Raw genomic sequence first — 563,441 nt, forward strand, 5'->3', positions numbered from 1 at the left:
CGCAACGTTATCACGTATTTGATTAGAGCCGATATGCTTGCGAATTAAAGAGATGTGCGTAAAGGGAAACATTAAAGGGTCGCGGGCTGGTTTCAAGACCTCCAGAGGGAAGATACCCAGAGAATGGTGACATTTGAATTCATTTATTGACCATTAACAGTATTTAACGCCTTTGGCAATGCAGTTGTTTTCTGCGAGTGGCGGCGCATCCGATTGGCCGGCGAGGCCTGCCAAATTCCCAGCGGTTGGAGGCACAAGCGATGAAGGGCGAAGCAGACAGAGAGCAGGAGGCAAGTTAGCGAAATGTCAAACTACTCATTAATGTGGACACACACAGCCCGCGCTGTATACGAGACCAAATCTGCTCTCAGGGGCGCAAAACGCAAAGGAAACCAGGCATTATTAATCCTGAACACACCACTGAATATCAACACTGGGTGGATGTTGCAATGTTTAAAATGAGCAAATTCAATTATAAAGGATGAAATTAACCTTAGAAGTCAAACTTATCATAATACTTTAACATGCATTATACCAGAGTTAGTTACAACATTTTAATATGGGACGAGAGATGTTTCTATAGTTCAGGTTTGCCATTACTGCACGGTAACGACACTCTGACCCAACCACTTCAAGCATTTCTTCTTCTAACATTCACAGGTAATCTAGCAACAGCGTCAACAAGTGCTTACATGACAAAAACACCTATATTATAATCAATATTATAATAATACAACTAAAGACTGACGACTTGAAATATATTAGACATGCATTTCTATATTATATTATTTTGGATACTGTAGTAAATAATTGCAAATAAGCCAATTTGCCAATTGGGAAGTCTAATCTACAATCTACCAATTTAGATTGAACGGATAATTGGAATACAGAGAACCAAAGGTCAGTTTAATTTAAGAGTAGGATTTTATATTGAAAAGCCTATACCTGTGCCAATATCTTACATTATAGAACAATCCTTGAGTGTATTATTGCATAATTGTTCACATAAGTGATGTCAAAAGAAAAAAGATTATAGTAAATTATGGTTTGAATTTGGTAAAAAAAAAAAAAAAAAAGTTATTGTCTGCATAAAGTCTTGAAACACTGAATAAAAAAAAATCCCTTCAACATTTTTTAAACAAATTAAATGTTTTTTTACGTTTAGTTCAGACAGTACAAACCCAAGATATTTTTTTTTATTTGTTTAACTTCATTTAAATCTATCAATAAACTTCCACTCCTATGAAGGAACACATAAGGAATCATGTAGTAACTTAAAAGTGTTAAACAAACCAAAATACTCTGTGAAGAAGCATTTAGATGCTCTTATCTGGGGAGCTGTTAACTTGTGGTTTCTGAGGCTGGTAACTCTGATAAACTTATCCTGTGCAACAGAGGAAACTCTAGCTCTTCCTTTCCTGGGGAGGTTGTGATAAGGGCCAATTTTATCATAATGATTTTGATGGTCTTTGCAACTGCTTGGTTGAGTATTTCTTGCCCCAATATGGCAACAACTATTAGAACATTACTGAAATATTCACTATTCACTGTATACCTGTAACTCTACCTCTTCACTACTTTACAACTGATGCTCTCAAACCTTTACATTAAGAGGGCAAAAAATTAAAGTATATTTCTGGTTTGTTTAAAACTTTTCATGTGTTTTTCCTCATAAAATGATGCCTTTAGTATTAATCTACAATGCAAAAATGTTAAAATTGTCATGGTTGATCCAGGCAGGGAGACGTGGAGAGGGACGCAAGTGCAGGTAAAGGGAAAATTTAATAAATATATATATAAATAAATAACAAAGATAAACAAATAACAAAGAACTCGGAATAATAAAGTAAACCAAAAAAAACGAGAGAAACTGGAGAACATAAACTAAACAAACAAGAAGTTCTAATGATATAAACAAACAGGGAGTAAATAAACAAAGAAACAAACAAACGAGGGACTAAATAAATACAAAACTAAACAGGGCAGGGATACATAAATATAAGGAAAACAACAAGAAGCTAAACTAGACAAGGAAGAACTAAACTAGACTAGTATAAATAAACTAAACAGGGCAAGGGAGAAAACAATGGAAATAAACAGGCAACTATGGAAATAAACGAGATAAGAACAAGGGAAAATAAACTGGGAATAAACACAGAACGAAGATAATCAAGGAACTAGCACTATGAACAACGAGGGAACGAGGAAAGACAGACAACAGGAGTTGGTGCAAAGACCGACGAAGGACAAGAGACAAAGGAAGGCTTTATAACACACAAGGGAAGTGGAAACACCTTGGGCTAGGGGGCGGAGCTACAAATAGACACAGGTGGAAAAGTACTGAGACAGAACATAGGGGCAAAGGTCACGTGGGACACATACAGGCACGAGGACAGACAGGAAACAGGACCAGGACATGAGAAAAATAATGAAAAAACACTGAATTTGAAAGATGTGTCCAAGCGTTTGACTGGTACTGTATGTTATTTACCATGACATATTAGTGGTATGATTATGTCAGTGTTATCTAACAGTAGTATGTGAACCCTTTTGGATTACTTACTGGGATTTCTGCATAAACTGGTCATTAAATGTGTTCTGATCTTCTCATCTAAGTCAAAACAATAGACAAACACAGTCTGCTTAAACTTATACAACACAAAAAATAGTATATGTTCGCATGGTTTTATTGAACACAACATGTTAACATTCACAGTGAGGGGGGAACACATTTAATGACCACTTTATGCAGAAATCCAAGTAACTGTATATTGATATGAGGGATGTTGTAAATTGTTTGTCAGAAAAGTTCAGCGCAACAGTCCCATTAAATGCCAAACTGTGCCTGCTAGGTATATATATTCTGAGATTTTTTTTTACAAACATCGAAACAATACCCAGTTTTGGACTTTGGACTTCTTGCAATATGCTGGAGGAGCATGGACGATCCTACGTTGAACCTGTGGATAAGAGAACTCTCAAACTCTATTGGACTAGAAAGATTAACATACATTGTAAAGGGCAAATGGAGAGAGTTTACCAATCTTTGGAAAACATATATGACCGTAATAACAAATATTGATATAATTCTTACTTAACAACAATTTATCTATCCATTTATTCTGTATTATTATTTATTTATTTATTTATTTATTTTATTTTATTTTTTGTTATCTTTCTTTACTGTACACATTAGTGTGCAATTTACTTACTTTAATGTATTGTTATTTATTATTTATCTATTTCCTTTTTTTTTTTACAAGCATCAGGATGCTTGCATCAGTGCTGTGCCTGATTAAGGAAAAATTGCAATAAAGAACTCTGACAAAAAACTGTATATTAAAACAAAATGATAGTAATTTAGCTATGTTGTATGTTTACAAGGCTTCTGCTCTGTCTCTGTATTGGATGAAGCTCCGCCAATCCAGAGAAACATGTTTTACTTAGGGGTGGACGATATGGCCCTAAAATAATATCACAATATTTCATGGTATTATAGCGATAACGATACTCTTGGCGATATGACAAAAAAAATAAAAAATACACTACTGCAACAAAACAAAACTTACATTTGATTACTGTATATGATATGAAATTGCACACTTCTAACTGAGATATTTAAAAAAATACAAGAATTTTAGCAGATATCTCCATATATCCAGGATTAAAGTAAAATAAGTGATACTGAACAGATATAATCTGTCTCTAGTACATATATAATAGGAAATAATAAATGTGTGAATTTTTCTTTTGCTTAAAACAGCAAAAAAGCAGAAAAGTACATGTGATAATTAGGGGTGAGTGTTATGACACGATATTTCAGGGTATAATATCGTTCACGATATTCAAAAATGTTGGCGATATTATCGCGTATTATATGATATGACACACCCCTAGTTCCACTACTATTAATTGTGTAACTAAGTTTTTTTTGACATTTATTATACTATTATTACAGTGTTATTACATTAGGTAGGAATATTTTACAAAAGAAAAAAAGACAAATGTAATTCCTGCTTGTTCCCACCTGTCTTGTTACCGCATTTTCAACTTTTCCTGAATCTTGTCTGCGACATAAAGAACCCACACACAGCAGAATGCGGCAGTTCGAGATGGAGGCACATTGGCAGTAATTACCCCATCCATCTTAATGGAGGCTGGTGGGCACCCTCTTACAGATCAGTCCTCACTAAGCCCAGCGTTTTGATAAATCTCTGCTTAAATTAGCCACCCCAGGAGCCTCGGGCCTCCTTCACTCTCTCACTCTCCATTCATCATCTCATTAAGGAGTTAGGGCAAGGCTAGCTGCCGCTCGTCCTGCCCACTGGGAACTTTTGGCCCATTCTTGAGGAGACAGCATGTGAGAGTGAGAGCTCATAGACGCTGCATGGCTTTGCTGGGCGCTGATGATGAAGCAAACAGTGGTAGAGGATAGAATGGAAGTGAATGGTCAGACTGCTTGTGTTTTTTTCACAAGAACATGTCTGGCTGTTATCATACACTGATATAAATGAGTAAATGTTTATAAATGGTTCTTTACCTGCTTTCTAGGCCTTCAGCAACTTTCAAAACAGTTGGAAAGGTAAAGACTATACTTACAACACTTAAAAGATCATTTGAGCACTGTAGATGCACTGAAAATATATATAAATAAATTAAAAAATGCAACTTCAGTTTCTAAATCAGTTTCTCTGATTTTGCTATTTATAGGTTTATGTTTGAGTAAAATGAACATTGTTGTTTTATTCTATAAACTACAGACAACATTTCTCCCAAATTCCAAATAAAACTATTGTCATTTAGAGCATTTATTTGCAGAAAATGAGAAATGGCTGAAATACCCAAAAAATGCAGAGCTTTCAGACCTCAAACAATGCAAAGAAAACAAGTTCATATTCATAAAGTTTTAAGAGTTCAAAAATCAATCAACATTTAATGGAATAACCCTGTTTTTTAATCACAGTTTTTATGCATCTTGGCATCATGTTCTCCTCCACCAGTCTTACACACTGCTTTTGGATAACTTTATGCTGCTTTACTCCTGGTGCAAAAAAATCCAAGCAGTTCAGTTTGGTTTGATGGCCTGTGATCATCCATCTTCCTCTTGTTTATATACATTGTTATACCTCTTAAACTCCTAATACCTCAAACATAAACAGATGCCACATAAACATTGTCCTTTGGAACCATCTACTTACATAATGAGCGTCCAGCTACCCTTTCTTAGGTTAAGAATATAACTTATGTATAGGTGGCTGCCTGGTCTGATTGTATCATTTAGACCAAACTTGTTGATCTACAGTCCATCTTAAGCAAGTCCATCTACACCAAGACAATCAGTGAAAGATCTGAGCCATTCCAACTGTGGACTCTTCTCTCTGTTGCAGTCAAGGGTCAGGGTAAGGCAAACACAGAGAGGATAAGGAAAAGCTTCTTACCACAGGTTAGTCGCTCTCTCAACCATGACTGTAACTATGTTAGACTACCACACAAATACACTCACTTCATAGAAAAAGGAATTATTTTAACATAAAATTGGTCACTTGAACATTTGTGATCCATTCTATATAAATTTTCTTTATTTCTGCAAAAATCTAACCTAAAAACCTTAACCTATGAAGTCCTAAAAGTAGACAAGCATAAGTGGAAGCTCATAGACGCTCTATGGCTTTGCTAGGTGATGATAATGAAGCAAACAGTGGTTTCTGGGGGATTGGTCAGTCTGATTGTACTCATTCACAATAACATGACTGGCCATTATAATACACTCATGGAAATAAATAAATGGCTCTAAATGACTCTTGGCTTGGACATTAAGTTCTACAAAAAAGGAACATTTATTATAGAAGCCTGTTATGACGTGGAGGTTATTTAAACCTCAGAAATGCTATTCATTATCACACATCTCATTTATAAAAAATGGCTCATTAAAGAACCACCCATGTAAAGGCTGTTAAGGGACCTGAAAGTAGTTCTTCTGTGGCTTCGCTCCAAACCTATTTGGCTCACACTTTATTTTTAAGGGCAGAACTGTAAGTAATACTGGTGATGTCAGTGGTTTAGTTTATGTGAAGCCACAAGCCTCAAGAGAGATTGGAGAAATTGGACTGACCCCCAGCACTATATGGCTAAGAAGGTTTAAACTACATTATACTTTGGTTGAAAATGAAAGGAGAAATTATTTCTATTTGAAGTGGTTCAAAAGACAGATATGTAAGGTCTCATAGACATTTCAAAAAGACATCTTTGCACTTTTCATTTTTAATCAAAATGTAAATAGTTTCAACGAAAGACTCTAATGTGGTTGTAAAGCTGGTCATACAGAGGGAAATAAAGACTCTTCTGGTAAGCTAGCTGCCCAGCTAACAATCTTTGATTAGTAGAACATTTTTTGAACGTTACAGTCAATAACCTAAGAATGTTCAATCTATCAAGTGTTCTGGATGTTCTAAGAATGTTCTTATTAACTCAAGTGGTCTAAAGCACTGCCACTATGAGCAGGAGGTCGCAGGTTCGAACCACCGCTAATGCAGCTTTGCCATGATGGCGCTCTACCCCTTCATCACTCCTAGGGTGATGTTGATCAGCACAAGGCTGCGTCTGTGAGCTGATGTATCAGAACCGAGTCCCTGCGCTTTCCTCCGAGTGTTAGCAAACTACAAGAACATTTATTAACAAAAATAAACATAAAAAATAAACATGGAACTGAGGAAAAACAAGCGCGAACACGGAGCACTGACAGACGTAGGGACGAAACAAGGGCAGACACAGGAACAGGAAATACATACCCTATATATACAGACGGAAAGTGGAAACACCTGGGGTTAGGGGGCAGAGCTACAAATGAACACAGGTGAGGGCAATAAAACACTATGAAACATGGGTCACGTGGGGAACACACTCAGCCACAGAAAAACATGAGCACAGACAGGAAACACAGGAAAATAGGGCAAGGGTTTGACAAAAAGTGACAGAGCCCTTAAATGGCTCATTCTGAAAGAGACTAAAACTGGTAAGAATAGAGCTGGTGAGATCTTAATCTTTATGTCAGAGTGATTTTGTGCTAATAACTCCATGATCATAGAAAATACAGTATTTTAACTTGTGTTAAAAAAGGTATAATATGTCCTCTTTAATAGTACAGAGAAAAATGAAAGTACAGTATGCAGGAGTGTGTGTATAATCAGGTTAAATCATATCAGTAGTCCCACAGGGAGCAATAAATTAAATGGCGAGTGTTGGACTCTACATTCCCGTCCCACATTTAATGGCATTTTAGCTGCAAAGCAAGCAGAAATAAAAGGCTTCTCCAGGGCCTTCCTGTCCCGCCCAAACTCTCTCCATCCCTCCATCCTTCCCTCTCTCCTCCGTCTCCCGCAGTGACACAAACACATCACTAACTACAGCACCATGTGCTACATCCATTACTATAAAGCACTTCACCGCTCCCTGCTGAACACCAAACCCTCCACCACCCCACCACACGCCCCCCAACTCTTCATGCCCCCCCAACAGAACATCATTTTTGCCTGCGGTTCTCAATTGGGCTCGTTCCAAGTTGAACATTAGTAGAGATGAGTGTGTGAGAGTGTGTGTGGAGGGGTGGTTGTTTAAACACCATCCCTATCATGCTGCAAGTGGTCCAGTGGACTAAGGCGCTGCCACTATGATCAGGAGGATGCTGGTTCGAATCCTGTTCATGTAGCTTGCCATCAGCTGCCGGAGCCCTGAGAGTGGGTCGGTACTGTACACTGGGTGGGTACAGTAGATGGCGCCCTTTCCCCTCATCACTCCTAGGGTGATGTTGATCAGCACAAGGCTGCGTCTGTGAGCTGATGTATCAGAACCGAGTCGCTGCGCTTTCCTCCGAGCGTTAGCGCTGAGATGCTACTCGGTAATGCTGCATCAGCAGCAGCTCAAAAAGGGTTGGGTAATTGGCTGTGTAAATTGGGGAGAAAATAGGAAGGAAATTAGATAAAACTGACCAAACTTGTAGAAGACCAAGTCTGCATCCCAACTCGCACTACACACTAATACTATGATTATAGATTAATAACAAAGTCATTCAAACTATGAAGAAAAACATATAGATTTTTTTAGGAAAAAGTATTAAACAAAACACAAGAACAAAAGTAGCACCTTTTGCTTAGATGAAAGCTTTTCTCAGTCAGTTTTATGAGGTAGAGTCACCTGGAATTCAGGCTTTCAGTTAACAGCTGTGCTGAAATCATCAAGAGTTAATTACTTGAATTTCTTGTCTCTTAATGTGTTTGAGAGCATCAGTTAAAGTAAAGTAGTGAAGAGGTAGAGTTACAGGTATACAGTGAATAGTGAATATTTGAGTAATGTTCTAATTCAGATTAGAACATTCAACTAAGTAAAGAAAAAGAGACTTAATTTCAAAAACCTTTTGAAAGTATCCTTAAGTGCAGACCCAATGACCATCAAAAACATTATAATGATGGAACTGGCTCTCATCAGGACCGCCCCAGGAAAGAAAGAGCAAGAGTTCCCTCTGTTGCACAAGATAAATTCATCAGACTTGTCAGCCTCAGAAACCTCACATTTACAGCACCTAATTTTGGTTTGTTTAACACTTTTAAGTTACTACATGATTCCTTATGTATTTCTTCATAGTCAGGATGACTTCTGTATTCATTTACAATGTAAGAAAACAAATTAAAATGTTAAAAAATAAGATATGTCCAATTTTTTTATGTACACACATATCCCACATTAATACATACAATTACATGTCAATATAAATCGGACATGTACATGACATGTATATGCTATTTTATAACAGACACTTAATATTTATATTTATTTTCCATCAGTGGCTTTCAGGGCTGCTGCTAAGGTTTTGGAGGCCCTAAGCATAACTGGTCAGGGAGGCCCCCCCATGGGCCTCATCTTTCTGCTTCTTTTTCTTCTTCTCAGCTCCAGACTCAAACCGTCGCTTCATAGTTGAATTACCATTTAGTAGCAACTTCGCGCGGTGAACTTGTCTCCTGCCAAACTCAAGTAGCGTTGCTACTTTAGTTAGGACTAAGGTTGCCAGATAAGTTACGATTTTTCATCCTATTTGTTTATTTTATTTTAAGTTTTTAACTTACACAAATATTGCACTGGACAAGTTTTTGTATAAAATGGCCACATACACTTTAAAAATGGTTAAACATGCGCAAGATTTAGCGCCTCCATGCATTTTTTGATTGTTTATTTGACTGGAAAATGTCACATCTGGCAACAACCAACAGAGCAAACCGAGCCGTGCCATTTCAGGCAATAGGGGTGGGGGCATTATATTATGCACAAAAATAATAACGTGCCGCTTTTAAGTAGTAGAGTAGGTGCCCCATGCAATGTTTAAAGACAAAAAAGATGAGCGTATCATAAATAATTCACATTGGGTTTTAAATTTAATAATGTCATAATTTCAACACATTTCATTCTCAGTCAATTTGGCTCCCTGCAACTGCAAAATGGTTGAGGCCTAACGCTGGCTGCGTTGTCTGCGTATGCAGAGCGGCGGCCCTGGTGGCTTTACTTAACATCTATAACAAAATGTTTCATACGGGAAATACATTCATATTTACTGTAGTAAAAACCTGATATTGTGCCCATGGCTAAATAAACACACTACTCTATAACTCGCTGTCCTTTTATCCTCCTCCTGTGAGACGAATACGCTTCTGCAGCTGATTGCAGCAGCACAATTAACGTGTAAATTCACAGAGATGTTGTGCCTAATGCGGCAATTATTCTGGGTTATTTAAAGGTTTGTTGTTTTTATGGCCCATTGTTGCAGGAAACAGCTATTATTAGCTTTCATTCACAGGCCTCGTCTCTCTGCCGGTCCCACTGAACAGCAGCTTTCACAGCCAAGTCTGTCTAATGGATCTGATTCAAACGCTCTCCTTTCTGCATTTATTAACAGCAGTTCAGAACTATTTGCAGACGCTTTTGTTTGTAACACATTGGGAGGTTTGGGGAAAGTGATTATGTTGCCTGTTTAAAATGACCACTAAACTGCAACACTAAGCAAAGATAATGATACTTTGATAATAAACCAATTTATGACTGCAGCTGGTCAGAAGTAAAAGAAAATATACAAATAGGTATAAAGGGTCCTAAACCTCTGCCCACAGTGCCCACTTTGTTCCTAAACGCAGGGCTGAAGTCAGCGTGGCGGGGGATGGCACAGTGAGGACCATCCATATTGCAACTTTTGCATGAATTTGTCATGAGTTGGTGGAAATGTGGAGGCATGTAAATTTTTAATCATAAGGCCATATGGATGGGCTCGGTGGGTAAACTCCATGGGGTTCCCACACAGAGTGAGTCAATCCACAGCTCTTATAATCCCACCACCTCTCTCCTCTACAGGCAGTCTGACCCCAGGCCCTCTCAGATACCCCTCCACTGCCCTGATGGGCTCCTGATGCCAGAGGAAGACACCAGGTATCTTCCAGACGCCTGTACAGTCTGTGACATACATTAATTATTATTACTGAATAGGGGGTTGGCAGAATCAGCTACATGAATTACTATTATTGGGATAAATTATGTCATATTGCTGTTTTCTGAGTATATGTTATTCATCATGGATTTGAGATAAAATATTGATTTAGAAAAATCTAACAAACAGTTTACTGTAAATACTGAACTGCATAGCAGCAGCAATGATAGATAGATAGATAGATAGATAGATAGATAGATAGATAGATAGATAGATAGATAGATAGATAGATAGATAGATAGATAGATAGATAGATAGATAGAAAGAAAGACATGGATAAATAAACACAAAATAGACACTGTATGCAGATATATGGACAGACAGACAGACAGATAGATAGATAGATAGATAGATAGATAGATAGATAGATAGATAGATAGATAGATAGATAGATAGATAGATAGATAGATAGATAGATAGTTTATCTATATGGATAAATAGACACTTAATAGATACTGTCTGTAGACACTGTCTGTCTATCCATCTGTCCATCCGTATATTTGCATACAGTATCTATTATGTGTCTATTCATCCATCTGTGTATATGTATCCATCTTTTTATCTATCAATCCATCTGTCTGTATGTTTATCAATCTGATTGTCTATCTATATATTCCCTCTGCCTGTATGTTTGCCACCAGGCGGACAGACAAATAGGCAGACAACATAGATAAACACATTTTGTATGTTGATAAATAGACAAATAGACAGACAGACAGACCACAAGACAGACAGACAGGTAAACAGACAGACAGATTATTACTGTTTCTTGCTGCTCTGGAGGCCAAAGCATGACCAACACATCAAAGATGAGCATGCAGATCCCTGCAGTTCAGAGCTAAATTTACAGCCTGTTCTACAGACCATAAATAAACAGCAGGGGTCTGTATGCAGGACCACACTGCTGTCTGAACTCCTACAGCCACAGAGCTGTAGAAAAACTGTGTAAACTTTACTGAATAACAAATTATTTTGTAATAAATGAAATTAAATAAAAAAATGATTATATAATAAAACTGAATTAGAGGCCTGCAGTCTGAGGCCTGTTCCTGAGCCCATCAGCAGACTGTGTAAACCTGATCCGCTGTCAGCTAGAGACTAACGCAGAGCACATCTTTAAAGCTCCTCAGCTTGGCACAGGATATCTGGTGCCAGTATTAAGCCCTGTGTCATGCCCACCCTCACCCCCACCACCCTCCACCCACACACACACCAGCCCTGCCATGGGAACGTTACATCTTTAATGACGAGTGCGGGTCTCTCCTCTCTCCACATGACACAAAAGCTCTGACATCTGTCTCTCCGAGAGCCGCACTCCAGAAAGCTGCACATTTGTTCCGATCTTCTCCTTCTTGAAAAGAGATCAAAAATAAAAGGAGAGAGGCGGAAGGAGGAGGGGGGGCGGCGCTTAAAAAGGGAGGGATGGATGGATGGAGGGGTTAAAACAAAGGCTCTTTTTTCCCTCTCTGAGTGTGTTTGCTGGTTAATTCCCCCCTATAAAGCATTCCAAAAATTCAAAGTAGGTGTTAAAGACCCCCACACCCATCCCTGCACCCTCCACACCCCACCCCTCCTGCTCCGGTGCTCACGCTGCAGATCATCTGCCTGCACAAAACAACATGTTTACATTAATGAGAGACATAAGGAAAGTAGGCCACATATTCTCCAGCCTGTGAAAAGCAACCAAAGAGACAAAAGCAGGGGAATGTTTTATAGGCTCACTATACAGTACACTGCATTCACACTTTATTTTAATTAATTGCTTTACAAGGACACATATTATGTACACATGTACATTATAATGAACTTTAATGCTTATTATGCTTGTTCTGTGTGAAAGAATCACATTATATGCAATGTAATGATACTAAATTAAAAAGTATTCCTCACATTTCACAAGCAAAGTGCGCTCTCTTCATTTTCTTCTAAAACTACAGTTTTAATGGCAAATAGTATTAGAAAAAAATGCAGCAAAAAACATGCACTCTCTGCCCAGTCAGATATAAGAATAAAAGCCAGTGATATCCAGTCAATATCTACTTCTTATTTGAAGTAAGTAGGTTTGATTGCAGGTTTAATTGGATGATTGATGTCAAGTTTGATTTCAGGATTTATTTCTGATTTGATTTCAGGATTGATGTCAAGTTTGATTACAGGAATGATTTCAGCATTTATTTCAGGATTAATTTTAAGTTTGTGTAGATCCATGCGGTAGTTTGATTACAGAATTGACCAGGTTTGATCACATGATTGATTTCAAGATTGATTTTAACGTTGATCAATGTCAAGGTTGATTTTAGGATTTGTTTCAGAGTTGATTTTTGGTTTGGTTTCAGAATTGATTTTAGGGTTGATTGCAGAATTTATTTCAGGATTTAATTTAGGTTTACTTTCAGGGTTTATTACGGGCTTGATTTCAGATTTGATTACATAATTAATATAAGGTTTGATTTCAGGTTTTATTTTAGGATTTATGTTAGGTTTGATTACAGGATTTATTTGTTTTGATTACAGGATTGATTTCAGAATTTATTTTAGGTTTGATTACATAATTGATTTCAAGAATAATCACAGGATTGATTAAAGATTAAATCCAAAATTGACTTTAGGTTGAATTATATGATTTCAGGTTTTCTTTCAGGATTGATTCAGGGTTTATTTCAGGATTTATTTCAAGTTTAATTACATGATTGATTACAATATTTATTTTGGGTTTTATTACAGGACTTTTTCAAGATTGATTGCATGGTAAATTTTAGAATTTATTTTAAGTTTGATTGCAGGATTTATTTCAGGATTGATTACAGGTTTGATATTAGCGTTTGTTTCAGATTGGTTTTCAGGATTGAAGTAATGTGCAGTAACTGCCTCCCGCCGGCAGGCGGCGCTGTGCTTCGCGCCTCCTTCCTGCTGCTCCGCGGTGTGAACTGAAGGGCGCAGGGAAAGATGGCGGCCTGCATGCTGAGGCGGAGAGCCGCTGCGGTGTTCAGCGTGTTCAGGGTTAACCCCGCGCTCTCCGCGGCTCCTCAGAGCGGGGTAATACAGCAGAGAGCGGGGTATAACCCCCGGCCGCTCCCGCTGAACCTGAAGGACCCGTATATCCCGGATAAGAGCAGCGAGAAGACCCCGGAGTGGCAGAAGACGGAGCGGTATGATCGGCGGCTGTTCGCTCGGTACGGCAGCGCCTCGGGGATCAGCCCGGCCGCGCTGTGGCCCTCCCCCGCCCGGCTGCAGGAGCTGATCTCCGAGGAGAAGCAGTGGAACCCGCCGCTGGAGGACATGCTGCAGAATATCGCCGCCGAGGAGAAGGAGAAGGCGGCTAAACGTCGGGCCAGGTAACTTAACCATTAACCATAGCTTCTGTTAATTTATAATATGAATATTTTTTAAATATGTATATTTATTTATAAAAAAATATTTAAATAATGAAAATATTTAAAGCAATTCATAGGTTTCTTTAATATAAATGCAGAATAAACATAAAATCAACTAGCCAGTCTCTAGTTTCACTGATTTTACTATGTATAGGTTTATGTTTGAGTAAAATGAACATTGTTGTTTTATTCTATAAACTACAGACAACATTTCTTCCAAATTCCAAATACAAATATTGTCATTTAGAGCATTTATTTGCAGAAAATGAGAAATGGCTGAAATAACAAAAAAGATGCAGAGCTTTCAGACCTCAAATAATGCAAAGAAAACAAGTTCATATTCATAAAGTTTTAAGGAATAACCCTGGTTTTTAATCACAGTTTTAATGCCTCTTGGCATCATGTTCTCCTCCACCAGTCTTACACACTGCTTTTGGATAACTTTATGCTGCTTTACTCCTGGTGCAAAACTTCAAGCAGTTCAGTTTGGTGGTTTGATGGCTTGTGATCATCCATCTTCCTCTTGATTATATTCCACAGGTTTTCAATTTGGTAAAATCAAAAAAACTAAGTGGTCTCTCTTTTTTTTACTGAGCTGTTTATGGGGACAAAACTGTGGAATGATTTAATCATTTGGCCAAAAATGTCCATCTCTAAAACCTGTATAAAAAAAAAAAGATGTATAAAAGATTATTTGTTAATTAAACACACAGTACTTTCAGCTAGTTTATTAAAAACACTGTGACCAACTTTTGGTAGGACATTGGTTGAAGTACTCCATGTGAACACCGCTCTTATTATCTCTTTCCACAGAGAGCAGCTGATCGCTGCCAACATGGCCAAAATGCCAAAGATGATTGCAGACTGGAAGAAGGAGAAGCAGGAGATGAAGAGGAAGCAGAAGGAGGACAAGGCTAAAAAGGAGCGCCTGCTGGCCGAGGCCCGGGAACGCTTCGGCCACGCCATAGACCCCCGCAGCCCCAAGTTCCTGGAGATGGTTGCTGAGATCGAGAAGGAGGAGAAGAAGAAGAGGAAGCTTCTAAAGCGAAGGATAAAAGAGGAGGAACAAGGACTGGCACCTTCAGCACCATCTGCTGCAGCCACATCCATGTAGAGACAGTGACTGCAGAATAAAAAAAACACAGACTTTTGTACATAGATGTGAATCTTACCACTTTTTTTTTCTTTATTTCATTAAATGAAACAAATTTAAATGGCCAAAGTTGCAATGGTATTTGCAGTGCATTACATTAAATGTGTTCTTAATAACTTAAAGGATAATCAAGGATTATATTTTCTATTGTACCTCATAACATAAACAGGATTTATCATCAGATATTAAGTAAACATGCTAAATTTAACGACCAGCAGCTCATTTGTCAGCAGAGCTTCAGGCAGTATTTTCTTATTTGAACTCTGTAGTAGATCAAGGTAATCTGTGTGGCTTGCGGCCTCTGCCATTTATCCCCCAGTCCGATAACTCAACAGCGTGCAAACTGTGCACTGCAGCTATGGGAATGGCTAGGTGGCTGTTTCTCTGCTGAACAGGTAATCACTGATCTTCAGCAAGGTTGCTAGGTCGCTTGCATTTATTACTATTTGTTCCATAATTAAAACACCCTGGCAATCTTTTAATCATTTGTCTGAGTAGTACTGGATAGCTTAAGCTACTTTTTATATAAAGACTTTTGTTTAAAAAGAAGAGAAAATAATTTCATTTACTTATTACTCTAGGATAATTGAGGATTTATTTCAATAATAAAATAAAACTAGGCCTTGGTTCTATATAATGACAAATGAATACAATCCGATAAAATTCCAGATTTTAAGGTATATCATTACCTCCAGTGTAACAGTGCATTCTTGCCTAGTGGGTTAAGTACAGCCCTGTTTTTCTAAATGTATTGCAATATTATGTTACATAAACAACTTTTAATACAGTAATCTAAGGCTGGATGATGCGGCCAAAATTTATAGGACAGTTTCCGTCAATACAATATTATTCCCATAGCAATAGAGACCATATAAAAACAATCAGAAGTGAATTTGCCAGTTAATGTGACAGATGCTGCAATTCAGGGCTGATACAGTTAAAAAACCCTGGAAAAAAAACAGAAAATAGCAGTTTCCAGGCCTGGATAAGGTTTAGAAAAATAAAAATATCCAGAAAGTTTTAGAGAAAATATGAACATTTGGTCTACAATCCTTTGTTTCCGTTCATTGATGAAGAAAATCTATTTTGAGCTATAAAAAAATACATCAGCTCAGAGTTAATTCAGTAATTTAGCCCCAAACAATGAAGCTCTCAGGATCTGACACACATGTTATTATTAAAGATTGTGTGTTAGATTCATAATCAATATATATAATCAATTTTGATTATAGTTTTAGTTGATTTTCTGGTTTTATTCTCCATGTCTGCACTGATGTTTTAAAAATCATATGGCCATAAATAATGTGTCTTGAAGGCATGGAAAGTCATTAAAAATCATGGAAATGTATGGTTAGATTAATAACTCTCTCTAATCTCACTTGATCCAGGTAATTAAGGCCTATCGGGAGATGAAAACATTCTAGACTCTAGAGGTGTGTTGGGCCTGTACTCTCAAGGAATGAGCACATGTGCTGCAAATGTGTATTGAAATATCGGTAATGTGTTAAATATTTATATTACTGTTATTAAAACATTTTATATAATAGTATTAATATTACGTGGGGAAGGGAATGAGTTTGTGCTTCTACAGCATGCTTGGAGGGGGGTGGGTCTGGGACGCCAGACTTCACTGTTGAGCCTTCTGGAGGTGTCGTGGGCCTAATTCAGCGAAACACTGACGAAGGAAGGTGCCTGCCTGATGACCCCTGAGAAGAGCTTGCACTGAAGTTTGTGTTAAAGTTTGGATGAAGGGGATTGGTGTGGTCCTGCTCTTGTAATAATTTGTCTCATGAGTTTTTGTAGACGTCTGAGTACTTGGCAGTTGAGGCACGGACCATGAACATAGTTCGCTATGCTTCTGGATTCTTGTCGAGCCAGTATCAGATGGTAGTGGTTGCTGTGTTCTGCTCACGCAACTTATAATGTGATTTATTGTGTGTGATTGTGCTTAGGTAGGTGTGTTGTTGCCATAGTTAAAGGAAGTGAGCTTAGATTAAGGAGGGATTCTGTGTGTTCATAGGTTATTTTTTGGTAGGTCTGTTACTTGGCAGTTGAGGCAATGGACCATGAACATAGTGTTAGGCTGTGCTTCTGGATTCTTGTCGAGCCTGTATCAGATTGTGGTGGTTTTGCTATTATTGTTAGTTGAGTGAGTAGTAGATCCTGGCTGAGCCCTATGCATAACCCCAGCTGTTAGGTGCAGGATTTGTCAATTTCCTGTATTATATTACTTAAATTATCATCCAGCCATAAAGTAACCTTCCCTTAAATCTGTCAAGGTGTTCAATTCTGACTTTCTTTCATTTTTCTCGTTATTAATACTAATTAGAGTAGTATTTCCCAACCCTATATTATTGTATATAGAATATATTATGTATATAGTATTATACCTGATTAAACCCACCCTCTACATCTTCATGGGGCAGTTTCCCAGACATGGATTAAGCCTATACATGTGTATATATACTGCCTGCCCCAAAAAAGTCTCTCCACCTGGATGTAAGTAAGTAAATGATGTGAGGTTAATGATGCTGCAGTTGGTCTGCAGGTCTAGGTTCAGCAACAGTATGTGCTGAAAGAATGAGGTCAGCTGACTACCTGAATATACTGAATATAGACCAGATTATTCCATCAATGGATTTATTTTTTCTTCCTTGATGACACAGCCATATTCCAAGATGACGAGAATGTCAGGATTCATGGTGATGGAATTGTGAAAGAGTTCAGGGTTCAGGGAGCATGAGATCATCATTTTCACACATGGATTGAGAGAGAGTTCACCACAGAGTCCAGATCTTAACCTCAGTGAGAATCTTTGGGATGTGCTGGATGGAGAAGAGCTGCTTTGTGCAGCGGTTGGTCAGACTCTACCATCATCAATGCTGCTGCAAGATCTTGGTGAAAAATTAATCCAGCAACACTGGATTGAAATAATAAATCTTGTGACACTACAGAAGCTTAGTGAAACAATGCCACAGAAAATGCATGCTGCAGTCAAAGCTAATGGCGGCCCAACCAAATATTAGTGTGTATTGTTATGCAAAGTAAACTACAATTACGGTATTCACATTTGTATGTGTGCATGGCTTAGCAAACTTCTGACAATGTTTTAAACAGAGACAATGACGCTGAAACAAACCCATCACTTTATACAATCTTCATTCAATCAGATATTTCAAATTATTCTTTATACAACATGCCAATCGTTTGGTGCAACACTGTCAGTTTTCCAAAACTTTCCAAAATTTCATTATACACAGTGATAAAGACAGTCTGTACTGTCTGTAATATGGCATATCCATCTGTCAGTAATGGCAATGGAAATGCCAGTGTGAGGTATGAGCTTCTATTAAAGAACTGGAGCACTTTGGTCTTTACTGGTACAATAGAGGAGTTGATATCTAGACAGTATTCAGATAGACAAACCCAAAACATTACTTAAACATCTGTTTTAAGACTTAAAAAATGGTTTGCATCTATAATAATCACCAGGTCTTTCAATATTTTCATTTTCAAGTGGATTTATAATCAATCTCTAATATGTTGATGTGGTGAATGAATGTGACATGATACACATGGTACAGGACACAGTATTGTGTGTGTCCCATGACTTTTGCCATGTCCAATGGGAGATAATGAACGCTGCACTGGCCTGTGGTCTTTGAGTGTGTGGTCTTTCACATTAAATGTGGATGTCCACAAGCGCATTGGCCTGTCACGATACCAAGAAATCATCCCAGAAATTAAAAATGTTTTTCATTTTTAATCCCATTTTCTCCCCAATTTACAAGGCCAATTACCCAACCCAACTCAAACCAGCAATCTCCTGATCATACTGTTTAATATTGTAATTTTAAGACCATGTAAATTCCACTGACATTATGATAATAGAACAGCATAACAAAGCAATTCTACCCTTTTAAATACAACAGCATTTTAAATAATTATAGTTTGGGAAATAATAAAATAATATAATACACTCTTCTTCACCTACTGCTGTCCCATGACTTGTCAGTGGCATGTCAGTGTATACTGTGAAATTTAATGCAATCTATTAAAAGATTACCCCATTTTTTTATATATATATATTAATGTTTCTATTATCTACCACCCGTGAATGTACTGTCAAAATCTTTTTTTTACATTTTTAACTTTAAATCAAACAAAAATGGCCACTTTCACAAACCAAAAAAAATTAAATAAAAATGTGTGTAATTTGAAAAAGACTATAAAATCACTTCTATCTAAACAACCTGAATGAGCTTCAGGAAGATAGATACCCAAACTATGTAATACTCATTTTATAAAAGTTTTATCTTTCATCTGACTGGCACATAGCTCTTCTGTGTACAATTACCATTAAAATACAGCAGTATTTAGTATATAGTAGATTACAAAAAAAAAAAAATAAACGTCCTGTAATTCAGGCTGAGGTGGTCCAGTACCCGTCGTTTATAACCCCGCTGGGTCGTACCGAGGGGGTGGATACTGGGTGGGGCACCAGTGTCTTTGGTACTGTATCATAGTTCAGTTAAAGGGTCAGTCCTGAAGGTGGCGCTGCAGCCGGGCTGCTGTTATAGGACCGTTATCTCGTCTTGGTCGCTTGTGTCGGCCTTCAGTTTGGACAGGGCAGCGTGGATCCTGAACATGGTGCGGGACTCCATAGAGTACTCCTTGTAGTTATTCCTGAACACAGGAAGAGGAGGCACATAATCAGAAAAAGAACTTTGAAACTTTGAGTTTATATCTATGATATTTCACATTTATTCTGCTGAACTGATCCGTGCTAAGGCTTGCATGAGGAGTTGAGCTAGGGCAGGGGTATCCAAACCTTTTTTTGTTGGGGGCCAGAAGGAGTATAATGAAATATACTACTTGCAATAATACATTTTCTTAATTAATATCATTTACACACCATTTTACTTGAGTTACTATCTTTATCTATCTTTGACAGTGTTGTGTAAAGTAAGATTGTTGATGTTTCGTTTCATAATGTCTCTTAATTTTATACCACTAATTAGGCAACCGATTCCTGACAAATTAAACATACACACTTCCCTCTGAACTCAGTTAAAAATAGTAATTTTTCCAACATGTCATTTGTTGTCCATTTTTCATTTCTTTGAAGTTGTTAGACCACTTGGCCCATTAGTGTATGGAGATGTGGATTTCATTTTCCAGCAGGACTTGGCACACTGCTCACACTGCCTAAAGTACCAATGGGTCTTATATAATATTCTAATTTTCTGAGACACTGATTTTGGTGTTTTTATATTGGCTGTAAGCCAAAATCATCAACAATAAAAGAAATAAAAGCTTAAAGTAGATCACTCTGAGTTTAATACATATATATAGTATATATTTAACATTTTGAACTATAATCCATTAAAAGATGATTACTTGCAAAACATTTTAAAAGTTCACCTGCAGTTTTGCATTTTGTGAGTTTCAGTCAAATAAAATATTTTAATCATATATTTCAACTTTGAAAAAAATATATATAAAAAAATAAATATATATATTGTTAAAATCGTGTCTTGTCTTGCGAAATATGTGTTTCTTCACAACCCTATTCCCTATTTTTTTTAATTGGGGTTGTGTGCTTTTGCACCCAGAAAGAGCCACTAAACCCTAAACCATATTGTTTTTTATTAATAGCTGAAATGTGTTCCTCTGAAGTAATAAAACATATCAGTCCCTTTTATAATTTTTATAAACATTTCCTAACCTTTAAAAAAATGCATTTATTGGAGTAATTTGTGTCTCTGCAGCTCCTCTCAGGTTTAACTGTGATATAGGTGAGGACGATGTTTCCGTGTACTTTGGTATGTGGACACTCACAATATGCAAATCAGTCAATCAATAATACCAATAATACCGCCCCCCCTGCTGATGTCCAAATAGCAGAGACACAATCAGCAAATCAGCTTTCCCTGCCTTGCCTCTAAACCCATACATCACCCAGTGCCCTACCCAAACTACCCATCCCATTTTTGGCCTTTTTCAAACTTGAGCTGAGGGTGGAGTCAGCTAAGATCAAACTCTAAAGTGTTAAAAGTGGTGAAATTATATGGAATTAATGGATGTTTGGCAGCTGAACTGTAAGTAGGCTCTACTCACTTGGCTTTCTGCAGTATTTTGATGGCCTGTTCTCTCCTTCCTGTATCAATATAGAGCAGCCCCAGCTCCAGCAGAGAGTTCGGGATCAGGTAGTGATCAAACTTCAGCTTCTTCTCACTGCTCACACACACACACATTTTTAAACAAAAAAGCTTAACCTTTTATTTTAATCTAGTAAATTTGTTGTAAAAAGTACAATTTAATTGAAAACCTGAAAACAAAAGTAGATGGTTATCTTTAGACTAGACTTTGTGAATAACTCACTATAGGGTATACAATACCCTCCAAAAGTATTGGAACTGTGAGATCGATCCCTAAACCTTTATTTCTGCTGTAGACTGGAAACATTTGGGTTTGACATTAAATATGAGACAAAAGACCAACATTTTAGCTTTTATTTCCAGGTATTTATATCTGGATCTGATACACATAAGATTTGAGAAGATATAACATTGGGTACCACTTTAAAATAAGGCTCCTTTATAAATAGTTTATATAAATAGTTTAAAAGTTAGTTTATTGTTGGTTATTAATTGGGTTATAAACAATTAATAAGCAGTCTTTTCCTTAGTAAGCATTAAGAGTTCTGTTAATAACTTTATTCATTTAACTATAACAACATATTAAAGGACTAAAGCGTCTAAAGTGCTGTCACTATGAGAGAGAGGTCGCAGGTTCGAACCCCCGCTTGTGCAGCTTTGCCATCGAGCTGCCGGTGCTCAGAGGGAGCACAATTGGCCCTGATCCCTCCGGGTGGGTAGATGGCGCTCTCTCCCCACATCACTCCTAGGGTGATGTCCACAGCACAGGGCGTCTGTGAGCTGATGTATCAGAACCGAGCTTCTGCGCTTTCCTCCGAGTGTTAGCGCTGTGATGCTGCTCGGTAATGCTGCATCAACAGCAGCTCGAAAAGAAGCGGTGGCTGACTTCACATGTATCAGAGGAAGCATGTGTTAGTCTTCACCCTCCTGGTGTGTTGGGGCATCACTAGTGATAGGGGGAGTCTTAATGAGTGGGTTGGGTAAATGGCCGTGTAAACTGAGGAGAAAATGGGAAAAAATTATAAATAAAATTATTTAAAAAAAATAAAGTAATTGTCACTGTTGTTCTGTCGATTTGTAAGTGTTGTAAGTGCTTATTAATGTTTATTAATGTAATGTTAGTATGTATGAATGAATGAATGAAGTTCAACTTATATAGCGCCTTTCTAGAAACCCAAGGACGCTTTACAATTTACATGTTTTACACACAAGCACATTACAACCAAACACCGGTGAGAAGCGGCAGCCAATAGCGCACAGCGTACTCTCAACCGGAAACAACCGTCCACCTGGAGGACTACATCGGGCACTACAGCATTTACCCAGGACAGAGCTTAACTTATAACTTAATTTATAACCATTAAAGAAACTCTTTTCTAAACTATTGATAAACCTTTTATAAAGGAGCCTTATTTTAAAGTGGTATCGAACATTGTATCTAAACCCACCCATAAGGGATTGGTCTCACCGTTCCAATACTTTTAGAGGGGACAGTATAGGGTATAATAGAGGATAAGAAGCACTGGCCTGCTGTAAACCTTGTTGAAGCATTCCTCAGCAGCCTGCATGCGGCTCTGGTTCTTCAGACACAGTCCTTTCAGCAGCAGAATCAAGCAGCTGTCGTCCACAGAGTACTCATTCCCTTCAGAACACACACACACACACACACACGGTAAAACATTAAAAATATCTCTGCTGGCCAGCTCAAGCTCCTGGCTCTCTTAAAAGGGAAATCCAGTATGAAATAGACACAACTGGACCGAGCTAAAGAACCAGAATGATCAAGATTCACTATGCATCACCAGAAACAACCATCCGGCCCCCAGCAAAAACATAAAAACATATCCATTACCAGGAGTAGCCTCCAGAGTGCGCTCTGCCTCCAGCAGTGTTTCCAGCATGCCCTCCGTCAGCTCCGGCCGCTTGCTGATCATGGAGAACCCGTTCCACATATACATCATCTCCTAAAACAAGGAAAAGAAATTCAAGTAAAGATAAATATCCTACTAATTTTCTTACATAGTAAATGAATAGTGAAGTCATCCAGACTATGAAGGAACACATAAGGAATCATGTAGTAACTTAAAAGTGTTAAACACACCAAAATACTGTGTGAAGAAGCTTTTAGGTGCTCTTATCTGGGGTGCTGTTAACTGATGAGTGCCAGTTTCATCATACCATTTTTTGATTGTTCTTTAAACAATTTTCAAAGTTCTTAAAATGTTTCTTAAAGTATTTTTTTCTTTATTTAGTTGAGTAGTTCTTGCATTATAATCTGGATTAGAAAATTACTCAAATATTCACTATTCACTGTATACCTGTAACTCTACCTCTTCACTACTTTACTTTAACTGATGCTCTCAAACACTTTATTAAGAGACAAGAAATTCAAGTTATTAACTCTTGATGAGTTCAGCACAGCTACTCATAAAGTTACTAAAATATAAAACACAGTTTTTCTTCATAGTTTGGATGACTTTAGTATTAATTTACAATGCAAAACATTTTAAAATACTAAAAAAACACTATATTTAATGTGTTTTGGGTTGTGTTTGTCACTGTCTTACAAGAACAGGTACGGGGAGTCGCACTGGGTTGCTGGCTTTGTACCGTCGAGCTTTGCGGATGGCAAACTTCTCTGTGGGCGGAGACTTCCCTGCTATCTTCTGTTTGAAGGCTGGCACCTGTCTGAGAGAGAGAGAGAGAGAGAGAGAGAGAGAGAGAGAGAAAGTCATGTGTCATGCAGTCATGTGAATGATCCATGTAAGTATTCTTTAGAAGATAGTGGGTGTGATAGTGGGTGAAACACACAGTAACAATTTTGAGAAAAAAAATACAATATCCCACATTAATTGTATTAATTTTTGTAAAATTAGTATTTAGAGATGATTCTCCAAAAGGGGGCGCTGTTAGTTAGTAAGTAAGACTTAGGCTACGTTCACATTACAAGCCACATTGTTCAAATACAATTTTTTGCTCAGATCAGATTTGGCTATCTTGACGATTCACATTCACTGTAAATGTAAGTGATCTGTATCTGTGTGTAATGTGAACGAATCTGTCCCTGAAACAACGTCTCACATGCTGCACATTGATACCTGTATAAACGTCTGCTTCTTCACCAACAACAGAAACCCTCATATTAGAGAGACGAGAGACTCGTAGCTTTATAAAGGGAAATGGATGAGTTAGCAGCTCATATGTGGAGCATCTTTTGTTGGAGTGGAGAGTAAACAGCTGCTCTGAAGTTCATGCTCAGGTCAAAGAGGAGGTGAAAAAAGTCCAAGCGGTTTGCTTTTGCTGTTTTTTCAGCTATAGCTGCACAGCTGCACCAAGAGGTGCGTGGGTACGAGAGAGAAGCACGTAGTGCATACGTAAAAGCAAAAAGTTGCATGAATTCCGATTGGACCATTCACATTCATGTCACATGGCCATGAATCGGATATGTATATGAAACTGACTCAAATCTGATTTTAAAAATTTCGTATTCGGCATGTTCACACAGCCATGATAAAAATCTGTTTTGAGCCACATTAAGCAAAAAAAAAACAGGTTTGAGTCACTTCAGCCTTGTAATGTGAAGGTAGCCTAAGAGACAGAGAGAGAGCTGAATGATAAATAAATGAATGATAAATAAATGATAAACAAACATTATAGAATGAAAGTTTGAGAAAGACTGCGCATCCATATGGCTAAACATTGTCTTGTCTATATGATGGCTGTCAGTGTGAGAGTGTGTTTACCTGAAAAGTTCCACCTCGTTCTCCCCAAACGGCCTCGCCTCCCCCTCCGGCAGCATACTGAGACAAGCAGCCTTCATATACACATACATAGCCTGAGAGAGAAAGAGAGAGAGAGAGAGAGAGAGAGAGAGAGAAGCATGGCATGCATTCATGTGAATGATCTATGTAAATATTCTTAAGTAGGCTGAGTGGTTGTGTTAATAGAGCAAAAGCATCAGAGCAAAGGTCACTCACCTGTAATACCAGATATTTATCACAGTAATATTAAAAATAATAAAAAGTCACACAATTCCCCACATTATTTTTGATTAAATGTAATTTCTTTGACAAATTATTATTTAAAAACATGCATGATTCTCCACAGGGGGGTGCTGTTAATGCAGCGTGTCTTTTTTCCTTAAGGTTGCATTCTAATTACTATAAGATATATCCTATAAGGTGTTTTTAATTCTAGGATGAAAAGGAAAAGAAAGAGTGATGGAAAAGAGGCTTTTAAATAAATGATGGTGTATTAAGCCATGAGTCACATGATTCTGTTCTACACGTAGTTTTATTACTATTGCTACACATACAGCCTATATACAATGATGAACTGTTTAATGCTTATGCAAAATATTTATACTTCCTTTTCTACCCCATATTCCCAATAGTACCCTATCATACTCTTAACTCCTCTATACAACCACATGACTCAATTGTACCATATAGTTCTTTATTCTACTCTAAACTACCCCTATACTACCTATACTACTTTATTCCAACCTATACTACCATATAGTACACTAGTCTACCCTATACTCTGTATACTCCCCATTCTACCCTTTACTACTCATCTACCCTGTAAACTCTATACTTCTCATTTTGCCCTATACTATACAAACAACATAATCCCTTATTCTAACCTATACTCCCTATTGTACCATATATTACACAGTATTCCCTATACTACTCTAGACTTCTCATTCCTCCTTATACTACCATATACTAGTTCATACAATACCATATATTCGCCATGCTAATTTATACTACCATATACTTCATACTAGGGGTGGGCGATATGGCTCTAAAATAATATCACGTTATTTCAGGGTATTTTTGTGATAACGATATACTTGGCGATATAGGAAAACTAAAATAATCCATTCATTTCATGAATATAGAATAATAGTATAACAACATAATCATAATGTGGCAAAATAAATAATATAGCATAAAATAATATAATACAGCAAAAAATACTGCAGAATATTTACTGCATGCATATAAACTGCAAACTAAAACAATTATACAATAAATACACCTAAAGCTTCACAGTAAATAATAGACTACTTTTAAGACAGAACAGCCCTATTATCACAATATGGATTTTTAATATCATGATATTTCTGTGTCACGATATATTGTATACGATATAATATTGCACACCCCTACTTCATACAATACCATATATTCGCCATGCTAATTTATACTACCATATACTACCCTATACTCCTTTTTCTACCCTATACTATACATACAGCATATTCCCTTATTCAAAACTATACTCCTTACCTATATTACCCTGTATTCCCTATACTAACCTAGACCCATCATTCCTCCTTTTCCTACCATATACTCCATACAGTACCATATATTCCCCATGCTAATCTATACTACCTTATACTACCATTTACTCTCTATACTCCCCATTCTACCCTGTACCCCAATACAACTCTATGCTCCCCTATACAACCATTTTATTCTATACTCTCTATTCTTCCCATTCTACCCTATACTATACATACAGTATAATCCCTTATTCTTACCTATACTTCCTTTTCTACCCTATACCACCCTATGCTGCAAATACAGTATATGTACAGTATATGCAAATATAATATATGTATAGTATAGTTTACTATACATATACTACCTTATACTAACCTATACTCCTTATTGTACCCTATACTACCCTGTATTCTTTATTCTCCCATTCTACCCTATACTACCAGAGACTCTTAACTACTCTGTACTTCCCTATATTACCTTATTGTACACAATACTCTCTATACTATGCTACATTTCTCTATACTCTATCCTCCCCAATGTTACATTTACATTGTCTAATCATGAGCGGTATTTGTGAAAGAGATGTGACTTGAACCTTTTAGAGGTCGGAAAAATGTTCACTTGATACTAAATTAAAAGTCCTTTATACTTACATCTCTATTACAAATATTGTTCTTTATAGAAACTAAAGTGTTCCTCCAATGCATTCCTCAAAGAACAATTTGAAGCACTTTTATATTTAAGAGTGTAACACAAAATATGCTCATATCTTCTCCTTAAAGCTCTGCTGACAACTTTTCTGACACTCTTCAGTCGTAGAGCTCAGGATCATTTCAGAAACAGCACTGACTGACTGACCTTGGACCAGCGGCTCTCCTGGCTGAGCAGGTCGGCGTAAAAGTAGGCCATCTTCCAGTGTCTCTTGTAGGTGAAGCACCACATCAGCTCCCAGTAGCACATGTGGTGGAACTGCTTCCAGGCCTGCTGTGCCTTGCAGCCGTCCTCGAACAGCGCCACCGCCTGGATGCATGCAAACACAGCAATGAGCGGCATGGGTCCAGTTTTGAGGAGAATATGGTAATTGTTGCTTTCTGTCATGCTGTGCTCTCCTTATCCCGAATATACATACAGTGACGTGCAAAAAGTCATGGGATAGCGGTATTTCAAAGCCTGTGTCTCTGTCTTGGTTAAAAATGGAATAATGTTATAATAAATGATGTCACATTTAGTTGAAACAGAAAAGCAACGGTATAAAACACACTGTAATCACCATCTTTACTAAAAAAAATTATATTGTTGTTTGACCAAGATTAAGGCAAAATGCGCTGTGCCCAGACAGTTCAGACAGAACGCTCCAACAAATTTAACCATATAAAAGTCAGTTTCAATTCAATAAACTTAAGCTAAGTAAGGACATGTAAGTTTAATTAAATATTGTCAAATATAAAAGGATAGTTTTATCCGTTCTAGTGTTAACTCCTTAACAGGCCAGGATTTTTGTCAGTTGTCTGCCTGACATTACACCACTAAATCTTGATGATTTCTATTTAAGCATTAAAAAATCCTTTGATAAAACTAATTTTACTGCAGATAATAAGGATTTTGTATAATCTACACCTGTAGCCCATATACAGGTCAATGCATGTTAATAGGTTGAAGACATTAAACAGCTGGCGTATATGGATACTGCTGAACATGTTCCAGTCTGGTTGTATGCTACTGTCAGTCCCCATTGAGGGGGATTCTGATAACAGTGTCGTCGCACTTTCCTGCATTGATCATCACAGAATTTAAACAGCCTCTCGCCCAGGCCAGCTCGGGAGCCCAGGCAATTGCTTGGTTTGCCTGTCATGAGACAACAGAGCTGGGGTGCCAGATAGTTTTGACCTTACATTTCACAGGCATTACTATTTTAACGTTCCTTAATCCACAGTGTCACATGTGTACCAAGTAAAGGCTGAATTATCATCCACAGTGGGCAGTGCAGTGGGTGGTAATAATGGTGACCAGCGGTGTCTGGCTAGAACTGTTAATGCAAACAGACAAATGACTCTGGCAGAAATCAGTATATCACATCAATATTCAATATAGGAGACCCTACACATTGACCCAATCATCAATGTAGTGTTCTTTAGCTTCCATGAGACATGACAAAAGTCATGGCACACTGTACTAAAGGTCATTTCTGTTTTGTCTCATGATTTGTACAGTTGCAGTCTTAAATCAAGGTTGGCTGACTCCCGGCTCCAATTAGCTCTGCACTGTGAATGTTAACATGTTCAATGTTCAATAAAACCATGCAAATATATATATATATATATATATATATATTTTTTTTTTTGTGGTATTAGTTTAAGCAGACTGTGTTTGTCTATTGTTGTGACTTAGATGAGAAGATCAGAACACATTTAATCACCAATTTATGCAGAAATCCAAGTAAATCCCAAATGGTTCACATACTTTTTCTTGCCACTGTATATAACTGGTGGTATATCAGTGTATATTGGTAGAAATAACCAGCATTAAGGCTCCTAGTTCAGACTGTTGTTCACCTACCTCATCAACATTTCCCTTTATCTCCTCCACTCTGCCTGCGAAGAACAGGAAAATAGCCCCCTGTAGAAAAGAAAGAGTGAGAAAAGAGGAGTTTTAAAAGTACTGCCAAAATACTGTCACCTCCATTCTGTTCACAATCAAATCTCCATATGTGTAGGAGAGATGGAGAGAAAGAGAGAAAGAATGAAAGAGAGAGAGAGACAGAAATACCTACGCGTGGGTACCGCTGCTGAAAAGGCTTGAGCAGTTTCTCAGCGTCGGCTACATCCCCCTCACCTGTCCCTGTACAGAAGATTTCAGCACACATTCAAATACATTCATATACTCTTCACACTCCATATACCACCATCATCATCAACTGCATCAACCAGAATATACTGTACCAGACAAACTTATGGACACATTTAATCTCATTAAATATCATTTAAATTACATTATAAATGAATGGTGAAGTGATCCAGACTAAGAGGAAACACACAGGGAATCATGTAGTAACTTAAAAGTGAAGCATTTAGATGCTCTTATCTGGGGAGCTGTTTGTTAGCTTGCTGTTTCTGAGGCTGGTAACTCTGATGTACTTATCCTGTGCAAGAGAGGAAACTCTCGCTCTTCCTTTCCTGAGGCGGTCCTGATGGGTGCCAGTTCCATCATTATAATGTTCTAGATGGTCTTTGCGACTGTACTTCCTTAAAATGTTTCAGACTGACTGACCTTTGGTTCTTAACCCTTTCAGACCCTGCATCCATTACAGTGGACATCATGTATTTTCTTTATTTTATTTTATTTTATTTTTTGCACATATCATTATTTAAGAGCTGTTTTTTGTCCATCAGAATAGACCATGATCCAGACAATGAACAAGTTTATAAACCAATGAAACAGTAACTTGGCCCCATCCACCGCAAATACACTGGAAAAACAGTAGTTTAGTACTAAAGCCATTGAGGCAAAGTAACAGCTATTTTTTACTAATTTAATGTGATTTAGAACACTTTTTAATCATTATGTTTTGTAATGTATAAGGATGGTTTATTAAATAAAATGGGCCAATTACACACAGGCTTCAAAGTAGTAAATATTTTAGTTAATTTGATTTATTTGCTATATAGATTTTATAGTGGAATATTAGAGCCTTATTTTCTGTGCACTACAAACAGAGAAAACAGCCTTTTTTTACATTTTATCCATCACTGGACATTATTTAGGTCTAAAACCGTTAAAGTCATTTTTTTTACTTTATTTAGTTGAGTAGTTTTTGTCATAATCTGGATTAGAACATTACTCAAATATTCACTATTCACTGTATACCTGTAACTCTACCTCTTCACTACTTTACTTTAACTGATGCTCTCAAACCTTAACATTAAGAGGCAAGAAATTCAAGTAATTAACTCTTGATGAGTTCAGCACAGCTGTTAACTGAAAGCTTGAATTCCAGGTGACTCTACCTCATAAAGCTGACTGAAAATCCAGCAGAGATGTGCAAAACTGTCTAATCTAAACAAGATGTGCTACTTTTTAAAGAATCTAAAATATATATATATTTTTTAAATCTGGTTTGTTTAACACTTTTTATTCAATAAATAATTCCACATGTTTTTTTTCATTGTTTGGGTGACTTTAGTATTAATCTACAATGCAGAACTTTTTAAAATTATGTCCAAACTCTTGACTGGCACTGTAAGTATGGTGCTTTTCACTGTTTAAGATTCATTAATCCATTCTATACTATTCAAATCTAATCCTGTGTAGGAGGACTAAAGAACTAAAGTGTGATTATTACCTAAAATAAAGGAGAGGAAGGTGTAATAGCAGAGCAGCAGCAAAGAACACAGCATAGAGCGCAGGTTATGAGACGTGGCTCCTTCAGACAGCTTAGAAAGACCATATTCCTACAAATATAAATATAGACACAAACAAATGAATAAAAATCACAAAAAAACACATTTATATTTTCCAGTCTTTATATCATGAATGTTCTGCAGCTCAAATGTACAGAATCTTTTACCTTATCCCCAGAAAACCCTGCAAACTCCAAAACCTTCAGTATCCGAGCAGGAAACAGAGAAAGTGTCTGTGGGAGGATAATAAATACCAACACAGTTTAAGACTTTAGCTAAACTAACTATAGAACATTAAAAGCTTTGAATCACTGTTTAATTTGTTTTTGGTTTGTTTTATATATATATGTGTTTATGTAGTATCTGAATATATTTTGAATAAAACTACCTTATACATAAGAATTAAAGTAGATCTCAAGTATCTCCAGTGTAAAATTGACTTTTGAGTGTAGTAAAACATTATAAAAAGTACTTACCTTATTAAAATAGCCCATCCCATAGACAATGAATTGGGAGAATTTTGAACGCCCATGTTTTTCACAATTTTTGAGATACAAAGACGAAAATCGAAAGTCATATAGAACTTATCGTGTTCTTTCCGAAAATATGCTTATATATAATATGCTTTACGAAACAATACGACGTACGATTTTCGTAAAAATGTCGTATGAAGTTTCCCCATAGGAATGAATGGGCGGAATGTTGGCCATCTCACACACACCAGCCGGTCCTGCGCACGGCCCCCCTCTCTGCCCTGCTCCTCAGTACTGTATCTGTATGGAGAAGAGACTGCTGAATAAACCAGATACTGACCACACAGCTTCAGCTGCACTCCACACACTCCACACACCACACACACACACTACACACCCCACTCCACACACCCACAACACACTCACCCCACTACACACTCTCACACACACCCCACACACACTCCCCACACTATACACACCACACACCAGAACTCACACCCCACACTACACTACACACACTCCACACCACACGCTCACCCCACTACACACACTCACACACACTACACACACACCACACATACCCTACACCCTCCACACCACACATACCCCACACCACACACACCCCACACACTCCACCCCACATACAGACACCACACCCACACACTTCACACCACACACATTGAACACCCCACACATACCACACACACCACACCCCACACACTCCACACCACACATACCACACATTCCACACCCCACACACACTCTACACACCACACCACATCACACACAATCCACACCACACATACCCCACACCACTCACACCACACCACACCCTACACACTCTACATCCCACACCATACACACTCCACACCACACATACCCCACACCACACACCAGACAAACTCCACAGCCCACACCACACACCCCACAACTCACACACTCCACACACAGTCCACACCCCACACTACACACACGACACAAGACCACACATACCCCACACCACACACACTCCACACAACACTAACCCCACACCATACATGCTTTAAACCACACACACACTCCACAGCTCACATACCCCACACCACACACACTCTACCCCACACATACCACACACACTTCACACCCCACACCACACACACTGCACAGCACACATACCCCACACACTCCACAGCTCACATACCCCACACCCCACACACTCCACACCACACATACCACACACTCCACACACACTCTACCCCACACATACCACACACACTTCACACCCCACACCACACACACTGCACAGCACACATACCCCACACACTCCACAGCTCACATACCCCACACCCCACACACTCCACACCACACATACCACACACTCCACACACACTCTACACACCACACCACATCACACACAATCCACACCACACATACCCCACACCACTCACACCACACCACACACTCCACACCACACCCTACACACTCTACATCCCACACCATACACACTCCACACCACACATACCCCACACCACACACCAGACAAACTCCACAGCCCACACCACACACCCCACACCTCACACACTCCACACACAGTCCACACCCCACACTACACACACGACACAAGACCACACATACCCCACACCACACACACTCCACACAACACAAACCCCACACCATACATGCTTTAAACCACACACACACTCCACAGCTCACATACCCCACACCACACACTCTACCCCACACATACACCACACCACATACTCCACACCCCACCCCAAACACACTCCACACCCCACCCCACACATAACCAACACCACACACTCTACACACCCCACACACTCCGCACCCCACGCACTCCACACCACAAACACTTCAAACCACACATACCCTACACCACACACGCTTCAAACCACACATAACCCACACCACACACACTCCACACCACACAAACCCCACACCACACACTCCACACCACACACCCCACATACCCCACACACCAATCACTTCACACCACACATACCCCACTCCACACACACTCCACACCACACATACCCCACACACACTCCACACATACCCCACACTCCAAACACCACACACACTCCACACCACACATGCCCCACACAACACACAGTCCACACACACTACACACCCCGCACACACTCCACACCACACACACACCACACCCCACACACACTCCACACCACACATACCCCACACCAGACACACACACCAAACAAACTCTATACACCACACCACACACATCCCACACCACACACCTCAAACCACACCCCACATACACACCCCACACACTCCACACCCCACACACTACACACCCCACACACACTCTACACACCACATCACACACAATCCACACCACAGATACCCCACCCCACACACACCCCACACAAACTCTACACACCACACACTTCACACCACACTCTACACCCTACACCACAAACACTCCACAACACACATACCCCACACCACACACCCCACACCACACAATCTCCACAGCCCACACAATACACACCTCACACACTCCACACAGTCCACACCCCACATTATACACACCACACAAACTCCACAATACACACCAAACACACCCTACACCACACACAGTCCACACCACACAAACCCCACACCACACACACTTCAAGCCACACATAGCCCACACCACACACACCACAAAAACCCCACACCACAACACTTCAAACCACACATACCCTACACCACACAAACCCCACACCACACACACTTCAAACCACACATACACCACACACACACCACACAAACCCCACACCACACACACTTTAAACCACACACACTCCACAGCTCACATACCCCACTCCACCCCACACATACCACACACACTTCACACCCCACACCACACATTTCACACCACACATACACCACACATACTCCACCTCATACATACCACAAACATTTCACACCACACACCCTCCACACCACACACTCACCCCACTACACACACTCACACACACACTCCACACCGCACATACCCCACACACACTTCCCACTCCATACACACCCTACTCGACACCCCACGCCAAAACCCATACCACACCCTCGACACACACACACCACACACACTCACCACACACACTTCCCACTCCACACACCCTTCACTACACACACACCCCACACTTCACACACACACTTTACACTACACGCACCCCACACCAGAACCCACACCACACACTCATCCCACACACTCCCCACTCCACACCACACACTTCACACACACACTCCCCCAACACACACCCCGCACCAGAACCCCCACACACACTCAGCCCACACACACACACCAATCTACACACACCACACACACACACAACACACACACTTCCCACATTACAACTTAGCAACCACCACTGACACCATAGCAACACCTTAGCAACCACTAGGAAAACGTTAGCAACTGCCTAGCAACCACTTTAGAAATTACAGCAGCTGCCTAGCAACCACTTAACAACATCTTAGCAACCACCTGGAAAATGTTAGCAACTGCCTACCCACTTAGCAACCATGTGGAATATGTTAGCAACTGCCTAGCAACTGCTTAGCAACCACTTTAGAAATGACAGCAACTGCCTAGCAACCACTTTAGCCACCACTTGGAAAGCGTTAGCAACTGCTTAGCAACCACCTAGCAACCACTTAGCAACCATGTGGAATACGTTAGCAACTGCCTAGCAACTGCTTAGCAACACCTAAGCAACCACCTGGAAAACGTTAGCAACTGCCTAGCAAACGCTTAGCAACCACTTTAGAAATGATCACAACTACCTAGCAACCACTTAGCAACCATTTTAACTTTTCAACGTTATTAGCGTATTTTTCCAAGCCAACTGAAAGTTCGTTCACGAACTTTGCCTTTTCTAGTTATTATTACTACACCGCGACAACTGCTACGCCACGAGGCAGGCTATGCGGAGTCTATGTATATATGTCTGTCATTATCAGTACAATGATCAATGATGGTGGTGCTCTGAGCTGAAGCTAGCAGCACGGGATGTAAACAGTGGTTTTTAATAAGCTTCTTGTGCACTTTTTAAGTTATTAATGACTCGTTTTCTAGCAATGAGGTGTGGAGCTACTATGAGCCTGGATAACATAGTAAAAAGCAGTTTATTAGGGCAAAATATGCCCCGTTACAGCCATTGTACAGTGTTGGGCAAAAGGCACAAAATTACTGGATCTCAGTAAGCTGCAGGAGAGTGGAGGTGTGCTATTCAACAAGGGTAAGTACTTTTCATCATGTTTTACTACAACAAAAGTCCATTTTACACCAGTTTTTCACTATTAAGAACCTTATAAGGCTTGAGGAACATACCAAGTTGAAGGCACCGATTCCGAACGCCACCCCTCCTTCCAGGTGCTTGTGGTTTGGCCCTTTAAAAGAGCTGTGAGACTCGATGAAGGAGTGGAGCTCCCTGTGTGTAAAATAATACTGTAGTCATTCCCAGAGTGAGATTACTGCAGTCAGTGTGAGAGCAGGTCAACAGACACTTATTTGAATATACTTTGTAGAAGAATGAGAATACGGTTTCAAACACTACTCAGATTTCATACAGCAATGGAAATACAAGAACTGGATGTCCTGAACTAAACTGTAGCAGACACTGCCTCACCACACGTTTACATGAGTGTTTGTTGTCCTGGTACGAGTGGATCAGACACAGCAGTGTTGCTGGAGTTTTTAAACACATTAGTTTACAATTCTCAGTGCAGTGCTGAGAATAATGGCCCACTAAGTAGGTGTCAAGTAAGTTTAAACACTTCTTACTCTTACTTAAGTAGAAATGTAGGTTATCTATACTTTACTGGAGTAATTATTTTTTACATTTTCACACAATTATCTGAACTTTCTACTCTTTACATTTTAATAAAAATAGCCTCGTTACTCCTATTTCATTTCAGCTGGTTTTCATTCCGGCTTCTCATCGTTCAATAAAACCCCTATCCAGATAAATCTCTCCATCCAGATAGAGTGAATCTGATTGTGATTGGATGTAGAGAAGTATAAACATATACCATTCCGACTCCCTATTGGTTTATACTGTGATCCATCACACCTGCACACGTCCCAGACAAACTCCAGTCCAACTAAACTCCTTTAATATATTTACATGCTTCTGTATGTAAAATACATTCATTTTTAATAAGCATATATGTAGCTGAAACACTAGGGAGCCTAGAGCTAAATCCCAAATTATATTAAGCTTTTGTAAGCAGTACTTTTACACTTTTTCTTACATGTTCCACACTTACTTGTATATGAGGTAGCTGTTGCGCACTTTGAGTCCTCCTTTGATGAAACTCACCATGTTTTCATCCTGCATGCCAAGCAGCACAGAAATCAAGAGAAAACATGTAAAACTGATATAATAAACATTTATAAATATGTATGTATACAGCTACTCTGATTAATATACAGAAAGGTTCTGGGGTTATTGGAACGATCTGAAAGGGGGTACATTGAGTAGGGGTGGGACAAAATATTGATATTGTGATATATATTGAATCATTTGATTATATCAATACGTGGCATCAGATATTGATAATATTTTTATTGAAACACATTCGCTCCAAACTCCCAATCACAAATACACATATACTAAAGTAGCTGCTTCATGACTCCATATGCTGGCGCTATAATCAGATGAATAGGGCGTTGTGGTGAAGAATATTGGTTGTTTAATTCTGTGACACTGAAACCAATAACCTCTTTGGTAACACAGATGCAAGGAAGAACTGAAGAGAATGGTATTGTGATATGTATACAGCTCTGAAAAAATATGAGACCACTTAAAAATTATTAGTTTTTTTTAAATTTACCAAATTGAAAACCTCTGGAACATAATCAAGAGGAAGATGGATGATCACAAACCATCAAACCACCAAACTGAACTGCTTGAATTTTTGCACCAGGAGAAAAGCAGCATAAAGTTATCCAAAAGCAGTGTGTAAGACTGGTGGAGGAGAACATGATGCCAAGATGCATGAAAAAAACTGTGATTAAAAACCAGGGTTAAAATTTTATGAATATGAAAAGAAAGCTCTGCATCTTTTGTGTTATTTCAGTCATTTCTCATTTCCTGCAAATAAATGCTCTAAATGACAATATTTTTATTTAGAATTTGGGAGAAATGTTGTCTGTAGTTTATAGAATCAAACAACAACGTTTATTTTACTCAAACATAAACCTATAAATAGCAACATCAGAGACACTGATTCAGAAACTGAGGTGGTATATATAGAGATTATATTGTATTGAGGGATGCCCTGTGATTTCCACCCCTATAGTAAGTGGTAAATGGATGTATATCAGTGTAAGGCTACTGTTTATAATGTGTTTCCAACCTGTAAAAATGTGAGAGCGGCTCTTTGTAGCAAACACTCGGCATAACACGCCTCAGCATGGAGCTCCTCTAATAAAACACACACACACACACACACACAAACCAACATACACACACATAATGAGAGAGGGTACTCGACATTCAAAATCCATCACCAGAAAAAAAAAAGCATTTACCCCAATAGAGGAATGAGAAATAGTGTATTGAATTTTTTGCCAATAATGCAATATAATAAACGTACAGCTGTGCAGGAGCAGAAATCAGTATTATATTTATGAGCTGTTATATATTTCCCTTGTTCCCCTGCATGAAGTTACAGCCTTTATCAACACATTTTACCTTCAGTCAGATCATCTCCTGCTGCTCTGCTCGCCAGACTACCAGACCTCTTACGAAACCTGCAGAGGAACACACACACACACATTTGCTTTCTCATTATCTATTATCTCAGCACACACACACACACACACACACTTTCTCATTATCTATTATCTCAGCACACACACACACACACACACACACACACGCGCGCATGCATATTGTACATATAAAATGATATGAGCCAAGGCCCACAGTTATCAAGCTTCTCATAGTAACAGAGCTGATTTCATATGGATTAAACTAGGGCTAAACCGATGTGGGAATTCTGGGGGGCCAACACCATTATCCGATATTACACACATAGATATCACATGCTGATATTGATGCCAATAAAACATATTTATAACTAACAGAGAGATTGTACACCCCAGTACTTAGTTTTATAGCGATAAAACGAATATAAATAAATAAAAATAAGCTTAAATCAATAGATTTTAAAGTACCACAGCCAGTGTGGACCAACTGTAGTAGCTATGCCAATGAATACGTCAGCAAGAATCAGTTTGAAATAGTGGCCATATTTAAATTTAAAATTAAATAGCTAAAACCAAGAAAAAATGTTTTAATATTTATATATTCTTAGTGATAATTTAAGTGATGTGGTTAAAAAAAAATCTAAAATGTTTATTTATTTTTATCATATGGTCTCAAGTTATAAAATTGTAAAAAAAAATCCACTTTTTTAATATATATATAATATATATATATACAAATATATATATTATTACTTTATCCTCTTTTTTTTACAATTTTATTTCTATTTTTCCCATTTTCTCCCCAATTTACACGGCCAATTACCCAACCCACTCAATAGGACTCCCCCTCACTCCCCAACACACCAGGAGGGTGAAGACTAACACATGCTTCCTCTGATACATGTGAAGTCAGCCACCGCTTCTTTTCGAGCTGCTGCTGATGCAGCATTGCCGAGCAGCATCACAGGGCTAACACTCGGAGGAAAGCGCAGCAGCTCGGTTCCGATAAATCAGCTCACAGACGCCTTGTGCTGCGGACATCACCCTAGGAGTGATGTGGGGAGAGAGCGCCATCTACCCATCCAGAGGGATCAGGGCCAATTTTTCTCGCTCTGAGCGCCGGCAGCTTGATGGCAAAACTGCATGAGCGGGGGTTCAAACCTGAGACCTCTCTCTCATAGTGACAGCACTTTAGACTGCTGGACCACTCGGCGCCCTATTACTTTATCCTCTTCAGTAACACAGATGTGATACTTGTGATATTGTGAAATTTCGATTATCACAGGATGACTTATTAGCTCTAAAGCTAACAGCTTCTCGCCTCTTCAACCACAGATGCAGCGCCTCTTCTCTAGAAGCCAGTGGATATAAGTTAGCTAGCTCGTGAGCTAGCTCCACACAGCTCTCCTATATATATATATTTTTGTGTTGTGCTGTAAGTAGCTGTAAATAAGGTTTAATAGCCTTGTTGGAATGTTGGGTTAGCATAGCTTAGCTACTTTATGTTATATTATGTCCACAGCAGTAGCTCCTTCAGACTGCATTTAATTTTAAATACAATACGACCAGAAGTCATTTAACATGGCGCCGAGTGGTCCAGTGGTCTAATGCGCTGCCACTATGATTGGTAAAATCACACTGGTTTGAATCCCGGTCATGCAGCTTGCCATCAGCTGCCGGAGCTCTGAGAGAGCACAGTTTACCTTGCTCTCTCTGTGTGGGTACAGTAGATGGTGCTCTTTCCACTTATCACTTCTAGGGTGATGTGGATCACTATAAGGCTGCATCTGTGAGCTGATGTATCAGAACTGAATTGCTGGAAGAAACAAACTCTTGATGGTGGCGGTGTCAGAATAAGGTGGATTAAAAAAAAAAAAGAAACACAGGGCATTTCGTGAGCACAGACAGCATATACTCTACTGCAGCCCAGAGTGTGTCTATGACCACATAGCTGAATTACAGCTCAGCATACAGCCTGTTATCAGAGCTGATCAGCTGTGCACCACTAAACTCTGTAGAGACAGGCCTGTGCTTCAGCTTCATGCAAACACCAGGCAAATCACCAGCAGCACCAGCTCACATGGGACCGCCCACATTTGACTAAAGCTCCAGAGCTATAAAACTATAAATATCACACGTGCACTGGGAAAACTGAAAGCTGCATCACAACACATCTTCAAGCGTAGATAAGAACTAAACAGACCTGCGCATATTTACATAATATAAATCATTTTAAATAATATATGACTTTCCGCAATTTGTTTATTCAGTCATGAGGTTAGTTTAAACAATGCCTATAAGATACTGCCACTTACACACAGTTACACACAATTGGTATCACTGGAAGCAGTTACTGATGCTCATGCGCACCACCAGATGGCGCTAGTCATCTCACGATACGATATTATCATGATACATTGTCCACAATAAGGATGAGATCACGATACTGTGATTCTGTGATACTCGATATATCGCAAGACAATTCTCTTCAATATCAGGAATTATGGATTTAATGGTAGAACAACCAGTTTATTAACCCTATTCATTTGATTAAAGCACTACCACACATGTGTCAAACACAAGGCCCGCGGGCCAAATGTGGCCCGCCACGTCTTTTTATGTGGCCCGCGAGAGCTTGTAAGATCTTAGTGTCTATAATAAATAAGTCAGAAGCGTTCTTTGACCAAAAAATACATTTCCCACAATGCTTGTCGATTGTATTACCCGCAAAGTTACGGCTTACTGCCACTACACGGCAGTGTAGTCATTGATGTGGAAACCCTGCCGGAGGGAAGGTGTAACTTCGCGGGTGGAATTGAGACATATAAATGTTTATCCCATAATGTCCAGAAAAAGAGAAGTTGATGCAGACGGACGGCTGTGCTTCAAGGCGAAAGACCGGTATGCCTTTTGTGTTACGAAGAGTGTTACTGACCAAAATAAACGCTTTTTAGGAGAGATATAAGTTCTGTGTAAATATTTATAAGACAATAGCTGACAAAATCTGTTTTAATGACGAATAAACATCACTGTGACAGCGCTAGTCGCAGTTTCACCGCAGCAAAGTACGAGGACGTGAATCACTTATCTAACCAGCCTTTACTGATTTCTGCCCTCAATAACCCTTTCAATAACCTCCAATAGCCTTTAATAGTCTTCAGTAGCCTTCAACAGTCTAACCTTGCAGCCGTGGTGTGTCCACTAAACTCCGTAGTTATAAACATCCTGAGGTTAGCAGCGCGATAACTGACCTGTTTATAATGTAATCCCAGCAGTGACTCATGCTCTAAACGGCTGCTGTTAGGTGATTGGGCTGAAAGATGAACTGTAGAGAGCTGTATTATTCGGTTACAAAAATCTTTATTTCATACACAGAAGAACTTAAAAATTGTAAAAACGCTCCAGACTGGCTGAGCTGAGCCCTGTAGCCCGTGGCTGGGCTGTAGCTCTGACTCAGTAAAGACTGCGGACTTGTGGTGCTGCTGCTGCAGCTCCCACTAGTGGTTGGATGAGGAACTGCTAAATCTGAGGAAATGCTATGTTCTTAACAGCTCACAATTTTTTATTTTATATTTATTAAGCCTTATTTCAGTTAATAATTTCAAAGTTAATATAACTTGATGTCATTTCTATTCACTTGAATAGTTTGGTTCTTGATTGATGGAGTTTTTGGATTTCATGACATGACAAATTAAAAGGATTTATGTTAATAGAGCAACAAGCAAACATTTTTTCCATGCAACTGTAATATTTGATTGAATAAATAATATATTGAGAGTTATTTAACATTAAGGAGTAATTACATTCATTTACATATATTACATTTGGTTACATTTTATTACATTTATAAGTTACATCTGGCCCTCGGAGGACAGCCAATATGCCAATGTGGCCCTCGGCCAAAATGAGTTTGACACCCCTGCACTACCAAATGGAGTAATGTAGCACCATTATGCACCATTGGGGTCTCTGGTGGGTTTTGAAAATATAAATATATAATTTAACTAGAAAAAGTTTGCTTTTGTTAGCCTATATACACTCTAGACAGTGTAATGAAGGTCAACCGAACATTAATATTTATAAGTATACATTTATATTTATTAGTTTTGAGGAAATAAAGCTTGTATAAAACAATTTCCCATTTATTCAAATGATTTATTTGGACAACGCAGGGAACGCCTTTGTAATACGCACATGCAGCCATTTAGAGGGAGGCAGTCTGTTGACGGTACATAGCAGTATAAATGCAGCTTTAGAGAGTCTATATATGTCTCTATAAATTCAACAAAAGAAGAAGAAAAAGCTGAGTTGTGCCGAAATCCAACTCCTCTTGGCGATGAGCAGGTGCATCATGTAGCAGTATGCATACATCAGATTACACTGGTGATTCTGTATCTACTGTAACTGTAGATTAACCCTGCATTCACACTGGCAGGTGACAAGTCGCATGTGTTGCTGCACGTTTGTCTCTGGTGTGGCCATTTAGCATGCTAGCAAGCTACCTATGGAGCCATCCACTACTTCCGTCCAAGCTTTAATTTTCTCCAAATAGTGCCTGGACTTGTGCAAAAATACATCATATAAAACAGTAAAAGGAATAATCAGCGGTTATATAATGAACAGAATGGACTCTGATAATTGACTGTTGTCAGGGTTTTAATCAGTCAGTGGAGCTCCTGTATTTTTGCCACTAAGATAGAAACACAGCAGAAACTAAGCCAAACATACCTCACTTCCAGCAGACCACCACACCAAACCATCAGTGTAGATTTATTCCTAAACTCTATAAGAAGCTATATTAACAGTGATAGGGCCTTTTTTTTTACATATCTCCGTACCTCTGGCACACCTCCTGAGCGCTCTTCATGGTGTTTCCAGCGCTGGCGATGTCCTCGTGCTGGAAGGTCATCATGGCCTGCATTTCTAACACTGTAGCGTAGATCAGAGCGTGATACATGCTCTCTTTAGACCTGTGACAGGAAATGACACGCCATTACATACATGCAATTAAACCACCACCATCCCAACCAGTCTCATGATGATGTTCGCAGCTACACAACACACACACAGCTACACATACACAGCTACACACACAGAACAGAACAGAGGAGACCCTGACCCCAGAAGTCCTGACCTAACTAAAGAAGCATAAATGTGCAATCAAATTACACTGAAAGCCAGTTGGCACTGCAGACTGGCACCCACTGAACACACATGACTTCTGGAAGAGCTTAATCAGCTCTGGGCACAAGCCAACCTGGACCTGGTGCTGTGTTCCCTTAGTCATCTCAGTTCAAGGGAACACGACGTCAGTCCAGGGTTGTAAGGAAATATCGATGTATCAGTAGAGGGCTGTACAATATATAATTTCAATCAATCAATTAATCAATCTTTATTTTCACTCGGGAAGAAACATTGAGGGTGACCCTCATTTACAATGTTGCCGAGCCTTTATAAAATCAAAGGGATTGAACACATTTAATGATAATTTATAAATAATAAGAAATAAAATAGTAAAAAAATAAAAAAATAAATAAATAAATAAAAGTACGCATTTAATATAAATATATATGTAAAACAGAAATTTCTAAAATACCATAAAAAATAATAATTTGACATAAAAATAAAAAATGTATAAAATATAAAATAAGTAAATAGATAATAGTAGAAATAAAGTAAAATTTAAAAATGATAAGTGATTAAATGAGTAATAGAACTAAGAACAAGAATGAAAATACAAAACATTAAAATGAAATAAATAGTAATAATAATAAATAAACAAACAAACAAAAATAAATGAATAAAATTAATAAAAAATAATAAAAAATATAAAAATAATATAAGAAAAAAGATAAACTAATAAAAAAGTCACAGGCTTTCTGATGGTGATTAGAAACTAAAAGTTTTAAATTTCAGCATCAATATCCCATTGTGTGCATGAAGTAATAGCCTCATCAAAACACTTGCAATGTAAAATTGTATATATATATATATATATATATATATATATATATATATATATATATATATATATATATATATATATATATATATATATATATATATTTAACTTTTTTTCTTATTAATTATATATTTCCAATTTGGTTAATTTTACAATTAATTCCAATATTGGCTACACAAATTGCAATATGACTTTTTTCTATATTAAAGTTTTGTATTAATGTGTTTTGCATGTTTGCATGCAATTTTGTTTTAGAAAATGGTTCAAACAAGAAAAAAAAAACCTTATCCAGATAAATCTCTCCATCCAGATAGAGTGAATCTGATTGTGATTGGATGTAGAGAAGAATAAACATATACCATTCCGACTCCCTATTTGTTTATAGTGTGATTCACAGGCGAACCAGCGATCTCCTGATCATAGTGGCAGCACCTTTAGCCCGCTCAACCACTCGGAGCAACGGATATGGTGAATTAAAGGGGACATATCATGCTAAACTTTTGCTTTTGTATTTCCACTTGGGTCTCGACTGCCCCTATAAACACTTTGGTATCGTGAGGGTAGGAGTGGGCGATATGGCCCTAAAATAATATCACGATATTTCATGGTATTTTTGCAAAAACAATATTCTTGGCGATATGACAAAACACTTAAGCACAAAAATTATTTCAAGAATACACTACTGCATGCGATATGATATGGCACACCCCTAACTGAGATATTAAAAAATACAAAAATTTGATAAGATTTGTAACAGAAGTCAATGATCCAGAATGTCATGATACTAATAATAATACACTCCAAATATCTCCATACATTCAGGATTAAAGTAAAATAAATGATACTGGACAGATATAATCTGTCTCTAGTAGATATATAATGGGGAATGAGGACAGTGTGATTTTTCTTTTACCAAAAACAGCAAAAAAGTAGTACCTTGATGTGATAATTAGGGGTGGGTGATATGACACGATATTTCAGGGTATAATATCGCTCATGATATTAAAAAATGTTGGCGATATTATCAACTATGATATGATATGGCACACCTCTACGTGAAGGCACAAAAACATGCATTGCACATCTCGAAATGCACAAAAGGCATGTACTAATTCCCTTAATTAGTCATGGGAGTGGTTAATTTTAAGCACAACGTGAAGTCATCATTCACATTAAGAGCCAGGTGAGCTCTGACTTTGGCGCGTTCGTATCTTAACAGTGTGGCGCTTTTGTGCGTCTCAGCAGAGACAGATACTGACCTGCTCTTTCACACTGTGAAGATACACCAGCAGCTCATTTAAGGAAACAGTAATGTTATTATTTTATTCTTTATTCTGTTTATTGTTGAGTTACAACACAAGTCAATTTCTATTAGTATGCCTTTATGATGGCTCTAAAGATAGCTGAGCTCTATTCTGATTGGCTGCAGCATTTAAAATGCATTTAAGCAATAGAACACGAGAGGGAGTGTGTTATCACGAATAACATCACGGCTGTGATTTGGTCATAGGCACGAGCGAAGGCCAGTACCGTAGCCTTCCGCCAAAAAGTAGTTCCACAACAACTGTCACAGAACTGAAACTTAATTAACGGTGTATGGTTTATACAGACTAACACCACGAAAGTTAGCTTGAAATCAAAATTGGGAATAAGCGAAGTCGTCTTCAGGTGAACGCTGCGTATTTTTTGAGCATTTCTGCTTGTTTTGCTGGGTGGTGTTGGTTTTAGCTAGCCGGCTGGACTTTGGTTAGGTTAGCGTAACTTCCTTTAGCTCAGCATTAGCTTAGCTTAGCCTAGCCTGGCTGGTTAGCGTTCTGGCTGTCAGACGGCAGTAACCGAGCGATTTTCTTTCCCTTTTTTCCACAAAAGACGAGCCAGCCCTGCGGGCTGTGGGCGAGCGTGCCGCGACTGAACGCTAGCCTGTGCTAAGCTAACGCTGCTGCGGGTGTCCTGTGTGTATACGCCGTTATTTGGCAACGCATCGGCGAAGTGACACAAGTTTAAATATAATTCAAATATCAGCACGGCTAGAACACTTCTCAACCAATCAGATTGTGAGGACGGAATTAACTGTTGTATAATTAGTGGTATCTTCTATCCTTGTTTTCAGAATAGAGTTGTTCTAGACTAAACTAAACTAAACTAATCGTGGAAAGAAACAAGTTTTCTGGAAAAGCTTTCATCATTTTCATCATCAGCATCGCCAAGCAAACCACACAGCTGATTTATGTGTGAAATTAACTTCGTAAACTTCACTCCACCTCTCACACTCATCCATGCATGTAAGTGTGTGTGTAAGCGTGTATGTCTTTGGGCGTGCACTTGAGTAAACACCTCACATCCTGGAGGAAGGAGTTTAGTATGACGTACCTGAGCAAACAGATACAGAGGCATTTCTGCAGACTAATGCTGAGGAGTGGTTTAAAGCTCAGGTTAATACCAGCCTCTACAGAGAGCGTCTCACAGGCTCGGCTCTGTTTACTACAGCTGATACCCAGGCTCTGCTGCAGCCGCCGCTCCTTAGGTACACACCTATCTCATCTGCTCTCTCAGTCACCTTCTTCACCTTCACCTTCACCTGCACCTGCACTTACACGCTTCCTGGATTAATGTCAGAATGCGGCAGCATCACGTCCTGATGTCACATGAATAATAGGGCTAAAACTAATGATTATTTATTATCTAATGACCATGTCTTCCATGTCCTCAATCTCTAAAACGATAGAAACAGCTAAACATGAGATTTAAAAGCCATTTAAATGTCCTGATGTTGTTTAAACATGCAAATGATAGATATTTAGTAAGTAAATATGTAATATGTAATATGCTGCCACTATGATTGTGAGATTGCTGGTTCAAATCCGATTCTGGTAGCTTGCCATCAGCTGCCAGAGCCCTGAGAGAGCACAGTTGGCCTTGCTCTCTCTGGGTGGGTACAGTATAGGGCTGAATGATTTTGGAAAATAATCTAATTGCAATTTTTTATCTATTAATTGCGATTGCGATTTAAAATGCGATTTTTTAATGTCTTCTCAAGTATTTTTCAACAAACAGAAGCAATAAATCAATTTGTTTAATAATAAACAATGTCAGATTTATTTAAAGCACAGATAACAATAAAGCAAACAAATCTATGCTTTTCCTTTTCACCATTTGCTTTTTTTTTTATAGAAAATAAATATATAAATAGCTTTTCCTTTTCACCATTTTTTTATAGAAAAAATAGATATAAAAAAAATAAACTTACTGCTCTCCAGCTAGTAACATCATAAAAAAATAAAGTGCAAAAAACATAAAGAGAATCTGCTTTAACCAACTCGTTATTTTCTGTATTTGAAGATGCAGCACTGGTCGTTGGCATTTTAGCCTTGCAAATACCATACGAGGCTTTGTGATGTTTTTTTTAGGGCGTTTTCACACCTGTAGTTCGTTTCTCTGGTCTGTTTCTACTTGCAGCGTAGATTTATACATAATAAACAGAGTCACGCGGCTGTGAGCGGTGAATACAGCGCAGACGGCGCGAGCATGGAGATAGTGTTTGTTCACAGCTGTAGTAATTAACGTTATCCACCTTCTCTAGCTGGTCTCGGTTCGGTTCTTTTGATCCGCACCCGAGTGCGATTACTGTTTTCACATCTGCTCAATCGAACCGCACTAAAGTTACAAACGGACCAGAGTTCGATTTAACCAGACCAAACAGTGCTGGTGTGAAAGTGTGCTGTGTTGACTTCACTTCTCCACCTCCCTGCCTCCTGCTCGGGTTTGTCCGCTCGTCCTCGGCTCGGCTCGCTCCCAAGTCACGTGACCAGTCAAATCGCAGCCTGTGCGGTTAGAGAATCTCGTTTTAAAATATCGCGAGATAATCGCAAATGCAATTAATCATTCAGCCCTAGTACAGTAGATGGCACTCTTTCCCCTTATCACTCCTAGGGTAATGGATGTCGATCAGCACAAGGCTGCATCTGTGAGCTGATGTATCAGAACCGAGTCGCTGCACTTTCCTCCGAGCGTTAGCGCTGTGATGCTATGTAAGGCAATGCTGCATCAGCAGCAGTTAAAAAAGAGGCGGAGTCTGACATCACATGTGTCAGATAAGGCATGTGCTAGTCTTCACCCTCCTTTTTTTGGGGTATCACTAGTGATAGGAGGAGTCCTAATGAGTGGGTTGGGTAATTGGCCTTGTAAATTGAGGAGAAAATGGGATTTAACTTTAAAAAAAAATAAAAGCCCATTATCCATCTCCTATAATGTTTCTGTCCCCAGTGCTTTGTTTAAAGCTTTACTCTTACAAATTAACTATTGGTCGACAATGCAGATTATTCTGACTAATCGTTGCAACTCTAATGAATAGATTTGGGTCATTAAAAGAATATACTGTGACTTTATCACTTATTTCTTGTCACGCATGCTAAAGCTGCTTATTGTCCTTAGTAGTAATGAAACATACCAGTCCTGCTTAAAATTTTTATTGTGGTCATTTACGCCTCTGCAGCGCCCTCTCAGGTTCAACCATAGACTGTATATAAAGATGGACGCCGTGTCTCCGTTCCCATTCATTCAATGAAAATGAAGCCAAAATCTTCCTCCATTTTGGCGATTCAGAGACCAGAGTCTGTGCAGAAGAGACCAGAGGAGGGAGAAAGACTGTGGAGAGACCGCCTTCTCATTTAAATAACCCCGCCCCTGAGGGCTGCCTCGCGGTCACAGACTGCAGAGCGGGGCGGAGCGGAGCTGACGGTCTGTTATTGGTCCCGCCCATAAGCAGCCCTTTTACCATAACCACACCTTTTTTGAATAGAGCCGAATAATGTTTTAAAAACCGAATTCTGTGGGGATATAAAAATTTGACAATATAAGCAGAGGTTACACTAGCTGTTACATTTAAATAATGGAGGTAGAATTACAGTATATTAGAAAAAAACGTGATTGAAAGTTGTCTGTTTTGCCATTGAAACCTATGGGGATGGGTGGAGTTACACAGCTTTCTGCAGCCGAACAGCAGGGGGCGCCCGACCTGTGGTGGCTTCACTTTTAAGAGACGATGCTCTGTCCAGCTATATACAGTCTATGGGTTCAACTGTGCTATAGGTGAGGATGAAGTGTTTGTGTACTTTGGTACGCAGATACTCATAATATGCAAAACAGTCACTCAATAATTCTGCCCCCATGCTGATATCTCACCAATATCAGAGGCACACTGCTGCTGCTGCAGCTCAACCAATCAGCTCTCCCTCCTGCCCCGCCCCTAAACCCATACATCACCCAGTGCCCTTCCCAAACTACCCCTCCCATTTTTGAGCCTTTTCCAAATTTAAGCTGAGAGTAGAGTTAGATAAAATCAGGAGGGTTAGTGCCCCTTTAATAGCTTAATATTTTGGTAAAAATGGTTAAATGAGTATTATTTAAGAAAACCACACAACTGCATAAAATGTAGAAAATGTCCTGTAATTAGAGAAGATCAGAATGTACAGACAGGCAGAAACGCTCGCTCTCACCGTGGCTGCAGTTTGTCCAGACTCTCATTGAAGTGGTTATTGAGGAACAGATCCAAGGCCTCCATACACTCCTCGAGACACACTCGCAAGGACATCTGTGTGGAGCTGGATTGAGAAGAACACACATAAACATTAGGAAAATATTAGGGATGTACTGATATGATCTGACATTTTTCATGTACAGTACCAGTCAAAGGTTTTAACACACCTTCTCATTCAGTATTTTTCTTTATTTAATTTATTTTCTATATTGTAGATTAATATTAAAGACATGTTAAGCAGTTAAGCAGTCAAGGGACACATATACAATTACAAAGTAAATAGTAAAGTAGTGTTATTCCTCCACATTAATCCCCTGATCTAAACCTGATGAACTGAGATGATGATTTGAGGTGATTTAATGGGGATGAGCTGGAGCTTCACAGCATAAAGGAAAAGCAGCAGCTATTGTTCAGCACCTCCAGGAACTCCTTCCTTCAAGATGCTGAGAAAACTATTCCAGGGGACTCTTCCTCATGAAGACCCTGAGATTAAAATACCAAGAGTGTGCAGATCTGTCCTGAAAGATAAATGTGATACAAATGTGATCAAGAGCTGAGTCAGCACCAAGCGCTCAAAACCGGAGGAAAACAGCAAAACAACAGTAATCGGCCCTTTAATCAGGCATTTAAATGGCTTTTTTTAAGCATTTTTCTGGGATTAAAAGTGTGAATTCACCCTTGCACTTCTCAGGCAGCAGGACTTGCGATTACATAGACATACATAGAGAGTCTATATAAATATATGTCTATGTTAATATCAGTACAGTGATGGCGGCGCTCGGAGCTGAAGCTAGCATTATAGGATGTAAACAGTGTTTTTAATGAGCTTCTTGTGCACTTTTTAAGTTATTAATGCCTCATTTTGTCAAATGTCAGAGCTCTCCGGATTCTAGCAAGGAGGTGTGGAGCTACTTTAAGCTGGATAACGGTGTAAAGAGCGATTTATCAGGGTAAATTATGCCCTGTGTCACCCAGTCTGAAGGGTGTTTAGACAAACTGTTAAAATTTCTGGATCTCTGAACGCTGTGGGAGAACGGAGGTGGGCTATTCATCAAAGGTAAGAACTTTTTATCATGTTTTACTACAGCAAAAGTCCATTTTACACCAGAGTTCTCTGCTGATAATGTTAGTCTTGGTGCCAGAAATCACAAAACACATTCAGAGGTCTTGTGGAGTCCACGCTTTAAATTCTACTCAATATAAAACTGGTGTTAATGTTATGGCTTAAGTTGGTGACAGACTAAACTACTACCATGTACAGACATCTCAAGACAAATTTCTAATCCTAAACTGAACAGATTTCTGCATTGGCACAGTCATTAAGGCAATAGTGCACGTGACTCATTATTGTGTGCTTATGCAGTGTAAATATGCATCCCTTACTTAAGAGTCTCAAACAAAATGAAAGTTCTCCATGTCACGGGGAACACAGAGTGTAAGTAAAATATCAAATATTAATAAGCAACTTCTTACCCTTTGAAACATTGCCATTTATTAATTATGAATGATCCCTTGTGACACAGTTAAGGCTATAAAAAGCCAGACCATTAATAGTGCAATAGACGAATTGCTGTTAATTAACACAGCAAATGTAGAGATGTTCACAACAGCCAATTAATAATTACAGAATTCATGCAGGTGTAGCCAGGTCTACTCCTGAAATCATACTTGCATCCTTTTAGAAATACACTATGCTATTGCATCTAAAAAAAAAAATATATTATATTATATTATATTATTATATAGATGTATTAAACACAGAGTGATCTATTTTAAGCGTTAATTTCTTTTATTGCTGATGATTATGGCTTACAGACAATAAAAAACCTCAAAAATATGTGTTTTAGAAAATAAGAATATTATATAAGACCAATTGGTACTTTTGGCAGTGTGGGCAGTGTGCCAAGTCCTGCTGGAAAATGAAATCTGCATCTCTATAAAAGTTGTCAGTAGCAGAGGGAAGCATGAAGTGCTGTAAGATTTTGTGGGAAAACAAAACTGCACTGACTTTAGACTTGATAATAAAACACAGTGGATCAACACCAGCAGATGACATGTCTCTCCAAACCATCACTGATCATCAGTACATTTTACATTTCATTTGTAAATCAAGGGAGCAGAGTCTGGAGGAAGAGTGGAGAGACACACAATCCAAACTGCTTGAGGTCTAGTGTGAAGTTTCCACCAATCAGTGATGGTTTGGCCTTATATCATATTCTATTTTTTATTCCTACTAAATGTATGAAAATTTATGTTTATTTAGTTAAATTGTATTTATGTTGTCATATCGCCATGAATATTGTTATAGCAAAAATACCCTGAAATATTGTAATCTTATTTCAGCGCCATATCGTCCACCCCTAGGTAACAGCATCATAAATTGATCATTAATCTTAAATCGTAACTCAGGTGGCTACCATTGGACATGGTGACAAAAATCACGTGTCATTCTAATAATAGTTCCTGTCCCATGACTTATGGCAAGTCTGAGTAATATACCTCTATATTAGACCTACAAGATATGAGGACCTGCTAAGTTTCTTTTTAATGTGAAATACAGGGTAGGTGTTTCCAATAAAGTGGACAGCGTGCACACTTGCAGCATTTACACACTTACAAAACGTACACTGATGACATCTACACAGGCTATTTTACTATCTCTAAAATTACACACTGCTGGGAACTGCGGGGCCCTCCGTCACGTGTACAACTTTGGGCAACACCGCCCAGCTGTGGCATACACACACTCACAAAACACACACACACACACACTACAAGGTGTCTCATATTTGCTTTAAGTAACTAGCCTACAGTCCGTGGCTAATTATTGCTTACATGAACAATGCCAGACAGCTGCCTTCACCACACAGCTTCCCTGTGGCCTCATGATTACACACGATTAAATTTTGGTCAGTCTTTTAACAGACAGATATGTACCGTAATTTCTGGACTATAAAGTGCACCAGATTTCAAGGCGCACTATCAATGAATGTCTATTTTCTGGTCTTTTTTCATACATATGGTACACCGCATTACAAGGTGCATTAAGTGACACTAGTTAGGATGCCTACATCGAAGTGAACAAGGGTGTCGCCATGTTTCCCTTCTAATGGGGAAGCACCTAAATAAACAAAACTGTAATCCCTAAAATATACTCTTTCTTTCAAAGTCAAACGAGCGCTGGAAGTTAATATAATCTACACAGATGTCTCTCATAAAAAAAAAAAACATTTATTTGGGTGAATAAAGTGCTTCCGTTTATTTAAAATAAGCTTAGATTTCCAATAATTTGTCTAACGGTGAGTCTTCACTAAGGCTGGGTGCAGCCGCATTAGCATTAGCCGCTAACCACAGAGCTAGGTCTGAATTGCAAAAGAGCTAGCGCTGTGGTTAGTGGCTAATGCTAATGCTGCTGCACCCAGCCATAGTGCTGGAGAAACTACCCTGAAAACTCACCCATATAACACTGTACTTCAGTGGAGTGGCTACTGCTCCCTAATACCTGACTGGTAGCATTTATATGTAATGATGTTTGGGAAAATTTAAGAATTTTAAATGCTCCCTAAAGTCCGAAAAATATGGTATTATAAAATTTAAAACAGAGGAGATCAACACAAAACAATAGGGTACAAATGGTTTAACCAAACAAGATCTCCAACCTATAAACCACAAAAATCCAAAGTCTGACTATTGAAAATACTAATTGGACCTGTGTAAGTTGTGAGGTGTTATCTTATGAGTGAGGCTGAACAGCATAGTGCTGACTTTAAATATTTCTACAGGTCAGCAGATGAAATTTAAGATATGACAGACATTTAGTTAATTAATTTGCATAACAATGCATGTTTAGGTCGAGCTCATTGATTGGTACGTTGTAGTAGAGTCCCATGACAGCCAATGCTAGCTAGCGTATCAACAAGCTGGTTTCGTTATTACTATAAGGAGTCTGAGTAAACTGGTTGTTCTGTGTTATGCGTTTTACACATCATGGATCAATGACATCTACAAGAGAAGCAGCCACTCTAACCAAGAGCTGATAAATTAAAGCATTAATCCAAACAAAAAAAAATACAGCAGTGAGTATCTAAAGCACTAGTCTTCACATGCACAGGCACAGAAAATGAAGAAGTTGATGGTTGTGCTGTATTTGGTTTTAAATGGCAAATAAAATATTCCTGGGGGCTGTGGAAAGTTGCAAAAGATTGGGAACTCCTGGCCTAGACTAAAGCTGAGGTAGGGCAGGTCCTTGGTAGGACTGGATTAAACAGTCTAAAGAAGGTGTTAACAGTGACGTTCCTAGAAAGGTCCCACCTGTGTGTTCATTTCTTCACTGAAATCAATTACAATTATTATAATGACCAACATTTTAAAATGACTCATCAGGCCATTCATGTTGCCTTGCCATGAGCACACTGGCTAGTTTTATACTTGTTTATCCACAAGATAACAGGGCATTTGTTGCTGTACTAGCTTCTACGCCTTTACCAGGGCCTTACACTGAAACACTACCAACACTGCTGTGAGGATTTGATGGCATCTCAATCGTATCCAATTTAGATCATACTGTTCACTTTTAGTAAACCCTCTTCTCACAACATAGAGCAACAGGATCTAGACTCATAACAGACATTACACAACGAGGAAGGAAGAGAGAGAGATAGAGAGAGAGAGAGAGAGAGAGAGCGCAAGAGAGGAGAAAGGCTAAACCAAAGAAGTTGCAGTCTTTACCACAGACAAACTGAATCAGCCAAATTAGCTTAAGACTAAAAACAAGCTGCATCTGTCAGTTTGACAGCTTGTGAATTTGACAGTAGCATAGTTCACTCCTCTCTCACCACACTGGGCTGCTGTACTTTTCTTTTTTAGGTTTATAGCCATTATTAGCTCCTTTACATCAACATGCTGTAGCTTACTAACTCTCTCAGTGTGGAAAACGAGTTAATCAACAGACAAAGTGAGATAAAGATGATAAGCTGGATTTGTCAGCAGGGGCAAGACCTGGACCTTCATGGCAGCTGTTTTTAGATGGTCTAGCTGGTCTTTGATGGTCTTGCTGGTTATAAAGCTAAATATCCAGGTGAAAACATACCCTATTTTGGTACGCTGGCAGCTTAACCAGCTCTTGACCAGTGTAGTGTATGCTTTATTTGATTTAAGCTCATGCTTGATCATGCTTGTTGATCAGGTAAACTATCAAACTCAAACATAGACATACCCTTTACTGAACAAGAGCTAAACTGATCAACTATCTTACCCACCTTAAACAGCTGCTTGGGGATAACGATATGATATTACAATATGTTGTCCATATTAATGATGATGATATCACGATGATGTCATGATACTATTTTTCTGCAATATACTCAGTATATCGCAAAACAATTATCTGCGATACTTCCCACCATCTTAATGAAGAGAGGATAAAATACTCTTAAATAAACAAAAACCAGGAACTGAACCCTTTAACACCTATAGACTAAACGGTTTATCCCCTATAGACTGAATGCTTTAACACCTATAGACTAAACTGTTTATCCCCTATAGACTGAATGCTTTAACACCTATAGACTAAACTGTTTATCCCCTATAGACGGAATGCTTTAACACCTATAGACTAAACGGTTTATCCCCTATAGACTGAATGCTTTAACACCTATAGACTAAACTGTTTATCCCCTATAGACGGAATGCTTTAACACCTATAGACTAAACTGTTTATCCCCTATAGACTGAATGCTTTAACACCTATAGACTAAACTGTTTATCCCCTATAGACGGAATGCTTTAACACCTATAGACTAAACTGTTTATCCCCTATAGACTGAATGCTTTAACAACTATAGACTAAACTGTTTATCCCCCATAGACTGAATGCTTTAACAACTATAGACTGAACCCTTAAATACTAATCCATTTAACACCAATAAATTGAAACCTTTAACACCTTAACTTATAGGTGTTAGAACCCTTTATCACCTATAGTCTAAAACCTTTAGCCATTATGGATTGAAACTTTTAACACCTACAGACTGAACCCTTTTTAACACCTATAGACTGAACCTTTTAATACCTATAGACTTAACCCTTTAACACCCTATAGACTAAACCTTTATCCCCTATAGACTGAATCCTTTTAGCACCTATACACTAAACCCTTTATCTGCTATAGACTGAAACATTTAACACACATAGACTGAACCCTTAAACAATTTTAGACTGAACCCTTTAACACCTTTAGACTGAACCCTTTAACCACCTATAGACTAAACCCTTTAACACCTATAGACTGAACCATTTATCACCTATAGATTAAAACCTATATCCTGTAGACTGAAACCATAAACACTTATATATTGAACACCTTATCACCCACAGACTAAACCCTTTAACACCTTTAGACTAAACCTTTTACCTCTATAGACTGAACCCTTTAACCACCTATAGACTGAACCTTTTTTCACCAATATACTGATCTATCCGCTATAGACTGACTAAACCCTTACACACTAAATCCTTTATCCCTTATAGATGGACTTCTTGAACACCTATAGACTGAACTGGTTGTCTAGACTGGTCAGGCAGTTTGACCGGATTAATCGAGTCATGCTAACAGGTTTCAGCAGCTAATTCAGAGCAGTCCAACTGAAGGAAGGATGAGCTGAAGAAGCAGCAGCTGCTGCTGAAGCTCGAGCTCTCACTTACTTTGATGTCCCAGGTGAGCTCTTCCCGTTGGACATGATTCCTCCTGTCTCTGTGAGCTGGGCGCGTGCGTGTCCTGCCGAACACCTGTCAGGATTAGAGTGACACTCCCCGAACCGAACCCAACCCAACCGCGGATTCCTTCAGACCAGCCCGGTGTCCAAACAGGTGAGGCGCATTGAGCTCGTGCGTGTCCTGAACGTCCTGAACGAGCTGCAGAGCTACTGACCGAGAACTTGAAAGAGGAGGAGGAGGAGGAGGAGGAGGAGGAGGAAGGTGTGGTGGACTGACTGGTGTGTGTGTGTGTGTGTGTGGTCAGCAGGGCTGCTGTTGTCGTTTCTCAGGGAACAGAAGTAAAAAAAAAGGAAGAAAAAAAGCTCCTCCTATGGTTTTCCCCACCGCGAGCTCGCGAGGATGTGGACAGGATGTAGACTTCAAACAGCAGCACCACCACCACCTAGTGCACGAGCCCGTCTGAGTAGGTTTGCATGTTTAACCCCAGTAGCCTCGTTTGGGTTCGCTGTGAGGTAACAGCCTCTAGAGGGCCACAGTTGATTTAAAGAGTTCAGTCTATAGGGGATAAAAGTTCAGTCTATAGGGGATAAAGGGTTAAAACTATAGGTGTTAGCGGTTTCAGTCTATAGGTGTTAAATGGATTAGCGTGTAAGGGTTCAGTCTATATGTGTTAAATTGTTCAGCATTAAATGGTTCAGTCTATAGGTGTTCAATGTTTCAGTCTATAGGAGATAAAGGGTTCAGTCCATAGGTGTTAAATGTTTCAGTCTATAGGAGATAAAGGGTTCAGTCTATAGGTGTGAAAGGGCTCAATCTATATGTGTTAAAGAATTTAGTCTATATGTGTTAAATGGTTTAGTCTATAGGTGTTAAAGGGTTCAGTGTAGGGGTTAAATGTTTTAGTGTGTAAGGGTTTAGTCTATAGGTGTTAAAGGGTTAGTAACCTCAGTAACTGCTGTGATTATATATGTTCTATATGTCACAGTATGTCACTATGCACATCTCTGCACCTTATCCTCACTATACACTTTATTATACCGTATCGGTACTGCACTGTCCTGTCACTGTCTTTAAATTGTCTCGTCCTTTGTATTTATTGTATTTATTTAGTTATTTAGTGTTATAATTTTATCATTTTATGTTGCACTGTCGTCACTCCTGCACTTTATGTTGTCTATTACTTGTTGATCTATGTTGCACCATGGTTCCGGATTAACGTAATTTCATTACACTGTGTACCTGTACTCAGATGTAATGACAATAAAAGCCTCTTGACTTGACTTGACTTGACTTGGGTTCAGTATAGGTGTTAAAGGGTTTAGTCTATAGTTGTTAAATGGTTCAGTATAGGTGTTAAAGGGTTCAGTATAGGTGTGAAAGGGTTCAGTCTATAGGTGATAAATGGTTCAGTATATAGGTGTTAAAGGTTTCAATCTGTAGGTGTTAAAGGGTTCGGTATGGGTGTTAAAGGGTTCAGTCTATAGGTGTTAAAGGTTTCAATCTGTAGGTGTTAAAGGGTTCAATATAGTTGTTAAAGGGTTCAGTCTATAGGTGATAAATGGTTCAGTATAGGTGTTAAAGGGTTCAGTCTATAGGGGAAGTGTTTAAACTATAGGTATTAAAGGTTTCAGTCTATATGTGATAAAGGTTTCAGTCTATAGGTGGTAAAGTGTTTAAACTATAGGTTTTAAAGGGTTTAGTCTATAGGTGGTAAAGGGTTCAGTCTATAGGGGATAAAGTGTTTAAACTATAGGTATTAAAGGTTTCAGTCTATATGTGATAAAGGTTTCAGTCTATAGGTGGTAAAGGGTTCAGTCTATAGGTGGTAAAGGGTTCAGGTTATAAGTTTTAAAGGGTTCAATATGTATAGGTGGTAAAGAGTTCAGTCTATAGATTTTTATGGTTTAGTGTTAAAGGGTTCAGTCTATGGGTGTTAGTGTTCAGTCTTTAGGTGTTAAAGGGTTCAGTATTAAAGGGTTCAGTCTCTATGTGTTAAACAGTTTAGTCTATGGGTATTAAATGGTTCAATCTATAGGTGTTAAAGAATTCATTGTTGGTGTTCAGTCTGTAAGTGTTAAAGGGTTCAGTGTTAAAGGGTTTAGTCTATATATGTTAAAGGTTTCAGTCTATGTGTGCTAAAGGGTTTAGTCTACAGGTGTTTGATGTTTTAAACTATAATATACGATAAAGGGTTAACTGTATTAAATGGTTAACTGTGTAGGTGTTAAAGGGTTAAGTCTAGGTGTGCGACACTTGTGTTCTCTCAGACAGGTTTTGTTAGTGTGGTTAAGTGTTATAAACGGACTGACGGAATGGAGCTACGTCCCCAAAAGTAAACAGAAGTTACATTTATCCAACTTCTTTATCACCTCTTTCAACATCCCTGCCTTTACTATTCATCCCTCCTCCGCATGTATTAAAATACTTTAATGACTGGAATGTCTTGGCATGATTTATGCTGTTTTAGAAGCATTTCTTCACCACTTCTGTTCTTTTAGAGCATTATGAAGACCAGTCACAGAAGATGCTGACTGAAGACATCCTCAGAAGAAACCCCATTTCCTTTAAACTTAAGATTAATTTGGGTTTGGGTATGTTTTTTTTTGTATCTATTTTAGTAGGGATACGCAGACATATCAGAATGGGATCTGCATTGTTCTGGTGATTAGATTTCAATTCTTTTATACTGAATTACAGCAATTAAATAGTATTTTATTAATTTGACTTTATTTGTAGCACTCTTGACATTTTAAAATATATACAATATCAAATCTCCAATTTTTCAGCTTTAGGGAAGAAGAAAAAGGTATACATTTTCAATGGAAGTTAATGTAAAAATTCTTGCTGTCAACTGATTAAAAAATGATCTAATTAATGTATGCTCTGTGTATGCTCTATGATTAATTAATTTAAATTAATTGCATTCATCACTTTGATAAAGCATTTTAAACTGTAAAATTCAAATGAATTTTAGCAGATTTTTTGTTAATTAATAAAAATATAAATAGATGAGTTAAATTCAGGAAGAAACACTTTTAAAAACACTTTTAAGTCTTATGCAAACCACATAAAACATTTTTAAAACAAGGTTCAAATTCCTTACAATTATATCCTGAATTAAGCTACTAATATTTTGCCATAGTCTTGGTTTGTGGTCACAGAACCTAAATAGATGAAAAAAGATTCTGGTTGCACATCAAAAAATGTAAAATTACATCAATGTGCAACTAAAATATTGATACCAAAAGGATTTAACTGGGGACATTTGATTTATAAGCTTTTAAGAATCCTCTCTGTAGGTAGAAGTATAGATACTAGAGTTTAAAATACTTTTGTAGAGTTGAAGTATCAACTCAAGCTTTGACTCTTTAAGTAAAAGTGTTTAAAAAAGTACTGGTTTCAAAACTACTTAAAGTATAAAAGTAAAAGTAATGTAGGTAGAAAAAAAGCCATTAAGAACAAAAGCTTATATAGTCCTATAGTGCACTACCCCCCGCCCAAAAAACACATTTTTCTGAAAGCCATAATGACTATAATGTTAAAGGCTCCCTAATGTATCAGATGCATATATGCTTATTAAACATGGGGGAGGGCGGGGCATATGCAAGTGTGATGGATCACAGTATAAACCAATAGGGAGTCTTAATGGTATATGTTTATACTTCTCTACATCCAATCACAATCAGATTCACTCTATCTGGATGGAGAGATTTATCTGGATAGGGGTTTTATTGAACAATGAATTATTGAAGCCAGAAAGAAAAAGAGCTGAAATGAAACAGGAGTAACGAGACTATTTTTATAAAAAAATTAGAAAATTCAGATAATTGTGTGAAAATGTAACTAAAAGTTAAAAGTCGTCTGAAAATTAATAATTACTCCAGTAAAGTATAGATAACCTACATTTCTACTTAAGTAAAGTAATGGAGTATTTGTAGTTACTGTAATTACTGTAAACCTATCTCTCAGTTACTGTGTTTAAGTTGAGTAGTTGTAGAGAGCGTGTCAGTGCGTGTGGTGTCAGTGCGCATGCGCGGTGCTGGATGAAGTTCTGGTTGGTGTTAGCCGGGTTAGCCGCCGGGTTGTTAGCTGCGGGTTGGAGAGATGAGTGGAGGAGCTGTAGAGCGGGCTCTGAAAACCCACTTCGGGTTCGAGAGGTTCCGGTCCCGGCAGCAGGAGGAGGTGGTGAGGGCGGTGCTGGAAGGTAAGAGTGATTAAAGTGAACAGGAGAGAGTGTGGAGTTAACTCTCAGATTTAGCACTGCAGCTAAATAACGAGCCACAGCTTAGATATAGGTTACCCAGGTCCATAAAGTAAAAATCCACCCCAGGGTTTTGTACCAACTGCCTGGGCTGCTCTGCCGCAGATTAGCTCAAAACCCTGGGATGGATTTTTACTTTCTGGACCTGGGTTACCCCACTCTACTAGTACAGCTAAAGTAAGCTAGCTAACCTAGGCTATTTAACTTGTGTATATATAGTTAGCTACACAGAAATAAAGCTCGGTTCCGGCCCAGTAAAGCATAGCAGCGGCCCGGTTCTGCTCAGACAGGCAGCTGGAGATCTGGAGTGTTTGAGTTAGAGACTAAAGCTAGTTTAATAACAGCTACTTTTAGTCTAAAGTTTAAGTTTATGTTGCGCTTCAGTGGGTTAACGCTAGATCAGCTGTAAGTCTGGACGATATAACCGATTTGGTCCAGATCAGTGATGGACGGTATTAACAAAAATGTATATCACGGTATTTTTTAAATTTTATTTATTTGCATAAAATGGACTTTAATATAGGTTTGTGACTTACTTTACTGTTAAGAGTATATGGTATGAAGTGGTTTGGGCACCCCTGATGATTTTCATGATTTTCCTTTATAAATCATATAAATCATTGGTTATTCAGACCAGAAATTTCAGTTAAATATATAATGTACAGCGCTGGAAAAAAGTAAGAGAATCAGTTCAGTTTTTCTGAATCAGTTTATCTGATTTTGCTATTTATAGGTGTATGTTTGAGTAAAATGAACATATACATAATGTTGTTTTATTCTATAAACTACAGACAACATTTCTCCCAAATTCCAAATAAAAATATCATCATTTAGAGCATTTATTTGCAGAAAATGAGAAATGGCTGAAATAACAAAAAAGATGCAGAGCTTTCAGACCTCAAATAATTCTAAGAACACAAGTTCATATTCATAATATTGGTATAAACCTGGTTTTTAATCACAGTTTTCATGCATCTTGGCATCATGTACTCCTCCACCAGTCTTACACACTGCTTTTGGATAACTTTATGCTGCTTTACTCCTGGTGCAAAAATTCAAGCAGTTCAGTTTGGTGGTTTGATGGCTTGTGATCATCCATCTTCCTCTTGAGGTTTTCAATTTGGTAAAATCAAAGAAATTACTCTTATTTTTTTCCAGAGCTGTAGTAAACAAGTAGTAAACAGGGATAGTTGAGAAGTTTATAGGATTTACAGAAAGTGTTTTTTTCTGTCTTTGTAGGGAGGCCCTGCCACACACACACACTAACTAAATAAATAAATAAATAAATAGAAAATTTACTGTCAGTCAGTCAGTTCTCTGCTCTTCTCTCTGATTCCAGGTGAGCGGGATGTGTTCGTGTGTATGCCAACCGGAGCAGGGAAGTCTCTGTGCTACCAGCTCCCGGCACTGCTGGCCACGGGCATCACACTCGTCATATCTCCTCTCATTGCTCTCATTCAGGTGAGTATATCTAATTGGTTTGACAAAAAAAAAAACTGTATTGTATTCTCAATGGGCACATGCAATTAACTGTCTACCAGAGGCTAGATCTTACTCACTAGAGTTTTTGATTTTATTCACAGGTATCTCAGTTAGGGCTGCACTGTTTATCTTTTCATCCTCGTCATCACAATGTGTACAAGTTTAGTAGCCACCATGTGCAATTTTGACAATTATTTATTTTTTGCATTTTGCTGCCTGATAAAACTAAAATAAATTAATAAATAAAATTCACACATACATCATTTTCCTTGATATTTTGTCTATATAAAGTCTCCTAATGTGGTGTAAATGCTTATTCATTTTTTTTCTCACAGCGCCCTCTTGTGACAAATATATATATATATTTTCTCTTCAGCTGTTGTTGTTTGTATATTTTTTAATACAACTCTGAAAAAAATGAAGAGGTCACTTCAGTTTCTGAATCAGTTTCTCTGATTTTGCTATTTATAGGTTTATATTTAAGTAAAATGAATATTGTTGTTCTATTCTATAAACTACAGGCAACATTTTTCCCAAATTCGTAAATAAAAATATTGTCATTTAGAGCATTTATTTACAGAAAATGACAAATGGTTGAGATAAGAAAAAAGATGCAGAGCTTTTAGACTTTAAATAATGTAAAGAAAACAAGTTCATATTCATTAAGTTTTAAGAAGAGTTCAGAAATCAATATTTGGTGGAATAACCCTGGTTTTTAATCGCAGTTTTCATGTATTTTGGCATCATGTTCTCCTCCACCAGTCTTACACACTGCTTTTGGATAACTTGTGATCACCCATCTTCCTCTTGCTATTATTCCAGAGGTTTTCATTTTTAAGTGGGCTCTTATTTTTTTTCTGCTGTACATGACAGAAGTGTTTATTCCACAGCTGTTCTAGCATTGATACTCCCACTTCCATTCAAAAAAAATCTGAAAACTAAGGACAAATCCCACATTATTGAAGATTTAAAGATCATGTTTAAATGTTCTTCCTTTCTTCTGTCCTCCTCCTCCTTCTTCAGGATCAAGTCGAGCACCTTAAAGAGCTAAACATCCCGGCACGCTCCATTAACTCCAAGCTTCCTGCGGGAGAGAGACGGCAGATTCTGGAAGATCTGGAGAGCGAGAGTCCTGTGTTGAAGATGCTCTACATCACTCCTGAGATGGTGGCCTCCCCCTCCTTCCAGCCGTGCCTGAGCTCGCTGTGCTCCCGGGGGCTGCTGGCTCGCCTGGCGGTGGACGAGGCTCACTGCGTCTCCCAGTGGGGGCACGACTTCCGGCCCGACTACCTGAAGCTGGGCGAGCTGCGCGCCCGCCTGCCCGGGGTGCCCTGCGTGGCGCTGACCGCCACGGCCCCCAAACGCGTGCAGGAGGACATCGCTCGCTCCCTCAGGCTGAGGTCTCCCCTCACCTTCTCCACACCTGTGTTTAGGAAGAACCTGAAGTACGACGTGATCTTCAGAGACCTGCTGCCTGATCCGTACGTTCACCTGCACGCCTTCGCTAAAGAGGCGCTCGGGGGGAGCTCAGCAGAGAAGGTCAGACTGAGGTTTTGCTCCTTTATAGATTGTTTTATTTAGATTGTTACAGGATTTAATAAATGTAGGCCTGTTTAAAGAAGTGTGTATAGCAGTATGTAATAAATTGATCATGACATGTTGCATCAGGGGTAGCTTGTAAACAGCCACACCTGTATACGTTGTCAGGTGTTATGTTGTAAGTGAGGCTGAGGGCTGGGCAATATGGATATATGGAAATTATCATATGGAAATTCAAAAGAAAAAAAAAATCCAATGTAATATGGAAAAAAAAAAGAAATGCCTTCAGTTTCTGAATCATTTTCTCTAATTTTGCTATTTATAGGCATATGTTTGAGTAAAACTACGGACAATGTTTCTCTGAACATTTATTTGGAGAAAATGAGAAATGGCTGAAATAACAAAAAAAAGATGCAGAGCGTTCAGATCTTAAATAATGCAAAGAAAACAAGTTCATATTCATAAAGAGTTTTAAGAGTTAATTTAATCAATCAATTAATTTAATTAATTTAATCAATATTTGGTGGAATAGCCCTGGTTTTTAATCACAGTTTTTTTCATGCATCTTGGCATCATGTTCTCCTCCACCAGTCTTACACACTGCTTTTGGATAACTTTATGCTGCTTTACTCCTGGTGCAAAAATTCAAGCAGTTCAGTTTGGTGGTTTGATGGCTTGTGATCATCCATCTTCCTCTTGATTATATTCCAGAGGTTTTTAATTTTGTAATTTGGTAAAATAAAAAAAACTCGTCATTTTAAGTCCAAACTTGACTGATAGTGTGTAAGTAGGTAAATAAATAATGAAATAAAGAAAGACATCTAAAATCCGAATAGGGGGTCTGAATTGGTCTATCCTATCTCTATAGTGTGTCTTTATTAATAATGTAAATTATAATACTTTACAAGATTGCAGTAGTTACAGTGGTGGTAAAATCTGAAATTCATTATTTGGCCACATGGCGGCACTGTATAGTTTTCTGTAACAGAACAAATGTAGAATTATATGACTGTGGTGTTCATATCACTGACATTAGACATCATGAATGTAGCTTTCTGTATAATATAGCAGGAGTGTATACAGTATTCTGTACCAGTGACAAGTTTAGACACATCTCCTTGTTCAATATTTTTTCTTTATGATTTTTTTTTACATTGTAAATTTAATATTAAAGACTATATTAAAGCTATACAGGAGCACATGCTGAATTGTTAATGTGTTAAGCAAACCAGAATATGTTTTATAGCTACTTTAGATTCTTCTAGGCATCACATGTATCTTTGAGGACAGATCTGCAGACTCTTGGTGAGATTTTAATCTCAGTGTCTTCATGAGGGAGAGTCACCTGAAATAGTTTTCTCAGTGTCTTGAAGGAAGGAGTTCCTGGAGGTGCTGAACAATGGTTGCTGCGTTTTCTTCATGCTATGAAGATCCAGCTCATCCCATTTAAATCACCTCAAATTAGGGGTGGGCAATATGGGTCTAAAAATGATCATGATATTTCATGGTATTTTCACGATAATGATACTTTTGGTGATATCACAAAACACTAAATTAGAAAAATTATTTAGGATTTTATTATTGCATGCAATATGATATGGCTAACTGAGGTATTTAAAAAAATAATTCTATCAGATTTGTAACAGAAGTCAATGATCAAGAATGTCATGATACTAATAACTAAATAAATACATTTTTGGCGATACGATACGATAGGGCACAACCCTACCTTAAATCACCATTTTAGTTCATCAACTAGGGGAGTAACACTTTTTTTTTTTTTACTGTTTACTACATAATTCTATATATTTTCATGTGTTTGAAATTAAACTACAATGCAGAAAATACATTAAATAAATTGATTAACAAGAATGTTAAGTAGTTAAGAGAAGTTGTGTCCAAACCTTTTTGACTGGTACTGATTTAATGAATTATATAAAAACACAGCATGACTGGATGTTTGTATTGAATATATGTGATTGTATTCTGTGCTGCAGGGTTGTGGGATTGTGTACTGTCGTACTCGAGAGAGCTGTGAGGATGTTGCTCACAGACTGACTAAACTCGGGATCGTAGCTAAACCCTACCATGCAGGTGAGTCAGGATCATGCTTATCTAAAATCTTAAATCAACCTTTTTAAAGTTATAGCTTTTATTTTAATCTGTCTGTGTGAACAGGGCTGAAGGCTGGAGATCGTACTGAGTCGCAGGCTGACTGGATGGCCGGTAAAGTTCCTGTCATTGTTGCTACCATCAGCTTCGGGATGGGAGTCGACAAAGCCAACGTTAGGTCAGTAATCCACTCTCTCCTACCAGACAAGTTCCACAGTTTATCTTACTGTAAGTTAGAGCTGGACAATATAGCAGTGTTTTATTTTATTGTGATACATTTTCTTATCATATTTAAAAAAATAAGCATACTAAACTTCTGTAATTTAATCAGAAGCAAGATGGATGATCACAAGCCATCAAACCAAACTGAACTGCTTGAATTTTTGCACCAGGAGTAAAGCAGCATAAAGTTATCCAAAAGCAGTGTGTAAGACTGGTGGAGGAGAACATGATGCCAAGATGCATGAAAAAAACTGTGATTAAAAACCAGGGCTATTCCACCAAATATTGATTTCTGATCTCTTAAAACTGATTTTTATGAATATGAACTTGTTTTCTTTGCATTATTTGAGGTCTGAAAGCTCTGCATTTTTGTTGTTGTTGTTATTTCAGCCATTTTTAATTTTCTGCAAATAAATGCTCTAAATGACTAATATTTTTATTTGGAATTTGGGAGAAATGTTATACGTAGTTTATAGAATAAAACAACAATGTTCATTTTACTCCAACATAAACCTATAAATAGGTATACCTATAAAAAAAGGCCTACCAACTCGCAGTTCACATTTAGAAAGTGTGCTATAATAGTCGGATATTAAGTATTTCAATTACATTTAAAAAGTGTGATATTAAGATGATTCCGTTACTTTAAAAAAAGAATAAGGCATTTGAGGCACTGTATTTTTTGCATTATAAGGCGCACCATATTATAAGGTGCACTATCAATAGAAGTCTCTCACCTCTAAATGGGGAAAGAGCTATCACAGTTAGCGGCTAATGCTAATATTGCTTCAGTCTCTGTGCTGGAGACTAAACTGAAACTCCTGTATAACTCTGTACTTCAGCAGAGTGTCTTTACTGCTCCTTAATACCTGACTGGTTTAATTTATACTTAAGGTGCACTGGGTTATAAGACGCACTGTACATTTTTGGGAAAATGAAAGGATTTTGACAGCACCTTATAGTGTGAAAAATACAATATTTATAAAAGTATGTACTGAGTGTTTGTTCTGTACTGTGTATAAATATATGCTGATTGTATTTGTATGTTACAGGTTTGTAGCTCACTGGAACGTGGCTAAATCTCTGGCTAGTTACTATCAGGAGTCCGGGCGTGCAGGACGCGATGGCATTCCCTCGTCCTGCCGCATTTACTACTCTCGCAAAGACCGAGACCAGCTCAACTTCCTGATCCGCAAAGAGGTCTCTCGCAAACAGGTACGCCGTTTAACCTGTAGAACTCCAGCATCCATTTCATCACTTTAACCGTGTGGGGAGTTACAGCCATTTTTACACATTTCTTTCATTTTCACAGAAACAGGTTGCAAAATGAATTCAGTGAAAATGCATTAATATTATTTACAATATTATACAGCTAGAATTCATACATTTCTAGATTTGATGATCTATGTGTCTCTCTTGTTCTTTCTCTGTATCTGTTTCTCTCTCTCTTTCTCAAATTTGCACTCTCTCTGTCACACTATTCTCCCTCTTTTTCTCTCTGTATCTGTTTTTTTCTTTCCTTCTCTTTCTCTCTGTATTTGTCTCTCTCATTCTCTTGTTCATTATCTCTTTGTATTTTTTCTCTGTCTTTCTCTTTATTTCTTTTTTCTCTGTATCTGTTTTCTATCTCTCTTTCTATCTTTCTCGTTCTCTCTGTATCTGTTTTTCTTTCTTTTTTCTCTCTCTTTCTATATATTTCTCTCTCTGTATCTGTTTTTCTCTATCTGTCTCTCTGTATCTGTCTCTCATTCTCTTGTTCTCTTTCTCTTTGTATCTTTTTCTCTCCATCTTTCTCTTTCTCTTTGTTTCTTACTTTCACTCTCTTTCTCTCTGTATCTGTTTTTCTCTCTCTCTAACTTTCTCTGTATCTGTCTCTTCTCTGTGTTTTTCTCTCTCGTTTGATCTTCCTCTTTATCTCTCTCTTTCTCTCTCTGTTTTTCTTTATTTTTCTATCTCTCTCTGTATCTGTCTTCTCTATTTCTCTCTATCTCTCATTCTCTGTATCTGTTTCTTTCTTTCTTTCTTTCTCTATCTCTTGTTTTTCTCTGTATATGTTTTCTCTCTCTCTCTTTCTCTCTCTCTCTCTCTCTCTCTCTCTCTTTCAGAAAAAGCGTGGTTCAGAGAAGGAGCAGGATAAAGCTGCTATACAGGACTTTGAGGCCATGGTGAACTTTTGTGAACAAGAGGGGTAGGATTTTATGAAACACACACACACACACACCCATACACTCCTAACACACTCCTAACATGTTCTAGCTATTATTTATTTAGGCACACATACATATAAAAACTGATTTAAGTATTTCTGATTGCATTATTTGTCCAGTCATGAATAAACAAGTATGGTAAAGTCAGTTGTACATGAATTACAGGTCTGTACCAAAGATTCAGACTCTAGTAACCAGTCTACTTTATATAATACATTTTAGATACTTCTCTACCAAATATTTCTCAATAAAAAGGACTGACTGGTGGAACATATCTGGTATTGCAAAACTGGTATTGTGAGATACACTCCCTCTTTGCATGAAGCAGAAAACAGCACACAGGTTTAATTAAGCTTTAGTAGCTTTACATACGGTTTACGTACGGTAAGTAGCTTTAGATCTATTTGCATGTGAAAGAAACACATACTCATAACGCTCATACTGGCTCTACTGCAAACTTTTGCAAATTGCAAATTAGGTTTATTTTATTGCACCTGTACTAGTCTGTACATACAGTCATATGAAAAAGTTTGGGCACCCCTATTAATGTTAATCATTTTTAGTTCTAAATATTTGGGTGTTTGCAACAGCCATTTCAGTTTGATATATCTAATAACTGATGGACACAGTAATATCTCAGGATTGAAATGAGGTTTATTGTACTAACAGAAAATGTGCAATATGCATTAAACCAAAATTTGACTGGTGCAAAAGTATGGGCACCCTTATCATTTTATTGATTTGAATACTCCTAACTACTTTTTACTGACTTACTGAAGCACAACATTGGTTTGGTAACCTCACTGAGCTTTGAACTTATAGCCAGGTGTATCCAATCATGAGAAAAGGTATTTAAGGTGGCCAATTGCAAGTTGTTTTCCTATTTGAATCTCCTCTGAAGAGTGGCATCATGGGCTCATCAAAACAACTCTCAAATGATCTAAAAACAAAGATTGTTCAACATAGTTGTTCAGGGGAAGGATACAAAAAGTTGTCTCAGAGATTTAACCTGTCAGTTTCCACTGTGAGGAACATAGTAAGGAAATGGAAGAGCACAGGGACAGTTCTTGTTAAGCCCAGAAGTGGCAGGCCAAGAAAAATATCAGAAAGGCAGAGAAGAAGAATGGTGAGAACAGTCAAGGACAATCCACAGACCACTGTATGTTTAATCCCTGAGTCTGTATCTCAGTGTGGTAAGTGAACTCCAGCATTCTGTTATTCACTCCATTTTAAATATAAATGCTGTGCCCAGGTCCTGCACAAGTGTTTATTATTTTGCTGATAGATAAATAGTTTAATATATTTGCTAATTTGTTTGTCTTATTCTTTAGTGTGCTCAGTCGTTCAACTGCTGTGTAAAACCAAAACAAGTGGACCAAATTTAGACAGTATAACAAACACACCAACCGTAGTTTCGATTTGGTCTTGTCTTGTCGCTTCTTGTCGCTTCTTGTGATGCTGATCTTTGTGTTTAAATAAATAAAAAATATAGCCCCACAGTTTAAATAAGATGATTGTACTACAGATCATACTGTAGAACAATCACTTATATTTTATATTTAGTAACAGTTTATATTTAAAAAGCAGTATAAATACAAATAGAGATGCATCAATGCCATTTTTTTCCAGTTGAGTACAAGTAAATTAATTTTAGATTTTTTGTATTTAAATAATTTACTTGAGCTGCCATCTGGATTAAAACAGCCAATGCATACCCAATATATTATCAGCACATCCCTATTAATCAGTGTTATCCTTTCTGTCGATCATTCTGTGGACATTTACACCAAATACAGTACCTTTAGTACCAACCAATATGACCACGCTCAAAAAAACAACAGTTCAAATACGAATAGACTTTAAAAACCCTTTAGTTTCATTTTAATGTCCAAAGAAAATGTTATAAAATAGAATAAAACTGACCTGTCACACAAAAAAACATTGTTTCTCTATTTTGTAATAACTTGAATCTGGCAGTTGTTTACATTACATGATGGATGAACCAACAGAGATGCTGCACAATGGATTGGAATTAAATCCTTTTACAGTTTATTTCAACACTTTTTTTTTCATTTATCAAAAGTATCACTTTTCTTAATGGCAGTAAATTATATGATATTATTTATTTATTAAGCAACAAACACAATAAATAAGTGGGAAAATATCTTGGTATTACATTTGCAGAAATTATTTACTCCTTTCTTCCAGAGATTGTTTCCAGTTACAGGTTTTTTTTTGCATAGCATTGACACTTTTCTCCTCTTACACACACTCTCTCACACACACTCATATATATATAGTCCTAATTATTTCATATTTGTTTAAATTTCAGCAAGATCAGTCGTGAGATAAGTATAGTTAAACCTTCATGTATTTATTTGACACTAAAGTGACTTTACACTGAGATGGCATAAGTCATGGAACAGAAACTAGTATTGTAGTTTAACCCACAAGTTTTTCTGCATTTCTGCAGCATTTCTGACTTCTGTGTGTTGTATAATAAATTGTAAGGGTGTTTGTTGCAGATTTAAGCTCAATCCCAACAGATAGAAGTAGATGCAAAAGGGAAAAATATATCAGAAAGATGATAAATAGATGATAAATGTAATATACTGTAATTCTAGAGATGGCCTGGTCGTCCTCCGAGAAGCTTCTGGAGGGAAAAGTTTGTAAGGAATTGTCTCTCAGGGCTGCAGTTGTAAAGGTGGGCGGGGCACAGATTCATAACACTGATCGCCCTAGTTTCTCTGCACCTCTGTACATCTCTGATAGTCCTCCAGGTGCCTCCAGAAGGCCGCGGTCCGCTGGTTTGAACCATCCTGCTGGTTCAGATGACTGAGTCTTTATCCCTGCGGTTTCCTCCACAGCTGCAGCAGCACTGCAAGCAGGCGAACAGCGTCAAGCCCAGGAACGTCACTGAAAGAGAAGGACAGGGCTTTGGTCAGTCAGGCTTTGGTCACTTTGTTTTGTGTGTATCTCACATAGGGCTTCATCTAGTAATTATTTTAGTAATCGGGTACTCTACTGAAAAATCGATTCGATTAATCGAGTAATCAGAAAAAACATATCTGTTTGCTTAAAGAGTTATTAAAAATACACAAGAGAAAACAAGACATTTCACTTAATAATGAATAACCAATTGATTTTCTTTTTTGGATAAGTCATATTTTTAAATTCACAACATACATTTCCAAACTGCAAATGGAGTAATAATAATTTAATAATTAGTACTTTAATAAATTAATAAAAGTTAAATTATTTTCAACAAGGATTTCTTGTAAGTATTAAAACTATAGGGAATTAATCAATAAAAAAGGCATAAATATTTGCATTATGTTGTGCATCTTAGCTTCTGAACAGCAGAGATGTTGCCAGTTCGTCTCACCGAGCCGGTGACATGTACTTATAAACTACTCAGCGCTGTGTTCACTTACAGAAAGCCTGTATTAAGTCCAGAACTGTCTGTTTTTTATAAACTAAACTAGACAGTATTCCTTATAATCAGCGCTCCAAAGTGCTGTCGTTGTGTTATTAAGGTACGTTAATGTTAATCTCATTGATTTGTTATAAGTTATATTAACCTTCTCTCGGCTCCACCGCTAACAGTTTTTTAATTAAGTACACGATTACTCAAAGCACAGAAAATTACTCGATCAATTTTTTTAATCGAGTAACTCAAATTACTCAAGTAATCGTTTCACCCCTAATCTCACATATGAACAGATTAGAAAAGGTACCAGTGTTTAGTCTAAACTTTACTTTTGTAAATGTAACTGTGCATGGGATAATAAACCAGTCTTTAATTAGCACAGATGTGTGGTATAAGGCAGACAATGGTGGAATCTGTGCTTTAACTGACAGGTAAGACAGCATACAGAGCTTAGAGTACATAAGAATTATAAATGTTATAAATGAGAATTAAAAGCAAAAATAATCATGTCTACATTAGAACTGAGTCTGGGCTTGTTTGGGGGAGGAGCCTATTATCACACAATAACTTTTTCCATACTATGGTTTGATTGCACAATTTTATACACTTATACTTTTCTGTGTCAACTTTTTTGCAGTTTTTACTATTTTTATTGGATATAAAAACTTGAGGAACAGGGCTTGATTTTTTTTGGCCAAACACTGAAAGTGCAATGTTTATTTTTGCAGTGTTCAGACAAATCTTTCTATTTATCTCTATTATTTTTCCCAATGTTTCTTTGAAAAGCAAAATACATACTAGTGCATCTTAAAAAAAAAATAGAATATCATTAAAAAATTGCTTTATTTCAGTAATTCAGTAACTCATTTATTATATAGATGTATTAAACACAGAGTGTTCTATTTTAATGGTTTATTAACCCAAAAATAAGTAACTCAAAAACGTTAGAATATAATAGTCCTGCTGGAAAATGAAATCCGCACCTCCATAAAAGTTATCAGCAGCAGAGGGAAGCATGAAGTGCTGTAAGATTTTGTGGGAAAACAAAACTGCATTGACTTTATAATTGATAATAAAACACAGTGGATCAACACCAGCAGATAGCAGACATGTCTCTCCAAACCATCACTGATCATCAGTAAATTTTACATTTCATTTAAAGTAAATCAAGGGAGCAGAGTCTGGAGGAAGAGTGGAGAGACACACAGTCCAAACTGCTCGAGGTCTAGTGTGAAGTTTCTACCAATCAGTGATGGTTTAGAGAGACATGTCATCTGCTGGTGTTGATCCACTGTGTTTTATTATCAAGTCGATCGAAGAAAATTTTCAGTGCCAGGATGTGGAGTGAGAGGCTGGAAGTGTGAATGGTGTTAATGTGCGGTTAACACTTCATGAAAAACAACAGTGTGGATCTTATTTTGACTAAGCTGGTCAATTCCCACAGTCAGATCTCTAACTGTAGGTTTACTGTAGGTTTTAAGTTTTCAGACAGTGCGTCTAATCCGGGGAGAGAACTAAAGTTAGCAGAGAGCTAGATAACATTAGCAGCGAGCTTGCTAACATATTAATGTTAGCAGCAAGTTAGCTAACATATTAACTTTAGCTAGCTAAAACGCTAGCTAATGTTACCAGGGATAAAACTAAGGTTAGCAGAGAGCTAGATAACATTAGCAGCGAGCTAGCTAACATATTAACTTCAGCTAGCTTAAACACGCTAGCTAACGTTACCAGGGATAGAACTAAGGATAGCAGAGAGATAGCTAACATTAGCGGCGAGCTAGCTAACATATATTAACGTTAGCAGCAAGGTAGCTAACATATTAACTTAAGATAGCTTAAACGCGCTAGCGAACATTACCAGAGATAGAACTAAGGTTAGCAGAGAGCTAGCTAACATTAGCGCTGCGTTAGCTTGCATACTAACATCGGGGGAAAGTTAGCTAACGTTACCGGGGAGAGAACTGAAGAAATTATGACTTATGATTTTTGGGTCTTAAATTATATTTATTGAGGTCTTAAAAAAGGTCTTAAAAAACATGTCTTAAGAACCCTGGTTAAGAAAGTGCACTTTTTATTCCTTTATAATATGTTAGCATTATCATTAGCGATAGCCTCCACTGTTGGTAAAAAGAGTAAGCCATGTGATTCTCCCTTTTACAAAAACAGAGCATTTAAAGGATGATTTAATATAGTTTCAGGTATTTTAGGATCTTTTATGGACCACTTAAAATAGTTCCTGCAGACTCTAAATTAGCACAGAGGCTAATCCAGCAAGCTAACTATGGAGCCAGTCGCTACTTTAATCCATGCTTCATTTTTCTCCAAGCTGTGGACCAGAGGTGGAAAGTAATGAATTACATTTACTCAACTTACTGTAATTGAGTAGATTTTATGAGTAATTTGTATTTTTTCAAGTAATTTTTAAAATGGGTAATTTTACTTTTACTTAAGTACATTTTGACAAATGTCATTTACTTTGCTACATTGGAAAACTCCCAATTACTGAATAAAAAAATGCTGGGGGGAAAAAAAAAACAATTGTCTAAAAAAAAAAAAATTGGCGTGGATGCGCCGGTTCACGGCGCATAGCAGTTAAAATAACAGCAATCGCAAATTAATAAATAATAATGAACTATAAAACTATAAAATTACAGTTTATAGTCACCTATATTACCATAACTTTTTAACAGTAATAAAAAAAAATGGATCATAGAAAACTTAACCACTTGTTTTATGGGGTGGTCTGAACAAATACTGCCTGAAAGGTCCAAATTATTATGTGGAATAATATTTTATTAAAAACAATTTAATTTTTTTTTTACATCAAATAATTAAAAGTAACTATATAACTTTTACTCAAAGTACATTTTAAATGGAGTACTTTTTATTTTTACTCGAGTAGATTTTTAGATGGGTACTTTTACTTTTACTTTTAGTAGATTTTTAGCAAAGTAAAGGTACTTTTACTTAATTACAATTTTTAGTACTTTTTCCACCTCTGCTGTGGACACAGCATCACTGTGCTGAAGCCTCTCAGGCTCATGCACATACAGCGTTGCATGTTTTCAAGTTGGAATAGGCAAAAAAATAAAAAATAAATAAAAGACACTATCATACATTTTACATTTATCTTACATTTTTTTTTAAACTCAGAAACTCAACACATTACAATATTCTAATTTGAAAAGCATGCATCTTTTATATAATACAATAAAAAATAAAAAAAACTACCAGCTTATAAAAATGATTAATGATCTTAATTATGATTAATCACATAATTATTGTTGTGTGACATATTTTTGTTAGTTTATTTAATAAAAGATGCATATTTAAATGTAACTCATTTATATGGCTATTTAGTACTTTTTTATTATTATTATTATTTTTTAATGGTATGTTCAAATACTGTTGTTTCAATAATATTCAAAAATTTAGTTAAACAAAAAAATGTTAAGGGACAACTTTTTTTTATTTTATTTCAGTGGCATTGTACTGCAAAGTATCAGATTGGGACTTGGTTTTGGTAGAAACTCAAAATACTATTAAAATACTATAAAAAAATACTATAAATACTATTTTTGTTTAAGTGGTGCTTTGATTAAATTGGCTTATACCCGATCCAATGAAATTTACCTGTATCACTTCAGGAAATGCTGATTTAAAAAAACAAGGTTAACTTAAGATTTAGATCTGACCAAACCAACTGTAGGTGTGAAAGACGCCTTTAAAATAAGTGAGGTCTTTACTTATTTAGGAGGAATTTTAGCTGCGCTTCTCAAATTAGTGTTTATTACTGGTTCAGGATTGCTTAGAATGTATAATTACAGGTTTTGTGTGAGGTCCTGCTTTGTGGATTATTTTGGAACGCATACTTACAGTTTCATCCCTGTAACTAAGCTGAAAACTTCTTTATATTTAGTTAAAATGATGTTAAATGGTGCAGCCTGTTATTTAAAAACTCACACAGAGTTGTTAAGGATCAGTGACCGTTTAAAACACATGGTATAGGCTTACAGATGAAGATGAGGAGGATGGAGAATCCTGCGAACTCGTAGGGGTCAGACTGAGGAAGACCCTGTAGCTTGGTTAAGATCTTTTGAAGGATGCTCAGTGTCTCCTCCTTGGCGTCCATTCTGTTAGATGGTCAGATATCTGTGGATAATGAACAGAGAGACACAGTGTTGGGGTTAGTTATGGGAATCACAGTGCATCTGATGATACAATATCACAATACGATAAGGATGATGATATAATACTACGATTCATCATCCTTACGACTGAAGAGGATAAAACACTCTTAAATAAACAAATACCAGAAATTATGAATTTATCAGTGTTTTAGTATAACAGAATTTTACAACCAATATACTTGACTGCAGGTTTACCCTGTTCTTTTAATTATAGTGCCACCATGTGGAGTAACGCAGCTGTAACTTTAGTAGGTCTAATTGGGGCGTGAGTCTTAGGGAGTTAAGAGCATCTATATTTTAATAAAAAAAAAAATTGCTATTTGACGCCATGTATCGATATGATAAAATACAATTTAAACAGTATAATATATAGTGTTATCGATATATTGTCCCAGAGCAGTGGGCTCATTCCTGCTACTTTAGGTTTCGCCCATTGCTGACAAACGATGGAGCTCCATCCAATCCTTTTAAATGATTTGGTGAATTAAATTGCTGAATGCAATCAAATCTTTACAGCAATGATCCAGAAACATATAGTACAAAACCTTTCCTGGACATTAGAGGCAGGTACTCCAACAAAAGGAGGATAAACTCTTTGATACCCTGGAATTCAGAATAATCAATAATTGATGACAAACGATGGAGCTCCATCCAGTACTTTTTAAATGATTTGGTGAGTTGAATTGCTGAATGCAATCAAATCTTTACAGCAATGATCCAGAAACATTTAGTTTAAAATATTTCTTGGACAGTAGAGACAGGTACTCCAACAAAAGCAGGATGAACTCTTTTTGACACCCTGGAGTTCAGAAGAAACAATAATTGAGCAGCTGTCCAAACACTTTTGTCCATATTAATCGTATTAGTACAACACTGATAACATACTGGGTCCCAGTATTTAAATGAGACCTTTTAAACGGATTACTAATGAATGAATGTGTGTGTGTGGTGAGCTTGCTGACGGATGTGTAATGTTCCTGATGGTGAGTGTTCCTGTGGGTGTTCTGATGAATCAGGATCAGGTTCACACGTCCAAACGTTTCAGACCGTCTCTGTTTATGAGCCTATATTTTTCTCATTGTGTTCACTAGTGTTGTTTTAAAAAGTGCACAAGATTGGTAATAATATACAGCATATCATATGAAATATGTATCTTGATTTATTATAAATTTCACTAACAGGATGTAAAACGTGAATTAGCAAACGAGTTTTGTTTCTAGCTACAGACCTCTTTTGTGTGCATTATAGGCAGCTTTTATATTGTCTGTCTGTCTGTCTGTCTATCTATCTCTATCGCTGTCTATTTGTCTATCTGTCTGTCTTTCTGTCTATCTGTCTATCTCTGTCTATTTATTTATCTATCTGTATGTCTGTCTTTGTCTGTTTCTGTATTTCTATCCATCTGTCTATGTCTGTCTATCTATCTATTTATCTATCTGTCTACTTATCTATCTGTCTATTTATCTCTGTCTGTCTATCTGTCTATTTATCTATGTCTATCTATCTATCTTTGTCTGTCTATCTCTATCTGTCTGTCTGTCTGTCTATCTATCTCTGTCTGTCTTTCTCTCTCTCTATCTATCTCTGTCTATCTGTCTTTCTCTCTCTATCTATCTCTGTCTATCTATCTGTCTCTCTCTATCTATCTATCTATCTATCTATCTATCTGTCTATTTATCTCTGTCTGTCTATCTGTCTATTTATCTATGTCTATCTATCTATCTTTGTCTGTCTATCTCTGTCTGTCTGTCTGTCTGTCTCTATCTATCTATCTATCTATCTATCTATCTATCTATCTATCTATCTATCTATCTATCTATCTAATCATGTAAACTGCTGATCTGTCTAATCTGATATATTAGCCAGATAATATACTGCTATGAATAAACGCTATCTCTGCTGCTCCATGCTGTTTACACACTGAGCACAGTCTGTGCTGCATTCACTGCTCACCTCTACACTGCACAGCCCTTTGAAAACACTGTGTTTTTAAAGCACCACGGCAAATTTTCAGCATTCTGTGTTAAAGCAGCTTCACACTGCACAGATGTACATGCTGGAACAGAGAATCTTCTTAATATATTTATTTTCTTACTTAAAAAAATATATATATTGCTTAAAAAAAATCATTGTATTAGTCATGTTTTTTAAATCCGAATTCAGAAAGCTGATGAATGAGGTGTGATATTTAAAGTAATCTAACTTCTAGACATCATAAAATATCAGTAAATCCGCTAATATGTTACCACCAATTGATAATGTGATTTAAATTTGCATTAAATTTGCATTGTCCGCTCACACGGATTTTCCTACCATTGCTTTGCTGATGACACCCTGCTATACCTGTCGTTCTCACCTGAAGATCACTCAATCTCTGCACGGATATCGCAGTGTCTCTCTGACATATCCTCATGGATGAGGGAGCATCACCTTCAATTAAATCTCTCAAAGACTGAACTTCTGGTTATACCAGCAAAACCATCTTTTCAACACAACCTCTCTATAAGTATCGACTCTCTCTCTCTCTCTCTCACCGACAAAGGTTGCTAGGAACCTGGGTGTTCTGGTTGATGACCAACTCTCCTTCACGCACCATGTGGCCTCAGTTGCTCGGTCCTGCCGCTTTGCGCTCTATAACATCCGAAAAATTAGACCGTTCTTGACGCAACAGGCCACCCAACTCCTGGTGCAAGCGGTCGTCATCTCACGCCTTGACTACTGCAATGCCCTGCTAACTGGCCTCCCGGCCTGTGTAGTAAAACCACTCCAGATGATCCAGAATGCAGCAGCACGTCTGGTCTTCAACCAGCCAAAACGGGCACATGTCACCCCGCTGCTCATTGAGCTCCATTGGCTACCAGTTGATGCTCGCATCAAATTCAAAGCTCTTACAATCGCCTACAAGGTGATGACAGAACAGGCTCCTTCCTACCTGCACTCGCTCCTGAAGGCTTACGCTACCTCCCGGCCGCTGCGCTCCTCCAATGAACGTCGCCTCGCTTTGCCAAACACTCACACAAAGCAATCCAGACTGTTCTCATACAGAGTTCCCCAATGGTGGAACAAACTACCTTCCACTACCAGATCAGGAGAATCTCTCGCTATCTTTAATAAACTCCTGAAGACAGAGCTCTTCAAAGAGCACTTACTCTCTTAACACCTCTAACACACTAACTACTTCTAACCTCATTTCCTTCTTCCCCTCCTTCACTCCTCTATCCTATTATTCCCCTTTGACCTCCTTTTATCCCTATCCAAAGATGTTTTACCTTTAAACTTATTTTACATTGTACTTGACTATTGTAAGTCGCTTTGGACAAAAGCGTCTGCCAAATGTAATGTAATGTAATGTAATGTAAAAAACAAAATGATGCACTAATATTAGTCATAGTATTAGACATGGCACCAGTAGGTTCAGGTTAATCTGCTCCAGAGGGTTTTGGTGCTTTGTGTGCATTTGTACATCTGAAACAAATTGCATTGGGTGCAATTTACAGTAGTTGTAGTATCATGTAAATTTTAAAACTTTATTTAAAGTATGTTGTGGGCACAATATATCCAGCAAAATTATTGCAATATTATACTTTATCTTTGCAGTTTCTCACGCCTCTCCCAAAACACAAAACACAGAGTGAGTACAGGCACAGGGTGAACTTCCATGTGCAGTCAGCTGTAGTGTAAATAAAAGCACAGGTCTTAACTTAGCATTTCTCTGGGGGGTCTACAGAAATAACCACCTCTGCTGCAGCATGGCAGGACCTGCAGGACCCGCAGGGCGCAGGCCGGCTGCCCGCGAGCATGTGGCCTGTCTGCACGGCTGCGCAGACCTCAGAGTTCAGAGCAGGAGAAAAGGGGAACCGGTAGTTAAATCAGTTTGGGTCTGTAATCAGACCCGCGGTTCTGGTGCTGGTGTGGTGGGGTGTGGTTAGGGTGGGGTTTGCTCCGCAGGGTTAAATGGCTTTGGGTGGAGCTGCACGGTTGGCTGAACAGGGCTGACGGAGGAAGCTGCTGCTTTTAATTTCATTTCCACAGAACTTTACTCTCAGGATAATGCAGTGTATATAGTGTGTGTACAGGTCTAGGTTCTATTTAGATAGCTAGCCGTTAGCTAATTGGGTTTGTTGTTAGCTTGCCTGTTTCGCTAGTTGATTAGTTAGCAGTTAGCTTTGGAGAGAAAGTTTACAAGCTTTTTATTTTACCTTTTATTCAATTAATTTTTGCAAGCTGCCTAGTTAGCTTACAAGTTTTGCTGGTTGGTTAGATGACAACGTTTTTGCTTATTGTAAAGTTAGCTAATTGCCTTTACAGTAAGCTAACACATTTTTTCTAGTTTGATGTTTAGTCAGTTGCTTTATAACCTGCAATAAAATCTTTACATAACTAAATAGCTAATTATATGATGCCAGTGTTGTAAGGTTGTATTCAAAGTAATTTTAGAGCATTTCTATTGGTCCGTTCGTCATCATAATAATAATAATTTGAGCTGGGACGTTTGTAGCAAGTAGTTGGTTAACCCCTGGACAGGCTTTGGTCCAAATATGGGCTACAAATGTAAATTATATAAAATCATTTTTTCTCTCTACAGCAAAATAACTTATTTTAAATAAAAAAAAATCACATTCTGAAAACTTTGAGGGCTTTGGAGACTCCTCTAAAGGACACTTGGAGAAGCTGCATGTTCACTCTCTACTCCACCCAATAATATGTTTAAAAATGGACACACAAACTAGACAACTGTAACAAAATAAAAGTTTTGGAGGACATTACATGTTTGATTTGTATTCACAAAAATACTGCTTTTAAAACATTTTTGTGATTTTTATTCACTATATTTTTATTATGTACAGTATCATATTTAAATAAATATTTTTAGATATTTCAAAAATAAATACATTCAGTTTTTTAGTAATGTTTCCTGTCAAATATGAAACCTTTTGTGTGTATTGCTTAAATAGATTTCCTCAAAATTTAGCGTGTAATGTCAGGCAGAAAATTGAGAAAAAAGCTGGCATTAAGCGAGTTTAACTAGCTTTGTAGTCAACTAGTAGGTTATTTCTTAGTTGTTGAATAGTTAACTAATTATATTTATCTAGTTGATTAATTAGCCAATTAGCTTTTAAGTTAGTTAGAAAGTTTGTTTCTAACTGATTTTTGAGTTATTTGGTTTAGTTGTTAGCTTGTTTGCAGGTTTTTGCTAGTTTTAGGTTAGTTTTGTAGTCAGCTTGCGAGTTTTTGCTAGTTTGTTAACTTTCTATGACGCAGGTTTGGCCTTAGGCAACAAACCACTTCTTTGTAGATTACACCATCCCTTTAATTTGTGCAATGTTCGTTTTTTTTTTTTTTTTGTATATAATGTCACAAGACACGTCACCATTCAGTAAAATTAGGGGGTAGAAGTTTGGTTTGACATTTTACTTTAAAGGTGTAGCAATCATTTTAGGAGTCAAAGTTACATGGGATTTAATACCACCAATTGGTAAATTTAATATATAGTTTTTAGATGATTGTGCATAAATATGTAAAAACATAATTTTTTATTATTTATTTAAAGGTGATTTTTTTTTTTATTTGCTTATTAAAACAGTACTTTTTTCATTTGTCGCCTCAGGACAACAAAAAATACAGTTTTGTTAGTGGAATAATTCTAAAGCAGCAGTGGTGGTTATAATTTTTGTCCAAAAATGTAAAATGCATGCCATTTTGTAGTCAGCTAATTTTTTCCTAAGGTAACTGGCTTTGTTTTTAGCTTGCATAGTTAGCTAATAAGCTTTTTAGCCGGCTTGCGTTTTTTGTTCTAGTTGAATAGTCATTGGTAATTGGCTTTTAAGTGGTCTAGCAAAGTTTTGGCTGTAGTTTGTCAGTCAGCTAATTGGCTTTGTAGCCACCTAACAAGTTTCTTCCTAGTTGGTTAACTAGCTAACTGGCTTTTTTAGGATGTTTTTACTTGAAGGAGAACTCTGGTGTAAAATGGACTTTTGCTGTAGTAAAACATGATAAAAAGTTCTTACCTTTGATGAATAGCACACCTCCATTCTCCCACAGCGTTCTGAGATCCAGAAATTTTAACAGTTTGTCCAAAAACCCTTCAGACTGGGTGAAACAGGGCATAATTTACCATAACTTACCCTTTTTACACGGTTATCCAGCTCAAAGTAGCTCCACACCTCCTTGCTAGAATCTGTTGTTAAAAGTGATTTTTAAAAAGCTTCTTGTGCACTTTTTAAGTTATTAATGCCTCGTTTGAAATGTCAGAGCTCTCCAGATTCTAGTAAGGAGGTGTGGAGCTACTTTGAGCTGGATAACGGTGTAAAAAGTGATTTATCAGGGTAAATTATGCCTCGTATCACCCAGTCTGAAGGGCGTTTGGACAAACTGTTAAAATTTCTGGATCTCTGAACGCTGTGGGAGAACGGAGGTGTGCTATTCATCAAAGATAAGAACTTTTTATCATGTTTTACTACAACAAAAGTCCATTTTACACCAGAGTTCTCCTTTAACTTTAAATGTCATTAATTGGCTTAGCAGTTTATAGTAAGCACAGCTATACTGCTCTATTAAATTTTGTTCCATACAGCAGTTTTCTGTATAGTGATCCAGACCATTCTGCACACAGCATTACATTATCTTAATCCATGTACTATAGAACTGATTGGAGAACTGAGCGTGTCTTGGCTCATGATCTTATCATAACAAAATAACTCAAATTCTGCGGTTGATGAGTGACTGAGAGAAGTTCTCTTTTTGCAGTTGATGGGTGACAGATGGTGACAGACAGCAACTGGTTTTACACTGTAGTGCATTGTGAACTTCTGCTCCTCATTGTTTATGGAGTGCGAGACATTTCTCCATTTCTGAAAGTGTAACTTTAGTATTGATCCTGTTTTAACGCTGGTTTTTGCTGCTGTTGTGTTGTTGTAAGTCTGATCTTTGGAGCTGCTGCTGTGTTTGAACAGTGTGAACAGTGCGGAGGGGGGAAATGGACTTTAGATAACAGCGGCGGAACAGCAGAGTGGTCCCAGTTGCGAATGCCAGATTAAAGTTAATTTGCATGGGAGTCACATGCACAGCGAGAGAGGGTGAACAGTCATGACAACAAGATTCCAGTCCTGTTGCTCATCGGAAAGGCATGCTTCATTATGCGAGTGTGCTCGGCGTTGTTGTAAACACGATTGATTGAAACGTTTGACATATAGGTGTGACTAGGGCTGGGCGATGTATACTGTAAATATTGATCTATTCAAAACTATAAAGTAATCAAAAACTTAATAACCACTTCAGTTTCTCAATCAGTTTCTCTGATTTTGCTATTTATAGGTTTATTTTTAAGTAAAATGAACATTGTTGTTTTATTCTATAAACTACAGACAACATTTCTCCCAAATTCCAAATACAAATATTCTCATTTAGAGCATTAATTTGCAGAAAATGAAAAATGCCTGAAATAACAAAACAACAAAAAAAAACAGATGCAGAGCTTTCAGACCTCAAATAATGCAAAAAAAAAAGAAAACAAGCTGTTCATATTAATACAGAGATTTAGGAGTTCAGCAATCAATATTTGGTGGAATAACGCTGGTTTTAATCACAGTTTTTCATGCATCTTGGCATCATGTTCTCCTCCACCAGTCTTACACACTGCTTTTGGATAACTTTATGCTGCTTTACTCCTGGTGCAAAAATTATATTACTGATACACACAATTAGATATTCACTGTGTAAATACAGTACACAGCTTAAATTGCTTTTGGTGTTCTTATCATATTGTGCATCACAATTTCTTCTAAGTATACAGTATGTATTATAGGTTGTAGTCAGATGCGTATGACCCCTGGGTGTGCCTTTAACCTGGAATATCTTACCAAACCAGTTTGTAATGGTGTAAAACAGGAGACGCTCTCTTACCTCAGGGCTATTCGCTGCTCTCCAGTAGTTCAGAGCGTAGATTTGAGAGTTTTGAGAATAAAGCTCCTCTCCAGCTCCTCTGCAGATCTCTCTGGAAAGGTTTTTTTCAGAACAGTTCTGAGTTTTGACTGCAGGCCAGGCTTGTTTTGACGTTATTTCGTCTCGTTTCCTTCACTTCCTCCAGTTCAGGCTCAGTTTTAGTCCCAGCCTTTTCTCATTAGCGTGTTTTCCGTTCTGTCAGGATTTCTGCGCTCTGTATGGACAGTCTGTAGCCAATAGAACAGCCAGCCTTTGAAGAGTTATTCCAAACTGGGTTCCAGGTTCTGTAGAGTGCAGGTCTGGGAATTCTACACTCTACAGACTCCACGGGCAACAGGACTCTCTGCTAAAGCTTTCTAAGTTTTCCAGTTGTGTTTTGACTGCTGTCCAGGCTTGTCTTGGTTATGTCTTGTCTTTCGTCCCTGTCTTGGAGCTGTCTTGTCTTTTAGTCTTGTTTTAGGCTCGTCTTGGTGCTTTCTCGTCTTTTTGTCTTGATGCTGTATTGTCTTTTTTTAATCTTGTCTTTATACCTTGTCTTGGTGCTTCCTCGTCTTTTAATCTTGTTTTTTGTCTTGTCTTTATTCCCTGTCTTTAATCCTTGTCTTGGTGCTGTCTTGTTTTTAGTCTTGGTGCTGTCTTTCTTTTTTTCTTGTCTTGGTGCTCCCTCTTCTTTTAGTCTTGTCTTTTAATTCACTTGGTGCTGTCTCGTCTGTTTTTTGTATGTTCAATCCTTGTCTTGGTACAGTCTTGTCTTAGTCCTGTTTTTTGTTTTGTCTTGGTGCTGTCTTTTCCTTTTTCTTGTCTTTATACCTTGTCTTGGCGCTGTCTCGTCTTTTAATCTTATCTTTAGTCTTGGTGCTGTCTTTCTTTTTTTCTTGTCTTGGTGCTCCCTCTTCTTTTAGTCTTGTCTTTAATTTGTCTTGGTGCTGTCTCGTCTGTTTTTTGTATCTTTAATCCTTGCCTTGGAACGGTCTTGTCTTTTAGTCCTGTTTTTTTGTCTTGTCTTGGTGCTGTGTTGTCTTTTTTTTGTCTTTATTCCTTGTCTTGGTGCTGTCTCGTCTGTTTTTCTTGTCTTTAATCCTTGTTTTGGTGCTGTCTTTCTTTTAGTCTTGTTTTAGTCTTGTCTTGGTGGTGTCTTGTCTTTATTCCTTGTCTTTATTCCTTGTCTGGTCCTTTTCTCCCTTGTCTTGACGCTGTCTTGGTTTCCTTCAATTCAGCTTTGGTTCGAGCCCAGGTCCTGCAGGCTCCAGTTCAGTCTGAGCTTTTCCAGTTTATCGTGTTTTCCACTCGGTCAGGATTTGGACGCTCTGTTTGTAGACAGTCTTTAGCCAATCGGACAGCCTTTAGTTCAGTTTGTGCAGTCCAGGCTGCACTCGCACTCTTGCTGCTTGCTCAGTTAGACGGTGTTGGTGTGTGTGTGTGTGTGTGTGTGTGTGTGTGTGTGTGTGTGTGTGTGTGAGATCTCCAGTCTCTACTGCATGACTAACTGGTTGGGACACAGGCGGCTTGTGTCTTTCAGCAGTGCGGTTCAGCTCTTTCTGACGGACTCTTCCTGTGCAGCAATACTTAAACTTCGCTCTCGCTGTAAAAGACTGTCTGTACGTCTTTATCTCTCTCTCTCTCTCTCTCTCTCTCTCTCTCTCTATTTACCTGGATTTTCCTTACCCCCCTCTTTTGTCTCAGCTGGACTGCCCACTTCTCACTTTCTCCGCCCTCTCGATCACTCTGTGGGAACTCTTCCCCCCCCCCCCCCCCTCCAGTCCCTTTCATAAAGTAGTCTGGCTGCACTGGAGCAAGTTGTGTGTGTGTTTGTGCTTGTTGCTTTCTGGGGGGGGTCAACACATACCAAAAAAGCAGTGGAATTTGTGCCTCTGTGTGTGTTTTGTGTGTGTTTTGTGTGTTTCTGTGTGTGTTTATTGCATAACTCAGGACTGGGTAAAAGAGTTTTTGAAACACAGACAGGGGGGACATCCGCATTTCAAAGGCACAGACCAACCTAAAGGAGGTTTCAGGAATCTTCAGTTTTTTGCTTATCAAAGATCCCACGACTGCAGAGGATCCAGTCACACCTTAACACTGTTTAAGGAGTGGCAGCTACATCAATAGTTCCACTCCCAAACTCCCACTCTAATCACATTTACAAGCTAATCAGATCCGTAAGGTTCGTCTCTGCAATAAACACTACTAGAGCCCTGCTGATTCAGTGTTGTCTATTTCAGTATTAGTGATGCACACAAGTTTATTAATTTGTACAACCCCAATTTTTAAATTGGGTTTTTGGGTTCTTGTTAAAAAAAATGTGCATAAAAACAAATAAATAACACAATGAATATTGTACTTATATTTTAATTACAATGGAACATAGAATATATATCAGATGTATCAAAAAACCAAGGAAGCCAAGGAAGGATCCCACCCACCCAGCACACGCACTTTTTGTCCCGCTCCCCTCAGGCCAGAGGCTGCGGAGCATCAAGTGCAAAACGACCAGACTGAGAAACAGCTTCATTCTTAAAATTTTTAGCTAGTCAACTGTGTATATCGCCCGTCTCTGGTGATGTCGAGTAGCCAGCGCACTCGGAGGAAAGCGCAGTGACTCCGTTCTGATACATCAGCTCACAGACGCAGCCTTGTGCTGATCCACATCACCATATGAGTGATAAGGGAAAGAGCACCATTTACTGTACCCACCCAGAGAAAGAAAAAGGGCAGTTGTGCTATCTCAGGGCTCCGGCAGCTGATAGCAAGCAGCATGAACGGGAGTTGAGGCAGCGATTTTCTGATCATAGTGGCAGTGATTAGCCTGCTGGACCACAAAATGACAATACATTTGAATTGAAATGAGATTTATAATGTGGAAACAGTGTTTAGGTGTGTGAATGTTCTTTTTTTGACAATATATATGTCACAATATAAAACAATGCAGATCCCATGGTGTCACCAGCAATATAAAACAATGCAGAGCCCATGGTGTATATGGTGTCTCGCGTCTGGACCGATCAAAACCCGAGCAAAACAGCAAAACAACAGTACTCAGCCCTTTAATCAGACATTTAAATGGCTTTTTAAAAGGTAAATAAGAGCGTTTGTTTTTCTGGGATTAAAAGCGTGAATTCAGCTGTAACTGGAAATATCTGCGCTGCAAACCAGTGTTGGACTGAGGTGCACAGCTTTCCACACATGCTCAAGTTTACTAAGTTCAAAAATCATGAGTTTACTGCACATGTTAAAAATATAACTCCACACATGGTGCACAGAGTTGTCCGTTCTGCCTGTCACTACTTACTGCAGCCTCATCTAACCTTTAACAGCAGGGTGAAGATTAGTTTCAGTCAAACAACAAAACAAACAATCAGTAAATAGAAGTCAGATAGCGGCACACTGACGGGATAATTTAACAGCAGCAGTGTTCTGGGAGTAGCGTTGGACAGAGACGTGGAGCACAGAGAGGGTCTTTGTGTGAGCGCAGGCAGATTTACAGTATTCATGTTGTTTCCATTCAGGGCCGAGTCCGGTCCCCCACCAGCTATTTCAGACCCTCTGTAACCTGAGACCTGCTGCTGTGTGTGTTAGGGAGGAGTGTATGTCTCTGAGAGGGAGTGTAAGGGTGTGCACTACTGTTCTTGTCTGTCTAAACTCAACACCAGATGTCCTGACCAGAATAGTAGCGACCAGAAAGATTAAGTAATAAAAGTGAAAATAATATGTTTGTTTTTGTGACTGGCCCCATTCTTGTTTTTTTTTTTTGTTTTGTTTTGTTTTTTTTTAATGCAATTTAATGCAATTTTAATGCAACAATGTTCTGCACTGTAGAATAATACTCAAGTCATTTAGACTATGGAAAAAAAATATTATCAAACAGAAAAAACATTAATCTTGGCTATAGTTTCTACCTTTTTATGAGGTAGAGTCACCTGGAATTCAGGCTTTCAGTTAACAGCTGTGCTGAACTCATCAAGAGATAATTACTTGAATTTCTTGTCTCTTAATGTAAAGGTTTGAGAGCATCAGTTAAAGTAAAGTAGTGAAGAGGTAGAGTTACAGGTATACAGTGAATAGTGAATATGTATAGAGTAATGTTCTAATACAGATGATAAGAAGCAACAACTACTTAACTAAGTAAAGAAAAAAATATGTGACTTCAGGAATGAAGGTCTGTCAATCAAAAAATCTCATGAGGAAACTGGCCCTAATCAGGACCGCCCCAGGAAAAGAACAAACCTCAGGTTTTTATTTAGCTCTAAAGCTGGTGCCCTGATATAAATAGTAGAAAAATGAGGGTACATTGATTAACAGTGCTAATAACAAATATACATATAAAATACATATATAATATACATATAATTGCATTTTACGTTTCTTACATTCATTCTTTTATTTACATTTAAATATACACTATAAAAATTTGCATCTGAAGAAAAACAAATGCAGTTAATCGCAGTTAATCACTTTTAATCTGATTAATTTTTTTGATCGATTGACACCATTAGTTAAGATATTACTTAACAATGTTTGTAACTGTCATAAGTCAACCTTTATTTTTGACCTGTATTGTAAAATGTTAGCCAGTTCTTTATTTAGTTTTAACTTTTTTTAAGGGGTGTGTGTTCTTAGTATATTTAGTAATTTTGTTCATTGTTCAGTTTGGTCTATTTAACTTTGAAACAGGAGAACAACATGCTTTTAACAAGCGAGTGATACGCCCAGTTGTGCTGGTTATATAAAGTGTTGGTGAGTCATGCTGTTGCACAGCAGAAATACATGCAGCGCTTTGTTTTGCCTGTATGGTCCAGCATGGTTGGGAGTGGCAGAGTGACTGTGAGGGGTACAGGGCAGATTCTGGTCTGAAAGTTAGCTACAGATTGTAGTCCCTTCTGGATTAATATACTTTTACAAGTATTTTTCATTTTAAACATACTGTATCAATTTTATGTTTTTTTTACATTGTAAGTTTAATATTGAAGACTATATTAAAGCTATACAGGAAGAGAATGGAAGATTTTAATCTCAGTGTCTTAAAGCTCACCTTCCGCGAAAATCCGATTTTTCTTGTTTTTTGTGGAATACAGTAGGTCTCTCCGAGTTGAATGTGTACACCTGCACATTAAACTGTTTTGCAGCCCCCATTGTCTGCAGGAGCTAAGCAAAGAAATCCCCCCTCCCCCCCTCCGAAAAACGGGTGAATTTTGAATTATCTTTCTGCCTACGTAGGCAGAAACTCACAGACCAGCCCACCTTGGCTCGAGAAACTCCCAGAGGCGGAGCTGAAGCGACGCAACATCACCGCTCATCAGTTAGGAGGTGGGAGGCAGTGAGCGGCAGAGCGGTGGAGGGGCGTCGCAGTGCTCCTAGCCAATCAGAGGAGAGATATTTGCATGCTGTTTGCATGTATGAATATTCATGAGCAAAGCTGGAATCCGGTCATTTTGGACACACCCCTAAAACAGTCCATTAAAAAAGAGCTACACAGAGACACCTGAGCACTTTTTTTTTTACAAAAACGGCTCACATGTCATTCATTCATACTAGAGACCACAACTAGACATTTTAAAATGAAAGAAAAAACGACGGAAGGTGACCTTTAATGAGGGAGAGTCACCTGGAATAGTTTTCTCAGCGTCTTGAATTAAGGAGTTCCTGGAGGTGCTGAACAATAGCTGCTGCTTTTCCTTCACACTGTGAAGCTCCAGCTCATCCCAATTAAATCACCTCAAAAAAAATCACCATCTCAGTTCATCAGGTTTAGATCAGAGGATTAATGTGCAGGAATAACACTTTTTTCATGTGTTTTCATGTTTTTAATATTAATCTACAATGTAGAAAATAGATTAAATAAATAAAGAAAGAATGAGAAAAAAAATGTTGAATGAGAAGGTGTGTCCAAACATTTAACTAGTACTATACATGCGACATTAGCATGGACATTTATACTTTTTTTGGTACCACTTTAAAATAAGACTACCTTTATAAAGGGTTTATAAATGGTTTACAATTAGTTTATTAATGGTTACTAATTAGGTTGTAAATGTCATTAATAATCAGTTATAACACATACATAAAAGGGGCAACAATGACCTGTTTGCCAAATAGTGAACCCACAGCCATATTTATTGTTGCCCCTTACTACGTATGTGTTATAACTGATTATTAATGTTTTTTAAGGCATTTACAACCTAATTAGTAACCATTAATAAACTAATTGTAACCATTTATAAACCCTTTATAAAGGTAGTCATATTTTAGTGGTTTTACTATTCACACCTTTCACAATCTTAAATGTAACTCTATAAGCTACACTACAAAAAAAATAATACAATTAACATAATATAATAATACAATACAATAATATACAATACAATAATATAACAATAATATAATACTGTCATGCTGCATTCCTCTACATTGACCTAGAAAGTTAAACCAGCAAATACACCCAAGGGTAAATCAACAGCCTGCAACATTTAGTGTTTTATTAGTCTGGTTACACTGTTTACATAGTCGTTAATCAATAAACCAGACTCTTTTTTTTTTTTTTTTTTTTTTTTTTTTTAATCAGGTCATCCACTTATCATGCAAGATATGTACATGATGTCAGTAATAATAAAGCCTATTGCTTGAGTTAAAATGTAAAAAACAAAAAGGCTCCACCTGGATGTAAGTAAGTAAATGATGATGGGTTGATGCTGCAGTTGGTCTGCAGGTTTAGGTTCAGCAACAGTATGTTTTAGGTGGTAAAATCACCACCTAAAAATGATGAGTTTCTTTGATTTTACCAAATTGAAAACCTCTGGAATATAATAAAGAGGAAGATGGAGGATCACAAACCATCAAACCACCAAACTGAACTGCTTGAATTTTTGCACCAGGAGTAAAGCAGCATAAAGTTATCCAAAAGCAGTGTGTAAGACTGGTGGAGGAGAACATGATGCCAAGGTGCATGAAAACTGTGATTAAAAACAGGGTTATTCCACCAAATATTGATTTCTGAACTCTTAAAACTTTATGAATATGAAATTTGTTTTTCTTTGCATTATTTGAGGTCTGAAAGCTCTGCATCTTTTTTGTTATTTCAGTCATTTCTCATTTTCTGCAAATAAATGCTGTTCAATATTTTGATTAGCAATTTGGGAGAACTGTTGTCTGTAGTTTATAGAATAAAACAACAATGTTAATTTTACTCAAACCTATACCTGTTAATAGTAAAATCAGAGAAACTGAATTGCAGTAAAAATAATTTATGGTGACAGGCCTATAAATAACAGCGTAACCGTTTCTCTGTTCTCTGTTCTCTGTGTCTCCAGGTGCAGACACGCCACCATCTCCCAGTTCTTTGGAGACCAGAAGCCCAACTGTGCCGGCTCCTGCGACTACTGCCATAACCCTAAATTAGTTCGAGCTCAGCTGGAGAGAGCCGCCGCCCTCAGCACCAGAACCGGCCCGGCTCAGAGCTCTGAACCCAGAGGGCCGTTCGGGTTTGACCGGGAGCTCTACGCTGGGGGGAAGAAGGGCTACGGGTTCGAGAGGTCAGCTCACACACTGCTGGTGGTCTCTGTAGTCTGTGTAGTCTGGGGGAGAATGGGAGAATAGGGCTTGTAAAATGTTTTAAATGATGTTTAACTGATAAACTGTCACTGCCCACATACTTCTGATTGTTCTTTACATTGGCATGGGTGTTTGTAATTAGATTATTCATTAGAGGGCAATTCTTGCATTTCTGGCAGCAACATAAAAGGAACACACATAAGGAAGACTATAAGGTAACTCTGATGGATTTATTCGATGCAACAGAGGAGACTCTTGGTCTTCCTCTTCTGGAGCTGTCCTGACGAGGGCCTGTCACGATAGCATAATTTTGAGGATGATATATCATCTCAGAAATGATTGTGATTACGCGACCTCCCGGCCGCTGCGCTCCTCCAATGAACGTCGCCTCGCTTTAACAAACAAACATTCACACAAAGCAAAGAACAATCCAGCCTGTTCTCATACAGAGTTCAATGGTGGAACAAACTACCTTCTACTACCAGATCAGGAGAATCTCTTACTATCTTTAATAAACTCCTGAAGACAGAGCTCTTCAAAGAGCACTTACTCCCCTAACACCTCTAACTAACTACCTTCTACTACCAGATCAGGAGAATCTCTCACTATCTTTAATAAACTCCTGAAGACAGAGCTCTTCAAAGAGCACTTACTCTCTTAACACCTCTAACTAACTACCTTCTACTACCAGATCAGGAGAGTCTCTCACTATCTTTAATAAACTCCTGAAGACAGAGCTCTTCAAAGAGCTCTTACTCTCCTAACACCTCTAACAAACTACCTTCTACTACCAGATCAGGAGAATCTCTCACTATCTTTAATAAACTCCTGAAGACAGAGCTCTTCAAAGAGCACTTACTCTCCTAACACCTCTAACTAACTACCTTCTACTACCAGATCAGGAGAATCTCTCACTATCTTTAATAAACTCCTGAAGACAGAGCTCTTCAAAGAGCTCTTACTCTCCTAACACCTCTAACAAACTACCTTCTACTACCAGATCAGGAGAATCTCTCACTATCTTTAATAAACTCCTGAAGACAGAGCTCTTCAAAGAGCACTTACTCTCCTAACACCTCTAACTAACTACCTTCTACTACCAGATCAGGAGAATCTCTCACTATCTTTAATAAACTCCTGAAGACAGAGCTCTTCAAAGAGCTCTTACTCTCCTAACACCTCTAACAAACTACCTTCTACTACCAGATCAGGAGAATCTCTCACTATCTTTAATAAACTCCTGAAGACTGAGCTCTTCAAAGAGCACTTACTCTCCTAACACCTCTAACTAACTACCTTCTACTACCAGATCAGGAGAATCTCTCACTATCTTTAATAAACTCCTGAAGACAGAGCTCTTCAAAGAGCACTTACTCTCCTAACACCTCTAACTAACTACCTTCTACTACCAGATCAGGAGAATCTCTCACTATCTTTAATAAACTCCTGAAGACAGAGCTCTTCAAAGAGCACCTACTCTCCTAACACCTCTAACTAACTACAAACTACTTCTAACCTCATTTCCTTCTTCCCTTCCTTCACTCCTCTATCCTATTATTTCCCTTCAACCTCCTTTAGGCCCTGTCTAAAGATGTTTTTACCTTTAAATTCGATTATTTCTGTACTTCACTATTGTAAGTCGCTTTGAACAAAAGCATCTGCCAAATGTAATGTAATGTAAAACAATATTGTCATTTTAAGACCATTTAAATGTCAATGACATTAATACAAACGTATATACTCTTTAAAATACAACAATATTTTTAATAATCATAGTTTGGGAAATATATACTGTTTTCTTTACCTACTACGGTCCACGCCATGTGTATGGAGTTGCAGTTTAAGTTTTTTTTTTTTTTTTACAGCATGTCTAAAATACTTTTCTCTGTTATATATATGTGAACAAACATTCATATAAACACAATAGACTATATCACGATAATCAAATATTATAAAGGTAGTGTCCATTTATTGTTCGATAAATCGATAATGCAGTTACTGTAACAGGCCTAGTGCCAGTTTCATCATCGTAATGTTTTTGATGGTCTTTTTTGTGACTGCGCTTGAGGATAATTTCAAAGTTTTTGAAATTGACTTTCGGATTGACTTACCCTAATTTCTGAAAGTACTTTAACCTTCTTTTTAACCTTTTTTTATTTAGTTGAGTAGTTTTTGTTTCTCATAATCTGGATTCGAACATTACTCAAATATTCACTATTCACTGTATACCTGTAACTCTACCTCTTCACTACTTTACTTTAACTGATGCTCTCAAACCTTTACATTAAGAGACAAGAAATTCTAATAAAAATAACTCTTGACGAGTTCAGCACAGCTGTTAACTGAAAGCCTGAATTCCAGGTGACTCTACCTCATAAAACTGACTGAGAAAATCCAGCAGAGATGTGCAAAAGCTGTCTAATATAAGCTAGAGGAGCTACTTTTAAGAATCTAAAATGTAAAATGTGTGTTTGTGTGTTCAGGCATGATGAGGATTGGGAGGGCAGTGGAGAGGAAGATTCTGAGAAACGCAAGAAGGAGTTTGGCGATATGTTTAAGAAGCAGATGAGTTTACGCAAGGTAAAACCTGGTTAACTCTCTCATTTTCTCACATTCTCTCTCTCTCTCTCTTTCTCTTTCTCTTTCCTTACTGTGTGCTTTGAATGTATTGAGAACCAATTAGAAATTACTGATGTATGATTGTAATCGGAAACATGGTTTCTATATTATTTGCAACCTGAAGGAATATAAAACTTGCCAGAAACAATAAAAAGGGGACATATTATGTAAAAAAAAAAATGTTTTTTTTTTGCATGCTTCAATTCCCACTTGGGCCTTAACTGCCCCTATAAAACATTATAAACACTTCAAACACCAAAAAACACCTGTTTTTTTGCAAATTAGCTGAAAGAGTTTGGTGTCAGGAATCATTGGCTTCTAAGAGCTGTTTGGATGCTCCTCCCTTATAGTGACATCACAATAAGGAAACCTGCATAGAACCCGCTTGGCTCCACCCCCCACACATCAACCCCTCCATCAGAGCCCTACCCACTAGATCAGATGAAGATTCGCAATTTCAGTCATTTTGGTCTGCTGGTTGAGAATCGCAGACAGTACACAGCAGGATAAGCTTGCAGACTTCGTCTAAGGGAGGGATCTGTACCTGCTGTCTGTCGCAAATCAGCAGATGAGGGAGAACTAAGAACTTTTAAATAATGAGTTTTGTGCTTCTATCACAGTTATGTGAGATTGATTTTATGCAAAGAACTTTTCAGCTGACATTAGTGATCGAGAGTTAGATTATTTTATGGGTGTAATTTACCTGGTGTTACCTTGTGTTTGTGTGATTAAATCAGAGTGGACCAAAGACCAAGTTCCCAGCAGCATTATTTTTTTTTGTAAGGACATTACCTGTTAAGGATTTCCTGAATTTCGACTGTTTTTTTCAGCTTTTTATTAGGGTCATCAATGGTACCTTTTTATTTTATGTGATTTTGTATGTAATAAAATTAAAAAAGGGCTCCAAAACTTGTGTAACCCAATATAGTGATGATGATACTGATTTCATTATTTTATGATAAATGTATTTACATGCACATGCCGACAACAACCAATCAGTGAGCAGCTTGTATGGACTGAATACCATTCAGCACATTCTTTCCCATTTCTTTTCACTCTCTTTTTCTTCTTTTCTCTTGCTCTCTATCTCTCTTTCTCTCACTCTCACTCTCTCGCACCCCTCCCCCAAACACACATCTGTTTTCCAGCTGTTGGCTACAGTCTTTACTCAGAGTGAAACTTACCAGCTTTAAACTTATTCCAGTCTGCAGTTTATGAGCAAGACCAAACAGTTTCGCTACTGTTTTCACATATACATACAGAACAGCTGTATTAGTTTTTGTCCTTCAAAGCCTTTAAACAATAGGACAGTACTGTATAACAACAGTGCACCAATGGTAATATGTAGGTTTGTTTGGTATGTCTGTCTGTTACATTCTGTTTGTCTTTATTTCCAGGCATCAGGAGGGCCAAAAGAGACTTTTGTTCCACCAGGTAAGTATTCCTATACAGGTACAGATCTCACCTACAGTTTGTTCAGCTGTTGTGTTCAGCAGAGAATACCCATCACTTTACGCTTTTAGGGTAAATATGGTAAGTTTACAAGCAAAAAAGGCCATTCCCCACCAACTGCAATTTCTTTTTAAATCATCAGTGCTCCTTATAATCCGGTGCACCTTATGTATGAATTCTATCAGTCAGGTATTAAGGAGCAGTAAAGCCACTTCGCTAAAGTACAGAGTTATACAGGAGTTTCAGTAAAGTTTCTCCAGCACCAAGACTGGAGCAGTATTAGCATTAGCCGCTAACCGCAGCACTAGCTCTTTCACTGTTCAGAAGTGAGTATATTGGACTGTAGTCTGTGTGTTTACCGTGTTAAAACAAGCTACATGGGATGAACCACTAGCTGATAGCGCCCGGGATTACCGGAATACTTAGGGTTCCTCATTGTAGCGCTGTTAGGTGGCATTTTTCTAACCCTAAGCAGCGCTAACTGCAGTTAGCGCTGCTTACTCACCCAAATAAACATTTTTAAGCAGAGAAATCAGTGAATATTAACATCCAGCAGTAAATTGACTTTGCTGAATTAGAAGGGAATAATGGCAGCACCCTTGTTCAGTTCATAATTCAGTGCGCCTTATGTATAAAAATAGACATAACTTAAAATACGGTGCACCCTATAGTCCATAAACTATGGTAATTTTTACTGTGAATCATTTTTGCCTTATTATGTAAACAGTAATAAACATGCCATACCTCTCACACCTCCTTTTTATTTCATTTTATCTTTTTTCTTTTTAATCTTTTTTATCTGCGATTTTATGTATTTATTATGAGTCAGTTGTACGTAGAAAAAAATAAATAATAAATATATCTCTTCAATATTTGGTAAAATAACCCTGTTTTTTAATTAAAATTTTTTAATCAGAGTTCTCATTTTCTGTAAATAAATGCTCTAAATGAGAATATTTTTATTTGGAATTTGGGAGAAATGTTGTCTGTAGTTTATAGAATAAAACACCAATGTTCATTTTACTCAAACATAAACCTATAAATAGCAACATCAAACTGACTGAAGTGGTCTTTTTATGTTTTCCGAGCTGTATACGTATCTGTACACATTTTTACATCCCAAATAATCTGTAATATATTGATTAATAGTGTTTACTTTGTCTCTTTTAAGACAAAATTTTATCTACAGTCAACAACATTCTGCACTAAATAACCAACATTATGCTGCATTATGCACTATATAATAAGGAGTGTATACAGTACTGTAATACTGTGTTCTCTGTGTGTTTCAGACGCTGATTGTCTGTTAAAGGAGGCCAGCAGTCAGAGGATCCCCCGGCTCACAGTGAAGGTAACGGCCTCTGGCAGCTGCTCTCGGTGATCTGCTCCAGTATCCAGCTCAGTTCAGTTTAATCCAGCAGGGCCAGCAGGTGCCAGAACGCAGGTCACTGTTCAATAGAGTGATCAAAGCAACTGTCAGACTGAACTAAAGACCTCTCTAAAATTATCCTCACATTATTCTCAGCTCTGTGAGAAATTCCTGCGTCTCTCCAGCTCCCCAGATTAGTCCAGGGTTCGTATCGTCATGAAAAACCTGGAAGAGTTGTGGAAAAGTAATGAAAATTTGGCTACAAATCTTTGTGTTTTAGTTAGTATAGAAAAAATCTATTTTGAGCGAATAAATACATCAGCTCAGTTGTAAAATGGACTTTTGTTGTAGTAAAACATGATAAAAAGTACTTACCTTTATTGAATAGCTTTCTTCCGCTCTCCTACAGCTTTCTGAGATCTAGTAATTTTGTGCTTTTTGCCCAGCACTCTGTAAAATAGCCATATCGGGGCATCTTTTGTCCCGATAAATAGTTTTTACACCGTTATCCAGCTCAAAGAAGCTCCGGAGAGCCCTGACATTTAAATCGAGGCATTAATAACTTGAAAAAAGTGCACAAGAAGCTTATTAAAAAACACTTCTTGCATCCAATAGTGCTTCTTCGTAGCTCTGGGCGCCGCCATCACTGTACTGATAATGACATAGACATATATATATATACATAGACTCCACATAGCCTGCCTCCTGCAGGGTTCGTACGATCATGAAAAAACTGGAAAAGTCATGGTATTTGAAATTAACAATTTCCAGGCCTGGATAAGTTTTGGAAAAATAAAAATACCCCAAAAATATTTCTCTGCAAATCTTTGTGTTTCTGTTTATCGATGGAGAAAATCTATTTTGAACGAATAAATACATCAGCTCAGAGTTAATTCAGTAATTCAGCTCTACGCAATGGAGCTCTCAGGATCTGACACACATTTCATTATTAAAGATTGTGTGTCTGATAAATTTTAGGCCTATTAGAATCTATTTTGATTATAGTTTTCATTGATTTTTGGTTTTATTGTCCATGTCTGCACCATTTTAAAAATGGAAAAGTCCTGAAAAAATCATGGAAATTAATAAGTTAAAACGTGTAGGAACCCAGTGCATTTATTTACACTGAGGAAGGTATTTAATACACCTATAATAGTCACAACTATTATACTTTTTCACTGTAAACTGGTGTAAAAGTATTATTATGCTAGTATATTATTACTGTGGCACACTGTCTTACAGCTCCTTTGGGAGCCCATAAGCAGGAAAAAGCATTTTCTATAGTGGCGCATTAAAATGACTATTATCGTTTATCACAATAATGTATAAGTCAATATATATTGTCCCGAAAATGTTATCATCATACCAGGCCTACTGGTATATCTTATTATTACAAAGCAACATATTTAAACTTTTAATGTTAAAAATGCATTAGAGTGTAGAGTGTAGTTAGAATTTAAAACATATTGAAGAAGTCTAGAATCTCCTGATTATAAAAAATGATGAGTTTCTTTTTTAATTTTACCAAATTGAAAAACTTTGGAATAAAATCAAGAGGAAGATGGATGATCACAAGCCATCAAACCACCAAACTGAACTGCTTGATTTTTTGCACCAGGAGTAAAGCAGCATAAAGTTATCCAAAAGCAGTGTGTAAGACTGGTGGAGGAGGAGAATATGATGCCAAGATGCATGAAAAAAACTGTGATTAAAAAACACCAGGGTTATTCCAGCAAATATTGATTTATAAACTCTTAAAACTTTTATTTGTTATTTTAGCCATTTCTCATTTTCTGCAAATAAATGCTCTAAATGACAATATTTTTATTTGTAATTTGGGAGAAATGATGTATGTAGTTTATAGAATAAAACAACAATGTTCATTTTACTCAAACATAAACCTATAAATAGCAAAATCAGAGAAACTGATTCAGAAACTGAAGTGGCCTCTTAATTTTTTAATACTGCTGCATCTGACCCACACTAACAGCTCATTGATGGTAGAGATATTCTGTGGTTAAAGTCCGTACGGGTGCTTTCACCCCTTCGCTTTAGTCTGAAATAGAATATTATGTGAAAAAAACTGTGAACCACAGCCGAGCTATGAAGAACCACAGCTCGGATCTGACTGAGAGGAGTGGTGTCAGTTCAGATTAACAGATAGATAAGAGTTTCTGCTAAATGTCACAAATGTTCACTGACGTTCAGAAGGTCATGGGAACAGCAGTATATAATGCAGGTTTAGGTTTAATCATGTTTTATTGGGAAACGTGGCAGAGATGGAAGAGAGCTGCCCCCTAGTGGTACACTCCAGGCATTGCTTGTCTTAAATTGAGCCTCTTAGCTTGCAGTATACTGGAAATAATACACTTACAGTACAGTGTTGATACAACACTGTTTATCAATTATAGCTAGGCTTAACAGTATAAAAGTAATAGACAAAAACTTAGGCCACGCCCACAGAGTCCTATAGTGCACAAGCTGAAATGAAATAGGAGTGACGAGGCGATTTATTATTAAAATGTAAGGAATAGAAAGTTCAGATTATTAAACTTTGGCAATTGTGATAGGTGTGCTATAAATGTGTTTGTAATTTTTTAATTTTGTGTGTGTGTGTGTGTGTGTGTGTGTGTGTTTACTCCTCAGGCAAGGGAGCACTGTCTGTCTCTGTTGCAGGAGACCCTGACCAACCAGAGATCTGTAAGCAATCACACAAACAGGTATTAAAGCACGTAAACTATAAGTAAACTTAGTATAAAAGTTGTTTCTATTATATTAGGAAATTCTACAAAGAACAGTAGAAAATCTACGGAGCCCCTAAAGGGACGTGGAGTATTTATTTTTTTTTTATGTAGAAAGTGGTGTGCACCACATAATAAGTCGTGAGCACCACATAATAAGTCGTGAGCACCACTTGCTAAGTCGTGAGCACCACTTACTAAATCGTGAGCACCACTTACTAAGTCGTGAGCACCACTTACTAAGTCGTGAGCACCACTTACTAAGTCGTGAGCACCACATAATAAGTTGTGAGCGCCACATAATAAGTCGTGAGCACCACTTACTAAATCGTGAGCACCACTTACTAAGTCGTGAGCCCCACTTACTAAGTCGTGAGCACCACGTACCAAGTCGCGAGCACCGCATACTAAGTCGTGAGCACCGCATACTAAGTCGTGAGCACCGCATACTAAGTTGTGAGCACTTACATTCCCCACTGAAATAAAGTAGTTAACATTAGCTAACCTAGCTAACATTAGCTAAAACATTCCCCACTAAAAGAAAGTAGTTAACATTAGCTAACCTAGCTAACATTAGCTGAAACATTTCCCACTAAAATAAAGTAGTTAACATTAGCTAACCTAGCTAACATTAGCTAAAACATTCCCCACTGAAATAAAGTAGTTAACATTAGCTAACCTAGCTAACATTAGCTAAAACATTCCCCACTAAAAGAAAGTAGTTAACATTAGCTAACATTAGCTAAAACATTCCTCACTGAAATAAAGTAGTTAACATTTAGCTAACCTAGCTAACATTAGCTAAAACATTCCCCACTGAAATATGAACATATGCCAGTTTAAACTATAGCTTGCTAGCTACCATTATCTGGCGCTCACGACTTAGTAAGTGGTGCTCTCGTCTTACTATGTGGTGCTCACAACTTAGTATGTGGTGCTCACGACTTAGTATGTGGTGCTCACGACTTAGTATGTGGTGCTCACTACTTAGTATGTTGTGCTCACGACTTAGTAAGTGGTGCTCACGATTTAGTAAGTGGTGCTCACCACTTTCTATGTAAAAAAAAAAAATACACCACAACATTTTAGGGGCTCCATAAAAATCAGCTTCATATGTGTGATTTTATCATTAGATGTTTTAGACAATAAGCTCTTATATAATATCCTTTCTAACCTTTGGTTGTTGACATTTAATTTTATTTTTTAATTAAGTGAATCTGTGAAACATGGTGGCATACTGGTGGCAGTATCACGGTTTGGGCCTGTTTTACTCCATCTGGGCCAGGAAGGCTTGCCATCATTGATAAAACAATACTTGATTAAATCAGCTTTCTGATTCTGAACAAAATGTCGTCATATCTTTGATGCGGACATATCTGTGAGCTGAAACTTTAAAGAATGTGGGTCATGCAGCAAGACGATGACCCTAAATACTCAAGACCAGGGGTGTCCAAACTACGGCCCGCGGGCCATTTGCGGCCCGTTTCCTTTTTTGGAGCGGCCCGCAAGGTATTTTAGAAATAGAATGAAAGTTGGCCCGCTGTTAAGCAGGTTTTTATAATGTGAGATTCAAAGTTTGAACACTAGGTGTCAGAAACTGGCCAAAGAGTCTAAAAGCGGAGAGAGTGCGCAGTTGTAGCGCCAAAAAAACGGCCAAAGAGTCTAAAAGCGGAGAGGTTGCGCAGTTCTAGCTCTGAAAAACGGGCCAAAGAGTCTAAAAGCGGAGAGGGTGCGCATTTCTAGCTCTGAAAAACGGGCCAAAGAGTCTAAAAGCGGAGAGGGTGCGCATTTCTAGCACAGAAAAACGGGCCAAAGAGTCTAAAAGCGTAGAGGGTGCGCATTTCTAGCACAGAAAAACGGGCCAAAGAGTCTAAAAGCGGAGAGATTGCGCAGTTGTAGCGCAGAAAAACGGGCCAAAGAGTCTAAAAGCGGAGAGATTGCGCAGTTGTAGCGCAGAAAAACGGGCCAAAGAGTCTAAAAGCGGAGAGGGTGCGCAGTTGTAGCGCAGAAAAACGGGCCAAAGAGTCTAAAAGCGGAGAGGGTGCGCAGTTGTAGCGCAGAAAAACGGGCCAAAGAGTCTAAAAGCGGAGAGGTTGCGCAGTTGTAGCGCAGAAAAACGGGCCAAAGAGTCTAAAAGCGGAGAGGGTGCGCATTTCTAGCGCAGAAAAACGGGGCAAAGAGTCTAAAAGCGGAGAGGGTGCGCAGTTGTAGCGCAGAAAAACGGGCTAAAGAGTCTAAAAGTTGCCTTAATTAAGGAGTTTAATATAAAGAGACATCATAAAATGAAACATTAATTTGAAAAAATCTTAGTATAAACAACACTGTCAAAGATAAATAAAGATAGTAAGTCAAGTAAAATGGTGTGTACATAAAAATAATCAAGAAAAAGTATTATTTAAAGTGGTATATTTCATTATTTGATTTATTACAGAGTCTGTGGGCCGTGACTTCAAATATATTTCTCCTTCTGGCCCCCAACAAAAAAAGTTTGGACACCCCTGCTCAAGAATGAAGTTAATGTTTTGAAATGGGACCAAGTCAAAGTTCTGCTCTTAATCCAGTAGAAACGTTGTGGGCGGGGCTAAGGCTGTTTTGTATGTAGGAATGGGCGGGGCTAATATTCCTACAAGCCGATGTGCATTATTAATATATAGTTAGTTCTACAATGACCGAATTAAATCAGATTCATAAGTGTGATTTTGTCATTAGATGTTTTAGCATTAAGCTCTTTAATAATAATCATTCTGACCTTTGGTTGTTAACATTTCATTTCAATTTCCCTCCTTTCAGCTCAGACTCTACGTCTCTGGCTGTAGAAATCGAGTATGAAGTGTTCAAATCCTGCAAATCAGCAAACCTTTACAAGGCTGCAGTTCTTAAAAGGGTGAGTTGTATATATATATTTTCTGTTTTTTTGTCTTTTTAAAGAATAAGTTGTATGTCATTATTTTGACCATTTTTGGTTTATTTTATTTAATTCCAGGTGTCTGAGCTGAAGAAAGGTGCTGGTGATTCAGTGGTGCCCCTTGTGGAGGAGGGTGGAGATGCACGTGCGTCTAGTGTGAATGAAGAGGAACGTAAGGACACTCAGATGGAAGCAGCTTCCTCCTCCTCCTCTTCTTCATCAGTTGTTCCTGAAGAACAGCAGGGCTTTACTTCAGCCTCTCAGATCTATTCAGTAAGTGGGATGTTTTATCAGCAGTGTAATACAGTCTAGAGCAGGGGTTGGCAATTAAGGTTTTCCATGAGCCAGACTAGTAGCTCTCCAGCCCAGAGGGTTGTTGAACCCAATTGCAGAACAGTTGAATTCAAAGCAGGTAAACCCAAGATCGAACCCGTGTCGTCAGGGTCGCTGTCCAATACACTGCTGCTGCCCCGGCTAGTGAATTGGGACACGTCTTGGAAAAAACGCCCTTATAAGGAGATAGGGAGCCTGAGAACAAGTGGAAAAATGAAAACTGACAGAAACTAAATTCACACCGAGCGCGACAGTGAGAGACGGGGAGGTATGTAAACAAAAGCTCTCCGGAGAAGCATTTTATTTTATTTTTTTTTCCACTAACATTCATTATAGTTCAAACAACCTCACGGGCCAGATGTTTCATGCTTGCAGGCCACATCTGGCCCACTAGCCGCCTATTGCCGACCCCTGATCTAGAATATATTGTAAAAGAAGACAACCAAATTAATCAAATGAGACAAAAATGATCCAAAATGACATATTGCGGTATGACCCTTGTGGCGTAAGAACTGCACCTAAAAAAGTGATGCACATCGACTTGTAGGAATGTTAGCCCCGCCCATTCCTACATACAAAACAGCTTCAGCCCCGCCCACAACATTTCTACTGGATTAAGATCAGAACTTCGACTTGGTCCCATTCCAAAACATTAACTTCATTTTTTTTTTTTTTAACCGTTTTGTATGGTAGAATGTCTTGTGTATTTAGGGTCATCGTCTTGCTGGATGACCCACATTCTCTAAAGATCCAGCTCACAGATATTTCCTTTTTTATTGTTTTTTTTTTTCCTCAGAATCAGAAAGCTGATATAATCAAGAATGTATTGTTATATCAGTGATTGCAGGCCTTCCTAGCCCAGATGCATTAAAACGTGATACTGATACATGATACTACCACCACCATGTTTCACAGATTCACATTTAAAAAATGATGAGTGTGTTTCATTTAACCTATTGATAAAATCTCTGGAATACAATCAAGAGGAAGATGGATGATCACAAGCCATTAAACCAAACTGAACTGCTTGAATTTTTTTTGCACCAGGAGTAAAGCATATTATAAGTTATCCACAAGCAGTGTGTAAGACTGGTGGAGAAGAACATGATGCCAAGATGCATGAAAACCAACCATGTGATTAAAAACCAATAAATATTGATTTCTGAACTCTTAAAACTTGTTTTCTTTACATTTTTTTGTTATTTCAGCCATTTCTCATTTTTTGCACATAAATGCTCTAAATGAGAATATTTTTATTTGTAATTTAGGAGAAATGTTGTCTGTAGTTTATAGAATAAAACATCAATGTTCATTTTACTCAAACATAAACCTATAAATAGCAAAATCAGAGAAACTGATTCAGAAACTGAAGTGATCTCTTCATTTTAACATTTTTCCAGAGCTGTATATATATATTTATTCTGGTTTTTTTTTTCTATATAGCTGAAGAGGAAGCGTGTAGGAGCAGGGTATCGTGGGTCGTCCAACCCCTTCCAGACAGCAGCAGAACTTCTGAAGACGTCTCAGAACGGGATTCCCACTTCTGAAGAACCTGCAGATGAGGAACTGGAGCAGGAGAGAAACCAAGAGAGCAAAAGAACCAAAACATCTCACTCTTCCTCTAAATCTTCATCTTCCTCTAAATCCAAAACCACAACCACACCCTTGAGCAGCCCCAGTAAGAAAGCAGGCAAAGCTCTTACTAAAAAACAGCAGAAACTGGCGGAAGCTGCCAGGGACTCGCACTGTATATCACAGTACTTCGGGAAGAAGATGGACGACGGTCCAAAAAAGGAGGAAACTGTTCCTTCAGAGCTTGAGGAAAGAGGTGCTTCTGTGCTTCCTGAAGCTCAGGATGGCACTGTTTCAGTCTCAGCTTCTTCTTTAGACACAAACGCTAATAATCACACTGAAGATGAAAGTTCTACAGATGTGGAAAACTGTATAGAGAATCATACTGTAGATGTCAGATATCCTGTGGATACAGATACAGTTACACTGGAACAGACAGCTGAGGATGTGGAGGATGCTACAGTAGCAGCAGCAGCAGAGCCAGAACAGCCTCAGGAAATGAGGTAAGAGTTTGTTTTAACTCATTATTGATCATCATACAGTACAGGCCAAAAGTTTAGACACACCTCCTCTTTTTCAATGCGTTTTCTTTATTTTAATGATTTTTTACATTGTAGATTCTCACTGAAGCATCAAAACTATGAATGAACACATGTGGAGTTTTATGTACTTAACAAAAAAAAGGTGAAATAACTAAAAAAAAGTTTCTATTCTAGTTTCATCAAAATATCCACCCTTTGCTCTGATTACTGCTTTGCACACTCTTGGCATCATTCTCTCAATGAGCTTCAAGAGGTGGCCACCTGAAATGAATAGTTTTCCAAAAGTCTTGAAGGAAGGAAGGAGTTCCCAGAGGTGTTTATTAGCACTTGCTGGCTCTTTGCCTTCTTCACTCTGTGCTCCAGCTCACCCCAAACCTCAAATCTGGATTGGGTTCAGGTCCGGTGACTGTGGAGGTTCAGCTCATTTTTTGTTAAGTACATAAAACTCCACATGTGTTCATTCATAGTTTTGATGCTTCAGTGAGAATCTACAATGTAAATCATTCAATCATGAAAATAAAGAAACTTTTGGCCTGTACTGTATTCATTGATGATGTATTAAAAATGTTTCTGGAATATTCTCAGTGTTTTCTTAACTGTTGTCCAACTTCTGTTCGCTGTACAGGAAGGAGAAACCGTCTGATGCCTCACGAGTCCCAGCTGAAACAGTAATCACCACTTTATCCCTTAATTATAGAGACATTAGATACAGTTTATTTCTACAACCACAATGACAAAAATGTTGGAATACTGTGATGTAATGCAATGTAATAAATACATTTGCAAATCTCAAAAACCCTAATTGTAGATACATATAGATCATAAAACACATATCAGATGTTTATGACAGTAAAGCATCTCAAAACTTAAGTGGTTCTAATAAAAAACTCACATAACTGGGTATGCATACTGTTCTGTATTTTACTGCATGTAATAAATCATACATAATTCATAATCAGAGTAAAAAAAGATAACTACTTACACCAGCAGATGACATGTCTCTCCAAATCACTGATCATCAGTAAATTTTACATTTAATATGTAAATCAAGGGATCAGAGTCTGGAGGAAGAGTGGAGAGACACACAGTCCAAACTGCTTGAGGTCTAGTGTGAAGTTTCTACCAATCAGTGATGGTTTGGAGAGACATGTCATCTGCTGGTGTTGATCCACTGTGTCAGCGCAGTTTTGTTTTCCCACAAAATCTTACAGCACTTCATGCTTCACTCTGCTGACAACTTTTATGGAGATGTGGATTTCATTTTCTAGCAGGACTTGGCACACTGCCCACACTGCCAAAAGTACCAATTGGTCTTACATAGTATTCTAATTTTCTAAGACGCTTATTTTTTGGGTTTTTATTGGCTGTAAGCCAAAAATCATCAACAATAAAAGAAATAAACACTTAAAATAGATCACTCTGTGTGTAATACATCCATGTAATATATAAGTTTCACATTTTTAACTGAATTACTGAAATAAAGTAACTTTTCCGGTTTTAGCTCAGTTTTTTTAGTACCACTTAATTTTCCAGCCTTTTGTTGAACAGTCCCAGCTTTTTTGAAAAAGGGATGGTAGAAATCAAAGTCACATCAAGCAAAAATTGTCAAACATTACACATGTCTGCTGTATGTTTGTTCAGTTTTATTTTTGTGTTTTATTCCAGCCATGTGAAGAAAAAGAGGCGAAAGAGAGTCGCGTGAGATTTATCCGTCCGCCCAACGACACCAAACGGAGGGTGACCTTTAACCCTGTGCTGCAGGAACACAAGGTGGAGGGTTTGAACCCGAACATCGATCAGATCTCCCATCAGCCCGTGACTCTGAAAGAAGCAGCTGATATTGTGGTGAAAATACTGGACCCTTTCTATAAAAAGGGCAAATTTGCTACCAAAGTAAGTGTTCTTACCTGAAGTGTCCCTTGACTTTTGGCATGTCTTATGGAATAGGATTGATTTATTTGTTAGCTTAATACTGTTTGCATTATATTACCATATTTTTTGCACTATTGGTGCACTTAAAGTCCTTTATTTTCCCCAAAATCACCAGGGCTCCTTATGTATGAATTCTATCAGTCAGGTATTAAGGAGCAGTAAATCCACTCCACTGAACTACAGAGTTATAAGGTTGGGTTTCAGTGAAGTTTCTCCAGCAGCAAGGCTGGAGCAGTATTAGCATTAGCCGCTACTCACAGCGCTAGGTCTTAGACCATTCAGAAATGAGTAAATCAGACTGAAGTCTGTATGTTTTCCATGTTAAAACAAGCTACATGGTACAAACCGCTAGCTGATAGCGCCCTGGGTCACCGGAATACTCAGCGCTCCTTAGTGTAGCGATATCGGATAGCATTTACTAGCGCTAAGCACGGCTAACTGTGCTAAAATATTGGAAATCTAAATGGAAGCGCTTTACTCACCCAAATAAACAGTTTTCAGGAGAAAAATCTGTGTAGATTAACATCCAGCACTCGTTTGACTTTAAAAGAAAATGTTTTTTTAAGAATTACAGTTTTGTTTACTTAGCTTAACTTTGCTTAACTTAGTTCCCCCAACCCCACTACCACCAACTGCTGAATTAGAAGGGAACATGACAACAACTGTGTTCTTTACTAGTGTTGCTTAAAATGCTCCTTATAATCTGGTGCACCTTATGTATGAAAATAGACCAGACAACAGACGTTCACTGATATTGCGCTTTATAATCCGAAAAATATATTAATATTCTATGAGAAATGGATAAATGCATGTGGTCCTAAATTGCTCTTATATTTATTATTACATCAATACATGTTAAGTTTTCTCACAGGAATATTTGCTTTTCTTCTCGTAGGATCTGTTCAAGTCATTTGCACGATTCCTCTCTCATCTGCTCGTAGAAGAAAAAGCCAAAGACAGAGTGAAAGGTAAGAAATTAATAAGCTTTTAAGCAGCAGCAATTAACTTATGTTTGTTTTAAAATCATGTAATATTACATTTTAATGTCAGTCCACATGCTTCTTTCACTTTCAGTGACAGTTGTTTTATGTTTTTAGCTTGTCCAGAAATGCATGTGTAAATTGAGTCCTTTAGGGGTGACTCAAAAGTCCCCGATTTTAATTGTAATACTAATGAATTACATTATATTTTTACTATTACTAATGCTTAATGTACAGTACCAGTAGTCAAAAGTTTGGACACAATTTCTTATTCAGTGTTTTTCTGAGTAAATAAATACTAAAGTCTTCCAGGCTATGAAGGAACACATAAGGAATCATGTAGTAACTTAAAAACAGTGTTAAACAAACCATAATACTCTGTGAAGAAGCATTTAGGGTGCTCTTATCTGAGGAGCTGTTAATTTGCAGGGGTCCTGATGAGAGCCAGTTTCGTCATAACGTTTTTGATGGTCTTTTTTATGACTGCACTTAAGGATACACACATAGGTCTATGAACAGTAACAGATATATTTAAGGATGGAATATTCATGTAATATAGGGAAATAATAGAAATATATAACCTGGAAAGCAAATTATTATTATTTTTTAAAAATACTTACAGCTGCGAAGCTGTATGATATATTCAAGCATAAATGTTAAACCTCACATTATTTGCTGGATTATATACATTTAACCAAAGGAAATCTGAAAGCATCTGAGTTTTATAGAATGGAAATAAAAATGAGAAGTGATGAGGAGAACAGTTTAAAAATAATACTTTGGCAAAGAGATTTGGGATCTGAAATAGAAAGTGAATTTTGGTCAAAGATCTTATCAAGTTCAGAAAGTTATATTCCCTATATATATTATATATAGGGAGTCCAGGGGTAAACTTGCCCAATAGAAAATCTGTAAAATATGTAATTTTAGAAATAAAGAATTTATATTTTATATCCATTCAAGGTTCATACGGTTAAAAAAAACCTGGAAAAGTCGTGGAATTTGAAAATAGCAATTTTCCAGGCTTGGATAAGTTTTGGAAAAATAAAAATACCCAGAAGGTTTAGGAAAAGTCCTGGAAATTTGGCCTACAAATCTTTGTGTTTCTGTTTATCGATGGAGAAAATCTATTTTAAGCTAAAAAAAAATTAAAAATCAGTAATTTAACACACATTTTATTATTAAACGTTGTGTGTCAACATCATCATATTCATTTTAGGTGTACTTTAATCAATTTTTAATATAGTTTAAGTTGATTTGTTTGGTTTTATTGACTTATGTTTGTTTGCACTGATGTTTTAAAAATCGTGTGGTCATAAGATAAAACAATGGAAATTCATTGGTTAAAAAGTGTATGAACCCTGTCTATTAAAGTGTTCTGCCCAGCTCTGTTACTTCTTCTAATAATAATCATAATAATTTGTATAAACATTTAAGTTTTATGAACAGTTTATTAATATGAGAGATATTATTGAGATCATTTTCTTTATATTATGAATTGAAATATGTATTTTTTTCTGTTTATCCACAGTAAAAATGGAGGCGAAAGGTTTGATTAAGCGTTTCTTCAGCAGCGTTCAGCGCTGTGAGAACGAGGCGGACTGGAAGTGCCTGCAGAAAGCGACCAGCACTAAAACCAGCTTAGCAGCAGCAGATAGAACTACAGCACAACAGCAGCAGCAGGAGGAAGAGAGATAGGGCTTATCTGTATCCTCTCCAGACCTTCTTATTGGTCCTTATTACAGCCATAACCCCGCCCCCTTCTCAGGGATACTGTACTGCTGTACGCAGATCAGACACGGCTGCAAACCTGAAGGAAACGTGTGTCTGAGTGAAACTGACGCTAGGCTGCTTCCACTGGTGCACTTTAACGCCTGAATAACTGAAGTTTTAAACCCTTTAAACCCGTACACACTGTGATGTAGCTTCGTTTTTAGCTGCTGCGTATTTCTCTGTTTGTTTTAGAACATATATTTTGTCTTTGTTTTACGCTGCATGGATTTTTTTCGTTCTCAGATCCCTATGAAATGTGTAAAAAAAAAAAAACAATGCCATGGACGGTTATGGAAATGGAATTAAATAATAAGGTACATTATTTGAAATAAAGTAAAAACTGACTGAAAGGAGTATCCATAATTTTTACATTTCATTTGTAAATTAAGGGAGCAGAGTCTGGAAGAAGAGTGGAGAGACACACAGTCCAAACTGCTCGAGGTCTAGTGTGAAGTTTCCACCAATCAGTGATGGAGACATGAGAGACATCTGCTGGTGTTGATCCACTGTGTTTTATTATTTATTAAGTCTAAAGTGAATGCAGTTTTGATTTCCCACAAAATCTTACAGCACTTCATATCTTACAGCTTCCGTCTGCTGAGAAAAACTTTTATGGAGATGTGGATTTCATTTTCCAGCAGGATTTGGCACACTGCACACATTGCCAAAAGTATCAGTAGGTCTTATATAATATTCTAATTTTCTGAGACACTGATTTTTGGGTTTGTTCGCAATATTCACATGACACTACAGAGTGAGTGTTAATACTGATTAGTAAAAAGTGAAACATTTGCAATGTTTAGATGATGTCCTATGAACAAACCAATCAGAATTGTTACTTTTTGGGCAAAACAAGTTTCATTATAACTGACATAGACTAATTCTGAACTAATTCTACATTCAACAATTAAAGAACATCATACCAGCTTTTAAACATGGTGGTGGTTGTACCAAAGTGTGGGGATTTTGCTGCTTCATTATATCAGTTCTGTTCTGCAGCTAAGAGTTCTTCAATAGACTACTACTAAAGTCAAGTGTTGCCTTGCAGATGGCTTTGGAACGCCCAAACCTCTATATGCTGTGAGGTGTTATCCTATGTACGAGGCTAAACACTGACCACTGTGCTCATAGCAAGGTGAAGTGATTTATGATCATGTTTTGTGAGGAAAAACAGAAAAAAATCATCTTTATTAATGTCCAATTTATTAATTTCCCATCAATAATGCTTAAAAAAAGGATGAACAAAAGGATCAAAGAGCACCAATAAGTATCTATATGAGTTTATTCTGATTTGTTATTCACAGAAAGTGCATTTTCATGGCAGGAGTACAGATTTCACAGATCACATACATTTATAGGTACATATATATATATATATATATATATCTATGAAAGTGCAGAATGGACAGCCTTGCTGAGTAGATTGCCTTTCTAATAAGGTGCAAACATGTGCTGCCTTCAAGTCCACGACGGAATTTCACTCTTAATTTCGTTTAATTCTGTTTTTATGTTGTTTTTTTAGAGGCCAAGTATATTTACAGCTACTGAAAAGGAAGCATTAGGTGAATCTATAGAGTACCAGTCAAAAGTTTGGACACAAGAAACACATAAGAAATCATGTAGTAAATTTAAAACTGATCATCAAACCAAAATTCTTGCGGTTAACTTGTAGTTTCTGAGGCTGGAAACTCTTATGAACTTATCCTGTACAACAAGGTGGCCCTGATGAGTGCCAGTTTCATCATTATAATGTTTTTGATGGTCTTTTTCGCCACTGCACTTGAGGATACTTTCAAATTTCTTGAAATTGACCTTTACTCTTTATTTAGTTGAGTAGTTCTTGCGTCTCATAATCTGGATTAGAACATTACTCAAATAATGTAACTCTACCTCTTCTACCTACTTTACAACTGATGCTCTCAAACCTTTACATTAAGAGACAAGAAATTAAAACGTAGCTAATTAACTCTTGATGAGTTCAGCACAGCTGTTAACTGAAAGCCTGAGTTCCTGGTGACACTACCTTATAAAGCTGTCTAATATATGAATCGAAACTAAAAAAAAAAACATGTTTTTCTTCGTAGTTTGGATGACCTTAGTATGAATCTTGTAAATATGGCATTCCTGAAATGACGTGACTTGAAGGCAGCATTAAATAGTACAACAGAAGCAGCAGCAGCAACAGCAAACAGACTCTACAGACTTTAGATAACTGTTTTAACTTTTCGTCGTTTTTTTTTTAAAGCTACAGGTTGGTCGTTGGTTCACTAAGAGTGGACTTGGTTAGCCAGTGGTTTTGCTAATAATATCAGGGGGTGGGCATTTCACAAAACAGGATTTCGGTTATGCAAAAAAGGCAAAATGTCAAGACCAGTGCACGAAGAACTGTAATGGAAACTACAGATGGACAGCCCTCACGTTTGGCCCAAGTTCGCCACGTTTTCGGACTTTTCTAACGCCCTGTTTTGTGAAACCACGCCTCCCAGGAGTGCTGTTGGGTTTAGAGTGGGGTTTAGACCCTTCACCCCCACAGGCACATTCCCACCGGGCACATGCAGCGGCTGCGCTCCACCGGCGACCGGATCACCAGGTCTTTGACGATCTCCACCGTGCCGAAGAGCGGGAACAGCTTCTCGTTGAAGCTCTCGTTGTACGTGAAGATGTGCGCGCGCTTCTCCGCGTCGTAGAAGGACAGCTGGCCGTGGTCGAAGTCCAGGTGGACGCCCACCCTGCGGGGGATGAGGTCGGGGGGCAGGGCGGTGAAGGGCACGGTCAGGGCCTTGAGCTCGGTACCTCTCTCCAGGCGCAGGGTCAGGTAGCCGGTGTGCGTGTTGAGGGATTTGAATCCCTTACGCAGCGCCGACTCTTTGGCCACGCCCAGACGCCAGTCCATCTCGCCCACGTCCACCTCCCAGTAGTGGCGGCCTGAGCTGAAGCCCTCCATGCCCACGGCGCACCACCACCCGTCGAAGCGCTGGTGGATGTTGGGCACGTCTTTGCGCTCGAAGCCGCAGCGCATTCGCTTCTCGTCATCCGAGATCAGCAGGTCCGGGTTGGCCGTGTCCAGGTCAAGGGTTACCTCCACTGTATAAGAGTAACAGGTTTTGAGACCCATGTTGTTCTGATCTTTTCATTCTTTATAAAATTAAAAATATATCCGCTTTGATTCATAAGTTGAGAACTTACCCACAGCATCAGAGATCCAGTCCCACACTATAGAAAAAAAATAGAGAAAAGGTTAAAAAAAATCTGATGTTTAGTTTAGGCTGTTCACACAACTACTCTTAATGTGACCCATATCTGACATCCTACACATGCTACATGACAGAGTAATGCTTCACGTTAAGTTTCCCTTTAATCCAAACCAGAATCTCAACAGCTGCAGATGAGTTCAGATTGCAGCAAAGCTTATCACACTTATGACACTGTAGGTTAAGTTTTAATATTAATTGGTAGAATAAATTGGAAAATACACTGTACACTGGACAATTCTGCATTTAACAATTAAGGAAAATCACACCAGCTTTCAAACATGGTGGTGGTTGTACCACAGTGTGTTATTTTTTTATATTTTGAAGAAACCTTGACTATGCATGACAGAGCAGTGCTTCACGTTAAGTTTCTCTTTAATCCAAACCAGAATCTCAAGAGCTGTGGGAGCTGACTTCTGATGGCAGCTGAGCTTATTATCAAAATTGGGATACTGAGTTTTAATATTAATTGGTAAAAAAAAGTTCTGTACTCATTAATCAATTAAAGAACTTCATACCAGCTTTCAAACTTGGTGGTGGTTGTACAACAGTATGATGATTTTTATGTTTTAGGATCTGGACAACTATTTTGAAGAAACCTTTACTATGCACCACAGAGCAATGCTTCATGTTAAGTTTCACTTTAATTCTTTTCAGAATCTGAAGAGCTGTGAATGAATGAGTTCAGATTGCATCTGAGCTTGTCAAACTTAGGATATTGAGTTTTAATATTAATTGGTGAAAAAAAAAAAAAGAAATAGGAAAATCAGCAACCTTCAGTTCTGTACACTGTCATGAATAATTGCTGTGATTCATATACAGCTCTGGAAAAAAATAAGAGATCACTTCAGTTTCTGAATCATTTTCTCTGATTTTACTATTTATAGGTTTATGTTTGAGTAAAATGAACATTGTTGTTTTATTCTATAAACTACAGACAACATTTCTCCCAAATTCCACACAAAAATATTTTAGTAATTTAGAGCATTTATTTGGAGAAAATGAGAAATGGCTGAAATAACAAAAAAGACGCAGAGCTTTCAGACCTCAAAATAAAGGCTGGTATCAATATGATTTTTCTGACTTACCAGTGTGGGGAATGTAGGGAGTAGCACCTACAAGTGGAAAAGAGGGGAAACATTAAGAATCAACCAGTCTGATCAAAATATGTGAGGATGTTATAAAAATGTTGAGAGTATATGTACTCTTAAGTAAAGTATAGATTCATTGATTTTCTAAACTTTTCTGTGTGTAGATGCTGATTTAAAACTTACCAGTTTTCTGACTCTTCTGCTTCCAAATGAGCCACTGCTTGGGAATGTTCCCCTGAAACAAAAAAAATAACTTTAGTTGGAATCTGGTTGGTGTGGTGTAGTGGATAACACCACTGCCTGACAGTGAGCTACCATGTAGGAGACTGGAGTTCAGTTCCTGGTCTGGGTGACTGAATGCTGCGCTTCACCAATAAGAGTCCCTGGGCAAGACTCTTAACACTACATTGGCCAGACTCTGTAATAGGAATAACCTTGTAAGTCACTTTGGATAAGAGCTTCAGCTAAATGCTGTAAATGTAAATCTGTTATGTGATGCCTCCAGTTTCATTGCATGGAAACAGCATATGTTATAGATGAAGTAGATTATATACAGCTCTGGAAAAAAAGAGGTTTTTAATTTGGTAAAATCAACGAAATTAATCGTTTTAAGTGGTCCCTTATTTTTATTTTTAACTTGTAAGTATATAATAGTGCTGTCCAGGTTCTCTAAGATCATTCTGTCCAGTACCACACATTAAAAGTGACTGTTTATGATCACTGGATCACACTGGATGAACAGCTTTTGGCCATATAGTGTAGCTGTACCTTGTCCAGCTCTTTAGCCAGTAATGTCCAGAAGATCAGCTCCATGGCAGGCTGCAGCGTGGGCATGCGTCCTCGCCTCCAGTTCTTCTCCAGATCATCCAGCACCACCACCACCTGCTCACCCGGCCACACACTTTGCTGAGGAGAGAGAGAGAGAATTTAGCCACAGTAAATCTCATTAGCACACATCAATTTTTTTACATACTGTATCTTTGAGAATATAAGGTGCACTTAAAATCCTTTCATTTTCCAAAAAATGGATAGTGGGTCTTATAATCCAGTGCATATTGTGTATGAATTCTACCAGTCAGTTATTAAGGAGCGGTAAAGTTGCTCTGTTGAAGTACATCTTTTGTTATAAGGGTGAGTTTTTTTTATTTTTTTTAGTGAAGTTTCTCCATCACTAAGGCTGGGTGCAGCAGCATTAGCAATAGCCACTCAATGCAGCGCTAGCTCTTTCTCCATTCAGAGGAGAATATATCGGACTGTAGTCTGCATGTTTATCGTGTTGAAACAAGCTACATGGAGTGAACCCGCTAGCTGACATTTCCCTGTGTTACCAGAACACTCAGGGTTCCCCAGTCGTTTACATCCCGCTAGAGCTGCAGCTAGTGGCTGTATATAGCTGTATATCTCCTATTACTAATGATGCCACAAGAAGAGTGAAGTCTAACACACGCCTCCTCCGATACATGTGAAGTCAGACTCCGCCTCTTTTTGAACTCCTGCCGATGCTGCATTACCGAATAGCATCACAGCGCTAACACTCGGAGGAAAGCACAGCGACACGGTTCTGATACATCAGCTCACAGACGCAGCCTTGTGCTGATCAACATCACCCTAGGAGTGATGAGGGGAAAGAGCGCCATCTACTGTACCCACCCAGAGAGAGCAAGGCCAATTGTGCTCTCTCAGGGCTCTGGCAGCTGATGGCAAGCTGCATCTTTTTCAAGATCATAGGATGTGTTTTTATACATGGTTGTTTAACAGATGAAAACAACTCACTGCAAAATATAATATTTTATATATATATATCGTGTTAAAATGGTGTATTTGTGTTTTACCTCTGGTTGGGCTCTCAGGTCTTTGAGCCAGTTGAGGATGAGCACTTTGGCACTCTCAATATCCTGCTCATTGGTCAGACTCAGCTCCTTCCAGTCACTCTTCTCGGGCCAACCATCAGTCTGCATGGGCCTCTTCTGCAGTGAGAACATTACTAACCTTTAATTTCATTTATAACACTTTCCTTTATTTATACATTATATCTATAATCACACTTTGTCACTGACCATCAGTAAATTTTACATTTCATTTAAAGTAAATCAAGGGAGCAGAGTCTGGAGGAAGAGTGGAGAGACACACAGTCCAAACTGCTCGAGGTCTAGTGTGAAGTTTCCACCAATCAGTGATGGTTTGGAGAGACATGTCATCTGCTGCTGTTGATCCACTGTGTTTTATTATCAAGTCTAAAGTCAGTGCAGTTTTGTTTTCCCACAAAATCTTACAGCACTTCATGCTTCCCTCTGCTGACTATAACTTTTATAGAGATGAGGATTTCATTTTCCAGCAGGACTTGGCACACTGCCCACACTGCCAAAAGTACCAATTGGTCTTATATGTAATATTCTAATTTTCATCACCAATAAAAGAAACGAACACTTAAAACAGATCACTCTGTGTGTAATATACCTATATAATGAGTTTCACATTTTTAACTGAATTACTGAAATAAAGTAACTTTTCAATGATATTCACATTTTTTGAGGTGCGCTAGTATATTTAAATATGAGCGATTTCAAAAGATAGCACATTTTGTCTAAACCTTAAAATACACTCAAAATAGATTAAAGTGAATAAAACTTAAATATACAGCTCTAGAAAAAAATAAGAGTCCACTTGAGTTTCTGAATCAGTTTCTCTGATTTTGCTATTTATAGGTTTATGTTTGAGTAAAATGAACATTGTTGTTTTATTCTATAAACTACAGACAACATTTCTCCAAAATTCCAAATACAAATATTCTCATTTAGATGAAATGGCTGAAATAATAAAAAAGATAGAGGAATACTGCAAGAAAACAAGTTCATATTTATAAAGTTGTAAGAGTTTAGAAATCAATATTTGGTGGTTAAATCACAGTTTTTTATTCATTTGGCATCATGTTCTCCTCCACCAGTCTTACACACTGCTTTTGGATAACTTTATGCTGCTTTACTCCTGGTACAGAAATTCAAGCAGTTCAGTTTAAAATCAAAGAAACTCATAATTTTTAAGTGCTCTCTTTATTTAGTTCATTTGTTTGCAATAACTGCATTAAGCCTGTTACCCACTGACATCACTAAACTTTTAATTCTTGTTTTATGATGCTCATACATATTATATGCTGTAGGAAAAGAAACAGATGCTAAACGGCCACAGTTCCACAATAGAAAATGTAATTTAGAATAATTCTGTGTGTAGAGTGTACTGTACCTTGCTCTCCAGCATGGAGGCCCACTCCAGTATGAAAGCCCTGCAGGTGAGTGTGGGCCAGACATCCTCACAGCTGGTGATGTTCTCCAGAACCTCAGACCTCTGAATCCAGCAAATCACAGGAAAATAATAATGAGTTTTATTTTTAAATAGATCATACTCTGACATATTAAATGTGTACAGTACCAGTTAAAATTTTGGACACTTTAAATTCTGTGTTTTTTCATTATTTTTAAAACGTTCTGAACTGTAGATTAACTCTAAACTCATCTAAACTCTGATGGCTGGATTTTCTCAGTCAGTTTTATGAGGTAGAGTCATCTGGAATTCAGGCTTTCAGTTAACAGCTGTGCTGAACTCATCAAGAGTTAATCACTTTAAGAAAAGCAAAAAATAAAATACTTTATGAAATAAAGGTCACACAATCCGAAAGTCAAAAGTGCGTTCACAAAAAAGTAATGATGATGGAAGTGGCACTCATCAGGACCAGCCCAGGAAAAGAAGAGCAAGAGAACATAATTCCTTATGTGTTACGTCATAGTCTGGATGACTTCAGTATTCATTTACAATGCAGGAAAAAAAAATTAAAAATAAAAATTTAATGGGAATTTTATGTCTAAATATTGGGCAGTACTCTATATCAGTATCCTGTGCAGTATTTTTAATCACTGTTTTTTTAACACTGTAACCAGTCTGACTTTAGCAAGGTAAATTAATCATTATCAGTCCCTCAGGGCTACAGCTAGGGAGCATCCACACCTGTGTAGGTTGTGAGGTGTTATCTTGTGAGTGAAGCTGAACATTGACCAGTGTGCTCGTGGCAAGGCAAAATGAATGATAGGAGTCAAATTTCAAATTTAAGGCTTTTTAAGACAGTTTTAGGACCTTAATAAATATCATTTAAGACCCAAAAATTTAGTTATAATTTATTTGATAGAGTCAAAATGTAACATTTTCCATTTGTTATCATTTTTTTCATTTTGTTCCATAATGATGCAGAACAGAGTCAAAAAAACATATGTAAGTTGCATTATTTATAATATTACTACTAACACCATTGCTACTTCTACTACTACTACTACTACTAATAATAATAATAATAATAATAATACTAAAATAATTATACTGAAAAACATTCTTCATGTATCTTCTCTATAAATAATTATCAGTGTCCATTTATCAATATCTGATTAGGTCATATCTTTAAAAGTGGTGCACTATAACATAAAAACCTACATGTTAGCATGTTCGCTAGCTCCCTGCTAACCTTAGTTTTCTCCCCAGTAAACCCTGAATTCCCATTTGTGTAGTTGTGAGGGTATTATGGGTTACTCTACAAGCTCACGACAACCATAATAAGCCTATATGTATGCTATATAATGCATAATAAACATTCATAATGCATTATGAATACAGGATTCATGGGAAATGTTACCATAATTTAATTTTAAGCCATGAATGAAAATTTTAATAATGTAAAAAGTTGTCTGAATGTAAAAAAGGAAAAGAAGAATAACTGATTCCTCCGAATAGAGATAAATGGTCAATATAAAAAGATATTTATATGTATTAACTATATTACAGTAACATTGTCAGGTTTGTACCAGGAATACTTCAGCATAAAAGCATAAAAGCCAGATACTGCCAGTCACCAACCACTGCGCTGTCCACTGTGGGTGGTAATGATTGTGAACGGCGGCATCTGGCTAGAAGTGTCCATGTAAAGTGACAAAAGAGACTGTGGTAGAAAAAAACACACATATTCTACAGCTCTGTGCAGTGTTTTTGAGCTCCCATGGGACATGGCAAAAGTCATGGGATGCCATAGCAGTCCAGTGACTTTGGCATGTTGGATCTTATTTATGGTGTATTATATAGTTATAGAGATGATTCATCATTGGTAGTTATTGTACCTGACAGACTCGGCTCAGGTCCTTGGCCAGGCTGACGATGAACTGCTGGCTCTCATCCAGAGGAACCTGCTTCTCATTCTGAGCCCTCCTGCGAGATTCCTGCTCACAGAAATTCAGCTCGTTTCAGCGTAAAAAAACACATATCAGGTGAAAAAAATGCAATTACTTTACAGTACGTAAGCATTAAAACAGCAGCTGAGAGAGACAGATAGAGAGATGTATTCTAGGGACAGCCGTCAAGGAGGACATTTAAAGGAGAGCTCTGGTGTAAAATGGACTTTTGTTGTAGTAAAACATGATAAAAAGTTCTTATCTTTGATGAATAGCACATCTCCGTTCTCCCACAGCGTTCAGAGATCCAGAAATTTTAACAGTTTACCCAAACACCCTTCAGACTGGGTGATACGGGGCTTAATTTACCCTGATAAATCACTTTTTCCACCGTTATCCAGCTCAAAGTAGCTCCACACCTCCTTGCTAGAATCCGGAGAGCCCTGACATTTAAAACGAGGCATTAATAACTTAAAAAGTGCAGAAGAAGCTTATTAAAAACCACTATTTACATCTTATAATGCTACCAGCTTCAGCTCCGAGTGCCGCCATTACTGTACTGATAATGACATAGACATATATATACATAGACTACGCATAGCCTGCCTCCTGGCGTAGCAGCCGTCTATGTAAATATGTTTGTCATGTAAACAGTAGTTTTTAATAAGCTTCTTGTGCACTTTATAAGTAATTAATGTCTGGTTTTAAATGTCAGGGCTCTCCAGATTCTAGCAAGGAGGTGTGGAGCTACTTTGAGCTGGATAACGGTGTAAAAAATTATTATATGGGTAAATTCTGCCCCGTGTCACTCAGTCTGAAGGGTGTTTGTACAAACTGTTAAAATTTCTGGATCTCAGAACACTGTGGGAGAACGGAGGTGTGCTATTCATCAAAGGTAAGAACTTTTTATCATGTTTTACTACAACAAAAGTCCATTTTACACCGGAGTTCTCCTTTAAGGTTACACAGAAAGACTATTAAAACTCTCAGCCTTATCATTAATGCATGTCACGCTCATCCTCTTTCACTGCCTTGCTTCTCTCGTCTATTATTCAGCTCCTCAACTCTGTCCCAGCCCCCATTAACCCCCTCAAAACCCCCCCAGTCTGATTCACAGCTCGTCAGACCACTGAGCTTCCACTAAGACCACCCAACACAGCAATTAATCAAACCAACAAACAAACAGGAATTCCATCGCTTCAGTTTAATGCCAGCTCTGACGTATTCTAGCCTTTCCTGAATTCTCTCACAAACTTACAAAACATCTTCCACCAGTTCCATCACTCTGACCCAGTCTGAGCCACAGCAGATGCAGCTAAACTCGGGTACCTTGAGTTTGACGGTGATGTTCTTGGCGGGCTCCACGAGGAACTGAAGACATTGCATCATCTTGGCTGGTTTGCGGTGAAATCTCCTTAAAAAGACAAAAAGCACAATCAATTTTATTAAAAGGAATAAAGTCCCCCTTACACCTCTTGTTCAAATTGCATGCTTTACTGATTTCCTAAATGAGAAGGAAACAAACACATTTAATTAACAACTTGTGACCTTGTGGAAAGTTGTAGTGGGAAAAAGAAGAAGAAGAGAAAGAGAAAGAAAAAGAGTAAACTCTTTTAACGTTTGTAACTAATAAGATACCCCTCTCAAGGGCCCATCACCCAATCTAGTACTGTGAGTATCAGAAGACTAACCAGATACCCCTCTCAGAAGCCCATTGCTTAGCCCAGTATAACAGTGAGCATCAGAACACTAACCAGATGCCCCTTTCAAGAGTCAATCACTTAGTCCAGTACAGTTAGTATCAGAACAATAACCTGATACCCCTCTCAAGAGCACATCACCCAGCCCAGTATAGAACAGTATTAGAACACTAACCAGATACCCCCCTCAAGAATCCATTACTTATTCCAGCTCAGTGAGTGTAGAACAATAACTGGATACCCCTCTCCAGTGTATATCACTCAGCCCATTTCAGTGAATATCAGAACACTAACCAGATACCCCTCTCAAGAGTCCATCACTCAGCCCAGTATAGAACAGTTATTTTTAGAACACTTACCGGATACTCCTCTCACGAGTCCATCAACCAGCCCAGTGTAGAACAGTGAGTATCAAAACACTAACTGGAGTCCCCTCTCAAGAGTACATCACTCAGCCCAGTATAGAACAGTGAGTATCAAAACACTAACTGAATACCCCTCTCAAGAGTACATCACTTAATCCAGCTCAGTGAGTTTATCATTTAGTCTTTCATTTAGCCCAGTATAGAACAGTAAATATCAGAACAATAACTGGATACCCGTCTTAAAAGTACATCACTTTGTCCAGCAGATAGTATCAGAATACTAACCATATATCCCTCTTAAGAGTCCATCACTCAGCCCAGTACTGTGAGTATCAGAACATTAACCAGACACTCCTCTCTAGAGTACATGATTTAGTCCAGTATATTTAGTATCAGAACACTAACCAGATACCCCTATCCAGTGTATATCACTCAGCCCATTTCAATGAGTATCACAACACTAACCAGATTCCCCTTTTGAGAGTTAACCACTCAGCCCAAAAATAGAACAGTGAGTATTAGAACATTAACTAGATACCCCTCTTTGGGGTACATCACTCAGGCTTGATACAAAAGGAAAATTCACACTGTTTTTAAAAGGCTACGAAGTCTACCAGGGGCAGATTATTTATACTCAATATAATAAATTTTTCTCTATATTTTGATTCACAAATTGCAATTTTATCAATGTTCAATAAAACTTTTTATCTCACAGCACAGTGAATCTCCATAGAGACAAGTTTTTTTTTTTCCAGTATTTGTCACGATACAACAGAGCTGGCAAAAACAAAACATTGACTCGGACATCAGTGACCCACTTCTTCACAGTTTCTGATGTAATGGACTTGGACCCTGTTTAAAAACAGCCTCAGTTAAATCACTAAACACAAACACAACTAAAATGTACTGCATGACTTCTTCTCAGAACTAAAACAACAGCTGAGAGAGATCTGCTACAGGTCAGGACCTTGACCTGAATAAGGAAATATATTCCAGGAATCTCCTCTCTTGTTATTAATTACAGTACAGTACATTATTTGTTGTTTCAACTCTGTATGAGTAAACAGTAGAGGAAAATTATATAGGCTTCTCCTCCAGGAACATTATATGTTTTTTATCTACATAGTAAATGAATAGTGAAGTGATCTATCAGATTATAAAGGAACACATAAGGAATCATGTAGTAACTTAAAAAAAGTGTTAAACAAACCAAAATAATCTGTGAATAAGCATTTAGATGCTCTTATCTGGGGAGTTGTTCATTTTAAATGGTTTCTTTGGTTGGTAAGTTATCTTTAAGAACTTATCCCTGTCCTGATAAGTGCCAGTTCCATCATTATAACATTTTTTGATGGTCTTTTTTGCAACTGCATTTGAGGATACTTTTCAAGTTCTTAACATTTTTCAGATTGACTGATATATCGTTTAAGCATTATCATCGTGATGTACGCATGCATAATAGTCACATCGCAGGATGTGTGATGTCACTTAACGCAATTAAATCAAACACATCATGTTGCAATGTTTTGATTCTTGACACAAGAAGTACAGTAGATACACAGCGCTGTCTCTGTGTCTGTGTGAGTGACAGGCTGCTGCTGCCTGAGAAGCGCAAGGGGGAGGGGGAGCGCTAGGGCCTCCATCCACATGGTCGGGCACATGCTTGTAAACGTGAGCACGTGTGGAAAGCTGTGCACCTTAGTCCAGCACAGTTTTACAGCGCAGATATTTCCAGTTACAGCTGAATTCACGCTTTTAATCCCAGAAAAACAAACGCTCTTATTTATCCTATTAACCTTTTAAAAATCCATGTAAATGCCTGATTAAAGGGCTGATTACTGTTGTTTTGCTGTTTTCCTCAGGTTTTGAGTTGAGCTCGGCGCTGACCTGACTCAGCTCTTGATTGGTCAGGATGTGAGATAGCATGCAGGTGGGGGCGGGGCTCTGGTGACATCATGGGCGCTGCATTGTTTAATACTGCGATAAATATATAGTCGAAAAAATATCGTGCAGCTCTAATTAGAACATTACTCAAATATGGCTATTTAACTATACTAATTAACTCTTGATGAGTTCAGCACAGCTGTTAACTGAAAGCCTGAACTCCAGGTGACTCTACCTCATAAAACTGACTGAGAAATATAAAAGAACGTATCTAAAATATAAAACATCTTATATAATTCTGTATATTTTTCTTCCTAGTTTGGATGAGTTTAGTATTATAGTATTATTCTGCAATGCAGAACATTTTAAAATAATGAAAAAAAAAACACTTTTAATTTAACGTGTGTACAAATTTTGGACTGGTGTTAAATAATGATTTTTTTAGGCCTGATATTTATTTAATATCATGGCTGAAAAATGCCCTGTACTTGTTTAAACTGAGTTAATCCATTAAACTCACAATGCAGTGCTATTTTATTTGTGTAAAGTCATGCAGATCTATATTTCAGACCCTCATAAGGTCATTCTAGGTCACTCTGAACCCCATTAAACCTTAAAGACGTGGGGGTTAAAATCTTGACGCAGACAGAACTGCAAAGCCTGCTGTCATGCTCTGCCAGCCGGCACGTGAGCTGAGCCAGCACAGCAGCGTGTGCAGGATTATCCAGCCCGGCACGGCCTCCGGACCCTGGCCTTATCATCACAACAACTCGCTGAGATAAGGAGCGGGAGAGGAAATCATTCATCATATGCATATTTTACACAATACTAAATATACTCACTATGCAATTTACTATATATCTTATTTTATATAAATATAAGCTAAACTAAAAGCAGTAGTCATAGAATATACATCATAGAATAAAAATAACATATACTGTATGTAGGTTTGTCAGAATAATATAATATTATTGATATGACATACAATATATGCACATAACATTAATCATTTTAGCTGACCTCGATATTACTTACTATGTATATATATTTAGCAAGGAGAACCGATTAAAGTGCATAAAGTTGTTTGCTGATTTATTTATATAAATGTATATTTATTTAAAGATACAAATAATCAAACATACTAGGGTTGGGCGATATGTCCCTAAAACAATATCGCAATATTTTGGTATTTCGCGATAACAATACTCTTTCCGATATGACAAAACACTGAATTACTAAAATTATTTTAAGAATTATATTATTGCATATTATATTATTGCATACGATATGATATGTCACACCCCTAATTGAGATGTTAAAAAATACAAGAATTTTATCAGATTTGTAACAGAAGTCAATGATCCAGAATGATCAGTCATAATACTACTAATAATAATGCACACCAAATATCTCCATATATCCAGGATTAAAGTAAAATAAATGCTACTGGACAGATATAATCTGTCTCTAGTAGATGTAATATAATGGGAAATTTGAACAGTGTGAATTTTTCTTTTGCTAAAATCAGTAAAAAAGTAAAAGTAGTATCCTGATGTGATAATTAGGGGTGAGTGATGATATGGCACCATATTTCAGGGTATAATATTGTTCACCATATTCAAACATGTTGGTGATAATTTTGCGTACGATACGATCAATATGCCACACCCCTAAACCCCCCCCCCCAATACAATGTATCAACACTTTTGTTTAATTATTAAGAATAAAATCTTCATTCAGTGCTCTTTCTATGTTACATGTTCCATGTAAGAGTGCAGCATACTTTATGCATGCATTATGAATGCATTGTGAATTCATTTAATAAAAAAAACTTTGTTCTTCCAATTAGGGGTGTGCCATATTGTATCACAATGTCACAATATCACAATAAAATTAGCAAATATTTTAAATGTAGTTATTGCAAAAATACCTTGCAATTTTGTGATATTATTTTAGGACCATATGGCTCATCAGGGTACAACTTTTGAGCTGTTTATAGAGAAAAAAAGAAAATTCACACTGTTCTTATTTCCCTAAAGACAGATTCCTCATTTCTCATTTCTATTGTGGTTGATGTGGAACAGTGGATAACACCACCCTCTGGCAGTGAGGGTACCATATCATGTGGTAGATTGGGGTTCAATTCCAGGTCTGGGTGACTATACTGCTCTACACCAATAAGAATCCTTGGTCAAGACTCCTAACACTACATTGGCCCACCTCTGTAATATAAATGTCACTTAAGGCAATTAAATCAAACACGTCATGTTGCAATGTTTTGATTCTTGACACAAGAAGTAGATACACAGTGCTGTCTCTGTGTCTGTGTGAGTGACAGGCTGCTGCTGCCTGAGAAGCGCAAGGGGGAGGGGGAGCGCATTTAGGAGTAAACACAAGCTAACCTCATGGCCTCCATCCACATGGTTGGGCACGTGCTTGTAAACGTGAGCACATGTGGAAAGCTGTGCACCTCATTCTAGCACAGTTTTGCAGCGCAGATATTTCCAGTTACAGCTGAATTCACGCTTTTAATCCCAGAAAAAAACGATCTTATTAACCTGTTAAAAAGCCATTTAAATGCCTGATTAAAGGGCCGATTACTGTTGCTTTGCTGTTTTCCTCTGGTTTTGAGTTGAGCTCGGCACTGACTCAGCACAGGTTGGGGGCGGGGCTGGTGACACCATGGGCCCTGCATTGTTTAATGTCGCGATATATATCGTCAAAAAAAAGAACGTTTGCAATGTAAAAAAAAAATTAATTTACTTAAATAGCACTACATTGGTCCACCTCTGTAATAGAAATAACCTTGAATTAAAAAAGTCTGAATGAGACTGTCAGCTAAAATGTAACAAAGACAGATTATATATGTCCAGTATCATATATTTTACTTCAGTCCTGAATATATGGAGAGCATTACTAGTATCATGACATGTAGAATCATTGACTTCTGTTACAATATGGTGAAAATCTTAATTATGGGTATGCCTGTAATATCATATCATACGCGAATAATATTTTATACATCAATTTTGTTGCAGTAGTGCATTCTTAAATGTTTAATACTATTATTTTGAATGTTTTGTCGTATTTCTAAAGCCTTTGTCATAGTGTAGTGAAGCTGTGCTGGAACAGACGGCGTTACTGCTGTTACTCTCTACTGCAGCATTTACACATCATCATAATCACTAGAAAAAGACAGATAAAACACAAAGAACTCTGTATCTATTAAAAGTAGAAGTCTTTTCTTTTCTTTAGAAAAAATACAGATGAAGTCAGAGAGCGGTGAGAACTGTTTCCTACACCTTCAAATAAAGACTCTTGGAAACTGGAGAACAAATCTGCTACAGGAAGACGTCTGGCTGACCCACATGGAAACAGCTTTTATTGTAATGTTTTTTTTATTTAAATTCAGTGTTTTGTCATATCTGCAAAAATATTGTTAAATATTATAAAAAATACCCAGTAATATTGTGATTTTATTTTAGGGCCATAATCGCCCACCCCTACTTATCCTACTTACAGCTGCATAAAATTGATTTATAAATGATAACAGCTGCTTATAACGTGAAGTATTATAATACATATGTCATCACTATGACTAAGCTAATTTATTTCCAATAATGCTTCACAGTCAAGCAGTTTAATCTCCCACTGGGTGAAAATTTTCCATTAATTATACCCACTGCCTCATTACTGCCCCAATTATACCAGTCTAGACTGGTATTGTGCAGAGTGAACAGTGCAGGGCACATGACATTGCGGCACTGCTGAGCAGCCAGCATGTATATTGATGAGTCAATGCCCTTGAATGACATTGCAACGCTGCAGCGTCCACACCCCTATTATTTCTGTAATAAATGCAATATTCTGCATTATATGCACATTCTGCACGAGCATGCATACTGACATGACGTTTCTCTACATACTAAACCACTGCAGCAATGCATTAAACAGTCATGCACGCATATTGCATGTATTTAAACATGTATTTATGATTAGACTAAAGGTGCAGATGGACGTACCTGTGCAGGAGACGCGTGCTCAGGTGTATAAAGGCTGTAGAGAGGCTAGATCTGCTGTATTCTTCAGAACTGAAGCTGAATATGAACTGCAGTCACTCAGCAGCGCTCGCTCTACTTGTTTACATGTCACTGCCCCGCCCTCACCCGAGACTCATCCGGGGATTTTCCGATGAAACAATGTGGCAGAGTTGAGACGCCATGTTTGTTGTGGCTCTGGTAAGGACGAAGTACACTAGAACATACTAGTACATCTCAAAAATGGACAGTATTATTGGAAAGTTACTTTAGTTCAGTAATTCAAAATGTGAAACTCATATATTATATAGATGTATTACAGCCAATGAAAACACAAAAATCTGAGAACAATTATGTGCCAAGTCCTGCTGGAAAATAAAATCTGCATGTCCATAAAAAGTTGTCAGTAGAGGGAAGCATGAAGTGCTGTAAGATTTTGGACTTGATAATAAAACACAGTAGATCAACACCAGCAGCAGATGACATGTCTCTTCAAACCATCACTGATAATCAGTAAATTTTACATTTCATTTAAAGTAAATCAAGGGATCAGAGTCTGGAGGAAGAGTGGGGTTTTATTGGCTGTAAACCACAATCATCAACAATAAAAGAAATAAACGCTTAAAATAGATCACTCTGAGTGTAGTAATATATGAGTTTCACATTTTGAACTGAATTAAATATTAAAATAAGTATCTACAGTATCAGCTGTAAAAATTATTTTTAAATATCAGACAAATATAACAAGTAAAAAGCAGTTTTTAAATGATAATTTCATGTATTATGGGAAAAAAATCTATCCAAACCAATCCAGCCCTATCTGTAAAAATGTTTGACCCTAAACCTAATAACTTGGTTGTTTCAGCCTGGGCGGCAAAAACTGCAATCAAGCATTTGCAGTAACTGACAACAAGTCTTCTACATCTCTGTCGAGGATTTTTTGCCACACTTTTCTTTGCAGAATTGTTTTAATTGATAACTGGATGGATAAAAGGATAATTGATGGAGGATTCAGAGGTGGAAGTGCTTTGGGTCATGGTCCTGCTGCAGAACCCAAGTATGCCTGAGCCTAAGGTCACAAACTGATGGCCGGATTCTGATTCTCCTTCAAGATTGTCTGGTAAACAGCAGAATTCCTGCTTCCATCTATTACAGCAAGTTACAGAAGCAAAGCAGCCTCAGACCATCACACACACACACTACCACCACCATGTTTGAATTTCAGTATGATGTGATGTATGATGACTTTTTCTGATGGATTTACTGCCTATATACTAGGACAAACACCTACAAAATAGTTCCAATTTTGTCTCGTCAGTCCAAAGAATATTTACCCAACGTTCTGGAAATCATTGAGATGTTTGTTGGCAATGTAAGACGTGCCTTTATGGGTTTTTTTTGGTCTGCAGTGTCTTTTGTTTGGAACAACTTGCCTTGGATTAAATTTTCAAATAGTCTTTTTCTTATTATTGTATCATTAACACTGAATTTAACTGTGGTGAGTGAGACCTGCAGTTCTTTAAATGTTGTTCTGGGTGCTTTTGTGACCTCCTGGATGAGTTGTTAATGCCCTTTTGGAGTAATTTCAGTAGACCGGTCACTCCTGGGAAGGTTCACCAGTGTTCCATGTTTTCTCCATTTGTGAACAATAGTTCTCACTGTGACCCACTGGAATCTTAAAGACTTGTAATTTGACTATGTAACCTTTTCCAGACCGGTAGTATCTCACCTCTTGGTAAAATTTCCTCACTACTAAATATTCCACAGCCAACTGTCAGTCACTACAGACCTCCAAACTCCAAGAACAGTAGAGCAAAAAGAGCTTCATGTAATGGGTTTCCATGGCTGAGCAGCTCCATACAAAGCTCTGTCTTCAGGAGTTTATTAAAGATAGCGAGAGATTCTCCTGATCTGGTAGTAGAAGGTAGTTAGTTCCACCATTGGGGAACTCTGTATGAGAACAGTCTGGATTGCTTTGTGTGAATGTTTGTTTGGGAAAGCGAGTCGACATTTATTGGAGGAGCGCAGCGGCCGGAAGGTGGCGTAAGTCTTCAGGAGTGATCAGTGCAGGTAGGAAGGAGCTGTTCTGTCATCACCTTGTAGGCGATTATAAGAGTTTTGAATTTGATATCAATGTTTTAGATGGACCCAAAAGTGCTTATTTCAAGGCTAAGATCAAAAAGTAACATATATTTTAGTAGTTTACACTAAAGACCGATGATCAATGTAGGATGTATTCTTAAAAATGACAAAAGAAGAGTCTTTAAAAAAGTCTTTAGACATTCTAGCACTTTCACTAAATCTCATTCTCCACTTGTTTCACAAGATCATCCTATAAATCCTCTAATCCAAACGAGCCATTATTTCCTCTGTGGCTCGTCATGAACATTTTGGACGCTTAATGAGACGTTAGAGATGAGCAGGTTCTCACTGTGGTTCCTCAACATAATGGGCTCTGTTTTAGAAGATCAATGACCTGAGCTGTAACGGCTCATTGAGGAGGAAGGGTTTAGGAGATTAACCAACTGCTACCTTCCCTGTGTCTTCTGTATGTTGAGACAGCGGTGTCCCGGTCCCTGAGGCTGGACTCCAGCTGTGCTCCTCAGTTGGAGGGGCTTATAGGTCCTCAGCAGCTCAAGCCTCATTAAGACACCTGCCATATAGCTGGACAATGGAGGCTTCAGGACTTGAGGGCTGATGTTGAGGGTGAAACGAGGGATTATCTGCTGTGATGAGGGTCAGTGCTTCCACTCACGTCCGCTAGGAGTCATGATTGGACAAGCGTTGACTCTGCAGCTTCCTGTCTGGAAGAGCAGCTTTTGGACAAGCTTCAGGGAGCTTTGCTGCACTGGAGAGGATGGATGAGTAAGCAAAGCAATGAGAACATCAGAAAAATATAATTTTAATACATTATCTTATATATTAATGCCTTGAATCCTTCAGTAGAGCAGGTATGTGAAGCTCAGTAGGCAATTACGATGCTACATATTGTAGTTGTAGAGTATCTTGCAATATGTGGCTCTCAGACTCTACTTTTGGGTAGTGTACCTCCTGGTGAGAGATTAGTTGACTGCTAGATGTGCCTTCATGACATTTTGCCCAGTTGAAAAGACTTTGACAGGGAGTCTTTGGACATATAGCATATAGAACCCATCACCGTTCTGGTTTGTGAACCTAATTTTGAATCATTTGCCACGTTTCCACCAACAAAATGAATCAGAAACGTTCGCTCACAGCAGGAACCGAAGAATACTAGCTTCTGTGGGTGTATATGTGTTGCACCACCAATGTGCAACACCCTCTGTTGATGACCCATGATGTGACGTTTTGACGGTTCCACTAAAACGGGTGAAAACACGGCCTAAACAGAACTGGTTTAAGAACTTTTGGTGGAAAATGGCTCAAAGAGAAGCAGGATGGTCATTTCTTTTTTAATATATAATTTTATTTCTACCTTTTCCCCCCATTTTCTCCACAATTTACACGGCCAATTACCCAACCCACTCATTAGGACTTCCCTCTAACACTAGTGATGCAGCATTGCCGAGTAGCATCACAGTGCTAATGCTCGGAGGAAAGCGCAGCAACTAGATTTTAATACATCAGCTCACAGATGCAGCCTTGTGCTGATCCACATCACCCTAGGAGTGATGATAGGAAAGAGTGCCATCTACCCACTGTTATGTATATGAAATATTTCGACTATAACCGATTCTTTTAAGTTATAAAAAGGAAACAAACTGATAGCTCTGACATATAGCTTATATACATGGTTCAGGATTTACATACTTTAAGATGACTTAATAGATCTGCCGACCTGCGAATTATAGCCTCCTGTTAATAAACTTATCTTGTATGTAACACCACCCAGAAAGAGCAAGGCCAATTGTGCTCTCTCAGGGCTCTGGTACCCGATGGCAAGCTACATGAATAGGATTCAAACCGGCAATCTCCTGATTATAGTGGTAGCGCTTTAGACCACTGGACCACTCGGAGCCCCCAGGATGATCATTTTAACACATTTCTAGACACTTAGGCTCTTCATCGGCTGGCACCATTGCCTTCGTTTGAGGTGGTGTCTTGACGTGAATGAGTAACCTAGACTGCTGTGAACTGAAACCATATCCAAGTTTTAAGAGTTCAGAAATCAATATTTGGTGGAATAACCCTGGTTTTAATCACAGTTTTCATGCATCTTGGCATCATGTTCTCCTCCACCAGTCTTACACACTGCTTTTGGATAACTTTATGCTGCTTTACTCCTGGTGCAAAAATTCAAGCAGTTCAGTTTGGTGGTTTGATGGTTTGTGATCATCCATCTTCCTCTTGATTATATTCCAGAGGTTTTCAATTTGGTAAAATCAAAGAAACTCATTATTTTTAAGTCTTCTCTTATTTTTCTTTTTTCCAGAGCTGTGTATCATCAATTAAGACATCAAATGTCTTAGTCCAGCTGGGGAAATGTGATTTTCCACAGCCTCTTTGAGAGTGTTGCTCCCACATCTTGTTGTCTAAAGGATGCAAATAGCCAGCGTCTACAATTGGCTGTAGCACTGCTGCCTTGTGAATTCAAATGAGTTAAAATTGGGTCTTTGCAAATGGGACACTGTTTGCGAATGCAAAGCAAAGCCAGTGTTCTGAACACCGAGTGCTCTGGTCAAGAGAAATTACAATGTTTCCATGGACCGAAAGCCACAGAAGCCACAGGAGAAGATTGGGAAGGATGACGGCCTTAAAGCAATACTCCAGATTTCTTCAGAACAGTATATTTGTCCCCTCAGTACAGTCAGTTCATTATTAAGAGCACTGGTGTTGACTGAATGGACTGTATTGCACAATTAGTAAAAGAAACAGAAAATCTGCTGAATCAGAACTGATAGTAAAATCCAACAAGCAGAAAGTGTGTCCGTGTTCTGACTCATGGTGAGCATGGTTTATGACTCAATAAACCTCAATAAACTTTTTTTTCCTCCCTTATTTCTGGGTTTAGGAAAATGGCTGTCTGTGGTAACAACCTGTATGCCAGCCAACATTCCAATATGTGTCCATATGTGTCTCACATGGGAAAAACCTGGGCGTTCCAAATGAGCCCCATCATTACAGACCACCTTAATCTCACACGGGTTCTGTCTAGGGCTCATAAAAGCAGTCTACAACCAGTGATGTCAGTAACGCGTTACTTAGTTACTTTCTTTATTTTATATATTTTTTATACAAACAAGTATTTATAAGTGAAATCAAGAAAGACCATATTTTATATTTTATAAAATGTTAAGTTAATTCAAGAGAAATGGTCTTTTATTTTTATTTTTAAAAAAACATATTTTTTCAGGAAATAGTTCAACTTTAAATGTCTAGAGATACATTGTTGCTGTTAAAAATGCATTTTCCAATAAAGGGAGTATTGGCAAAACTGGTTATAGTTTTTATGTTAAGGCGGCGGGAGGTGGAGTCTGCAGCTGCTGAAAGTAACTTGAAAAGTAACTTAGTTACTTTTAAAATCAAGTAATCCATAAAGTAACTAAGTTACTTTTTAAAGGAGTAATCAGTAATCAGTAATCGGATTACTTTTTCAAAGTAACTATACCATCACTGTCTACAACACAGATGTGGGAGGTGTTTAACACTTTGTGGACCAATCACTGACACCCATATATGGGGCCAACTTATTATTAAACCCATGAACAATACATTCTGATTCTCTGAATGCTGATTGGCTGACTATACAGGGCCCACATGTGAATTAGAACTGCAATTTAAAAAAACAGGAAGAACAATGAATTAATAGGCATTCTTGGTCACATGACATCATGTTCAGTAGCTCCTCCATTTCCACTCGCTGTTGTGTTTACGTGGATCTCCGTGGAAACGTGCACCCAAAAACTTACCAGTCAAAAAGTACCAGTCAAAAGTTTGTCAACTCCTTCTCATCCAATGTTTTTATTTTTTATTTATTTTATCTACATAGTAAATGAATAGTGAAGTGATTCAGACTATGAAGGAACACATAAGGAATCATGTAGTAACTTAAAAGTGTTAAACAAACCAAAAAAATACTCTGTGAAGAAGCATTTAGGTGCTCTTATTTGGGGAGCTGTTTGTTAACTCGTGGTTTCTGAAGGTGGTAACTCTGATAAACTTTCCTGTACAACAGAGGAAACTCTTGCTCTTCCTTTCCTGGGCAGGTTCTGATGAGTGCCAGTTCCATCATCATATTGTGTTTAATGGTCTTTTTTGCGACTACACTTAAGGATACTTTTAAAGTTCTTGAAATGTTTCGGATTCACTGTCTTTGTTGTCTTTATTTAGTTGAGTAGTTCTTGCATCATAATCTGGATTAGAACATTACTCAAATATTCACTATTCACTGTATACCTGTAACTCTACCTCTTCACTACTTTACTATAACTGATGCTCTCAAACCTTTACATTAAGAGACAAGAAATTCAAGTAATTAACTCTTGATGAGTTCAGCACAGCTGTTAACTGAAAGCCTGAATTCCACGTGACTTGAGCTCATAAAACTGACTGAGAAAATCCAGCATAGATTTGCAAAACTGTCTAATCTAAGCAAGATGTGCTACTTTGAAGAATTAAAAATATAAAACATATTCTGGTTTGTTTAACAATTTTTGTCTGAATAATTCCATATGTTCTTCTTCAATACTTCTACAATCAGATATATTGTACTCTTTTGACTGGTACTGAGTCCTGCAGTGTCAAATACTGAAAAACTACTTTTTAAATCATGAATAACAAATGATACATGGTAACGTCCCACCATTTACAGTACATCAAACATCTTGATGAACGACCAATCATAATGCTTCAAAATTACTTGGAATTACACTGAAACATCCATTTTTCTTTTCTCTGTAAAGTTGCCATTTTTAACACATTGTATGAGTTTTGGTGCAGAAACTGGTGCATAGGCTTAATTAAACACAATTAAATACACAAAAACCAACCAAAACCATTAAAACAGGAATCATGTGGAATCAGTACCATACTGTTGTTTTATATGTTTTATATATTTCTCATTAAATTGTTTAAAATCTTTATACAAAAAATGTAACAGAGGAAAAAGACAAACGCGAGGAAACACAAACTGCAGTGTTTACATGATTCACATTCTTTCTGATGCCCCTTAAATCAGGAATCCAGTGAGGAGCTGTTATTGTTGCAGTGCTGCCGTCATGTTATCTAAACCGTGTCTGGAGAGATAAGGCGTGAACACGCTCTCGTTTATTTATGCAAAACTCGTACAAGTTCTCTCTTCCTGAAAACATGCGCTTCTTATTCCGGAGCACACGCTGATTAACGTACGTCTCTCACAACAAAATCTGCATTAATAAGTACAAAAATAGAACTAAGAGTCTACAAGGCTACAAAAACAAACATCAGAAATTGACAGTAGTATAAGAGGCTGCTGTTTCCCTTTTTTAAAAACAAGTATACAATTCAACAGGATTTAAAATACAATAAAGGATAATAAATTTCCATTAGAAAGTAAAATTTATAGGAGATTTTAAAATGCTCCTTTGGCACGATGAGATGAACCTGCCATCTCAGACGCTCTAAATTTGCTCATCATTTTCAGGCACGAGTCTGTGCAGATCTCTGTGTTAAGAGTTCCCTGAGATGATGTGATAATTCAGATTATAAGTCTGTTTAGTATTGTGCTGTATTGGTCTGACCCACACTGCAGGATAATCAGGCTGATTCTGAGGACAACAAAAAGACTTCAGTCTGGCCTTAAATTGATTATTTTAATTGTAATGTGCGGAGCCGTGGGAAGCCCCGGTCTGTCCCAGCTGGCATGCATTGGACTGGAGTGAAATTATGCAACTAGAGCCCCACTGTGTCACTCTAATGTTGGTTTAAAAAAATAAAGCTACAATTTAAGTTTGTTCACTCCCTGTGTCTGTGTATTGTGCTTTGTTGGTGTTTAAAAAATGTTCAGTGTTCAATAAATATTTTTGAATTGTAGCAAGACAATTTTTTTTAGCTGATTTAGGCTGTTTAACTCCTGCATTAGTAATAAAAAGTGATAAAATGACTGAAAAACTGTTCAGCCTTCAAGATTTAGCCTTCGCCAAATGTTTCATTTGGTTTTCGGCCAAGAATGAACCTTTATGTCAGTTTTTACAAAACCGTGCAGCTCTTTTTAGAGTTTTAGAGATTTAAGATTTAAGATTCTGCAGTGTGTGTCAGACTTATATTAATTAAATGCATTTATTATGTATGATTATGATATATGTTGTACCTCTTATTCTTGCATTGGTTGTATTGCTTGTTTCGTATTGTCACAAGGCCAAGAATTCCAAGAAATGAACTCAGAATGGTAATAAATATTGCGTCTCGCTTCTCGATTCTCACATCCTGCTGTTGCTCCTTTGCTCTTTACTCAGCGTTTTGGTTACGAAGGTCTCTGAGCAAAAGGCTGCAGTCAAATCCCCTGTTTTTCCTGCTGAGGTGTGAAAAGTCATTGATAAACAAAGCTCCAGTCCTCCAGCAGCCTGCAGGATTTGGACCGGAAGAGGCTGATCATGGCTCAGTGTTTGCAGTACTCCATTTGTCCCTGGACACCAGCAGCCTGGTTAAATATTGTCTTTTTGGCCGAGAAAAAGGAGAAACCCACACCAGTCCAGGGGGTCAGAGTGGGTGGGCACAGAGTGAAAACGACCAATCCCGTCATTATAATCAATCAAACAGCAGCAGCAGCAGCAGCAGCAGCAGCAGCAGCAGCAGCTCCAGAGCTCAGATCCTCCTGGTTCAGTCAGGTTGAGGAGTCTGGATGTCGTTGGTACCAGATGTTGAGCAGTTTGAGGTATTTTGAGGTAGCTCCTCATACTGAGGTAAATCATCCACATGTTCTGTAGGTTCAGTGTTCATAACCTGAGCAGGTGGCGCTGTTTCTGATGTCAGGGTCTCAAACGTGACGTCCAGAGACTGAACAGAGTGCCGTATGCTCTCTTCGTACGTGGGCGGCGGCTGAAACAAGAAAAAACAAAACAGAAAACAATTTTATTGAGAGTTTTATATCAATTACAAAACTCTTAAAACCACTTTAAAACAGATTTGTTTTTTATGAAATTTAAACTAGTAGTGTTCCAGAGTGGGGATTAGGGTTGTCACGATACCAAAATTTTGACTTCGATACCGATACCAACTGTAGTATCACGATTCTCGATACCAAAACGATACTTGGAAGAAAAAAAAACAATAAAAATATCTGAACATAAAATGTTTATTTTTGACTGAACTGGATTGAACACTGAACAATAGGTGCAAACGTTTTTATTCTAAAATGAAACATTTGTACAAAAAAAAAGTTTCGTTATTATAACCTTAACTATAACATAATTATCTAAACACTTCCTAAAAACTAAAACTAAAACCAGAGGTAATGGTAGCCTGACTATGTGAACCTGACGGGCGGGCAGAAGTTAAGTTCTGAATAAGGAAAAAAAAGAGACAGAAGAACATTACAATGTTATGTTCATTTTAACACTCACTGCTCCGTTTTATTAATCAACCGTTTACCATTTTTAATAAGCCCATGTTCAGTGTAACGATCAAGCAGGCTACGTGCCTGACCACAGATTTGCGATGGAAACGCGAAAACGTGAACATCTTGAGTTCATGTTTCACAGCCAATGGGATAATGGAGAAATAGAGAAAAACACGGGTCCAAAACAAAACTCCTGCACACTCCTCTCCGTGTTAATGTGATTTACTAGCAGTCGCTAGTAAATCTTAGTAAAGCTACAGACAGAGTGTATCTTGACTAACTCCACTAACCTGTCGACTTCTCAGCTTTTTGTAGAGATCAGGGTGCTTGTCTGCTAAATGAATGAGCGAAATATGATCAGAATTATGTTAAATAACACTGTAACATAGAAGCATAGAACTATTATTTAATTAAAATGATTTTTAAGAACAGCTAAACACAGTGCTGCAGGTCAAACGCGGAGGCGTTCACGTGCGAGAGAGAGACAGAGAAAGAGTGAGAGAGTGAGAGAGCGAGAGTGAGAGAGAGAGACACAGAGAAAGAGTGAGAGAGTGAGAGAGCGAGAGTGAGAGAGAGAGAGATTTGCGTGTTCTGATGTGAGCTACTCACAGGTAAAGGTTCTATTTTATCTCCTCGTGCTCATATTCTAGTCCCACACATAAGTCTGCAGCTCCCTCAGTGTTTTCTGTCGTATTTTGTGGTTAGCGCGAGCGCTTACAACTAACACCGCGGAGCGCGAGGTGCCGAATCCGCTACTGAATCAGACTCCCGCTTCGCGGACAGAATCGGCACAACACCCCCGCTGTACAACTGCGGGAGTGAAAACAGCGCTAATAAATAAAGTAGTTTAGTTTCACATTCAGTTTTCGTTATTTTATTTAAAAATAAGAATATCAATAAAAAACAGATGCCTACATCTCAGACTATTTTCCCACACTTCACTCCTCGCGCCCGTTTTGTCCACAAGTCGCGGACGAGAGACATCTGTTATTTTAGCCGTCGCCATTCCACACTCGCTGCTGCTCTGCTGGCTTGCGCGTGAATCGATTCATTTGTTCAGAACACTAAGTTTATCTGAATCCTGCCACACCGACTGCTGCGGTGTGAATCAGTTTTCTTATGAACTGAATCAAGTCGCGCCTACTAATTTGACTCATTTGAAGCTAGTGACTGGGCTATATACAGTATCGAAAGCATCGAACGCTAAAGAACCGAATCGTTTGTGATGACGTAGTATCGAAAAAGAATCGAACCTTCGGTACACCGTGCAACTCTAGTGGGGATAGGGCAAAATATGAAATATAAATTATGAAAATAACAAAATAAATATCATCATTGTGCTTCCTGCATAGCTACATATATATTTGTTTTAATATATAAATATATATTGTGGCGTGAGGAGGCGGGGGAACCGTGGGTCCGCCCCACGCCGGAACTCACAGCCATGTCTGTCCCAGCCGGTGTGCATTCAGGACTGATTAAGCAGCCGGCTGGGACAGGTATAAAACTCAGCCTCAGCTCACTGAAGGGAGAACTTTGACTGGGGAGCTGAGGGCTGAGGCTGCACGGACCTTTAACCAAACTAAAGTTCATTATACTGACTCTAGAGCCCCATTGGGCTGAGTATGTTGTTTTGAGTTGTTTTTGGGTGTGGTGGAGGGCGTTTAAAAGCAAATAAAAGGTACGTTTTGAGTTCATTTACTCCCCGTGTCTGTGTTATCTGTGAGCTTCCTCCTTCTGGCTCACTGTGGTCACGCCCCTTACCCCAGGGGCCTACCACAGTGGTGGAGGGCGTTTTAAAGCCGCAATAAAAGGTAGGTTTTGAGTTCATTTACTCCCCGGCTGCGTCCAGAAACCCCAAAAGTGTCTCCTTTTTCCTACCGATCCTCCTCCTCTCCTCCGTGACCCGGAAACTGATTTCGTGACGCCATCTTGCCGCCTGTCCGAATACCGTAGGAGACGAAAGAAGCAGCTTAAAATTCTCCTGTAGTAGGCTTCCATTGAAGGATACATCAGTGTATCCTACTCCGGAAGACTTTTAAGGATTTTCCAATGACATCACTGCATCCACGCCCACAGAGCACGCGAAAAGCAGTGCGAGGAGCAGGCAACGCCCAAATATACGTCATAAACATATTAATTAACTAGGTTCCTTATCTAATTATACAGCCAGTAAAGCACTAATATATGTTTTTGTTTAGATAAGCTGTATGCTCAGTAAAACTTTATTATTTATTATCTATATATATATATATATATATATATATATATATATATATATATATATATATATATATATATATATATATATATATATATCACTGGCCAGAGATGCGGCCAAAATGCCTGGGAGTAAGCAGGATTTTATTGGAATATCTGAATATTTAGCTGTGTGACAGTAATGTTCCATTGATGCTGTTTCATCTAATATTTTTTCACTTCAACATGTATGCAAAATATAATATGTATTATTATATTTATTATTTATTAAGATTTGTTATTTGTTTTATTACATTCAATGAAATCATATTTTACTATTAAAATAATTTAATATTTACATATGCAACCTTTATCAATGGCTAATCAGGCTGCACTTTGAAGCTTGATCTGTAGAATTTGGAATTGTGTTTACTGATCTCTCGTTTTTATTTTTGTATGTGGAGCTTTATTCAGAAGCTGTGATTGGCTGGGCAGTATCCGGCATGTGCTAAAAGTGAGCGTTGTGATTGGCTCAGTTCATCGGTAGTCAACATCCTATCTAAAAGGGATCAGCTGTCCCATTTCCCCAATTACAGCTCCTTCCCTCCATTCCTCCTCCTCCTCTCCTCTCCTCGATTCCTCCACCTTCTTCCGGGGTAGGAGAGGAGGAGTAGGAAAGGAGGAGTAGGAGAGGAGGAGTAACAAAAGTTTCTGGACGCAGCCCCCGTGTCTGTGTTATCTGTGCGCTTCCTCCTTCCGGGTCACAGTGGTCACGCCCCTAACCCTAGGGCCTACCACAATATATTTTTAACTTATTTCGATTTTCTTTTATCATTACTATTTTTATTATTATTATTATTATTATTGCTTTTATTTTTTTAAGTTCATGTATGTATTTGTATTTTTAGGGTATTTTGTAAAAGTTAGTTTTAGCTCAATTTTAACTCATTTTTGCTGTATTAATTTTATTTTCTTTTGATCTTAATTTTTGATCAATTCAAATTATTATTTTTATTTTATTCTAAATCTATTTTTATATTTTATTCACTGTTATTTTAAAATAATTAAATTTAGCTTATTATTTTCTCTGTCATGTCAACCCCTGTATTTTTAAGTGCTCGGCTACACTGAAAATGAGGATTGCCCTCAATGTACATCTGAGTCAAAATAAAGGTTGATTGATTGATTTGTTCTAAATATACAGTGGTCTGGTGGTCTGGTAGATCCCAGGACTGTTTTACACACCTTCAAATAACTCTTCGAAACTGGAGAAAACAAATAAACTAAAAAATGTAGGTATTGCGAAAAAGAACCCTGAGAAAATCATACATTATTTAAAAAAAATGGGGGTAATTTTTTATTTTTTTTAAGTAGATGGTGTTACTGCTGTTATTCCCTACTGCAGCTTTTACACACCACAGCACACTCACACTTTCATCATCATAATAACTAGAAAAAGACACAGAAACTTTATTAAATTATTAAACGTAGAAGTTTTTTTTCTTTCGAGAAATTACAGATAAAACCAGAGAGTGGTGAGTACTGTTTCCACTCTCTGGCTCCACTCCTGTTTGCAGCAGGAGTAAAGGCATAAAGTTATCCAAAAGCAGTGTGTAAGACTGGTGGAGGAGAACATGATGCCAAGATGCATGAAAACTGTGATTAAAAACAGGGTTATTCCACCAAATATTGATTTCTGAACTCTTAAAACTTTATGAATATGAACTTATTTTCTTTGCATTATTTGAGGTCTGAAAGCTCTAAATCTCTGACTTTCTCATTTTCTGTAAATAAATGCTCTAAATGACAATATTTTTATTTGGGAGAAATGTTGTCTGTAGTTAGTTTATAGAATAAAACAACAATGATAAATTTACTCAAACATAAACCTATAAATAGCAAAATCAGAGAAACTGATTCAGAAACTGAAGTGTCTCTTATTTTTTCCAGAGCTGTATATAATAGTAATTTGCCAAATAGTGAATGCTTATCTGGATGCTTATCTTACTGCCTGATCAGAGCTTTATTTAACTCATTAACTACCCAGATTTTTAATTATTTATCCAGTAATAATAACGTGGTGTATACCAACATATTAAATTACTGATTTCCCATATTTTCTATATTTCTATATTTTATTATATATGTTAATGCTGACTGATGGAAAAGAGAGAGTAAGATCAGCATCTAGAAAGATCTATAATCCGATATTTAACTGTATAAATAAATGTGGAATCAATATTTAGCAAATAGGTCAACTGTTGACCTTTCTATTTATATGTTATAACTGCTTATTAATGTTTTAAAAGTATTTAACACCTCATTAATAAGCATTTATAAACCCTTAAAACCCTTAAAAGTGGTTTCAAAAAAACACCCGTGTAGACCGAATGGCTTACCCTTTAAAAAACACCCCAAAAAACACACAGGACACATTTCTGTGGAATTTGCTCCTTTAGAAGACGTTCATAAATTATTCATGAGATTATGCAGATCAGTCTGAGCTGAGTTAAGTTTTAAATATAGCTGCTGCCGTTTTAGCTTGTGTAAGTATTTACATAGCAAATGTGTAGGAGTAGCTACAGTAGTGCAGGTCACTACTCGACTCGTGTCACGTCTTACAGCTTTTCTCTCTCTCTCTCTCTTTTATTCTGTCTTTTATTCTCTTGTTTATTCTCTCTCTCTCATTCTTTAGGCCCATGTTATCTTTTAAAGCCCTTCAGGCTTAGTGCTCTTCTATTTTTTGTTAAGTATATAAAACTCCACATGTGTTCATTCATAGTTTTGATGCTTCAGTGAGAATCTACAATGTAAATAGTCATGAAAATAAAGAAAACGCATTGAAAAAGAGGAGGTGTGTTCAAACTTTTGACCTGTACTGTTTATTGACTACAGAGACCACAATTAGACTACTAGATTTTAAATTGAATAAAATAAATGATGTGTTGAGACCTTTAAGCTGAAAAATATTGGTGTGTTTCTTTAACTGCACTGTCTGGCCAGGGAGAAAATGATATCATGAAAATGACCCCAATGATTTGCTTTTTTAAGGAGAATTTAATATGATTATGGTATTACGACACTTCACTAAAAATGATGAGTTTCTTTGATTTTACCAAATTAAAAACCTCTGGAATATAATCAAGATGGATGATCACAAGCCATCAAACCACCAAACTGAACTGCTTGAATTTTTACACCAGGAGTAAAGCAGCATAAAGTTATCCTCCAAAAGCAGTGTGTAAGACTGGCGGAGGAGAACATGATGCCAAGATGCATGAAAACTGTGATTAAAAACCAGACCAGGGTTATTCCACCAAATATATAACTGCACTGTCTGGCCCTGGAGAAAATGAGCTAATTAGACCCCAGTGATACCCCCACAGCTTGCAGGGGGGCGGGACGGTCCTCCCACTGACGGGTCGTCCCACTGATGGGGTCAGGGAGAGGAGCGGAGGAGAGGAGAAGAGGACAATAAGCTGCATTCTCCTGCACTGTTTACTTTTCAGCAGACTGGGCTTAATTGTGTTTGACAGGCTTTTTTTCTCCATTAGTTGGTTTGCTCATGTGGAACTCACCCGTCATACAGATCCACAGAGTCAACATCAAAGAGCGCAGAGACGATCCGCCTGAGCGCCGGGGCAGCGGGGCAGGTGAGGGGCCGGAGCCCCGAGACCCCCGACAGCTCTGATATATCTGCGCTCGTATATTAGCATTATTAGCGTTATTAGCGTCGGCGAAATCGAGGATAAATCATCCAGTAAATATCCATTATCATTTACCGTCATTACCGAGCAGATGGGGCTGATAACTGCAGGCTAGCTGTGGAAACACACTCGAGTGATCCGATTAGCACAGCTGACCTCAGAGGCCAATTGAGCTAAATTGGTTTGGCTCGGTTGCCAGATCCAGCAGAACTCACCTCTGTAGTCATGGGTCCGTTCAGGCCGAAGCGGTCGGCGATCATCATGTGGATCTGCCGCTGCCGGTCCTTCTTTCGCACGCTCTCGTACGAGGGGAGGCGGGGCATCGGCGGCTCCAGCACCGGCAGGCGGTACGTACTCGGCAAACCCACGTAGAACAGCTGCCCTGACTGACGGACAGAGAGTTAATTTGATTGGTTGAATGTTTAGATCTATAGATCAATATCTACACGTAACATAGGCTACAGTCACACAGCAGGTAAAAGTATACATCAATGCTGTCCAATAAAAAACAAGTATCCCTTTTTTTCGTTGATTTTTACTGTTCCTTAAACTGTGCCAAAATTTCTTGATGAACTGACCAATAAAAAATACTTTAAAATGACCTGAAATACTGTAAACTCTTTTTACATTGACTTCCAAAAAAAAAATTCAGAAGGTTTTTTTCTCTCTCTACTGTAAGGTTGCTGTTTTGGAGATACTTGGTTTTCATTGGACAGCGACGATACACTGAAAAAAATGAGTAGTAGATGAGTAGAATTTACTTAAAAAAAGTTTTGCAACTTTCTGCATTTGCTTTTTTTAATTAAATTTAATTTCATGTAAATTTAAGTAACTTTAACTCTGTTTCAAGACTTAAATAGAGTTACACAGAGTAAATAAGAGAACTGAACTTCAGTCAATTTTTTCTTTTAGTAAACTTTACTTCATTTCTGCATACAATATTACCTAATTACAATTACTTCATTTATACAATATTATTATATATATAATTTTAGTTAAAACACACATTCAAATATTTACATATTTACATAATCTCAAAGATTTATTCTGTAAACAGACCAGGTCTCACTGTCTCAAAACATGGACGACATGTAATACATTATTTTTAGTTTACTAGTATAAAGAATGTATTATATCCATCCATGTGTTGAGACAGTGTAATATTTGTGTTATAACTAAAAATATTTAAATTTCAGAAATTTTAATATATTATGTATCAAATTATTTGAGTAATATTGTATAAATGAAGTAATTGTAATTAGGTAACATTGTATGCAGAAATGAAGTAAAGTTTACTAAAAGAAAGGATTGACTGTGTTACGCCCTTGCTATGTTTTCCTGTGTTTTCCCCGTTTCCTAGTGTGTTTCTCTTGTACTTTTCCATCATGTGTGTGTAATTTGTAGCTCCGCCCCTCGTTACCTGTTTCCCCAGGTGTTCAGTGTTTCATGTTACTATAAATAGCCCTCCTCTGCCACCTTGTCCTCCGTCGGTCTTTGCACCTTCCTACGTTGTCTGTCACGTCACGTCCTAGCTATAGTTTTGCCAAGTTTCTAGTTCTTTGTTCGTTTGTATTATTTGCTTATATCTCGTGTTTGTTTATATTCCTTGTTTTGTTCTTATTTACGTATTTATCCTTTGTATATATATCCCTAGCCCTGTTTAGTTATTATCTGTTTAGTTTAGCCACTTATCTGTTTAGTTTAGCTCTTTGTTGGTTTTCCCTGTTTGTTTATGTTTATATATTTATTCGTTATTCCCCTGTTTGTTTATTTGTTTATTTGTTATTTATTAAAGTATTGTTCTTACCCGCTTATAAATCCGCCTCCCGTCTGTTCCCCGCGTTACAGACTGAAGTTCAGTTCACTTATTTACTCTATGTAACATTTAAGTCTTGAAACCGAGTTGATGTTACTTAATTTTACATGAAATTAAATTAAATTTTACGCATCATTTTTTTCAGTGTATGACAGAGATCAGAAATCAAAAAATACACTCCTAAATAGGAAGGGATTGGACAATATATCGATATCACGATTTATCGTATAATATCGATTTGTTGCATCAAATATTAATATTTTTACTAAACTCCATGTGGTGGCACTATAATCAAATGAATAAGGTAAACCTTTGACTCCTCTGTAAACATTATTGGTTGTTATATTCTGTAAAACTCAAACACCAATAAATCCATAATTCCTGGTATCTGCTTATTTAAGGAGTATTTACTAGGATTATGATATTACAATACTTCACGTTATCTGTGAAGAGAATGAAGAGAATAAAATATTTCCCCTAAATATTTACAGCTCTGGAAAAAAAAATAAGAGACCACTTAAAAATTATGAGTTTTTTTTTAAGATTTTACCAAAAAAAAAAAATCTCTGGAATACAATAAAGAGGAAGATGGATGATCACAAACCATCAAACCACCAAACTGAACTGCTTGAATTTTTGCACCAGGAGTAAAGCAGCATAAAGTTATCCAAAAGCAGTGTGTAAGACTGGTGGAGGAGAACATGATGCCAAGATGCATGAAAACTGTGATTAAAAACCAGAGTTATTGCACCAAATATTGATTTCTGAACTCTTAGGTCTGAAAGCTCTGCATCTTTTTTGTTATTTCAGCTATTTCTCATTTTTTGCAAATAAATGCTCTACATTACAATATTGTTATTTGGAATTTGGGAGAAATGTTGTCTGTAGTTTATAGAATAAAACAACAATGTTCATTTAACTCAAACATAAATCTATAAATAGCAAAATCAGAAAAACTGATTCAAACACTGAAGTGCTCTCTTAATTTTTTGCACAGCTGTATATAAAGTTTTTCCCCTAAAAATAGGGATTGTGTTGACAAGTCTGTTGACAAGTCACTGCACAGATAGCAATTAACGTCTGACTGCTGACATCTGTCTAGGTTGTATTTAGTCAGTGGAGCACCTGTGTTTTTCATTGCTAAGATAGCAATACTCCAGAAATTTACCTAAACACACCCCTCATTTCCAGATCACCACACTCATCAGTGTAGATATATTCAGAAGCACTGTTGCTATTTAAACGATGCAGGTGGAAAGTGTGAAAATAGACTGTTGGCGGGGTGTAAGATAGCGACACGCCTTGCACAGGGTGTATTCTGTGTGATCTTACCTGGGAGTTGGGGCTGTCGAGCATCGTGTTGGATGATAGTTCAGCACAGGATGAGCTCACCAGAGTCTGTCTGCTTCTGTAGTACTGAGAGGGGGCTTCCTGTAGAAAGAGTAAAGAATATAAGAGAAAAATATTAAATAATAATATTAATTTAGACGAGAACAAACACTAACAATATGTAATCTCTTATCTTAGGTGCTGTTGCGATTTCTGAGGCTGGTAACTCTGATGAACTTATTCTGTACAACAGAGGAAACTTGGGGCAGTCCTGATGAGTGCCAGTTTCATCATCATAATGTTTTCGATGGTCTTTTTTGCGAATGTACTTGAGGATGCTTTTAAAGTTCTTAAAATTGACTTTAAGATTGACTGACTTCATTTCTTAAAGTCATTTTTTTCGATTCTTTACCTAGTTGAGTATTTCTTGCTTCTCATAATCTGGATTAGAACATTACTCAAATATTCACTATTCACTGTATACCTGTAACTCTTCACAACTTTTATTTTAGTATTTTAATTAACACCACTACTATGAATATAAAAATCCATTTTACATTGCCAGAGGTGGAAAGTAAAAAATACATTTACTTACATTTCTGTAATTGAGTAGATTTTATGAGTAATTTGTAATTTTTAAAGTAGTTTTTAAAATAGATAATTTTACTTTTACTCAAGTTCATTTTGACACAAGTAATACAAAATTACTGAGTAACAAATGAAATGCTGAGGGAAAAAAAACAAATTGCCCAAATAAAAAAAAAAAGAGTTTTGTTCTCCATGGCAGCACAGCTGAACTTTTCCCAGCAGTGTTTATTATTACGGTTAGCTGTGTGAATCAGCGGTGCTCGGGGGAATCTGTGTTCTGTCTATTTGGAATAATAATTAATTTAAAAATATTTAATTTATGATTTGTACTTTTTTTACATCAAAAAAATAAAAGTAACTATGTAACTTTTACTCAAAATAAATTTTAAATTGAGTACTTTTTTTACTTTTACTCGAGTGGATTTTTAGATTGGTACTTTTACTTTTACTTTAGTAGAATTTTAAAGTAAAGTAAAGGTACTTTTACTTAATTACATTTTTTATGTACTTTTTCCACCTCTGTACATTGCTTACACTCATTATTATATTTACATTTAAATATCCACTATAAAAAAACTTCTTAAGCGGCTTTAGAAGAACAAGCGCGATTAATCGCAGTTAATCACAGAATATTGTTGTGATTATTCAGATTTTAACATTTTTTAATTGATTGACACCACTAGTATTTCACTTTTTACTTCATTACTAGCTCTAAATATCATTTTTTAGGAATGTCTTATAGGTCTGAAAGGCAGGAATGGATGTTTATTAATAAATTAAATTAAATTAAGCAGATAAAACGTGAAGCGTTTATCAAAGTGTTACACAAAGCATAAACTACCATTACAACATACCAGCTCCTCCTATATATTCATTCCCTGTCACACACTGACAGGACATGGATATAAACTGCTGTCCTCTTTATTGTGTAGTCACTCCCTCCTCGCCCAGCCCCGCTCGTACGATGTTAAACTCAGACCTTTGGCCGGTCATAAATTATGAGTGCCACTAAGTTGGACCACCAAGCGACTTCCTCGCAGCCACCCGCCCCCGAAACCAAACAAGCTCAGGGCAGGCGGACACTGTATGACACCGGGGAATTCTCCTGGCTCAGCGGGAGCTCTGTGATTACCCCGCACCTAAATGGGGGTCTTTGTGTTCAGAGACAATGCAGTGTCTTACTGTGTCATCGGGGACCCTAGTAACCATCCTCTAAGACTAGTCATTTAAAGGCCTGGGCTGTGTTTCACTCTTGTTTCTCTGGCAGGTACCACTTAACGAGCACACTCAGCTTTACGGCTCACACACGTCACCCAAGTAGCAGAACTGCAGCTCGTTTATCAGCTGATCTGACACTCGGATGGACTGAGAACGGAAGCATTTGAGGCTGAGAGGATCCTAAAACACAGACTAATGCTGCATTATGAAGGAACACATAAGGAATCATGTAGTAACTTTAAAAAAACTGTAAAAATGGACTTGAACTGAAAATAACATAAACATATATATGTTTATCCAAGATGGTGGCGCGTGCACACGCTGCGGCTTCTCTCCCCCCCCCCCCCCCCGAGGAAACAGCGTTTTCGTGTTTTTTGTCTCGTAAGTCGCAGTGTTTTTGTACGTCTTTGTCGTGCGTTCACGTCCTGAAACGCACCTACAGCCGCGAGTTTCTGCTTGGAGTCGGCAGAAACTCACTTTTGGAGTTAAACCGCGGACTCCGAGAAGAACTGCGAGTCTGCGGTGTGCTCCGGACACCCGCACCCCCACCAACCCCCACCGCTGCAGCTCGCCCACAATGGAAGCGCCACAGGCGGCAGGCGAGAAGGCAGAAACGGGGTAAGCACGGGGGTATCCGAGCGAGGCTAGCGGCTAGCCCACACAAGCCAGCTATCCCCCCCAATGTACGCTCTCTGGACAATAAACTGGATTACATCCTCTTACTTCAGTCAACTCAGAAGACCGTGAGAGACTGTTGTGTTTATGTTTTCACCGAAACCTGGCTCAACAACAGCATCCCGGACCACGCCGTTCAGCTGGAGCGGCTAACATGCTATCGGGCGGACCGCGCGCTAGCTGACGGAGGTAAGAGCCGCGGCGGCGGGCTCTGTGTTTACATCAGCGATGCTTGGTGTCGGAACATTGTTGTGGTCTGTAAACACTGCTCACCAGTAGTGGAACTGATGATTATCAAATGCCGTCCGTTCTATCTACCGAGAGATTTCTCCGCCGTGCTGATCGCTGCTGTTTACATCCCTCCGACCTCCAACAACAGCGTGAGGAGTGAAGCACTGAATGAACTGTACCAGTACATCAGTGAACAGCAGACAGCGCACCCAGATGCTTTTCTCATTCTGGCTGGAGATTTCAACCATGCAGACCCAAAGAGTGTGTTTTCTGGACTTTTTAAACACATAGACTTTCCAACCAGGGGAAGCAACATATTGGACCAGGTCTTTACTACACACAGAGGAGCCTACCGAGCCTCCCCCCTCCCCCACCTGGGAGCCTCTGATCACCTCACCATTATGCTAATGCCAGCTTACAGACCACTGGTTAAAGTCACCAAACCAGTTCTTAAGCAGGTACGAGTATGGCCAGAGGGTTCCTCAGAGGCACAACAGACTGGAATATGTTCAGAGAGGCTGCCACCCACAACAACTCCACAGACATTCAGGAGTACACAGAAACTGTCTCTGCCTACATCACCAAGTGCACTGATGATGTAACCGACCTCAAGACCGTCACTGTTCGAGCGAATCAGAAACCATGGCTGACAGGAGAGGTCCACAAGCTCCTTAAGGCTAGAAATGCAGCCTTCAGAACAGGTGACTAGGCAGGCCTGAGGTCAGCCAGGGCCAACCTGTCCCGCGGGATCAGGAAAGATAAGAGGCTGTACTCAAAGAAGATTTCCCAACACTTCAGTGACAGCAGAGACACACAGCACCTGTGGCAGGGTATCCAGTCTATCACAGGCTATAAACCACATCCACAGACCTGCGACAGTGACACATCTCTGCTGAACGACCTAAATGGGTTCTTCGCAAGGTTCGAGCCACTCAACAACACACCCGCCCAGAAATCCATCCTTCCTCCTGGTGACCAGGTGCTGACACTGTCCCCAGACAGTGTGAGGAGAGCATTCAGCAGGATCAATGCTCGGAAAGCTCCTGGGCCTGACAACATTCCTGGCCGTGTGCTGAGAGACTGTGCCTGGGAACTCGCAGAGGTTTATACTGACATTTATAACACCTCTCTGAGTCAGGCGGTGGTTCCCACATGCTTCAAAGCCACCACCATCATCCCTGTCCCAAAGAAGGCATCGCCATCCTGTTTCAATGACTATCGTCCAGTTGCACTCACCCCCATCCTCATGAAGTGCTTCGAACGACTAGTCATGCATCACATCAAGTCTTTGCTCCCCCCCTCCCTGGACCCCTACCAGTTTGCTTATCGGTCAAATCGCTCGACCGATGATGCCATCTCCACTGTTCTCCACTCAGCCCTCACACACCTAGACAAGAAGAACACCTACGTCAGAATGCTGTTTGTTGACTTCAGCTCAGCATTCAACACAATCGTCCCCCAACAGCTCATACACAAACTGGACAGTCCCACAAACTGGGGCTGAGCACTTCACTGTGCAACTGGCTGTTAGACTTCCTGACTGGAAGACCACAGGCAGTGCGGGTTGGCAGCAGCACATCCAGCATCACCACACTGAACACAGGGGCTCCCCAAGGATGTGTGCTGAGCCCCCTTCTGTTCACTCTGCTGACCCACGATTGCACACCAGCACACACCTCCAACCTCTTCGTCAAGTTTGCGGATGACACGACGGTGGTGGGTCTCATCAGCAACAACGATGAGTCACACTACAGGAGCGAGGTGAGCCGCCTGGCCTCCTGGTGCAAACACAACAATCTCTCTCTGAACACAGAGAAGACCACAGAGATTGTTGTGGACTTCAGGAGAACTCACACACTGCACACCCCTCTGTTCATCAACGGAACTGCTGTGGAGAAGTGAGCAGCACCAAGTTCCTGGGTGTGCACGTCACAGAGGACCTCTCCTGGAGCACCAACTCAGCGTCACTGGCCAGGAAGGCAAATCAGCGTCTCTACATTCTCCGCAAGCTGAGAAGAGCTGGAGCCCTGACCCCCATCATGACCACCATCTACAGAGGGGCCATCGAGAGCATCCTGACCAGCTGTTTCACCGTGTGGTACGGGGCCTGCACAGCATCCTGCCGCAGGACCCTCCAGCGCATCGTGAGAGCAGCTGAGAAGATTGTTGGCACCTCTCTCCCCTCCCTTCAGGACTTGTACAGCTCCCGCCTCACACGGAAAGCCCTCCGTCTGGCAGGAGATCCCTCTCACCCGCTACACAGCTTCTTCATCCTGCTGCCATCAGGGAGGAGACTGCGGAGTCTCAGGGCGAGGACCAGCAGACTGCGAGACAGCCCCATCCATCAGGCTGTGAGGATGCTGAACTCTCTTCCTGCTCTACCCCCCATCCCAATCCTGCCCCCAGCACACACTCACTCAGCATCCTGACCCCCCCACTAATAAAGTACTGAAACTCTGCACTACAATGCACAAAGTACTGGTCCCTTCCAAACGGACTTGCACTACACAACACCTGCACTACTGATATACTTGCACTGTCAATACGCACTTTAATTCCACTTAATTAAACTGTGAACTTTAAGGACTTACGCACCCATTCACTTTACCAGCCTTAAGCTATATACCATATACCGTATTTGCACTACTGTTATTTACTATTTTTACTGTCATTCCATCTCAATCACCATCAATATTGCACTATTGTCTTACGTATGTTTATTGTGTCTTGCTGTATTGAACATATAGTGTCTCCCACTCTTTTATATTATAATTATATATCTATTTTTACTTATTTACTTATATTTATATATCTATTCCTCCCCCACACCACTGCACCTTGTTTTTGTCTCATGTATGTCTATTGTGTCCCTGCTGTATTGTACACATAGTGTCTCCCATTCTCCTTTATTATATCTATTATCTGTACTTGCTGTAAAATTGGGAAGGAGAGTAACGTAATTTCAATTCTCTGTATGTCCTGTACATATGCAGTATTGACAATAAAACTACTTGACTTGACTTGACTACAGGGGTTGGACAGTGAAACTGAAACACCTGGTTTTAGAGCACAATAATTTATTGTGGTGACGGACAGTTCTGGTGGAAACAGGAGAGTTGAGGTGCACATTGAATTCTGCCGTGATTTGATCAGCCGTGGTTTTATGTTTTTTGGATACAATCCGGGTTAGCACCCGAACATCCCTTTCAGACAGCTTCCTCTTACAGCATCCACAGTTAATCCTGTTGGATGTGGTTGGTCCTTCTTGGTGGTATGCTGACATTACCCTGGATACCGTGGCTCTTGATGCATCACAAAGACTTGCTGTCTTGGTCACAGATGCTCCAGCAAGACGTGCACCAACAATTTGTCCTCTTTTGAACTCTGATATGTCTCCCATAATGTTGTGTGCATTGCAATATTTTGAGCAGAACTGTGCTCTTACCCTGCTAATTGAACCTTCACACTCTGCTCTTACTGGTGCAATGTGCAATTAATGAAGATTGACCACCAGGCTGCTCCAATTTATCCATGAAACCTCCCACACTAAAATGACAGGTGTTTCAGTTTCATTGTCCAACCCCTGTATATATATAGACTGGCTGCTACACTATGCGCTATGAGTTTTTGTGAATATATAAGTCTATGAAATTATCAGTACAAATATGGTGGAGCACAGAGCTGAAGCTAGTGTTATAGTATGAAAACAGAGGATTTTAATAAGCTTCTTGTGCACTTTTTAAGTTATTAATGCCTCGTTTTAAATGTCAGGGCTCTCCAGATTCTAGCAAGGAGGTGTGGAGCTACTTTGAGCTGGATAACGGTGTAAAAAGTGATTTATCAGGGTAAATTATGCCCCGTTTTACCTAGTCTGAAGGGTGTTTGTACAAACTGTTAAAAATTCTGGATCTCTGAACGCTGTGGGAGAACGGAGGTGTGCTATTCATCAAAGGTAAGAACTTTTTATCATGTTTTACTACAACAAAAGTCTATTTTACACCAGAGTTCTTCTTTAAACCAAAATACCAGGGAAAGCATTTAGTTGCTCTTATCTGCCGTGATGTTAACTTATCCTGTGCAACAGAGGAAACTCTTGCTCGTTTCTTTCCTGGGGTGGTCCTGATGAGTGCCAGTTTCATCATTTTGATGGTCTTTTTTTGCGAATGCACTTAAGAATGCTTTCAAACTTCTTGAAATAAAGTAGTAGCCATAATCTGAACTGGATTAGAACATTGCTTAATATTTACTTTTCACTGTATACCTGTAACTCTACCTCTTCACTACTTTACTTTAACTGATGCTCTCAAACCTTTACATTAAGAGACAAGAAATTCAAGTAATTAACTCTTGATGAGTTCAGCACAGCTGTTAACTGAAAGCCTGAATTCCAGGTGACTCTACCTCATAAAGCTGACTGAGAAAATGTAGCCAATATGCACAAAACCGATCATCTAATCATTTATCATCAGCTACTGCCAGATAGAATCTACCCTGTTCACTAATAATAATGAGAAAAGTATCTCCATTAATTACTCTGTATGTAGAAGTATACATAATAAGCTTTAAAATACTTCTGTAGAAGTTAAGGTATCAACTTAAGCTTTTTACTCTTTAAGTAAAAAAGGAAAAGTGTAAAAGTACTGGTATCAAAACTACTTAAAGCATAAAAGTAAAAGTAATGTAAGGGGAAAAAATAAAGCCATTAAGAACAAAAGCAAGAAGAAGTTTAGTTGGACTGGAGTTTGTCTGGAGTTCTCTTGAGTCTCTACACGGATCATCTTCATACTAGACTACATACGTCTGCTATTATCTTGCAGGTGTGATGGATCACAGTATAAACCAATAGGGAGTCGGAGTGGTATCTGTTTATACTTCTCTACATCCAATCACAATCAGATTCACTCTATCTGGATGGAGAGATTTATCTGGATAGGGGTTTTGTTGAACGATGAGAAGCCGGAATAAAAAACAGCTGAAATGAAATAGGAGTAACGAGACTGTTTTTACAATTTAAGCAGTGAGAAATCATATAATCAATACTAAATTGGGTCTAGATAGTTGATCCACTATGTTATATACAGCTCTGGAAAAAAATTAAGAGACGAGTTCAGTTTCTTAATCAGTTTCTCAGATTTGGCTATTAATAGGTTTATGTTTGAGTAAAATGAGTAAAAACATTGTTATTTTATTCTATTCCATACCTCAAATAATGCAAACAAAACAAGTTCATATTTATAAAGTTTTAAGAGTTCAGAAATCAATATTTGATGGAATAACCCTGGTTTTTAATCACAGTTTTTATGCATCTTGGCATCATGTTCTCCACCAGTCTTACACACTGCTTTTGGTGCAAAAAAATGAGCAGTTCAGTTTGGTGGTTTGATGGTTTGTGGTCATCCATCTTCCTCTTGATTATATTCCACAAGTTTTAATTTGGTAAAATCAAAGAAACGCATCAATTTTTAAGTGGTCTCTTGTGTTTTTGTACAAATTTCTTACCATAAGGAACAATAATGTATAAAACATCACAAAGCCACATTCCAGCTCAGCTTCAACAGTGACGTCACTCACTACAGTGACGTGTTACGACCTTTCCCACCGCCTGTTTGGGGAAAGCCGGGTCAGAGGTCACCTCCCCTCGCTGCTTCACACTTTCAGGAGTCTCGGCTGGTGTGGAAAAAAGAGAGAGACGTCCTTTTGTGTTCCTCCCCGATTCAGGCAGTGTGAAAAAGCGCAAGCGTGTAAAATTAGGGGTAAAGTCGGGGGAGGACCTCTCCAGCGGTGTGCCTTTTTCAGCGCTGACCTAAAAGTACAGCTATTGTCTCCTCGGACCTCCCCCACACCCACCGCAGGGTCCGGCCGCCATTCATGAGAAAAGGCCTTCAGAGAAAGGGAAGATATAAGTATGTAAAAATCGAGTCACGTAGACTCTTCATCAGACCATCAGACACTCAGACAAAGAAGCTACTGCTTCTCAAAGCCTCGATCTGTGACCTGATTCAGCTTTTAAAGATTTGGGACTGAAGTGTTTCATTATTAGTATTATTATTATTAGTTCATCTACAATAAATCAGCATGAATACACTTGTGAATTAATGATTCATGATAAATGGTTTTACCCATTAAAAACCATTTCCGGATGTGCTTATGAATATGAAACATCTGAGTGAGTGATTGAATGACTAATGAATTGAAGTAAATGAATGAAACAATTATTTTACCAATAAAAAAATTATGGTCAGTAGTGCCCAATTGATATTAAACATATTTTTAGATATACAATTTGAAACATTAAAACTCCAGTTAATGACTGGTAATATGATTTTTTGGCAACATATTGTGCCAAAATAATTGCGATAAATTATTATATATTTATATTATCATCAGATCATTTTCTCTCACTGCTATATTAATGGAGTTACTGCATAATAATGCAATTACTCCATTTACTCCATAGATTAATTGTCATTTTTTTATAATAATACCTTAAGTAAAGTTTTTTTTTGTTCCCAAATTATACTTCCTCTCTACAGATTGTAGCATATTTTTTACATATATTCATTTATCCATTCATTCATTCATTCTAATGTATATAACCACACAAAAAGCACGCTGGACAAGGTCAGTTCAAATGACTGATTTTAGGTCCACATATTATTCAATAATTGGATAATGTAATTGCTGCAGAACAGACCTATGTTTTATTGGTGTCAGTTGTCAACTAATTATGGTTAAGCATGATTGATTATATAATTTTTGCACGAGGAGTAAAGGCATAGAGTTTTCCAAAAGCAGTGTGTAAGACTGGTGGAGGAGAACATGATGCCAAGACAAAGCATGAAATCTGTGATTAAAAACCAGGATTATTCAGCTAAATATTGATTTCTGAACTCTTACAACTTTAGTATTGTTTTTTTCTAAATGAAATTATTTAAATGAATTATTTGAAGTCTGAAAGCACTGTCAGTAGACTCCAGCAGACGTTGTGTCTCTCCAAACCATCACTGATCATCAGTACATTTTACATTTCATTTAAAGTAAATCAAGGGAGCAGAGTCTGGAGGAAGAGTGGAGAGACACACAGTCCAAACTGCTCGAGGTCTAGTGTGAAGTTTCCACCAATCAGTGATGGTTTGGAGAGACATGTCATCTGCTGACAGCTTTTACGGAGATGCGGATTTCATTTTCCAGCAGGACTTGGCACACTGCCCACACTGCAGAAAGTACCAAATGGTTTTATATAATATTCTAATTATCTGAGACACTGATTTTCGGGTTTTCATTGGCTGTAAAACCAATGTATATATAGCACTGTTGTTGTGGGAATTCCTGACAGATGATACAGAAGGCACTTCGTATCTCTACACTCATTTACAGGGCGAGGGGTTACAGCAGTGACCCGTGTTTCCTCCTGACATCTAACAGCAGGTCCTGCAGGTTCCTCTCAGGGCTGATCCTGGCGGGAGGTGGGCCGTGTTTCCTGCGGGGGGGGTGGGGAGCAGGTCGACTGCAGGGCTGGATCTGCTTTACTGAGATAAGCTGCTGGTTGCTCCTGGGGTCTGGCTGAGACTGACACGAGCAGGAAGAGGAAGCTGTGAGGATGTTATTGCTGGAGCCTGGGTCACATCACCAGCCCACACTTCCTCTCCTACAGCTTTCAGACTAAAAACGGCCCTCTGATATTGATCTCTGATCAGTTTCCTCCAACCAAATCCATAATCTAACGCTTATAAAACCCCTTTAGCTGCTAAAACAGACTGTTCACAATTCTACTTTTCCTAATTTTTCACTTAAACCTGCTCAAAAGCTTTACTTTTTAGACTTAAGTTACCTGGCTAAATAAAAACTATAGTACCATATTTATCTGGCCAATTTTTCACCTATTTAGATGCTACTCAGCTGTATTTCCCCCTATCATTAGTGATGCTCCAACACCAGGAGGGTGAAGACTAGCACACGCCTCCTCCGACACATGGGAAGTCAGACGCCGCCTTTTTTTGAACTGCTGCTGATGCTGTAGCATTGCCTAGTAGCATCACAGCGCTAACACTCGGAGGAAAGCGCAGCCACTCGGTTCTGATGCATCAACTCACAGACGCAGCCTTGTGCTGATCCACATCACCCTAGAGGAGTGATGAGGGGAAAGAGCGCCATCTACTGTACCCACCCAGAGAGAGCAAGACAAATTGTGCTCTCTCGAGGCTCCGGCAGCTGATAGCAAGCTGCATGACTGGGATTCCAACCAGCGATCTCCCGATTATAGTGGCAGAGTCACTTTAGACCTATTGTTGATAATTATGTTATTGACTCTTAGTAAAATACAAACCAAGCTGAACTGCTTGAATGAATTTGTGCACCAGGAGTAGAGGCATAAAGTATCCAAAAGCAGTGTGTCTGGTGGAGGAGAACATGATGCCAAGATGCATGAAAAAAAACGGTGATAAAAACAAGGGTTGTTCCACCAAATATGGAATTCTGAACTCTTAAAACTTTATGAATATGAACTTGTTTGTTTCCTTTGCATTATTTGAGGTCTAAAAGCTCTGCATCTGCATTTGATATTTCTGCAAATAAATGCTGTAAATGAGAATATTTTTATGTGGAATTTGGGAGAAATGTTGTCTGTAGTTTATAGAATAAAACAACAATGCTCATTTTAATCAAACATAAACCTATAAATAGCAAAATCAGACAAACTGATTCAGAAACTGAAGTGATCTCTTTATTTTTTTCAGAGCTGTATTTTTCCATAACTGGAACAAGTTGGTAATTAAAAGCCTTTTCAGAGTCAGTTCACCCACTTTGCCAGAAAAGGGTCAAAAGTGAATCTAAACAGGATAAAAGAGGTCACTGAAACACCCAGCACTCTGCTCTGCTGCCAGCACACAGCGGGAGTTCCCTCGCTGCTACGTGTCTGATTATTGCGTAACGTTTGCGGAGGTACAGTACGCTGCTGATCAACAGAGCGAACAGGAACAATCAGCTCTTTATGCTCTGCTTAGCCGAGGCTCTATTTGTGGAGATAACTCCTGACATTCACAGCTATGAGATATCACTTTCCCCTGCACACAGTTCCTATTGTGTTATTACTGTACGAGACGCTGGTGAGGTAAGAGATAGCGGCGCAGCTGGATCACCTCTCAATCTGCTCCTCTCTGCATTGTCTAAAACGAGGAGGAGAACGCCCAGCAGTGCTTTCAGAACAACACTGCACTTCCATAGAAGACATGGTAGAGTTTCAGTTCCTCATGCACTCATACACTGACCCCCCCTGAACTGCAGGCGTGAAGTTCTTAGTATAGTTGTAGATGTCAGGTGTCAGATTTACTGTATATGTATGTGAATTCTTATAAACGCTGCTTCTTCAATGGTTCTTTAGCTAAACTAATGGCTTAATATAGAATATTGGGAACCTGTCCAGGTGCTTCACCCATGGGGATCACACACTGCTTGTAATAATAATAGTTATAATAATAATCATCATCAATCATAATAATTAATAATCATAATAACGACATATTTAGAATAAAAGTATGTAAAGGGTGTTAAGTATGTTGCACCATTGCTGTTGTTTTTTACCTCGTTATTCGCACTCTCCAAGTTTGGCTACTTTATGCGCGTTTCATGCAACAAGTAGCTAACTAGGGGTGAGACTAAAACGTCGCGATATTTCTCGTCAAGCTTAAACCTGTCTCGCGGGGAAAAAAAAAGTTTAGTGTGGACTTTTTAAGAGGGATCTGGCAACCCAGTAGTGATATCAGTGAGTGTGTTGGCTGAGCAGTGAGAGCAGCTCTCAGCAGAAGAGGGAAATTCGGGTATTTGTATAGAAGACGCTTCTGCTACTTTTAAGTTGTATGTCTGGCTGCATTTTGGCTCCAGTGGAAACAATAAACGGTAACAGAGTGACCAACAAGACACAAACCATATATAAATACAGTAAATAAATCCTACACGTGACTGTTTCATAGGCAGGTGTACTAATCCCTTAGCTCTGTACTGTATTTAAAAACATGTTCTGTCTCTGTTTCACTTCAAGCATAGTCTTAATATGACTGGTTATGGTTATGAATAGTTAAATTACAAGAGATTTAGGAGAAAAAAACACACAAACCCTAGTCTTAATATGACTGGTTGTAGTTTGCACTTTTTGTTCGCACTATATATGAGAAAAGTTTTACTTTTATTTTTTATTCCTATTTTTATTTCTATTTCTTATAGAATCAATGTGTGAGAGAAACCAGTCTGTTAAGTTTGCGTTATATGATTTAGTCAAATAAAACTCATTTTTCATTTTTGATGTTTTCTTTAAAATTTTATTTTTAAATCTTTAAAAATAAAAAAAGGTTTTAAAAACTTTTTTAGACTTTGCGGTTCTCAGTAGTACCGAGACATTTCGGTTGGTGCCTTTTTGGTATTGCATTTCGATATCCAGCCCTAGTGTAGATATAAGCAATACAAAATTAACATATTTGCTTAAGAAAAAACGATGAACCTCCTGTGCGAATGTTAGAGTGAGCATATAAACTTATTACAGTATTACAGTAGCCGTGTGCACAGCAGAGCTGGGGGAGAAAGCTGCACGTACTTCTTGTGCAGAGACTGAACATGGAAAAGAAAAATAAGTTTTACAGCTCAATAAACTTAATTTAACCAGCTCTAATCAACAAGCATACACCAGAAATACAACTACCTGTCTGTAGAACAGTTTAACAATCTGGAAATGCAGACCGTTCTTTTGATATATATTGCCCAGCCCTACACTGTAGTACTAGTATATCTATAAAACTATATTATGCTAATAAGAATGAACAGCAGTAGCTAAAATTAACATTCTTGACTAAAACCTAAACAAAACAAACAATATTAAGCATGTGGTCAAAGGCAGAAACATGGTTCTACAGTAGATTTTCAATAATTTCACCATTTTTTTTAAATAGCTGCATTTATAAAGAGCACCTTACTCCATGCTGGTTACAATTTGATTATATATTTAAAAACATCATTGTTCAACTTATATTTTTCTATATGAATTTTATTCCTCGAATTTCACCAAACTCCAAAAGTGCTTTTTCACAATTTTGGGCTAAATACGGTATATTTGGTTGAGAAAAACATCAGAGAGAGCTCAATCTAAACCTGGTCAATCTGAACGTAAATTCAGGTTCATCCACTCTGAAAGGGGACTGCAGCACAAAGCACCAGGTTGATGCTGATTTTCTATATAACACTCTGCCGATGACATATCTGCCGATGTTAATGCAGATGCCGATATACACATTTATAACGTACAGAGAGACTACACACCCCAGTGTAATTTTAATGTGCAACTATTAAACTAATAAAAATAAATGAAAATGAGCCTAAACCAATGGATTTTAAAGAAGCCTGGCCAGTGTCAGCCAATTGCTGTAGTGCACCAGCGCTGCATGGTAATTTTCTAGCAAACAGTAAATATATCAGCACGTATTGCTTCGAAATATTGGCCATATCATCCAATGCTGACAAAACACGTTTTAAAAGTACTCTCACTATAGAGGTCGTTAAATACCTGGAAATCCTCAAATTCCCTAAACTTACTAATAAATTACTTTAACCCCTTAAAATGTCTTGTCCCGTATACAGGCTACAGGTGTACAAAACCCTTTTTCTCTGCAGTAAAATAAGTCCTGTAGGGCTTTGAAATCTCCTACAGGAAACTACAGGAGAAGCTGCCTGTTCACTCTTTACTTCACTTAATCATTTCAGATCAGTAACAGGAATCAACCCAAGTTCTGCCGGTATGAAAATAGACCTAAAAACTAGACAAACAAAGAACTGTTTGATTTCTATTCCGGAAAATCATGTTTTTAAAATGAAGCTCAGGAAGGAGCCAATTTTATTATTTTATTCATTATATTTTGGCATTAGCAGATTTACTTAAATATTGTTTTATATTTTCTATAAAATTATAATTATGTTTTCAGTAATGTTCCTTATCAAACATTACATTACATTACATTTGGCAGACGCTTTTGTCCAAAGCGACTTACAATATTGAAGTGCAAATAATAGAAGAGGTTAAGTACAAAAATAATAGAAGTTAAAAATAAAGCATCTATAGATAGGGCCTTAAGGAGGTCAGAGGGAAATAATGGGATAGAGGAGTAGAGAAGAGGAAGAAGGAGATGAGGTTAGAATTAGTTAGTTTGTTAGAGGTGTTAGGAGAGTAAGTGCTCTTTGAAGAGCTCTGTCTTCAGGAGTTTATTAAAGATAGTGAGAGATTCTCCTGATCTGGTAGTGGAAGGTAGTTAGTTAGAGGTGTTAGGAGAGTAAGTGCTCTTTGAAGAGCTCTGTCTTCAGGAGTTTCTTAGAGATAGCGAGAGATTCTCCTGATCTGGTAGTGCAACATGAAAAACATGAAACATGAAAGCTTTTTATGTGATGCTTGAATAGACATCCTCAAGATAATTGAGACAATTGAGAAAAAGCCTGTCCTGTTAAGGGTTTAATGAACCAAAGTAAATCTGAGATTAAACAACACGTTTTCAGTCCAAAATAGAACGTTTTTATCATGTGCTTGATAACTGAGAGCAATAACTTATCAAAAGCTGCTCCCCTGAAAACAACCTCTCTGACTCTTAACACACTTTATACACAATATAATAGAGGACAGTGGGCAGGTGCTCCTGTTTGCTTTCTTTCTATTTATTCCTCAACACAGCGAAATGACTGTCCATTAACTGTAATAGTACACAACAGATGTGTCAGACCAGCTCTGAATTTAGTGCTTATTATTCAGTAACTACTGCGCATTACTGGTTAACCACCTGGAGAGTAATATGTAAGCTATGCAGGCCACTGAAAAAAATCATGAGTAAAATTTACTTTAAAAAAAAACTTTCTGCATTTGTTTTTTTTAAAGTAAATTTAATTTAAGATAAATTTAAGTAACTTCAACTCAGTTTCAAGACTTAAATAGAGTTACACAGAGTAAATAAGAGAACTGAACTTCAGTCAATCCTTTCTTTTATTAAACTTTACTTCATTTATTTTTACTGAATCAATCCTTTCTTTTAGTAAACTTTACTTCATTTATTTTTACTGAATCAATCCTTTCTTTTAGTAAACTTTACTTCATTTATTTTTACTGAATCAATCCTTTCTTTTAGTAAACTTTACTTCATTTATTTTTACTGAATCAATCCTTTCTTTTAGTAAACTTTACTTCATTTATTTTTACTGAATCAATCCTTTCTTTTAGTAAACTTTACTTAAATGTTGCATACAATATTACCTAATTACAATTACTTCATTTTTACAATATTACTCAAATAGTTTATGATACATAATATATTATAATTCCTGAAATTTAAATATATGTAGTTAAAGTTATGTACACACATATTACACTGTCTCAACACATGGATGGCATGTAATACATTCTTAAGAACGTATTAAAAATATATATTTTTTATTATTATTTTTTGTAATTAGGTAATATTGTATGCAGAAATGAAGTAAAGAGTAAAGTTTACTAAAAGAAAGGATTGACTGAAGTTCAGTTAACTTAGTACTACAGGTTTGCACTTCAAGCATAGTCTTAATATGACTGGTTGTGGTTTGCACTTTTTGTTCGCACTATATAAGACCTAGACATGTTTTATTTTTATTTTTTATTCTTATTTCTATTTCTTATAGAATCAATGTGTGAGAGAAACCAGTCTGTTAAGTTTGAGTTATATGATTTTGTCAAATAAAACTCTTTCTTTAAAACTTTTCTTTAAAATTGTATTTTTAAATCTCGTCTCGTCTCGTTCTCGTGAACCCAGTATCGTGTCTCGTCTCGTCTCGTGATGTTAGTGTCTCGTCACACCCCTATAGATAACTTTTTTAGACTTTGCAGTTCTCAGTAGTACCGAGACATTTCGGTTGGTGCCTTTTTGGTATTGCATTTCGATATCCAGCCCTAGTGTAGATATAAGCAATACAAAATTAACATATTTGTTTGAGAAAACAATGAACCTCCTGTGCGAAAGTTAGAGTGAGCATCTAAACTGTGTATTACAGTAGCTGCCTGCACAGCGGAGTTGGGGGAGAAAGCTGCACGCACTTCTTGTGCAGAGACTGAACATGGAAAAGAAAAAAAGTTTTACAGCTCAATAAACTTAATTTAGCCGACTCTAATCAACAAGCATACACCAGAATCAATCCTTTCTTTTAGTAAACTTTACTTCATTTATTTTTACTGAAGTTCAGTTAACTTAGTACTACAGGTCCTCGCTACAGATGTTCCCTTTTTGAGGTTTTAGGGTTTAAAAAATAGCCTGACTGGAGTTAACATGACTAATGTTCATTCTCTCCTCCTCTCCTATCTGGAGCAAAACATTTGGACCGGTTCCTAATAGCAGCTGTGGGTTAGAGCAGAGATATCTCCATGAATGGGTGATATCTCCAGGCTGGGTTTGGTCAGAGTTATCTTTCAGAAAAGAGGAAGGGTTTGTAAGGACGGACGCAGAGCTTCTGATAACAGACTGCACACAGAGAAAGAGCTGGGGCTGACTGAGCAGATTCACAGCTGACGAGAGAGAGTGACGAGAGATAGCGAGAGTGACGAGAGTGACCAAAGAGAGAGTGTGAGTAAGATGAAGGGAGTCTCACCAGGTCTCCATGTGAGTCTCGATAAGTCCTGACTTTGCAGCACAGAAAGTCCTTCCTGAAGATCAGGGACAGCAGCACAGCGATCACCACGAAGAACACCAGGCAGGAAACTGAGGGAGGAGAGAGAGAGAGAGAGAGAGAGAGAGAGAGAGAGAGAGAGAGAACTCATCAGTCAGAGGATTAACCAGCATTCTTCAGCCTCTGCAGCCTCTTTACCGGCCTACTGAAGCCTGGACTGATACCCTCTCAAGAGTTATTTAGAGCGACACTACAAAGAAACTGCCTTTGATTCCCTTAAACACAGTGAATGTGAGTGTGAAGTTCCTGAATCCCAATCCTCACACTATGTGCACCCCAGTACTTTCCCTTATCTACTACAACCAATAGTAGCTGGGATGTCCCCATCAGGTTATACTGCTCTGATCTGATCCAAGTCTTTCAGTGATGAGCATCAGCCAATACCCATCCTATTATCACTAAACCTTAAACAATATTATTTTCATTAATATCAGAAAATGTGTTCATTTGTAGTATATGCAGATATATGCAGATCAATCAATCAATAATACCGTCCCCCTGCTGACGTCCAACCATCTGCGTCTCGCCGCTATTAGAGGCACACTTCTTCCTTCTACCCCATCTCTAAACCCATACATCACCCAGTGTCCCTCCCAAACTACCCATATATATATTGTATACAATATATCGAGACACAGAAATATCATGATATTAAAAATCCATATCGTGATAATAGGGCTGTTCTGTCTTAAAAGTAGTCTATTATTTACTGTGAAGCTTTAGGTGTATTTATTGTATAATTGTTTAAGTTTGCAGTTTATATGCATGCACTAAATATTCTGCAGTGTTATTTGCTGCACTATATTATTTTATGCTATATTATTTATTTTGCCACATTATGATTATTCTGTTATACTATTATACTATATTCCTGAAATGAATCAATTATTTTAGTTTTCCTATTTCGCCAAGTATATCGTTATCGCTAAAATACCCTGAAATATCGTGATATTATTTTAGAGCCATATCGCCCACCCCTACTACCCATCCTACTTTTTTTTTAGTGTGGAGTCAGCTAAAATCAGGTGGTTTAGTTACACAAACACATTAAGCTAGGGCTGGAGTTTGTATCACAATATATTTCTTAATTTTTATATGATATACAGTACCAGTCAAAAGTTTGGACATGCTTTAAATTATGTGGTTCATCATCATTTTAATTAAATTATATTAGCACATATTTAGTTATCATGAATAAATTAATATATAGTTAGTGTCTTAATCATACAAAAAACACAACCAAACAAGTCGTAAACCGTGTTATATTAGTTAGCATTACATTTAGAATATATATTTAACCACAAATTACAGCAGGTCTAAATAAATTAGCTTTAAAATAACCAGCTATGTTAGAAGTTAAAGATAAGTTAGCAGAACACAATTTTAACTATTACAGAAAACTAATAATATGTTTTTAGGTATTCTCATATAATTACCCATCTTATTATTAGAGTCTTAATGATAAAAATAACTTTAGGTAAACATCCTATATAAACTAGCTAAATGCTTTGAAGTATTGGCCATATCAACCACAATAATTACCCAACTAGCCCATATAACCAGACATGTTAGAAGCTATTATTGTATACACATTATAATAGCACATAATTAGCTATAATGAAAAAAAATGTATATCTAATTAGAGTCTTATTGGTAGAATATATATTTAAGCACAAATTACAGCAGTTCTAAATAAATTAGCTAGAAAATAACCAGGCATGTTAGAAGTTACAGACTACAGTTATCAGAACAATATTTACACCATTACAGCAAGCTAATATTATGTTTTGCATGTATTAGCATTATAATTAGCCATCAGTTTTATTACATATATTTTTTTTGTTTTTTGTTTGTATTACATTTTATAGCTTTTAGCTGTTGTAACAGGTTCTATAACAGGTTGTTTCTGTTACAGAAGGGCCGATGTAGTGTTAGGAGTCTTGCCCAAGGACTCTTATTAATGTATCACAGCATTTATTCACCCAGGACAGGAATTGAACCCCAGTCTCCCACATGATCTGCTAGTTCACTGATATTATAAAATTATAAACTATAAGCAAACAGCCTTTATGAACCAGTTTTTCTAATAATAAAAGTTAGAAAAAGTATAATAAAAGTGTGAAACACATAAATAAGAGTATAGTTGAGAGAGAATAAACTGATATAAGAGGTCAGACTCACAGGAAGCCACTATGATGGTGAGCTGGTCGGTGGGGAAAGCAGCAGCGGCAGCAGCAGCACCGGCGGGGGAGGAGGTGTGAGAGGCGGCGGTGGACATCTCTGAGATCCGGCTTCAGCTACACTCATTCCAGCTACATTTCATCCCCAGCCCCGCTCTGAGAGACACACTCAGACCTCCAGACCTGAGAAAACGTCTGACTGTCAGTACAGGTCCATGTTTAAACACATAAACCCTTAAATAACACACTAACACACATTTAAACAGGTCCAGGGTTCTCACAGTTCTCACAGTCCTCACTGCTGAACACTGAGAGCAGCTCTGCAGGATCTCCGCCAGCTTTCTCTGGTTGGCCTGGAGATGAGGGAGGGAGGGAGGATGAGGGAGGGAGGATGAGGGAGGGATTAGGGGTTATAAAGGGCCGCCTGTTGGTATAGAAGTAAAAGTGCTGTTTCTGCTGGATTGTAGAGAAGAAGCAGCATGCTGTTGTCTATCTTTGAGTTTCTAGAACCTTTTGTATGCAGGACAATTTCTCCATTCACTTTAGTCCATCTTATCAGCTCCACTGATAAGACAAAACGTGTTAAACTAACCAGAATATGTTTATATTTGTTACATTTCTGGGCACATATACAGGGGTTGGACAATAAAACTGAAACGCCTGAGTTTAGACCACAATAATTTATAGTGGTGACGGACAGTTCTGGTGGAAACAGGAGAGTTGAGGTGAACATTGAATTCTGCGTGATTTGATCAGATGTGGTTTTATGTTTTTTTGGACACAATCTGGGTTAGCACCCGAACATCCCTTTCAGACAGCTTCCTCTTACAGTGTCCACAGTTAATCCTGTTGGATGTGGTTGGTCCTTCTTGGTGGTATGCTGACATTACCCTGGATACCGTGGCTCTTGATACATCACAAAGACTTGCTGTCTTGGTCACAGATGCTCCAGCAAGACGTGCACCAACAATTTGTCCTCTTTTGAACTCTGGTATGTCACACATAATGTTGTGTGCATTACAAAATTTTGAGCAGAACTGTGCTCTTACGCTGCTAATTGAATCTTCACACTCTGCTCTTACTGGTGCAATAATGTGCAACTAATGAAGATTGAACACCAGGCTGCTCCAATTTAGCCATGAATCCTTCTATTCTAAAATGACAGGTGTTTCAGTTTCATTGTCCAACCCCAGTACATTCAAACAGTAATCTTTGAGTTTAATCAATTTAGTCTGTTGCCATTGGCAGCTTCTTTTTTCATTGGCTTCTGGCACAATCTATTTGCATACAGGGTGTGCCCCCATTTTCTGACACTCACCGTCAGTGTGTAGTCACCCCCACAACTTGTGCCATTTTCTCAGTCAGTTTTTTGAGGTAGAGTCACCTGGAATTCAGGCTTTTAGTTAACAGCTGTGCTGAACTCATCGAGAGTTAATTACATGAGCAAATCAAGTTGAATTTATGCACCAGAGGTAAAGGCATAAAGTTATCCAAAAGCAGTGTGTAAGACTGGTGGAGGAGAACATGATGCCAAGATGCATGAAAACTGTGATTAAAAACCAGGATTATGCGACCAAATATAGATTTCTGAACTCTATAAAAATATCTAACTTTATAAAAATATGAACTTTTTATGTTTTCTTTGCATTATTTAAGGCCTGAAAGCTCCATATATATATATATATATATATATATATATATATATATATATATATATATTCTGCAAATAAATGCTCTAATGACAATGTTTTTATTTGGAATTTGGGAGAAATGTTGTCTGTAGTTTATAGAATAAAACAACAATGTTCATTTTACTCAAACATAAACCTATAAATAGCACAATCAGAGAAACTGATTCAGAAACTGAAAATACTTATCTTGTTTTGAATTATGTTCAATATTTTTTTTTTACCTGGTGTGAGCTACATTTTTGTTTCTTTCTTAATAATGAATATTTCTACACAAATACACTAAATACACTAGTTGTTTATCTGTAAAGGTTTGGGACGTTCCCTCCTGTGTTGTAGCTCCCTCTACTGTGCTGTGATTGATTGTCTGTGTTTCACTTGTGGAATTCCACACTACATGTTTCACAAAAGACTACCACCCACAAGAGTGAAGACTGTTCACACTTCCTTTCAGGTCTTTTTCAGTAATTACCCATCTACTGGTTTTGAGTGGATGATGATGATACTAAAATTGATTGGTTTTAGGCCAGTGACTCCCAACTTTACCTCAAAAAACAACTTACATTACTCACAGCTGCGTGTTCACACTTTCATACTGCCCAGATGATAAAGACACCAAAAGAAACTAATTAAATCTATAATAAGTATGCTAATTTAGTATTATCATTAAAATTATTGTTCATTAAAACAGATTAAAAGTTGAACAGTACCAGCCAAAACTTAAAAAACACAAAAAAATATTTAGTAAATAAAAAAGTGTTAAACAAACCAAGATATGTTTTATATTTTAGATTCTTCAAAGTAGCTCCTCTTGCTTAGATGGCAGCTTTATGAGGTAGAGTCACCTGGAATTCAGGCGTTCAGTTAACAGCTGTGCTGAACTCATCAAGAGTTAATTACTTGAGTTTTTGTCTCTTGATGTTAGTTTGAGAGCATCAGTTGTAAAGTAGTGAAGAGGTAGAGTTACAGGTATACAGTGAATAGTGAATATTTAAATAATGTTCGAATCCAGATTATGAGAAGCAACAACTACTCAACTAGGTAAAGAAAAGTAAAGTAAAAAATGACTTTAAGAAATGAAGATCAGTTAGTCCCAAACATTTCAAGAACTTTAAAAAAGGTATCCTCAAGAGCAGTCGCAAAAAAGACCATCAAAAATATCATAAGGATGAAACTGGCACTCAACAGGAGTGCCCTAGGAAAGAAAGACCAAAAGTTACAAAAGTTGCAAGAATAGACTAGAATTGTATAAATCACATCAATATTTAATGCAGGAGACCCCACACACACATATCCCATGGCTTTGTGCAGCATTCTTAGCTTTCATGGGATATGGCTAAGGCATGGGACACAATACTAGGTCCTGTCTCATGACATGTGGCTATTTAGCTCATTAGTACAGTTAGTAAGTCAACTTAAATACAGTTACTCAGATAACTTAATACAGCAATCAGGTGGATATAAAAGATAGTGACATGCTCATTATATAATTATATTAAATATATCAATTTCAAGTCTGCTTTAGAATCTTATCAAATACTAAATGCAGTTTATATAAAGGATATCTGAATACAGCTTTAAAAATGCCGCAAAAAACGCAATTGCCATTCATAATTACTGTGACTGGCAACTGTTTAAGTGACTTTTTGCATTTTGCATTTTTTTAAGCTCAGTAGTCATCTGTGTTTTCTGAGGTTGGACTGGAAACTAAATTCAGCTCTGGACTTTTGTCTAGACCAAGCAACCACAATCATGATGACTCCACTGCAGCCTCCCCCACCAACCAACTAACACCACCAAACTCTTAGTCACTACTGCTGAAAGTAAAACTTAAGCTTTTCTACTGTACATAACATTCTGTACTCATACTCTACTCATTTATGAATGTGTCTAATCAGCCAATCATGTGGCAGCGGTGTAATGCATAAGATTACGTTCACATTAATCAATCAATCAATAAATCAATCAATCAATCAATCAATCAATCAATCAATCAATCAATCAATCAACCTTTATTTAAACTCGGAGTACATTGAGGGTGGCCCTCATTTACAATGCAGCCGAGCATTTACATAGGGAAGGGATTGACAGAAACAACAACAAAAAAAAAGTAGATAGAATAAAATAAGTAATAAAAAAGCATAAAAAACAGCATTATAATAGGGTATAAGAATTATTTTAAAAAGAGGATAATAATAAAAATTAAGATATAAAACAAATAAGGTAAAAATAATAAATTAAGGTTAGGACTCATAAAATCATAGGTAAAAAAAAGGTAATAGAACTAATAAAAATTCAACTACAGATGAATAAATAAAAAACTAAACGCATAAAATAGTAAAATATAAACAAGGAATAACTATAGTAAAAGAAAAAGTAAGAAACTAAAAATAAATAAAAACCCACTAAAACAAACCAACATAAAAAAAACTAAAAAATAAAAATAAAAACTAAAAAAATAAATCACCAGAATGGGGCTAAATAATATGATCTCTGTGTTTTAGATTGTGACATGATTGTTGGTGCCAAATTTGGCTTCATGGCAATTTTCCTATCGCTACTTTTAGCTTGTCATGTGTCATGTCAAATTCTGTATTGTCTAAAAGTTAAAATATAAACAAAGCATCAGTAGGCATCCAACGTATTTGGAGGAAAGCGCTGGATCCCCAGCTCTGATACATCAGCTAACAGATGCCTGTGCTGGCCAGCATCACCAAGAGGTGAGAGATGAGGGGAGAGAGAGCACCACCTACTGTACCCACCCAGAGAAACACCATGGCCAACTGTGTTCTCTCGGACTCCGGCTGCTAATGGGCGCCAAGTATAACTAAGCAAATTGTGCTTGGAGTTTAATTGGTTGTTAATCTGGACAATATCTATTGAGTCCTGTAATAAAAAACTGACTTATTTTTATACAAAAGAACAACAACGTGAATCTTCTTATCTAAAGTATTAATGGTAAACAATAATAGAGTAAACCTGAATATAAAATCAGATGAAGAGATTGTGAGAGAGTGGCCTAAAAGTAACTATTGTTCAAAGTTTTTAAATACAAACATTTATTTAAAGGACTCAGACTTTTTTTGTGTTTTTTAATTTGTTGTTAATCATAATTGTTTCTGTTGGCTCTTGTAATATTTTTTTTCTCTCTTTTTATCACCATTAATATATCATACATCTTCTTATACATAATAAAAGTACAAATTTTAAAACCACATGCAGAATATATTTATTAAATCGTACTTGTAGTTTATTTGTATGTGCTCTAAAATTAGTTATTAATCTTAGTACTGTATATAAATAGTTAGAAATGATTAAAAGAACCCTTAGTATGTCATAAATCTTCTCATAAATAATAAAAGTATTAATAGTTAACTGTAAATCAGTAAACCTGAAATCTTGTGTGTGTGTTTTGTAATCTGGACTCTTTCATTTGGTTCTCTTGTAATAAAATAAATGTTTTTCTTTTATCTAAAGTATATAAATAGTAAATATGTTAATCAGTAAATCTATAAATAAACAGAAAATAGAATAAATAAGGAGAAGCTAATCTAATAAAAAATGCCCATCATTTATTCAGGCCCGTTTCTGATTCGCCCGATCTGATTCAATGATTCACCCGATTTGATTCTGATTCGCTCGGATCACACCGCCTTCACGTAGTAGAGCCTTCAAGCGAGTGATTGGCTGAGCCGACTCTTCCAACCGAGTCACTCGCCGGATCTGAATCATTGCTGAATGTAAACCACGGGGGAAGGAAAGATGGTGGCGAGTACCCGAGTACAGAAGCTGCTCCGACGGTACAAACTCGCTATCGCCGCCGCGCTGACCATCCTCCTGATCCAGGGGCTGGTGGTATGGAGTCTGCGGAGCCTGGAGGAGGGAGAGGCGGAGGTGAGGCGGGTTTAGGGCGGCTGGGTTCTGGGTAAAGGGGGATCAGAGCTGCGGTGTGTGTGTGTGTCTGTGTGAGGGTTCGGTTCGGTTTTAATACGCGGTAATACAGTCTGCTGCTGGCTAAGCTAACAGGCTAACTGAGCTATCAGCTGAAGCAGCGAGCCGACACTTTAAACCGCTGCTCTGCTCCTGTTTTAGAGGCTAGAAATGCGTAGTTGGGTCAATAAGAAGAGTATTTATTAATAATTGAATAGGTGGAGTGCTGTGTGGTGGCTGTGCTAGCTCGGGTTAGCTGTGTGTAACTGTGTAACTGTGTGTGTCTGTGTACAGAGGCTGGTGTAGTTAGGGTAGGTTAGCTGGATACGGAGAATTTAAAAAGCCGGTGTTTTTGAGTCCTGGTTTAACTAACGTTAAATATTAACGTTTACTTAGACAGTTAGCTAACTAAATAAATAACTAACTAAATAATTAGGTAGACTAACTGTTCTCTAGCGAAATAAGCTATTATTTTTATCATAGTTAGCTTTTAACTTACCTAGCTAACCAATTTAAGTAACGTTAACTTTGATCTATGTGTTTGTAGCGCCTGGAAAAAGTAACGTTAGCTAATAAACCTTAGGGATGTACGATGTTATCGGAATGATATCAATATCGGTCGATTTTTGCCGATATTTCAAACCGATATTTGCTTGACATACAGTATTTATTGTATGCTGTAAAAGGACCAAGTGACGCTGGTTACATACTACAGCTGTTTTACTTGTTTCAATAGATCCATTGTTTTATTTACCCTGTTGATAAAGAAACAGGGTCTAAAGCCATATCCAGATGGGATTAGTTTCTCAGGGGGTCCTGGGGTAATTATCTATTTTATGAGGGTCTTCTGTAATTTTATTCCCATCCGGAACGACCATGTAAGTTACGCGTTTTTCTCAGACGTCCTCTAAAAAAATTACAGCCTGAATTATCTACTGTTTTTCGCTTAACTTCGTGCTCCTCCGGTAATTTTAGTCCCGTCCGGATCCACACCTCTGAGTTTCGTCTCCTCGTGTTTAATTAAATAACTATTTGTCCAGTTATACATTTGGGACCACGTTTCCACAGAGATCTACATTAATACACCATTGTGCTTTGTGTGCAAAACCTGATATCACGTGAAAACATGATGTCATGTGACCGAGAAAGCCTAAAAACTCACTGTGCCTCCTGTTTTTTCAATTGCAGTCCAGATGCAGGAGTTTTTTCACTGAGTGTGAAATATTTTTCACAGACTTCCCCACAGATTACAGCTGTGACCAATTACCTGTAGCTAAAAAAAAAAAAAGCTTTTGTTTGTATATTGCTGTTTGAAAGCTAAAATGTAAAGTATATAAATATTACATCTATTTCTAAAGTTACCAATACACCATTATATCAATTTATTTTCTATCATAGTTAGGGTTAGCCTAGCTAGTTGAAATAATGGTGGCTGTCTCTGGGCTTTATTAGCAAACTAATGTGTGATATCGGCAACTTAATAGTAGTGATAATACGAGTGGTTGTGAAGTTATTGTTTTACTAATTTATTTAGCTTAGCTAGCTAACCAGAGTGGAAAACGCGAATGACAACAAACATATCGACAGTGGCAATACATTTCTATAATGTGCCATTATATGCAAATAGCTTTAAGAGTATTTGAATCTAAATTTTATTAATTAATTTAAGTATTAATTGGTGTAATTCATCAGGGTTTTAAGTCCTTATTTTGTTTTTTTTTTAAACTTGAGGTGTTAAAGGTTTCAAAGTAACAACCTATTTATTTTAAGATTAAATAAATTCAGATCCAAACAGATCCAAAAAAATCAGATACATAAATTCACATCTGTCTGATTTAAAAGTCAGAAAGACAAATTTGAAATCAGAAGTTGTGATCAAATTATGGTATGTACAGGCACTCTGACAACATGTATGTTTCCTGGGAAATGTTTAGTGTTTCTGAGTTTTAAAAAATCCAGTAGAATTTCTTTTAAACAGAAAAAACATCGTACGAGTTAAAAACACAAAAAAGCACTATATTTTTCACATTTTTAAATAAAAGTTTATTAAAAGTCAGGTATAGGGGTGGACAATTTAGACCAAAAATAAAATCCAAACATTTTTGCAATAATGATATTCTTGCCAAGATGACAAAACATTGAATTTAAAATAATATATATTTCAAGAATACACTACTGCAACAAAATCATTATATATTATTGCATACAATATGATATGGCACACCCCCAATTGAGATTTTTACCCAATTGTAATAGAAATCAATGATCTAACATGTTATGATACTAATAATGCCCTCCATATGTCCAGGACTGAAGTAAGAAGATAAGATACCAGACAAATATGCATAATCTGTCTCTTGTAGATATTATTTAATGGGAAATACAGTGAAAACAGTCTGAATTTTCCTGATTTCATAATGTCACAATATTTTAGGAGACTTTAGCGATAACAATATTAAGAAAAATTTGGTGATATCATTAAATATGATAAGAGATGGAACACCCCTTATAAGTTAAATATAATTCTACGATAATTTTATGATACTCAGATTTAGGCTTTTAAGCTTCATAAGCTCAGATGTAAACCTGAGCATCCGCGCTGGATTAGTTGGAACGTGTAAAGGCGAGTGTAAGGAATGTGCAGTCGTGTCTGCTTGCGGTTCCTCTGATAAACGCTAATCACCCCCTCCCTGCTCCGTATCGGGCCTCAGATTTGCGTGTGATGAAGTTTGAGGGCTTGCAGTGATTCACATCTTCATGTTTACACTTCATATTTGAAACCTGATCTCTTTCTGTGGGAAATTTGATGAGCCAGGAAAACGTGAAGGCTGGGCTCGCTCTCCAGATGCTTTTTACAGTATGCTGAGAGAGCGTTAGAGCATTATAACAGCAGGAGGGATGTAGGGTTAGCTAATGACTGGGACAATACTTAACTTGTAAGAATAGTCTTATGGACGTCTAGGGCTGAGTATCGTTTAAAATGCCATTTTGATCCCATTTTCTTAATTGGAACAAAAATACAAAAAAACGATAATTATTCTCACACAACATATTTATTCCTAAACGGATGTTCATGCACTGAAGAGCAGCGCTTCACGTGAAGTTTCGGTTTCATTCTCGACAAAATATCACCAAAAATCAAGAATGTGGTCCAGCTCACCTATACAAAAAGGAGGGCTGTGTAATGGCAAGAAATATCAAACTGTGTTTTAATAATTGATATTTTAGTGTAAATTTAAGAATAGGCATTGGATTGGCAAAGTTAAATGATATGTATATTAGTGAAGTCAATCATATAAAAATGTATTAAAATCATGATTCTTTTTGAGCTTCTCTGCATTTGGCAGGTTTGTGTGTTTTTTATGAAAATATATATATATTTTTATTATTATTATTATATATATATATTTTTTTTTAGACCTGTCATTACTCTATAGCACTGAGACATTTAGCTTGGTGCCTTTTTGGTATTGAATTTCGATACCCAGCCCTATATGAACGTCTTGAAGGTAAACCCCTCAGATTAGGAGATTAATAGATTTTACATTTTGCTTTCAGGACGTTTTTCTCTTCTAGAACTGTCTGGTGTGTTTGTGCTCCCATATCTTAGTAGATCTCAGTAGACGAAGAACCAAAAAGTGATATTAATTCTCACACAACGTATTTATGTATCAGCCAATATGAGTAATCTCATTATCATACTGCCACCAGGAGAGGGATGTTTGTTTCACTTTATTAAGAAGAAAAAAAACAACAGCATCGCCTGTGCTTAAACTATGTTTAATATTGTTTTATTCCGTGCTTCTTAAAGGGCTAATAATTGCTTGCTCAATATATTAATAGAAACTATATAAAGATATTTAAGGCATTTCTTTATTTACTCGAAACAAACTAAAATATTAAAAGCACAAATCCAATTTAGGCTTTTTAATGTGACCCATCTCTAACATTGCTGTAAAAAGTTTTATGCTCCTAAACGGATGCTCATGCACTGAAGAGCAGCGCTTCATGTGAAGTTTCGGTTTCATTCTCGCCAAAATAACAGCCAAAAATCACCAAGAATGTGGTCCAGCTCACCTATAAAAAAGCGTATTGGCAAGAAATATCAAACAGTGTTTTAATAATGGATATTTTAGTGTAAATTAAAGAATAGGCTTTATATTGTCGATAATAATGTTAGTGAAGTCAATCACTTAATTTATTAAAATCATAATTCCTTTTTTTTTAAATGCTGGTGGTCACCTGTTGCATTTTCTTTTAGGCCTATCAGTACTCAGTTCTACTGAGACATTTTGCTTGGTGCCTTTTTGATATATGAACATCTTGAGGATGAACCCCTCAGATAAGGAGATTAATAGGTTTTAGATTTTGCTTTCAAGACGTTTTTTCTCTTCTAGAACTGTCTGGTGTGTTTGTGCTCCCATAGCTTCTTAGTAGGTGTAGTCAAGGTACCACAGAGACGTCCATTTAAAAAGACTGTGAATATTTCTGTTAATATCCCTTCTTGAATTAAATCTCTTCTTTCTGCTTCATATTGTTTTACTTTTACTTCTAGCCCTGAAAGCCTACATCATCCTAAGTTTCTAAACATAACTGTAGTGAATGTGGAAATGTGATTATTTCGCAATTTCCTCTGTTTAAACTTGTTTAGACAGAAACTCAGCTTGTGGCTTTCACTGAAACGAGACCAGTGGGTTTGCTTGGAGTTACACAGTTGTGGTACTTTTGTTTTAAATTCTAATATTTAATAAGTTTTTGAATGATTAGAACTGCTGTTGGTGGACGCCCTGGTGAAGCGTCTTTACTTGGTGCTTCTGTAGGATTTAAAAACAGTGACCTGAATGACTAAGAGCTTTCAGAGACAAGCTGCTGGACTGTTAAGCTGCCTGACTTACCTCTGAACCTGTTTACAGGCTCGGCCTGTCCTGATCGTCTTTGACTTTCTGAACAACAAAGGGTTCTTCTGTATGAGGGCTGGGTAACTCTGGTCCTGGAGGGCTGGATTCCTCCACTGCTGGTTGGTTGGTTGGTTTGTCTGCACAAGCCCACCTGATTTAGCTTATCTCTTAATTGGCAGGTTTAGTAGGTCTGTTAATAATTAAGAAAGCATGATATTTGGTCACAGCCACTTTTTTGTTGGTTTAAATCCTCTGTTTCTTAACTTAACATTTTTTAAACTGGAGTCTTGTGGCAGTGTTTTGCTATTTATTAAACACTCTCTATTAGGGGTGGGTGATATGGCCCTAAAATAATATCACAGTATTTCATGTTTTCCTTTTTTACGATAGCAATACTTTTGGCAGTATGACAAAACACTGAATTAAAGATATTATTTTAAGAATGCTCTACTGCAACAAAATAAAAATGTAATTTTATTATTGCATATGATATGAGATATGGCACACCCCAAACTGAGATATTAAAAAATAATAGAAATTTAACAGATTTGTTACAGAAGTCAGATTTGAATGTCATGATTCTAGTGCTGCCACCCCCCCCACCCCCCCAAAAAAAAATATATATATATTTTTAAATCCGATTTTCGATTTTAATGGATTTTTTCCCCTACTATCAATCAATCAATCAACCTTTATTTTCACTTTGCGGATGACCCTCATTTACAATTTTGCCGAGCATTTATAACATTAAAGGGATTGAACACATTTAATGATAATTTAGAAATAATAAGAAATAAAATAGTACATAAAAAAATAAAAGAAGTGCGCATTTTAGATCAACATTTAATAAAAATATATATGTAAAACAGAAAATTCTAAAATACCATAAAAAACAAATTTGACAAAGAAAGTAAAAAAATTATAAAATATAAAATAAGTAAATATATAATAGTAAAAGTAAAGTAAAATATTAAAAATGATAAGCGATTAAATGAATTATAGAACTAAGAACAAGAATGAAAATACAAAGCATTAAACTGAAAAAAAAATAAAGTAATAATAAATAAACAAAAAATAAATAAAATATAAATATAAATAATATAAGAAAAAAGATAAACTAATAAAAAGTCATTTAAATCACAGGCTTTCTGATGGTGATTAGAAACTAAAAGTTTAAAATGATTCAGTGATTCCAGCGATACTGTGATACTAAAAATCTACAGATGACAAAAAAAATGGTTAAAAACAAGTTAATATTTATTTTGTTGTTACTTAATTTTCCCCTTTGTGGTTAAAGTGCAACCAGAAACAAGCAAAAACAACAATTGTAAACAGTGAAAACATCTAGTAACTTCTAGAAAGCTTTCTCCAACATAGTTTAAGTACTGACACTAAACACACCCTCTAAAAACAATTAAAAATAAATAAAACGGTGCGGGAGGGGCTAAGCTCACTCTGAACTACAGGAGCCCACAGAGAAGCATCGGTGGTAAAAATTAACACTCAAAGAAAAAATATTCTCATAAAAACACATCGTCCTTAACTGTAAATTTGAATTTATCGATAAAATTGTTACATTATTGGCAATATTATTGGGTATAATTAGGCCTGTCACGATAACATTTTTTTGCAAACGATATTTTGTCCCAGAAATTATTGCGATAAACGATATTGTTGCCTTTTTTTAGACCACTAATTTGGCTCTAATAAAATAATTAGATAATATTGTAACAAATGTATTAACCCTTTTAAAGACAATAAACTTTCCATTCCTGTTGACGCACCTAATTTTGGAACCTCAAAAGTTCTAGCTTGAACCAAACTATGTTATAGTAGGTTTTCAGTGTGTACTATATATACATATACACATTGCGAAGTGCGGAGGCAGGGGAACCGTGTGTCTGCCCCACTCCATGACGTGCAGCCCCAGTCTGTCCCAGCTGGCATGCGTTGAACCGGCAAAAAAGCCCCTGCCTCTAGAGATATGCTGATGGTGAAAGACTTAGACAACATGAACCTAAGACACTGAAGTTAAGCTGTGTTTCTTTGAGTTTGCTTTGGGTGTTAATAGAGGACATTTTTCCTAATAAAGGTGCAGCCGTTCCCATGGTCACAATATAAGTGCATTTTGTAAGTGCAAACACAAAGGACGGTATCACGATAATTAAAATGATTGAGGTCATGTCCATTTATTGGACGATAAGTCGATAATGTAGTTATTGTGACAGGCCTAGGTATAATACGATATGGCACACCCCTACTCAATATCCCACCACTGAACCTCCTTCCTCACTGCTGTTGTCCATTTTTTTTTTTATCTCCTTGCTGCTTTTTGCATGAATTCACGTTTGAGCAGGGAAATCTGCAGATCTAAAAAACTGCACTGAATTCCAGACCCTTCTATAAAGACAAAAAGATAAAAAAAATAAATCCCTTCTTGTTCCATTATTGATCTATTTATCCTTGAATCTAACAGATTAAGCATAGCTAGCACTGGTCCCTTGAGTTCTCATGGTTCTACATACAGCTTTTGCTTTTGCAGAAAAACCCTAGAAACTCCCTGTTTTCCACCCCTTAAGCGAGTAGGTCTGCTGAGATTGGTCGGAGATGGAATGTGTAGCTTGAAGTGAGATGCCAGAAGCTGGTGTCTGTCAGTCAGGACTGATATATGATCCAGTGCTCCTCTGTTAAAGTGGCAGGTTCAGCGTAGGTTCTGCTGGGAAGAGCCATGCAGTCTTTTCCTCCAGACATTAAAGGAAGACGTAACCCAAAAATGCTAACGTTGCTGATAATGGATGAGGCGAGGGGGGGGGCCAGCTTTAAACAGACGAGCTGGTGCTAACCAGTCCCCCCGGCTTTCATCAGTCATCATTAACAGCAGCAGTGTTATTTTGGGGGTGAAGTTTTGCTTTCAGCTGATTGCAGAGCAGAGCAGCTAACAGAGGTCTGTTTCGTCCCTTCTCAACTGGAGCAGCCTGCATGCTCTGCTGGAAAAGTTTTCCAGTAGCCCCTCTCATAATTAGCCCTCATGGGTCTGCACCTCCATTCTCACCTCTCTCTCTCTCTCTCTCTCTCTCTCTGTTTCTCTTCCTTTCTTTATTTCTCTTTGTCTTTAAATAGAAGCGTCTCAGAGTGGCGTCTAAGGCTACCTTCAGTCAGAAGGTCAAAGTTGCACAAATCCAATTTGTGCTCCAAATCTGATTTATTTGTTTATTTCAGTCTTTTTAATGTGACCCATCTCTAACATTGGTCTAAAGAGTTTACGCTCCTAAACAGATGCTCATGCACTGAAGAGAAGCGCTTCACGTGAAGTTTCAGTTTCGTCTTAAGCAAAATATCAGTCAAGAATCACCAAGAATGTGGTCCAACTCACCTATAAAAAAGGAGGGCTGTGAATGAGCAAGAATTTGCAAAAAAAAAAAAAAAAGGCAGATCATGATGGAGGGGTTAAAATGTAATATTTCACAATACTGTAAGCAAAAAGATATATTGCACTCCATGATTGTTTAAATAAAATTTTAGTATTATTTGGATAAAATCTGAGTAAAAGAAAAGTTCGAACAGTGGGATCTAATGGAAGTGTACAGCACTAATCTAGTAGTCTGGTTTAAACACAGCACTAAATGAACCACTTCTGACACCAATCTTTACATGTAAACTAATTATGAAAATAGATAGTGTTTTTCGAAATCTGGTACTGAATCGCAAAATTAAATATCATGATATGTGGGTATATTTTCTTACACCACAAGTAAAAAGGACATCATGTTTGGTTTACCTTTATTGCCATTTTATTAGTTTTTTACTAGTTATTTACACTCTCTGAACCCCTCCCTCACTGCTGTTGTCCACTTTCACTCTGCTGTTGCATGAGTTCCAGACTGATTAGTGTTGCCGGAAATTGGATGCACATCTGATTTTCATATCATGTTTTGAAGTGGCCCAAATCGGATTATGCCAAATTCATGGTTTTATTGTGCTGATCACAATAACTATATGTTTTTGAACAGTATATAGTCCAATATATTGTGAAATAATATGATTTATATTTTTATAATAATGCCCTTAAATTAAATTGCCCCCTTTTGCAGAGCAAAGATCTTTTAATTAGTAATATTCAGACAGTCCTATTTTAATGTAGAACATAAAGTTAATCTAAATGAATAAAATAAATTAAGTAAAGCCACTGTTTTTTTAATCATCATACTGACACAAGTGAGCAAAATTGAGGTAATGTGTATACATAGCATTATGACAGACCTAGATTTGGGCCACTTTTCCTGGCAACAGTTAATTTGGATGGTCCCTTGTTGATTCCTTGTATATGTTTAACTAACATTCAATTAAATGTCTATTAATGCAACTGAATTAGCCATTGAATGTAAATTGTTCTGTATTGAATGTAACCCTACGCCTATCCTGTTACCCTGTACCCTATCCTTAACCTTTAAGAGTTAATTTTAGGGTTGGATATAAGTTTTAGGTTGATGTTAAAGTTAGGGTTAATTTTTAGCGTTTAAGTTTTAAAGGTTAGGGGAAAGGTTAGCATTAGCATTAAGAATCATTCGACTACATTCAACCAAGATTTCAGTTGTTTTAAATAGATATTCAGTTTAATATCATTTGAGTCTCTATAGTTGAGGCATCTATAATAGACCATCCAAGTAAAGAGGTGATCTTTTTTTTACCTGCTGTAGTTTTTTAGTCTAAAAGTTAAGGCAGATCTGTGATGAGCAGTAGAAGGAGAATCAGCTGCTTCTTCCCATCGGTTAGAATTCTGCTGCATCCAGCAAGTCGCTGGGTGTAGAGGAGCAGTGAAAACAGCCCCCGGGTACGAGCCCTAGTGCAAACGTGGGCCGCAAACGTGACGTGTCATCTATGATGAGGAGTAGCTGCGGGGTTCAGTATGACAACTGTTGTCCTGCGCCAGGCCGGGAGGACGCTGCTGAACGTAATGGTCCTGACAGGGCTGAAGGCCATTGGCCTCGGAGGGAGAGAGCCTTTTTATCATATGCTGGCTTTTCTGGCTCGTCTGCACAGGAGGCGCTGTGGTTTACGGGCCAGTGTGACCTCTCTCTGGGCAGATACGCTCAGCGTGATGGGGAGGTGATGAAAGAGGCCATTGATTCTGAGGCTCCTGCTCCTGGAGAAGTCTGAGGGGATGAATTACTGCACAATGCTGTGGCGTCAATGTGACCCTTATTACCTGCATACTTGGAGATGCATCAGCTGAAAGTGAAAGAGAACATAAGCCTGGCTTATCTGGAGGAATTCCGTTTTCCTCAATTACTTGTGTTTGGATGGAAGGGTTTCCTGTTTGATTTGATGAATGGGGCAGAGGATTAGCCAATTAAATGTTCAGCATGGATCATCTTCAGTGTGTGTGTCCAAAACCACAGTTCTGTTTGTATTGCAGTGTGATAAGGGAAGTGTTGAGAGTGATATTGTGAAAGATGCACTGCAAGACCCTGTGGTGAAAAGGCCAGGTTCACATGCTGAGGTGTAATCTCATAATAGATTGTCTGGAGTCTGGTGGTGGTATATACCCCTTTCCTTATGATACGATTACTTCCACCAAACATCTGGGAGCACAAACATACCTGACAGTTCTGGGGGAGCAGAACTTTTGGTTCAGCATTTCAAAAGTATAGGAGAGTATCGGGTAGTGTAGAGTGGTATAGGGGAGTACAGAATAGTAAAGGGCAGTGTCGGGTAGTATATGGGGGAATATAGTGTAGTATACAGGAATATAGGGTAGTATATCATGGTTCTGGTGAGTAAAGGGCTATATAGAGCAGTATAGGGTCGCATAGGGGAGTATTGAGTGGTATAAGGTTGTATATGGTTGCATAGGGAAGTATAGGGCAGTATGCAGAGGTATAGAGGAGGATGGACTAGTATAGATGGATTATTGGGGAATATAGGATAGTATGTCATGGTTCTGGAGAGTATAGGGTAGTACAGAGCAGTATAGGGTAGCATATAGGAGTATAGAGGGGTAGAGGGTTGTATAGGTGAATATAGGGTAGTATATTATGTTTCTGTATATTATGTGGTGGTGTAGAGGAGTAGTATAGGGGATTATAGGGGAATATAGGGTAGTATATGTTTGTTCTGAAGAGTATAGGGTTGTATGGAGCAGTATTGTGTAGCATATGGTGGCAAAGGGGAATATAGGGTGGTATAGGTGAATATTGGGCAGTATATATTGATTCTATCAAGTATATGGCAGTACAGAGCAGTATAGGGTAGCATATTGTGGCATAGGGGAGTATAGAGTGGCATAGGGTTGTATAGGTGAATATGGGGCAGTATATGATGGCTCTGAAAAGTATAGGGGAGTATAGAGCAGTATAGGGTAACATATGGAGGCATAGGGGAGTATAAAGTGGTATAGGGTTGAATATGGTGGCAAAGGTGAGTATAGGGTAGTACATGGTGATATAGAAGATAGGGGAGTATAGGGTCCTATATGGTGGTATAGAGTAGTATAGTGGAGTATATGATATAGGAAAGTATTGGATTGTACATGGTGGCATAGGCGAGTATAGGGCGATACATGTTTGTATAGAGGAGTATTTAGTGAAATAGGGTAGTATATGGTGGCATTGAGGGTTGTATATGGTGATATAGGGGATTATATGGTAGTATAGGACAGTATAGTTGTTCATAGGGATATGTGGTGCAGGTTATTATAGGTTAGTGAATATAGTATAACAGCATACCTGTTGCTAATGCAGTGAAATGATCAAAATTCAGAGAGATTAGTATTCTTAACAGTAGTATTAACATGAACTAAACCTTAATCACAGTTTTTATGCATCTTGGCATGTTTTCCTCCCTCCACCAGTCTTACACACTGCTTTTGGATAACTTTATGCTACCCACTCCTGGAGCAAAAATTCAAGCAGTTCAGTTTGGTGGTTTGATGGCTTGTGATCATCCATCTTCCTCTTGATTATATTCCAGAGGTTTTTTTATTTGGTAAAATCAAAGAATTTTTTTTGTCTCTTATTTAATCAATAAAAATGGGTCAAATATAACAACTACTTAGAAACAGCAAAGACTATTTGACTGCACTATTTGTGTATAGTAATTGTACTGCATGTTTACTGTAGTTTGTAACCCCATATTATGTAATTTCTTATTAAAAGCCAGTTCAGATTGGTTTGATACAAAAATCTCTACATTTTAAGAATCAATATCTGCTATAATGATTCCAGTTTATTGTTGCATTCCTTCATTTGTTTCCAGTCTGTAAACTGTGGCAGGTCTTGTGGCCTGTTTCAGGCGTTGTTAGTGTTTTGAAGTGGGTGTTGAGTGTGAGAGTCTTGATGCTGCAGTAACGAGCTCTCTATACCCCACTCAGCTGCCTGAGTCTGCTGTGCTGGGTAAATTTAGTGTAGTATTGTGGGCGAAAGGGCCGGTTTGGAGGAAGCTGTGTATAATGTAGGAGTTTCTGCAGTTTCGTGCCGTCCGGCAGTCGGTCTGGGGCGTGTGGTCTCTGGCGCTGGGCGTGTGGTCTCTGTTCCCACAGTGCTTTGCTGCGTCTGGGCCGGTGGCGTGTGGCGAAGGCCCAGGCTTGGCTGAAGAGGGATCTGGTGGGTCGTGCTTGTTATTCTTCTCTCTGTCTTTCTCTGCATACTTGCAGGGTCACATCAGCGGGCCTGTCTGCGCTGTTGTGGGAAGCGCCGCAGGATGAGGTGTTGTTAAATGTCGTTTTTGTGTTATTCTTTGCGTGCTTTCAGAGTTTGGGTTTACATTCCGTGCAGTCCGTCTGCAGAGGCGAGAGAAGGGTTCTGTTGTTCCGTCTCAGCAGACGAGCTGCCAGGATGAGCCGTAAACCCTCCGCAGTGAGAATTCCAGTTAAAACACGCTGCATGATGTTCATAGCAGCACTTGGGCGTGATTGGGCTATGGGTTTGGTATTTGGATTAAAGGAATAGTTCAGTGTATACTCAAAATTGCATTCTTGATCAATTTCCACAGATAAAGTTGATAAATTAAGACATCAGATTAGTTTAAACATCAGATTAGTTTAAAAAAAAGGACGGGGCTGGGATAAGACAGGGTTCCTACAGATCCCTAAAAAGTCTTAAAATGTCTTAAATTAAAATTTACTGGAAATTTGCTGTAGGCATTTCATTTTCAGACGGTGCGTTTAATGCCGGTGGGAAAGCATATACAGTCATATGAAAAAGTTTGGGCACCCCTATTAATGTTAATCATTTTAGTTGTAAATATTTGGGCAACAGCCTTTTCAGTTTGATATATCTAATAACTGATGGACACAGTAATATTTCAGGATTGAAATTAGGTTTATTGTACTAACAGAAAATGTGCAATATGCATTAAACCAAAATTTGACCGGTGCAAAAGTATGGGCACCCTTATCATTTTATTGATTTGAATACTCCTAACTACTTTTTACTGACTTACTGAAGCACAAAATTGGTTTGGTAACCTCATTGAGCTTTGAACTTCATAGCCAGGTGTATCCAATCATGAGAAAAGGTATTTAAGGTGGCCAATTGCAAGTTGTTCTCCAATTTGAATCTCCTCTGAAGAGTGGCATCATGGGCATCAAGACAGAACAGCCCTGTTATCACGATATGGATTTTTAATATCATGATATTTCTGTGTCACGATATATTGTATACGATATAATATTGCCCACCCCTAGTTTAAACACAACACTTAATGATTCACTGTCTGAACTAACAGTTTAAATGAATTAAAAATCAAATCTGTGCTTTTGGAAATACAATTAATAATGCTTTAAAATATTAATATATTTTTTTTACACCTTTAGTCCATATATTGTATGATATATAATAAGTATATAGTATATAATCGTCGTAACAGGTGTAATATATAATATATAATGTAACACGTGTGACTCAGCAGTGAGTGCAGCTCGTGTCAGCAGGTCTGAGTCTGGGTATGTATGTGAGTGAGTGAAATGCAGGTTGATGGCATGCGGACGCTCCAGGAAATGCCACCCCTGCCTGTTCTGCTCTTATCTCTCTCTCTCTCTCTCTCGCTGCTCCTCTGGTTCTGGGCGTGGTGTTTCAGTAGAGGTGGATCAGGTGGATTTGGGACACGTGCAGGAGAGCGGTCAGCCCCGGCTTCAGCTGCAGCTGCTGCTGACTGACATTTACACACTGAGACTCAGAGCAGAGGAGTCCATGAGGACCGGACTCACCGCCTCGGCTCGTTCTGGTGGTCATGGCAGCAGACTGGTACTGGGTCCAGGAGCTGCACGCCTAATTAATGGGCAGTGTTACTGGGAGGACTGGAGGGGAAGCCGGTCCCTGTCTGACACTGATGATCTTATTGGAAGCTTAGAGCAGCGTGGCAGTGCTCCAACCCCACCCTCTGCTTACTGTTTACAGACTATAATTCATTCATTCATTCATTCATTCAGTTTTATTCAGTGATTCTCGGTTTCATTGGTTCTTTCATTTAGTTTTATGCATTCACTCATTCAGTATGTTCATTCAGTCATATATTTTATCATTCGTTCAAATTTGTTCTTTCAGTTTCATATATTTAGTTTTACTCATTCATTCAGTTTCATTCATTTATTAAATCGCATTCATTCATTCATTCATTCATTCGGTTGTATTCATTCATTCAGTTTTGGTTGTTCATTTATTTATTCGGTTTTATTAATTCATTGTTTTATTCATTCTTTCTTTCTTTCTTTCAGTTGGATTAATTAATTCAGTTTTGTTTATTCATTAATTCAGTTTTATTAAATCATTTATTGATTGATTCATTTATTTGGTTTTATTCATTCCTCCATTCATTTTTATTCATTCATTTATTTAATTTATTCATTTATTCAGTTTTATTCCTTCATTCGTTCAGTTTTATTCATATAGATAGATAGATCGATAGATAGATAGATAGATAGATTCTTTATTGATCCCCGAGGGGAAATTTTAGATTTTTTTTTTCATGAATAAATGTATTCATTCATTCAGTTTTATTCAGTTATTCATTTAGTTTTATTCATTCATTATTTTTTTAATTCATTCATTCATTCATATATTCATTCATTCTCAGTCGCTCTTTGTACCTTGTTAGAACCTACATGTCTTTGTTTGGGCCATTGATAGGTCTGTCACTATAACTATTTCATTGACTTCAAGTTGATATGATATTATTACTGTTTTATTCCACGTGTGTTCCTGTACAGCTTTAATGTCTTTAATATTAAAATCACAATGTAAAATCTCAAATTTCACTGTGGAAAATAATAGAATGATGCTGATAATAGTGCTGTGCTAATCTATATATGATTTAAAGGTATTAAATGAGCATGAACAAAAAATGTTCTAAATGCTGCTTTAAATTGCTTTGTTTCCAAATCAGTGCATATATCTGATTGATCTATATTGCTATATGATTATTTTAACTGTTTTAGCCCCCCACAGTTATCAGACAGTAAAGTTGAATAGTTATAGAGTTCTAGTTTGAGTTTGTTTTCCTGTATCAGCCCCCTCTCTCTGACTCAGTGTCCTCATTAGGAATCTCAGTTTCCTGTAAGTTGTTTCCTCTCAGACTCGTCTGAACGAGGTGGCTGTGCTGTAAAAATAGCTGTAAATAAAAAAAGAACAAGACAACAAATAAAGAGTAAACATGTTGTGCCTCTGGGCCCACACCACCTCATTTCACTGGTTTTATTGTTCTGTGAGTGTGAATCATCCTCACTTTGCTCAGTTTAGAAACTCTTTCAGCTCTGATCTCCTGTTTCCTGTGTTTCTTCAGGGCCGATATCCTGTTTTCTTGTTTATGCTAAAGATTTGTTGAGTTGAGAAGTAGAGAACGGATACTGTAAGCAGTTACGGAGTATCGTAATGTTAACAGTAGATAGTGACACAGTTATATTGTAATTGTAAAAATGATGTATGGTAATAATAGCAGTTTTCAGACTTGAAAGTAGTAATGGGGCAAAATAACATTGGTCAATACATTATGGGTATGTGACGTGAAATAACGCTATTTGATATTTTGTTGCATTTATATATATATATATATTTTTTTCTGTAAACTCCAGATTAGGCCTGTACTGATACGATTTTTTTGTGGACAATATATCGTCCCAGAAATTATTGTGATACACTGTATTTTTGTCATTTTAAGACCATAAAATGCAACTAACATAATGATAACAGAATAGCATAAAAAAAGCAATTTAGTTTAGGAATGATATACTTATTTATTCAGCTACTGCAGTGTGTGTGTGGAGTCACAGTTATTGAAGCATTGGTCCGTTTTTAAAGCAGGATTGGCTAAAATACTGTTCACTGTTTTATATATATATGTATATATGTATGTATGTATATGTGTGTGTGTGTGTGTGTGTGTGTGTGTGAACAAACATACAAGTAAACACAATAAACAATATCACAATTATCAAATTTTATTGATGTCATGTTCATTAATTGTATGATTAATCGATAATGTAATTATTGTGACAGTCCTAATCCAGAGTAACTTTTTTCACAACTGTCCTAAAACCATCCCTGAGCTTTCTGTCAGACCTCCTAAACTGAAAATCGCCCTTTCAAAATAATTAGATTTTTAATGTTAGTTGCGTACTTTCCTGTTGCCATTATCTCATGTTTTTTTTTTTGCCTTGTCTGGCACATTGATGTCCAGCCACATCTACTCATCTCTAAAGTGCAGTTTCACCATTAATTAGTGAGTGGTGCAGCTTCCCTGCAGCTTCCCCTTTGCCACTTTTGAATCTTCACAGTTGACTGACATGGTGATCGGCGATCCACCTACAACTAAAATTATTTACTTTAGGGCCTTTCCCAACTAGTGCCACATTGGCTCTCATCATTTTGGAGAGATGTCTACAAAGGTGTTATGAAAAGGTTGGATTAAAGTTTAAAATTTTAAACTTATCTTCAGAGCTGAAGCTCTGATTTACTTCTGTTACAAATCTGATAAAATTCTTGTATTTTTTAATATCCATATCATATCGTACGAAATAATAAAAAATAATTTTCATTTTGTTACAGTAGTGTTTCTTGAAATAAGTTTTATAATTCAGTGTTTTGCCGTATCTGGGATTGTACTTTTTTGTGTATCATACCCGTCCTGTGTTTTATTTTATTTTGCTGTATTTTATTCTTTATCTTTTATTTTCTCTTTATTTAAGTTCATATAGTATGTTAACCTCCCTCTGATACTGATGTGGCAAGAGATATTCAATTAGTTTGATGCAATTTGCAATTTAATCTCTGTAAAAGTCAATAAACATATAATTATGAATTTTAGAGCCACATTGCTCTCCCCAATTGGGCAGACACTGAGATAACTAGTACACATAACATAAAAACAAATAAAATAAATATAGATTTTAATTTCTTTATTTTTCTTTTTTCCTCCTCCAGCGGAAGTTCCGGCGCTCTAAGCTGCCTGATCACAATAATCAGGACCTGAAGCGAGACCCCGAGGCCTGGGAGCGGCAGAATGCCCTATCGGGAGGCTATAACAGCCGGTGGAAGCAGGGCTTGGAGCGGGCGGCCGTTACCCGAGCTCTCAGGAAGGGAGCTAAGCGGCGAGCTAAGACCTCCCTGAAGGACAATGGAGTAATGGCTCAGGTCGCCGGAGCGCCTGCCGACGGCGTGGCACCGTACGACCCGTCCAGCAGCCGAAACTTCACTGATCTGAGGACGGGGGAAGGAGGCAAGATCCCACTGGTTGTTCCAGGAGAACCGGGGAGCGTTGAAGGTGCCCCTCAGATACCCAACAGTGACTTTGTACCCAAATGTGATATCTCGGGCAAGGATGCCCTGTCCGCTCTGCACCGCGCCACCTCCAGACAGTGCCGGCAGGAGCTCGCCAACATCGTGTGCCAACACCAGGCTGGAGAGCTGATGCCACAGGCTCTGCCTCAGTTCTGCCCACAGCACGGTGGGAGCTTTACTTTAGTATATATACAGGGGTTGGACAATGAAACTGAAACACCTGTCATTGTAGTGTGGGAGGTTTCATGGCTAAATTGGAGCAGCCTGGTGGCTAATCTTCATTTATTGCACATTGCACCAGTAAGAGCAGAGTGTGAAGGTTGGTTCAATTAGCAGGGTAAGAGCACAGTTCTGCTCTAAATATTGCAATGCACACAACATTATGGGATATATACCAGACATACCAGAGTTCAAAAGAGGACAAATTGTTGGTGCACGTCTTGCTGACACATCTGTGACCAAGACAGCAAGTCTTTGTGATGCATCAAGAGCCACAGTATCCAGGGTAATGTCAGCATACCACCAAGAAGGACCAACCACATCCAACAGGATTAACTGTGGATGCTGTAAGAGGAAGCTATCTGAAAGGGATGTTCGGGTGCTAACCCGGATTGTATCCAAAAAACATAAAACCACGGCTGATCAAATCACGGCAGAATTCAATGTGCACCTCAACTCTCCTGTTTCCACCAGAACTGTCCGTCACCACAATCAATTATTGTGCTCTAAAACCAGGTGTTTCAGTTTCATTTTCCAACCCCTGTAGTTTGATTAACTCTATCTGACTGGATTAAGCTTTGAACATTTTGTACAGTATGCATAATGTTTTGCTGATTAAATGTCTTTTTTTATTTATTTATTTATTTATTTTTTAAATGTGTATGAGAAACTGGGAAAATGAACTTTCTTTAAACTTCTCTTTTTTTTTCTTTTCTTTTTTCTTATCCTTTTTTTGTTTTTGTTTGTTTTAGTTCTGTCCAGTGCTGCTCAGCAGATCGACATCATAGACAGTGATATATCTAAAGTGGAGAACCCGGTCCGGGTGGCCTTCGTACTGATGGTCCACGGCCGAGCCATCCGGCAGCTCAAGAGGCTTCTTAAAGCCATTTATCACAAAGACCACTTTTATTACATCCATGTAGATAAGGTAGGTTCACACGTCCTGGAGTTCCACTGCTGTTAATTGGGTTTTAGAGGACTGGAAATGCGCTGAAAGTGAACCGTGTTACTGGAAGAAAATCTCCTCTACTGCAGGGGTGGGCGATATGGCTCTAAAATAATATCGCAGTAATATTTTAGGGTATATTTACTATAACGATATTCTTGGTGATATTAAAACATTTTTTTTTACAGTTAATTTTAAAGATATACTTCTGCAACAAAATAAATATGATTTAGTATAATTTATACATTCAGTAGAAACAAAAAATATCAAACTATACTGCACAAATGAATAATGATGATAATACTGTTGCAAAATGAAAAAGTAACAAAAATCTACCACAGGTATATACTGTAATTAGTAAATCAATCAGTCAATTAACCTTTATTTTCCCTTTGGTAACACATTGAGCGTAACTCTAATTTTTAATGCAGCTGAGCACTTCATGCTTCCCTCTGCTACTGACAACTTTTATGGAAATGTGGATTTCATTTTCCAGCAGGACTTGGCACACTGCCAACACTGCCAAAAGTACCAATTGGCTTTATATAATAATCTAATTTTCAGAAACACTGATTTTTGGGTTTTCATTGGCTGTAAGCCATAACCATCAACAATAAAAGAAATAAACACTTAAAATAGATCACTATGTGTTTAATAAATCTATATAATATATGAGTTTTAAACTGAATTACTGAGGGAAAAAAAAGAAAAAACAATAAAAAATGATGAGTTTCTTTGATTTTACCGAATTAAAAAAAACTCTGGAATATAATCAAGAGGAAGATGGATGATCACAAGCCATCAAACCACCAAACTGAACTACTTTGCACCAGGAGTAAAGGCATAAAGTTATCCAAAAGCAGTGTGTAAGACTGGTGGAGGAGAACATGATGCCAAGATGCATGAAAAAAAACTGTGATTAAAAACCAGAGTTAATCCACCAAATATTGATTTCTAAACTCTTAAAACTTGCATCTTTGCATTATTTGAGGTCTGAAAGCTCTGCGTTTTTTGTTATTTCGGACATTTCTCATTTTTTACAACTAAAAGCTCTAAATGAGAATATTTTTATTTGGAATTTGGGGGAAATGTTGTCTGTAGTTTATAGAATAAAACAACAGTGTTCATTTTACTCAAACATAAACCTATAAATAGCAAAATCAGAGAAACTGATTCAGAAACTGAGGTGGTCTCTTAATTGTTTCCAGAGCTGTATATTTGGAAAGCGTTTTCCAGGTGAATTGTATCAATACTTTCTGCCTCTAGAATTTACCCAGCATGCAGTAGTGCTGCTTGAAAGTTTTAAAAGCCGTGCAGCTGAAGCTCTGTGAGATATCTCAGTAGGAGATGGAGCAAAGTGAAAAGGTCAGTGACACCACATCCTGAACGAATACGCCGAGCTTTCAGAGCACTTTAGCTCCGGCTGAAAGGTTACAGTGAAGACTCTGAGAAAATCAATGGCTTCTCACCCGGAAAAACAGGTGTGTGTGTGTGTGTAGAGTACAGGAGAGGTGGGGTGTTTTTCACTCTTTGATGTGAGAGGCTGTACCACCTGCTCTTTGTTCCTCACTGCTTTCATCTGGTTCTCAGGGTTCCCATCTTGTAGTAAATGCTTGAAAAGTACCGTCTCACCAGAGCTGATTGCAGTTTTACAGTCAATCAGAGAGAGAGACCATTCTTCCCTCCAGTTACAAAAAGTCTTAGTCTGATTTCACACCTAACTCATTCAGTCTCGACCAGTTCAGCAGGTGTGAAAGGTGTCACAAACTTTACAAAGAAGCAAAATTTGGTCATACTAAAAGAGGTGATCTCAGTCTAGATCAACTGAACCATGATCTAGTTCATCTGCAGTGTAAAAACCTTTTTTTATGGTTTTTAAAAGACTATCAGACCAATTACAACAATTTAAGGAAATATATATACGGCGTCACATCAATGTCAAAAGTCGAGGGCGCAAAAATACCAGGTGAAAAAAATTAACCAGCGTGTTTTAACATTTTGCGTGTGTAAATTAACTTCTCGTGAGCACAAATGTGAAACCAGCGAGCAAAAAAAAAGTGAATGATGTGCGCGCTGAAGAAAATGTTGCTCTCAAGCTTCATTTTTCTCCTCTCGGGTGCTTTTAAGTGGATTTTTGGATGTTAGCATAGCTAGCTAGCTAACTGTCCTTCTGTGCTTCTTGCTCCGCCCTCCTCCGGCTCGTGGAGGTAGGCAGTCCGTCACAAACCCTGGAGATATAAGCCAATAGCGTTCGCTGAGGGCGGTGACCGCGGCCCCGCCCCCAAACTGTCAAAACCACTCCTTTTAAAACTCGAGCGCAAAATACTCCGTCGAGCACAAACTGCTGCTGCAGGTAATTCACACAGCGCGCGAGGAAAAAAAACACCCGAGAGGAAAAATAAATGAAGCTCGAGAGCAACATTTTCTTCAGCGCGCAAACTATTCTTTTTTTTTTTTAGCTTGCTAGTTTCACATTTGTGCTCACGAGAAGTTAATTCACATACGCAAAAATGTTAAAACACTAGTTAATTTTTTTTTACCTGGTATTTTTGCTCCCTCGACTTTTGACATTGATGTGACGCCATAGCTATAGTCACCCATTAAACAATAGAAGAAGAAAAAGAAGAGGTGTTGTGCCGAAATTTGACTCCATTTGGCCATGAGCAGGAGCATCAGGCAGCATTTCATGTGTTTTTTTTTTTTTTTTTTTTTTTTTTTTTTTTAGTAAAGTCTGTAGTTACTGTAACATATAATTTAATTTTGATGAATTGGACAGTATCTCCCTAACACTTATCCAGTTAATGTTAGTGTAGGACTACAGCTATCCATTATTTTAATAATCGAGTACTCTATTAAAAAATAGAGAGAAAACAAGACAATTTCCTACTCAAACTGCAAACACAAAATAGAAGTAAATACCACAAGTAATAATTTTAATAATTTATAATTTAATAAATTAAGTTTATTTTCATCAATGGTGCAGCATTAAAATGTGCCGTGGCTCTCTGTGTGTCTTCCTCTCTCTCTTTTGTGTGTATGTGGCGTGTGTGTGTATAGCATGTGTGTGTGTGTTTTTTTGTGTGCGCGCGCAAGTGCGTGTCTAGTGTTTGTGTGTCTCTGTTTGTTTCCTATCATTTTTGTGTGTGTGTTTTTGTGTGTGTGTGTGTGTGTGTGTTTGTGTGTGTGTGTGTGTGTTTTTGTGTGTGTGTGTGTGTTTTTCTGTGTGTGTGTGTGTTTTTGTGTGTGTGTGTGTGTGTGTTTTTGTGTGTGTGTGTGTGTTTTTGTGTGTGTGTGTGTGTGTGTGTTTGTGTGTGTGTGTTATTAACTCCCACCCATCCTCCTAAGGTATCACAGTAACCACTTGGCAGTGCTATAGCAACCACCTGATGATACATTTTAGCAACTATCTCACAAATTCATCATAATGGGTACCTAGCAACCCCATAGCAACCGTGGGATACTGTGGAATGCCTGGGTACCATAACATCCACGTTTGAAATACCACTGAAACCATCTTGCACAGACAGTTTAACCCTCGAGTGAAAGGAGTGGTAGTTATAGTAAAGTGGAAACGTTGACGTCGTGTGTAAACTCTGTTTAATGTTGTCGCGTGTTTTCCCTGCAGCGCTCCAACTACCTGCACCGTGAAGTCCTGCAGATGGCGGAGCTGTATCCCAACGTGAGGGCCACGCCCTGGCGCATGGTCACCATCTGGGGTGGAGCCAGCCTGCTGAAAGCCTACTTGCGCAGCATGCAGGACCTGCTCTCCATGCTGGAGTGGAAGTGGGACTTCTTTATCAACCTCAGCGCCACAGACTTCCCCACCAGGTCACTACTGCAGCAAAATAAATACATTTTATTTAGTATAAATATAACAGTGGTAAAAATTCTATAATGTTTGTCTATTTCGTAAACAGTAACTTACTGTGACTAAAGTAATGTAACATTAAAGATCTACTACAAAACTATTAGTTTATAAAATGTATAGTTTATTTAATGCTTATAAACTGCAAATAAACAAAGTAAAAACAGTAAATAGCAAAACTTAGTTGGATCATGTAAACCAATAGGGAGTCGGAATGGAATATGTATACACTTCTCTACATCCAATCACAATCAGATTCACTCTATCTGGATGGAGAGATTTATCTGGATGGGGGTTTTACTGAACGATGAGAAGCCGGAATGAAAACCAGCTGAAATGAAACAGGAGTAACGAGGCTGTTTTTAAAATGTAAGTAGTAGAAAGTTCAGATAATTGTGTGAAAATATGAGAAATAGAAGTAACAATTAGTCTGAAAAATAAAATGACTAGTATAGATAACCAACTATTCTACTTAAAGCTGATCTCTAAAAATTGTGGGATTTGGAGAATTTTTGGATTTAGTGCCCTCTCTGTTGAGAATGGGTAATTCCACCAAGCATGCAGAAGAATCATTTTAAACTGGGCGGGTGTGATGGGGTCTCCTTTCAGAGCGGATGAATCCGATTCCAGGTTATGTTCAGTCAGAGAGAGAGAGAGCGCGTTCAGTCTGAAGCTTCACTCCTTCGTTTCTTTGGTTTTACTATGAGTAAATGAATGAGCTACTGAGCTCTGAGTTTCCTCTTCTGAAGTCTCCATTGCTCCACCAGCCGCTCGCATTCAGTAAAACTGAGCCGGATCCTCTTTTAGAGGCTGCAGATCTTGGCGGTGAGCTGCAGGGTGTGAAAGCTCTCTTTGTGCTGGTGTTTGGTGAAGCTGGCACATCTCCTTCTTTCTCCTCTATCAGTGCTGGAGCTTTTTTACCTCCTTCAGACGCGTCCCAGCCTTTCCTGAGGGTTTATAATCCTCACAGCCGAGCGTGCGCTTCAGTTCACACAGGAGCAAAAGAGCTAAATCAACATCTACAGCCTGACGCACACAGAGAGCGTGATGACCACCAAATCCTGTCAGCAGCGGATAATTCCATCCACAGGAAACCATCACATTCATCCACGCTCTCCTCCAGCTCTCAGCAACTGTTTTCTATACAGTTAACCTCCTGCACTCCTCTTTTTCCTCTGTTAAATCACCTCTTTCTTTCTCTCCTATCATCCCCAAACAGGACCAACGATGAGCTGGTGGTTTTCCTCTCGCAGAACCGCGACAAGAACTTCCTGAAGTCTCACGGCAGAGAGAATGCCAGGTAGCTCCCTCACCATCTCTCTGATTTTCTCTTTCTATCACTCGTTGACATGCAAATCACGCTGTACATTTAATGCTGGATGGTTTACTCACACTTACTACTGTGAGCATTCACTAGACCTCTGCCTCATTCTGCCTCCAGCCTAATTACTTAGCATTAGCATTAAGGGCTCTGTATTTATATTGATGCGTGCAGGGTAATGCAGTTTGAGTTGCTTTTATTCATAATTATAATAAAAAAAAAAATAATCTAAGTCAAGAATCAGTTGATTTACCAGTGACATGTTGTAGAGACAAAGCTTGGAAAGGCTACAAAACTTTGGTAAAATAGGGACTAATGATCGGTAATATTATTCCACACCATTGCTAACGGTTATGTTGTACATTTTGTCCACTGTGTTTTTCTAGCATTCAACAGCATTGGTGTGTTTCACTGGTTTTTTAATGGTGCGCACAAACACTGTCCTCTTGTGGAGAAAGTGCTTCAATACTCTTATATGTTTGTGAGACATAATTTAATTTAAATACAGTTGAACACAGCTTCTTTTCACCTTCTTGGAATTTCAACTGTAGTTAAAAAATGAACTGCTTCACATTTTAGCTTTAGTTTTCTATACATTTAGTTTTGCAGATTATTCAGATTTTCTGTATTTATAGCTTCTTTTAGGCTTTTTTTTTTAGAACTTGTTCCTTTGCATCTTAACTGCAGTTTTGTAGCTTTATTGTTTTGGCTTTTTTTTTTTTTATTAGCTTATGGTTTTTAGCCTCTTTTTGCACTATAGCTTATGTGGCTAACAAGTGAAGCATAGAGCTTACAGGTTGCACTGAGCCTTAACCACCAAAAACTGTGAATAAAACTATAAAAAAACTATCAGCTTCACAAATAGTAATAGTTTTTAAACAGTTAATGCTGTTTCTGGGATGACTACTGATTTAAGCATATTTTTTTTGTTAGCTGTTATTTGTTAGCTACATTACCCAACAGCTACATTGCTAAACTAAAGAAACTTCTACCAGTCTGATAGCACATATACTTTGGGTGATTGCATTGTATGTCATGTTTTATGTATTTTTTTATTTTATTTTATTAATTGTAACGTTTGCTTTTCTGCTGCAGGTTTATTAAGAAGCAGGGGCTGGACCGCCTCTTCCACGAGTGTGATAATCACATGTGGCGTCTGGGCGAGCGCACTATTCCCGAGGGGCTGGAGGTTTCGGGAGGTTCTGATTGGTTCTCGCTGACGCGGCGCTTCGTGGAGTACGTGGTCACGTCTCAGGACGAGCTGGTGAACGGACTGAAGCAGTTCTACACCTACGCCCTGCTTCCTGCCGAGGTACCTGCTCACTCTTTTACACTGCTTCTGCTGCTGTTAAAGATCATGACTACTGTTTGGGTTTAATAGTCTAATTTGAGCTGAAATAATTCTGCATGGAGGAGTGGGAAAAACCCTTGTGCTCGATGGTTTAAGAAATGTCTAAATAATTCCAATAATAACCTTTTTCTCACAATTGCGTTATGGTTAAAAGTATATATATTTTTTGGTTTGGTAATATAAGCGCCATGTCTCAGCAGTGTTCAAAACAAGCTCAAATATCTAGGGATGCAAGATGATCTTGGTATGTGGCCAATATATTAAACCGAAACTTACTGATTTATTTATTGTATGTCAGAAAAAGCAGCTAAATTTTTGCAATGTGGACTTTAGGCTGTAAAATAAATTGTATTTTTATCTTTAATGCGGTATGAGTTCATGATAGATATCAAAAAGATCAAAAGGCACAAAATACATTTAAATAAAAAAGAAATGGCAAGATAGTATGTTTTTTATTTATAGAAAAGGAAAGGTAAATTTCACTTTATAAATAAAAAAATACTATAAAAGAATATATATTTATTTCTCATTTTCTGCAAATAAATGCTCACAATTACAATATTTTTATTTGGAATTTGGAGGAAATGTTGTCTGTAGTTTATAGAATAAAACAACAATGTTCATTTTACTCAAACATAAACCTATAAATAGCAAAATCAGAGAAACTGATTCAGAAACTGAAGTGTAGCTGTATATTCCATATATCATTTAACATTTTATGTAATATATTCTTATTTTTTTATTATTATTAAAAGTTTGGACATACCTTCTTATTCAATGTTATTTTTCCTAGGTTCATTTCCAGCCAGATTTTTTTTTTTATCTCTGCACTGATTGGTTTGGATTCGGTAAAGTAAACAAAAAAGTGTTAGAGACAAAATAAGCTGGGAAAGGCTTAAAAAAAAAAAACTTTGATAAAATAGGGACCAATGATTGTTAATGTTATTCCAGGCCATCACAAAATATTATGTTTTTGTTTACAGAAAAAGAATGGTAAATATTACTTTATAAATGATAAATATACTATAAAACAATACATTTATTCCTGTATCCCCGTGTTCATGGTGAATATCCCAGTTCTAATCCTGAAATCATTGTTATTTAGGTGGAGAAAAGTCTCTGTCTCATCTTTCCTGTCTTTCCTCCCTCAGTCTTTCTTCCACACTGTGTTGGGAAACAGTCACATGTGCGACACACTGGTGGACAACAACCTGCGCGTGACCAACTGGAACCGCAAGCTGGGCTGCAAGTGTCAGTATAAGCACATCGTGGACTGGTGCGGCTGCTCCCCCAACGACTTCAAACCCACAGACCTCATCCGGATTCAGGTCTGTGTTCAGAGCACACTGCTCACACACTCGTACAGCACACTGCTCACACACTCGTACAGCACACTGCTCACACGCTCGTACAGCACACTGCTCACACGCTCGTACAGCACACTGCTCACACGCTCGTACAGCACACTGCTCACACGCTCGTACAGCACACTGCTCACACGCTCGTACAGCACACTGCTCACACACTCGTACAGCACACTGCTCACACGCTCGTACAGCATGCTGCTCACACACTCGTACAGCACACTGCTCACACACTCGTACAGCACACTGCTCACACACTCGTACAGCACACTGCTCACACACTCGTACAGCACACTGCTCGCACACTCGTACAGCACACTGCTCACACACTGCTCACACACTCGTACAGCACACTGCTCACACACTCGTACAGCACACTGCTCACACACTGCTCACACACTCGTACAGCACACTGCTCACACACTGCTCGCACGCTCGTACAGCACACTGCTCACACACTCGTACAGCACACTGCTCACACGCTCGTACGGCACACTGCTCACACGCTCGTACAGCACGCTGCTCACACACTCGTACAGCACACTGCTCACACGCTCGTACAGCGCGCTGCTCACACACTCGTACAGCACGCTGCTCACACACTCGTACAGCACACTGCTCACACACTCGTGCAGCACGCTGCTCACACACTCGTGCAGCACGCTGCTCACACACTCGTACAGCGCACTGCTCACACGCTCGTACAGCGCACTGCTCACACACTCGTACAGCGCACTGCTCACACACTCGTACAGCACGCTGCTCACACACTCGTACAGCACACTGCTCACACACTCGTACAGCACACTGCTCACACACTCGTACAGCACGCTGCTCACACACTCGTACAGCACGCTGCTCACACACTCGTACAGCACGCTGCTCACACACTCGTACAGCACGCTGCTCACACACTCGTACAGCACGCTGCTCACACACTCGTACAGCACGCTGCTCACACACTCGTACAGCACGCTGCTCACACACTCGTACAGCACGCTGCTCACACACTCGTACAGCACGCTGCTCACACACTCGTACAGCACACTGCTCACACGCTCGTACAGCGCACTGCTCACACACTCGTACAGCGCACTGCTCACACGCTCGTACAGCGCACTGCTCACACACTCGTACAGCGCACTGCTCACACACTCGTACAGCACGCTGCTCACACACTCGTACAGCGCACTGCTCACACACTCGTACAGCGCACTGCTCACACACTCGTACAGCACACTGCTCACACGCTCGTACAGCGCGCTGCTCACACACTCGTACAGCACGCTGCTCACACACTCGTACAGCACGCTGCTCACACACTCGTGCAGCACGCTGCTCACACACTCGTGCAGCACGCTGCTCACACACTCGTACAGCACGCTGCTCACACACTCGTACAGCATGCTGCTCACACACTCGTACAGCACGCTGCTCACACACTCGTACAGCACACTGCTCACACGCTCGTACAGCACACTGCTCACACGCTCGTACAGCACACTGCTCACACACTCGTACAGCACGCTGCTCACACACTCGTACACCGCACTGCTCACACACTCGTACAGCATGCTGCTCACACACTCGTACAGCACACTGCTCACACACTCGTACAGCATGCTGCTCACACACTCGTACAGCACGCTGCTCACACACTCGTACAGCACAAAGTGAAAAGATTGAAGATAAATATATAGAGCCTCTCTAGAACCCAAGAACAGCCCTTCACTCAGCACTCAATCACACACACCAGTACCTAACCAATTCCAGGGCACTTTTAGAGTATCCAATTCCGGCACTCAATTACAGAAATGTTTAAAAGTACCCAAATCAAGGATGGTAAGTAGAGTAGAGTATTTAGTTTCAGTCTCTGATTGCAGGGCTATTTTAGAGTGCTCAATTTCACAACTGTTTTAAAGTACTCAGTTCCAGTCCTTAATTGCAGGGTCACTTTTGAGTACCAGTTTCCTGGCCAATTTCAAAGTACCTAATTCCAGTTTACAGTAACCAATTTCAGGACTTTTAAAGTACTAAGTTCCAGTTTTCAGAGATATTTTTGAGTACTCATTTCCAGGGCAATTTCAAAGTACCTAAGTCTTTTTGAGTACCTATTTCTAGTACAAATTACGTAGCATTAAATTTAAGGGCAATTTTAGAGTACCGAATTCCAGTAGCAATTTCCAGGGCAATTTTTAAAGTACACAATAACTGGAACATTTTAGAGTAAACAGTTTCAGGACAATTATCCAATTCCAATACCCAATTTAATGGCAATTTTGAAGTAAATAATTCTAGTATCCAATTCTGATCTCTAGTTTTAAGCTGTCTCTCGCTCAGGTTTTATGCTGCCTAATTAAAACTACAAGAGTCGTTTTAAAGTACACAATTCCAATCCCAATTTCAGGGGCGTTTTAAAGCATCCGATTCCAGGACAGTTTTACAGTATGCAGTTACAGTACAAAATTTCAGTCCCTAATTCCAAGACAATATATGCTACCCAATTCTTGGTGTATTTTAGAGTAACCAATTGCAGTCCCCAAATTCAGGGCGATTTTAGCATACCCTTTTTTTTAGTACCAATTCCAATGCAATTATAAAGTACCAAATTCTAGTACTTAATTTAAGGACAATTTTAGAATGCACAATTCCAGTAGCAATTTGCAGTGTAGTTTTTTAAAGTACCTAATTTCAGGGCCGTTTTAGAGTACTCAGTTAGGACATTTTTTATGTTTCCAATTCCAGGAAAATTTTAGGGCAGTTTTAGAGTACCCAATTTCCGGTTCATTTTAAAGTTAACAATTCCAGTACCCAAATCCAGTCTCTTTTTGGGAAAATTAAAGGATTTTAAGTGTGACTTACAGTCCAAAAAATACAGTAGCCCATTTCACATTTCTTCTTTTATTTTATTATCTTTGTGAAAAAACGTGACTTTTTTCCCGTTTTCTGGACAGTTTTAAATGTTTATTAAGCTACTGCAGTTCTGCAGTGTATTGAGTGTATGCACTGTTCTCTTTACGCCTCAACAGCAGCTGACCAGACCCACGTTCTTCGCCCGCAAGTTCGAGTCCACCGTAAACCAGGAAGCCATAGACATCCTGGACACCCACCTGTACGGGCACTACCCGCCGGGCACGCTGGCGCTGAAGGCTTACTGGGAGAGTCTGTTTGAGCGGGAGGACGGTGTGGGCACTCTCAGTGACGTGGCTCTGACTGCGTACTCCTCCTTCTTCAGACTGGGTCTGCGCAGCCAGGAGTCCGCCCACGCCAGCAGTGAGGCCTGCAGGTGAGCCTCTTAACCACTGTGCAGCACCTGAGGAGCCGTCTGATACCTGATGTCTTCTGCTTTAAAGAGCCACTCAACCCTTATCTATTCGCCATGTTAAATCACCACGGTAACACATTAACTTGAGATAAAACTAGCTCATTTTATAAGTGTACTTTTTCTTTTAGAGGTCTGTTCCAACCAGTTAAACAATTCAAACCCTTTTTAATAAATAAATATGTTCCATATAGCCAGTTCTGACCTAAATTCTAGAACCAAATTTTATCCAAATTCCCAAAATAATAATAAACACATGAACTGCTCAATTCATTTATCAAATTAGATTTCTAATTCGGCATCTATATTCAGAAATGGGTCAGAGACAGCACGAGAGAGGGAGAGACAGCACGAGAGAGGGAGAGACAGCACGAGAGAGGGAGAGACAGCACGAGAGAGGGAGAGACAGCACGAGAGAGGGAGAGACAGCACGAGAGAGGGAGAGACAGCACGAGAGAGGGAGAGACAGCACGAGAGAGGGAGAGACAGCACGAGAGAGGGAGAGACAGCACGAGAGAGGGAGAGACAGCACGAGAGAGGGAGAGACAGCACGAGAGAGGGAGAGACAGCACGAGAGACTGCGTGAGAGAGCGGGAAACAGAGCAAGTGAGCAAGAGGGGGAGAGACAGCGCGGAAGAGGGAGAGGCATCGCGGAAGAGGGAGAGGCATCGCGGAAGAGGGAGAGGCATCGCGGAAGAGGGAGAGGCATCGCGGAAGAGGGAGAGACAGCGCGGAAGAGGGAGAGACAGAGCGGAGGAGGGAGAGACAGAGCGAGAGCACGTGAGACGGTGCAAGAGAGACAGCACGAGTAAGCGAGAGACAGAGCGTGTAAGCGAGAGCGGAAGAGACAGCGTGAGCACGAATTGAGGAAAGACAGCATGAGGGAGAGAGACTGCTCGATACAGAGCGTATGAGCGAGAGCGCGCGGGACAGCGCGAGAGAGCAAGAGAGACAGAGCAAGTGAGCGAGAGACAGTGTGAGAAACTGCGAGTGAGCCTGAGATGGCGCATGTGAGCAAGAGAACGAGAGAGTCCGCGTGAGAGACTGCGCGAGTAAGCGAGATGACAGAGCATGTGTGCGAGAGGCGGAGCATTTGTGAGAGAGGCGGAGCATTTGTGAGAGAGGCGGAGCATTTGTGAGAGAGGCGGAGCATTTGTGAGAGAGGCGGAGCATGTGAGTGAGAGACAGCGAGAGTGAGTTACTGAAAGATAACGAGAGAGTTTGTGTGCATCATGGCACCTCACTGTGAGCGTTCTCCGCTTTTATCAGAAATAGGCAACGTTTTTTTCAGTCTATATCTTTTTGTTAGCCCTACTGCTAAGAAGATTATACCCAGCCCCAAAAAACACTACTGTGCTCTGGATAAATGCGAGTGGTAATGTAAAACTGAGCACAGTGCAGGGGGTCACAGTTTTTAAATCAGTCCCTTCACCCAGGCCCGGTCACATCACCTGAATTAAACCTAACGCTGATTTACAACCAGCTACCAGACTGAGTCTTCGTTTCTACATTTCTTTAGTAACTTCTTTCAGTCTTTACTGCACGTCTCTCTGCTCTCGTTTGTTTTATGTGAGTGAGAATCTTCTAGAACTGTGTGCGTGTGGGTGTTTGTTGGTTTTTCAAGTTTCTCAGTGAATCACTGTCCTTATGGTCTTTTTCTGCCTTAAGTCTGAGAGTAGTTTGTGTGAATCGCTAATGAAAAGCTGCATAATGTGAATTTCACACCCAGTGTTGTCAGGGTTGAGTCAGTTGTGGTCGTGTGTGACTCACGGAGCGCGTGACGTATTCAACATTTGTTGATGGGTTTTGTTTAATGCCACGCTTCAGGCATCCAGCAGCAGCATGATGTTCTCTTTTCCACTTTGTGCTGGGAAAAGAATGGGTGTAACTACAGTGTACAGTTACATATTCAGTTGAACATGTCATTGATTAAAATGCATTGGGATGCAAATACATTTTTGCTAGTATAGAAACTCAGATTTGCTTGCCACCTGGAAAACTTGGACAATATGGTAATATATAGACTGGTTTTCCAGTTAAGGAAAGTTGTAAAATGTTAATATTCTAAATTCTAAAAGTATACTACATTTTTTCGCATTTTGAGGTGCACTGTATTATAAGACGCACTATCAATAAACCTCTATTTTCTGGTCTATCTTCATACATAAGATGCATTATGTAACACTAGAAAGGAACAGGGGTGTCACCATGTTTTACTTCCAATTCAGCAGGTCTCACCACTGGGTGGTGGTTGGGTGGTAACTTAAGTTAAGTAAAGCTAAGCTAAGTAAACAAAACTGTATTCTTAAAATAAAACCACACATTTTCTTTTTAAGTCAAGAAGAAAAAGTGTTGGATGTTAATCTTCTCAGATTTTTATCCTTAAAACATTATTTACATTAAGCTTAGATTTCCACTAAGGCTGGGTGCAGCAGCATATGCATTAGTGGCTATTAGATATTAGCATGGATAGCATCTAATGCTAACACTGCTTAAGAAACTAAACTGAAACTCTGTACTTTAGTGGAGTGGATTTACTGCTCCTTAATACCTGACTGGTAGAATTCATACATAAGCAGCACCAGATTATAAGGTGCTCTGACGATTTGTGGGAAAATTAAATGATTTAAAATGCGCCTTATAGTCTGAAAAATACGGTAATGTTCAGCCATTAAACCACTGAGATTGTATATCGATATATCCAACAGCATGATCACACATCACATTTTTTTATCCATATCATACACCTACCAAAACATTATTTTAGTTTTGCAGTGCTGAATTGTTTCATAAAAACATAATAATATGTAAAAAACTATAATTATAACTTAGACAAAGGCAGAAAGATTGAATTAATTTTTACTGGATTTATGGAAACTGACAATTTGCAACATTTATCAGAGTGTGATTATCTAGTAATGACTCCTGCAGATCTGAATATAACAGCCTAACTAATGGGAGAGAGCCAGAAGGTAGCATAGACACGGAGGCTCCCTAAAACACTTTAATCCAGCCATTCCATTGTCCACAAACCTGAGAGACCATGTGCATTGGGTTTTTGTGGATTATAAAACACCAGAATCTCAGTTTAGCACATTTTTCTTTGTCTATGAACCCCTGAATCTGCAGCTTTTATATAAGAGAAAACCGTAATCTCAAAAAACTAAATTTATGAAGTACATTTTTTCATATTAGACTTAGATTGTGCTTTAAATGTGTTTTCTTCTCCCACAGGTTCGAGGCCGTGGGCTACCCCGTGTCGGTGCATGTGTATTTCTATGACGAGCGTTTCCAAGGTTACCTGATAAGACAGGAAGTGCAGAGCGTGGTGTCTGGAGGCAGAGAGATGCTGGAGGTGTGGGCCGTTCCCCAAGCAACTCTACAGCTGGAGAGCAACCTGCACGAGTTCGAGAGGCTGAAGAACCTGGAGGTAAAGAATCAACAAATCAATTCCCACAATTATCTGAACTTTCTACCTCTTACATTTCAATAAAAACAGTCTCGTTACTCCAATTTCATTTCAGCTCGTTTTTATTCCGGCTTTTCATCGTTCAATAAAACCCCTATCCAGATAAATCTCTCCATCCAGATAGAGTGAATCTGATTGTGATTGGATGTAGAGAAGTACAAACAGTTACCATTCCCACTCCCTATTGGTTTATACTGTGATCCATCACACCTGCACACGCCCCCCCCCCCCCCCACACACACACACACTCACACACTCACACACTCCAGCAAGAACATAGCAGACGTATGTAGTCTAGTATAAAGATGATCCGTGCAGAGACTCAAGAGACAAACTCCAGATAAACTCCAGTCCAACTAAACTTCTATAATATATTTACATTCTTCTGTATGTAAAATAAATTCATTTTTAATAAAAGCATATAAGCATATATGCAGCTGAAATACTAGAGAGGAGCCTAGTGCAAAATCCAAAATCATATTATCAACATTAACATTTTAATATTTTAACATTATAGTCATTATGGCTTTTAGAAAAATGTGTTTTGGGGAGGGGAGGGGTGCACTATAGGACTTTTTAAGCTTTTGTTCTTAATGGCTTTATTTTTACTTTTTACATTACTTTTACTTTTATACTTTTTAACTATACATTTTGAAACCAGTACTTTTACTCCTACTTTTACTTAAAGGAGAACTCTGGTGTAAAATGGACTTTTGTTGTAGTAAAACATGATAAAAAGTTCTTACCTTTGATGAATACCCCCTTCACACTGGGAGATACGGGCGTAATTTACCCTGATAAATCACTTTTTCCACTGTTATCCAGCTCAAAGTAGCTCTTCCACACCTTTTTTGCTAGAATCTGGAGAGCCCTGACATTTAAAACGAGGCATTAATTACTTAAAAAGTGCACAAGAAGCTTATTAAAAACACTGTTTACATCCTGTAACGCTAGCTTCAGCTCCGAGCACCGCCATCACTGTACTGATAATAACATTGACATATATACATAGATTCTTGTTCACTTTTTAAGTTATTAATGCCTCGTTTTAAATGTCAGGACCCTCCAGATTCTAGCAAGGAGGTGTGGAGCTACTTCGAGCTGGATAACGGTGGAAAAAGTGATTTATCAGGGTAAATTACGCCCCGTGTCGCCAAGTCTGAAGGGTGTTTGGACAAACTGTTAAAATTCTGGATGTCTGAATGCTGTGGGAGAATGGAGGTGTGCTGTTCATCAAAGATAAGAACTTTTTACACCAGAGTTCTCCTTTAAAGAGTCAAAACTTGAGTTGATACTTCTTTAACTTGTACAGAAGTATTTTAAACACTAGTATCTATACTGCTATATCTATACTTGCCCTCCTCATCCAGGTTGGAACAGAGTGGGACCCCAAGGAGAGAATCTTCAGGAACTTTGGAGGGGTGATGGGTCCTCTGGATGAACCTGTGGCGGTGCAGAAATGGGCTCGGGGTCCAAATCTCACAGCTACCATCGTGTGGATCGACCCGGCGCAGGTGGTGGCGGCTTCGTATGATATCAGCGTGGACGTGGAGGCCGAGTTCACTCAGTATAAGCCTCCTCTGCAGCATCCGCTCCGGCCCGGCGTGTGGACGGTCCGAGTGCTGAGGCTGTGGGAGCGGGTGGCGGAGTCGCGCTTCCTGGTGATGCCTCTGGCTTTTAAAGGAAGAGAACCTCTTCGCAAAGGTGAGAGAACCAATCAGATCTCTTCTTCTTCTTCTTATTCTTCTTATTCTTATTCTTCTTATTAGCACTTCATATTTCATGATTTTTTATAATTAAACAAGGAGAATCAGGTAAACTAAAGAATAAATATATGCATCAGTGTTCGTTTACTGGTCAATTTGACCACGTGGTGTTTAAGACATAAGTATTAGAGATATTTTATATTTTTTGTCTTGATTACTATACAGGTCACTATGATGTATGCAATTGTATAATCTTTAAAAAAAGAAAAAAAGATCTTAATTTTTTCACTGTTTAGTGTTTTAAAATTCTGGTGTAAAATTAAGCACAATAATGAAGGGTGTTCATGAATCTGAACAGGAGGGTTAAGAGTACATTAAAAATAAAAAGTGTTTAGTACCCATCTGGATTGACCATGTGATAACCTTTTTATTATTTTACTCAGACATGCTGTTGTAGAGGTATAGTTTTGATGTAAAGGTTTCAGACTGGTGTTATTTGGTAAATATTAATGCCTACTTGTTTTGCTTTTCTATCCTGCTCATCCTATTTCCTTCAAAATGAGAATTATTGCAGATATTTGATACTGGAATTTGATACAAGGATGCACATGCTTAACCACAAATCAGAAAAGCTTGGGGGAAAAAGTGGAAAATGTCATTTTAAAAAGCTTTTCTTGCATTTATTTGGACTTTTATTTGATTGCAGACAGTAAACCCGAGATGTATCATGTTTTATTTGCTCAACTTCATTTCATTTGTTGGGATGTTGAAGCATTTACCACTTTATAATATTGTCATTCCTTTTCACAACACTTAATTACGATATTTAGACTCTGCAGGAATACTTCATACATTACTTGTTATCCTTAAACACCCCTAAAGATGTTTTTCTGGCGGGCCAGGCCAGTACCCAAACTCTTTTCTTCCACAACCATGCCTTTTGTAATATATGCAGCATGTGGTTTTACATTGTCTTTTTACAAAAAAATATAGGCTGAGATTAAAACACCAAGAGTGTGCAGATCTGTCCTCTAGGATAAAAGTGTTTCTTGGAAGAATATAAGATATAAAACATGTATTCTGGTTTGTTCAAAAAAATAATTCCACGTGTTACTCTATAGCTTTAAAGCTCCACTAGGTGGTATTGAGATTTTGTGCTCGTGGGCTCCCCCTACAGTTGTAGAGTGTAATAAATGTTTCAGGCGGATTAGTTTCTCTTTCTCGTTTTCTGGCTTTCACAGACATATTCGGTCTCTTTCCAGCTTCTGCCAGAGTGTCTGTATGTTAGTTTGTAAAGAATGAACCAGTAGTTCTTGTAGAACTGTTAGAACTAAAGGTCGGAAAGCAGGTCGCAGTTCTCGCAAGAGTTGGTTGCGGCTGCCTCAGAAAACTTAGAGTACAACATACATAGCCATAGACAGCCATAGGCGGAGTCTACCTAGAGAATGGATACATACATTAGTGAAAAGAAATAAAGAGAATATATATGCTGAAAATATACTTCACAAACTTTTGACATGACTTTTGTAATAAGCTTAACAAGACAAAACGTTATATTTCTCGTGTTCAAAAAGAAATCGGCAATCAAATACAAGTCAAATACCTGTTACAAACCCAACTAATACTAACTAATATATTTTTGTTCTTTAAATTCTCATGTTTTCAGAAGAACACAGCTGGCTGCACGCAGGTCCTCCTGGTAACCTGTACATGGAGCAGGGCTTCCAGCAGCTGGCCCACGTGCTGAAGCTGCCCCCCATGGAACCTGCACTGCAGGAGGCCCAGAAGAAAGCCTCTCTGCTGGGTAAAGATCTGGAGGTCTGGGTGGACAGTTTGGTTGGAGGCTTCTGGGTGACGGGAGATATCTGCTCCAGCCAGCTCTCGCTGTGTCCCACCGTGGCACTGTGTGCAAAGACCACGTGGAGCTCCCTGTCTCCAGACCCCAAATCAGAACTGGGGCCGGTCAAAAGCAACGGGCGAATCAGGTAGCCCCATCAGGAGAGAAGTGGAGAGGGGAACACTAAAGAACTGCACAGTGAGTGAAGTACACAGTCGAGTGGGCGGGGCCTGTGATGAGTGATGTTTACGGGGTACAATGGATGACCGTTCCATTGCGAATGGAGTCCCTCAGGGGTGTATTCGAGGCCCCTTAACCTTCCGTTTTTTTCTGTTTTGAGGGATTTGTACAACGTCAGGGAGAATCTAGGAGAGCGCAGATTTGTTGATGATGTTCGCACATGAGGACAACCTGACTTTTTTGAGATTTGCGACTTTTTTGTCTACGTGTCTCTTTGTTCAGATGTCACACACAAAAAAAAGTTACGCTAAACGTTACAGTCTTGATTTAAGGTTCGTCCACGTACGTACAGTTTTGGTCCAAGAGGGTTTGATAATGGGAGATCTCTTCACCTCAACGGTTTCTCAACTCTTCTTCTTTTTTTATTTACAGGACGATCAAAAGAATGAAAGTAAATGAAAGTGCACATTTTTCTTCTTTATCTGTATCTGTAAAAGGCGTGGCCGAAACCTTTTGAAACCATTTGACGCTCTACTACCTGTTGAAGGCTAAAGTGGGCGGAGTCCTCCGGCCTGTATTTCTATGCTTATTTTGAAGCATTAATATCGGAACTTCACGAGCAGATGGATGAAGTGCACTTTACTGTAAGACAAAGGTCTTCTCTGTACCGTTCGGCGTTGGAGTTCAAAGTCACGAAGACGATGAAGTCACTGTCGAGGGCGGAGTCAGCTGACTCCGCTGCCTCCGCCCGTTATCATATTTCGAATGCTGCTGCTCACGGAGGCGCGTCTACCATCGCATGGATTCATTGTGTACAGTTCAAGCAGTTCAAGCGACTAAATGGACAGCGCCACTAATGACATCCGTCCATTAGAAGACCAGATTAAGACTGGTGTGATCAGTTTTGCATTGCTGTGGATGATTTTCACTTTGTTTTTTTTTATTTTTATTTTTTCTTAAATGTCCATTACTGCAGAAAAGTACATCAGAGAGTTGTGAGGCACAGGCTGAATGCCCCTCTTAATATACAGCTCTGGAAAAAATAAGAAACCACTTCAGTTTCTGAATCAGTTTCTCTGATTTTGCTATTTATAGATTTATGTTAAAGAAAAAATAACAACCGTTGTTTTATTCTATAAACTACAGACAACATTTCTCCCAAATTACAAATACAAATATTGTCATTTAGAGCATTTATTTGCAGAAAATGAGAAATGTCTGAAATAACCAAAAAGATAATGCAGTAATGCAAAGAAAAAAAGTTCATATTCATAAAGTTTTAAGAGTTCAGAAATCAATATTTGGTGGAATAACCCTTTTTTTATCACCATTTTCTTCATGCATCTTGGCATCATGCTCTCCTCCACCAGTCTTACACACTGCTTTTGGATAACTTTATGCTGCTTTACTCCTGGTGCTGCAAAATTCCAGAGGTTTTCAATTTGGTAAAATCTAAGAATCTTATCATTTTAAAGTGATCTCCTATTTTTATTTCCAGAGCTGTATATAAAGCAAACAATTCTTGGTTCCCACTAATTCTTGTTCTTGTTTTTTGATCAGTTGAGTTAAGCTACCCTTGCTCTGCCCACAAATGTCGTTTTAGGTATGGTTGTTTGAGTTGGACACGCTTTTAGAACTGTTCAAACTGTTCAGAAGAAGAAGTTAAAATTTTATGTTTTAAATGTAAAAGTGACAAAAGAGATGACCAAGACCGAGTACAGATACTACAGAGTTCAGCGTTTCTAACTAACTACACTACATTACACTAAACTTCTCGTAGTCTTCTCCCAGACCGAGCGTCTCAGACTGCCTTCATTGAACTAACAACTCATAAAAGCATAAAACCTCGATCTACAGTGTCACACTCTACAAAGACATCTAGATCAAGACTTTAGTGCTGTTCAGTACTAGTTGTACACATTAGCAAGCAGTTGTGTAAAGCTTGTCCACCCTTGACAACGGTTGCTATGATTGAATCCTTTTGTGGGCGGAGCTTTGGTAGCTCCTGTGGTTGTAGGTGATGCACATGCCACTTGGTTCTCGCCCAGTTTACTGCTGGATCGTAATAAATGCTGTTTGCTCTGTTACAGTCTTGTTGGGTAGTTTTGCACGTTGTCCAAACAGCAAGCAATGCACTCGTTCTAATCCGGTTTACAACTGATGTGCTGCTTTTGTGGATGTTTTTGGAGGTTTTGATGGTACACCATGCTGATTTTATCTCAGTCTCAGTGCAGTAGAAGCTTATTCATAAAATTGATGGATGCATTATTTTCTGGCTCTGCATAAAACACATTGTTTGTGTGAAATGGTATTTAATGTAGCTTTGTTTTTTTTGACCACTTACAATGTAATTTACCCAGATTGCATTAAAGCCTTAAGGCTAGTTTATTTCCCCGTTTATGTACAAATTAATAAGACACTCATATGTTCCTCACCTATAAGTTTTTAGAGTATGTGCACAAATACGGAAGAAATTAACTCTCTGTATCCGTAAGATTTATATATTTTTTTCAAATACTTCTACAAATACAGACAGTAAAAGTAATGCTCCGTTTATATATGTAAGCTTTAGAGGACACTGACAAATATGGACGAAATCAACTCTCTGTGTCTGTAAGCTTTCAGAAAACCGTATTTGTACGATTTCAGAGGATGTGCACAAATACGGATAAAAAGAACACATCCGTATCCATAATCTTTTATAATACTTCCACAAATACAGACTAAATTAATGCTTTTTATTCATTATGTTACAGAAAATGTGCACAAATACGGATAAAGCAAACACTCTGTATTCATAAGCTTTTGCAAACTTCCACAAATACGAACAAAATAAATTCTCTATATATTAAAGCTTTTAAGTATTGGCAAATGCAGATAAAAGCTATGAAGCTGGAAGCTTTTGGAGAACATAAAACAAATACGGAAAAATGAACAGCCTGTATCCATGAGTTATCAGACTTTGTGTACAAACACGGAAGAAACGTACTGTCCATATCCTTAAACTTTCAAAGAACATATAAAAATACAGATAAAAAAGTGGTCTGTATCTGTAAGCTTTCAGACAACTTTCACAAATTTGGACAAAATTAATGCTCTCTGTTTGTAAGCGTTTAGATAATGTGCACAAATATGAACAAAATGAATTCTCTGTATCCATGATTTTTCAGACAGTTTTTTTTGTCCATGGTTTGTGCACAGACACTCCGTATTTGTATTATTTAAGAACATGCACAAATATGGATGAAAAGAACGTTCTGTATCTGTGAGCTTTCAGAGAATACATACACACAAATACGGAAAAATACGGAGAAAACGCGCAAATACAGATAAAAAGAACAGTCCGTATCCGTAAACTTTCGGAGGATATAAACAAATATGGATGAAATTAATGCTCTGTATCTATCATTTTTTGTTCACAAACGCCAAAAAAACTGTCTGTATCCGTAAACTTTCAGAGAAAATGCACAAATACAGATAAAAAAAAAAGAACGCTCTGTATCTGTAAGCTTTCAGACAACTTTTACAAATCTGGACAAAATGATTGTTTTGTGTTTGTAAGCGTTTTGAGAATGTGCAAAAATACGGACAAAATGAATGCTCTGTATCCATGAGGGGTTTTTTTTAGACTTTGTGCACAAACACAAAAGAAACTCTCCATATCCGTAAACTTTCAGAGAAAATGCGCAAATAGAGATAAAAAGAACAGTCCGTATCTAAACTTTTGGAGAACTTGCACAAATACAGATAAAGAAAGGATACTCTGTAAACTTTCAGAGAATACACACAGATATGGACGAAATGACCAGTCTATATTATACTTTTGGAGAACATAATGAAATCCAGATTAAATCATTGCTCTTTATCCATCATTTTTCAGACTTTGTGCACAAACACAGAAAAAACTGTCTGTATCTGTGAGCTTTCAGAGAACTTTTACAAATCTGGACAAAATTATTGTTTTGTGTCTGTGAGCGTTTACAAATACGGACAGAATGAACAGTCCAGTCCGTAGCCGTACTTTTTTGAAAAAAGTGCACAAATACAGAAAAAAACATCACATAGTACGGACATAATGCTCTATCCGTATCTGTATTTAACGCTAAGCATAAATCAGCCTTAACTAATTTACTGATGAATAAATCATGTCTTATTTGTTCATGTTTACATGTACATTTTGCGAGATTGTGTTTTAAAGCTTGCTGGCTGTTTGGACAAGGTGTTTCAAAACTGATGCATATATGTTTTTTGAAATTTCCACTGTAGAAAATTTAAACCACTCTTGCAGTTCAATACAGGCTAATGATGTTTAGCCTCAGGCTGCAGTGGAGGCCTGGCACCATAACTGGGCAGTTTTGACTGGCTGATAAACTGTTTCAGAAGTGATTTTACAGGACATGAAGCAAAATTGATTGAGGTCAGCGCCATATACAGCTCTGGAAAAAATTCAAAGAGCACTTCAGATTCTGAATCAGTTTCTCTGATTTTGCTATTTATAGGTTTATGTTTGAGTAAAATGAACATTGTTGTTTTATTCTATAAACTACAGACAACATTTCTCCCAAATTACAAATAAAAATATTCTCATTTAGAGCATTTATTTACAGAAAATGAGAAACGGCGGAAATAACAAAAAAGATGCAGAGCTTTCAGACTTCAAATAATGCAAAGAAAACAAGTTCATATTCATAAAGTTTTAAGAGTTCAGAAATCAATATTTGGTGGAATAACTCTGGTGGTTTTTTAATCACATTTTTCATGCATCTTGGCATCATGTTCTCCTCCACCAGTCTTACACACTGCTTTTGGATAACTTTATGCTGCTTTACTCCTGGTGCAAAAATTCAAGCAGTTCAGTTCATCTTCCTCTTGATTATATTCCAGAGGTTTTCAATTTGGTAAAATCAAAGAAACTCATCATTTTTAGGTGCTCTCTTATTTTTTTTCCCCCAGAGCTGTTTCTTGTACGAAAAACATTGATAAATCGATTATTTAACTATACTGTATCGTGACCGGCCTAGCTACATGCATCATTAGTAAGGTACACTATTAATCACATGGTTATTTGTTATATGGTGGATTTTTTTTGTTTTTTGTTTGTTTGTTTGTTTTAGTTGTGTGTTACTTTCCCACTTTAAAATAAGGCTCATTTATAGTTGGGTTTATAAAGGAGTTTATTAATGACTACAGACTGGTTTATATAGTAGAAATAGGTTTAATAGTATAAATAAATGTGGGATCACTATTTTGCGTAAATTTTGATTTTTATGTATTTAATAATTAATAGTAATTAATAATGATAAATAGACTATTAATAAACCCTTTTATAAAAGAGCCTTATTTTAAAGTGGTACTTATTGCTACCTAACTGCAGCAACCATAAAAATCATCTGTTAATTTTCTGATTTACTAATTTAAAACTCTGCTATTGTTACGATGAATTTAAGTGACCTTTTGTCTTCATATTCTTGCTTCAGAGAAGATTTTTGTTTTGTTTTTCGAACAAAAGTGTGTGTGTGTGTGTGTGAGTGTGTGTGTGTGTGTGTGTGTGTATATGGATGGTATGAATGGGATATTTTTCTATTTATATTCCTCTAAATGAGGGAGGACATATGTTGAGCTGTTAGATGAGTGAGGATGCTGCTTCAGTCTGTCTTCTATCTGTCTCTGTCTGTCTCATCACCCTCGTCCTGCATCGTCTGTCTCTCTGTCCATCCTGAAGCGGTACCAGGGGCCCGGGGCTCCTCTGCTGAACGGCGCTGTGCAAAACTTGCGGTGAAGTTTAAAGAGCAGAGACTTTTCTGTTGGAGGCACAATAAACATGTGAATTTGATGGAACACGGTTCTGACTGGAGGCTGTTTTTTTGTCTTTTCTGTTTGTCCATCTTTCATGTAGTAACTTAAAAGTGTTAAACAAACCAAAATACTCTGAAGTATTTATGTTAACTTGTGGTTTCTGAGGCTGGAAACTCTGATTAACTGATCCTGTACAAAAGAGGGAACTCTTCTTGCTCTTCTTGCCCTTCTTGGACTTTCCTGGGGCAGTCCTGATGAGTGCCAATTCCATCATCATAATGTTTTAGACTGCACTTGAGGACACGTATTTTCAAAGTTCTTGTAATTGACTTTCGGATTGACTTAGTTGAGTAGTTCTGGCCACAAAATGGATTAGAACAGGGGTCGGCAATAGACAATAGTTTGTTTGAACCATAATGACCAATAATGGGGAACAAATAAATAAAATAAAAGGATTCTCTGGTGAGCTTTTGTTTACATTCCTCCCCTGTCTCTCTCTCTGTCGCGCTTGGCGTGACTTTAGTTTCTGCCCGTTCTAGTTTTTCAGCCCGTTCTTGGGCTCCTTATCTCCTTATAAGGGCGTTTTTTTTTTTCGGCCGTGTCCCAATTTACTAGCCTGGGCAGCAGTAGTGTATTGGACCGCGACCCTGACGACCCTGAGGTTTGATCCTGCGTGAGGAGCGGTGTTTATTTTTTTCATTTCTTCTTGAGTTTACCTGCTTTGAGATCACTTGTTCTGCAATTGGGTTCAACAACCCTCTGGGCTGGAGAGCTACTAGTCTGTATCACTCCATCCAATTACACTTTATTTTACAAAACAGAATTTCTTTTTCTTTTTTGTGGCCACATAATGGCTTGGAAAATATCTGGCTTTTGGCCAAACTTAATTGCCGACCCCTGAATTCGAACATTAATCAAATATTCACTATTCACTGTATACCTGTAACTCTACCTCTTCACTACTTTACTTTAACTGATGCTCTCAAACCTTTACATTAAGAGACAAGAAATTCAAGTAATTAACTCTTGATGAGTTCAGCACAGCTGTTAACTGAAAGCCTGAATTCCAGGTGACTCTACCTCATAAAACTGACTGAGAAAATCCAGCAGAGATGTTCAAAACGGTGTAATCTAAGCAAGAGGTGCTATACTTTGAAGAATCGAAAATATATAAAACCTATTCTGGTTCGTTTAACACTTGAGTTAGAATGGGACACAGTGTTGTAATTAATGGCACCAGTGTCCATCTTTGACGTGTCTAATATATTCATACAAAAGGTAGAAACAAGAATGGTCTGGTAGGTTTGTTTGATGGTATTTCTTTATGCAGTTTAAGAGTATTTTATAAATGATTAGTTAATGTAATTGAACCTGTAATAAAAGTACTCTTCTATATACTCTGTGTAATTACACATTCCCACCAGAGAGGTCTCCAAATCCGCAAATCTTACAGACTGTCACTTTAAATTAACCAGGGGTCCAAAAAACTTTTACGACTTTATTATATCATGGGTAAATGGTTTACAGGTGCCTCTCAAAAAATGTTGAATATAATTGAAAAGTTACTTTATTTTAGTAATTCAGTTAAAAATGTGAAACTTGTATAGTATATAGATGTATTACACACAGAGTGATCTATTTTAGGAGTTAATTTTTTTATTGTTGATGATTTTGGACTTACAGCCAATGAAAACTCAAAAATTAGTGTCTCAGAAAATTACAATATTATATATGTATAAGAACAATTGGTACTTTTGGCAGTGTGGGCAGTGTGTCAAGTCCTGCTGGAAAATAAAATCCTCATCTCTATAAAAGTTGTCAGTAGCAGAGGGAATCATGAAGTGCTGTAAGATTTTGTGGGAAAACAAAACTGCACTGACTTTAGACTTGATAATAAAACACAGTGGATCAACACCAATAGATGACATGTCTCTCCAAACCATCACTGATTGGTGGAAACTTCACACTAGACCTCGAGCAGTTTGGACTGTGTGTCTCTCCACTCTTCCTCCAGACTCTGCTCCCTTTATTTACTTTAAATGAAATGTAAAATTTACTGATGATCAGTGATGATTTGGAGAGACATGTCTGCTATCTGCAGTGTCAGTATTCAGAAACCTTGATGTGATGTTCATATAAAGATTTGCTGCTCTTTTACAGGGTTAAAAGCTTCTGTGAAAAGTGATGGATGTGTATAACCTTTCACAAATACAGATTTATGAATGGAGAAACTGATCCGAGACCAATAATCTTGTTCTAAGACGCCACAAATATGTGCACTCAGATCTTTCACACTAATATAATCAAGTCCAGCTAATTCAGATGTATAAACCGGGTTGTAGCCAGGCCACCGGGATGTTTATTGGAAATGATACAGGTCTGGATTTCTCAAATGAAATGACTGAGTTATAGAAAGTCAGTGGGAAACACGGACAACGATAATAGTGTTTATTATTATTACAGAAGTAAAAAAAGTTAGAAAAATAGTTACTCCAGTAAAATATCACCAGAGGCATCAATTAACAAAGTACAAATACTTCATTTTCTCACTTTAGTGGAAAAGTAGGTTATCTATACTTTACTGGAGTAATTATTTTTTACATTTTCACACAATGTGGGGAAATAAAAAGGCACAGCACACCATAGTCAAAAACCTCATCCCAACTGTGAAACATGGTGGAGGGAGCATTATGACATCATGGTTTGGGGCTGCTTTGCGGCCTCAGGGCCTGGATGGATTGCGGTCATCAACGGAAAAATGAATTCCCAAGTTTACCAAGACATTTTGCAGGAAAATTTAAGACCATCTGTCCGCCAACTGAAGCTCAACATGGGGTGGATGATGCAACAGGACAACGACCCGAACAGATTCAACAGAAGAAAATACTGAGCGTCCTGGAGAGTCCTGACCTCATTGAGACCCAATTGAGATGCTGTGGCATCATGACCTCAAGAGAGCGATCAATTCACACCAGATATCCAGAGAATATTATAGCTGAACTGAAACAGTTTAGTGAAGAGGAATGATCCAGAATTCCTCCTGACCGTTCTGCAGGTCTGATCTGCAGCTACAGGAAACGATTAGTTGAGGTTTTTGCTGCCAAAGGAGGATCAACCAGTTATTAAATTCAAAGATTCACATACTTTTTTCCCCTTCACTGTGAATATTAACATGTTGTGTTCAAAAAAACCATGCCAACATATAATATTTGTATTGTATTAGTTTAAACATACTGTATTTGTCTATTGTTGTGACTTAGATGAAGATCAGAACACATTTAATGAGCGATTTATGCAGAAATCCAAGTTTTTCTTGCAACAGTATACTTTTACCTTTGTGCCACAATGATCTTACTATTTTTTGATGAGTAGCATTTATTAATAATTGAGATTAATTTGCATAAATTGCATGCGATACAGGATGTTGGGATGGGAGCACTCTCCGTGGTGCTGAACCCAGTTCCCCGGTTCGGGGGCGGGGCTTAGAAGAGGAGGGGCGCTACTGGTGGTCTCCGCTTCTGAAAATTTCATAGACCCCGGCAGAAAGTTCCTCGTGCGTCCCGTCCGGCCGAGCGCGAGAGTTGGCACTGTGCCCGTAGGCGCGTGCAGGCTATATATGCCTGTGTGGAGGGTGGGTGGTTGGGAGCGCGTGCACGCGACGGTAGCGCGCGCAGGAGGAACAAAGTTGCCACGCCGCTTCCTCCCAGCCACATCAAAGGATGGAGCACGCGACCGAGCGCGAGGCAACGGACCTTGGAGAGACCATGTACCCGGACAGCGCGTACGGGTCCTCCGCGATGGACACGGATACCGACCCGGACCAGAGCCGAACCCAGTCCAGCACCACCCTCACCTATGACGAGGAGCTCGTGCATAAGGTCAGAACTGGGAGAGCTGAGGCCAGTTTGCCCAGTCATCCAGCATGAGTGTGTGTGTGTGTGTGTGTGTGAGGCTTAGTTTAGCTTAAGTTTTATAAATGTTCGTACTGCAGATTTTCATTATTTTAAAATGTTCTGCATCGTAGATTAATACTTAAGTCATCTAAACTATAAAAAAACATATATTTTATATAATTGTACATTCTTTCTCAGTCAGTTTTATGAGGTAGAATCACCTGGAATTCAGGCTTTCAGTTAACAGCTGTGCTGAACTCATCAAGAGTTAATTACTTGAATTTCTTGTCTCTTAATGTAAAGGTTTGAGAGCATCAGTTAAAGTAAAGTAGTGAAGAGGTAGAGTTACAGGTATACAGTGAATAGTGAATATTTGAGTAATGTTCTAATCCAGATTATGAGAAGCAACAAATACTCAACTAAATAAAGAAAAGTAAAAAAATGACTTTAAGAAAGTGAAAGTCAATTTCAAGAACTTTCAAAGTATCCTTAAGTTTCGTCACAAAAAGACCATCAAAAACCTTATAATGATGGAACTGGCACTCATCAGGACTGCCTCAGGAAAGGATAGAAGAGCAAGAGTTCCCTCTGTTGTACAGGATAAATTCATCAGAGTTAGCTCAGCCTCAGAAACCGCAAGTTAAATTTTGGTTTAACAGTTTTAAGTTACTACATGATTTATTATGCGTTTCTTTTCCTTCATAGTCTGGATTACAGTCTGATGTCCAAATAAATCACACTGAAATACTCTATAGTGAATATAATGTGCATTGTCTATGGTATCACTTTAAAGAAGCCATAGAGGAAAGTCAAAGTCTGTAAACACTGTTATAACAGGTCTCAGAATTAGATTTAATAATTGGATTTGTTTGTTAGAACAACCAAAACACCAGTAATAATGAAAAGTCTCACAATTAGTGAATATGAGTCTGACTAAAGTCTAATCAGCATACAGTCCAGATACTAGTCAGATGATTTGATCAGGTGTAAACGTGGTGTTTTTCGCACATTAGCTTTGGTCTAAATCAATGAGTTTGTAAACATTAAGTATTTTCTCTTGGATTGGTTAGTTTTAGGTTTGGGTTTGATTGGTGTCAGTTTACATTTGGTATAGTCTGGTTTAAATTGTGTTGGTTTGGATCCATTTAGTTTTTCGATTGGTTTGATTTAGGATTGGTTGTGTGGGTTGGGTTGGTGTGGGTTGGGTTGGCGTGGGTTGGGTTGGTTTGGGTCCCTTCAGGTTTCAATTGTTTTGGTTTGGAATTGGTTGAGTGTGGTTTGGTTTTGTGTGGGTTGGTTTGGTGTGGATCCATTTAGGTTTCGATTGGTTTGGTTTAGGATTGGTTGGGTGGCTTGGCTTTGTGTGGGTTGGGTTGGTTTGGGTCCCTTTAGTTTTCGGTTGGTTTGGTTAGGAATGTGGTTGGAAGTGGTTTGGTTTTGTGTGGATTGGGTTGGCATGTGTTGGTTTGGGTCCATTTAGGTTTCGATTGGTTTGGTTTAGGATTGGTTGAGTGGCTTGACTTTGTGTGGGTTGGGTTGGGTTGGTGAGTAAGGTGGTAAAGTAATGAATGGCAGCGTGAAGCTCCACCCTTCAGGGGTCCCGTTTTACTTCAGTCTGCCAGGTTCTACAGAGGAAGGCCTGAATGGATGGAGCTTCTCACAGCGGTTACCTGGCAGACCAAGCAGAACAGACAGGAAGCATTACTCACACCTCACAGCAGACATACACCAGGTGCCAGGTACCCTCCTGCCAGAGAGAGGACGAAAGGTGGTGCTCTGAGAAGCATGAGAAGATCACTCACGTTTTACCAGAAATACACTATTATACACTCACCCGCCACTTTATTAGATATACAGGGGTTGGACAATGAAACTGAAACACCTGTCATTTTAGTGTAGAAGGTTTCATGTCTAAATTGGAGCAGCCTGGTGGCCAATCTTCATTAATTGCTCATTGCACCAGTAAGAGCAGAGTGTGAAGGTTCAATTAGCAGGGTAAGAGCACAGTTCTGCTCTAAATATTGCAATGCACACAACATTATGGGTGACATACCAGAGTTCAAAAGAGGACAAATTGTTGGTGCACGTCTTGCTGGAGCATCTGTGACCAAGACAGCAAGTCTTTGTGATGCATCAAGAGCCACGGTATCCAGGGTAATGTCAGCGAGATACCACCAAGAAGGACCAACCACATCCAACAGGATTAACTGTGGACGCTGTAAGAGGAAGCTGTCTGAAAGGGATGCTGGGGTGCTAACCCGGATTGTATCCAAAAAAACATAAAACCACGGCTGATCAAATCACGGCAGAATTCAATGTTCACCTCAACTCTCCTGTTTCCATCAGAACTGTCCGTCACCACAATCAATTATTGTGCTCTAAAACCAGGTGATTTAGTTTCATTGTCCAACCCCTGTACCTGTCCTACTGCATATTAACGCAAATGTCAAATCAGCCAATCACATGGCAGCAACTCAATGCATTTAGGCATTCAAAGCGAGCATCAGAATGGAGCAGAAAGGTGATTTAAGTGACTTTATACAACAGTTAGTTCTGACCTCAAAATCTGATTGGTTGAGAAGTGTTCTAGCCGCGCTGATATTTGTGATAACAGACAGCATGGCATTATCACACTAAATCTGTATCACTCCGCGGATGCGTTGCCAAGTAACGGCATATACTATACACACAAGACCTTTTTGAATCATCACCTCCACCACCACCAGCAGCAGCAGCATTAGCTTAGCACAGGCTAATGCCCAGTCAAGGCACGCTCGTCTGCAGCCCACAAAGAGAAAGAAAATCCATCATTCACCTTGGCTGCGGTCTGATAACCGGAATGCTAACCAGCCAGGCTAGGCTAAGCTAAGCTAAAGCTAAGCTAAAGCAAGCCATGCTAACCTAACAACAGTCCTGCAGGCACAGCTAGCTAGGAGTGTGTTTATGTGAATTTTTGACACTTCTTCCAGAAGAGCATTTGTGAGGTCAGACACTGATGTTGACGAGACATAGTCTAGTTTCCACTCTAATTCATACCAAAGGTATTTAACCCTTGTGTGGTGTTCATATTTTTGTTACTCGTTTACTTTGTTACTTGTATTTAATTCAGCAAAATTAAGCAATTTTACATTAAAATGCTTTACACATGCTCGCTTCACCTAAATTGCAAGCAATATAAACAGCTTACATGGTTAATATTTGCCCTTTACCTTTCTTATGTTACATTTCTTTTAAAAAGTGCTACTCTTTTTTTATGAGTTTTTTAATAAAATGTAAAAGAAAATGAGATATGAGTAGAAAATTTGTTTAGTTTCAAATTTACAAATGAAGCAATGTTTATTAGCCCTTGGCCAAACATACTGTATGTAATATAAATGTGTAGGGGGGGGGGTGTACAGTGTGTGTTTATCGAAAATGTGTTTTGATATATGTTTTTCACAAAAACAATGAGCCAATGCCAATAAGTTTGAGTTAGAAAAAAAAATTTTTTAGTATCATTTGATGAAAAATGAAAACGGGTCCCACAGACCCGAACACCACACAAGGGTTAATCAGGTTGAGATCAGGACTCTGTGCAGGCCAGTCAAGTTCTTCCACACCAGACTTACCAGATAATCCCTGTCTTTATGGAGATTGCTTTGTGCACTGGTGAGATTTCATGTTTCATGTCCTGGAAAGTTGTTCCTGGAAAGTTGAGAAATCTGAAAATTGTCCAAAATCTCTTGATATACTGAAGCATTGAGAGTTTCTTCTTTCTTCTTCTCTGGAACTAAGGGGTCGAGCTCACATCATAATGATCCCCCCCTCCACCAAACTTTACACTCTTGCTGCAGTGCAGTCAGATGAGCACCAATCTCCTGGCAACCGCCAAACCCAGACTTATCAATCAAATTACAAGAAAGAGACGCGTGATTCGTCGCTCCAGAGAACACGTTTCTGCTTGTTTTTTACACCTGTAACCATGGAAGAGATTGAAACACCTGAATTCAATGATTTCTGATGATGGGTGAGTGAATTCTTTTGGCTGTATAGTGTATATAAATATGTGAATGGCAGAGTGAGCGAGGGCGAGCGAGCTGTGGTGATCAGTGCTGGTGAGAGAGGGTGTGTTGCACGGTGTTGTGTGGCTTTGTGTTTGCCAGAGCAGCATTATGACTCATTTTCATTTTACCCACGCTCACACTGAAGTGAGATCATACAAACCTCCATTCCTGTTCCCATTCACACGCTTTTCTCACATTTACACCATGTACTGGACATCAATAATAATCAATAATCAATATCACGATTAATTAAACATTGACCTTTTATGATTACAGTTAATAAACAGTTATTTTAATTAATATTTGACACTAAATTTTTCTTTGGCTCAAGCTGAAGTTCTGGCAACTTCCTGCCAGTTACACAATATACCATACTCATTTTATTTTCACACCTGGGATACCCCACCAACCAGCAATAAACCACCTGTGATAGCATAGCAACCACTTAGTAACACAGTAGGAAACACCTATAGCAACTGCCTGGTTACAATTCAGCAACACTATAGCAACCACCTGGGATACCATAGTAATAACCTAGCAACTACTTAGTTACCACTCAGCAACACCAGAGCAACCGCCTGCCATACCATAGTAACAACCTAGCAACACCATAAAAAAACCACCTGGGATACATATTAACAACCCAGTAAAACCAGAGCAACCACAAACTAATTATGTATTATGTACCCAGCAACATCATAGCAATCACCTACAGCAACTACCTAGTTACTACTCAGCAACACTATAGCAACCACCTGGGATATGATAGTAACAAACTAGCAACACTATAGCACAAACTCCTGGATACCATATCAATACCATAGCAACTACCTAGTTACCACTCAGCAACACCAGAGCAACCTCCTGGAATACCACAGTAACAACCTAGCAACACTATAGAAACCACCTGGGATACCTAGCAAATAATGTACCTAGCAACATCATAGAATTCACCTAGGAACACCATAGCAAACAACCAATAGCAACTACCTGGTTACTACCCAGCAACACTATAGCAAACACCTGGATACCATGTCAATACCATAGCATTTACTTCGTTGCCACTCAGCAACACCAGCACAACCACCTGGAATACCGCAGTAACAACCTAGCAACACCAAAGAAACCACCTGGGGTGCAAATGTAACCGTTTAGCTACATTTATAGCAATCAGCAAACAACCACTTAGCAACACCATAGCAACCAATTAGCAACCACGAATCAACAGAGTAGCAAGGTCATTCTGGAGCAGAATATAGCAGAGTAGTTGCAGCAGGGGTGTCAGGAGGGGACGTTTGGAATGGCAGGACTCCTGGACTTCAGGACTCATGGACTCCAGGACTTCAGGACTCCTGGACTCCAGGACTTCAGGACTCCAGGACTTCAGGACTCCTGGACTCCAGGATTTCAGGACTCCTGGACTCCAGGACTTCAGGACTCCAGGACTCCAGGTTCAGGACTCCTGGACTCCAGGACTTCAGAACTTCAGGACTCATGGACTCCAGGACTCCTGGACTCCAGGACTTCAGGACTCCTGGACTCCAGGACTCCTGGACTCCAGGACTTTAGGACTCCTGGACTCCAGGACTTCAGGACTTCTGGACTCCAGGACTTCAGGACTCCTGGACTCCAGGACTTCAGGACATCAGGACATCAGGACTTCAGGACATCAGGACATCAGGACTCCAGGACTTCAGGACTCCAGGACTTCAGGACTCCAGTACTTCAGGACTCCTGGACTCCAGGACTCCAGGACTTCAGGACTCCAGGACTCCAGGTTCAGGACTCCTGGACTCCAGGACTTCAGAACTTCAGGACTCATGGACTCATGGACTCCAGGACTCCTGGACTCCTGGACTCCAGGACTCCTGGACTCCAGGACTTTAGGACTTCAGGACTTCAGGACTCCAGGACTTCAGGACTCCTGGACTCCAGGACTTCAGGACAACAGGACATCAGGACATCAGGACTTCAGGACTCCAGGACTCCAGGACTTCAGGACTCCAGTACTTCAGGACTCCTGGACTCCAGGACTTCAGGACTCCAGGACTCCAGGTTCAGGACTCCTGGACTCCAGGACTTCAGAACTTCAGGACTCATGGACTCCAGGACTCCTGGACTCCAGGACTTCAGGACTCCTGGACTCCAGGACTTTAGGACTTTAGGACTTCAGGACTTCAGGACTTCTGGACTCCAGGACTTCAGGACTCCTGGACTCCAGGACTTCAGGACATCAGGACATCAGGACTTCAGGACTCCTGGACTCCAGGACTCCAGGACTTCAGGACTCCAGTACTTCAGGACTCCTGGACTCCAGGATTTCAGGACTCCTGGACTCCAGGACTTCAGGACTTCCAGTCCATCAGCATTTGCTTTGCAGGGCTTTTATATCAGGTTTGTTTGTGAAAGTGCACACTGGGCTGTGAGAGCATCAATCACCATTAACACAGTGGTTTACGGGGTTAATCTCCCCGGCTTTAATCTGTGTTTGTTAAACTGCTCCTCAGTTTACTATTCTTTATTTAGGCAGGAGCTGACAGTCTGCAGGCTGTTGGTACTCGCTGTAATTTGCACCTTCTTGTCTGCAGGAGTGAGGTAATTAATCTGCTGCTGTGGAGAGAGCTGAGACTGGAAACTGGAGGTATACGAGTTTGTGTAGATGTGAGCTATAATACATACGCAATAATATCGCTATAATAATATTTTTAAATATGGTAAACGATATTAACCTGAAATATGGTGCCATATCAGCCACCCCTAATTATCACATCAGGGTTCTACTTTTTTAATGTTTTTAGCAAAAGAAAAAGTCACACTGTTCTCATTCCCCATTATATATCTACTAGAGACAGATTATATCTGTCCAGTATCATTTATTTTTATTCAATCCTGGATATATATTTGCACCAGGAGTGAGTAGCATAAAGTTATCCAAAAGCAGTGTGTAAGACTGGTGGAGGAGGAGAACATGATGCCAAGATGCATGAAAAAAACTGTGATTAAAAACCAGGGTTATTCCAGAGGAGGGGTTACACTTGAAAAGAAGGTGTATGGGTAAGTGTTAGGGCTAAGGGGTGAAATGGGATTGGGCCTTAATTCCCAATACATGCCCCTAATTAGACTAAAACTAAAGTTACTGCTTCATTACTCCACATGGTGGTGCTATAATTAAATGAATATGTTTAATAAACCTGCAGTGGACAATACTGGTTGTTAAATTCTGTGAAACTGGCACCAATAAATCCATAATTGCTGGAATTTGCTTATTTCGGAGTATTTTATTCTCTTCAGTAACAGAGATGACGTGAAGTATCATAAAAAAAAACCTCTATAGGTGATGAAAAGCACCAACTCTTGTGAGCACGTTTCTAATTAAAGTTAGCTAAAGCTAAAAAAGAGAGGGTGCTTTTCCTGGCGGGGGTGCTGAATTTGGCACAACACCGGCTTTACACGCACGGTCAGTGAACAGAGCAATAAATCTCAACAATAACAACGTACTGCAAAAAAACGACTTTTGGGTAATGTCTTGTTCTGCTAACAGACTGGGAGGGTTTGGGATATCTAACATTTATATTAACTGCTGCCAGAAATATCTATGAAACATAAAGTTACGATCTTCTCATAAAAAAGGACACCATCGTAAAAAGAGCTCTCAGTAGGAAAAATTAAAAACACAGGACCCAAAGCTACTAAGTTTTTAAAAGAGTGGAGAAAATGTAAATATACAACATAATTGACATGCCAATACATAATAATATAAAAAAATATATAATAATAATAATAACAAATAATAATAATAACTAAATCTGTTGTTATATTATTTTAAATATTAGGTGATATCTGATCAGTTTTTGTCATATATATATATATATAATTCAGACATTACATGCATCATTTTTTCAAACAACAGTAAATGTAATGTGGAGTAACATGTTTAGGTTGTAAAGTGACCTTTATTTGGAATTAACTCATAACAAACAGAAATATAGAAAAATGTATTTTGTTTATTTGTGATTAACTGTAATTCTGCAAATTTAGTAACGAACCAAGATACTTTCGGACAGAGGTGGAAAAAGTACTGAAAATTGTAATTAAGTAAAAGTACCTTTACTTTGCTAAAATTCTACTCAAGTAAAAGTAAAAGTACCCATCAAAAAATCTACTTGAGTAAAAGTAAAAAAGTACTTAATTTAAAATTTACTTTGAGTAAAAGTTACATAGTTACTTTTAATTATTTGATGTAAAAAAAGTACAAATAATAAATTAATTATTAATTAATATAAATAAATGATTACTCCACATAATAATTTGGATCTTTCAGGCAGTGTTTGTTCAGACCACCCCATAAAACAAGTGGCATAGGTTTCTATGATTTTTTTTTTTACTATTAAAAAGTTATGGTCATATGGGTGACTATAAACCGTATTTTTTTATTATTTTACAGTTCATTATTATATTTAACTTGCCATTGCTTTTCTTTAACTGCTATTTACTGCTATTTCAATTGTTTTTTCCCAGTATTTTATTTTTTACTCAGTAACGTGAAGTCTTCCAATGTTGCGAAGTAAATTACTTGTGTCAAAATGTACTTGAGTAAAAGTAAAATTACCTATATTAAAAACTACTTTAAAAATTACAAATTACTCATAAAATCTACTCAATTACAGTAACATGAGTAAATGTAATTCATTACTTTCCACCTCTGCTTTCGGATGTACTGAACACTGTCTGAGGCTACATTCTGCCGTCTTTATCTGAGGTAACTTAGCGCTTTTCTTCTTCCTGTTGTCTTCTAGCTGTAAACCAATCAAAGATCTCCTCAGAGGAGAGGCTGCATTCCTGATGTGGTACATCTTCATGTCTTCCTGTTGTCGTTTGCATTTTTAATGGCCGTGTTTCTCCTCTTTCCTCACTTCCGGAGGAGAGGAAATGAGGTTATTAAAGAAAGATGAGACACGACACTCACAGCGGAGTCAGAGTCATCCTCTCTGCTTCCTGTGAGGGATCATGGCCGACAGCGAGCATCTTCTTAAACCTGTTTGATGTCAAGTCAAGAGTTAAGTCAAGAGGCTTTTACTGTCATTATATCTGAGTACAGGAACACGGCGCAGCGAAATTATGTTCCTGCGGAAGCATCGTGCAAAATTGGAGCAACAGTACAATAGAAGACAAACATGAAGCATGCAAATTGTGCAACGATAATGCATCATACAGTGCAATGAATACAATAAAACAGCAGACGAGACAATTTAACAGACAGGACAGAGCAGCAAAGATTCGGCTATGTAAACAAAACTGTAATAAAAAATATATATTTTAAAGTTAAACGAGTGCTGAATGTAAATCTACACAGATTTCTCTCCTAAAAAATCCTGTTTATTTGTGTGAGTAAAGCTAGCTAACTAGCTATCGGTTAGCATCTAATGCCACCCAACAGCGCTACACTGAGGGAGCCTGAGTGTTACGGTAAGCCAGGGTGATATTAGCTAGCAGTTTGTCCCACATAGCTTGTTTTAACATGATCAACACGCACGAGTCCGATATACTCGCCTATGAACGGTAAATGCTAATGCTGCTCTAGCAGTGCTAGCTAGGATTAGCAGCAGGCCAATAATATTCACCTCTGAATGGGGAAATAGCGGTTAGTGGCTAATGCTAATGCTAATCCAGTCTCAGTGTTGGAAAACTAAACTGAAACCCACGTATAACTCTATACTTTAACATGTGTGGCTTTACTGCTCCTTAATACCTGACTGGTAGAATTGATACATAAGGTGCACCGAATTATAAGGCACACTTTTTTGACGATTTTTGGGAAAATTAAAAGATTTTAGGAATTTTAAAGTACAGTACATGATCACAGCAGTTACTGAGGTAGATAATATACAGTACTAATTACTAATGAACCCTGAGTAAGTCTAATTGGGGGGAAAGAGTCTTAGGGAGTTTAGAGCGTCTATGTTTAAATAAAAAATATCCATGTTTGATAGCTTGCCATCAGCTGCCGGAGCCCTGAGAGAGCACAGTTGTCCTTGCTTTCTCTGGGTGGGTACAGTAGATGGCGCGCTTCTCTTTCCCCTCATCACTCCTAGGGTGATGTGGATCAGCACAAGGCTGCGTCTGTGAGCTGATGTATCAGAACCGAGTCGCTGCGCTTTCCTCCAAGCGTTAGCGCTGTGATGCTACTCGGTAATGCTACAGCATCAGCAGCAGCTCAAAAAGAGGCGGAGTCTGACTTCACATGTGTCGGAGGAGGCATGTGCTAGTCTTCACCCTCCTGGTGTTGGGGCATCACTAGTGATAGGGGGAGTCCTAATGGGAGTGGGTTGGGTAATTGGCTGTGTAAATTGTTATGTTTTTGTTTAAGTTTGATGGTAGGCACCCTACTGAATACAACACTCCTAAAATACAGATTTCAGCCATTAATCCTTTAAAATCAGGCGTATTCTGCCCGGCTATGAGTACCTTTTATTATAAATGTTCTTCAGATGAGTGTATGAACAGTGCTGGGAGACTGAGTCAAGGTCTTCAGTTTTTATTAGATTGGGTGTAGGATGGTGGGAGTATGAGCTGTTTCTCCAGGGCACCGCCGTCCAAAAGCAATTTCACTGCAGACACAGCCATCGTTTTATCATCTTTATCAAGTGCTTTCATTCACTTCACATTTCACAGACTCTTAACACTCACAGCTATTCAGCTACATTTTGAGAGCTGAAGGACAAGGCTGATGCAGATCCACTCTGGTGCCTCCTTTCCTAAAGAAAGGCAAGATAATGTACCGCTTAGAAATAATGAGTTTCTTTGATTTTACCAAATGTAAAACCTGTGGAATATAATCAAGAGGAAGATGGATGATCACAAGCCATCAAACCACCAAACTGAACTGCTTGAATTTTTGCACCAGGAGTGAAGCAGCATAAAGTTATCCAAAAGCAGTGTGTAAGACTGGTGGAGGAGAACATGATGCCAAGATGCATGAAAAAAAACTGTGATTAAAAAACAGAGTTATTCCACCAAATATTGATTTCTGAACTCTTAAAACTTTATAAATATAACATAACATAAAACATATGAACTTGTTTTCTTTGCATTATTTGAGGTCTGAAAGCTCTGCATCTTTTTTGTCATTTCAGACATTACTCATTTTCTGCAAATAAATGCTCTAAATTAGAATATTTTTATTTGGAGTGTTGTCAGTAGTTTATAGAATAAAACAACAATTTTCATTTTACTCAAACATAAACCTATAAATAGCAAACATTTCCAGATCTATATATAGTCATTGTTCAATAAAAAACAAGTATCTCCATGTTTGTCGATTTTTAGTTTACTAAATAATTTGAACAGACAAACTCTCCCTTACACTGTGTCAAAATTTCTTGATAAAGGGACCAATAGAAATACTTTAAAATGACCTAAAATAAACTCTTTTTACATTGACTTTTATTGAAAGTTTCAAAGTTTTTTCTTTCTTCTGTACGGTTGCTGTTTTTGGAGATACTTGTTTTTCATTGGACAGCGACGATATGTACATATGTATTTTTTTTGTTTCTTTTTACATTTTTTAATTACCCAACCCACTCATTAGGCCCCCCCTATTACTAGTGATGCCCCAACCACCCGTCTCCTCTAATACATATGAAGTCAGACTCCGCCTCTTTTTGAACTGCTGCTGATGCTGTAGCATTACCGAGTAGCATCACAGCGCTAACGCTCGGAGGAAAGCACAACGACTCGGTTCTGATACATCAGCTCACAAATGCAGCCTTGTGCTGATCCACATCACCCTAGAAGTGACGAGGGGAAAGAGCGCCATCTACTGTACCCACCCAGAGAGAGCAAGGCCAATTGTGCTCTCTCGGGGCTCTGACAGCTGAAAGCAAGCTATCAAATAGGGATATTTTTCTTTTTTGAAACATAGACGCTCTAAACTCCCTAAGACTCAAACCCCAGTTAGACAGATGATGTGAGGTATCGTAGAGAATTGTCTTGTGATCAATTGTGTATCATCATTATTGTGGACAATGTATCGTGATAAAATCGTATCGGGAGATACCCTGTGATTCCCACCCCTAGTGGTCTCTGTAAAAGTCCTCCTACTCTTTTCATATTACTTACTTTAAAAACTGTGTCCATTCAGGTTTTGTAGGTCAGCATTAAGTCCTACAGTTTAAACCTTCTGCATGCAGTTACCAGAAACCAGGTCTGTTAGCATCACGCTGGAGGGCAGATGTTTGTAAAACTGCTCCCAGGAGTAGAGTTTCTGTAGGAGGCAGCGGATGAGGGCATGGTCTTCTGCTCACAGGAGCCGGTATGTCATGTTTGCGTGATGGAGAGCTGAAATTAAGAAATCCCTGTGCTGGAGGTCTTGCCTGGAAACTGATGTGCTGCTATGGTTACCATCCACTTTTCCTCTCCTCCTCCTCCTCCTCCTCCTCCTCCTCTTCCTCCAGCCGCTGGTCTCGGCCTGCGTCCTCCTTCACCTGCCGAGCGAGTGATGACGGCTCTTGGCCGGTATTAATGTTGGATGAGGCCGTTATGAAAAAGTAATTGAGTTTGGATGCTGGTGGTTCAGGACGGGCTGTTGTGATCAGAAGAGCATGACTCAGATCCTGAAGGAGCTTCAGAGGAGCTTAGGAGGCCTGGCCTTCAACAAATGTGTACCGCTGTGTGATGCTCCAACCATGAGAGAATGTGCTTTAATGGGTCATCGGGGGGTATAGAGAGAGAGAGGGATAGAGAGAGAGAGAGAGAGAGAGACAGAGGATAGAGAGAGATGGTAAAGAAAGCAATAGAATGAGAGGTAGAGTGAGTGAGAGAGAGATGAAGGTATTGAGGATTAGAGTTTTTCAAGGGGAGAGCGAGTTGTGTGGAGATGTGTGTGGAATTGTGTAGAGTTGTATGTGGAGTTGTGTGGAGATGTGTAGAGTTGTGTGGAGTTGTGTATAGATGTGTTGAGATATGAAGAGTTGAGATGTGTGGAGTTGTGTAAAGTTGTTTATAGAGATGTGTTGAGTTGTGTAGAGTTGAGATGTGCAGAGATGTGTAGAGTGTATGGAGATGTGTTTCAGCTCTTCTCCATGTAGAGTGTAGATGTGTAGAGTGTATGGAGATGTGTTTCAGCTCTTCTCCATCCACCACCACAGATCAGCTGCTCATCATCCATCTTACTCTATAAGCCATTAGTGGAGCTGCTATACACCTGAATATATAAAACCTATGTGGATGTATGAAAGACTTTTTAAAATTAATTTAAAAGCCATTTGACCAGTGGTAGGATGGTCCCCCCTTTAATGTGAGTCTTGGTCCTCCCAAGGTTTCTTCCTCCTCCTGCAGCTCTGAGGGAGTTTTTCCTTGCCTCCGCGCTCACTGGGGGTTCTGTATTCTCTATTTTCTATGTTTAATGTTTTTGCCTGATTCTTTGTCCTGTAATCATGTTTCTGTAAAGCTGCTTTGTGCCAACACCAGTTGTAAAAAGCGCTATACAAATAAATTTGATTTGATTTGATGTGTAGAGTTGAGTTGTATGTAGAGTTATGTGGAGATATGTGTAGAGTTGTGTATGGAGATGTGTAGAGTTGTGTAGAGATGTGTAGAATTTTATGTGGAGATGTGTAGAGTTGTATGTAGAGATGTGTATAAATGTGTGTAGAGTTGTGTGTAGAGATGTGTGGAAATGTGTAGAGATGTGTAGAATTGTGTCTGGATATGTGTGGATTTCTGTAGGGTTGTATGTAGAGATGTGTGGAGTTGTGTAGAGTTGTATTTAGAGTTGTATATAGAGTTGTGTAGAGTTGTATGTAGAGATGTGTGTAGAGATGTGGGGAAATGTGTGTGGAGGTGTGTAGAGTTGAGATTTGTAGAGCTGTGTGTAGTTGTGTAGAGTCTTGTGTGGAGTTGCGTGTGGAAATGTGTGGAGTTGTATGTAGAGTTGTGTAGAGTTGTATGTAGAGTTGGGTTTAGAAATGTGGGGAGATGTGTAGAGTTGAGTTGAGTGTTGTGTAGTGTTGTGTAGAGTTGAGATGTGTAAAGATGTGTGGAAATGTGTGTAGAGTTGTGTTGAGTAATGTGTATAGTTGATATGTGTAGAGTTGTGTAGAGTTGTATGTAGATATGTGTTTAGAGATGTGGGAAGATATGTGTGGAGGTTTGTAGAGTTGAGATGTGTAGAGTGGAGTTGAGTGTTGTGTAGAGATGTGTAGAGTTGATATGTGTAGAGATATGTGGAAATGTGTGTAGAGTTGTGTTGAGTGTTGTGTAGAGTTGATATGTGTAGAGATATGTGGAAATGTGTGTAGAGTTGTGTTGAGTGTTGTGTAGAGTTGATATGTGTAGAGTTGAGTTGTGTAGAGATGTGTAGAGTTGTGTAAAGTTGTGTATAGTGTTGTGTGGAGTTGAGATGTGTGGAGTTGTGTAAAGTTGTGTAGAGTGTTGTGTGGAGTTGCGTGGAAATGTGTAGAGTTGTGTAAAGTTGTGTAGAGTGTTGTGTAGAGTGTTGTGTGGAGTTGATATGTGTAGAGTTGGGTTGTGTAGAGATGTGTAGAGTTGTGTATAGTTGTGCATAGTTGTGTAGAGTGTTGTGTAGAGATGTGTAGAGTTGTGTAAAGTTGTGTAGAGTGTTGTGTAGAGTGTTGTGTGGAGTTGATATGTGTAGAGATGTGTAGAGTTGTGTAGAGTTGTGTATAGTTGTGTAGAGTGTTGTGTGGAGATGTGTGTAGAGTTGTGTAAAGTTGTGTAGAGTGTTGTGTGGAGTTGACATGTGTAGAGTTGAGTTGTGTAGAGATGTGTGTAGAGTTGTGTAAAGTTGTGTAGAGTGTTGTGTGGAGATGTGTGTAGAGTTGTGTAGAGTGTTGTGTGGAGATGTGTGTAGAGTTGTGTGAAGTTGTGTAGAGTGTTGTGTGGAGTTGATATGTGTAGAGTTGAGTTGTGTAGAGATGAGTTGTGTAGATATGTGTGTAGAGTTGTGTAAAGTTGTGTAGAGTGTTGTGTGGAGATGTGTGTAGAGTTGTGTAGAGTGTTGTGTGGAGATGTGTGTAGAGTTGTGTAAAGTTGTGTAGAGTGTTATGTGGAGTTGACATGTGTAGAGTTGAGTTGTGTAGAGATGTGTGTAGAGTTGTGTAAAGCTGTGTAGAGTGTTGTGTGGAGATGTGTGTAGAGTTGTGTAGAGTGTTGTGTGGAGATGTGTGCAGAGTTGTGTGAAGTTGTGTAGAGTGTTGTGTGGAGTTGATATGTGTAGAGTTGAGTTGTGTAGAGATGTGTGTAGAGTTGTGTAAAGTTGTGTAGAGTGTTGTGTGGAGTTGAGATGTGTAGAGTTGAGTTGTGTAGAGATGTGTGTAGAGTTGTGTAACATTGTGTAGAGTGTTGTGTGGAGATGTGTGTAGAGTTGTGTAGAGTGTTGTGTGGAGATGTGTGTAGAGTTGAGTTGTGTAGAGATGTGTGTAGAGTTGTGTAAAGTTGTGTAGAGTTGTGTAGAGTGTTGTGTGGAGATTTGTGTAGAGTTGTGTAAAGTTGTGTAGAGTGTTGTGTGGAGTTGAGATGTGTAGAGTTGAGTTGTGTAGAGATGTGTGTAGAGTTGTGTAAAGTTGTGTAGAGTGTTGTGTGGAGCTGAGATGTGTAGAGTTGAGTTGTGTAGAGATGTGTGTAGAGTTGTGTAAAGTTGTGTAGAGTGTTGTGTGGAGTTGAGATGTGTGGAGTTGTGTAGAGTTGTGTGGAGTTGTGTGGAGTTGCGTGTGGAAATGTGTGGATGTGGCAGATCAGACAGCGACTGGCTGGAGGTGATAAATGTCAACAAAAGAGCGGCGGGTGCATCTGCTGCCCCACGGCCTGTCACCGGCGCCGGCTGTAGACGGGAAACCATGGCAACGGGAGACGAATCACGCCCACGTCAGGCCTGTGCTCCCCGCGGTGCCGCGGCGCGACCCGGTGAGACGGGGAGAGATACTCGTCTGGGGAGCCTCCAGCCTGGGTGAAGGAGAAGAGGAGATAAAGAAGAGGAGAGATAGAAAAGAAAGGAGGACAGAGAGAGAGAGAGAGAGAGAGAGAGAGAGAATTCCACAGATTTTACTACGACTGTTGTATTTTTTATTTTATACCCAGATAACATGCACAGTCCTCCTACTCTTCTTCTGTAGACGTGCCTTTGCAACGTGTGCATCATCTGGACGTGTATAGTCCTCTTTAAAGTACATGGACAATGCAGCACCTAATTCTGCCCTAAAGCTTCCAAAAAACAGAGACAAAAACTAAAAACAGTAAATCTTGTGTTCATACTGGATGGAAAACTCCATTCTTGTATTTTATGTTTATGTAAGTTTATTTTATACAAAACCAGTCAAACATTTAAGAAACCCAGTGTTTTCCCTTTATTTGTGCATTTAAAGGAGAACTCTGGTGTAAAATGGACTTTTGCTGTAGTAAAACATGATAAAAAGTTCTTACCTTTGATGAATAGCACACCTCCATTCTCCCACAGCGTTCAGAGATCCAGAAATTTTAACAGTTTGTCCAAACACCCTTCAGACTGTGTGACATGGGGCATAATTTGCTTCAATAATTTGCCTTTTACACCGTTATCCAGCTCAAAGTAGCTCCACAACTCCTTGCTAGAATCCGGAGAGCCCTGACATTTAAAACAAGGCATTAATAACTTAAAAAGTGCACAAGAAGCTTATTAAAAACCACTGTTTACATTCTATAATGCTACAAGCTTCAGCTCCAAGCGCCGCCATCACTGTACTGATACAAATTATGCCTCGTGTCACCCAGTCTGAAGGGTGTTTGGACAAACTGTTAAAATTTCTGGATCTCAGAACGCTGTGGGAGAACGGAGGTGTGCTATTCATCAAAGGTAAGAACTTTTTATCATGTTTTTCTACACCTTTCACCTCTTTAGGTACAAATGGTGCCCAATTTTGCAGTAAAATTCCAGTGTCTTTAAGAACAGCAAATGAACTAAAATCTAAAAAAACATGTATATTGATTAACCCTTTCAGAGCCTGCATCCGTTACAATGGACATCATGTATTTTAATTATGTTTTGTTGCTAATTGATACTTGTTGTTAATCAGAACAGACTATAAATGAGCCAATAAAAACGTTTACAAGCCTGCCTGGCCAAAAAAAAGTAAATGATGTGGGGTTGGTTGATGCTGCAGTTGGTCTGCAGGTTTAGGTTCAGCAACAGTATGTGCTGAAAGAATGAGGTCAGCTGACTACCTGAATATACTGAATATAGACCAGGTTATTCCATCAATGGATTTATTTTTTCTTTCCTGATGACACGGCCATATTCCAAGATAACAATATCAGGATTCATGGGGCTGGAACTGTGAAAGAGTTCAGAGTTCAGGGAGCATGAGATCATCATTTTCACACATGGATTGAGAGAGAGTTCACCACAGAGTCCAGATCTTAACCCCATTGAGAATCTTTGGGATGTGCTGGATGGAGAAGAGCTGCTTTGTGCAGTGGTCAGACTCATCATACCATCATCAATGCTGCTGCAAGATCTTGATGAAAAATTAATCCAGGGACACTGTACTGAAATAAAATATCTTGAGACACTGCAGAAGCTTATTGAAACAATGCCAAAGTAAATGCGTCAAAGCAATGAAATATCAAGGCAATCCAACCAAATATTACAGTGTGACCATTTTTGGGGGTAAATGTGTGTTATGTTTGTATTGTACACACTGTAACCCCTGTATTAAGACCTGTATGTATTCCTCCTGTTGTATAATTCCTTCAGCTCCTCCCCATGTCCTGATTATTTTGGTACTTTCCCGTTCACAACATGTCTGATCCTACTAATCAGCTCATTAACAAGCTCCTCCTGAGGTGAAGAGGTTTTGCCACAGCAGGCGGAAACAAGATAAGGGGCACTTCAGGCTCAGAGGGGTGGGGGTGGGGCAATTCCTTCAGATACCTGTATAATGGGTGAATTTGCAGTAGATGCCTGTGCTGTGTTTTTGTTTTTTGTTTGCTGCATAGCTGTATTTAAAGGGTATTTTAAATTAAATTCGCTAAACTGAATACTCAAGGTTTACTCAAGGAGAACTTCGGTGTAAAACTGACTTGTAGTAAAACATGATAAAAAGTACTTACCTTTGTTGAAAAGCCCACTGATAATGACAGACATACAGGGGATGGACAATGAAACTGAAACACCTGGTTTTAGAGCACAATAATTGATTGTGGTGACGGACAGTTCTGGTGGAAACAGGAGAGTTGAGGTGAATATTGAATTCTATGTGATTTGATCAGCCGTGGTTTTATGTTTTTTGGATACAATCCGGGTTAGCACCCGAACATACAAAATTTCCTGATGAACGGACCAATAGAAACTCTTAAAAATGACCTGAAATTAACTCTTTTTACATCGACTTCCATAGAAAGTGTAGAAGTTTTTTTCTCTCTCTTGTAAAGTTGCTGTTTTGGAGATACTTGTTTTTTAATGGACAGCGACGATATAGAAGTTATTCATTATGGTCTTAAATTATAGAATTAATATTCAATAATAATTATCTGTATCTTATATCTTTGCCCATCACAGACCATCCTGGTTGGAGACAGTGGAGTTGGGAAGACCTCGCTGTTGGTGCAGTTTGACCAGGGCAAGTTCATCCCTGGTTCTTTCTCCGCCACCGTCGGCATCGGCTTCACAGTGAGTATTCATATCTGTATGGATCCATATCAGAACTGCGCAGGCTGCCCGCTGTGCCTGGCACCACTAGATGGCACACCTTCACTCCACAGGGCAGAACTCCATCAGAGAGATAGCAGCAAGACCTCCATTGGTGGTCCATGTTCTCTCTAAAAAAAAGGGGAGGAGATAAGTGGGTGAAGAACGCCAAAAGCCCTGCCACCTGAGCTAAGCTGTATTGTGTACAATCACTGTGCGGAAAACTGCAATCAGGCGCACAAAAGAGAATAATGAACCGTACAGTGATTGCCCTTTGTTGGCATTACTGTCAAACCAACGCCCTCCTCCCTCCCCCCCGTATGATTCATAACTTTATGATAATCATACTGAACAACCGGGACTGAACGATCCAGCCACGGCATCTGTGGGGGCTTTAACTGGTGCTTTAAATGCCAATCATGCTCCATTTATATTCATAACTCAGACCGCGCCTCTGCAGGGGGATCAGGGCTGAGGTAAAGCTGGTGTCTGATTACGGTAATAGGGTAATGATATGGCTACTGCTGACTCTGATTGTAATTGTGGAGGCATCTAGTCGAGCTTGGCTTGTTGTCTTGGATTGTGGGTAGATGGGAGACACAAAAATTAACGGTATTCTTAAAATAATGCTGATGTGGAAACATAAATGCACAAACCTGAGGTGAACTGAACTGATAATATAACTCTGGTAACCTCTTTAAAGCTCTGCAAACAAACCAGAAATCTACAGCTATATTCAGAGTGCAATCTGATGCTCATTGCTATCTTACACCCCACCCCACGTCTGTTTTCACGCCTTCCATCTGCATCGTTTAAATATCAACAGTGCTTCTGAATATATCTACGCTGATGGGCATGGTGGTGGTCTGGAAATGAGGTGTTCAGGTCAGTTTCGTGTGCATTGCTATCTTAGCAACAGAAAAAACAGGTGCTTCTCTGTGAGCTTTTGTTTATATTCCTCCCCTGTCTCTCTGTCGCACTCGGTGTGACTTTAGTTTTCACAAGTTCTCGTTTTTCTGCCCGTTCTTGGGCTCTCTATCTCCTTATAAGGGCGTTTTTTCCAGGCCATGTCCCAATTCACTAGCCAGGGCAGCGCTAGTGTATTGGACCGCGACCCTGACAACACGGGTTTGATACCGATATTTTTTCCTTTCTTCTTGGGTTTACCTGCTTTAAGATCACTTGTTCTGAAATTGGGTTCAACATCCCTCTAGTCTGGAGAAAAAAAAACTGATTTTTTTTTTTTATCTCGCCGCGAAATGGCTTAGAAAATATCTGGTGCACGACCAAACCTTTTGCATGTTTCGAGCCGCACAAGGTGTACTTTTCCCGTTGTTACGATAGCAAAGACATCCTGATGTGCCTTAAATCAAGATGCACGGTGCACGGTTGACAGCTCGTGTATAGATCACTAAAATAGGGCTCCAAATCTCATTTGCCCCCAGAGTAATTAGTTAAAGTCTGGATCCATGACAGAAAACATGGACAGCATAACGTCTCTCTCTAACGACCCTATTTTAGTGATCTATAGGCAAGCTGTAAACAGTGCACTGTGCAGCTTATTTTAGGGTGGGTCAGTATGGCTATCGTAACATCGGGAAAAGTCCACCTTGCGCTGCTCAAAATGTGCAAAAGGTACGTGCAGAAGTCTTGTATTTAATTATGAGTGTGTTTTAGGTGTAACATGAAATAAATCACTCAGTGTGTCACTTGCTATTCCGTTTGAGAGCCATGTGAACTTTGACTTTGGCGGATTGCTATTTTAATGGCGCAGTGCTTCTGTCCTTCTCAGCAGAGCAAACTGACCTGGTCACTCACAATGTGAAGGTTTAGGGCATGTCAGTGTGTCTTTGCTATCGTAATGATGGGAAAAGTACAGATTTTGCTGCTCGAAATGCACAGAAGGCATGTACTTATTCTCTTAATTAATCATGGGTCAGCTTCTTGCTTGCCATTTCCTTTAAGAGCCAGGTGACCTCTGACTGCTATTGGTGACCCGGATTGCTATTTTAGGGGCGCAGCTACCTACGCTTGTTGGTATGAGGGAAGGGGTGGGTCTTACCAAATGAATAGGTGATTCTGTCTCTGCCTCTGGTCTTTTCTGTGCAGATTTTGTTTGATAATGATGATCTTTGTTATCTCAGAACCCAATCTCTGAGGTGTGTAACTGCTCTGTAAAAAAAATGGTACAAAATGTATCTTACTGTATCTTGTGTTCATCAAATCCTCTATGATCCCAAAAGCACTGAGCTCATAACCTTGAAAAACACTGACTGGCAAAAGCTTTCTTTTGATCATCACAGCTTTTTTTTGCAGCTTCTATCGCCATGGCAACGTACAATAAAATCACTGAGCACTTTAGTAGAGTGACCTGAGTCATCCTAATACTCATTTAAGCAATTGTCTAATCAGCCAATCGTGTGGCAGCAGTGTGATGCATAAAATATTGTAGCTACCAGCTTCAGATCTTCAGGTAATGTTGCTCACATCAACCAAGTAAGGGTTTCAGGTATTCAGATTCAGGTATATTTGCTATTTATATGTTTATGTTTGAATAAAATTAACTTTGTTGTTTTATTCTATAAACTACAGACAACATTTCTTCTAAATTCCAAATAAAAATATTGTCATTTAGAGCATTTATTTGCAGAAAATGAAAAATGTCTGAAATAACAAAAAAGATGCAGAGCTTTCAGACCTCAAATAATGCAAAGAAAACAAGTTCATATTCATAAAGTTTTAAGAGTACAATATTCAATATTTGGTGGAATAACCGTGGTTTTTAATCACAGTTTTCATGCATCTTGGCATCATGTTCTCCTCCACCAGTCTTACACACTGCTTTTGGATAACTTTATGCTGCTTTACTCCTGGTGCAAAAATTCAAGCAGTTCAGTTTGGTGGTTTGATGGTTTGTGATCATCCATCTTCCTCTTGATTATATTCCAGAGGTTTTCAATTTGGTAAAATCAAAGAAACTTATAATTTTAAGTGGTCTCTCTTTTTTTTTTTTTTTACAGAGCATGAACTTGCATCTAAATTATCCTTGTATGTATGATTTACTGTACCAGTTAAAGGTTTGGACTATATGTTTTTCTTTGTTTTATTTATTTTCTAAATCAACTGAGATGGTGATTTGATTTTTTTTCAGTATGAAACTTCCTCTGCTAGCCTTAATTAGTGTAATCAACATATAATCTGAAAATGGTTCATCTCACATATTTGCAATCAACCACCCCTGCAAAAAAACTACAAAAACTAAAACAAAATTGTAAAACAATGTTATGTTGCAATGTTACGTAAAACTACTGTTTTATGTTTTTATGTTGGTCTTTTAAAAGTAATAAAGTAGGGAAACATTTTTTAAAAAAGTTTGAACATGTATTTTTTTTATGAAAAACAAGTAAATGAACCTAATTAAACCATTACCTGTTAGAGGTAAGGAACACTATTGCACTAAATATTATTTATATTGATAATAATTAGCAATAGAGTTAGTAATTAAATATTCACAGTGCTTGTTATGATTTTTTTCATATATCTTTTGGATAAATAAACATGCGACGGGTCAATATGACCCAGGAACATCACTGCTGGTTCTGACAAATGAACATATTAGGAGGGTTAAATAATATTTAAATAAGGAAATCTCTTCTACACACACTTAAACCTGCAGATCAGAGCAGTGCCACGCTCTCGGGCACAGGCAGCTACTGTAGATTAGCATTAAAATCAGTGAGCAGCTCTCTGAATTACTGCTGGGCTGATCTGCCGTGTGAGAAACGAGAAAATCCTGAAGACGAAGAAGAAGAAGAAGAGCTGTGGAAACATCTGCCCACTCACATCAGCAGCTATAGGAAGCTGTAGGATAAAGCAGCAGCAGCCGTATATGCTGGAACACGCCTGCAGCCAAATATCAGCGGATTTATACGCCTGTCTTTAGAGAAGCGGATCATGTGAACGTGTGTTTTTGGCTCTGAATAACTGAAGTGGTGAGAGCAGAATCAGACTGAATGAATGAGAGAACTGTTGCATGCTGGGATTCAGATTTGTGTTAATGGATTCTGTGGGCTTTGTTTAAAGGCTTGGTCAGATGGGGGAGACAAAGACTTTATAAACTCTAAATGACATGAACTTATTTACTGTGGATCAGAATCTCAGCAGCAGTTAAGAGAACACAGTTGTTGATTAAACAGAAGAGACATTTAAAGCGAGAATTTAAGGTGGACTGAAGTCATCAAAACTATATAAAAAACATTAAAACAAACCAGAATATTTTTGCTTAGGGGATAAACAGTTTTGCACATCTCTGCTAGATTTTCTCAGTCAGCTTTATGAGGTAGAGTCACCTGGAATTCAGGCTTTCAGTTAACAGCTGTGCTGAACTCATCAAGAGTTAATTACTTGAATTTCTTGTCTCTTAATGTAAAGGTTTGAGAGCATCAGTTAAAGTAAAGTAGTGAAGAGGTAGAGTTACAGGTATACAGTGAATAGTGAATATTTGAGTAATCCAGATTATGAGAAGCAACAGCTACTCAACTAAAAAAAAAATATTACTTTAAGAAATGAAGATCAGTCATTCTGGCTCTCATCAGGACTGTCCCAGGATTTGTTAATCAGAGTTATTATTCCACATTTACCAACCATGTACACCTTGGTCCACTGCTCATGGATCAAGTAAACCCTGTGGAATACAAAGACATCCCAAAACAATTATCCACCCTTCCCTCCCAAAAAAAACCCCCAAAAACTATATGCATATATATATATATATATAACGTCGCACTCGGAAGAAAAGCTAAGCGACTTGGTTCTGATACATCAACTCACAGACGTCTCCTGCCGATTGACATCACCCTAGGAATGATGTGGAGAGCGCCATCTACTGTACCCACCCAGAGAGACTAAAAATACATGTTTCTTACAAATGTGGCACAATTTAGAAACAGAAAATATGATAATATTTATTGCCACGAAGCATTGTTACAACAAAGAAAACCAAACATAAAATTCCTTGATAGATAGATAGATAGTGCAGTTGAACACAGTAGATAATGTTTTTTGTGCTATGTTTATTATTTCACATTTACCACCCATCTTCACCTTGGTTCACGGCAAAACAGAGAAACGCTGTGGTATATAGGCCTACAGGTGTGTATAGGTGTGTGCAGACTGACTCCTCCCCCTTTCGTGCCGTATTTTGGAGCGCCCCCCAAGCGGTGCGGAGCTCTGAGGGTTTAGCGCCTGTTGCCCGTGTGTGCGGGGCGACTGCTGCTGTTCGCTTGGCCGGATCAGGGTGAGCCTCCGCCGGCTGTGTGTGTGTGAGTGAGCGGGTGTGAGATAGCGGGTGCGCCCGGAGCGAGCAGCCGCTGCTGTGGAGCGGAGGATGGGGGCGAGGCGGGGACTGGAGTCGGTGTAACGCCTCCAGGCTCGGGCGGAAGGGACGGAGCTCGAGTTGAAGCACTTGTGGAGGCTGGCGCGGGCAGAGCTGCTGCGGACTCGGGGGCTTTACGGGCGGGTTTGAGCGGCGGAATGCGAGAGCAGCAGCCGGGGCTGAGCGCGTGAACACCGCGGGTTCCGGTTCGAGCTGCTGGGCACCATGTCTTCTAGACAGGCGTCTCTGGACCAGGAGGTTAAAAACGGAACCTCGCGGAACGTGCTGGAGCGATGCGCCTCGGTTAACGAGTATTTTGACATTTCCTTCAAGGTGTGTATTTGCGTTTTGTTATTGATAATTTCTATTGATAAGAACTGATTATTTTGTCTTTTTCTGTTATTATTATTGCTTATTATTGCATCTCAACCTGTAGAGCGCGTGGGAACATCACACACTTCTGGTGCATCAACTGAACATAACCATCAGCTGGAAAAAAAACTAACCAAAAAAAACAAAAAAATGCATAAAAGTAAATAAATTAGTATTTGGTACGTTTTGTTAGGTTTTTCTTTATTTTATAGATTTTAATGCGTCTTGACAATAAATACGATCTAACAATTATTATTTATATGCAAAAATAGTACATTTTTTAAAAATGTTTTTAATGTAGTGGATTTTTCATAAATGTTATTTTTTTCATCTCTGCCCCTCACAATCGGAATAAGAGGAAAAAATGAAAAAAAAATAATACTTTCTGTATTTTCTGATTTTTTTCATTTTTCTTTAAAAAAATCTGTTTGTGAAAGGCCGAAGCAAAAAACTAGATAATTGAAAAAATTGATAAAAACGCATTTCTTCTTCACTGTACTGAATAAAAAGAAAAATTCTATTTTCAAATTTAGCTTGATACAGTCAGAAAATGAAACTGCTAAACGTTACACTTACCTTACACCATTGAAAAGCATGTTAAATAAATGTTTCTCTTTTAGATAGACCTACAATTGTGAGGAACATGCATTTGTGAATCTTGCAAATCTTCTCAGCCAATGACAAACAGCTTATTCTGCTGCTGCTGTTGACACTTGTTTACTTGTTTTGAGCCTCTGGTACCCCCAGGTTAAAGCTTGGCGATATGGATCAAAAATAACCTCAATATTTTTTCATCCCATGAGGTCAAACAAAAAGAGACTTCTGATACAGGCACTTTTATCTTATTTTATCCATGCAATGCCATATCCTCTATATTAGAGTAGCCTATGGGTACGTCCAGAATTTTTGCCCCTCCTCCTCTCCTACTCTGGAAGAAGGTGGAGGAATGGAGAGAATGGGGAGGAAAGGAGGGAAGAAGCAGTAATTGAGGAAATGGGACAGCTGATCCCTTTTAAAAGGATGTTGACTACTGAGGAACTGAGCTGAAACAGCCAATCACAATGCTCGCTTTTAGCTTATCCTAATACTGCCCAGCCAATCACTGCTGCTGCAATCAGCCGTCCTTTTAATTGTGTTAATTGTGTTTGCCAATCAGGAAAACCTAAATTTTATTTTATTTTATTTTACTAACGTAGTCTATATTGATATAAAATATATTGTTTCTTCTCATATCTCACATTCTTACATGAAAATATATTGATAGTTCTCATAATATAAAACTCGATATATCACCCAGCCCCTTCCCAGGTGCTGCCACCTAAGAGGTGGTTCAGCAGGCTAAGTGCTGCCACTATGATCGGGAGATCGCTGGTTCGAATCCTGATCATGCAGCTTGCCGGCATCAGCTGCCGGAAGCCCTGAAAAATCACAACTGGTCTTGCTCTCTCTGGGTGGGTACAGTAGTTGGTGCTCTCTCTTTCCCCTCATCACTCCTAGGGTGATGTGGATCAGCACAAGGCTGCGTCTGTGAGCTGATGCATCAGAACCGAGTCGCTGCGCTTTCCTCCGAGCGTTAGCGCTGTGATGCTACTCGGTTTTGCTGCATCAGCAGCTGTTCAAAAAGAGGCGGAGTCTGACTTCTCATGTATTGGAGGAGGCATGTGCTAGTCTTCACCCTCCTGGGGTTGTGGGTATATACGACCTAGCTTAATGGGGAGAAAAAAGAGAAAAAAAATTAAATAAATGGAAAATAGAGAGAATAGTCATCATGCCACAATTGACGGATCTAGATAGGGCCCATGCGATAGGGCAATTTCAAACAGGTGTTTCTCAAAACCAGTTATTTGTAGTAAGCCCTGTTACCAGTACCTCCAAACTGAAGGCCCAGTATCCATATAATGGGGGATGTTTAAGACCCAAGTCTAAAGAAGACGACATTCAAAGAAAATTAAAGTAAAACACCAAAAACACCAAACTATTCAATGTAAGAAGAAGCTGTTTGGCATTGGCTGAGAAGATTTGGCTAATTTTTCATGGGTGCAACCTCAGGACATATACTCAGCTCTGCTGCTCAACTCACAAATGCATGTTTCTTACAGAAGTTCTCCATTTAAAAGAGAAATTAGCAGGCTTTTCAAGGATATATAAGATATTTTGCCAATTAGTATTGTTACAACAAACAAATACCAAATCTACCAAACACAAATTTCCTTACTTTTTGCGCTAGTTATTTTAGATCAAGACCAGTTTGTGCTGCTAACTGTTGATAGATGGTTTAAGCTGGTGTTGCTTTTGCAGGTTTTCATCATATATTATTTTATCTAGGGCTGTCACGATGAGATTTGTTTGTGGACGATATATTGTCTCAGAAATGATTGAGATTCATGATAATTTAGTCATTTTAAAACCATTAAATGTCACTACATAATAAAAAAACAATCATATGCTTTTAAAGACAATGAAAATTAAGTGAATCATAGTTTGGTAATGATATACTTACTTACTTTGGAAACAGGATTGGCTGAAATACTGTTCACTGTTATATATGTGAATAAACACAAATACAGATGAACACAATAGACTATATCACGATTATCAAATATAGGCCATTTTCATATTGTACATCACCATTACTTTAAGCACCTTCAGATTGGAGTTTTTGAGTCATATCACCCAGCTGTCTGTAGGCCATCATATAGTCAGTCTATGGTCTCAGCAGTTGCTTTTTGTAGGCTACCTGCTTCTAACCGGCAGGCGTTAACACAGTTTCAGTACTTCCTCTCTGGTTCCTGCTGCAGCTCAACACTGTGTTTGGTCTTGACTCGAAGCTCCTTCTGTAAATATTGGTTTACAGGGAGGGATTCCTTCAGATCCTCTCTGAGATATTGAACTTATTCCCCAGTTAATGCACAACCAGCCAGGCTGTAATTGGCTTTTTACTGCAGAAACAGTTTGCGTGCTCTTTAACTCTTTCTTTGAGTTGAGAAATGCTGTGTGTTTCACCACCAGAGCTTCCGGTAGATTGAACGCTCTGTCATGACCCACAGAAACAGACCACAAAAAGTGTGTGGTGTCCCACGCCTGCAGCGCTGCCAGATCTTACAGTTTATTTAATAATAATTTAATTTAAAAATCATTTAATGCTCATGATGTGTGTGAAAGTGATGTGTGTGGTGAGCTGTAACTGTAATTATAACTGTGGTGAGTTTAATGGATGTGAATCTAATCGCCTGCAGGTGATGCTGCTGGGCGACTCGGCTGTAGGGAAGACTTGTGTCCTGGTGCGCTTTAAAGACGGTGCCTTTCTGGGGGGAAACTTCATCGCCACCGTGGGAATAGACTTTAGGGTGAGCGAGAAGTGGCTAGAGATTGACACACACACACAAAAAAAAACACACAAAAAACACACAACTGCACTGATATTTCACAAACTAGCTTGTGTCCCATGACTTTTGTCATACCTCATTAAAGCTAAAGATTCAAGGATTCAAAGAGACTTTATTGTCATTTCATATCGTGTGTGGTACATGAGGTGGAAAGAAAATGGCCCAGTTTAAACCCAAAGAGCAATTTAAAATAGATAAATATAAATACAAAATAAAATAGAGTAAAAATACAATAATAAAATAGATAAATACACAAAATATTTGGAAGTAGCAGCAACATGAAGATGATCTATCTATCTGTCTGTCTGTCTGTCTGTCTGTAAGTTTGGATGCACCTTAAATTCAGTGGTTTTTTATTATTTTATAATTTCAAACTATGAGGAAAAATATATTATACAAAAAAGTGTTAAACAAACCAGAATATGTTTTATATTTAAGATTATTCAAAGTAGCACCTCTTGCTTAGATAGAGACAGTTTTGCACATCTCTGCTGGATTTTCTCAGTCAGCTTTATGAGGTAGAGTCACCTGGAATTCAGGCTTTCAGTTAACAGCTGTGCTGAACTCATCAAGAGTTAATTACTTGAATTTCTTGTCTCTTAATGTAAAGGTTTGAGAGCATCAGTTAAAGTAAAGTAGTGAAGAGGTAGAGTTACAGGTATACAGTGAATAGTGAATATTTGAGTATAGAGCTTCAACGATTAGTCAATATAATCGACAATTTTCATTATTTAAATTGGTCGACTACAAATTTTATTCTTGACTAATCGTTAATTTGCTGGGAACAGAAACACAATATGAGACAAATGGCTAAATGGCTCACTCACACAGTTTATACTTAACTTGGTCTTTGTCTCTAAAAGTGCCCAAACTGAACAGATTACTTAATAACTCACTAAATTTCAATACGTTCCAAGTTTAAACAACATCTAAATGTTTAAATGCCTCTTAAATCTCATGTTTAGATGTTTTTCTGTTGTTTTTAGAGATGGAGAACATGGCAGAAAAATGATTTCTACCAGATTAATTGCAGCCCTATTTAAGAACTACTCAAGTTCTACTCGAATAAAAAAATCAACTCACTTTAAAAGTACCCTCAAGTGCATTAGTAAAAAAAAGATCATCAAAAACCTATGATGATGATGATGAAACTGGCACTCATCAGGACCATATTCAAAAAAAAGAAAAAAGGAAGAGTTCCTTTTGCACAGGATAAGTTAATCAGAGTTATCAGCCTCAGAAACCACAAGTTAACAAACAGCTCAACAGATAAGAGCATCTAAAAGCTTCTTCACAGAGTATTTTGGTTTGTTTAACACTGATTTTAAGTTACTACATGATTCCTTGTGTGTTCCTTCATAGTCTGGATCACTTCACCATTCATTTACTATGTAGGAAAAAAAAACTAAAACGTTGAATGAGAAGATGTGTCCAAACTTTTGACTGCTACTGTATGATGTATTACTCAGTGTGCTGCTGTTCACTGTGTAATTTGTAATTACACATGTGAACTCACCACAAGATAACACCTCACAACATACATACAGGGGTGAGCTGTCTTTTTTAGCCATTCCCTGAGGTATTGCTTCATGGTCAGTTTACATACTGCTGTCCCGTGACTTTTGGCATGTGTGTAAGTCCTGATTGTAGCCCATGTGTTGCTGCACAGTTTATTTACCCCCCCATACGGACCCCCGCTTTGAGGATATTATCTGGGTAATGGAGCGCTCTCAGCAGAGCCTCAGTTTCTGAATCAGTTTCTCTGATTTTGCTATTTATAGGTTTATGTTTGAGTAAAATGAACGTTGGTGTTTTTTTCTATAAACTACAGACAACATTTCTCCCAAATTCAAAATATAAATATTAGACTCATTTAGAGCATGTATTTGCAGAAAATGAGAAATGGTTCATATTCAAGTTCATATTCATAAAGTTTTGGTGGAATAACCCTGTTTTTTAATTACAGTCTTCATGCATCTTGGCATCATGTTCTCCTCCACCAGTCTTACACACTGCTTTTGGATAACTTTATGCTGCTTTACTCCTGGTGCCAAAATTCAAGCAGTTCAGTTTGGTTTGATGGCTTGTGATCATCCATCTTCCTCTTGATTATATTCCAGAAGTTTTTAATTTGGTAAAATCAAAGAAATTCATCATTTTTAAGTGCTCTCTTATTTTTGTGAATTTGGGAGAAATGTTGTCTGTAGTTTATAGAATAAAAGTTTGCACAAATTAAACTTTTACATTGTATTTAAATATAGCTTAATTACAACTGAAATATACTTAAGTTGCCATTCATTGTTCCAAAATAGTACATTTAGTATGTATTTCAGTACATTAATTTTAAAAGTATTTTAAAAGTATGTTCTTTTTTTTATGCTAAGTATACATTAAAAAATATACTTAAATGCACTTTAAGAGACAAGAAATTCTTCAAGTAATTAACTCTTGATGAGTTCAGCACAGCTGTTAACTGAAAGCCTGAATTCCAGGTGACTCTACTTCATAAAGCTGACTAAAAAAATGCAGAAGAATTAAAAAAAAAATAAAACATTTTGTTTTACTAAATAATTCTGTATGTTTTTCTTCATAGTTTGGAAAATTGCATTGTACTGGTACTGTTTATACGCTTAGAAATGCAGCCAGTAAGCTCAATTTTTGCCAGGCCCCTTCCCCATCACTGTACCCACAAGGTTGGCATTACTATGGCAACCTGTCTGGATATGCAAATCTATAGTCTGACCATAGAAATTGGATTTGCTCACTTGTGAAATCTGTACATTAAAAAGCAGGTTTGAGATGAAGCTGAAGCTGAGCTGATATATGTGTGTTTTATATGTTTAATTTGTATTAGTCATTCTCCGGCTCTGCGTCCGCGGTCAGGTTCTCACCTCGGTTCCGCTGTGTGCCGGTTATTTTTGGACTGTGTACAGTTCTGAACCCAGCAGTGACATTGAGGTGTTTAAATCCCTGAACTGCTGCTGCGCTTCATACACTCATTCCAGCACAACACACACACTAATACACACTCACTAACACACACACACACTACTAACACACACAGTACGGTGGCCTCTTTCCACCCGGGGGCAGGGTAGGAGGACAGGAGGACATCTCACCATTAATACACCATTAAAGTGCAACAATCTTAAAATAAAAGGTGCTACAGTGTTTTTTGATCAGTGCATTTAAAGAACCACTTTTGGTTTTGAGTATGATGAAAAAAATATCACAATATTTCATGTTATTTCCGCAATTTTTCCGAATTTAATTCAAGAATTCACTACTGCAACAAAATGAAAAGGAGGCATTGAGAAGGACAACATTTAGAAACATTTTAAAATAAAGTCATTTTTACACTAATAACAGTCTTTGCAATGTCATATGTTACTTTACAACATGTGTAATAATGCCCTGCTAAGTGCATTAAAAAGTTCAGCCACTGACCTAGTCTTAGAGTCTCTGTAAAACGCTAAATCCACCGGAGATCCTATTTAAACCTATAGTTACTTGCACACAGGTGTGTAGTCCAGGTCCAGAAAGTGAAAATCTTGGGTGCATTTTACTTTTACTTTTAACTAGTGTTTAACAGAACTGTTTACACAGAATACACCTACCTCTATCTCAATTGTACTTGGCTGGTGTTGTTCCCCCATAGACAAATTCTAACCATTTGTTCCTCAGCTCTGAATTACTGGGTAAAGCATATATAGAACAATGATGTGTTATTCGCACAAATAACACAGGAATGAACTGCATGCTGTTCCTAGCGCTGTTAGCTCCTATCTGACGAGACGGCGTCACCGCCCGGATTCAGCTCTGTCTGTGGGCGGTCCCGAGGTGGGCGGGGCCATGAATACTAATTCACGGGTTGACGTAGACAGGGGTGCCTTTCCTGATCGACTCGTTTTTCTGAATATAATCTTTTACTAGCTGCTGCAGACACTGAGAAAGAGGTTGAGGAAGAGTTTCATCAGCAGTGCAGCATCATAATCAACTCTGAGAGACCTACTGTATTTCATAAAGAACAAGAAAAAGAGGATTTTAGCAGAAAGACAGCTTTAAGTGGTTTCTTGCTTCTACAGTTCTGGCAGTAATCAGGTCTGGTTGTGTTAAATGTGATTAATCACAGTTAATTATTTAATGGGGGGGCAATTACTTTTTCACACAGGGCCAATTTGGTTTGGATTGCTTTTTTCCCTTTAATAAATGAAATTATCATTTAAAAAGTGCTTTATATACTGTATTTACTCAGCTTATCTTTGTCTGATATATTAACCCTTTTAGACTTGAATTATGTTTTAGTCATGGGTCAATATACAAGAATATAAGTGCTGTTTTTGTGTACTGTACTTGTATTATTTCTACTCATAATATTTTAATCTAAACTCTATAAAAAAATAAAATCCAAATAGCTAAAACTTTTAATTGCTTTTTAATGTTTGTTGCATTGTTTAGCATTTTTATTTGACTTCTTTATTTCACCACCCATCTCTGGAAAATAGTAAAATAAAGATTATAAAAAAGTGTAAACCACATAAAATTAGTCAAATTTAGCCCTTACTTAGTCCTAATGTCTGAGGTGCTGTATTTTTCATTTTTCATTGCAGTGGGCGGGGCTAAGCTACTGTTTCACTGGCTGGTAAATTTTTAATCGGGTGGTTCATAGTCTTTTTTGATGGACAACAGGCCTTAATTACTTAATTGTTTTTTGGTTTTAACACATTAAACATTAAAAACATAACAAAAAAAAACATGATGAACATTAAAATAGACACAGGGTCTGAAATGGTTAATGCTTGTTAATCTAAAAATGTAAGAAAACCAAAAAAAACTAAAGAAAACTGTATTTAAATGGATCTGCTGCTGCATTGGTAGTTCAGACTAGGCCTGTCACAATAACAATATTTTGTGGACGATATATTGTTCCAGAAATTATTGCGATAAACGATATTATTGTCATTTTAAGATTATTAAATGCCACTAATGTTATAATAATAACAAAGCAATTAAACCCTTTTAAAGATAACATATTTAATTAATCATAATGCAAACTGTGTGTATGGAATCACAGTTATCGAGGCATTGATCATTGCATGACTGGCTAAAATACTGTTTAGCTATATATATATATATATATATATATATGTGTGAACAAACATACAAATAAACACAATAGACGATATCACGATTATCAAATATTATTAAGGTCATATCCATTTATTATACATAATATGCATAAGTCGATAATGTATTTATTGTGACCAGGCTTAGTTCAGAGACGCAACAAAAACAAAAATCGTCATCATGTAAAATATGATGGATGAGAGTATCTAGTAAACTGACTCAAACTGTGTGAACAGAACTTACACCCACACTCAAACGTCTGATTTATTCTGCCAGTCTCTGTGTCTGGCACAGGTGGATCAGCTGGTACACAGCGTTCAGACTGATGTCTGGCAAATGTGTCAAATAGATGGGCCACTTCAGACTCTCTGAGTGCGGGGGGTGGGGGGGGTGGGCATAAGAGGCGAGACTGATGCTTGTGCACGTTTCAGTCGGGCAGATGATTACCCGCGTGCCCCAGGGCACTGACGCACCCATGCCACACTGACCTGAGAGAGCGTTCCCTGGGTGTGAGGTTATACATTACTATACGAGAATAAATTACTGAGCTCAGCTCACTGACTTCTCTACAGTGGACAGAAATGCACTGTATACTGTTTATATTCTGTAGAATAGCAGACTTTACCTCCACAGCAATGATACTGACAGATATGTATTGGAATTTACGCTGTTCTGATTGAGTGTTATCATCAATAATAATGATAAGAATTAGCGACTAATTCTTCTTCTTATAAGTAAAGTGTTTAATAATGAATATTTAGGTCTAATTCTTCTCTTCTCTGCTGCAACTGAGACTCAGTCCTTAATCATGTTAATCTGAGCTAAAGGCTAAAGCTGCTGTTGCCATGTGGGTCAGCCGGACGCGACTCTTCCTGTAGCAGTTTTTTTTCTCCTACAGTGTGGGAAACAGTGCTCACCGCTCTCTGGCTTCATCTGTAATTTCTCTAAAGAAAAGAAAGAACTTCTACTTTTAATAGTTTTAACAGAGTTCTCTGTGTTTTATCTGTGTCTTTTTCTAGTTATTAATATAATGATGAAAGTGTGAATGTGCTGTGTGTGTGTAAGTGTGTAAATGCTACTGCAGTAGAGAGTAACAGCAGTAACACCATCTGTTCCAGCACAGAAGCTCAGATTACCTCTATTGCTGGTTACCAGCTGTTAACTTTTTAACCAATGAATTGTTTGCAAAAAGAAAATCACCCGTCTTTTTATTTTTTTTAACCATTTACTTTTTAAGTTCCTTTTTTTTTCCTTAAAGGCAGTTTAATTCAAGTATTGGGTACACTGAATTTCCGGTTATTGACTGCACCTGAAGAGCTTAAAAGGCAAAAAAATAAAGGGGAAAAACGTTTTTTTTTTATAAATGATTGAACAGTAATGGACATCTTTGTCATCGCGTCCAGCCTTACTTCCACAACATTTATTTTTTTCACATACAGCTCATTTTGCTATTTATAGGTTAATGTTCGAGTAAAATGAACATTGTTGTTTTATTCTATAAACTACAGACAACATTTCTCTACAAATTCCAAATAAAAATATTCTCATTTAGAGCATTTATTTGCAGAAAATGAGAAATGGCTAAAATAGCAAAAAAGATGCAGAGCTTTCAGACCTCAAATAATGCAAAGAAACCAAGTTCATATTCATAAAGTTTTAAGAGTTCAATAATCAATATTTGGTGGAATAACCCTGGTTGGTTTTTAATCACAGTTTTTATGCATCTTGGCATCATGTCCTCCTCCACCAGTCTTACACACTGCTTTTGGATCACTTTATGCTGCTTTACTTCTGGTGCAAAAATTCAAGCAGTTCAGTTTGGTGGTTTGATGGCTTGTGATCATCCATCTTCCTCTTGATTATATTCCAGATATTTTCAGTTTTAATATGTTCACTATTTTGCACTTCTGGTTTGATGTAAACTGCATTTCATTGGCTTGTACTAATAATTTCTTAATGATAGTAAAGCTGGATCTAATCTAATATAATTTAGCACCTGCAGGTGTGTATTAGCACAATTATCAGATGAGATCAGTGTTAATTCTCTGGGCTCTTTGGGGAGCAGTTGTCTGGTGAAGCTGTGCTGCAGTGGTGTGTGTGTGATGTTCTCAGATCCAGTGCGGTTGTTGGTGTATTTTAGTGAGTGCGTGTTGTTGATCTATTCAAATCCAGTTCAGTGAGTAGCGCTTGTGCCCACAGGCCGAGACGCTCGCTGTCATTGTCTCCGGAGAGGGAGGAGCGGCGTGCCACAGCCTGATCCCTAAACATGTTATTAGTGCACTATTCAATTTACACTCATTTACCACCCCATTTAATCTGGGGTATGAAGCGGAACAGGTGGAACCGGCTGAGTTTAACACGACACATGGAAATCTGAGAAATTACAGATATCACTGTGATTATACTGCAGCCTGAGTACTGTGATGCTCACAGAGCTCATAACAGCAAGTGTGTTTACTGGTATATGCACTTCATACTCCAATCAAGACCGTTTTAAAGCATTTGGGGGCCCCAAGTAAAGCGGACCCCTGCAATACATCAAGTGTAGTTCAAATAGCAAAGCAATGGTATAAAACACAGCCATATAAAACTCAGTTCAGTTGAATAAATTTAAAATGCAACAAATGTTAAAAGGATATATAAAGGATTGATTTATTTGTTCCAGTGTTAAAGACAGTGATGTTACAGCTGTTGTGCATGGATACTGCTGAACATGTTCCAGTCTGGTTGTATTCTACCGTCATTTTATTTTAATAACAGTGCTGTTGTACTTTCCTACGTTGACAATCACAAAATGTAAAGGGGCACTCATGCAGCTTGTCAATAATAATAGAAATTAATTATTGAGATCTACTAACGAGAAGTGTATTTTAGTAGGGATGCACCATTGCTGTATTTTTTGTATTATAAGGCACACCGGATTATAAAGCACTATCAATAAACATGTATTTTTTGGTCAGTTTTCATATAAAGGGGCACCAGATTATAAATCACATTATTTTTAAAGTCAAACGAGTGCTGGATGTTAATCTACACAGATTTCTCTCTTGAAAACTTTTATTTGGGTAAGTAAAGCACGTCTTATTATTAAATTATATTCCTAGCTTACCAGAATACTGATTAACCCTGAGTGTTCTGGTAAGCTAGGGCAATATTAACTAGCAATTTAGCTTGTTTAAACACAATAAACAGGAAGGCTACAGTTCAATATACTCACCTCTGAACGGAGAAAGAGCTAACTAGTGCTTAGCACGGTAAGTGGCTAATGCTAATGCTGCTCCAGCAGTACTAGCTGGGTTAGCAGCAGTCTACAGGCCCGATAATACTCAGCAAAAGTACCGCTTAGCACGGTTAGCAGCTAATGCTAATACTACTCCAGTCTCGGTGCTGGAGAACTAAACTGTAGTTTATTTGGGTGAGTAAAGCGCTTCCGTTTATTTAATATCTCCCTAGCTTACCGGAACACTAAGGAACCCTAAATGTTCTGGTAAGCTAGAGCGATATTAGCTAGCGGTCTGTACCACATTAGCTTGTTTTAACACGGTAAACTGGAAGGCTACAGTTCGATATACTCCCCTCTGAACGGCGAAAGAGCTAACTAGTGCTTAGCACGGTTAGCGGCTAATGCTAATACTGCTTCAGCAGTTCTAGCTTGGTTAGCAACAGTCCATAGGCCGATAATACTTACCTCTGCACGGCAAAAGAGCTAGCGCTTAGCCCGGTTAGCAGCTAATGCTAATACTACTCCAGTCTCCAGTCTCGGTTCTGGAGAACTAAACTCTAGTTTAGTTTGTTAAGTAAAGTGCTTCCGTTTATTTAATATCTCCCTAGCTAACTGGAATACTGATGAACTCTGAGTGTTCTGGTAAGCTAGGGCGATGTTACCTATCGGTCTGTCCCACATTAGCTTGTTTTAACACTGTAAACTGGAAGGCTACAGTTCGATATACTCACCTCTGAACGGCGAAAGAGCTAACTAATGCTTACCGCGGCTAGCGGCTAATGCTAATGCTGCTCCAGCAGTGATAGCTGGGTTAGCAGCAGTCTACAGGCCGAAAAGACTCACCTCTAAACAGCAAAAGAGCTAGCGCTTAGCGCAATTAGCAGCTAATGCTAATACTGAGGAACCCTGAGTGTTCTGGTAAGCTAGGGCGATATTAGTTAGTGGTTTGTCCCACATAGCTTGTTTTAACACGGTAAACAGGAAGGCTACAGTTCGATATACTTACCTCTGAACGGAACGAAAAGAGCTAACTAGTGCTTAGCACGGCTAGCGGCTAATGCTAATGCTGCACCAGCAGTACTAGCTGGGTTAGCAGCAGTCTACAGGCTGACTATACTCACCTCTGAACAGCAAAAGAGCTAGCACTTAGCTCAGTTAGCAGCTAATGCTAATACTACTCCAGTCTCCAGTCTCTGTGCTGGAGAACTAAACAATAGTTTAGTTTTAAAATCAAAACCGTATTGCTATACTTTGATATTTCGATATTTTCTTACGTCCCTGGTGTAAAAGCTCTCAGTGTGGACAACAGGTTTCAGCATCCTGTTTGCTGAAGCCGAGGCAGGCAGTGTGTTGAATTTCTTTATTTATTTTTGGGTTTTATTACTGGTAGAGTTTCTGAATGGCGAGGAGCGCTGCTGCATTGGAACATGGCAGTTCTATTTTGGGCGCACTTTCTTGTAGCAGTTACTCAGCATGTGGGTGTGTGGGAATCAGCGAGAGCAGGGCTGTCTGACGCCATAATTGGCTGGAGGGAAAAATAGGAAAGCTATTATGGCTAATTGACGGGCAGGACGAGGTGCGAGGTGAGGAGGTGCAGGTCAGGGAGAATGTAAGACCGTGTTTAACAGTACGGTTAGCACCGTGTTCCTTTACTGTCTCGTGAAACAGAAAGTAGTGAGAATGTGGTGAGTCTAATGGAAGTGAGTGGTGTGAGGAGGTGAAGGTGGTGGGTGGTGGAAGGCTGTGAGGTGTGACAGGAGTGCAGGAGAAGCTGAAGGTATCTGGCGATGCTCTGATGGGCTTTGCTGCCAGACTTTTGGGCAGAAGTGAGACAGTAATGAGCAGCGGGTTTGTACTGTGTGCACTAGTGCGGGGATTGTGGTCTGATATTTTTACCTGCATGTCTGCTGAAGACGAAACCGATACACTAGAGGTGCAGCGACGGACAGTTCTGGTGGAAACAGGAGAGTTGAGGTGCACATTGAATTCTGCCGTGATTTGATCAGCCGTGGTTTTAGGTTTTTTTGGATACAATCCGCGTTAGCACCCGAACATCCCTTTCAGACAGCTTCCTCTTACAGTGTCCACAGTTAATCCTGTTGGATGTGGTTGGTCCTTCTTGGTGGTATGCTGACATTACCCTGGATATCGTGGCTCTTGATGCATCACAAAGACTTGCTGTCTTGGTCACACATGCTCCAGCAAGACGTGCACCAACAATTTGTCCTCTTTTGAACTCTGGTATGTCACCCATACACTGTAAAACATTACAGCCACATTAAGTTATGTGAACTTATTTGTTCTTTTCAATTCCAATTGCCATGACAAGTTTAGTATATTGAACTCAAGTTCCTTCGTTTTACATAAAAATAACTTAAAATAACATATTGTCTTAACTTCCTGTGAGTTATTCAAATTTACCCAAGTTTATTCAACTTACGTTTTTAAGTTATTGGTTAAAAAAAATGAAAGTGTGAAGATTTGAAAATGCAGAGAGGTAGAGTGATAGGCAGCAAGTTAGAAAAGACTGGAGTACTTTTTACAACTTTAAAACCGTGGGCGCATTGGGCTAAACACTTTTTAACCGACGCATAGCAGTTAATAATAACAAGGAGCAAAAAACTAAAGGGGATTACTTTCAGCTGCGTGAGTCACCAACACTCCAAAAAGTAATTCTGTGTTTTAGTCAGAAGAACTAATGCTATTAAGTTGAGTGAACTCACCGGCCAGTACAACTCCATTGTTTTCAACCGGAATACTTAAAAAGGTTTGTTGAGCCAATGAAAAAATGTGATTTCAACCAACTTTTAGCTCTTTCTACAGTGTTGGTTCATGCAGCTTTCCTATTGGTTCCTGGTACCATATATCTGCATATTGGGTGTAGCCGCTCCCTTACTTACCATCTTTGTGTTGTCTGTTGCCCAAAGCTACCTTATTCTGGGCGTGCACTAATTATAATATATACGTTGATTACCAGGCCAATATTTGCATATTGGGTGTGGTCTCTCCCTTACTTACCATCTTTGTGTTGTCTGTTGTACAAAGCTACCTGATCCTGGGCGTGCAGTAATATAATATATGTGTTGATTGGCAGGTCTCAGTGTTGTAGGCTGTAAGAGCACATTAACTTTGTTGTGTTTGTAGTGATCACAGTATGCTGGCTTTGAGCTACAGAGTTCACTCTTTACTGAGTTTACTCTTATTTTGCCCCAGCAATATACTGTCAGTATTGGCAGTTAAATAATAATGTTAAAAATGTTTCTAATACTTATGGTTAACTTAAAATAATAAGTTGTGTGAATATTACTGAAGTTTTACTAACTTGAAAGTGTGTGTTAAAATAAAGCTGAATTGTTAGTTTATTTGACTAAACAGAACATTTTTTAAAAAAGGACAAATTAAACACTTGAGTTGTTTTAACTCAGTGCATCAAGTTGAAACAATAAGTAATGAGTATTTGAACAACTTGTTTAACTTAACATCTTGAGTTCATACAAATGTTTTCATCAAGTTGAGTTAACTCAGCTTTTTAAGGCAGCAGGGGAACTTATGTTGCTGAGTTTAACCAACTTAAAATGTTTTACAGTGTAATGTTGTGTGCATTGCAATATTTAGAGCAGAACTGTGCTCTTACCCTGATAATTGAACCTTCACACCAGGCCAGTTGTGCTCTCTCAGGGCTCTGGCAGCTGGGTGTCCTGTGGACTGGGTGATATGGTGTTCTGTAGACTGGTCGGTATGGTGGGCGGCTCGGTGGAAAGAATAAAAGTGCAGCTTGTTGACAGCAGCTCACAGGACGACAGCGCTGCCAGACTCGGGCAGCAAAGTTGAATCTCCTCAGCTCATCTTCTGCTTCTTCCTCTTCTGGATAGATTGCAAACAACCACACAGCATTACGAATAGTTGCATCATAATTTTGACCATCTCTTTTACTGTGAGAGAAGAGTGGAGGATATTGTGGTGGCTATTTATTGTCTGTAGCTAAGCTAAGCTAGTTTACAGGTGAAGTTGCTGACCAAGAGCGGCTCTTCACCCTCAACAAAACTCAAAAATCTCATTATTACCCCACCCCCAGCCCAGTCAGGAGTGTAAATAAGGCCCTTAAATATTACCACATTTTTATTCCCTTCCCAGAAACAAGTTCTTATGCCTTATTACACATCAGTTCCCTCCAAAAGTACAAAAACAGTGAGGACAATCCCTTTATTTTTACTGTAGAATGAAAAAAACATTTGGGTTTGAAGATAAAAGATGAGTATGAAACAAAGCTTTTTATTTCCAGGTAACACTGACAAAACAAAGGGACTACAAAGGGACTACATCAGGCAAAATAAGTTTAATATATTAGACTTGCCTAGTCAATCTCTACACTTGAACCCTATAGAGCATGCATCTTATCTGCTTAAAAGTGGAGACTGAAGGGAGTAACCCCCCAAAGCAAACACCAGCTGAAGGTTTAATATGCTATACTGTAAATGTGGAAGAAAGGAGGTTGTGCTAATATTATTTTTAATCCCATTGTCTCCCTAATTTTAATAGGCCAATTACCCAACCCGCTCATTAGGACTCCCCCAATCAGTAGTGATTCCCCAACACCAGGAGGGTGAAGACTAGCACACGCCTCTTCAGACACATGTGAAGTCAGACTCCGCCTCTTTTTGAGCTGCTACTGATGCAGCATTTCTGAGTAGCATTACAGCGCTAACGCTCGGAGGAAAGCGCAGCGACTCGGTTCTGATACATCAGCTCACAGATGCAGCCTTGTGCTGATCCACATCACCCTAGCAGTGATGAGGGGAAAGAGAGAGCGGCATCTACTGTACCCACCCAGAGAGAGAGAGCAAGGCCAATTGTGCTTGCTCTCTGAGGGCTCCGGCAGCTGATGGCAAGCTGCATGATCAGGATTCGCACCAACAACCCCAAATCCCGATCAAAGTGGCAAATCTTTAGACTGCTGGATGCTGCATGTTATACATCTCTGTGATGCTAATCCAGGCTGTTTATAGTCTGTTTAATTCAGTTAGATATAGTCTTTATTTCTGCATTCATAAATATTATTGGTGTACTTATCAGCATCTGGCCACTGTTCCCATACCAATACACCCCTAATGAGGAATGAGGAAGCTGTCAGTGGAAGCTCATGATGTATAGTGTATTTTATATTGATTTAATTTGGGTGGATGTGGCTCCCAGATCTGTGGATGATGAATGTAAGATAAAAAAAGCTGACCAGTGCATTACTATTATAGAATATATGACAAGATGCAGTGATGGAGAGATGGAGTGATGGAGATGTCTGGAGTGTCTGGATATTACAGTAGGTTTAGATATAACATTGCATTAGTTCACACTCACTCACAGTTTTTCAATACAGACTGCAGTTTATATCTTTTTATATGTCAGTGTTAAATTTACTAATTAGCCAGAACATTAGGTTTCTAATCTCACTGTCTATCTTTTTTTTTTTTAGCTCTGCTGATCATACTATGAACACTTTGTAGTTCAATAATTTATAATTACAGACTGTAGTCCTGTTAAATGTGTTTATTTGCATATTATAGCCCTGTTTAAACAGGATTGGTTTAGAAATGGGGAGGTGGAGACCGATTTGCATGGGATTAGAACCCTTAGCATAAATGACTGAGATGGGAGTGGCTACTCGATTTATACACTGGCGTCATAATGAAATTTCAGTTTATTTCCGTTGTATGCGTGTGTGTAGGCTATAGGATGCATTACATTAGAGTTGTATAGACTTGAATGACCTAAGATATTTGTGACATTTCCATTGAAACTAAACGCCTCCTCAAGCGCCTCCGTACTTGAGAAAAGCGACATGTTGATTATATTTATGGCTCTTTTTGCAGAAGATAAAAGGTGCCAGACTTTTTTTCTGAAACAGGAGCACACAGATACTGTAGAAACAAGGAGGTGGTGTTAATGTTACGGCAGTTTGAAATGAACATTTTGAGCAGTTTGAAATGAACATCTTCAAAGGAGTGTTTAAAGGTTCTCTCTGTTCTTTGCCCATCTGAGCAAAAAGCATATGAGCTAAACTATGAATTGCATCCAGTTCATTTCCTCCTGTAGTTATTTATGGATATATTTTTTATTTAACAAAAGCTGTAGAAAGGCTCCAGTGACAAACAGGATTTCTCTAAAATAGACCAATTAGCTTTGAGCCGCGTAAGGCTGCCAAATTCTGCTCCCACGTAGTGAGAGCAAGGAAAGAACACGAGCGAGAAAGATGTTATGTTAGCTGTTGCTGGCTGATATTTACATCCACTTGCTAAAAATAGTTGTACAACCCCAAATCAGAAAAGAATGGGACAGTATTAAAAGCACAAATTAAAAGAAATGCAGTGTTTTTTACATTGACTTTGACTTTTATTTGATTACAGACTGTATAAACCCAAGATATTCCATGTTTTATCTGCTCAACTTCATTTGATTTATTGGTACCACTTTAAAATAAGACTACCTTTATAAAGGGTTTATAAATGGTTTACAATTAGTTTATTAATGGTTACTAATTAGGTTGTAAATGCCTTAAAAAGCCATTAATAATCAGTTATAGTACACACATAGAAAGGGCAACTATGTCCTGTTGTTTAAGGCATTTACATATACTACTATATTACATACCTTATTAGTAACCATTAATAAACTAATTGTGAACCATTTATAAACCCTTTATAAAGGTAGTCTTATTTTAAAGTGGTACCGATTTATTAATATACTGTACATTTACCACTTTGTAAAGTTGGCATTTCTTATCACAACACATAAAATGCATTTGGTACCAAGTGACGATACCAAATGATTGAGTGTTTCAGGTGTTATTTTTTGTCCCTGAAAACACATCTTAAAGTGGGCAACGCTTATGGGGTCGTCTTTGTTGAATTTTCACTTCTAAATTCTCCAAGAAGGTGGGATTATTATTGGATTATCATGAATATTCATACAGTTAGAAATGTTTTAAAATAAAGATATTTTTACTCTAATAACTAATTATTTTCATGACTATTAACATTGTAGATTCTCACTGAAAGCATCAAAACTATGAATGAACACATGTAGAGTTTTATGTACTTAACAAAAAAAGGTGAAATAATTTTAAAAAACATGTTTTATATTCTAGTTTCTTCCAAATAACCACCCTTTGCTCTGATTACTGCTTTGCACACTCTTGGCATCATTCTCTCAATGAGCTTCTCAAAGAGGTGGCCACCTGAAATGAAAAGTTTTCCAACAGTCTTGAAGGAAGGAAGGAGTTCCCAGAGGTGTTTATTAGCACTTGTTGCTCCTTTGTCTTCTTCACTCTGTGCTCCAGCTCACCCCAAACCTCAAATCTGGATTGGGTTCAGGTCCGGTGACTGTGGAGGTTCAGCTCTTTTTTTTGTTAAGTATAAAACTCCACATGTGTTCATTCATAGTTTTGATGCTTCAGTGAGAATCTACAATGTAAATAGTCATGAAAAAATAAAGAAAACACATTGAAAAAGAGAAGAAGTGTCGAAACTTGTACAAGCCTGTACTGTACATTACTAAAGCATAAGCAAGAAAAAAAACACAGAAAAAACATATATTATGTTTTTAATTCATTATTTGAGGCATTTGTTTTTGTTTTATAAGCCTTATAATCCTGTGGGAAAGATTTTTCTTCTTCTAAAAATGTTTCCAATAAAAGGGCATGTTCAAACGCTTGAGGGGGTTGTCGTATTCAGTTAGCCAATCAGAGAACTGCCTAATGAATATGTATAAGTCAGTGTGCAGCGTGCTGTAAAAAAACAGCCTTTGCATTGCAAATGGGCAGAAAATCTCAGAAAGGTAAGCAGATGGAAACAAACACGTTTTAATCAAACAGAAAATCGCATATATTTAACAGATGATAGAGAATGAGCTATTATAAAATAAACAATAAAAATCATGAACCGTGGAGTCACAGGAGGTGCACTGAATAGCAAAACCATTTTATAGAATGTAGAAAGAATGTTGCGTTCTGCACATTTAGAACAGTTAGTTTTGGATTTATTATGCACTAAAGATCTTTACTTGGTTTACTTTGTGCTGCAGCCATGGAAACGGGTGATCTGGCAAATTTTTTGCTAAATAGGTAATCACTGAGCTTCAGTAACCATTGTTTTATTCTATAAACTACATACATCATTTCTCCCAAATTCCAAATAAAATATTGTCATTTAGAGCATTTACTTACAGAAAATGAGAAATGGCTGAAATAAAAAAAAAATGCAGAGCTTTCAAATAAGCTCAAATAATGCAAAAATATATATATATATATATAATATCATATTCATAAAGAGTTTTAAGAGTTCAGAAATCAATATTTGGTGGAATAACCCTGGTTTTAATTACAGTTTTTTTCATGCATCTTGGCATCATGTTCTCCTCCACCAGTCTTACACACTGCTTTTGGATAACTTTATGCTGCTTTACTCCTGGTGCAAAAATTCAAGCAGTTCAGTTTGGTGGTTTGATGGCTTGTGATCATCCATCTTCCTCTTAATTATATTCCAGAGGTTTTCAATTTGGTAAAATCAAAGAAACTCATCATTTTTAAGTGCTCTCCTGTAGCCATTTTACACAATCACTCTTTTATATATATATATATATATATATAATAATTCTTCCTTTAAATGTAATTTTTTTTACCCAAAATACGAGTTTTTTGTTAAACAAAAATAAATGTTTAAAAAGTCATTGGAAAGTTCAGAGTGATTGCTCACAGGGCAATTTAACAGCATCTTCACACTCCTATACAGAAACAGAAATTTTAGCAGGTCTAAACACACTGACATCCTGCTGTCGTCTCAGAGTCTGACCATTTAGATCATGAAGTGATAAAGCACTTCCTTTTTTTAACTTCCTCTCCATCAGTCAGACTCATCTACCGTTAAAGGAATATGCCAATAGCTTTCAACCTGTTGACCCTCTGTTCTAAAACTCGCTTATAATCCAAGATAATCGCCAAATGCTGGGCTTTTCTTTACTAAATACATATAAAAAAGTAAAACATTAGATCTAATGTGGCAGATATAGTTATATCACAAATGTTTTGTTCACTTTCTAAGTAAAAAAGAAACAAATTGACAAATTTATTAGTTTTAGAACCAAGTTTCTGAAAAAACTATTATATTAAATTCAACAAATAACCTATACATTTGCATTTAAATGCACAGAATTGGGATCACGATCATAAGTTGCTGGCCAAATTGTAACCCCAGTCTGTATTAGGGGTGGGCGATGTGGCCCTAAAATAATATCATGATATTTTAGGGTATTTTTGTGATAATGATATTCTTGGCGATATAACAAAATATTGTATTGGGACAAAACTATTTATTTCAAGTACACACTACTGCAACAACATAAATATTAAACTTTATTTGGCAATATTATTGCATACAATATGATTTGGCACAACTTTCGATTTTCACAACATGTCAAAATTATGCTCTTCATATATCCAGGATTGAAGTTAAATAAAATTCAAATAAATGAAACTGGACAGATATATAATCAATCAACCTTTTTTATTTTCACTCGGGAAAACCATTAAGGGTGACCCTCATTTAAAATGTTGCTGGGAATTTACAGCATCAAAAGGAATGAAAACATTTAATAATAAATTAGAAAGAATAAAAATATTACAAAAATAAAAGAAGTACTAATTTTAAATCAACATTTAATATATATATATATATATATATATATATATATATATATATATATATATATATATATATAAAATATATATGTAAAACAGAAATTTCTAAAATACCATAAAAACTAATTAACACATAAAAAGTAAAATTATAAAATAGAAATAAGTAAAAAGATAATAGTAAAAGTAAAATGTTAAGAATGATAAGAAATTATAAAATGAAACATAGAACTAGGAACAAGAATGAAAATATAAAAGTAATAATAATTAAATAAAAATAAATTAAATTAATTAAAATTTAAAATAAAAAAGAAACTTAAAAATAATTTAAAACAGTCACAGGCTTTCTGATGGTGTTCAGAAACAAAAAATTTAAAATGATTCAGTGATAATCAGATTGTCGCGTTCTAGTCCTGTTCCGTGTCCTCCCCTGCCTGTCTCCATGTTTTCCTAGCCATGTGCTCCCTAGCACGTAGCTCTCTGTGTTCTGCTCTCTTGTCTTCACCCCTGTCTTCAGTGCTTCCACATGTGTTATTTGTAGCTCCGCCTCCTCGTCACCTGTCCCCAGGTGTTTCCTGTTTTCTGTTCCCTCTGCCCCTTTGTTTCAGTGCACAGTTGTCGGTTCTTGTGCATGTTCCACGTCAGTCAGATTGCTAGTGTTTCTTAGTGGTCTTTCTCTCTGTTTCTGTTTTGTTAAGTTTTTGGTTTGAAGCAGAGCTTTTAGACCTCAAATAATGTAGAGAAAACAAGTTCATATTTATAAATTATATTTGGTGGAATAACCCTGGTTGGTTTTTAATCACAGTTTTCATGCATCTTGGCATCATGTTCTCCTCCACCAGTCTTACACACTGCTTTTGGATAACTTTATGCTGCTTTACTCCTGGTGCAAAAATTCAAGCAGTTCAGTTTGGTGGTTTGATGGCTTGAGATCATCCATCTTCCTCTTGATTATAATCCAGAGGTTTTCAGTTGACGCTTTTAGATATTATTTTAGTGGGAAATGAGACCAGTTTAAATGAATAAATACCTTTGATGGCCCTTAAATAATCTTTGTAATAACTATATTTTAAAAATGTGGCGATATTATTGTGTACGATACGTTATGGCGCACCCATAATTAGAATATATTTTGAAGTTTAGGTAGAAATGTATTATTTATTTATTTATCTCAGATTCTGCATGGTAACAGGGGTCTGGCTGGTGTCCGTGCTCTCTGATCATCAGCGCTGACAGTGTGCTCGTCTCTGAGCTCGGGGCTGTAAGATCTCGCCGCATCGTCACCAAACATCTCAGTGTTTTTCATCAAACTCAATGAGCCGTTTGTCGCTGATGTGTGAAGAGATTTGATAAGCGTGATGTTTTCAGGGCAGTAGGTGTGATCTCGAGGCATGTTTTTCTCAGCGCTCAGAGGACGCCACATGCTGACCGGCCGCGCCGTCAGGAAATGAACGGGGAGCCACTCTGTTATTTCTGATCACCATCTTCTTCTCCTCTGTGTAATTAACTCCATCCCCAGAGCTGCACTCCACCAGGCCTTAAATCTGCCATTAAAATACATTACAGAGTGTTTGTGAGAGTCGTCCACATAAAACATATATGAGTTACTATACATTCCTCATTGTTTTGCATTTATAAAAGAACCCTAGTTTAAAAGCAAGTGACCACAATACATTTCTATTGTCTTGTCTACTTTTGCTTTGTCCCACGGAATGCAAAGTACGCTGCATTGAACTTATTGTGGGTAATTCTAGCCAGATGCCGCTGGTCATGATCATTACCCCTCACTGTTCTGTCCACTGTGAGTGGTAATTTTAGCCTTGTTAACAATGTTAACAATTTTAGAATTGTTAAATACCTGCCTCACTCACAAGATAACACCTGAAAACGTATACAGGTGTGTGCATGCGTCATTGAAAAAGCAACAGTGCTTGTAAATATAACTACTTCGATGGCTGTGGCGATCTGGAGGTGCTCCACTGACTGATTAGATCTTGACAACAGTCAGCAGTCAGACGTTTATTACTATCTTGGCAACACAGGCAAGAGTGCACAAACCCAACTTTTACATTAACAATAAAGAGACCACTCAATAAAATAACATTGCTGTTCCCGTAAATGAGCTGCTGGAGCTCCTTCACAGTGTGAATGAGCAGCTCAGTTTTCTCTGTTAAGAAGCGTTGGACACGTCCAGGTAGCTGCGCCATTAAAATAGCAATCCGCAAAATGTGACCCGCTCATTGGTTTATTTCACACTACACTCAAATCATACCCATGCCTTTTGTGGGTTTCGAGCCGCACAAGGTGTACTTTTCACGTCATTGCAATAGCAAAGACACACCAACACACCCTAGATCAAGCTGCGTGGTTGGTTGACTTGTAGATCACTAAAATAGGGTCTTTTATGATCTAGTTACTACATGCTGCTAAGTCTCCTGAAAACAAGTGTTCAGTGAGATTGGATAAAATTTAACAAGGCAAAGTAGGATTTTTTTTTTTTCTTTTAAACAAAAAATGCATAAAAAGAGAGAATAGTGGACCCCTATCAACCATGCAAGAGGACCTGGTAGACCACCTAAAGCTCTTTAAAACCTTGAATCTTTGAAACAGAGAAGATAATAAGGCTTGGTCCTTGTTTTATATCTAGAAAGGTTTTAGATTAACAGTTTTTCTGTCCATTCTTCTACTGAAAGAGGATGACTCAACACTGAAGGGTCTGAAGGGATGTGGAGCTGATCAAGAACTGTTTACTGAGAGAATCAAACAGACAGAAAAAGGACTATTGATGACACAAACTACTGCTGAAGCTGCCTGGGTCCTCAGAACAATTTGACTGACTGGGTAGCACAGTGGCTTAGTGGTTAGCATGTTCACCACCCAGCACTGGGGTCTTGGGTTCAATTCCCTATCTGGGTGGAGTTTCCATGTTCTCTATTTGTCTGTGTGAGTTTCCTCCAGGCAGTCTGGTAACACTTGCTCTTCCTTTCCTGGGGTAATCCTGATGAGAGCCAGTTTCATCATACTTTCAAATTTCATAAATTGTTGCGGATTGACTGACCTTCATTTCTTAGTATTTTTTTTTCTTTGCTTAGTTGAGTAGTTTTTGTCATAATCTGGATTAGAACATTACTCAAATATTCACTATTCACTGTATACCTGTAACTCTACCTCTTCACTACTTTACTTTAACTGATGCTCTCAAACCTTTACATTAAGAGACAATAAATTCAAGTAATTAACTCTTGATGAGTTCAGCACAGCTGTTAACTGAAAGCCTGAATTCCAGGTGACTCTACCTCATGAAGCTGACTGAGAAAATCCAGCAGAGATGTGCAAAACTGTCTAATCTATGCAAGTGGCGCTACGAATAATCTAAAATATTAAAAACAAACATTTAGCTGGTACTTAATATACTTGATAATAATATTCAAGTTTTGTTGTTGCTGAATTCTTGTTTTTTGTTTTTATTTTATTTTATCTTTTCAGAACAAGGTGGTCTCAGTGGATAATATGAAGGTCAAACTCCAGGTCAGTCTTTTCTACAGTTTGTCTACCATTTTAATAGACTAAAAGACACATAGACACAAGGCTACGTTCACACTTTAAGACACATTGCTCAAATCAGATTTTTTGCTCAGATCGGTTCACATTCACAAATGTAAGTGATCTGTATCTGTGTGTAATGTGAACGAATCTGTCCCTGAAACGCTGCCTCACATGCTGCACATTGATACGTGTAGCTGCAAAAACAGCAAAAGCAAACTACCTGGTCTTTTTTCACCTCCTGGACCTGAGCATGAATTTCAGAGCAGCTGTTTACTGTTTCTCCACTCCAGCAGAAGATGCTCCACATATGAGCTGCTAACTCATCCATTTCCCTTTACAAAGCTACGAGTCTCTCCTCTCTCTAATATGAGGGTTTTGTTGTTGGTGGTGTAGAAGCAGACGTTTATACAGGTATCAATGTGCAGCATGTGAGACGGTGTTTCAGGGACAGATTCGTTCACACTACACACAGATACAGATCACTTACTGTAAATGTGAACCGTCAAGATAGACAAATCTGATCTGAGCAAAACGTCTAATTTGAGCAGTGTGGCTTGTAATGTGAACTAGGGCTACACGATATATCGTTTAAGCATCGTCATCATGATGTGTCGCATGGCCTCAATCCACATGGTTGGGCACGTAACTAGGAATCAATCTCCTTTTTTACTAAGTATGTTTATATCCTTTGAGCCTGAAGCTGAAGAACAGAGTGTAGAGATTCCAGATTTCTCCTGGATGATTTCCCTCAGCCAGCATGTGTATATTATGTTCAGTTCCGTCAGCAGCTCACCTGATTTACCACATTTACCAGTAATTTACCAAACCAGGTGTTGATTAATATGAAGACAACAAAAAAATCGCTCTATTAAACTCAGATTAGGAGGAGAGATTAGAAGATGTTTTAAAATTGCTGTTTGTATTTATTGTAATGCTGTAATGTGTTTTTCTGAGCTAATAAACACTTACTGCACAGATAAGTAGCTTTTTCTTTGCTATAAAATTCCTCACAGGTGCCTAAAACATTTGCACAGTACTGTATATCATCACATTTTTTTCCAGTACCGTGCAGCCCTTATGTCAACGCAGCCATTGAGCAAAAAATCTGATTTGAGTCACTTCAGGCTGGTAATGTGAACGTAGCCTAAAACTGTGTTAAGTGAGTACTTTGAAGTTTGGAGTTTTGGGTCATAAAGAGCTGTTAAATGTGTGTTTAATTAAGGATCCATTGTTCTGGTAAATGAGCTGCGAGTGTAAAGATTCTCTACATAACTCCACAGCCGTAATCACAGCTTCACCCTGCCCTGCCTGCAGCTCTGTGACTGAATCTGCTGCAGTTTGTCGTTATTTTTACCTCTGTAATTATCAGACAGCTCTGCAGAAACATCTATCACACTTGTCCCTGTCATCTGTCTGATCTCTCTCCTTCTTTGGACGGCCTTTTGTGGCCGCCCACGCAGCACCCGGCTCTGCATATTGGGTTGTGACTAGCTGAACACAGCGGAGTAGAAAAAACCCGGTCGGCCTCCCGGAAGACTGGCTTCAGGTTATTAGTGTGAATTGGCTGTTACATAACATTCGCTATCTTTGGCGTAGATTGTATGGCGGGTTTCACACTCAACCTTCGCCGTCTCCTTCTTCAGAGATGGGCTTTATCAAATCTCATTACACGCCAAGTGTGTCTCCAGTCCTTACGTTTTTAGATTTTTCTGTCTTTCTGTCTGTTTAAAGAAATAAACCTCGATACTGTAATGAAAACTTGCATTTCTGTGTTTATTCCTGTATTTACTTGCTACGTGGGGTTAGACAATAAAACTGAAACACCTGTCATTTTAGTGTGGTAGATTTTATGGCTAAATTGGAGCAGCCTGGTGATCAATCAAGAGTGTGAAGGTTCAATTAGCAGGGTAAGAGCACAGTTCTGCTCTAAATATTGCAATGCACACTATAACATTATGGGTGACATACCAGAGTTCAAAAGAGGACAAATTGTTGGTGCACGTCTTGCCGGAGCATCTGTGACCAAGACAGCAAGTCTTTGTGATGCATCAAGAGCCACGGTATCCAGGGTAATGTCAGCATACCACCAAGAAGGACCAACAACATCCAACAGGATTAACTGTGGATGCTGTAAGAGGAAGCTGTCTGAAAGTGATGTTAGGGTGCTAACCCGGATTGTATCCAAAAAACATAAAACCACGGCTGATCAAATCACGGCAGAATTCAATGTGCACCTCAACTCTCCTGTTTCCACCAGAACTGTCCGTCACCACAATACATTATTGTGCTCTAAAACCAGGTGTTTCAGTTTCATTGTCCAACCCCTGTATGTTTATCAGTTAATCACTTAATGATGGACTTGTTCTTTTGCAGATTTGGGACACAGCCGGGCAGGAGAGGTTCCGCAGTGTCACTCATGCGTATTACCGAGATGCACAGGGTAACATAGGATTTAATTTAATTAGATTATATAAGACCGATTGGTACTTCTATTGGCAGTGTGGGCAGTGTGCCAAGTCCTGCTGGAAAATGAAATCTGCATCTCCATAAAAGTTATCAGTAGCAGAGGGAAGCATGAAGTGCTGTAAGATTTTGTGGGAAAACAAAACTGCGCTGACTTTAGACTTGATAATAAAACACAGTGGATCAACACCAGCAGATGACAGACATGTCTCTCCAAACCATCACTGATCATCAGTAAATTTTACATTTCATTTGTAAATCAAGGGAGCAGAGTATGGAAGAAGAGTGGAGAGACACACAGTCCAAACTGCTTGAGGTCTAGTGTGAAGTTTCCACCAATCAGTGATGGTTTGGAGAGACATGTCATCTGCTGGTGTTGATCCACTGTGTTTTATCATCAAGTCTAAAGTCAGTGCAGTGTTTTGCTGGAGTTGCGGATTTCATTTTCCAGCAGGACTTGGCACACTGCCACACTGATTGTTGGGTTTTTACTGGCTGTAAGCCATAATCATCATCAACAATAAAATAAATAAACGCTTAAAATAGATCACTCTGTGTGTAATACATCTATATAATATATGAGTTTCACATTCTGAACTGAATTACTTAAAAATAAATGAACTTTTCAATAAATATTCTATTGTTTAAAGATGCACCTGTATGTGCAACTGAAACAATCAGTCTAGTGCATCCCAAATACCAATATATCAACATTTTTTTTAATATAACATTTATAGTCATTATGGCTTTTAGAAAAATATGTTTACTTTTACTTATATACTTTAAGTAGTTTTGAAAGCTTTTACACTTTTACTTAATGAGAGTACTTTTTTATATCTTTGGTCATGATATAACTTAATACCAGTTGCCATTCTGATGCTAAAAGCCGATTGTGGTCGTTTTGTGTTTTTCTCGCTCTGTTTAGCTCTGCTGCTTCTGTACGACATCACCAGGAAGTCGTCCTTCGACAACATCAGGGTAAGAGTGGCAGCGTCTGCTTTCTCCTGTGTGCTTTAGAGAGAAAGAGAGTGAGGTGGTGTTCCTGTTGCTGAGCTCAACCCGCCTCCGTTGTGACAAGCGTTCATTTTCAAATGGCAACTTTCTCCGTTTTTCCTTTTTTTTTCCTCCTTCCCACAGTGCTCTCGCGTCATTTAATGTTTTTTCTTCTGTGTGTGTGTGTGTGTGTGTGTGTGTGTGTGTGTGTCACCATGCAGGCCTGGCTGACTGAAATTCATGAGTATGCACAGAAGGATGTGGTCATCATGTTGCTTGGCAACAAGGTAAGTGGGACTTCCTGGGAGGAGAAAAGAGATAACGATTAGCAGCATCAAACTCTGCAACCCTCCAAACACTACAAAACTCCCTTAAAGTGAAGACCTTGAGCGAGCGCTCATTTTAAAGACACTTGCTGTGTTTTGACCTTATTTCTGTGACTCATGTATTTATATTTATATTCCTGGATATGAATACAGTACTCCTTCTCAAAGTGCTCTTCGGAATATGAAATTATGACAAACCTTGAGAGGGATTTCATGCAACACAATGGCACATTTTTGGTGTCAGCTTGTTGTTTTGGCAGTTTTAACAGTATGGCAGAATACAAAATTAAATTTAAAACATGTGCTAGTATACACTACCAGTCAAAAGTTGTAAAACACCCCTTTATTTTTGCCAATTAAACTCTTTAGATCCAGTAAATAAGCAGAAATGGTGCAAACTCCAGTGTACAAAATGTTGCAGTAAACTTACAGGGCCTTTAAGGAAAACAAATTAACAGAAAAAATAAATAAATAATATATTTAGTATTGTAAAAAAATACAAATGAAGACAAAAGACTGTTGAAAACTGGAGAAAACTACTACAGGAAGAGTCACGTCTGGCTGACCCACATGAAAACAGCAGCTTTAGCCTTTAGCTCAGATTAACATGATTAAGGACTGAGTCTCAGTTTCAGCAGAGAAAAGAGGAAATCGAGTTAGTCTGAGAGGTGAAGAACAGCAGTAATAAAGTCATTGATAAGATAAAGATAAAGTAAAAAAAAGGAGATTGTCTGGGTCATACAGCACTGCAGCTACTGGACCACTAAACAATAGGGCAATAGGGGTGTTCTAAAACTTTTGACTGGTAGTGTATTCTATGATATACTCTGTGTACTCTTAGGAATTTTCTCCTCTGACACATGTGAAGTCAGCCTGTTTTTGAGCTGCTGCTAATGCAGCATTGCTGCATAGCATCACAGCGCTAACGCTCGGAGGAAAGCGCAACGACTCGGTTCTGATACAACAGCTCACAGACGCAGCCTTGTGCTGATCCACATCACCCTAGGAGTGATGAGGGGAAAGAGCGCCATCTACTGTACCCACCTAAAGAGTGCAAGGGCAGTTGTGCTCTCTTAGGGCTCTGGCAGGTGATGGTAAGCTGCATGACCAGGATTCGAACCAGCGATGTCCCAAACATAGTGGCAGCACTTTAGACTGCAGGTCGGTCATTGTCTTGCTGCATGATCTACATTATTCTGATATTCAGCTCTTCCACAGATGTCGTGATTATATTTTCCTTAAGAATTTGCTGATATAGTTCAGAATTTATTTGTTCTGTTACTGAGGAGAAGACATTCTGGCCAAGATGCAGCCAAACAGGTCAAATCCATGAAACTACCACCACCGTGTTTCACAGTTGCAGTATTCTCATGTGAACCAAAAACATCTAATTTGGTCACATTTTTTCACTCTTTTTGGAGAGCAACAGCTTAAATGAAACATTTATTTTAAGACTTAATCCCTCTTTTCTTTAAACCGCTGATTGGTAAATAGAAAATGAAAATGAAAACGTGTTCAGTACAGTAACTGCTTTTCTCTCCTCTGTAGTTCTCTTCTGAATCAGAGCTTCAAAGAACACAGCAGAGCAGCTGGCAGCGTGTGATAATAGCAGTCGCCACCAAACTGAGTTTAATCCACAGTTTATTATGAGCACTTAATGATTACATAAAAAAAAAACACAGCACGTCTCAAAACACAATGTCCAATCAAATCACAGTAATGGAAGAAAAGATTGTGTAGCTACAATAATGCTTTACATAATGAAAAATCAGGCTTTGTGTTCTTTTAAATGGCTTTTTTCCTGTAATTGTATTCTATCAATACGTTTAAATTTGAGTTATTTGAGTTTTTGACTGCAAGGAAAGGGATTTGCCTTTAATTATAACTCAATGATAGATTCAATAGTGCCCCCTAGAGGACAGATATAAAGGTAAAGAAATGTCAGACAGGCTAGTTGCATTAATGTAAAACACTAAAACACTAGTTAGCCATAACATTAGCACCACCTGCCTAATATGGACTATCAAATCTTGACAGATCTCAGCATTAAATGCATTAATTGATTCTACAAGACCTCTAAACCTTTATTTTACAGCATAGTAATTATTTAAGCTTAAGTTTTGTACATTGTGAGATGGAAATCACAGGGAATCACATCTCACAAAACGATATTACCGCCTATGATAACAATAGTGATGATAATCAATCAATCAGTCTATCAACCTATTATTTCAATTTTAATTCGGAAAGTACATAGAGGACAACCCTCATTTTTAATGTAGCCGAGCATTTACAAATATAGGTAATAAAATATTGGTAATAAGAATAAAACTTGAATTAGGAAATTAAGATCACAAGATTATAAGATTAATAAAAACAAGTTCAAATTAAGCTAAAACTAACTTTTACATAGTACAATAAAAATACAAATAAATAAATGAATTATTATTTATAATAATAATAATAATAATAATAATAATAATAAAAGAATAATACTTCACAGCATCTGTGTTACTGAGGAGGATAAAATACTTCTAAATAAGCAAATACCAGGAATTATAGGAATTTATTGGTGCTTCAGTTTTACAGAATTTAACTACCTATATAATTTATTCTAGATTTGAGGATACCGTAGATATCCTGTTTTTCTGATGATCATTTATTATTATCATGAACTGCTGTCTCCGTTCCTACAGTCAGACATGGCGGCTGAGCGGGTCATCAAGCACGAGGAGGGACAGAAGCTGGCTAAGGTAGGTATTTATATTTTTTATATAATTTTAGGAATACATTGCAGCAACAAATATATATTGAACTGTTATATGATACCACATTTTTAAATAATCAGAAACAGAAACAAATGTACCTTCCTAAGAGTCTGTTTTGGTATGAAATAATAATGTTGCATAAAAATATTTAGCTGTAATATGTAAAAATATATGTGCATATTATATAAACATAATATACAGCTATGGACAGTGTTATCACAATATGGATCTATCTATATCTATCTGTCTGTCTGTCTGTCTGTGTCTCTTTGTCTATGTATCTGTGTCTCCCTCTTTATCTGTCTATCTGTCTGTCTAACTAATCTCTATCTGTCTCTCTAGTATCTTTATATCTCTGTCTGTCTGTTTATCTTTCTATTAGGGGTGGGCGATATGGCTCTAAAATAATATCACGATATTTGATGGTATTTTCACCATAACTAAAACTTCTGGCGATATGACAAAACATATATTTAGAATTTTATTATTGCTTGCAATATGATATGGCTAACTGAGATATATATAAAAAAAGATTTATCAGATTTGTAACAGAAGTCAATGATCCAGAATGTCATGATACTAATAATAATGCACTCCATATATCTCCATATATCCAGGATTAAAGTAAAATAAATGATACGGGACAGATATAATCTGTCTCTAGTAGATATAGAATGGGAAATGAGAACAGTGTGAATTTTTCTTTTGCTAAAAACAACAAAAAGTAGTACTTTGATGTGATAATTAGGGGTGGGTGATATGGCACGATATTTCAGGGAATAATATTGTTCACCATATTTAATTTTTTTTGGCGATATTATCACGTACGATACAATATGGCATCTGTCTGGCTTTCTCTGTCTCTTTATCTATCTCTAGCACTGTTTATCTGTTTGTCTGTCTTTATATCTCTATCTCTAATTTTTTACCTGTCTATCTTTTTAATTTGTCTTTTTTTGTCTCTGTCTAATCTCTGTTTATTTTATCTATCTGTTTATCTGTCTGTCTGTCTATCTATCTGTCTTGTCTATCTATTACTAAGTAAAGCTGAAGAACAACACAGACAGTTTGCATTGCTTTGCATGTATTTACCTATTAGTAATCCAGTGAACCAGAAAGAGCCCTATAAACTATTATTTTTGTTTATGTATGTATAATTTATGTTTATATAGTTGCTTATAATATTCTAACCCTCCCTCTTTCTGTAAACTAGGAGTATGGAGTTCCCTTCATGGAGACGAGTGCCAAGACTGGTCTTAACGTGGAGCTTGCATTTCATGCCATAGCGAGGTAGGCTGCTTTAAGAGGGCATACCTTAGTATAAATGTATTATTAAAATTTATGGTATTGATGATGTTGGTGATGATGATGATTATTTTAATATGTATTTTCATATTGTGTTTTTTTTTATGCAATGTAAAGCATCTTTGAGTTTCCTGAAAAGCGCTATAAAAATAAAATGTATTATTATTATTATAGTATATTATAGTATATATAGTTATTATTATTATATTGTAGCTCTCGGCTAAATTCTACATTTATATCAGAAAATATTTCACAATTTTGGTCGATATAGTGAATATAATGGCAGTATCGATATGAAGAGTATATAAAAACCACAGAAAAACTGACAAGAACACTTACAATGCATGTCTGTATCTAAAAATGAGACAGACACTGAGACAGATGCTATAAATGATGTACAGTATATTGAATTAAACTTGAAATTTCGAAAAATCGTATATCAACCTAATCAAACCTAAATTATTATCCATCCCTAAACCTTTCTCTCATTTAAATAAAGAAAGAAAATGATGAAATAAAGACGGTAAAGTGAGTTCAGTTTATTTCCAGTATTTTCACGTACAGTATCTCTGTGTTTACCCTGTTAATAACGCAGAGAGCTGACGCAGAGAGCAGCCAGCCAGCCCCACGAGCCCAAGTTCCAGATCCACGATTACATCGAGTCCCAGAAGCAGAAGTCCAACTGCTGCGGAGGACTGATGTGACGACGCTCATCTTCCCTCCAGAGAGCGAGAAGAAGAAGAACGATTTTACAGAGGCATTAATGAACGAAGGAGAAGAGAGAGAGGGAGAGAGAGAGAGAATAATGGACTGATAAATGCAGATCATGCGTATAAAGACGGGTGTGTGAGTGAAATGCTTGTTATATGGATGTGTCTCGCACTCTCTTGGCATTAAACCCATCTGCCCTTTACCATCAGGTGTAGCTACACGTCCACCAATCCCTGCTCTTTATCCTCCGACTGTACTGAAAAGAGCTCCGTCCCCTGGAGGTTAGAGAGCTGAGCTGCAAAAACGCCAGAAACAGCGACGTGCAGAAGCTTCGCTCAGCACTGGAGGATCCAGAATCACTCGCTACCTGAATCTACTGTTAGTTAATTATTAGTTTAGTTGTAAGTACAGCACTTTTCATCGTCACCATCCCTGTAAAAGTGATAGTTCAGTGAAAATGAAATGTACAGCTTTCCTGTTACCCTGACCCCTGTCTGAAGGTCATTCTTGCTTCTTTAATTTTGTGCTGGAGCATCCTGGCTAACAGAGCTACCAAATAACTGGAGCTTATATAGCCGAACAATCAGCTCTGAGCAAGACTACAACCTATCAAACGCAAAAAAGGCTCATTTATACTCGATTTATGCTTTTCAAAAAAATCCTTTTGAATTGGCAAAGGGTGACAATGGACGGTAAGCAGTGCATTCACTAGAGGGCAGTGCAGAGTCAAACTTTTCTGAAAATACCAAACATGGCGTTAACGGTAAAGAACTTTGCGATAATTAGCGAAAAAAATACATTCCGTTTCATCCTGATCATGTTTATGTTTATTTAGGAGTAACCGTGTTTCCCTGCTTGCATAGTTGGCTGCTACACTGCCTCTACTATTTTCAGTGGTACTACTTTGTTGCACGAATGCAAACAATTAAAGAATGCTTTTAATTTGTACGCTAGTAGAAAATTGGGAGAAATACAGAGAAAATTAATGCTTCCTGTACACATGCTTTTAGAAAATGTGCTTAAATAAGGATCAAATTTAAGTTTTGAATACATAAGATTTGAGAAAGATGAAATTAACATTTTGTATACTTAAGATTGCAATCAATTCTGTAATCTTTCAGAGAACTAGCACAAATACAGACAAAATAAATGCCTTAAATTCTTAAGCTTTGGGGAAATGTCCACAAATATGGACCAAATGAAGGTTCTGTTGCTGTAATCTTTTAGAGAACTAGCACACATACGGACAAAATTAGCACTTTTAATCTGTAAGCTTTCAGAAAATGTGCACAAATACGGATGATATTAACGTTCCGTTTCTGTAAACTTTTAAAGAACTATCACAAATACGGACAAAATAAATGCTTCATATTCTTAAGCTTTCAGAGAATGTACACTAAAACGGACTAAATGAATGATCTGTATTTGTAAGATTTTAGAGAGTTAGCACAAAATACGGACAAATAACAACAAGAAACAAACACTCTGTTTCTGTAATCTTTCAGAGAACCAGCACAAATACGAAGAAAACCAATGCTTCATGTTCTTAATTTTTAGAAAATGTGCACAAATACGGATGAAATAAACGTTCCGTTTCTGTAAGCACAAATACGGACAAAATAAATGTTTCAAATTCATAAGCTTTTGGGAAATGTGCACAAATCGTAATCGTCGTAATGCGTCATTCTAAAGTCATAAAAGGGGTAAAAAAAAAGTTTGTTCTTTATCGTGTTGTATTTATTCATATCCTCGTAAGATTTCAGACACTGTGCACAAATACGGACAAATTAACTGCAGAGTTAATTTGTCCGTAAACATTTGTAAAACTATTTTCTAAAAGTTTTTTTCTGCACCCACACGATTTCTAGTGGCATTGCTCCATTCTGTTTTAACTGGATGTACACAAACACGGATTAAGGCAAAGCAAAGTATGGACAGAAGTCTTTGTCCGTATCCATATTCATACATAATAGCATTGAGCATAAATGAGCCTTTAATTATTATTTTTTTCTTTGAACTATCACTATCACTATAAAACATACACTAGTACTGAAGTTCCATTTACTGAACCCACCATTTCCGAATCTGAACTGAAATAATGTTATAAAATGTTCTAAGCCATGCCTTTTGTGCGATTTTGTACATAGAAAGCCATGTTTCTGAGTGAACTATTGATCTGTTGATAGCTTATTTTGGTGTTTAGTGAAATATTGTGGATCTGAGGCAAAAACATTTTGTTCTGTAACTTTAGACGAGCCAAACTCATCAACTTTCCCTTGTCATTTCTACATTTGAAAGAAGCGGAGGACATCTTTCTCGACCAATACATTTTAGGGAGCCCAGTACGGCTATTTTTCATGTTATAATCATGATCGTAGCTCACTGTTCACACATCTCTGAGACACTCTGAGGCCTGATTCTCAAAGCTAATAGTTGTTAAAGCCTTTTAATTTGAAATCAATTGGTGAGCACTGGTGATATTTTTAGTTTGTAGCAAAATATTGGGTAAAAACATGTTATTGTAATATGCTGCGTTGCTAAAAAGCTTTGGAGCGGGCTAGCTATAATGCTAACAGCCAGCTTTGGCGCAGGGTAAGAGCTAAAATGCTGGCAGACAACGCAGCCAGGCTTGAAAGATTTAAGAGGGTCAGCCATGATGCTTCTGTAAGCCAGCTTTCACAAGGGTAGAGCTGTGATTCTAATATACGCAGCAGCCGGGGCAGTGGGTAACCGCAATGCTACCAGCTGGTTTTGGCAGGGTTTGAGCTGCAATGCTAACAGACATGGCAGCCAGGTTCAGCAGGGTTGGGGAGGTGATTTAGCTGTGATTTAGCAGCCAGCCTCAGCAGAATTAGAACCAAGATGCTAACAGAAACTGCAAAAAGATTCTGAGGGCTTGAAGAGGTCTAGCCACTATGCTAACATCCAGTCTCAGAAGGGTTAGAGCCTTGCTGTTAAAAAAGAAACTGTAGCCATGATTGGAAGGTTTGAAGAGGGTTAGCTCCTATGCTAAAAGCCAGTCTCGGCAGGGTTAGAGTTGCAATGCTATTAGATACAGCAGCCAAGCTTAGAAGGGTAGAGGAGGTTTGGCCACTATGCTAACAGCCAGTCTAACAGACAAATCAGCTGGGTTTGACAGGTTTAGAGCAGGATAGCCATTAAGCTATCTGTCAGCCTTGGTTAAGTTAGGGTTACATTGCTAACAGAAACCTTAGCCAGGCTTGAAATATTTGAAGAGGTTTAGCCTCTTTGCTAACAGCCAGTCTTGGCAGGGTTAGAGCCACGCTGCTACAAGAAACCATTGCCAGCTTTGGAAGGTTTAAAAGGTTTCAGTCTCAGTAAGGTTAAATTTGCAATGCTAACAGATACAACAGCCAGTCTTAACAGGGTTAGAGCCACGCTACTCCAAAAAAACATTGCCAGGCTTGGAAGGTTTTAAGGGGTTTAGCCACTATGCTAACAGTCAGTCTTTGCAATGTTAGAGTTGCAAAGCTGTAAGACATAGCAGCCAGTCTTAGAAGGTTTAAGAGGTTTAGCCACTATGCTAACAGGCAGTCTTGGCAGGGTTAAGGTTAGGGTTGGAGCCACGCTGTTACAAGAAACCATAGCCAATCTTGGAATGTTTGAAGAAGGTTAGCCACTATGCTTAAAGCCAGTCTCGGTAAGGTTAAATTTGCAATGCTAACAGATACAACAGCCAGTCTTAGAAGGTTTGAAGAGGGTTAGCCACTATGCTAACAGGCAGTTAAAGTTGCAATGGCCCTAAAGTTGCTCTATATTAAATAAGTTAAATTTTACCCACAGATATCACCAGAATTATGACAATTTAGAGCTCATTTTGATGATAACTGAAGCCCCCAGTTATGATTAAAGGTTATGATGGTTCTACATGTTTTGAGAATCTGGCCTCTGGTTCCTCTATCAGGTCCGTCAGGTATTTTCTGAATAGTTTCAGCTTTTTTGCTAATGAGCCGCGCTGTGTAAAGGAGAATCTGTTTATAGATTATTGTTACTGGTCTGATTCAGTTGTTACTTGTTAGCTTTTGATGTCACACTGATAACGGTACTGTTACAGAGATCACAAAGTGCCAAGACGAAGTGCTTTGTAACTGTATACATTCTGTATAAACCTCTATTTTGTAATGTAGAGGATTTCTGTTGTAAAGTGTTCCTTATTGTGTTCTTGTGTGTGGGTGTATAATAATTCTGGACAGCCAATAGAAATTCTACATATGAATGACACCACTTAGAATTGATAAGTGGAAAATAAGTTGCTAATAGAATATTACAGCACAGCAGATATAAATGTTGTTGTTTACAACCATAAGGACATTGTATATATTACTATGTAGAATTTCAATATATCCAGACATCCAAAATGAATGGCATATTGTTACCATTTACTCTGAACTTAGCTTTAAATAATTTACATATAAGCCTGAACTACAGGGCTGCCAAACAAAATAGTGGTGGTGGGCACCAAGTGGTTCAGATGTCTAAAAAACACTGCCACTATGATTGGGAGACCGCTGGTTTGAATCCCAGTCATGCAGCTTGCCATCAGCTGCCGGAGTCCTGAGAGAGCAGAATTGTCCTTGCTCTCTCTGGGTGGGTACAGTAAATAGCGCTCTTTCTTTCCCCTCATCACTCCTAGGGTGATGTTGATCAGCACAAGGCTGCGTCTGTGAGCTGATGTATCAGAACCGAGTCGCTGCGCTTTCCTCCGAGCTTTAGCGCTGTGATGCTACTCGGTAATGCTGCATCAGCAGCAGCTCAAAAAAAGGAAAAGTCTGACTTCACATGTGTCGGAGGAGGCGTGTGCTAGTCTTCACACTGCTTGTGTTGTAGCATCACTAGTGATAGGGATATATATAACTGACTAGCAGCTGAATGAGTGTGACAAGTTAAATTTGGCCTAGCTAAAATGGGGAGCAATGGGAGAAACTTAGAAATTAATCTTTAAAAAAAAATAAGAATAGTGGTTATATGGTGAGGTGAAAGGTATAATACAGGAGTAAAAATATATATAATTTGAAGGATATAATTTACTTTTATTATGAGAAATGGGAAGAGGTGGATTTCTGTAAGCACAAAAAGGCTGTAACATTTAAATACATTGGCCTTACATGACATTGCTCATGTCTACATAGCGATATGAATACTGAAACGATATATTGTGCTGCATTTTCCTGCATTTTTCATCAAGACAATGGAAAATCACATGCATCAGTTGTAAAGTAGTGAAGAAATAGAGTTACAGGTATACAGTGAATAGCTCTATTTGAGTAATGTTCTAATCCAGATTATGAGAAGCAACAACTACTCAACTAAATAAAGAACAATATACTTTAAGAAAAAAAATAAGTTTTTTCAGTTTTAAGAACTTTGACAATATCCTCAAGTGCAGTCGCAAAAAATACCATCAAAACCATTATGATGAAACTGGCACTTATCAGGACCACCCCAGGAAAGTAAGGGCATGAGTTCCCTCTGTTAAATCTATCAGAGTATTTTGGTTTGTTTAACACTTTTAAGTTACTACATGATTCCTTATGTCCCTTTTCCTTATTAATAGTGTGATTCACTTCACTATTATACACTGCTGTATAATGCTTATTCTTAAATCACTAGGATGCAGGATTTAACAGCATTTACTCCTGTAAGAAAGGCTTTACACTGGGTGTTGCTGTGAGGGTTTATTTGCTCTCAGTCACAGAGAGCACTAGTATGGTCAGGTATTGATGTTGGATGATTAGTTCACCTCTTCAGCTCACCCTACAGCTATTGGCTCATTAGCTAACTTCTCCATCACTTCAGAGAATGCAGTATTACTGCTCCACAGCTCAGTACTGGGGGTTATATTGCTATATATGGGACTGTGCTTGCTGACTGAAGGCTCATGTGCAGCTGATTCAACTGATGCAGATTATTTGAGCTGTGTGTGAGCAGAAATGTAACTGTATGTCTGTCTATAAGAAAAAGTCAACTGAATGGGATAAAAACTAGTTTAAAAGCTGCCATATAATTAATTTGATATAACTGGCATAACTTCTTAATTGGCTTCAGGGCATAAAATATTAAAATACAAAATGAAATGGTCAGTGTGCCTCAGGTTTTGGCACAAGCATTGCTGGTATCATTAACGGCTGAGCTGTAGCTCCCATGTGAGGGCCTACACACCATTAGCACACTGACAAATATCATATTTTCCATGGCTAACAGCACAGGTTTAAAATAGTAGCATCATAATAAGGACTGTTTTAAAGTATTGTGTAAAAGGAGGAGTCCACCCTTCTATTCAGTTACAGCCCTGGGGAAAAAAATAAGATGAGTTTCTTTGATTTTACCAAATTGAAAACCTCTGGAATATAACAAAGAGAAAGATGGAGGATCACAAGCCATCAAACCAAACTGAACTGCTTGAATTTTTGCACCAGGATTAAAATCAGTGTGTAAGACTGGTGGAGGAGAACATGATGCCAAGATGCATGAAAACTGTGATTAAAAACCAGGATGATTCCACCAAATATTGATCTAAATGACAATATTTTTATTTGGAATTTGGGAGAAATGTTTTCTGTAGTTTATAGAATAAAACAACAATGTTCATTTTACTCAAACATAAACCTATAAATAGCAAAATCAGAGAAACTGATTCAGAAACTCAAGTGGTCTCTGAAGGTACAGGGAGGATGAAACCAACTACAACACAATGGAAATCTTTGTGGTAGGTATGTAAACAATTCACACAACAATGAAAAAATAGTCACAACAGCAATATACAACATGGTATATTAGTTAATTATTAAACACTTACCACACCTCTAATGTGCAACATGAACATGGGTCAAAAAAGACCCACATTGATTTACATTGGGATTAATTGGGATTATATAAACGGTTTTTTTTTTATTTAGAGAATAATGTTGGCTGCTCGTTTTTGATGATGACCCTTCATTTGAATACAAGGAGAGATTTATAGTACATTAAATTATAATTATTGGTCAATTTTAGATACACAAACGAAATTCTCTAAAAAGATATCCTTATTCCAAAGACTTATATAATTATTTACACTTATTGACTAATTTTCGACTAATTAAAAATAAAAAAATGCCATAAATCCATAGATATTTTGAAGCTTTACAATTTTATAAGAATCCGTTTTATTTTTTTTATTTTTTTTTTGTTTGTGTTTTTGCTTTTGTATTTTGGTAATAATGGCTGTTTGAACTTTGTTTGTGACTTCTGTGGGTTTTTTTGTGTTTTGAATTGTATGTTGTGCAAAACAAATAAGCAAGTAAGTAAATAAATAAATAAATAAAGTTGGCAACAACTTTTATTTTGCTGTCAGACGTACTTCCGGTGTTCTGCCGAGATGTGCTACCCTGTCAAACCGTGCTACCCTAGTGTGTATTTAGACCTAAAAATACTTTGCTAGAATGCTCCTAGCAGAAGTCTCGGTATGATTTTCTGTCTAAATCAACATATCAGGGTAAAGTTAAAGGAAAATAGGTGATTACGACCCGTTTATGTGTTTTTCATGGTTCCCAATTAACAATTATCGTAAAAACAAATGGAATTTATTTTTAATGGGCTTCCGCGCTTGCGCACTGTGGTAAGAAGTACACGTCGACGGGTATTTATTATTATTATTATTAATAATTTGAGTTTACACTTTTGAGTCCAGGTTATTTAATGCACAAAAATAAAAATAAAAAAGATTTATCATAAAAAAAAAACACGAGAAACTATCGAGAAAAAGTGTAGGTCAGCGCATGCGCAGTGCCCTTACGAAGCACGTATTGATGGTAAGTACAATTCGATAGGACACCGGCGGCCATATTTTCAAAAGAAAAGTCCCGATATCGTTTCTACGCTGTTGTTTTTGCGGCTTCTTTAATTTAATGTTGTGTTTGGGAGAATTTGGAGTGACCCGCTGCCCGGTTCTCCCATTCCCGTCGTTTCTACTCGGATATGGACTCCGTCCAGAACCGGGTACCGGAGGAGGAGCGCGGGTCGGGGGCTGAGGAGATCAGCGCGGTGAAGGAGGAGGCAGCGGACCGGGGGAGCAGCAGCAGCGGGCAGGCGGACGCGTTCAGCGGGAAGACGAGCACTTTCAGCGGGCAGACGGAGGCAGAACCGCCGGGTGTTAAACAGGAGGGAGAGGAGGAGTGGACCGTGGGGGTGAAGGAGGAACCGAGCCCGGTTCGGATCGGGTCGGAAGCGGAGAGTCCGGCGGAGATAGAGGTGAATTTGGAGCTGGGAAGCGAGTCGGAGGAGAGCTCGGAGAACCGGTCCGGTTCCCACAGCAGAGGCCGGAAAAGAGCTCACCCGTTCCCGCAGGAGCAGCTCAGGTAATACCGGGGTCTGGAGGAGCAGCTACAGCTGTTATAGGCCTCTATCAGCTTTCAGTCTGTTTGTTTACTAATATTTAGGGCTTATTTAGTTTAGAACACTGTTCTGGGGTAAAATTTACCCCATAAAATAACTATTTGCTTATAATATAAATGATAACAAACAGCTTTCAATCTAATCACTTAATATATATGGGTTATAAAAAAAACATATAATAAACCTGGTGTTTCTTAAGTGCCTTTTTAATTCAGAAATGAAAAAAAAATTGGATTATTATCATTATTTTTATGCACTTCTTTGTTCACTGCCCCCACCCCCATTTCCCCATTATCCCCCACCCCCTGTATTTAATTAGAAACACAGATCTAATACTGATTATAATACAGCACCCTGCACTTTTTTCACAATGACTCTGTCACATACTGGACTATCTCTGCACTTCCACACACACACACACACACACTCAGATGTCAATCATCACATGTATATAGCTTTGTATATTTTTTAAATATCCACTCTCATTAACGTATATCTAAAGTGCAATAGCATATATATTTAGTGTAATTATTGTGGGTATTGTGTGTACAGTGTATTCTGGTTAAGTTTACTGTATATTTCTATTTTATTTTATTTTATTTTATTTTATTACTCTTTGCATACTAGTGGGAACCTGCAACCAAAGTTTTTCCCTCACCTGCACACTTGTACTCTGTGACGTGACAATAAATATATTGAATCGTGAATCTTAAGATAGCTAGCTATATAATTCACTTTATTAATCAGAAAGGGAAATTTACATATTGGTATCTACAGTAGCCCAGGGTACAAAAATAGCAAACAATAATGGTAAATCTTTACATTTACATTTACTGCATTTAGCTGACGCTCATATTCAGAGAAACTTATAAAGTTATTCGTATTACAGAGGTGGGCCAATGTAGTATTAGGAGTCTTGCCCAAGTACTCTTATATATCTTTAATGTGGCTTCCATATTAAATTTACAATCATTAAAAAATCATTTAAGATTTGCCTGTTCAGGAGAAAATTAGCCAGCTAGCCCATTTCCACGGCTGCAGTACATTTTTGTTTTTTATTTGGATGCTGTTGTGTTCTATAGGGGTGGGAATCTTTTACTATCTCACGATTCGATTCGATTCCGATTTTGGGGGCCACGATTCGATCCAAAATAGATTTTTGATTTAAAACGATTTGATTTATAAAAATTTCTGCTTCTGGCTTATGAATCTTATTGAAAAAAAAGCCTTTTTTATGCTTGTTATGAAGAATTCTGCCATAAAACATTGAAACTACACGTTAATCTAAGGTAATATAGTGCTTGTTCTGCCATCTTACTGGTGATTCTCATACACCTACGTTCTGCGTGGGTCTGGAAGATCTATCCTTTACCCGCCTTAGGGGTAAGGGATAGGGCCAAGGGAAGAAATGGGATTGGACCTTAGAATCGATTTTGGGACATTTTAAATCGATTCTGAATCGTAGTAAAAGAGAATCAAGATTCTTATGTGAATCGATTTTTTGGCACACCTCTAGTGTTCTATCCCTGGCAACCCGGGGAGTGGAAATGGATTGAGGGAATGAATAGTGGTGGGCAGATTTAGAGGCCCCAACCCACAGGGATTAACGTGATGTATCTGACAGTTCAAATAAGAAAATACTGTCTGAAGCTCTGCTGACAAAAGCTGCCAGTGCTTAAACTCAGCATGTTTTCGTAATATCTGATAATACATCCTGATCATGTCATGACTTACTATGGAAAATATAATCCTTAATGGTTCTGTAAGTGTCACTCGGTACACATTTTGATGCACAAATTATGTAAAATGGCTTCAACAATTTCTAAAATATCGAGCCCCAGCCAATTTCCAGTGCTATGTTGGAGGAAGCTCTTCGTGAGAGGAATCACAGATAAACCGGTATGTATTTCTCTTGTTGCACTGTATAATAAAGGCAGCATGTCCTGTCTCTTTCATGTTTGTTGTTATATTATGTTTTTGAGTTCAGATCAGTTGAAATGGTATTTGCTGAATCATATTCTATAGATTTCTGCAACTGTATCATTTGTACAGATCATATTTGCAGTAACCATCAGCATTTCTTCATCCACAGGAAGGTTCTGGAGTTAACCGAGGCAGACTTTGAGCTGCTCAGAAGCATGACCGGCACTCCTATCAGCTATTTAGCGAATCAGCCCCCTCTACTGATCGCTGTGGGAGAGAACACATACCCCTTAGGGAGTGGGTTGAGTTACCAGGTGAGCTGATGTGAGACTCTTATAAAAATGCTTATACTGTAAAAATAAATGTTAGCAGGTGTGGAATTTACTTTATTTTTCCTATTTTATAGATCCCTTCAATGAACATGTCCTCTGGCTCACAAGACGGTGCATCATAGTGTGGTTCCTTGGACATCCTAAAGAAATCAAGTCATCTCTTCAATACAAGCATTATTTCTGATTGGATTTATTTTTTATAGAACAGAGATTGTGATCAGATTATCAGAGTGCAGCTACAACAAATCTGACTGTGTGTAACAGCCTAAACTAAAAGGAGCGAGAGCCAGAAGGTAACATGGACATAAGGGCTCCCTGAAACACTGTTGTCACTCCACTCAGACAACCAACTGAATCAACAACCAATCTGGAAAAGGAGAAGTTTGAATACACTGCTTCATATTTTTGAAAATGGCATAATGTCTAAGGATAGACTGCGTGGATTAATGGAGGTGAACATGAGCAGAATTTGCTGGATATGTGAGCGAAAATTAAGCGTCATCAGCTGTTAGAAGCCTCTGGTGTGTTTAAGCAAGGAGAAAAAGCATTTCTAAGACCCTCAGCAACCAGCTCTTTATAGGAAGCTCTTCAAAAGTATCTTTACTGAAGCAGGAGCATGCTGCGAATGATGTGAAGCATCTGGACGTGGCTAAAATCACTTAGAAACTCTGGAAAAATTACATTACCCTTCCTTACCATTTTAAACAAGTCCTGGCTGAATAAGGCTTTACCTCTTAAGCTCCAAGCCTATTTTTTTTTTTTATTTCCGCCTGAAATTACATACTTAAATTTTAAGGCTTTTTACTCTGATATTAAATAATTCAGAGGCAAATTTATGAATTAATATTACTTAGAAGCCTTTACAAAATTAATTAAAACACTTAAAATTATTCATTTTAACATGTAATGGTCAAAATATGGTAAAAACCAGTAAAAAGTAAAACATGTCCACATTGGATCAAATATAGACATACGAAAAAAGGCAAATATGAAAAGTATGAATTATATTTTTATTAAACAAGGCATATTTTCCCAAATGTTTATTTCCTGAAAGTAAATATAGCTCAATAGGCTAGATAACTGAAAATATGGCATATTGGGTGTCTATATTTAGCCTATAATTATTCATAAACGCAGTCAGATATTAATTATGACAATTATAACGTGCCCCGCCGTCGGGCTAGGGCACGTTAAAAGGTTAAATCAAGATTTTTGAAAATAGTGGAGCCTTCACAGAATACAGTAGCTAAGTCAGTGCTGGGCTTAAAGGAACAATCACTGAAAATATGCCCGTCTCTACTACCCGAGTAGTGGTGGGAAATTACCCAGCTATGGTTAGTGAACCTTCCTGAAGCTCAGTGATTACCTGTTCAGCCGAAAAATAGCCAGCTAGCCCATTTCCCATTTCCACTGTTTGCGTGCTTTTGTGTTCTATACCTGGCAACCCGGTATAAAGCTGTGACTGTGAGAAAACATTTGCTGAATTTTACAAAAAGTGTCTTGGATTAAAGTCATGTACGGCACCTTTAAGTCTGGCCTTACCTTTTGTATATAGACCAGGAGAGCGATGTTCATGAGCATATAGGGAATATATAAGAAAAAAATTATAAATGCCACAAACAGTGTGTATTTAAAAAATATATATATTAAAAATGTGTTTTTGATGTATTGATGATGTTTGCTATATACAATAAAAATATATAATTAATTAAATTACATTTTCCTTATATTGTCTTGTTTGATTCTGTACAAACACACGCACAACACAACACTAGTCTCGATGTGCACAAGGCTTAGCTACTAATAATGAAATATTAATTATTCATATTCTAAATAATGTTAATTTCTGTTAATACTGAGGTGAAGATCATTTTATTTCAAACTATTTGCAAACAGTTTGACCATTTAAAACAATAAAACAATGAAATGACAAGTATCTCAGCAAGTTGTTGAATAACAATTTACACAGCGATGCCAAAAGTCATGGGATAGGAGCTATTATCGTGCCCATGAACTCTGTCGGATGTCAAAAGTCCCATCCACTGCACCGTCCACTGTGGGTGGTAATATTAGCTTATTTATGATGTATACTCAGTACACCTGTCACACTGTGGATGGAGGAATGTTAAATACCCAAAACACAACTTCAGAAATGGAACATCTCATACATCTGCACCCACTATCAGACTTCACTTCATCTTCCATCATCGTTCTCACTGCCTTGCCATGAGCACACTGGCCAGTGTTCAGCCAGTGTTTATGCACTCTTGACAAAATGACACATTTTGAGAATTAATGCTCTACTTTTAATTAATGAATTAACTCATCTAAATTAAGGCACTAACATCATATTTAATCTTTGTCAGAGAGATGGAGGAGCCGTCAGCACTCGTCGACTTCCTTCGGGAGAGAGGGATTTCAGAGGACCTGATCCAGCGAATGGAAACGGATAAGGTAAGCTGAGCCAGCGGAATGAGTTTCATGAAACAAAGATTTACACTTATTATGTTTATGTGGATAACTCCTTTGTACTATATTAAGGTCTTTTCATTTGAAATGTATACATCACTGCACTGAAGATGGGCTGGACAGTAATTCAATATTTAAAAAAAAAAACATATATGTATTACACACAGAGTTTAAATGTTTATTTCTTAAATTGTGGATGATTATGGTTTACAGCCAATGAAAACCCAAAAAATGAGTATCTCAGAAAATTCAAATATTATATAAGACCAATTGCTGCTTTGCACATCTCTGCTGGATTTTCTCAGTCAGCTTTATGAGGTAGAGTCACCTGGAATACAAGCTTTCAGTTAACAGCTGTGCTGAACTCATCAAGAGTTAATTACTTGAATTTCTTGCCTCTTAATGTGTTTGAGAGCTTTAGTTGTAAAGTTGTGAAGAGTAGAGTAAGGTAGAGTTAAAAGTATCTTTATGTGCAGTCACAAAGACCATCAAAAACGTTAAGATGAAACTGGCACTCATCAGGATCGCCCCAGGAAAGGAAGAGCAAGAATTTCCAGCCCCAGAAAAGTGCAAGTTAACAGCTCCCCAAGATAAGAGCACCTAAATGGTTCATAAATTACTGATTTTCAATATTTCAGTGTATATTTGTAGTGTTTGTAATGACTGATGTTCATTACAGGAAGCATTACGTGAATTGGCAGATTTATTTGTGCATTCTTTTCTTTTGCTGCTTTTTTGTGGCTTTTATATTGTTCAAATTGATATCGGAATTATTTCTTATGTGGCCGTATCACCCAGCACTTGGTAGAGTTTAAAATAATGTGCAAATTCTAACAGATAACTGATGTATTTCTCAACAGATTGATGTCTCTGTGATTCCACTGATGGCTGAAACCGAACTTCAGCAGTACATCCCTCATTACGGAGATCGACTAGCAGTCATAGACTATTGCCTTAATAACCAGCCTCCTGAACGGAGAACCCAAATGATGGACCGACTGCAGACCACGCTGTTCGGCCCGAGAGAGGAGGTCTCCAGAAAGCACATGGGCAACACTTACGCCAAAAAGAAAGCCAGGAGAGTGGAGCTCGGGTGGATGAACTATAATGAGAAAAGCTGCAACTTCAAGCAGGTTCGCACTGCCAACGGTGGAGGAACCAAACACATCAGCATCAACAAGCAGGCGAAACTGTGTGACGTTCAGAAAATGGCTGAGAGGATCTTCTTTCCTACTGGAGCTTCCAGGTTCTTCTATCTTAAGGATGTTGACTGCGACATCCGGGACTTCTCTCACAGGCGTCTGGATCAGAGCCTAACTGTGGAAGATCTTTATAAAGCAAATAAAGCGAAAATTGTGAGACTCTACCTCTTTACAAAAAAGCGCAACGTGAACAATGGTGTGAACAATGGCACGAACAACGACGTGAACAGTGTGCCCAGTTCCCTAGAATTTTCTCAGGGGGGTAGCAGCAGTTACTTGCAGCTGGAGAACGGTGACTTCGGATTTCGTGCGGCACAGAGCCAAACTTTTGAAAATCACCAGACTTCTCGAGAAGGTAGTAATAACACACATGGTACAGTGAGATTCGACCAAGGATACGATGAAACCTATTGGGAGGAACTGAATCCGGAGAACAGTTACGTCGCAAATACCGAATGGATGGTGGAACATAACAACGAAGATTCTCTGAATAATTCAGACGTCGGCAGAATCGTTCCACACGTCGGTGAGGTTCCAACAAGCACTGGGAACGCCTTCACGATAAAAGTTGGCAAGGAGGAGGAGCTCGGAACACAAGCTGAGATTATCGATTGCGACAGTTTCGACGACACTGTTTCTTTCGAAGACGATACTAGGAAGCTTGCTGTTGTGGTACGGCGAGGAAGCTGTCTCAAAGATATGATGGCTGCTTTCAATGACCCAACAATAATGGACAAGGACCTGATAATCCATATGAAGCTTCCTAACGGAGCATTGGAAACACAAACTGGACCGGGAGTTTTCAGGGATTGCCTTTCTGAATTTTGGAGCGAATTTTACCACAGATGTACTCTAGGGGCGGATGTTAAGGCACCGTTACTAAGACATGAATTTCAAGCCCCTGAGTGGCAGGCCATTGCGAGGGTTCTTGTAAAAGGTTGGCTTTCCGAAAAATACTTCCCCGTTCATCTCCCGCTTCCGTTCTTGGAACAGGCGTTCTACGGAACGATCTACAGCAGCGTGACGGACGCTTTTATGCTCTACGTCTCAAAGAATGACCGAGAGGTTCTTCGACAAGCATCAAACGACTTTTTGTCCGTAGACGAAGAGTCACTGCTGGACGTTCTCGGTTCGTACGAATGCCATCGGAGACCAACTGCAGAAAACCTCGTCCCACTCCTGTCTCAGCTAGGCCACAAAGCTCTCATCCAAGCGCCAACGTATGTGATCCAGTGTTGGAAGCCTGTTCTTGCGGATCTTGCCAGAACTCTCTCCCCAAAGAAATTGGTGGAGATCATCGAGGAACGAGTTCCATCGCCCAAGAAGGTGAACGCTGTTCTGAAATTCCCAGAAGACATGAACGCCCAACAGACTACAGTATCACGAAACCTGAAACGGTACATCAGGGAAATAGATGAAGGTACCCTAGAGCGCTTTCTTCGCTTCTGTACGGGGGCGGACGTTCTCTTCGGAAAGGACATCGCAGTGCAGTTCTCTGAAAAGAAAGACTTGGAATGTCGCCCACAAGCACATATGTGTTCATGCCTTCTCGTACTGCCTGTAAAATACCAGAATTACCCAGATCTGCGGAGTGGCTTCAGTGCTGTTCTTAATAACTCAGTTTCGGTAATGAATATCATATAATATTGTATAATATCATATATACGGAAAGCACTGTTAAGTTAACCGGTTGTATACATACTTAGGGATGTCTCAATCTAATCCAGGGGATCAGGTATCGAGTATTATTTTATTATATTTATCTCAATATAGGTTGGGTTATTTAGTTATTCTTTTGACACTGGTGTCCATCCTCAAGATATTAAATGTGGACATTACTGTGTAGCCAACAGTACTGAGGAGAGTTTTCAGAAGAGTTTGCATTGTGAAACTGTATTATTTTACAGTGGGGCAAAAAAAAACACTCCATAATATTTAAACTAAACTATACATTTTTTTTTTTTTTTTTTTTTACCAAAACCTAAAAACACTGTTTTTTTTTACTTTTTATTTAGTTTTCTCCAGAACTAACTAGAGACTTATGCTAATGCTAAAGCTAATACATACAATAGAAACCTCAAAAATGAAAAACAATGCACTTTCTCCCACGGTAAATCAGAATTATTAAGAAATGATCTGGAAGGATTGTGGGCTAAATAACCTGATTGGGACATCCCTAATATGTATCCTTCTCGGTTTGTAGTTTTATTAAATTTTTATTAATTTAAGGAGAAAAATGAGAAAATGGATTAAAGGAGAAATCTGGTGTGAAATTGATCTTGGGTTGTAGTGAAACTAGGGTTGAACTTTTGTTCAAATAGGCCATCTCTATTCACCCGCAGCATTCCTAAATACAGCGCTTTTAGCCGATGCTCCCAACAAGCTTACGATGCAAGCAATAGGGGCATAGAGTTTTACCCATGCAAAGAAATCACTATTTGTACACCATTACCAAGCTCAAAGTAGCTTGACGTTCTCAGTGCCTAGTTTTCAATGTCAGGGCTCTCAGAATTTGACCAATGAAGTGTGGAGCTACTTTGAGTGTGTTGTTAATGGTGTAGAAATAGTGATTTCTTTGCATTGGCAACTCTGCATTGGCCCCTATCACTAGCATTTAAAGCTTGGAAGCATCGGCTAAAAGTGCTGTGTTTGGAAGTACTGGAGGGGACAGAGATGGGCTATTTAACAAAAGTTCGTACTCATTTTTATGTTTCACTATATGAAATAGACTTTAGGTGTATTAAAACATGATAAAAAATTACTTACCTTTGTTAAATAGCCCTCCTCCGCTCTCCAGCAGCTAAGAGTATTTTTGCGCCTGCAGATAAATTGCTTTTTACATCGTTATTCAGCTCAAAGTAGCTCCACACTTCATTGGTAGAGTCCAGAGAGCCCTGCTATTTAAAACGAGGCATTTTAAACTTTAAACCTCCGTTCTCCCACAGCGTTCAGAGATCCAGAAATTTTAACAGTTTGTCCAAAACACCCTTCAGACTGGGTGACACAGGGCATAATTTACCCTGATAAATCACTTTTTACACCGTTTTCCAGCTCAAAGTAGCTCCACACCTCCTTATTACTGAACTGATTACAACATAGTCATATAAATACCTAGCCTGCCTCCTGGCGGCCACTGCTATGCGGAGTCTATGTATGTATGTATGTATGTATGTATATGTATATATATATATATATATATATATATATATATATATATATATATATATATGTGTGTATGTGTGTATGTGTGTGTGTGTGTGTGTGTGTCTTATTATCAGTACAGTGATGGCGGCGCACAGAGCTGAAGCTAGCGTTATAGGATGTAAACAGTGGCTTTTAATAAACTTCATAAACTAGTTTTAAATGTTTTAAAGTTATAAATGCCTTGTTTTCAATGTATAAGCTCCCCAGATTCTACCAATGAAGTCTGGGGCTACTTTGAGCCTGAATAACGGAAAAAGCTATTTATCAAAAAACATATGCCCAATATCACTCATTCTGAAGCCTGTTTGGGCAAAGTGCACAAAATACTGGATCTCAGAAAGCTGCTGGAGAGCAGAGGTGGGAAATTCAACACAGGTGAGTACTTTTTATCATGATTTAATACACCATTTTACACCAGATTTATCCTTTAAGCTATTGTCTAAACTTCTTGTAGCAATTGACTCTTTCTAAAGGTTTAGTGCTTACCTGAACTTGAACCTGAATTCAGTTTTGCCACAGGAGATGCCTTGCAGTCTGGTGCAGGAGTAGGAGCTTTGTTTGCTTCTTTGTTTGAGTCCTGGACTTTAAAATGTTGCATAAAAAATGTTTATGATTATTTCAGTTCGACACAGGTTTGAGGATCCAGTCCGGTCCATGGTTTTCTTTTTTTTAATCGGTGTGTTTGTTCACACATTTTTGTTCTTATTCTGAGTGTAAATATGTTTTATGTTATAGGAAATTACTATAACCTGAAAACATGGAATGTCAAATGCGTTTCAGCATATTTCAGTATAGGGTTGTAACAATGCACTCTGATCAGATCCTACTCATGATCCAAAACCCTTTGCTTACGCCCACTGGCTCTCTGGCTTACACTAGAGAGATTTATACTTTCTACTGGTGTTAAAACAATGCAACTGAAAAACATTTCATAAACAGAATATATAATCTTATGTTTTCACACCATCAATTTTTTTACATTGAAATGCTTTGTTACACCCCTAATACTGTATTATTTAGTTACTGACATACTTTAGACTTTAACTGTTTAGGGCCTTATTTAAAGCCTTATGAAGGTAGCAGCACACTTCACTTCATTTTCATTTTTTCATTTTTTTACATGCATTTTGCAAATATATTTGACCAAATCTACATGTACAAAATTCATCTGCTGTTCATGCATTACAGATTAAATTACTTTTTTCATGAAAAACAGGTTGTTTGTATGTTGAACTCAAGGTACTCTTTTACTTTTAAACTTTATACATTTATTAAGGTTGCTTGTGGTAGTAGTAACAATATATTACATATATATCGTATCGATACATGGCTTTAAATATGGATATTTTAATCCATATTTCATCCATATCCATTTTAACTATTTATATTTAATTCTCTTATCCTTCAGTAACACAGTATTGTCAAAACTTTAAGAAAACCCCTATAGTTTAGTACTCCAGTAGCTGCAGTGCTATATGGCCCAGACAATCTGGTTTATTATTTTATTTTTATCTTATCAATGACTTTATTACTGCAGTTCTTCACCTCTCAGATTTACTCTAATTCTTCTCTTCTCTGCTGAAACTGAGACTCAGTCCTTAATCATGTTAATCTGAGCTAAAGGCTAAAGCTGCTGTTTCCATGTGGGTCAGCCAGACGTGACTCTTCCTGTAGCAGTTTTTTTTCTCCAGTTTCTAAGAGTCTTTATTTGAAGGTGTAGGAAACAGTTCTCACCGCTCTCTGACTTCATCTGTAATTTCTCTAAAGAAAAGAACTTCTACTTTTAATAGTTTTAACAGAGTTCTCTGTGTTTCTGTGTCTTTTTCTAGTGATTATGATGATGGAAGTGTGAATGTGCTGTAAGTGTGTAAATGCTGCAGTAGAGAATAACAGCAGTAACACCATTTGTTCCACTGATTTAATACGGACAAAGACTTTGGTAATTTATATATTTTTAAAATCAATTTCCAAAGATCAGATTATTTCTATTGATACATGTTGACCAAGGTATTATTTGCAAAAAATCACCCTATAATTTTTTTTTATATATATATATATTTTTTAAACTATACTAAAATTACTTTTTTCAGCTTTTAGTTAATTTGTTTTCTTTAAAAAAAAAAATTATGATTATAGTTTATTGGAATCTTTTATTTTTTACAAAAAGAAAACTTACAATCCACCAGAGGAGGGCAGCACTGTTCCACAGCTCAGTCTCCATACAGTCCTGTACAACCAGCGCTGCTTCTCTCCTCTCACAGCACTTTTAAAACTAAAGTTTCTCTTTATTTCCATTTACAAAAGTAAATGGAAATAAATTTTATGCTGTAATGAATGGCCTAGCACAGGGTTGCAATTTATTTTACATTAATAAATCACCTATAAAACAGCACTATAAAAACACAAATGTACAAAACAATATATATTTATTAATGACTGAATTTAATTTTAGTGTAAAATTTTAGAGTTTTAGAGTAAAAATTCACAGTACTCTGCAAAGTATTTAGGCAAAGTAAGTGTGCAAGACTACAAACTTCATGTAGTAATGTTGGGACACTATTTGTGATAGGGGGAGTCTTAACGAGTGGGTTGAGTAATTGGCCATGTAAATTAGGGGCAAAAAAAAGGGAAAATAATTAGAAATAAAATACAATAAAAATTTGATCACTCAAGAAAAAATAATTCTGTTCCAAAGTCTTAGTTTCCAGCCACTTTTGGACTTTTTTTTTTTTTTTTTACCTCGTTGTGCTGTACCTGTATAGTGAATTTGGAAGGATACATCAGTTGCGCCCTTCAAGTCCCTCTGCATAACTTCGGCCACATTTCTCTCCTTTGTATGGAGGATCCCCTTGCTTTAGTTGTGGTTATTTTGACAAATAAACAGGCCACATTATGATCACAAAAAACGTTTATTGCTGTCAAATCACTTGGAGATTCATATTACACTTTTTATTTACTTCCCAGTAAATTACATAGACTTTTGGATCTTATAATACAAGGGCAAATATGTTTCTAACTTACATTAAATGTTTGACAATCAAGATGTTTTTCCCCCAGTAAGGCAAGCACAGGAAACAAAAAGGCCTAATAAAATGAATTTTAAAACAAGAATATGAAACAGGACAGAACTGTAAACACATACATTTTATCAAGAAAGAGTTAAAAAGTGAATAAATAGAAACGAGACATCGTGACACACTTTTTATGACCTAAACCTAGACTCGTATAATCTAACATGCAGCATGATGGGGGTTTTACCAAGTAAAATATCACAGGAGAAAGAAATCTAATCTAGTTTTTTTATGTATAAAAGTGAAAAATAAAACAACACCTTTGGGGAAAATGTCATCTCACAAATCCATTGTTCACTTCTTTTTTTTTTTTTAGACACTTTGTGTAAAAAACTAAACAGCTTTGTTCTTTAACATGTTTCAGCTTTTTTTCATGTGTATGTCGCATGTTCATGCTTAATTTATGACATTCCATAAAAGCAGTGCCCAAAAAAATATAACGTAAGAATTGTATTTATCCTTTCATGAAATCTACAGAATCTCCCATTCAGTCCCCAAAACCCTTAAAAATAAACCCAAAGAGCCTCTGAGATGGACCCGTAGTTGTGGTAAGAAGTTTATATATTGTTCTAAATAGGGGGTCCATGTTTAACCCCCTGCTGATCCCGTCAGTGACCCCTGCAGACATACATATATGTTTTTTGGGCATGATAATTGGGATCATGTAGATAAATGGGTACCACTTTAAAATAAGACTACCTTTATAAAGGGTTTATAAATGGTTTACACTTAGTTTATTACTAGTTACTAATTAGGTTGTAAATTAGGTTGTAAATTAATAATCAGTTATAACACATATGTAGATAGAGCAACAATATAGATAGATGGCTGTGGGTTCACTATTTGGCAAACAACAGGTCATTTTCTATGTATGTGTTATAACTGATTATTAATGTTTTTAAGGCATTTACAACCTAATTAGTAACCATTAATAAACTAATTGTAAACCATTTATAAACCCTTTATAAAGGTAGTCTTATATTAAAGTGGTACAGATAAATGTCATGGTAATGTTGTTTTTTTGTTTAAAATAAACATCAAAATAAGGTAAAAGCACAAGAATTTGGTTGGCAAATTTTAAATTAGCGGTTTTCTGAAATCATATTGTATATTTGGATATGCAACCACCTAGTTTAAATGTATTAATTCACTGGTGCTAAATATTACATGTAACACAATCTAAAAGTCAGGCCACAATTACCCAACTGAGGTACATTTGGTGGAATAAAGGCGAGGCATTCATCTCCAAGAACACTGTGCCAACTATTAAGCATGGTGGAGGTAGCATTATTCTTTGGGGCTGATGATGATGGTGCACATAGTGCCTAGACTAACAAAGTAGGAGGACTACCTATAGGATTTTACAGCATGAGTTTAAACCATCAGCTTGGAAGGTTGGGCAGAGTTGGGTCCATGACATAACATAACATGACAGTGACCTAAAAAGCTTGGACAAGTTGGACACATTAGGCTAAAAAATGTACAAATTTTAAGTTTCTTTGATTTTTCCAAATTGAAAACCTCTGGAATATAATCAAGAGGAAGATGGATGATCACAAACCATCAAACCAAACTGAACTGCTTGAATTTTTTGCACCAGGAGTAAAGCAGCATAAAGTTATCCAAAAGCAGTGTGTAAGACTGGTGGAGGAGAGCATGATGCCAAAATGCATGAAAATGTAATTAAAAACCAGGTTTATACCAAAAAAAAAAATGATTTCTGGACTTTTAAAACTTTATGAATATTAACTTTTTTTTTTTAAATCATCCAACTTTCTGACCACACTTGAGCTCTTGTGGCTGAATACAATCAAATCCTCACAGCAATGTTCTAAAACCAACAAGCTGAAGAAGTCTTTTCTGGTCTGTAGAGACCTGTTACTCCAACAAAAGCAGGATAAACTATTTTTAATATACTTAATTTCTGAAGAAACAGAGAATGATCTCCTGTCTCGATAATATAACTTCTGACCACAACTATGCGTCTAGAATAGAATTAACTGATCAAGCATAACATTATGAAGTAAAAATAAAAAGGAGTGAAAAATAAAAGGATAAAAGCAGGATATTATTGATAAAAGAATGCAGAGAAACAGATTTAGGTTCAGTGGACCTGATAAAAAGGATAATCCATAATGTTACAGTACTGTGCAAAGGGTTTAGGCACCTAAGCAAATTACACTAATTAATTTATCTCAGCAATATGAGTGTTTTTGCCTGAAAAAAGCACCACATATGATTTGAACAGATGCAAATAAACATAAATACAGTAAAACGCCGAGCTGAAGAACAAAGTGTAGAGATTCCAGATTTCTCCTGGATGCTCCTCAGCCAGCACGTGTATATTATGTTCAGTTCTGTCAGCAGCTCACCTGATTTACCACTTTTACCAGTAATTTACCAAACCAGTTGTTGATATGATAAGAACTAGAAATAACACAGATAAGAAGCCTTTTACTACAAATTCCCACAGGTGCCTAAAACATTTGCACAATATGTATAGGCTTGATCGGTGCAAATATACATCTATAAATATATATTTAACTACAGGGGATGGACAATGAAACTGAAACACCTGGTTTTAGAGCACAATAATTGATTGTGGTGACGGACAGTTCTGGTGGAAACAGGAGAGTGGAGGTGCACATTGAATTCTGCCGTGATTTGATCAGCCGTGGTTTTATGTTTTTTTGGATACAATCCGGGTTAGCACACGAACATCACTTTCAGACAGCTTCCTCTTACAGCGTCCACAGTTAATCCTGTTGGATGTGGTTCATCCTTCGTGGTGGTGTGCTGACATTACCCTGGATACCGTGGCTCTTGATGCATCACAAAGACTTGCTGTCTTGGTCACAGATGCTCCAGCAAGACGTGCACCAACAATTTGTCCTCTTTTGAACTCTGGTATGTCTGGTATATATCCCATAATGTTGTGTGCATTGCAATATTTTGAGTAAAACTGTGCTCTTACCCTGCTAATTGAACCAATCTTTACACTCTGCTGTTACTGGTGCAATAATGTGCAATTAATGAAGATTGAACACCAGGCTGCTCCAATTTAGCCATGAAACCTCCCACACTAAAATGACTGGTGTTTCAGTTTCATTGACCAACCCCTGTATATACTGTATATGAACATACCATACCATACCCTCCCTTCCCTCCTCTCTCCTTCCTCAGTTTCCTCGTCGGTAGCGGTTTTTAGGCTTCTCCCCGCAGCCAGTGGCCTCGCAGGAGGACAGGGTTGGGTTCTTACCAGAGTTGATGCTGCTGAGAAGACCAGGCAGGTCAGCAGTAATGGCCCTCTCGATCTTGTCCAGAAGACAGCCCCCAATATACGAGCACTGGGCCGACAGCTGTTTAAAACTGGACACTGGGTTGATGCCAAAGAAGTCACGATAAGCGTCGCGGTTGGGAAGGTCAAATTTGCTGACGTTGGTCTTCGCCAGGATTGACTTGAAGATGTAGAACTTGTCGGGGTCGTCCACGATTTCTTTGAACACCAGCTCGGGGTCACTGAAGAAGCTCATCTTCTCCTTGAAGGTCTGAACGTAGCGGTCTACGAGGAGCCCGTGGATTCGCACTCGGATGCCGTGCTGGCGGATGAAGGCGATCTTGTTTTCCAGGCGGTTTTCGATGACTTGGTTCAGGTCCTCCAGGAGGGAGATCTCCTCGCGCTTGAAGAGCTCGCGGCTGGTGTCGGCGGCGTAATCGTAGGGCCAGAACGAGCTGACGTAGACCCGCGGGGGTTCCGTCACGTTGATGAGAGGCGCCAAGCTCCAGAACAAAGCGCCGTAAACCCGCATGAGATCCTGAGTGGCCAGGCTGTCGGCCTTGTTGAGGATGATACGGATCTGGGATTCCCGACCTTTCAGCTGCCGGAAGAGCATCTCCAGTTCCAGACCAACATCAAGCTTAGTCGGGTCAAATACTACAAAGATTAAATCTGCACGGTCTATGAACCACTGACACACATCGTTGAATGGATAACCTGCGAAAGAAAAAGATAGAAGTCAGAATAGAAGTTTATTAGTAAGAGAAGAACAGAGAACAGCAGTGAATCATACATTTGATCATAAACCGAATGAATTAAAAAAGCAGTGGTGGACTCAGGTGGGGGGCAACTGCCCCCCTCTTGATCATATGGTTGTAAAAACTGTTCTAAATCTGAAGTACCCTTTGGAGTGGTAAAAAAAAACAAACAAGCACCATATTTGCTGCCCTTCATGTGTTAAAAAAAAAAGAAAATAAATACAGGAGGGTGCAGGGCTATATAGGCTGTAACATGATTAACTGATAAAATATGATGTGGTGCCCCATAGGAGCCTCACAATGGGATGAATTGTGCTTGATGGACAAGAAATAGTAAATTGTTCTCATTTGCACAAAATATAAAAATATCTGTCTGCATTTTGTATATTTGAATTAAATGTACTTTTGAATGACCCTGAAATATTTAATGTTGTAAATAATCAATTTAAATAGTAACTATGCTTTTGAACTTGGTGTTTAAAATTACTGTTTAAAAATACATATAAAAACTTCAAATCTATTTGATTCTAAACTAAAAAATACAAATTTAGGTCAAAGGTGAAACATCTAGTAGAAAAAAAATGTTGCATCTTAAATGAATGCATCTTATTTATTAAATTGATAAATGTAAGGATCTAAAATAATACTTTTAACCCTTTCAGACCCTGCGTCCATTACAATGGATATCATGTATTTTCTTATTTTTTCAAATGTTTTGTTGCACATAACACTAATTGAGAGCTGTTTTCAATAAGAGTAGAATATAAACAAGCCAAAAAAAAACTTTATAAGCCAATGAAACAATATCTAAGCTCGCCCACTGCACTGGAAAAAAAAACGTAGAATACTTTTTTTATATTTTTACCATGTTTATTTTAGTGTTTAGGGATGGCTTGTAAACAAAAATGTCAATATCAAATCTAAAATAAAAATGTTAAGTACAGGCCTCTAATCCAATTGACATAAAAACAGTTACTTATTTTAGTTAATTGGATTCAGTGTTAATATAGATTTTATATCATAATATTAGAGTCTTCCTTTTTGTACATTGCAGACAGAAAACAGCATTGCTATTACTATTAATATCTTTTTCAACACTGGCACATAATTCAGGTCTGAAAGGGTTAATTTGTAAGTCTGAAAATTTACAAATATATATATTATTAAACAAGTATATTTACAGATCAGATTTTTTTTAATCTGAAAATCAACATATCTGAATTTTATAAATCTGAAAATGTATGGATGTGAATTTATATTTGTAGTCTAAAAAATGTAATATTTCTAATGTAAAAATACAATGTATTTGTAATTCAAATATTTCTAATGTAAAATCTAATCTAATTTTTTATATATGAAAATTTACAGATCTAAATTTTATAAATTTTTTTCTGATTTTTTTGAATCTACTAATGTACAAATCTGAATGTATATTTGTTTATTTTAAATGCACAGATCTGATTTTATTTTACTTATATTTCAACAGCAAATTTCTTCACCTCACAAGTTTAGAACATAAAAGGTATTGTCAAAATTTAAATGTATTAATTATGTAATTAAATGTTTCATTAAAAATAAAATAAACCATTTAAAAGTGTATTAAAAGTAAAGTATATTTAAATCTAACATACAAATGCAGATTTAAATACTTTGCTTTAATTGTCATAAAATCTAATTAGCATATGTCTATGATTTCAGTCTGAGAGCAGCACTGCTGAGAAGCTGCTGATCACAGTGGGAGATGTTACCTCTCTCCTGCTGCTTGCGGTTCTCTATAATTCCAGGCGTGTCCACGAAGGTAACGCGCTCCAGCAGCTTGTGAGGCATCTCTATACCGATCAGCTTCTCCAGAAAGTTCTGACCAAACTTCTCCAGAGGAGAGAAAGAGCGAGAGCTGTCTGCAGCCATTACTATCCCCTCCACCGAGCGGATCTTCTCCCCGTGCATGATCACTGTGAACTCAGAGGTGGTGGGCTCGGCTCCTGTAGATCATCATCAGACATCATCAGGTAACAGAGACTGAACGTTTAATATGATAAACCAAATCGGAAACATCATCAGATAACAGAGAGAGATAAATAGGTCTAGAGATATGATACATATTATGATACGGCACCAGTAAAATAAAAAAATAATAATAAAATCATTGTTTTTTCATTATGTAAATTTTTTCTCATTGTAGATTAATACTAAAGTCCTCCAAACTACCTAGTTTTGCACATCTCTGCTGGATTTTCTCAGTCAGCTTTATGAGGTAGAGTCACCTGGAATTCAGGCTTTCAGTTAACAGCTGTGCTGAACTCATCAAGAGTTAATTACTTGAATTTCTTGTCTCTTAATGTAAAGGTTTGAGAGCATCAGTTAAAGTAAAGTAGTGAAGAGGTAATGTGTTCTAATCCATACTGTGGCAAGAACTACTCAACTAAGTAAAGAAAAGTAAATAAAAACACTGAATGAGAAGGTGTGTCCCAACTTTCGACTGGTACTGTGTGTGCTGTAACTACTTAATAATGGAGTTTACAACAAAATATAAAAATATATATATATTCAATCTATTTAATCTGAATTTTGTATTTTTAAATTAAATGTACTTTCGAATGACCTTGATTAAGTGTGTGCTACTTACAAAAGACAGGAACAAGAAGCATATTTGTACTCTAATGTCAATAGATCACATATATTTAACACCAATTCTTAGTACCGTACATTTCTAATATACTTGGTGTATAATAAATAGTGATACAGTTGTAATACTTATTAAATATACTATAATTGTACTGTAAGCATGTTTAAAATATAGGGTTACATACATGAAGTAGTTTAAATGTTTAAATGTTACTTGAGTATATTTAAAATAGCTCCATTTTAGTACAGTTAAGTACACTTAGCACAATTTAAGTAAGACTTTTTGTTACTATTTTTATACAATTAAATTACTATAAGTACAAAAAAGTTGTTCAATTTTAGCACTATTCTCATTAATAACACCTTTACTCCTAAACTCCTTTATAAACCCTGTACGAATAAGCCTTATTTCAGAGTGTACCAATACTTAAAAATTGATACTGTATTTCTGAAAGTTGATGAAATATCGTGATACTTTTCTAACACTATAGATAAATTAATGTAGAACTGTAGAGAGTACCTGTGTATAATTGATAAGGAGTGTCCCGAAGTCCGAGTAAATAGTTGATCATTGATGACTTGCCAACACTCCAAGGACCAAGGAACAGAACCATGGGTTTAGAGGTAATCTCGCCATCTGTAAAAAAAAAATATAAAGGTAGAATAACATACAAATTTAGTCAACATTACTAACAGCTGTTACTTTTAGATATTATTTTATTTTCCTGTGATTATAAACACCAGGAGATTAAATAATCTCAATTAAAAGTCTATAAAAATCAACACACTTCAGCATATAAACACGTCAATTTTATCATGTTTTTTCCCCAATTTTAGAACATCAGTTCCCCAAATCCCATTCTTCTGAACTACCCCTTTACTAGCAGTCTCAGGACAAGTGCATGCCTCCTCCGATACATGTAAAGTACGACTCAGCCTCTTTTACAACTGTCGCAAATCAACGCAGCATCACTGGGTAGCATCACAACACATTCGGAGGAAAGCGTCGGATCCCCAGCTCTGATGTATATTAGCTAACAGACGCATGTGCTGACTAGCATTACAATGGAGAGAGTGATTAGGGGAAAGAGCACCACCTACTGTTCCCAACCAGAGAGAAACAGCATGACCTACTATACTCTCTCTCAGATTCTGGCTGTTGATGCTAAAGCAGCATAACCTACTGTACTCTGACTCTGGCTGCTGATGCTGAATCAGCATGACCTACTGTACTCTCTCTCGGACTCCAGCTGCTGATGCTGAAGCAGCATGACCCGAGATTCAAACCGATTTATACTGTGTCAATACGTGATGTTAAATATTGATATCTTTATTGAAATAAAGGTGTTCTAAACTTCCTAACACCCACCCTCCAACTAGAATGACTAAAGTTACTTCATTACTCCACAGGGTGATGCACGCTATAATCAAATGGACTGGGTAAACCTGCGATAAAATATTTTGGTTGCAAATTAATCCATAATTCCTGGTATTTGATTATTTAGGAGTATTTTAATCTCTTCAGTAACACAGATGTAATAACACAAAGTGATATCCTCATTATCGTAAGTATTGTGATAATATCGTAATATCGTATATCAAACAGTGACAGCGCCTTAGGTATTTCTTTTTTTATTATTATTAAAAAGAGTTATTCTACTATATACAGCTCTGGAAAAAATAAGAGACTTAAAACTGATGATTTTCTTTGATTTTACTAAATTTAAAAACCTCTGGAATATAATCAAAGGGAGGATGGATGATCACAAGCCATCAAACCAAACTGAACTTCATGAATTTTTGCATCAGTAGTAAAGGCATAAAGTTATCCAAAAGCAGTGTGTAAGACTGGTGGAGGAGAACATGATACCAAGATGCATGAAAACTGTGATTAAAAACCAGGGTTATTCCACCAAATATTGATTTCTGAACTCTTAAAACTTTATTAATCTTTGCATTATTTGAGGTCTGAAAGCTCTGCATCTTTTCTTTTTTTGTTATTTCACCCATTTTTGCAAATAAATGCTCTAAATGACTAATATATATATATATATATATTATATATAAAATAAAAATATAAAAAATATAAAAAATATAGCGAAATCAGAGAAACTGATTCATGAACTGAAGTGATCTCTTAATTTTTTCTAGAGCTTTATATGTATATTTTATTCCACAAGAAGACACACCAGATGGAAAGCCACCAACACTACGCTGGTGAAGGCATCATTTACAGTAGGCAGGACAGGCAGTGACAAAACACAAAGCTTTAAGGAACATACAGCCCATCATGCACTGCAGGAGAGCATCAGCAGCACGGCCAGAAACATACTCAACACAATAACATCAGGATGTAATATAGCACATATATAACACACTGTCCTTCTGTACAAACCCAAAACCCAAAAACCTGTGAAAGTAGGTGCTTATGTATCATATAAATATGTTTACCGCTATTAATTGCATCCTGTTTGCACAGCTGGAAGCGTCTGCATTCAGTTAAGGGTTAATTATGCTTTTAAAATAAGTGTTTATTATTTAAACTATTTTTTGCCAGAAATATCATTTGATAGGTAGCTAATAACAATTAAGTCACTGCTAAAATGAATAGTGAAGTGATCCAGACTATGAAGGAACACATAAAGAATCATGTAGTAACTTAAAAGTGTTTAACAAACCAAAACCTCTTTTGTTCTTTCTTTTCTAAGGTGGTCCTAATGAGTGCCAGTTTCACCATCATAGCGTTTTTGATGGTCTTTGCGGTGAATGCACTTGAGGATACTTTCTAAGTTCTTGAAATTGTCTTTCACACCGAATGACCTTCATTTCTTAAAGTATTTCTTATTTACTTTTCTTTATTAGTTGAGTAGTTTCTCATAATCTGGATTAGAACATTACTCAAATATTCACTATTCACTGTATACCTGTAACTCTACCTCTTCACTACTTTACTTTAACTGATGCTCTCAAACACTTTATTAAGAGACAAGAAATTCAAATAATTAACTCTTGATAAGTTCAGCACAGCTGTTAACTGAAAGCCTGAATTCCAGGTGACTCTACCTCATTAAACTGACTGAAAATCCAGCAGAGATGTGCAAAACTGCTCTATCTAAGAAAGAGATGCTACTTTTAAAGAATGTAAAATAGAAAATGTGCATTCTGGTTGGTTCAAACATAATTCCATATGGTTTTCTTCATAGTTTGGATGGGTTAAGCAATAATACACTTGAGGTTCGTGCTATAATATGTTATATTGGCACTGCTGTGCTGTGCAGGCCGATTACAGAGTAGATATTTCACAGTATAGCACAAATCCTGAGTATATTATTGCTTGTGATTATACCACAGTTCTATTATCACTGTTTATTGAAATGTTTTGAGTTAAGGAGGAGGAGAAAATATGATCTGTTTGGTTATAAACACTCCACAAGTTAAAATAGTTCCATTGCTGCTCTGTTTGTAGCTGCGCTGTTTGGCTTGTAAGCGCTGCATTGTTGCTAGGTTAGCTGTTGCTAGGTTACCTTCAGTTATAGTGCATTACCGGCTGATAACAGCACTCATAGAACGCCTCTCAGCCAATCACATTGCAGGGTCGGAATTAACTGTTGTTTAAAATAATGAAAAACACTAAATTTAAGGTGTGTCTAAATCTTTTACTGATACTATATGCTATAGGTAATAAACATATGAATATTACAATGCTGCTAGGCGCACTTTGGATGACCCTGGAGGAAAATTGAGGAAAGGATGAACCACAGCATGGTTGAATGGTTGTAACTTTGACTGAATTGTTGATGGTAACTGACGGTCTGTAGCAGGGGGTCAGGCGCTCAGGCAGGGGCCATGCAGCGGGCAGAGGCATCATACCCACCTGTGGCCGAATCCCCCAGGGTGCGTCCGGGATAGGCTGTTTAGTGAAGGTGGGGAGCGAGCAAAGGGGCAATGAGAGCAAGATAAAGATTCAGGTGCAGTTAAAATGGAAATGAACAAGAGAATGAGGAAAAAGTGAGAGAGGAGAAAGAAAGAAAGACTAAAAGAAAGAAAGAACAATTCTCTCTGTTGTGCAGGAGGGTGGAGAATATTTGATGGAAGGTGTAAAGGGTGTGTTCATGATTTACACCAATCAAGCATAACATTATGACCACATCCTTGTTTTTATATATATATATGTATATATATATATATATATATATATATATATATATATATATATATATATATATATACATATATAGGAGCACTAGATCAGACCAAAGGTGTGAATTGTATTGATATTCATTACTTTGTAGGTAGAAGTATAGATACTCGGCTTTAAATAAAATAAAATAAAATACTTCTATAGAACTGAAGAAATATCAACAAGCTTTTTACTCTTTAAGTAAAAGTGTAAAAGTACTGGTTTCAAAACTACTTAAAGTATAAAAGTAAAAGTAATGTAAGGGAAAATAAGTAAATTAAGGTAAATATATAAAAAAAAGTTTGCCCCTATTATTGCGTACCATTTGAAATGGTACACCCCTACTATTGGACATTTATTTACATTTTATACAACATCCAAGTAAATTTTGGAATTTGGGTTGTAAAATAACAAAAATAACGAAAAAAAAGTCACTTTTAAGAAGAAATAACCCTTAGAACCCTAGACTTATTATTAATCCTAATGCGAAAAAAAACAACAACTGTGAAATATTTGGTAATCATTTAGTTTAGAATACACTGTGAAGTCCTACAGGGTTCAGTTTTGGGGCCTAATTGTGAAAAAAAGCAGCGTCATTATTAGGAAAGGATCTGTAGGTATCTGTAGGTAAAAGTATACATACTAGAGTTTAAAATGATTTGAAGTGAATTGAAGAATCAACTCAAGCTTTTTACTCTTTAAGTAAAAGTGTAAAAGTACTGCTTTCAAATCTACTTAAAGTATAAAACTAAAAGTAATGTAAGGGTAAAAATAAAGCAAATCATTAAGAACAAAAGCTTAGGCCACGCCCACAGAGTCCTATATTGCACTAGTTCACTCTATCTGGATGGAGAGATTTATCTGGATAGGGGTTTTTTTGAACAATGAGAAGCCGGAATGAAAACGAGCTGAAATGAATTAGGAGTGTAAGGAGTAGAAAGTTCAGATAATTGAGTGAAATTGTAAGAAGTAGAAGTAAAAAGTCGTCTGAAAAATAATAATCATTCCAGTAAAGTAAAAGAAACAGATACAGAACTACAGAAAAAATGGATAAAGGGTGTAGAAACATGGAGGTGGTCATAATGTTATGCTTGGATATTGCTTAGTGTTCAGGTCATGACAGTGACATCAGAAAATGTGTTTAGTGATGAACAGGTCAAACTAGCCCTCTGTTGGTGTGATGAGTGATAGAAGAGGGGGAGGAGCCTAAGTGGAGGCGGGTGCAGAGTTGAACAGAGGAGAGGGGGGTATTTACAGGGTTTAATGACCAAAAGAAGGAGTTTGGGTTATGATCCTTACCCCAAAATGATATGCATAAAAGATATATACAGTCTTGTATAAAGGTTTGGGCATATCTGGTCAAAACGAAAATAAGCACCCATTCGATATAGAGATCAACCTTCTGCAACCTCTCTGTGGCGATCTGTGCAAGTGCAGTATCCGTAACAAGCTGAAACATTATTTTTTTTTGCATTATTGAGTCAAACCTTGTGTACTATAAAATTATGTTGTATCTGATTATATCTCTTTTTGAACTGCTGCTGCTTGGTTCTGATACATCAGCTCACAGACGCAGCTTGCAGATCCACATCACCCTAGCAATGATGAGGGGAGGGAGCGCCAACTACTGTACCCACCCAAAGACAGAGAGGACAACTGTGCTTTCTCAGGACTCTGGCAGCTGATGGCAACCTGCAACCTCCAGCATTGTTCCTGATTTTATAAGTGATTTTAAATATGTTTCTGAAATGTTAATCCAAAGTATTTTGGTCTTTCCCCAGAATAAAGATGGAAGACAAATGACTTGCCTATAACTATACGTGACTATAGCTTATGGCTGTAGCCACATGATTTGCCAGATGGCAATTACTATTACTGCTAATAGCCAGGATGTTGAGTGTGTACTATTTTGGGTGCAAACAGACACTCTGTATATTTATATATTTACTTATTTCCAATCAAAACTGTCTTTTGACCAGGTTTCCTGAAATAGTTGATCTTCCAGTGAATATTTCAGCTAGAATTTGATTGTATTCAGCATTAAGAACATTAGTAATGTCAGGTGTTTAAACCCCACTAGCCAACGTTTATTTATTGGGTTAACAGTATTGGGCAGGGAAAGACCCAGGTTCCTCATTTGCTTTAGTATCTTTTTTCTTATCCGACTATAACCATTTCCAGCACTCTTTAAAAATATTAGATTAGAAATACTACACATCCCATCACAACAACCAGCATCTTCAGTTCTCTATTCTCATGGTTACTGGATCAGTCCGTACTGTGGTGAGTTTGAGGGTTAGCGGTCATGCTAAACCACCAGGGCCAAGCTTTATCTCAGTGCTGGAGAGAAAGGCTGACCTTTGTTAAACTTTTTTAAGGATTAGTGGGAGAAGAAATACCTTCAGAGTCACCTTATGTGAACGATTTATATCCATTACATTGACTATTAGTCTATAATTTGTTATATGTGTGCATGTTTACACTAGTTTTACATTAAAGAAAGAAAATTAATCTTTTGTAATATTGTAGTCTACAGAATGTAGTCTACGTAACTGGAATAACTGAGAATCACAGTTAATATTCCTTAATTTGCATTTTTTATTTTCTAATTTAATAAAAAGGAACGCTATATGCATATATTGCCTGCTATCTACATGTTTACAGCATGTCCGAAAATCGGTCATTCTACACTATAAAAAAACAACACTATGAAATCTACTTAATGTATTTGCATTCAGTTTAATTAAGTAGAGAATACCCCATATTACCCCATACATATTAAAGTAAAATTTACCTACATTTTTCAGTACATTAAACAAAAACTACATAATTGCTAATGGTTCATAATGAGTATGTCCCCGCCCACACCTAACTCACCATCAGTGTGTACTCTTGCACACCATGCCTACCTTCCATTTAGTATATATTAGTTATTATTTAAAAGTGTCTGCAATATAACTGCCCCAATACAATTTACGATTACAGTTCTGGAATAAATTAAGCGACCACTTAAAAAATGATGAATTTCTTTGATTTTACCAAATTGAAAACCTCTGGAATATAATCAAGAGGAAGATGGATGATCACAAGCCATCAAACCACCAAACTGAACTGCTTGATTTTTTGCACCAGGAGTAAAGCAGCATAAAGTTATCCAAAAGCAGTGTGTAAGACTGGTGGAGGAGAACATGATGCCAAGATGCATGAAAAAACTGTTTTTAAAACCATTCCACCAAATATTGATTTCTGAACTCTTAAAACTTTATGAATATGAACTTGTTTTCTTTGCATTATTTGAGATCTGAAAGCTCCGCTTTTTCTTTGTTATTTCAGCCATTTCTCATTTTCTGTAAATAAATGCTCTAAATTACAATATTTTTATTTGGAATTTGGGAGAAATGTTGTCTGTAGTTTATAGAATAAAACAACAATGTTCATTTTACTCAAACATAAACCTATAAATAGCAAAACCAGAGAAACTGATTCAGAAACTGAAGTGATCTCAATTTTTTTATTCAGAGCTGTATATCTGTATATGTATGTATATGTAAATGTACTGAATACAGGCAGTCAAACACTATTTATAAAATATGTAAAATACCATTTTATATATATATATAATATAACTGAGTACTTGAGGAAAAGTAGTCCTAATGGGTAAGACTACACACTGATGGTAAGTAAGGGTCAAATAAAAAGAAATAGAAATAAATGTAAAATAAAGTGAACTTTATGTTAGAGTATTTCAGCTGCATCAAGTCACACTTTGCTGTAAAGGACATGGTAACTTGCTCTTATGACCTACAACACTAAAGGTGAGTAAGGGTTGAGGCACACAACCGTTATGGTAATAAATTACACTAAATGGCAATTGAAAAGATTATTATTATTTTTTGTTTGTTTAAAGTACTAAGAAATGTTAGGTAAAGTTTAGGGAATATTTCAAAATATTGGGTGAGCTCTACCCAAACAAAGTAAGTGCACTTTTAGTTCTTTTTAGTACATAATAAGGTGCACAATGTTTTACTCCAAATTCCATCTTTCATAGTCAATTATTTTAAATTATTTTACTTAATTGAAATTTAATAATTTTGTTTTTTAACCCCATTAAACTTTTTTTCATTTTTTTTATTTCACTTTTTAATTTGAAAGGCACTGAAAACATCATTAGTAAAATTTCATTAAAAAGCATTGAAACATAACTCCCAAAAATCCCAGTGAGCAATAGTGAAGCCACATCATCATCATACCTGAGATCTCGTGTTGTCTGAGCTCATTATATTTATACGCCTGCTCCATGGGCCGGATGGAGTTGTGGTAGATCTTCCTCAGTCTCTGTAGAGCAGCTGAAAAACAGATTCCATTATCATTACTTTTACTGTTTTTACCATCACTTTAATGGATATATTAGTACACCTGATCATGGGAATGTCTTAAAATCTTTTATTAGGGTGTTTTTTGTATTTTGCCAGATTTTATACCATATTTGGTCTACAGTTAAGGACCTTTAACAGCTCAATAGGACAATGCTCGTCCACATACTGCTGTTGTTTAAAGACACTACAGATACTAGATCTATCCCTGTTTAAAAAAAATGTGTGGGATGCTTTTGGACGCTCTGTGACAATATTGGCGCTGTATGGGATGGATTATCACAGGATCTTATTCATTAGGAACCTCTAAAACTCTCTATGTGTTACAGAAGTATATATTTTTTTTAATATTGTTGGATATTATCAACATTCTAGACTCTTTTAAGGGCCCAATTTTAGCAATCTATAAGCGAGCTGTTAATAGTGCACCGTGCAGCTTGATTTATTGGGGGTCAGTGTGTCTTTGCTATCGTAACGACGGGCAAAGTACATCTTGTATGTTTCAAAACGCGCAAAATGCATGTACTAACTCTTAACTCTTAATAAATCTTAACTGTGTTTTGGGACTAATATGAAATAAACTAATCAGCCTGTCACTTGCTCATCATTCCCTTTGACTTTGGCGGATTGCAATTTTAACAGCACAGCTACCTGGATGTGGTATCGTTCTGTTTATTGTTAATGTAATACTTTGCATAGATACATACAACAGGCCTGCGCTATGGGTTTGTGCACTGTGTAGACAAATCACTGCTAAGATAGCAATGAACGTCTGACTGTTGGCGTCTGTCTAGGTTGTATTCAGTATTCAGTGGAGCACCTGTGTTTTCTGTTGCCAAGATAGCAATACTCCAGAAATTTACCTGAGCACACCTTATTTCCAGGCTGCCATGCCCATCAGAGTAGATATAATCAGAAGTGCTGTTGCTATTTAAATGATGCAGATGGAAAGCGTGAAAATAGACTGTTGGCAAGGTGTAAGATAGCAATGAGCATCACAACACGCCACACGCATGGTGTTAGATTGGGCCCTAAGTGTTCATATTAATTAGCTTTAAAATTCAACCTGAGGGCTTCTTTATCTTACCTGCATAGTCTCCTGAGGTATCTAATGCTGCCAGTCTTAGCGTCTCCTCAATGTGAGATCTGTCTCTTAGAATAGAGTCCAGCAGCTCCTCCTCCTCTGTAAAGAAAAAAACACACATATGCATCCAATTAATTATAAAAATCAACATATTTCCACCAAGATTTAATCAAACTCTCTCTTTTCACATTTAACACAACCACTTAAAAATAATAAGTTTCTTCGATTTGACCAAATTGAAAACCTCTGGAATATAATCAAGAGGAAGATGGATGATCAAACCAAGCTGAACTGCTTGAATTTTTGCACCAAGAGTGTAGAGCATAAAGTTATCCACAGCAGTGTGTAAGACTGGTGGAGGAGAACATGATGCATGAAAACTGTGATTAAAAAACAGGGTTATTCCACTTAAAACAAATAAATGCTCTAAATGTCAATCTTTTTATGTGGAATTTGGGAGAAATGTTGTCTGTATTTTATAGAATAAAACAACAATGTTCATTGTACTTAAACACAAACCTATAAATAGCAAAATCAGAGAAACTGGTTCAGAAACTGAAGTGCTCTCATTTTTTTACAGAGCTGTGTAGACAGTAATGATCTGGTGTAAACTATAAACTGTTTATGTGAATAGCATCATTTTTATACAACCAAAATCAGAAAAAGTATAGAAAATCCAAAAAAACATACCAGTCCTGCCTAAAATTTTAATAAACATTTTCTAGCACTCTATTTTGGTAATGTATAGCACATGTATACTGATTAATAATGTGGCTACAAGAACACTTTAGTGCACTATAGCACAATAATGCTTAGTATACTTTAGCATACCATAAAGAGTCTGGGGAGGGGTTGTTGGACCCCAGAATTGGCCAGGGGACCCTTATATCCCACCTTAGCTGCTCTGAACTGCTCTGATCATGCAGTTGTGGGGAAGGCAGGGCTGATCACTGATGCTCATCCCTTCTTTCAGCCTCTCTGACCTCACTGCCCCTCAGGACCCTCAGACTGAAGCTATGATAATAGTCCAAAATGAGCTCCCTGATCTTCCCCTGTCTTGAACAGCTGAACTACCCACTGTGTCCTGCCCTACATTCCAAACCCTTCAGCCCCACAAACAGACATTCAGATACAGGAAAAAGCAAGTTATTATTCATTTTGAATAATCTGGATCATTTCAGCATCATAATGATACTAATACAAATTTTTATTGCAAACAAAGGATGAGGACGTTGGCTTGTTGTGATACATTTTTAGTGTGAGACCAGACCAACCCAACACAACTCAACCCAAATCAACCAAAATTAAACAAAACCTTACCAAACGCAGAGCAAACCAGACAAGACCACAACAAAACAGAAACAAACCAACCCAACTTAACTCAACCCCAATTCAACCCAACCCAAAAACAAACAAAACCAAACCAATCCAACTTACATAACCTAACCTTTCCCAACCTAAATTAACCTAACCCAACCCAACTTAACCAAACCCAAATCAACTCAACTTAACCCAACCCAGTCCAACCCAACGTAAATTAACTCAATTCAACTCATCTCATCCTTCATCCAACCAAAATCAAACAAAACCAAACCCATCCAACGTAGCCCAACCTTACATAATCTACCCTACCCCAACCTAACTTAACCTAACCCAACCCAACCAAAACTCACCCCAATTTAACCCCAATCCAATCCAACTTAACTCCCTAATACAAACAAAATCATACAAAAACAAACAAAATCAAACCAGACCAATTTAGCCTAACCTTACATGACCCAACCTAACTTTACAAACTCAACCCAACCCAACCAAACCTCATCCCAACCCAACGCAACTCAACTAAACTCGGTTTAACCCCAATCCAATCCAACCCAACCCAATTTAACTCAACTCAACTCCCCTAATCCAACCAAAATCAAACAAAATCAAACCAGTCCAACTTAGCCTAACCTTCCATAACGTAACCTAACCCAACCCAACCTAACTTAACCAAACTTAATTCAACTCAACTCAAACTAAATTAATCCCAGAGAAAACCAGACAAAACCAAACTCAACTAAACAGAACAAACCAATTCAACCTAACCTAACCTAACCCTACTCAACTTGACCCAACTCGACTCAACTCAACTCAACTCAACTCGGCATATTGTTGTAAAGCTGCTTCAGATAAATTTGAAAATAGGAAAACAATTATTAAACTTTTATATTTAATAATTTAAATTATTAAATGATTAAACTCCTGTTGTGAGAGCCGAATGCGACAGTGGCAGAAAACTCCCGCTCACACTGAAGTTTTATTAAGAATAGTTTCTAAAATGAGCTGAGGAATTCTGGGAAAACCGAGCGACCCCTGTAACTGAATACTCAATCTTTCTTAATTTAGCTCTTCTCACACAAATCCCTCGACCCACCGTGAAGGTTGAGTACACTGGCTGTTAGCTAGTGTCAAACTTACATCTGTAATCATGTTAAACCTGTAATTCAATTAGTGTCTTTAGAGTTTAGTAAGCAGAATACGATCTGAGGAGGTTTATAGCTTTACCATCTGATAATTTGATCAATTGCACTGTAAAAAATACAGTATATACAGTAAGATCGTTGCATTTCCTTCAGTAGGAGCTCTGGAAAAGTGGTATGTGGGAAAGGTCCAGTACAACAAAATTAGCCATGCTTAATTGGTAGTGAAGGGTGGCGAGGATCTTATTTCCTGTCACTAAGCAGTGTGTGTGTGTGTGTGTGTGTGTGTGTGTGTGTGTGTAGCCTACCATTGCCTGTGTGGAAGAATTAGCTGCTTACACACTTTGCACACTTTGTGAGTGTGAACTATATTTAAAAACATAAAGGCAGAGCAGTAGCTTTGTTAGATATCCTATATTTGGAATTGGTTTCCATATTAAAACATTTTAAGAACTATACAGTATGTGGAAAATTGAATTGCTCTGATTTTGTGCTAGTGTGTGTTTGACCATTAATCCGGGGACTACAGTTGGTCTTTTAGTAATACCTTTAAGATGAATGGCTGCGACAGCCGTGTTTTTCCTAAGCTAACTAGGTTGCTAGGCAACTAGCTCATGAGATGCCCATTAAATGCCCATGGACACACCTTAAATTCAGGGTTTTGTCATTATTTTAAAACATTCTGCACTGTAGCTTAATACTAAACTCATCCAAACTATAAAGAAAAGCATGTGGAATTATTTAGTAGCCAAAAACGTGTTAAACAAACCAGAATATGTTTTATACTTTAGATTCTTCAAAGTAGCACCTCTTAGATTGAGACAGCTTTACACACCTTTCATTTCCTCAGTCAGCTTTATGAGGTAGAGTCACCTGGAATTCAGGCTTTCAGTTAACAGCTGTGCTGAACTCATCAAGAGTTAATTACTTGAATTTCTTGTCTCTTAATGTAAAGGTTTGAGAGCATCAGTTAAAGTAAAGTAGTGAAGAGGTAGAGTTACAGGTATACAGTGAATAGTGAATATTTATAGAGTAATGCTCTAATCCAGATTATGAGAAGCAAGAACTAATCAACTAAGTAAAGAAATGAAAGAGTGCAGTCACCGCAAAGACAAATTAAAAATGTTATGATGAAACTGGCACTCATCAGGATCGCCCTAGGAAATGAAGAGCATGAGTTCCCTCTGTTGCACAGGATAAGTTATCCAGAGTTACCAGCCTCAGAAACAGCAAGTTAACAAACAGCTCCCCAGATAAGAGCACCCAAATGCTTCTTCACAGAGTATTTTGGTTTGTTTAACACTGATTTCAAGTTACTACATGATTCCTTGTGTGTTCCTTCATAATCTGATAGATCACTTCACTGTTCATTTACTAAGTACAGTTCAGGCCAAAAGTTTGGACACACCTTCTCTTTTTCAATGCGTTTTCTTTATTTTCATGACTATTTACATTGTAGATTCTCACTGAAGCATCAAAACTATGAATGAACACATGTGGAGTTTTATGTACTTAACAAAAATGAGCTGAACCTCCACAGTCACCGGACCTGAACCCAATCCAGATTTGAGGTTTGGGGTGAGCTGGAGCACAGAGTGAAGAAGGCAAAGGAGCAACAAGTGCTAATAAACACCTCTGGGAACTCCTTCCTTCCTTCAAGACTGTTTGAAAACTTTTCATTTCAGGTGGCCACCTCTTGAAGCTCATTGAGAGAATGATGCCAAGAGTGTGCAAAGCAGTAATCAGAGCAAAGGGTGGCTATTTTGAAGAAACTAGAATATTATTTTTAACTTTTTTTGTTAAGTACATAAAACTCCACATGTGTTCATTCATAGTTTTGATGCCTTTAGTTTTTAAAGACTCCTGCAGATCTGAATATAACAGCATAACTAAAGCGAGAGAGCCAGAAGGTAACATAGACACAGAGGCACCCTAAAACACTGGCATCTACCCACTCCACCATCCACAAAGGGACTGGTAGGCAAAAGAAGTCCACCACTGCTGATGAAAATTCTCTTAGGAGGTGGTGGGTATTTTTGCCAGGATCAGAGTTTTATTAAGAATAGTTTCTAAAAGGAGCTGAGGAATTCTGGGAAAACCGAGCGACCCCTGTAACTGAATACTCAATCTTTCTTAATTTAGCTCTTCTCACACAAATCCCTCGACCCACCGTGAAGGTTGTGTACACTGGCTGTTAGCTAGTGGCTGTAATTATGTTAAATCTGTAATTAAATTTGTGTCTTTAGAGTTTAGTAAGTGGTGGGTTGGTAATGGTGTGTTGTATGTTCATTTTTTCAATGGTTTGAGTGATTTCTGTAAAGCTGCTTTGTGACATCAGCTGTAAAAAGTGCTATTTATAAATAAATTTGTAAATAATGACATCCTAAATATCCTATGTAATGATTTAACCCTTTCAGACCTGAATTATGTGCTTAAAAAATAATATTACTACTATTACTACTACAACTACTACTACAACTACAACTACTACAACTACTACAACTACAACTACAACTACTACAACTACTACAACTACAACTACAACTACTACAACTACTACTACAACTACTACAACTACAACTACTACTACTACAACTACTACAACTACAACTACTACAACTACTACTACAACTACAACTACAACTACTACAACTACGACAACTACTACTACAACTACAACTACTACAACTACTACAACTACAACTACAACTACAACTACTACAACTATGACAACTACTACTACAACTACAACTACTACAACTACTACAACTACTACTACAACTACAACTACTACAACTACTACTACAACTACAACTACTACAACTACTACAACTACAACTACAACTACTACAACTACTACAACTACTACAACTACAACTACAACTACTACAACTACAACTACTACAACTACTACTACAACTACAACTACTACAACTACTACTACAACTACTACAACTACAACTACTACTACTACAACTACTACAACTACAACTACTACAACTACTACTACAACTACAACTACAACTACAACTACAACTACTACAACTACAACTACAACTACAACTACTACAACTACTACAACTACTACTACAACTACTACAACTACTACTACAACTACAACTACTACAACTACAACTACAACTACTACAACTACTACTACAACTACTACAACTACAACTACTACAACTACTACTACAACTACAACTACTACAACTACTACTACAACTACTACAACTACTACTACAACTACTAAAACTACAACTACAACTACTACAACTACTACTACAACTACAACAACTACAACTACTACAACTACAACTACTACAACTACTACTACAACTACTACAACTACTACTACAACTACTACAACTACAACTACTACAACTACTACAACTACAACTACGACTACTACAACTACTACTACAACTACTACAACTACTACTACAACTACAACAACTACTACAACTACTACTACAACTACAACTACTACTACTACTAATAATAATAACAATAATAATGATAATAATGCTGTTGTTTGTCTGCAGTGCACACAAAGGAAGATTGTAATATTATTATATAAAATCTATATTAACCTTTAGAAAAGGTGAGATAAAAAAAACTACAACTAGTAACAATATTTGTTAACTGTCCACACTCTCTAACTATAAACTTCACTTTACCATGAAATATAATTATTATAATCCTTCAGAGATGTAATTTTCCCATAATATTTAAGTTACAATACACATTTTAGTTGTGTCCCTGGGTTTTCACTTAGTCCTGTTACCGTAACACATTACCCTGAACATCTGAAACATCTGGAACATTTTACTACAGGAAGTGACATCAGCTGGTTCTTCTGAAGACCACGGGAAGACCACAATTTAGTTTCTTTATTAGTTTTTCTGTATATTTGATCTTTTGTAACGATGACCGAGAAGTTCAATCTTAACACTCACTCCTGTTACCTAAATTAATTCTTACATCTTATTTGTTTATTTTGTTAAATACAGATTTTAGGGAAAATCACTAGAATGTGCTCAGCGTCCTCAAGTTGTTAGCATAGCCACTATTTAGCTATTTTTCATGTTTTTGCTAATTCTATGCTAAAAACACATTCCTGTTAATTTTAGTCCTGTTTCTCATCACATAAAGAGTAACAGGAATTAGTGCCGGTAACAGTAGTGAGTTCCAGTAACAGGAGTGAGTTCCAGTAACAGGAGTGAGTTCCAGTAACAGGACTGAGTTCAAGTAACATAACTAAATTCCAGTAACAGACCTGAGTGTTTGGTGATTTAATTTGAATAGTAGTTAATGTAAACCCTTTTTTCCAATTCTGTTTTGTTCATAATTTATCAATTTGTTTAATTAATTGCATTATAATAAATTTGATCAATTTTAGGTTTGGGTCTTCTTGAAAAGATAAAATGGCTTTGCATATTTCAGAAAAATATAATGTGCATATATTGTGATTTTTTTTTCATCATAAATATAAATTATTTGAACATGCAGTCAACCATTTCTTTAAAATAAAGAAAATCTAAGAGATTAGTTTTAGTACTTTTTTTTAAACATTCCTTTTATAAATGTCACATGAGTTTTGGTAACAGGACTGAGAAAAATCCAGTTAACTTAAGCTGCCTGAGATTGACTAGTACATGTTTTAGATTGGTTAAAATATTAAACATTATACAGCTCTGGAAAAAAATATGGGGCCACCTCAGTTTCTGAATCAGTTTCTCTGATTTGCTATAGCTATATGCAGAGCTTTCAGATCTCAAATAATGCAAAGAAAACAAGTTATATTCATAAAGTTTTAAGAATTCAGAAATCAATATTTGGTGGAATAACCCTGGTTTTTAATCACAGTTTAATGCATCCTCCACTAGTCTTACACACTGCTTTTGGATATCTTTATGCCTTCACTCCTGGTGCAAAAATTCAAGCAGTTCCTCTTGATTATATTCCATAGGTTTTCAATTTGGTAAAATCAAAGAAACTCATCATTTAAGAGATTTAAGGAAACGCTTATCATGCTAATAAGTGATGCTAGATTCCAAAGTAATCAAATAAAAAGTAGTAATAAATGTTAAGTAAACTTTAACTTAAACTTTTATCTCAGGATCTCAGCAGCATTAAGTTACACTTTGATGTAAAGGACATGTTAACTTGCTCTTATGACCTACAACACTGTGGCCAGGCATGGCACACTTTCCGTGGAATGGACCTACACAGTAAACCCATACATTGTTTAAACTCAACTTATTTAAGTATGTTTTGCATAAGATTGGATGTTTCTACATAATGCTCAACTATTTTGAGTTAGTTGAACATTTGTGGCACATATACATTCAAAATTTAAGCAAATCAGCTGCCTTAAAAAAGTTAAGTAAAGTTAAATCAACTTTCCCTTTAGTTGTAATAACTTGATGTTTTAATTTGTGCTAACTCAAGTTTTCATTCCCCACTACTTAACTTTCTAAGGCAACTGGTTTCCTCAATTTTTTTTTTGGAAGTAATTTCAACTTAAAAATTTGAGCAAACCGGCTGCCTTAAAAAAGTTAAGTAAACTCAACTCATCAGGTCTTACAGTATAACCAAAAAAAAAATTAAATCAACTTCCTCTTGAGTTGTAATTACTTGATGTTTTAAGTTATGCTAACTCAAGTTTTCATTCCCCATTAATTAACTTCTTTAAGGCAACCGGTTTCCTTTTAAAGATTTTTTTTTATAAACAAATTCAACTCAAAGATTTGAGTAAACCAGCTGCCTTAAAAAAGTTAAGTAAACTCAACTTATCCGGTCTTACAGTATAACAAAAATAAAAAAAGTTACCGGTAAATCAACTTCCCCTTTAGTTGTAATAACTTGAAGTTTTAATTTATGCTAACTCAAGTTTTTATTACTCATTACTTCACTTTTTTAAGCCAACTGGTTTCCTCAATTTTTGTTTTGTAAGTAATTTCAACTCAAAAATTTGAGCAAACGGCCTTAAAAAAGTTAAGTAAACTCAACTTACAGTATAAGTATAAGTTTAAATTGAAGTAAATTTAACTTTTCCGAACTAACAGTGTACAGTATATTAAAGTATATTTATTAGCTTGTAGAAAATCTTGTTGAACTAATTAGATATACATATTTATATATATTTAAATGTATTTATCTACAGCACATCAACATCACTGATGATCAACTATAGGGTTCGATCATGTCGAGCTAAATAAATTGAATGTTAATTGACGAGGCTGACCATAAGGGCCGTCCCCACTGCTGAAATAATACATACCCATGTATGGGCAGCTGCCTGGGATAAATTGTGATTGTGACAGTGCCGGGTGACAGCTGTGTAGTGTGTCAAATGGTTGGAGGGGGGGGTTTGGGCTTGGAGACAGGGAGGAAAGGGGGAGGAAGGGAGGAGGAGAATAGAGGTGAGGTGGGTGAGGGGACAGTGCGGGTGGGATGAATGGAGATCTATAGTGAACAGTGTCCAGTTACAGGAGGCTTTCCAATCTTAGACACTTGATGGAAATCTGGGATATGTAGGCCTGTGTGAGCTCCATGAGGAACCCAAGGACAGAACAAGGGTAGCGCCTGGTCCCGCTGCTGCCAGAACCCAACAATAAGCACTGTTTAAGCCAGTTTTACTGTATGAACTTTACGCTTAAGCTTAAAGCAATTAAAGAAACGTGAAGAAACATCTCAGGAGCGAGACGTGAACGATTGGTGTAGAGTTGAGAGAGTCAATCACACTCTAAGCATCTAGAAAAACGACACGTTTGCATCAATTTGCATTAACTTATATGTATATAACTTAAATATAAGCTAAGATTATCGATTATCGACTTAATGAAGGCCTAAATTCTCTGCGACACTTCTCCAGTCCTGCTCTAAAGCTCTAGCTCTTTCCATCAGCTGGTGCCATGCTTCACGCCAGCTGACACAATGGCAGCAAATTGAGCTTCACCCGTATCAAAATACCCTCTCCTAGAGTCTCCCTGAACATGATAATCACGCCCTTCTCATTTTAAGCAGCATTAATGCGGCAGCATTAGAACTGATCAAACAAAGAAATGAATTGAGAAAAAAAAAAAAACGATGCATATATCGATTTTAAAAAAAATTAAATAGATTTTTTTTTCCATTGCACATTTCTGCCTGAAGACAATTACAGAGGGGTATATATATTTAGAGGCTGTGCTCTTAAAATAACATTGGTGGCACTGTCCGGGGCTCCACCGTGGCACTGCACAGAGATTTTAGAATTTAAAGACTTTCTTATCAGTCGATTTGATTTATTATTAATCAAACATTAAAAGATTTTGAAACTCTCTTTGAAACTTAAACTTGAATTCTCATCATACATTGTTAACTACATTAAGAAGAATGTGAAGTGATATAAAGTTACATTATTATTTATACTATTATTATAATTTATAGTTTTATCATTTGATCACTCTAAAATGAAATTATTTAGATTCTATCCTAACGTGGATTATTTATCTAAATACTTATCTTAATTCAAACACATAAACACATATATATCTCCCAACATACTGATGTTGTATGATTTTGTGAATGAAGGCTCTACTCCTCAAACTCAATCAGTAATCAGTAATCAATCAATTAGCACAATCAGTGTGCACACAATCAGTTGTGCACGGGCATGGGCATGTTCTGGTAATGCATTGTAAAAAAAAAATAAAAATAATAATCAGATAATCAGATCTATAAACAGCTGAGTTCAGTTTTAGAGTTTTAGCCTCTGATGAGATGCATTATGCATTTTTTTTTTAGCTCAATGCTAAAAGATGCTAAAAATAATAATAATACATATATGTATATAATAGGACTATTAAAGACAGTAATTAATTTGACACTTTGTACAAATCTTAAATAACTTAAATATATAAATAAATTAAAATTAAATAAACCAACAAAAGCAACAAGCAGAAGTGATAAATTAAAAAAAGCCGTTACCTGGTGTTGCCAGAGACAGCAAGGAGACGAGGCAGCAGATCGAGACTAAGCCCTTCATGTTGGCTGGCAGGAGGACTCTGAACGCCTGGCTAACTATATATACCACCCGCAGAAGGTCAAGGGGCATGTGGCAAAGGGGCCGGGCATCCAGATTGGCCTGTTGAGTGGCGAGCATGTGTGGAGATTGCGCACAGGGGGGTTGGTGTTTAAAGGCGTCATGGCGGGACCAGCTGAAGACTCCCAGCAGCTGAACGTTTCTTTTAGCCGTTTCTACGTTTGACCTTTTTTTAGGATCCTTTTGCTCTGAAATGACGAAGCTGTGACAAAATCCAAAGAAGTAAAGGATACAGCTCTGGAAAAAAAAATCATTCTGAATCAGTTTCTCTGATTTTGATCAGAAAATTACAATGTTTTATCATTAATATCAATTATTTGAACATGCAGTCAACCATTACTTTAAAATAAAGACTTTCTTGAGAGAAAATCTAAGGGATTAGTTTTAGGACTTGCTTTTAAACATGTTTTTCTTTATACATGTTACATTAGTTTTGGTAACAGGACTGAGAAAAATGTAATTAACAACTTCAGTTTCTGAATCAGTTTCTCTAATTTTGCTACTTTTAGGTTTATTTTTGAGTTGTTTTATTCTATAAACTATGGACAACATTTTTTCCAAATTGCAAATAAAAATATTGTTATTTAGAGCATTAATTTGCAAAAAAAAAAAAAAAGAGAAATGGCTGAAATAACCAAAAAAAAGATGCAGAGCTTTCAGATTATTCCTCAAAAAATGCAAAATAAAAGAAAACAAGTTCATATTCATAAAGTTTTAAAGGTTTTTTTCAGAGCTGTATCATCATGATAATAATTTGAAGCAATTCATGCACACAAAAAAAGATGCAAGTACAAAACAGAAAGTAGATTGTGAGTAGAAGTAAAAGAATAATTACTTTAAAAAAATACTGAAAAACTTGTATACTTACAGTACTGTAGTCTATACTGACCTCTGAGTATGACCTCAGGTTCCAGTCACAACACAGCCAAATCACACATACAGTACCAATCAAATGTTCTACATTACAACTATGAAGAAAAACATATGGACTTATTTAATAAACTCATAAAAATGTTAAACAAACCAGAATACGTTTTAGATTTTAGATTCTTCAAAGTAGAATTTCTTTTAAACTTTTAAGTTATTACATGATTAATTATGTGTTCCTTCAAAGTCAGAAAAATATATTAAAAAACACTAATAAAAATATTTCAACCCTGTTAATTGATTTTTTTTGTTAATATTTTCATTATAAGAGGAAACATGAGGAAAATGTTTATTGGACTCCATGTACAATTTACAGGAGAGTCGGAAAAATATATTAAAAAATACTAATACAATTTTTTAACCCTGTTAATTGATTGTTTTTTGTTAATATTTTGATTATAAGAGGAAACATGAGGTAAATGTTTCACTGTTCATATTTCAACCCTGTTAAATTGTTGTTTATATTTAATTTAATAGAATTAATATTTTGATTATAAAAGGAAATATGAGGTAAATGTTTATTGGATTGTATGTATAATTTACAGGACAGTCAGAAAAAATATATAAATAAAATACCAATACAATCTTTCAACCCTGTTATTTGATTGTTTTTCTGTTAATATTTTGATTATAAGAGGAAATATGAGGTATATGTTTATTAAAGTGTACGTATAATGTATAGGACAGTCAGAAAAAATATATAAATATATTAAAATCTTTTACCCTGTTAATTCATTGTTTTTTTTATATATTTACATTAAAAGAAAATGTTTATTTGACTCCATGTATAATTTACAGGAGAATTAGAAAAATATATTAAATACAAATAAAATATTACAACCCTGTTGATTGATTGATTGTATTTTTTTTTTTGGTTAATATTTTGATTATAAGAGGAAATATGAGGTAAATGCCTATTGGACTCCATGTATAATTTATAGGACAGTCTGAAATAATATATATAAAATTCCTTATAAAATCTCTCAGCCCTGTTAATTGATTGTTTTTTGTTAATATTTTGGTTATAAGAGGAAACGAGGTAAATGTTTCTTAGACTACATGTATAATGTATAGGAGATTTTGAAAAATATACTAATTTAACCCTGTTTATTGTGTTTTACAGTCAAATTGATCATACCTGAGAATGGAAAATATATTTTCTCAAATGCTTAAATAATCAACTATTAGAAAACATGTTAAAAATATATATTTTTTGGAGGGAAAAATAATAAATTGCTCTGTGAGAACAACACAAATTAGTCAAATTCCCCCAAAGTTTACCACAAATCAGAATGAAAAAACACAGCAAGCAACAATAACTTGTAAAAAACAAAGTACAAACTTTATTATTCTGTCTTTACAAAGGCACACGCCTCTTTTCACCAGTTTTTTTTTTTTTTCTTAAAAAAATGAGAACAAAATATAATAGCTTCTCAACAACCAGACGGGACTAAGAGCCCCAAAAACAAGAAAAAAAAATAGAAAAAAAGAGACAGGATGTGACAGATGAAAGGAAAAGGAGAGGGGAAATGAGATACGGGATATGAGACGGGTTCCAGGATTACAGAGACATACAGAGGGACAAGATGCGCTCGGATCCGTCTTTTAGTGAGAAGAGCTTCCACTGTGGAAACAACTCTTAAAAAGCAAGAGATACTTCTAATAATCGAGTTTAAGTGCTTCAATAAAGTGTACACTGCTGGCTAAACCCTCACATACCCGTCCTACACAGCCGACTGCAGCGAAGGCCAGAGAACAAAACAAGAAAACGAGAAGAGAAGAAGACAAAAATCGAGCTTCAATTACAGAGGAAATGCTGAGATGTTGCAGGATGCTGAGCTTTGATGGATACAGACCTAATTAAACCCAATAAAACCCACCCAATCTAACCAACACAGTATTCCAGGATCATGTTCAGCAGTTAAGCTGTATTATTAGGGGTCCAGAAGCATTGAATGGATGAAAACGGATAAAAAAAAAAAAAAAAGTGTTTAATAGATTCTTCCAGCAATCTATCCAGCAGCAAAGAAAGAAAATTCCCTCCTTAATCATCTAAAAAAATGGGGTAAAAGAGGCTTTCCCAATTGCCTACTAAATACTAATTACTAATACTAACTAGTATTTTTGAGTATGAAGTGTGTAATATAAATGAAAGTGTTTATATATATAAGAAAGTTGAGTTTAATCCTAAATCAAATATCCAGGATAATCTCTCAGATCTCAGTTCAGTGTAATTGTAGCAGAAACGTTAGCTACTGAAGTAGCAACAGAGCAGCATATTAGCATACTACACACTATTAATATATTAGTATACAGCTCTGGAAAAAAAATAAAAAAAAATAAGAGAGCACTTAAAAATGATGAGTTTCTTTGATTTGACCAAATTAAAAACCTCTGGAATATAATCAAGAGGAAGATGGATGATCACAAACCATCAAACCACCAAACTGAGCTGCTTGAATTTCTGCACCAGGAGTAAAGCAGCATAAAGTTATCCAAAAGCAGTGTGCAAGACTGGTGGAGGAGAACATGATGCCAAGATGCATGAAAAATACTCTGATTAAAAACCAACCAGGGTTATTCCACCAAATATTGATTTCTGAACTCTTAAAACTATTTAATCAATTTCCGTTGTCTGTAGTTTATAGAATAAAACAATAATGTTCATTTTACTCAAACATAAATCTATAAATAGCAAAATCAGAGAAACTGATTCAGAAACTGAAGTGGTCTCTTTTTTTCCCAGGGCTGTATAAACAGGGCACAAAAGTTAAAAAAAATGTGTTTGGTAGATTGCATTTGGTATTTCCTTATTCTATTAATACTTCTTGATAATAAATCGTATACCATTGGGGTGGTGCTCATTTCACAAATACATGTTTCTTACAAATGTTTCTCTATTTAAAAGAGAAATTAACAGGCTTTCCTATGATATAACATTTTGATTACCAAGAAGCATTATTACAACAAAGAAATGTATAATAATCAACCAACCAAACAAATGTTCTTATTTTTGTGCTATGATAGTATATAACCTTATAGCAGTGGTTCTCAAACTGTGGCATGTGTACCACTGATGGTACTCAAAAATTTGTGAAAAAAAGAAGATCTATAAGATGCACAATACAATGCAATTTTATCATTTTAGATTTGTTCTTGTTTAGTGTGTGACCAATTAGAATCTGTGTAAGATCACATATTCCCAATATTTTCTGTATTAGCATTAATACAGTAGCTACAAGTGGTTCAGCGGGCTAAGCCCTGCCACTATGATCAAGAGATCGCTGGTTCGAATCCCGGTCATGCAGCTTGCCATCAGCAGCCGGAGCCCTGAGAGAGCACAATTGATCTTGCTCTCTCTGGGTGGGTACAGTAGATGGCGCTCTTTTCCCTCATCACTCCTAGGGTGATGTGGATCAGCACAAGGCTGCGTCTGTGAGCTGATGTATCACTAGTGATAATGAGTGGGTTGGGTAAAATTGGTCTTGTAAATTAGTAGACGTCTTAATAGTCACCAAATCTTTTTATAATATATAAATTATTGATAATAAAAGTGAGCCATGCACACACACATATACACACATACATTACCTACAGTATGCTGTACTTAAAAAGGCATTGAAATTGCCAAAATTTGATTACGAGTGGTGCATGGTCTAAAGTTTGAGAACCACTGCCTTATCCTTATACTTATATTAAGTAAGTACATATTAGTAAGTAGTTTGCAATTGGGACGCAGCCGATTTTCTAACAATAATACAGTTTCTTACTATAAATTAGGCTTTTGGAAGCTGGCGTTGGATCCTGGATCAGGGGAAATGTGCATGATGCATTATGTATGTATGATGTAATGGTGATAATAATAATACTATTTTCTGGAATGTTTAAATTTGCCACTTATATTCACATTACAGGGTTACGCCCATAATCAGATGCAAGGAAACATGGGATAGAGTTTCCTAAATAAAGAGCGTGCACTGCTTAAATCAATGCAGATTCCATTGATTCCTTTGATTAAATTGATTTATAATTGATTTAGGACTGGGTTTAAGGTTGGATTGTGTCCCTCCGCCCGCTGTAGTGGGTTGTGTCGAGGCTGTGCTGCCACACACAGCTCAGCTCAGGTGGGCAAAGCCTCTCTCTGTGGCATGTGCTCACTCGGGCATCGCTGCACACGCTCGGACTGAAGAAGAAACAACGAGGAAAATCAAGACGAACAGCTCAGAGTCGACTACTACAGAGTGCATAGAGGAAGTGTGCAGGACGTGTATATAAAAACAAAAACAAAAAAAGAAAAAAGGCTTGGGCACAGCTATGCCAGCACAGTCTTGCCAGCGCAAAGTCTTCTTCTCAATCACAACGGAGGACACAGAGCTTTCTTTCATTTCCAGGAAAACAAAAAGCGCCAAAAATGCGAAAACCTACCGAGAGGGCACGTGAAAAACTATATGAGCAAACCTTTAAGTCTTGGGCCCAATCCCATTTCACACCTTGCGCCCTACCCCCTTCTTTTCAAGTGTAAACCTTCCCTTTAGAACAGTTAGAAGAGTTAGAACTTCCTTCCACAAATAATGAAGGGACAACCCTTTAGGAAATCACCCGATACGTCATCAGAAGAGCTAAAGTTCAGCAACCTAGCTGCTGCTGCTGATTAACTATAGTTAACTTTAGAGCATATTGTATTATTTACATTGTATGTCTTCAGAAAGGGGGGAGATGAGATGGTGCAGAAATTAATTATTATTATTGTCCATTTCTTAATTCCTCTGCGATGAAGAGCTGAAATTAGCTTTAATTACCCTTTTTTATTCTTATTTTATTTTTCCATTCCGCCTTAACTGCTGCTGCAGCTTCTGCAGTCTGCTGCAGCATTTAAGGTGGAACGGGAAAGTTAGATAAGCTAGCTAGCTAGCTACTGAGGCTGTTAAACTACTAGCAATCTTTTTTTAGGCTTGTTATAAAGAATTGTGTCCATAAAACATTGAAACTACTCATTAAACTCTGGTAAAATAGTGCTAAGCATCACTTTGTGTTGCCATCTTAATAGTGATTCTCATACCCCTCAGTTTGAAGTGCGCTGAATCTGAAAAATTTCAGTATAAGGGGCTAACCTACCCCTCCAGCTTAACGAGAATCAGGACACCTGATTAAGTAAGGGGTAAGGGGTAGGGCAAAGGGGTGAATTGGGATTGGGCCTATGAGAAATCTGCTAGTGCCATTACCACCTATACCCACCTACATAACATATAAATAGGTTTTTCTTAGACATCGTGCCCATCATGCCAATCCCAGCTTTGCAGCGCTGCACAGCCGAGAGAAAGATGCACAGGAAATACAGTACAGGCCAAAAGTTTGGACACACCTTCTCTTTTTCAATGCGTTTTCTTTATTTTCATGACTATTTACATTGTAGATTCTCACTGAAGCATCAAAACTATGAATGAACACATGTGGAGTTTTATGTACTTAACAAAAAATGAGCTGAACCTCCACAGTCACCGGACCTGAACCCAATCCAGATGGTTTGGGGTGAGCTGGAGCACAGAGTGAAGAAGGCAAAGAGCCAACAAGTGCTAATAAACACCTCTGGGAACTCCTTCCTTCCTTCAAGACTGTTGGAAAATTTTTAATTTCAGGTGGTCACCTCTTGAAGCTCATTGAGAGAATGATGCCAAGAGTGTGCAAAGCAGTAATCAGAGCAAAGGATGGCTATTTTAAAGAAACTAGAATATAAAACATTTATTTTTTGTTATTTCACCTTTTTTTTGTTAAGTACATAAAACTCCACATGTGTTCATTCATAGTTTTGATGCTTCAGTGAGAATCTACAATGTAAATAGTCATGAAAATAAAGAAAACGCATTGAAAAAGAGAAGGTGTGTCCAAAATTTTGGCCTGTACTGCATGCACTTTCCAGCTTTTTTTTTTTTTTTTTTTTTTACGGCTGATCTCATTTAATTTAGAGATCTAAACCCGACCAAAACATTAGGACCAGCACGAGCAGACCCAAATAACAGTATGTAATCAGTCATTTGAGCTGTGCGCCCGGCCGGGGAACCCAGCCCAGCCCAGCTGAGCAGGAGTGAGGTCAAGTGCACAGTGCCGCCTGCCCATCTGTCCATCTGTCTGTCCTCCATCCCGCCCTCCCTCGCTCGCTTCCTGCGTGTCACTCCACGGACAGACTTCGCTCTATTTACAAAGTGCACAAAGCAGAGCGGATCTTTGGTCCTCCGTAAAAAGACAGAGAGACAGAGAGAGAGAGACAAGCGATAGATCACTGCTGTTTAGGGACACTCCTCTATAAAAGAAAAGAAAAGACGAAAGAGAACGAACAAAAATAAAATTATAAAATAAAATGTGTCATTTCCTCTTAACAATTCAACGCCACGGGGCCGGAACATCGCGCTTCTTTTTTTTTTTTTTTTTGAGGCCAGGTATGCTCACAGTGATGCTCTATGATTTTCTTTTCTTTTAACAAACAAAAAAAAAAAAGAAAAAAGAAAGTTTGTTTAGGACAGAAAGGAAAAGAGCAGACAGGCTTTTAGCTCCATTTGAACAAAGAGACAGACAGACATAGAAGAGAGAGAGCGAAAGAGAGAGAGAGAGAGAGATAGAAAGAGGAGATTCTGCTGGGTGTACAGGGGTTGGGTGATTGGGTTTTTTGGGGGTTTGTGGAGTACAGGGAGGGTGTTTTTTAGGGTTTAAGGGTTTTGGGGTGAGGGATTTGGGCTAGGGTTTCTCCAGTTTTAACGGTAGTGATAGGACAGAGACAGTAAGGCCTGAATCAGAGACTCCGCCCCTCCACAGGAAGAGCAGTGGTCTGCAGATGAGCAGACCTGCAGGAGTGTTGCCAAAGGTTTTCTAGTGTGGAATCCCAATTCAACGTTTTCTACGTTTTCTACGTTTGCTGTCGGACGTTTACACACACTCATATTCGTGGACATGAGGATCACGGCTACTTTAAAGGGATTTTAATGGCTTATTTTTCATTGTCTGAAAGATTTAGTGTGTTTTCACACCAGCACTTTGCCACTTTGGTCTGGTTAAAACATGCTCTGGTTCATTAACCTCAAAAACCTCTTCATATTTGAGCAAATGGCTGTTCAGGTGCAGTTTAATCTGATTTATTACCTGAATTAATAATAACTACAGCTATAAACAAACGCTGTATCTGCTGCTGCTTTATGCTAAGCTTTTTTTCACATTTTCTACATTCAGTCTTAAAGCAGCTGTACAGTAATATGTGCTCGTCTAGAACGAAAACAGAATGTTCTAGCTAACGCTCTATTTATTTTTTAGGTTTTGAACCAGAATCAGAGAAGACAATGTACTTGCATGTTTCTTTTTGTGCGCATTTTGGTGCATTAGGGTTTACGTTTGTGCCTGTGTGAAAACAAACCAAACCAAGTAAGAAAAAAAAAATACTCCAAGTATACAAACTTATAAACCAACTCCATAGAAATCAACTACAGGTGTGAAAACGCCCTAAAAGACCAATTCTGGGTCAAACACTTCAGTACAGAACAGTAACAGAAGTCTGAGCTGTTTGTAGCTATTTGCACAATTTTTGCAGATTTGATCAAGTTTAATCAAATATTTTGTATGTTTTATGGATCCAAAACGAAACTTCAAAGCTTCGTATTCGCAGGTCCTAAAGGAACACCAAATTGTGTCCAATGGTGTCTAAAGCTGATGGTTACAAAAACCTTTTGTATGTGGGCCAAGAAAAAAGGCCACCAGCCACAACTCCGCCTGTTTTCAAATTGCCGAGTAGCATCACAGCGTGCTAGGAGGAAAGCGCAGCCACTCGGTTCCGATACATCAGCTCACAGATGCAGCCTTGTGCTGATCCACATCACCCTGGGAGTGATGAGGGGAAAGAGCGCCATCTACTGTACCCACCCAGAGAGAGAGAGAGCAAGGCCAATCGTGCTTTCTCAGGACTCTGGCAGCTGATGGCAAGCTGCATGAACAGGATTCGAACCGGCGATCTCCTAAACAGAGTGGCAGCATGTGTATATTTACTTTAAATCTGTGTCAATTTAAGATTATGAAGAGTATTTGAAGATTTTGGTGGGAATTATTGCTGCAAGGATTTGATTGCATTCAGAAACAAGAGCGTTAATGAAGTCAGAAGTTTGGATGGCTGGATGGATGGATGGATGGATGGAGGGAGCATGATTTTCTTCTACTGCTCCAAAGCTCAATACTCAGGGCTTTATAACCCTTAGCTCTAGAGCATGCTTGCCATTGGGCAGTAGCTCATTTCTATAGGGAATAGACAAGCTGTATGTGTGCATTTGCACATCTATGCAGTTTAAATGGGTGTCCACAAACATTTGGACATGTAGAGTCAGTTCCACAGACAGGGATTAAGCCTAGTCTTGGACTAAACAGCATTTTTTTAACAGAGATAATAATAATTTTAAGGTATTTTAGGAACTCACTATAAGCCATAGACCCTCAAATCCGTGATGAGTGTGTGTAAAAGCACACAGTGTGTGTGTAAAAGCAATAATCAGAGATATCTGGACTGAGAGTTACTGTGTTACTGAGTGTGAGCACAGATCCGAGAGGTACAGGCGTTTAGTGTACTCTCCGACTGTGGAAGAATGAACCGTGTGAGCGTGAGTGTGAGTGTGTGTTCACGTGTAGTTAAGTAAGTGTGTTTAGTATTTCTGCGCCATGTTGTTCTATTAACCCTTGACTGACCCCTCCGGTTCCGTCAGCACTATCCTATAGGTTCTGTATGTCTACATGAGAGAGTGAGAGCGAGACAGAGTGAGAGAGTCTGTTCTTTTCCCACTACAGACAGGAAGTTAACAGTCCTCGGACCCTTCATTGTCGGAGGCGGTGTCGGAGTCTGCAGTGTCGGTAAGGATGCGACCCGGGGTGACGATGACTGCTCGGCGCTGCTCCTCCTCGGGCAAACCCATCTTCTCCTGTGTGCCTTCAATGTGCTGGATGGCCTGAAGAAGAAAAATCAAACCAAATGTATAAATCATTTATTAATTAGTATTATTTATTTATCATCATATATTACAGCGATTCCAGCTGGTGGGTCGGGACCCAAAAAATGAAATAAATAAATAAAATACATTAATTAATTAATTTCTGACTAGAAGGCGCATTACGCAACACAAGTAAGGAACAGGGGTGTCGGCACGTTTTCCTTCCAATTCAGCAGGTCTCACCGCTGGGTGAGGGGGTGGGGGGGGGGGGGTGGTTAACTAAGTTAAGTAAAGCTAAGCTACAATAAAGCTAATTAAAGCAATTAAATCTAAACAAGTAAACAAACCTGTAATTCTTAAAAAAAAAAAAGATTTCCCTCTTAAAAACTGTTTATTTGGGCGAATAAAGCACTTCTGTTTTTTTATTATTTTGTTATTACCCTTTATATTATTATCTTATTTTTATTTTTCTAGCTTTTAATTAGATCTAATTTTTATCTGTCTGGTTTTGATTGTATTTTGTTTTTGAGTATTGTATTTTATTAGTGATAATTTTAATTGACTTTTTTATGTCTTGCTTGCTTGCGTGCAATTTCTTAAACTCATGTAAAGCACTTTGAGCTGCATTTTATGTATGAAAGGTGCTATATGAATACAGTCTTTTATTATTATTATTATTATTATTATTATTACTAGAGTAAGCTTAGATTTCCAGATTTCCACTAAGGCTTGGTGCAGCAGCATTAGCATGAGAATTAGCCGCTAACTGCAGTGCTAGTGCTGGTAAATGTCGCCCAACAGCGCTACACTGAGGAACCTGTATGTTCCGGAAAGCCAGGGTGATATTACATACTACATTTACATTGATGTTAAACACAAATATTTGCCAACATCTGCTGTGATGTTCAGATTCATTTCTTTTTGGTAAATAATGAAGCTCTGCGCTTTACCTGCACTATGGTGTCCAGGTTCTGTCGTGATGTGGATGCTGTGTTGATGACGGAGGCTGGACCCATGGTTAGCACAGTGACGTGATGGGGCGGGGGAGGTAACGTGGGGGCAGGCACAATAACAGTGGTGTGGTGGGTCGGGGCAGGGGGCGTCGCTGGGGAAAACACCTGGGGGAAAAAAAAAAAAAAAAAAAAAAAAACAGAAAATTATCAATATTTTATCAATATCAGTATTTTGTCCCACCCCTAGTTCCATGTAGGAAGCTTTAACTGGAACAATCACAACTCCAAATTCAGAATACAAGATTTCACCTCACACATCAACAGTAGTAACAGCAGCAGTATTATTACACAGCTTATTGTCTATTAAATTCTTATTAATCTATTAAAGTCTCATTAAATCAGTCCTACACACAAAGTAGTGTCCAACTCTTTATATGAGCACATGTTCCCATGCTGTTTTGATGCTTAATTTACTAAATAATGTGATTTTATGAACAGATATTGCTAATAATACTAACTAAATACTAAATTAATAGTACAATCCCAATTAAAAAGGTTTTTAACAATGAAACAGGAAAATGTTCTTTCTAGCCAATCAGTAACCGTCTCGGAGTCTCCTCAGAACGAGGAGCTGAAGATGATAGCTGCAGTTCCGGCTCGATGGAGCTTCACCAGATTTTCAGGTAGGGAAGGGGATGGTACAGGTAAAAATGGTGGAACAGACACAGGTGGAGGTGAGGGCAGTACAGGTACAGGGAGTTTAGGTAGAGGGTGGTACCAGTAGAGATCTTACAGGTGAATATGGTCAAATTTAAGGCATTACAGGTAGAAAGTCATACAGGTGGATGTGGTAAAGATAGATGTGGTACAGGTAGAGATTCATACAGGTGGAGTTGGTAAAGATGAAGGTGATACAGGTGAAGAGAGTAAAGGTAGGGGGTAGTACAGGTACAGAGTCATACGGGTGGATATGGCACAGATAAGCGCAGTACAGGTGGAGACAGCCCAGGTAGGGGTTTGGACAGGTGGAGGAGGTGCAGATGAGGGTGGTACAGGTGGAGACAGCCCAGGTAGGGGTTTGGACAGGTGGAGGAGGTGCAGATGAGGGTGGTACAGGTGGAGACAGCCCAGGTAGGGGTTTGGACAGGTGGAGGAGGTGCAGATGAGGGTGGTACAGGTGGAGACAGCCCAGGTAGGGGTTTAGACAGGTGGAGGAGGTGCAGATGAGGGTGGTACAGGTGGAGACAGCCCAGGTGGGGGTTTGTACAGGTGGAGGGGGTGCACATGAGGGCGGTATAAGTAAGGAGTAGTACAGGTACAGAGTTGTACAGGTGGAGATGGTAAAGATAAGCGCAGTACAGATGAAGGCAGTCCAGGTGGGGGTCGGGACAGGTGGGGGTCGGACAGATGAGGGTAGTACAGCTGATGGCAGTACAGGGTTGGGGGATGGACAGGTATGGTGGAAGGTGGTACAGACGAGGGCAGTACAGGTAGAGGGTGGTACAGGTAGGTACCTGGGGGCTGTGGTCAGGGGTGGGCTCTCTCTCCAGCTGTTCCTGCTGCTGCAGCCGGAGCAGAGTCTGCGTCTGCACGTGCTGCTCCTGAACCTGCTGAGCTATCACCTTCAGCTTCTCTGGGTATAGATGAGCATCCAGAGAGCGGATCTGTCTCACACACACGCGCACACACACACAGCAACCGAGTTGTCACTATGCACGTCAAATAACTAAAAATATACATAATATTTTAAATTGAGTATTTTCAGTGACTGTAGAATTGTAATAGATTTTAGTAGAATTGTAATAGAAACCTGTAATAGTTTCTTGGCTATTTAGAGGTAAAATGAGGTAAAATATCCAATACTGCTTTAAATAATTATTAATATATATATATATAGTTTTATTTAAAAGATTGGTAATATACTAAATACTGTTTTATAACATTGGAAATATTTTGATTTTTCAATTTTTTTATTGCTTTTACATTCTCACTTTAAATTTTAACCTGAAAACACAAAATAAATGTACATACATCTTATTTACTGGATGCTGAGAAATTAAAAACAAATGTTTTTACCAAAAATGATGAACATCAGACATGCTTTCACTTGCTTTTCCTGAACAGTAAAATCATAACAATAAAAAAGCTATTTATGGCCCAGTGGCGCCACCTTGAGGCTCCAATACGCAACGAAACTCACGGCTTAGGCTTTCTTTTGTTATCTTATCCCTGCTGTTGCACTCTGTCCCAGTGTCGAGCTTAAATCTCACGTTTCTCTCACAGTTCTTTATCTTTTAATCGCTCGTCTTCTCCGGGAGAGCTGAAACCGTGATACGCTCGCTAGGCTGTGATTTAGTTGTGTGTGTCTAAACCTGCAGGATCACATTTACCAGCATAAATAATTATACATAATAAGAGTCCCTAAGTACTTTGTAGTTAAATGTGGGAGTACTCCTACAGTGAAACTACTGATAAACGTATGTACTGCTACAAGCTAACTACAGGTTATATAACTGAACATGTGTATTAAAGGAGAACTCCAGTGTGACATAGACTTTAGGTGTTAAAACGTGATAAAATGCCTCACCTATGCTCTATCGCAGCTTTCTGAGATCCAGTATTTTGTGCATTTCACCCAAACAGGCTTTAGAATGAGTAAGATGGGGCATATTTTGTCCCTGCAGATAAATTACTTTTTACACCGTTATCCAGCTCAAAGTAGCTCCACACTTCATTTGTAGAATCTGGAGAGCCTGACATTTAAAACAAGGCATTTGTAACTTTAAAACTGCACAAGAAGCTTATTAAAAGCCACTGTTTGCATTCTGTACCGTAGGTCAATCTCCGGACGCCGCCATCTTTACATTTAAGTCACAATAAGTCAAGCGTCGAGCATGAGAACGAATAGGTGTGATAGTTGAGCAGATTGCAACATTAATTCCTTGGAAATGCATGAATTTCAGCTGTTGCTGAAATTATATATTAGAATGCAATAAACCAACAACCAATTACTTACCTACGCTATGAGATGTAAACGGTGGCTTTTAATAAACTTCTTGTGCAGATTTAAAGTTCTAAATGCCTGGTTTTAAACATCTGAGCTCTCTAGATTCTACCAATGAAGTGTGGAGCTACTTTGAGCTGAATAACGGTGGAAAAAGCGATTTATCTGCAAGGGAAAATATGCCCCATATAAATGTTGCACAAAATGTTGGATCTAAGAAAGCTGCAGGAGAGCGGATGTAACAACAAGATTAGTACTTTTTATCATGTTTTAATTCACACAAAGTCCATTTCACACTGGAGTTCTCCTTTAAGGTTTATTTTGTAAGTACATAGGTATATCAGGGTGAGTGTACTTACACATGTAATAGGGCAGAAATTATTTTTTGTGGAATAACCCTGGTTTTTAATCACAGTTTTTATGATCTTGGCATCATGTTCTCCTCCACCAGTCTTACACACTGCTTTTGGGTAACTTTATGCTGCTTTACTCCTGGTGCAAAAATTCAAGCAGTTCAGTTTGGTGGTTTGATGGTTTGTGATCATCCATCTTCCTCTTGATTATATTCCAGAGGTTTTTTAATTTGGTAAAATCAAAGAAACTCTCATTTTTTTTTTCCAGAGCTGTATATATCAGTCTCTTTCACCTGCATTCTGTTCACTATGATTTTAAACACTGCAGTTCAGAATATTAATATTTAATAGATTTATTTAGTCTGAAGGTGAGACGCTCCTCACCTGTTCCTCCAGCATCATCCGCACCGAGCGCTCCTTCTCCAGCTGCTGTCGAAGTTCAATCATCTCCCTCCGTAGGTCCTCCACCTTCTCGTCCTCCAGGATGTCCGGAGAGCCGATCCCTTCATCCTTCTCCTCGGCCCGCCTCCTTTTTGGGGAGGAGCCACTGAACTCCTGAAGCAGGAGGGAGAAACAGATTTTAGCTATAGTCAGATTCACTGCCGACTACTGATACTGATCATCCACATAAACATTATTTAACATTATAGAAATATTAAAGCTATGTATGGCAAGAACAATACATATTATAATACAGTGATAACAATTTAATATAGCACAATATTTTGGAATACTGTAATGCAAGGAGATATACTGTGGTTGTTGCCATTTTAGAAAGAAAAATGTAATAATATTAAAACACACACTACCATATTTATAAAATCTGTAAGGTATAAACTAAATTAAGCAATCAATAAATAAATTGATACAGTATTGATAAGCAAAATATCGTGATATGACGCAATATCGATGTAAGTGTAAGTTAAATTTAAAGTTAAAAGGTAAAGGTAAAAATAAAGGTGAAGATAAAGGTGAAGTGAAAGATAAATATAAAAGAAAAGGTAAAGTTAACAGTAAAGTTAAAGGTAAAGATAAAGGTAAAGGGAGTGAAAGACAAAGATTAAAGTAAAGTTAAAGGTAAAGTTAAGGTAAAGATGAAAGTAAACATAAAGACAAAAGGTAAATATAAATATAAAAGGTAAAGTAAAAATAAAGCTAAACATAAAGGTTAAGGTAAAGACAATGGTGAAGTTAAAAGTAAAGATAAAGTTAAAGATAAAATTAAAGATAAAGATAAAGTAAAATATAAAGATAAAAGTAAACATAAATATAAAGAATGCTAAAAGTAAAGTGAAAGATAAAAGTTAAGGTAAAGATGAAAGTAAATATAAATATAAAGGTAAAGTTAAAGAAAAAGGTACAGATAAAGGTTAAGATAAAAGTAAATATAAAGATAAAAGTAAATCTAAACATTAAGGTAAAGTTAATGGTAAAGTGAAAGATAAAAGTAAAGTTAAAGTTATACATAAAGGGAAAGATAAAGGTTAAAGTAAAGATAAAGGTAATGATAAAGTTAAAGTTAAGGGTAAAATTAAGGATAAATATAATGATAAAGGTAAAGTTAAAGTGAAGGTAAAGGTTAAGGTAAAGACAAAGGTTAAAAGTGAATATAAAGATGAAGTTAAAGATAAAATTAAAGGTAAAGTGACAAAGGTAAACATAAAAGTAAATATAAACATAAAGGTAAAGGTAATGGTAAAGTGATAGAAAAAGATAAAGTTATAGATAAAGGTAAAGATATAGTTAAAAGATATGGTTAAAGGTTAAAGTAAAGATGAAGGTATATATAAAGATAAAGTTAAATACAAATATAAAGGTAAAGTTAAAGGTAAAGAGAAAAGTAGATATAAAAATAGAGGGAATTATTAAGATAAAGTTAAAGGTAGAGGTGAAGTTAAATAGAGGGATGAGCAGCTGGTTCAGGTGACTCACCTGGATGAAGCGTTTGAGCTGTGTGTTCTGCTGCAGTAGCCGGGTCTTCTCCTGCTCCAGAGAGAAGATGTACTCAGCTGTCTGCTGTAAGATGGCAGCCTGGGCAAAGGAGAAGCAACAGGATCAGATTACAGCTCATCCAGTGCCAGCTTTATACCAGCCTGACCCTGAATTAATACATCTCAACACTTAAAATACAGAAAAACATTTAAATTCCTGAAAAACTACTTAAACACAATGCGATTCATCTTTTTTTCTGGAAAAATCTAAGATGCAACATAGATAATAATGGAATATTTAATTTATATACTTTTAATAGCATAACATTCCTTGAGGAACTTTTTGTTGAGAAAACCCTTTAGGTAGTTTAAAGAACATTTTCTTCTAGAGAAGTTTTCCTTAAAGCATCTTAAAGGAAAAATCCAGTGGGAAATGGACGTGGTTCGTAGTGAAACATGATGACAAGTACGGTATTTTTCAATACAGTACTTTAATTTCCCCAAAAATCGTCAGTACGTTTTATAATCTGGTGCACCTTAAGTATGAATTTTACCAGTCAGGTATTAAGGAGCAGTAAAGACACTCAGCGTTAAACAGGAGTTTCAGTTTAGTTCTCCAGCAGTATTAGCATTAGCCGCTAACCGTACTAAGCACTAGCTCTGTCACCATACAGATGTGAATATTATTGGCTTGTAGCCTGCTGCTAACCCCAGCTAGCACTGCTGGAGCAGCATTAGCATTATCGCGTTAAACACAGCACTAGCTCTTTTGCTGTTCAGAGGTGAGTATATTGGACTGTATTGCTGTATTTAGAAGGAAAACATGGAGACACCACTGTCTGTATGATAATAGACCAGAAATAGATGTTTACTGATAGTGTGCCAAATTAAAAACCTCTGGAATATAATCAAGAGGAAGATGGATGATCACAAACCATCAAACCACCAAACTGAACTGCTTGAATTTTTGCACCAGGAGTAAAGCAGCATAAAGTTATCCAAAAGCAGTGTGTAAGACTGGTGGAGGAAAAAATGCAAAAAAGCATGAAAACTGTGATTAAAAACCAGGGTTATTCCACCAAATACTGATTTCTAAACTGATGAATGAACTTTATGAATATGAACTTGTTTTTTTTGCCTTATAATCCGATGCGCCTTATAGTGCGAAACATGTGGTAAAAACTTGTGTTAACTAGCCCACCTCCATTTAACCCCAAGCATCCTGAAATATAGAGCTTTTAATCAAAGCTCCCAACAGGCTTACAATGCTGGTCATAGGGGCATAGAGTTACCCATGTAAATATATCAAATTAATTCAGTGTAAATGCATGAATTCCATGAATTCTAGAATATTCAAGATACTCTAGGCTTGTTGTTATCATGTTTGACAAGAACCCAAGTCCATTTCACACCGGATTTCTCCTTTAAGTTGTTCTTTTAACAGCATGCTATTTTGGTATCTTGAGTTCTGCCGGTACTGAAGGGTGTATCTCACCTTGCTGAGCTTCTCGCCGTCACTGTGTGGTATGAGTGTTTTGAGTGACTGAAAGCCAGCGTTAATACTCTGCATGCGCCGCCGCTCGTTACTGTTGGCGATCTCTCTGCGAATGCGCCGCTCCTGGTCCCGCGCCGTCTCTGGTGTGAGGGGGATGTTCGCTAAACTAAAGAGAAAGAGAAAATAAAAAATATAAGTAATCCAGACACAACAGTAAAGATGTCTGAAACACTACAGCAGCACGAGCCTGTGGAAATTACAAAATAATAATCATTTTAATATAAATAATAATTAAACCAGTGGCTTTTCAGGCAAACGACACTTTTAATTAAACAAAAGTATATATTTTTTTTTACTTGCCCTGCATAAATACTGTTTTCACTACATTTGTTTTTTATAGTGACTAATTTTTGTTTTAACTAAACCTTAGACAAAATAATAACACCAGCACTTTTCATATAGAAGCTGCAAAGTGAATCTCAGTAGATCGACATGTGCTTCTGTCAGAAACCTCTACTCTTAAGTAAATCATTATTTCATGCGGCAGAGACTTTCATATTTTACTTTAAAGTGGCAGTCAGTATTATTTTGTTTCTAAACTGAAAGCAGAAGCATTTCTGAGTGGAGAAGATTATGGATAAAATATAGTGTTTAATGGTACCACTGTGCTAAAACCACCATCCCTGCTAAGCCTAATAATATATTTGTTCTTGTTCTGGTCACGTCACGCATCTTTACGTACTCATGTCACACGTACAGCCTCTAAAAGAGGATCCGGCTCAGTTTTACTGAACGCGAGCGGCTGGTGGAGCAATGGAGACTTCAGAAGAGGAAACTCAGAGCTCAGTAGCTCCTCCATTCACTCATAGTAAAACTGAAGAAACAAAGAAGTGAAGTTTCTGACTGAGTGCCCTCTCTCTCTCTCTGCATTGCAGATCATACAAACTATGAAGAAAACCATATGGAATTGTTCTGTAAACCAAAAAGTGTTAAAAAAAAAAAACCCATAATACGTTTTATATTTTACATTCTTCAAAGTAGTCAACTTTATGAGGTAGAGTCACCTGGAATTCAGGCTTTCAGTTAACAGCTGTGCTGAACTTATGAAGAGTTAATTACTTGAATGTCTTGCCTCTTAATAAATGTGTTTGAGAGCATCAGTTGTAAAGTAGTGAACAGGTAGAGTTACAGGTATACAGTGAATAGTGAATATTTGAGTAATGTTCTAATCCAGATTGTGAGAAGCAATAACTACTTAACTAAGTAAAGGAAAATTCATTCAAAACATTAAAAAAAAAACTTTAAAAGTATCCTCAAGTGCAGTCGCAAAGACCATCAAAAAAGTTATGATGAAACTGGCACTCATCCGGACTGCCCCAGGAAAGCATGAAAATATGCAGGTCTCTAGGCTGTAGGTAGGTGATCGATAAAGTGTTGCAAGCTGGTTGCTGCGTATATCCCAGGGGGTTGCTGTGAGTTGTTGAAAATGAATTGGTGTGAATGGGAGGATTAAAAAAAAATTGACAAACAGATAAATGATATTCAGTAAAGCTCCCTAAAGGTTTGCATGCAATTTGGTGGCCATTGGAAAAAGTTATTTCTACTATTATTATGTTACTGATGATTTTCTTTTCAATAGTTACTGTTAATACTTTCATATGTTTAGTCTTTTCTTATCTTCCTCTGATATAATATTAGCACAGCCATTAAAACCGCATAGCTTTCGAGGTATAGATTTCCCTGGTTTTGCAGCTGCATGCCAGCCTTATATCACCAAGCACAATGCAAAGTGTGGCATGGAGTGGAGCAAAACACACCTGCACTGGACTCAGGAGCAGTGGTGCCAAGTTATATCTATAGCTTTTTAATAAAGTCTGATGCTGATACAGCACTGCCAAGTAGGATCACAGCGCTAACACTCGGAGGAAAGCGCAGCGACTCGGTTCCGATACATCAGCTCACAGACGCAGCCTTGTGCTGATCCACATCACCCTAGGAGTGATGAAGGGAAAGAGCGCTAGCTACCCACCCAGAGAGAGCAAGGCCAATTGTGCTCTCTCAGGGCTCCAGCAGCTGTAGGATAGACATTATACATAACACAGTGGCATTGTATGTGTTTGTGTCTGTATACTAATTCATAGCTTAAATCAATGAATAGGGCTGCAGCAAATAAACCGATAACATTTGACAGATTATAATCACTATTTATTCTATTTACTATTTACTCACTTAATTTCAGTACCTTCCATGTTTAAACAACATCTAGACATTTAAATGCTTTTTAAATCTGATAAGCTGTTTTTTTTGTTTTGTTTTTTTTTTTTGTTAGAGAAGCAGGACATGCCATAATCGTTGAATAATAGACTTATCGAAAAAATAATCGTCAGATTAGTCGACTTCCAAAATAATCATTAGTTGCAGCTAGGGGTTGGCAATATTATATCATATACAATATATTGTGACAAAGAAATATCATGATATTAAAAATCCATATCGTGATAATAGGGATGGTTTCTCTTAAAAGTAGTCCAATATTTACTGTGAAGCTTTAAGTGTATTTATTGTATAATTGTTTTAGTTTATAGTTTTTGTTTGCAGTTTATATGCATGAAAATATTCTGCAATATTTTTTGCTGCACTATATTATTTTATGCTAGATTTATTTTGCCTCATTATGATTATACTGTTATACTATTATTCTATATTCCTGTTTTCATATTTTGCCAAGTATATCGTTATCGCAAAAACACCCTGAAATATCGTGATATCATTTTAGAGACATATCGCCCACCCCTAGTTGCAGCCCTAGTTGTGAGGCATTACTAGTGACAGGGGGAGAAATGGGATAAAAATTAGAATAAATAAAATAAATGCTTGATTTACCACTCTTTTATCCGATTAATAATTATTCAAAAGGACCAAAATAATCATTAGTTGCAGCCCTACATGAGGGTACATGTAATCAATAAAACACTGAAACAAGAATGTAGCATAGCAAAACAAATAGATAGATACTTTATTTATCCCAGATTACTTTATTTATCTTATGATTAAAGATTTTAAAGGACTTTTATTTTGGCATGCAGCCGTTTTCTATTTAAAATGCAATGACATTCAGTTGTATGCTATTTGAACCTTACTACTACTACTGCTGCTTCTACTTCTACTAATACTACATTTCCCAGAATTCCTGTGGGCATCCAGCGTGTTTCCCCGCCTCCCTCCCGAGAAAGGACTGCAGATGCATTAGCGGGCCTTCCTCGAGCACACACCCCCTCATTAACACGCTTATTACACAATTACTAAACTCTCCATTTATTTATTCTCTTTACTATTAAAATCAGATAAACACGGCCAGGTTTAATGAGGGCTTTTATTAGTTTAATAATAATAAAATAGGCTAAAATCGTTTAGCCTCGCGCCTCCGCCATTACAACAGCGCGAGGCGCTTCCTCTGCGCGTGCCCATGCGGCGGCGCGGCGCGAGGCTCCTGCGGGGAATAAAGAGCCAGTCCGAATAAATAAAGCGCGCAAACCTCGCTATGAACGCACTAAATCGCTCAAAATGACGCTTAAATCAGCTGGAACTGTTTTAACCGAGTATATCTGGTTTAAAAACGGCTCCCGCGCTGTATTATCTCTGTATAAACCGAGAAAACACAGTGTAGCGCGAGCCTCCAGCATGGCCGCTCGCACGCACACACACACGCACTGCCCACAATAACCATGCCCGCTCTCGCGAGCCAGCACTCGCTCAGCGAGCGCGCGCGAGCCTCTTAGCTGGGCTATTACGACGTTTAACCTTTAAAACGTTTGAGGCAGCGTTCACACAAAGTCCGGGGAAGACGTAGAACTGAGCAAAACCGAGCTAAACCAAGCTAAACGCTGCCGAAAACGCGCCCATTGATCTGGACTCGTGGTGTGTGGTGTGTGCAGGAACCACGTGGTTTGTGTTTGTTAGGGACGAAATGCATCGATTTCGCGGAGAAATGTATAAAACAAACGTGGCGCGGGCTCGCGCCGGCTCGCGCCACTCTGATCCGCGTTGAAATTCGGGTTTTAACGCGACATTACACGCGATATTAGCACAAGAAAGCTAGCTAACTAACACACACGAGCGAGCGCGCGCACGCATGCATAGCATACACCAGAGCAAAGCAGAGCAAGCAAAGCACAGAGCAAAGGAGAGCACAGAGAGCCAGAGCGAGCACGCGCTCGCTGCCATGCTATACCATACTACTACTGCTGCTGCTGCTACCGCTGGCTTCTAGCTGTTGGCGGGCAATGATCAGAACCAATAGCCAATAATCTATATTAAGGTGTAAACACATGGAGTAAAAAAAAAAAATCCACCAGGCGCATCCACCCTCATGCTTAACCTTACCTGCACAGCCCTCCGATCACCTCCTTCTCCGTTTTCCTAAAGTGTTGCAAAGAGGGCACCTTCTGAGCTGGCACCATGAAATACTCCATGCTTCCCTCTCCAGCTTTGAGTCCTCGATTTGGGTGTTTTTGGGCACAGTTGCTGCTGTCCCGCTGTTGCGCGCGCCTGTAAATCCCGCAGACGGTTGCTGCGCATTTAACCGAGCTAATTCGGATTAATCTGTAGTTTTAGGAGGTGTCCTCCTGCCTAGATTAGCTAAATAAATAAATAACTAACTACTACTAACAACACCAGTGCGCTGTAGCTGTAGCCAGAGGAGAGCAACGCAGCTGAATGAGGAGTTGTAATGTTACTCTACTTCCAGCTGATGGGGTTCCCTCTCTCTCTTTCTCTCTCTCTCTCCTTTTCTCTGAGTCTCTCTCTCTCTCTCTCTTTCCCCCTCCCTTCCCTGTGCATGAGTGTGTGTGTATGAGTGTGTGTGTGTGTGTGTGTGTACGTTTGCAGCTGATCGGATGTCTTTCAGGGCGGGAAACAGCTGGTCGGAATCACACAGCACTACTAGCCTCACTAAAGCCTCCTTCCGCGCAGAGAGCAGCTCTGTAAACAAAGGACTATTTCTTCTCTTCAGCGCCACTGCAGCTAAATTCAGATGATTTCAAATGTTTTTTATTTATTTATTAATAATCATATGCAGTACACTAGCTATAATTCACAATATTAGTCTCAAATCAAAATCATTCCCATGCTTTTTTATTCTGCTGTTGTAAATACTATACACACACTAAAAGCTGATGGCTATGTGATATTTATGGTGTATATATATAGGTGATATAGGTGGTAGTAAATAGTGTGAGAGAGAGAGAGATCAGCTGACGGGGAGCGGAGCTGGGGAGCTGGGCGGGGAGTGAGCGCGGCGGGCCGGGCTCAGGCAGGGGACGGGGCCGGGCTGGAGGCGCTGGAGCTCAGGCTGGAGGAGGAGGAGGTGTTCACCATTTTGGGTCTGAGAGCAGCGGGAGGAGGAGGAGGAGAGGCGGAACTTCACACACACAAAACAGCAGAACAAAATGGGAGCGGTCCCACAACCCGGTGTTCTGTCGAGTTGTGCTACCCGTCGATATGTGCTACCTAACGGATCTGCGCATGCGCACACTCAAACAAACTATTCCCGTGAGCTAAGATTGTACAATCCACCCGAGAAAAAAATATGATTATTATTATTGATAAAATTTTGAGGTAAAATATTTGGAGAATATATTTGTAATATTTAGATAATAAAATATGTGATACTATGACATAAAAGACATAATATTTCTAGAATATTTCGTAATATTTAGAAAATAACAAATATAATATTATGAGGGAAAAGACGCAATATTTCGTAATTTAATAGTTTGTAATATTAAGAGAACAAAATATATAATGATATGAAAAAAAAACACAAAAAATAGAGGTCTGAAAGCTTTGCATCTTTTTTGTTATTTTAGCCATTTCTCTTTTATTTGTTATTTTTTGCAAATTAATGCTCTAAATAACTGTATTTTTATTTGGAATTTAGGAGAAATGTGGTATTTTGAAATGTAAATTTTACTCAAAAATGTACCTATAAATAGCATATCAGAGAAAGTGATTCACCAATAAAATTGTCTCTTAATTTTAAGGCAAGCAGAAAAAGTTTAATACTAAAAAAATACTTTTTTCCCTATATCTTTAAACGTAAAACTAACATAACATTAGGGTTAACTTTACCATGATACAGTGATTTAGTTTTTGTTAATTTTCACCTTTAAATAATACACACTTGGTGATAGCACAGTTTGACATGTTAACACAAATCGACACAACACCGGAAGTGTGTCTGCCTCGAGTTTGGGAGCCACGAGGACGTTAAAAGCTGAGCTACAGCGCTTTGTAGCCCTTTATCCGGGGTTTATTATTTATTTAGAAATGCTCCTTATACTCTAACGCTAATATATGTAGCACACCGGCCCAGCTTTAATGTTCCCAATTCTTAAATAAAGAACTTAGTCCGAATAATAAGCTAAACTTAATTAAACTACTGCCTACAGAACTCCACATGTTCATCAGCGCCACACTGCTCCCCTCCCTCTCAGTAAACAGCTCTAATAAAACACAAAAACCCGCATTTAACACTATCTCTATTTAACACTGCCTCTATTTAACACTGCCTCATATATATCAGCCTTTATCTAAAGGGTTTAAACTTAAGGGCTCTAAATCAACACTAACAATAAAGCTAGAACGGTTTTAGGGCAGCTCTTAAAAATAGAAAAACAATTGAGTTTGTAAACTTGTAATATTTAGATAGTATGAGATTTTGAGGATAAAATCGTAATGTTTTTTGAATAAAAAAGGTAAGGTATGGCATTTTGAGAATAAAGCAATATTTTGAGTTTAAAGTAAAAAAAATAGAGAATAAAAGATATATTTATTTATTTGTTACCCTTACATTACTTTTACTTTTATACTTTAGGTAGTTTTTAACCAGTACTTTTACACTTTTACTTAAAGAGTAAAAAGCTTGAGTTTATACTTCAGCTTCTACGAAGTAGAAGTATTTTAAACCCTAGTATGTATACTACTACCTTTAGAGTAATAAATGTGTATTACCAGCATTACCTTAACCATAATAAACTGAGCAGTCCAACAAGTAAACAAATATTAAAATTAAAATAAATAAATAAAAATAAATAAAAGGACAGGCAAGGGATCAATATACAAAATAAATATTAATGAGCACTTTACCACCCATTATTATTTTAAGGATGTATATTCCAAAGTTAGTGCAGTGTTTCCCTGGAAAATCTTACAGCATTTCATTTTCCAGCAGGACTTGGCACACTGCCCACACTGCCAAAAGTACCAGTTGGTCTTAAATAATGTTCAAATTTTCTGAGACACTGATTTTTGAGTTTTTATTGGCTGTAAGACTTAATCATCAATAATAAAAGAAATAAACGCTTAAAATAGATCACTCTATATAAACATTTGTAATAGCAATAGAAAGAAACTATTTGCAATCTCACATTATAATCCAATTTATTCAATTTGTTTCCATTTATAACTTTCCTAGAATTTAGATATTGATCTTTGTTTCATCACTGCCCTCTAGTGGAGTGAGGCAGATTATTTTAAGATTTAAGATTCAGTGTTCCATTCGGGTATTAGGCCTATTCATACACTATATTGTCCTTTGAGTGAAAAATTTCCATTGTAAGTGCTGTTTAGTGCAAGACCAGTTTTATTTATAAATAACAAAATAATAATAATAGAAAACCTTGTGGGAACATTGTTTTAAGCAAGTTTTATTATTAAAATCTAGACCCAATTTTGTGAGAATAAATGAAAAATTAAAATTCTGCACAACATGCTTAATAGAACTATCTAATCTGGAGTATTATCTCAGAGGGCATCTATCTATCCATCCATCCATCTAATCATCTATATATCTGTATTGAAAGCTAGCTAACTAAATTTCCCTTTCCGCCTTAAATGGTCCAACAGACAACAGAGGCTGCATCAACAAGGTGGAACAGAAAAATAAATCATGGTTTGGATTATAACAATTATTTTCTATATGGGGAAAGTCCATCCAAAAAAAGAGATTACAAAAACTTACATTTTGTCCATAGTGTCCATACATCTTAAACAATTGTTTCAGTACTGTTATGTGAAAAATAAAAATGATAATAAAATGATCATTAAAATAATGATGCATTCTTGTTACAATTTTAAGAAAGCACTCAGTGTAAAATTTAATATTTCATTTTTTGACTTTCCCATAAATGTCAATCACTATTTTTTTTATTTATCTTTATCTATTTTTATTTGTCTTTTTTAAGGCAAACAACTATTTACATTACAGTGAAGTTTTGTCAAAATTCCTCCTCTTGTGATATGGGCGTGGTCTGTTGATGGTGGGGGCGTGGTCTGTTTATGGTGGGTGGGCGGAGTGGCTGGCACGCGCTGAGCTGGCAAACTCCGGGCTAGTTCCCCCAAGTCTACATACCCGTATGTACAAGACCCGTATTCCGACAAAAGCCACGCCCCCCCTGCGCTCTGATTGGCCAGTGGTTTGTTTCGGCTGCGGGTCGCCTGCGGTCACTCAAACCGAGGAATCTTCTGTATTCTGATATATTAGTGCCGACAGCCAATCACAGCACTCTAACCAGTACGTATCCAGCCAATCCCAACGCAGGAGGGGCGGGTCTTGCCGGAATAGGGGTGGAGGAAAAAATTTGCACGGGCTAGTCCTCCGCCCGAGGAGAGGGAGCACGGACTGGCGCGAGCCCGGTGCTGTCTGCGGTCAGACGGACGCTCGTGTCCGTTAGACGAGGAGCTGAAAAAACAAACAAACAAGCAAAGATCAAAGGAACAGAAAAAAAGATCAAACAACGGAACGCAGCTCGAGGACACATCAAACACATCATCCGGACACGGAGCTGGGAGAGCCCGCGCGCCCCCTCTCCTCAACACAGCGACCACCCATAGAAAACCCAGCAGACCAGCTGCACCAGTAAGCGATGAGCCCAGTTCCCGGTTCCGAACATCAATCTTCCTACATTAATTTATTATTTTTGGTTTGACACTGCCTCCGTTTATCCGTGAGCGCGCGGAATAACCACCCTGCATAAGCTGTGTTATAGCCCGGTGTCGGTCCGGCCCGGTTCTGGAGGGTTTTGGACCAGCACTCGGAACGCTTTTCTTATTTTTGAGTTTGACTTTTTTTTTTTTTTGCTTCATTCAAAACGACAATGGTCCGCAACTGGACCGCACGAGACTGCGCTGCATCCCTGAGCTAACGCTGACAGAACCGGGTCTGTCTAGAACTGGGTCACACTGGGCCTACAGTAAACAGGACGCTTCAGCGTCAGAACTGGAATCAGTTGGAACGCGGAGAGAGGAAAGTTTCTGGAGGAGAGGTGGTTCGGTTCTGACCCATCTCAGCAGCAGTCACGGGATTTCTACAGAGGTAAGAGCTCGTGCAACCCGGTGCCGGTTAAACTGTCAGCTCGCCTGGGCTATGGGTGGAATATGGACAAGGCTGTGGGTGAGATATGGACCGGTCTATGTGTAAGGTGTGGACGGGCTGTGGGTGAGATATGGACTGGGCTAGGGGTGAGATATGGAAGAGACAGTGGGTGAGATACACTGGGCTGCAGGTGAGATATAGACTGGTCTGATATACTTGCACTGTCAATTCGCACTTTAATTCCCCATAAACTGTGAACTTTAAGAACTTTACGCACTCATTCACTTTACCAGCCTTAAGCTATATTCCATATACCATATTTGCACTACTGATATATACTATTTATACTGTCATTCCATCTGAATCACCATCAATATTGCACTATTGTCTTCCGTCTTACGTATGTTTATTGTGTCTTGTTGTATTGTACATATAGTGTCTCCCACTCTTTTATATTATATATCTATTTCTTTTTTTACTTATATTTATATATCTATTTCTCTCCACACTACTGCACCTTGTTTTTGTCTCATGTATGTCTATTGTGCCCCTGCTGTATTGTACTCATAGTGTCTCCCATTCTTTTTTATTATATCTATTATCTGTACTTGCTGTAAAATTGGGAAGGAGAGTAACGTAATTTCAATTCTCTGTATGTAGTATTGACAATAAAACTACTTGACTTGACTTGACTTGACTATGTTTGAGGTGTAGATGGGCAGAGGTCATTTTTTTGGGCTAGTCTTTTGTTTAGACCGGTCTGTAGGTGTGACTGGGCTGTGGGTGAGATATAAACCAATCTTTGTGTATGGTGTGGCCCAAGCGGTTGGTGGTATATGAAATGGGCTGCGAGTGAGACCAGTCTATGTGTGAGATATGGACTGGGCTGTGGGTGAAATATAGACCGGGCCACGGGTGAGATACAGACTGGTCTATATGTAAGGTGTGGACCGGTCTGTGGGTGAGATCAGTCTTTTGGTTAGACCGGTCTGTAGGTGAGATACGGACCGGTCTGTGTGTCTGGTGTGGATGGACTGTGGGTGAGATATGGACTGGGCTGTGAGCGATACCAGTCTGTGGGTAAGATCAGGCTCTGGGTGCGTTATGGACCAGTCTGTTGGTTAGAGCGGCCTCTAGGTGTGACTGGGGTGTGAGTGAAATATGGACCAGTCTATGTGTAAGGTGTGGGCTAGGATTATGGACCAGTCTGCTGGTTAGACCAGTCTGTAGGTGTGACCAGGCTGTGGGTGAGATATGGGCCAGTCTATGTGTAAGGTATGGACCAAGCTGTTGGTGAGATATGGACTGGGCTGTGAGTGAAACTGTTCTGTGTGTGAGATATGGACCAGTCTGCTAGTTAGATAGACCTGTGGATGAGACATGGACCAGTCTGTGGGAGAGATCTGTCTGTGGGTGAGACATAGACCACACTGGGGGTGAGACTGTGCTGTGGGTGAGATGTGGACTGGTCTGTGGGTATGACTGGGCTGTGATTGAGATAAGGACCAGGCTATGAGGACTGGGCTGTGGGTAAGATCTGTCTTTGGGTGAGTTATGGACCGGTCTGTTGGTTAAACCGAGCTGTGGGTGAAATTTGGACCGGTCTGTGTGTGATGTCTTTCTGTGGGCGAATTAAAGATCTGTAGGTGAGATACCAGGCTGTGGGTGAGATGTGGACTGGTCTTGTGGGTGAGATATAGACTGGGCTGTGGTTGAGATATAGACTGGGCTGTGGGAGATATATAGATTGATCTGTGGGTGAGATATAGACTGGTCTGTGGGTGAGATATAGACTGGGCTGTGGTTGAGATATAGACTGGGCTGTGGGAGATATATAGATTGATCTGTGGGTGAGATATAGACTGGGCTGTGGGTGAGATTTAGACTGGTCTGTGGGTGAGATATAGACTGGGCTGTGGGTGAGATATAGACTGGGCTGTGGGAGATATATAGATTGATCTGTGGGTGAGATATATATTGATCTGTGGGTGAGATATAGACTGGGCTGTGGGTGGGATATAGACTGGGCTGTGGGAGATATATCGATTGATCTGTGGGTGAGATATAGACTGGTCTGTGGGTAAGGTGTGGACTGGTCTGTGGGGGAGATATAGACTTGGCTGTGGGTGAGATATAGATTGATCTGAGGGAGATATATAGATTGTTCTGTGGGTGAGATATTAACTGGTCTGTGAGTGAGATATAGACTGGTCTGTGGTTAAGATATAGACTGGGCTGTGGTTGAGATATAGACTGGTCTGTGGGAGATATATAGATTGATCTGTGGGTGAGATATAGACTCGTCTGTGGATAAGGTGTGGACTGGTCTGTGGGTATGATATACACTGGGCTGTGGGTGAGATATAGATTGATCTGTGAGTGAGATATAGACTGTGCTGTGGGAGATATATAGATTGATCTGTGGGTGAGATATAAACTGGTCTGTGGTTAAGATATAGACTGGTCTGTGGGTGAGATATGGGCAGCAAAAGTTTATTAACAAATATCAGATATTTCATACTGCTGAACTGTCACTGATAATGTGAAGTGAATGAAGGGCTGTTTTGCTCTAATTGGGTGATTCCAGTGCCCTGTGCTTAATTGAGAATGCTTTCAGATTGGGTCCTAAAACAAAGCCTGCCCGCATTGACGGGCATTCGGCCCGGTTAGTAGGGAGGCCGCATGCCAAGCGCTGGATAACGATGTGAGCGAGGGAATCTGACAGTAATGACCAGAGATTTGAGGATGTAGGGTAAAGAACATTCAGATAATGTAAGTCTGGGATAAAAACTCGGTACTGAACGGGCCTGGTAGTGTTCTGGTGTGAACTGGATCACAGACACTAAATTACATTTGTGAAAAATCATATGAGCTGGAGTCTCAGCGCAGCAGTGAGAGTGAGAAAACTCTGAGATTGGACTGAACCGGGAACTGGAAGGCCCAGTAAGGGGTCTGGCCCACGCACCGTGTTTAGAAAGCCAGGCCAAAACGGACCCACCCTGAAGAACTGCAGCCCGTTAGGCGGTCCGATGTTTAATGGGTGAAAAGGGGCCCCATATCTGGTCACAGCTTATATGGGGAGCCCCCCCCCCCTGCCCCTCCATGAAATCCTGTTAAACACAGCTGTGTGTGGTGGTGCGAGGAAGCTGAGGGTGTGTATGAAAGATTGTATGTATTAAATCTAGTTTTAGTGGCGTAAAGTTTTAAAAAGATGATTTCCTGCCAAAGTTAACAGGAACACTGATGATACTGGCTGGAAGACTCGGCATGTCCCTCCGCCAACGCCGATAAATACAGGACAGTGGGGTTTCATTGCTGCACAGGATTACAGTCAGATAGACGAGCACCCCTCGTAGTGGGGCAGAAGGGGGGCACAGAGACCTCAGAGCTGGTACTGAACTGGAGCACTTCATAGAACTTCATACGCCACATTTCTACCTGTAACAGGGTATGGCTGTGTTTTGGTAGTAACTTGGCAATACAATATGTTGGGGATTGGACAAAATATTGATATATTGGTTTGATTGTATTTTATCGTTGCGTATTGTCAAATATCAGTGTTTTTATTGAAATATACAGCTCTGGAAAAACATGAGAGACCACGTAAAGATGATGGGTTTCTTTGATTTTACCCAGTTGAAAACCTCTGGAATATAATCAAGAGGAAGATGGATGATCACAAGCCATCAAACCAAACTGAACTGCTTGAATTTTTGCACCAGGAGTAAAGGCATGAAGTTATCCAAAAGCAGTGTGTAAGACTGGTGGAGGAGGAGAATGTGACGCCAAGATGCATGAAAACTGTAATTAAAAACCAGGGTTATTCCACCAAATATTGATTTCTGAACTCTTAAAACTTTATGAATATAAATGGATTCTGACAGACTTTTGAGTTTTTGAGTGTTAGAAATTCCTGTAAATTATCACTTGACTGTCAAAAGTGGTGCTGCGGGGGATGTTGGGTTATAGCAAAAGTCTTACCTTTAAACTCAGGTATAGAAAGAGATCAAACATTCACCTGGATTAATTGATCACACCTAAAAGAGAGAGAGAGAGAGGAGACTGTTTATGAACAGGTGATTGTTTATGTTTTGGTTGTTTACGAACAGGTGATTGTTTATGAACAAGTGATTGTTTATGTTTTGGTTGTTTATGAACAGGTGATTGTTTATGATCAGGTGATTGTTTATGAACAGGTGATTGTTTATGAACAGGTGATTGTTTATGAACAGGTGACTGTTTATGTCTGGTGATTGTTTATGAACAGGTGACAGTTTATGTCTGGTGATTGTTTATGGTTGGGTTATTGTTTATGAACAGGTAATTGTTTTATGATCAGGTGATTGTTTATGGGCAGCTGATTGTTTATGGGCAGGTGATTGTTTATAAACAGGTGATTGTTTATGAACAGGTAATTGTTTATGGGCAGGTGATTGTTTATGAACAGGTGATTGTTTATGAACAGGTAATTGTTTTATGATCAGCTGATTGTTTATTATCAGGAGATTGTTTATGAACAGGTGATTGTTTATGAACAGGTAATTGTTTATGGGCAGCTGATTGTTTATGGGCAGGTGATTGTTTATGAACAGGTAATTGTTTATGGGCAGGTGATTGTTTATGAACAGGTGATTGTTTATGAACAGGTAATTGTTTTATGATCAGCTGATTGTTTATTATCAGGAGATTGTTTATGAACAGGTGATTGTTTATGAACAGGTAATTGTTTATGGGCAGCTGATTGTTTATGGGCAGGTGATTGTTTATGAACAGGTGATTGTTTATGAACAGGTAATTGTTTAAGGTCAAGTGATTGTTTCTGTTCAGCTGTAATGTTTAAGGTCAAGTGATTGTATATGGTTGGGTTATTATTATTATTATTTATCAGGTGATTGTTTATTAACAGGTAATTGTTTTATGATCAGCTGATTGTTTATGAACAGGTGATTGTTCAAGGTTAGGTGATTGTTTATTGTGATATGATTGATTATTTTATTTATGGTTGGGTGTTTATTTTCAGGTTATTGTTCATGGGCTCAGGCTAGTGTTTTTGTTCCGGTTATAATTGTTCATGGTCAAGGTAAATTCTTTGTTGGGTGATAATTTATGTTTGCATGATTGTTTATGGTTATGGGGTTGTGTGATTGGGTGATTGTTTATGGTCAGGTGATTATATTTGGATGATTGTTTATGGTCAGTTTGCTGTTTATGTTTAGGTTATTGATCATGGTGGGGTGATAGTTAGTGATCTGTTTATTGATCAAAGATCAAGTAGTTAACAAGGAAATTAGTATGTTTATTAATTATTGTGATATATAAAACAGGGCTGCAGACTACAGATGTAGTTTTTGAAATAAAGGTGAGTAAATTATCACCAGTGACATCCAGTGACAGAATGAACTGGAAACATATCTAATCGAAAAAAGAAAATCAAGTGGAAGGACTAGACCACCATTTCCGTAGGATTAAATATTAGTAGTATACTATATCACCTTACACTCTAAAAAACAGAGGTACGATATGAGTACTTTTTTGTACTCAAAGGTACACTCTTCATAATTGTACCCTCAAAGGTACAATATTGGTCTTTACAGGGTCAGATTTGTTCCTTCTGAAGTACAAAGTCATTTCTAACAGAAATAAGTACAAATTTGTACCATTTAACCAGCCAAAGGGTACATTCAGTATTCTGTATCACTGTACTAATAAACTATATCTATTTAAATTGCACATTTTTTATTTTAAAGCCAGACAATTTTAGATCATCAAGTTTTTGAGCCATATTTAGATAATGGTAATGTTTATAATTTTTATAATCTATACTGGCACAAAAAACATGGGTACAAAAAAGGACTTTCACTGAAAGGTACTTTTTTGTACCTCAATATAAGGTACAGCCCCAGCGACAAGCTTTGTACTCTTTTGGGTACAAATCTGTACTTACATTTCTTAGAGTGTATTTATCTTATTGTGTAATATTGAGAGTGTGTTAGGCTTATGTTAGGAAAGTGTTAGGAGTGTATTAGGAGTGTATTAGAAGTGTGTGTGTGGAAACACTGCTGAATGTGGTTAGTCATGAACATTCAGACTCTCGACTGGTAGAATCAGAGCTGGAACTGGAAATGAGTCTGAAACCCTGAGTGGGCCCAGTAGAGGCGGCCCTCCCTGAACTGGGTCCAGACTGTGCATTTTTCCCCAGTTAAACTCTAACCACTAATCACAGCACAGCCTCCCAGTTTCCTCTGGAACCGCTCCTCCTCACCCGCCATGCTGTGAAGAACCAGACCCAAACCAGAACCAGAACCAGAACCCCTATATCTGCACACAGTTCCCATACAGGAGTTCGTTACTTATATACAGAGAAATTCTTTACATATACTACAATGATATCACTGTATATTAGGGTATTAATGTGATAGTGATTATGATATTCTGAGCAATATGACAAAACAGAAAAATATTAAATACATTTTAAAAATAAACTAATGCTATTAAATACATTTAATGTTTTAATGAGCATGAATATAACAGTTTCAGTCATTCAGTAGAAAACTAAAAATATCTGTAAACCCTTATTTTATTTCTCTTTAACAATAGTAACGTAAACACGACCAAGATTAGCAGCCTTAGTTTCGCAATATGTAGTGCAGCTTGATTTAGGGTGTTTCAGTGTTCAGTCTTTGCTATCGTAACGACGGGTAAAGTACACCCTGAAATGTGCAAAAGGCATGTACTAATTCTCTTAATTAATCATAGGTGTGTTTTGGGTGTTACATGAAATAAACCAATCAGCATGTCACTTGATATAAAAGTTGGGTAAAAGTGTGCACTAGGGTGTGCTCGTGTGTCTGTAATGAGCAGAGGTATATGCATGTTGGGCACATGCCTGTGTTGCCAAGATAGCAATGAACTTCTGACTGTTGACGTCTATCTAGGTTGTATTTTTAGTCAGTAGTGCACCTGTGTTTTCTGTTGCTGAGATAATCAAACAATACTCCAGAAATTTACCTGAACACACCTCATTTCCAGACCACCACGCCCATCAGTGTAGATATATTCAGAAGCACTGTTGCTATTTGAATGATGCAGACGGAAGGCATAAAAATAGACTGTTGGTGGGGTAAAATAGGTCCCTGATTTTGGTTTTTTCATTCATTTTAAAATGTCTAGTTGTGGTCTCCAGAATGAATGAATGCCATGTGAGCTGGCCTTTGTGAAAAATGTGCTCCGGTGGTCCAGTATAACGGTGCTTTAGTCCCGCTGAGGAGTGGTGGGAAAGAGGTGAAATGATAGGATTTCGTCTCTTTCTCATGAATATTCATACATGTAAACATAAAGTGAGACAAACAACAGTTAGAAACATTTTTACACTAATTACAGTCTTTGTAATGTCATATGTTACATTAGAACATGTGTAATAATGCCCTGCTAAGTGCAGTTCAGCCACTGACCTAGTCTTAGAGTCCCTGTAAAACGCAAAATCCACTGGAGATCCTATTTAAACCTATTTAAACACACAGAAGTGGGTAGTCTAGGTTCAGAAAGCTCTGATTTACTGGGTAAAGCATAAAACACTGATGTGATATTCGCACAAATAACTCAGGAACGAACTGCCATGCTGTTTCTAGCGCTGTTAGCTCCTATCTGACGAGACGGCATCGTTACCTGGCTTCAGCTCTGTCTGCGGGCAGTCGCGAGCCAAGGTGGGCGAGGCCATGAATTCATGAGTTGATGTAGACACGGTGCATTTCTCAGTGAAGAATGATTATATATTGCATGCATATAAATTGCAAATATATACAACTATAAAAATACCAAAAATTCTTTATACTAAACAGGTTTATATTTAATTAAAGTTTTTATCATATTGTATTGTTGTTTAATAAGATATATGATAAGCGCTATATCCAGACAGTGACATTAGCGTGAGTGTGAAGCTGACTGTACTATACCGCTCTGTCTCAAACGTTTCAGCAGTTAAACCGAGGCATAGCTGGGACATATTATTATTTATTTGCTTGGCCAACACCCTGGATTCTCCAGAATTACCCACAATACTGCTGCCCAACTACAATGAGCAAGCAGGGACTTCAAACAGTGTGTGTGAGAGTGTGTGTGTTAAGGAGAGAAAGGGTGTAGGGAGAAGGAGCGAAGCATTTAGGGATTAGGAGTAAGTCTTGCATGTCTGGGCCGGACTCAGCGCTCTATCTGTGTCAGACTCAGTGCTCTATCTGTGCCAGACTCAGTGCTCTATCTGTGCCAGACTCAGTGCTCTATCTGTGCAAGTCTCAGCGCTCTATCTGTGCCAGACTCAGTGCTCTATCTGTGCCAGACTCAGCGCTCTATCTGTGCCAGACTCAGTGCTCTATCTGTGCAAGTCTTAGACTCAGTGCTCTATCTGTACCAGACTCAGTGCTCTATCTGTGCGACACTCAGCTCTCTATCTGTGTCAGACTCAGTGCTCTATCTGTGCGACACTCAGCTCTCTATCTGTGTCAGACTCAGTGCTCTATCTGTGCAAGTCTCAAACTCAGTGCTCTATCTGTGCTAGTCTCAGCGCTCTATCTGTGCCAGACTCAGTGCTCTATCTGTGACAGACTCAGTGCTCAATCTGTGCCAGACTCAGCACTCTATCTGTGCCAGACTCAGCTTTCTATCTGTGCCAGACTCAGCGCTCTATCTGTGCCAGACTCAGTGCTCTATCTGTGCCAGACTCAGTGCTCTATCTGTGTTAGATTCAGCGTTCTATCTGTGTCAGACTCAGTGCTCTATCTGTGTCAGACTCAGTGCTGTATCTGTGCCAGACTCAGCTCTCTATCTGTGCCAGACTCAGTGCTCTGTGCAAGTCTTAGACTCAGTGCTCTATCTGTGCGACACTCAGCTCTCTATCTGTGTCAGACTCAGTGCTCTATCTGTGCAAGTCTCAAACTCAGTGCTCTATCTGTGCCAGACTCAGCACTCTATCTGTGCCAGACTCAGTGCTCTGTCTGTGCCAGACTCAGCGCTCTGTCTGTGCCAGACTCAGCTTTCTATCTGTGCCAGACTCAGCGCTCTATCTGTGTCAGACTCAGTGCTCTATCTGTGCAAGTCTCAAACTCAGTGCTCTATCTGTGCCAGACTCAGCACTCTATCTGTGCCAGACTCAGTGCTCTGTCTGTGCCAGACTCAGTGCTCTGTCTGTGCCAGACTCAGCTTTCTATCTGTGCCAGACTCAGCTCTCTATCTGTGCCAGACTCAGTGCTCTATCTGTGCAAGTCTTAGACTCAGTGCTCTATCTGTGCGACACTCAGCTCTCTATCTGTGTCAGACTCAGTGCTCTATCTGTGCAAGTCTCAAACTCAGTGCTCTATCTGTGCCAGACTCAGCACTCTATCTGTGCCAGACTCAGTGCTCTATCTGTGCCAGACTCAGTGCTCTATCTGTGCCAGACTCAGCGCTCTATCTGTGTTAGATTCAGCGTTCTATCTGTGCCAGACTCAGCTCTCTATCTGTGTCAGACTCAGTGCTCTATCTGTGCCAGACTCAGCGCTCTGTCTGTGCTAGTCTCAGCGCTCTATCTGTGCCAGACTCAATGCTCTATCTGTGCCAGACTCAGTGCTCTATCTGTGCCAGACTCAGTGCTCTATCTGTGCCAGACTCAGCGCTCTGTCTGTGCTAGTCTCAGCGCTCTATCTGTGCCAGACTCAGCGCTCTATCTGTGCCAGACTCAGCTCTCTATCTGTGTCAGACTCAGTGCTCTATCTGTGCCAGACTCAGCGCTCTGTCTGTGCTAGTCTCAGCGCTCTATCTGTGCCAGACTCAGTGCTCTATCTGTGCCAGACTCAGCGCTCTATCTGTGCCAGACTCAGTGCTCTATCTGTGCAAGTCTCAGACTCAGCGCTCTATCTGTGCCAGACTCAGTGCTCTATCTATCTAAAAACTGCCTCAGCTTTTTGAAATTTTAAAGTATCATATCACTAGTAGTGTAGGATTTGCTAAAGATGGACAGAATCGTTACTCGTTTATCTGTCTGTAGAATGTCAGTCGTTTACCCCCCACTGTCGCTCTATCTCTCCGTCTGTAGTGTGGGTGGGGAGAGAAGATGAAAGGCTCTCAGTGTTTGGGAGGAGTCTGATGTTCAGCCGAGCTAAGTCACACCAGTCCAGGGACACGGTGAGGGAGCGAGGGAGCGAGATAAAGAGAGAGAGAGAGAGAGAAAAAGGAAAAGAGAGAGAAAAGTCTGTCATATTGACCTTGTCTGGCTGCCAGGCTCAGGAGGAGAGCTGGCGTAGAGGGGTGGCCTTCTTTTGAGAAAACAGGCGCCCCATCAGAGGGCAGAGGGAGAATACAGGCGACACCACAGGAGGAGAGGAAAACAGTGTGTGTGTGTGTGTGTAAAACCTCTCATTATTTCATTTTTTCCACTGGCTACAGTAAAGAAGAAATGGGTTTCCAGTTTTAGTTTTTTAATTTCTCACAATCAGAATATTTCATCTTGTATAAATAATCTAATTTACATATAAAATACATATTGTGATTGGCAGAAAAAATACAAAGTTTAGATGAAACCATTTTCTTTTCATAAACTGTACACTGATTGGTTTGTAGAATGACGTCGATTCGTCTAGTTGCCTTTCCAGTAGGGCTACACGATATATCGTTTAAGCATCGCCATGCACAGGATGTGCGATGTCACTTAAGTCGATTAAATCAAACATGTCATGTTGCGATGTTTTGATTCTTGACACAAGAAGTAGATACACAGTGCTGTCTCTGTGTCTGTGTGAGTGACAGGCTGCTGCTGCCTGAGAAGCGCGAGGGGGAGGGGGGGTACAGGAGGGGGGGCAGGAGTAAACACGAGGTAACCGCATGCATGGCCTCCATCCACATGGTTGGGCACATGCTTGTAAACGTGAGCACGTGTGGAAAGCTGTGCACCTTAGTCCAGCACAGTTTTACGGCGCAGATATTTCCAGTTATAGCTGAATTCACGCTTTTAATCCCAGAAAAACAAACGCTCTTATTCACCTTTTAAAAAGCCATTTAAATGCCTGATTAAAGGGTTGATTAGTGTTGTTTTGCTGTTTTCCTCTGGTTTTGAGTGCTTGGCGCTGACTCTTGGCTCTTGATTGGTTCAGATGTGAGACAGTGAGTCCTATTCTCCCTACCAGAATAGGACTCCCTTTAAGTCCCACAGCAGAATGAAAATACCAGATTCCCCTCATATTCCTTTTATTTCTGTTTTTAAATAAATGTAAATCTACAGTTACAGTAGATACAGAATCACCAGCACCATGATCAAAGAATTTTGGAACAACACCTGTTCTTTTTCTTCTTCTATTGTTTAATTGGTGATGATAGCCTGCCTCAACTTTCTGTAATTAGTCTGAAAGTCTATAACGGTGTTTTTACACTACAAACGAACCAGATTATGATTCAGATCAAGACTGGCTGATGTCTGTAAGTTTTGGGATTTGGGGGATTTGGGGCCCTCTCTGGTGAGAATGGGTAATTGCACAGAGGATGCGCAAGAATCATTTTAAACTGGTTGGGTGTGATGCGGTCTCCTTTCAGAGTGGATGAGTCCGATTCCAGGTTATGTTCAGTCAGAGAGAGAGAGAGAGAGAGAGAGAGAGAGAGAGAGAGAGCTCAGTCAGAAACTTCACTCCTTCGTATCTTTGGTTTTACTTTGAGCGAATGGAGGAGCTACTGAGCTCTGAGTTTCCTCTTCTGAAGTCTCCATTGCTCCACCAGCCGCTCGCGTTCAGTAAAACTGAGCCGGATCCTCTTTTAGAGGCTGTACGTGTGACGTAAGTACGTAAAGACGCGTGACGTGGCCAGAAAAAGAACTCCAGCGAAAAGCGACGCAACACCCCAGTTTTTAGAATGAATATATTAATAGGCTTGGCAGGGTTGGCTGTTGCAGCTCACTGGTACCATTAAACACTATTTTTATCCATATTCTTCTCCACTCAGAAATGCTTCTGCTTTCAGTTTAGAAACAAAATAATACTGACTGACACTTTAATTTCTCTTTTAAAGAAATTTGGCTTTTGAAAATATCTTTTACAGCATAACAGAAAATAACCTTAACCAATCAATACAATCGATCTTATTACTCTGAGTAAATTTCCAAGCCTTAAGCTCTGTGTGCTGAAGTGTTTATGGGAAACCATTTCAGACCTCCTCCCTCTCTCTGTCTCTCTCTCTCTCTCTCTTTCTCTCTCTCTCTCTCTCTCTCTCTCTCTCTCTCTCTCTCTGAGTCTCTTGCTCTGTTCAGACTGGAAGACTGGCGGGCGCTCGCCAGATCCAGCTATTGCAGGCAGAAGGGCTGGGATTGCATCATTGGATGCAAGAATCAGTTCAGAGAGAGAGAGAAAGAGAGAAAGAGAAAGAGAGAGAGAGAGTTTAACCTTGAAAACCCCTCAGAAACTCCGGTGGTTCCTGTGTTTTTATTCCTTGTAATTTGTAACATGTATTATACACCGAATAATTGGCAAAAAAAGTGCTTATGCAGAATATGTGAAAAAGTCTTATGCGGAACAATGCCTAAGTAATTTGAGTTATTTTAACTTCACTCGTATGTGACTCTATTATTAATGTTGGTGTAAATCTATGACTGAAATAGCACTGCTGTGGTAAATTTTTGAATAGAATAGCACTGTTGAGGTAAAGGTGAAACAAGAATAGCACTGCTAAGGTAAATGTGTGACAGAAATAGCACTGCCTAGGTAATGCGTGATAAGAATAGCACTGCTGCGATAAATCTGTGACTAAAATAGCACTGCCAAGGTAATGTACGATTAGAATAGCACTGCTGCACTAATTCTGTGACAGGAATAGCACTGCCTAGGTAAGTTGTGATTAGAATAGCACTTCTAAGGTTATTTTGTGACTGGAATAGCACTGCTTAGGCAAACATGATTAAAATAGTACTGCTAAAGTAAACTGGTGACTTAAATAGCACTGTTGAGGTAAATCTGTGACTGTAATAGTCCTTCTGAGGTACATCTACGATTAAAATAGCGTTGTTGTCAGAATAGCACTGCTGAGGTCCATTTGTGACTGTAATAGCACTGCAGAGGTCAATTTGTGAGTGAAATAGCACTGCTGAGGTACATCTATGGTTAAAATAGCACTGCCAAGGTAAATGTGTGATTAGAATGGCACTGCGGAGATAAAACTATGATTAAAATAGCCCTGTTAAGGTTAATTTGTGACTGGAATAGTATGGCTGAGGTAAATGTATGATTAAAATAGCACTGATGAGTAACATTTTTTAATTAAAATAGCACTGCTCTTAAACATTTAAGTAAATGTGTGACTGGAGTAGCACTGCTGAGATGAATCTATGATTAAAATAGCCCTGTTGAGGTTGAATTATGATCAGAATAGCATTGCTGAGGTCAGTTTGTGGCTGAAGTAGCACTGCTGAGGTAGAATTATGATTAAAATAGCATTGATCAGGTACATTTATGATTACAATAGCACTGCTAAGGTATATGTGTGACTGGAATAGCATTGCTGAGGTACATTTATGATTAGATGTGTGGAGGATTTAAACAGAAACTATCCGTTCTCTCTGATAATAAACTCCCAAAAAAGAAAAAGGCTGGTTTGTTAAAATATAATGAATTAAATCTTTTTTGTAAAGTTTTTGAATTGAGTATTTGTATTTGAATAGCATTTGTAATGTAATAAAATGATGTATATAGTGCGAACAGTTTTGATTATAGAGTTTTTAGAGATGTGATCTCTTTTTACCACATCAGTGTGATGATGGCGCTGTTGAATATCGTGGAGGCGTCGGCCTCCGCCCCTCCAGCCTCCACCCTCCAGCCTCTCTCCCCTGAGTCAACTCAGGTCAGGCTGTATTTCATAATCCAGGCCTTGGCTGGTTTTACTGGGAGGCTGAGCAGCTCTGAGTGTAAAACGCCCGAGTCTGTTCTCAGAGAGACGCCTCAAACACTCTGAGCTCCAGTGACGTCCAGTCTACAGAAAAAACAACAGAGCCCAGAGCCTCAGCCTGTGTTTTACTATATACTGCTGGATTAATGAGTAGCGGAAAGGCTAAAAGCTAATCGCCACTTGATCACTATTACTGAAAAACAGTGAGGAAACAAGGGAAAAAAGAGAATATTGAGTTTTTTTGTGTTTTGTGAATATCTGCATTTCAGTTTCAAAGCAATATAATAACATTTTAATTACTAGGGGTGAAAATCACATGAGATTTCACAATATCACAATTCCTTGCCCGCAGTAGTGATGATATCATGATACTGTATTCCTGCGATGCTTTATATAAATATATGTATACGATACAATACAGAGCATCTGTGTTACTCCCATTCTCCCTCTCTTTCTCTCATACACTCTTTCTTTTTCCCCCCTCTCTCCTTTCTCTCTCCCTCTTTCTCTTCTCTTGCCTTCTGTCTATCTTTATCATTGTGTTTCTCTCTCTTTCACTCTTAAACATACTCTCTCTTTTTCCCTCTCTCTCCTTTCCCTCTCCCTCTCTCTTTCTTGTCTTGCCTTCTCTCTTTTTATCATTGTGTTTCTCCTTCTCTCTCTCTCACTCTCACACATACTCTCTTTTTCTCTCTCTCTTCTTTCTCTCTCTTTTGTTGTCTCTCTGTCTCTCTCATATTCTCTTTCTCTTTTTGTCTCTCTGCACTCTAAAAAACAGAGGTACGATATGAGTACTTTTTTGTACTCAAAGGTACACGCTTCATAATTGGACCCTCAAAGGTACAATATTGGTCTTTACAGGGTCAGATTTGTTCTCTCTGAAGTACAAAGTCATTTCTAACAGCAATAAGTACAAATTTGTACCATTTAACCTGCAGCCAAAGGGTACATTCAGTATTCTGTATCACTGTACTGATAAACAATATATATTTTAATTGCACATTTAAAAAAAAAAAACAGACAATTTTGGATCATCAAGTTTTTGAGCCTTATTTAGTTGATGATACCGTTTATAATTTTTATAATCTTTACTGGCACAAAAACCATGGGTACAAAAAAGGACCTTCACTGAAAGGTACTCTATTGTACCTCAATATAAGGTACAGCCCCAGAGACAAGCTTTGTACTCTTTTAAGTACAAATCTGTACTTACTTTTCTTAGTGTGTGCCTTGTTCTCTCTCTTTCATATTCTCTCTCTTTCTCTGTTTCTTCCCTCACCTTCTCGCTCTATCTCTGCCTCTCTCTCACACACTCTGTCTCCCTCTTTGTCTTTCTCTCCCTCTTTCTCTTTGTCTGCTTTTTATCTTCTTTCTCATTGTCTCTCTCCCCCTCTCTCTCTCCCACATACACACACATTCTGTTTCTCTTTCTTTCTCAATGTTTCTCTTTATCTATCTCCCCTCTTTCTCCTCTCTTTCTCCCTCTCTCTCTCTTTCTCTCTTTGTTTTCCTCTCTCTCTCATTCTCTCTCTCTCTCTCTCTCACACACATACTCTTTCTCCTTTTTCTCTTCTCTTTCTCTCTATCTCTCTTACACACTTTCTCTCCCTTTCTCTGTTTCTCTCTCTTCTTTCTTATTGTCTCTCATTCCCTCTCTCTGACTTTCTCTCTCTCTCTCTCACACACATTCTCTATCCCTTTCTTTCTCATTGTTTCTTATTCTCTTTCTCCCTCTCTCTCTCTCTGTTTCTCTCTCTCTCTCTCTGTTTCTCTCTCTCTGTAAGGAATTCCTGAGTGTCTGAGATTTCTGGCTGGGGGCCATTAGCAGCTCACTAACAGGCTTCCTGCCCCTCCCCTCTCTCTCTCCTTCTCTCCCTCTCTCCCTCTCTCCCTCTCTTTTTCGCTCTCTCTCTCTTTCTCTCTCTCGCTCGGCTTTCCACCCTTTTTACTCCCTTTTGCTGTTTGAGGTTACACAACTCGTACCCGGGCAGGTGGTGGGTCTTGGCGGGTCTTGACCATTCCGGCACTGGAACCATCAACAGTTTACTGGCACTAGATTTACCTCAGCAGTGTTGCACTTCTGCTTATTTTTTACTTTTCCATTTTGCCTCCTCCCCTCTTTTTCGTTGTGGTTTTTGGTTTGATTATGTAATATCCTATCCCATAGTGTGTAGTCGGACATATTTTTCACAAAGAGAAAAGAGAGAGAGAGAGAGAGAGAGAGAGAGAGGGAGGGAGAAGATGAGGAAAGTACGATAGGAGTAATTTTTGACGCAAATCAAAGAGTTTACACTACTCTTAATTTTACTATATTAAAGCTTTAAAGTACAACTTTTGTTTTTAATGCTAAAACTGACTGTGTGTTGTGTTGTGTTTGAGTGAGTGAAGGAGGTGTGTAGGGGGAGTTTTAGGTCGGAGCGAGAAAGAAAGAAAGAAAGAAAGGGAGGGAGGGAGAGAAAGAGCAAGAGAGAGAGGGAGAGAGAGAGGCCCTGTGAAGGAGGAGTGGAAACTGAGGTTTCCTGTCTGAGAAGGTGGCGTCCGAGGCCGAGCCGAGCAGGAAAAAATCTCTCAGCTTTGCGACGGTGTGTGCTGAGGGAGGGGGGTTGAGGCAGGCTGTGGTTTGGCTGTAGTCGTGTATTTGTCTCTGGAGGCGGGGTCAGTCTGCCCGAGGGGAGGTCAGGTGGAGGAGAGAAAGAGAAAGAGAGAGAGAGAGGGGGAAAAAGAGGAGAGAGAGAGAGAGAGACTTTTTAAATGGGAGTCAAAATAAGCTATGACCCCTAAACCCAGTGACCCAACTCGACTTATCCTTAAGTGTAAACTCATCCTTATTGCTTATCTCTCTCTCCACCAAGAATGGGCTCCTGAAGAACTTTGGACTTTTCATTTTGGTCTGAACAAAAGTAGTAGGTGTGAAAGACAATTACCTCAATAAAATATTTACCTGGATCACCTGAACCATGGTTCAATCCATTTTCAATGTGAAAACACTTTACTAGACGTTCAAATTTCCAAACAATTCCAAAAAATAAGGATTAAACAATTATTATAATTTTATTTAAAATTTTTCCCATTTTCTCCCCAATTTGCATGGCCAATTACCCAACCCACTCATTAGGACTCCCCCTATCACTGAGCAGCCAGAGCGCTCGGAGGAAAGCGCAGCGGCTCGGCTCCGGTACATCAGCTCACAGACGCCCTGTGCTGCAGACATCACCCTAGGAGTGATGAGGGGAGAGAGCGCCATCTACCCACCCAGAGGGAGCAGGGCCAATTTTGCTCCCTCTAACGCCGGCAGCTTGATGGCAAAGCTGCATGAGCTGGGGTTCAAACCTGCGACCTCCCGCTCATAGTGGCAGCGCTTTAGAGCGCTGGACCACTCGACGCCCGGGATTAAACAATTGAGTCCAGCTATCTTCATCCATTAAACAATTACAGAAGAAAAAGAAGTGGTGTGTGGTTGTGTCGAAATCCACCTTCCCTTGGTGATGCGCAGACACGTAATGCACCATTATGGGTAAAACAAATGAATAAGGTAAACCTACAGTAGAGAATGTTGGTTGTATAATTCTGTATACAACCTATAATCCATAGTACATTCTATAAATCCATAATTCCTGGTGTTTGATTATTAAGGAGTATTTTATCCTCTTTAATAAAACAGATGTCGTGAAGTATCACAGAGAATCACAGTATTGCGATATCATCATCAGTATTTTGATCTGGTAGCTGGTAGGGGTGTAAGAAAATAACGATATTGTATTGTATTGCGATATTTTGTTTTGCAATACTGTTTTAACGATTTTTGAAACACAGACTGGATCAACATATAAACATTGGTGTCAGAAGTGGTTTATTTACTGCTGTGTTTATTGCGTTGCTTATAGTATTGCAATATATTGTGATATATTGAATCATAACCCTGTATTGTGATTTGTATCGTATCACGTTGAGAATGATGTCAGTTGAGAATGATGTCACACCCGAGTTGACTAGCATTGTCCCATGTTAGCATAGCTAATGATACCAGTTGATAGCAATGCATTATTCAGTATTTTGACTGATAGACGTTGGACAGTACTGTGTGTAGGACTGATTTAACTCGACACTAATAAATCATGGCACAAAAAGGAAGGAATTTGTGTTTGGTAGATTATATGTTGTAACAGTGCTTCTTGGCAATAAATCGAATTGATTAATATTGAAAAGTCTGTTAATATTATTGGAAAACGGGATTGGCTGCAGAGCTGAGTTTGTGGGTTGCCAAAACTTCTCTACCAATGTCAAAGAGCTTATTCTGCCATTGACTTGTTTGGGGTTGACGTTGATCTCCTTGGGGCCTTGTCTTTTTGGGACTTGGCATACAGGTCTAGGCCTGTCACAATAACTAGATTATCAACTTATCGTTCAATAAACGGACATGACCTCAAAAATTTTAATAGTTAGATATTGTTAGATATTGTCCATTGTGCACTTACCACATGCATTTACATACACTGTGACTGTGCTACCATTATTATGCTACCATTATATTAATGCCATTTAATGGTCTTAAAATGCCAGCAATACCGTTTATTGCAATATTTTTGGGACAACATCGTTCGCTAAAAAATTGGTATTGTGACAGGCCTACTTGGGTCTCTAACATCCCTTGTAGATGGAACTTGGCCTTCAGTTTGGAGATACAGGTACCAGGGCTCACTCCATATAATGCCAAAACTTGGTCACAGTTGCTGCCAATCAGATGCCAGTAAAGCTCAAAACAAGTGTCAAAAGCTATAGATACTGTTTGGCATTGCTCATCCCACAAATGCCCATCCCCATGTTTCTTACAAATGTAGCTCAATTTAAAAGAGAAATTAACAGACTTCTCAATAGTATAAGATTTATTTATTTAATAAATACAATAGTATTTATTGTCAAGACAGAGAAGTAGTCTACCAAACACAGGGGGTGGGGAGGGGGGGTGTAGCCACTTTGGATTGCTGTGGTTCTACCAACCTTTTAAGTAGGAAATCCAACCAGTAGGACTTTTCTACTTTCTTGGAACTAGAAAATTCTGACAATCGAGTTTAGATAGAACGCAGCATTACACTGCAGGGTTGGCGTTCACAGCATTGTGGAAGTGGGCTCTGAGGTCACTGGAGTGGGTAGATGTTTCACTGCAGCTTCCCTTCAGTCTCCTGCACACCAGCCCGCCCCTGCCCACCCGGAGATTCCTCGCCCAGCTGCTGGGGTGTATGTTTACCCTGCAGGGGGGGAGGAGGAGTGAAACAGGGGCCCGAGGAGGAGGTGGGGGGGGGCTGAACGGACAGTGCGGCCTTTCAAAGACGTGCCGACCCGATGGCACTGTGAGGAAGTCCACACGGGACACAGCGACATTCTCTCGCCAAACTTCACACGCACCCGCCGGCCTCAGAGCGACGCCGCTCCTCATGTGTTCCTACAGAGAACAGAGAACACAGGACAGAGTGTCCTCAGGAGACCATCACCCGTCCCTGAGTCACTGGAGAGACATCCCGAGGTGAATAAACACCATCAACCCCAAATCCAACGCTCTCCAGTTCCAATCACTACAATACAACAGTACAGTAGAGTGCAGTACAGTACAGTAGAAGGTCTACACCAGTTTACATAGAAAACAAAACAAAATCCACAAACCCAAACAATGGCAAACAAGTATCTCCATTTTTTTTTTAATCAATTTTTAGTTTTCTACATAATTTGAAAACATACTGAAAAAAACTGTGGTCCCTCACTATGTCATAATCTTCTGCTTCTTGATGAATGGACTAATAGAATTTCTCCAAAATTACCTGAAATAAACTTTTTTTTACATTAACTTACATATATCTCTCTACTGTGATGTTTTCCATTGGACAGCAACAATTTCAAAGTAGAGAGTGTTAAAGTAGAGATAGTGAAGGTAACATATTTCTCTAGCAAAAGTAGAAATCCTCCTCAATAAGTATACTTTTAAATGCAGTCCCTATATATCTTCTTTTTAAATTAAAAGCAGTAGAATTCCTAAGAGGGGACAGGACATAATATTGTAATTAATGGTATCGTGTCCTGGCATAATGGTTGGTATGGTGTTGCTAGGTGTAACTCCAGGTAGAGAGGAGTGACGCGAGCCGAGTTAAAAGTACAAACAGGTTTATTAGCAGGAAGGCTAACAGATACTGCTAACAGAATAACCAGGCAAACAATGATCTCACCGATAACCGAAGATGTAGTCAAAAATACAGTCCGAGTTCGAAACCGAGAAACAGTCCAACCATACATAAAATCCAATAAGGGCAAAACAAAAGACATAAACCGATAATCCGAAAACAGGGTCGTAACGAGAAGGCAAAAACAGTGAACAGGAAAACGCTTAGTATGCAACATGAGTCGGCAATACCTCGCGGTGTTTGTTTACAAACGGCCGCCTTAAATACAGGAAGCTAGAGGGAAATGAACCGGAACTAACTCAGAACACAGGTGAGTCTGAGCGTCGGAGCGTAACGTGATTGGGTGAAGGTGAGCGTGTGTTGTTGACGTCATTGTTCATGGGATTTTGGGAAATGGAGTCCGGTAGTGTGGAAGGAGAACATGGCTGCGTGACACTAGGTCGTTGCTTGGTGATTGGTAAGGTTTTATTATGTGGTTGGAGAAATTGCTAGATGTTGCTAGGTAAGGTAGTTGGTATTGAGGTACTGCATATTTGCTAATTTGTTGCAAGGTGGTTGTTAATGTGTTGCTAAGTAAGGAGGTGTTGCTAGGTGGTTAGTATGATATTACTGTATGTTGGCTAAGATTGTTGGTAAAATGTTGATAAGGTGTTGCTGGGTGATTGGGATGGTGTTTCTATGTGCTCATAAAGTATTCATAAATTAAAGAAAAACACAGCATCAAAAGTTCCAGGCTCTGATGATCTGTTATCATTTTTATTCTGTTTTTATCTGATGGCTGGTGTGTGTGTGTGTGTGTGTGTGTGTGTGTGAGGGGCTGACGTTAAGGGTTCAGGTGAGATAATTAAACGGGGGGGGTGGGGGGTGAGGTGATGTATTACAGCTGTCCTCAGGCATGGAGCAGTAATGGTTTGCACATGGAACCAATAACTCGTCTCAGAAGGTCTTTTGTTTGGGATCCTTTGGGGTCTTTCATGGCCGAATCCGTGTGGGGCAGTGTGTGATGCTCGGAGCCCGTGTGGGGTGATGCACATAAGATACGATACAATATCGATATTTTCTTACACCACTAATCACACTCACACTGCACATCTCACACCACATACCTCCCACACCACACACCTCATGCATACACCTGATATGAACATCATACACACTGCACACCACAAACTACACACGATATACCTCACACTGCACACCACAATCCACACACCTTATACCTCACACTGCACACCTCATGCATACACCTGATATGAACATCATACACACTGCACACTACAAACTACACACGATATACCTCACAATGCACACCTCATGCGTACACCTGACTCGAACACCATACACACCTCACGCCATATACCTCACACTGCATACTTTGTTACACCACACACACAGCACACCTCACGCCATATATCTCACACCTTATACATCACACTGCACACCTCATGCGTACACCTGACTCAAACACCATAAACACCATAAACCGCACACTTTATACCTCTCACCACACACCTTATACCTCACACCTCATGCTTGACCCCTGACACCCCTGACACAAACACATATCAACAGTGTTGTGCTGTGAGTGACTGTGATCACGGTAATACAGTTTAGATCTATCACTATTAGTATTGAGTGTGTGTGTGTGTGTGTGTGAGTGTGTGTGTGTGTGTACAGTGTTAGTTATTAATCTTGCTCTCCTGGCTGGTATAGACGGGCCTCATGGGTCGGTGAGTGAACTCACTGACCCCTCTCTCTATCTCTCTTTCTATCTCTCCATCTCTCTCTCTCTCTTAATCTTTCTCTTTCTCTCTCTCCCTTTACTCTCTTTCTCTTACACTCTTTTAATCTTTCTTTCTCTGTCTCTCCTTACTCTCTCTCGCTTTCACTCTTTTAATCTTTCTCTTTCTCTCTCTCTCTTTACTCTCTCTCACTCTTTCAACCTTTCTATTTTTTCCCTTTCTCATTGAATCTTTCAATCTTGCTTTCTCTCGTGCTTTCTCTTTTTCTATCTCTTATGCTTTTAATCTTTATCGTTATCTCTCTCTGTCTTTCTCTCTCTCCCTCTTTCACTCTCTCAATCTTAATCTTTCTCTCTCTCTCTCTCTCTTTTAATCTTTCAAACTTTACCTTTCTCTCTCTCTTTCTCTCCTTCTCTTGCTCTTTCACTCTTTCACTCCTTCACTCTTTCAATCTATCTTTCTCTCTCTCTCTCTCTCTCTCTCTCTCTCTCTCTCTCTCTCTCACAGTGTTATTCCTGCAGCAGCAGCAGCAGTACTACAGTAACAGCAGTAATAATAAGTGTAATAATCCCGAGCGTATAGTAAGAGTGTAGTTCCGGATCTGAGAGACGGGGAGCGTGTTAGAACCGGCTGTGGTTCTGACGGGTCGTGTCTGGGGGGCAGCAGTCGGGGGTCAGGGTGGCCATCTGGATGGGATTGCAGACATTCTTTCATAGCAGCAGAGGTCAGCGGGGGGAGCGGGGTGTGATGGGTAATTCTGAACATGTGGGCGAGTGTGAACGTGCTGGAGTTAGTGTATCTCTGTTTAGACCAGAAAGGATTTATTGTAGAATTTTAGCTGCGGTATTGGAGTTGATGATGTCATAAATTAGTGTAAATCAGAAATCTAATATGAATTAGATTTTAAATCATAGATACTTTGTCGTTCTATAATAACTGTATCTGGATCTCTGTATACTTTATTATTATTGTCCTGCTTTCAGCCTATTATTACAGTTTTTTCCTATTGCTAACACACTAAAATGACATGCATAGCACTATTTAAACTGACACACAGAGGCTTTAACTTAAACTTTTAGTTTATAACCACCTTCAGAAAAAAATTATTTTGTCCTTTTATTTATTTAATTTTAACAAATTTTTGGTTCTTGTTGTTCCAAGGTAGATCAATTTTAGTGTAGACCTTTACACATTTGCATGCCGTGTTCACGTAACATTCAAGGCAACACCCATTTTTGTTTTTAGTGACTGTGGTCATTTTTAAAAGTAGCCCACAAAAACGCACCCAAACACCTCTGAATTTTCACTCGTGACTGGATTCTAAATTTCAAACAAATCCAATTAGGCGGGAAAACCGCAGACCTGGCCCTGTAGGCAATAGTGTTGTTTTTCCAGGTCATCAAAGGGGAGGAGCCGTAAACGTCTTTCCTGGCTCAAGCTTCTTTTGGCTCCTTTATAGAAAGCTCTGGTGGCCCTAGTGGCCAATCACAGTACAGCACACTGAACACTCTTGCTTCGGAGTAGGGCTGCACGATATATTGTTTAAGCATCGCCATCGCGATGTGCACAAGCACAATGGTCACATTGCAGATTGTGTGATGTCACTTAAGGCAATTAAATCAAACACGTCATGTTGCAATGTTCTGATTTTAGACACAAGAAGTAGATAAACAGTGCTGTCTCTGTGTCTGTGTGAGTGACAGGCTGCTGCTGCCTGAGAAGTGCATGGGGGAGTGGGGGCAGGAGTAAACACGAGGTAACCGCATGCATAGCCTCCATCCACATGGTTGGGCACGTGCTTGTAAACGTGAGCATGTGTGGAAAGCTGTGCACCTCAGTCAGTCCAGCACAGTTTTGCAGCGCAGATATTTCCAGTTACAGCTGAATTCACACTTTTAATCCCAGAAATACCAACGCTCTTATTTACCTATTAAAAAGCCATTTAAATGCCTGATTAAAGGGCCGATTACTGTTGTTTTGCTGTTTTCCTCGGGTTTTGAGTTGAGCTCGGCGCTGACTCAGCTCTTCATTGGACCTGGTGGGGGTGGGTTGCGATGTAATATTTTTCCAATATCGTGCAGCCCTACTTCGAAGACAGCTTCGAACATCTCTCAGTCAGCTTTATAAAGATTTATGTTGTCTCTTCCTGCAGATTGGACGCCCTTGGCTGCAGATATGCTCTCCTTGGATGAGCCACTGGACCTGAAGTTGACCAGGCATCCAAATGGGTGGGACAGAGGCTCCAGGACATCTCCAGTTCATGGTAAAAAGGCAGGGCAGCTACGGATGACTGACGATGGGACGGCCATCATTGTCCCGGCGTCTCCTGCGTCTCCCCACACGGGTACAATCATCACCACTCACATCCACGCATATCACACGCTTTTATATGCTAACAGAGGAGTTATTATCATAAAAGAGGCTTAATAATGTTTATATGATGTTTCAAAAATATTAATATCAGTAAATGACCAAAAATAGTGTCCACAGAAAAAGTGTGAAACTACCTGCTTTACTCAAACTAAAGCTAGGTATGGTGTGCGCACTACTTTATATAGTTTTAATTTTACTTGCACATTTTTATTAAGTAGTTATTTTGCACTAAACATTTTTATTTATTTAGACTAAAAAGTTTACATTTTTCTATATACTTTTCTTTGTGTGTCCTAAATAAAAGTGTTTTATCTGCATATTGTAAAATAACTCTTTATTATAATATTTGTTGTTATTATAAGCAGCTGAAAAATAAATATCTAATATAATAAATCAGTTTTGTTATTAGTTGGAATATTATTGGCCATATTGGTCCTGATATAAAATACATAGGCATAGGCTGCTCTGAGTGTCAGGTTTTTAGTATCTACATGTATTCTAGAGGTGTGATGATTGATTATCAAGAAAAATAAATAAATCCGCCTGATGCTGTTTCTCCATGTATTTTGTCAAAGTAATAATTAATAAACCATGTAATGAACTCAAATCATCAATATTCTTATGCTTTCAGCTCATAAACACTCTAGTCTAACTATTTTTGAAAAGATATCTTAGGTGTGAATATATTAAAGTCTATACATTCAAAAATAAGAAAAAAAGAAAAAAAAAACAGGCGCTTGGTAAAATTTTGAGCAAAACATGATCAGTTCCAGGAAAATATAACAATTCAGGGCATGTGTCTGTCTGATATAATTACTGTGTTATAAGACCTGAACAAGAGACAGACAAAAACGGAGAAAAAACACATTAAAACAAGCTAAGGATTCTAAGGGTTAAAACATCTTAAATTAATCTCCATAAAATGTTTAAAAAATGGGACAGACAGCTCATACAATTTTACACATTTAACTACACATACTTTATAATTCTCAAATTTTCCCTTCTCAGTTACTGCCAACTTACTTATATATAAACTATTCAAATGCTGACAGCTTGTGTGTGTGTGTGTGTGTGTGTGTGACTGCAGGTGTGCCCTTGGCACCACAGGAGAAGCCTGAAGCCCCCACGCCTCCAGCCGTGGACCTCAGCATGTCGCCCACCTCACGCCACACAGCGTGCTCCCCCGACCTCGCCAGCGGAAACGGGTCCGCCCACGTCTATCCAGGAGTAAGAGAATCACCTCACACCTCACCCACAGAGCTAATATTCATCTATCAGATCCACTGATCATATAGAACTATAGAGAATAGACTTTATAGTCATTCTGTTTCTCTGCATACTTTATTATTATCCTTCTTTCCCCTGTTCTTCAATACTCAGAACCCCACAGAATAGAAAACCACCAGAGAGCAGCTATTATTATAATTTTTATTAACAAAAACTGAGAGCACTTCAGTTTCTGAATCAGTTTCTCTGATTTTGCTATTTATAGGTTTATGTTTGAGTAAAATGAACATTGCTGTTTTATTCTATAAACTACAGACAACATTTATTACAAATGAGAATAAGAGTTCAGTTTTTAGAGTTCAGAAATCAATATTTGGTGGAATAATCCTGATGCTTTTTAATCACAGTTTTCATGCATCTCGGCATCATGTTCTCCTCCACCAGTCTTACACACTGCTTTTGGATAACTTTATGCTGCTTCACTCCTGGTGCAAAAATTCAAGCAGTTCAGTTTGGTGGTTTGATGGTTTGTGATCATCCATCTTCCTCTTGATTAAATTCCAGAGGTTTTTAATTTGGTAAAATCAAAGAAACTCATCATTTTTAAGTGAGCTCTTATTTTTTTTCAGATCTGTATTTGGTTGAGTGTTTTTATTTACAATCTTAGGGTTATTTTTAGCTACTTCATTTTCTAGTCTTTTATTATTTGTAATTTGTGTTTGTTATTTTTTTATTCTAATTATTCATCTAATTTTTGACATGCTTTAAATTTTAGCCTGCACACATACCCTTTTATTCTTTAATTATTTGATTTATTCTTACTTGACACGTAATTGTTTGTTTGTTTATTCATTTTTCTGATGCTTTTGCCAATTAAATTTAAAATTTTCATTCTTTATATTAGCTTAACCTGATTAAATTGGCTGAAAATTGGCTGCATTGAAAATAAGGGTCACCCTCAATGTGTTCCTGAGTAAAAATAAAGGTTGATTGATTGTTTGATTGAGTGATTGACACTAACACACCACTAATAGCTAATAGCCGCTCTGTGGTGATTTTCTATCCTGTGGGATTGTAATAATAGTATGTTATATTGTTTATATAATCTATTAGGGACACAGTTATTAATTTACTTATGAAAAATATACTCTGACATTGATTCTGCCAAAATATTAGGTACATAAGATGGCTCTCAGCTTAAACCAGAGACTTCGTGTGTACAAAGCAATATAATAAGCTTCAGCCTCGGTGACCCTGCCCCTCCCTGTGGGATGGGGCTGTTATTAAATACCCCCTGTGTCCTCTCTCCTACACAAGCCTCTCTCTCTCTCTCTCTCTCTCTATCTCTGTGTCCGTCTCTCTCTCTCGCCCGGCTGATGGGACGCTGGGTAAATCAGATTTACTCTGAGAGATGGCCAGGCGGACCTCATGCTGCCTAATTCAATTTTCTTCCAATTGAATTGTGGGTCTGCTGGCTGCGCTTATTCAGCGGGCCGAGCCGCACGGCCTCGCCAATCAAAGATCCTCTTCAGATCTCCCCAGCCTCAGCATTCCTGCTGCCACCCTCCAATGATGCCCATTTGAGCTCGGGGGGGAGTCATCCACATGTTATGAGATCGGTTAAACACGTTTCTCACATTGTTCAGCACTCCCAGAACCGCAGCCGGGCTGGAATTTAACTCACACTCAGCTCTGTTTTCCCACGCTGACCATATTCTACCTTCTCTGTGTATACTCTATCCTTTATGCCAGGGGTGGGCAATTAATTTTCCCAATTTTTTCTCAAATAAATTAAGTCTGTTTTACATTAAATTGGAGATTTCTAAACAATACTCAACTATATTGAGTTAAAGGAACATTCGTGGGCACATATACTGTACTATTCAAACTGAGAGCTTTGATTTGAACCAACTGTTGCCATTAACAGCTTCTTTTCTATTGACTTTCCTTTCCATTGAGGAGTGTTTTAAATTGGGTTTATGTGATAGCGACACCCTGTGTTCAAACTTTGAATCTCACATTATAAAAACCCGCTTAATAGCGGGCCAACTTTCATTTTATTTTTAAAATACCTCCAATGACCTCAATGCTTCACTTTAAAGTTTACTACATGATTCCTTATGTGTTCCTTCATAGTCTGGTACTGTATAGCACTACATTTCTCACCATGTCTGATTATTTGCTGTCTAATATTTGATATCCTGTTTGGCAACTTTACTATATACACAAAACTATATACACTAATCTTTTTAATGGGGCTTCAAGTGGCTCAGCAGACTAAGAGGCTGACTCTCTGTCCTCAGCATCAGCAGCCAGAGTCTGAGAGAGAGAGAGCACAGTAGGTCAAGCTGTCGCTCTTCCCTCATCACTCCCATTGTGATGTTGGCCAGCACAGGTTTCTGTTAGCTGGTGTATCAGAGCTGAGGGTCCGTCGCTTTCCTCTGAGGGCACTGTGATGCTGGATCTGACTTTACATGTATTGGAGGAGGCATGCACTGGTCCTGTTCCTCCTTGTGTCAATGGTATTACCAGTGTGTGGATAGGGTTAATTGGCTAATTGATGAATTAGGGAGAGAATCAAGTGAAAATAAAAACATAATACATAAAATTTACACATTAAACAAATGATAAATAAGATTGTGTCTTTCCTTTAATTCGGGTTCTCTCACTTGAACAGGACTCGTCTCACATCCGATACGTCGAGGGAGGACAGTCCTCACAAGGCTTCCAGTTCTTTGTACCAATCGGGGGAGGAAGCGGGCTCCACCTGCCCTCCTCCATGTTCAGCGGCCAATCAAAGGACAAGCGGGCGTCTCCTGATCTTTCGGCAGATGAGCAGCTGTACTGTCGCTGGAGAAAGGTAAGGGAGGGGAAGTGCTGTGCTAGAGCTGTGTATTAGTAAGAACTTACTTTAAGCAAGACGATATCAGAAGATTGCTGGTTTGAATCCCGTTCATGCAGCTTACCATCAGCTGCTGGAGCCCTGAGAGAGCACAATTGGTTTTGCTCTCTCTGGGTGGGTACTGTAGATGGCGCTCTTTCCCCTCATCACTACTAGGGTGATGTGGATCAGCACAAGGCTGCATCTGTGAGCTGATGTATCAGAACCTAGTCGCTGCGCTTTCCTCCGAGAGTTAGCGCTGTGATGCTACTCGGTAATGCTGCATCAGCAGCAGCTCGAAAAGAGGCGGAGTCTTGGAGACTTCACATGTGTCGGAGGAGGCGTGTGCTAGTCTTCATTAGCCTGGTGTGTTGGGGCATTACTAGTGATAAGGGGAGTCCTGAAGAGTGGGTTAGGTAATTGGCTGTATAAATTGGGAAGAAAATAGGATATAAATTTGAAATAAATAAAAAAATAATGCAATTTTCCAAAATACATTTTAAGGAAATGTAGTATAAAGTATATAGTATAAAAAATATAGTACATATTTTAAAAAAAGTATTTTAAATTCTGTTTTTTTTTTGTTTTGTTTTTTGCAGTGCCACTTGCTTTTTGATTCTTTGCAAGACCTGGTAGACCACGTAAATGACTTCCATGTCAAGCCTGAAAAAGATTCTGGGTATTGTTGCCATTGGGAGGGCTGTGCACGGAAAGGGCGGGGCTTCAACGCAAGGTGAGCAATTTTTTTTCACCTTTAGGAAGCAATGTTTAGAGCAGTGTATAATAAACATATAAAACATGTAGGTTTGTTATATAGAGCACCAGTCAAAAGTTTGGACAAACCTTTGTATTCAGTTCTGGGTAATTGTGTCTCAGAATTGGGGAAAGTTGGATAAAAAAATGTGGAAAATATTTTAAAAGTCCTGTCTGTCTCTGTAGGTACAAAATGTTAATCCACATCCGCACACACACCAACGAGAAGCCCCACCGCTGCCCCACCTGCAACAAGAGCTTCTCCCGCCTGGAGAACCTAAAGATCCACAACCGTTCTCACACAGGTCGGTTCTGAAACACATTTAGATCTCTCTCTTCTCTTTCTTTTTAACCGTAGAACTCTTAACGCTGGGTGGAACAAAGTTTATTGTTTATTTTAAACATTTTTTAGAAATAAAAAACTGAAAAGTGGGATAGTGCAATATTATTCAGCCCCTTTACTTTCAGTGCAGCAAACTCACTCCAGTCCTCACAAGTTCAGTGAGGAACTAAATGACTGATGATGATAAATAGAATCTACCTGTGTTTAATCAAGTCTCTGTATAAATGCACCTGCTCTGTGATCAGAGTCTCAGAGTTTTGTTTAAACAGCAGAGAGCATCATGGAGACCAAGGAAAAACACACCAGGCAGGTCCGAGATACTGTTGTGGAGAATTTTAAAGCCGGATTTGGATACTAAATGATTTCCCAAGCTTTAAACATCTCAAGGAGCACTGTGCAAACGATCATATTAACTTTCAGCTCAAACAAGGAGAAGACTGTTCAGAGATGCAGCCAAGAGGCCCATGATCACTCTGGATGAACTGCAGAGATCTACAGCTGAGGTGGGAGACTCTGTCTATAGGACAACAGTCAGTCGTACCCTGAACAAATCTGGCCTTTATGGAAGAGTAGCAAGAAGAAAGCCATTTCTCAAAGATATCCATAAAAAGTCTCGTTTAAAGTTTGCCATGAGCCACCTGGGCGACACACCAAACATGTGGAAGAAGGTTCTGTGGTCAGATGAAACCAAAATCAAACTTTTCGGCCACAATACAAAACGTTATGTTTGGCATAAAAGCAACACAGCTCATCACCCTGAACACACCCACGATCCTCACTGTCAAACATGATAGTGGCAGCATCATGGTTTGGGCCTGCTTTTCTTCAGCAGGGACATGGTTAGGGAAAGATGGTTAAAATTGATGGGAAGATGGATGGAGCCAAATACAGAACAATTCTGGAAGAAAACAGGTTAAAGTCTGCAAAAGACTGGAGACTGGGACGGAGATTTACTGTATCTTCCAACAAGACAATGATCCAAAACATAAAGCAAAATCTGCAATGGAACGGTTCACAAATAAATGTATCCATGTGTTAGAATGACCAAGTCAAAGTCCAGACCTGAATCTAATGGAGAATCTGTGGAAAGAGCTGAAAACTGCTTTTCACAAACCGACGCTGTCCATCCAGCCTCACTGAGCTCCAGCTGTTTTGTTAGGAAGAATGGGCAAAATTCAGTCTCTCGATGTGCAAAACTGATTTGCAACTTGCAGCTAAAATTGCAGCAAAAGGTGGCACTACAAAGTATTAACGCAGGGGGGGCGAATAATATTGCATGTCCTACTGTTCAGTTTTTTATTTCTAAAAAAAGTTGAAAACATCCAATAAATTTCTTCCACTTCACAATTGTGTCCCACTTGTTGTTGATTCTTTACAAACAATTAAAGTTTTATATCTTTATGTTTGAAGCCTGAAATGTGGCAAAAGTTTGAAAAGTTCAAGGGGGCTAAATACAAGGCACTGCAAGGCACTGTACCTTTTTCTTAATTTTATGTGATGTGTATATGTTGTAAAATTAAAGAAGGGTTCCAAAACTTGTCATACAGTCATACGGTGTATACCCAGCGTTAGTGCTGGTGTTACTGATTTTAACGTTAGTGTTCTGGGGTTAAATCCTCCTCTCTGTTTCAGGAGAGAAGCCCTACATCTGCCCGTATGAAGGCTGCAACAAGCGCTACTCCAACTCCAGCGACCGCTTCAAGCACACGCGCACGCACTACGTGGACAAGCCCTACTACTGCAAGATGGTGGGCTGTCTAAAGCGGTACACGGACCCCAGCTCGCTGCGGAAGCACATAAAGGCTCACGGGCACTTCGTCTCGCAGGAGCAGATGGGCCCCGGGGCCATGGGGTCCCTGGTGAAGTCGGCTCAGATCGCGGGGCTGAAGAAAGAGTCGGAGCTGACCTACGTCAGCGGCGCACACATCATCATCCCGAGCACCGCCGCTCTGCTGGGGGGCCACAACCTGCAGGGCCTCGGGGGGTCCCTGCCCCTTTCGTCCCTCAGCCCGCGGCCCCTGGACTTGAGCACGCTCGGGAGCCCCGGCTCCCCTCCGGCCGGCCTGGCGGGGACCCCGGTCCTGGCCTTCAACGGCTCGGCGCTCGGCCTGGCCAAATCCACCCTGCTGTCCTCCGCCTTCTCCTCCTCCGCCCTGGGTTTACCCATAGTGCCCATGCTGGCATCCGGCAGAGGGCACAGCCAGGGCAGGAGTGGCGCAGAGGAGGGCGAGGATGGCCCGGGGGGCGTGCTCAACCTCTCCACGGGGGCGTCTCATGACCCCCTGTCCTGGGTGGTCATCCCTTCTGGCCCGGTTGTGTTGAAGCCAGCAGTGGTCAGCTGATTCCTCGTACCCTGTGTCTCATACACTGAAAAAAATGATGAGTAAAATTACTTAAAAAAAAGTTTTGCAACTTTCTGCATTTACTTTTTTTTAAGTTAATTTAATTAAGAGATAAATTTAAGTAACTTCAACTCGGTTTCAAGACTTTAATAGAGTTACACAGAGTAAATAAGTGAACTGAACTTCAGTCAATCCTTTCTTTTAGTAAACTTTACTTCATTTCTGTATACAATATTACCTAATTACAATTACTTAATTTATACAATATTATTATTATATATAATTTTAGTTAAAACACACTTTTAAATAATTATGTAATCACAAATTATTTTATAAACAGACCAGGTCTCACTGTCTCAACACATGGAGGCATGTAATACATTATTTTTAGTTTACTAGTATAAAGAATGTATTATATCCCATCCGTGTGTTTTAACTAAAAATATCTAATTTTCAGGAATTATAATGTATTATGTATCATAAATTATTTGAGTAATATTGTATAAATTAAGTAATTGTAATTGTATTCTTGCTTAATCAATCCTTTTTGTTAGTAACCTTTGCTTAATTAAGTATACTACTAAAAATAAAAACATTGTATTACATGCTATCCATCTGTTGAGACAGTGAGACTTGGCCAAAATTTGTGAGATTATGTAAATATTTGAATGTGTGTTTAATATTGAATTTTTTTAGTAATATTGTATAAATTAAGTAATTGTAATTAGGTAATATTGTATGCAGAAATGAAGTAAAGTTTACTAAAAGAAAGGATTGAATCAGTAAAAATAAATAAGTAAAGTTTACTAAAAGAAAGGATTGATTCAGTAAAAATAAATGAAGTAAAGTTTACTAAAAGAAAGGATTGATTCAGTAAAAATAAATGAAGTAAAGTTTACTAAAAGAAAGGATTGATTCAGTAAAAATAAATGAAGTAAAGTTTACTAAAAGAAAGGATTGATTCAGTAAAAATAAATGAAGTAAAGTTTACTAAAAGAAAGGATTGATTCAGTAAAAATAAATGAAGTAAAGTTTAATAAAAGAAAGGATTGATTCAGTAAAAATAAATGAAGTAAAGTTTACTAAAAGAAAGGATTGATTCAGTAAAAATAAATGAAGTAAAGTTTACTAAAAGAAAGGATTGATTCAGTAAAAATAAATGAAGTAAAGTTTACTAAAAGAAAGGATTGATTCAGTAAAAATAAATGAAGTAAAGTTTACTAAAAGAAAGGATTGATTCAGTAAAAATAAATGAAGTAAAGTTTAATAAAAGAAAGGATTGACTGAAGTTCAGTTCACTTATTTACTCTTGAAACAGAGTTAAAGTTACTTAAATTTATCTGAAATTAAATTTACTTAAAAATAGCAAATGCAGAAAGTTGCGAAACTTTTTTTTGTAAATTGTAAATTTTACGCATCATAATTTTTTTCAGTGTAGGGGTATATCTTTGAGAAGGGTGGGGTTGAGGGTGGGTGTGGCCTGTGGCAGAAAGGGGGTGGAGCTAAGCTGTTTCCTACAACTGAACTGAACTGTATACAGTGCAGGTGCAAAAGCGCGAGATAGATATGATATATATGTTCAACGAAGATTCCTTTGGGACCAAGAATCGAATCCAAGAACTGACTTATAAAAAAAAACCAACAAAGGTTACATGACACAAAAACACAATGAAACACAAACACAAAACAGACAAGACTAAAACAGTGGGCGGGGTTTCTCTGCTGGTCATCACTCGCTGTCTCTGTCATGTTTACTCTATAGCTGACCAACACTGAGACCCTGATATTCACACCTGGCATTAATACGATGCAATCCACTGGGAGATCAGATTGATCGTAAGAGTCTTGAGGAGCAATATAATCCCATCACTTTAAATCGATCACATTCGGATTCACATTCAGATTTTTTTTCAGTGCTGCAATGTTAATTAACATGATTCTGAACAGATTCTGAAATGTTTTTATAAAGCTCAGTTTTAATGCTCTTCTTACTATAAAAAATGTGGGGTTTGAATCAGGCTCAGGCTCATAATGACAGTTTATGGGGCGGGGCGGGTCGAATTTTTTGGGCCCGATCTAAGATCTAGTGCCAACACTTTTAGCCATGACTATATAATAATAAATTATAAATAATATAAATAAATAATAAATAAACTATTTATTATTATTATTATTATTTAGTGCAGTGTACAAGAAATACATTTTAATTAATACGGTTTTTTTTTTATCTCTGCCGCTCACAATTGGATTTTTCAGAAAAAATGAAAAAAATTAATCGTTTCTTTATTTTCTGATTTTTCAACTTTTGCATTTTGCAAGTTGGATTATACCATCAGATTTGTGTTACAGGATACAAAAATGGACAAATCTGAAAACCGAGAGAAAATTCAACTTCTTAAAATTCTGTTTGTGAAAGGCTGAAACAAAAAGTAAAATGTGGATAATTGAAAAATTGGATAAAAACACATTTCTTCTTCACTATACTGAATGAAAAAAATAAAAATAATTAACTTTTATACCCAATTTTCTATTTTCGAATTTAGCTTGACACGGTCAGAAAATTAAGATACTACTAAACATTACACAGACCATCTCACAGCAGGATACGGATTAAAAATGCCAGGTGTGAACAGGGCCTTTACATAATTTCATGACACAGGTATCTGTGGATGCCCACAGAATCTTTAAAGGGTTTTTTCAGACTTTTTTTTTTTTTGTTTGTTTTAAGGCAGCAGTGTGAAACTAAGATTAAGGGTCAGATGGGGTTTATTTCTTTTTTTTTCAGACGACAATCAGAGTATCTTTAACTAGCCTGTATCTTTAACTAACACATCCCCAGTTCGAGGCTACGTTTTTTTTTTTTTTATGCTGGCTTATACAGAAACCTCGCATTTGCTGCTAAAAAAATGATCTAGCTAACTGTTCAAGAAATATATATATATATAAATATATAAATGACAATCTGTTCTCTGAGAGGGAAAAAAAGAAACAGAAAAAACTCAGCCAGCACTATTACTATTATTATTACTTACTGTTTACCTGACGGCGGGTCTGAAGCCTGAACCTGGGTATTTTTTTTTTGGTACCAAGACACAAGACTCAAAAGTTTGAGTTTGAGATTCCAGATAAAGATTATTATTAATATTAATATTATATTACGCTAAGCATCACATTCCCTGTTCATTACACATACAGTATAGTACACGACTGTGCCACCTGCTGGACACTGTTTTTATTATAACTGCGCCTCAATTGCTGGGAATTAGCGCAGCATGGCTATAGACCTTTAAATGACATAGCACAGAGTTTGTGTTGAAATCAGCCCTCTCGGGACGCAGCTGTGGAGCACAGCCATGCAGTGCATTACGTAAAAACACTTACACACACACACACACATATATACAGAGATTGGTGTGTGTTTAACCGAGCGTTTGATGGCAGTGTTTACCTCAGAAAGAGACTCAGTCAGATGCACTGTGTTCAACAATTCCGCCCGGATCTGAACGCGCCGAGCGCTCAATAAATACGGGAAATAAAAAACAAAAAAAATCACACATTCCTCTTTTATATCGCAGTCGATCGTCTGTTTACACTCTTACTTCTACACTCAAATCGTCACCTTGTTAACAACTAAAATCTCAGTGTTTAGGTTTAAAGCATAACTCCGTATCTCCTGGTGCTACCCGCTTTCCTCACTTTTAAAACACGATGTCTAAAAAAAAACAAAAAAAAATTCTCCTCAGGACGAATTTTTTTTCCGAACATTCCTGAAAAAAAAAAATGTTGCTGGTCGCGCTCTTTGATGTGTCCAGAGATTCCGACATTCCGGGTGAAACCAATCCTAATCCTTCTTCTCCTTCTCCAACATACTGTTTTACGACGCGTGCAAATACCTTCGAAAGCAGAAAGAAGCTACAGTTACTGATGTTTGCTATATTGTTTGGACGAGACATTTTTCCGATGTTGACGTTGCTTTATCTCATTTCTCCAATATTGCTGCTCTGCATTCAGCTTTCTCACCACATCGAGGGTGTAGCACGGAAAAGGGTGTGGGGGAAAGATGGCTCCTCGTCAGACTTCCTTAAATCCTCTTTAAACCTCTTCACAGATCATCAGACTGTTTCAAACCTATTCAACCCATCTTTAGACTTCCTAGTCCACCTTAAACCCCCTCAGGCCTCCTTAAAACTGTTCAAATCTCCATATGACGCCATCGTCAAACCTCATCAAGCCTTGTTAGACCACCTTCAAACCCTCTCAACCCCCCTTTAGACTTCCCAGTCCACCTTAAACCTCCTCAGGCCTCCTTAAAACTGTTCAAATCTCCATATGACGCCATCGTCAAACCTCATCAAGCCTTGTTAGACCACCTTCAAACCTTCTCAACCCCCTTTAGACTTCCCAGTCCACCTTAAACCTCCTCAGGCCTCCTTAAAACTGTTCAAATCTCCATATGACGCCATCGTCAAACCTCATCAAGCCTTGTTAGACCACCTTCAAACCCTCTCAACCCCCCTTTAGACTTCCCAGTCCACCTTAAACCTCCTCAGGCCTCCTTAAAACTGTTCAAATCTCCATATGACGCCATCGTCAAACCTCATCAAGCCTTGTTAGACCACCTTCAAACCTTCTCAACACCCTTTAGACTTCCCAGTCCACCTTAAACCTCCTCAAGCCTCCTTAAAACTGTTCAAATCTCCATATGACGCCATCGTCAAACCTCATCAAGCCATGTTAGACCACCTTCAAACCTTCTCAACCCCCCTTTAGACTTCACAGTCCACCTTAAACCCCCTCAGGCCTCCTTAAAACTGTTCAAATCTCCATATGACGCCATCGTCAAACCTCATCAAGCCTTGTTAGACCACCTTCAAACCCTCTCAACCCCCCTTTAGACTTCCCAGTCCACCTTAAACCTCCTCAAGCCTCCTTAAAACTGTTCAAATCTCCATATGACGCCATCGTCAAACCTCATCAAGCCTTGTTAGACCACCTTCAAACCTTCTCAACACCCTTTAGACTTCCCAGTCCACCTTAAACCTCCTCAAGCCTCCTTAAAACTGTTCAAATCTCCATATGACGCCATCGTCAAACCTCATCAAGCCATGTTAGACCACCTTCAAACCTTCTCAACCCCCCTTTAGACTTCACAGTCCACCTTAAACCCCCTCAGGCCTCCTTAAAACTGTTCAAATCTCCATATGACGCCATCGTCAAACCTCATCAAGCCTTGTTAGACCACCTTCAAACCCTCTCAACCCCCCTTTAGACTTCCCAGTCCACCTTAAACCTCCTCAAGCCTTCTTAAAACTGTTCAAATCTCCATATGACGCCATCGTCAAACCTCACCAAGCCTTGTTAGACCACCTTCAAACCTTGTCAACCCCCCTTTAGACTTCCCAGTCCACCTTAAACCTCCTCAGGCCTCCTTAAAACTCTTCAAATCTCTTAAAACCTGATTGAACTCCATTTAGGATTCCCAGATCTCATGAGACCACCTCAAACCCCCTTCAAACCTCCCAACATCATCAAACCTTATTAACTCAAATCCCAATTAAACCTCTTCACATTATCAAACCTTATCAAACCACCTCAGGCCTCCTTAAACATCTCCAAACATCCTCAAACCTTTTCAAATCGCCCCAATCCTCCTTAGACCTCATCAAACCTTCTCAACTCCCCTTTAGACTTCCCAGTACCCCTCAAACCTCCTAAACACCTTTTAAATCCCATTTAGGATTTCCCAAACCTTAACACCATCATCAAACCTCGTCAAGTCTTGTTAAACATCCTTCAAACCTTATCAAACCTGCTCAGGCCTCCTCAAAAATCCTCAATCCCTTCCCAGTCTTCCCAGTCTCTCTCAAACCTCCTCAGGCCTCCTTAAACCTTCTCAGACCTCTCCAAACCTCCCGTCAGAATTCCCAGTCCCCCTCATACCTTATCAGACCTCTTTAAACCTCCACTAAATTTCAGAAACCTTTTCAAATCTCCACAATCCTCATCAGACCTTCTCAAACCTTCTCAAACCCTCTTTAGACTTCCCAAACTTACTCAGACTAGCTCAAACCCCATTTAGGGTTCTCAAACCTTCTCAAATCCCATTTAAACTCACCCCCAAACCTCTTCAAACCTCCCTAAACATCTCCAAACCTCCTTAAATCCAACTTAAACCTCACCAAACCTCTGCAGACCTCCCTAAACCCCCTGAAATGTCAAATACCTTTGAGAAAGAAGCTACAGTTATTGATGTTTGCTATATTGGTTGGACGAGACATTTTCTGATGTTGACGTTGCTTTATCTCATTTCTCGAATATTGCTGCTCTGCATTCAGCTTTCTCACCATGAGGGTGGAGCACTGAAAAGGGGGTGGAGCACTGAAAAGGGGGTGGAGCACTGAAAAGTGTGATTATGTAAAGTATAAAGGAGCTCCTCCACAGGACTGACCCAGTTCCCCACGGACAGTCAAACCATGAAGTTCCAGGTCAGGAAACTCTGTTAAAAAGATGGCTGTGGGCCCACGGTCAGCTCGCTCTAGGTTCTTGATGAGTGCAGCTCATTCTTTCACTCTTGCTCTCTCTTTTCCTGAGACAATTGGCACAAGTCCATAATAACGCTTATAATGATGGGCGATTTCCATCTCCTGAAACTGGGTGATATAATCTCAAATCAATATCATGATTTATTGAACAAATTTTACCTAAAAACCCAAATGAACCTAAATTAACATTGACAAGATCACGTCCAAACAGAGGTTCAGTTCATTTTTGATGATTTGCCCGGCCCTAGATGTGAGACATATGTTTACTGGAAGATTTCCTGATAATGTTAGATTCCCAGTTGGCGTTTTACTTTCTAAAGCAGATCAGGAAAGTAAGCCGAGTGCTGCCTGCACTGTGAAACTGGGTCACTGAACCTTCTGTTGAATATGCTGAATACACTGCCCGACACAGAGCTTGTTACCACACACACACACACACACACTACACCTTATACACAAACACTACACACTATGGAAAGGGAAATATGGGTTCAGAAGAATGCAGAATGGCCGTTATCATCCTTAAAAACAAGTTAAACTCCTCTAAATCCTTTAAACATCTTCATACATCATCAAACCTTTAAAACTCCTCAAAACTTCTCAAAATTTATCAAAGCCCCTTAGACTGCCTACAGACTTCCTCAAACCATGTTAGATGTCCTTAGACCTCCCTAAACCAACTCAGACCTCCTTAAACCTTCTTAGACACCATTTAAACCTCCTAAATCTCCACCAAACCAACTCAGACCTCCTTAAACCTTCTTAGACACCATTTAAACTCCTAAATCTCCACCAAACCAACTCAGACCTCCTTAAACCTTCTTAGACACCATTTAAACCTCCTAAATCTCCACCAAACCAACTCATACCTCCTTAAACCTTCTTAGACACAATTTAAACCTCCTAAATCTCCCCAAACCAACTCAGGCCTCCACAAACCAACTTAGTCCTGCTAAAACCCTCTCAAACCCCATTTAGACCTCTTAAATCTCCCCAAACCAACTCAGACCTCCTCAAACCCTTTCAGATTCCCATTTAGACCTCCAAAATCTACCTAAACCAACCAAACCTCCTCAAACCCTCTCAGACCTCCTCACACCCTCTCAGACCCCATTTAGACTTACCAAATCTCCCTAAACCCATCCAAACCTCCTCAAACTAACTTAGACCTCCTCAAACCCTCTCAGATCCCATTTAGACCTCCCAAATCTCTCCAAACCAACTCAAACCTCCTAAGACTTCCTCAAACTAACTCAAACCTCCTCAAATCCTCTCAGACCCCATTTAGACCTCCCAAATCTCTCCAAACCTCCTCAGATCACGTATAACGCATCCAAACCTACCCAAAGCCCTTTAGACCTCCTCAGATAAACTCAAACCTCCTCAGATCTCCGCAAACCCTTGTAGACCCCATTTAGACGTCCCTATCCTCATCAGAACCCATTTAGGATTCTCAACCTTCATTAGACCTCCTCAAACCACCTTAAAACTTCCTCAAAACTTCTAGAAACCTCTTCAGACCTACTAAAATCTCCTTTAAAAAGCGCAAACCTCCTCAGACCACCTTAAACCTCACAAGACAGACATCCCACAATCTCTCTAAACCTCCTCAGACCTCCCTAAACCTTCTGGATGTCCTCAGACCTCCTAAGACCTTGTTTCTCTGCTCCACCCTCGATTTCTTCGGGTCACTCAGACGGTGAATCTGAGGAAGCTGAATATGACACCGACCCGGCAGGGTCCACACGGTTAACCCTTTGAGCACTGAGGGACATTAGGAGCTCGGACAGAGCGAAGATGAAGATGATTGTTATTATTATAGATTAGCAATAACTGATCTCAGCGTGACGGAGTGTCACGGTTATGCAGTAAATGATAAAAATGCAGTAAAACACAGCGTCACTGAGAGGCAGCGAATCTACGGTACAGTCTGCGCTCTGACGTGACGACGCTCTTCATTCTCGCTTCAGAAAAATCCGAACAAAACCAAACGGGAACGGGAAGCTGAATGTGCCGCAGCGGTGCACAAAGGGTTAATGTATGACTTTGGCCAGGAAAGGCCGGTATCAGTTTTTTTCTTGTTGCACATTGAAATATTTTATCAGTATTTCCTTTTTGCCAAGTGCCTTTTTATTGTAGGTGAAATGTAGAAATACAAATACAGTATATGAAAAATAAATATATATATTTTTTCCGAGCGTTATGTTCTGAAGCCGAACATGCAGAATTTTAGAGTCGTAAAAGTCTCCAACTGGTACAACATAGGCGTGTGCTCCTGTTTTAGAGGAATTTTATTACGATATTGATAATGATGTCAATGAAAACGAAAGAAGCAAATGTTTAATAAAGCTGTATTTGATATATTATTCATTTAATTTCTCTGAGTCTTATTTTCTTCAGGATACTGCCTCTATAAACATGCAAATCAAGTGCAAAAAAAAAATCCATCCATGCATTTCCTGTGAGTCAGCTGATGCTCTCCTTATTGTGAAGGCCAGCAGACTTTGTCTGAGGGAGGAATCTATACCTACTCCTACTGTCTGTGTCAAGTCAGCAGATGAGGGAGATGTGAGTACTTTTAAATAATGAGTTTTGTGCTTCTATCAGTGCAGTTAAGCATGAATTAGCTTTTTTAACTTGTGGTAAACTCTCAGCATATACATGCTTATTTACATAAAAGTGACAGAGCCCTTAAACAGCTCATTCTGAAAGGCACTAAAACTGGTAAGAATAAAGCTGGTAAGATCTTTATCTTTATGTGAGAGTGATTTTGTGAGAAGAAATTCAATTAAATCATAGACCTACAGTATTCTAACTTACACAAAAAAAGGTTTAATAATGTCGCCTTTAAGAATGTTGAAAACCCTGTAAACTAACAATTAACTGAGGCATTTTTTTAAAAAAGTACATAGTGATTTATAATGTTTTAACTTTTGCAAATTAGTTGAGATATTCTCAAGTCGTAAGTAATGTTAATTAATGTACTGTTATTGTAAAATGTTAGCAAAAAATCTTGTCTTAAAGATTCCCTTAAGCACCTTAAAGGATTCATCCACAAGCCATCAAACCAAGCTGATCTGCTTGAATTTTTGCACCAGGAGTAAAGATATAAAGTTATCCAAAAGCAGTGTGTAAGACTGGTGGAGGAGAACATGATGCCAAGATGCATGAAAACTGTGATTAAAACCAGGGTTATTCCACCAAATATTGATTTCTAAACTCTTAAAATTTATGAATATGAACTTGTTTTCTTTGCATTATTTGAGGTCTGAAAGCTCTGCATCTATTTTTGTTATTTCAGCCATTTCTCATTTTCTGTAAATAAATGCTCTAAATCAGTATTTTTATTTGTAATTTGGGAGAAATGTTGTCTGTAGTTTATAGAATAAAACAACAATGTTTATTTTATTAAAACCTAGAATATTTATAATTCCCAACAGAATCTACAGGAGCTTTCCTCTTAAATTTATGTTATAAAGAACGGAGGCTGTAATAAAGCAAAAAATATTATTGTAATAAATCACTCAGTGAAGGTAAATTTGTTTTACACCATGAATAAACAGATTAGACTTTATTGAAACCAGCAGAATATTTACATTTGGGGGAAAAAACAGAAAATAAGAGGCGAGAGGTGAGACTCAGGTGTGTTCCTGCTGTTTTTGCTGTGGTGGATCGTTCTTCTGAATTTGAAGCTCTTCGTCCAATCGCTCCTTTGCCCTCACAACCTGAAAAACCCAGATCAGACACGCTCAGTGATTGGACACCAAAATACTACAGAAAATACACTCTAATAAACACTGGTTTTACTGATTATACAGGGATTACCTTCTGAAGTCAGTGTGGGTAAATAAGGGTATATAACCACAATATACTGATCAAACATAACATTATGACCAGCTCCTTTTTGTCCTTTTGACCAGGACACTTTGTGACAGCTTTATTTCCTATAAACTAATAAGTATAAATGTATATTTATACATTTAAATGTTTAATTGAGCTTCATAACACTGTCTAGTGTGCACCATGTAGGCTAAAAAAAAAAAACTTTTCCAATTAAATTGTATTAATTATATAAATATATACATTTTCAGAAGCCACCAGAGAACCCAACAATGTCAGCAACCTTTCTCCACGCTGTATTACGCTGATCAGAGTCGCTGTAAATCAGCAGAGATTGATCATAAAGGACAGGAAAGCCCAAATTTTCAGTAACGAGTAATCTAACGAGTTACTATTTCCAATAAAGTAACACATTTATCACTTATCCAAGTCACTGTGCATTACTATTTTTGTTATTTATCTTGGTAAAAAGATATATTTTTGCTTTCTTCTATCTCAAGGAGCAACATCTTTCCTATGCAACAATTACTGTAAGTCATGTTTTCAGCATGAGATAAACTCACGTGTAAAACCACTAAACGACAGTACAATTACACATACAGACAGTAAAATTAGATTTTTTTTTTTTTAATGTATTTTATCTATACATAAAAATGACAATATGAAGGTTGTTCACTCTGTGCTGGTGATCTATCTTCAAAAAGTTGCAGCACAGCACAGAAAAACTTACAGAGCAAGTGAGTTTTGGCAGAACTGAGGGAATGTAATGAATGTATCTAATAAAGTAACTTGTAATCAAACTTAATTACTTTTTTAAAAGTCAAGTAATCAATAAAGTAACTACATAAAGTAACTTTTTAAAGGGGTAATCAGATTCAACCTTTTTCTACTATGGTTACTAAAGGAATGCAATTGCTGATAGTGGTGTATGAGGTGTAAGTGTGTGTTGCTCTGGTACAGCAGTGCTGCTGGAGTTTTTAAACACTGTGTTTAATCACTCACTGTCCTCCTTTCTATTACACACTCCTACCTACTACAGCTGCTCCATCTTGTAGATAAAGTAAAGTCAGAGACAGAAGCTCTGAATCTGTAGTTAAACGTTCCAAATGTTCAAATGGTCATAATGTTATGCTGATCTGTGTATCTCATAATCATAATGATAATAATGATGATGATGATGCTCACCTTGGACTGCAGATAGAACGAGCCTCCCACTTCTTTGTCGTTCACTTTAAATAAGTGCTCGTAATTCTGTAGAGAATATGAAAGATGATCTGACTTTAGTACACTAATAAAAATGTGTGTATGAAGAGCACATGTGTGTATCAGTGTGTTTACAGTGTTTTTACCTTCTGGATCTCCTCCGGGGTCAGCGTGGAGATGTTCAGGATCTGCTGGGCTTCCTGGACGGTCATCCCGGTGAAGCTGGACGCTGCGGCCGACTGCGCCCCCGCCTTCCCTCGGGCTTCTGCTGCAGCCTGACTCGCTGTGACACAGTGCACATGTTTAATAATGTTTATATATGATTTAGTAGTTAAAGAATCCTGATAGGCTAGATTCATACACCTTATTTACATAAAAACATGTATACCTTGCTTGTTTATGCAGTGGTTTGTAAAAGTATTCATACCTCTTGAACTTTTTCACATTTTGTCACCTTACAACCACAAACTTAAATGTATTTTATTGAGATTTTAAGTGGTAGACAAACACAAAGAGGCACATATGTGTGAAATGAAACAAAAATTATACACGGTTTACCTTTTTATGAAATAAAAATCTGAAAAATGTGACGTGCAAAAGTATTCAATTAATATCCAGGGCAACCAATTGCATTCAGAAGTCTTAATAATAATAATAATAATAATAATAATGGTAATAATAAAATATACCAGCCCTTTTTCAAATGCTTAAAAACAGAACATACATATTTGACCATATTTTGATCAAAAGTTTACTTGGTAAAGTCAACATAAAATAAAATAGTCCAAACAAAGTAATACATTGATGTTCTTGATATTTTCAACATCTTTTCATTAATTAGAAAGGGGAAATGCCACCCAAATAAAATAAATAAAGTATTTTGCCTTCAGTAAGAGACTGCAGCTGTTTGACGCAGAAAAAATAGTCGGGGTTAAATTTTATTGCCAAGCAGTTTGGAGCTCACCTGCAAATTCCTGACGTAAAGCTCTCGCAAATGCCCGGCCCACCACCTGCGCACCCACCACTATAATCTGGGCCAGGTACTTTGCCTGCATACAAAACAATCAGTCACAAAAACACAGGTAAAATATTGCTTTTAGCTGCAAAATCAAATACAAACAAATATTTAAATACTCCAACAGTCAAAAGGTTTTAACTGTAAGCCATCACACACACATTTACTCATTTATTATTGCTGTAGTAAATCACACTTAAACTCAGAAGCCATTGCTTTATACAGCTCTGGATAAAACAATTAACAGACCACTTAAAACTGATACGTTTCTTTGATTTTCCAAATTAAAAACCAAAAGCAAGATGGATGATCACAAGCCATCAAACCAAACTGAACTGCTTGAATTTTTGCACCAGGAGTAAAGCAGCATAAAGTTATCCAAAAGCAGTGTGTAAGACTGGTGGAGGAGAAGAACATGATGCCAAGATGCATGAAAACTGTGGTTAAAAAAACAGGGTTATTGCACCAAATATTGATTTCTGAACTCTTAAAACATATGAATATGAACAGCCATTTCTCATTTTCTGCAAATAAATGCTCTTGTTGTCTGTAGTTTATAGAATAAAACAACAATGTCTCTCAAACATATACCTATAAATAGCAAAATCAGAGATTCAGAATTCAACTGATTCAGAAACTGAAGTGCTCTCTTATTTTTTCCAGAGCTGTATATAACATGATATATAATGTTGTAAAAAAAACTTACCCATTATAAAAAAATGAATTAAATTAAATCTCTGTGAGGTTGAGCAGTATTTATTGGGTTTATTTGGGTTAACACTGATATATGTACCTCAAAAATGTCAAATAACTCCAACACTGAACTATATTTAAATCTGAAAGAGTTAAAATTACACTTCAACTCTAATAATAATAATATTAAGTGCAGGACTTTCCTCTATTTCAGCTTTAGCTCAAACAGTTCAAACAGTTAAGGTGAGCTGCTGTAATCACCTGTGACACCTGTGTTTATATTGATTTTAAACATATCTAGATATGTGTGGACGAGCCTGAACACATACTGTGTCTTTGGGGACTATCATTATAATTACTAGTTCAACATTTTAATGATATTTGATTTTAAGAACATGTTCATCAGAACTAAAAACTAAAACCTTCTTAAAACTATGGTAAAACAGTCTCTCAAACAACAGGCAGTGTATCCATAACCTTTTGCTGAAATAACTCTTTATATAAGATTTGTAACTATATATTTATATATTTTATTTACTTCTAGAAACGTGTGCTTATCTAGAAAATCAGACTTCACCTATTGTAGTACATTTTCCTACATTAAACCAGGAGTTTTCTAATATATATGACACATTCAGGCTGTTAAAATTAATACTATAGTGTCTTAAAGTATATTTCTACACTAAAACAGCAATATTGATCAGATAAATGAGTAAATAATCAGTGTAATGATGATTAAAGGTCTGATATAATCCTGTAGTTCAGCAGAAAATGACTGCAGGACAGCAGATTAACCCGTTTCTGTGTATTTATATCCTGATTAAACTGAAGCAGTGTGTAATTATGATGTAATATCGTTAATACTCACCATATCTGAGCCTCGCGCTTCTCCTGAAAATTAGAAATATGATCAGATTCTCAGTTATATTATTATTATCATCACACGCGCTTCCATCAAGGTGAAGAAACACACCAACCACAGAAGAAGAGCCAAGTTTACCCCTCAGCGCTTTACAGCACTACACCCCCCTACTGTTCAGTACCGCACACTGCAGCTTTTTACACCACTAAATTGCTAATTTACCATTCCACCTTAAATGCTGCTAATCCACCTTAAATGCTGATTTTTTTTACAATTCCACCTTAAATGTTGCCATTTACCTAAATGCTGCTGTTTTTTCCATTCCACCCTAAATGCTGCTAATTTACAACTCCACCTTAAATGCATCCAATTTACCATTGCAACTAAAAAGCTGCTAATTTACCATGCCCCCTTAAAGGTTGCCAAGTTGCCCATCCGTCTTAAAGGCTGCTCAAATCCTAATTTACCACTCCACCTTAAATGCTGCTCATTTACCATTCCACCTCAAATGCTGCTAATCTGCCATTCCGCCTTAAATGCTGCCAGTTTGCTTTTCCGCCTAAAATGCTACTAATTTACCATGCCACCTTAAATGCTGGCAATTTACCATTCCCTGTTTAATGCTGTCAGTTTGCTATCCCGCCTTAAATGCTGCTAATTTAACATTGCGCCATAAATTCTGCTTCCTATTTAAAGATTCCACCTTAAATGCTGCTGATTTACCGTTGCACCTGTGTGCCGACACACTTCAGGGTTTAGATGCGTTTTTAGGCTTTTAAGGTGGAACACAACAATTCAAATCCAGAAAAGTTAGGTGGGTCGTTTATCATATCGGCACAACATAAGCAAAAATGTTTAAAATTCATAGAACATCTACTACAGATCAATGAGATTTAAGGTGGAAGGAAAAGTTGTGAAGAATAAACTAAAAGCTTTGTATGCGTTTAACATTGTATAAACACCCACAATTATTTCTCATTGTATAATTCACACCATGCCCCCTTAACGATTCTACCTATCATCTTGCTCAATAACTCTCACCCAATCAGAAGGTAGAGAATTAATTAGCTCTGTAGGTGCAATCACCTGTACCTCTAGCCAGACAGATTCTCTAGTGCTCGGGTTATTACCTAGCTTTTTAGCCGCTCATTTGATTTGGAGTGCGTGCGGTCATACGTAAGTAATATTTATCATTTTCTTGATGTTTAATGTTTGAGAAATGTTTGAGAAATGTTTAAATGATGTTTGAAGGCTAAACATTTATATAAGTGGGTCTTAGTTCTTTGTTTGTCCACCTGAGGGTGACAACTGTTAATTTGTGTATGTTTGGTAGCGTATTGCTGACGGCTAACCGCTAGAGGGAGCTCCCGAGTGAGTCCTCAATGAATAGGAGTCAATGGAGCTAAACGGCTAAAAACACACTTTAAAATAGTGTTTAACTAAATCTGCAGGATTTTCCTTTCATTTTAGAAAGTAGAATAAAGTATGTTGCTAAAAACTATCATAACGTACCTATATATGATAGAGTTTTTCTATAGTAAACTGATTTTATGTAGTAAAGGCGCTAGCATTACTGCTACTGTGATCTGATTGGTTGGTGAGCTAATAGCGTAGTTTCACCCATAGCATGTTTTTTTTTAAAAAGCTTTATAACTGGAGTTTGAAAGGTTAAATAATATGTCTGCAGTAAAGAAACATTTTATATTGATCTGTATTGAGTAAATGAGCAATTTTTAGTATATAAATTAGTGTGGTTTTATGGAAATATATTTATTTTGTATAATTTTTTATACTACTGTTATTTGGGCTGGTGATGGAAAATAATAGCCTACGTATCTATATATTAAGAGGGAAACGAACCAAATTAAAGTGAACTAGTCAATTTTAAATAATAGGAACTAAACTGACTAGTTTGTTTTAAGTGTGAACTGGCACAACACTGCTGACTGTGCTGTAACCTTTATTTTATATATTCCACTAAGCTAGTTCTGTATACATTTATTTACAGAACCATACAATTTATTAAAGCACTGCGCATTTATTCCAGTTTCTGTGGGTTGATTTACACCCAGTGCTCAACCAGAGCTGTTTATATAGAGACTATCCACTTTTTATTTCCCCCTTTATATAAGTAAATTACTGCTAACCGCTAGAGGGAGCCCGCGAGTGAGTCCAAAATGAATGGGTGTAAATGGGGCTAAACGGCTAAAAATACACATTAAAAATAGTGTCTGACTACATATTCATGATATTACTTTAATATTAGAAAATAGATTATAATATTTAACTAAAAACTTAAAGAAACCTCACCTGTATGTTTTAATTTCTCTACAGTAAACACGATTTAGGCAGTAAATGCGCTAGCAGTAATGCTACTGTGATCTGATTGGCTGATTAGTGGAGTTAAAGCCAGAGCGCTGGGTTTATTACAAGGCTTATAGCTGCACTTTTTTTTTAAAAGTTAAAAACATTGCCTGCAGTTCTGACACATTTGATATTATTTTGTGTGTTTAGTAAATTTTAACATTTTCAAAATAAATATGGAAACTGTACTGTTTCAGTTAAGTATTTTTTTGATAGTTCAAACTTGAAAATAGAATTTTCAGTGGAAAACCTCATTTTTTAGTGAATGAAACATTAATTTTAAATTTTTTAATGTTCTAAACTTCTCTTCTTCCCCTCACAATCAGAATTTTACGAAAAAATATCTAATAATTTAATCCAACCAACTTAAAAAATTGAAAATAAGAGTTCTTTTTTTCTTTGTTTTAATTAAATGTATTTATTTTGTTTGGGGCAGCAATGAAAACAGGGAAAAAAACATGCAACACCAAATGGAAAAAAAAATGAATAATGAAGTTTTACATCTAATTTTCTATTTTTAAGTTTAGCCTTAAATGGTCTGAAAATTTAACTGATAAACGGGACACTAACCAAAAATAATCAAACATTTATAAAGTCTGATTTTGCTCAATTGTTCCATATGAACCCATTCATTTTGGAGTCACATGGAAGCTGCTTTTATACAATTTAAGTTCAATGGATTTTTTTACCATTTCAGGCTCACTGGACCTGAAGAGTTTAAATGGTAAAAAAAAAAGTTTGATTTGTACAATATAATGACACACCCCTATACCACAGTTAAAACAGACTGCACTACAGTGTGAGATACTGGCACTACAATACAGTAAACTACAGTGTTCATATTTGTTGATAACAGTGATGGGAATAATGGCGTTGAAATAAACGGGGGTAAAATAAACTCAATTATATTTAACTACAAGGGGCTTACGGGGACGAGGAACACAAAAGTAATGCAATAGTTACTTTTATAGTGGAGTAACTCAGTTAGTAACTTTTTTGAAGAAGTAACTAGTAACTAATTACGTTTTCAAAGTAACGTGCCCAACACTGGTTGTTAATCATATATGTTTCCATTCTTTTTTAAGGCGTGGGAACAAGATAATTAAGTCGTGATCAGGGTCTGAGCCTCTTGCTGAAGGTGGAGTGTGATGTGAGAGATGTGAGCCAGAGCCTGTGGCCTTCAGAGTCCCCCGAGTCAAAGTAAGTGAACTGAACCCAGAGTTCATTGTAAATTTATTTAAAGACTATATTAAATCTATACAGGAACAAATGCAGAATTATTTAATAAACAAAAAGTGTAAAACAAACCAGAATATGAAGATGGAAATATTCGAGAGAGAGAAAGAGAGAGAGAGAAAGAAAGAAAAGAGTGAGGGTTATTTATAAGATTTAATCCATATAATAATTAATTAATATAAAAATATTAAAAAGTGATCTACTTTTTGAACATTTAAAAAAAAATCAAATATAGCTAAAGAAAGCTAATATTATATAATATAATAAGGACTATAAAAAGTGAATTATAGCAAAAAATATGGTCCAAAATTGGTTATATAATTAATTTATGTAAAAAATATTACAAATTTCAGATTAATAATGTTTTAATGCATAAACATTGCCAGAAGAAAAATACAGTATAATTTATTTTATTCAATGTGTTTTGTATCTTTTTATGATTTAGTTTTACATTGTAAATTTAATATTGAAGACTATATTAAAGCTATACAAGAAAAACATTCAGAATTATTCTGGAAAGAAAAAGTGTTAAAAAAACCCAGATTATTATAGTTTTATACTTTAGATTATTTTAAATAAGTATCACATGTATCTTTGAGGACAGATCTGCAGAATCTTGGTGAGATTTTAATCTCAGTATCTTCATGAGGGAGAGTCACCTGGAATAGTTTTCTCAGCGTCTTGAAGGAAGGAGTTCCTGGAGGTGCTGAACAATAGCTGCTGCTTTTCCTTCACGCTGTGAAGCTCCAGCTCATCACAATTAAATCACCTCAAATCACCATCTCAGTTCATCAGATTTAGATCAGGGGATTAATGTGGAGGAATAACACTTTTATTTTATTTTATTTTTTACTGTTTGCTACGTAATTCTATATGTGTACCTTAACTGTTTTCACGTCTTTAATATTATTAATCTACAATGTAGAAAATACATTAAATAAAGAAATAGAAAAAGACACTGAGTGAACCATATAGAATAGAAAAATAGAAATGACTTTTATAATAAACTGTAATTAAACAAGCAGTTAAAGTCATTTTAACAAACAAAATGATATATGATTAATATATATATATATATATATATATATATATTATTTAAACAAATACATTAAACACTCCAGACGTAATTTGTTTAGTAATTTTTGTTTTATTGCAAGGCAACATTCCCACAGTACAGAGGAGAGGGTACAGTAATGCAGTTATCACTTATCTCCACAGTATAAAAATCACCATCAATCAAAAAACTGAGACATCCCAAAGATCAATCAGAGACAAGATACAAAACACTGATGCTCATCACATTCAGAACAAGACTTCCAGTAATAATTCCCTATTTATTAATAACATGAAGTGTAAAACACTAAGAAGTGCTATTAACTAAATGATCAGTATCCTCCTGTATTATTATTAGTAATAACAGTAACAGCATTAGGTGATAAACATCATTGGCAAGATGATTGGCAGCTGCACTGATCACATACAATACTGTTAAAACTGATTACTGAGAGAGAGAACCCTTTTATTTAATAGAACCCTTTACAGAAGGTTCTAGATATTGTATCTGTTAGAAGTACAGAGATTCCAGTTCTACATCCCATCAAACACCAGACACTAACTACAGCTCAAAAAAGTGGAGTCATTTTACATTAATTTGAATTCTTTTTTTATATTCAGTTTATATTCTACAAATTATAAAAGCCATTGTAGATATTATAACATTTATGTCAGTTGTCACGTCATCTGAATTGTAATTTGTTCACCACTATTAAAATAATGCATACTGATTATTTATTTTAGTAGTATTATTTCATTTTATTGCCTTTTTTAAATTAAGAATATGTTTAATATTCCACAGGTCTGTTTTAGTGTATTTATTTTATTGTTCTACATATAGTTTTAATTTAGTGAGTGTAGAATATTCTACAGGTCTGTTTAATTTTCTGGATTTATTTAAAATGATTTTCATTATTTTAATATAGCCTTATTATTTGATGTTTATAGACCTTTATTTTTGAATTAACATATTGGATATTCCACAGCTCTGTTTAACTTTCAAAATGCATTTTCAAACATTTATTTTATTATATCTTCATTCTTTATTTTATGTTGTAGGTATTTATTTTAGATTTAGTCACTTTAGAACATCAAAATGATTTTATTCAATTTTTTCCAATTTTCTTAAATAAAAAGTCTTATACAATTTTTTTTTTCTTTGAAACAGCCAATTAGAATGGTTTTATTTATGAATAATTTATGTTTTTATATGACTAAAACACATTTAAATGCCTCTAAACATTGATTCCAAACTTTTGAACTGTAGTGAACATCGATCTTAATGAGCTCCAGTTAAAAACAGTAGGAAGACTGATTTGTATTTACACTGATAGTAAGAAAAAATAGCTGTTGTGCACCAAAAACCAGGAGTGTCTGATCTAATCTGGGAAGGGTTTAATTCCAGCCAATCAGAATGTGATTGATTGATCTGCTATGATCAGATGGAATTGATTAATCACTGACTTATTGATTAGAATAAAGACCTGCAGCATATTAGGATCCTTTCTGAATTAGACCAGACAGCAGGGGGCAGTGCACGACTCAGTAGGGGTGGGATAATATATTGATATTTCGATATATTGTATGGTTTTCATTTACGTTACATTATCGATGTGTGTCATCAAATATTAATATATGTTTATTGAAACATAGGAGCTTTAAACTCCCTAACACCCCCCTAATTAGGCATACTTAAAAAGTTTTTAATTAAATCCATAATTACTGGTATTTTTGATTTATTTAGGAGTATTTAATCCTCTTCAGTAACTGAGGCGTTGTGAAGTATCATACAAAATTGTCTTGATATATTTTGAGTATTGCAGAATCACAGTATCACGATATAATTATTGTGATACTGTATCGTGAGATGCCTTGTGATTCCCACCCCTAATGATTAAGTATAGAAAAGAGGTGTATTAATCTATACTACAGCAGATCAGATTTACAGTATAAAATCTGAAATTAATAAGAGTTGTGTGAGGTTTAGGATCAGAGTGCTCGTCTATTAAACACCCGTCTGATTACAGGAGAGTAAATCTGATGCAGGAAGGGTTAATGTTAATGTGACGGATGGAGGAGCCGGGTGGTGGTGGGACTGGAACACTGGTAGGTGGTGAAGAGGTGGAGGTCCTGGAGGTTGGGTTCAGATTGGCACTCAGGCATGGCACAGAGAACAGCAGCACTCCCCTGTATCTACTGGCACCTTTACTCATCATTTACTCCTCTTTTACTCATCCAAAAGGTGAGGAGTTCCTCTAGTCATCCTGAAAACACACACATATGAATTAGTAAGATTCGTAATCTATCAGAACTCAGTATTACTGAGTACAAATACTTTACTAAAGTAGAAATGTTGGTTTTCTATACTGTATTTGTCACACTATAAAGTGCACTTAAAATCCTTTTAATTTTTTCTAAAAAATCTTCAGTGCACCTTATAATCCGGTGCTCCTTATGTATAAATTTTACCAGTCAGGTATTAAGGAGCAGTAAAGCCACTCCACTAAAGTACAGAGTTATACAGCAGTTTTAGTAAAGTTTCTCCAGCACCAAGACTGGAGCAGCATTAGCTGCTTAACCATGGTAAACGCTAGCTCTTTCTTCATTCAGAGTTGACTGTGTATAGCTGGACAGAGCATCGTCTCTCAAAAGTGAAGCCACCACAGGTCGGGCGCCCCCTGCTGTTCGGTTGCAGAAAGCTGTGTAACCCCACCCATCCTCATAGGTTTCAATGGCAAAACAGAACAACTTTCAATCACGTTTTTTTCCAATATACTGTAATGCTACCTCCATTATTTAAATGCAACAGCTAGTGTAACCTTATATTGTAAATATTATTGTAAATGTTTTTAAAAACGTTATTCAGCTCTATTCAAAAAAGGTGTGGTTATTGTAAAAGGGCTGGTTAGGGGCGGGACCAATAACAGGCCGTCAGCCCTGCTCCGCAGCCTGTGACCTCGAGGCAGCTCTCAGGGGCCGGATTATTTAAATGAGTAGGAGCTCTCCACAGTATTTCTCCCTCCTCTGGTCTCTACTGCGCAGACTCCGGTATCAGAATCGGCAACATGGCGGAAGATTTTGGCTTCATTTTCATTGAAAGAATGGGAACGGCGACACAGCGTCCATCTTTTTTTACAGTCTCTGGTTTACCATGTTAAAACAAGCTACGTGGGATGAACCGCTAGCTGCTAGCGCCCTGACTTTACCGGAACACAGGGTTCCTCAGTGTAGCGCTGTCGGGCGGCATTTACTAGTGCTAGCGGTTAGCCATTAATGCTAATTCCGCTGCACCCAGCCTTAGTGGAAATCTAAGCATACTGTAAATTTACTACACTAAACAAACTACAATAATGAAGTTTTACACCCAGTTTTTAGTTTTTGCCTTAAGCCTTATAGTACTATCAGAAAATGTAACTGATTTCAGGTTCGCCCCACAGCAGAATAAGTGTAACAGACTCACAGGGCATTGCACAGCTTAAATCTCAATAGCCCCTGAAGTGCCCTTGTCTTGTCACTCATGTACAGTAAAAATGCATTAAAACAAAATGGTAATGAGATTTTTATGGAGTTAATTTTGTGTGAAACGTTTTTTGCACAAAAACATAAAATCGTCAAGCAAAAAAAAGAAAAAAGAAAAAAAAAATATCACAGAAGCAAAAGCCTTTTGCAACAAAATCCACAAAAAATCAAAGACTGGCAAAATCCATGCATGACTAATTTACAAATAACTGCAAACTGTTTTCTGTTTTAAATTTGCAACATACACTTTTTGATTTTTAAAGTTTCTGATTGCAGATTTATTTATTTTTTTACTTTTGCCACAAAAATAACTCCATAGATTTTACTGTGTAATATTATAAATAAAATACTATTAAAGTGTATGAACATGGTGTGACTGGTGAAATAATACTTGGCCCCTCTATGAATATTACGGCTCCTTACTCTGGAAAAATCCCAGATCTGCCACTGTTTCAAACCAAACTCACCCACTCCTCGTCGTCCACGCCCTCGTACAGCTCCTGCGGCAGCGGGTCCTCACGGTTCCCCAGCTTAGCCACCATAGCACTCAGAAGCTACAGCAGATACAACAAGAACAGGTTTGAGAAGAACCAGAACAGAGTCCGGTCCAAACAGACAGAACATCTCTCAGCTGTTAAACACACCTCCTCTTTCTTCTGCTCGTCGCTCTTCTCCTCCAGGTAAACAGACGAGGGGAGGTACTTCCTCACAGGAGCCTCTTTAGGAGCTTCGCTCACTGAACAATGAGCAAAACATTAGGAACAGAGAAAACGCAGCAGACATTAAGGCCCAATCTCATTTCACCCCTTGGCTCTACAACTTACCCCTACCCATCTGTTTGGCTGGTACACGCCAAGAGTTGGGGTGTCCTTATACTTGTTAGGTTGGAGGGGTAGGTTAGGGAAAAAGATAGGACTTGTTATCCCTTTCAATGGAGATTTTTTTAGATGCACACTTCAAACAGAGGAGTATGAGAATCACTTTTGGCCAAAGAAAACCACAAATGTAACCTAAGTATTTTTCTTTGTTAAAAGTGACTATTAGCACTATATTACCATAATTTAATGTGTAGTTTTAACGTTTTATGGACAAATTCTTCACAACAAGCATAAAAAAGATCGCTATTAGTTTCTTAGTAGCTAACTAGCTAAATTATGCAACAATATGGTGCAACAGATGGCAGGGGCTGCAGCATTTAAGGCGGAACAGAAAAAAAAATAAAATAAATAAAAGCTAATCAAAGCTAATTTCAGCTCCCCGTCACAGAGGAATTAAGAAATGGACAATAATTATTCATTTCTGCACCATCTCTCTTTCTCAAGACATACAATAAAATACGCCCTAAAGTTAACTAGTTAAGCAGCAGCAGCAGCAGCTCGGTTACTGAACTTGAGCGCTCCTGATGACGTATCGGGTGCTCTGTTTTAAATGGAAGGGTTGCACTCAAAAAGAAGCAGTAGTGGTAGGTTGTAGTGCCAAGGGGTGAAATGGGATTGGGCCCAAGAATGAAACACTGTGTGGTGCTGCAGTACCTGGGGTCATGTCTTTGGGTCGCAGGCTGATCTTGCGGTGCTGCCCGTTAGAACCAGAGAGCCAAGCTTTAGCTGTCAAAACCGACTCCCACCAAACCGCCGTCTCCGGGAACACGTCATCCTGGAAGAACTCTTTCTGCACATAGAACCACACAAACAACATCACTAACACTGTTCTGGACACCAGCATCTCTATAAGAACACACTGGATGGTAATCACTCCCTATATACTTCTGTTCGGTACAGGAGTTCCCAAACTTTAGCAATTTATGCGGTTCCAATTAATATAGCCTCTAGTAATATAATACAGGAAATTGACAAATCCTGCCCCTAACAGCTGGGGTTATGCATAGGGCTCAGCCAGGATCTACTACTCACTCAACTAACAACAATAGCAAAACCACCACAATCTGATACTGGCTCGACAAGAATCCAGAAGCACAGCCTAACACTATGTTCATGGTCCATTGCCTCAACTGCCAAGTAACAGACCTACCAAAAAATAACCTATGAACAAACAGAATCCCTCCTTAATCAAAGCTCACTTCCTTTAACTATGGCAACAACACACCTACCTAAGCACAATCACACACAATAAATCACATTATAAGTTGCGTGAGCAGAACACAGCAACCACTACCATCTGATACTGGCTCGACAAGAATCCAGAAGCATAGCGAACTATGTTCATGGTCCGTGCCTCAACTGCCAAGTACTCAGACGTCTACAAAAACTCATGAGACAAATTATTACAAGAGCAGGACCACACCAATCCCCTTCATCCAAACTCTAACACAAACTTCAGTTAAATGTAATGACAGGCCTAATGGCAGAATTGTTCCAGGACATTTAGCCCCAGTCAAAAGTTTGGACACACCTTCTCATTCAATGTTTTTTTTTAAATACTTTATTTAATTTATTTTCTACATTGTAGATTAACATTAAAGACATGAAAACAGTTAAGGGACACATATGGAATTACTGTAAGTAGTAAACAGTAAAAAAGTGTTATTCCTCCACATTAATCCCCTGATCTGAACCTGATGAACTGAGATGGTGATTTGAGGTGATTTAATTGGGATGAGCTGGAGCTTCACAGCGTGAAGGAAAAGCAGCAATATTGTTCAGCACTTTAAAAAAAATTACAAAATATATTCTGCTTTGTACATTTTTTTTTGGTTGTTTTAAATAAACCATAATTACAGAATAATTCAGCATGTGTTCCTGTATAGCTTTAATATAGTCTTCGATATTAATTTTACAATGTAAAAAATCATTAAAAAAACACAATTGAATGAAAAGAGATTGTACTGTACATTAGTTTTGGCAATGTTTATGTGATAAAACATGATAAATATGAAAACTTATATTTTTTGTTAGTTTTTGCTTTAATTCACTCTTTTAAAGACCTTTATAGTAAAGTAAAACATGTTCAGAAAATAGACTACATTTTATTAATTTGCAATATGGATTAAACCTTATAAATAACCCTGACTTTCCTCTCTCTCTCGCTCACACACACGCTGTGGTTCATTTCCTCATTACATTTTTTCATATATGTAATTTAGTACTTTAGCAGTACTAAATTGCAGTACTAGTAATAATGTTGGTGTAGTCAGTGCAGTGTTGTACTGATCCAGTATTAACTCAGGGGTAAGTTCACTTACTCGGACTCGGGGGACTTTGAAGGCTACAGGCTCGATGGTGGTCTTCCCCAGCCGGATGGCTCTGGCTATCTCCACATCTCTCACATCACACTCCACCTTCGGCAGGACGCTCAGACCCTGAATCACACAGAGGAGCAGTTCAGTTTCAGAGAAACGCAGACAGACTGATTTAACACTTAAACTGGGAGATTTTAGAGGAATCAGGAGATTTGAGGAACCTTGTGAGGCTCAGAGGAGCTGAAGCTGCTGCACTCCATAAAATACGGCGACTCTGAGATGATTTCATAGATGTACACGCGAGTGTCCCCCTAAATACATCAGGAAAAAATGCATGATTAACATAAAAACATTAACACTGTAGTTTAATTCATTTAATTAGGCAGTAATACACTGTACTGTAGTGGCAGTATCTCTCATTGTAGCTCAATTTTCCGTTTAGGATAAAAAGGACCAAATGCAATAAAATAAATGGTTTATTAACATTTAACCAAGTAAAATAGTTCTATTCTATCAAACGACCCGCCCCTAAAAGATCATCACCAAGTTTAGACTCCACCCATCAGCCAAAATCATCATGTTCATAAATCTCCAGTCATCAGGGTTACAAACAATAGCCAAAACAAAACATTAGGCCCAGGTTATTTTAACCCCATGGCTGAACTTTAAAGAGAGCCAATCATATTGCAGGATCAGAACTAGCTATGGTATAGGGGTGTGTCATATTGTATCGTGCAGAATATATGTATATGTAACACAGTAATGGTGCAATTTAGAAAAAACTATTATTTGTTGTAAAGCTTTAATGGTATTTTTTTTTTTTACTAAATAGTTTTTTTTCGCAGTTTCTATGTATGACGTTAAATTCTGCACTTTTTTGGTATATTTTGTTGCTGCTTTGTATTCTTTCAATCTTTATTTTGTTACATTATCATTTTATGCAAAATCTTGGTCTTGTTATGTTCCTCTTGTTTACAAAATAGACAAAGGTTTGCATAATTTTGTTTTACTCAATGTTATACTGAGAATAAAAAATAAAAAAACATTTATTTTAAAGTAGTAAACCCTAGAAATGAAATAATTTGCAAATAATTTAAAATGTTGTAATATTGTACCCCACACTATTATAATATTTGCATTAGTTAGTAGTAGCTCCCTAAAACATTGCCCTGTTTTCAAACAGTGAGGTTCAAAGTTAATATAATATTAATAGGTTATGTAGTCAAACCCTGATTCTACATTTAGTTTCTTTTGGGTTTCTGTGTAATATATATATATTGGTCAGCACATCATCACACAAAACTCTCTCTATAGTGTAGGGCTGGAAGGTTAACAGATAAAATCAGATTAATTAAATTACTGTTTTAATGTTTTTACTTTTTTACAGCTCCACAGTCTCAGTAGAGGGTTTTTTGTCTTCTGTCAGAAACCTGTAAAGAACTCTTATGTGGCAGTGATTTTCATATTTTACACTTTTTCCATATCTATTTTTTGCACTGTTTTAATATAAAAGCTGCTAGCTGTTCAGAAAAATCTAACTTGAAACAAATAAATGAAACATTTTTTTTTACTATTGTTTCTATATATTAGTTTTATACAGATTTGATTGTGCTGTATGGTTTTAAGTTTGCATATTTGATAACTGATTTAAATTATGCTGTTTTTTTTTTTACTATTTTGGTACAAAATCTCAGTTGGTATGTAAGAACTTAAAGACAATAGTAAGAAAATGCTCTTAATATTGAGAGTTTTCAACAGTATTGCTCAGCTCTACTTTACTGTACTGTTGTAAGATGGCGTACCTTCCCTGTGAGGAAGACGACGCTGGTGTCCGGGTCGTAGAACGGGATGAGGGTGGAGGGCGAGACGTCGGCGGCGGCGTTGGCTAAAGCTCCAGACGCTAAAGACTTAGAGGAGTACAGGTACAGCTGCCTCTCACTGCGACTGAAAAAAAAAACACACATACAATAAATACATACATAAATAAAAAAATATTTAATTGATTATTAAAAAATACAACAAAAATCCAGCTTACCAGTCAAATCCAGACACCAGCAGATACTGACCATGACACACCCAGATCACACGCCCTCCTCTGTGGCCCTCAGGCCCCGGGCCCTCCTGCAGGGAGGATCAAGCATAACATTATGACCACCTCCTTTTTTCTAAACTCCTCTGATCCTACAGGACAATTTGTATTTCTCTAATAAATATAGACTGTATCTGTTTCTCTCATAATGCTATGCTTGATTGGTGTATATTACATTACATTTATATTATAGTGAATGTGTCTGTATTATAAATAACAGAGTGAGGTTTTTTGATTATTATCTGGTTCTGTACTTGCCTGAATGGGCTCGGTTGAGGAGCGCGGGTCGTATAAACGCACTTTTCCATCTTTACACACTGTAGCCAGCAACTTTCCATCAGGACTCCAAGCCATCCCAAATATCTGTAAAAAACAGAATACATCATATAGCTACTAGACAGCGTGGGCATAAACAGTATTTCAGTAATTCAGCTGAAAATGTGAAACTCATATTATATAGATGTATTACACACAGAGTGATCTATTTTAAGTGTTATTTTCTTTTATTCTTGATGATTATGGCTTACAGCCAATAAAAACCCAAAACCAGGAAGGTGAAGGCTAGCACACGCCTCCTCCGATACATGTGAAGTCAGACTCCGCCTCTTTTTGAGCAGCTGCTGATGCAGCATTACCGAGTAGCATCAGAGAGCTAACACTCGGAGGAAAGCGCAGCGACTCGGTTCTGATACATGAGCTCACAGACGCAGCCTTGTGCTGATCCACATCACCTTAGGAGTGATGAGGGGAAAGAGCGCCATTTACTGTACCCACCCAGAGAGAGAGAGAAAGACCAATTGTGCTCTCTCAGGGCTCCGGCAGCTGATGGCAAGTTACATGAATAGGATTCGAACCAGCAATCTCCTAATCATAATAGCAGCACTTTAGACCACTGGACCACTTGGAGCCAAAACTGGGGGACTTTATATTCGCAGAGGGTCCTATCTATTGGCAATATTTCTTTACTACAGGAAATAGACAAACACAAATATCTGGACATATAGTGTGTGTCTATATATATATATATATAAGTGTGTGTGTGTGTGTATTTGTGTATGAATGTGTTATCAGTATCAGACAGTAAATGAGGCAGATTGGGGGGTGGGGGTAATGACCTGGTCCTGGTGTCCACTAAGCTTCTTGACCTCGTCTCCAGTGTCCAGGTTCCACAGCCGGACCGTCATGTCGTACGAGGAGGAGACCAGGAGACCGGAGGCGTGGGGGTGGAACTTGATGGAGTAGATCTTCTCAGTGTGCCCTGTGATTGGATAAATCCTAATCAATAAATCAACCAATCAAACACTGTTCTCCTCTCAGGGAAGCTCTGAGTGCGCTGGGATCATCTTACCCTGCAGGACAGACTCTGGATCAGTCAGAGTCTCCACCAGCCCTCCCTCTGGAACTTTCCACACGCGGATCTTCGCATCATCACCAGCTGAAAATAAAATTAACAGTTAATTTACTAAACACATATAGAGACACAGATGGAGATAGAGACAGACAAACAGACATAGATACAGGTGGAGACAGAGAGACAGGCAGACACAGAAACAGATAGAGACAGAGATGCACTTCTTCTACAGTCTGACAAATTTAAAGATTTGATTCCAGAAAAATTGCGAATCACTCTGGGGGAGGGGCACACCGCCCCCCTCGCTGCCAAATACGTCAGTACACGTCACAGCCTGAGAGACAGTGGGTAACACCTCAAAGTAAGACCCCTAAAATCCTGGGGACCCCATCCCAGAGAAAGTGATTATTATTATAATTATTGATAAATAATATAACTATTATTATAACCATAATAATTATTTTTGTTAATGTTATTATGTCTGTTATGTATGTTCATATGTCATTGTTGTTGGTAATTGTTATAATGCTTTGGCAACACTGTAATTTACAGTCATGCTAATAAAGCTATATTGAGTTGAATTGAATTTAATTAAATTGACAGAGATAGATAGACAAACAGAGACATACAGAGACAAACAAAGAGAGACAGATAGATAACTTAGATAGAGATATACAGAGACAGAACGAGAGATAGATAGATAGACAAAACATATATATATTTTAAGAAAAAAGATTATTATTTACCAACAACCAGCTTCTGTGGGTCGAACGGGTCCCAGCAGAGGTCGGCTACGTTCACTGAGTTCTGAATGGAGGGGAGAGCCGTGTCCGGCAGCTTCCCAGGCTGAGAGAGCTGGAGATCACAGGATTAATCCATATATTACATCTTATAAACACAGAATTAATTTAATCATAGTTTTCATGCATCTTGGCATCATGTTCTCCTCCTAAATCACCTCCAGCACAGCGATCTGTCCTCCGGCGGTGGCCAGGGGCACAGCCACACGCTTCCCATTGGCACAAAAGCCATCGCACTCCCCGGGCGTGGTCAGACTCATGCCCCGCAGGTTGGTAATGTGGGTGTCGCGGTGGAGAACGCTCCCCTGGATGTGCCGAAACTTAGAGCTCGGACCTGCAGGAGAACAAGATTACAGAGAACAGAGTGCCTGACTGTCTAACACTGGTAACACATGAAGAAGACTTGGAGATGGATTACCCAGCATGCTCTGGATGGCACGGGAGCTCTGGCTGGGGCTGGGCTGGAAGCCCGAGGACAGGCCGCTGGTGGAGGACGGGGAGCGGGACGGGGCGGCGCTGCTGCTGGGGGTGCTCACAAGACTGCTGGAGGTGGAGGCTTCCTAAAAAACAAAACATAGAGTAAAATAGAGAGATAATTATGTGTAAAATTGGTGATAAAAAGAAAAAAAAAAAACACTTGCACATAAAGATGATAAACTAACCTCTTTACTTTTCCCACTACGCAGAACCGGGGCGGAGTCCGACACTGCTTTTCTCTTCGGCCTCTTGTCCGGGTGCAGGCTGACCCTCTCTAGCTGTTATAAAAGAGAAGTGAGAGAAATAAATTGACCATTTTGGAGATACAAGGTTTTATAAATCACAGAATGGTGATTTACAGCCAAAACTTTGAGCAACACACTGGACCCTGTTTTAGTTATCTATAGACGAAACGTCATCCTTGCACAGTGCAGCTTGATTTAGGGCGTGTCTTTATGTCTTTGCTATCATAACAATGGGAAAAGTACACCTTGTGAGGCTTGAAATGCACAAAAGGCATGTACTAATTCTCTTAATTAAAATAAGTGTGGATAATTTTGGGCGTAGCCAATCAGAGTGTCACTTGCACATCATTCACTTTAAGAGTCAGGTGAGCTCTGACTTTTGGGGAATGCTATTTAAACGGCGCAGCTACCTGGACACGAAAGTGCTAAAGCAGCTCATTTACAGGAACAGCAATGATAATTTTATTTAGTATTCCAATTACTGTTTTTTTTTGTGACCCAATTTTTTGTATTTTATTTCAACAAAGTTTACAAAAATAACACACCAGAACAATAACATTGCTTAAATATATGCCCATCAGCTTTTTTCGCAACTCTATCACAAAACTTGAAATGAACAGTAAGTCGTATAATGAAACCATCTAACATATATAACTAGATTTTAGTCAATTTTAACAAATCTTTTTCAGTTTAAAAACAGGACGTTATTTTTGTGTTGATGTAAAAGTTAGGTTTGTGCACTGCTGTGTGTCCATGTGTGCAACAAGCAGGGGTGTATGCATGTTGCCAAGATAACAATAAACATCTGACTGTTGGCATCTGTCTAGTTTGTTTTCATCCACTGGAGCACCTGTGTTTTCCATTGCCAAGATAGCATCAGTGTAGATATATTTAAACAATGCAGGCAGAAGGTGTGAAAATAGATTGTTGACTGGGTGTAAGATAGCAATGAGCATCAGGACACGCCTTGCGCAGGATGTAAGCCTTGGCCTGCCCAGTCTCCAGATTTATCACCAATAGAGAAATTGTATTTTGAAAATATCCATTACCTGCTTGTTTCCTCCTTGCCACCACTCATCTGCTGACATGGCTGCTGTACGACCCAGTGTATCAGGATACAGGTCAGCGTGGAAGTCCTGCCCAGCCTATATATATATATATATATGTACACAGTATCAGTAAAAAGTTTGAACACACCTTAAATTCAGTGTTCTGCATTATAGATTAATACTAAAGGCATCCAAACTATAAAGAAAAAAATATGCAATTATTCAATAAACAAAAAAGTGATGAACAAACCAGAATATGTTTTATTTTTTACATTCTTTACTTAAATAGAGACAGCTTTGCACATCTCTGCTGGATTTCCTCAGTCAGTTTTATGAGGTAGAGTCACCTGGAATTCAGGCTTTCAGTTAACAGCTGTGCTGAACTCATCAAGAGTTAATTACATGAATTTCTTGTCTCTTAATGTAAAGGTTTGAGAGCATCAGTTAAAGTAAAGTAGTGAAGAGGTAGAGTTACAGGTATACAGTGAATAGTGAATATTTGAGTAATGTTCTAATCCAGATTATGAGAAGCAACAACTACTCAACTAAATAAAGAAAAGTAAAAAAAAAGTACTTTAAAAAATAAAGGCCAGTCAATCATAGAGGCAAATTTCAAAAACAAAAAAGATGATCAGAAATGTTATATTATGATGATGGAATTGGCACTCATCAGGACCGCCCCATTAAAGTCCAGAAAGAGCAAGAGTTTCCCTTTGTTGTACAGGACAAGTTCATTAGAGTTTTCAGCCTCAGAAACCGCATCTAAATGCTTCTTCACAGAGTATTTAGGTTTGTTTAACACTGAAGGAACACATAAGGAATCATGTTGTAACTTAAAATCATAGTCTGAATCACTTCACCATTCATTTACTATGTAGGAAAAAAAAACTAAAACCCCTGAATCCTGTATGTTTAAATGCATAAAGAGAAACACTACCTTGCGAGGCACCTGGTAGCTGACTGGGATGATGAAGCTCTCCGTCAGCTGCATCACCCGCATCACCTCACAGCAGCCCACATCCAGCGCCAGCTTAGGAACAGAGGCGATGCCACGCGTGGAAGCATCACTCAGACAGTGACTGACTGGAGTTCAGAGACACCAGAGAGACAGAGCTGAACATCATTTCTGATCTAGAGTCAGTTAATGATTTTAATAGCATTTTAATATGTCTTTACAGCAGGGGTCGGTAATAGACGCAAGCATGAAACATCCGGCCTGTGAGGTTGTTTAAACTATAATGAACGATAATAAAAATAATTAAATAAATAAAGAAAGAAAATGCTTCTCTGGTGAGCTTTTGTTTACAATCCTCCCCTGTCTATCTCTGTTGCGCTCGGCGTGACTTTAGTTTCTACCCGTTCTCCTTTTTCCGCCCATTCTTGGGCTCCCCATCTCCTTATAAAGGCATTTTTTTTCCCGGCTGTGTCCCAATTCACTAGCTGGGGAAGCGGTAGTGTATTGGTCCGCAAGCCTGACGAAACGGGTTTGATCCCGCGTTCAATTTTTTCCTTTCTTCTTGGCTTTGAGATCAACTGTTCTGCAATTGGGTTCAACAACCCACTGGGCTGGAGAGCTTAAATGCTGACCCCTGTTTTACAGTAATGGTGTCAATCAATAAAAAAAATTGGAATAATAAAACAAACAGAATTCTGTGATTCTGTGAACTAGTTTATAGTAGGGATGTACAATGATATCGGAATTACGTTGGCTACGTTCACATTACAAGCCACATTGCTCAAATCTGAGCAATTCTTGACGGTTCACATTTACTGTAAATGTAAGTGATCTGTATCTGTGTGTAGTGTGAACGAATCTGTCCCTGAAAGGGCGTCTCACATGCTGCACATTGATACCTGTATAAACGTCTCCTTCTTCACCAACAACAAAAACACTAAAGAGACTCATAGCTTTATAAAGGGAAATGGATGAGTTAGCAGCTCATATGTGGAGCATCTTTTGCTGGAGTGGAGAAACAGTAAACAGCTGCTCTGAAGTTCATGCTCAGCTCGAGGAGGTGAAAAAAAGCATGTTCTCCTCCACCAGTCTTACACACTGCTTTTGGATAACTTTATGCTGCTTTACTCCTGGTGCAAAAATTCAAGCAGTTCAGTTTGGTGGTTTGATGGTTTGTGATCATCCATCTTCCTCTTGATTATATTCCAGAGGGTTTCAATTTGGTAAAATCAAAGAAACTCATCGTTTTTAAGTGGTCTCTTTTTTTTTTCTAGGGCTGTATACATGTGTAGTATCTGAATTCGGCATCAGCCCAGAATTTCCCATGTTATATCCAAAAATGCTGATCTAGGAACTGTACAATTACAGTACTCTCAATACAGAAGAACAGAGAATTCTTACTGAAAAAAAAACTGTAAAGTTCTCACCTTGAGAAAGGAACGGATCGCTGGTCGTCACCTCAAAGCAGTCCATCACTCTATCTCCCTGATTAAGAAAAATAACATATTAATTTGTTCATCATAATTCAGTTCAAAATGATTGATGATGATGATGATGACAATTTCTAAAATAAAGTAACTTCTTAAAGATATTAACATTTTTTAAACTGTATTCCTAAATTTCCCATCCATCCATCCATCTAATAAAATATATTGTCCAAACTACTACAGTTATCGTGACAGGCCTTCTCCCCAATATGCTGCCAATCGGTGCATCCCCAGCTCTGATACACAGATGCCTGATCTCTGACTCCGGCTGCTGATGCTGCAGCAGTATGACTCAGGATTCAAACTCTATAACCTGAGTGAGGATCAAAACCCTGAATCCAGGCCTCTGGAGCTCTGCAACACTCTACACTCTCTGTGGTATTTAAGGTCAATACTGAAACAAAAGCAGAACATACCTTCCCTGATACGACGAGGAGACCTGAGTCTGGATCGTACAGCGGCATCAAAGTCCTGCAGGATCACACAGACGAGAAACAGAGAGAACAGGATAATTAGTGAAAAGACCAAGACCTCATTTATCACCACAGAATGTGGTGAACGCTGTGATGGACAAGGCTCAAAGATATCTCAAACATTACCTGCTCTAACCACAAGGAGGCGTAATACACACACACACGCCACACATCTGGACTAGTCTATAGACTATCCTCAGTCTCTTTGGTAATACAGCAGAAGTAGAGGTGTTTCATATTGTATCACATACACACAATACATCATTTAAAACTATATAAAAATATTATTATAATGATTATTTTGTGCTCCAAAAAACAGCTTACCAGTTGAGATCAGACAAGCATCATCAGTAAAAAGTAATAAAAAGCTGAAGACATATTTTTATAAACTTTTAATAATTGTTAACTGAGGGCTTTGTTTTATTATACGTCGATATATGTATCGATTTACATTTTTATGTTTTCTTTTTATATTTTATATATATTTTTTTAATGGTTTATTGATTTATTTATTGTAATTTTACTTGATATTATTATTATTATTTTTTTTTTTACAGTTTTACTATTTTTATTATTTTATGTTATTTTCCATGGTCTTATCTTAATTGTTGATTTTACTTTACTTTTATTGTTTTTTTTTCACCTTTTTATACTGATTTTTATTCTCTCTGTATGTACAGCACGTTGAGCTGCATTTTAATGTATGAAAAGTGCTTTATTTAAGTTTATTATTATTATAATTATTATTAGCAGTATTTGGTCTTGAAAGCAGTCTATTATTTACTTTAAAATTTATTTTACAGCTTATTTTTGTGCAATGTCAATATTCTGCACTTTTAATCTTTTTTAATATATACTTTTAATATATATTTGTTTATTATTTATTTTGTTACATTATTATCTTGGTAAGTTACTTGGTAAGTATCTCATCTCTGCTCTGTGTTTATGATCTGATGTTTTTTAGGTAGTGAAGGAGAAAAAACACCACAAAACACCACGTAACACACAGCTAATTAAAACCAGCACACACTGTTTTACCTGGAGAGAATTTCTCTAAAAAACAAACAGACAAACAAACCTCCACCCACTGCTGCTTTCTCAGTGTGTGTGTGTGTGTGGGTTATAGTGGAAAAACAGAGCATTTATAAATACTTTAATGTAATTAACTCTCATTACTCTTAACCACACAATGTACTGTAACACATGAATAAATATAACTATAATTTAAATAAAAATTAAATCTAGTAAAAAGAAGAGAAACTACACAGTGCGGTCAATGTTATCACGTAAATAAATAAGTGATTAATCAAAAAAAACTTTTTTTTTATCACAATTATCAGGCGACCAAGTTTGTCGAACGTCCTGCCATAATTCACTTCTTGTACAGGGCCTGGGGACACATTAGCATTAATATTTAGCAACTGTAACACAGCAGTGCTAATGTTGAGTAGATTACTATTTTCTGTACCACTTTAAAATAAGACTACCTTTATAAAGTGCTTATAAATGGTTTACAATTAGTTATTTTATATTAATGGTTACTAATTAGGTTGTAAATGCCTTACAAATCATTAATAATCAGTTATAACACATACATAGAAAGGGCCAAATGTTTGCCGAATAGTGAACCCACAGCCATCTATATTGTTGCCCTTTCTATGTATGTGTTATAACTGATTATTAATGATTTTTAAGGCATTTACAACCTAATTAGTAACCATTAATAAAGTAGTTGTAAACCATTTATAAACCCTTTATAAAGGTATCTTATTTTAAAGTGGTACCCCTTTTTCTGTTTCTGTGGTAATCTTCTTTTTTTTTTTATATATTTGTATCATTTTCTCCCCAATTTACACGGCCATTTACCCAACCCACTCATTAGGACTCCCCCTATCACTAGTGATGCCCCAACACACCAGGAGGGTGAAGACTAACACATGCTTCCTCTGATACATGTGAAGTCAGCCACCGCTTCTTTTCGAGCTGCTGCTGATGACAGCATTACCAAGTAGTAGCATCACAGAGCTAACGCTCGGAGGAAAGCTCGGCTCGGCTCGGCTCGGCTCCGATACATCAGCTCACAGATGCCCTGTGCTGCTGACACCCTAGGAGTGATGTGGGTAGAGAGCACCATCTACCCACCCGGAGGGAGCAGGGCCAATTTTGCTCCCTCTGAGCACCAGCAGCTGGATGATAAAGTTGCCTGAGTGGGGGTTCGAACCTGCGACCTCCCGCTCATAGTGGCAGCGCTTTAGACCGCTGGACCACTCGACGCCTGTGTTAATCTTTTGCTCAGCACATTAAAATATTCTATTTAAAAAAAAAACACCAAAAATTCCCTGAGATAATATAATACAGTGAAATAAAACAGCACTAGTCTTCCAGGTCTAAAACCACACTACACTTTTATTTTTTGTTTTTTTATTTTAATCATATTTGACTGATTCGAATCAGGATTAATACAATTATTTTTGAAGGGCTTGTAATACACCACTAATATAAATATATATATATATATTTGCCAATCTAGCACATATTATTTTTACATTTGTATACTCATTTATAATTAAGCTTACTCTTACAAAGAACGGAAAAAAATACAATTTGCGATTGCTTTGCTTTCTTTAATCATTTGACAGCACTACTATGTACTCATACCAGTAATAAATATATTTATATATATAGATATATTCAATTTAAACAGAAATGTCCACAGCATAACAGTATATTGGTGATGTTTAGATATTTACTTACTGCGCAAAAATTGTTGAGAGTTTACAAGCTATGACTACACTAATTTCGTATAATTCTAATTTTTGAGATTTACAGGATTTACTTCCATATTTAAACATCACAGTTTCATCCACACTGTAATGTGTATTTCTTGTCAATTCAGTCTAATAATGACCTAAAATGTGGTCTAAATCCATTTACTTGCTGTAATTTAACTCAAATACATTTAATAAAAAGTGAAAAATAAGATAATATTATATTAGTGCCATCGCTGCCAGCGCACCTGCTCAATATTAATAAACACAGATCTGAAAAAAAAAGGTCATTTTCATCTTCTGCAGTGCTGAAAACTCTGCATCAAACTAAAACAACAGTCTGAAACGTCGGTACGAGAAAACGACCTGAGCACAGTCCGGTCTTTCAGAGAGATGAAGATAACCTGTGAAAGAACCTTCAAAACACGACAGCGTCCGTCATCACCCCCACATACCCTCACTGCACTGTGCTGTATACGGGGGCGGGGCCAGGGGCGAGGGGTGGGGCGTGGACAGGTGGAGAACAGGGCTCTGTGTGTGTGTCCCAGTCATTTTGAACAGGTGAAGGCAGATTAAATCAGATAAGATACTCTGTGAATATCATCAGATTGGGGCTCAGCCAACTAAGCCCCTCCCACTGTATCTCTGAGGACGAATCTGAGCTCTGATATTACTGATATCTGTCTGTCTGTCACATCATTTTTTTATTATTAAAGCTGAGCTGACCTTCATTATGCAGCTCCTCCCACCTGCACTGTGAGTCTAGTGAGGAGGAATACCACCTGTACTACAGTCGAGGCGGTACAGTGGGTGTACAGTGGGTGTACAATAGGTGTACAGTATTTTATGGACCATTAGGCGTGCCAGATTATCAATAAACATCTATATTCTGGTCTAATTTCATACTGTAAGGTGCACTGTATTATAAGGTGTATTATGTGACACTAGTAAGGAACAGGGGTGTTGCCATGTTTTCCTTCTAATTCAGCACAGTGGCTAGACCTGTAAAGCTAGGCTAAGCTAAGTAAACAAAACTGTAATTCTTAAAAATATATATATTTTAAAGTCAAACAAGTGCTGGATGTTAATTTACACAGTTTTCTCTCCTGAAAACTTATTTGGTTGAGTACAGATTTTTTATTTTTTTTTTCAGTGAGCTTTTATTTTTCCAGATTTCCACTAAGGCTGGGTGCAGCAGCATTAGTAATGCTAATAATGCTCCAGCAGTGCAAGCCGAGATTAACAGTAGGGAGTGTAGGGAGTGATTTGGGACGAGTCTGTAAACGCTGATATATGAAGTGCACTGAATAAGAAGCAGCTGAACTAAACATGACAGAAAATTAGTAGCTTTGCTACAAACATTACACTTGGGGTTTATTAAAAATATTTTTTTTTGGGGGGGGGGGGGGGGGGGGGGTCAATCCAGGTAAAGCCCCTGATTATAATCATATATATATTTTTATATTTCTAATTTTGTCTGTTTTTTCTCCTAATTTAGCTAGGCCAACTGTCCCAGCCATTGAGCTGTTACTCAGCGACATCACAACGCATTTGGAGGAAAGCGAAGCGACTCGGTTCTGATACATCAGCTCACAGACGCAGCATTGTGCTGATCCACATCACCCTAGGAGTGATGAGGGGAAAAGGCGCCTATATTTGGGAGAACGTTGGTTTGAATCCTGGTCATGCAGCTTGCCATCAGCTGCCGGAGCCCTGTGAGAGCATGGCCAATTATGCTCTCTCGGGGCTCTGGCAGCTGATGGCAAGCTACATGACCATGCAACCAGAGATCTCCTGATCATAGTGGCAGGGTTTTAGTCTGCTGGATCACCCGCCTTACACATATGTGTAAGTTGTGAGGTGTTACCCTGTGAGTGAGGTTGACACAGACACTGGCCAGTGTGCTCATGGCAAGGTGATGTAAATTTAGTGTACCAGGAATATTCAATAGAAGACTAATATTACCACCCAACATGGGCATTAAACACAGTGTATGGTTATGATGGTGACCGGCAGCTTCTGGCTCGAATTTTGTCCATGTGAACAGACATATCACATCAGACACCCAACAAACATCTCTCACAGGTCAGTGTAGTGTTTTTTTTAGCTTCCATGAGTCATGGCAAAAGTCACGGGACAAGTTTCTCTGTTCCTATTAAGCATGTAATCTGAAGCTGTCTGAATGTTCTGGAGAATTGCTGAATCAGCTTAATCAGATGGAAATATTCATTAATAGGAGCTTATAGTTTGTGTGTAAGTGTTTGATTTCAGATAGTTATGCTGCTGTATAATCCTAATAAGAGTTCTGATAGTGCTATGGAAGCTGATCTGAGCTAGGCTGAGCTGGATTAGCTAAATATCAGTTTACCTGAATCTGATATTAATCAGTAAATATCGTGTTCTGTACGGTCGTGTGCGGTTCTGTAAACCCGGCTGGGTCCGGCGTGTTCTGTATCTTGTTCTATATTAAAGCAGGTCTGAATTCTCTCTGTTCAGAGATCTGCACAGTGTTGCCCTATGGGTGCCCGGCGGGCATTTAATTTAAAAGGACTTATCCAGAGGAACGCTGTGCCCCCGGCCAGCAGCCTGAACACAACGCAGGGCTGTGTGAGAGAGGCAGCTGTGGGCAGAGGGGTCACACCTCAACATTAAATTAAAATTAAAACTGGACACCAGCCCGAAGTCAGCATACCTTACCGGGCCAACACACACCTTTATACACACCTTTACACACAGCCGAAAGTCCCACTCAAAAGTCAGACCATGTTCTGCACTGTAGATTAATAGTAAAGTACTCCAAACTGCTCTTTGTACAACTTTAATAAACAGTCAGATTTATGAGGTAGAGTCACCTGGAATTCAGGCTTTCAGTTAACAGCTGTGCTGACCTCATCAAGAGTTAATTACTTAAATTTCTTGTCTCTTAATAATGTGTTTGAGAGCATCAGTTGTAAAGTAATAAAGAGGTAGAGTTACAGGTATACAGTGAATAGTGAATATTTGAGTAATGTTCGAATCCAGATTATGTCAAGAATAACTCAACTAAGTACAGAAAAAAAAAATACTTTAACCCTTAACTTAATGTTAATTTGTCAGGAACAGCAATGATGTTCCTGGATCAATTTGACCTGGTGCATGTTTAGCCATCCAAAAGATGTCTTAAACCAAACCAATTCTAATAAGCAGTTTGAATATTCCTTTACCAACTTCATTACTAATTATTTTATCAATTTTCAGTCATTTTCAAACTGTTTTAATGTGTTACTACTTTATTATTCTTGAAAGACCAACATATAAATACAATAGTTTTACATTACACTGAAACATAACATGTTTAGTTTTTAGTAGTTGTTTTTGCAGGGGTGGTTACAAATAAGTGAGTTGAACCATTTCATATTATATGTTGAATATATAATATATAATAGTATATATAATATAAGGCAACCAGAAGATATTTTATACTGAAAAAATACTTTTAACTATTTTTCCTATAAGATCTTCAAACTTTAAAACAGGTCAATTTGACTCAATGTGTAAATTTCAAGAACTTTGAGAGTATCCTCAAGTGCAGTCACAAAAAGGACCATCGAAAACATCATAATGATGGAACTGGCCCAGGAAAAGAAGAGCAAGAGTTCCATCAGAGTTTCCAGCATCAAAAACAGCTCCCCAGGTAGGAGCACCTAAATGCTATTTACAGAGTATTTTGTTTTGTTTAACATTTTTAAGTTACTACATGATTTGTTCTTATGTGTTCTTTAGTGTCTGGATCACTTAAAATAAAAACATTAAATGAGAAAATTTGTGTCCAAACTTATGACTGATACTGTAAATCCTAGTCTAAATAGTTCTTACCTATACATATGTGTGTGTGTGAGTGTATGGTGAGAGTGTGAGAGAGTGTCTGTGTGTGTGGTGCTGTTTTTAAAGGCTTGACCCCAGGTGACCTGGAAGTGATGAGTTGCGGTGTGTTAAACTCCAGACAGCAGCAGCTTCACGGCTCTCGCTATAATCAGCGTTAAACACGCTGTCAGCAGCGTCTCAGAACCACACAGCCAACCAGAACCCATCAGAAGGCTGGGGAGGGGGAGGGGTCAGACCTCGGGGGAGGGGTTAGGGGTCACATCCCAGGCAAACACAGTCAAATCCTACCAGTATAACTGCACACTCAGTCAGAGGTCACCGGAAGAAATCAGTCCAGCCATGTCCAAACCGTGCATCCATAACTCACCGCAACCCAAACACACACTCAGGACTGACTGAAGGAATTCAGGTAGAAAACACAGCTCAGTTCAAGAACTTTTAGTACAGCTCGTTTATCAAATGCTCTTATAGAAGTCAGAAAGTCCTGGATTACAGATACACTAAACCAACAAACCCCACAAACCAACACTTCAGGGACACAACAATCCAAAGACCAAACAATCCAACAGCTTAATAACCAAACAAGAAAACAACCAACCACCCAAAAGCCCAATGGTCAAACAACCCAAGTACACAACTACCCAACAATCAGCGGTAATATAACCCAATGACCCAACAACCCACTAATCTCGTAACCCACAACTCAACAAACCAAGGACCCAACCACCCAACAATCTGGCAATCCAGCAACTTAACTATCCAATGACTCAACAGCCCAACAATCCAACAAACCAACGACTCAACAACCAAAAAATCCAACCACCCAACAATCTAGCAATGCAACATGCCAACGACCAAACTATACAATGACCCAATAGCCCAACAATTCAAAAACTCAACAGCCAATCAATTTGCCAGCCAAATAAAATCCAGCAACCCAACAACACCAATAGCTCAACAATACCACAACCCAACAATCTAGCAAACCCAGAGACCATCCACCCAAAAGCCCAATGGCAAACAACTCAAATATCCAACAACACAACAATCAAATTAACCAACAACTCAAGAGTTAAATAACCCATAGACCCAACAACCAAGCAAATATGCAACCCACAATCCAGCAACCAAACTATCCAACGACCCAACATCCAACAATCCAACAAACCAATGACTCAACAACCAAACAATCCAACCACCCAACTATCTAGCAATCCAGAAACCAAACTATCCAATGACCCAACAATTCAACAACAACAACCAAACAATTCATCAGCCAAATAGAATCCAACTATCAAACAAACCCAGAAACCATACACCCAAAAGCCCATTGGACAAACAAATCAAATATCCAACAACCCAACAATACAATTAACCAAAAACCACAGTTAAATAACCCAATGACCCAAAAACCCAGCAATGTTGCGACCCACAACACAACAAACCAATTACTCTACAATCCAGCAACCAAACTATTCAATGACCCAACAGCCCAACAATCCAACAAACCAATGACTCAACAACTAAACAATCCAACCACCCAACAATCTAGCAACTCAACAATCCAACAGTTCAACAAATCAACTATCCACAACCAAATAATCCAACTGCCCAACAATCTAGCAATGCAACATTCCAACGACCAAACAATCTAACAGCTCAACAATTTAGAAACCAAATGATCAAAAAACCCATAACGCAATTTAGAAATCCAGCTCAACACCAGTTTTATTGATAGATATAACATAAAAATGTACGGACTAAGTAACAGTATAATATAACATTAATAATATTAGAATTGGGCAACACTGATCTATTTTAAGCACTGCAGAGTTAAATGCAAAAACACAAACACGCCTTAAAAACTTCAGTTCATCTTCAGAATAGTAAATAGTATAGTACATCTAAACATGAAAATCTTACAGCTGCTGTTGAGTATTTTATGTAAATTCATCGTGAACATGATTGTAAGTTTTTGCAATGTTTTTTGTGCTGTTAAATTAAACACAATTAATAATCTGTAATTCAGAGGTACTATAAGTTCCACACTGTCTCTCAGAGAGGTGTGTAATGAATGAGTGTGGGTTTGGGGTTTGGGGCCCAAGATACCTGGCAGTGCCCCTGCCCACAGTACCTTATTATAACTCTATACCCACACTGCCAGTCTCTCTCGCTCTCGTCTCGCCGGTGTGGCACCAGTGTGCCATCTCTCCTGGCACTGCAGGATCAGGGGGTGATGCCCACCATCTCTCCCACAAGATACATTCCTCCACTCGCCGGCCTCCCAGGAAGCGTGACGACGCGTGCAGTATCAAACAGTGTGTTCATTCACACACACACACACACACACACACACACACACAAACACTCTTTTACCTGTATCTCGGCACCCACAGGCCGCTGGTTGTCGTGTTTGGACTCGCCCTCCTGTCTGACAGTGTTTACTCTATTTCTACCCTGTTGTGTCTTTCTCCCACTACCCCTACTCCCTAACACACACACACACACACACACTACAAGGTCAAAATTAGTGTGGGACAACCTCAATTAAATAATAACAACAAAAGAGCTTGTAATAAATATGAAAACATTAGCATTTGGATCACTAAATGATCCTTTATCTTAAAAAGAAAGAGACACAATTTGGTTGGCAATATATAACAAAATATAAACAGTGGAAGACAAGATGTAAAATGACTGCAGATCCACTTTTTGCATCAAGTGATTGTGTTTTTCAACAAATTGTGAACTAATAAAGGACACTTATGGTAAATTTTGCACTTTTGGAATGTATCAATCCCAAACCAACGACTCAAAAACCAAACAATCAAACCACACAACAATCCAACCACCCAACAATCTAGCAATCCAGCAACCAAACTTCCCATTGACCCAACAACCCAACAATCCAACAAACCAATTATCCAACAACCAAATAATCTAACAGCCCAACAATCTAGCAATGCAACAGCCCAACGACCAAACTATACAATGACCCAACAGCCTAACAATCCAAAGACTCAACAACCAAACAATCCAACCACCCAAAAATCTAGCAATACAGCAACCAAACTTTCCAATGACCCAACAACCCAACAATCCAACAAACCAACTATTCAACAGCCCAACAGCCCAACAATCCAACAATCTAGCAATGCAACAGACCAATGACCAAACTATACAACGACCCAACAATTCAGCAACCCAACAATCCAACAATTCAACACACCAATGACTCAACAACCAAACAATCTAGCAATGCAACAGTCCAATGACCAAACTATACAACGACCCAACCACCCAACAATCTAACAGACCAACAATCCAACAGCCCAACAGCCCAACAATCCAACAAACCAACAATCCAACAGCCCAACAATCCAACACACTAATGACTCAACTATCAAACAATCTAGTCATCCAGCAACCGAACTACCCAATGACCCAACAGTCCAACTACCCAACAAACCAACAGTCTAACAGCCCAACAATTTAGTCACCAAGCAACCAAATGATCTAAAAGCCCAACAGCCTAATAATCAAACAACCTGAGTATTCAACAACCCAACAATGTAACAGTCTTGTTACTCTTTGTTGAATTTTAGTATGTAACCCTTTATTAGCCATTTTACTTTATAGTTTACAGTGAAATGCATTAAAAAATCCAGCTTAACACCAGTTTTAATGATAGGTATAATATAAACAATATACTAAGGACTGTGAATTGAACTGTAAATTAAAAACTGTAGATTGTCTGGAAAGACAACTCACAAAGTGGACAACATTGTACAAACCAATCAGTGTGAAGTAAAGGAAGACTCCGCCCATATAGGCAATGACGACAGGACATAGTAAAGAACTTTAGTGTGTTCAGTCTCTAAACTGCAGTGGTGAAAACGCCCAAAGTCACTGTGTGTATCAGTGGGAGCTAAATGGCAGAAATGTTAATAAATGTAAATGTAAAATAAACACGTCATTAAATATTTATTAGGAACCTCTGACTGGAGGAAACTGTTTATGTTATACAGGCTGAGGTTAAACAGACAGTCGGCTCACGGCAGAGCGGCGAACACCGGCTCATCTCAACACTAAACACCAGCAGGGCTTACTGAAAACTGTTTACACTACCAGTCAAAAGTTTGGACACACCTTCTCATTCATTTTTCTTCATTTCTTTATTTAATTTATTTTCTACATTGTAGATTAATATTAAAGATATAATCGAGTAAGAGACAGAGAGAGAGAATTATGTTCCAGTGAAAAATATAAGAATGCTGTTTTCTGTCTGCAATGCACAAAAAATTTCACAAACTAAATTTTTTAATAGTTTTTTTTTTACTTCACAGATCATCCATGAACAGTATTGTTAAGATAATAAAAGAGTTCTAAATCACATAAAATTAGTAAAAATTAGCTTTTATTTTGCCTTATTGGATCTAGTGATGCCATGCCCTAATGTCTGAGTTATAGCACCTATATAGCTTTAATGTATAGTTATAGTTTTAATATTACAGCGCCTGCATAGCTTTAATGTATAGCTTTAATGAATAGTAATAGCTTTAATATTATAGAACTTGTACAGCCTTAACATATAGTTTTAATGTAGAGTCATAGCTTTAATATTATAGTACCTGTATAGCTTTAATGTATAGCTTTAACGTATAGTTATAGCTTTAATGTTATAGCACCTGTATACCTTCAATGTATATCTCTAATGTACAGTTATAGCTTTAATTTTATAGCACCTGTATAGCTTTAAAGTAAAGTTATAGCTTTAATGTTATAGCATTTGTATCGCTTTAAAGTATAGTTATAGCTTTAATGTCATAGCACTTAGCTCATAGCTTTAATCTATAGCTTTAAAATATAGTTAAAGCTTTAATGTTTTAGCACCTGTATAGCTTTAATGTTATAGCACATGTATAGCATTAATGTATAGTTTTAATGTAGTTTGGCTTTAATATTATAGAACTCGTACAGCTTTAATATATAGTTTTAAAGTAAAGTCATAGCTTTAATATTATAGCACTTGTATAGCTTTAACGTATAGCTTTAACGTATAGTTATAGCTTTAGAATTAAAGCACCTGTATAGCTTTAATATATAGTTTTAAAGTAAAGTCATAGCTTTATTATATCACCCGTATAGCTTTAATGTATAGCTTTAACGTATAGTTATAGCTTTAATATTAAAGCACCTGTATAGCTTTAATATATAGTTTTAAAGCAAAGTCATAGCTTTAATATTATAGCACCTGTATAACTTTAATGTATAGCTTTAATGTATAGTTATAGCTTTAATGTTATAGAATCTGTATAACTTTAATATATAGTTATAGCTTTAATATAGTCTTCGGTATATTAAAGTATATTAAAATATCATAAAAAGAAGAAAACACACACACACACACACACACACACACACACGCACACTCACACACACCTGTAGGACTTGTTGCTCAAAACACAACCGAAACAAAAGAAGCAGATTTACAGTGAAGCGGAGGGGGTTTGGGGGCGGGGCTTAGTTTAGAATCCCCGCCCATTCTCAGGCAGCTCTGAACTGCTACATTCCACTGCAGCAAGGAGGGGGCGGGGTTAGCCCTTCGCCCTCTCCAGTGATAGGCTGCAGACTGTCAAGGCTCTGCTGTGTGTAAACTTTCAGCCAATCGCAGCGCGTGGGGGCGTGGCTTGTCTAAATACGGGTGGGGGAATAAACAGTAGGGCAGCGGAGCGGCGCGAGCTCAGCACTCACGGGAGTGAAAGCTACGTGGACGGGTCCGCGCGCGCTGCACGCAGGTCCCGGGTTTAAACGGGGGTCCGGTGCAGTTCGGATTATTGATTATTGATTACTGATCACTGATTTATACTGTGTTGGATTAAAGCTGTGAGAGAAGAGAGGAGAAGCACGGAACCGGACGGGCTCATCTCCAACAACCAAACCGCACGAGCTCCCGGTGAGTACACTTTACTAAAACAAGAAAAAAAAAAAGAAAAATTAAATAAAATAAATATTTCATAAATTGCTGAACTCTGTTTACACTCGTATTTAATAACAAAAAATAAAAAACAACTGATCAGATTAGATAGTTTTAATAACACTAGATAAGTTTAGAAATCTACATAATAAAAAAATAGAAATTAATTATTTTATAATTATGTTTATTTATCTTAGTATATTTTTTTAGGTTAGTAGAGTGTATCTATAATCTATAAAATAAAATAAAAAATATATATTACACTATTTATATGATTTTATTTTAATCTTTACTATTATTCATTCATGCAATATTTATTTTTTGTTTATTTTTTACCAATAAAGTTTCCCCTAAATCTGTATAGCAGTCATATATTGTTTTAATAATAATACTTTTATAATTCAATCCAACTGTAATTTAAAAACATTATTTCTAAGCCAGTATAAACTCTTTTTGGAGACTATTCTGAGTAAAATTTACGTTAATGTCAGAAAAATGACCTATAATCACAGCTTAGAATATTATGGACTGTAGTTATATTAGCTGAATAGATTACCATAATTTTTTTTTTACATCTTTAAACTTTTTTAGCTAAAGTATTGTTTTAGTATTGTGAGAATCGTGATACTACACCTAGTTTTGGTATTGAAGCAAAAAGGTTGGTATCGGGACAACCCTAGAACAAACAGTAAATAGAGTACAGTGATCCTCAGCAGGTACAGGTACTACAGTACTTTAAGATCCTTAAAAATAAAAATAAAAAACAACAGCAACAGCACAGGAGAACCTAATTGTTAGGTAATGTTATATTTTAGTTATACGACTACAGTTACACAACCTTCCAGTTCCAATTCCAGTCATGTTTTATTATCTATTGTCTGTCAGTACAGCACATTAGATATGATATTTTAGAATATATTGCATTTCGGCACTGTGGCACCAAAACAATAGGTTGCCACAATGTAACTGCATTAGCTGGGCTGAGGTTTTACACTGTAGGGTAAGTTATTGTGGGCTTATATACAGTATTTATCAGTAAAGCTGCTTAAATAAACAGCAGGTAGGAAAATTCTGATACACTAAAAGCAAGATATCAGACTCATATCAGTAAACACTCCCAGCAGTAGCTAGTATAGATAAGCCGGGTGTGTGTACCGACAGCCTAAATCACAGTATCAGAGGGTAAAGATAAGCTAATAGAGGTGATTGATAAGAAGTTCTTTATTTCATATTAATTTAATTTAATATATAATTCACCATGTAAACCTTTGTAACATTCAAGCACACAACAGCATAAAGCTAATATACACTGTATAATACACTGAGAAAATTAAAGCAAGCATGCACATATATATATAGTAGCAAAAGTACAAAAAGTGTGGACACACCGTAAAATCATTTTTTTGTTTCATGATTTAAACGTTTTCTGCACTGTAGATTAATACTAAAGTGTTAAAGCCTTCAGATGCTCTTATCTGGGGGTGCTGTTAAATACTGATCTTTCTGAGGCTGGTAACTCTAATGAACTTACCCTGATGAGTGCCAGTTTCAGCATTATCTTAATGTTTTTGATGGTCTTTTTTGCATCTGCATTTGAGGATGCTTTCAAAGTTCTTGAAATTGACTTTTCAATTGACTAACCTTCATTTCTTTAAACAGATTTTTTACTTTTCTTTATTTAGTTAAGTAGTTGTTGCTTCTCATAATATGAACATTACTCAAATATTCACTATTCACTGTATACCTGTAACTCTACCTCTTCACTACTTTACAACTGACGCTATTAGGGGCAAGAAATTCAAGTAATTAACTCTTGATGAGTTCAGCACAGCTGTTAACTGAAAGCCTGATTTCCAGATGACTCTACTGAGAAAATAAATGTGAAAGTAAATGAGAAAGTAAATATGAAAGTAAACGCAAAACTGTCAAGAGGAGCTAAAATATAAAACATATTCTGGTTTGTTTAAGACTTTTTTTTTTTACTAAATAATTCCTAAATTTAAAGTGTGGTACTGTATATACATTTTATATATGCATGCTATATTTTACACATACTATGTGTATTGTAGCTAAGGCACGTTTAAAATGTAAAGGTGCAGAAAATGTGTAATATGGGTGAAAAAGACAATACTGCACTGTACTGTTCTGTGGGTAACAAAACTCAACAAAATACCTCAAATATTACAGAGTGTTCCTGTTAAAAGTGTTACTATTATAGAATATTTCTGGTTCTGGAGGACGAGAAAAGTTTTTTTTGCCACTCTGTTATTTTGTTTTGTTATAATTGTTATAATAGGGTATCTTTTCTGCTCATTTCTAAAGGCCACTTCTTACTGAAAGGCCATTTCTGCTGAAATGATTCAGTACAGAATCAGGAACTGAGGAATTCAGTGTATTAGAGTTGACCGCTCGGGTCTGGGAGAGACAGGGTGAGTTTAGCACAGTCGTGTGAAGAGTTTACTGTGAGCTGTAATTAAACCCTGCAGAATGCCCACTGTCATCACCACCACCACGCTGCTGTTTACACACCAGCCCTCAGTCTGTGCTCTACAGCCGGGTTTATCAACCTGTGAAGCTCTACTAGTGCTCTACAGACCCTTTCTGAGGGGGTGCAGGAGTCTGCAGCTCACCAGTAACAGCTAGGGCTGCAGGGATTGGTCGATTAGGAATTAACTTATAGTTCCAGGTAAATAGCGCCTTTTTAGAAACCCAAGGATGCGTTATAATTTACACGTACTACACACAACCATTCATACTCAGCCAATGCAGCCAATAGCACACAGCGTACTCTCAACCGAAAACAACCTTCCACCTGGAGGATTTACATTTGCATTTACTCAGGACAGAGTGCCAATCCACTGGGCACAGTTATGCACACATTTACAGACATAAACTTGCAGACATACCACACACTTTACACATACACACCAGATCAATTTTTAGAGTATAACATTTTTCTGGCCAATTTAGAGTCTCGAATTTACCTGATCTCCATGTTTTTGGACTGTGGGAAGACAACCCTGCAGAGTCCCTGGAGGAAACCCACACAGACACAGGGAGAGAAGGGAGAAACTCCACCCAGATAGGGACTTGAACCCAGTGCTGGGAGGCGAATGTACTAACCACTAAGCCTCTGTTTTATGATTAGTCATAATTGTGGGGTCAAAACACAGTGGGATAGGGGTTAAGAGCTGCTCACACACTCAGTTCACACTCAGCCCGGTCACCACAAGAGCCCAAACACAACAGATTACATATTTACTCACGAAGTATCAGAACATTCCATATTTAACCACCTTCTGAGCATTTAAAGAGCATTTAAATCCCACATTTCGCTGTTTCTATCATTTTAAAGTGAAGATAGAGAAAGCTAGAGTTATGAGCCATACCCAAAGAAAGCAGAGATAGAGATTATGTCAGAAAATAATCGTAGACCAATTGATTAATCAGAATAAAAATAATCAAACAATAAGTTGACAACCAAAATACTCATTAGTTGCAGCCTCCGCATCCAGTTCAAGACTGAGAAACAGCTTAATTCCTCAAGATGTAAGACTCCTCAACTGCACCTAACCAACACACACTGCACTGCCACAAGGACTGAGACACTTTATTATGTTACTGCTATTCTTTCACATTCATCCTTGATGCAATAGCAAAACTTACTCTCTTACTCTCCTTATATTTTGTGTATTTATCTTCTATCTATTATCTATCTGTTTTATTTTATTTAATGTTATTTTATTATATATTTTATAATATCTTATATTTATCGTTTAACAATAGTTTTTTTGGGTGGAACTGAACTGTGAGAATACAATTTCTTATTTCATCACCTCATGTGATGTTAATGACAAAAAAGTCTCCTTGAATCCTTGAGCCTTAAGTAACAGCACTACAAATCATAATTAAAGACCTAGAAACCATAAAGATTATAAAACATAAATACAACTACACCATATACAATAGAAACATATTGCAGAAGTAACTTGAAGCCAATTAGGCATCATTAGTTTGAGACAACTCAGTCCAGTTAATTACAAGGTGGTGCTATCAGCTAGTTCACTGCATTCAAGCTGAGCACAAAGTGCAGAACACTATAGACTATAGACTACTGTAGCCTGGCAGTGCTAGTGTGTAATGACATACACGACAGACGGTAGCTTTATACTGTTTATATATTTGATATAGGAAGTATTTAGGCCATATCGTTCAGCATTAATTGCAATAATGCAAATTTTGTACAGACATATAATTGAATGTTAATCAATAATAGTTTTTTAACAGCTGTATCAGTGGTACTTTAACATCTGCAGGATCTCCACTGAACAGAAATCTGCTGTCAGACCCAGAGCAACATTTAATACCCAGTATAAGGAGTGACATCACCCAGCGCTGCCAGAATTATTATTTTCCAAGCCACGTTTGGTCCGGAGGATGAAGCGCAGTGATGAACGCTGCCAGCAAAGCATGTGGTACACAGAGCCTCAGTGCCAGTTTTCCTCACCGTCGCTGTGCAACAAATAACATCCCCCCGGTACCCCCCCCCTCCTCCTCCTCACCACTGCCCTGTCCAAACACTATTACTCCTAAAGAACAACAGAACACACCAACCGAGAGCCTGCGCCCGAGCAACCGGGCATTCCTAAAACACCACTCTCAGACTCTCAAACTCTCAGACTCTCAGACTCTCGCAAACAGTAGCTGAGAAATTCCTCCTGCTGAATAAATACACAGAGAGAGCACCCCCCTAAACTCTGAATCTCCTGCCCTCTTAATGTTTGATACGTTTTCAGTATGTTTTTGGTACTTTTTCGGCATGTTTTCAGTACGTTTTGGTACTTTTTCGGTACGTTTGGTGAAAAAAAAAATAAAGAGGCTGTGTATTCTGTATAGCCTCACCTTTATTAACTTCATAATAACAATATAACTTAATTATAATTATTTTTTTTGTTTTTGGGGATTAAATGTTGTAAAGGGGCTTGAGCTCTTTTATTATTAAAAGCTTGAAACCAGGTTTCTCTCCTACTGTCATCATAAGAGGATCCATCTTTAAGATCTTGTTGGAACAAACGAGAACAAAAACAACAGCATTACTTTAACTGCTTAAACTACAAATATTTTATTAGAGGGAGAGGGCCCGCAAGAGAAAGAGAGAGATCAAGAGCGCGAGAGAGCATGCAAGAGAGAGATGTGAGAGAGAAGGTGCGAGAGAGAAAGAGAAAGAGAGAGAGAGTGAGAGCATGCAAGAAAGAACGCAAGAGAGAGAATGTGAAAGAGAGAGTGTGAAAGAGAGAGAGAGAGCATGCAAGAGAGAGAGAGATCGAGAGAGAGAGAGCATGCAAGAGAGAGACAGAGCGTGTGAGAGAGAGGGCGCAAGAGAGAAAGAGAAAAAGAAAGAAAGAGCTCAAGAAAGAACACAAGAGAGAGAGTGTGAAAGAGAGAGAGAGTGTGCGAGAGAGAGAGGGTGCACCTGAGAGAGAAAGAGAAAAAGAGAAAGAGAGAGAGAGAGAGAGCATGCAAGAGAGAGACAGAGCGTGTGAGAGAGAGGGCGCGAGAGAGAAAAAGAGAGAGAGAGAGAGAAAGAGCGCAAGAAAGAACACAAGAGAGAGAGTGTGAAAGAGAGAGAGAGCATGCAAGAGAGAGGGCGCGCCTAAAAGAGAAAGAGAGAGAGAGGGCTTGTGCAAGAGAGAGTCAGTCAATCCGAAAGTAAATTTCAAGAACTTTGAAAGTAACCTCAAGTGCATTCACAAAAAGACCATTGCAAAAAACATAATGACAATGATGAAACTGGCACTCATCAGGAGCACCCCAGATGAGATTGCCTAAACGCTTCTTCACAGAGTGTTTTGGTTTGTTTAACACTACATGATTGCTTATGTGTTTCTTCACTATTCATTTATAATGTAGGAAAAAGAAAATACAAAAATAAATGTGATTTTGGATGTGAGTTTACATGGACAACTCTAGCCAGACGCCGCCGTTCACCATCATTAACACCTCACAGTTTATACAGGTGTGTGAAGGCCAGGCCGGCCCCGCTTCATGATTGATTTGCATGCTGTGGTCATGCTGTACTGTACATCCGGCATGTAGAAAAAAAAAAAGCCTCTATCAGTGGTCAGTTAGATTCCTCCCTCACGTTTCCAGATCTCAACCCACCGCCTTCAGAGCCCTGTAAAGCCCTGCTGACAGGGCAGGACCAGGACCGAGCACGAGACATGCCAAACCTCACTGAAGAAGAGCCCGAGAATCTGGGTCCAAATGCTGCGTTTTAGAAGTACCACTTCAAACAACCCGCATAAATACACACACACACACACACGCGCACACACACACACACACACCGCACTGCAGACCCGAAATAACTCCCGCCTCTCTTACTGTCTACTCATCTTCACAGAAAGAGAGAGAGAGACCAGAACATTTTCTGTATGTTACAATTTAAATTATTAGAACATTCAATTTGTCAAGTTTTTGAGATTTTCCTAGATTGATTTAATTTAACATTTTACAAAAATGTTCTGGTATTGTCCTTGCAGCTTCACTTGTGTCAATTAACTTGTGAAGTTTTGTGAATGTTACTAAACGTTCTTTCAACGGAGGACAGGAGAAAGAAGGAGAAGGAGAAAGAGAAAGAGAGAGAGGGTGAGAGAGACAGAAAGAGTGACAAAGAGAGAGAGATACAGAGAGAATGAAAGATACAGAGAGAAAGAGAGAAAGAAAGAAAGACCAGGTAACACTTTTTGGTTAGTAGAACGTTTTTTTTGTATATTACAGTTAACATTATTAGAACGTTCAATCTGTCAAGTTTTCTGGATTTTCCTAGATTTAGTTTTAGTTTAACGTTTTAAACGTTCTGACAACATCGTTGCAGCCTTACTTATGTCAATGTTTGAAGAGAGAGAGAGAGAGAGAGAGAGGGAGCAAGAAGAAGAGAGGAAGAGAGAGAGAGAGAGAGAGAGAGACCGGGAGATACAGAGAGAGAAAGAAAGAAAGACCAGGTAACACTTTTTGGTTAGTAGAACGTTTTTTTGTACGTTACAGTTAATATTATTAGAATGTTCAATTTGTCGAGTTTTCTGGATTTTCCAAAAATAGGTTTTATTTACACTTTTTAAACGCTCTGGTAACATCCTTGCAGCCTTACTTCTGTCAATGAACTTGTGAAGTTTTGCAAGAGAAAGAGCAAGAGAAAGAAAGAGAGAGAGAGAAAGAGACCGAGAGATACAGAGAGAGAAAATTAAAGAAAGCTCAGCTGACAATTTTTTGTTAGTAGAACGTTTTCTGTATGTTACAGTTAAAATTATTACATGGATTTTCATAGATTTATTTAATTTAATGATTTTAAAATGTTCTTGCAACATTGGTGCAGCCTTACTTATGTCAATGTTTGAACGTTTAGTTTTGTGAATGTTACTAAACATTCCTATAACGTTCTCTGTTAGCTTAGAAAGAGCAAGAGGGTAAGAGAGGGAGAACGGGAGAGAGAAAGAGCGAGAGAGAGAGGGTAAGAGAGAGAGCGAGAGAGAGAGGGTAAGAAAGAGAAAGATAAAGAAAGAGACAGAGAGAAAGAAAGAAAGACAGAGACAGAGAGAGAAAGAGAGACCAAGAGATACAGAGACTTTTTTGGTTAGTAGAAGGTTTTCTGTATGTTTCGGTTAACATTATTAGAACGTTCAATCTGTCGAGTTTTCTGGATTTTCTTAGATTGTTAACGTTCTTATAACGTTCTCCGTTAGCTGGGAGGGAGGAAAGGAGAGAGAGAGAGAAAGAAAGAGGGGAAGAGAGAGAGGGAGGACATCGCTGAAAGCCACTACTAATTGCAGCGTTGGCGTGGAGCAGCGTTGGCGTGGAGCAGTAAAAGAAGAAAGATGAGTTTAATGTAAAAGAGTGTAATTACCGCCCGACCAACTGTACTCTGGGAAATGAGGCCTGAACCGGAGCGCGCCAGGTCCTGCCACAGCCCTTAGTGCCGGGTCCTGCTACAGAGCTCAGTGCCGGGTCCTGCCACAGCGCTCAGAGCCGGATGCCGCCACAGCCCTAATCTCCTCTCAAGGTCAAACACTGAACCGGTGGCTGTTAATGACTAATACCAACTCAAACACCAGCCACAGAAACCAGCAACCTTCCCCACAGAGCTGACCAGCAGATAAGAACAGAGCAAACACTGCTTTAACTCAGGGCTGTGAGAACATGCCGATTTCAATTTATATACAAGTATTGCGATGTTTTATTTTGCAGTGGTGTATCGATACTCAAAAACACAGTATTGATCGTTAATGAAAATTGGTGTCAGAAGTGGTTTGTTTAGTGCCGTGTTTAAATCCTGACTGTCTTAAGATCTTTTCTTTTACTTAGATTTTCTATATATGATAGTGTTTTTTTTATATTATGACAGTTTTTTAAAAATTAGATTTTTAATATATATTGTAATATATTGTCTTACAATATATACATGTCTTACAATTATATATGTTATGATATATTGAATCGTAATTCCTGGCCATACCTTAAGACTTCAATTCCAAGGTTACAGAAATGACAAGTGATTTGGACATTGCTCCAAAACAAAATAGCGGTTCTTTTGCAGTGTATAAACTAGGCCTGTCCCAATAAATACATTATCGATTTATCGAACAATAATATATAATAATCATGTGTTATAATCGTCTATTGTGTTTATATATAATAGTGAACAGTATTTGAGCCAATTCTGCTACAAAACGGATCAATTCTTTACACACAGTGTGAACTGAAGAAGGTTAAGAAATAAGTATATCATTACCACACTATGATTCATTTAATTTTTTTGACTTTAAAAGACTATGATCATTTTTATGCTATTCTGTTATCATTATATCAGTGGCATTTAATGGTTTTAAAATGACAAAAATATCATGTATCGCAATAATTTCTGGGGTGATATACCGTCCACAAAAATTTATATTGTGACAGGCCTAGTATAAACACATTTCTAGAAGGTTCGGACTTTCTAAACCAATCACAGCAAGTTATTGGCTTATCGGCTATCATCACCCATTCAACAACAACAACAGAAGAAGAAAAAGATGCAGTGTTCTGCTGAAATCTAACTCCACGTGATGCGCCTGCACACTGAGTATCCACTGTATCTACTGTAACTGTAGATTAACCCTTATCTACAATCTGGCAGATTCTACAAACCAATCACCAAACTGTAGTAAAGTTGCAGTGTGAAATTAATACAGTATACAGTTTAACAAACAAACAAAGTTCAGTCATTACAAAGCGATTCAGCTCCAGCTTTACTCAGAAAGACGAAAAACAGAAGTAAATCCAGTACAGAGAGGACTGGACTGTACTCTCAGATCCTTTAAATACCCTATACACCTATCTCCGTCAGATCAGGAGCAGAAGCTGTGTACGGCTCACCGTTATGAGTTTTATACTAAAAGTATTAAAAGTGTTAAACAAACCAACATACCAATACAACAAACCAATATACTCTGTGAAGTATTTAGGTGCTCTTATCTGAGGAGCTGTTAACTTGCAGTTTCTGAGGCTGGTAACTCTGATCAACTTATCCTGTACAACAGAGTAACTCTTGCTCTTCCTTAGCTGGGGCAGTCCTGATGAGTGCCAGTTTCATCATCATCTTTGCGACGGCACTTGATGATGCGCTTTCAAAGTTCTTAAAATGAACCGATCTTCATTTCTTAAAGTTATATTTTAATTTTCTTTATTTAGTTGAATAGTTCTTGCTTCTCATAATCTGGATTAGAACATTATTCAAATATTCACTATTCACTGTATACCTGTAACTCTACCTCTTCACTACTTTACTTTAACTGATGCTCTCAAATTTTAACATTAAGAGACAAGAAATTCAAGTAATTAACTCTTGACGAGTTCAGCACAGCTGTTAACTGAAAGCCTGAATTCTAGGTGATTCTACCTCATAAAGAATGACTGAGAAAATCCAGCAGAGATGTGCAAAACTGATAATCTAAAAAATATCTCAGTTTATTTAACACTTTTTAGTTTAATACAAAAATAATGTTTTTCTTCATAGTTTAAACAACTATTGAATAATGAAAAAACACACTGGTACTGTACATTAAAGCAGAGTTTAGAGTGGAGTTTATGTGTTTATCAGAGAAGCTGTACTACAGGTACCTGTTACCTGACTGCTGTAGAACAGTAGTCCTGTTCTTGTTGCGGTTTCCGGATATTAAAGGAGGAAGAACAGGTGTAACTTTAGCAGCAGGCAGATAAACTGAATGACAGGCAGTGAACAGTAGTCTATTAGTAATCTCATTATCTAGATCATCCTCTAAACTAACTGTAAAATAACAATAATTCAGAAATCCCTTACAATCAAGCTGAGATGTTTAAAATAGAGTAAAAAAAGTTTCCTCTATCCAATTTATCATCATTCTTTATTGCAGCGCCCGCATTGGCTTTATCTCCCCTCAAATGTACAAGTATATACTAGTATTTTAATTTTAGACACCACTAATATTAATATAAATTACTTTTTACATTTCTTACTTACATTAGTTTATTTACATTTAAACATTCACTATAAAAAAACCTTGTGTTTTTTAAAAGAACAGAGCATATTGTTGTGATTAATGTGATTAAATATTTTTTAATTGATTGACACACCCTTATATTTACAGCTCTAAAAAAAGAGATCATTTAAAAATGATGAGTTTCTTTGATTTTACCAAATTAAAAACCTCTGGAATATAATCAAGAGGAAGATGGATCACAAGCCATCAAACCACCAAACTGAACTGCTCAATTTTTGTATCAGGAGTGATTTGCAAGTTATCCAAAAGCAGTGTGTAAGACTGGTGGAGGAGGAGAACATGATTCCGAGATGCATGAAAAAAAAATGTGATTAAAAACCAGGGTTATTCCACCAAATATTGATTTCTGAACTCTTAAAACTTTATAAATATAAACGTGTTTTCTTTGCATTATTTGATGTCTGATAGATCTGCAACTTTTTTTCATTTTCTGCAAATAAATGCTCTAAATAACAATATTTTTATTTGGAATTTGGGAGAAATGTTGTCTGTAGTTTATAGAATAAAACATCAATGTTCATTTTACTCAAACATAAACCTATAAATAGCAAAATCAGAGAAACTGATTCAGAAACTGAAGTGGTCTCTTTTTTATGACGTATTTTACATGACGGGTTGCAACCCTAGACATGGCAAAAGTCATGGGACACGATACTAGTGTACAGAGTACACAAAGCTAATCCTTCCATTGACTTAGACTATGATCTGTATTCAGAGTATTCATAAACACACACACACACACACATACACACACATTCACCTGAACTGACAGGTGAATCAGACACATACGCACACACACAGGCATGCAGCACGCGGCTCTGACTGGCACACACACATACACACTCCAGCACACGCACACACACACACACACACACACACACTCTCTGACACCTCCAGGCTGATAGTGTAAGAGCAGAGCTGTTCCGCCGCATTCCGTCCTGAAGCCGCATGTGTGTGTGAGTGAGTTATGTGTGTGTGTGTGTTGTGTGCGCGTGTGGACATGTGTGTGTGTGTGTGTGTGCGTGTGTGTGTGTGTGTACACATTCCACAAAAATGCCTACAAATCAGCATGCTGGCAGCGTGCCCTCACTTCCACAGAATCCCCCCCCCCTATTCTTTTTTATTCTGCATATTTACATACACTCTTTAAAAACTGAACCAACAGAGCACAGCGTGACTTTACTTTACTGCTAAACCCCCCCCCCGCGGTACACCCCCACCCCACGCGGGCAGTGCCCCCCGCAGGACATTCAAATCAATAATGTACCCACACTGTTGTTCTATAAAACAGAAATATATTAAACATTTAATACGTTCTTTTAATATTTGTGTAAAATTTTCATGTCACTGTGTCTTGCAAATCATGTGAGTGCATGCATTTACATTTTTTACATTTACATTTACAGCTTTTATCTGATGCTCTTATCCAAAGTGACTTACGAGGTTATTCCTATTACAGAAGTGAACCAATGTAGTGTTAGGAGTCTAGCCCAAGGGATTAGGGGTGTACCATATCGTATCGTATCATTTTTTTATATGGTGAACGATATTAAACCCTGAAATATCGTACCATATCACCCACCCCTAATTATCACATCAGGGTTCTACTTTTTACTGTTTTTATCAAAAGAAAAATTCACACTGTTTTCATTTCCCATTATATATTGACTAGAGACTATATATTATATAGATTATATCTGTCCAGTATCATTTATTTTACTTTAATCCTGGATATCATTCAATCAACATTTATTTTCACTTGATGGTTACCCTCATTTAGAATGTTGCTGACCATTTACAACATCAAAGGGATTTAAACATTTAGTAATAAATTAGAAATAATAAGGAATAAAACTGTAAAAGAGTAAAATTAGTAAAACAGAACATTCTAAAATACCATAAAAATTTAATTGACACATACAACTAAAAATGATAAAATATAAAATAAGTAAAAAGATAATAGTAAAAGTAAAGTAAAATGTTAAGAATTATAAAAAAATGATAAAAATCAATAATATAACCAAGAACAAGTAAACTAATAAAAAAAATCATAAAAAAACAAACACAGGCTTTCTGATGGTGATTAGAAACTAAAAGTTTAAAATGATTCGGTGATCCCAGCGAGCTGAGCTCCAACGTTTCCTATATGGAGGAAGCCTGGATATATGGAGATATTTAAAGTGCATTATTAATATTATTAGTATCATGATATTCTGGATTATTGACTTCTGTTACAAATCTGATCAAATTCTTGTATTTATTCTTGTATCTCAGTGGGGGGGTTTGTGATTAATCATATCATATGCAATAATACTTTTTTATCATCATTTTGTTGCAGTAGTGAATTCTTGAAATTGAGTGTTTTGTTATATCGTCAAAAGTATCGTTATCGCAAAAATACAATGAAATATTGTGATAATTTTATATATAAGCAGGCAGTGGTGTTATCCACTACACCACACCACCCAACAAATACATACACACGCACTTAAACACACACACAGCACTGCAGCAGTGTACAAGCCTGCCTGCTGTTCTCTAATCAGCCTCCGCTCTCCAGTTTTAGGAGCAGAAGTGTTGGGACAGAGCAGTGGAGGGTTTCTGAGAAACTCAGAGAAAGAAGAGACAGAGAGAACAGGAGGCCTGTCGTCCAATCAGGTGAGTTTTTGTTGTTAACCTGTTGTTTATTTGATTGAGTTTCTCTTTGATATGATATATATGTACTGTATTTTTGTGTATATAAAGTACGGCTGGGCAATATTGCAAAAAAAAAAAAAATAATCTCAATATTCTCCAAATAAATAAAAAAAATTATTTAAGAATTAGATTTTTGATTACTTACAAAGCTAACAACTTTTGTTTTGTTTCTTTTATTTCTTAACAAACATCACAATTTAAAGTGATGTGCAAGCTACTGTTTTACAACTTCTAATTAATTTTATTATTTTTCATTATTATTTATGTTTTTTACAAATAGTAAGCAGCCCCTTTTAACCTTAAATGTGTCTTTTATATTAAACACGGTGTAAACATAATATAATATCCTAATATAGACTTTGTGGCAGGTCAGTGTGACAGCTCTATGTGCAGCTCTGTGTGGCAGCTCTGTGTGGCAGGTTTATGCAACAGCTCTTGTGACTGTTCTGTGTGGCAGCTCTGTGTGACTGCTCTGTGAGGCAGCTCTGTGAGGCAGCTCTGTGTGACTGCTCTGTGTGACTGCTCTGTGTGACTGCTCTGTGAGGCTGCTCTGTGTGACTGCTCTGTGTGACTGCTCTGTGTGACTGCTATGGGCAGCAGCTCTATGTGTAGCTCTGTGTGACTGCTCTGTGAGGAAGCTCTGTGTGACAGCTCTGTGAGGCAGCTCTGTGTGACTGCTCTGTGTGACTGCTCTGTGTGACTGCTCTGTGTGACTGCTCTGTGAGGCAGCTCTGTGAGGCAGCTCTGTGAGGCAGCTCTGTGTGACTGCTCTGTGTGACTGCTCTGTGAGGCTGCTCTGTGAGGCTGCTCTGTGAGGCTGCTCTGTGTGACTGCTCTGTGTGACTGCTCTGTGTGACTGCTCTGTGTGACTGCTATGGGCAGCAGCTCTATGTGTAGCTCTGTGTGACTGCTCTGTGAGGAAGCTCTGTGTGACAGCTCTGTGAGGCAGCTCTGTGTGACTGCTCTGTGAGGCAGCTCTGTGTGACAGCTCTGTGAGGCAGCTCTGTGTGACAGCTCTGTGAGGCAGCTCTGTGAGGCAGCTCTGTGTTGTGTTCCTTTGTGTGCATGTTTATGTGCTGGGTCATAATGGACCCAGGCCTGTGGGGGGTTGTGTACGTGTTTAGTCTGTTGTAGTGCACATTTTTATATACACTGTGTGTGTGTGTGTGTGTGTGTGTGTGTGTGTGAGCGTTTGTGTGTGTGTGTGTTTGTTTGTTTCGGGGGGTAATTTACACAGGCCTGTAATTATTCACTCGCTGACAGACGCAATTTGTTCATCGACAAAACATTCAGAATATTTCAGGTGCCTCTAGAGTTTCAGTGCTGCTGATTAATGCTCTCCTGAACAGGTGTTGTGACAAAACCTGACCTCCCGCCACAATCTGACTCACCATCATGTTGTACGCGTGTCGTGCAGAAGTAAGGGCGCATATATGTATAATTACAACATTTTAAAAACAAGTGCTGTGGTGATTTTACAACTTTTTAAATGCACTAAAAATGTTTATAATAATAATAATACTTTTTTATTACAAAACAGACAGACAGACAGAGAGAGAACTAAGCACAGACAGACAGCTAGATCTCGGTGCAGACAGACAGAGAGACAGAACTAAGCACAGACCGAAAGCTAGATCTCGGTGCAGACAGACGGACAGAGAGACAGAACTAAGAACTCAGATAGACAGACAGACAGACAGAGAGCACTACACACAGAAAGATAGATCTCAGTGAAGACAGACAGCTATATCTCAGCACCAAAAGACAGATCTCAGCGCAGACAGACAGCTATATTTCAGTTTGGTCTGACAGACAGGTCTCAGAGCAGACAGACAGATGGTACGCAGCACTGGGTCCTGCAGCTGCAGACCTGGCGCAGGAGGCGTCTGACTGAGCTGACTTGGCATTTGGCCAATAAGGAGCGAGTGGCCAAACAATGGCTGCTTTATAGCCTCAGAGCGCTGATCCGTTTAGCGCTGTGTTCAGAACTGCACACGTGTCGGGGGGGAAATGCCTCCGGGGCTGATTGAAGTCTCACCGGTAGAACTGCACTGAGACAGAGCAGAGGAAACCAGTACAGGAGGTACACTACTCACGACCAGTCTCCACCAGCCCAGTACAATAATCCCCACCAATCAGAATTTACAAAAATATTCAGAAATAGACAACCTGCTACTAAAACTCTGTCTGTTACAACTTCTGTAACGCAAACGACTGTCGTCCATATTTATTATTCTACCTACAGTATTGTTGGAGATGCCACTCCTACAGTTTTCAAGATATCTGTAATAATATTCTTACAGTAAACATCCGAATAAAATACTTTATACATGCCTTAGTTCAACAACACCACAGCAACCATCCTGTAACTGCGTAACAACACCTTAGTGTGTAAAAATTCTAAACTGAAAAATGGGACGTATTGAGAGGTTTTGGGCAAAAAAATGTATAGAAACATTTAAGTAGATTGCAAGGTGATTGTTTTGGCTAAGTGGTTACAAGGTGGTTGCTGTGGTGTTGTAAAGCAATTACTAGGTTGTTGCTGTGGTGGTGGTGTTAAACAGTCACAAGGTGATTGCTGTGGAGTTGTTAAGCAGTTACTAGGCGGTTGCTGTAGTGTTAAGTGGTTACTAGGCAGTTGCTGTGGTGTTTTTAAGCAGTTACTAGCTGGTTGCTGTGGCGTTGTTAATTGTTTACTAGGTGGTTGCTGTGCTGCTGTTATTTTTAACAACACCTTAGCAGCAATCTACTGAAATGTGTCTATACATTTTTTGCCAAAATGTCTCTATAGGTTTACAATTTTTATACACAGCTTAGCAATTATTAAACCACCACAGCAAACACCTAGTCACCACTTAACAACACCACAGCAACCACATAGTAATCACTTAATACCACAGCAACTGCCTAATAACCACTTAACACCACAGCGACCACCTCATAACCACACTACATCACAACACAATAGCAACCACCCAGTGACCAAATAACAAAAGCACAGCATCCACCTAGTAAACAATTAACAACACCACAGCAACCAGCTAGTAACTGCTTAAAAACACCACAGCAACTGCCTAGTAACCACTTAACACTACAGCAACCGCCTAGTAACTGCTTAACACCTCCACAGCAACCACATTGTAACTGCTTAACAACACCACCACAACAACCACCTTGTAACTGCTTAAAACCACCACAGCAACCACCTAGTCACTACTTAACAACACCACAGCAACCATCTTGTAACCACTTAGCCAAAAAAAATCACCTTGCAATCTTCTAAAATGTGTTTATACATTTTTTTGCCCAAAACCTCTCAATACGTCCCATTTTTCAGTTTACAGTTTTTACACACAAGCTAGCAATTATTTAACACACACCACAGCAAACACCTAGTCACCACTCAGCAACACCACAGCAACCACGTGATAATCACTTAATACCACAGTAACTGCCTAATAACCACTTAACACCACAGCAACCACCTCATATCCACAATACATCACAATACAACAATTTACAACACCACCGCAACCATCTAGCAACTGCTTAAAAACACCACAGCAACTGCCTAGTAACCACTTAACACTACAGCAACCGCAGAGTTACTGCTCAACAATAAACCAATACAACACCATGGCAACCACCTTGTGACTGCTTATTAACAACACAGCAAACATCTTATAACTGCTTAACAACTCCACAGCAACTACCTTGTAACTGCTTAACAACACCACAGCAACCAGCTAGTAACTGCTTAACAACTGCACAGCAAGCCCTATGTAACTGCTTAACAACACCACCACAGCAACTACCTTGTAACTGCTTAAAACCACCACAGCAACCACCACAGCTCTAGTAGTCAAATGTCTTTCCTTCCTTAGGCCCACAAAACCCGTATTTAACAGTACCAGTCAAAAGTTTGGACACCCCCTCTCATTCAGTGTCATCCAGACTATGAAGGAACACATAGGGAATCATGTAGTGACTTAAAAATGTTTCCAGCTGACTGACAAAATACCAAGATGTTCAAAGCTGTCAACATTCTTCTTTAAAGAATGTAAAATATGAAATACATTCTGGTTTTGTTTATAACTGTTTTGTTTACTAAATATATGCATGTGTTTTTCTTCATTGTTTGGATGGTTTTAGTATTAATCTACAATGCAGAGCATTTAAAATAATAATAAATAAAAAATAATTTAAGGTTATTAAAGGATTTACAGCTGCCATCTTCACAGACAGCTTGCATGAATGATTAGCTACATGCTAACACAGACCCTCACAGCACCTTCAGGCCTGCAGGGTTTAACAGTCACTCAGCTGAGAGCCGAGGAGCGCTGGGGCAGGCGTGAGGAGTTTCAGGATTGCGGTGGTTCTTGGCGCTCTGTGAGGAGAGCAGTGTTTGCGTGTGGTAAAGAGGGTTCAGACTGAAGCGTAAGAATGTCAGAGAGCTACAGTGTGTCTGTTGTGCACTGGAACGATGCCAATTCGACGAAACCTGCGCTCTTAATGAAGCCGTCAGCCGGCGGAGCGTAAGAACCTGCTGATGGACAGCTACGCTCCTTACGCCGCTTTAAACTGCCCTCATAAAGCAGAAATATGAGGACGTGTATCTGGAATGAGCTTCAGAGACGGCAATCTTTACAAAGAACAAAAACACGAATGAGAAAGAGATGAGCGGCAGAGCGAAGCGTAGCGCCACTCAGCACACCTGAGCGCCAGAACAGGTAGAGCCAGTTCAGACGCGTGCCCACGGGTACTGATGAAACACGCTCAGAGGAGTGATACTCACACAGAAAAACAAATAAAACACACACACACACACACAATATGCCAAACGTATTCCAGGGTCCCAAGACTTTCTCAACGTACGTTCCATTGAAGCTAAAAAAAAAACACGCTCACCATGAGATATTATCACGATACATTAATGGTGATACTCAGCACCACAGCAACCACTGAAGCTAAAAAACGCTCACTGTATGATATTTTCACGATACATTGCCCACGATAACAATATCACAATACGCAATTCATCACAAGACAGTTCTCTACGATACTACACATCATCCACATTACTGAAGAGGATCAAATACAACACCAAAGCAACCACTAGTAACCACTTAACAACACCACAGCAACCACCTAACACCACAACAACCACTGAAGTTAAAAAAATGCTCATATTACAGTCCTAAATATTTGAATACACCACCACAGCAACCACCTAGTAACCACTTAATACCACAGCAACCATTGAAGCTAAAAAAAGCTCACTTTACAGTCCTAAATAATCGACTACACCACCACAGCAAGCACCTAGTAACCACTTAACAACACCACAGCAACCACCTAGTAACCTTCTAACACCACAGTAACCACTGAAGCTAAAAAACGCTCACTTTACAGTCCTAAATAATCGAATACACCACCACAGCAACCACCTAGTAACCTTCTAACACCACAGTAACCACTGAAGCTAAAAAACGCTCATGTTACAGTCCTAAATCACTAAATACAACACCACAGCAACCACCTAGTAACCACTTAACAACACCACAGTAACCAACTAGTAACCTTCTAACACCACAGCAACCACTAAAGCTAAAAAATGCTCACTTTACAGTCCTAAATAATCAAATACATCACCACAGCAACCACCTAGTAATCACTTAACACCAGAGCAACCACTGAAGCTTAAAATGCTCACTATAAAAAAATTATTGCGATACATTTGATTTAGAGATACACAATTTATCACAATAAAATTCTCTACAATAAATCCCATCATCTGTGTTACTGAAGAGGATAAAATAGTGCTAAATACTCAAATAAAACACCACAGCAACCACCTAGTAACCACTTAACAACACCACAGCAACCACTGAAGCTAAAAAACGCTCACTTTACAGTCCTAAATAATCGAATACACCACCACAGCAAACACCTACTAACCACTTTACACCACAGCAACCACTAAAGCTAAAAAAACACTCACTATAGGATGAAATACACCTAAATAATCAAATACCAGGAATAATCAATGTATCGCAAACTAAAACAATATGTCGCTTTATACCCACTCAAATCAGGCCTCGTTTCCATAATTCTCATAATTGACACTCATAATAATAATAATAATAATAATACATTTTATTTTTATAGCGCTTTTCAGGATACTCAAAGACGCTTTACATTGCATAAAAAATAAAAATAAAAAAAAAAACACAATATGAAAATACATAGGAAATAATCAACATCATCATCATCATCATCAACATCATCAATACCATACAATAGAAATCAAATAGAGCAAAACAATCAATGCATAAAAGATAGAAAATTAAAAATGTAATTTAAGCACCTCACAACGTATACCGATGTGAAGATTCCCATTCTGATCTATGTATATACTACTAGTGTACATGCAGACACTCACCCATGTAGGAATAAGAGGCTAAACTGTACATTTCGCCCGGCTCTCTCACTGTACTAAAGCTGAAATTCCAGCATGGCTGCTGCGTCATATTTCCTGCTTGACATTATTTACTGTTTGGACGGTCTGTCCACCGTCCTGCCTGTGTTTAAGTCCTCACAGCTGGAGCAGCTGAGATCCTGCACCACCCTGTAATGCTCCTCTTTCTTCCCCTGCAGTTTTTCTGAGCTCCAGCCCAAACGCTCACTTATATCATCCTCTAGTACAGAACAAACGACTCCCCAGCGGGTCTCGAGCTCACAGTTCAAACCAATGACTGTAATGTAGTGTAAGTATGGATGCTAAGGCTAAATGATCCTCGGTTTATTGTAATAAAGTCCTAAAAAGTCCTAAAAAATGTTGGCAAATTTGCAACCAGAGTCAATCAGCACAGTAGAGACCAGATGCGAAGTTAAGCTGATTATCACTGATAACTTAGATTTTTTTTATAAGTTTTTTTCCTACATAGTAAATTAATACTGACTTAATCCAGACTATGAAGGAACACATAAGGAATTATGTAGTAACTTAATAGTGTTAAACAAGCCAACATACTACTTACTGTAAAGTATTTAGGTGCTTTATCTGGGAAGCTCTTATCTGTTAACTTGTGGTCTCTGAGGCAGCCCTGATGAGTGCCAGTTTCAGCATCAAAACATTTTGATGGCCTTTTGCGACTACACTAGTTTTTACTCTTGCTATAATATGTATTAGAATATTACTCAAATATTCACTATTCACTGTATACCAACTCTACCTCTTCACAACTTTACAAGTGATGCTCTCAAATGTCCCATACTTTCTCAACATAATGTTCCATTGAAGCTAAAAAACACTAAACAAAATAACGGTGAAATCATGATACTGTAATTTAGCGATACAATTCATCTCAATTCATCCCAAGACAATTCTATACGATACTTCACAGCATCTGAATTACTGAAGAGGATAAAATACTTCTAAACAATCAAATACAACACCACAGCAACCACCTAGTAACCGCTTAACACCACAGAAACCATTGAAGCTAAAAAACGCTGACTATACGAACACACAAGGAATTATGTAGTAACTTAAAAGTGTTAAATAAACCAAAACACTATGGGGTGCTGTTACCTGTGGTTTCTGAGGCGGCCCTGATGAGTGCCAGTTTCATCATTATAACATTTTTGATACTTTCAAAGTTCTTGAATTTAGTTGAGCAGTTTTTGTAGATTATGTGGATTAGAACATTACAACTGATGCTCTAAAACACTTTATTAAGAGACAAGAAATTCAAGTAATTAACTCTTGATGAGTTCAGCACAGCTGTTAACTGAAAGCCTGAATTCCAGGTGATTCTACCTCATAAAACTGACTGAGAAAATGCAGTCAAGATGTTTTTTTTCATTGTTTGGATGATTTTATTATTAATCTACAATGCAAAACATTTTAAGATAACATAAAAACTAAATTTAAGATGTGTTTAAACTTTTAACTGGTACTATATGAGCTGTATATGGTTCCTGATCAGCTGCTGGAGATTAGAGATGGCAGACAGCTCAAACTGGGTTCCTGAGGCCGAGGGGTAATTTAAGGAGACCCATGGGGTCGTGTCCTGCTCAGCTTGCATGACCTTTGACTGACAAGCAGCTCTGATCTTAGATTGGGCGCAAGACAACATTAACTTGCTGCAAAGTGGTGACTGACATGTGGATAAGGAGGGGGCGGAGCTTTACCAGAGGTCTGTGTTCCAAATCTGCTGCCAATCTCTGTTTCTTTACTGGATACAGGGTTCATACACGTTTTAATCAATACATTTCCATGATTGTTTTCATGACTTTTTTTCATGAATCACATGAAATATATACACACAATCTTTAATAATACAATGTGTGTCAGATCCTGAGATCTCCATAGCTCAAAATAGATTTTCTCCATTGATAAACAAAAAAACTAAGATTTGTAGAGCAAATTTCCATGACTTTCTGGGTCACACCACAGCAACTATTGAAGCTAAAAAACTCAATTTACAATCCTAAATCATCAAATATAAAACCACAGCAACCACCTAGTAACCATTTAACACCACAGCAACCATTGAAGTTAAAAAACGCTCACCTCACAGCCCTAAATAATCAAATACAACACCAGAGCAACCACCTAGTAACCACTTAACAACACCACAGCAACCACCTAGTAACCACAAAATACCACCACAGCAACCACCCAGCAACCACTTAATATCACAGCAACCATTTAAGCTAAAAAAACGCTCACTATACGATTTTATCACGATAAACTGCCCACAATAACAATGATATCACAATACTGTGATTCTGTGATACTCACAAGACAATTCTCTACGATAATTTACATCATCTGTGTTACTGAAGAGGATAAAACACTCCTAAATAATCAAATACAAGGAACTATGGATTTATTGGTGTTTCAGTTTCACAGAGTTTAACAACTGATTGTGGAGAAATAAAGCAGTAACAGTAAGTAGTAAGCCTTGCCATGAGCACACTGGCCAGTGTTTAATCATGACTGTACAAACCCTGTGGATAAAACCTGCAGTAATGGACCCAAACACCCTGTACTGTAGAGATCAGTGGAACAGCCAGAACAGAACCTTGGGCACACGGGTTGGCACACTGGCACACATTCGTGTCCCCAGAGAAACTGGCGCGTGCAGAGCAGCAGCCGGTGAAACCCTGCCTGTTCGTACCTGCAGTAACACTGCTCCATTATCTCCTCCATCAGCTGGACACGGGACGGACAAAAGAGGAGCCTAGAATCGGTTCCAGACTATAAACAGAACCACAGACCTGCCCCGTGACCTCGGGGGGTGGGGGGTATGTGGGGGAGGGGGTGGGGGAGTGTAGGGGGTATGTGGGTGGGGGGCTTTGGTCTGATGTTCCTCTACTCACAGGACACCTGAGCAGATGAGCAGAGATGGTTATCTGTAAAGGCTGGTCTCATTCAGACTGTCCGTCCCTGTGACTGTTTAACCTGTCTAGGTAAAACTGGACACCGCAGCTCTAGAGGTGGTTTTGATCAGGTTTCAAACGAACTCTTGACTGATTAGTTGTTGGTGAGAACAGGATCCGACCCAACTATCATATACACTCCTTTTATTCGAGCTAAATTTGGCTATTCAGGTGCAGTTTAACCTGATTTATTACCCAATTCATTACTACAGCTGTTAAATTAACTTTTGGTCTAGTACAACATGATAAAGAGCATTTACCTTTGGTAAATAGCTCACCTCCGCTTTCCAACAGCTTTCTAAGAACCAGTAATTTTGTGCTTTTTGCACAGCACTATTTACTTAACTTAACTTAAATGAAAGAATCCAAAGGGGGAATCTGTTGCACTAAAAACTAAATGTACAGAATACGCAGTAACAAACACATCAACCTTGGTCTAGCCTTTGGTTTGGTTTCTCATTAAAAAGGTCAGAAACTTGAGTGCTGAGTTTGTTTAAAGAGTCGTACTCTTGAATAGGCCTGTGGGCACTGACTTAAAAAAACTCAGAAACACAGTCAATTAAAAGTCACATTAATTCAGTGGAGAACATTCCCACGGTGCTCAGAGACCCAAACACCATGGGACAATAATGACCCGTGACCGTACAAGGCCAACTGAGCGTCACAAACGGCTTCCTATCAGTTCTGTTATCTATAATGTGTTGTTTTTCCCCCAAAACTGAGCCAGCTATTAGACTACTAATCTTCTAAGTCTTCTGCACTGACAGAGATCACAGATCACAGATCAGCGATTACTGTATGTGTTTAATGTGAGTCAGTTAATCAGGTGTATCCTGTAGAACAGGTATCACCTGTTATACATTCTGTAAACATTCAGTTATGTAATAAAGTCCTTTTTTGTTTGTTGGGACCCCAAACAGCAGCAAGACCAAATGTTTGAGATTCTCTCTCTTCCTACACAACTTGCAGTAGATCTTTCATCCAATCAGATCCTTTTCCATTTCCTAGTAAAGCTTTGCTGGACTGGATCTTCATGATCGACATCATTCCACTTAGAAACAGTCCGGCGCAAACCTGAACCACAGCTATTTCCCAGAGATACCATCAGAATACCATCTCAGACCTTCTAATGACTTCTAAAATCTGAGCATTTCCACCTTATTCCTCATAAAGACAAGGAAAACAACACAACACAACACAAAAAGGCTACAGTCTTAAAGGTGTACTTCTGTCCTTCTGCCAAAATCCACTTTTGAATTTTAGCAGAAGGAGGTTGAGACAAACCTCCTTTGTCTCAACCTCCATTGTCTGCAGCAGTTAGTAAAAGAAAATATTCAGAAAAACGAGTCGATAAGGAAATATCAACCTGTGAATTAGTATTCATGGCCACGCCCACCTCGGCTCGGGACCGCCCACAGGCAGAGCTAAAGCCAGGTAGCGACGCTGTCTCGTCAGATAGTAGATAACTAACAGTGCTAGGGACACCATGGCAGTTCATTCCTGTGTTGTTTGTGCCAATAACACATCAGTGTTCTATATATGCTTTACCCAGTAATTCAGAGCTGAGGAACAAATGGTTAGAATTTGTCTATGGAAGAACACCACCAGCCAAGTACAATTGAGATTGATTTTTACTTTGGGGACCTAGAGTACCCACCTCTGTGTGTGTGTAACTATAGGTTTAAATAGGATCTCCGGTAGATTTTGTGTTTTACAGAGACTCTAAGTCTAGGTCAGTGGTTGAACTTATTAATGCACTTAGCAGGGCATTATTACACAAGTTGTAAAGTAACATATGACATTGTGAAACTTGCTGCCTCTTTGTTTCGCAGCGGTATTAGCCAATCAGAGGCAATATGTTTGCACGTATGAAAATCCTATTGTTTTTTCCTCCCGCCCACTCCTCCACTGGACTAAAGCACCATTATACCAAATCACCAGAGCAAAAAAAAAAACATCCCACTGGGATTTATTCATTCTAGAGACCACGACTAGACATTTTAAAATGAATGAAAAAAAGAAAAAACAATGGAATGAGTATCAATAATGATTTGCAAAGCGATAATAAAGCAATATATCGCAATATCGATATATTCTCCCACCTCTACTCCAAAATACTGAGTAATTTACACAGCAGATGCTTCATTGCATCAGTAACTGCAGGATCGTAAATCCTGTGCATTTCAATGAGCTCATGGATTACTTTCTAATGATTCCATTTTCAGATGTTTTAGTTTTAAATATTTCCACTAGTTTTATGTGCATAATAAAGGAAAATAATACAGACATTTTTCCTCTATGGCTCTCTTTTCTCTCTTTCTTTCTCTCTCTCTCTCAGTACTTTCCAATAAAACGGAGAATTTCCCCTCAGCATGAACTTCAGATATGAGCCTCCCCCACACACTCCCATACTGCACTGCACCGCACTGCTAAAAACAAAGAGATCTCCTCCCTCGTCTGAAGGCCACTAACTCCTGAGATTAATCTCCTACTATAGAGATGATGAACTGCTTCCTTAAACTCATCCAACCTCTGATCTCAGCCAGAGAGATTCATTTTCTCTGATTCACTTTTCTTCCTCCACCTCCTTCTCTTCATCCTCCTTTTATTACTATCTTCCCTTGAAATGCCACAGTGATAAACTTTATACAGCCAGCTTAAACCAGCTTTGCTAATCTACACTATGTGAAATTTCCTATTGCACATTTTTTTTAACTCACCTATATACACCACCTACCAAAGAAGGGGAGCTGCGTCTGTGATTGAAGTCGCTAAATTTAAAACATTAAACATCCATACATTTGCTCTTACTATTCTGTGGAGAAGAATCCAACACTAGAACATATTGACTGAGAGAAATAACAGAGTTTTTATGTGGAAGTGACCTTCTGAACGTCCAATATATACATGAATGGAGGCACCTATTGGTTGAACCATCGTGGTAAAGCAATTTGCTGTGTTAGGACATTCTGGTGTTGGTTTCCCTCCACAGAATGGTAAGAGCAGATGTTTGGGTGGATGTTTTATATTAAGCTTCTTCAACCACAGATGCAGCTCTTCTTCTTTGGAAGATGGTGGATATAAGTTGAATGTTGATATGTAAGAAACAAAAAAGTAATCAAGAATAGCTCATATATTTTAAGGGTATCGAGATTTTACATTTATTTTACAATATCGCCCAGCCCTAGGTGAATATTAAAAATTAGATCTTTTTATGTTGTGCTGAAAAGCTAGCTACTTGAGCTAGCTATCAGGGATCAGTGTTCAAAGCTGCTTCAGACTGCATTCACTCTGAATAGAATACAACCAGAAACGATTCAATACTAACTTACGGGAAATTCTAACACAGAGGTGGATAAAACTACATCACTTATCATATTTTACATATTATCAGTAAACATTTCAGTAAACTATTTTCTGGTCAATTTTCATAGGGTGTACAGGGTTATAAGGCATATTTTAAATGACAATAGTAAGGAACAAAGGTGTCAGCATGTTTCCATTCTAATTAGCAGGAGCGCTAGCCAAGGTTAGCAGAGCTTAGTGCTAGTAAATGCTGCCCAATAGCTCTACAATGAGTGCGCCGGTAAACCAGGGCGATATCAGCTAGCGATTCATCCCAAGTAGCTTGTTTTAACAAAGTAAACACTTCTGAAGTACTCACAGCTAGCGCTGTGAATTAGCAGCTAATGCTAATACTCCTCCAGCCTTGGTGTTGAAGAAAATTCACTAAAACCTCACCCTTATAACGATGTACTTGAGCCCAATGTATTAACTGCTCCCTAATACCTGACTGCAAAAATTTTAACATAAAGCACACCGGATTATAAAATGTACTGTTGATTTTGGGGAAAATTAAAAGATTTCACTAAAGTCTTGACCTTGAATTAATTCTGTTAAATGTGTTTCTCGTTTCAGGCTCTGAGGGCTGAGTGTCGGCAGCAACATGAAGCCACGCCACGCTTTGCTGCCATCACTGCTGCTCCTCTACACCCTCCTGCCACATTGGGCATGGGCTGGCAACTGCCCGAGAGACTGTTCCTGTTCAACCCCAGATAGCATCCTCTGCTTCCAGCGGCGGTCGACGAGCATGCCTTCTGAAGTGCCAACATCAATCAAAAACCTGTACGTCTTCCAGAATGGCATCGAGGCCCTGCACCAGGAAGACTTTGTTGGGCTGGAAAACCTGGAGATGCTGGACTTGAGTCAGAACAAGCTGACCGAGTTGCCAGATCAGGTGTTTGAGCCTCTTTCGTCCCTACGCAACCTGGATCTGTCGTCCAATCAAATCACTCACATCTCTGAGGGAAGCTTTGCAGGACTGGAGTTGCTGGAGAGGCTGTATCTCTACAGCAACAAAATATCGAGCATCGACTCTGCAGCATTCGACGGTCTGGAGCAGCTGCTGGAGCTGAAGCTCCAGGGGAACCTACTGACTGCAGTGCCCGCTCTCAAAATGCCACATTTGCTTCTGTTAGATCTGCGATTCAATCAGATCCCTTCATCTGGGCTCAATGAGCTTCAGACACCCAAACTGGAGTCGTTGAAACTGGCTGGGCTGGGCCTACGCAGTCTCAACGAGGAACTCTTGGGCAGCTTGAAGAACCTACATGAGCTAGACATTTCCAACAACCAGTTGAGCATGTTTCCTCCAGTTCTGCGGGAACTGAAAGGGCTAGTCATACTTAGCTTGGCTGGGAATCCCATGGGTCCTCTGAAGTGGGAAGTCTTTGAAAGTCTAGGAGAGCTTCAGGAGTTGGACATTAGCAACCTCAGCCTGCAGACCCTACCTGAAAGCATAAGCCAGCTATTCCCACTTCTGAAGAGACTTACCGTCGCAGAGAACCCGTTTAACTGCCTCTGCACGATGGCATGGTTCCCCAGGTGGCTGCGAAACCGAGGCATAGTTTTGGGAAGAACGGAAGAAACCCGGTGCCATTTCCCACCACGAATTGCAGGGAAAGTGCTGGAAAAGGTGGACAATTATGATTTTGGATGTCCTACCACCACCACCATCACCACCAGCACTGTTAAGACCACCCCTCAGACCCCCTCTTTGGTCACCACCCTGCAGAGTACAACTCGTATCCTTCCGCCTCTCAAACCGAGCAACGATCCATCGACGGAAACCGAGCGATACCTTCCACCTCCAGCCCCAGCATCCCCCAGCAGTAGCAGCAGTCCAGACTCCAACCATAGAGTGACCTTTTGCCCATCCAATTTTTGTCTGAATGGAGGCACCTGTTGGCTGGACCATCGTGGACACCTCGAGTGCACATGTCCTCGTGGAACGTCAGGAAAGTACTGCCAGAACGAGGAGAATCCATCGCAATTTGAGGACGTCTCCACAGCGACTAACGTTGATGTGGTACCGGAAATCACTGCACAGACAGTGACGAGTTCATCGATATTACTGGACCTTCATCGCTACATCGAGGCTCGGCCGTACATCCGCGGCGTTCGCTTGACTTACCGGAACCTCTCAGGACTTGATAAACGTCCAAAACAGCTAAATATTCCAGCTTCTTACCCTGAGTACACTCTGAGAGGACTCCATCCTAACTCCACATACTCTGTCTGTGCCAGTCCGCTGGGCGAACCCACTGGACCGGACAGCGTATGTACCGAAGCCCAGACTTCCACCCACCACAACCCCAGCGCACGAGTGGACAACCCGAAGCTGACAACGATGCTGGTGCCAGCTTTGGCTATTCTTCTTCTGCTGGTTCTGGTTGCCATTGCCGTTGGCGTCGCTTGCTACATGCGCAAGAAGCGTGCACATCGAAACTTGGACTGTAACCCGTCTCAACTGGAGCTGGAGGGGGTTAAAGCAGGACTAGACAATGGGACGCTGCCCAAAAAGCAGCAGGACATCATGTCCTCTTCTTCCAGGGTGCAGAACGGCAGTTTGGACTACGAGGTACCGCTTATGCAGGACCACTGTACTGCCAACAACAACATCAACACTTTAAAACCATCCTACTTTTGATATTTGAGGACTTTTTTTGGACTTGGAAAGGCTGATTCAAAGTCGGGACCAAAGCCAGAGGTCTAGAGCCAGTTTCTGCAGTGTTATGATATCAGCACATTTTATATTTTTAATGGATTTAATGGATTTTGCCTTAAATGCATTCAAACCAAAATCCCATGCCTTAGTCCCAACTCTACATGTAGCACAGCACCGTGTGCACCAGCCGGGAAGCCGCTGACAGGTACGGTCACACGAGATTAAACCAGGACAGGTATTTACAGTAGGTTTGATGGTGAAGTTTGGTGATGGAGACGCCGAAATGCTGGAGAACGACTGACTGAACCGAACCGATCCGCCCTGTAGCACCAAAACCACGGCTCGACACAGGAGCTGTACTGCTGTGAATAATCTCCACTAAAACCTGCGTCAGAAAACAAGGATACAGACGTCTATGGTTACTCTGAGGCTCAGACTGGATGGAGCTTAAAGGATGACATGAGTATTTAAATCTGAATTTTGTATATTTTAATTTAATCTACCTGACTTTTGGAAAAAAAACACTAAAATATAAAATAGTGCAATTCATTAGTTAGATTTTTTAACAATGCTTTTTTGTGTTATAAATGTGCTAGGTGGTGAAATTTGCAGTTTAAAAAAATAACTTCAGATCCACACATTTATTTACATCTATACATTCAACCATCTAACAGATGTTTCACCCCGGGTTCAATTTTTAATTTTTGTTCAGGATCTGAATTTTTTAATATAAAATAAATGTGAATATTATTTTTTGATGGATCTGACTTTTTAAAAAGTTTTTGGATCTATATTTTTATAAATCTGATTTTCTTTTATTCCAAAAAAAAATTCCAATAATAATATATATAATTTCAAATTTTTTTAGTTTAGAATTTATGGATTTTTTTTTTATCTGAGAATTTGTGGACCTGAATTTCTTCCATGCATATCTGAAATAGCTTGGAAAATTTGTGAATATTTATTTTTTATATAAAAAAAAATGTAGATCTGATTGTTTAGTTAAGAATTTATGGATCTAGTTTTTAAATCTGAGAATTTTATGGATCTAAATTGTTCTATAAATCTGTAAATTTATAGATCTGACTTTTTTAAAAGTGAACATTTTGGGGATCTGATAAATGTATGGATCTGATTTTTTTATAAATCTGAAATTTGGGAATCAGATTAAAAAAAAAACAGAAAATGTATGGATCTGACTTTATTTAATCAAAAAATTATGGATCTAAATTTTACAAATCCAGAAATTAATGGATGTTAAAAAAAACTGAATATTTATGGATATCTATTTTTTAATATGAGAATTTATGGATCTTATTTTTTATATGTGAACATTTTATTTTGAAATACTTTTTATTCAACAGCAAAATTTTGCCACCTCCCAAATTCAAAACACAAAATGTACACTATTAAATATTAGTTAATTATTTAATGCAAATATACAAAATGCAGATTTTAGGCGCTTTTAAGCTCCAGAGGACTGATGCTTGTGTTGCGTTTGACTGTGAAACATGAAGCCAACACCTGGGTGCAGTTGTATATTTTGTATGTAGTATTTTATAATGTTATTTTATGATGTTTTTATGTTGTTTTATATGTTCTGTACTGTGTTATAGTTGTGTTTTTGAGTACAGCTCGTGATTCGTCCACATTAAAACAGTTTAAATCCACTCAGATTAAAACTGTTTGTGAGACGAAGTCAATCAAAGGCTTTACTCTTTAAAGTCAGACGGTGTAAGGAGCTGTGAGTCTGTGCTGAGCTCACGTTAAATCCCTCTTTGATTTTTTATAAAGCCGCCCACACATCCCCCATAATGCACCTCCACAAAGAGTTCCAGATAACCAGGATAACTAAAATTACCCAGAAACTGAAACCTTAGACTGTTTCTGTTATTTTTGTGCTGTTTTCCAAAGATACTGGATTTAAATGAGGTTTTCTGTATTTCCAAGTTATTGATCTTAGGCTAGATTAGCCTCTACACCATTAACACTAACGGTGGGACAATATATCGATATTATTGATATATCATATGATATAATTTTAGTTTGCGATCCATTACTGACATGTGGCATCAAATATGGAAATTTGTATAAAATTTAATAATAATATATTGCGATATATCTTATAATATAGTTTTCACTTGTGTTAGATATGGTTATCTTAATTAAATATAAAAATATATAATAATAAAGATATTGCGATATATTGTACGATATTGTTTTAGTTTGCGATACATTTTTGATATGTGGTGTCAAATATAGATATCTTTATAAAATATAATAATATAATTATATAGATATTACGATATATCATACAATACAGTTTTTGCTTGCAATACATTTTTGATATGTGGTGTCAAATATAAATACCTTAATTGAATATAATAAAAATAATATAATAATAAAGATTTTGCCATATATCAAACAATATAGTTTTAGTCAGCAATAAATTTTTGATAAGTAGTGTCAAATATGGATACCTTTGTTGAATATAATAATAATATAGTAATATAGATATTGTGATATATCATACAATATATTTTCTGTTTGCGACACATTTTTGATAAGTGGCTCGGTTGTAAAAATCTATGAATCTGACACCAATAAATCCATAATTCCATTGTATTTGATCATTTAGGAGCATCTTATCATATTTTTATGAGTATCGTAGAGAATTGTCTTGTGATATATTGAGTATTGCAAAATTATAGTATTGCAATATCATCAGTATCATGTTAAATCAGATCGTAAGATGCCCCGTGATTCCCACCCCTAATTCACACTTGATTTTCTACTTTTAACTTACATATAATATAAATAAATATAAGAAAACTGGGATTCTGACTCTGGATTGGGTGTACAGAAACAACTACACCAAAAAATGTATTTCTAAACACAAATATTATAAATTTCAATAAATCATTTTAGTTACGTCCCAAAAAAACCCCCTCAAAAAACCTGGGGGCAGTGGGCAGCTGTACTGATTCATCGGCCTCTGTGAGGAACATTATTATTATTTTTATTATTATTTTTAGCACTTGCTCTTCAGTTGGTTAATGAACCACGTCTACAGTAATAATGTGTCTTAAGCTTTAATAAAGAAAAGGATGTGCCAGTGTTTTAGATGATTTAGGTTGCACTTTATTTGTTCAGTACGCTTTACTCATTAACAGATGTTTAAGTTTAGGTTTAGGTCTAGGGTCAACTTTAAGTTTAGGAGTGTATTTAAGTGTTTGGGTGCATAGAGATAAAAGCAGAGGTGAATTTAACACTAAAAACCTATATATTTGCCCAGACTTTAAAAGTTTTTCACCATCATAAAAATGTATCAGCTTAATAGGCCCTAACACAGAACCGTGTGGGACACCCCACACGAATCCTTAACTATTACCCAATATTTCAGAGAAGGTTCTGTGTTAATAGCAGGATTTATAGCAGATTAATAAACCTGAGGTTCTAAATATTAAAATACTGTATATTTAGTTGAGGGTAAGTTACGGGAAAGTTAAATATCTACAATGAGTTAAAAGTGTACATCCAAATAAAGTGTTACCTAAAGTGTTACCTAAAGACAGGTGTAAACGTTCTAACTGGAATACAAGTGTGAATATTATGAAGCATTGAAAATATTCTTGAATGTTTTCAATATAAGTTTCTGTTCCCTATTCATTTTGGGAAATTGTGTTTTCTGTCCATTTGGAAGTTTTTTTTATTTTTCATTTTTTACTGTTATTTTTTAAAGATGGCATTGTTTAAAAAAGGAACATAAATAAAAAAAAATGAATAAAAGAACAGCATATTTGTAGTGTTTTGTCACTTTGCTCATCACTGTGAGGGTAAAAGAAATCTCAAAGCTTTTTTAAGAAGAGCCCGGCTGGGATGGTGGGGGTGGAGTCACCTGAGAGAACACTGTCTATTAGAGAAAAATACATAGAAAATACACTAAATACATTTTGGCTATTTCATTTGTATAAAAAGAATGAAAAATATAACCCAAACCCAACACAATCGAACTGAAAACAATCAGAACGAGCACAATCAACTCAAACACAATCAAACCCAACACAATCAAACCCAACACAATCGAACTGAAAACAATCAGAACGAGCACAATCAACTCAAACACAATCAAACCCAACACAATCAAACCCAACACAATCAAACCCAACACAATCGAACTGAAAACAATCAGAACGAGCACAATCAACTCAAACACAATCAAACCCAACACAATCAAACCCAACACAATCAAACCCAACACAATCAAACTGAAAACAATCAGACCGAGCACAATCAACTCAAACACAATCAAACCCAACACAATCAAACCCAACACAATCGAACTGAAAACAATCAGACCGAGCACAATCAACTCAAACACAATCAAACCCAACACAATCAAACCCAACACAATCAACTCAAACACAATCAAACCAAACTCAATCGGCCCGAACACAGTCAGAGTTTCAGAGGTTTCCAGAAGCTTTAATATAAAACATTTTATTTTAAGGTGCACCAAATTGAACACAATCGTCCCGAACACAATCAGACCGAGCACAATCAACTCAAACACAATCGGACTGAACTCAAATCAGATTTCACACCATCAAAACGAACACAATCAGACCGAACAAAATTAGATTTCACACCATCTAACCCAACACAATCAGACCGAACACAATCAGACCAAACACAATAAAATTGAACACAGTCGGATCAAACACAATCAAACCGAAGACAATCAGACCAAACACAATCACACCTGACACATATCAGTTTTTATACTATCAAACCAAACACAATCAGATTTCTCACAATCGTATCGAACAGAATCAGACCCGACAAAAATTTGATTTCTCACTATCAAACTGAACACAATTGGACCAAACCCAATTGGATCGAACACAATTGGACTGAACACCATCAAACCAAACCCAATCGAAACGAACACAATCAAACCCAACACAAATCAGATTTCTCACTATTAAACCGAACCAAATATGATCAAACATGATCAAACTCAAAACAAATCAGATTTCACACTATCAAACCGAACACAATCAAATTGAACATGAGTTGAAAGTGTGAACATCTCAAAAACTGCAGGAGAAGGTGTGTGGTGAAAAAAAAAAAAAAAAAAAAAAAAAATATATATATATATATATATATATATATATATATATATATATATATATATATATATAAATTATAATCGTATGCTTCTTTAGGTGATTCCATAATAAGAAAGAGGAAAAACTGGATGTTGACAAATTATATAATTGGTCACATAATTAGTTACAACTGTGTAATTACTAGAGCAGTTTAGTGGGCTGAAGCTCTGGTGCTCAATCACTGATTTTTATAATCCATCATTTTAGCTTAGTCAAATGTTCAGTTACTGCTAATGAACTGCTTCTGAATAATAACAGCCTACTGTATTAATAAATGAATAAACCAGCAAAAACACATTCACATGTTAATATTGCAGATTGTTCTACCCAATTATACTGTGTAATGTAGATTATGATCTGATAGGTCACTTATAGATTACAGATTGTGTTAAAATGAAAAAAAAATGAGATACTTGTAATGCATTAAGACAAATTGATAGAGAATAATAAAGTTTTTCTATTCTATTATATTCTATTTTAAAAAACAGGCCAAATGCAATCAGACTGAACACAATCAAACCGAACACAATTGGACTGAGCACAATTAAACTGAACATTATCAGACCAAACACAATCAAACCAAACACAATCGGACCAAACACAATCAAACTGAGCACAATTGAACTGAACACAATCAGACCAAACACAGTCAGATTGAACACAATCAAACCGGACACAATCAGACTGAGCAAAATCCAACTGAACACAATATAACAGAACCAAATCGTACCGAACACAATCAAGCCGAACACAGTCGGACAAAGCACAATCAAACCAAACACAATCTGGGGTTAAAACAGTGTCAATATCTCAAAATCTATCATATTCTATTCTATTCTATTCTATAATACAGGGCATTTCCAACTGACAAATCAGAGTCTAAGCAAATAAGAGAACAGGACAAATGTAATTTATCACAACTGCTTGTAATTTTCACTATTATCTGTAATTACACTTCAGCAGAACAGCAGCGTGACCGGAGCTATTTGTGGTCTCTAAGGGTTAAACACATGTTACGAGACAATGTCAATCCCAGCAGATCCTGACATTCCCTGGAAGGCTGTGCTGATAGTGATTGGACAGCAGCAGGTAGCGGAGCTGCGGTCGGTCTGTTCCTCTCCTCTCCTTCAATAAAAGCCCCTTTATTCCAGAATTTAAGAGACCTGGTCCTCTGGACCCGATCCAAAACCAATGCTCAAGCTGAGCTCCTCAAAGAGCCCATTGTAGCAATGAGAGCTGCCTTTATTCAAATTATCTCCAGAAATTCCTCAGAAAATTACTGCTGAGTAAATATTTTTTCCTCATTATTTTTCTCCTTCCTTTTTTTCCCCTGGTTGCCGATGTTCGGTTCTGCTGCCAAGAACTGCGTTAAAATATCACATGACTTAGAGAAGTTCTGTCTCCCTCCTTTTTTTCCTCCTTCTTTTCATCTGAGTGCAGAATTCTGTGGTTCTGCTCATATTTTAAACTCACCTCACAGAGTTCCAGAGTTTTAATATAAAACATACTGAGAAAACAGCATTATCTCACATTTATCTTACTATATTTTTATTTTGTTTACTTTAAGGTGCACCAGATTATAAGGCACATTAAGTGACACTAGTAAGGATGCCTACATTGAAGTGAGCAAGGGTGTCGTCATGTTTCCCTTCTAATGGTGAAGCTGGGGGAAGCGCCTAAGTAAACAAAACTGTAATTTGTATTAAAAAACATTTTCTTTTAGTCAAGTCAAACGAGCGCTGGATGTTAATCTACACAAATTTCTGTCCTTAAAACTGTTTATTTGGGTGAGTAAAGAGCTTCCATTTATTTACAGTAAGCTTAGATTTCCAATACATTTTGTCGAAGGGTGAGTTTCAGTGAAGTTTTCCAGCACTAAGGCTAGGTGCAGCAGCATTAGCGGGATCTAAATGCCCCTAATAGCACTAAACTGAGGAACCCTGAGTGCTCCGGTAACCCAGGTTGCTAGCGGTTCTTCCCACGTAGCTTGTTCGAACACAGTAAACACGTAGACTACAATGCACAATATACTCGCCTCTGAACGGTGAAAGAGCTAGTGCTGTGGTTAGCTGCTAATGCTAATGCTGCTGCACCCAGTCTTAGTGTTGGAGAAACTTCACTGAAAACTAAGCCTTATAACACTGTAATTCAAGTGGTAATTACACTTATATTGCGTATTTTTGTCACTTAAGGCAGTCAAGGACACTTACACTTACTGACATCAACCAATCACGCACAGCATACTCTCAACCGGAAACAACTCTCCACCTATAGGACTGCATCGAGCACTGAGGAGTTTGAACCTGTACAGAGTGCCAATCCATATCTGGCACACAGTAACACAAGATCGCCAAGGGCAGTCGGACTTTGGCACAACACCAATACTTTTTCTTCTTCTATTGTTTAACGGGTGATGATAGGCTGCCTCAACATCCTGTAACTTGAAAATAATCGAACATTTAAAAAAAATCCTTATAATGTAACTGGTATTCAGAAGTGAGAGCTGCTGATTGGGTACTTGCCCATGCCCTTTCTCTTAGGGATTAATGCTAAAAGCTCATTGGCCCCAGCAGACCATAGAGTCTCGTCCAGCATGGGTTCAGTGCTTTTTGAGCTTGACACAACCGTGCATCGGTGCCAGCCTGCCACGTCCTGAAAGACGACACTACGGTTCTGTGGTGGTGGAGTGTGTACAGGAACAAAAAGAGGCCAGGAAATGTAGTTTTTGGTGTGTGTGAGTGTGTGTGTGTGTGTGTGTGTGTGGAGCTTGAGCTAAGGCCAGAACCCCTACTCCGTGCTCCAGCACAAACACAAGGAAATGAGGGGGCGTGTCCTGCCGTACTGCTTCAGGCCTCACAGGCATGGAGGGAGTAGTACGGACTGAGTATATTGCACTGTAGTCTGCGTATTTGCCGGGTTAAAACAAGCTACGTGGGATCGCTAGCTGATAACGCCTGGGTTACCGGAACACTCGGGGTTCCTTAGTTTAGGGCTATCGGCCAATATTTATTTCCTGCTAGCACTGCGGCTAGCAGCTACGCTAATGCTGCTGCACCCAGCCTTACTGATCACTGAAACTCACCCTTAGACAAAATATTGGAAATCTAAGCTTACTGTAAATAAATGGAAGTGCTTTACTCACCCAAATAAACAGTTTTCAGAAGAGAAATCTGTGTAGATTAACATCCAGCACTTGTTTGATTTTGAAAGAAAATGTTTTTTTTTTTTTTTTGATGAAATTACACTTTTATTTACTTAGGTGCCTCTCCCAGCTTACCCCTTAGAAGGAAAATGTAAAGTAGGTGTCGCTTAATGCCCTTTATAATCCGGTGCGCCATATAGTCCGAAAAACTACAAATAAATACCACAAAAGCAGAACTTATGAACTGTCCCTTACACTAATTAAAAAATTCTTAATGAATGGACCAATAGAAATTCTTCAAAATTACCTGAAATAAACTCTGTTTAGTTCAATTGATCAATTAAGTTCAATTGAAAGTTAAGAAGTTTTTATCTCTCTCCTGTAAAGTTGCTGTTCTGTAGATGAATGTTTTTCATTGGACAGCGACGATATTCACCCATTCCATATATTTTAATGTATTTAACATCTTCATTTATCTTATATATTTTATATATTATTTAATAATTGTACATTTGATATAATATGTTTTATACAGTTCTGGAGAAAAATAGGAGACCCCTTAAAAATGATGAGTTTCTTTGATTTTATCAAATTGAAAACCTCTAGAATATAATCAAGAGGAAGATGGATGATCACAAACCATCAAACCACCAAACTGAACCAGGGTTATTACACCAAATATTGATTTCTGAACTATTAAAACTTTATGAATAAGAACTTGTTTTCTTTGCTTTATTTGAGGTCTGAAAGCTTTTCTGCATCTTTTTTGTTATTTGAGCAATTTGTCATTTTCTGTAAATAAATGTTACGAGGGAGACGGAGGGATGGACGTAAGTGCAAATATAATATATATTTTATTAAACAAACAAGATAAAATAAAACAGTAAACAAAACTCGGGTAACGCACAAAACTACAAAGAAAACAAGGCAAGGATAAACTAGAACTAGGAACACAAAACCAGAGTGCACGGAAGACGAGGATTCAAACGAACGGCAAGGATACAAAGATACAAAGATACAAAGATACAAAAGACTCGACACTGAACATTCTAACAGAGGGGCTTAAATACAAGAGGACAGTGAGAAACACCTGGGCTTGGATGACGAGGGGGCGGGGTAACAGACAAGACACAGGTGAGAACACTAACTGGGGCGGAGCTAGGGTGGAGACAGGTACAAAACACAACAATAGCACATGGCTGGGAAACATGACAGGTAAACAGAGGGGCAGGAGCACAAGAGACAAAATAAGGGAGAAACAGAAGACAGACATGGGCTAAGATGTAACAATAAATGCTCTAAATGAGAATATTTTTATTTGTAATTTGGGAGAAATGTTGTCTGTAGTTTATAGAATAAAACAACAATGTTCATTTTACTCAAACATAAACCTATAAATAGCAAAATCAGAGAAACTGATTCACAAACTGAAGTGGACTCCAGAGCTGTATTTTTTGTAAAAACAACACATTCTACGATTCTGTTACAACATGAATATTAAATTATATAATTTTCTTTACTTGACAGATAATTAAAATATTCCCGAGTGATTCCAGTGGTTTTTAGTTTTACAGTGCTCTTACCCTCAGTCCCACTCCCCTCATCTCGAGTCTCACACACCCCCACACTCCCCCCAGCACCAGCGGGGGATCGATCATCATCCTACAGCCCTCAATTTAACCAGCGAGGCTGAGGACCACAGGAATGCTGGAGGATTTAGAGAGCAGCAGAGTCGGGGAAAATCCGGCGTGGGAAGACCGTCCTCAGCACCTCTTCCAGATGAGGAACATTAGAAACATCAGACTAACAACTAAAAACAGATCATTTAAACTAGAAGGAAATACAGAAGCGCTGCACTGCTAAACAGTTTCCACTGGGTACCACAGGTGCATCTCTAAAAATTAGAATATCATTGAAAAAAGTTACTTTATTTCAGTAATTCAGTTCAAAATGTGAATCTCATATATTATATAGATGTATTAAACAAGCGTGATCAATTTTAAGCGTTTTTTAGCATTATTTTAATGTTGATCATTATGAAAACCAGTATCTAAAAGTCAGGGTCTCAGAGAATTAGAATATTATGTAAGACCAATTGGTACTTTTGGTTGTGTGGGCAGAGTGCCAAATCCTGCTGGAAAATGAAATCTGCATCTCCATAAAAGTTATCAGTAGCAGAGGGAAGCATGAAGTGCTGTAAGATTTTGTGGGAAAACAAAACTGCACTGACTATAGACTTGATAATAAAACACAGTGGATCAACACCAGCAGATGACAGACATGTCTCTCCAAACCATCACTGATCATCAGTAAATTTTATTTTATTATTTCGTTTGTAAATCAAGGGAGCAGAGTCTGGAGGAAGAGTGGAGAGACACACAGTCCAAACTGCTCGAGGTCTAGTGTGAAGTTTCCACCAATCAGTGATGGTTTGGAGAGTCATGTGATCTGCTGGTGTTGGTCTTGGTGTAGAGCTGTGTGTTTGTCCCTCATGATACACTTGGTTCCAATTCAATATATTGTGATATATTGTGATACTGTGAGCAAGGCAGTATATTGTGATTGTTTGAATAAAGTTTTTTCAAATAATTCTTACAGTAGAAAAAAGAAAAATTACTTTTTAATCACATTTTCTCATGATCATTAAGTCACAACCAACTTTTATAGAAAAGAAAAAAAAAATTTTTTAATAGCCTTTAAAAAACTAATACAAAAACTGAATTTAAGAGCAATTTGTGAGAAACTACATGTATAAAAGTTACTACAATAAAATAAAATATTAAAACTGCACAAATAGATTAAAAAGGCTACAAAATTAGATATATTACTTCTCTGCATATCTCTGTGTTCAGAGAACATTAGTAAGAAACTCTCTCTCTCTTTTTCCCTCCAATATAAAAGACGAGTACAAAACAAGATGGGAATGTATATATTTTTTAATTATATATATATATATATATATATATATATATATATATATGTATATATATATACATATATATATATATATATATATATATATACTGTATATATATATATATATTTTTTTTAATGTATTTATTTTTTACAAGCTGTCTACAACCTGCTCAGACCGTGTCTGAGACCCATTTTTGGGTCCTGACCCACCAGTTAAGAATCACTGTTCTAAACAAATAATTTATAATAATAATCTATGCTGTGTTTTTTACATGATATGCTACAGTACTGCAAAACATATCATTGCAATACAATATTTTTTTTACGATACAATCAAAATTGATATTTCTCAAAAACTGTAGAATGAGTTTCACAATGAATATCATATAATAGCTTAAATGAAATAGGATATTAATTTAGTTCTGCTTATTATGCACTATAATAAGAACCTCAGATAGAAAGCCTCATGGATCCAGTGGCAGCAAACCCTGAGAAAAGAGCTTTAAAAAAAGTAGGGGGATGAGAAAAATAAAGAAAAGTAAAATTTGACCCAGAAAACTGCGTCCAAACCCCTTCAGCACTCCTCAGAGCTCAGAGCCGAGGCCCAGATCACTACAGAACAGAACCTGCGTCCAACATGAGCTTCAGAACCAGCAAAGATAAAAAAAATACAACAGTCTGACTCTAACATGACCTTCTGATTTACACAGAGAGAGAGATAGAGAGAGAGAGAGAGGACAGTTGAGAAGGTGAGAAGGATTCTCTGAGACAGAAATCTGTCCGTTACTAAAGGAAAGCTCAGCCCACAGCCGTGCCGAGTCTCACGCTGAACCGGATCCTGCACCCCAAGGCCCGGCTGCTTCCAATTAGCCGTTATTGGCGAAGTCAGATAAGTCTGATACCTGTCTAATCTCTTCCACACGCTGTAAACCATGAACACATGCTGCTGAGTCTTCAGCTCTGCTATCCGTTCTGTTCCTAAACCAATCACAGTCTCATACTGCGCATCTACTTTTGTGTAGGGGAGAGCAATGTACAGGTGGACAATCAAACTGAAACACCTGGTTTTAGAGCACAATAATAATAATTGATTGTGGTGACGGACAGTTCTGGTGGAAACAGGAGAGTTGAGGTGCACATTGAATTCTGCCGTGATTTGATCAGCCGTGGTTTTATGTTTTTTGGATACAATCCGGGTTAGCACCCGAACATCCCTTTCAGACAGCTTCCTCTTACAGTGTCCACAGTTAATCCTGTTGGGTGTGGTTGGTCCTTCTTGGTGGTGTGCTGACATTACCTTGGATACCGTGGCTCTTGATGCATCACAAAGACTTGCTGTCTTGGTCACAGATGCTCCAGCAAGACGTGCACAAACAATTTGTCCTCTTTTGAACTCTGGTATGTCTCCCATAATGTTGTGTGCATTGCAATATTTAGAGCAGAACTGTGCTCTTACCCTGCTAATTGAACCTTCACACTCTGCTCTTACTGGTGCAATGTGCAATTAATGAAGATTGAACACCAGGCTGAAACAATTTAGCCATGAAACCTCCCACATTAAAATGAGCGTTTCAGTTTCATTGTCCAACCCCTGTATCATAATTAAATTTGAATGAAAACTTGATTTTTCATGATTAATTCATTATTTTGTAAGTTTTTTACCTTTAATTAATCATGTTAATGATGATAATAAAACACAGGACTATTTTTTCAGGCAAATAAAATTATGTGTACTAAGTACATGTTTATAGAAAACTTAAAACTTAAATTTCCCTTTAGGGGTGGTAATCTGCATTTTTAATTAAACGAATTCAAGATCCTAATGTTCCTTTGACACTTAACATAAAATATATTTATTCTGCCATATTCATATTTCAACTTAGAGAAGAGCAGTGTTGTGTTGTACTGCTAGTCTGTAACTCTGTAAATGTCTGGAGTTGTACCGAAGAGAAAGTGAAACTTAAGAATCAATACCCAATACCAACGTTATTATCGATACTATTCATATTTTTAATCGATCCGCCCACGGCTACCAGCCAGTACCAATCAGTGCTAATCTGGTCAGGTACTACAACAGTACCACAGTCCTGGATACAGACTCAGGGCACCGCTGATGTTAGAGGAAGGTGTGTATTCCTAATTCTCAGAATGTTTTATGACTCTGTGTTTTATTGAAGTTTCACACAAACATCCAGCCCTTAAACATGCCAGCACAGCACACACTGTGCGTGTGTTTATGGGCTGCACAAAACCTGTTCATGAAGTTCTTTGCACACAAAATCACTCTCACATAAAGATAAAGATCACTTTCAATACCTTTTAAAAATGAGCCGTTTAAGGGCTCTGTCATTTTTATGCAAATAAGCTGTTGGTGGCCAAACCATCTTCATGCAACTAACAAAATTGAATGTAAGCTTGTATTGAATGGCAAAACCTGAACAAGCTAATTCATGCTTAACTGCAATAGAAATATAAAACTCTTTTCTTATTTGAAAGTCTCCTTCTCCTTCTCCTTCATCAGACAGTAGGTACAGATCCCTCCCTCAGACAAAGTCTGCTGGCTAATCCTGCTGGGTGGTTCTACACAGGTTTCCTTATTGTGGGGTCACAATAAGGGAGGAGCATCCAAATGGCTGATAAAAGCAAATGATGTATGACACCAAACTTTTTCAGCTGATTCATAGAAAACAGGAGTTAACACAAGGTAACCACATGGTTGGGCACGTGCTTGTAAACGTGAGCATGTGTGGAAAGCTGTGCACCTCAATTCAGCACAGTTTTGCAGTGCAGATATTTCCAGTTACAGCTGAATTCACACTTTTAATACCAGAAAACTACGCTGTTATTCACCTTTTTAAAGCCATTTAAATGCCTGATTAAAGGGCCGATTAATGTTGTTTTGCTGTTTTATTCAGATTTTGAGTTGAGCTTGGCACTGACTCAGCTTTTGATTGGTCCGGATGCGAGAAAGCGTGTGTGTGGGGGCGGGGCTGGTGACGTCATGAGCCCTGCATTGTTTAATATTGCGATATATATCGCCAAAAAAATATAATTTGCAATGTAAATGTTTTCCAATATCGTGCAGCCCTCGTGTTTAGTGTATTTCTATAGGATACGAAAACTAAGCATGCATTTATTCACTTAAAAAGCCCAGCACACTCCCCCAGTGGGCTCAGGGTCCCGAGAGTTCCCGTTTCTCCTCGGTGATCTGGATTGTTTAGATGAAAATCAGCTGCAGTGAGAGTGAGATCAACATGATGTCATAGAGCTGATCTAAAACCGATGACTCTGCTGAGTTTGTTAATATTTACTCACCATTTTATAGTTTATAGTACAACTTTCCAAATCCACACATCCAGCTGGCTGATTGCAAAAGACAATCCGGCACGCAGCCAAGCCAAAGCAAACACACACACACACACACACACACACACACACACAGGACGAGAGTCACCTGGCTGGTGGGCAGGGTCAGCGCTGGGTGAGGAATGCAGTGCTGGCAGAGGGACGGTGAAGATAGAGAGAATAAGAGGACAGACTGATTCTAATTCTAATCTATTCTACTGTAAATGAAGCAAAACTTTTTCCAATATGGGCTTAATAGGACTCCATCATACAGCAATAAAAGTACTGTAACTAATGCAAGTTAATCACGTTACAGAGCCTAGTGACAAATTACCAGCCAAAAGTTCGGACAAACCTTCTCTTTATTTTCTACATTGTAGATTAATATTAAAGACATGAAATCGATTAAGGGACACATATGGAATTACACAGAAAAAAAGAAAAACAGAATTAGTCCTCCACATTAATCCCCTGATCTGAGGTGATTTAATTGTGATGAGCTGCAGCTTCACAGCGTGAAGGAAAAGCAGCAGCTATTGTTCAGCACAAAATCCAGTGTACAAAATTTCGACAGGACCTTTATGGAAAACAAATGAACTAAAAATTAAAGTATTGTGTTAAAAAATTACGAGAGCACTTAAAAATGATGTTTCTTTGATCTAACCAAATTGAAAACCTCTGGAATATAATTAAGAGGAAGATGGATGATCACAAGCCATCAAACCACCAAACTGAACTGCTTGAATTTTTTGCACCAGGAGAAAAGCAGCATAAAGTTATCCAAAAGCAGTGTGTAAGACTGGTGGAGGAGAACATGATGCCAAGATGCATGAAAAAAAACTGTGATTAAAAACCAACCAGGGTTATTCCACCAAATATTGATTTCTGAACTCTTAAAACTTTATGAATATGAACTTTCTATGTTTTCCTTGCATTATTTGAGGTCTTGAAAGCTCTGAATCTTTTTTTTTTTATTTCAGGCATTTCTCTTTCTTTTTTTCTGCAAATAAATGCTCTAAATGAGAATATTTTTATTTGGAATTTGGGAGAAATGTTGTCTGTAGTTTATAGAATAAAACGACAATGTTCATTTTACTCAAACATAAACCTATAAATAGCAAAATCAGAGAAACTGATTCAGAAACTGTATGTATTACAGTACAGTGCAAACACCCACACCCCCGTATGTTCTTGGGTGGGCCATAACCAACGTCAGCTCAGCACAGCCCAAATTTAGCAGACCTCATAACCCCCCCCCGACCCCTGACCCCCCCGAGCCGTCCACATAAAGAGTCCTGAACTCTGCGCTATGCTAATGAATGAGCTACATTCATCAGGACCTCTGATCTCAGCCCGTGCCCTTTGACCCGGCAGGAAGCCAACACCATACAACAAGCAGGCATTTATACCCACATAAAACATGCCCACCATACGGCCCCCACGTTCAGAGAGACAGACAGACAGACAGACAGTATGCTGATGACTGACAGACTGAACGGCAGCTCAGGAAACAGTTAATCCTTTATGAGCTGTTGTCCAGCCAATTACGCCACAGAGCTGTTAAGGGTTCAGAGGGTGACCGCTTTAAATCACCAGAAAACACCCAAAAATGCTTCAGTACTACACAACATATTACCGTATTTTTTGCAAAATAAGGCGCACTTAAAATCCTTTAATTTTCCCAAAAATATTAAGTGCGCCTTATAATATAGTGTGTCTTATGTATGAATTCTACCAGTCAGGTATTAAGGAGCAGTAAAAACACTATTTACCCATTCAGAGGGGAGTATTATCAGCCTATAGCTTGCTCCTAACCCCCAGCTAGCACTGCTGGAGCAGCATTAGCATTACTCACTAGCAACGCTTGCTATTTCCCCGTTCAGAGGGGAGTATTATCGGCCCGTAGCTTGCTCCTAACCCCAGCTAGCACTGCTGGAGCAGCATAAGCATTAGCCGCTAACCATGCTCATTATTTCCCCGTTCAGAGGTGAGCCGTATCCTGCTTCTAACCCCAGCTAACACTGTCAAAGCAGCATTAGCATTATTTACTAACCGTGCTTGCTATTTACCCCTTCCGAGGTGAGAATTATCGGCCTGTAGCCTGTTTCTAACCCTGGCTAGCACTGCTGGAGCAGCATTAGCATTATTTGCTAACCGCACTCGCTATTTTCCAGATCAGAGGTGAGTGTTATCAGCCTGTAGCCTGCTCCTAATCCTGGCTAGCACTGCTGGAGCAGCATTAGCATTACCTATTAACCATACTCGCTATTTCCCTGTTCAAATGTGAGTATTATTAGCATGTATCCTGCTTCTAACCCCAGCTAGCACTGCTGGAGCAGCATTAGCATTACCCACTAACCACGCTCGCTACTTCCCCATTTAGAGGGGAGTATTATCGGCCTATAGCTTGCTTCTAACCCCAGCTAGCACTGCTGGAGCAGCATTAGCATTAACCAATAACCACGCTCGCTACTTCCCTTCCCCATTTACAGGGGAGTACTATCGGCCTGCAATTCAGCGAAAATCAATATATCGCAAAACAATTCTCCACACTTCACAGTGACTATGCTACTGAGAAATAAAATATGTAAATTACTTCTAAGTAAGTAAAAAAGCAGGAATTACGGATTTATTAGTGTCAGTTTCACACAATTTAAATAAATAAAGTAAATGTTCTTTACCGCATGTTTAGTCTATTCATTTAAATGAGCTGATTGAGTTACTGTAGTATGTCAAATTTTGGAGTGAGTTAAGAGCATTTATATATACATACACTCAAAATTATTGATTTGTTTTTTGTCACACTGCAAGAGATGGTATTATATTTACGTAAACACAAACAGAATTGTGTTTGGTAACAGCAGAAGAAATGAAAGCCTTTTTAATTTAACGCTCTGCAATTTTTACATTTATTTAATCAGATAGTTATTCATTGTAAAGTAAATGTAGTTAGAATTTCAAGCATTTTCTGGAAAACAGAACATTAAAATTCAAGCATTTTCCAGGATTTCAAGCAAGCAAGTACCATGAGAGCGTGTACCCAGAAATGTTCTTTCCTTGTTAACCTGACTATATTGAGAACTTTACGCACTCATTCACTTTACCAGCCTTAAGCTATGTACCATATACCATATATGCACTACTGATATATACTATTTATACTGTCATTCCATCTCAATCACCATCAATATTGCACTATTGTCTTACGTCTTAAGTATGTTTATTGTGTCTTGTTGTTTTGTACATATAGTGTCTCCCACTCTTTTATATTATATATCTATTTATTTTTTTACTTATATTTATATATCTATTTCTCCCCCAAACTACTGCACCTTGTTTTTGTCTCATGTACAGTTGTGGTCAAAAGTTTACATACACTTGTAAAAAAACATAATGTTATGGCTGTCTTGAGTTTTCAATAAGTTCTACAACTCTTATTTTTCTGTGATAGAGTGATCGGAACACATACATGTTTGTCACAAAAAACAGTCATAAAATTTGGTTCTTTCATAAATTTATTATGGGTCTGCTGAAAATGTCACCAAATCTGCTGGGTCAAAAATATACATACAGCAACAAAATTTGTCAATTTTGGTGATGTAGCGAGTTGTGTCAATCAAATTAGCTTCATGTCATGGCCTCTTCACTTCTTGTAAGTGATTCTGATTGACTACAGCTGTTGACTTCTCATGAGCCCATTTAAATAGGGCTCATTTGACCCAGTGATTAGACTCAGCTACAAAAGCTACAATGGGAAAGTCAAAGGAACTCAGTGTGGATCTGAAAAAGCGAATTATTGACTTGAACAAGTCAGGGAAGTCACTTGGAGCCATTTCAAAGCAGCTACAGGTCCCAAGAGCAACTGTGCAGACAATTATACGCAAGTATAAAGTGCATGGAACAGTTGTGTCACTGCCACGATCAGGAAGAAAACGCAAGCTATCACATGCTGCCGAGAGGAGATTGGTCAGGATGGTCAAGAGTCAACCAAGAATCACCAAGAAGCAGGTCTGCAAGGATTTGGAAGCTGATGGAACACAGGTGTCAGTCTCCACAGTCAAGCGTGTTTTACATCGCCATGGACTGAGAGGCTGCCGTGCAAGAAAGAAGCCCTTGCTCCAGAAAAGGCACCTTAAGACTCGGCTGAAGTTTGCTGCTGATCACATGGACAAAGATAAAACCTTCTGGAGGAAAGTTCTCTGGTCAGACGAAACAAAAATTGAGCTGTTTGGCCACAACACCCAGCAATATGTTTGGAGGAGAAAAGGTGAGGCCTTTAATCCCAGGAACACCATGCCTACTGTCAAGCATGGTGGTGGTAGTATTATGCTCTGGGGATGTTTTGCTGCCAGTGGAACTGGTTCTTTGCAGAAAGTAAATGGGATAATGAAGAAGGAGGATTACCTCCAAATTCTGCAGGAAAACTTAAAACCATCAGCCTGAAGGTTGGGTCTTGGGCGCAGTTGGGTGTTCCAACAAGACAATGACCCAAAACACACATCAAAAGTGGTAAAGGAATGGCTAAACCAGGCTAGAATTAAGGTTTTAGAATGGCCTTCCCAAAGTCCTGACTTAAACCCCATTGAGAACATGTGGACAGTGCTAAAGAAACGGGTTCATGCAAGAAAACCATCACATTTAGCTGAACTGCACCAATTCTGTCAAGAAGAGTGGTCAAACATTCGACCTGAAGCTTGCCAGGAGCTTGTGGATGGCTACCAAAAGCGCCTAGTTGCTGTGAAAATGGCCAAGGGACATGTAACCAAATACTAATGTTGCTGTATGTATATTTTTGACCCAGCAGATTTGGTGACATTTTCAGCAGACCCATAATAAATTTATGAAAGAACCAAATTTTATGACTGTTTTTTGTGACAAACATGTATGTGTTCCGATCACTCTATCACAGAAAAATAAGAGTTGTAGAACTTATTGAAAACTCAAGACAGCCATAACATTATGTTTTTTTACAAGTGTATGTAAACTTTTGACCACAACTGTATGTCTATTTGTGTCCCTGCTGTATTGTACACATAGTGTCTCCCATTCTTTCTTCTATTATATCTACTATTTGTACTTGCCTGTAGCCTGTTTCTAACCCTGGCTAGCACTGCTGGAGCAGCATTAGCATTATTTGCTAACCACACTCGCTATTTTCCAGATGAGAGGTGAATGTTATGGGCCTGTAGCCTGCTCCTAACCCCAGCTAGCACTGCTGGAGCAGCATTAGCATTACTCACTAACAACGCTCACTATTTCCCCGATTATTATCGGCCTTATCTCCCCCACACTACTGCACCTTGTTTTTGTCTCATGTATGTCTATCGTGTCCCTGCTGTATTGTACTCATAGTGTCTCCCATTCTTTCTTTTATTATTTCTACTATTTGTACTTGCTGTAAAATTTGGGAAGGAGAGCAACGTAATTTTAATTCTCTGTATGTCCTGTACATATGCAGTAATGACAATAAAACTACTTGACTTGACTTGACTTGACTTGATGTGCAAATTAAATATAATTTTTTATATTTATTGCAAATTATTGCAATTAATAAATAAATAATCTTATATAAATACGCTTTATAAACAATAAGCCGGAGCCACTGTAGGATCTGGATCTGTGGACGGGTCGACCGCGGGCTCAGCTCTACCTCAGGCCTGTAATCAGGCGACCCGGAGCAGCCTGGAACATTAGGACCTCTCTGGCGCCACACACACACATATATACACACACACACACACTCTTGCCAATCCACGTCCCTGAACAGCACCGCGTGTGCCATGTGCCAGTGTGTGTGTGCCCCACAGGGGGGTGTTCATCAGCCCTAACGACAGCTACACTACACCACCGCCGTGCGCCTGATCCCCCAGTACCCTCCAGCGCTGAGAGGCCCGGTTCCACCCGGCCCCCCAACCCACAACAGCTTCTAAATCCATCAGCCGCTGCGTCTCGCTGCGCCGCTGCATATTTTACCTCTGAAGAGATGTAATTTAAACAGAACCGCAGAAAGGTCAACACCAGAACCGGCCCTGCCAACTCCCGCCAGCTCCGCCGCGCTCAAACGGGCAGCTATCTATTTTATCGGGGCTGCCTCCAAAAAGGTGGTTTCAGAATAGATGGGTTTTGTGCATGTGTGTGTGTGTAGAGCAAGAGTGTGTGTATAGAGTGTGTGTGTGTGTAAGGAGAGTTCAGTAACTGGAAAAAGAAACATATTTCATCTCTCTCTCTCTCTCTCTGTTTCTCTCTCTCTCTCATTTTCCGCCCCCTCCTACAGTGTCCCCCTAGCAGTACTGGTTTAGGTGCTGATGAATGGGTAGAACCTGGCAAAACACTGGACCTGGGTAAGGTACATTTAGAAAAACACACAAGGCTTGTGCTCAAGGCTTCTCACAATGCTCATTGCTATCTTACACCCAACAGCCAACTGCCCATTATTTTCACTCTTCCATCTGCATCGACTAAATAGCAACAGTGCTTCTGAATATATCTACTCTTACTCTGGGCGTGAGGTGTGTTCAGGTCAATTTACACACCAGGTATTGCTATCTTGGCAACAAAAAAAAACACATGTGCACCATTGACTCATTCAAACCCTGACAACAGTCAACAGTCAGACGTTTATTGCTATCTTGGCAAGACAAACGCGCTGAATGTACACGCAGTAGTGCACAAACCTCAAACCACAAACTTTTACATCAACAATACACAACAGAATACTAAATAAAAAAATAACATTGCTGTTCTTTTAGGGCATAAATGAGCCCTAAATAAATAAATAAATAAATAAATAAATAAATAAATGAGCGGCTGGAGCTCCTTCACAGCGTGAACATGCAGGTCAGTTTCCTCTGCTGAGAAGCATTGGACACATCCAGGTAGCTGCACCGTTAATATAGCAATCTGCGCACCTGACTCTTAAAGGGAATGAATAGCAATTGACATGCTGATTGGTTTATTTTACGTTACGCCCAAAATTAACCACACCCATGATTAATTAAGAGAGTTAGTTCATGCGTATGAAATTGTTTTTTTTTTTTTGAGTTCTAAAAGCTCTGCATCTTTTGCATTTTCTGTAAATAAATGCTCTAAATGAGAATATTTTTATTTGGAATTTGGGAGAAATGTTGTCTGTAGTTTATAGAATAAAATAACAATGTTCATTTTACTCAAATATAAACCTATAAATAGCAAAATCAGAGAAACTGATTCAGTAACTGAAGCAATCTCTTATTTTTTTTTCCAGAGATGTATATTATGGCTTCTGAAGCAATCTTTTAATTTAATGAAACAATGAGAAAGAAAGGAAAAATGAAGATTAAACAAGCTAACGTTAAATTAAGTAAGAATTGACAGCAGAAAAGAACATTCACAGTGTAGCACAAAGCCCGTCACACACTGGATGCACCCTGTCGAGCCCAGAAAAATCAGAGCGCTTGTTTATAATGGAGGCTCGGGTCCAGCAGGGAGAGAAACAGCACTAGAATAAAAGCAGTCAAGGCAGAGTGAGCAACCCGGTCTATGTAAAGTTCTGAATGGGCCACACAAAACCCAGCAGACCCTCAGCAGCAGCAGCAGCAGCAGGGGGGCGAGGGCTACAGTCAGTAACAGGGTGGTGAAAAGGCCTCTGTTCAGGATGAGGAGCAGTAAAGTGTGAAGCAGGACATCATTTAAGAGTTCTGTTCTATAACTGGCTCTGCTGTGTCCAGCTGTACCGGCAGCACCAGTGGACCAGGTGTAAATTGTGTAATTGTGCACTGAATAGATCAGACACCTGAATGAATCAGAACCACAAAGCAGCACTGGATCATGCATAACTGGACCTGCATAATGCAAAGACGATTCAAATGGATTTTTAAGCTTTTGGTTCCATAAAGAACTGTTTTTGTGTGTGAAGAGCCTTTTAAGAGCATTTTTTCACATCTGTAGTTATGAAAGTTTCTATGGTCCGGATCAGTTGATGAGTTTGTTTATTTAAAGTGTTTCTCCCTCTGTTTGGTTTGGTTTTACACAGGCATAAAAATGTGTTCCAGTGCATTTAAGCGCGTATATCTGTGCTACTTAGCGCAGTTTTAACACAGAATGCTTTCAAACATTGTTTTCAATGGGACATGCAGCACAGATATACGCATAGTAAACAGAGTGTCGCGACTATGAGCAGTGAACGCAGCACACACCACATGTGTAAACAGCATGGAGCAGCAGAAGAGACAACGTTTGTTCATAGCTGTGGTATTGAAAAAAACAGGAGGACCAGTTTTTTTTTTTTTTGGCTTTTTCAGTCACATGACATCGAGTTCAGTAGCTCCTCCATTTCCACTCGCTGTTGTGGTTTTAACATGGATCTCCATGGAAACGCAAGCCCAATGTGTAATTACGGTGCGTGGCAGTGGACAAATAGCTATTTTATTAAACGTGAGGAGATAAAACTCAGAGATGTGCGTCTGGACGGGACTAAAATTACCGGACGACCACGGAGATAATTAGATAATTGAAGTAGATAATTCAGCCTGTAATTTTCTCAGAAGACGTCTGAGAAAAACACGTACATGAGAAAATAATCCCGTCCAGATAGGGCTTATGGGTACAAACAAACCAGAGTCTGTATTAACTGTACCAAATAGTGCCGGTGTGAAAACACCCTAAACATCAGAGGCCACCAGAGGCAACCAGAGGCAAAACACATGCCTCCACTCTGTTCACTACATCGATTCTAATTAGTGAGCCTGTGTGTGAATTATCACCCTATAGAAATACAGGAACCGTATGCAATTGGTTAAAAGTTAAAACAGTACTTAAATACATTTTATTTCTAGTAAATATAAAAAACAGTTTGTAAAGATGATTTCATTTATTAAGGTAAAAAAAAATCTAATTTTGTTCTTTACAGAATTGTTTTAATTCAGACACATTGGAGGGTTTTCCAGCATAAACGGCCTGTTTATTATTACAACATGTCATCTTAATTTAGGCTTTGACTAGGCCCCTCCAAAACCTTCATTTATTTATTTATTTATTTATTATTATTATTATTTTTTAAAGCCACTCAGAGGTGGATTTGTTTCGGATCATTGTCCTGCTGCAAAACCCAAGTATGCCTGAGCTTAAGGTTAAGGTTTATGCCAATCAGTGTCACAGCAGTGCTGATAATAATGACCCACCACTCAAATAATAATAGCTGCTGTGTGGTGGTCTATACTGTGGGGTTCTTCTGAGTATTGAAGAACAGATTAAAAGATTACATTACTTTTACATTTATGGCATTTAGCTGATGCTCTTACCCAGAGCGACTTACAAGGTTATTCCTAGTAGAGGAATAGGCCAGTGTACTGTTAGGAGTCTTGCCCAAGGACTCTTATTGTTGTAGCACAGCATTCAGTCAGAGCAGGAATTGAACCCCAGTCCCCATAAGGTAGTTCAGTGGCAGGTGGTGGTGAGATCCACTGCAACACACCAACCCCGAAAGAAGGATAGTAATAAAGCATACAGAAAAACAGATACAGGGCTACAGACTGTAATTATTATACAACTACAGACTGTCCTATATGATCAATGGAGCTAAAGACAATGATTTTGGGTGTAGAAACAAGGAGTTGTGTTTATGGGTGTATGACATCAACCTGAGGAAAACAGACCCCGGCACACACGCTGTTCTCATCAGCCAGTAAAAGAGTCAGACCCCCCGTCCAAATACTTTTCTATATCAGCCCCCCTCTCTCTCTATTTGTTTCTCAGTGAGTGGTTCTGAGTGGACTCTGGCCCGGTGTTGTTCTTTCATTTCCCCCATCTCAGCTGATCCAGTCTGATAACAGGATGAATCAGACTGCTGGAGTCTCTCTCTATCTGATCTGAGATCAGTATCCGTATTTTCCATGCAGAAGTTTAGATTACAGTCAGGGAGGCAGACCCTCCAGCCAAGTTTAGGAGGGACATTACTCAACCTCAACCCACAATCCCAGGTCAGGTAGAAGAATAGTAAAATACTTCTGTAGAAGTTGAAGAAGTATCAACTCAAGCTTTTTACTCTTTAAGTAAAAGTGTTAAAAAAAAACTGGTTTCAAAACTACCTAAAGTATAAAAGTAAAAGTAAAGTAAGGGTAAAAATAAAGCCATTAAGAACAAAAGCTTAGGTCACGCCCACAGAGTCCTATAGTGCACTACCCCACCCCCACCCTATGGTTGTTTAACAAATGAGAAGCTACTCCCTGCATCAGGTACGCTGCATTTACACTGCTCCGTCGCACCAACGCACAGCAATGTATCCCATTAATCCCATTCAGTATAAAGTGTTTGCCCAGTTGTAGGGGGGCAGTAATAACTGTCTAAATAATGTGTTGCCAGCTACAACATAATCACCCATTCAGTAATTAGTATTTTAAAAATCCAGGGGGTGACCTAGCTTTTGGCCAGTCAGTGTATCTAAACCTCTGGAAAAAAATAAGTTTCTTGAGTTTCTTTGATCTAACCACATTGAAAATCTCTGGAATATAATCAAGAGGAAGATGGATGATCACAAACCATCAAACCAAACTGAACTGCTTGAATTTTTGCACCAGGAATGTAAAGCATAAATTTATCCAAAAGCAGTGCGTAGGACTGGTGGAGGAGAACATGATGCCAAGATGCATAAAACTGTGATTAAAAACAAGGGATATTCCACCAAATATTGATTTCTGAACTCTGAGGTCTGAAAGCTCTGTGTCTTTTTTTTGGCCCGCTGTTAAGCAGGTTTTTATAATGTGAGATTCAAAGTTTGAACGCTAGGTGTCAGAAACTGGCCAAAGAGTCTAAAAGCGGAGAGAGTGCGCAGTTGTAGCGCAGAAAAACGGGGCAAAGAGTCTAAAAGCAGAGAGAGTGTGCAGTTGTAGAGCAGAAAAACGGGGCAAAGAGTCTAAAAGCGGAGAGAGTGTGCAGTTGTAGAGCAGAAAAACGGGCCAAAGAGTCTAAAAGCGGAGAGAGTGTGTAGTTGTAGCGCAGAAAAACGGGGCAAAGAGTCTAAAAGCAGAGAGAGTGTGCAGTTGTAGAGCAGAAAAACGGGGCAAAGAGTCTAAAAGCGGAGAGAGTGTGCAGTTGTAGAGCAGAAAAACGGCCCAAAGAGTCTAAAAGGGGAGAGAGTGTGCAGTTGTAGAGCAGAAAAACAGGCCAAAGAGTCTAAAAGTGGAGAGAGTGTGCAGTTGTAGCGCAGAAAAACGGGGCAAAGAGTCTAAAAGCGGAGAGAGTGTGCAGTTGTAGAGCAGAAAAACGGGGCAAAGAGTCTAAAAGTTGCCGTGATTAAGGAGTTTAATATTAAGAGACATCATGAAATGAAACAGCACTTTGAAAAATCTTAGTTTACACAACACTGTCAAAGATAGATAAAGATAATAAGTCAAGTAAAATGGTGTGTGAATGAAATAATCAGGAAAATGTATTATTTAAAGTGGTATATTTCATTATTTGATTTATTACAGAGTCTGTGGCCCGTGACTTCAAATATATTTCTCCTTCTGGCCCCCAACAAAAAAAGTTTGGACACTGCACTAAATGACTATAATATTTTTATTTGGAATTTGGGAGAAATGTTGTCTGTAGTTTATAGAATAAAATAACAATGTTCATTTTACTCAAACATAAACCTATAAATAGCAAAATCAGAGAAACTGATTCAGAAACTGAAGTGCTCTCTTTTTAATTTTTATTCCAGAGCTGTACATAGATATAAAATATAGTATAAAATGCAAAACCATACCCCTCCCAACCACACACATGGAGACACACATAGTGAGATAAGAGAGATAAGAAATCAGACACAGTCCAAAGAAAGAGGAAATATCAGCTGTATCGTGATTGGTTGAGATAACGTTATGGAATAAAGTCAGCACACTCTGACAGGTTGCAACACGCTCTGAATAAACACATACACACACACACACCCACACACACCCACACACACACGGAGGTATAGATCTGTAACAGTGTGTCTTTGTTCTTCAGTCAGTCTTCACTCGAACCCGTATCCTCGTCCCCCATCTGAACACACCTGCAGACACTGTCATACAGGTACGTGCCTCAGTATGTCCCCTGTCCCAACTCTGTTACTGACTGCTAACAGAGACATGTCTATAGAACAGCCAGAGAGTGCTGAACAGGGATGTCAAAGGCCCTGCGTGTGTGTGTGTGTGTGTGTGTGTGTAGGAATGCTGCTGATATCGAGCCTGTCTAAAGCTCACGCTCGGTTTGGTGCGTGAGGAACACCTGTGAAACGTCCACACGGTTATGGAAACAGAACAATGTAGCTCTTATTGGAGCAGAACCCCTAACCACCACCCACTCCACCCCCACCCCCCCCCCCCACTCCACCCCCACCCCCCCCCCCCACCATGGACTGACAGGAGTGAATTAACCAATAAACACGCAGCGCTGAGTGACTGAGTGAAGGGGACTCTTATTTTAAGATAAAGCGTGAGAAATGTCTAAATTATATCTAAAAATGTGCTTCAAATAAACAAGAAAATTTCCCAGTCAGTTCTATTAGTAACCAATTTATCGCCCTATTTCCTCTTTAATCTTCTAACTTCCATTTAATAAGTAAAGAATTAAAGCAGATTTATGTGAGAAATTGTACTTCTTACTCACCCTTCAGTACATAACTGTAATTCATGCTTTAACTGACCCGAAAGGACATGCTTTACACATGCATTTCTGGACAAGCTGAGAGTCACAGAACCGACTGTGTCTCAGGCTCATGTCAATCTTTAGCCCAAATCCGATTTTTGGCATGTCTAGTTTGTACCCAGATTCATTTGTGATAGTCTGGACTGCCAGATAGCACAGCAACCCACACAGATACCACGGCAACCCATCAGATACCACAGCAACCTACGCAGATACCACAGCAAAGCACGGAGATGCCACAGTAAGTCACACACATACCGCAGCAACCAAAACAGATACAGTAGCAACTCATACAGATCCCACAGCAACCCATAGATACCACAGCAACACATGTGTATACCCCAGCAACCCTCGCAGATACTACAGCAAACCATGCACATCCCACAGCAACCCATAGATACCACAGCAACACATGTGTATACCCCAGCAACCCTCGCAGATACTACAGCAACCCATGCAGATACCAAAGCAACCCACGCAGATACCATATCAACCCATGCAGGCATCACAGCGACCTGAAAAGACACCACAGTGACCCACGCAGATACTATAGCAACCCACGCAGATACCATATCAACCCATGCAGGTAACACAGTGACCTGAAAAGACACCACAGTGACCCACACAGATACTATAGTAACCCACACAGATACCATATCAACCCATGCAGGTAACACAGTGACCTGAAAAGACACCACAGTGACCCAAGCAGATACTATAGCAACCCACGCAGATACCATATCAACCCATGCAGGTAACACAGCGACTTGAACAGACACCACAGTGACCCACGCAGATACCATATCAACCCATGCAGGTAACACAGCGACTTGAACAGACACCACAGCAACCCACGCAGATAGCATATCAACCCATGCAGGTAACACAGCGACCTGAACAGACACCACAGCAACCCACGCAGATACTATAGCAACCCACGCAGATACCATATCAACCCATGCAGGTAACACAGCGACTTGAACAGACACCACAGCAACCCACGCAGAAATGCTTGTGATGTCTGGACACTCAAATCAGTTTCTCAGTTTCATGGGTTTCTTTTCTTTCTTCTGTCTTTCTTCTCCACTGCAGGGAAATCCCCCTCTCCCCACAGTCTCAGTCCGGTTCTGATGAGGCTTTTAATCCTGTTAGAGTTCAGGTCCGTGACCCGCTCTGCTGCTGCTCCACCAGAACCTCCAGCCAGGTGTGCTGAGCCCAGCGCCGGCCCTGTTATCATAACACAGCCATGACGACCGGCTGATCCCAGACCTGCTGCTGTTCTCCTGACCTCACTCTCTCTTTCTCTATCTCACTCTCATTCTCTCTGTTCCATCTATTTCTCTCTCTGCCTCTTTTACAATCACCCTCCTTTTCCCTATCTTTTATTCTCTCTCACTATCTCTCACCACCTCAGTTTCTGAATCAGTTTCTCTGATTTTGCTATTTATAGGTTTATGTTTGAGTAAAATGAACATTGTTGTTTTATTCTATAAACTACAGACAACATTTCTCCCAAATTCCAAATAAAAATATTCTCATTTAGAGCATTTATTTACAGAAAATGAGAAAAAAGATGGAGAGCTTTCAGACCTCAAATAATACAAAGTTTTAAGAGTTCAGAAATCAGAATATTTGATGGAATAATCCTGGTTTTTAATCACAGTTTTTTTTCATGCATCTTGGCATCATGTTCTCCTCCTCCACCAGTCTTACACACTGCTTTTGGATAACTTTATGCTGCTTTACTCCTGGTGCAAAAATTCAAGCAGTTCAGTTTGGTGGTTTGATGGTTTGTGATCATCCATCTTCCTCTTGATTATATTCCAGAGGTTTATAATTTGGTAAAATCAAAGAAACTCATCAATTTTAAGTGCTCTCTTATTAACTGTCATTTGATTATATATGCATGGGCAAGTCGTTCCCTTGTTAAAAAACTTCATGTTGAACTTAAATGCATGTTTTTTTCCATAAAAATATAAAAAAAAGTATAAAACAAAAGCCACTGATGATTTAAAGGCTTTACAAAACTCAAAATCAATATATTAAAAATGTCACTTCAGTACAAGAGTAACTACTGTTCAATTAATCGTCCAACTTCAGACTCACAGCGTCCCTAATGAGAACCATACCGGCCATCTGCAGCGAGGAGGAACCAGGGGAGCGGTAATATTTTTCTTTTGTGGCGAGTTCACACAAAAAGGCTTCTATTCCAAAGATGGCGCGCAAATACCTGCGGGATAAAACTGAAAAAGCCGCAGGAATTACTGCAGACTTTTCCACATCTGTCCAGCGGGACAGTTTCCATTAGCAGCTTTAATACAGTTCAATTGGAATCACAGCATCCGAGTGCTGGATCCGGGTCCGGTTCTGATCAGAAAGAGTACAGCACATCAGGTGTGTGTGTGTGTGTGTGTGTGTGTCTGTGTGGTTCGGGGGGGGGGGCATTACTCACAGAGAATACACAGAGAGAGAGAGAGAAGAAAAAGCGAGTGGCGTACTATATTCCACCTTCACGCTGTAACCCTGCTCAGACCCCAGCTTTAACAAAAATACAATAAAAATAAAAGATTTCAGAGCCCCCCATTTCCCATCACCCTTTATTTCTCCTAGTTCAAAAACCAGAAGCCTCCTGAACTCCATACACACAACATTACACTGCTGTACACACACCTGTATAATCTTTACAGTTATATATCCAATCATACAAAACCAACCTCTCATTTCTATGAAAGAGTAAAGACCAAAATACTCTAAACTGAAAGTTTAATTGCTATTTCTACAACAGAAGTTGTAGAACTGATAAAATCTGTTTAAAAACACATTAACAGTTTGTAGCTTTTAACTTAATAATGCATAAAACGTGATTTTTCATCTTGTTACGGCTACTGCGCTTGTGCAGGTCTCCTTCTTCCTTCTTAAACAGACCAGGCAGCACAACTCTGGTACAGCCACAGCAACTTTACACAAGGCTGGACAAATATGAATTTGTCTGTTTAAGAGAAATGGCAAAGTATAAAATGCTAAAAAAAAAAAAAACTAAAAAAAGGTCATCATGCTGCTTTTTTAACTACAATGTTTCTACAAGGTAATTAACATATTTCCACATAAACAAATTATGTACGATATTTTTGGAAAATAAACCACACACAGATAGTAACCTGAGTAGCAGATTATATCTTGTTTAAAGGGGCACTAAACTCCCTGATTTTAGCTGACTCCACCCTCAGCGTATATAAAAAAAAAAGACTAAAAAATGTGAGGAGAAATGGGTGATGTATGGGTCTAGGGGCAGGGGCAGGAAGGAGAGCTAATTGGCTGAGCTGCAGCAGCAGCAGTGTGCCTCTGATAACGGTAAGATGCGGATGGTTGGACATCAGCAGGGGGTCGGTATTATTGATGAACTGATTGTGATGTGTCTGTGCCTCCACTCCTATAGCACAGTTGAACCTGAGGGGGCGCTGCAGAGGCAGAAATTACCACAATAATAGTGTTTTTTTTAAAGTTAGAAATGGTTTATAATAAATTTAAGCAGGACTGGTATGTTACACACATTTCAGCTATTAATGATAAATGATAAAATACGGTTTAGGGTTTAGTGGCTCTATGAAAAAGCTTTGAATTAGAGATTTACCAAATATTAAGCAAACTAAAATATTGTTCAGACGAATTAGTAAAAAATTTACACTGAACAACAGTCATATTGTGCTTTGTTGTTATGTCTGCTGGGATGTTAAAAATATTCAGTGTGTATTTAAAATATATTTTTAAATTGTAGTTTTATTTTTATTTCTTTTTAATTCAGGCTATTAAAGGTACGCAATTGCTGTGGTATACATGCAAAAAACATATATTTACAATACTTCCGTTATTGAATTATCATACAATATATAGACATATTCTTAATAATTTTAAATGACCATACCAATAAAAACCCACTAATACAAATGAGCCAATATGTTGAAAAGATTAAAAGAATTTCTTTTATTTTATGTTTTACTCATTTAGGATATAATTTTTTTTTAATTCCAATACGAATGTCTAAATATTCCTAATAATAAACTTAAAATATTTGCTCTTCAAATGTAATGTGTACCTGCATACCTGCCCTATGCTATTACTGTATATTATCTTTATTTTACTGACAATATTTCGGTAATACTGTCCAGCCCTAATGAACCTCACCACCTGGTATACACATATCCTGACTTTCTGTTTCTGGTTCTGATTGAATCTCAGGGGTTTTTGGTCCAACCTGATCATATCTGCTCTGTTCTGCTTGAGTTCTAATAGCTTTACTGGCACAAAAGTCTAAAACTGCACAGGCTAACGCTAAAAACGATCAGCGTGATCAGATGGGTTCAGCGTGTGCCAAACATAAACACAACCTTTCTGTTTACTCTGGTGAACTGGTAGCCAGAACAGATCCCCCCTGGTTTCAGAGGAACGCCCCCTCATCTGGGTCTGATTTGGGCTCTGAGAGGGTGGGAGGAGACTGGGCGTTGGGACGGGAGGAAGCCATTATTAGCTGGTCGCTTTCATTCCGGCTGATAAAAGACTGCAGGATTTGGGTGGATTGGTCTGAATGGGTGAACCAAACCAAGGATCGCTCCAGAACTTCTGCAGAACCATCCTTCCTACCTTCCACAATGGTGGAACAAACTACCTTCTACTACCAGATCAGGAGAATCTCTCACTATCTTTAATAAACTCCTGAAGACAGAGCTCTTCAAAGAGCACTTACTCTCCTAACACCTCTAACTAACTACCTTCTACTACCAGATCAGGAGAATCTCTCACTATCTTTAATAAACTCCTGAAGACAGAGCTCTTCAAAGAGCACTTACTCTCCTAACACCTCTAACTAACTACCTGCTTCTAACCTCAACATACCCAAACTACAGAGCTGCAGTCAAGCCTTTGCTTACCAAGCAACGCCTACATCCAGGCCCACGCTCCACTGCATTCACACACAACTGGCTCAGGCTCTAAAAAGTAGCCCCTCAGTGGGGTTGTTACGCCTGCTGAGCCTCCGGTTAGAAAAACATTGGGGTCGGCCCTCTCCGGGTCGGCCCTCTGGAGGCTCTGGCTGATTCAGGCAGTTTGAGACGTTCAGAAGCTTTTCCCTTTAGAGAAAATGGAACATTGGAGCGTTTAGTGGAGAGCTCTGTCTGCAGACATTAAATTCAGGAATATTTTTGGGGACTGCAGATAATTAGCGAGGAGAAACGTGAGCCTGCTGCTGAGTTTAGAGTTCAGTCATGCTGCATCTGCATCAAATGACCCTTTCTGGCACCTCATCATCCACCAATGGTCCATTCAGGGCCTAATATAGGGCATGTGTAGTTGTGTACAACACAACACACAACCACACGATCCTGACTATACTTAGATTTGGACAATGCAAACCTGTCTCCAGCTCTCCTGAGGGGGTAACCCATGGTACAGTGGCTCAGTGGTTAGCACGGTTGCCTCCTAGAGCTGGAGTCTTGGGTTCAAGTCCCTATCGGAATGGAGTTTCCATGTTTTTCCCGGGACTTTGGTTTCCTCCCACAGTCCAAAAAAAAACATGGAGATCAGGTCAATTGGATATTCTAAATAGCCCAGAAAAATTGGTTAACCTAAAAATTGCCCTGGTGCCCAGATATGGATTGGCACTATGTGCTGGGTCAACTCCTCAGTTGCCTAAAACAGTCATCCAGGTGGATGGTTGTTTCTGGTTGAGAGTATGCTGCGTACTTGAGTGCCTTGAGTTTAGAGCTTAGATCGGGCCTGTAAAATCCAGCCCGACTCGCCCTATTACCTATCATTATGAGCCTGAGCCCAATTTAAACCCAACATTATTTTAGTAAGTAGAGTGTTAAAACTGAGCGTCTTGAAAATATTTTTGGACTGTTTGAGTTAGCCAAATCTGTTCAGAATGATGTTAATTAACATTGCAACACTGAAGAAGCATAGACCTATTATTAAAGAACATTGTTTATGAAGAACCAATCTCAGAAAGACTAAAACATGAACAATGCGGACAATGATTCACAGTCCTAAACATCTGTAAATTAAGCTACAATAATGATGTCCGAATGACTTCCCCTAATATAGTATATTTTAACATGGTTTAAGAACATAAAATACTTTCTAAACAAACGTTTTAATATTTAGCTCATAGACTAAGTGCAAAAACACAATAAACAGCTATCTGGCTATGCACTGCACAATCATTAAACCGAAACAGACCAACAAAAATAATGGGTCGGGCAGAGAATTTAAACTTCACTTAAGTGGCAAAAAGGTGCTATATAAGTGTATATATTCCAGCAGGACAATGCTCATTCACATACTGCACATACTACATGTCTTGCAGACATCAATGCAATGCCATGGCAGGCTGCAAGAACTCCATTAACCAGAACTCTAACTCTAAGACTCACATGACATCCACAACTTATCACTGATTAGATGACACTACCTAGTTCTAGATCACCTGATTTCTAATTGTCTTCACCTGTTCCTAGTTCTATATCCAGAAGGCCTGGCATCATGGTGTGGGGTGCACCATTTCGCACAATGCCAAATAATCAACTTTGGTCTTTAATAAAGACAGTTTGGCAACCCAAATGCAACCAGAACAAGGCCCTACCTTTTCTGAACACATTCCTGTGTGCTATTCCAACAGGACAATGCTCGTCCACATACTGCTGCCATCTCAAAAGCTTGCCTTGCAGACGTTGATGCTATGCCATGACCAGCTGCAAGAACTCCATTACCCAGAACTCTAACTCTAACACTCACATGACATCCACCACTGATCACGGATCAGATGACACTACCTAGTTCCAGATCACCTGATTACTAATTGTCTTCACTTGTTCCTAGTTCTATATCCAGACTGTCTGGTGTCATGGTGTGGGGTGCACCATTTCTTACAATGCCAGATAATCACCTTTGGTCTTTAATAAAGACACTCTGGCAACCCAAATGTAACCAGAACATGGCCCTACCTTTTCTGAACACAAAAAAAATGCTCATCCACATGCCGCTGCCATCTCAAGAGCTTGACGTGCAGAACTATCCTTGATTGTAAAAAATATGTGTGATGCTATTGGACAATCTATCAACACTCCCAACCACCCCTAAACCTCAAAAATAATATGCAGAAACTGTGTTAAAACATTGGAACTGTACGGGATGGATTATCACAGGACTCCATTAGGAACCTCTCTCTACAACTCTCTACATGCTGAGACATCTAAGCTTTTTGTGGTGTTACACTTTTATTTTCCTTCTTTTTTCCTTCTAAATAGCTTTGCAACCACACACTTCCTTCTGGGTTCAACTGTAGGTAGCAAAGAGGGAGTGCAGGGTTAGCTGGTATGATGTGTCCACGCTAATGCTAACAGCTGGTTGCAGTTAATTCCAACTGTAAAGTTCTCTGATTGCAACCAAGCCAGAAGGTCCCATTAAACCCATCATAATTATGTTTACGAGGGCAGAGCGGAGAAAATGCCCTGCCGGAGACGCAGCCGTGAGCTTCAGCGCTGATAAAAATCTGCTCAAACTGAGAAACCAGTTTAATAGCCATCCTATCATATTAAAAACAATCTCCACCAACCATCCATCCATCCATCCACCCCCTTAATCTTCCAACCCCCACAAACTCCACACACCCCCGTCCAGCCAGCGCATAAAAACAAACATTTCCTGCTAACCCCCACTTCCACACTCTCTCCGAGCGTGACCGCGACGCGCTGGAGTGTACAGAGTGTTTTAACACCACGTCCTTCCAGATTAAACAACCCCAACACTCGTCTGATGCAATCTGGAAAAGCAGCTCCACCGCTGTCTGATCTCAGATCTCAGAAATCCCAGTCTGGACCAGCGCCAACCTTTCACCACCATGCGCACACCACGCACTCTGCTGCTGAGTTTCTTCTTCTACTCAAAAGAAGAAGAAAAACAATATAATTCAGAGTAGAATTCAGAGTATTCAGTCCAGAATTGTCTGTCTTTTGGAATTCTGTCTTTGACTTTTTTTCAGGGGTGATTGAGCAGTGACCGCTAAGGAGGCTAAGTTAGGGAAACCTGGATTAAAGGTGGCAGCTTTCCACTTTAGTGGAAAGTGGAAAGAGAAAAATCCTCCTACTTTTAAACTTGAACTATAATGAACTTGTTCATTATAAATGTATACACAAGATTTATTCCACTCCATACTTAAAATACAAAATGGGCAAAGTTCCCACACCTGTACTGTCTCTAACACTAATTCTGTTGATACATTTTTACACATGTTTTGGGAGTGCAGTGTGATTTCTAAATTCTGGGACTACATTCTACTTACAATTTCCAATATGCTTAAAATTCATATTGACAAAAATCCGTGTATTTGTTTATTAAGTGATGATAGTTCTTTTACATTCACACTAGTTTAAAAGAGACTAATATTTACTGGCTTAACAGCAGCTAAAAAGCCTATAATATTTAAATGGTTTAATCCCAAAACAAGATTCTCAAAACAATGGCTTTAATTCTATTATGGCATCATGACTGCAATGATAAATAAAGCTGAAACAGCTACACTTATACGGTGGGATACCATCCGATCAACCCTTAAGGGCTTGAAAAAATTGGTTGAACAACATAACGCAGTTTTTAATTTTAGAAAAAAGACAACATGTAGTGATAGATTTCATAATATCTGGCAACTTGTTTTGACCTACACAGACAAGATGGACAATGATCCAGTTTGGAAACTATTTGATATTTAATTTTATACTGATTTACATTAATGAATTTATTTATACACTTTTTACCTTTAGCTTTTTCTTTGAACAAATAAGTGTGCTAATACTGTATAATCTGTTTACTTAGCAAAGAGACAAGCTTGAGATTGATGCAGTGTGGCAAGTAAGGGATTGAGACTGGAGAACTTGGGTTGTGTTTTTCTCTATTCTACTTGTTTTTTCTAAAATGTTTGTGTATATTATATTACGCAAATAACAATACAAAAACATTCTCAATTCAGAGTATTCTGCCTTTAGTCTCCAAAACCGGCTCATATCCGAGCGAGTGTACAGAGAGCGGGAAACGGCCTGCTGCAGAACAACCCGTAAAATAAAGCAGAACAACTCCATAAAAACCCAAATTAACCAAGACAAACAGGACAGGAGAGGCTCGGTTATTATAATAACGCTCTGGCACTAACCGGGGGCAGCAGGGGGGGGGGCTTCGTGGCGTGTGCTCATTTGCACGAGCCTGAGGTCCTGTATAACCACAACTCAACAACAGTAAAAAGAAAACAGAAGTTTCAGTCTCTGTTAGACTAGGGGTGTAATGATGCACTCTGCTCAGTGTTCGATTCAATTCACAATTCACTGGATTCACGATTCGATTTTCTCCATGGTTAAACAAACTGTCTACAAACAAATACCGTATTTTTCTGACTATAGCGACACTTATAACAATGCATACTTGAAATGAACAAAGGTGTCGCCATGTTTCCCTTTTAATTCTAGCAGGTCTTGCCGCTGTAATTCTTAAAAAAGTCAAACGAGTGCTGGATGTTAATCTACACAAATTTCTCTCCTAAAAAAATCTTTATTTGGGTGAGTAAAGTACTTCCGTTTGTTTACAGTACGCTTAGATTTCCAATATTTTGTCTAAAGATAAGTTTTCAGTGAAGTTTCTCCAGCACTAAGGCTGGGTGCAGCAGCATTAGCATTAGCCGCTAACCGCAGCGCAAGCAGGACGTACATTTGTTTCGGTAATCCAGGGAGCTATCAGTTAGCGGTTATTGGCTGCACCCAGCCTTAGTGCTGGAGAAACTTCACTGAAAACTTACCCTTATAACTCTGTACTTCAGTGGAGTGACTTCACTGCTCATTAATACCTGATTGGTAGAATTCCATACATAAAGAGCACTGTTGATTTTTGGGAAAATTAAAGCATTTTAGGTGCACCTTATAGTCAGAACAATGCGGTAAATCAGAAATTCAGGTGTGTCTCTACACTTTACCTTAAAAGTGGGCATCCTTTAAACATCACTCTAACAGCACAGAACCACTTAGATCACAGCAAAAGTCCTGCAAATAATCTTAATCTTAATCCACCGAATGACTGCAAATAATCTTAAAACCACAAAAAGCTTTTGAAAAAAACACAAAACGAAGAAAGTCTGAACTGTTGTCAACAAACCAAACAAAACACATTACAGCCAGTCTCAGGTTGTACCAAACATTCTTTGGAAAGATGAGACAAAAGTGGAACTTTTTTCATAATAAATATTTCAGCACAACATATAATTCAACACCCAATCCCAAATGTGAAGCATGGTGGAGGGAGCATCATAGCATGGGCATATATTTTTTTCTTTATGTGTTTAAATTAGTGTATTCAAGTAAGTACACACGCATGCACACACACGATCATGCAGTAGAGGGTAATTACTGTATATACAGGACTCACCCACTGGACGTGGCTAAAGACACAGAGCTGAGAGACGAGTTCAGCTTCCTGCTGTCCCACAACCTCACTTCCTGCTGCCGATGCTGAAAACACACACACACACACACACACACACACACACACACACACACACACACACACACAGATTGTCTTAGATGATGTTCTTTTAATTGCATAGGTTGACTGTGAGCAGAGAAAACACACCTGTATAGAGGGACCATATCAAAAGTTTGGATACACCTCTTCTCATGATTTTTTTTTACATTGTGAATTTCATACTGAAAATATTAAAGTTATACAGAAACACCGATTTCAAAAACGTAACTTTTAAATAATTACATTATTTAATAATATTTAATAATAGTAAATCATATTTAATAATAATTATTTTATTATTAATACATAATAATGTTTATAAAAAAAATATATATTTTAAATAATTACTAAATTAATTAATTAAATCTTGACGAGACACTGCTGCCATCTAACCAGGAGTTGCTGCACTGAAGAATCTATAATATAAAGCATATCGTCGCTGTCCAACGAAAAAAACACTTATCTCCATTTTTGTCAATTTTTAGTTTACTTCATAAGTTGTACAGACAAACTGTCCCTCACACTGTGCCAAAATTTCTTGATGAACGGACCAATAGAAACACTTTAAAACGACCTGAAATAAACTATATTTACATTGACTTCTATTGAAAGTTTATAAGGTTTTTTCTCTCTCCTGTAAAGTTGCTGTTTTAGAGATAAGTGTTTTTCATTGGACAGCGGCAATATTCTGGTTTGTTTAATTTTTTTTGTTTAATTAATAATTTCAAATGCTTTTCTTCATAATCTGGATGAGTTTAGTATTAAAAAACACAATGAAAAACTGTGTGAATTTAAGGTGTGCCCAAACTTTTGACTGGTTGTGGTATAGTCAGTTATAGGGGTGGGCAATATTATATCGTATACAATATATCGTGAGACAGAAATATCATGATATTAAAAATCCATATCATGATAATAGGGCTGTTCTGTCTTAAAAGTAGTCTATTATTTACTGTGAAGCTTTAAGTGTATTTATTGTATAATTGTTTTAGTTTGCAGTTTATATTCATGCACTAAATATTCTGCAATATTTTTTGCTGCATTATATTATTTTATGCTATATTATTTATTTTGCCACATTATGATTATTCTGTTATACTATTATACTATATTCCTGAAATTAATGAATTATTTTAGTTATCCTATATCGCCAAGTATATCGTTATCGCAAAAATACCCTGAAATATCGTGATATTATTTTAGAGCCATATCGCCCACTCCTAGTCAGTTATGAGGCCAGCATGTGTATTAAAAGTGTATGTTACCTGGTTGAATCCTGTAGTGAGAATATAATCCTCTTTGACCCACAGAACCCTCGAGTCCTTATTAGTCTGGAAGGCTGACGCACTCTGCAGAGACAAATACAGAATCATAATTAAATTACTTTAAATACACACACAAATAAATATACAATATATACAAGCACACACATATACAAATATAACAGCAGAAACTTCCCCAAATCCTTATATAGAGTCCATGAAACGACATAATTACCATCAGGGACTAAATGCTTTGAAATCTATCCAGATAAATCTCTCCATCCAGATAGAGTGAATCTGATTGTGATTGGATGTAGTGAGTATAAACATATATCATTTTGACTCCCTACTGGTTTATACTGTGATCCATCACACCTGCACACGTCCCCCCAGCCCAATAGCAGATGTATGTAGTCTAGTATGAAGATGATCCATGCAGAGACTCAAGAGAACTCCACCAGTTAAAATAGTTCCATTGCTGCTCTGCTCTGTTTGTAGCTGCGCTGTTTGGCTTGTAAGCGCTGCTCCGTTGCTAGGTTACCTGTACTGTATGTGGCGGAATAATACATGGAGAGCTTCGGTTACAGTGCATTACCGGCTGATAACGTCACTTACAGAATGCCTCTCAGCCAATCACATTGCAGGGTCCGAACTAACTGGTATATTAACATTTTAATATGACATTATAGTCATTAAGGCTTTTAGAAAAATGTGTTTTGGGGAGGGGGGGGGGGGGGGGGGTTTAGTGCACTATAGGACTCTGTGGGCGTGGGCGTTTACTTTTATACTTTTTAAAGTAGTTTTAAATCCAGTACTTTTTAAACACTTTTACTTAAAGAGTAAAAAGCTTGAGTTGATACTTTTTCAACTTCTACAGAAGTATTTTATTGAACCCTAGTATCTATACAGTACAGGCCAAAAGTTTGGACACTTCTTCTCTTTTTCAATGTGTTTTCTTTATTTTCATGACTATTTACATTGTAGATTCTCACTGAAGCATCAAAACTATGAATGAACACATGTGGAGTTTTATGTACTTAACAAAAATGAGCTGAACCTCCACAGTCACTGGACCTGAACCCAATCCAGATTTGAGGTTTGGGGTGAGCTGGAGCACAGAGTGAAGAAGACAAAGGAGCAACAAGTGCTAATAAACACCTCTGGGAACTCCTTCCTTCCTTCAAGACTTTTGGAAAAGTATTCATTTCAGGTGGCCACCTCTTGAAGCTCATTGAGAGAATGATGCCAAGAGTGTGCAAAGCAGTAATCAGAGCAAAGGGGGCTATTATGAAGAAACTAGAATATAAAAATGTTTTTTTTTTAGTTATTTCACCTTTTTTTGTTAAGTACATAAAACTCCACATGTGTTCATTCATAGTTTTGATGCTTCAGTGAGAATCTACAATGTAAATAATCATGAAAATAAAGAAAACGCATTGAAAAAGAGAAGGTGTGTCCTAATTATCTGATCTCCAGGGCTGAGAAATAAAGAACAACAAAGAAAGAAAACTGAATTTCTCCTCCTCTAACTGCTCTCCGCTCTTCGTGTGCGACAACATCTGCTCCTCACTCTTCGCGGCCAGAACTGGACCCGAGACAAGTATCACATCTGGCCCGACTGACGGGTGATGACTGGGCACATTCTACGCCTGGAGACGCACGTGTGCCCCGTCAGCACAGCTACTGCAGGAGCAGACGGCTCAGAGCTGAGCAGCGTCCAGAATTACACAGCGTCCAAAACCTGCCTGGGTCTGGGTGCACGCTGCCCGGGACACTGAGGGGCCGGGGGGGGGACCCGAAATTAAGAGCAATCAACACTGATCCTGTAGAACTCAGGGTTACTGACCCAGTCTGTACCAATTACAGCCATCAGCTCTGTGCATGTGCTGTTGCTGACCTGGTGTTGTGCCGAATTCAGCACCCCCGCCAGGAAAAGCGTGCATGTCTTATTGGCTTTAACTTATTTTTAGAAAATTAAAATACCCAAGATTAGGGGTGGGCGATATGGCCCTAAAATAATATAATAATATATATATATATATATATATATATATATATATATATATATATATATATATTGTTTGCTTTCTTTTTTTTTTTTGCTTTCTTTCAATGTATAGTGTATTTCTGAAAAGGAAAAAAAAAAAAAGAAAGTGTTTTGTCAAATCGCCAAGAGTATTGTTATCGCGATAATACCATGAAATATCGCGATAACGATACTCTTGGCGATTTGACAAAACACTTTCTTTTTTTTTTTTCTTTTCAGAAATACACTATACATTGAAAGAAAGCAAAAAAAAAGAAAGCAAAAAAAAAGAAAAAAAAAAAAATATATATATATATATATATATATATATATATAGTAATATCTAAGTAAGATATTAAAAAATACAAGAATTTTATCAGATTTGTAACAGAGGTCAATGATCCAGAATGTCATGATAATAATAATAATAATAATAATAATAATAATAATAATAATAATAATAATAAAAATAACAATAATAAAAAAAAAATAATAATAATAATAATAATAATAACAATGTATTCCAAATATCTCCATATATGCAGGATTAAAGTAAAATAAATGATACTGGACAGATATAATATGTCTCTAGTAGATTTATTATGGGAAATGGGATGGGTGATATGGCACGATATTTTAGGGTATAATATCGTTCACAATATTTAAAAAAAAAATATCGTAAACGATACGATATGGCACACCGCTACCCAAGATCCTGTTTTGTAAGCTACGCTGACTCGTAAGAAATAATGAAAAAATAATCATTTCATCTGCAGCCTCTCACATGAGGGAGTGCTTTTTCTGGCGAGGGTGCTGAATTCGGCAGCATAGTAGTGCACCCTAGTAGTATGCCCCGTCTCCCGAGAAGAGGTGCTTTTTCTGGCGGGGGTGCTGAATTCGGCACAACACCGACCACTTCAGAGAATAGATGTAAAACACTACATTGCAATAATTGACAATATCTTATTGCAATATTTCTTTTTTTGTCTGTCTTATACATGTCATTGGACAAAAATATTTTTCGCACTATAAAGTGCACTTAAAATGTTTAAATTTCCTCAAAAATCATCAGTGCTCCTTATAATACGGTGCTCCTTATGTATGAATTCTACCAGTCAGGTATTAAGGAGCAGTAAAGCCACTCCACTGAGGTACAGAGTTATACACGAGTTTCAGTTTAGTTCTCCAGCACCAAGGCTGGAGCAGTATTAGCATTAGCAGCTAACCATGCTAAGTGTTAGCTCTTTCGCCATTCAGAAGTGAGTATATCAGACTGTAGTTTGCGTGTTTACCACATTAAAACAAGCTATATTAGCTAATATCACCCTGGCTTACTGGAACACTGGAGTTCCTTAGTGTAGCACTGTCGGGCAGCATTTACTTGCGCTAACCCAGGGGTGTCCAAACTTTGTTGGGGGCCAGAAGGAGAAATATATTTGAAGTCACAGGCCACAGACTCTGTAATAAAACAAATAATGAAATATACCACTTTAAATAATACACTTTTTCCTGATTATTTCATTTACACACCATTTTACTTGACTAACTTGATCTTTATCTTTGACTGTGTTGTGTAAACTAAGATTTTTAAAATTGATGTTTAATTTCATGATGTCTCTTAATATTGAACTCCTTAATTACGGCAACTTTTAGACTCTTTGACCCGTTTTTCTGCACTAAAACTGCGCCCCTCTCTGCTTTTAGACTCTTTGGCCCGTTTTTCTGCACTAAAACTGCGCCCCTCTCTGCTTTTAGACTCTTTGGCCCGTTTTTTCTGCGCTAGAAATGTGCACCTTCTCCGCTTTCAGACTCTTTGGCCTGTTTTTCTGTGCAAGAAATGCGCACTCTCTCCGCTTTTAGACTCTTTGGCCCGTTTCTGACACCTAGCGTTCAAACTTTGAATCTTACATTATAAAAACCTGCTTAACAGCGGGCCAACTTTCATTCTATTTCTAAAATACCTCGTGGGCCGCTCCAAAAAAGGAAACGGGCCGCAAATGGCCCACGGGCCGTAGTTTGGACACCCCTGCGCTAACCACAGCTAGCACAAGCGGTTAGCCACTAACACTAATGCTGCTGCACCCAGCCTTAGTCAAAATCTGGAAATCTAAGCTTACTGTAAATAAACTGAAGCACTTTACTCACCTAAATAAACAGTTTTCAGGAGAGCAATCTGTGTGGATTAATACCAGCACTCGTTTAACTTTCACCGCTGGGTGATGTGCTGAATTAGAAAGAGAACATGGCGACATCCCTGTTCCTTACTAGTGTCGCCTATTGTGATTTATATTTGGTGCGCCTTATATATGAAAATAGACCAGATTAGATTAGACGTTTATCGATAGTGTGCCTTATAATCCGGTGTGCTTTACAATGTGAAAAAGACAGTATGTTTGGGTAGTTTTTTCAGCAGGATAATGATTATCCACACACAGTAAGGTACGTCTGTTTCCCAGAAATATCTCCACCAGATTGCACCACTTTTTAGGCCTGCGAGTTCTCCAGATTTATCACCAATCACCAATCCAGTATTTATGGGATTTGGAAAGCTGGGACTTGGAAATTCCATATTATGAGTTCAAACGGAACACAGATAGAGTTCACAGATAGTGGAGAAACTGTGCTGAACAGTTAAGAATGACTAAAATAATAAATCTTTCCTTTCTGGTAATGTGGTTTCGGTCTGGTTACCGTTTAACTTCTAACGTAAGATTTCCTTTGACGGAATCTGGGGAAGCGGAACTGACCTGATCAGAATCCAGATCAGACTTTACTGTTTGCTTTGCCTGTACAAGGAATTTGGTTTAACAGGTCTTTGGTTAAACAGAAACTCATAATATACACATCATTCAGCACGGCGGAACGACTGATCATCAGGATGTTGGAGATGTCCGGGAGTCAGGTTGTGTTTATCGCGATCAGACATGCAACAACTTGACTTGACAAAGTAAAAATAAAAAACAAAGCAAAGACTTGAGATTCGACTTTGACTTGATCTTCACTGACTACAAACTACAAAAATTAAAATACAAAAATGTCTAATCTGCTATTTTTTTGGACGGTCACACAGCGTTGCTCACATTAAATTATGCTCTTTGACTATGTCATACTACACAGACCTTTGGAAATCAGAGAGCGGTGAGTACTGTTTCCTACACCTTTAAAAGACTCTTGGAAACTGGAGAAAAAAAACTGCTACAGGAAGAGTCACGTCTGGCTGACCCACATGGAAACAGCAGCTTTAGCCTTTAGCTCTTTAGATTAACATGATTAAGTCTCAGTTTCAGCAGTGAAGAGAAGAATTAGAAATAATCTGACAAGTAAAAAAAAGTGCAGTAAAAAAGTCATTGATACAATGAGAAAATAAATAAGCCGCTTGTTTGGGTCATACAGCACGGTTCTAAAACTAAAACTACCTAATAAGAAACAATATTTGATGTGAACAAAGCTCTATCTCTCTCCTTTCTTATCTCCTATACATTTCATATGTCGTTTATTTTGTTTTGATTTAGTTTTAATAAATATAAACTTTAAAATAAAAAATACTTATGATTAATGTCAAGTTAATATACTACTAATCAGCTATTTTACTGGAGTTACATATTAACTAGGGCTTTCAACATTTAAGCGTTAACGCCCGTGATTAATTTGGAATCAGTAACATGTTAATTACGCCACCAAGTTTGACCCAAACATCCCTCGTATACTACCCCACCCCTGCCCAACATGTGGATTCGTTTTCTGGAGCAGTTTGGAAGAGTCATGTCTGGCTGACCCACATGAAAACAGCAGCTTTAGCCTTTAGCTCTTTAGATTAACATGATTAAGGACTGAGTCTCAGTTTCAGCAGTGAAGAGAAGAATTAGGGTGAATCTCATTTCTCCCCTTGGCCCCTACCCCTTACCCCTACCCCTCTGTTTTGGGCGTGCACGTCAAGGGGTAGGGGTGTCCCGATTCCTGTTAGGATGAAGTGGTAGGGGTAAGGGGTAGGGCTAGTTAGCCCTTCAAACGGAGATTTTCCAGACCCACACTTCGTACCGAGGGGTATGAGAATGACTGGCAAGATGGCGGAACAAGCGACCAAAGAAAGTATTTTCCATGTTAAAAATTACGATTAGCACTGTATTGCCTTAGTTTATTGTGTAGTTTTGATGTTTTATGGCTGAATTCTTCGTAATAAGCATAAAAAGTTCGCTAGTAGTTCGTTTCGGTAGCTAGCTAGCTAGCTAACTTTCCCGTTCCACCTTAAATGGTGCAACAGACGGCAGGCGCTACCGCATTTAAGGCGGAACGGAAAAAATAAATCAAATAAAAAATAATCAGAGCTAATTTCAGCTCCCCATCACAGAGGAATTAAGGAATGGACAATATTAATTAATTTCTGCACCTCTTGCCCCCTTTCTGTACACATACAATGCCCTAAAGTTAACTAGTTAACCAGCAGCTAGGCTACTGAACTTTAGCGCTCCACTGCTATCATCACATCAGCCCAGCAGAGTCACCTACACACCACCGCTAGTAGCCTGGTCATAAATCAGTGCTATTTATTTATGTATTTATTGTTCATTGACGAACATCATTGTGATATACCAGTGATTCCTCTGTCACTGAGGACCCATATTCTTGCACATTATATTGTTTTTGTAACACATTACCTGCTCCAGGACCAGTGTTGGGAACCAGTGTGATATACAATTTCTAGTATATTATGGAGGCTATTTTCAATAAGATTCACCTTTCACCGGGTGCTTGAAGGGTTGTCCCAATTCCTAGGGGTAGGATTTTACCCCTTCCCCTTGTAACTCCGTTCCAAGGGGAAGGATTACACTCGAAAAGAAGGGGTAGGGGTAAGGGGTAGGGCCAAGGGGAGAAATGGGATTCACCCTTAGAGTTAATCTGACAAGTAAAAAAAGTGCAGTAAAAAAGTCATTGATACAATGAGAAAATAAATAAGCCGCTTGTTTGGGTCATACAGCACTGTTCTAAAACTAAAACTACCTAAAAAAACAAAACAATATCTGATGTGAACAAAGCTCTTTCTCTCTCCTTTCTTACCCTACCTTACATTTCATATGTAGTTTATTTTGCTTTGACTACCCCACCCCTGCCCAACATGTGGATTCGTTTTCTGGAGCAGTTTGCTTGTGGTGAGAACGTAATCTGATTTTGATCTGACTCAGCTATCAAATATGCTTATTTTTAATTAAGCTAAACTGTTGATAAGGCACAGTTTAATCTGATATATTAGCCTGATAATATACTGCTATGAACAAATGCTGTCTCTGCAGCTGCTCCATGCTGTTTACACACGAAAAACGCAGTATGCGCTGCATTCACTGCTCAGATCTGTGCTGCACGTCCCAATGAAAACACTGTGTTTAAAATCGCAGCGGCAAATTTTCAGCATTCTGTGTTAAAGCAGCTTCACACTGCACAGATGTACACGATCTGGAAAACAGAATCTTCTCACTATATTTACTTTCTTACTCCCGCAAGAGACAGATCTGACCAATCAGAGAAGACAACATGCTTGCATGGTTTATTGAAGTGCATTTTGGTGTGTTTAGGTTTATACCCGTCACAGCTTAAACCAATCACAGTGAATCACAGAATATTTACTGATTTACAGATTACTTTTTGTTTTTATCGATTGACACTTTTAAACACTAATAATAACATGATATTCCATTTGGTGACTGGACTAGGAATAAAATTAGGTGTTTAAAGGAGAACTCTGGTGTAAAATAGACTTTTGTTGTAGTAAAACATGATAAAAAGTTCTTACCTTTGATGAATAGCACACCTCCGTTCTCCCACAGCGTTCAGAGATCCAGAAATTTTAACAGTTTGTCCAACAAACACCCTTCAGACTGGGTGATACGGGGCATAATTTACCCTGATAAATCACTTTTTACACCGTTATCCAGCTTAAAGTAGCTCCACACCTCCTTACTAGAATCTGGAGAGCCCTGACATTTAAAACGAGGCATTAATAACTTAAAAAGTGCAGAAGAAGCTTATTAAAAAACACTGTTTACATCCTATAATGCTACCAGCTTCAGCTCTGAGTGCCACCATCACTGTAGACATTATATATATATATATATATATATATATATATATATATATATATATATATATATATATATATACACTATGCGGAGTCTATGTATATATATGTCTATGTCATTATCAGTTCAGTAATGGTGGCGCTCCGGGCTGAAGCTAGCTTGATAGGATGTAAACAGAGGTTTTTAATAAGCTTTTGTGCACTTTTCTAGATCTGGGAAAGCTGTGGGAGAATGGAGGAGTGCTATTCATCAAAGATAAGTACTTTTTATCATGTTTTACTACAACAAAAGTCTATTTTACACCAGCGTTCCCTCTCTATTAAGTCTTGAAACTCGCCCTTACTGACTCGTATCAAGCATTGGGAACTTATTGGGAATCTTACAGAGTAGTTTCCACCCCTGATCCTGATGGTACTGAAGTGCTTGCAGGAGATGAGGAGCTGAGGCAGTGATGATCAGGGTGGGCCGGGTCAGTACTGGTGTTCTGGCCTCTGGCAGGGCGAGTATTGATTTCAGAAGAAAGGAATCTTATCTGTCCGCTCCCTCTCTCTGGAGGAGTCACACCGCACTTGAATCAGCCACAGTGATTCACTCCAGCCCAGTGATTCAACCAGCGCCGCGTACCAGCGCCCGCTCTACTGGATCAGAGCCAGAGGTCATACTGAAACCACATTTCCAACAGGGGAGTAAATACTCACACTGTCAGGCTGTAGATCAAATGCAGTGAAACCATAGACTGTGTATAGCTGGACAGAGCATCGTCTCTCAAAAGTGAAGCCACCACAGGTCGGGCGCCCCCTGCTGTTCGGTTTCAGAAAGCTGTGTAACTCCACCCATTCCCATAGGTTTCAATGGCAAAACAGAACAACTTTTAATCACGTCTTTTTCTAATATACTGTAATTCTACCTCCTTTATTTAAATGCAGCAGCTAGTGTAACCTCTGCTTATAAAGGTGTGGTTATTGTAAAAGGGCTGGTTATGGGCGGGACCAATAACAGACCGTAAGCTCCGATCCGCTTCACTCTGCAGCCTGTGACCTCGAGGCAGCCCTCAGGGGCGGGGTTATTTAAATTAGTAGGCTGTCTCTCCACAGTCTTTCTCCCTCCTCTGGTCTCTACTGCGCAGAATCGGGTATCAGGATCGCCAACATGGAGGAAGATTTTGGCTTCATTTTCATTGAATGAATGGAAACGGCGACACGGCGTCCATCTTTTTTTACAGTCTCTGAGTGAAACTGATGAACTGTAGAGCGTTTAGTTTAGACTGGGTTTAACACTGACATGTCGAACATCATGAGACAGGAAATAGAATTGTGTTCGATTTGGTGACTTTTGGCATCACCTATAGAAGTTACAGTAAAGGTCTCATTCCATCATTTTTTCATTTGTTTTAAAATGTCTAGTCGTGTCTCTAGTAGTGGTGTGCCATATCATATCGTACGCAATAATATCACCAACATTTTTTAATATCGCATATATATCACATCAGGGTACTACTTTAACTTTTTTTTACTGTTTTTAGCAAAAGAAAAATTCATACTGTTCTCATTTCTCATTATATATCTACTAGATACAGATTAAATCTGTCCAGTATCATTTATTTTACTTTAATCCTGGATATTTGGAGTGCATTATTATTAGAATACTGACATTCTGGATCACAGATTTCTGTTACAAATCTGATCAAATTATTGTATTTTTAAATATCTCAGTTAAAGGCATGCCATAACATATAATATGCAATATTAACATTTATTTTTAGTTTTGCTGCAGTAGTGTATTCTTTATATATTTTTTTTAAACGAATTTTTGGTCATATCGCCAAGAGTATCATTATCGCGAGAATACCATGAAATATCGTGATATTATTTTAGGGCCATATCGCCCACCCCTAGTCTCTAGTATGAATGAATGTCATGTGAGCTGTTGGTTTTTGAGAAAAGAAGTGCTCCGGTGATCAGGTATAACACTACTTTAGTCTGGTGGAAGTGTGGAAGCTCTTGCTCATGAATATTCATACATGCAAACAAACAGTACTGCGAGGCAGCGAGACAGACAATAGTTAGAAACGTTTGAGAAAAATAAAGACATTTTTACATTAATAACAGCTTTTACATTGTCATATGTTACTTTACAACATGTGTGATAATGCATTGCTAAGTGAAGTTCAGCCTATACTGACCCAGTCTTAGAGTCTCTGTAAAACACCAAATCCACCGGAGATCCTATTTAAACCTATAGTTACTTATACACATATGTTGGTAGTCCAGGTCCAGGCAGTTGAAACAACAAAAACCGGGGTGGATTTTTACTTTTAACTAGTGTAAACAGAACTGTTCTAAACATCTATACACCTACCTATCTAAATTGTATTTCACTGGTGGTGTTCCATATAGAAATTCTAAACATTTGTTGCTTAGCTCTGAATTACTGGGTAAAGCATAAAACACTGATGTGTTATTCGCACAAATAACAAAGGAACAAAACTGAACTGGTTGGAATGTTTGCACCAGGAGTGAGTAGCATAAAGTTATCCAAAAGCAGTGTGTAAGACTAGTGGAGGAGAGCATGACGCCAAGATGCATTGATGTGATTAAACTGATAAAACTGTGATTAAAAACCAACCAGGGTTATTCCACCAAATATTAATTTCTGAACTCTTTAAACTTTATGAATATGAACTTGTTTTCTTTGCATTATTTGAGGTCTAAAGGCTCTGCACCTTTTTTTTATTTTAGCCATTTCTCATTTTCTGCAAATAAATGCTTTAAATGACAATATATATTTTTATTTGGAATTTGGGAGAAATGTTGTCTGTAGTTTATAGAATAAAACAACAATGTTCATTTTACTCAAACATAAACCTATAAATAGCAAAATCCGAGAAACTGATTCAGAAACTGAAGTGGTCAAAGCTGTATATTATACATTAGTTTATTTAAAAAAAATAAACATCATATGAACGTTTTGGGTAATCTCTTTGTGTAATATATTTGTGGTACAGATCTAAAGACTAAAGACTAAGGTCTCATCTGTTCCGTGTCTCGTTCGGTTCTTCCTCTCCGGTTCTGATCCGGTGGATCACTCCTCTGGGACCTGTCACTCAGTGTAACCCCGCCCCCTCACAGCTGGCCCATCACCTCACCGCCACGCACTGAAGTACCTGTTATAGATATCCCAGACTGCACCCTGCAGATCCACAGCACCTTCAGTCACAGTTCTGAGGATTATTCCAGATGTTGGACATTTAGGACACTGCGTTTAAACACCTGCTAATACCTCATCTACCCCAGGCTTTCAAATAATTTGAATTTATTGTGATAAACATGAAACTCATAAATTATATAGATAAACTCATATTATATAGATGTATTACACACAGAGTGATCAGTTTTAAGCGTTTTTTTTTCTTTCATTGTTGATAATTATGGCTGACAGCCAATGAAAATGCACAAATCAGTGTCTCAGAAAATTACAATATTATATAAAACCAACTGGTAATATTGGCAGTGTGCCAAGTCCTGCTGGAAAATGAAATCTGCATCTCCATAAAAGTTGGCTTTCCATAAAAGATGTCTCTCTAAACCATCACTGATTGGTGGAAACTTCACACTAGACCTCGAGCAGTTTGGACTGTGTGTCTCTCCACTCTTCCTCCAGACTCTGCTCCCTTGATTTACAAATAAAATGTAAAATTTACTGATGATCAGTGATGGTTTGTTTTCCCTCAAAATCTTACAGCACTTCATGTTTCCCTCTGTTGCTAACTTTTATGGAGATGCAGATTTCATTTTCCAGCAGGACTGGGCGCACTGCCCACACTGCCAAAAGCACCAATTGGTCTTGTATAATATTTTCTGAGACACTGCTTTTTTGGGGGATTTTCATTGGCTGTAAGTCATAATAATAATCAACAATAAAGGAAACACATCTATATAATGTATTTTTATTACATCTATATAATATTTGAGTTTTACATTTTGAACTGATTTACTGAAATAAAGTAACTTTGAAAAGGTATTCTAATTTTTTGAGTATAGTATAAGTTTTATTCACTTTAAAGTTTATTTTCCAATACTTTTGCTCACAAGAAAAATGGGTGGGTTCAGACAGAAGGTGCTACAGTATCTTCTGAACTGTGTATCACAGGGGTATTTAATTAGATTTCAGTACGGTCCCGTTAGAGAAAATTTAGTCAGTCCAAGGTCCGGACTGTCACCAATGTTAACTTGTGTTCTGATTCAGTGCTATATCCTGTATGTGTGTGTGTGTGTGTATATATATATATATATATATATATATATATATATATATATATATATATATATATATATATATATATATCTGACCTGTGGGGTTCAGAAAATATATCATAATAATAAAATGCCTCTCTGGCCAGATTTTGTGTATATTACTCCCCTGTCTCTCTCTCGCGCTCGGCATGTCTTCAGTTTCCACCTGTTCTGGTTTTTCCGACAGTTCTCGGGTTCCCTATCTCTTCATAAAGGTGTTTTTTCCGGGCCGGCCGCATCCCAAAAGAACAGGGTCTCATTCATACACAGCACTGAACTACAACTCCACATATTCTTGATGGAGGCAGATAAACTGCTTGCTCTTTCAGGCGACTCGTCCCAAAGCGGCGAGAGAAAGGCGGAGGAAGCGATTGGGAGCGATGCCGCTTCGCTGCAGTGTGAACAAGAAAAGTTACGCCGCTTTAAATAAACACTGCCAAAATTAAATCCTTCTCTGTAGTTTATCGGTTTGGGTCCGCATTGAACAACGTCTGAGTCTGGACCGCGGTCCGCCTATTAGTGACCCCTGGTGTATTAGATCTAAAATGTGGATCTTTTGTATTAGAAAAAGATTGGTCTCACTGTTTCAGTACTTTTGAAGGGAAGGGTATAACCAAAAAGAATTTGGGACACTTGTACCTCCTGTATAAATGTAGCCTGATTGAGTCTGTTTGAATTGCAAATTTCCATTTGATCCTTGTGAGAGCAAGAGAAAGAAAACAATAGAAAAAAAAAAACAATTGAGCTCAGATCAAAGAAGATCAGGTATGGCAAAGGAGCAAAAGGAGAATGGAGAAAACTCTGGAGTGCTTTAGCTCACGGACCCAGGAGACTCTGGGACACAAACACATTATAATGAAAGGGACGCTTGAGTATAATTACGATAAAAAAGCACAGAAAAAGCCCTTTGACCAGAGAGTTCCTTCTCAAAGGGTTCCGACCATAGACTGTATATAAGTATGAACAGGACGTCCCAAGTCACTCTCATTACGGCGTTTTGAAGCCAAAATATGGCCGAAATGAAAGCTGCCATCTTGCGTGCGCTTGCGCAGTAGAGGCAAATTGGAGCCAGAAATGGTGCCATGGAGGTGGGAGGCGGGGCCATGTGACTGCCCAAACCCCGCCCTCCTCAATTACTCTTTGCGTTTCACCGTCATTTTCACCAAACAAGTTACTTAACTTAGCTAACTTGAGTTGGCTAACCTAGTTAACTAGTTAGTTAGTAGCTAACGCTAAGTTAAAAACTGGACCTAGATACTAAAATTAGGGAGAAGAACAAAGTATGAATATTAATGAATTGATAGAGGGAAATTATCCACTTACCGAAAAAAAAATGCAAAGAACGTTTCCCTGAGGCTCTGTTACAACAGTTAACTGCTGAAAAAGCCATTGCTTTACTTCAGAAATGTCTTTTTTCCCCATTGTCTCCCAATTTACTTGGCCATTTACCCAACCTACTCATTAAGACTCCCCCCCATCACTAGTAATGCCCCAACACACCAGGAGGGTGAAGACTAGCACATGCTTCCTCCAATACATGTGAAGCCAGCCACCACTTTTCGAGCTGCTGCTGATGCAGCATTGCCGAGTAGCTTTACAGCGCTCTTGGAGGAAAGTGCAGCGACTCGGTTCTGATACATCAGCTCACAGATGCCCTGTGCTGCAGACATCACCCTAGAAGTGGAGAGGGAGCAGGACCAATTGTGCTCCCTCTGAGCGCCGGCAGCTTGATGGCAAAGCTGCATGAGTGGGGGTTCAAACCTGTGACCTCCCGCTCATATTGGCAGCGCTTTAAACCACTGGACCACATGGTGCCCAAGAAATGACATTTTTAACAGTAAAATCCGAATGTCAGAAAGATCTGACTGTGAGCTCCACGACTTACGCTCTCAGGTGACCTGTCAATCAACTTGCCCTCAGCTGTCAATCACCTTATTGCCACACCCCTTTAAATATCACGGAATAACTCCTATAAAACTGTAAAGAAAAATGTACAGAACCCAACTTCCATTAAAAAATCCTGGATGTGTAATTTTAGATTAAAGATTCAGTTAAATGGAAACAGGCGGGGTTAAAAGTTGTACTGGAGCTAGCCACCAGCCACTTTTCAACCACTGTCCATACTTATATACAGTCTATGGTTCCGACCCAACCTCAGGAAGTCTGGTATTGGTATGGGTATCGGTCCTGCCACCTCGCTGCTGTGCTCTACCTCTCTTTGGGTTCTCGTGTGGAGGTTAAACAGACGACAGCACATCTGTGTCGCTCACAGAGAAGGTTGATCCACCCACTGGGAGGAGTATCAGGTGTCTATATGCACATCTGGGAAGCATCACCCTCCGCCCGGGCCTGGGCTTGGGCCGGACCGGGCCTTTCCTCGCTGTGAGCAGCGCGGCGGAAAGAGTAGGAGCGTGTGGGCCACAGCTATTCAGCTCTTCAGCTATTCAGGGCTCGGTGTGGGTTCATATTTTCCCTCCTGCGTAATCGTCACTCTCCTTCATGACTTTTCCAGTCGTATCGCTCACCGTCCCGCTGCTTTGGGTCGGAGCTACCGAGCCAACAGTTACTCTACAGCCTGCGTTCTACTCATCTACTCTACTACTCATCCATTCTTACACTTCTCTCCCACTGAGATAAGCTTGTCGAGTTGAGGCGAGGTGTTGTTACAGCTGGGGGTTGAGCCTTCACAGCAGAAACATCACTTCAAATATTTAAAGCAGCACTAGGTACGATTTCCTTGATTTTTGATCTTTTTAAAGAAGTAAAATTACAGCTTGAAACTCACTGCAGCGCTGCATTGAGGTGTAATAGGAGGAATAGCGGTGCTCTCGTGTCTGTGCCGGAGCTCCTCTGAGCTCAAACCAGACTCTGTAAGTTTTCCGAGGCGGCCGCGACCAACGCTTGCGAGAACTGCGACCTGCTTTCCGACATTTAGTTCTAACAGTTCTACAAGGACTACTGGTTCATTCTTTACAAACTAACATACAGACACTCTGGCAGAAGCTGGAAATAGACCGAATATGTCTGTGAAAGCCAGAAAACGAGAAAGTGAAACTAATCCGCCTGAAACATTGATGTTCGCAAGTTTTGGGATTTGGGGTATTTAGTGCCTCTCTGGTGAGAATGGGTAATTGCACCGAGAATCATGCGGAATCCTCTTTTAGAGGCTGTACGTGTGACGTAAGTACGTAAAGACGTGTGACACGGCCAGATTTTAGAATGAATATATTATTAGGCTTAGCAGGGATGGTGGTTTCAGCACACTGGTACCATTAAAGCACAATATTTCATACATATTCTTCTCCACTCAGAAATGCTTCTGCTTTCAGTTTAACGGGCTGCCAATTTAAGTGGTCTTTTTTACCTCAGCATCCCACTGAACCCCTCCCTCACTGATTTTATCAATTTTCCTGGTTCCTCACTGCCTTTTTTTTTATTCTCCTTGATGTTAAATTCACAAAACACACAAAATCCAATCTGGCTCTAAGATGCAATGTTGTTTTACATGCATCAATTTTCAATATCAAATGTTTTAGACTGACCTACTGTAGTCTAATCTCCCAACTTAAACCCTACAGCGAATGCATTTTACCTGCTAAAGAGGAGACTGAAGGAAGTAACCCCCCCCCAGCCCCCCTCACTAGAAACCTGTGTATCAGGTCCAGATTTAAATACCTGGAAATAAAAGCTGATCTAATAAAAGTTCATCTTCTGTCTAAAATATATTTATCTTTAATTCAATTTGAACGTCGAAACCCAATGAGATTGGTAGTCTGAACAGCCATAAATTTGTGGGGTTGAGTCGGTTGTTGTTACAGATGGGGTTGAGGCTCCGCAGCAGAACCGTGGCTCGGCAGAACCCGGTTGCCAGAACAGCCTAATTAACCTGATCTGTGCTCTGATTAAAGTGAACGTGTTTCCTGCTCAGCGCAGGTCTGTAAGCAGATCTGGGGTAGCGGGGGGGGGAAGATGGGGTTTGGCCTGATTGCTCTGTTTAACTTGTTCTGTTTGGGTAATCTGGCCCAGTGACCCAACAGTGGCCCACAATGCCCTGCTTCTCCTCTTTCTTTCTCTTCTACCTCCTCTACCTCTACTACCTCTTCTTCTTCCTGAACCTGCTCTCAATTTAAACTTTCAGTCGAGCTTTCAGTCGAGTCTCAGAACCCTTACCTCCCTCCTGCTCTCCTCTAATCAGGGTCTTTTAATCTATGCGAAACGTAATTTCTATAATTTCCGCTCTTATTCTGGATTAGTGGTTAAACTATTTGATGTAAACTTGCTTTTATGCTGCGTATTCGATAATTCGCCACAGTCCTCGTTTTCCGTCCTCTCAAATAAGCCCTTTCTCCAATTACACAGTACTGTTTGAGTACATGAGCAGAAGCCAACGTATAAAAGAAAATAAATGAATGGGGGAGAAATACAGGAACAGATGTTAATTTGCTTGGAGTTTAAACAAATACGCAAATACAAACCAAGGTCAGACCCTATGAAATTCAGGCTAGGAAACATCTGGCTCCACTAGGTAGATTTAGATTTTGTGCTCGTGGGCTCCCCTACAGTTGGCGAGTGTAATAAATGTTTCAGGCGGATTAGTTTTTCTTTCTCGTTTTATGGCTTTCACAGACATATTCGGTCTCTTTCCAGCTTCTGACAGAGTGTCTGTATGTTAGTTTGTAAAGAATGAACCAGTAGTCCTTGTAGAACTGTTAGAACTAAAGGTCGGAAAGCAGGTCGCAGTTCTCGCGAGCGTCGGTCGCGGCCGCCTCGGAGAACTTACAGAGTCTGGTTTGAGCTCAGAGGAGCTCCGGCACAGACACGAGAGCACCGCTATTCCTCCTACTACACCTCAATGCAGCGCTGCAGTGAGTTTTAAGCCGTAATTTTACTTCTTTAAAAAGATCAAAAATAAAAAAAATAACTAACTAGTTCTGCTTTAATACTGCTAATACAAAATTAAAATTAATTTTGATTAATACGAAAAATATTAATCAAAATATTGCAATATTTCTTGCATTTGCTTTGGCTTTGCAGACTATAGGAATTAATGAAGTTACTCTTACTGTACACTGCACAATAAAACCTTTAATTTTCCCCAAAATCGTCAGTGCACCTTATGTATGAATCCTACCAGGCAGCCGTTCAAAGGTGAGTTTTATTGGCCTGTAGCCTGCTGATAACGCCGGCTAGCACTTTTGGAGCAGTATTAGTATTACCTGCTAACTGCAGCGCTAGCTCTTCCACTATTCAGAGGTGACTATTATTGGCCCGTAGCCTGCTGCTAACCCTGGCTAGTACTGCTGGAGCAGTATTAGCATTAGCCGCTAACCATGCTAAGCGCTATTTCTTTTGCCATTCAGAAGAGAGTATTATTAGTCTGTAGCCTGCTGCTAACCCTGGCTAGCACTGCTAGAGCAGCATTAGCACTACTTGCTAACTGCAGCGCTAGCTCGTTTGCCATTTAGAGGCGAGTATTATCTGCCTGTAACCTGCTTCTAACCCTGGCTAGCACTCCTGGAACAGCATTAGCATTAGCCGCTAACCATGCTAAGCGCTATCTCTTTCACTGTTCAGAGGTAAGTATTGTTGGCCTGTAGCCTGCTTCTATTCCTGGCTAGCACTGCTAGAGCAGCATTAGCATAACCTGCTAACCAAAGCGCTAGCTCATTTCACCATTCAGAGGTTAGTATTATCGGCCTGTAACCTGCTTCTCACCCTGGCTAGCACTGCTGGAGCAGCATTAGCATTACCTGCTAACCACGCTTAGCAGTAGCTCTTTCGCTGTTCAGAGGTGAGTACTGTTGGCCTGTAGCCTGCTGCTATCCCTGGCTAGCACTGCTAGAGCAGCATTAGCATTAGCCGCTAACTATGCTAAGCGCTAGCTCCTTCACTGTTCAGAGGTGAGTATTATCAGCCTGTTGTCTACTGCTAACCCTGGTTAGCACTGCTGGAGCAGCATTAGCATTACCTGCTTACTTTAGCGCAAGTTCTTTTGCCATTTAGAAGTGAGTATTATCGGCCTGTAGCCTGCTGCTAGAGCAGCATTAGCATTAGCCGCTAATCATGTTAAGCGCTAGTTCTTTTGCTGTTCAGAAGTGGGTATATTGGACTGTAGTCTGTTTAAAACAACAATGTTCATTTTATTCAATCATAAACCTATAAATAGCAAAAAACTGGTTTGTTCATTTTTTCCATATATATATATATATATATATATATATATATATATATATATATATATATATATATATATATATATATATATTTTTTTTTTTTTTTTTAGATTATTCTGTCTGAAAATAAAATCATATTAAAGTTTAAAGTAAGAGCAAGAAACACAACTTTAATTCTATTTAAATTAGCATTTTTCCATACAGTTCCAACCTTTTCTGATTAGAGGTTGTATTCCTGTCAGTGGGCTGGCCAAGAGCCTGGGACTTAAAATAGACTGCATGGAAAAGAAAATATGCCTTTGTGTCTGCTTGCAATTAATATGGCAAAAAAAAGTCCGATTTTCGTCCCATCTCAGCAGAAGCGGTGGATGATTTAGCCACAAGCTAAAATTGCACCACCTTGGACAGAGACACACTGTCTCCTACTGTAAGCATGTGTGCAGGAACGCATACATAACTACTACTGCCTGTTCCAGAAAGCTGCAGAAGTTACCGGACACACGCACGGGTCAATTTTCCTACAACTGGTTTTGTGCTTAAACGACTGAAGGCAGTCCTGCTGCTCACCGCAGGCTGACGTCAGCGTCCAACAACCCGGTAGGAAAGAAAAACACTGCGTCCCACACTCCTACATCTCGGAGAGATCAAACAGCAGAACTAGAAGAAGAAATAGAGTGAAAGAGTGCGAGAGTGAAAAACAAGGTATTGCCTGAGATTATCCCTCTAGGGCATAAAATATGTTTTTCCCTGTGAATATACAGCTCTGGAAAAAAATTAAGAGACCACTTCAGTTTATGATTTTGCTATTTAAAGGTTTATGTTTGAGTAAAATGAACATTGTTGTTTTATTCTATAAACTACAGACAACATTTCTCCCAAATTCCAAATAGAAAAATGTAATTTAGAGCATTTATTTGCAGAAAATGAGACCTTAAATAATGCAAAGAAAACAAGTTCCTATTCATAACGTTTAAAGAGTTCAAAAATCAATATTTGGTGGAATAACCCTGGTTTTTAATCACAGTTTTTATGCATCTTGGCATCATGTTCTCCTCCACCAGTCTTACACACTGCTTTTGGATAACCTTATGCTGCTTTACTCCTGATGCAAAAATTCAAGCATGGTTGAACTGCTTGGTTTGATGGCTTGTGATAATCCACCTTGATTATATTCCAGAGGTTTTCAATTTGGTAAACTTTTTAAGTGGTCCCTTTTTAGCTGTATATTGTGACAGCATAATTTTGGCACAAACAATAATGAACATTATTTTACATTATTCAAAAATAATTGTGTTGGTAAAAGTCTGATATTGTATGAGCTAGCGCTTTTTAACGGGGAACTAAACACCCTGATTTTTGGTGACTCCACCCTCAATTCAAATTTGAAAAATGCTAAAAATGGGATGGGTACTTTGGGAGGAGCACTGTGGGATGTATGGGTTTAGAGGGAGGGCAGAAGGGAGAGCTGAGCTGATTGGCTGAGCTGCGGCAGGAGCAGTGTGCCTCTGATAGCGGTGAGACGCAGATAGTTGGACGTCAGCAGGGGGAAGGTATTATTGATTGATTGACTGATTTGCATATTGTGATGTGTTTGTGTACCAAAATACAAGAAAATATCATCCTTGCACATCCTATAGCACAGTTGAACCTGAGAGGGCGCTGGAGAGGCGGAAATTACCACAATAAAAGCATTTTTTAAAAGATAGGAAATGTTTATAAAAGTGTTTCATTTCTTCAAAAGAACACATTTCACCTAATAATAAAAATATGATATGGTTTAGGTTTGCGCTTTGCAGTGCGTTCATGTGTGTGTTTGTTTAACGACCTATTTAAATTTTTATGATTGACTGTTTTTATCAGGGTTTTAATCAGTCCGTGGAGCTCCTGTATTTTCCAAAACCAAAATATTGTAGAAACACAGCAGAAATGTATCTAAACACTCCTCACTTCAAGAATTCCACCACGCCGAACCATCAGTGTAGATTTATTACTTAACTCTGACGCTATTTTAACAGTGTGGGCTCAAGGTGTGAAAATAGACGGTTGACAGGGTGTAAGATATCAAAGAGCATCACGACATCATGACCCAACATATCCTTAGTACATTCAAAAAATCCTAAACAATCAACCTATATTAACTATGAACAAGGCTTTCTGTGTTAATACATGTAAACCAAACAAGAGAAATTAGATGCAGGTATTAGAGTGTATACTGCAGCAGCTTAAATACACAAGTAGAAAAACAGAAGCTGCCCAGGCTCTCTCTCTCTCTTTCTCTCTCTCTCAGCGTCTTTCTCACCGGTGTTGGCTTTCAGTGGCTGGCACTCGCCCTCCAACTGCCTGCTGCTGCTCTTTTTCTTTTATTTCCTGGAGATCTCCACCAGTCATCATCTTCTGACCACTGCTCATTAAGGCAGTATATACAGTATGTGTATATGTGTATTGTGATATAAAGATTGTGACATCTATCTGCTTATAGATGGCTGCTGGATGGATGGTTTCCTCACTGTAGACTGTGGACGGTATGGATTTCCTGCGTCTTCAGTTCCTCTCTGATAACCTATACCAGTGGAAGAGAACGCCGTTAACCAAGAGCTCCTCTCTGCACAACGCTGACCCGGCGCTTTCAGAAATAACTCGTCCCCGTTTTCACCCACAGGTTACGCAACAAGGTACACCACATTCGTTTCACTGCAGGTCACAACGAGACCTCCGTAGCTGAACCCAACAATCAGCGGATCCCATACAGAACCTGGATTAGTCGTTAATGGTTCATACTTGGAAAAATGTCCTGCAGTGAGTTGGAGAGGCATGTCCTGCAGTCAACGATTTCTCACCAAGAGGTACACTACCCAAAAGTAGCTTCTGACATCCTTTTTATATAGTGCAGAAGGAAAATGTCATGTAAAAACAGAAGAGGACATAAACAAATATATAATAATGGGCTCTCATTTACACCCTGAGCAAGGCGTGTCGCAATGCTCACAGGTGCTCCACTGACTGAATACAACCTAGACAGACGTCAACAGTCAGATGTTCATTGCTATCTTGGCAACAGAGGAGCTTTGCTGTGAGCAAACCCAATTTTTTTACATCAACAACAAACCGAACAGCGTGAATGAGCAGGTCAGTTTCCTCTTCTGAGAAGCGTTGGACACGTCCAGGTAGCTGCTCCGTTAAAATAGCAATGCCTTTTGTGCATTTCGAGCCATGCAAGGCATATTTTCCTGGTATTATGATGGCAAAGACACACTGACGTGCCCTAAATCAAACTGCATGGTGATGCAATTATTCTCTACATGCATTTAGTGAAATTATATATTGTGAAAAACACTTATATGTATAGGCATACACAGGTACACAGTACACAGGCACTGTAAAAGGACAGTGACCTAAGGTCATCCGACTAATCCTTTTAAGGAGAACAGTGTTTTATTTTGAAGAGGAATTTCACCTCAGTAAAACAGGTGACAGTATCCGGACACGCACACTGCCAAGCGGCACACGGTATTCCGGCAACAAGAACTTCCGGAACTTTCTGGACTCATTAGATCTAAAATGGATCGAGGACAGTAATCTAATCCCGGGCCTCTGATTGCTGCAGAAAATCAGCAGGGTGTAAAAGCCATTAGAGAGGAGGACGGCCAAGCCATTATAACTAACGATGACTCATGAAAAAGGCTGGCGGAGCTGAGCTGCTGGAGCTGGTGCTGCTGCACGGTGTTGCCAAAACGACACTGTCCACCATGTGCTACCCAAACTTTAAGAAGAACACCGGTGTAAAATGGACTTTTGTTGTAGTAAAACATGATAAAAAGTTACTTACTTTTGATGAATAGCACACCTCCGTTCTCCCACAGCGTTCAGAGATCCAGAAACTTTAACAGTTTACCCAAACACCCTTCAGACTGGGTGATACGGGGCATAATTTACCCTGATAAATCACTTTTTACACCGTTATCCAGCTCAAAGTAGCTCCACACCTCCTTGCTAGAATCCGGAGAGCCCTGACATTTAAAACAAGGCATTAATAACTTAAAAAGTGCACAAGAAGCTTATTAAAAACCACTGTTTACATTCTATAATGTGAGCTTCAGCTCCGAGCGCCACCATTATTGTACTGATAATAACATAGACATCAGGGTAAATTATGCCCCGTATCTCCCAGTCTAAAGGGTTTTTGGACAAACTGTTAAAATTTCTGGATCTCTGAACGCTGTGGGAGAACGGAGGTGTGCTATTCATCAAAGATAAGAACTTTTTATCATGTTTTACTACAACAAAAGTCCATTTTACACCAGAGTTCTCCTTTAATCTCTGGATCCCATGGGTCTTATCTAAACATAGCACAAAATGTATGAAAATGGGTGTTAGGTAGATTGTTATTTTTTTGTGGTAACAATGCTTTTTGGTACTGAGTATGTGGGTTACCCCCTCTAAAAATATCCAAATCCTCTCAGCTTCTCATCATTAAAAAAAAAAAAAACAAAAAAAAACCCTTCCAGATAAATCTTTCAATCCGGGATAGAGTGAATTTGCTTGCGGTTGGTTGGAGAAGTACAAATGTCCTTAATGGCATTTTTTCCCCCTTATATTACTTTTATGCTTAAAACTGATTTGTTTTGGTTTCTGGATTTTTTCCTCTCTGGTGAGAATGGGTAATTGCACCAAGCATGTAAAAGAATCATTTTAAACTGGACGAGTGTGATGCGGTCCCCTTCCAGAGTGGATGAGTCCGATTCCAGGTTATGTTCAGTCAGAGAAAGAGAGAGAGAGAGAGAGAGAGAGAGAGAGAGAGAGAGAGAGAGAGAACGCTCAGTCAGAAACTTCACTCTTTCATTTCTTTGGTTTTACTATGAGTGAATGGAGGAGCTACTGAGCTCTGAGTTTCCTCTTCTGAAGTCTCCATTGCTCCACCAGCCGCTCGCGTTCAGTAAAACTGAGCCGGATCCTCTTTTAGAGGCTGTACGTGTGACGTAAGTACGTAAAGACGTGTGACGTGGCCAGAAGAAGAAGAACTTCCGCAAAAAGAGACCAGACACCCCAGTTTTTAGAATGAATATATTATTAGGCTTAGCAGGGATGGTGGTTTCAGCACACTGGTACCATTAAACACTATATTTTATCCATATTCTTCTCCACTCAGAAATGATTCTACTTTTAGTTTAGAAACAAAATAATATGGACTGCCTCTTTAAGTATCTTTGAAACTAGTACTTGTACACTTTTACTTAAAGAGTTAAAAAGCTTGAGTTGATACTTTAACTTCTACAGTAGTATTTTAAACCCTTGGCACCTAAAGCGTTGCCACTATGATCGGGAGATCGCTGGTTCGAATCCCGGTCATGCAGCTTGCCATCAGCTGCCGGAGCCCTAAGAGAGCACAACTGACCTTGCTCTCTCTGAGTGGGTACAGTAGATTAAGCTCTTTCACCTCATCACTCCTAGGGTGATGATGATCAGCACAAGGCTGCATCTGTGAGCTGATGTATCGGAACCGAGTCGCTGCGCTTTCCTCCAAGTGTTAGAACTGAGATGCTACTCAGCAAAAAAAGAGGCAGAGTCTGACTAGTCATGTGTTTTGGAGGAGGCATGTGCTAATCTTCTATGATTTATGGTTCTACTTATGGTTGAAGGTTCTGATTGCTGGATTAAAATTCGCAGGGTGTAAAAGCCATTAAAGAGCATGAAGGCCAAGCTATTATAGCTAATGATGACTCATGAAATAAACTCGAGCTGGCAGAGCAATGCTGCCGTAGTGCTGCTGCCTGAAAACAGTCATTTTTCTTGGCTTCTTCTCCTGTATTCCTCTGGAAAAACAGCATCTGCAGACCCAATCCGTTTTACAGGAAGATTAAAGGGAGGATGAACCGCACTGCGCTCCCGTATCGTCCTGCACTTTCCCGCACCTGTGCTGTCCAGAGATCAGGACAGATGAGTATAAATATAAATTAAATGACTGGTCTGGTCTGGTTTAACAATCAGATTCCTGCATCACATAACGTCCAAGCAGATATATAAAAAAGCCACATAAAGAAACCCCACGTCTCCATAACTGTCTGAACTCAGCGTGGGTCAGCGTGGGTCTGTTGGAGGTCAGTGTATAATAGAGTCACAGTAGAGGGCAGTTCTCGTACCGAGAGCACAAATGGCTTTAACTGTAGTCTGATAGCAAAATAAAACTCAGACGCGGGCACCGGGCACACAGCCTGTCATTATTTCACCACTGCGCTAATTGGCGTGCGTACCCACAGAGGCCAGAGGCAGCGTGGCTGCGGTCAGGCCCAAGCCCTGAGGACGGTGCCGCAGGCGGCTGTGGGGAGGTGGACAGCCGGCGGCAGCAGCAGGACACCGAGTGACCGATCTCTTGGACAGTGAATAGTGAAGTCATCCAGACTATGAAGGAACACATGAAGAAATCTGGTAGTAACTTACAAAGAAAAAGTGTTAAATAAACCAAAATAATCTGTAAAGCATTTAGATGGGGTGCTGTAAACTTGTGGTTTCTGAGGCGGTCCTAATGAGTGCCAGTTTCATCATCATAAAGTTTTTAATTGGTCGTTTTTGCGACTGCACTTGAGGATGCTTCTCAAAATTGACTTTCGGGTTGACTGACCTTTATTTTTTTAAGTCATTTTTTACTTTTCTTTACTTATTTGAGTAGTTCTTGCCATATTATGGACTATATATACTATATAGTATATACAACTGATGCTCTCAAACCTTTACATTAAGAGACCAGAAATTCAAGTGAAGCTCCCACTATGATAGGGAATTCACTGGTTTAATTCCCAGTCATGCAGTTTGCCATCAGCTGCTGGAGCCCTGAGAGAGCACAATTGGCCTAGCTCTCTCTGGGTGGGTACAGTAGATGGCGCTCTTTCCCCTCATCACTCCTAGGGTGATGTGGATCAGCACAAGGCTGCGTCTGTGAGCTGATGTATCAGTACCGAGTCGCTGCGCTGTGATGCTACTCGGTAATGCTGCATCAGCAGCAGGTTAAAAAGTGCTAGTCTTCACCCTCCTGGTGTTGCGGCACCACTAGTGATGAGGGATATATAGCTAAGTAGCAGCTATACATATATAAGAACAGAACTGAGGTTCAGTGCTGGAGAATGTTGAGGTAGCCTGTGACGGAAGTACGTGATCCCACATTAATGGGCAAGCTGGCTCAGACAAAGGGGCTGTGTTTCAGGACCACAGCCCAAAATACATCTGAGAGAGTGTGTGTGTGTGTGTGTGTGTGTGTCACTGGCGCTGTTATTACTAGACAGGCATGTGTTAAAAACGTGCTGTTGAATACGCGCTCCTGCGTAATTGAAACAGTACCCAGTAAATCACACAGTGTTCACTAGTGCTCACAATAATGATATACTGCTTCATCTGTAGGCTGTATTCCGTTGCTTTAATTATTTTATTTGACCTATTCATAGTTTTAAGGGTTTTTTAATTGTTTTTTTATTTATGCATCATCAACTTCAATTACACAGACAATACACAAAAAAAAACTTAAATAATACAATATAATTAAAGATATTTATAGAATTGCAACACTACACAAATGAACTGTTTAAAAACTCAATAAGTGAGTCTGAGGAGAACTGCTCTAATATTCTGTCAGTAATTTTTACAGTGAATTATAGAGATGTCAGGATTCAGATCACAGATTATATTATTTTTCAGATTAGTAAAAAAGAAATATAAATTTTGGCATATTAGTTTAAACAACTGTTTTAATTGTTTATTTGTACTAGTGTCTTTTATTTTGAAAGTTTGTTTATTTATATGTGTTTTTTTTGTCACACTATACGCATATTAGTTTCTAGTAATGTCTTTTATTTTGACTTGATTTGTTTGTTAGTTTTTATAAGTGCCTTTTATTTTGGCACAGGTTGTCTGCTGATACAAGTGTCTTTTATTTTGACCCACGGTGTGTTAGTTTGTTTCTATAAGTGCTGTTTATTTTGACACAGTTTATTCATATAAGTGTGAATTATTTTCATACACAGTCAGAGTGTTAATCTGTATCATAGTGTCTTATTTGACACTATGATAGTTCGTATTAGCATATTTTATTGTCTGTTTGTTAGTTTGTAGTAGTGTCTTGTATTTTGACACAGCCTGTTTGGTAGTTTCTATTGGTGCATTTTATTTTGGCACAGTTTATTTATAAATATGGGGGGGGGGGGGGTTTGACACAGAGTACGTATGTTAATTTCTAGTAATGTCTTTTATTTTGACATGGTCTGTTTGCTAGTTTTAAATAGTGTCTTTTATTTTGGCACAGTTTATTTATAAAAGTGTCATTTATTTTGACAGTTATTCCGTATTAGTGTCTTTTTTGACACTTTAATAGTTTGTATTAGAGTCTTTTATTTTGACATGATCTGTTTGTTAGTTAGCAGTAGTGTCTTTTATTTTGACATGGTGCGTTTGTTTATTTGCAAGCTAATACAAAATAGGCTTGTTCGAGATGCGGCTGCGCCTCGCCTTGCTGGTCAGCGAGAGCAGCCGCGTGCAGGTGGGCGGGGTGGAGGAGCGGAGAAGTCAGGTCGGACAGTCTCCACCTGCAGCCCACGTGAACAACACAGGATCTCGCGATGAATGCGCTGTTTGTTTACTTCTGGTGTGAATAAAATCGCAAAAGTGAAACAGAGATAACATGAGTGTTATTAAATTGAGATTAAAACTTGTTATAAATATTCACAAAACATACTGTCATGTTACAGATGTATTGTGTAGCACTAAATTAATAATGGGAATACATTTTTATTTGCAGACCAGCTTTTCTGTCCTTTGTTCTTGGAAATAAATACATCATGCTCATTTACACAGCTTTAATTGTTTAGCGCATTTCACAACACAAAAACAATAGAAGAAAAGAAAAGTAGATCTCAGTATAATAGTTATGTAGGTTTAAAGATAATAAGAGCAGTTCAGGGCGCTTTATAAAACAGTAAAAATGATAGCAGTTGAGCTTTATTATGATATAAAATGCAGATTATGAACAAATAAATATTTTTGAATACTGCATGAAAATGAACTGTCTTGCTACTAGATATGACAGTGTAAATACTGTGTTTTTTAAGGGGTTTTAGAGGAGATATATATTTTAAAATAAAAAGATTCACACGTGATAGGTGTCGGTGGATCTTCTAACCAATAGGGATTAAGCTCTGTCGTCATCAGGGCGGCTCTAGGCTCCCGCAGTTGGTGGGAAGCAACTGCAGCGCCTGGGTCAGACGGCTGCAGGCAGATTTCACTCGCGGGACTATAACGCCGGAAGTCATCGTCACGTGATGAAGGCGCAGACGCAAGTCGGACAAAAAAACTAACCAGCATGCACCATACCGAGCCAGGCGGCGATCGGACTGCGCAGCGCCGGGTTAAGTCGAACAAGCCTATTAACAGTGACTGTGTGTCAAAATAAGTTTATATTAGAGACTTTTATTTTGTCGCCAAGAAGGTGTGTAAGTACATACCTGTAAATACTCACATTTATAATTAAATAAATATTACAATATAAATTGTAATAAATAAGTAAATAAATAAATACAACAAATATATTGGAGATAAAAAAAAAAAAGAGAAATCTTGTGAAAATGATCTGACCAGTGTTGTCATCCTCAAACATTTTTAAAGCAATTAATGACATCATTTTATCATCCCTTACTTAAATGATGTGTTATATATTAAGTCCTGAGTCAGTTTCTGCCTCTGCCTCTAACTGACTCCTGCCCAGCCTCACAGAGGCGGCGAGTCAGTGCACCGGGTCGGCTTCAATCAAACACCCTCTGTAATGCAGCAGCAGCACAGCTGGCCAGAAGCTGAGCACTCTGGGTAAGAAATAAACCGCACTGGTTTCTTTGATCTCATTGGTTTAAAGCGATGAGTCACATGGTTTAAATTAGTGCAGTTCTCCGGCTGGTTAAAGCTGGTATCTCGGTGGAGCTGCAGAACTGCCCGGGTGGTCAGGGCTGCTCCTCTGCTGCGGTGGTGAAGAGCTCAGAGCCCGGCCGAAGATCATCACGTCTGCTTAACGTCAGGAGGAGGAGGAGCCTGGGAAGCAGAAGCCGCATCCAGCCCTCACCCGCCTGCCTCCGCCCACTCTGATCTACTGAACTCACTTTCATCTTTAACTTTCATCTGAGTACCATCATCATCTCCATCATCATCAAAGACACGAGTGACAGTTCTCAACATCTTCTCACAACACTGTACGCCAGACACAGAACTGCTTAATCAACAGAAAACTAGCATCTATCAGCACTACACACTATCTTAATAACAATAATAATGTCAGAGCTACTTTCACAATCCCACGGGACAGAGTGTGGTAGAGTGTGGTAGAGGGAGGTAGAGCAAATTACAGTGGAGTAAAGTTTGGTAGAGTTACATACAGCAAGGTAGAGTGGGGTAGAGTGTACTAGAGATGGATAGTGTGAGGTAGTGCAAGGTATAGTGAGGCAGAGTGTGGAAGAGCATGGTAGATTGAGGTAAAGTGAGGTTAGAGTGTGGTAGAGCAAGGTATAGTTAGGTAGAGTGTATTAGAGGGAGGTAGAGTGAGGCAGTGTGAGATCTGAGCATGGTAGAGGGAGGCACAGTGGGATGGAGTGTAGTAGAGTGTGGTAGAGTGGGGCAGAGTGTGGTAGAGTGTGGTAGAATGGGGCAGAGTGGGGTAGAGGGAGGCACAGTGGGATGGAGTGTGGTAGAGTGTGGTAGAGTGGGGCAGAGTGTGGTAGAGTGTGGTAGAGTGGGGCAGAGTGTGGTAGAGTGGGGCAGAGTGTGGTAGAGTGGGGCAGAGTGTGGTAGAGTGTGGTAGAGTGGGGCAGAGTTTGGTAGAGTGTGGTAGAGTGGGGCAGAGTTTGGTAGAGTGTGGTAGAGTGTGGTAGAGTGGGGCAGAGTGTGGTAGTGTGTGGTAGTGTGTGGTAGAGTGGGGCAGAGTTTGGTAGAGTGTGGTAGAGTGGGGCAGAGTTTGGTAGAGTGTGGTAGAGTGGGGCAGAGTGTGGTAGAGTGGGGTAGAGTGTGGTAGTGTGTGGTAGAGTGGGGCAGAGTTTGGTAGAGTGTGGTAGAGTGGGGCAGAGTTTGGTAGAGTGGGGCAGAGTTTGGTAGAGTGGGGCAGAGTGTGGTAGAGTGGGGCAGAGTTTGGTAGAGTGGGGCAGAGTGTGGTAGAGTGGGGCAGAGTTTGGTAGAGTGGGGCAGAGTTTGGTAGAGTGTGGTAGAGTGTGGTAGAGTGTGGTAGAGTGGGGCAGAGGTAGGTAGAGCACAATATAGTGGAGTAGAGTTTGATAGAGCGACAAGGTAGAGTGGGATAGAGTGTATTAGAGAGGGATAGTGTGAGGCAGTGCGAGGTATAGTGAGGTAGCATGTGGTAGAGCAAGGTATAGTAATGTAGAGTGTGGTAGAGCGACATAAAGCAAGGTAGAGTGGGGGAGAGTGAGGCAGTGCAAGATCAGAGCGTGATAGAGAGCGAGGCACTGTGGAACAGAGTGTGGTATAGTTAGGTAGAGTGTATTAGAGGGAGGTAGAGTGAGCTAGAGTGATGTTAGAGTGTGGTAGAGCAAGGTTTAGTTAGTTACAGTGTATTAGAGGAAAGTAGAGTGTGGTAGAGCAAGGTATAGTGCGGTATAGTGAGGTAGAACGACATACAGAAAGGTAGATGGGGTAGAGTGAGGCAGAGCGAGATCAGAACATGGTAAAGTGAGGCACAGTGGGATAGAGTGTGGTAGAGCAAGGTACAGTGAGGTAGAGTGGGGGAGAGTGAGGTTATCGTGTGGTAGAGCAAGGTACAGTGAGGTAGAGTGGGGGAGAGTGAGGTTATCGTGTGGTAGAGCAAGGTACAGTGAGGAAGAGTGGGGTAGAGTGGGGAAGAGTGAGGTAGAGTGGGGTTAGTGTGTGTGTGTGTGTGTGTTGTTTTTCTCACAATGTATTAAGTGTTCCAAGGGGTGTGTATTCTATCGGCAGCCATATTGGCTCCAGGTGTTACGCATATGTTCGCTCATCTACTGAACACTGCCTCCACTAATGAGACCCTGTCTACACACACACACACACACACACACACACACGTGTGCAGAGCTCTTTGTCACTGCCAGCTGGCACACACCCTCACCCCTAGTGCCAAACACACACACACACACACACACACACACACACACACACAGACACACACATAGACACACACACACACACACACACACACACACACACACACACACACACACACCTCATTAGCACCACCTCACTGACTCTCTCCGAGCTCCAAACTTCCTCTCTTACTCTTTTTCTTTACACTACCCGCTCGACTCCCTCCATCTATTCATCCCTCCATCCGTCCAGCCTCTCTTTCTCTTTTTTCGATGTTGCTCTGTAGAACTTGTTATTCTTGATTAAAAAAACAAATCCAATTTATATTCACCCTAAATCCATTTGTAAACGAAAATAAAAGGGCAAATATCCAGGGGGTGAATATTTATTATAAGCCCTGTATATCAGTTTGGATGGTGGGATGGGGGGATGATGGGATGGCAGGATGGTGGGATGTTTCAGTGCTGAAATGTTTATGTTTAGGAAGAGCGATAGTCCTTGGACGCACTGTCCACACATCCCGCCTACACTCTTTTTGAAATCCGCAGCAACAAAGTGGTCGCTATGGTGCTGCTGTTTTTGGTGATCATAACATGAGGATTTGTAATGATAACAATGATGCGGCTCATAGCTTACCGGGGTGGGGGGTTACAGTAACACATTCCTATTAAATCTGCGCGCTGAAGCTCGGTGGCGTTTTCTTGGCTGGGAGTAAACAGCATCATGAATGTGGTATTTCATATTTTCATATATTTCACAATGCTGATGTTGTAGAACACAGTGCTGAACGTTCCCAGAGTGTAAATATACTTATAAATCTACAGCTTCAGTGCACTGAGTGGCAGCAGTAAACTGGGCAGTGAGGGCTCAGTAATTAGAGCACTGGGTTATTGATGAAAGGGATGTGGATTCGATTCATGTCCTTCTGGGCAAGTCTGTTCCCTCGGGAGTGGTGGACTCAGGGCAGGGGTGAAAAAAATAAATAGTAAAAAATGTAACTGAATTACAGATAGAGTGGGGTAAAGTGAAGCAGTAATAGGGTGTGGTACAGCATGATAGAGTTAGGTATAGAATGAGGTATAGTGAAGTAGAGCGAGGTAGAGTGGGTTAGAGTGAGGTAGAGCGAGGTAGAGTGGGGTAGAGTGAGGTGGAGTGAAGTAGAAGGAGGTGGAGTGGGGTAGAGTGAGGTAGGGTGAGGTGGAGTGAGGTAGAGTGAGGCAGAGCAAGGTATAGTAAGGTATAGTGAGGTGGGTGAAGTAAAGTGGGTTAGAATGTGGTAGAGTGAGCTACAGCAAAGTAGAGTGGGGTAGAGTGAGGTAGGGCAAGGTGGAGTTGGGTAGAGTGAGGTAGAGAGTTTTAGAGTGAGATACAGTGAGGTGGAGTGAGGTATAGTGAAGTAGAGCGAGGTTGAGTGGGGCAGAGTGAGCCACAACAAGGTATAGTGGGGTAGAGTGAGGTAGGGCGAGGTGGAGTTGGGTAGAGTGAGGTAGGGCAAGGTGGAGTGATGTAGAGCGAGGTAGAGTGTTTTAGAGTGAGATACAGTGAAGTGGAGTGAGGTATAGTGAAGTAGAGTACAGAAATGTAGAGTGGGGTATAGTAAAGGTACAGCAAGGTAGAGTGAGGTAAAGTGTGGTAGAGTAAGCTACAGCAAGGTAGAGTGAGGTAGAGTGTGGTAGAGTGAGATACAGCAAGAAAGAGTGAGACAGAGGGGAAAAAGTAAAATGATATAATTGAATTCCCTATTGGGCCCATCTCCATTAGAGAGGGACCTAACCAGGCTTCTTCTCACCTGTAGGAGAACCCTACACTACTGCAGCTGTCTTTGCAACCCCATTGGCCAGTTATCTCCCATCTACTTGAATGGGGAGAGGCCAAAATACTGGAAACTGATTATTATTTTACCATTTTTGGAACATATTTTAAATCACTGATAAAATCTGATAAATTCCTCAGGAATAGTTTGTAGCATTTGTATCAATAATGCACAAAAACCTGATTTTTTCCCAGCTACTGCACTTGCACAGATCTCCACACTGAGAAGAGATTTTCCCAGTAAAACACTGACCCTCGTTTACTCACATAGCGCTTTTCCACAGAAAGAACTCTAGTTCTTAAACCAGTTCTGTTCTGGCTTATAAGAATCATGGTGCTTTTTAGCAAACCAGCCCTCGTTTCCACAAGTTTTAGTGGAACCGTCAAAACGACACATCATACGTCATCAACAAAGAGCATTGCACATCGGCGGTGAACTAAAAAAAACGGCCATGCTGCAAATAAACGTTCCTGGTTCTGGAACCTACTTTTGTTGGTGGAAACGCAGCGAACTGGTTCAAAAATCAGATTTGTGAACCAGAATGGTGCCGGTTCCACGCTGGTGGAGAAGCGCATGATTTCACCTGTAAACAGACGCCATATTGAAACTTCTATAAAGAACTCCTATCCATATTTCAATGTGAAACATGATACTAAAAATTCGACATACTAAAATATGTAATATCTTAAATTAGTTTAAGCATCTTGCAGGTTTTTCAGCATTTGGTTTGGCTGCTCTAATCTCTCCCAGGATAAGAAGTAATGTGGTGTGTGACTGTAGAGTAAACCTTCAGCTTAAATTCAGGAATTCAACAAAACAATTGTATTCCCAGCTTAACAACTGCAGCCAAACCAGCTGTTCTCTCAGTAATTTATTCAAAATGAAGGAGATAAAAGTTCTGGAACTGATTCCAAGTGCTGAATTAGCATTTAGCATCTGTGAACTCTCAATCTGTGCTCTGAGGAGGTCAATATGTGCTCAGGAAGACCAAGCAGTGGCACAGTCCACTTGTAGTATAAGTTTTTTTTTTTTTATATTAGTCGTAATAATGTGGCTTAGTTCTGGTAATATAAGGATATTGCTTTGGATATTCTGAATACATAAAAAAGCACACTTGTCAATCACAAATAAACAGGTGTATCTCAAAAAATTAGAATATCATTAAAAAAGTTACTTTATTTCTGTAATTCATTTCGAAATGTGAAACTGATATAATATATAGATGTATTAAACACAGAGTGATCTATTTTAAGTATCTATTTATTTTATTGTTGATGATTATGACTTACAGCCAATGAAATCCCAAAAATCAATGTCTCAGAAAATTTGAATATTATATAAAACCAATTGGTACTTCTGGCAATGTGGCGAAGTCCTGCTGGAAAATGAAATCCGCACCTCCATAAAACTGGACCAACACCAATAGATGACATGTCTCTCCAAACCATCACTGATTGGTGGAAACTTCACACTAGACCTCGAGCAGTTTGGACTGTGTGTCTCTCCACTCTTCCTCCAGACTCTGATCCCTTGATTTACTTTAAATGAAATGTAAAATTTACTGATGATCAGTGATGGTTTGTTTGGAGAGTCATGTCATCTGCTGGTGTGGATCCACTGTGTTTTATTATCAAGTCTAAAGTCAGTGCAGTTTTGTTTTCCCACAAAATCTTCCCTCTGCTACTGACAACTTTTATAGAGATGCAGATTTAATTTTGCAGCAGGACTTGGCACACTGCCCACACTGCAGAAAGTACCAATTGGTCTTATAGAATATTCTAATTTTCTAACAGATTTGGAGGTTTTCACTGGCTGTAAGACAATCAACAATAAAATAAATAAACGCTTAAAATAGATCATGAGTGAGTTTCACATCTTCATATTTTATTTTAACTTTTCAAAGATATAATTTTTTTTTAAGATGCACTTGTATATATACTCTTAACCAGAGTATTCTGTGATTTCTCTGTGCATATATAGCTCTAGAAACAATGAAGAGACCACTTCAGTTTCTGATTCTGAATCAGTTTCTCTGATTTTGCTATTTATAGGTTTATGTTTGAGTGAAATGAACATTGTTGTTTTATTCTATAAACTACAGACAACATTTCTCCCAAATTACAAATAAAAATATTCTCATTTAGAGCATTTATTTACAGAAAATGAGAAATGGCTGAAATAACAAAAAAGATGCAGAGCTTTCAGACCTCAAATAATACAAAGAAAACAGTAAAAAAGTTCATATTCATCTTGGCATCATGTTCTCCTCCACCAGTCTTACACACTGCTTTTGGATAACTTTATGCTGCTTTACTCCTGGTGCAAAAAATTAAGCAGTTCAGTTTGGTGGTTTGATGGTTTGTGATCATCCATCTTCCTCTTGATTATATTCCAGAGGTTTTCAGTTTGGTAAAATCAAAGAAACTCATCATTTTTAAGCGGTCTCTTAGTTTTCTTTCCAGAGCTGTATATAAACTCTTTACAAAAGTATTTTAGGATTTCTCAGTGCTTAAAATACGATCTCAAAATCTGATTATTGCCTGATTCATGTAATCTTTTTTTAGTTTTCTCATTATCTGATTACTCAAGTCTACACACACAGTACACTGAGCCACGATACACCTAACACTTTTCTGCTTTTAGAGCGCGTGTGTGTGTTCACAGTCGCCCTGTCTGTTCTGAATGTTTTCGTCCAGCCGTTCCCTTTATTTCCTTTTCCAAACTCATTCCAGCGCGTCTCTAATTTCACTAAAGCAGCAGAAGCCGAGATCGGCCCGGCGTCCAGAAAATATTCCCCATCCTGTCTCCCCCCGCCGCCAGAACCACAGCGCTCCATCTCTGCAGCCAGAACCGGCCCGAAACTATGAGGAGTATTTTCAGCTCTGTAATTTAAAACACACACACATGCAAAAACGTGCTCACACACACACACGGCTTCTTAGGGCCACGTGTGCCACACCCGACCCAACACCACCTTCCAACCCAACTGATGATTTCTGATGAAAGGGGAGATGATTTACACAAATGACTGTATATAAACATAAACGCTGTGTTTCCACTCCCTTACAGACCAGAAGCACAGCCAGACTCACCTACTGATTCAGTACTGCAGACCTGCTCCCTAATCCTAAACCAAGCGTACAGGTGTTGGAGAATGAAACTGAAACTCCTGGTTTTAGAGCACAATAATTGATTGTGGTGACGGACAGTTCTGGTGGAAACAGGTGAGGTGCACATTGAATTCTGCGTGATTTGATCAGCCGTGGTTTTATGTTTTTTGGATACAATCCGGGTTAGCACCCGAACATCCCTTTCAGACAGCTTCCTCTTACAGCGTCCACAGTTAATCCTGTTGGATGTGGTTGGTGCTTCTTGGTGGTGTGCTGACATTACCCTGTATACCGTGGCTCTTGATGCATCACAAAGACTTGCTGTCTTGGTCACAGATGCTCCAGCAAGACGTGCACCAACAATTTGTCCTCTTTTAAACTCTGGTATGTCACCCATAATGTTGTGAGCATTGCAATATTTAGAGCAGAACTGTGCTCTTACCCTGCTAATTGAACCTTCACACTCTTACAGCTCTTACTGGTGCAATAATGTGCAATTAATGAAGATTGGCCACCAGGCTGCTCCAATTTAGCCATGAAACCTCCCACACTAAAATGACAGGTGTTTCAGTTTCATTGTCCAACACCTGTATGTCTCAGACTGCCTTCATTGAGTTTACAGCACAGTTCTTCCACTATCTTTGCGCTACTGTTATAAAGGTTCTGTTTATACTTGTACTGTCATTCCCTCTTAATCACTATTGCACTACTGTCTTGTGTCTTTTGTCTCACACATGTCTATCTGGGTCCTTATTGTATTGTACTTTGTATATCGTCGCTGTCCAATGAAAAACACTTATCTCCAAAACAGCAACTTTACAGGAGAGAGAAAAAAACCTTGTAAACTTTCAATGGAAGTCAATGTAAAACTAGTTTATTTCAGGTCATTTTTAAGTATTTCTATTGCTTCTTTTATTAAGAAATTTTGACACAGTGTAAGAGACAGTTTGTCTGTTCAAACTATGTAGTAAACTAAAAATAGAAGTGTTTTTCATTCTTTTATATTTAAATTATTTTTTACTGAACTTGCTATAATTTTTTGGGAAGGAGAGTGACATAATTATTCACAATAATACTAATATTTGACTTGACTTGAAATGTAAGGTTCCAACAGTAAATTAAGTTTTTTTTTTATTATTAGGTATTTCCTTGCTCTTTCTTTGCTGGGGCAGTCCTGATGAGTGCCACTTTCATCATCATAACATTTTTGATGGTCTTTCAATGTAATTTCTTTCAGTCAGTTCTTGACTGACCTTCATTTCTTAAAGTATTTTAAGAAACAGTTCTGCCTATAACATGTAATAAAACATTACTAAAATAGAGCTATTTACTGTATACCTGTAATATAACTCTACCTCTTCACTACTTTACAACTGATGCTCTCAAACCTTTACATTAAGAGACAAGAAACTCAAGTAATTAACTCTTGATGAGTTCAGCACAGCTGTTAACTGAAAGCCTGAATTCCAGGTGACTCTACCTCATAAAGCTGACTGAGAAAATGCAACAGAGATGTGCAAAACTGATCATCTAATCAAAAGGTGCTAGTTTGAGGAATCTAAAATATGAAACATATTCTGCTTTGTTTGACACTTTTTTGTTTGCAAAATATAAACACTCTGCTTGTTTGGTTATAAACACTCTGTGAGTTAAAATAGTTCCAGTGCTGCTCTGTTTGTAGCTGTGCTGTTTGGCTTGTAAGCGCTGCATCGTTGCTAGGTTACCTGTATGAGCTTCGATTACAGTGCATTACCGGCTGATAACGGCACTCATAGAACGCCTCTCAGCCAATCACATTGCGGGGTTGTAACTAACTGTGTTATAATTTAAAATAATAAAAAAACAGTGTATATTCTTGGAATTAATCAAATATTTTTCAGTATTTGCAAAGAATATCGTTATTAGAGAAATAGCCTGTAATATTGTGATTATATTTCAGGTCCACATCGCCCAGCCCTAGTGTTAAGTAGTGCTGATTCTCCACAATGTCAAACGGCTGTGTCCCATATGATGTTATATAGTCTGTAAACGAGACGCAGCCTCTGTTTACACTGCGGCCGGGCGGGTGATTCCCGTGCCATCTCTGGAGAAGGCCATCGTGTTTACGAGTCGTGATCGAACTTAAACAAACGCAGAGCGCTCCGTTACGACCCTGATTAGGGTTCAGGCAGGGTGGCGTGTAAACAATCACACTTTCACACCCAGAAAAGTGAACAATTACGAGGCTCGCTGCCAAGACTGGTTCTGGGTGGATCATTAAAGAGCAACTGAGGCGCTAATGCTAATGCGTTCTTCGCGAGAGCGGCGTGACTGGCAGAAACATAGTCAAGTCTACGGGCAGAAGATGCAAATCTAACCAGAACCAGAACATAACCTGAACCTCAATCAGAAAAAATTGGGATGAGAAAAATAGCTACCATCAGCCATCAGCTGCCGGAGCCCTGAGAGAGCACAGTTGGTCTTGCGCTCTCTGGGTGGGTACAGTAGATGGTGCTCTTTCCCCTCATCACTCCTCGGGTGATGTGGATCAGCACAAGGCTGCGTCTGTGAGCTGCACTGTGACTCTACTCGGCAATGCTGCATTAGCAACAGTTCAAAAAGAGGCGGAGTCTGACTTTACATGTATCGGAGGAGGAGGAAGTCTTAATGAGTGGGTTGGATAATAATTGGCTGCGTAAATTGGGGAGAAAATGGCAAAAACAATTAAAACAAATAAATAATAATATGTGATTTCAAACAGGTCATTGATTCTATGATATATCGTCCAAGAAATAATTGTGAAAAATATTATTATTCCATTATACACCACTAAATATACTGAAATAAATGATCATTTCAATGATACTCTAATTTTTTAGATGTATTAGTATTTTGTCTACAATACCAGCTGACCTATATTTGTTTTTAATTTTGTCTCATCATATTTTAAACAAGTTTTTAGCCCTCTGTATTTGTTTCAAGGCGGAGATTGTAAAAAATACACAATATTTAAAAGAATTAAGGTAGTTAAAGCTACCAAAACAGGGTTTATCAAAGGTGCTAAAGCTTCAACTATTGAAGTTACTGAATGGAGGCTAATGTTTATCCACTGCTCTCCTCTGTGTTAGCTCTGTGTTTATCTGAGCTGGTCACAGACACACAGACACACCCCTGCTGAGGAGTGTGGGATTGTTTGGCTGATTTTCATTCTGATCCTGATCCCACTACACTTCCCCATTCCATTTAAACTCACCAGTACTGATTAACCTACCGTTCACAAAAACAGAGAGTGATTAGACCACGCCGTACAGCTGAAAAACAAGCGGTAAAGATCTCACAGTCAACACCATCAATACCGTCCAACACCAACCACCGCCCACCGTACCCTCACACTCCTCCCACACTCCTCCCACAGCCTGACCTTCAATAAGACACTGTGTTCTTAATCAATTAATGAATAAACCACAGAGAAAAACAGAGCCTGAGCTCAGATAAGGTACCGAAGGAAATGTGGATAGGTTCCACAGCTAAAACGGTTCCCACTGGTTGGAGGAATATTCCAGATGGGTGCTATGGTGCTGTTAAGTGTTAGGACGATGGTTGCTATGGGGTTGCTAAGTGGTCTCTATGATATGCCCGGTAGTTGCTCTGGTGTTGCAGATTTGCTGCTTGGTGGTTTATACATGGTTGTCACTATGGTGTTGATAAGTAATTCTATGGTGTTGCTAAGTGGTTACTATTGTATGCCCAGTGGTTGCTGTGGTGTTGAAGAGTTGCTGCTTGGTGGTTTATACATGGATGTTACTATGGTTTGCAAGGTGATCGCTATGGTATGCCCAGTGGTTGCTGTGGTGTTGAAGAGTTGCTGCTTGGTGGTTTATACATGGTTGTTACTATGGTTTGCAAGGTGATCGCTATGGTATGCCCAGTGGTTGCTCTGGTGTTGCAGAGTTGCTGCTTGGTGGTTTATATATGGTTGTTACAATGGTTTGCAAGGTGGTCGCTATGGTTTGCCCAGTGGTTGCTCTGGTGTTGCAGAGTTGCTGCTTCATGGTTTATACATGGTTGTCACTATGGTTTGCAAGGTGGTCGCTATGGTATGCCCAGTGGTTGCTCTGGTGTTGCAGAGTTGCTGCTTCATGGTTTATACATGGTTGTCACTATGGTTTGCAAGGTGGTCGCTATGGTATGCCCAGTGTTTGCTCTGGTGTTGCAAAGTTGCTGCTTGGTGGTTTATATATATGTTTGTCACTATGGTGTCACAAAGTGGTCACTATGATGTTGGTACATGATTCTATGGTGTTGCTAAGTGGTATAGTAACCCTAGTGGTTGCTTTGTTGCTGCAGAGTGGCTGCTGCGTGGTTGTTAGATGGTTGCAATGATGCAGCTTGATGTTCACTTTGGTATCACAAGTGGTTGCTACGGTGTTGCAAGGTCATCATGGTTGGTATGGTGTTGCAAGGGGGTTGCTATAGTATCCCACATGGATGTTATCATGTTGCCAAGTGGCCCTATGGTATCCCAAAAGGATGTTATGTTTTTAATAAGTAGCAGCTTATGATATCCAAATTGGTTGCTATGGTGTTGATGAGTGGATGCTGCGGTATTCAAAGGTGGATGGTTGGAAATGTAATGCTAAGTGGTTGCTAAGGTGTTGCTATGTAGTACTAAAGACATGCTGCACACACCCACACACTTTTCTTTCTCATCTCCTTCTATTTCCTCGCTCTTCCCTGAATAATGAAACAGAATATAAACATGTACTAATAATAATCTCGCTGCAAAACCGCAGACTGCGTTCAGTCAGACGCTCCACGCTTCATGAATCCAGATGCGAAACGCAGCGAGAGAACGATCACTGATTGATTTTCAAGTGAAAACCGTTTCATGAGAGAGAGAGAGAGAGAGAGTAAGAGAGAGAGAGAGAGAGAGAGGGAGGTGTAATTACCTGGACGGGGGTCAGCTGGGCTCTCGGGTCAAAGACACGCAGATTTTTATCCTGGAGAGAAAAAAGAAATAAGAAAAAAAATAGTCATTACTTTCTAGGTAGAAGTATAGAAACTAGGGTTTAATAAAAATTAAAGTATCAACTCAAGTTTTTTACTCTTTTAGTAAAAGAGTAAAAGTACTGGTTTCAAAACTACTTTGTATTTTTGTAACTAAGTATTAAAGTAAAAGTTATATAAGGGGAAAAAAAATAAAGCCATTTATAACAAAAGCTTAGGCCACGCCCACAGAGTCCTATAGTGCACTACCCCCCCTCCCCAAAACACATTTTTCTAAAAGCCATAATGATTATAAATGTTAAAATATTAAAATGTTAATGTTGATAATATAATTTGGGATTTTGCACTAGGCTCCTTTCTAGTGTTTCAGCTGCATATAAATGCTTATTAAAAATGAATGTATTTTACATACAGAAGAATGTAAACATATTAAAGTTATATTAGTTGGACTGGAGTTTGTCTGGAGTTTGTCTCTTGAGTCTCTGCACGGATCATCTTCATACTAGACTACATACGTCTGCTATGTTCTTGCTGGAGTGTGTGTGGGGGGGGGGGGGGGTGGGTGCAGGTGTGATGGATCACAGTATAAACCAATAGGGAGTCAGAATGGTATATGTTTATACTTCTTTACATCCAATCACAATCAGATTCACTCTATCTGGATGGAGAGATTTATCTGGATAGGGGTTTTATTAAACGATGAGAAGCCGGAATAAAAAACAGCTGAAATGAAACAGGAGTAACGAGGCTTTTTATATTAAAATGTAAGGTTGTACTTTGTTATTTGACACTTTAAGTATTTTTTTTACTAAATACAGTACTAATTATTAGCAATATAATGAATATTTAGTGCAAAAGTGTTTCTTACCTGTAACAGGTAATGCTTTAATTAAGATAATTCACTTGTTTTTAATAAAAAAAATACATGTTCAAACTACTTTAATGTTTCATTATTTTATTACTTTTAGAGGACCACCATATAAAACTATTTTTGGTTTTAGTTTTAGTTTTTTTGCAGGGGGTGGCTGCAAAGGTTTGAGATAAACCATTTTGGTATCCTATGTTGATTACACTGATTTAGGCAAGTAGAAGAAGTCTCTTACTGAAAAAAATACTTTTAACTATTTTCCTATAAGATCTTCAAATTTTAAAACGGGTCAAATTGACCCGGAACAGAACAGGAGGGTTAAAAACTACAGTCTACAGTTACAGTGCTTCTATATGTTAAACAGTATCTGAGAGCAGTTTTCATACTTTTGCCCTCAGTGGACCATCTTTAATAAGAAATGCAGTTCTGGCCCAACTCCTGACCATCAAACGACCCTGCACATGCAGCGTTAATAAGGAAAGCCAATCAGAAGCGAGGTATTGGATGATTGAGGTGAAATGAGAGGTAATGGGAACAGGCTGTGACCGCTGCAACCCCCACCTTCCCTCCCACTACTCACCAAAACACAGCACTAATCAAGACCAGCACAGCCTTTACTGAGCGCTTACTCCAGAACAGCTAATGCACAGGTAACGTCTCAGACTTTCCACTGACCAAAACCTTAATATAAATAAACTATAACCAAACAGTTACATTAATAAACCTTATCTCAGTTTCTGTTCATTATGTTAATAACTAATCCTCTGTAATTCATTGACTTCTTTCACCAAAGAGTGTCCTGATGAAACAGGGGAAAATTACATTTATACATTTATTTAAATTAAAGATATATAAAAGAGAACAATATGGAAAACAGTAAGAAGAGAGAAATAAACTGAAAATTTGTAATTAAGTAAAAATACCTTTACTTTACTAAAATTCTACTCAAGTAAAAGTAAAAATACCCATCTAAAAATCTACTCGAGTAAAAGTAAAAAAGTACTCAATTTAAAATTTACTTTGAGTAAAAGTTACATAGTTACTTTTAATTATTTAATGTAAAAAAGTAAAAATCATAAATTAAATAATTATTAGATTAAATGATTTGCACCTTTCAGGCAGTATTTGTTCAGACCACCCCATAAAACATTTTTAAGAACAAGTGGCATAGGTTTCTATGATCCATTTATGTGACTATAAACCGTATTTTTATAGTTTTACAGGTCATTATTATTTTTAAACTTGCCATTGCTATGCTTTAATTGCTATTAACATGATTTTTTTTTTTTACATTTAAGAAGATTGTTTAATGTTCCCAATAAAAACTTAAGGAATTATCATTAAAAAAAAAAAATGTTGGTTGGAGCATGCGCAGTGCCGTAAAGAAGCACATATTGATGGGTAGCATAACTCGACAGAACACCGGTTCTCCCCAGCTGATTTACATAGCTTCTCTCCAGCTAACCGTAATAAACACTGCTGGGAAAAGTTCAGCTGCGCTGCCATGGAGAACAAAACTCAATTTATTTTTAATTCAGACAATCCGTTTTCTTTTTCCCCAGCAGTAAAATTACCTATTTTAAAAACTACTTTAAAAATTACAAATTACTCATAAAATCTACTCAATTACAGTAATGTGAGTAAATGTAATTCATTACTTTCCACCTCTGATTAAACTACATTTTAAACCAATAAGTTGTTTGAACTTAAATTAGTAAAGTCTGTTTTACATAAAATTGGATATCTCTAAACATTACTCAATTATTTTGACTAAGTTATTTATGTGGGCACAACCAAACAGAGACAAATCAAATCACTGTTTAAAACAGAGGCAGGCATATCAAGACGGGAACCATGTGTCAGCGCATGCAGGTGATTCATGACTGTTCACTGTTCAGACTCCTTAGTGCTCCACAGTTCTCCATGCAACCTTTTGACAGTACTTCATTAAATTAAAGCAATATTAAGACACAGAAAGGTACAGTAGAGGACTTGATTTTACATTTAAAAAAATGGAATTTACACATGGAAAATGCTAGGGCTAAGGGCGCCGAGTGGTCCAGCGGTCTAAAGCGCTGCCACTATGAGTGGGAGGTCGCAGGTTTGAACCCCCGCTCATGCAGCTTTGCCATCAAGCTGCCGGCGCTCAGAGGGAGCACAATTGGCTCTGCTCCCTCCGGGTGGGTAGATGGCGCTCTCTCCCCATCACGCTTAAAGGTCGCGCCGGGCGGCACGAGGCATCTGTGAGCGGATGTATCGGAACCGAGCTAGCTGCTCAGGCAATTATTTATCCGCAGCAGCTCGAAAAAAGGGGTGACTGACTTCACACGTGTTGGAGGAGGCGTGTGCTCGTCCGCATCCTCCAAGGGTCGCAGGTGCCACCGGTGATGGTGATGCACAAAGAGGTGAGACAATTGGATATCCAAATTGGGAGAAAATGGGGAAAAATCAGAAATAAAAAAAAATGCTAAGGCTAAGCCTAAGACTAACTTAGCTCAGATAACGTTACTATCCTAGTCCTGTACAGCTTGCAGCTTTTTGCTGAAAAACAGCAAGTAAACTGATACAGATAGAACTCCGGTTCTTGAACCAGTTACGTTCGGGCTTATAAGAACCGTGGTGCTTTTCAGCAAAAAGGTTCAGGAACCTACTTTCTTTAGTGGAAACGCGGCAAAAAGTTCAAAATCTGGTTCGCGTACCAGACTGGTGCCGGTTCCACGTCTGTGAAAAGCGCTAAGAGTGTGATAAATGATGCTGGACGCTGCATCATGTTCCATGACTTTTGATATGTGGGTGGAGTCTCCTGCATTGAATGTGGAAGTGGTATCTGGGTTTCTTGCAGAGCAACTTGTCTGTTAATGTGGAAAATATCTCACAAGATAATACCTCACAACTTACACAGGCATGATCGTTTCCAAGCTATACCCTTGACATACTCTGTCCCGTGACTTTTGACTATTAGCATTTCAGTGTATAGTACACAGTGGCTGTTGAAGGCTCAAGTTTAGCAGCTGTTTACACCCAATTTATCCTCAGACTGCTGGGAATTTCTCACTCTACTGCTAATGAGCTTCAGCCCAACAACACAGCTCACTAAACACCTCCACACCTCCTCACCTCCTCCTCACACTACTGACCCGCACTGCTGCCGGTTCCTGCAGGTTCTGAAGGGTCAGGGTCCGGAAGCGTCCGGAGAACAAATCATTCTTTTGAGCAACATTCAGCTCATTAGTGATTCATAAGCCCTCAGTCCATAAATCTCATTAATGAGCCGCCGCTACGCTAAACTGAGCGGGTGCAGAGGGATTGTTCTAGAATCTGCCTCAGTACCTCACTCTACCTCACTTTTCCTCACTCTCGTTCTATCTTTTTCTACCTCACTTTGCCTTCCTTTTCCTTGCTCTATCTTTCACCTCACTCTGGCTCATTCTACCTCACTTTTCCTCTCTCGTTCTACCATTTTCTACCTCGTTTTGCCTCCCTTTTACTCGCTCTACCTTTTTTCCTTAGCTTGGTCTTCCTTGATCTACTTCACGTTACTAAAACGTTCCCTCACTCTACCTCCCTTTTCCGTGCTCTACTTTACACTACCTCTGTTTTCTTGTTCTACCTCACTTTAAACTAAACTTTACCTCATTTTGCCTCGCTTCATAATAACTCTGCCTTCCTTCACCTTGCTATACCTCACTTTACTACAACTTACCTTAATTTCCCTGACTCTACCTTACTATACTTTGTTCTACCTTGCTCTAATTCACTTTACTACACTCTATCTTCCTTTTCCATGCTCTACCTTTCTCGATCTTGCTTTTCCTCACTCTCGTTCTACCTTTTTCTACCTCGCTTTGTCTCCCTTTTACTCGCTTTCTTTCACTACCTAACTCTAACTCAGCCAACCTCACTTTTCTCTCTCTCATTCTACCTTTTTCTACTTTGCTTCCTTCTACCTCATTTTGTCTCCCTTTCACTTGCTCTACCTTTCACTACCTCATTCTATCTCACTTTTTCACACTCTCTCGTTTTAACTTTCTCTACCTCGCTTTGCCTCACTCTGCCTGGTTTTCCTCCCTTTTCTTTGCTCTATCTTTTACTACCTAACTTTTTCTCACACTCTCATTTTACAATTTTTGTACCTCACTTTGCCTTTTTCTACCTCACTTTGCCTCAATTTTTCTAGCTCCATCTTTTACTACCTCACTTATCCTCACTCTCTCATTCTACCTTTTTTTACTTCCCTTTGCCTCGCTCTACCCTGTTTTGCTCCCTTTTTCTTGCTGTCTTTCACTACCTTACTCTCTACCTGGCTTTTCCTCACTCTCGTTCTATCTTTTTCCACCTCGCTTTCCCTTGCTCTATTTTTCACTACCTCACTTTAGCGAACTCTACCACACTTACTTTTTACCTGTTCTACCTCGTTTTCTTCACTCTGCCTCACTTTTTCTCACTCTCTTTCTACCTTTTCTATCTCGTTTTTCCTCACTCTGCCTCTCTTTTTCCCACTCTCTTTTTACCTTTTCTATCTCGTTTTTCCTCACTCTGCCTCATTTCCCCTCACTCTCTTTTCACCTTTTCTATCTCATTTTTCCTCACTCTTCCTTCTTTTTCCCTCACTCTCTTTTTACCTTTTCTATCTCGTTTTTTTCTCACTCTGCCTCGCTTTTCCTCACTCTCTTTTTACCTTTTCTATCTCGTTTTCCTCACTCTATTTTTACCTTTTCTATCTAGTTTTTCCTCACTCTGCCTCACTTTTTCCCACTCGCTTTCTACCTTTACTACCTTGCTTTGCCTCACTCTACCTCGCTTTTCCTCACTCTCTTTTTACCTTTTCTACCTCGCTTTCCTCACTCTGCCTGGTTTTGCCTCCCTTTTTCTTGCTCTACCTTTCACTACCTCGGTTTGCCCGGTGCTACCTCACGTAACTACAATTTACCAATCTCAGTTGTCCTTGCACTACCTCACTTTACTACACTTTACCTCACTCTACCTTTCTTGTTCCTCATTCTTTCAACCTACTTCTTCTACCTCACTTTGCCCCGCTCCGCATCATTGTCTTGCTTTATTTTGCATTACCTCACTCTACCTCACTTTCCCTCACTCTACCTCCCTTTTCCTGGCTCTACCTTACACTACCTTGGTCTATCCTGCTCTAATTCACTTTACTACACTCACACTACCTCACACTACCTCACTTTTCTGTGCTCTACCTTACTCTACCTCTATATTTCTTGTTCTGCCTCATTTTACTATATTTTACCTCACTCCACCTCACTTTACTACAATTTACCTCACTTTGCCTCGCTCCACCTCACTCTATTTTGCTTTACCTCACTTTGCCTCAGTCTACCTCACTATCTTACTTTCCCCTTACTCTACCTTCCTTTTCCTCACTTTGCCCCTCTTTTCCTTGCGCTACCTTACTCTACTACACTTTACCTCACTTTGCCTTGCTCTACCTCACTCTGTCTTGAGGCACTTTGCCTTGCCTCAGTCTACCTCACTGTACCTCACTTTGCCTCCAGCTTTATATCATTTCACGTGAACACAGTGAGCACAGCTGAGAAGTTATTGTTTTTTATTGTGATCAAACACATTGTTATTACAATAACTAGAAAAATATGATTTATGGTCCAGGTTGGTCCATCACACTTTAACAAATACAGAATTATTATAGTTTATAGCCATACGTTCGATTCTCTATACAGTGCCTGTGTTTCCACTCGTCTTAAACAGAACCACTTTGTCCATAAAACAAGCAGCCTTTATGCTCAGGACCCGTCCCGCTATACTTATGGAAAGAGGCACCTCTAAACGCAGTGCTATCCCAGCATGCTCTGCTCCACGCTGCCGTGTTTACCCAGAAGGAGATAAGTGCCCTGAATTGGACCCACATGTTGGCAGTGTTGAGTGGTGTAATAAGGCGGATTGGGAGGAGATTGAAGGGTCGGCCGGGCGCGGGGCAGAACCTCTGAGCGGGTCTGTGATCCAGTCTCACGTTTCTGTCTTTTTCCTGTTTTTCTATTTCTCTTTCCTCCGCTCTGCCGAAAGACTTTCTGACTTCTGTGCCACACGGCTCGCCCTGCCAGCGCTGTCATCAATCGCTCTTTGTTCGGGCCGGGTCTGGAGCTGGAGGTGTTCTGGAGTAATAGAGCGGTACAGCCTGAGTACTGTCAGTAATACTGATCTCAGATCACCCGTCAGCTCCGTCACTGTCAGAGCCGTTATTGAGTTTTACACATTTTACATTTCTGATGCTGCTGCTGCTAATAAGTTCTGACAAGGACTTTCATGATAACTATATTGATATATTGTCCCAATCGATATATTGTACCAGGAATAATTGAAATAGTTCGTTTTTTTTTATTAGTTTATCTTTTTCTCATTATTTAAATGTTTTAATTTACTTTTACTTGTTTTTTTATTCTAATGTCTTATATTGTGATTCTTATGTTCTTAGTTCATTATTATTAATTTTATAATTTTACTTTACTTTTACTATTACCTTTTTCTTTATTTTATATATATTTTATTAAGCACGAGGAGACGAAACTCAGATGTGGATCCGGACGGGACTAAAAAAAAAACAGTAGATAATTCAGCCTGTAATTTTTTATCTCAGAGGACGTCTGAAAAAAAAAAAAACACATACATAGTCGTTCTGGACGGGAATAAAATCACAGAGGACCCCCATAAAAGAGATAATTACCCCAGAACCCCCTGAGAAACTAATCCCATCTGGATAGGACTTTAATATCTGTTCCCACTTTTAATGTCATCTTTACCATCAGGTACTGTCCTTTCAAGGCCTTTTTTACGTTGTGACACACATTTAAATATTTAAAGAAAAAAAGAATGAGAGAGACAGTAAGAAAAAGTGCAAGAGACTGTAAGAGAGAGGGATTGAGAGAGACAATAAGAGAGAGAGAATGAGAGAGACAGTAAGAGAGACAATAAGAGAGAGAGGGACAGAGAGACAGTAAGAGAGAGGGATTGAGAGAGACAATAAGAGAGAGAGAATAAGAGAGACAGTAAGAGAGACAATAAAAGAGAGAGGGACAGAGAGACAGTATGAGAGAGTGTGAGAAAGACAGTAAGAGAGAGAATGAGAGAGACAGTAAGAAAGAAAGAGATAGTAAGAAAGAGAGAATGAGAGAGACAGTAAGAAAAGACAGTAAGAGAGAGACAGTAAGAGAGAGAGAGAATGAGAGAGACAGTAAGAGAGAGACAGTAAGAGAGAGAAGAGACAGTAAGAGAGAGACAGTAAGAAAAGACAGTAAGAGAGAGACAGTAAGACAGAGAGAATGAGCGAGACCGTAAGAGAGACAGTAAGAGAGAGACAGTAAGAGAGAGACAATGAGAGAGACAGTAAGAGAGAGAGAAGGAGAGAGACAGTAAGAGAGAAACAGTAAGAGAGAGAGAATGAGAGAGACAGTAAGAGAGAGACAGTAAGAGAGAGAAGAGACAGTAAGAGAGAGACAGTAAGAGAGAGACAGTAAGAGAGAGAGAATGAGAGAGACCGTAAGAGAGACAGTAAGAGAGAGACAGTAAGAGAGAGACAATGAGAGAGACAGTAAGAGAGAGAGAATGAGAGAGACCGTAAGAGAGACAGTAAGAGAGAGACAGTAAGAGAGAGACAATGAGAGAGACAGTAAGAGAGAGAGAGAAGGAGAGAGACAGTAAGAGAGACAATAAGAGAGAGAGGGACAAAGAGACAGTAAGAGAGAGGGATTGAGAGAGACAATAAGAGAGAGAGAATAAGAGAGACAGTAAGAGAGACAATAAAAGAGAGAGGGACAGAGAGACAGTAAGAGAGAGTGTGAGAAAGACACTAGAGGGTTTTCCATCCACCAAGTTTTTGCGCATTTTGAAAATGCGCATGAAAAAAGCTGGATGGAAAAAGTCAAAAATTCGAAAAAAGCCCCAAATATCGCAAAACGATTTTTACGCTAGGAGGGGGTGGAAAAGTTAGAATATCGCATCGCCAAAATTCGGAAAAACTGGATGGAAAAGGGTTTTTCGCATAAAAAATGACGTATCACCTGTGGTATATGGTGCGCCGCGTTATTGCGCTGTGCTATTTCTCGCGCCTCCGTCGCGTCCGGTAATGTACCGGTTCATTAGTTTTATTCGTATTGCTTGGCATACAGCGTACACACAACGATGGACTGTTGTAACGCTTACACCAAATGTTTCACCCACTACTCTGTACTCAGCACAGGTGGCCAGCTTGTATATGGCGATGGCGATTCTCTTATCAGTTGGCAAAGGTGGGCGATGACTGGAAATACGTGGCCCTACATATGGTCCAATCATGACGCACAGCTTTTCGAAAGTTGTTTTGGACATTCTAAAATGCCGAATCCAAAGCTGATCAGAAAAATGGCTCTGAACGATGTTCTCCCAGAACAGTTTGTTTCGTTTGCGCTCCCAGGTATACGGTGGCTGTCGCCGTGGTCGCGCCGAGATTTCCGCCCTTAATAACGTTTCCAGTGCTCGTCCTGCCCGGCGTCTTTGAACAGCAAACACCATCACCATGTAGAGATGGCAAATCGACACGAAAATAATTCTGCACAGAGCAAAAACAGAATCAAACCTCTCCATGCTTGTTTGGCGTCCTCTCCCACGTTATCTAAAGTTTATTCGCATAACTGTAGTGAATGGAAACACGGCTTAATTCGCATTTTTTCCTGCCGAAATTTGGAAATTGCGCATTCTTTTTTCGAAAGGTTTGGATGGAAACCTGCCTAGTAAGAGAGAGAATGAGAGAGACAGTAGGAAAGAAAGAGATAGTAAGAAAGAGAGAATGAGAGAGACAGTAAGAGAGAGAATGAGAGAGACAGAAAGAGAGAGACAGTAAGAGAGAGAAGAACAGAGAGACAGTAAGAAAGAGAGGGCGAGACTGTTAATATTATTATACTTGATCATTATAATCACTATAATTTTTTTATTATTACTATTGTTATTATTATTGTTGTTTTTACTATTATCATCATTGTTGTTATTATTATTATTGTGATTTTTTTATTATTATTATTATTATTATTTCTTTAATTAATTGATGTTTATGTTTCATCGTTGTTTCACTATAGGTTCGGTTTTGATATTTGTGTGCTTTGGCAACATTGTTTTTTTTTAAAACAGTCATGCTAATAAAGCCAATTTGAATTGAATTGAATTGAATTGAATAGTAAGAAAGAGAGAGAGAGACAGTAAGAAAGAGAGAGAGAGAGAGAGAGAGACGTGCAGGTGTGTAAAGCTGTCTTCTAAGTGAGAAATTAAAATATAAAACAATATTTTACACTTTCAACACTTTTGTTTGGATGACTGTAGTATTAATCTACAATGGAGAAAATGATCTACAATACAGAATGATGGCAGGAGGGAGGCACAGGCACCCCTTCAGACAGGTTCCCCTGGTTCTATAAAGCAGCAGTAAGTTCACAGCCTGTCAGAACCGAGGGCCTGATTAAAGTGGGCTCTCTGCGGGGGGCACGAGCACGGGGCACGGAGGACTGAGCACAGGCAGGACAGGAGATCAGAGGTCAGAGGTGTGAGAACCTCTTCGTTTTTATCACCCTCATTACGCATTAATTAACACAGCGGGCACTCCTGCTGCAGGGGGTGAGGGAAGGGCACAGGGACTGAAGGCCAATCGGGTCAAATTTACCCTCAAACATTCAGAGGCAGGTCAGAGTTCCACCCTATAATCACCCTGTAACCCCCTCCATCCCGCTCGTTACCCGCTCGTCCCGCTGGCACTGCCAGTCTCTGACCCACAGGGTGATCTCTGATGGTTTGAGCCGGGCAGGAGTGAGCAGAGTGATCACACGCTCAGATTACCCTGATTCACTCCGCTGACTGTCTGGTAACATGTGTCGTGGTTGTAATAATCAGATGTGATGTGATGTAATCAGATGTGATGTAATCGCTCAGAGTGCAGGAGGTCTGATCTAAGCAGTTCTGAACACAGAGGCACACTGCTGCCCTCTACTGTCAGAACTGCAGAACTACAACAACAGTATGTTGTGTGATGACTGGGGGGTAGATGGTGTGTTTAAGCTGTACTCTCTCTTTCTTTCTCTCTCTCTCTATAGAGCAGAGGCGTCAAACTCATTTACAGAAATGTTTAAAAAAAATAAACTAATGTGAGATAAATGTGAGAGAGAGAGAGACTGAGAGAGACAGTAAGAGTGAAAAAGAAACGTGTGAGAGAGAGTGAGTGAGAGCATAAGAGCAAGAGGGAGCACGAGAGCGCATGAGAGAAGTGTGTAAGAGAGCAAGAAAGAGTAACAGCGAGAAAGAGAGCGCGAGAGAGAACAAGAGAGAGTAAGAGTGAGAGAGAGAGCATAAGAGCAAGAAAATGTGAGAGAAGTGTGTGAGAAAGAGAGTTAGAAGGAAAAGAGAGAGAGAGAAAAAACAGAAGGGAGACAGTAAGAGAGAGTGAGTGAGAGAGAGCGAACGAGAGTGTAAAAGCAAGAGAGAGCAAGTAAGAAAGCGCAAGAGAGCGTGAGAGAAGTGTGTGAGAGAGCAAGAGAGACAGAAATCGTGAGATAGAGAGCATGAGAGTTAGAAAAAAACAAGAAAGAGACAGTAAGAGTGAGAGAGAGTGTGAGAAAATGAGAGAGACAGTAAGAGTGAGAGAGAGAGTGTGAGAGAGAGAACAAGACAGTGAGAGGGAGTGTGTGAGTGGCAGAGAGCAAGAGACAATGAGAGCGAGAGAGATTATGGGAGAGAGCGAGAGAGACAAAAAATGAGCGTGTGAGAGTAAGTAAGCAAGAGAGATTTTAAGAGTATGTGAGAGAGTGTAAGAGAGCGAAAGAGCAAGAGAGAGAGTGTAAGAGAGAGACAGTAAGAGAGAGAGTGCGAGAGAAACAGTGGGAGCAAGAGAGATTGTAACAGAGAGAAAGAGCATAAGAGAGTGTGAGAGAAAGCGAGAGACTAAGAGAGAGCAAGAGAGACAGTATAAGAAAGCGAAAGAGTGTGAGAGAAAGTGAGTAAGAGAGAGCAAGAGAGACAGTATAAGAAAGACTGTGAGAGAGAGCGAGAGACAAAAAGAGAAAGTGTGAGACAGTAACAGCATGAGAGATTGTAAGAGAGAGTGTGAGAGAAAGCGAGAGAGAGTAAGAGAGAGCAAGAGAGAAAGTAAGAGTGTGAGAGACAGTAAGGAAGGGAGAAAAAGAGTGAGTGTGAAAGAGAGCGAGATTTTTGTTGCCTATAGAGAGAAAGAAATGACATCACAGTTGGGAGGAGTCACAACGGCCACGCCCACTGAGTGGCAAACAGACAGACAGAGTGGCACTGTTAGCTTTCAGTGTGAGTGCTATAAAAAAAAAAGGAAATAGGAAAGAGCTGCTGAGTGATTGACGGTATTAAAATTTCCTAAAAATTATAATTTTCCTTTTACAGGCTACTAGTTTAGTACTACTAGTACTGAAATTAAGTACATAAAACAGCCTATAAGGCTTTATCTTAATCTACTCGGTTGTTTCAGCTTATTTTTAAGAATTAAACCAACTTAAAAAAAAAAAAAAAAAAAAAAAAAAACTGACCGATACTTTTTGACTAAATGTTTCAGTCTGGTGTCTTGGTCTGTTCTGGCAGTTGTATTGGTGTTGGCATATTATTAAGTAAGGCCATACGAGGTTGTCCCACTATATAAATATGAAAAATAATTTAGCTGATTTGATCATCAGTGGAAAGTTTTAAAGGTAAAGAATCCCAAACCCACAACCTGAAACATCAACCCTGCTCCACTTACCTTACAGGAGGAGGCCAGCAGGGATCCGTCCTCTTTCCAGGCCAGACCCTGCAACAGATCCGCATGCTGCTCCAACACTGTCTCACACACACACACACACACAAGAACACAGTGTAAACGGTCTAGGAATTAAACAGTATGTAGACCAAACTGAAAGTGACCATTTTTCATTTATTCCAAACGTGGCTGATCAGTCGATCTAATAATACCCGGTATTATTATGTGTTTTGAATCTGGATCTATTGTGACCAGATTCTGTTTACACTTGTCATTAAAATACGACCCCAGTTTAACCATCCCTATTACAGTACATCACTTAAGCACAATCTGCAGTGTGAAGAGCTCCCTCTGATGTTGCATGAAGGTAATGCAGCTTGAGTTTGCGGTAATTTATGACTTTATTGCAATCCTGTGTTAAATATTTAATATTCTTTAAAGTAGCATCTCTTGATTAGATGACAGCTTTGCATATCTCTCAATTTTCTCAGTCAGCTTTAAGTTAACAGCTGTGCCTCATCGCCGAGTTATGCAAGTTACTAAGGTGCTGCCACTGTGATCAAAAGATCACTGCTTCGAATCCCAGTCATGCAGCTTGCCATCAGCTGCCGCAGCCCTGAAAGAGCACACACATAATTGGCCTTGCTCTCTCTGGGTGGGTACAGTAGATAGTGCTCTTTCTCTCCATCACTCCTAGGGTGATGTGGATCAGCACAAGGCTGCGTCTGTGAGCTGATGTACCGGAACCGAGCCGCTGCGCTTTCCTACGAGCGTTAGCGCTGTGATGCTACTCGGAAATGCTACAGCATCAGCAGCAATTCAAAAAGAGGCGGAGTCTGACTTCACATGTATTGGAAGGGGCGTGTGCTAGTCTTCACCCTCCTTGTGTTGCAGCATCACTAATGATAGGGGGAGTCCTAACGAGATGAGTGGGTTGGGTAACTGACTTTGTAAATTGGAAAGAAAATATAATACAATTTGTAAAGTAGTGAAGAGGTAGAGTTACAGGTATACAGTGAATAGTGAATATTTGAGTAATGTTCTAATCCAGATTATGAGAAGCAAGAACTCAACCCAAAAAGGCTTAGTAGCTATATTGGGAATTAAAGATTCTTATCTGGGTCTGAACAAATTTTAGAAACAAGCAGTTTCTCTTGGTGTTCTCTTGGCAAACAGATTAATACTACTGTGGAAATCAGAAGCTGCACCATCATTTGGAGCATAGATCAGAGATTTTTCTAATGTGCTCCATTTGGAACAGCTACGATAGACTCTAACTGATAGACCGGAGTTTTTTTCTAAAATATGGCAACCAATTCTGGACCATATAGAGGAAAGATAACTTTGATGCCCCCACCTACTGTTAGCTACTACTAGCTTTTTTCTTATTCTGTTCTGTGTAACCCCATCCAAAAATACAATTTTAAGAGTTGAGTTTACTGCTATCGTATGCAAGGAATGTGGCTGTGTATGTGTCAGTTTTTAGTTGAAGGCTTTTACTGTTCTTATAACTGCTTGTTTCAATGTCTTATTGCGTGTTTTTTTTTTTCCTTTTGGTACTTTTGGTCTGTTTTTCTTTGTATGTGTATGTGCATCACAGTCTATGCTTAATTATAACACATACAGTGTCTTTTGGGGTGCATTTGGAAAACTAAATAAAAATATTCCTGAAAAAAAAAAAAAAAAATTATGATGGAACTGGCTCTCATCAGGACCGCCCCAGGAAAGGAAGAGCAAGAGTTACCTATAGGCTCAGAGTTTCCAGCCTCAGAAACAGCAAGTTAAGAGCATTAGCAACCTAGATAAAAGCACCTAAATGCTTCACAGAGTATTTTTTGGTTTGTTTTACACTTTTAAGTTACTACATGAGTCCTTATGTGTTTCTCATTTACATTGTAATTTATAATGCCTCATAAATCACATAGCACAGAATGAACGTACTCCACACTGACTGATCCACCACTCTTGTTTGTTTACGAAAAATCGTGTCAGCTTGCGTTTGGCCAAACAATTAATTCACAAATCGAAATAATCACAGATAACAGACAGGTAGGTGCACCACAGATCACACAGGATTTACATACAGTAAACACACAGCGTAAAGACAAGACCACACTCAGACACAGAGCAGCAGAACGAGGGAGCGGAGGTGAACACAGCCCAGCAGAGGTGTGTTAAAGGAGCTCAGCTAAAAGCTCAAAGCTCAAAGCACGCTGGGAGATAATGCAGTACGACACGCAAGATCTCATCATTAATTAAAGCTACGTCCACACAGCAGGTAAAACAAGGCTAAAATCTGAATTTTCTCACCAAATCTAATTTTTATTTTAGGCTGCTTAAAACTATCACACTACTGTAACGTGATCTGTTGATGCTCATGATCTAAAGAGCAGCGCTTCACGTGAAGTTTCAGTTTCATCCTCTCCAGCAGGCGTCAGCAAATAAGATATTTTCCAAGCCATTACACGTGCTGGGTCACAAAAAAAAATAATTCTGTTGTTGGAAAATGAAGTGTAATGGGATGTAGTGCTACAGACTAGTAGCTCTCCAGCCTAGAGGGCTGTTGAACCCAATTGCAGAACAATTGATCTCAAAACAGGTAAACCCAAGAAGAAATGAAAAAAAAAACAATAAATAAAATCACACCGCTCCTTACGCGGGATCGATCTAATACGCTATTGCTGCCCCGGCTAGTGAATTGGGACACGGCCGATTAAAAAAAAGCCCTTATAAGGAAATAGGGAGCCCAAGAACAATCAGAATTAGGAGAACGGGCGCAAACTAAACAAAATCATTTTTTCTGCAGTAAAATAACTTATTTACATTCTAAAAATTTAAGGGCTTTGAAATCTCCTACAGGACACTTGATGAAGCTGTCTGTTCTCTCTCTACTTAATTTAATAATTCTAGATCAGTAACAGGAATCAACCCAAATTCTGCAGGTTTAAAAATAGATGCAAAAACTAGACAAACATAACAAAACTAAAGGTTTGTAGGGCTTGAACTGTTTGATTTGTATTCAGGAAAACATTCATTTTAAAATGAAGCTCAGGAAAGAGCCAATTTTATGATTTTATTCATTATATTTTGACATTAGCAGATTTAATTTAGCAGACTTAAATATTTTTCTTATTTTCTATAACAAATATGCTTTTCAGTAATGTTTTTTTTATGTAATGCTTGAATAGAAATCCTCATGATTTAGGGGTGTGAGGCAGACCATTGACAAAAATCCTGGCCTGTTAACCAAGTATGAAAACCAAAGTAGTGAGCATGGCCCATGAATAACGTTTGCTATGTACAATGAGCCCGAGCCAATAAGCCCAGCTGCAGACACTGCAACTCCTTGATAGCTCCTGTGATGCTGGAGAAGATGAAACCGAAACTTCACGTGAAGCTGCTCTTTAGCGCATGAGCATCAGCAGTTTAGGAGCATTGGATATGAATTCAAATCACATTAAAATGAAAATTAGAACTGAAATAAACACTCGATTTGCTGAGAAAGTCAAATTTCAGCCTCCAGTACCTGCTGTAGGAATGTAGCGTAAGATCCTGCATCAGTCAGGCACGGGCATGCACAAGTCCCGAGCTCACTCAGAAGTACTCAAGCAGTGAGTGACACTTCGCCTTGTGCTCAAATGGAACACGACACATCTTCAGATGAAGGTGATACACACACACACACTGCAAACACACACACACACACACACACATCCGTACAGGAATTCATGAGGAATGGAGGTAAAACAGTCTGCGTGGGCTGTGGAGGCTAAGGTGAGGGATGGGAAGGGGATGGGAGGGGGGGTCCGGCCAGCAGGTGGCAGCAGTGAGAAGCAGCCATCATGGGGCCCGGGGCCGGAGACCCAGAGAGCTGCCCGTGGTGCCATCAGGCTCAATTCATTTACCTCAGCTGCTCCAGTTCAGCCCCCAGAGGACTGTACAATGCAGCCCTGGAAACAACCAGAGGCTCTGCAGATCAAAACACGGCCTTGCAAATACCAAATCAATCAAATAAACAAGCAAATCATTAAATTAAATCATAATAACACACACACACACACATGCTAGGCTTATCACAACTTATTTGTAAATGTAATGATGTTAATTGGGTAAAAACATTGAAATCCAATTGAAAGAAGGCTCTAGTTTAGAGCCTGTTGGATCCTCTATTCTGGATATAAGATGATGTAAGATTGAGAGGGTTGGGTTTGAATTGGTGGAGGTTCTACAGGTTCTGTTTGGATCCTGCAGCACATTTACCCACAGATGTTGCTGCTACAGCTGGACCTGTAGATCCTGTAGCTCTACACTCGTAGGCTGAAGCTGAAGCTGCAGCATCCCAGTTGTTCCATAAATGCCGGATATGCTGGTGATAAATCTGGAGGCTGGGCAGGATAAGGAATTATTGCTGTGTGTGGGTGAGCATTGTCCTGCTGAAAAATGCTATCAGTTGGAAGTCCTGCTATGAGACGCAGCAACAACACATGTGTCTGCAGGATGTTCTGCACATGTCGCTAAGCTCTTAGTGTCCCTCATGTCACTACTAGGGGTGACTGACTGTCATATGTGATGAATCCCCAGATCATGACTTAAGACAATAGCTCCAGCTTCGGTCTGTAGCAGTCTAGGTGTCTCGTTTTTGAAACATCTGCGAAGGAAGATGACAGCGGTTGGTTGGTTGACTGACTGGTTGGTTGGCTGGTTGGTTGGCTGGTTGGTTGGCTGGTTGGTTGATTGACTGGTTGGTTGACTGACTGGTTGGTTGACTGACTGGTTGGTTGACTGACTGGTTGGTTGACTGACTGGTTGGTTGACTGACTGGTTGACTGACTGACTGGTTGACTGACTGACTGGTTGACTGACTGGTTGACTGACTGGTTGACTGACTGGTTGACTGACTGGTTGACTGACTGACTGGTTGACTGACTGACTGGTTGACTGACTGACTGGTTGACTGACTGACTGGTTGACTGGTTGGTTGGTTGACTGGTTGGTTGACTGACAGGTTGGTTGGTTGGTTGACTGACAGATTGACTATTTGGTTGACTGGTTGGCCTAAATGGTGGGCAATTTGTTGAAATGACCATCCTTGTCCTCTCAGTCCAATGATGCGCCTCCATCAATTCCATCAACTGGGCAAAATCTGGTCTTCGAATTCAACGTAGAGAGGCATCACTAGCAGTGAACGATCTCTCACCAGGAAGTACTCTACCCAAAGCCCTTTTTTAATATGGCCTCTTGTAACAAGACCTAATGTCTACTCAGAGCACCCTTGTAATATATAATTACATGCATTTTTACATACATCTATTTTTTGGGTCAGGGAGTGTTAATAGCTTTTAATAGTTTTTCATTAATGATTGAGGTCATGTTAATACTTCTTGCAATATGTTCATAATGTATTCATTGTGACAGGCCTAACACATGCATAGACAGACAGACAGACAGACAGACAGATAGTGACAGAGACAGACAGACAAGAACAGATCAAGGACAAAGACAAAACACTCATGTGCATGTAGAGTATTTTTTGCAATGTAAAGAAATAAAGATTTAGGTTTATTGTGGGTGTATGTTTTTGTGAGATTTTTTTCTGCAGATGATCTACAGCAATTTAATACAATAAATGTAGTAAATGATGCAGTAAAAAGAACACAATTCAATACAATACCATATAACCATTTCAGACCCTGTTTCCATTACAATTTAACACTAATTCAGATCTGTCATCCAACCGGTTAAACACAGTGATTTAGACATTAGGGCATGGCAGCACTAGAGCCAACAAGGCAAAGGAGGGGCTCTTTTTTATTAATTTTATGTGATTTAGAAAAAAAAAAAAAATCGTGTTTATTTTACTGTTTAAGTACAAAAATTAAACAAATGGTTAATATCACATTTAAAATGTTAAACTAAAATTTTTTAGTTAAATGAATTAAATTTCAATTCAATAGTAATTATCTTTTTGTGTTTTACAGAAAGAAAACAGCATTCTTATGTTTTTTCTGAAAGGGTTAAGAGTAGTTTAAAGGTGGCATCACTAAGCATCCCTTATAAAACATTAAAATTCTTATTGTACCTGCCAGGGCTTTGTCCCTGCTGGTGTCCCACACCTGAACCCCCTTGCTGGAGGCGACGGCCAGCAGACCCGAGGCGGTGGGGTGGAAAAGCACCAGTTCCAGCCGTCCATCATCAGGCTTTAAAGTAGCCTCAGCAGTGGGCAGAACTTCCTGACCCGACTCACCCACACGCCACAGCTTCACCTGCAGGACGAGAGAGAGAAAGAGCAGGACATTCAGGAATCTATTAAACTTTAGGACACACATGCGTTACACATGCATTTCTGGACAAGCTGAGAGATATAGAGGCGTCACTAAAAGGGAGAGAAGCATGTTGAGTGAGGCAGTGGAGCAATATAACAGGATTTTACACTATATACACATTTTAAAAATCTTGTTGTTTCTTACATTTTATTTGATTTTTATTTTATTGCAGATGATGCTTGGTATTATAAGATATTTCATGATTTATCTGCTTAACTGATTTTATTTATTAATGCACAATCCATTCCTGCATTTCAGGCCTGCAACACATTCCAAACAAAGTTGCCACTCTACCTCACACTAGCTTGCTCTACCTCACTCTACCTCACTCTACCTCGCTGTCCTTTGCTCTACACGTCACTCTACCTCGTCCTCTGCCTCACTCTATACCTCATTCTTTTCCACTCTCTCTCCACCTCACTCTTTCCCTCGCTCTTTACCTTATTTCACAGTTCTTTGCTCTACACCTCACTCTACCTCACTCTGCCTCACTCTACCTCACTCTACCTCACTCTACCTCACTCTACCTCAGTCAATACCTCATTCTACCTCACTCTTTATCTTATTTGCTCTACATCTGGCTCTACCAGACTCAACCTCACCCTCTCCTTCAATTTACTCCACTCTGCCTTATTCTTTTCGATTCTACCTCACTCTTTTTCTTATTTGACTGTCCTTTGCTCTACACCTGGCTCTACCACACTCTACACCTCACTTTACTCCTCTCTACCTCACCCTCTGCCTCACTCTATACCTTGCACTACCTCACTCTTTACTTTATTTTACCGGCTTTTGCTTTACACCTGGCTCTACCACACTCTACACCTGGCTCTACTCCACTCTACCTCACCCTCTGCCTCACTCTATACCTTATTTTACAAGCTTTTGCTTTACACCTGGCTCTACCTCACTCTACCTCGCCCTCACCCAAACGCTATACCTCACTCTCCCACACTCTATTCCTCTCTACCTCACTCCTTACCTTATTTGACTGTCATTTGCTCTACACCTGCCTCTACCACACTCTACACCTCACTTTACTCCTCTCTACCTCACCCTTCTCCCTCACTCTACTCCACTCTGCCTCACTCTACCTCATTTTTTTCCTTATTTGACGGTCTTTGGCTCTACCACACTCTACACCTCACTCTACCTCATCCTCTCGCTCACATTTACCTCACTCTTTACCTTATTTTACTGTCCTTTGCTCTATACCTGGCTCTACCACACTCTACACCCCACTCTACCTGACCCTCTCTCTCACTCAATACCTCCTTCTACCTCACTCTCCCTCACGTTTTTTCCCTCGCTCTACTGCACTCTACCCCATTTCACAACACTCTACCTTGCACTACCTCCACCTCTCTTTACCACCCTCTGCCTCACTCTGCCTCCAGCCTCGTTAGGTCACGTGAGCACACAGTGATGTCTTTGCAGCTCTTATGGCGTGTATCTCATCAAAACTCTTTTTATCTTTCTGCCCTATTGTCTGGCTATGTGTTCCTGCAGGTGTCACAGACTGCTGAGTTCACACCATCAGCATGAGAAACATGAGGAATATTACTAAAATACATTCAGCATGGAGAGGGCAGTGTTACCGTCTGATCAGATGAGCAAGTGGCCAAAAGATCATCAAAGGGAGAAAAATCCAGATCTGTAACTTGATCTGAAAGAGAAAGATTAAATATTTAATATGTGATAAAATGAAAAAGAAATGCAACCAGCAGTCTGGTAATTACAATGCATTTTTGATTAACAGGTGTCTTACCATCATGACATGGAGTGTAACTGACTGCCCATTTCCCATCAGGACCAGGATCTACTGAGCACAATCCCACCATTCCACCTCCTACGGGACAAATATGGCGGGTGAGGGGAGTGTTAAATAAAAAGGCTCACAATTAACAAATTAATCTCCTGAAATCACATTAAATTCCTCTTTTTTTTTTAGAACATTAATGAAACGTATTGATTGTGCAGGATATTACAACAATTGCAGCAAATACACTCTGACTATTTCATTTACTGTGGGTGTTTTTCTTACAAATATGTCCAAACCAAGCTTGATGTAGTTGTATATACTGTGATCATTTAGGGAACTCTCTCCTACAACTGATCACATGACACTATTGCGTTCCTGCTCACCCGGCTACTGGTTACTCACACCTGTTCACTTGTGTTTATGTACCCCTCACTTTCTGTTTGCTGTGGTGTTGCTAGGCGGTTGCTGTGGTGTTGCTAGGTGATTGCTATGGTGTTGTAGATGGTCGCTGTGGTGTTGCTAGACGGTTGTTGTGGTGTTGCTCGATGGTTGCTGTGGTGTTGCTCGACGGTTGCTGTGGTGTTGCTAGACGGTTGCTGTGGTGTTGCTCGATGGTTGCTGTGGTGTTGCTCGACGGTTGCTGTGGTGTTGCTAGACGGTTGCTGTGGTGTTGCTAGGTGGTTGTTGTGATGTTGCTAAGTGGTTGTTGTGATGTTGCTATGTGGTTTCTATGGTGTTGCTAGGGGGTTGCAGTGGTGTTGCTAGACTATTGCTGTGGTGTTGCTAAACGCTTGCTGTGGTGTTTCTAGACGGTTGCTGTGGTGTTGCTAGACAGTGGCTGTGGTGTTGCTAGACAGTGGCTGTGGTGTTGCTACGTCCTTGCTGTGGTGTTGCTAGGTGGTTGCTGTGGTGTTGCTAGGCGGTTGCTGTGGTGTTGCTAGGCGGTTGCTGTTCACTTGTGTATATGTACCCCTCACTTCTGTCTTACCCCTGCCGAGTATTGCATCTAGTTTTCTAGCTCGCATACAACCATGCTTTTAAACAGTCACTGGTTGAAATAACAGAATAGGTGCGTCACATCAATAATTAAATAGAATGAATGGAGTTTTTTATATCTTCAACACTTGAATTGAAATAAGTTTAGTACTGATCCAGAATCAGTCTAGATTTCTTGAGATATGTGTATATCTGCTCACACATGCTCAGACAATAAAGGCATGTTTTTGTAGGAAAGTGAAGAATGTTCAGTACAGCAGCTTAAAGAGATAGCACTGCTTACAGATACACACAGATACACACAATATCTCCAGCTTACCAGCCTGATCTGTGCAGAACGCCACGAAGCTGCAGCTGGTCTTGATCTGGTTGCCCTGAGAGTTTAAGGAGCTTCCCCGAACATCCGACACCCATCCCTATGAAAAATCAGAAAAACATCCATACAAAAATCTCAAACTGACCACTTTTAACTTCCTAAAGACACTTTTTTTCATCATACTGACGTCCAGCTCTCACATTCAGTAGAGATTCAGTAATATACAGAACTAGTGCAGAAAAGTTTCAGTAATTCGGTTCAAAATGTGAAACTCATATATTATATAGATGTGTTACAAACAGAGTGATCTATTTAAACCGCTATTTTAACCGCTTATGTTGGTAGACAATTGATGTTGTGTTGCTAGACGGTTGCTGTGGTGTTGCTAGACAGTTGCTGTGCTTTTTAGACGGCTGCTGTGGTGTTGCTATGTGCTTGCTGTGGTGTTGCTAGGTGGTTGCTGTGATTGTTAGGCGGTTGCTGTGGTGTGGGTAGACGGTTGCTGTGGTGTGGGTAGATGGTTGCTGTGGTGTGGGCAGACGGTTGCTGTGGTGTGGGCAGACGGTTGCTTTGATGTTGCTACGTGCTTGCTGTGGTGTTGCTAGGCGGTTGCTGTGGTAGACGGTTGCTGTGGTGTAGGTAGACAATTGCTGTGGTGTGGCTAGGTGGTTGCTGTGGTTTTGCGAGACGATTGCTGTGGTATTGCTAGGTGGTTGCTAGGTCCCACCCTCCAGGGGAAATCCCCCTAAAAGTGGCCGTAAAAGTACTTAAAACATCTGTTTTATGAAAACCGTACCATGTATCGCTCCAAAAAGCACAACCACCCTGCAAAATTCTGCGTTTCGACATTAAAAGCCAGGGGAGGTGTAGCATTTTTTAAAAATGTGAATAAATAACAAAAAAAGAAGATTTTGAATAACAGTAAGTTACCATTTTCAAGCCAAATTAATTATTATAGAACTACACAGAAACAAGGAGGTGGTCGTAATGTTACGGTTGATCTGGGTAAGATATAAGATATAGGGAGGGGGAGCACTATGACAGCAGTGTAAACAGGAAAGAGGAAACGGGTAGACGTATTGCAGCGTAACTGACGACTGACAGCTAAAAACTCAGGGCTGCAGGGCTTTCTGAAGCACAAGCCTGAGGAACAGTAAAGCTTTAGTGAAAAGTGCCCTAAAACTTCATAAACCCTCATATACAGTGTTAATAACAGTGGAAAACTGAAGAGTAAGAACGCTTAGAAAGCATGTTCTGGAGCTGCCGGGAAATTGTTATGCAACACCATGGCTAGAGCTGCATACACAGCATATAACCTACAGCTCCAGCTGTTTTTACTGTTTGATTCAAAAGAAAAGGAAAAGCCTAAGAGAAAATTGGCATACAGCTCTGGAAAAAAATAAGAGAGCACTTAGAAATGATGAGTTTCTTTGATTTTACCAAATTAAAAACCTCTGGAATATAATCAAGAGGAAGATGGATGATCACAAGCCATCAAACCACCAAACTGAACTGCTTGAATTTTTGCACCAGGAGTAAAGCAGCATAAAGTTATCCAAAAGCAGTGTGTAAGACTGGTGGAGGAGAACATGCCAAGATGCATGAAAACTGTTTTTCTTTGCATTATTTGAGGTCTGAAAGCTCTGCATCTTTGTATGTTATTTCAGCCATTTCTCATTTTCTGTAAATAAATGCTCTAAATGAGAATATTTTTATTTGGAATTTGGGAGAAATGTTGTCTGTAGTTTATAGAATAAAACAACAATGTTCATTTCACTCAAACATAAACCTATAAATAGCAAAATCAGAGAAACTGATTCAGAAACTGAAGTGGTCTCCTATTTTTTTCCAGAGCTGTTTACACTGACACCAGAGTCAGATTTTACCTAGCAATTAGATTAACTATCATCTATTACTCCAATGTTTATTAAATAAATAGTAATATTAATTGGGTCACATCTAGAATCTGGAAAAACAAACTCCTGTATTTTGTAATATTGCAGTAAAATATAACAATACAACAAAATATTGCAAATAAGAGTTGGTTTTCTCAGTATCAAGCTGCTCTTGAATAATCAGGATTCTCCACTACTGCGTCTAAAACATCTAGAAAAGATGATAATGAAAGTATTTAAGAGAAAATGGCAAAGAAATCAGTGTTTTGACAAAAATCCTCTATATCGAATGGTACTGTTTCATTTTTGTTTGCTTTCAGTTTTGTAGGTTTCCATTTGGATGTAAAGGAACCAGTCAGATGGAGTACCAGTTAAAAGTTTGTACACAGCTTCTTATTCAATGCTTTTATTTGTTTCTTTTTTTTCCTACATTGTAAATGAACACTGAAGTCATAACTCAGACTATAAAGGAACTCATAAGGAATCATGTAGTAACTTAAATATGTTATAAAACCAAAACACTCTGTGAAGAAGCATTTAGATGCTCTTATCTGGGGAGCTGTTAACTTGTGGTTTCTAAGTCTGGTAACTAATCTTGAGTCTATTAAAAGTTATCTAGTGTATTGTTAGCTTTAGTTAAATAGTTGTTGCTTCTCATAATCTGGATTAGAACATTACTCAAATATTCACTATTCACTGTATACCTGTAACTCTACCTCTTCACTACTTTACTTTAACTGATGCTCTCAAACCTTTACATTTAGAGGCAAGAAATTCAAGTTAAATTAACTCTTGATGAGTTCAGCACAGCTGTTAACTGAAAGCCTGAATTCCAGGTGACTCTACCTCATAAAGCTGACTGAGAAAATGTCCAGATGTGCACAGCTGTCATCTAAGGCAGACAGCTGTGTGATATTTGATACACTGTATGTAAGAATGTAAACAGTGCACTTCTTCCACACAGCAGGGGAAGCCCAACAGCATCACTGCAGGATCAGCAGGGCTTCAGGAGGAGCACTAATCAGAGTTTAATCACTGATCTGAAGATCATACACAGGTTTTACACTGTTCCTTTACTGTAGCTGCAGTGGAACAGCTGCAGATCTCCTAATATAGGCTGGTTTTGGGTGATGTGGGAGGAAGTCAGTCTCAGACAGACTCCATACATTTCTGCTCCACACTGAGCTCCAGCTCCAGCTCCAGCCTGCAGCACGCAGCCCCTGAAGCAGTCCGCCCCAGCACTCACTCACCTCTCTCCGGGGGATCCGCGGGGTGGTGTTCTTGTATTTGGAGGTCCTGAAGCGGTTCATTCTGCTCTGCTCGGCTCTGTTTCGGATCTTCCGGGTATCTGTCTGTCTGTCTCTGTGAGCTCTGGCGGGCTGAGGCGAGCACGGGGCTGCGCATTCCGCGCGCAGCCTTAACCTGCCGACGGCAGAACCGCCTCTCTGAGCTTCAAATCATATCCCTTCCCTCATTGCGCTCTCATTGCTGTATAGATCCACATGATCTACAGATCTGCTCTCACTCTACTCCCAGCCCTTACAGCACAGAACCTGCATTTTTGGCTGCATTTATAGCTTGGTGATAAAAAAAATAATAATAAACAACCTTTTTCTAACATTCAACATTGAATAAAAGTTTGCTTGAGTTTTATTATTTTTTAATATTATTTTTATAATAATTTTTTTATATTTTTATAATAATTCTTTTTTATAGGTAATCACCTTTTACCTAAAATCATTATGAGCATAGAAGAGTACTAACCCTGAGAGCGAAGAATTTTCAATAAACATTCATTTTTTGGTTGCATTACATCTATTAAGGTTGATGATGAAAAAGCTACAAATAAAAAACTCTATTTATCATTTAACGTTGAAAAAACGTTAGCTTGCATTAAAATGCACTTAATACATATTATTATTATTGTTATTATTATTATTATTATTATTATTATTATTATTATTATTAGTAGTAGTAGTAGTAGTAGTAGTAGTAGTAGTAGTAGTAGAAATAGTAATATTATTGTGGCGGCTCTGGGTTGTGTGTGTGGCTGCCTGTAGGCATGTTTCTGTTCTTCTGTGTGTGTGGCCTTATGTGTTCTGTTGTGCTATGTGTGCTGTGTTGCTCTAGCCTACGTAGTTGGTACCTCCCCCGTAACCTAGGGTATGGGGAGGGGCCATGCAGATGGGTGCTGTTTAGGGCACTCACCATAAAGTAAGTGAGTAGTGAGTTTAGTCACTTGGTTCTGTTGGTAGCCTATTTGGGAAGTGATTTCAGTTCTCCTAGT

The 563,441-nt window shown here is 38.5% G+C and overlaps 14 protein-coding genes and 3 long non-coding RNA genes across 25 annotated transcripts; 8 read left to right on the plus strand and 9 right to left on the minus strand.

Moving 5' to 3' along the window:
- Window positions 1-1,548: 1,548 nt before the first annotated feature.
- si:ch211-120g10.1 (butyrophilin subfamily 1 member A1) lies at window positions 1,549-127,094 on the minus strand. 5 transcript variants are annotated; one of them, XR_007427092.1, is made up of 11 exons: window positions 126,963-127,094; window positions 120,321-120,405; window positions 118,941-119,039; window positions 117,028-117,129; window positions 115,620-115,754; window positions 114,556-114,693; window positions 113,971-114,022; window positions 113,785-113,811; window positions 112,632-112,658; window positions 111,336-112,529; window positions 1,549-1,567 (listed from the first exon to the last, which is right to left on the minus strand). XR_007427092.1 is itself a non-coding variant. In XM_015603740.3 (10 exons), the coding sequence occupies exons 2-10, from the start codon at window positions 120,378-120,380 to the stop codon at window positions 111,967-111,969; spliced, it is 1,203 nt and encodes a 400-aa protein (XP_015459226.3). In that variant the 5' UTR covers window positions 120,381-120,405; window positions 126,963-127,094; the 3' UTR covers window positions 110,710-111,966. The 5 variants fall into 5 exon arrangements, 1 of the variants encoding a protein (XP_015459226.3); XR_007427091.1 differs by lacking the exon at window positions 1,549-1,567 and adding an exon at window positions 23,502-23,540; XR_007427090.1 differs by lacking the exon at window positions 1,549-1,567 and adding an exon at window positions 30,303-30,377.
- Window positions 13,407-15,171, plus strand: gadd45gip1 (growth arrest and DNA-damage-inducible, gamma interacting protein 1). Its single transcript, XM_007237547.4, has 2 exons — window positions 13,407-13,857; window positions 14,710-15,171. The coding sequence occupies exons 1-2, from the start codon at window positions 13,469-13,471 to the stop codon at window positions 15,008-15,010; spliced, it is 690 nt and encodes a 229-aa protein (XP_007237609.2). The 5' UTR covers window positions 13,407-13,468; the 3' UTR covers window positions 15,011-15,171.
- On the minus strand, window positions 17,653-56,577 carry zgc:158403 (tetratricopeptide repeat protein 39A). The gene is made up of 18 exons (XM_022664993.2): window positions 56,290-56,577; window positions 49,547-49,651; window positions 42,928-43,059; window positions 38,073-38,131; window positions 37,735-37,802; window positions 36,643-36,707; window positions 35,705-35,804; window positions 31,066-31,131; window positions 30,841-30,949; window positions 29,272-29,339; window positions 29,058-29,117; window positions 27,360-27,521; window positions 24,954-25,045; window positions 23,778-23,898; window positions 23,063-23,174; window positions 22,738-22,852; window positions 21,170-21,286; window positions 17,653-19,735 (listed from the first exon to the last, which is right to left on the minus strand). Exons 1-18 carry the CDS (start codon window positions 56,322-56,324, stop codon window positions 19,624-19,626), a joined length of 1,698 nt encoding a protein of 565 aa, XP_022520714.1. The 5' UTR covers window positions 56,325-56,577; the 3' UTR covers window positions 17,653-19,623.
- On the plus strand, window positions 60,313-109,721 carry recql5 (RecQ helicase-like 5). Of its 2 annotated transcripts, XM_022664964.2 has the most exons (19): window positions 60,318-60,505; window positions 61,902-62,023; window positions 63,068-63,583; window positions 65,581-65,677; window positions 65,762-65,873; window positions 66,970-67,132; window positions 68,023-68,105; window positions 90,987-91,208; window positions 93,711-93,807; window positions 95,244-95,280; window positions 96,591-96,649; window positions 99,314-99,387; window positions 102,199-102,292; window positions 102,392-102,586; window positions 104,090-104,721; window positions 105,386-105,428; window positions 106,426-106,653; window positions 107,588-107,660; window positions 109,204-109,721. In XM_022664964.2, the coding sequence occupies exons 1-19, from the start codon at window positions 60,406-60,408 to the stop codon at window positions 109,368-109,370; spliced, it is 3,114 nt and encodes a 1,037-aa protein (XP_022520685.2). In that variant the 5' UTR covers window positions 60,318-60,405; the 3' UTR covers window positions 109,371-109,721. The 2 variants fall into 2 exon arrangements, with proteins under 2 accessions (XP_022520686.2, XP_022520685.2); XM_022664965.2 differs by lacking the exons at window positions 90,987-91,208; window positions 93,711-93,807; window positions 95,244-95,280; ... (7 more) ...; window positions 107,588-107,660; window positions 109,204-109,721 and having other exon boundaries at window positions 60,313-60,505; window positions 68,023-68,109.
- A 6,876-nt stretch (window positions 127,095-133,970) lies between the features above and the next one.
- On the minus strand, window positions 133,971-165,480 carry si:ch73-364h19.1 (uncharacterized). Its single transcript, XM_022665046.2, has 6 exons — window positions 165,431-165,480; window positions 165,151-165,332; window positions 162,892-163,001; window positions 145,546-145,644; window positions 142,613-142,783; window positions 133,971-135,971 (listed from the first exon to the last, which is right to left on the minus strand). Exons 2-6 carry the CDS (start codon window positions 165,245-165,247, stop codon window positions 135,753-135,755), a joined length of 696 nt encoding a protein of 231 aa, XP_022520767.2. The 5' UTR covers window positions 165,248-165,332; window positions 165,431-165,480; the 3' UTR covers window positions 133,971-135,752.
- A 5,080-nt stretch (window positions 165,481-170,560) lies between these two features.
- xylt2 (xylosyltransferase II) lies at window positions 170,561-213,853 on the plus strand. Its single transcript, XM_022664989.2, has 11 exons — window positions 170,561-170,731; window positions 188,079-188,601; window positions 189,407-189,582; window positions 193,226-193,428; window positions 194,685-194,765; window positions 195,882-196,098; window positions 197,289-197,465; window positions 200,531-200,787; window positions 204,058-204,253; window positions 205,663-205,996; window positions 207,665-213,853. The coding sequence occupies exons 1-11, from the start codon at window positions 170,600-170,602 to the stop codon at window positions 207,985-207,987; spliced, it is 2,619 nt and encodes an 872-aa protein (XP_022520710.2). The 5' UTR covers window positions 170,561-170,599; the 3' UTR covers window positions 207,988-213,853.
- Window positions 213,854-217,460: 3,607 nt separating this feature from the next.
- Window positions 217,461-279,887, plus strand: LOC103025928 (ras-related protein Rab-37). 2 transcript variants are annotated; one of them, XM_022664960.2, is made up of 9 exons: window positions 217,461-217,689; window positions 236,299-236,409; window positions 267,081-267,122; window positions 269,514-269,580; window positions 270,529-270,581; window positions 270,818-270,883; window positions 273,619-273,675; window positions 274,904-274,980; window positions 275,591-279,887. In XM_022664960.2, exons 1-9 carry the CDS (start codon window positions 217,531-217,533, stop codon window positions 275,697-275,699), a joined length of 741 nt encoding a protein of 246 aa, XP_022520681.1. In that variant the 5' UTR covers window positions 217,461-217,530; the 3' UTR covers window positions 275,700-279,887. The 2 variants fall into 2 exon arrangements, with proteins under 2 accessions (XP_022520681.1, XP_022520682.1); XM_022664961.2 differs by lacking the exons at window positions 217,461-217,689; window positions 236,299-236,409 and adding exons at window positions 241,641-242,134; window positions 245,410-245,520.
- LOC125784347 (uncharacterized) lies at window positions 253,924-258,189 on the minus strand. Its single transcript, XR_007427134.1, has 3 exons — window positions 257,544-258,189; window positions 254,572-256,166; window positions 253,924-254,193 (listed from the first exon to the last, which is right to left on the minus strand). It is a non-coding gene; the product is annotated as an uncharacterized LOC125784347 (long non-coding RNA).
- A 3,641-nt stretch (window positions 279,888-283,528) lies between the features above and the next one.
- LOC103026631 (uncharacterized) lies at window positions 283,529-291,998 on the plus strand. Its single transcript, XM_022665001.2, has 3 exons — window positions 283,529-284,063; window positions 288,722-288,809; window positions 289,685-291,998. The coding sequence occupies exons 1-3, from the start codon at window positions 283,684-283,686 to the stop codon at window positions 291,668-291,670; spliced, it is 2,454 nt and encodes an 817-aa protein (XP_022520722.2). The 5' UTR covers window positions 283,529-283,683; the 3' UTR covers window positions 291,671-291,998.
- A 4,122-nt stretch (window positions 291,999-296,120) lies between these two features.
- srl (sarcalumenin) lies at window positions 296,121-323,312 on the minus strand. Of its 2 annotated transcripts, XM_022665067.2 has the most exons (7): window positions 323,038-323,312; window positions 312,602-312,697; window positions 311,392-311,487; window positions 306,836-306,871; window positions 303,482-303,598; window positions 302,085-302,318; window positions 296,121-300,295 (listed from the first exon to the last, which is right to left on the minus strand). In XM_022665067.2, the coding sequence occupies exons 1-7, from the start codon at window positions 323,210-323,212 to the stop codon at window positions 299,481-299,483; spliced, it is 1,569 nt and encodes a 522-aa protein (XP_022520788.1). In that variant the 5' UTR covers window positions 323,213-323,312; the 3' UTR covers window positions 296,121-299,480. The 2 variants fall into 2 exon arrangements, with proteins under 2 accessions (XP_022520788.1, XP_015456502.2); XM_015601016.3 differs by lacking the exon at window positions 306,836-306,871.
- LOC125784346 (uncharacterized) lies at window positions 296,121-354,006 on the minus strand. The gene is made up of 2 exons (XR_007427131.1): window positions 353,784-354,006; window positions 296,121-297,822 (listed from the first exon to the last, which is right to left on the minus strand). It is a non-coding gene; the product is annotated as an uncharacterized LOC125784346 (long non-coding RNA).
- tfap4 (transcription factor AP-4 (activating enhancer binding protein 4)) lies at window positions 325,396-345,643 on the minus strand. Of its 2 annotated transcripts, XM_022664999.2 has the most exons (7): window positions 345,150-345,643; window positions 340,767-340,932; window positions 339,273-339,371; window positions 337,725-337,895; window positions 335,498-335,647; window positions 333,981-334,148; window positions 325,396-333,048 (listed from the first exon to the last, which is right to left on the minus strand). In XM_022664999.2, the coding sequence occupies exons 1-7, from the start codon at window positions 345,236-345,238 to the stop codon at window positions 332,899-332,901; spliced, it is 993 nt and encodes a 330-aa protein (XP_022520720.1). In that variant the 5' UTR covers window positions 345,239-345,643; the 3' UTR covers window positions 325,396-332,898. The 2 variants fall into 2 exon arrangements, with proteins under 2 accessions (XP_022520720.1, XP_022520721.1); XM_022665000.2 differs by lacking the exon at window positions 335,498-335,647 and having other exon boundaries at window positions 345,150-345,638.
- On the plus strand, window positions 349,250-390,765 carry glis2b (GLIS family zinc finger 2b). Its single transcript, XM_022665081.2, has 7 exons — window positions 349,250-350,139; window positions 374,091-374,282; window positions 375,399-375,538; window positions 378,216-378,398; window positions 379,019-379,152; window positions 379,359-379,477; window positions 381,148-390,765. Exons 2-7 carry the CDS (start codon window positions 374,114-374,116, stop codon window positions 381,855-381,857), a joined length of 1,455 nt encoding a protein of 484 aa, XP_022520802.1. The 5' UTR covers window positions 349,250-350,139; window positions 374,091-374,113; the 3' UTR covers window positions 381,858-390,765.
- Window positions 390,766-391,937: 1,172 nt separating this feature from the next.
- Window positions 391,938-396,164, minus strand: pam16 (presequence translocase associated motor 16). Its single transcript, XM_007232183.4, has 5 exons — window positions 396,019-396,164; window positions 394,407-394,491; window positions 393,589-393,725; window positions 393,425-393,490; window positions 391,938-392,124 (listed from the first exon to the last, which is right to left on the minus strand). The coding sequence occupies exons 1-5, from the start codon at window positions 396,019-396,021 to the stop codon at window positions 392,038-392,040; spliced, it is 378 nt and encodes a 125-aa protein (XP_007232245.1). The 5' UTR covers window positions 396,022-396,164; the 3' UTR covers window positions 391,938-392,037.
- Window positions 396,165-397,102: 938 nt separating this feature from the next.
- LOC111191054 (uncharacterized) lies at window positions 397,103-409,277 on the plus strand. Its single transcript, XR_002649341.2, has 3 exons — window positions 397,103-397,188; window positions 399,462-399,576; window positions 409,174-409,277. It is a non-coding gene; the product is annotated as an uncharacterized LOC111191054 (long non-coding RNA).
- Window positions 400,740-562,559, minus strand: coro7 (coronin 7). The gene is made up of 28 exons (XM_049467626.1): window positions 562,405-562,559; window positions 559,263-559,359; window positions 557,954-558,034; window positions 557,784-557,851; window positions 555,942-556,125; window positions 549,866-549,942; window positions 537,185-537,235; window positions 496,688-496,771; window positions 495,327-495,409; window positions 416,250-416,304; window positions 415,774-415,831; window positions 414,329-414,474; window positions 413,392-413,487; window positions 412,283-412,375; window positions 412,039-412,180; window positions 411,779-411,954; window positions 411,567-411,675; window positions 410,818-410,904; window positions 410,585-410,727; window positions 409,728-409,832; window positions 409,416-409,501; window positions 409,183-409,324; window positions 407,602-407,691; window positions 407,384-407,500; window positions 405,717-405,852; window positions 404,829-404,920; window positions 404,652-404,738; window positions 400,740-402,929 (listed from the first exon to the last, which is right to left on the minus strand). Exons 1-28 carry the CDS (start codon window positions 562,462-562,464, stop codon window positions 402,921-402,923), a joined length of 2,754 nt encoding a protein of 917 aa, XP_049323583.1. The 5' UTR covers window positions 562,465-562,559; the 3' UTR covers window positions 400,740-402,920.
- Window positions 428,655-459,060, plus strand: vasnb (vasorin b). The gene is made up of 3 exons (XM_049467632.1): window positions 428,655-428,894; window positions 442,053-442,150; window positions 455,558-459,060. The coding sequence occupies exon 3, from the start codon at window positions 455,586-455,588 to the stop codon at window positions 457,626-457,628; it is 2,043 nt and encodes a 680-aa protein (XP_049323589.1). The 5' UTR covers window positions 428,655-428,894; window positions 442,053-442,150; window positions 455,558-455,585; the 3' UTR covers window positions 457,629-459,060.
- Window positions 562,560-563,441: the final 882 nt, after the last annotated feature.

The sequence above is a fragment of the Astyanax mexicanus genome, chromosome 19 (assembly GCF_023375975.1).
Source record: "Astyanax mexicanus isolate ESR-SI-001 chromosome 19, AstMex3_surface, whole genome shotgun sequence".
NCBI classification, from domain to species: Eukaryota; Metazoa; Chordata; class Actinopteri; order Characiformes; family Acestrorhamphidae; genus Astyanax; species Astyanax mexicanus.

What these genes read in the sequence shown, in the direction of transcription:
- coro7 (XM_049467626.1), bottom strand. Translation starts at nt 562,464, where the DNA reads ATGAACCGCTTCAGGACCTCCAAATACAAGAACACCACCCCGCGGATC. An exon ending in CTTGCTCATCTGATCAGACG is followed by an intron (nt 556,126 to 557,783) that starts GTAACACTGCCC and finishes CTCGTCCTGCAG; the next exon opens with GTGAAGCTGTGGCGTGTGGG. An exon ending in TCAAAGTCCCCCGAGTCCGA is followed by an intron (nt 405,853 to 407,383) that starts GTAAGTGAACTT and finishes TTCTATGTGCAG; the next exon opens with AAAGAGTTCTTCCAGGATGA.
- zgc:158403 (XM_022664993.2), bottom strand. Translation starts at nt 56,324, where the DNA reads ATGTCCAACGGGAAGAGCTCACCTGGGACATCAAA. An exon ending in AGGAGATGATCTGACTGAAG is followed by an intron (nt 37,803 to 38,072) that starts GTAAAATGTGTT and finishes GTGTTTTATTAG; the next exon opens with AGGAGCTCCATGCTGAGGCG. An exon ending in TAAAGGGAAATGTTGATGAG is followed by an intron (nt 27,522 to 29,057) that starts GTAGGTGAACAA and finishes GCATGCATCCAG; the next exon opens with GCGGTGGCGCTGTTCGAGGA.
- recql5 (XM_022664964.2), top strand. Translation starts at nt 60,406, where the DNA reads ATGAGTGGAGGAGCTGTAGAGCGGGCTCTGAAAACCCACTTCGGGTTC. An exon ending in CACGAGTCCCAGCTGAAACA is followed by an intron (nt 105,429 to 106,425) that starts GTAATCACCACT and finishes GTTTTATTCCAG; the next exon opens with CCATGTGAAGAAAAAGAGGC. An exon ending in AGGGCAAATTTGCTACCAAA is followed by an intron (nt 106,654 to 107,587) that starts GTAAGTGTTCTT and finishes TTCTTCTCGTAG; the next exon opens with GATCTGTTCAAGTCATTTGC.
- tfap4 (XM_022664999.2), bottom strand. Translation starts at nt 345,238, where the DNA reads ATGGAGTATTTCATGGTGCCAGCTCAGAAGGTGCCCTCTTTGCAACAC. An exon ending in AGCTCAAACGCTTCATCCAG is followed by an intron (nt 337,896 to 339,272) that starts GTGAGTCACCTG and finishes CTCCTGCTTCAG; the next exon opens with GAGTTCAGTGGCTCCTCCCC. An exon ending in ACCTGGACACCATAGTGCAG is followed by an intron (nt 333,049 to 333,980) that starts GTAAAGCGCAGA and finishes TTTCTTCTTCAG; the next exon opens with GCCATCCAGCACATTGAAGG.
- pam16 (XM_007232183.4), bottom strand. An exon ending in TTTACGTCAGGAATTTGCAG is followed by an intron (nt 393,726 to 394,406) that starts GTGAGCTCCAAA and finishes ACTGTGTCACAG; the next exon opens with CGAGTCAGGCTGCAGCAGAA. An exon ending in CGTTCTATCTGCAGTCCAAG is followed by an intron (nt 392,125 to 393,424) that starts GTGAGCATCATC and finishes TGGGTTTTTCAG; the next exon opens with GTTGTGAGGGCAAAGGAGCG.
- gadd45gip1 (XM_007237547.4), top strand. Translation starts at nt 13,469, where the DNA reads ATGGCGGCCTGCATGCTGAGGCGGAGAGCCGCTGCGGTGTTCAGCGTG. An exon ending in GCGGCTAAACGTCGGGCCAG is followed by an intron (nt 13,858 to 14,709) that starts GTAACTTAACCA and finishes CTCTTTCCACAG; the next exon opens with AGAGCAGCTGATCGCTGCCA.
- LOC103025928 (XM_022664960.2), top strand. Translation starts at nt 217,531, where the DNA reads ATGGAGCACGCGACCGAGCGCGAGGCAACGGACCTTGGAGAGACCATG. An exon ending in TCATGTTGCTTGGCAACAAG is followed by an intron (nt 270,884 to 273,618) that starts GTAAGTGGGACT and finishes CCGTTCCTACAG; the next exon opens with TCAGACATGGCGGCTGAGCG. An exon ending in GCATTTCATGCCATAGCGAG is followed by an intron (nt 274,981 to 275,590) that starts GTAGGCTGCTTT and finishes TTAATAACGCAG; the next exon opens with AGAGCTGACGCAGAGAGCAG.
- srl (XM_022665067.2), bottom strand. Translation starts at nt 323,212, where the DNA reads ATGCTCGCCACTCAACAGGCCAATCTGGATGCCCGGCCCCTTTGCCAC. An exon ending in CAGACAACACGAGATCTCAG is followed by an intron (nt 306,872 to 311,391) that starts GTATGATGATGA and finishes TTCACTAAACAG; the next exon opens with CCTATCCCGGACGCACCCTG. An exon ending in TCCTTATCAATTATACACAG is followed by an intron (nt 302,319 to 303,481) that starts GTACTCTCTACA and finishes GATGATCTACAG; the next exon opens with GAGCCGAGCCCACCACCTCT.
- LOC103026631 (XM_022665001.2), top strand. Translation starts at nt 283,684, where the DNA reads ATGGACTCCGTCCAGAACCGGGTACCGGAGGAGGAGCGCGGGTCGGGG. An exon ending in TTCCCGCAGGAGCAGCTCAG is followed by an intron (nt 284,064 to 288,721) that starts GTAATACCGGGG and finishes AATCTTTGTCAG; the next exon opens with AGAGATGGAGGAGCCGTCAG. An exon ending in AGCGAATGGAAACGGATAAG is followed by an intron (nt 288,810 to 289,684) that starts GTAAGCTGAGCC and finishes ATTTCTCAACAG; the next exon opens with ATTGATGTCTCTGTGATTCC.
- glis2b (XM_022665081.2), top strand. Translation starts at nt 374,114, where the DNA reads ATGCTCTCCTTGGATGAGCCACTGGACCTGAAGTTGACCAGGCATCCA. An exon ending in TCCTGCGTCTCCCCACACGG is followed by an intron (nt 374,283 to 375,398) that starts GTACAATCATCA and finishes GTGTGACTGCAG; the next exon opens with GTGTGCCCTTGGCACCACAG. An exon ending in CCGCCCACGTCTATCCAGGA is followed by an intron (nt 375,539 to 378,215) that starts GTAAGAGAATCA and finishes TCACTTGAACAG; the next exon opens with GACTCGTCTCACATCCGATA.
- xylt2 (XM_022664989.2), top strand. Translation starts at nt 170,600, where the DNA reads ATGGTGGCGAGTACCCGAGTACAGAAGCTGCTCCGACGGTACAAACTC. An exon ending in TGGAGGAGGGAGAGGCGGAG is followed by an intron (nt 170,732 to 188,078) that starts GTGAGGCGGGTT and finishes TTCCTCCTCCAG; the next exon opens with CGGAAGTTCCGGCGCTCTAA. An exon ending in AGAGGCTGAAGAACCTGGAG is followed by an intron (nt 204,254 to 205,662) that starts GTAAAGAATCAA and finishes CTCCTCATCCAG; the next exon opens with GTTGGAACAGAGTGGGACCC.
- si:ch73-364h19.1 (XM_022665046.2), bottom strand. Translation starts at nt 165,247, where the DNA reads ATGTCCACCGCCGCCTCTCACACCTCCTCCCCCGCCGGTGCTGCTGCT. An exon ending in CACCATCATAGTGGCTTCCT is followed by an intron (nt 163,002 to 165,150) that starts GTGAGTCTGACC and finishes CTCCTCCCTCAG; the next exon opens with TTTCCTGCCTGGTGTTCTTC. An exon ending in ACGGACCCATGACTACAGAG is followed by an intron (nt 135,972 to 142,612) that starts GTGAGTTCTGCT and finishes TTCTTGTTTCAG; the next exon opens with CCGCCGCCCACGTACGAAGA.
- si:ch211-120g10.1 (XM_015603740.3), bottom strand. Translation starts at nt 120,380, where the DNA reads ATGATGCAATGTCTTCAGTTCCTCGTGGAGCCCGCCAAGAACATCACC. An exon ending in CCTCCATGCTGGAGAGCAAG is followed by an intron (nt 115,755 to 117,027) that starts GTACAGTACACT and finishes TTCTCACTGCAG; the next exon opens with AAGAGGCCCATGCAGACTGA. An exon ending in CTGGATCTCTGATGCTGTGG is followed by an intron (nt 112,530 to 112,631) that starts GTAAGTTCTCAA and finishes ACTCTTATACAG; the next exon opens with TGGAGGTAACCCTTGACCTG.
- vasnb (XM_049467632.1), top strand. Translation starts at nt 455,586, where the DNA reads ATGAAGCCACGCCACGCTTTGCTGCCATCACTGCTGCTCCTCTACACC.